Genomic DNA, 576,716 nt, shown 5'->3' on the forward strand with positions numbered 1-576,716 from the left:
GTGCAAGGTGCTGTACAAACACAGAACAAAAAAGATGGTCCTTGACGCATGGTACTAACAATCTAAATATAAGACAAGAGGCAGATGGATACATACAGATGGGGGATTATTGATTCTTCTGCATAGGTAGCACCACGGTTCCCCAGTCATGGATCAGAGCCCAGTGTGCTAAATGCAGTACAAACACAGAACAAACTACACTTTAGGTATTGCTGTGCTGACTCATTAGTCTCATCAGGTAAAATTTTCAATGGGATTTAGGCTCCTAAGTCACTTATGAAAATATTACCCATTATGTTGCCTTCTCCATACAAGAGCTATATCAGCAAGCAAATCAACTGGAATTGGCTTTTTTCCCCCTCTTCTTCCGTGCCATTCGTTTTAAGGACAGTATTTTCTGTCTGCAGAGCTGTTTTGGATGACAAAAGTAAATGCACCAATCCATTTTACACTGAGAGAAGAAGGAAGTGCTGGAAGCCTCATTGCTTCAGATACTTAAAAGCATGTGGGATAAATCATTAGAAAATGTACTGTAGGGAACAAACATTCATTGGCAGCCAGATAGACTTAGACGACTTAGTAAGTCGTTTTCAACTCTGATGGCTAAGAAAGAATGGAAGAAATGTACAGAGCACTACGATCCTCATACAGGCCTAGAATTAACCTTTGCAATGGAAGACAGATAATTGTTTCCCAAGGCTACACATTGCACATCTCCGTTAAGAGCCATAGAAATCATAGGTGTTTAAATTAGCAGGACTCTTCTATTATTACCTAAATGCCATCAAACTGTGAAAGATACAAGGAGAAACTATTATATACACAAAAGACGTAGACTTCACACTCTGCCATTAGCATTTAGAACTGATACTGGGTTTGTACGTTCAAGAGAGCTTCAGCACGGATGAATGAATTCTCCCAACACCCCTGCTGAGGCAGAGAAGTATTATCATTCCCATTTGACACAGGGAGAAACTGCAGCTGAGCTATTAAATGACATCTGAGCAGCAGATTCAGGATTAGAACACAGGACCTGCCAGTCACCTCCATGGAGCCAGGATTTCACTCCTTCCTGCCCTCCCTTTGGTCATCATTACCGACTTCCTGCTCACACCAACAGCGACCACAGGTTAAGATCCAGTGCAGGGCCTTATAGTCAATTCACACATCCATTTCCTGCAGATCCAACTCTGCACCTCTGCAGATGCTGGGACTCTAACAACCTGATCTGAGGACACAGTCAGTTGGTTAGGTGTATAAATGGTGCCATTCGCAATTAACTGAACGCACAAAATTGCTCCTGCAAAAGGGCAGGCCCCATTAAAAACTCAAGCCTTAAATCTAGTAATCTAAACTGAAAGATAGACAGGAAAGAAGGGGTCTCTCTCTCTAGACTTGAGCGATACAGGCCTCCATAGATGGGGCTCCCCAGTCAAATGGCTTTGAGGGGAGATGAAACTAGTCCTCCACTCTGCACTGGCTTCCCATAGAATGTTGAATCAAGTCCAGTCACTGTTTGGTCAGCCATCAGAATCTGTAAACTGATGATGATTTACACCAGCCGGGAATCAGCCTTTAGAAAGTTTGACTGAGTCTTTCTGCCATGTTGTCTTGTCTGCTGAGAGTCCCTTAATAAAAGATATGGTGACCCTCTCTGCTCTCAGTGTGTGCTTCCCAGCAACACATTTACTGCTGACTGGACAGCTCAGGGGCTAGCAATGGGATAGAGAACCTTTGTCCTCTTGGTTAAAGTAATGGCCTTGGGTCTTGATCCCACAATCTATGTGCTTCAGACTCCCTGTGCCTCCATGCTTTTCCACTGTCTTCGCTGTGGCTTCATGCAGCCATGAGGAGCAAATCAGATCAGATTGCGGGACAGGATCCCATGTTGGTAATGGATTTAAGCCAGCAGCGGCTGGCGGGGCAGCCAGGCGGGGAGGAGCAGCGGCTGGCTGGACGGCCAGGATGAGTGGAGCAGCAGTTGGCGGAGCAGCCAGGAAACAAGGAGCAGAGGCTGGTGGGGCGGCCAGGCCAGGAGAAGCAGCAGTTGGCGGGGCAGCCAGGAGGACAGGAGCAGCAGCTGGCGGGGTGGCCAGGTGGGGAGGAGCAGAGGCTGGCAGGGCAGCCAGGTTGGGAGGAGCAGTGGCTGAGGGGGCAGCCAGGTGGGGAGGAGCAGCGGCTGGGGGGGCGGCCAGGAGGAGAGGGGCAGCGGCTGGCAGGGCGGCCAGGCAGGGAGGAACAGCGGCTGGTGGGGCAGCCAGCAGAGAGGAACAGTGACTACCTGGGTGGCCAGCCAGAGCAAGTGCTCAGATGGCGGAGCAAGCCAGGGGCCTTCTTCTCTGGGTGGGAGGTGAACTCACAGATGCACGTCTGAACCATGGGTCTTCATGGACCAAGGACAACCACTGTGAGTGGGGTATGGTGAAGGAGCAGAGGTGGGCACAGAAAAGGACCTTTTGGTTGTAGAACTCAAGAACGTGAGGCAGAAGACTCTGCCCCCCGCACTCTGGGTGGGTGTCCTGCTCACAGTGTTTGGTTTATGAATCCTAACTGTGGCATTTTCCCTAATTAGTCAGGTGATTTCCCTCCTTTCATTAAAAGTGTCTTTTCTACACTCAGACTCTGTGCTTGCGAGAGGGGAAGTATTGCCTCTCAGAGGCGCCCAGGGGTGGTGTGTAATTTTCCCAGGTTACTGGGTGGGGGCTTGAGCTGGTTCTGTGTTGTATTGTTGAAAAGGAACCCCTAGATATTGAACCTGGCCCTGGTTGCTGCCGGCTCCACCTGGCAGAAGGGTTAAACATATATTCACAAAGACTGGGGCCAGCTCCTCAGCTGGTGAAAAGAAACATAGCACCATTGGCGTCAATAAGTCACTTTCTATCATTTGAAGGTCTGGCTAAAGACCGGCAACAGGTCTGCAGAAGTCAACTTTTGCACCACTGACTGGGCTCCCATAAGCCCCACTAGGTTTGCATTAAGAGAAAGGATGGTCCAGGGGTTAGGCCATTAGCCTTGGAGTTTGGACTTGCCCATGGTCACATACGACATTTGTGATGAAGCAGGGACTTGACCCAATTGAAATCAATGGAAGTTAGGCACCTAGGTGCTTTTGATAATCCCACTAGCTGCCTGTCTCCAGCCTTGGGTACCTAAATGCTTTTGAAAATCTGGCCCTAAGTCACTCTGGGCCTCAGTTGCCCATCCACAAAATGGGGATAATAGTGCTGTCCTTCCTTGGAGCGGCCTGGTGAGGATAAATATGTTAAAAGAGCTCAGATGCTCTGCTATAATAATTTAGATACATAGATAGATAGACGATAGGCAGGCACCAGCCTGGCTCAGTCATCCCTATTCTAGTTCTTGTCCATGTTTAACATAGAAAAATCAGAATTTAACAAGCTCCTGAGGGGAAACTGTAGCAAAGAACCAAGGAAAGAAAGTAAATATATCTGCCAACTACGCATCGATTACTAAACATATGTCACTGAAAAACATACACCAGCTGGTTAATATGGCTGGTGCCTACACTTGCTTCTCCAGTTTCTCCACCTGCTAATGCATGTGGCAGGAAGAAAATGTTTCTGATCAGTATAATTGCCTGGGAGCTGGGCTGTTCTCACATCAAACTGTAAGAGGCAAAAGCGTTTTTTATTTTTAAACGTGCATAAAACTTTAATGAGTTTCCCAGCCACTAATGACCAAGCCAGCCTGCACTCTGCTGACCCCGGGAACCCATTGACCCTATAATCACATGGCTCCTGCGTGGCTACACGTGGCATATGAGTTACATTGAAGGGTGAGCTGATTAATTTTCCCGTGACTCGGGTTGCAGAGTGACAAAGTATTTTTTGGATGGAAAATGACAGCCAGTGAAGCTGATGGCAGAGTCGGGTTCAAGGGTTTTCTCCGACTTTTAATGGCATTTTACTGCTCACTTAGGTGGTGGTTAATGGGCTAGCAAATTGCATCTGAAATCTGCAGTAATTGAAGAGGACGTCACTTTTTAATGAGCTGGGTGGTAGGCGGGCACAGGCTAATAGCATCTTAAGCCGTCTAAGTGAAACAGTGAAACCTGTTAATAATGCCTATTGCTGGAAAGCCTGTCTGATTGTGTAGCCCACTGTGTATAACACATGGCCACTGTAGGCCTGACCCTCGGCAGACAGGAGTCAGGCCTCTGCCATTTAGGGGTGGTAGTCCTTTAGCTCACTCTGTCGAGGATACAGCAGGTTGGGAATTTGTCAGTGAGAGTCTTTTTTCTTCTGAAAATGTTGATATGTTGAAACTGGTTCTCAGCTCCAGGATGGAATTTCTGGTGATGGTTGGAGGAGTAGGGGATGAGAATGGCCACCAGCCCAGTGGGTAGGACACTCCGTGGCAGACCCAAGTTCAAGTCCCTGCTACAAAGCAGGTGCGTGTCCTAACCACTGGGCTATTGGCCATTCTGGGTTGGGTTTCCCTCTCGGATGTTTTTTCACAAATCAGTTCTAAGCATCTTGGTTTCATTCCAAGGCAGAAGTAAAACAGCTCTCACCCACCCTCAACTTGTTCCAGCCAGCCCTGCTAGAGGCTTATGCTTTCAGCGCTTCAGGACAGGCAGCGTGGGAGTCAAACTTTCTAAAGGCTGATTCCCGGCTGGTGTAAATCATCATCAGTTTACAGATTCTGATGGCTGACCAAACAGTGAGCTCAAACGCTGGCAGGTCGCGTGGGAATTCCAGGCCAGATATTTGGTGGAAATCAGCATTTTCCACCAGCAGAGGAGCCGGGTCCGAATTCCCATGCTGTTTGCCAGCATTCGGGCTGGCTGTGCAAATGCACGCTTCCATTGTCCGCACCCGCTGTTAAATACATCTCCCCAAGTCCTGCTTTACAACAGTTAAATAAATAAAAACATCCTACACCACAAGGAGCCAGCAGCTGTGCAGGGTAGCTTCTGTTTGACATAAGGTTGTATTATTTATTTAATCGCTAAGGATTTGGCAGGTTTTCGAGATGACAGATATTTTCAAGTGAGAGCACAGGAGATAAACATTTTTACTTAATGTGAATTTTAAAAAGAGCACAAGGGAAGTACCACAGCAAGGATACAGAACACAAAGTGCATCTGTAAGTACTGCATTAAAGAATATCTAGGCGCTTATACATAAATATTATAATATAATGAATTATTCATATAATCAATAATAGCATATTATATATTAAATTATTATAATATTAATATATATTAATTAGGTCAGTATCATTATCCCCCATTTTAAAGATTTGATTTTACCAAAAAGAAACATTTGATCAACCCAACACTAATTTTCCCTTCCAGAATTTCATTTTGCAGCCAGTTTAGAAGAAAAAAAATGGTATTCCATTTCAAACCAATTAAAACCAGTTACAGAAGTTCGTGTGAAACAGAACATCAGAATCCCATCCAGCTCTCGTGCGAACCTTCTCGCTTTCAGGCAATGGCAAAGAATGGGGACAGAATGGGGTCCAGAACTTGAAGCTCCATTAAGGACATTTGTGCAGTTCTGCTAAGCATGGAGATTGGACATATATTCCTTCAGCTAGTCTAGAGAAGGGAAACTTTGTTCCTCCATTTCTAGTTCCCAGCATGCAGTGCTACACAGCTCCTGCTGCTGTGCTCTGCCTGACAGAACCAGTGACTCTTCCCCCGTTTCCAGGTCCCAGTTATAGGGCACGGAAGGAACCAAAATAATAATTATCCTCTTACAGGTCCCACTCAGTACAATCCTCTGCTTTCTCCGTTTCTACTCCCAAGCACATTTGTCGCATGTTTCGGTGTGGGTATCAGTGAAATGAACAAAGCTCTCAGAACAAAGCCTGTCTTTTGAAACCTCATCATACCTTAACAACAAGGCATTTGTTCTGCTCAGGAGAGGTCTGGAGTGCAATCAGATGTAAGCAGAATCTGAATGAACTATCTCCTGACAGCTAGTTTGGGAGTGGGAGAGACTTCAGGAGCAAACTGTATTTATAAGAACACACCTACTCTGCGTGGGTATACAGCAGACAGGAGTTGTGTAGCTCCAAGTGATCAGCTTTGGCTGGTGTTGGGTTACAAATCACCTTAGTGTGGAATGCAGGGGTAGTGAAATGTTGTTATCTTCATTGTATGACTAAAGGGGAGCAGACCTGTGCTGAGCTTGTCCCAATTGTGGGGTCACCCTCGGCTAAAAGGAACTCACTAAGCCAGGTGCTCGAATGCCAGACTCCTGTAAAAGTAAGAGGGGTCAGGACAGATGTCCCAGCCAGGAGGTATGGACTTTCCCTAAGGGTCCCTGGTCTGGTTAAACCTGTTTCTCACCACTGTTCAAAGAATGAGCTAAATAGGCTTTGTGAGGAGCCTTTTGTTAAGTTAAAGTGCTCAAATGAGAGCTGAAGCTACTTGTGGTGGGGCAGTGTTTCTGCCCAGTCTGCAAAGAGCTGACAATCACTAAGAGACTGATGTGCGGAGGTGGCAGCAGAAGGTGACTGACAGTTGGCTGGCGAACGAGCGGCTAGCACAGTGGTGAGCAGAATAAGCGGCTCGTGAGACGGCTAGCGGAGAGGAACCGCGGCTGGTGGGGCAGCCAGTGGAGAGGAACAGCGGTTGGTGGGGTGGCTAGCGGAGAGGATCTCCAGCTGGAGAGGCAGTCAGCAGAGAGGAACAGCCACTGGCTGGGTGGCCAGCCAGAGCAAGTGCTCAGATGGCAGAGCAAACCAGGTGCCGTCTTCCCCGGATGCAAGGTGAACTCACTCAGATACACCTCTGAACCCTGGGTCCTTGCGGAGCAAGGACAACCACTGTGAGTGGGGTTTGGTGAGGGAGCAGAGAGAGGCACAGAAGAGGAACTGTTGGTTGTAGAACTCAAGAACATGAGGCAGAAGGCACCTCCCCACGCACTCTGGGGTGCGTTTCCTGTTCACAGTTTTAAGATTACGAATCCCGCTTGTGGCATTTTCCCTAATTAGTTGGGTGACTTCCCTCCTGTCATTAAAAGCTTCTTTTCTACACTCAGACTCTGTGCTTGCGAGAGGGGAAGTATTGCCTCTCAGAGGCGTCCAGGGGTGGTGTGTAATTTTCCCAGGTTACTGGGTGGGGGCTTGAGCTGGTTCTGTGTTATATTGTTGAAAAGAAAGCCCCAGATATTGAACCCAGCCCTGGTTGCTGCTGGCTCCACCTGGCAGAAGGGTTACACAAACATAACAGAAAAGTTATTAGCTTTCTTAACCCTGTCAAAAATAGTCTGCTGTACTTTTCTTGTGATCCTCCCTGTACATTCACTTTGTATTCCATTTGACAGGTATGTCACGTTTGCAGCACCGGCCTTAATAGCTTGCAGATAATCTCACAGCACACTCTCATACCTTGCAAACAATTCAATGAAACCCCATAATTACATTCCTAGGACTGTCTAATTTTACAGTTTGCAAGGGAAGATGAGGAATTTGATTGGAAAAGCAAAGAAGTGAAACAGAACAAGAAGGCAAGAGTCGAATTCTACAACCAAGATAGCTGGCGTAACTCCCTGTTAGGAGTTTGCCAAAGAACCACAATTTTAATACTTGTCTTCCTTTGAGTTTGCTTGGTGAAAAGCCTTGTTCCAAATTAACAATGGGACTTCCCACCAAAATCAGTGAACAGAATCCATCACTTGTAGCCAAGTAGCTGGATATGCCTTATCAAAGGCACCGTTCTGCCCCGTGCTTTCAATTGTCAAACCATTTCCAGTGTCCACCTCCGTAACAGTTGCAGTAGTAACCAACGGGCAACTTTCTGTCCCAGAATCAAAGACTTCAGAATCCAACAAGTCAATGCCAAGCTCCGTGCTGGACGCAGAGTCTTCAGCACCCAGCAAGTGTGACAAACCCAAACCAACATCCTCACTAATTAAAGAAGGCTCAGACCTGGGAGTAGCAGAACCATCTGTGGCTTGTTCACCAGGAACATGGTCAAACCTTTGCATGTTTCAAGAACCTTTATAAACCACTGGCACGTTTTTTTAATCTTCTTTTTTATGGGCCTGGTTGAGCTCTGCTCTTGTGCTTGTAGGTATCCATGATAGAAATCATGGCTGACTGAAAGAATTCGCCCACCAAGCTCTTCACAAATTAATTCCTAGGCTTGGAAAGATGCTGTAGCGGGTGAATGATCACACTAATATCTCTGTGAAACTCTGGGGGGAAATCAGGTGAATGGCCAGCCCCAAAATAGCTCTGTGAAACTCAGAGCGCTAGTTCAGGGGAAACTAATGAGCCACCACTCAGGAATGCAGATGAGGTCAATGAAGGCGAGGTCACACGAAGGCAGTAGTTACAGAGACGGGCCTCAGGATGGAAGACAAGAGAGAGCAGTAAAAAAATTTTAAAAATAGAAGGCTCTTTCTGGGCCTGACCCCACTGGAACTGTTTGAACTACCCTTTGCACAGCCTTGCCTCTGCAATCCTGCTTGCTAATCCTTCTGTCGCTCACTGGAGGTGTTCTAACCCGACCTGCAGCATTTCTCAGCTCCAATTAAAAGCTCCAAGGGTAACTGAAGTCTACGGTCATCTGAGGGCTTCTCTAGCAGCTGCTCCAAGCCTAGAGAAAAGATTTCATACCTTTGGGTACAAACTTCTATATTGTAGTTTGACTTCTATATTGGGTGGGGGGGGAGAAGGGGTGCGGGGTGATGCTTGGCGCGGAGACTTCTGAATGCAGGGAGGGAGGCTTGGTGGGGTAGGGATTCAAGTGTGGAGGAGGCTTGACAGAGGGGTCCTGGTTGGTGGGGGGTCAGTGGGGAAGGTTTTGGGTTTGTGTGTGTAGGGTCTGAATGCAAGGGGGTGACCCCTCCCAGCTGTGGTGGAGGAGAGATGGGGGCAGGAAGCAGGGGAGAGGTGCAGAGCTTCCTGCAACCGGGGAGGTTCCTGGGAGTGGGTCTGACCTGGCCCCAGTCCCGTTCCCCCGCCTAGCAGCTGAGCCAGGTGCAGAATTCTAGTTCCCCCAGAAGTAATTCACCCCGTCACTCACCTGGGCTGCACACTGCACAGATGCTTGGGAAACAGCTCAGCCACCTGGCTCTCCTAGGGTGCTGCTTGCCTGTCCTCCTGTTTCGCAGCCCATGAGGGGGAAACTGACCAGTGGGCACAGAGCACCTGGCATCACTGCTGGCCCTGCTCCCCCCACGTTCCTCTGCGGGGAAAAAGCCAGGCTAAGGGAGAAATCTGGGTGCCCGCCCTCTGTGTGTCACCTCTGTGATGTACCCAGTTTGGGGGGGCAATGCTCATGCTCCCTCTTTGATGGGGAAGGAAGCCTGGCCATCCTGCCCTTTCTGCGTCTTTCAGTTCGGGGGCCTTCCTCTTGATCCAGAGAGGTTTCTGAGGGTGTGTTACAGTCCCCAGCTGTGCCTGACCCACAAAGGGAAGGAGCTGTGCCAATCCCAGTTGGACAGCTTTCACTCAAGCTGCAGCAGCTCCTGCTTTGAGCTCCAGCGGTCCCCGAGTCAGTAGTCCCCTGAGTACCAGCCGAGATGGTGGCTGTCATATCCATACAGACTTTGTGGCTTGTGGGCACCTGGTTCTCTTTGCAAGGAATCAGCCCTTCCCTTGCCTGGACAAGTGCGAGGTGTGCCCACCCCACCACACAGGCATGTATCTACACTTTCAGCCAGTTCTCAGTAGGGGCACCTCCCGTGGCTTTTTACTAGCCTAGGGGCTTCCCTGTCAGTGTCTCTGCAGGTCCCATGTATCCTCACCTTGCCCACTCCACTGTCCTACCATTTCCTGTATGCTTTCACCTCTTGCACCTCTGCTCATAACTGCACTGGGGTGCTGAATGCTTCAGGGCAATTTACAGCAGCCTTCAACTACCTGAAGGGGGCTTCCAAAGAGGATGGAGCTCGGCTGTTCTCAGTGGTGGCAGATGACAGAACAAGAAGCAATGGTCTCAGGTTGCAGTGGGGGAGGTCTAGGTTGGATATTAGGAAACACTATTTCACTAGGAGGGTGGTGAAGCGCTGGAATGGGTTATCTAGGGAGGCGGTGGAATCTTCTTCCTTAGAGGTTTTTAAGGCCCGGCTTGACAAAGCCCTGGCTGGGATGATTTAAGTTGGGGATTGGTCCTACTTTGAGCAGGGGGTTGGACTAGATGACCTCCTGAGGTCCCTTCCAACCCTGATATTCTATGATTCTACGATCCCTTTATTTCCTGATTCTGTATCAGTGGGAAAATGCTGCCAACCTCCAGAGCCAGCTACAGTAATCTGTAAGATGCCACACCCTGCCTGGCAAGCTGGAGGGGGTGAGAGAGAGATGAGGACAGCAAGGAGGAGAAGAGGATAAAGTGTGGGGGGAATAAGAGAAAGAGAAGAGATGAGGCAAGGGAGCGGAAGCACATGGAGGGAGGACAAGATGGGGTAAAGGGTAGGGAAAGCAGTCTCAAGACCATTTATGACAACTGAACAATATGTACCCCAAGAGGCTAGCAAATCCATTACCACCAGGAACTTGATAGCAGTAGCGGGGATAGACCTCAGACCCGTCCACTCAAAAGCACAGCCTCTCACCACTTGAACTGAAAAACAACACCCCTCCCTTCTGTGTTAACAGTACAGGGTCTATGACACACAGCAGAGCAGTTCTGATTATATATAGCAAAGGGCAGCTGTTCACATATACACAAACTAATGAATGACCGTGCAGTCTCCCTGCAGACCACAGCATGAAGGCAAATTGCCATTATAAAGCACACACTGCAGTTCAGAGCATGGAACATGTCCATGGTATTCATGTGTGGACCTGGAAGGGATTTCTTGGTGCTAAGCCTCAAGGTCTCTAGATAGAACTCAGCTGAAAACAAGCTTAGGAACTGGGATTTGATAGCTACTTTGTATGCTTGGAAGGGAGGACACCACCATGCCGCCCAACGAAGCCCTGCCCTAGGACATGCTTCTACATCACGGGACAGCATCTCTCTGACCCCTTATGTTCTCTTGCTTTCGTTCAGTCATTCATTGCAGCTGCATTCTAGTCATTACCAGTAACCACCACTAGGGGTCAGATTTTGACCTCTTTCTCTCTTCAAGGGGGCATGCTGCTTATTGTGTCTTATACTGTATTGAAAATGCTCAGGATTTAACCAAAGGGAGCCTCATTATTTCAGGCAGCGTCTTATGATGCTCTATGGGGGGAAAGGAAACTCTCTCCCTCTTTTGTTCCTATATTGATTTTCTCTTGAAGCGACGCTCTCAGGTGATGTTGAGATTTGAACCTCAGGCCAGTTTAGGGCCAACAAATTCAGTACTGAGTCTCCAACAATTCCTTGAGATACCCTCCTCCACGAAAGGATTGGTGGATGCCAATCTAATGATAAACCAGGCTTCAGAGGCTGCGTTTGCTGGTTGCCCTGGGAACAGTAAACATCTCTGCATTGATCTCTGAAGCTATCAGAGACTCCTACGTGTGGCATCTCACTGGTCCTTGACACTTGCTTTTCTCCATCAGGTCTGGATGAGAATTACAGACCGATCACTGTTATAAATTAAGGAAGAACCAGGCAGTTATAGTTGTGCCTAGGGGGGACATTCGGTAGAACCCGAATACGGGTTTTTTGTTGTTGCTGTTGTTCGTTAATGGCTGGCAATCATAGAAGACCTACATTTTACTTTGAAAACTGCCTAACAGCTGAGAAAGTGGTAAAAAACCACACATGTTAACATGCCCATGGTAAACTTTGAAAACGTAGAAGTCTTTTTTTTTCTTTTTTTTTAAACTAGCTGAACAGCCAGGCAAAGTAAGCTCCCACATAACGCAAAACTCTGGGCCAGACCCTCAGCTGGTGTCATCTGGTGTAGCTGCATAGATATAACTTTGGGAAGATAAGGCCTGATCCTGCTTAGAGGAAAAGCAATAGCAAAGCACCAGTAGACTTCAATGGCTGCAGACCCAGGCCCACTGGAACTAACCAATGCAATGTTCAGAGCTATAATTTGACAGGGCGCAGGGAATTTGAGACAACTGAACTTGTAGCGTGCTTCCCTTTCCCTGGTTTCTCTGTCTGCCTTCCCCCTCTTTCGGTGGCAACCGCCATTATCTGAGGCCTGTGTAAGATAACAAAGCCCCCATCACCCCCATAATATCTGAGCATCTCACTGTCTTTAATGGATTTATCCTCACTCTACCTGTGGGAGTAGGGATGGGCTAGTCTCCCCCCAGCCCCCTGTTTTATAGATGGGGAGGTGAGGCACAGAGCAGCTAAGTGACTTACCCACACTCACACAGGAAGCTTATGGCAAAGCTAGGACTTCTACCCAGGCCTCCACGGTAGCACAGTCACCACCGGACCATCCGTCTTCACTGATGAAGTGAAAGAACATGTCCCACGTAAAACGACAGCTAGTATTGCTAGACAGTGCAGCTACTCTCCCCGTCCTTGCACTTCAGCACGGCAGGGCATTCCCAACCTCCTCCAACCGGCTCCCGTGCCAGATTAGTGCCATTAATGAGCTGTGTTATGGTAGCACCTACAGACCTCAAGTAAGATCGGGGCTTCATTGTGCTAGACCCATGGTAAGAGCCGATCCCTGCCCAAAGCGTCTGCACTCTCGAGAGGCCAGGCAGACAAAGGGTGGGGGAAAGGCAACACTGGTGCTTTGGAAAGCAACCTGCTCTTTTTCTAGGGAATGACAATTACAGAGCTGATTTCTAGAAAGGGAGAAGCAGACTCAATAAAATGAGTTCTAAAGGCGGCGTGGGTCAAACTCCCCCTGTAACACAACCACCTTGCTGCGTCACCCCAGCCCCATCCAAGCCCTTGAGGTCTGACTGCAATGCACAGCCGGAGCGTGATGCCAGCAGGGACAGCTGGCACCATGGCTCCACTGGGGTTACTTCCATACGCACTGCACTGCATCAGCCACAGTTCATTTGGGATTCATCGAGTATGTCCACACTGCAATTAAACAGCCACGACCGGCCTGTAGCCGCTGACTCAGGCTCCGCCTGCTGGGCTGCTTACATGCCGTGCAGACGTTCAGGCTTGGGCTGGATCCCAGGCTGTGAGACCGTGCGAGGGGGCAGTACCCCAGAGCCGTCACAATTAAACAGCTCCATCGCCCCAGCCCTGCGAGTCCTAGTCAGCAGGTGTTTAATTGCAATGTAGACCAACCGTTGCTGCCAGTGGAATCTTCCGTGCTCCAGAGCCCACTGACTTTGCATCTGGCTCAACGGGAGCCGCTGGTTAACAATTGCTTTTCCTTTCCGGCTCAGCTGCTGGGATGAACTGGTAGATTAAGAAGGATTTGCTCTGTAATAAAGACAGCAGTCAAATGCCTGCCTCTTTAGCTTTCTAATCCCTTCATGGTAAAAAGGCAACGCTGGGGGAGATCCTAAATCCGCACGTAACATTTAGACCACTTCAAAACAAGGGAGGGCAGGGCCGCACAGAAATGGCCCCATGGCCACTGCTACGAGCTGAACGTTTTGGCTTGCAAAGTATTATTAATTATTATTATTATAGATCAGTGGTTTGTAACAAGGACAGTAAATCAAAGCTACACAGGGCCTCAGGAAGGAAACTCTTCTTGAAGACTTGATTGTTGATGCCAGAGATTTGAATTCATTCCTAAGGATGGCTGAGACCTAGACTGTCACTTGGAGTAACCACTCCCCTTACACCGCTGCTTGGATTCATTACTTCCTGCCGTGTGTGTGTGGTGGTGGTGGGGGGGGGGGGGAGTGGACAGGGCTTTGGCTCGCCCCTCCACTTGCTGTCCAGAGTAGCAGAGCTAATGTTGTGTGGAGTGGCTAATAATGGATCACTGATGCAGGCTGGCAGTGAGTTACTACCTCGCCTGGGATTGAGGGGGAAGCAGGGGAGGACCTGAGGCACGAGACTCCGCAGTGCTACTCCTGGGGAGAGGCAACTTACACACCAGCCTTTGCCTAAAGTCAGCATCTAATCCTAACTGAATAACAGGGCTGTGTTTTTCTCCAGTACCTGCCGAAGGGCACCGGCATCCTAAGGTGAGAATGGCTACCTCCCTTTGACGAGTGGGGAAACTGAGGCACAGAGCAATCAGGTGATTGGCCCATGGTCTCGTGGCGCGCCTGTGCCAGAGTTGGGAATAGAACCCGCTCTGCTAACTCCCTGAGCTCTGCATTAGCCACTAGACAATGACCCGGGACACATTCCACTGACTTTCGTTGTAGGGCAAATACATTCTTTGTTCCCCCACCTACATATTGTTTTAGGAGAAACCTCAATTCCAGTCAGACTCAGGCAGTGACTGCAACTGCACAGTCTGCAGAAGAAATCCTCCATTTGTCTATATGGCAACCAGCTCATTAAGCTAATAAACCACAGCTTAGATTCCAGGGGTCGATGCAAATGTCAACTTGCCCGCTCCTGAACTGCCTCGATACATTCCTGCTCACTCTCTCGGCATACAGAACACATTCAGTCTGGATCAGTGTTCGTTATCTGTACACAACACCTACCACGGCGCAGAGACACGCTTGCCTAGGGTCACCCAGGAACCTGGGAACCCAACCTAGATTACCAAGGTCCCAGTCTAGTGCCTTAATCTATAAAACCATCCCATCCTCTCTGACCACACCAACATCCATTTTATCGTTATTTGTATTGCCATAGTGCCTAGAGGCCGCAACCATGGACCACGTCCCCTCAGCGCTAGGTGCTGGACAAACAACAAAGGGACGGTCCCTGCCCCAAGGAGCTTACAATCTAAGTGTGAGCCAGACAACAGGTGGATGTAGACAGACCGACGGGGGAGCACGAGGAAACTGAGACAATACTGATCAGCGTAACGGCATACCTTTTCTCGAGCAGTGGTCTCCAAACCGGGGTGCGCGAGATGATCCCCGGGGGTGTGCAGCAGCAGGAGGGCCGCCGGAGGGCACTCCGCCTTTCTTTTCCTTCAGCGGCAGCTCTGCACGTCCACGGCTGGAGTTCCCCTCCGGCGGCCTGCCTGCCTACGCCGGGTCTTCCGTTCTTCTTCCGTCGGCGGCGCGTCTGCGGCAGGTCTTCCGGTCTTCACCCTGGGGGTGCGCGAGCCAGAAAGTTTGGAGACCACTGTTCTAGAGCTGCTATATTCCACTCCCTATTTCTACTGCAGCTTTCATCCGGGGATCTCGCCGGCTTGCTAATCAAAATGAGCAGAGCTAACCACACGGTTTAGGCACTAATTGTTCTTTGTTTCTGGTGCTGGCAAGGAGTTCAGATGTTTTGGCTTCTGTGATGTCAATAATTACACAACCAATTTGGGGCCTCATCCAGCGCCCACTGAATTTACTGGGAGTCTTTCTTTCCATTCACTTTAGAGGGCTTTGCATCAGGCCCTTCATAGCAAATGTCTTTTAGCAGACTGGCCAGGGAAAGACCCTCAGCTGATGTAAATGGGCCTAGTTCCATTGGTTTCAATAGAGCTGGGCTAATTTATATCAGCTGAGGATCTGCCGGAGATGACGGAAATCTTGCCCGTGTCCTCTTTTTGTCAGATTATTGGCATTTACGCTCATGAAGACGTTTGCAGAGCTATGGTCCCCTGTGCCTTCACTGTATACGACACCCACTCCACATACTCTGGTAAAATGCCACCATCAAGACTTCTCTTCCTGCTCTTTGAGGAACTCCCGAAAATCTTGCTCTTAAGAAGGCAGCTGGCAGGGAAGCAAGACCTAGTCAGGTGGCATCGCTTTGGATAAATGTAACTCTGCCTCCAGGGCTCAGCGGGTCGGAATGGCTGACAGGTGCAGAAATCTTTCATGGGAAATCAAACCAAGGAACAGTGCTTTTGTATTTGCATGGTAAACCAAAAATAAATACAAATAAATAAACCTTCTCCCAGTGTGTATTACCTGCATGTGCTTAGCTTTAACTTGAAACAATTCCATGCTGAAGGTTTGCAAATCCATGCTCTGCACTGGCATTGGATGTTGCAAACATCCTCCTTGCACTTCATCCCGATAAAATCTCTCTGGGTGTAACATTCTCACCCACTGTCAGGCCCCTTGACACTGCCAGCGTGGGCCAAAGGGGTCTAGTGTAACTGAAAATCAAGCCCCCGTTAGTAGTCTGTGGAGATGTATTGAAATCCATGGGACTAGCCTGTGGTGAAGCACACGCTGCTGTGGTTTTGCCAGTCCAGGACCCCAGCTAGCTAGATTAAAGCAGTCTTGGGTCCATCCACAAGAGCAGCAATCGCGCTGCCTGATTGCAGCCCAGGCACATCCAGAAAGCAACCCGAAAACTCATAAATCCTTTCTGAATGGCAAACCCATTGTTTCCTTCCACTGCTGCACCACAGAAACAAAACAGAGTCGATCTTTTCAGTATCTCCTCCTCTGCAGAGAAATGACACAAACTATTTGTCCCCTCGATAGATGATCCTGAAAGGCAACTGCGTGTTGTCATAATCTTGACACAGGAAATCAGATCAACTAGGTAATTCTCAGAATGGAACCGCTACAACACATTGGACCTGATTCGGCAACCTTTACTCAGGTTTAGTCGCAGTTACTGCTAGTAATTCGACCTGTCCCACTGGACTCAGTGGGATTATTACAAAAGTCTGACTATGAGGGACAAATATTCTGCTGGTGTAAGTGGGCAAAACTCTGTTGAAGTCAATGGGCTTGCATCCCTTTGCTCCTGCAGATACTTTGGCCCAGCGTGAGTAAGGGCTCCAGAAAGGGGCATGTACTGACAGATACATTGTACAATAAGGGAGCAGTTCTAGAAGTGTACTGTGACACTGGTAACTACACTAGGGCTACTAACAGTAAACATTGCATTTACACTCATCTGAGACCATATTTGGCTCCAAATGTTAAACCCTTCTGAAGGCCACATGGATGGTTTTGATGAATACACACTCATAATTGTTGGGCAAACCTCTAACAGTTCAGCTCAAAGAAGCACCCACGAGACTTCCAGCTGGGTTTTACAAACCCTGGAAGTTCCGAAAGTTTGGACAAGCATCTGTACGTTTGGGTGCTTATTTCAGCAGAACTGTTAGGGGTTTGTCTGGTCTCAGTTCTTTGGGAAGCCAGACTACTTGAAATAGCCATTTACCTCATTGAAACGCCTCATGAAAATGGGACCATTTCACAGATTCATAGAATCACAGAATATCAGGGTTGGAAGGGACCTCAGGAGGTCATCTAGTCCAATCTCCTGCTCAAAGCAGGACCAATCCCCAACTTCTGTGTTTGGAAGGAGATGAAAAACCTAATTGACCTTGAATAGCTTTGCTTTTTCTTGCAAATATCTTGCACACCTCTGTGCTTTATAGCCTCAGAGGGACTGTAAGGATATGATCTAATTAGCCCCCACCACAAAGTGGGCGAGTACTTTCTCCCACCAGACACTCCCAGGAAGCAATTTCTTCTTGGTGCACATAGCTCATTCCCTGAAATGAATCTAAAAATTCAAGGTGAGGGCAAGTCATACCATTTTAATGGGCTAAAACGGTCCCAGCCTTTACCCACAACATGTTAGAACGTTCAAGGAGTCTGGCCCACTACAGAGGAGATGCCAGTTGGAAGAGAGCAGAGAGGTTTGTGGGCTTAGAGACCGAACTCAGCAGGGAAGTCTTTGGAGCTCCACAAACCCGAGAAGGAAAAATGCAACTTCCCTCCACGAAACCCCTGGCAGCTGTGTTGCTGCTAACCTGAACAGAACAAGTCACCCAGGTGCTGGGGGAGATTCTTTTTTCTAGGGAGAGAGAGGATATTTTATAACCTGCTTTCTTCTTCGCTACTGAAATTGAGTGTGATGAAAGGAACTGTGCCCAGCAATGGGATGTCATCTAGGCTCTGCTCTTCAGGGATCGGATGCAAAGAGAATACCCTGAGAATGGAGGAATTTCTTGTTCCTTTGAAGGGCCCTTTTGCGGTATGTTTTTTTCAAGTGGGTTCTCTTTGTCCAAGATGTTTTGTTGCTTTCCATTTCCCATGCTTAGGTATCAAACGCTCTCACTAACCCCCAGACCTCATTTCCTCTTCCTCCCCAACCTAAAAAGCCATCTTGATCAATAGAAACCAACCCAGAATAGTGTTTATTATTGAAAATATACAGTATTTCTGAACATCACATAAAAAGCCTAGTAGATACGTTTGCTCTAGTTCAAAACACAAAATAGAAAGTCTTCGTGCAGCACTTTGCACATTCCTCGTAATTCAAATATCATCCCCGTCACCATCAGCGTTATGAGTTTTTACACAGCTTCCCTTTTATTTTATTATTTTGAAACCCAAGCAATACAGCTGAGCAAATCCTCAGTTGTCCTTTCCATGCCACCAGGTAAAACAAAGAGGTCCGGTGGCTGCTTACACAGTTTCAAAACTATTCGGCTAAGCAGAGATGAAACACAGTAATTTATAGAGAGATCCAGAGATACGGCTGAGTTTGTCCGTTTCAAAACCTCATATGTGAACAAGGCTGGGTGCCAGCAGGACAAATAGCTGGCTGTTAAATAGACCAGTGATTCTCTAACCCAGCAGAGGGAGCAGTGGGGAAGATACACACATCCCGATCCCCCCAAACACCTGCCAGATCCCCTTTTGCCTGCTCCCTTGCTCACTAGGCAAGACTTTTACCAAGCTCAAAGAAGGAGACAGACAGACAATCTACAGAACAAACCTGTTGAAATCATTAGGAGTTGAAGTGTGGAATGAGGCGGGCAATTTGTCAAAACAGTCTCTTTAACCACAATCCTTAAAGAAAAACGAAATCGATTGTTCCTTCCACCAGGTTTTTCCCCTTTGTCATTAGATGCTGAAAATCTCCGAATGGGGCTACCAGTTTTAAATCCCATTGTTCCTAAACCTGCTCCCCTCTCCTCCCCCCTGCGCTCCTTTCTTTGTTATATTTTTGGCCGGTTGCCTTAAAGCAGCCTCATACATAAATGGACAAATGTCCACCAAGACACAAGGGAGCATCTCGCTGCAAGAAGAGCACAGTGCTGAGAAAAGGAGGAAAGACAGACAAAAAGGGGAAGAGGGAAAAACTCTGAAGGTGGCTGGATGTCTGTGTGGTCAAACTGCCGCCGTCTGTTTGATGCTGTGGAAGCTGATTCTCGTTGGGGAGGTGGGAATCGACATAGCCCGGGCCACGCGCACCCGCAGGGCGTGGTGGTCCTGCCAGCGATGCCAGCGTTTTCTCGCGGCCGAGCGGACCTGAGGGGAGAGAGGGAAGGGTGTGAGTATTCGGAAGGAACCCGCTTCTCCCGTGAAGAGGATGCTGTCAACTTGAAATCGAGTCAATTTCAGAAAAGGGAGGTCCGAGTTCTGCAATGACCCAGAGTCTCCTTTGCTAATGTTGGGGGCTTTATGGTCTAGCTTATGTGCGTCTACAGCCCCCATTACCGCAGTACTAGAGCACCTCATAATTAAGGCCCCCATTTTGTCATGGGGATTTTTAGTACAAGTGACAGACAGGTCACAGGCAATAAAGAAAAATTCACAGAAGCCCGTGACCTGTTTGTGACCTACACTAAAAATAACCGTTACAAAACTGGGAGGGAAAAGGCTCCAGCACCCATCCTTGCTGCTGGGGCTCTGGGGTCCCCCGCCACCCAGGGTGGCTGGGCAGTTGTGGGGACCCCGGCTGGGAGTTCCCAGGGTCCCCCAGCCACCCATGACTTGGAGCTGTGGGGTCCCTCTGCCGCCCATGGCTTGGCGCTCTGGGAACCCCTGCTGCCTGCAGGAGCTGGGAGTTGCGGGGCGCAGGGGAGCCCACTGCCCGCGGTGGCTCAGAGCTCCAGGGGGTCCCCGCCCATGGGGATACTCTGCAGCTCCCAGCTGCTGCAGTCGGTGGGGGGCTCCGAGCCACTGCGGGCGGCAGGGGACACCACAGCACCGCAGGCTGAAGTCACGGAGGTCTCTGGAAGTCATAGATTCCATGACTTCTGCAACCTGCATGACCAAATCGTATCCAGAACCGGGGCTATACTGCAATGAAAAACCCGTGGCTGGCCGGTGCCAGCTGGCTCAGGCTCACGGGGCTGTTTAATTGCAATGTAGGCTTCCGGCCCCAGGGTGGGCTCTAGGATTCTGTGAGGTGGGAGGGCCCCAGAGCCTGGGCTCCAGCCTGAGCCCGGAAGTCTCCCCAGCAATGAAACAGCCCCGCAGCCCAAATCGGCTGGCACAGACCAGCCGCGTGTGTCTAGCTGCTGTGTAGACGTACCCTTAGAGCCTCTTTATGCCGCTCCAGCCATTTTATTGGGTGTAAAGTGGCAACAAGGGTCTCATCCCTGGGTTCAATTCCTGGCTTCGCCACACACTTCTTGTGTGACCTTGGGCAATGAGTTAGCGTCTCTGTGCTTCATCTCCCCCTCTGTAAAAGGGCCGATAATGCTTCCTTTTCCCCCACCCTTTGTCTGGTCTATTTTGGGTGCAGGCTCTTCACAACAGAGGCTGTCTCTTACTCTGTGTGTGCACCGGCACGATGGGGCCTCGGTTTCTTTTGAAGACTTCAGGCGCCGCGCTAATACAAAATCACAACACTTGTACGTAACAATCATAGCCAAATGTCTTCAGACCGCAGTGTGATTTTGAAGGTGATGTGTCCCTGTAAGCTGCTGCCCACTCCCAAACTTGCACATACTATAAATTGGGTGCAACCCACATTCCCTGTTTTCCTAGTCCAATTTCCATAACCATCATAAAAAGAGACTTGAATTATGAAATGGTGATTTTTACCCATATAAAATAGACTCCTGACCCCTCCCTGGGAATGGAATAGGTCTTCTGCAGTTATGTCAGAAGCAGGCTGATAATGCTCAGTTGTTAGTTGATTCATCGGTTCTTTTTATTGACCGTGTCTCGTACAAAAAGAAACCGCTGGCCCATGGGAGCGGCAGAAAGACAGATGCTGATGTGTGCTACAGGGATGCAGAGTGGAGAGAAAGTCAAGTCATAGCCTGGAGGCTTGTTATGCGTCTGATGTTGCCCATAGGCAGCCCAAGGTGGTTCAGTATAGAGCAGAAAAGGGATATTTCCCCCCCTTCTGTTTTTAGGTGAGCACACACAATAATGATATGAGCATCACCGTCATGGGAGGTTTTAAGAACAGGCTGGACAAACACCTGTCAGGGATGGTCTAGGTTTCCTTGGTCCTGCCACAGTGCAGGGAGCTGGACTTGATGACTTCTCAAGGTCCCTTCCATTTCTATGATAACACAAGGATGGCACACAAACGTGCTGTGGGTCACACAGAATCTAAGAGGTAATGGGGCGGTTGGAACTATCCTGTACTGAACGTGGGCTTTCCCCTTCCTTCCTTTTGCAGCACATTCGAGATCTCCCTTTGCACATTCCACACTCACACACAGACAAAAAGTCACCAGATGCTGAGATTTCATTAGGGAAGAGTTTCCTCCCAGAGTGAAATCCACCCCTGTGCAGGAGACCAACAAAAGGCCTAGCTCCCACTTAAGCCCACCTAATCAGTGAATTTCACACACACAGCCCACCCCGTGATACAGAAGGATGCTCGTGTGGCTGTACTATGTAGCCTGATAATTATCTTGCAGACAGCTTGACAGTCCTGACATAACTAATGAATCCCAGGTGCTCACAGAGCAGCACTCTAGTGGGTCATGGAAATGATGAGTTATTTAATGGCCCCTGTATGCTTCTGAGCAATCTGTTTTGACCATCTGGATAATGAAGCCAGATTAGGTTTATCAATTGAGCTTCAAGCCAATCAAGTCAAATAGAGTGACCTGGAGATAAAGACGTGAATCTGAACAAGAAGTGGTTCGCATGCATTCACGAGACCACTCTTGGCTTTAGAAGTGTGAGACAGGACAACGGGCAATAACAGCAGTGCTGAGCTGTACAGCTGAAGCTGCCATTACGGGCCATACGTGTGTAAATATGCTGCACGTTTAAAGAGATGAGCCGACACACACCTGGCAGAGCCACTCTGAATCCGACGACGCCCAGTGTGGGTTGGAGTCACAAGGAAAAGTAGACATGGTGCCGCTGAGCATCACCAGGCCTAACTTTTAGGCACCGGACAATCACTGGGATTCACGACACCTGAGCTCCCTCTACCATGAATGGGGAGAGACGGGCATCTCAGAATGGGATTCATAAAAGCCAACACACTAGGTGAGGCGCCGCCTCAGCTGGCCAATGGGCGATGCCAAGGGGAGGGATACATGATAAGCCCCATCCCTCCCAGAGATAGGCACCTAAAGCCTGGGCTGCCAGGAGGCACCTCCCTGAGCTTGGGATTCCCAATTGCAAACTCTCTTGGCATTAGGCACCTATGTCATTGTAGCAGGAGGTGATGGTGCCACTGTCCACCTTCTCACTTTCATGCCAGTGGTTACGGTGGGAGACACTTGGGTCAAGCCCCCCCTCCACCTGAGGGGAAGCACAGATGTGAGTTGGGGTCTGCCACCTCTCAGAGGGGCGCTCTCACCCCTGGGCAACAGGATATCCTGATGTGGGGCTGCCCCAGTCTCTCCTGTTGAAGCGGTTCCACCCTGGATTATTAAAAAAAGTCACTGGAGCAGGAGGACTGGATGCTGGGCCAGCCAGCTCCCAGGGCAGAGCTCTAACCAGGAGCCTATGGAATCGCTCTCTCAAACTCTCCCCGCTTCATCATTTATACAGTGCTGAACATCAGAACACCCCAGGGCCCAGTGGGTGGAGCATACACCAGAGAGGTGACAGATCCCTGTTCAGACCCCTTCTTCTCAGGCAATGGTGGGACTTGAACTGGGGTCTCCCACATGCCAGCTGAGTGCTGTAACCACTGGGCTGAAAGTTTTAAGGTGGATGCCATCATAACCTCTTCCTCTGGCTGTTTTGTGTAAGTTCACCCTCTAGGGCAGGGTTCTCAAACACGTGGCCTGGGTTATTTCCTGCAGCCCGCCAAGCTCCCTGAGTCCCCCCAAGCCCCCCGGAGTTATTTCCTGTGGCCCGCCAGGCTCCCCTCCCCCTGCTTCCCCTCCCCCTCCCCCCAGTGCTCCGCGTCCCTACTCCTCTGCCTACCTGCAGGCGCTTCCCGCCACCAAACAGCTGTTTTGTGGCACTTAGTGCTTTCCAGGAGGGAGGGGGACGAGCGGGGGAGCTGTGTGCTCAGGGGAGGAGGCTGAGAAGAGGTGGGGCAAGGGCAGGGATTTGGGGAAGGGGTTGGAATGGGGGCAGGGAAGGGGTGGGAAGAGGCGGGGCAGAGGCGAGGCCTCATGGAAGGGGTGAAGTGGGGGTGGGGCCAGGGGCAGCGTGCGGGGGAGGGTCAGTGATGCGGCCCTTGGGCCAATGTACTAGTCCTCATGTGGCCCTCGTGGTGATTCAAGTTTGAGATCCCTGCTCTAGGGGCCTGGTCCAGGAGGTGAGGTCTGACCACTTTTATGGGCTCAGGTCCCACAGGAGAGTTAGGTGAGGAACATCTGTCTTCCCTCAGTTTGTGCACAGTACTAGGGCTCAGGCATCCAGCTGCCTGGCATGAGGTGGCCATGTGCATGCTCGGAGGTGAAACATAGGCACCTAGGGAACTTTTACTGCAAACGTCTAGGCGCCACACGAGTTTATTCACCTATGGCATTTGGGGGCAGCCGAGCGGGGGCTTTGTGCATCCCAGTGGAGCCTGTTTCTGGAATTTAGGTACTTAAAGTGGCAGTTAGGTGCCTCAATCCTATTGTGCCTCTAGCCCGATGTGTCTAAAGCCGAAGCAGAAAAGTGTAATTCTAAATTTACCTCTCCTCACCATGCTCAGCACTGAAACTCCGGCAAGCGTTCAGCTAAAACTGAACTTTTGTATGGAGCATTTCAGGGGAAAAATAGCTGTGGCGGGAACAGCAGCATGTTAAAAAAAACAATGAATACAGCCCATGGTGAAAGCAAAATACCATCAACCTTTAAAAGTAATCTGCTTGACATGTGAATTGATCTCTTTACGACAGATGCTGTGCCTCTCTATTTAGCATTTTGGGAGTCAATCATCAGCTCCTAGGAACAGCATTAGAATATCAATGATCTGATATTCACAACACTAGCCTATCACAGCACATGGAGGCATAAAGACACAGACACCGGCGTCAATGGTCGAAGCGCACACAAACAACTGGAGAAATAAAAATTACCACCTTTGTCCCTATAAGTGTCAATCACTTGAGATAACAGAGGTTGTCTGTGCTATTAGATCACAGAGTCCAGTTCTCCAGGCTGCAACTGTTTGGTCAAACCATTTGTTGCAAACAATTTATCATGTGATTTGACCCTTTCTACCCTTTGCAAATTGTGAACTGATCCTGCCCTTCATGAATTTGTTCATTCCTTGGAATTGTTTGTCAAATACTATTTATCAACACATTTGGGCCTATGGGTTATCATGGGTTGTTCTTTGTGAGTATTTCACTATTCAGTTTGTAGAATCTGGGCTGTGGGATTGGTCACAGAAGTCACCTGGTTATGGTTTTGGATTCCTGATTGAATGACCCACCCCACGCATTCTCAAACCTTTGCATACTGTGGACCACATATTATTGGAGAGACTCCTGTGGACACGTCCATTCCCACTACCAGCCACAGGGACCATCATGGAAGGGAAAGAGAGAGGGATAAAACCTGCAATACTCGTCCTTGACCATAGTAGTCGGCTAATTTCTTGCAGCCATCAAGTAGAAGTGTGTGCTAAGAAAAAAGTGGAAGCAGAAGAGCGTAGCTGCCTTCCAGATCTGTTTTGGGAGGATGTTTCATGTGTCACAGGCAGAATGAAAGAAAACTAGATATGTTTGTACCATCCTTGACATGGTGGGGACCCAACCACTTGGGGCCTCTAGGTGCGAGGGCAAAACCCATAAATAATAATAAAGTAGGAAAAGGGGTGGGAAGGGCCTTGGGTTGAAGACATGAAGCTTGAACATGATCTGGTGGAAAAGAGAGAGCAAATGGATGCATTCAAAGAAGGGGCAGCTTGGTGAGATCAATGGGAAATGATCTTGGATAGAAGGGAGGTGATATAGGTGTTGGGTAGATAAGAAAGGAACAGGCTGCAGTAGTTAAGGTGCAATGACAACAGTAATGACCATTGTACCCGATTGTATATGATCCCGGACTGTTCAACGTTGCTTTGCTAGTGGCTAGGTGGATACAGCTTCTAGACTCAGAGTGCCTGGTCTACAGGCCACTGAAGTAAATGGAAAGGCTCACACTGATTTCAGTGGGCTTTGGCTCTGGCCAAGAGTTATCACAATGTTTCCATAAAAACAAGTCCAAGTGATGAATTCACTAACGAGTTCCATCTGCCTTCTGCATGGAATGAGCTCATGCTATGTTCCAGTTCCCAGCATTGTGCTATGAACTGAGATAACTGAATTTACAACTTGGATTTTTGGTAACAAATGGATTTGGGGGATGACTCCTGGAGAAGCTGGGTGGAAGTTCCATTAAATTCACCCTGTAATCTAGGGGAGAGGACAAAGTGTACAGCATCAAGTCTCTGACTTTTTTCATCGTTCGCTCTGTGCACCAAAGAGGTTCACAAGAGAATCTGACAGTTATGCAGGAAGATCCTCTAGGTTAGAATCAAAGCTATTAACTTTCAGTTAGTGTCTCTTTCATCTCCCCCGGCACGCAACCAGATTGCCACTCCTTTATTTGCACGGACTGCAGCTGCAGCAGTCTGGGTCTTAGGTGGGCTCTTTTTGCCAGTATACTGTCTGTCTGTCTAAGTCCCTCACCATTGTATCTGAGGACCTACAGGAATTAGAAAAACAAGCAGGTCTTTGATTCTGGATTCTTGGTTTATGCTCAAAATTTAAAGTTTGGCTTAAAAAAACCCATTAAAATTATAATTACTTGAAATAGTCCCCTGCAACATTACAGTCTCAAACAAGGCACCATCTGCAGTAAATGAGACTCCCTGTCAACTGACCAGTCACATTCAATTGTTCCAAACCGTGTAAAGGGCAAAAAGTACACTAATTGCACAAACAAGGAAAAGTGCAATTAGATCTGAAACATTCACTAGCTCTTGTCGATGAACAGACACCTCCATGGCTTCCCCGGAATCAGTTGTCCTGGGGGCTACCCAAGTCTTCTGTTCGGTAGTGCAGATCACTGCTGTTATGATGAAAGACAATCTCACATGTCATCAAAGCCAATGGGTGTGCCAAGCATGCTGATTCAGGCTCAACAGCGGGAGCAATTAAGTCTGTTCATGTAGTAAAGATATATTGCTGCAAACAATGGAGGACTACTGCCCAAGGCAATAGGCCACATGACAGGTCAGAGCTAAGAGGACTGTGGGGCTTCTTTGGTTACAAAAGTTTAAACCAAGAACAGACCTGACTCATATTATTGATTTTTCACCTTATGGAAACAACTCTGCAAGGTTAACGACTCAAGCCAGTGGGGCAACCTTATCGATAGATAACTGGGGCAGCCAGTTTATTCCAAACATCATCTCTATTTAAAGGAGCCCCCAGTTAGATATTGCCATTGGTTAATGGCTCCACATACACAATATATGTTGTAAGAGAAGTAACTAAATTTAATAAAAGTCAAAGCTCCTACATGAACTGATGCAGTTGATTATTTAATCTTATGAAAAGCAGCTCACATGGCCATTTTTTCATATCTGCAGATGGTGTGACCCAAGAATTTTATGTCACATAATTCTTTCCTTTTTTTCTAATATTTTTTTCCAGTTCATCATATTACAATTAATCATTTTTCAGGAAAGTAGCCTTTTGGCACCAATTTAGCAAATCCCGGTAATGAATGGATGGGTGTTTGCCACTAATCAGACTGGACCTCTGGGGTTTATTTTCTAAGACAACGGCAGCAATGTATCTCTATGCATGAAAATCTCCATGAAGACAGTGTGGGTTTTGCATAGTTTTAAGGACACACAGCACACAGTGCAGACATCAGGACAAACCCAGCGCCCCGCAACTGCAGCATGGAATTTCTAGCAGACAGCAGGACCGGCCCACGTCCACAAATGGGGGCCAAAAGCACAGGGAGGCTACTCCTGGCACCGGCACCTCCTTTGGGCCACAAAGCTCCTTCCACCCTAGTACAGTTTGGAGCCACAGGGTCAAGGGTTGGGGCTCCACTAGTCACAACATCCCTGTCTAGGGGAGAGGCAGGATCTAGGGTATGTCTACACAGCAAATGAAGTTGTGATTGCAGCGCAGGTAGCTACACTTGTGTTAGCTTTAATCTAGATAGCGGGAGTAACAGTAGTAGAGAATATGTAGTGGCATGGACCCTGAGTATGTATCCAGGGTCCCCAGCGGGCTTGTACTAGGGCAGATAAGATGGGGTAGTGTGGGCTCACTACCACTGTTCCCCACACGAGCTAGATTTAAAGTTGGCATGGGTGTTCTTACTCACGCTGCAGTCATGCCTTCATTTGAAGGAGAGGTTACTGCAGCCCTGACGCTGTGCAGCTACTCTGGGGCCTGAAAGGGAAGATTTTGTCGCTCGCATGACCTTGCACTAAAGGGTAATCTCCAGTAGTAGTTCTTATATTCTCTTTGTAGGCCACCAGCCATCGGGCAGTGAAACCAGTACTAGATACACAATTAAACCTCCACCCACAGAGTCACATTCATTCAGCGGTTCTGAGGCACTCCCAATACATGTCCCTCAGGTTCAGAATGAATATGTTTTGATAGATGGCCAGGTGGATGACTAACTATTTAGATGGTGATTCATAGCTGGCTGCTATAATGAACAGGCTTCCAAGCTGATACATTCACTATAGGCTACTTTTAGCATAATAGAGTGTGTGGAGATAGATAGTGCCTGGGCCAAAAGGGGAAGATACTCTGAATCCAAAAATTGGACAAATTTATCCTTGCATTGTACCTAATTCCAAGGCCAATGAGCTTAACCATTCCAACCCTCCCTGAATACCCTTCTTTGCTAACTCACCTGTTATCTATCTGTCTAATGATGTAATTTCTTAATCTGGTGCTATCAATTTATTAAGCCATCTATTCTATGGCACTCTATTGTACCATCACTACTTTATGAGGATGGAGTTGTTATTCTCCCAGGAAAGCTGGTGACACCCCTCCAAAGGGTTCCAGAATTTGCGGGATTGTGTTTCTCAATCGTTCCGACGACTCCTCTGATGGCTTTCTGAGATATTATGAAACCCTTAAACACAAGCAAAAATGTACTTGTATCTACAAGAGACATTATCCTTCCCCCTCACCATCTTAGCAGGTTCTCTTGTCTCCATCATGCAGTTGATGAGGCAGCCAGGTCAGAGGCCAGTCCCACTGGTGGAAAACTCATTTGGAGTCTGATCAGTAGTTGCCCGGAGAGATTTTTCTCTTTCTGTGCTGTGGATGTGGGGGAGTCAAAGATATTATCTTCTCCTCTACCATTACATCCATGAGGTCTAGGTGAGCGGAACGGATCGGAGTAGGGGGCAGGCTGATACATTCAGAATGTGAAACAGGGCAGAGTTTCTCTCTCTTTTCTGATGTTTTCAACTTTCATTTGGGAGGAGATCGACTGTATTCGAGGTGGTCACGCTGACACCGTGTAAACAATGTTGGAGAAGAAGAGGGCAAAAGCTCAGTCTTCTTTTAGTAGGATTTTATCTAGCCTCACTTAACGAGGCAGAAAATATTCTGGGAATTCAGTGTCTAATTGCTTGTGAAGGGACCCACATACCTCAAGGCTGAAAAAAGAACTCCAGGAAGGCACTGGGGACAATGTTTTGAAAGTCAACAGAATTTAGGCTTGTAAGTCACTGAAGTGCTTTTGACAGTTTTGTCCTGGGTTCTTTGTGGATTTCCCTTCTTGCTTCCTTTTGAGGAGGCAAGACATCAGCTGCCTTTAACTAGCAGTACTTAGATAACCATACAAGAAAATACATAGACAGCATCGTTTAACTTTGACAGTCTCGCCAAGTATTGTCTGGGTTTCAGAACTCCCTTTTTTAGGGAAGATCATGGAGACAATAGTTATGAGACTGTTCTGGTTGCATCTGGAGTCTATGAAGCTCCTGGATCCTTACTAGCTAGATTTGAGACCAGGCTATGACTTGGAGAGGAGTATGACATTTTTGTCTGATGATCCATTTGTAGAAGATGGATGCCAGAAAAAGCATCCACACTGATATTATCAGATCTATCAGCAGCCCTTGAAACCAGTTACTGGGAGTAGTTTAGCCCACTTGCTTACAGTTCTTCATTGAGGCGGGGTGTGTGGTGTCCCCTCTGGCAGAGCCTAGAGGGCGGTATTGGGTATATTATTTTCTTCCCCAAGGACTCTCAAATGTGGGATACAGCAGGATTCAATCTTGTCACCTCTCCCATTCACTGTGTAAGCAAGGCCTCCAGGAGATTACAAACACCTGTCAGGGATAGTCTAGATAATAGAAAAGAAGTACTTGTGGCACCTTAGAGACTAACACATTTATCTGAGCATAAGCTTTTGTGAAGCTCACGATGTAGCTCACGAAAGCTTATGCTCAAAATAAATTGGTTAGTCGCTAAGGTGCCACAAGTACTCCTTTTCTTTTTGCGAATACAGACAAACACGGCTGCTACTCTGACACCTGTCTAGATAATAGGTAGTTCTGCCTCAGTGCAGCAGACTGGACTATATGACCTGTCAAGGTCCCTTCCAGTCCTACATTTCTGTGCTTGGTGTAATTCTGCCATTCTGCCCCAGGTGTAATGCCATCCCTTCCTATCTACCCAGCCAAGTCTTCATACCACTCTTCTCACCATGGTACATGGTATACCTTTTCTAGTGTGGTTTACTGTCTCAAGGCCTAATCGAATCCTTGGGTACCTAGGTATGGCATACAGAAAGTAGCGTCCTTTTCCCTTTGCAGGTAGCCAGGAAATCGACTATCCTTTGGACCCCCCCTGTGCACGGGGCCCATTGGTGCAGCGTGGCGGTGCCTGTGACTGCACCCCGTCAGTGTGCCTTACAGCCCCCTCTGTCTATGGGGCCCATGGGTACAGCGTGATGGCGGCCTGCATGCAGCGTGGTAGCACTTGCACAACGTGGCCCGTAGGGGTGGGCGGGAAGCCTGGGGTGGATTGAAAAGCTGCTTCTCAGTGCACACTCTTCTGTTCCAGGGCACCAACGGATCCCAGCTCTTGGACACACTGTTTGCCATCCAAGCCTTCCTGGAGGTAACGTGTCCTGTCATGCCAGCCTGCTGGGCTGCCCCCCAAGGGACGTGGGTCTCAGACAGGCACCATCCTGCACTTTCCTCAGTGCCATGGCTCTTGGGGGCCCAGCTCCTACAATGTATACTCAATAGCAACACTAGAGACAGGCTTCTTCAGCCTCAGGTGTCAAGACCAGACGGAACTGTGACGATCATCGAGTCTGACCCCCTGCATAGCACAGGCCAGAGAATGTTACCCTGAGCTCCCTGCACTGAGCCGGTAACTGGTGGCGCAGCCTGAGTGCAGCTTTTAGAGAGAGACCCGCAGGCTTGCGATCCCAAAGGGCTCCAAATGCACGCTAAGGGCTAGTCCAAAGCCATGATCGGTAACGTCACAGGGGGTCAACAAGCATGTGGACAAGGGGGATCCAGTGGATATAGTCTACTGAGATTTTCAAAAAGCCTTGGACAAGGTCCCTCACCAAAGGCTCTTAAGCAAAGTAAGCAGTCATCAGCTCTCATCTTACGCTGCATCCACCTGAGGATGCTTATTTCAGCAGTGTAATATAGTTGCTCTTCTCTCTCCTTCATTGGCCAGCATTCCAACCCGTACATCATGGCTGGCCTAATTATGATCTTATACACTTTGCTCTTTAGTTTACTTGGCTTATTCTTATTACAGAGAATTCCTATCAACCCATACTATTTATATCAAGAGCTCTCCATGCAGCTCTTAACATCTGCATTTATATTTCCACCGTGACTCAATGCTGAAGCAAGGCATTGAAACTGCTGCAGAGTTTAATGCTCTGTTTCTTGAGGTCTTCCTTTCTGGAAGTTATGTTTTAGTCAAACATCAGTTATTGCGCTCAACGCTGGGGTAACTGGGTGAAATTCTATGGTCTGTGTTATACAGGGGGTCAGACTAGATAATCTAATGGTCCTGTCTGATTTTAAAATCTATGCATCTATATATACATACATACACACACTCAATAAGTATAAAATATAGTGGAAGCATGCACCTGCCAGTATGCAGTTTTGCTATACATGAACACCAAAATACATAGGTATAGAGAAGTCAAACACATCCCTGGGAAGTACAAGATGACCACAGCTCCATCAATTAAAAAAATCAGAAATAATAAAGCTCTTTTAATTAAAGCACACTCAAATCTACCCTATAGAAGTGTTGAATGGAGAAGCAGTTTTCTCCAGAACAACCTCCTGCCAATCTGCCTACACATGCAGCAGTGACGTTTTAATTCAACAAACACGTTATATAAAATTAAATGTGCTGTTGTGACCTGTCAGTCAATTTAGAAGAGTCTTTCTGGAACATCCTGATCCATATTGTGATTGACAAATATAAAAGTTTGCAATCAAGGTTTATTGTTGCTAAGTGGTTTGTAACATAAGTGCAGGCATCTGTGCACGCTGTGTCATTTTTCCTACACTCGCGGCTTCTCAAAGGATGCATCAGACCTGCCTATCAGATTAAAAAACTAATTTAAACGCACAGGGCTGAATCCAATTCCCAGATATGCAAGTACTGTTTGCATTGAAGTCTGCAGGTAGAATTCAGCTCCATGCACCACTTAACATCCTCCTGAAGTGCTGTTTTCAGGATTTAAGTGGTATTTAGGCCTTGTGCCAGGGGTGAATTTGCACCTACATATTTGAGAGCAGCCTGCTAACTGAGGTTTGAAATAGCAGGCTTGAAATCCCACAAAAATGGGTTGTTTTAGGGGCCCCATCCCTGTGCCACCTGATTTCAGTCAGGTTTGAAATATCACAGGGTCATCTTTTCTCATGCTCTTTCCATCCCAGGGGAGGCCAGGATACGCAGAAAGCAACACAACTATGTGTTAAAAATACATTACCCAAACGCTTATGAACCACAACAGAACTTTGGATTCAGTTGGTCTAGTATGTTGGGTACACGTTTGGGTGAGGGCTTGTTTTGTTTGAACTGCTTTAGCCATCCCTAGTGCTGATGCATAGACATTTAACAATCCAGCTTAGTCGCAATCTGTGTCAAGGCCATGGCAAAATGAAGTTCTTACAAATTGTAACCAGGGGAGAAAGGAAGAGGAGAGGCCCAGTGGGTGAGGCGTGGCGGGGCATGTGTCTGGGGCTGAAGAGACTAAGGTTCAATTCCCAGTGCTGTCATAGACTCCTTGTGAGATCTTGGGAAAGTCACTTAGATTCTTTGGCCCAGATCTTCCAAGGTACTTAGGTGCCTAAATCCCACTGAAATGCATATGTGTGCCTCTATACCTTGAGGGCAGGAGCTCTTCCCTATCTGCCGGGGCCTTGTGGGGATAAGTACATTAAAGATTGTGAGATGCTTGGGTACTAGAGTAAAGGGGCCCAGATGAATAGATAAGATAATTAGCCATATTTGGCCCATTTCTTACTCTCAGATACATGGGGCCAGATCCCTATTAATGGGGCTATGCTAATTTACACCAGCGGGGGGATCTGACCCATGGACTCAATTCTCACTGTAGTCATGAAACTACACCTGCCACAACTGGCCCTACAGTTGTCGGTGCAATGGTAGTTCTGTTCTCGGGGCACTGTCCCACTCTAAAACATGAGGAAATGGAGAAGTAAAAATAGACTTCCTTCATCTAGTTCTAGGCCCTATTGACAGATAGTAATTTAATAGCCTAGCTCTTCCATATGAAGGATCTATATACACTACTGCCTACCCTAAGGACTGACAAATCATGAGTCAACCCACCCCCTCCGCAAACCATGAGTTTTTAGAAAAATAATGAAGTTGGGATTCTTTACATAGGCCTTCTGCTCTCTGAGCCGTTAGGCTATGCTTTTTCACATTTTCAAGTTTTTCTCCACAACCATAAGGACTGGAAACTTTTTTTTAAAAGAAAGCTGCGATTCTTATGTATTCCCATGACTCCAGTAGCTGGGGCTTTAAGAAAAGCACCAAATATTGCATGAATTAGCAACACAGCATATGAAGCAGCTGCTGTAGTGCCCTGGCTGGTGTAGTGAACATTCCTCTATGGAGGAATACAGCAGCAGTATGATGGTGGCAGAAGATGACTTGAAAGGGACCAGGGAAAAAGTTATCTTCCTAGTGACATGGGTTAGCTGCTGACCCCGCCCCCCCAACATGAGCAGAGGGGGCCAAAAGAGTGTTGCGAACGGGGTGGGGGAGGATGGAAAGGGGAAGCAGTGGCTGTGTGTCAAGCTCCTCCCCTCTTCCACCCCTTCTGTGCAGGAAGGGAGTTAGGAAGCTTTCTCAAGAAGGAAGTGGCAATAAAGACAGGTCCTATTTGTGATGCTCTACGTTACTGCCCAGGAGACACTAAACTCTAAGACGTAAGGACGTAATTGCTTAACCCAACTGTAACTACAAGATTTTAGCCTGCCTGGCGAAGGCTGTTATCCAGGCCTTAGGCTAGAGATGATTTCCTGCCACTTGCCTTTGCTTTTTTAACTTACAACAGAACTTGCTTTTCTTAAGAGGCTTTTGGATTCTGGCTGTTATTTGGGCAACCCTGGCGGGCTCTTCTTGGAGGCAAGGGAAATTCATTTCTGGCCTCTGGTCAGAGGCAGAAGGGGGGCACAAGGTACTAAATCACTCAGTCCCAGAGAGCTCCTAAAAGTAGGGTGACCGCCTAGCAACTGTGAAAAAACAGGACAGGGGGTGGGGAGTAATAGGCACCTACATAAGAAAAAATCCCAAAAAACGGGACTGTCCCTATAAAAACGGGACATCTGGTCACCCTTCCTAAGAAACAACCTGTAATGAGCAAGGTTCACAGGAAAACCTCATTGCCTGAAGAAGTGGCCATATGGATCACCACAAGCTGCACTGTACTGGAGTTCATTTTATTTTCCATAAGGATTTACAGTTGGCCCACTTATTCTTATAGTTTGTGGTAGAGTAGTGCCACAGTGTTAGGTGCTGTACAGACACAGAGTAAGAGACAGTCCCTACCCCAAAAGGCTGATGGTTTAAATCGACAAGACAGACAGGGAGAGAGAAAGGAAGTATCCATTATTAGTATCCATAGTTCCCCAACATTATGCCGTTTAAGTTTAACATACATTAATATAGCAAAATGAACAGAAGGCTGAATTGAAATGTCATTTTAACTGGCTTTTTAAAATTAAATTTGAACAAAGAATGAGTCTGGAGAGAAGAGATGAGCAAAAATAAGCATCACTTAAACTTTCTTTTCTAGCAAACTTTTGCTAAACTACCCACAGGATTATCTGGGCAGAAGATTGCCACAAAGCATAGAAAGACTCAGCTCTGAGAATCAAAGACCCCAATCTACCTTTGATGATGCTAGTGTAAATCTGCAGTAATTTTATTACAGTCAACAGCGTTACTCCAGATTGACTCCAGAGTAACGAAGGCAGAACTTGTCCCCAGATGAATAAGGCACTCGGAGATGCGCCTTTCTTTGAAAGCAGTGAGGCCATCCTCCAAACAGGCACAAAAGGACCCTCATCTTAAAGTCTTTCTCAAAAAAAATCCCAAACACTCTCCGAATTTGGAAATGTTGCAGCTGATGTTTGAAAGGAGGGAGTGGAGAGACTGCGTTCTCTGAGCCTTTTCTCTGTGATCTTTCCAGGTGTGTGTGTGGAATGAAGAAACAGCTAGAAGAGCTGTGAAAATTATCAGGAAAGCGTACAGCAGGGAGAGAGATGGATAATACAAGTAATTGCATAAAGTCCTACTGGTGAGGAAGGAACATCTATCTGCAGGCACTCTGGAGAGTACTACAGGAGCAAAGCAATATCCAGTACTTGTAAAGCAGACAGGATTTAGGAGTGATTAAACTTGGGATGAAATGTTTTCAGGTGAAGAATCTAAGATCCAATGCTCTAGACATGAAAGAGACCAACAGACACCACCATATCCACTTCAGCATCCAGCTTTGTATTCAAACACATAACACATCTAGCCTGATAAATCTCTTTTCTGCTGGCAAGTTTCACAGATGACAGATTGTCAACACATCAGGGACTTCAATCATTTTCATCTCCAGTCCATATTGCTTGATAATTGCTACAGACAGTCAGTAGCTCATCAGTGCTCCGTGGGGACAGAGGAACAGATCAGAACACAGAATCGAAAGAGCTTTAAAGCAATGATTTTTCCATACTCCTGTCGTTGCTAAAAGTGGGCTTGGCCATCTAAGGGATGGACTGTTTGCTGGATACAATAAGGCTCCCAATACCATAGTATCTGGGCAAGAATGGGCACATACAACCTTCTGAGATGTGTACTGTAAGTCCCATCTGTCACAGAAAGCAAAAACAGACCAGCCAAGTAGCTGGTAATCCAGCAGGGCACAAAGTGACATTTAAAAAAGCAGAGGGCTTGTTTGTATGGGGAAATTGACTGCATTAACTATTCTGGAATAGCTTTCGGCAGGGACACATGATTCTGGAAAAAAAAGTTGATTTTATTCTAGAATAATTACTCCACTTTGGAAATGCACTAATTATTCTGGAATTAAGTGACTTTTATTCCAGAATAGAATGTCCACACGGGGAGCTATTCCAAAATAGCTATTGCAGAATAGCTGATTCCACAATAGGTTTCCTGGTCAATTCCCCTCTATAAACAAGCTTAGATACAGCAATTGAGAAGGAGGTTCTAACGCAGAGGTCACTGAAAAGAGAGGTGGGTGCAGCAACAGCACAAGATTAATGAAGGATGTAATTAATATCAATCAAATGAGCAACCGGTGAGGGGGTGTTTTTGGTCTCAGTAAACTGGTGTAGCTCCACTAGTTTGAATGGAGTTCCTTTGAGCTACACCGGGGTAAATATGACACACGAAATATGTGGATGAGGTCAGAAGAATGCAAACAATATTTCTGTATTTCCATTCTTATGTCATTATTTCTGTTCACGTGCACTGAGAAATATGACATTTCTATAGTAGACACGTGAATAATGTTGATATCAAGGTGTGGCCAATACAATGAAGCAGTATGTGATATTATTTTCGGTCACTGTTTAGACATGGAAGGGGTTAATCATAAGCATATGTATATATACACAGCCAAAAAAAATTACGGAGAGAATAGTCTAACACATGAAAAATTAGCATACTTTTGAATAGCTGACTATCTTTTGGCAATGATTAGGACAACCTGCTGAGGCATTGTGATTCAAACTGTCCCAACTGCGCTGCAGCTTTTGAAAGCCTAAACCTATCAAACAGCCTTACCAATAATGTTTTTCTAGATCTGGATTTAAATAATGGACAAGACAAATTCAGAAAGCAGGTGTAATAGCTATCATTTAAAAGAAGCACTCTTAAGGAGATTTCAAAGAACTGAAACACGCATTATGCAGTCAAGGTGGCAAGATGGGATGCATGTTGAATTTCAAACACGACTGGAATGAAATCTATCGGATTGGATCATGGAACAATAGATTACGTGTCTGGTTTTACATTATATATTCTTCCATCCTTTCCCTTCCTTCATCCGCTTATCTATACTTACGATATATAGGGCTAAATTATGCTCTCAGAGGTATACACAAGGTTCCCCTTGATCCCAAATCAACAGCAGCCTTACTTATATCCTAGGGCACAATTTTAGTCATAGCAGGAGATGCTGTGGGATGTTATACAATTCTTACCGCTGCTACAGGATGAATGCAGTATCCATAAGTGTCAACAACCACCTAACATGCTAGTGCTTGAGTATCCTAATAAAGGAGCGTGGTTTCCCGAAAGGTGGGAAGATTGCAGTGATGCCTACCACAACAAAGTCTCCTCAGGTTAGGATTTGCCTGCCCTGTATTAAAACAGATACAGTATGAGCTTAACTGGCTCATAGAGGACATCTGCAGATCAATTTCGCCTGCCCAGTTTCAGAGTCACCAAGCGCCACTGAGCTCTACCCTTTCACATATTCCATGAGAAACAAGTTCATCTGTGATTCTTTTTATGAGCGTAAATTATTTCAGGAGAGGCTGGAATAAACAATGTGCAAAGAGGTGCTTTTGTCTTCCTTGTCAACAGGGGAGTTCTTTGCCTAGCTTGTGATTGTACATATTCCCCAGCTAACTTAGAGACATGAATGTAAAATTGCATTCATTTGCCTTTCTAATACCAATCACCATATCTTTGGGCTCGTCTCACCATTAAAAAAAACCCTAAAATAAAGCTGAATCAATGGCTCAGAGCAGCAGCCACTTGGGTAAGGAAAACTGATTATCTACAAGAGGAGGTAAAAAAGGAAGAAATAAAAGGATCAAGGATGAGCTGACTTGCACAGAATTAAGTAATTTAATAGAATGGAAGAGACTCAGCACTCACAGGTGGATTGACAGTGCAGGGTATCAAGTGGATTTGTGATCCTACCTGACTCATGGTGGGTCCTTTCAGCAACGAATGGATTACGCTCTGCCGCACGTTGAATGGTATTTTTTCCCCATCTGGGACATTCTTTTAATAGATCAAGTGGAATTCACTTCAAGTTTATAGAAGCTTGAACTATTTTTCATTTTATTGGGTAATGCTAAGCACAAATGAATGGAGAATGCTTGCACCAAGAGGAATAAGGGGTGTGAGAAGATCTGTTGTATGGCATGCCTGCCAGTGAAGGGAAAGCATATCACACACTGGCTTGACAACTCAGGCCCTCCCACAGCCTAGGTGGCATGGCACAGCTGACACGCCAGCTTTCTGATAAGCGTTTCTCTTCACAAAGAGACACTGCTGAACCCCTACTGCGAAATGCTGCAATTGATGTGGCATGCTTTAGTACTTCCATGCAATATAATCACAAAGAGGCTCTTGAGAACTAGTGGCAAATATTAACACTTATCGTCATTCTTGCTCGTAACTAGGCTGCTTGGAACCTTCTGTTTCAAATGAAAAGTTTGCATTTGTCATATAATAATACCTCGCCCTTATGTAGCGCATTTCATGTTTCAATCTCAAAGCACTTTACAGGGTGGAAGTCAGTATCATTATCTAACCTGGTCTATGTTACATCTCACAAAGAAACAGCTAGGAAGCCCACTGGGGATTAGGCAGTCAAAACGAAGGCACACAGGAGACATAAAAAGACACAGAAACCCAGACAGGGACCCTAGTACTGATGAACCATAGTTGGGAGAAACACAGGCCTGAAAAGCACACCAGATCTGGCAATACACAGCTATCAAGACATACAGAGAAGAATATGGCAGCTCTTCTAGGGGCCAGGTCATCTTTGGTGTAAGCTCACTGAAATGAATGGAGTTACAGGAGGAGTGAATTTGGCTCAGGGTCTGGAAAAAGGTCTTGGAACCCCGCCATAGAGAAAATGCATCTTTGTCCATGCGATATTGCTCCCACCCCAAGAAAACTGAAATATCCCCAGAATAATCTGCTAAAACAAACTACAGCAAGGACTGCCTACCTGCTCCTGGTCAAGGCCATAGAGTGGAAAGCTACTTGGATACGCAAGGCAATGGTAACATAGTGCACCAAGCAATGAGAGTCTGGGGTGTTTAATGAAATCAGTGGGCCAGATTCCAGCCCATGTTCATTACTGTGGTGATGAGAACAGGCTACTGTGGCCCCCTGGAGAATTTGCCCTGTGCAGTAGCAGCATAAAATTGTCATATATGGCCACAAAGTGATAGAAGGATATACTTTTATGCACAATGCATAATTAATCTGCGGAACTCATTGCCACAGGATGTCATTGAGGCCAAAAACTTAGCTGGATTCAATAAAGGATTACACATGAATAAGAATAATGAGATCATCCACCGTTAGAATAAGCAGGATAAGAAAAAAATGGAGAAGGGATATAAGCCCTCATACTTCAGGAACTAAGTCAGCCACTAACTGATAGGAGTTAGTAAGAAACTTCCAGTATGGGCTGCTTATTCCAGAATTGTTCTTTATGGGTTGGCCCCTTGTTCCCCATGCTGTTTTCCTCCCCCATCTTCCTCTGAAGCATCTGGTACGGATCACTCAGAGACAGACTACTGGATAAGAAAGACCACTAGACCAGTTCAATAGGGCAATTCCTATGTGAAATGTGCTGCCATGTACTGTGGATTCTTAACCAATGTGTGGCACAAAAGATATTGAATCACAATTGAATAAACAAACAATCATCTATTGAACAAGCTCAGAAGTCATACAGTGAATTAAATGCAATGAATTATTCAAGTGAAGAACAAAAATCATCATCTATAGGTACATCAGCATTGCATTAATGTGTCAACTTCTGTTTGTAAAGGCATTGTAAGTAAAGGGCAAACCTGTAGCGGGTTGTAAAGGTCAGAAGCACATCAATGGAGATGTCTTCAAGAGTACCAAAGGTGACGTGAATGCAAGGCAGTGAAAATGCATTTCATTTCCCTAAAGTCAGACACTAAAGCCGCTTACACTTTATGATAATTGCACTAACAGCGTAGGATGCTACTTACCTCGCCATTCAAGAAGCAGTAAAATACTGACACAAAGAAACCCTGGAAAAAAATGAAGGGAATCATTATTAGATCATTATTTGAACAAAGCACGGTGACACATGTAGAAAAGAGGGTTTAGATGTGTCCTAGAGTTGTACTGCCACAATGGCTGACAGAAACTTACCACCCATCTCTGTTTTCTGTTACTGCTCTTAGAGGAAGATGGCTGCAGTTCGTTACACTTCCTTGGGGTCTGCTTCTACAGCCACAGTCATGTCCAAGAGCCCTTACCAGAGTGGCCCCATTGCTACTCAGTAGAGTATAGGACCCAAAGAGGTAAAGACGTAGGGCTGGAGTCTGCCACCCTCAGGGTATGTCTCTACTGCAAATAAAGATGTGATTCTACCATGGGTGGGCACATCGGTGCAAACTAACAACTCGACATCACACACGGCTGGGCAACAGAATTCGGTTTCCATGCAACCACAGTAAGGAAAAGGGTAAGTGGGGTTGGCTTCTTACGCATAACATGTGGGAATGGTTTCAAACTGCAGTGCCATCCTTTCCCATAGTAAGCAATGGGTTGGGTTTCACATTTAAAAGGAGGGGCTGCGGTTTTCGGATGCAACACACACCTCTCCCCACCCCACCGCGTGGCTATTCTCCTGGATGATCCCTTTTAGCCAAGTGCAAACAGCCCAGCATGAATGGGGTACAGAGAAGGGCTACTAGGATGATCTGAGGAATGGAAATCCTGTCTTATGAAAGGAGACTCAAGGAGCTTGGCTTGTTTAGCCTAACCAAAAGAAGGCTGAGGGGAGATATGATTGCTCTCTATAAATATATCAGAGGGATAAATACCAGGGAGGGAGAGGAATTATTTAAGCTCAATACCAATGTGGACACAAGAACAAATGGATATAAACTGGCCATCAGGAAGTTTAGACTTGAAATTAGATGAAGGTTTCTAACCATCAGAGGAGTGAAGTTCTGGAACAGCCTTCCAAGGGAAACAGTGGGGGCAAAAGCCCTGTCTGGCTTCAAGATTAAACTCGATAAGTTTATGGAGGAGATGGTATGATGGGATAACATGATTTTGGCAATTAATTGATTTTTAACTATTCATGGTAAATAGGCCCAATGGCCTGTGATGGGATGTTAGATGAGGTGGGATCTGAGTTACTACAGAGAATTCTTTCCTGGGTATCTGGCTGGTGGATCTTGTCCACATGCTCAGGGTTCAGCTGATCGCCATATTTGGGGTCGGGAAGGAATTTTCCTCTAGGGCAGATTGGAAGAGGCCCTGGGGGTTTTTCACCTTCCTCTTAAGCATGGGTCACTTGCTGGAGGATTCTCTGCACCTTGAAGTCTTTAAACCATGATCTGAGGACTTCAATAGCTCAGACATAGGTGGGAGGTTTATTGCAGGAGTGGGTGGGTGAGATTCTGTGGCCTGCATTGTGCAGGAGGTCAGACTAGATGATCGTAATGGTCCCTTCTGACCTTAATGTCTATGAGTCTATGAGTACATACCCATGCTCACAGGTGGGCTTGTACTGGGGCAGCTAGCCTGTCCTGCAGCTCATGGCACCATGTTTTCACTACTGTTATTGTCTGTGCTCGCTAGATTAGGGCTATGCCCACCTGTGCTGCAATCACACCTTCATTTGCTATGCAGACATACCCATGTTTGTGTTCAGTGGTGCTTTACTCTGCAAGCAGACCCACTGATTCTGGTCGGATTATGCTGGGAATGATGTACTACTCCATTAAGTCAGGGTGGTAAAATATCACCCTGAATAAATAAGAATGCATTAAAGATAGCTGATCTAGATACACAGGGTGAATTCCTTGCCCAGCTGAAGTCAATGGCAAATCTTCCACTGACTTCAATGGGCCCAGGATTTCACCCAAAGTTATGTAATCATTGACATTACAAACGGAAAACGCCTATTAGATCACCCACAATCGCAGCATGAAGTCCACTGATGCAGGACAGAGCAGATAATATACATTTTCTAAAGGAGTATTTGAAATCCCTTTTACTGTCTCAGCTACTATTGTTATTTATTGGTACTGCAGTAGCACCTAGGAGCCTCAGCCATGGACCAGGACCCCACCGCATGGGCCCTATACAAACACAGAACAAAGGGGTTGGTTACAGTCCCAAGGAGCCTGTGACAGTTGCTCTCTTTCCATGAGAGCATCATGTTACTAAGAGTCCCATTCTGACCACAAAGGGAATGCGATGCCCATCTGACTGTAGGGCAAGGCTTACTCCTGTTGAAACCATTGACTTCAGGGTGCGCAGAATCAGATCCTTGCTCTACAAAGTGATAGAGAGAAATATACTATCTATTGCAACAACTGAGTTTTACTTTAAGCAATGGGGTGTACTACCTCATATCATAACACAGATCTACTTCCCAGCTGTTCTCTCTTTCACATACCCCACTGCAGCGTTAGCATCATAAACCAACCATTTCTTCTGCAGGCAACGAGCATGACCAGGTAAAATACGCAATTTATTTTACACAGTGAAAAATGCAGTAAGTCTTATTGCTTAGGAACAAAATCTCTCCTTCAATAGTTTAAAAGGGCTGTTTTTCTTCTTTGCTTTTGTGCTTCTGTTACTGGAGTGACACTTTGGGCTTCAAATACAAATATGAAATCATTATCCATATCCGAAAGCTTTTAGAATCCACAGTCATAGACCCTGCCTTTCAGCAGTAGTTCCCAATCACTGCTACACATATCGGCACTGGTGTTCTTGGCTGCATCCCTGCTGTAGGGACTGATCCCATGGCAGTCAGTGGCGATACTGAACTTAGGCCCCTGTTCAGGAAGGTGAATAACGACATGTCTAAACTTTAAGCACGTGCATAGCTCCAGTGAAGGGCTTCAAATGAGGCATGCGCTGAAGTGCCTTCCTGAATCGAGGGTTCAATGATGAGTCCGTGTGCTGGACCCGGAGTGCTGTTACTACTTCTGCTCATTGCCCATTCAAACCTGATCCTGTTACCGTCACAGCCCTGGCAAAACTCCCACAGACTTCAGTGACAGGAAAACACAGCCTTCAGGGGTGCATGCTCCAATCAGCAACAAAGTTTGGGACAGACCAAGTTCCACTGCAGATAAGAGCATGCGCCATTGCACAAGAGGTGGGACAGGACTCCGGTTGGTACAACCAAGCTCTTGATCAAGTGAACTCATGCTTACTTAACAGGGGGTCTCTGCCACATGCAACATACTATATACAACCATGCATCATTAAAACAAACAAGCATTAAAAGAAAATGACGAATTATATGTATTGCAATGGCACCTAGTAGCCCCAGGCATGGAGCAAGGCCTCATTGCACTAGGCACTGTATAAACACAAAAGCAAAAGACAGCTCCTGCAGCAATGAATTTACATGCTAAGCCAACTTGTTTAAAGAGTTACCTTCTACTAAGGGGTTCTCATTGCCCCAAGCCTCACAGCCAAGAGCATTGGGGATCCCTTTAGCAGTGCCCAATACTTGCGATTAAGCGTTCTCTCCTACCTGAAAAGACTGCAAGAAGGAATTGAAGTAGATGAAGACTATCTGGGAAATGTCGTCTTCGCCGGGGTTCACAAAGAAAAGCATGTAGGTAATACCCAGAAGAGGCAGAAGGACTAACGTAGCCTTGACTGCCTTCCTGTAGGGTGCAAGCAGAGAGGCAAAGTTATTAGGAGAGGAAAACCAGGCTGAGTTATGTAACCCTCAGAGAACCACTCACCCGCAGGGAATTACAATGATGAACTGGAGAGAGGAGGCCTGAGACCAGCATAAACCATGCATGACTCCACAGTGCTTACTGGAGTCACATTGGTGCTAAACTGGTGTGAGATCAGTATCATCGTTCTATCTTTTCCCAACAGACACTCCTAGACAACTCCCCCTCCTAGAAGTTATTCCCATCTTCTCCAACCCTCACCATGAAGCCCCTCCCCGAATCATTAGCACTCCCTTAACATCCCAGATTCCCCTCCACAAGCCAGTTCCCCCTGCCTCTACTCTGCCACCAGGCCACCTCCATTTTTTTCCTCCTCACCAGTTCCTGCCTTAGACATGCACACTAGGCTGCTCTCCCGTACTGGTTTCCCACCAGGAAGAGCAATGGTGAAGATCGATGAGGCATTTTGGCAGCTGGGAGTGGTTTGTATTGGGATTCTCTCCACACCTGCTCTTCCTAGTGGCGGTGGGAAACCCGCATTGATACTGGTGCTTCTATTTACCTTCTCAGGGCTGGAAAATAAATTGAAAGGCCCGACAGACAAGTACATGCTACTCTACATGTTTCATGTTTACTACTACATTTACTAGGTAGGCATTGCAAGTTCAATGGGGTCCAACGTTGCTAGCGATTAAAGATGGGCCTGGATTGACATCTGGATTGAAACTACTTAGAAGTTCTGAGGAATTGCTGGGAGGAGTGGTTTGGATCCAGTCCCATATTTTTAGCGATGTGTATTTTTAGGAGAGATTCCTAAACAGAGTCTAAGAACTGACTGGAATATACCACTGTGATATTTAAGGAAGCTGGCAGTAAACTGTGAAATGATTTGTGGTGGTGAGATTTTGTGACGTGATCAAATTACAGTCTATTCCAGCAACTTTGCACTGTGATTAGTGTCATTTCCAGTCTGCTAGTTAATTAAGCAACAAGAAATTACTGATTTATAATTATAACATTAAGGGAGATGAAGAAGCATACATTTAACAGCCAGATTGGATTTGCACTGCTGATATGCGACTGGCGTCTCTTCCTGTCAGACTTCAAGGGTAAGATGCTGTATTTAAACAACTGTATTGGTGACTAGTGCTGGCTATGCCTTGAAACAAGCCTTTTGATTCATTCTGGGACTGCTAAACCACTCAAATAAAATGCGAGTTTCATTCAGTTGTTTGGGAGGTGCTGCTGAAAAGATGAAAATAACTGGCAGTCCTCACTTCATGTGATTGGCCACATGCCCTGGTTTGGGAAGTGTGCCCCATAGACCGCTGGACAGGTACAGCTGGATACAGGCAGCACGATGGAACATAAAAGGGAGAATGGCAGCCTGGTATGCCCGGGCACAACTTCAGCGATGTTAACAGAGCTGCCCCCGGCTGCACACTATCTGCATAGCTCCTGTCAGCCTGGTATGCGAGCACCACACAGTCATTAATGTATGTATCCTCACAGCACCCCTACGTGATAGGGAGCTGGTGTTTCCCACCCCTAGCGGGGGGGACTGAGGCATGGAGAGATTAAGTGACTTGCCCACTTGCCCGGCACAGCCAGGAAGCCCCAGTCCAGCGCCTTCATCACAAGACCATTTTTCCTCTCACCTCCTCTAAGCCAGGGCAGGATTTGTCCCCCATATCCCTAACATTCCTGAAATAAGGATTAAAATCATCCTTCTACTCTTTGATTTCAGGAACATTTGGGCTAAACTGGGGAAAGCTAGATAACAATGGATTAAAAATATGGGTTAACGTCTAATCTTGCCCTGGGATTCCAATTGATATGAACAGATGATGGATTATTGTCTGCCAGGAGACAGGTAAAATCCTTCTATTTGCTGTTGTGAATTAAACTAGCATTTAACCAGCGTGGGATTCCTATGTATCTTTCAGGTCCTCATAAATGAACTGAAGATAAACAGAAGGCAAAAGGATAATAATATAAGAGGAGGACAGGCAGACGGCATGCTCCTTCACCGCAAGGAAATGCTTGTCATTATGTACAAGAAAAAAGAATGAGAAGAAAATAAAGAATAACCCATGGCCATTTCTCAGTGAAAAGGAAGGGAAATAATAGAAATCCCTGCATGTAACAGGGTGCTGAGCCCCTACTCTGATCTGGCACGCAAGGCGTTAACTGTCTATTCTAATGACTGGCAGTGCGGTGTGAGCAGAGGTCAGCAGGGGGCAGGGGGAATGAGAAAGAACAACTGCCACCGCACCAGGTTATGCAATACCATGTGGCTTTTCTGTCTGCTGCTGCTGCTGCTAACCGATGTGACTCAAACTCCCGGCCACAAACACTTGGGAGAGGCGCTCTGTGAAAGGCTTTTGATCATGCTGGCCATCCCTGCCAGCTAACACTGCATTCTGAACCCAGCGCCGCTCTGCAGTGACACACGGGTCAGCTGGAAACATTCATTACCTCCATTGCTTTCTCTCTCTAGACACTCTCTGACCCACTTTCTCAGTCGCACTAGCAAGAAGCCTGATCACAGCTAACACCCTTTCTGGTTTAGCGAGTGATTTCCTTCCAGTACAGGCAGCTCACGTGCCCATCCAGTATCCTCCCACTGGTACCTTGTGCTCCTGCCTGTTTGTTGTATTCACCAGTTGCTTATCATCTTATACTTTGATTGTAAGTACTTCAGGACAGGGGCTGTCTCTTTGGTGTATGTTTGTACAGCATCTAGCACAATACAGCTACCACCCATACCAATAAACAATACGAATATGGTGTATTCTCAAGTTTAAGCGACTATTGGGGCAATACTATTAGATATTACTTGTACTGCAGTAGCATGTAGGAGCTCCAGTCATGGAGCAGGATCCCCCTGGGTGCTGTACAATCACAGAAGAAACTGCCCCCGAAGTTCCAAGTGTAAGAAAAGAGACAACAGGCGTATAATAATAATAGTGCCTATCTCTTACACAGTGCTTGTCACCAGGAAATCTCAACCTGCTTTACAAGGCAGTATCATTCTCTCTATTTTACAGATGGGGAAACTGAGGCACAAAACGGCAAGGTGACTTGTCCAAGGTCACCCAGCAGGCCAGGCATAGCACCCAGGTCTCTTGAATCTCAGTCCAGTTCTTTCTCTACAAACAGACAGGGAGCACAAGGAAACAATGCTGGTCAGCATGCTAGGTAATGGTCTCAACTCGCAGCTGCCCAACCATTTAAAAAGGGCAGTTTCTTTTATGACATTACTACTGTTAAGTTTAAAAGATTAGCTGAAACATGAGGGACCCCCAATGCACTGCATGAGGCTTGCATGAAATTTTTATTCAGCGTGTGCAGAAGCAGCTTTGCCGCTTCATGAAAACAATTTGTGACAAAAATCTGATCATCACTACCTGTGCAGGGATAAAGCCAGCTCCTCTTATTCAAGCTGTCTGGGAATGTTTTCACATGCCCCACCATTCACCCCAGGGAGAGCAAGGAACCGAGATCTCAGTCTTTTTCCCCTGTTGGTTTTGGAACCATTGCATGAGGCTTGAGCAGGGAGAACGGAATTTTTTTCTACCATGGGCTTCATTTCTCAGTGACTGTGCAGAGGGGAATCCAAGCAAGAGCATCAGGCCAGTGCATTAACCTCACAGCTTACCCTGAAACCATGTTTCAAGGACCAAAGCAAAAGGCAAGCAGTGGGCCAGACACCAAAGCCACGTTACTCAGGCAAAACTTCCTTTCAAAACACAAGCAGGCCAGTTTACAGACTTCAGGGTTCAGCGCTCAGCTTGGGAGCCTGAGATTTCACACAGTAGTGACAGATGATTTGGGGAGTCCCAGTTGTGCCTGCCATAAAACCCCTGCAGAGCTTGAGGGACCTGCATAACCATACAAGATCTCACTCTGCACTCTAAAGGCCCAGTCTTGCAAGGCGTTCAAGTCAGCATTCCCTGCAAGGTGCTTACGGCCTCTGCATTGCTCCTTGTATTTGGATGTACAGTAATCTGTGGGCATGAACAGAAACATTTCTGTGTCGACCAGCGTGATCCGTGGGCTCAAGAATATGACTCAATCCTGAACTCAAACGCCTACTGCCTTCGCTGGGAATTTACGAACGCAGAAAAGGGATCCGAATTTGTGCCTGCACGTCAGCTATTTATCTGGCAGTCGAAGTATTATTACATGCACCCACAAAATTGCATGCATGAGCGGGGAGGCAATTTGTTACAGGTTGTGCATTTCTACACTCATCAGTCAACTAAGATCCATCAATATTCTAGCCATCAGTGCAGTGGATTACAGAAACACGTCACTTGTACAGCTATTGTAATATATTTTGAAACAGGGAGTTAAATGCTCTCCTCCCATGAACCAATCGTATTTTACTGGAGAGGAAAAAGTAGCCTTCTTGATGGATCACATTTTACACCAGACTGACCTCGCTAGTGACATTGGGCCAAATTCTGAAACAGGTACCTTCGCATATGTACAGTAGAGGCACATGAGCACCCTGAAGCATGTAGACAGGTTAGGAGATTCAACAGTGCATATCAATCTGCACATAAATCCCACCTGTGTGTGTCTGATTTCATCCATGTACATAAATGGAATGGGTGCAAGAATGTATGCAAATTTCTGTAGATGCATTTTGAAAAAAAAACCCTGAAAATAACCTGCCCCATGAACAATGATATTGTGCCCTAGCAGGGCATGCCTAAAGTATAAGGAGATACAGTTACCAAGCCTAGGTGTACAATCCTAAAATACAAAGGCAGCACAATGTCAGGGCAAGCGGTGGAGTATGCAGTGTTTTAGGTGTCTAATTAATAAAACCCCGCAGTGTACATACTGCATAGAGGAGGTCAGAACATTTCTTGTAACAATTGTGAAAAGCCCTGGCCAACTTACCTGTATTGTATTGTTTCTGAAGTGGTTGAAGCTCTCAGTTTTGTCATTAAAATCCTAACGATGTTAAATAGAAATACAAAATTTATCTGGAAAAGGGAAAGAAAAGATCAATGAGCTAAAACTGGAGTTAAAAATGAGATATACAGAGAAGAAACATCAATAGTCATATACAGTGAGCCTGATCCCACTGACTTCAATTGGGCCAGGATTTCCCCCATAATATCAGTGCGCATGGAGTCTAGTCACTTTTGAACAGCAGAAGCAGGTGCCATCTGAAAAGAAGTTTGTGAAACAGACTGTGAGGCCATGAGTTCTTCCTGAGGCCGTGCTGGGCCAACCCTCCCACCCCACCCCCAACAAACAGAACCACTCCAGCCAGATGGGATGCCAGAAACTAGTCAGAAATCTGGATGGAGGCTACAGAGCTATTTTCTAAGCCTGTAAACTCCTCCTTCCCTTCACAAACCTGCTTCCTGCTGGAGTATCAAGTCTGAGCTTGATGCGGATTTGGAAACACCGAGAAATCAGGCCTGATATACATTTTTATGCATGTTAAGGAACTGGAAGCACTGCAGTATTTGGACTCAGAGTAAGAGACCAAGGACAATGCTGCAGTGACCTCATACAGGAAGTACCTGAAAAGTAAAATATTAAACAACAAATCTTCCCAAAATATCAGCGCAAAGCGTTTATAGTGCTCCACTTTAGAAAGTTTTCAGCCAGCCACAAAATACAGTTTTCCTGATTTCGATCTCACTTATACAAGCTTGACACTGGTTCAACTCCAGTGGATTCACTCCTCATTGACAATGGTTATTACTGTGGTAGCTAGAAACCCCAGTGATGGACCAGGACCCCGTTGTGCTAGGTGCGCTACATGCACAGAACAAAAAGGCACCCTCTGAAGCATCAGAGATAGTCACAGCTGGAGAGGGGCACTGGGTGGGGTGGTCTGGTGATCTGAGATGGTACCGAAAATTCTCTCTCTCTCTCGCAGGTATTTGGCTGTTTTTTTTCTTGCTCACATGCTTAGGGTCAAACTGATCGCCATGTGTGGGGTCAGGAAGGAATTTTCCTCCAGCTCAAATTGGCAGTGACCATGGTGGTGGTGGTGGTGATTCACCTTCCTCTACGGCATGGGGCACAGGCTGCTTGCCAGGATCATCTGGGTCTACCTTACTTAATCAATTCCATTACCATTGCAGGGGCCTCAGGAATTGGCACACCTGAGCCCCTCCTGTTCCCTGTATGTGGCACACACTAGTTTAGTCTCCTGCAGGGTGTATTACTTTGGTCTAATTTTGGTTGTTGGGTTTAGTGGGCGGGTGGTGTTGGTGGCCTGTGAAATACAGGAGGTCAGACTGCATGATCTGGTGGTCTCTTCTGGCCGTAAACTCTATGACTATGACCGTCCCTGCCCCAGACAGCCTGTGACCCAAATATTCATCAAGAGACAACAGATGGATACAGACAGACAGACGAGGGAGCACAAGAAAACAATGAGACAGTCCTGGTCAGCATCATGGGCAGTAATCTCAGCACACCAGCTACCTAATCGTTGCCAAGTGTTTTGTAGGCGTCGCAGCAAAGGAGAGGTTTATGAAGGGATGTGAAGGACGACGAAGTAGTTTTGTGGATGTTTATGAGTCCAGTAACATCAATAGGAGCTACAGGTGCTCGACCCCTCTGAAAAATCTGGCCACTTCCTTACTGGGCATTTACTTAAGTGCCTAAATATGGATTTGGGTGTCTAACCTCAGGCACCTACGTTTGTACTTTTGGGCCTGTGACTAGCCTAAAGTCAGACAGCCAGTCAGCGGCAGAGTTGGGAACAGAACACAGGATTAGCAGCTCCCAGCCCCTGCTCTAGCCACTAGAAATTCCTGTCTTCCTAAGCCATGTGTGGGGTGGCAGAGTGTGGTGAGAACAGAATTCTTACACGTCTTTCTGCTGGCAGCAACGTTCAGTTTGTAGTGGCTGGGGGAAGCAATGATCAAATGACAGCTCAGCAAGGCCACACAGGCCTTATAAGACTCTTCTTAGACAGTGACCATAATGAGATCATGGGTAGGACAATAATCAGATTACGTGTGTCCTCAGGAGCATACCACATGGATTCATGTTTTCCAATTGGACACTAAAGCCTTTGCCTTTTAGGCATTGGCATGCAATGGGGGTGGCTAAGAGACACCCCCACCCCCTGCCCCCGCCAACTCCAGTGGGAGCTCAGGAAGGTGCTGTCTTATAAGCACAACGTTTCTCGGGTATGCAAGGGAAGTGCAACCCACGGTTATCCCCCCCTGCTCAGTCAGTTGTCCAGCATGTGTGTAAAGGGAGAGAGATGAGGCTTTGGCCCTGCCTCCTCCATGCTCCTTTTGGGGTGGCTAGTTCTGTCAGTTTTGGTAGCAATGAGTGATGTAGCTAGTGGCTGACAATCTCATGTTTGTTTCCTAGCAGCTTGGTCCCAGTTTGCCTTCTTGAGGCTTGAGACTGGGTGTCACACCTAAAGAGGTCTCTCTGGAAACCTGACTCTCGTTCTCTTGTCCCACGCACCACACTACATCACGGAGATGGGTTCTGCACATTTTTTGCCCTAGCACAAGAGTAAGGACTAGGATTTCACTCGGCCCCTGAATATGGTTGTGGAAGTGGTGAGGTTTTCTGTGCCCAAACACAAGAGGCAGCACAAATCTGCCCACACACAAGAGCATTTTAGTGATGTGAATTTATAAGCATTTTTATCCCAAAGGAATTATGTGGTCATGAACGTCAAGAATTTAGGATTCAAGTCAAATTAGAGAGTTGATCTTTACAACCAGTTTGAAGCCAGTTTTACCCTCCAAAAATTAAAGATCTAGTTAATCTGTTCACTTTAGGTGTTCACATAATAGCTAGATAAGCCCTAGCATGATCAATGAGGTCACTCGTGTCACCTGTTCATCTTAACCTTCCCAAAGGTCTAACTCTGCTAACATTATCCCATGGAAAATTCACGTCTGAATTCCCAAGAGTAGCATTTTGCTATCTCCCATAATGCTCACTTAACGTGCATCATTCATGAGGCTACCATCTTTTCAATGTCAGTTACCTCCTGCACAATTTGTTATGAATAGCGTCACATTTGCCCCATATACACTTGTCACACTATATTCCTTGAAATGTGCCACCCAGCATGGGAAAAAGGGATGTGTTCCAAGAACGTCTTTAAACCAGCAACTCGGCTGTCATGCTCATTAATAGCTAGAAGTGAATCACAGACATACTCCATTCGTGGATTGCAAAATGCCAAAAGCCTTAAAACTCTGCACACGGGAATGTGGAGGTAGGTAACAAAGGGATAAGTTCCTTATAAGATCCACAGATAGATCTCAGACGTCTTGAGTCAACTGCACAGTAGCATTATTAAAGTGCTGGTGTTACAGAGAACCCTGAAAGAGACTGATAGATTGCAAGCAACTATGCTAGCGTGTGAACTCAATCCCTATCTGTCTTCTCTCAAAAGCAGCCCACACCTCGTGTCCTGATGCCGAAACCTTCTGCTAACTTCCACCTAGTGATCCCACCTTCCCCCTCAGATGTCTGACTCTCCCCCAAGTGTTGAGACAAAGCTCCAATAAAAATTAATTAGTCTATGATGCCTGTATGGAAGTAATTAGAGCAGACGTTAATCTTCAGAGGTGAGTTTTTAATAGTGATGGTAATTAACTTTGGAGCAGGAATGTGGTGGAGTCTCCATTGTTTGGAGTCTTTACCGCAAGACTGGCCGTCTTGCTAAGAGGTATGCTCTGCTTCAGCCACAAGTAATTTGGCTGGACGCAGGAATTACTGCCAGAAGCTGGGGACAGATCACTTGATAATTGCCGTGCTCTGTTCACTCCCTCTGCAGCAAGTAGGAGTGGTCACTGTCAGAAGACAGGATACTGGGTTGGACAGACCATTGGTCTGATCCAGTATGGCTGCTCTTATGTTCTAAATTCTATGGTCAGTGACAGGCAGGACGTCAGACTAGATAATAGTGCTATGCTTTTCATTCAGAGCTCTCAGTGCGCTTTACAAAGGAGGTCTGTATCATTATCTCCATTTAACAGAGGAGGATACTGAGGCACGGAGTAGTGACATGACTTGCCCAAGCTCTTTGCCCAGCAGCAGAGCCACAAATAGAACCCAGATCTCATGAGTCTCTGGCCAGCATGCTAGCCCCTCGGCCAAACAATATATTCACATTGAAATATATTCACATTCACTGACGCTTAGGCTCCGAAGTACCTAAGTCACTTTTTAAAATGGGACTTAGGCTCCTAAGTCACACAGGGTATGTCTACACTGCATTGCAAACCCAGATTTGTGGGATCCAGGCTTGTGGACTTAGAGTTTCCAAGCCTGGGTTTAAGCGTTCACACTCCATTGAAAACCTGGTTTTACAATTGCTGGACCTAGGCGTCTCTGCCGTGCTACCACAGAATCTCAGCAGGACTTGGGCTCTGACCCACCCCCTAGCAAGGCCCTAGGACCCGGGTCCTGAGTGCTTGCTGAACTGAGTCAGACTGATTTGTATGTTGATGGAAGCAGGCTCAAACCTGAATCAGGGCCCAGGCTTAGTGTGCAGTGTAGACATACCCTAAGGTTCTTTTGAAAATATTACCATTAGTGCACAGATACCACACTGATAGGACATACATAAGAACCTGTGATAGACAGACAGATTCTTCCAGTCCCACTGTTTGCATAAGCATTATTCTCTAGTGGTCTAAGATACTTACTCAGTCCCTGATCAGGAAAACTCCCCTTGACATCAAAGGAAGTTTGCCGGAGCAAAAACTGCAACAGTTGAAGGATTTGACCCCTGTTTTTAGTCAGTGAAGCAGAACAATATCAGAGGAAAAGGAAGAGGTGCGGTACTGGTAGGAGGCAGCGCCTTACCAGTCGATGCTTTTAAGTCTACACCAAAGCTCCCTGAGAAACAGAATTTCTGAGAAATTCTGATATTGGGATGAAAAGTTGAAATATCGAAACTTTCTGAGGAATGAAAAAGTTACAATGAATTTCAATCAGCCAACATCAAAATGTTTAATTTAGACCTTTCTTTTTAACTGACTCAAAATGTTTCATTTTAATTTGTCTACTCAGAACAAAGTGCTTTGTTTCATTTCAAGTTGACATTAATTGCTGCATTCACCTGAACTGCCCTGGTCCCTCATAGAAGTTATAATTTCGGGCCCCTTGTGCTTTCATTCTTTCCAATGGATCCATTTCCTTGAATGGACTATATCTCCCTTGATGCATGGTGGAATCTCATCAAGAGGAAGAGATTGTGGGAATTCTGACAGGAATTTGTCTACACCGTTTTATTTGATGTGCAAAGCTGTCCCCCCTTGCTCTGATTAAATGTGTGTATTTCTGTCTGGTCATGCCATGTGCCAAATAGAGGCAACTGTTTTTTTGTGTAGAAAAGGTAGGGGAAAAATTGTTTTCTGGGAATGTCCTGCAAAAGATTTTGGGGTTTTTTTTAATGAAAAAGCAAAACTGAAAACCCTCAGATTTTTTTATTTTGTTGTTTTTACCTTTCTTTCTTCCCCTTTCCTCCTCCTTTTTCATTGGCAAAATGGTAACAAGGAGATAGGAAGGGAAGGAAAAAGAGGAGGAAGGATTTACAGACACCTACATGGCAACTTAACAGTTGTATTATACATGGGCAAAACATTTCCATCAAAAACATTTTGTCAATTAAAAATACATAAAAATAACCTTTAGCCAAAACCAAAAATATTTTGTGCTCCATTTTGCTTGGTCTGGTCTAGTTTTCAGTGTTCCAAGCAAATCCCACCTCTCTCATATTACCTCTTCCCCCAACCACTTATGCGTCATCAAAGACATCAGACTTGATGCCCCACTTGTCTTGTCCAAGGCCTTTGTAGTGTGACATTACCCCCAATACTCATTTGTCTGAGCCGGCCAAGATCTGTTCCACCCCACTCCTCCTGTGACTAGGAGGAGCCAGGTTAGCATTAGGAGGATGATTTTCTGGCTAGGGAAGCAGGCTGTTACTCAGGAGCTCAAGGTCCAGTTCCCAGCTCTGCCACAAACATTCTGTGTGTCCTTGAGCAACTCACTTCAACTCTCAGTGCCTAATTTCCCCATTTGTACACTGGAGCTATTTCTTTTCTCCTACCATGTGTCTGTCTTGTCTTTTTAGATTGTAGGCTCTTTGATGCAGGGGACTGTCTTTCCTACACGTCTTTACAGTGCCTAGCACAATAAGGCTCTGACCTCAGGTGCGGTCTCTAGACACTACTATGCTGAAAATAAATAATTATTAGTATTCAACCATTATCTTAGCAAACTGGCAAGTTCATCAAGGGCTGCCCATGTTCCAACTTTGCGGACGTCAGCTCTTGCCACCTTGTATTCGGTGGCGGAGTCCTGCGCACCAGTTTGGAGTTGGTTTAGGTTGGACATTAGGAAAAACTTCCTAACTGTCAGGGTGGTTAAGCACTGGAATAAATTGCCCAGGGGGGCCGTGGAATCTCCGTCACTGGAGATTTTTAAGAGCAGTTTAGACAAACACCTGTCAGGGATGGTCTAGATAATACTTAGTCCTGCCATGTGTGCAGGGGACTGAACTAACTGACTTCTGGAGGTCCCTTCCAGTCCTATGATTCTATGAAATGCAATACCAAATTACGAATCCTGCATCACTACCCAAGCACAGTTAGTAGCTTGAGACCTCATAACTCATTCATGCTCCTTCTTCTAACCATCCTATTTGGAAGTTCTGAAATGAATTGTGAGGAATTCTACTGTGTAACCAACTTACAGTTGGCACAGAATACAAATCAGCCCCAATATTAACTTTCACAAATGAAAGAAAACAAATTGCCACCGAGGATATAATCTCTAGTGGGTGTTGACTGGGGTGGGCATGTTTCTTTTCCTATTGGTAAAAGATCAACGATGTATGCCTGCCTGTAGCATTTCGCATCTCTAATCCTGATCTGCTACAGCCACAAATCAAAATGTCTCTCACAAGTGGGGCAAGGTGGGTGAGGTAATACCTTTGATTGGATCAACTTCTGTTGGTGAGAGAGACAAGCTTTCGAGCCACACAGAGCTCTTCTTTGGCTATATGGCTTGTCTCTCTCACCAACAGAAGCTGATCCAATAAAATATATTACCTCACCTGCCTTGTCTCTCTAATATCCTGGGATCAACATGGCTACAACCAATTGAACCACACAGTGGGGTGGGGGGATGATACTGCCTCTTATGTAGGCCATTTTACACATAAGTATTTTAAAGTTTAGTACTGTCAATATAAGGCTTTGTGATAAGCTGGAACAACAAGGAATGAGCATGGTGGGAATTCTTTTCAGAAATGCCCCACAACAGTGATATAGTGGCTGTCTGATACTGTACGTCCCTCACATAGAAGGCCATATGTGCCTGGGTGATGCTTGAAACCTCCCCAAAAACAACGGCTTCCAAACACAAAGCCACTCTGCCCCGAAAAGAGGCAAGGAGAGAGAAAACACCTTTTCGGCAGGACCTCACAAGTGCCTTCATTTCATTCAGCACGTCAGAATCTCATAAAAACAACACAATAAGGGAAGCAATTGAGTAGTGACAAAATGTACAAAGTGCTTATATACAAAGGCAAGAAGTCTAAATACTAAGATGGGTGAACCAGAGTGCCTGGCATTAAATGAGGATTTTGATATAATAGGCATCATGGAAACTTGAAGGAACAAGGATAACCAGTGGGACATGGTATGAAATGTGTGGGAATGAAAGAAGGTCACGCTGGTGCTGGAATGGCACTGTATGTAAAAGAAAGCATAGAGTCAAATGAGGTAAAAATCTTAAATGCAACAAATCGTACCATAGAATTTCTATGGGAAGAAATTCCATTTGAGAATAAAAAGAGTCTAGCAGTAGGAATATACTACTGAACACCTGACCAGCATGGTGACAATGACTGTGAAATGCGCACGGAGATCAGAGGGGCCACAAAAGCAGAAAGCACAATAATAATGGGTGATTCCAAGTACCCTCATATTGACTGGGTAAATGTCACCTCAGGTCATAATACAGAGATCAAATTTCTAGACACCAATAATGACTGCATCTTGGTGCAGCTAGTCCTGGAATCCACAAGGGGAGAGGCAATTCTTGATTTAGTCCTTAGTGGAGCACAGGATCTGGTCCAAGAGGTGAATATAGCTGGACCGCTTGGTAATAGCGACCATAAGGTGTTAAATTTATCACCCATGTAGGGGGGAAAATACATTTAACTTTAAAAAGGGAAGTATGCAAAAATGAGGATGTTTGTTTGATGGAAATGAGAAGGAGCCATTAGAAGGGTTAAATATCTGTAAGTAGCATGGGGACTATTTAAAAACACCATAAGAGAGGCTCAAACTAAATGTATATCCCAAATCAGAAGACCAAAAGAATGCCACTATGGCTAAACGGTGGAATAATGGATGCCTTGAGAGGCAAAAAGGCATCTTTTAAAATTTGGAAGTCAAAATCTAGTGAGGATAATTCAAAGGTGCACAAAGTCTGGCAGGTTAAATATAATAAGGCAGGCCAAGAAAAAATTTGAGAAGCAACTTGCTAAAGACGCAAAAACCAACGGTAAGAATTGTGTAAAGTACATCAGAAGCAGGAAGCCCGACAAACAGGCAATGGGATCACTGGACAACAGAGGTGCTAAAGGAGCTCTTCTTCTTAGTGAATACACAACGTGTCTCAGGTGGCACGTGACCAGGATTCATCACCAACTTTGGTCTGCTGGTTGGATCATTAGCTTCCCCGATCCGGGCTGGGTACTGATGGGGAGCACGACGTGAACGCTGATCCATGCCCCTGAAAGGAGCTCTCAAAGAAGACAAGGACATTGCAGAGAAACGACATGAATTCTTTGCATCAGTCTTCACTGCAGAGAATGGGGGGACATTCCCACATCAGAGCTATTCTTTTTGGGTGATAAATCTGTAATACTGTCTCACACTGATGTGTCAGTAGAAGAGGTTTTACACCAAACTGATAAATTAAACTGTAATGTTGCCAGGACCAGATGGTATTGACCCAACACAGCTGAAGGAACTCAAATATCAAACTACTAACTGTAGTATGCAATCTATGGTTGAAACAAGCCTCTGCACCAGATGACTGGATGGTAGTGAATACAGTAAAAGGTTTTTTATCCAGCATGTTAAGGGAATGGGGGGTGCCAGTAAGTGAAAAATTCCAGTTAACTGAGAGGGAGGGAGTTTTGGTGCAGGAGCAGGTGCAGGGCTGGGGCGTGGGATCTGGGAGTGAATTTGGGTGCAGGAGGGGGCTCGAGGCAGGGGGTTGCGGTGCGGGAGGGGGCTCGGGGTGCTGGATCTGGGGGATCCTTAACTGCTAAGACAAACAAGTTTGTTTACCCTTATGGGAGATAATCCTGCCGCTTCTTATTTACAATGTCACCTGAAAGTGAGAGCAGGCATTCGCATGGCATGTTTGTAGCCGACTTTGCAAGGTATTTACATGCCAGATATGCTAAACATTCATATGCTCCTTCATGCTTTAGCCACCATTCCAGAGGACATGCTGATGGTGCTCATTAAAAAAATGTGTTAATTAAATTTGTGACTCAATTTGGGGGACATTGTATGTCTCCTGCTAGGTTTTACCCACATTCTGCCATATATTTCATGTTACAGCAGTCTCGGATGATGACCCAGCACATGTTGTTTGTTTTAAGAACACTTTCACTGCAAATCTGACAAAACGCAAAGAAGGTACCAATGTGAGATTTCAAAAGATAGCTGCAGCACTGGACCCAAGGTTTAAGAATTTGAAGAGCCTTCCAAAATCTGAGAGGGACGAGGTGTGGCGAATGCTTTCAGAAGTCTTAAAAGAGCAACACCCGATACGGAAACTACAAAACCTGAACCACCAAAAAAGAAATCCTAATGGCATCTGACTTCGATGATGAAAATGAACATGCATCGGTCCACGCTGCTTTGGATCATTATTGAGCAGAACCTGTTATCAGCCTGTCCTCTGGAATGGTGGTAGAAGCATGAAGGGACATATGACTCTTTAATGTCGCTGGCATGTAGCCGGCGTTGCTAGATATTTACAACAGTGCCATGTGAGCGCCTGTTCTTTCAGATGACATTGTAAACAAGATGTTCTCCCACGCTGAAATGTACTTGAGGCCTCAGACATACGGACGCCATGCTCACCAGCGGAGCTAGATCCCTGGAGATAGAACCGCCCACTGTCATGTGAACTACAGGAATAAATCCATCAACTATGGATATATAGTGGGCTTTATTCCAGCCAGCAGGAGACATAACAACACATTCAAAGACAATGTATTACTTTTGCAACTCATCTACCTCATGTAACATGCCAGATCCCCCTATGGCCCTTTGTAAATAATAATAGTGTCAGAGCTTTCAACTTCTCTAAGATGAAAAATGATTTAGTGTAAGATTTCTGAAGAAGAATTATTTCTTTGCAGTGCCCACACATTCCAGTAATATTATAATTGTATGAGTTTTCCCCCTAGCCTCCCATTCTCGATAGTCTATTTGGTGTAGATATCCATTCTGGTGCATTGTCATCGAATCAGTTATGTCTCCGAACCCCCAAGCTCCTTTCTACCCAGGAATAATTATTATAAATAGCTTAATTACAAAAATGTTTTCTTGAAACCCTTTGGGGTGAAATCAATATTTAGATATTATGCACACAGTTTCATGTCTTTTCCTAGTTCATAGCAGGATCTCCAGCTGTTTCTCTGTCCCAGGAGTATTGGTGTCATATGTTTTAATACAAAACTTGTTTGGTGACTTGACACAAATTTGCTGCTTTGTGATAAGTAGTATTGGAAATATATGTTATTAATACATGTTTTATTTATTGCTGCAAAGCAGCTATTACTAGGAGGCACTTGGAGATTCTTGAGAGGAGGCACAGTAGAAGTTTAATAAAAATTGATCAAATGGTCTTGCCAAAAATTTAAGAGGAAGGGAGGGAGAAGGACAGAGGAGCTTTAAAGACTTGAAGCAGCTGCCGTGGATCAGAGAGAAAAAAGCACAGTGATTCAAATGACGTAGAGTTGCAGCCCACAGCTGTGTAAGCGGTTCTGTTCTGCATTAAATCCGCTTCTCCAAACTTTGTGGCCTGATGTATGTGGTGCCAAACAACTAAGAAAGCTGTGTCTGAAAGCAAGTGACAGTGGAGCTCCTGGGATAGAGTGGCAGCTCCGCATATCACTATGAACCTGCAAAGGAGTTTAGATATTCAACTTGTGTGTAAAAGGCAGAGATTCATTTAACTCAGATAGGTCTCCAGGAGCCATTTTGTGCATACTCAAGTTTAGGCGTCCATAAATCTAGGTACTTCCCCATTTTTTAATTTCAATGGGACTGACCCTCAGAAGTAAGGTCTGAGCCCTAAGTTAAGGCAAGACATAATAAAGGATGCCCACCAATACCAGGGGTCAGAAGGACAATGGTTAACAGTAACTTCAGGCAGTTGCTTGGGTTAGTGTTGCAGATGCGTTGCACTTGGAAAGGAAGGGAGGGTTGGGGCACCTCTCGGGATGCTGAACAGGACTTATTGCAGTAAGATTCAATCCATATCTTGTAATAACATCTCGGGGCCATCACTAACTCTTCTGGCCAAAGTTCTCCTTTTTGCACAGTGCTATTGTTAACCTTGATTTGTCTTGAACCCCCTTGGGAAGGGGTTTCTTGGAGTGAGCATCAGTTGAGCCAATAAAAGGAAAAGTCTCTCATAGTCGTGCTAAATCATCTCTCCACGTCCTCACTAGCTCCTACATCTCATGGTATTTTTTCCCTGTGGGTGTGCTTTCCTGTCCACATCCACTCTCCTATTTCCCAGGCTGATGATGTTAAATTGTCCGACAGGGCCCACAATGAATAGGTCCCCACAGTGGTCTGGTTTGGAACTCCACCTCCCATTTCAACTTCCTCGTTGAATTAGATGCTAAACTCAACGTAACATTGTTTTGAAAATGCTTCTAGTATAGGAATATCACTGTACTCGGTAGGACAGAAAATATGGCCTCAGTCTTCCATAGCCCTGACACCTGCTGCTTGAAAATTATTATTGCACTTTGTCTCCTTTTTAAAAGAAACAGTCACTCTGAGGAGAAGATTATGATTCATGATCTTCTTGGAAGAATTGTGCTTTCAGGACTGACTTGAAAACACTTAAGAACACACTTAGTTTTACACATGTATTTAAGTCTCCTTATCTTTAATGTGTTTTCCTGCATGGGGATGTTTTTCTTAAATCAGAGCCTAATTCAAGACTGGAGGTCCTCCTAAAAGATATGTTGAGTTCAACCAAAGTTACTGGGTTCAATTCAGGAATCACTGGCCAAAACTGCATGGCCTGTGTTATGCCAGAGGTCAGACTAGATGATCACCATGGTCCCTTCAGGCCTTAAAATCTACGGGTGAAATCCTGACCACACTGAAGTTAATGGGAATTTTGTTGCTGACTTCAGTTGGGCTGGGATTTCCCGCTGTGGCTCTGTGAAGATGGAACATCAGGTCAAAAAGGAGGGTTGAAAGTCTTATCAGGACCCCATGTGGAAGAATGCCCTGAGGAAGAATTAGCTGAGGGTTGAATACAGAAGACCCAACAAAGAGGTATAAAAGTAGGGGAAATGCATGAATTTCTTCAAGGCATTGTCTATGGCAGTGGCGCTCAACCTTTCCAGACTTCTGTACCCTTTTCAGGAGTCTGATTTGTCTTGCGTACCCCCAAGTTTCACCTCACTTGAAAACTACTTGCTTATAAAATCAGACATAAAAATACAGAAGTGTCACAGCACACTATTACTGAAAAATTGCTTATGTTCTCATTTTTGCCATATAATTATAAATCAATTTGAATATAAATATTGTACTTACATTTCAGTGTATAGTATACAGAGCAGTATAAACAAGTCATTGTCTGTATGCAATTTTAGTTTGTATTGACTTCACTAGTGCTTTTTATGTAGCCTGTTGTAAAACTAAGCAAATATCTAGATGAGTTGATGTACCCCCTGAAAGACCTCTGCATACCCCTAGGGGTATACATACCCCTGGTTGAGAACCACTGGTCTATGGTAGGGTTTGGCTTCCTTTGATTCCCTTCACCTCTTTATACAGTTCAGCTACTTAGACCTCATCTTTTTATCTTACCTGCTGGAGAAATTAGGAATTTAAACTCCCTATGAGAACATCTTGCCTGCCCCCTGCCAATCCAGTCCTGGCAGTCAAATTGACTAGATGGTCTCAAACACATCTTTTCCCATCTATAATTTGTATAATGTGTCTCTAATAAAAAAATCCCTATACTTGCTATCTCTTCGTTTGCATAAAATGTAAATATTAATCCATTTGTCGCTCTTTGCCATTTTATAAAACACAGTAAAATCCACCCGATGATTTAGTAACCCAGGCTGAATGTAAAGCAGTCATCTCATTGAAGCATTATATACTGTCATCTTGACCTCACTGAACTAATATTCTGCCAGTTTCTTAATTCCCGTTTTAATTGCCCTGCCACATTGCTTTGACATTCTTATTAGATGGAGCTCTTTCATTACGAGAGTGCCCCTTTCAAAGCTTACATGCATCACAGTGACTCCTTTTGGCTTCTAGCAGGATGTGGAATCATCTTCCAAGGGAAACAAGTCCCCAGGCTTAAATTATTTAAAATGGGATTAGATCAATTTTTGGAGAAGATAGTGGAAAAATTCACGGGTACTGGCTAGGGAATAGAATAAAAGGAACTAATAGTCATTTACCCTCCCTAACTTTTATTATATGCTTCAGAACATACACACTTGTCTCTGATCATGAGAAACACTGGACTGGAATGGCAGGGATGCTTCAGATTGGGACTGAGGTGCATCTGTCAAGCTGTGTGTGGGACAGCATGCACAGCACCTGCCTGGGTCACGCTATTGCTTAAACTAAAAGGACTTATCAGACCCCTGTGGTCAGCTTTGTAGGGCAAAAAACCCCCTCATATCAGACTTTTCCATGATGTAACAGACACCATCACTTCCAGCTATTCAACCTCAATTTTCATCCTCTTCATTTCATCTTATTACTCACAGTTATCCAGTATTTCCTACTTCGTCCCTCCAGTGCTTCCTAGTCTCAAGCAGTGAAAAAACATCCCAAAAGAACCATGTATTTGCAGTATTTCAGCACTCCCAGTCCTGGGCTTAACCACAAGCCCAGAGACATGAGAGGAAAGTGTAGGGAAAGTTAACCAAACCTGTTTGGACTCTGAGTCTTTGGGGTTCAGTTTGAGATTTGTGACAGTCTGGGTCAGTTCAACTGTCCCTCACTTTAGAGCTAAATTTACCTCCACCTCACACACATCTGCTGTTATCTCAGGGTTTATTCCGGTGCATTATTTACAGATGAACTGCTGAATCCCCAAAAACATTTCTGGTATTACATTAGTAGTGCATCACCCATCAGTAGCTTCCCGAATCAATATTTTTCTTTAGTTTTTCATTTGCTTGCCTGCCTCATATTCTAGCCTCAACAAAGAGGTAGGCTGCTAACTGAGCTGAGCCCTTACAGGTGGTGGCAGAAATGCAGTAGATTACACATTCCTTTTTGATAGCATCCTGCCTATAAAATATATAAACAGGAGACTTCAGAGGCACTGTACAGTCCATACGTAGCAGTGACACTCCTGTACTTTCCACAGTATGCATCCGATGAAGTGAGCTGTAGCTCACGAAAGCTTATGCTCAAATAAACTGGTTAGTCTCTACGTGCCACAAGTACTCCTTTTCTTTTTGCGAATACAGACTAACACGGCTGTTACTCTGAATCCTGTATGAAAGTTAATAAAAAAATTACCATTAGTTAATATACTACATTATGTTCTTATCTACATTGTAGCTCACTAATTCTTTTCGGTCAAGAATTGCAAAGCCTTAAAATACATAATGCAACTGACTTCTATGCAGACTGTGGGGTGGGATGAAGACCAATATTTTTGTGGGGGAGAATTTGCCATTAAGCATGTACTGGCCCCTCTGCTGTTATCAACTCTTAATGTACATCCACATTCCGCCCCGCCCCCCATGCATTAATAGTGATGGCCTAGGCAGGTAACAGATTTTGCACCTTGGTTCTATCAGGAAATGAGACTGTATAAAAAGGGCACCTTCCACTTCAATAGACTTGTGCTCAGAATCATATTTGCTTACCATAGTGACTAAAGTAAGGATGCACAACTTTTTACTGCTATTGGTTCTGCACGGTATGCGGTATCCACCTAGATGTGACCGAAAGCACCCCTGTATTCACACCCCACACTCTATTGTAATAATCTTTGTACAAAATACGCCTTGTGAGGTATCATTGGAAAATGTATTACTCACTGATCGGTAATATCGTGGTGAAATGTGTGTAGCAACATAGGTAAAGTTATGAACATAAGCTGAAATGATGACTGAAATGTGGTTACCAGATAAGACTGGGGAGTGGGTAAACCTGTTTCTCAAAGACAAAGGACAAGCTGATGCCTCTAGCCAGGTGTGATCAAAGTTGATGGGAAATCACCTATCAAGTGGCCATGCTTTGGCAAAGAAGGGGGGTAGGAACTGATTGATCTACATTTTAGGAAGCAGTAGGGAACCTCTTTCACCAGGAGACTCTATGACTCCAACCTTGCAGCGGGAATTAACCTTATCTAGGGGTAACCCTCAGAAAAATGAAAAGGAGTACTTGTGGCACCTTAGAAACTAACAAATTTATTTGCGCATAAGCTTTCGTGAGCTACACCTCGATGAAGTGAGCTGTAGCTCACGAAAGTTTATGCTCAAATAAATTTGTTCGTCTCTAAGATGCCACAAGTACTCCTTTTCTTTTTGCGGATATAGACTAACACGGCTTCTACTCTCAAACCTCAGAAAAATGCATTTCAAAGCATGACCGGATTATAAAAGTGAGGGGCAAATACCCTCCCCAGGTATCTCTCCCTCTCTTTCACTTTCACCCAAGATATAAAAGAAGCAGCCATTTGACTTTGGGAGGGATCCTGACCTGAACTTTGGTCAGCCCTGTTGCTGGGAGCATGCAGTAAGGATTTTACCTTGAACCAAGTCTAGTTTGTTAAGTTTTAGCACTAGCGAGCGTTTTATCTTTATTTCTCTTGTAATCATTTCTGACTTCAACACCTTGTACTTTTACTCACTTAAAACCTCTCTCTGTGAGGTAAAACAAACTTGTTTTGTTCTTTAACTCATCCCATGCTGGGTTTGAACTGAATTGTTGGGTAGCAAGCTGTTATATATTTACCCCTTCCCGGGGCAACAGACTTATGATATCTGAACTGTCCAGGAGAGGACTGCGCTGTGCAGAACACATTTTGGGGGGATATTTGGGACTGCGAATGTGTTGGGGTCACCCTGCAGGCAGTAACCAAGGCTGCTGGGGTGAGTGTTGCTGGCAAGTTGTAGCTATACACAGAGACTCACGGTGTTTGGCTGCTTGTGAGGAGCCAAGGTTGCAGGGCAGGTGGTGACGCAGCCTCTCACTGGTCCGGGCTGCACCCCACAGTGTGACACTAGGTCAACAGTGTCCAACCCTTGCCCGCAATGCACTAAAACTGTGACCCCTAAAAATGGTGGCCCTCAAGGGTTATTGTGTTACTATCTCGCTCTCATATAGCCCTTTTCATCCACAGATCTCAAACACACTTTAACTTGCATTTGATTATGCAGTGGAACTGTGCTCTCTAACCAGGCCCTACCATTTCTAAACTGGGCTGTCTGAATCAGCCCCACTGCTACAGGAAGGGTGTAGGGGGCTGTTTCCCCAACTGCCTCTCACCACCTCCCTGACAGCCCCAGGAGCACCACCAGCGCTAATCTGGAGTGTGCCGGGCTGCAGCTGCATACTTTTCTGCAGCAGTGGCTCTGCAGCGCCCCATCAGGCAGCTCAGTGAAATGCAGAGGTGGAAGAACAGATTAATTCTGCTTGCTTCACCACCAGGCTGTGGGATCCCCAGAGAACAGAATGTGAGCTCAACCGGTTTCCTCTAAGACTGGGAAATAACTGAAGTAGTGAGTACGGGCCCTGGGACTTTTCTGGAAGAGTATGTTTGGCCCTCAGGGTGGCTGGGAATTTTCAGATTAACGTTTTTCCATTAGAAAATGACAATTTACTGAAACTGAACCTTTTCCCCGGAAAGAGTCAAATTTGATGAATCTCTCGCTTTGAAAAATGTTTTGGCAGGGGAGTTAAAATTGTCAGACTGTCCCATTTAGACATTTTCTAAACAAAAAGTTTCAGCTTTTGGCTGTTTTTCATTTTTTCAGTACAAATTAATTTTAAAAAGGCCAAAGGAAAGGAAATGTTTCAATTGAATTTTTGATTTGAATTTTTTTTTTTGGATTATTGCTTCATGAAATTATTCAAGATTTTGACTCTTCACACTGATTTTGAAATATCAAAAATTCTCACAGGATTTGGAAACCACTTCCCAGCCAGCTCTCCCTACACGGTAGTCTTTACTGAAGTCTCTGAGTGGTTAAAGAAGAGAGCTGGATTCTAGTCTAGCTCAAACACCATCAACGGAATTAAGTTCCGATGACAGAGCCAGGCAGCTATCCCTGTGCAAACACAATGAAGTCAAGGGGGCTACTCAGGTGTCACTGAAGCCAGAAAACAACGTGGTTGTACAGGTCTATAGACACTGAGGCCTAACTCTGGCCAGCAGAACTTTTGTTGCTGCTGGGTGAGGTACACAAAGGAAATCTAACCAAACATTTTCAGTCTTCGAAGTGGTTTGCTATGAGGTTTGGTTGAAAGTGGGAGTTGGTTGTTATTTTATCCAACCCCATTTGACCAGAGAGCTGTACCACCTTGTGTGGTGGCCCACTGCTTTAACAAGCAAAGCAGCTCTAAGCCAGGTCAGTGTTAGACTAAGGGCATGTCTATACTGCAATTAGACACCCCATATAGCTCGGGTTATAGAGTTGTTTAATTGTGGTGTAGACAGTTAGGCTCAGGCTGAAGCTTGAGTTCTGGGACCCTCCCACCTCGCAGTCCAAGCCTGAACAGCTACACTGCAATTAAACAAACCCCTTTACCCAAACCCTGCAAGCCGGAGTCAGTTGGCACGGACCAGCCATGAGTATCCAGTTGGAAGGGAGACATACCCTATGAGACATCCATGGAACACCTACTGCAGAGCAGATGCTTAAAGAAGTGTTACTTATGGTCCAGTAGGTGGCACTCTTCCCTTTGAGTTAGAATCAAAACCCCGCTTGAGAGCCTTAGGAACAATCCTTGGTGGGAAATTCACATTTAAGGTATGTCTTCACTGCACAGTTAACCTGAGTGATCGGCGCCTCGGTCTGAGCACTCTGGTTAGCCTAGCCCAGGTGTGAGCATCGCCCCAGCAGGGCCCCACTGCGTTCACCATTTCTGAACTTACCTATGGTCGTCTGGGACACATCCCAGGGTTCTTTGTGCTAAGACACTCTAGGATTCTTTATCAGTCAATTGTCTCAGTTGCATTTGAACTTGCCTGTCCTTTGGGAGGAATTGTGGGAAGGGATTAGATGACTATCAGCACTTGAGGAATTTTTGCCTGTGTCCTCACTGCAAGTGGGTGGGTTCCAGCCTGAGTTAAACTGGAGGCCAGGTTCTAACCTATACTCCCTGCCAGATCAGCTAGCTTGACTTAAAGCACCTCCAAACATGTCTCAGAGGTTTTTCTGTGTGGGTGCTACAGGGATTTGGGGTAAGAACCTGGGTTAGGTGTGCAGTGAAGACATTCTCTTAGACCTGGCTCACTCTGCCCCTTGTTCTGCCAATGGAGCAGCTGCAGTCTTTAAAGTACAAAACTTGTCAGCTCTGACTCACTATTCTACCTGACTTAATGATTCCATTTGTACTTGGCATAGATGCTACATATAAAACAGAGGGGGGCCTATAAAATGCAGGCTCTAGAACAGCAAGATCTCTGGAATATGAAGAGGATGGCTCTGATTAGAATGGCAACAGTGAGGTGTTGTGTTGTTCAAAACCATCTACAGGAGAAGTGAACAAGGTTCCCACCAAGAACTAATTTAGAAAACTCCAGTTGAAGGTTTATGTGATGCAGATTCTTGTCTACATTGGAAGATCCCTTTCTGGAAGTCAGTTGGTGACTCCTTCTTCAGTATCTCTGGCAACAGGGAATGGGAGAACCAGGTTATTTCAGACAATTCCCCCACTCCCTACTAGAACCTTTGTCCAGTTTTAGAATCATCACTGAACTAAAACTTTTGGAGGTTCTGAAATATTTTTTAAATCACTTCCTGATTACATCCAGGATCAGACAGAAAGTACTTAAATAGCATGAGGCTTTTTGGTGAGATTTATTGGTGGGGGCAGAAGCACCAGAAATTTTGCAAGAAAGTTTGTTTGCATGAGAATTCGAGCTCATTGGAGCAGTCTCAAATAAAGAAATAAATAAATAAATAAATAAATAAATAAAATCAAACAAGTTTAGGTAAGTCTCTGACCTTCTGGATGATTGTCTGAACATATATTCCAAAATTTTAAAACATGCTTTTCCCTCTTCTCTTAATTTTAATATTATGGTTTTAAAAAATTCAATCAAACCTGCCACTGCAGCTTTACCCAGAAGCACATACAGCATCTACTTCCAGGCACCAAGATCAAGCAAAACATCCAACCTATCTTACACCTGTCTCTGGTACTTCTATGGCCCATATTACCACAGTATCTGAGTGCCTCACAATCTTTAATGTATTTATCCTCACAAAATCACTGTGAGGCAGATAAGTGCCATTACCTCCATTTTACAGATGGGAACTGAGGCAGAGGGAAGCTAAGTGATGGATGAAAGATCACAGAGCAAGTCTGTGGAGGTACTGGGTTCTGCTGGTCACACAATGGTAACTGGTTATGTGAATTCAAAACTACTCCAAATCTTTTGAAGGTTCATAATTTCTTAGTGTGTAGCATGTCTGTCAATGCCACGCAGCTTTGTAATTTAACCCCATTAGACAAGCCGCAGAATATTCCTTGGTATTACAACCATCAGCTCTGTTTTGCTTACCTGGCTTTAGCTCTATCTTCAGTCAGGGTTTATCTGGCCTGATTAATCTAAGAGATTTCGTTGTATTTTGTGCTCTCTCCTACAAACACTGACCTATTTGGGATCACAGTTAAACAGTGCTGTACTAACCCTAAAAACTAGTAAAGAAATAAGCTCATTGGATCACTGTTTTTCACAGTGCTGAAATGCTATAGATTGTTCCCAGAAAGGACCACTGTGATCTTGTCTGACCTGCATAACAAACCACAGAATTTCACTCAGTGATTCCTGAACAAACACAGTAACTTGGGGTTGAGCTACAGTGTCTCTTTTAGAAAGACATCTGGGCTGCTCAATTTAAAGATGCCAAATGATGGAGGATTTGCTACACTGCTCTGTACATCGATTAAACAGTCTATTTAATGTTACTCGTCTTCTTATGTTATGACAAAGTGAGATTGCACACAGTAATTCATAGCAGATCTGTAAGTCATTAAGACCACTTGAAAATGGATTTAAATTATCTCAAGCAAACCATGGAGAACAAGGATCAAATTCCATATTGCTGTACGGAAGCCTCCCTCCATAAACGTAATAACACTTAGCTCATCTCTAGTGCTTGGCATCCATAGATCTCAGAGCACTTTCAAACCCATCAAGTGAGCTACAGCTCACTTCATCGGATGCATTCAGTGGAAAATACAGTGGGGAGATTTATATACATAGAGAACATGAAACAATGGGTGTTACCATACACACTGTAAGGAGAGTGATCACTTAAGATGAGCTAATACCAGCAGGAGAGCAGGGGTGGGGAGCGGAGAAAACCTTTTGTAGTGATAATCAAGGTGGGCCATTTCCAGCAGTTGACAAGAACATCTGAGGAACAGTGGTGGGTGTGGGGGTGGGGGAGGAATAAATAAGGGGAAATAGTTTTACTTTGTGTAATGACCCATCCACTCCCAGTCTCTATTCAAGCCTAAGTTAATTGTATCCAGTTTGCAAATTAATTCCAATTCAGCAGTCTCTCATTGGAGTCTGTTTTTGAAGGTTTTTTGTTGAAGAATTGCAACTTTTAGGTCTGTAATCAAGTGACCAAAGAAACTGAAGTGTTCTCCAACTGGTTTTTGAATGTTATAATTCTTGACGTCTGATTTGTATCCATTTATTCTTTTACGTAGAGACTGTCCAGTTTGACCAATGTACATGGCAGAGGGGCATTGCTGGCACATGATGGCATATATCACACTGATAGATGTGCAGGTGAACGAGCCTCTGATAGTGTGGCTGATGTCATTAGGCCCTATGATGGTATCCCCTGAATAGATATGTGGACACAGTTGGTAACGGGCTTTGTTGCAATGACAGATTCCTGGGTTAGTGGTTCTGTTGTGTGGTGTGTGGTTGCTGGTGAGTATTTGCTTCAGGTTGGGGGCCTGTTTGTAAGCAAATATTGGCCTGTCTCCCAAGATCTGTGAGAGTGGCGGGTCGTCCTTCGGTTGTAGATCCTTGATGATGGGTTGGAGAGGTTTTAGTTGATCAAGGATCTACAACCTAGTACTCCTTTTCTTTTTGCAAATACAGACTAACACGGCTGCTACTCTGAAACCATTCAGAACCATAGTGCCTTGAGACTCAAGGATCAAATATCATTGTCTCGGGATAGGTCTGGGGACCAGTAACAAGACTCAGATGGCTTTATTCTCTATTGCCCTGCAGTCATTTACACCAGTAAAGGTAAATCCAAAATCAGAATGGTAGCAATTTGCATACCCCCTTTGCACTCATTTTGTACAGGTGTGATTGATGGCACATGGTACAGGACAATGGTGAATCAGGTCCAAAGGGTACAAAAATTTCAGAATGCCTAAGGCTATGTCTGTACTGCAGTAAAAAAAACCACCGGCACCAAGTCTCAAAATCCAGGTCAATGGACTCGGGCTCACAGGGTTTGAGCTGCAGGACTAAAACTTGCAGTGTAGATGTTCAGGCTCAGGTCGGAGCCTGGTCTCTGAGATCCTCCCACCTCACAGGGTCCTAGAGGCCAGGCTGCAACCCAAGCTTGAATGTCTACACTGCAAATTTTAGCCCCACAGCCCACGAGCCCGCATCAGCTGACCATGCTGCAGGTCTTTTATTGCAGTGTAGATGTACCCAAAGTGAGTTAGGAGCCTAAATCCCATTGACTTTCAACATGACCTTGGCTTGGTGTACACTTAAAAATTAGACAGATCTCGCTACATCACATGGGGCCGTGAAAAATTTCGCACCAAATGCTATAATTAGGTTGACCTTAGCCCCAACGAAGATGCAGCCTGAATTCTTCAGTAGACCTAGCTACTGCCTCTCAGAGATGGATTAGCTACAACGACAGAAAAGCCCCTTCCATTGATGTCAGAAGTGTCTACACTATGGCATTACAGCCGCATCACGGCAGTGCCATAGCGGGGCTGGTGTAGCAGCTGTAGTGTAGACATGTCTTAGGAGCCGAAGTGCCTACATCTCTTTTGAAAATGGGTTTTAGGGCTTATCTATGGACATTTACCAACAGAACTGTACCTGTATAATCATAACATTATAGATATACCAGTGTAACACCCCATTTGGACACTATTCTTTGGGAATAAGAGTGCATTTTCCAGGTACAGTTTATGTGATTTTACACCAGTATAATTATACTGTTGTAGTTCTGCTGGCAAATTTCCCCATGTAGAGAAGCTCTTCGGCTTTTAAGTCACATAGGAGCATTTTACCCAAAGTCTTTAACTCATCATTGTTTCCAATCCACCGCTCATCAGTAATGACTGAAAGCTGTCACACAGGTTAATGGTGGTCTGTGCACAACTTTACTGTAGTCTCTCTTCTATTTTTAGGGGGCCAGGCATCCACATCACACACAAAGACAAGACTGAATAGGCATGGAGACTGAGCCATGCTTTCATCCCTATCTATATCAGGGCAAAGGCATTCCAGCACATTGGTAAGAAAGCTTCTCCTACCATTACTTGTACAGCACCCACTTAGATGAATCAATCTTCAATCTTCAGTGCTGTCAATCCAGCACTTCTCACAATGGCCCTTTAAAGGTGCAGTGATAAATTATGTTTGAGCTGTGATTTGCTTGAATTGACTTCAATATACATCATATAATGACAGTATATTTAGTTGCTCTAGCACAATTTATGGCTACACGTTTTATGAGAAAGCCTCCTATGATACGGGGAAAGTAGTGGACATGATATATCTTGACTTTAAGCAAAGCTTTTGATACGGTCTCCCACAGTATTCTTGCCAGCAAGTTAAAGAAGTATGGATTGGATGAATGGACTATAAGGTAGATAGATAGAAAGCTGGCTTGATTATTGGGCTCAACGGGTAGTGATCAACAGCTCGATGTCTAGTTGGCAGCCGGTATCAAGTGGAGTGCCCCAGGGGTTGGTCCTGGGGCCGGTTTTGTTCAACATTTTTATTAATGATCTGGATGATGGGATGGATTGCATCCTCAGCAAGTTCGCAGATGACACTAAGCTGGGGGGAGAGGTAGATACACTGGAGGGTAGGGATAGGGTCCAGAGTGACCTAGATAAATTGGAGGATTGGGCCAAAAGAAATCTGATGAGGTTCAACAAGGACAAGTGCAGAGGCCTGCACTTAGGCAGGAAGAATCCCATGCACCCCTATAGGCTGGGGACTGAGTTGCTAAGCAGCAGTTCTGCAGAAAAGGACCTGGGGATTACAGTGGATGAGAAGTTGGATATGAGTTAGCAGTGTGCCCTTGTTGCCAAGAAGGCCAACGGCATATTGGGCTGCATTAGTAGGAGCATTGCCAGCAGATCGAGGGAAGTGATTATTCCCCTCTGTTCGGCACTGGTGAGGACACACCTGGAGTACTGTATCCACTTTTGGTCCCCCTACCACAGAAGGGATGTGGAAAAATTGGAGAGTCCAGTGGAGGGCAACAAAAATGATTAGGGTCTGGGGCACATGACTTACGAGGAGAGGCTAAGGGAACTGGGCTTATTTAGTCTGCAGAAGAGAAGAGTGAGGGGGGATTTGATAGCAGTCATCAACTACCTAAAGAGGGGTTCCAAAGAAGATGGAGCTCAGCTGTTCTCAGTGGTGGCAGATGACAGAACAAGGAGCAATGGTCTCAGGTTGCAGTTGGGGAGGTCTAGGTTGGATATTAGGAAAAACTATTTCACTAGGAGGGTGGTGAAGCACTGGAATGGGTTACCTATGGAGGTGGTGGAATCTCCTTCCTTAGAGGTTTTTAAGGTCAGGCTTGACAGAGCCTTGGCTGGGATGATTTAGTTGGTGTTGGTCCTGCTTTGAGCAGGGGACCGGACTAGATGACCTCCTGAGGTCTCTTCCAAACCTAATATTCTATGATTCTGTGACTCAACTGGGAATAGAAACAAAAACCACAACTTTGCAATCAGAGGAATATTTTAGCAAGCATGTTAAGAAATATATTTTAAGTTCCAAGACAACGCACCCTCATATCTTGATCAAATGAAGGTGCAGCTGTGGCCTCTTATGTAATTAACAAAGATGGCGAGTTTTTCTCACCTAATTTCCTAAAATGTATCAAACTTTCTCAGCTATACAATGAAATTAGTCTTGTATTCACCTGGGCCTTAATTAGAGCTCTAATACAGGCCAATGAGAAGAGCCCAATTTGCAGGAATACCCGAGCACTATCTAGCGTGGCGCTTCCCAGATTCATGGTCTGGATGGTGGCCAGGCTGGCCTCTGACTCAGTTTAGAGCAGTCTCAGGGCTGTTCTAAATTTCAGCCAGCTGCAATGGACACCAAGGGACTATTATGGCAATGAGAGTAGGCAGTCTAGCTGCATCCCCACTTCCCTGGCTATGCCCCAACATGCTGATAGATGCGAGGGGCTATTCCACTCACTGTCTGCTGCACAGGGCATTCCACAGGCAATTTACAGCCCTTTTACACTTAGGGTGACCACCTTTGTTGGATGGAGTTCAGGGAAAACCACATGAAAAACAAGAGACAATGCTTTATTTTAAGCGACATGTCTGTGGGCTGGCTTGTGTTGTAGTGATTAGGTTGACAAGAGTGGTGAATCTGTGCTGGGGCAGAGAGGCTGTAGCTTCCAAAGCGTTCAGGTAGTCCTGATGAACTCTAGTCTCTGCACAGGGGATTTTTGTGTAGCTTCGAATGCCTCTTCTCTAGTTGAGGCTTTGAGTAAGCAATCATCCCGATAGGGGACTATTATAACTGCTTATTTGTGGAGGTGAGCTGCCACAACCGCAAGGACATTTGAGAATACCCGTGGAGCCGTATATAAGCCGAAAGTGAGTACTTTGTACTGGAGATGATCTGTTCCCAGAACAAATCTGAGAAACCTCCTGAGTGAGGGATGTATCATTATGTGGAAATATGTATCCTGGAGGTTGAGGGCTGAGAACCAGTCCCCTTGTTCTAGGGCTGGAATTATAATTGTTAGACTGACCATCCTGAATAGCTGGGTCTTCACAAATTTGTTGAGTCTTCTTAAGTCAAGAATGGGCCTCCATCTTCCATTTTTTTCTGGGTTAGAATATAATGGGAGTAGAAACGCTTCCCTTTGTGTTGTGCTGGTACTGGTTCTACTGCACCTAGGTGTTTGGGATGATTTACCTCCTGTCGCAGTAGGTGTTCATGAGAAAGGTCCCTGAAGAGGGACAGAGATAAATTGGATGGAATAGTCAATCTCGATGATTTCTAATACCCATTTGTGTGATGTGATATTTCACCACACTGGGTGGAATGGAGTCAGATGTTCTCCAAATGGACGGATGGTGTCGGATGGGTCCAGCAATAGAAAAAGTAGGAAATGTGTCATGTCTCAACCCTGTTGTTTAGATGGAGGTTGTTGAGATGTCGAGGGCTGAGAAAGGAGTGTTCTCCGTCTTGCAGGTCTCTGCCTCTGCGGGTCATATTGCCTATGAGGTTGGGTGTAAGGCACAGATCTAGATCCTTCCATCAAGTAATCCTTCCCCTGTTTGTTGTTTTGTGTAGGCATGTATATGCCCAAGGATCTCAGAGTCACCATGGAGTCCATCAATGTGTGAAGGGATTCATATGTTTTGGCTGCAAACAGCTGGAGGCCTTCGAACAGGAGGTTCTCGACAGTTGATTGTACATCTTTGGGGAAACCCAAGAGGTGTAGCCAGGAAGCTTAGAATCATAGAATCATAGAATATCAGGGTTGGAAGGGACCCCAGAAGGTCATCTAGTCCAACCCCCTGCTCAAAGCAGGACCAAGTCCCAGTTAAATCATCCCAGCCAGGGCTTTGTCAAGCCTGACCTTAAAAACCTGTAAGGAAGGAGATTCTACCACCTCCCTAGGTAACGCATTCCAGTGTTTCACCACCCTCTTAGTGAAAAAGTTTTTCCTAATATCCAATCTAAACCTCCCCCATTGCAACTTGAGACCATTACTCCTCGTTCTGTCATCTGCTACCATTGAGAACAGTCTAGAGCCATCCTCTTTGGAACCCCCTTTCAGGTAGTTGAAAGCAGCTATCAAATCCCCCCTCATTCTTCTCTTCTGCAGACTAAACAATCCCAGCTCCCTCAGCCTCTCCTCATAAGTCATGTGCTCTAGACCCCTAATCATTTTTGTTGCCCTTCGCTGGACTCTTTCCAATTTATCCACATCCTTCTTGTAGTGTGGGGCCCAAAACTGGACACAGTACTCCAGATGAGGCCTCACCAGTGTCGAATAGAGGGGAACGATCACGTCCCTCGATCTGCTCGCTATGCCCCTACTTATACATCCCAAAATGCCATTGGCCTTCTTGGCAACAAGGGCACACTGCTGACTCATATCCAGCTTCTCGTCCACTGTCACCCCTAGGTCCTTTTCCGCAGAACTGCTGCCTAGCCATTCGGTCCCTAGTCTGTAGCGGTGCATTGGGTTCTTCCGTCCTAAGTGCAGGACCCTGCACTTATCCTTATTGAACCTCATCAGATTTCTTTTGGCCCAATCCTCCAATTTGTCTAGGTCCTTCTGTATCCTATCCCTCCCCTCCAGCGTATCTACCACTCCTCCCAGTTTAGTATCATCCGCAAATTTGCTGAGAGTGCAATCCACACCATCCTCCAGATCATTTATGAAGATATTGAACAAAACCGGCCCCAGGACCGACCCCTGGGGCACTCCACTTGACACCGGCTGCCAACTAGACATGGAGCCATTGATCACTACCCGTTGAGCCCGACAATCTAGCCAGCTTTCTACCCACCTTATAGTGCATTCATCCAGCCCATACTTCCTTAACTTGCTGACAAGAATGCTGTGGGAGACCGTGTCAAAAGCTTTGCTAAAGTCAAGAAACAATACATCCACTGCTTTCCCTTCATCCACAGAACCAGTAATCTCATCATAAAAGGCGATTAGATTAGTCAGGCATGACCTTCCCTTGGTGAATCCATGCTGACTGTTCCTGATCACCTTCCTCTCCTCTAAGTGCTTCAGGATTGATTCTTTGAGGACCTGCTCCATGATTTTTCCAGGGACTGAGGTGAGGCTGACTGGCCTGTAGTTCCCAGGATCCTCCTTCTTCCCTTTTTTAAAGATGGGCACTACATTAGCCTTTTTCCAGTCATCCGGGACTTCCCCCGTTCGCCACGAGTTTTCAAAGATAATGGCCAAGGGCTCTGCAATCACAGCCGCCAATTCCTTCAGCACTCTCGGATGCAATTCGTCTGGCCCCATGGACTTGTGCACGTCCAGCTTTTCTAAATAGTCCCTAACCACCTCTATCTCTACAGAGGGCTGGCCATCTCTTCCCCATTTTGTGATGCCCAGCGCAGCAGTCTGGGAGCTGACCTTGTTAGTGAAAACAGAGGCAAAAAAAGCATTGAGTACATTAGCTTTTTCCACATCCTCTGTCACTAGGTTGCCTCCCTCATTCAGTAAGGGGCCCACACTTTCCTTGGCTTTCTTCTTGTTGCCAACATACCTGAAGAAACCCTTCTTGTTACTCTTGACATCTCTTGCTAGCTGCAGCTCCAGGTGCGATTTGGCCCTCCTGATATCTTTCCTACATGCCCGAGCAATATTTTTATACTCTTCCCTGGTCATATGTCCAACCTTCCACTTCTTGTAAGCTTCTTTTTTATGTTTAAGATCCGCTAGGATTTCACCATTAAGCCAAGCTGGTCGCCTGCCATATTTACTATTCTTTCGACTCATCGGGATGGTTTGTCCCTGTAACCTCAACAGGGATTCCTTGAAATACAGCCAGCTCTCCTGGACTCCCTTCCCCTTCATGTTAGTCCCCCAGGGGATCCTGGCCATCTGTTCCCTGAGGGAGTCGAAGTCTGCTTTCCTGAAGTCCAGGGTCCGTATCCTGCTGCTTACCTTCCTTCCCTGCGTCAGGATCCTGAACTCAACCAACTCATGGTCACTGCCTCCCAGATTCCCATCCACTATTGCTTCCCCCACTAATTCTACCTGGTTTGTGAGCAGCAGGTCAAGAAAAGCGCCCCCCCTAGTTGGCTCCCCTAGCACTTGCACCAGGAAATTGTCCCCTACGCTTTCCAAAAACTTCCTGGATTGTCTATGCACCGCTGTATTGCTCTCCCAGCAGATATCAGGAAAATTAAAGTCACCCATGAGAATCAGGGCATGCGATCTAGTAGCTTCTCACATTACTATGGCTGTGGCAACGGAGCGTGCTGCCATGATTGTGAAATTCAATGAAGCTTGTAAAGCTATGCGAGCTAGGAGTTGACCCTTGGATATGAAAGCTTTAAATTGTTCCTTTTTGTCCCCAGGTATGTGTTCAGTAAAGTCAGAGATTTCTGAGTAATTGGAATGATTGTATTTGGCCATAAATTCTTCATAGTGTGCAATCCTGAACTGTAGGTTGCTGAAGAAAAAGCTTTATGACCAAAAAGGTCTAATCTCTTCCAGTGCTTGTCATATGGGGTGGATTTGGAATGGTGTTGTCTGCCCTGCTCATTCACGGCCTCTACCACCAGAGAGTTTGGCATAGGGTGTGAAAATAGAAATTTCATCCCCTTGGAAGGGATATAGTATTTTTTATCCACTCTTTTGCAGGTGGGCGGAATTGTTGCTGGGGTCTGCCAGATGGTCTTGACTCGGTCCATAAGGGCCTCGTTTATTGGGAGGGCAATGGAAGAGATTGAAGTCTGGAAGATGTCCAACAACTTATGCTAGGACTCAGCAACCTCTTCCAGAAGAATCTCCAGTGATGGTGGGGATGTGATAGCTTCTTCTGGAGAGGAGGATGGAAAATTGGCAGCTGGCATGACTTCCTGATCCAAAATCTCCTCCAGTTCCTCGACTGCCTCTTCTGGAGGTTCAGAGGGTCCAGGTACAGAGGGGGATGGAGAATGTCTCAACCTCTCCCTGTGTGGATTGGGATATTTAGGATAGTGTTGGCAATATGCTGCCCATCGGTCCCAATAAGGTCACCATGGGAATGGCATTGGTGACAGCATCCATGGGTGTCAGTACCATTCTTGAGTTTCAGGTCTGGGATGGCATTCATGTTGCTTTAGTGGACCTGGTCTGGTAGTTGTGTGGATAGGCGAGAAGTGATGGGAGAAGTAGATTTCCCCTTCATCCTCCTCCTCCTCGTCGTTGGATAAAGGATGAGCTGATCTGGGTGATGTGGTAAGTTGGCACGGTACCGAGCATGCTGGAGTGAGGTCAGTACTGGGGAGTGGAGATTCCAGTGCCAAGGAGACTAAAAAGTCTTTACGTTGGAGAAATTGCTGTGGTACCGAGAGCACTGATACTGAGGAGGGTGTTGTTGGCAGTACCAGTGCCTTTACTGTGGTTGCTGGTGCCAAGGGCCGTGAGCTATGCGCTATAGAGGCAGAAGGTGGCGCCATAGATTGTAGTGCTGACAAGCTGATCGGTGCGGCATGTTTGAGCGGCTCAGGCAGTACCGTAGCAGGGATGCTAGGTTTCCATTTTGTGCCTTTTTCCGAGCCAACCTGCTTATGGTCTTTGGCTCGCACGGTACCCGTGATGCAGGATGGTCTTGCTACCTCAGAGGTGGACAATCTCAGTACGGTCGGTTCTGATGGGGTCCGACAGGTCGGGGAACATCTCTTTTTGACAGGTTCCAAGAAGAGGAGGTCAGAGCCTGTTTCTTTGTCACCGTTTTGGAGGAGTGCTTCTTCCTCAGAGAGTGATGGGGACCCTCTGTCAGATGCCGCCACTGGAGACCGTTATCCAGGAGGGCTTCGTGATCCCAAATTGGACACCGGGCGCAGAGACTTCTCCACCATGAGGAGTTTTAGCTGTAGGCCCCTTGCTGTTCTGGCACGGGTCTTCAGATTGTGGCAGTGGGAGTACTTTTTGGTGTGTGTGTCTCACCAAGGCAGTGAACACACTGTGAATGCCTGTCAGAAACGGGAAGTGATGACCGGCAAGTGAGGCAACGGTTAAAATCCAGGGAGCCAGGCATGCCTCTTAGAATAGGGTTTCTTCCATGAGGGAGGGTAACTATACTGCACTAAGGGGTATCCTAATAACTGAAACTTAAATTCATAAGAATTTTTTTAAAGAAATAGATAAATGGGGAAGAGATAGGGTAGTTAACTATTAATTAACTAACGAGTTCTCTAAAGTTAAAGCTAGACTAAAGATAAAGATAAAGAGGTGCTGCCAATTGCTCCGTTCAAGCTGAGGGTGGTAGAGAAGGACCTGAGGGAGGACTGGTCTCACAGCACTATGTAGCTCCCTGAGGTAGCGCGGGACGGGGACAGCGCATGGGCAAACCAATGAGGCACTGCTACTAAAAATGTCCGATTACAAGAGCAGGGGCGCAGATTCACCTAAAGTGGAGCACCCACAGGGAGCCTCCTCGTAGAAGAACCTGCTATTTTGCGCTCTACTTGACCATCCCAGGTTTCGTGTTTGCAGCAGGGTGCAGCGTATGTGGGAGAGCAACTTGCTAACGGTCAATCAAATGAGCATGGAAAAGTCAGAAATGTAACGTTAAATCGTAATAATATCTTTAGTTCTTTTATGGCACTTTTCCTCTGTCAACCACAGAGCAATTTATGAAGGAGGACAAGCTTCATCACAGAAGAAGAAACTGAGTCACAAAGAGATGAAGTGACTTGCCCTAAAATCAGCAAAAGAAGTAGGAACTTAGGTCTCCAGACTCCCAGAGCAGTGTGCTATCCACACGACCACCCTGCCTCCCAAACACTTATTGATTTGTTTTTACATCAAGCATATAATTGTGCCAAAAAGCACCAGGGAGATGGTATAAAAATCCATGGTGTTGGAGAGGTTTATACTCAGTTAAGATTGAGCGAGAGTGTAACACCAGAAGGAACCACCAGATAGTTTAGTCTGACCTCCTGTATGTCACAGGCCACCACCACCACCCAGTACCTGCACATTAAACCCGACAACCTAAATTAGACCAAAGTATCACAGCCCACAGGAGACTAGACTATTATGTACCACAGGCAGGGAATAGGAGGGACCAAGGTGCACCAGTGCCCAAGGCCACTGCAATAGCAGGGAAATAATTAAGTGAGCTATACCCAGTTAATCCTGGCAAGTGACCCACACCCACATGCTGCAGAGGAAGGCACAAAAACAAATCAACCAACCAACCAACCAACCCCAGGATCACTGCCAATCTGACCTGGGAGAAAATTCCTTCCTGACCCCACATATGGTGATCAGTTAGACCCCGAACATGTGAGCAAGAACCAGCCAGCCAAACACCTGAGAGTGAGAATGTTCAGTACCATCTCAGAGCTCCAGCCTACCTCACCCAGTGTCTCAACTCCAGCTGTGGCCATCTCCCATGCTTCAGAGGAAGGAGATTAAAAAGAAAATAAGAAAGAATACATGTGGGGGGAGGGGGAAATCCCCTGATCCCTGCAGGTGACCAGCTGAAATCCTGAAGCATGAGCTTTTAGGAACATAAGACAAACCTTAAAAGAATCCCAGGCTTGTTGAGCCCTCCCCCTACCACCACAAGCAATCCCATCATACAGTCGCACCCATGAATTTGTCCAGCTCTCTCAAAATTAATTGTTTGCCCCCCACAGCTCCTATTGGGAGGCTGTTCCAGAACCTCACTCCTCTGCTGGTTAGAAACCTTCCAATTTCCAGCCTGAATTTGTTCATTGCCAGTTTGGCGCACTTGGTTTTGTGCCAATATTGTCTTTTAGCTTAACTAGCTCTTCACCCCCGCGAAACAAGCCAAGCTTTTCCAGTCTCCGTTCATAAAATAGGCCCGCCATTCCTCTGGTCATCCTAGTAGTTCTTCTCTGAACCTTTTCCAGTGTGAATTCATCTTTTTTGAACATGGGTGACCAGAATGCCACACAACATTCCAAATGAGGTCTTACCAGTGTTGTGCACAATGGCATTAATACTTCCCTCTCTCTCTTCTTGCCTGATACATTCTAGGATTGCATTTGCCTTTTTCACAGCCACGCTACATTAGCGGCTCATAGTCATCTTGTGATCAGTCCACACACCCTCTGTGTCTCCTCCTCTGTGACTTTCAACGGATAAACCCCCACCTTGTAGCAGAAATTTTTATTATTAGACCCTAAGTGCATGACTTTGGGCTATTGAATTTCACCCAGTTTCTGTCACTTCAACCTTCAAGGCCATCCAGATCTTCCTGTAGAACATTCCTCTCTTCCTCTGTATTGATGATACTTTCCACCATGGTATCATCAGCAATATTCCTACTTTTTGTGCCAAGGTTGTTAATAAAAATATTGAACAACACTGGTCTCAAGAATGATCCTTCAACTTCACTAATAACCTCCCTCGAGTCCTACAATTCACCTTTCACCACAACCTATTGCCATCTTCCCTTTAGCCAGCTCCTTCTCCACCTTACAGTTCTTGTACTGACCCTCATCTTCCCTAATTTAACTAATAATTTCCCATGTGCTACTGTGTCAGATGCTTAACTGAAGTCCAAATATATGAGATCTACTACACTCCCTTATCTAAAAACAAACAAACAAAAACCGCAACACTTGTGAGCTTTAGTTATCACTTGATTAGACATCTGTAAATGCAGTGGAATAACTAATGACTTAATTGCTTAATTACCAGCTGAAAACTCAATTTTAAACTTCCTATTACATCTGCCATTTTATAATTATCCACTTTGTACTTGCCAAAGGCTACTAAACAAACCATACGCAATAGCAACAAAATAGACTGCACTTATGTAGTTGCTTTCATCAGAGGATCTCAGAATGCTTTACAAATGGCAAGTAAGTATATTTTATATAGGGGATGGAGACAAGAGGTGTTAATCTTCTAATGGTCACAAGCCCAAGGCATTGATCCTACAATTGACTACATGTGGACAAACTTCAGAGGGGCTCTGCACAGGCCAAGATGTGCATCTGCATATAGTCAGCTGCAAGATCATGACCCATCTGAGCATTTACAAATGCTGTCAAAGTAAAGATAATAAAATGTCACAGTCTCAGTTTAAGACACTTTGTCCAGTGCCATGCTTCAGCAACAAAGACACATTAGCTTATTCTGCATTGCCTGAGAGATGCTAATTAGAGAAGGTTGACTTTTATCTAACAAAACTTTTTGTTGTTGTTGAAAAATGGACTTCTCTAAGTGGAAATAATTTGCAAAAAAAAAGAAAAGTGATATTACTGGACAGGAGAAGCGCGATGTTACGAACACCGGTCTGATGAATGAAAAAACAGTAAAAATAAAAACCACATAGCGAAAGTGATGTCAGTGAACAACAAATTGACATCCCTTCATATTCCGATGCCCTCCATGCATTGGAAATTGCTTTGCACTGGTCTGAAGGACAAGGAGAAAGTGATGCAGTGCACCATACAGTAACTTAAGCACCGCATCTACTATAATTTTGAGATGTTCGTAACACTGAGAAATTAATAAAATTGAACTCCTCGATCAGTTCATAAAACGGGGGCTCTACTGTATGGAAGTCTGTCAAGTTTTTGTGATTTTGGGTGTTATTTCTCCAATAGAAATTTTTAATCAAAATTGTTCATTAATCAGAAAGCTGGTTTTCAGTAAAGGAAAAATGTGAACATTTGGAAAAAGTTCTCAAAACTGCTAGTCAGCTAGCAGCTCCCATTGTGACTTCTACGGCCAGATTTTCAAAAGAGCTTGGTATGTTGGATGGGAAAATATGGCCACAAATGTTGCAGTGAGAGCTTTGAGGCACTGAACACTTGCAGCAACTTCTGCTAAGTTTTGACATTTTCCATTTAACAAAAAACAGAGTTTTGCTAAGTAAAAATGTTGATAAACATTTCTATTAAAACATTCAAAAAAGTCATGAGAAATCAAAAATTTATAATGCCAACAACAAATGGAGGGGGAGGGAGAACTTTGTTTTTTAAAAAAGGCATTTTCCAAAAGAACTTAGCTACTTTGTTTCAGTGTCTCAATGGGAGCTGAGAGACCTTGGCAGGAACTGGATTTTCACAGGAAATGCTGCAATTTTGACTATTTTTCCCATCCAGGAATGGAACAAAACCAAAAGTTTCATTATTTTCCACATGATCAAATTCTGAAAACATTTAGTTCTTTATTTTGACTTTTTAACAAAACTTGACTTTTTATATAAAAACAACAAATTTTGTTTCAAAACAATAAATCAAAAAGGTCCATTTTGAAAACACTGAAATTGGATGCTTTTCACATTATTGGAGTGTTTCATTTCAGTTTTTTAAAACAAAATGTTGTCTAAATGGACACAGTTTTGATAGTTTCGATTTCCCCCAAACCAGCATTTTTTGTTAAAAACCATTTAAACTAAAAACTTCGGAGCAGCTCTAAAGGTGCGCTCCCTAGAAACTCTGGCCCAATGTGTCTACAGTGTGTTGATACCCCAGTTACAACTAAGTGGGAAATATAATGTGTACACTGTTTGCATAAATAACATGAGGAAACCTGAACAGGACATGGACAGCCACCTGAGTTAGAGAAAGTCATTTCAGGGAGATTAACTGATACTTTATTGAGTACAAAAAGATATCGATGGGTGTCCAGAGACGACTGGAGAGAATTTCTGATATTCTTTGCCCCTCAGGGAACGGCCACACTGCAATCAAGGAAGTAAGGGGGGTGACTGACGGTCAAGTGAGCTTAAAACTGGCTAGTTCAGGTACAGGTAGCAGAGAAGCCATGGCAGCATGAAGTTTAGCATAGGTTGTACAAGCCTGCTTGGAACCTTGGGTAGTTACTCTGGCAGCTAACCCATGCTGAAACATCCTGCTGCAACTTCACTGCTGTTGGTACCCGAACTAGCTAGATCAAACCTAGCTCAGGTATGTCTACCCGAGCTGTGATCACACCCTATGACTGGAATGTAGACATACCCTCCAATCTTAAGAGCAATATACTGAGCTTCATCACCTACACTGTGGTGTGGCTTAAGCAGCACACGGCGCCCACACGTGACCAGTCACATAGTTCTAAGTGCTTATTCCAGCTCCCGGGGGATAGGTTCATTACAGACATAACTGCCACCAGCGTGAAGATGCAAGAACTTAGCATTTAACTGATGGACACAAACGAGGGGCTAGATTCATCATGGCTGGCACAGGCAGGTGCCAGCTGCATCTCTTGGAACCATCCAGGCAACCGGTGCATAAAGCGGAATTTTCTCCCAGCACAGGGCAGGTGGAATTTCCATGGAGGGCCGCACGGAAGCCCCACCCCAGGAGGTGTAGCCGGGATGTGATGAAACTGCACATCACTGTTACCCTGGCTATGCCCCCTTCCCGTCCAGTGCCACCTAGCCCCATGTGTATGTGGAAGAGGGGAGGAGAGATTGTTCTATTTTTGTCAGGCACGACTCAACCCTGTTTGCACCAGCTGCTGCATAAACCAAGGCTAACAGCAGCTAAAGGTCTGCAGGTAGGAAGCACTGTAAGGCAGCAACAAACTAGCCTATTAACACTACACTGGGCTCTTCATTAACCAATCAGGTGCCAGCTCACAGCACGTTACCTAATGCAACTGCCTTCAGAGCTCTCTTCTGAAACCCTCAGATCATTTCCCCAGGTTTTGTTCACGTGTTGTTTTGTTTTAGTTAATTACACATGGAAGACAGCAGGTGCCTATAAGATCATTTCACAATTGCCAATAGCCATCCTCTTAGTCCCACGCACAGTCTTACCAGAAGAACGAGGATCACTGGGCCTTGATATATGTAATCTATGTACTTCCCGGGTTCCTTTCCAAACCAGCATCTGTAAGAGAAAAACTACGGTTTACAAATGTTAATGCATATCCCATATTCAGATTATGTACACCTTAGGGAGTTATTCACTTATACCCCTGAAATGCTTTTGTATTTAATTACATAGCCAACATGCAATTGAGCCACTTTTCTCCCCTCAAAGCTTTCACTGGACACAGATCCAAGCCCCAGTTTTTGCTGAGTGTAGCCAAGTCATGTTCCCGCTCAGTTTCTAGCTGCCAACCCTATAAACATTTGCCTGGAAACATGAGAATGTTTCGAGATCAGCTATACAGGAGGATGAGCATCCTTAATGCAGGTGCAGAACTTATGCTGCAAATTGTAACCCGCTATGTCAGAAAGAGGGCTCTTCCTTTGAATGAAACCTCCCGCCCCCTGAACTTTCTAATGCAGTGCTCACAAATGATTCAAGGAAAGTCTGTTTATGCAAAGGCCTCTAAATCCACAGGGAGACTTTTCCAGACCCTGTTTGTGTGTAAACGGGGAATCCATCCCATGGGCCTTGAACAGGGAAGGTTTCCAACCACAGAGCGCAACAAAGAGATACTCATTTAAAGCTAGCTGGTCTGACAAGCATTCTCATCCAATATAATCCCAGGGAAATTCACTGAACTTCAGTTAAAAGGCAATGGGAGTTAACAGAAGTTCAATAAACCAGAGTCACGTACTGCAGAGTTGTTGCAGAGGTTTTATTTTGTCATCATTTCTGTTATATGATTATGTGACAGGATTGCCTTAGATAGCAAGGGACTGGTCTCAATGACCCAGGAGCTCACTTCCAATCCGATGTTAACGACGAACAACTCCTTTCTTTCTCTGATACATGGCAAACTAAACCTGTGCTTTCATACTGCATTGTTCTGGCTTTTGTGTATACCTTTTAGTGGATGGAATCCAAGTAGCCCAGTTCCTGTTTCCAGTGACTAACGTACAAGAGGATATGACATCTTGAACCCTGACCTCAATATGCTACAAGCCCTTTAAGGTCTCCTACATGGGTAACGGGAGTTTGTAACCCAGGTCAAGTGATGTGTTCTTTTTGGAGTTCAGAGTTATGACTTCTATTCCCTTTTGCTATAGTGATTTCATAGATGGCCACATTGCCAATTGGTGTATGGCCATGGTGCATTGCAACATCTGATTATATGTAAAGCACAGACAATGTGCTTGGTGCTACCCAAGCCATAAAAATAAAGACATTCCCAGCCCACAAGGAGTTTACAATCTAGATGACAGAGACAGATCCAGGTTGGGGCCCCGATCATATAGTACAAAACAGTCATATAGTAAATAACAATCTCTACAATGCATCTTGGCGGGGAGTTAGACTAGATGGCCCTTGTGGTCCCTTCTAACCCTGTGGTTCTATGATTCTACCCTGAGGAGCTCATAGTCTAGGAGACAAGAAAGAAATAACAGGCAAATGAGACAAATGACTAGGTTTGAAGGAAAGCATGGTTCAAGCAGAATTACTTTTAAGAACTGCAGTGGCAAAAAAAATCTTCTCTAACATGGGGGAGGCCTGATAATGACTCCTAGGCTAAGAGAATATATTTGTCGATGGCACAGCATTCGTGGCACCCATCGAGAAGAACATTTTCTTATTAGAGAAACATTACAAAATGTAACAGGTGAGATAGTTCTCAAACGCCAGAATTCATGCTGTCCTACAATTACTTGCCTTTTCTCAGCTTGATATCCATAATAAAATCAGATTGAATGAGATCATTTTGAATCATTTGCACTAAGTTGTCTGATAAGTTATTAAAATGTTATTCCTGGTTGCACACAATATAGCTTTGTGCAACCTGATAACTACTTGCAAAAACATTTCCAAAATTTGACACTGAGAGAAGCAATTGGAAAAAGCTGTTTTTTGCTGCCCAAATTATTATCCAACTGGAAGTGAGACCTCCCACTCCCCTCAAAAATGACATGGAAGAGAAAAAGAATGACTTGCTGGAGCAGTGTGGGGACAGAGAAGGGTATTGTGGGATATATCAAGGAAAGGAAACATAAGAGTTTCAGTGAAGCTGCCAGGACGTGGAGGAGTTTGGGGAACCTACCAAGGAAAAAGAACTGAACTGTCTGAGACCTTCCAGAAAGGACCTTTTGGAAAGCAGACTGTGCTAATTAAGGAATCCCAGTGGGATTAATAATGAGTTTGACTGAGGCATATGAAGGAACTCAAAGACCAAGGAGCAGCCTGTGGAGAGCCAGCAGCTAATGCCCTGAGATTTTGGGGGAAGAAGTTATTGTCGATGCAACTGGTCCAGTTCTTTGGAACCAATACATCTATTCTAGTGTAGAATTCATATTTCATAGAATAAAAGCATTATCTACACCGAGGTAGTATCTAGGAGCCCCAGTCACGGACCAGGACCCCTCTGTGATAGGTGCTGTGAAAATACAGAACAAAAAGACAATCCCTGCCCCAAAGAATTTATAATTAAGTAGATATCAGGTGGCATATAGCAATGCAACTGATATAATTCAGTGACCTAGACTTTCTTCCTTTATCTACATTAATTTTCACCTTTAAATCCAAACTAAGGCCCCAATCCTGAAATGAAAGCCACATAGCTTTTTTTTTACAACAAACAAACAACCCACCCTGGAACCTCCATCTCCTAATCCCAGGAAAGTTATTATTTTGTTGATTTGGGTTTTTCGATAGGGTGTGTATGGCAATTATATCTGTAGTGGAGAGCCATGAAAAAACTGCTAAAACGACATATGCATTCCACCCATTCCCTGCCTCCTTCCAGCCTCCTCCAAGAACAAACAAAAGCTTTTTCAATGTCGGGGAGGACAAGCCATTGAAGTAGATCTCGTTAGGATGAAAGAAATTGGAACACCTGCACACTGAATAATACTAATTAATATTCCCCCATGCTTCCCTGATAGGACTTTACATAACTCAAATATCACTGTCCTTTCATCATTGTTAATGAGACTTTTATTACTGCTCTTATCCTTACAGATTGTCTATCTCTGAAATTGCTATAGAAGTAGCTCTTCATCACTTGTTGATTGTTTTTACATGGTGCATAAAGTACTTCTCTTCTGGAGGGTAGCCAGATTCTACCACAGAGCTAACCACTGGACAAGATGTTCTCAATAATCCTAAATTAGACTTTTCCCTATATTGATCAAAGGCTCTAATGCAGGTGAAATCAGGAGCTTTTCATTGGGTTTCGTAGAATCATTCATTATTTAAGCATATCTGTTCTTCCCTGTGGCTGCAATCTTCTTGATTTTATCATCTTTAGAGCTATACAGCTTGAACTACAAAAGTACTTCCAGTCTGCCTTGGTTGTATTTCAAATTGCTTACCCAAACTAACAGCTATATGGTCACATTTTGTCCTTGACTTTGAACAGTCCATAGGAACTTTTGGAGATTTCCCCCCCCCCCATCTGAATATTTTTGGAGGCTGCTGTTTGTTCTGTAGTTCACAACTGAATTTGGTTTGTTAGGTTAGATCACATGGGAGAAGTCACATGTTATTTCTCCATGTCTGAATAGGCTGAGCACATCCCATGTGATCATAAGTGTCAGCCTGGCTTGGCAGAGCTGATTCCACTTAGTTTCTCAGAAACAAGAATCAAGTTTTACTCTTAGCCTTACATTGGCACAGATTTATGTAGTTCACATTTCAGCCATTATTTCTGTATCTTTTCGGCACATGGAAAGACTTCTGGAGCCGTCACGAACAGAATTTAGTCTGGACATTTGGGCTGACTCATCCAGAAGGAGTTAGAGTTAAGTCGATTTTTGATTAAAAAACGTTTTGATCTGTGCTTTAATTTTTCTATTTAGTAGGCGTTATTAGATATACCACCTGATTAAACAAACGTAATGTCCTAGAAAATGTGCGCATATTTATAGCAATCAGCAAAGCACTGGCAAACAATTAATCTCTTGCTTTTGTTTTAGTTCATTAAGGTATGCTAAGTCTTATCCTGCGTATAACATTAATATAAATGTGAAGAATAGAACAGCTTTATTCCCTTATCAGATATTCATTTCTATGAGCTTTATTGTATCTGTATGATTGTATGGGTAAGATCTTCTGGAGAACGGCACCCGTGGTACACCTGATATCTCAGTCTCTGATAGAGTGCAGAAGTTCACGTATCCTCAGCCTCTCTGATGAGTGCCTGACATTACAAAATATTTCACGCTCCAGCTCATAAGCATTTCCGGATACTAGTAGGGTGGGCAGATGACTGGATGCTTTGCCGTCTTGCCCAATATGAAATCATTTGGCACTGATCTCAAAAGTCTGTTCATGGGGCATAGCAGGCTGTGCAAGGTTATTGTACGCCAGTGCAAATGTGAATGGAAGCTAGCTATATCGGGGTGCAAGAAAGGCTAAGCACTACGTATCATCCTCCATGCCTAGTGATACTAATGAAACCCCCTTGTGTGGCCACTGCTTTATCTGCTAGCATACGGGGCAAAAAGGAATGGAGCATGGGCAGGGAATGGGTGCGTCTGTGAGGACAAGGAGCTTAAGCATGATCCCTATTTGTTAATGCAGCCGAATTATTCCTGCTACTTGGCGGCTCTGTACAATTGCTCTCAATGTAAAATCAGATTCCCTTGTGCTTCATGCTCTGCCCGTCACATTTTACCTTGTCCTTATATGTAGAACACCTGCGCTGCGCGGGATCAAAGCCAGTATGTGGACCCTTTGTTTAATATGATGAAGCTCCAATACTACGAAGACTGTTCTTGGAAGCTTTACAACCCAGTTCTGTGATCTCAAGAGGCCAAATCCTTCACTCAGTCATTTTTAACCCAGTCCCACTGAAGGAGTTTTGCCTGAATAAAAGCTATTCAGGAAGGATTTGGGGATTTGGTCCAGGAGTTTTAGATAAGCCTTTGAACTTTGGGGTGTTCACTCAAGCTGAGCTTGGAACTTTCTGAAGTTGTCAGTTCTGAAGATCAATGGGAATGAGAGAGCCATGCCTGTTAGTTTTCATCTCCATAGTCTATGTAACTTTTAGCACAATTTCTTCCGGCATTGGATATGTCTATGCTGTCTGGTATCTTGTTTATGTAGACCCACATAAATAAAATCGTTAACATTACTTACTGTTCATTTTCATAATAGAGCTTGCCAATGGCCCAGGCAACAATGATTGGGCAAGGAATACCTAAGGAAAAAAAAAAAAAAAAAAGATCAAAAGTCACAATCCACACACACAGAACACTGTCAGTCAGTGTGTGTGTGTTGGGGGCGGGGAGTATAAGAAATGACATTGACACTTGCCTTTGGCTATGGGCTATAGACCTCATACATCTGCTAATTAGTTTTATGTAAAAGAAATAGAAGTCCTAACAAGACGAGATCTTTTCACAGCTTTAGTGCCATTGTTCTATAAGAGGCAGATTATTAAAACAATTACAGAAAAATTAAAAAGCTACTTAAGAAATAGCAGGAGATTCTGGATGAATCACAAACCATTTTCTTCATTCCGCGCAATACCTTAAAGGCAGGTTGAGCTTTCTGTGGGGTTTATTATCTGAGTTGTATTACCAGGCTGCAGTCTCCTTATGGTTCTGCTGCACCATATGGATTGGGTGGGAAGTTCTGAAATTAACCATCCCAAGGTAGAGGGCAAAGTGGAGGAATTCTCTCGAGGTTTAACTCTTGACCAGTTCAGATGTTATTCTGGCAGTTTCTGAAGAATGCAATTTCTCCCAGCTCCACTGGTGTGTTCCATGACCTCCAACACACCATGTGTCCTGTTGGTGGCTTTTTTAAAATAAATGATTCTGAAATCCCATTAAGCCCACGTGTTTGATTTGCATGTCTTTCTCCCACTAACCTGGAATGCATTAAGGCAGATGCACCATTGCTCACTGGGAATTTAATCTCCTTGCATGTGGCTGGTACATCTGTAAGCTTCCTGTCCCTGCCGTGCTGTTGCCTCTGCTTTCACTCCTACTCAGTGGGCCAGATCCTTGTCCTCACAATGTTTATTTTGTGCCAGTCCCTTGGCATAAGCTGCTGAGTAGCTGGCTGGTGGAGAATTCCCATCACATAGAGGGAATTCCAAGGGGGTGTAGAGTCAGTGTAGTCAGCTCTGTGCCACTCCCCTCCCAAAGCAGGTTCCCAGGGAAAAGGGAACGTAGCTGAAGCATCCTGTGCTCCAGTGACCCCTTGGTTCCAGGAAAGATTCTTGGAGGAGCTGGCACAGTTTACAGCAGCTCTGCGGCTCCTCTGACCTATGCGGGACAGGGAGGGGACAAAAAGAGCTGCAATATCAGAGGAGCAAGCAGCTGATTTGTGACCCTTCTTATCCTCAGCTGAACCCAGCACTTAGTGGGAGCAACTCAGAACCCAGCCCAGTAACACGGCTGGACCACAGTAATGTCATGCTGGGACTAGCTCTCCTCTCACTCCCACTCACCTCATGTGTCCAGGCTCCCTGAGATTCCAGAGTGTGAACTCTGGAGTCACACCCGTGTAAGGGAGAGTAGAATCAGAAGCATTTTCCAACCCGATTTGTACATTGCTTTCAAATGGGTCTCTCTCAGTGTTGGCAAACATCTCTGGTAAATCAGGCAAAAAGGCATCTCCAGGGCCACCCAGTGTGCTGGCTACCAGGTCAGCTTTGCACTGCACTCCAGGTCAGCCTTTCCAAGGCAAAGCATGTTCTTAATTCCCATTGAAGTGAATGGGATTCAGGTACATGCTTATGTGCTTTGCTGAATTGAGGTCTATAGCTCCACATTGACCTTAAAATCCTGAGATTTCAGTAGACTGGGGCCAATGTAGAGTGACATTGTAGCGTAGACTCTGCAGTGGAGGCCAGCAGGGATGGGATTAAAGTACACACGTAAAGATCAAACTATGCTTTGGGCTGTGATTCTGGGGATCTGCCCTGCCCTCCTGCGAAGACAGATTCTCCTTGTTCAATGACTCAAGAAGACATCGTGTTTTCCATTGTCATGGGGATGGGATGGAAGCGTACATGCCCTTGTTGCTGGATAAGGACCCTTCTCTATTCCTGGCCAAAGATCAGAGATCAGAGAACCGTGGAGATCAGAGAACTGGACGTGAGATTTGCCAGAGGCGAAGCAGAGAGCAGGGCAGAGTGACTGGCACAGGAAAGGATCTAAAAGGGTGAGAGGAAGGGTGTGCTCAATATGTGGCACTTGCGCAGTTACAGGCAGAGACCAAGACGTCTCAGGACTACAGTCATGGGCCAGGCAAGCTACTTGGACCTGTGATCTGGTCACAAAGCGGTCAGGGCACTGCTTGATCAGCAGTATGGGTGGGGTAGGAGAATTGGCAGTGGCCAGGCCACCTCATGCGCTGGCCAGCACAGCTGAGCTGGGGGTAGTAATTTAATTAGGACACCCATAGATTACTAATTCCTGGGAACAAGCCAGGAGCCACATTTCCTTCCCCGTGCATCTCCTGGGGTTGCACAGGCACATGCCGCCCTTTATTAAAGGCTGTGTTTTAGAAAGACAATCTAGCCCCTAGTGACCTCAAATGCAGCTGCAACGTTGTTCCTGCACAGAAAGAGGCCCAATTAACTCCATGCTGAAATGTTTTTCCTTGTGTCTGATTTGTTGTGTCTGTCTTAAGGCTGTAAGGGCCTGTGTCATAAATATAAAGGGAAGGGTAACCACCTTTCTGTATACAATGCTATAAAATCCCTCCTGGCCAGAGGCAAAATCCTTTCACCTGTAAAGGGTTAAGAAGCTAAGGTAACCTCGCTGGCACCTGACCAAAATGGCCAATGAGGGGACAAGATTCTTTCAAATCTGGAGGCAGGGGGAAAAGGCTTTTGTCTGTCTGTCTGTGTAATACCTTTGCCGGGAACAGATCAAGGATGCAAGCCTCCCAACTCCTGTAAAGTTAGTAAGTAATCTAGCTAGAAAATGCGTTAAATTTTCTTTTGTTTTTTTGGCTTGTAAAATTCGCTCTGCTGAAGGAAATGTGTATTCCTGTTTTTGTGTCTTTTTGTAACTTAAGGTTTTGCCTAAAGGGATTCTCTATGTTTTAAATCTAATTACCCTGTAAAGTATTTACCATCCTGATTTTACAGAGGTGATTCTTTTACCTTTTTCTTTAAATAAAATTCTTTTAAGAACCTGATTAATTTTTCATTGTTCTTAAGATCCTAGGGTTTGGGTCTGTGTTCACCTATACCAATTGGTGAGGATATTATTATCAAGCCTTCCCCAGGAAAGGGGGTGTAGGGCTTGGGGGGATATTTTGGGGGAAGACATCTCCCTGTTCTTTGTTTAAATCACTTGGTGGTGGCAGCGTATCAGGGTTTTAACTAAGCTGGTTCCCAAGGCAAGAAAGAAATCTGTGCCTTGGGGAACTTTTAATCTAAGCTGGTAAGAATAAGCTTAGGGGGTCTTTCATGCAGGTCCCCACATCTGTACCCTAAAGTTCAGAGTGGGGAAGAAACCTGAACAGCCCGTAAGGTCAGGGACAATGTCTCCTGTTTCCTCCAATGCTGAGCCCACTGTGATGTTAAACAAATACACACTGAAGAGACAATTTAGGGACGGTTGATCAACCTGAAGCAACACCACTGTGAACTGCTGAAACCTGAAACTGCTGAGTCATGCACATAGCACCTGATGCTCCTGCCTTAACCTTAGCCACGGTTGGGAATAAAATCACAATGATCCAAGTGAAAGACGCAGACCTCAGCCATAACCTTTCACTCATTGGCCCGTGTTGAGCTGTGTCATTAAAGTATATTTAAATATAAACATTTAACTCAACCTGCTCTGATATTTGCATTTGTTAAATGGGGTGAGATCTGAATGACAAAAATATCACTTCTCCCGGATTTTTGGATGTGTCAATCTTGGTTATATCACTTCTTTAACACTGACAGTCATATAGTACAGTAGTTTTAAAGCACACGGCACTTACACCATCCTATGAAGAGGAAGACCCATTTCCTCAGCTTATCTGTGGAGTAAGTCATCACTATCGCAGTGTGTAAATAGCAGCCTTCCACAAACATCCAGAAAAAATTGGTCACCACAAAATAATTGTAGATCGTTGTAATACACCGACACCAGGGCTGGAACAAAAATATACGAGTGCATTTTAAACCCTGGGTGATTTGTTGTTTTTAAATCACTCAGCATTGGACGAACTCTACTCCCATGAAGTCAAAATTCAAATTCCAAAAACAGAAGGGACCATTGTGATCACTGAGTCTGACCTCCTGTCTAACACAGCGCAGAGAACGGCCCCAAAATAATTCCTAGAGCAAATCTTTTAGAAAAACATCCAATCTTGATTTAAAAATTGTCTAAAAAAGAATCCATCGCAACTGTTTGTAAGTTGTTCCAATGGTTAATTACTCTCACCATTAAAAATGTACATCTTAGTTCCAACCTGAATTTGTCTCACTTTAACTTCCAGCCATTGGATTGTATGATACCTTTCTCTGCTAGATTGAAGAGATTATTAAATATTTGTTCCCCATGTTGGAGTTATAGACGGTAACCAACTCACCCTTTAACCCTCTTTGTTAAGTTAAATAGATTGAGTTGTTTGAGTTTATTACTATAAAAGTATGGTTTCTCATCTTTTAATCATTTGTGTGTCTCTTCTTTGAACCATCTCCAATATATCAACATCCTTCTTGATTTGTGGGCCCCAAAACTGCACACAGGATTCCAGCAGTGGTCCCACCAGTGCCAAATACAGAGGTAAAATAACTTCTCTACTCCCACTTGATACTCCCCTCTTTATGAATCCAAGAATTGCATTTTCTCTTTTGGCCACAGCATCACACTGGGAGCTCATGTTCAGCTGATTATCCTCTATGACCCCCAGAACTTTTTCATTGTCACTGCTTCCCAGGATAGAGTCCCTCATCCTGTAAGTATGGCCTACATTCTTTCTTCTGAGATGTGTATATTCACCCACATTAAACACATTGTTTGCTTGAGCCCAGCTTATCAAGTGATCCAGATCACTCTCTATCAGTGACCAGTCCTCTTTGTTTTTACCACTTCCCCCAATTTTTATGTCATCTGCAAACTTTATTTTATGTTTTCTTCCAGATCATTCATAAAAATTTTAAATGGCATAGAGCCAAGAACTGATCCCTGCGGAACCCCACTAGAAATACACCTGTTTGATGATGATTCCCTATTTATAATTATGTTTTGAAGCCTATCATTTAGCTAGTTTTTAATCCATTTAATGTGTGCCATGTTCATTTTATCTTTCTAGTTTTTTTAATCAAAATGTCAGAAGTATCCAGTGAAATGCTTTCCAGCAGTCTAAGTACATTACACCAACACTGTTACCTTTATCAACCAAACTTGTAGTCTCATCAAAGAGATGTTGACTGGCATCAATAATATTGCCCTCCTTTCATTCTATATTAATCAGGTCCCACATCAGCTGCTCCATGATCTTGCCTGGGATCCCCATCAGACTGGCAAGCCTATAATTCCCTGGGTCATCCTGTTTACTCTTTTTAAATATTGGCACATTATTTTTCTTCCAGGATTCCAGAACTTTTCCAGTATTCCAAGCCTTACTGTAACATGGGGAGAATGATACCAACCTCCTTTATAAAGCACTTTGATGAAAATCCCCATAAAAGAGCTACACATTATTATCATTCAAGGGCTCAATACTCCTACTGTTGTTCACGTTGAATGACTCCTAACTCTGCAATCATCCCAATGGTTAAAGTCCTTCTCAAAGTCAGTCACGAGAAGAGAATCAGGCCCCGAATGACCAAGCTGATAAATGTCACATCACTTACGGTCATGACAATGTCTGAATTTAATGCAGATTTTTGCATGAGCCAGGGTATGAGATAATTTGCTAAAGACACAGGAGTAAATACAAAACCAGTTTACTCATTAGAGGCATCAATGCTTCGATATAATGGGATAGACAGATGGACAGGGTATACTGGTCTCCATAATCTGTTTTCAATGCACTAGATTGTATTACATTCCCTTAGACCATAATGCACTATATGAAGTTACTGAACATGCAAAGGTAACCAACAGTGGAAAGATATGAATATTTATCTAATCAACACATATTTTTTATGCACTCAATCTTTTTAAAGTTATTTTAAGGGTGCAGAGAGCATATGGATACTACCCTCTGTAGTATTTTTATACATGTAAATAAATAATTCAGATTTTTACCTATACCCATGACAAGTGGATACCATAGCCACATCACATACCTCATTGCTTTCATGTATGTTATGATCAATCATCTGAAGCAGGAACCACATCACATTCCTCAGTATGAACGTGGTGATCAGGTTCCAGTGGATAATATTTCGCAGGCATCTGATGCTCCTAATGGGGGAAAGGGGCAAAGATGTGAGTTATTATACAATGCCCACCACAAATCTTCATTGTTTGTCTTTGGTAAGTTGTGGCATGTGTCGTAGCACATTTGCATTAATCCTGCTTCAGCTAGGGGGTGGACTTCTTGAGATCCCTTCCAGTGAAACATGTCCATGATTCTATATGAAAACTACCGAGGGAAGTACAAAATGCAAAGCCATTTGAATTGCTGGCCAATGGAAATAATTCAAACAAATTAAAGAATCAGTTGAACAAACACAAGCTACTTGCCTTTATTTTTGAGGCCCTCCACAGCCTATCCCAAGCTACCTATCACTTCTCACATGCTACTGAAACATTGATTCCTGCCTCTGATCAGCAACAATGCCAGCCTTCAATGCTCACTTGTTAAACCTTCAAACAAACATCTTTGTGCTTTCTCCCATGCTGCGTCTCAGGCTTGGGAGGAGCTCCCCAGAATCATCCACAAAGCCACCTCATTTCCGCCTTAAAATCCTCCTTAAAACTCCTTTCCCAAGATGCCTACAACAAAAAACCCAACAATGGTTAGTTAGACAGCTGGGGTGCTAAGACCACTCCCTATGATGCCCACCAGTGTCATCTCATTTTCCTTGTGCTCTTCTGTCTGCCAGCCTGTATCCACCTGTTGATTGTCTCTGGGCTGGTCTAAACTGGAACTTACATGGGCATAGCTATGTGTCTCCAGGATGTGAAAAAATCCGCACCCCTGAGAGACGCAGCTATTCTGACCTAACCCCCCGGTGTAGACAATACTAGGTCAATGGAAGAATTCTTCTATTGACCTAGCTACCACCTCTCAGTCTGGTAGATTACCTACACTGATGGGACAACCCCTCCCAGCGGCATACATAGTGTCTACACTAGAGTGCTACATTTGCACAGCTGTGCCAGTGTAGCCATTTAAGTGTAGACATACTCTTATACTTAGATTGCAAGCTCTTCTGGTCAGGGAATGTCTTTGTTCTGTTTGTACAGCGCCTAGCACAGAGGGGTCCCGGTCCACGACTGGGGCTGTCCGACGCACCCACAAAAACATAAAATAGTGAGACTTCTCCCCTCTCTATTTTCAAAACACATCCTGTTAAGAAAGGATGCGTACCGAATGACAGGTTGATGCAAGGATCTGTAGAGAGAGAAAGCATGAGTGGGCATGCCTGGAATTGTAGTGCGGTGGGGAAGACGGAGAAAGCAAGCACCCACATTAACACAAGAAACAAACAATGTGCGGAGACTTCCATTTTTTTCTGGTAAACTCTTCGCTGTTACCTCATCCTCCCCACCTGCCTGTCCACTTTGTCCACCTGCTGCCTCTCAGACCATAAAGTAGAGTCAGTGTAGTCAGCTCTGTGCCCCGGACCATAAAGTTCTGGGGCAAAGACTATCCTTGTGAGTAGCATACTGAATCCCTGATCCTTTCTCTTCCTGGGTGCTAGCCCAGTACAAATCATAACGAACTAACTAAACAATATCATCAAGAGTGCATGAGCGTGATTAAGGCCCTGATCATGCCTAACTTTAACCACGCTGAGTCACTCCAATGACATCAAAAGGGCCACTCACATGCTTTAAATTGAGCATGTGAACAAGAATTTAGCAACAGCTGGGCCTTAACAAGACTGAGAATGCATTTCGGGGGATGGGGTTTCGGTAGCATGTGTTGCACACTCACTTTCTGCTGGTGTATGTCGCAGTTAGGATCTTTATAGAACCTGCTGTGTATTTAGAGTGACAAACGTTTTTAAAAGCAGCACAGACTTTTAAAATATATTTATGCAAGACACAAGCTGGGGCGCTGAATATTTTTATTCCTTTATTGGCGGCATGACGTTTATGTCCCCAGAGGTTCAGAAGCACTGGCATTTTTAAAAATCCAAACACTGCTCCATGGAAAGTCACAGGAGCGGAAAGACAATGCAACATGCATAGCCAGGGGCAGAAACAGATGAGAAATAACAGTGACCAATTAGCACGAGGTAGCAAGCATCAGGGGAATAAATAGATTGTATAGAGATGGCAGGGCAGAAAAACAGAAAGTGAATGAAGTAAAGTCAACCACAATAATACAGAGGGAGTTCTGTTCCCAGATACATGCAACAGGTGCTCTCATTTACAGCAATTGCATCTGAATGTGGTTGTTATTTATAGTACAAAGAAAAGGAGGACTTGTGGCACCTTAGAGACTAACAAATTTATTTGAGCATAAGCTTTCGTGAGCTACAGCTCACTTCATCGGATGCATTAGCTCACGAAAGCTTATGCTCAAATACATTTGTTAGTCTCTAAGGTGCCGCAAGTCCTCCTTTTCTTTTTGCGAATACAGACTAACACGGCTGCTACTCTGAAACGTGTCCTTTATAGTACAGTAGCACTTAGAGGGCCCAACTGAGAGAAGGGCCCCAGTATGCTAGGTGCCATATAGAGACACAATGAGAGAAAACCCCTGCCCCGCTGCCAAAGGGAGTATTATCATCACCATTTTATAGATGGGGAACTAAAGCTCAGAGATTAAATGACCTGCCCCCAAAAGTCTGTGGCACAGCCACGAATTGAACCCAGATCTCCTGAGGCCTAGCCTCATCACCCAGGGTGCTCCTGCACAGACCTGTACATGGAGGACAGCATCTGCTGCCTGGCACAAGGGGTTAAAGACAACTAAATTAATTTTTAAAAAAGAAACAAGGAGATCCAAGGGGACAAATTGGGTTAAGCCAGCAACAGATGGTAGATCACAAAACCCTGTGCGTGAATGACATGAAAAAAAAATCAAAGCGCCATGGCAAGCTACGTCCCTTTCTGTGTCAATAGGAAGCACAGCAAGTTGGGTAGACAATTGGCCGTTGTGCAGGATTTAGGTCAGCTTGCAGATACGTAGGAAATCAGGATAGCGGCACAGAGGAAATACCTTCTCAGGATGAGAGTGGACATATCAGAGGGAGGACTAGGAAGAAACAGGAGATCAGGGGCTTGTAGCTGAAATGCCATCTCAGCCACAGCTGCAGAATTGTTAGCACGCTGCTATGATTTGCTGATGCATAATTAACCCCCTGGGTCTAACATAAGGATTAAGAGGAAAGCTGCCACCATTATGTCAGAGTGGAATCTCTTGTTCTAATTGCTAATGCAGCTGCTGTGCTCTCCACTCCGTTTACCACCCTTGATACGTATCCACAAGCCAGTGGCTGGAACAGGAACTGTACAACCCTGTCAATATGGAAACTAGATACCATTAACTTGGGTTTGAATAGAGACTGGGAGTGGCTGGGTCATTACACGTATTGAATCTATTTCCCTATGTTAGGCATCCTCACACCTTCTTGTCAACTCTCTAAATGAGCCATCTTGATTATCACTACAAACGTTTTTTTCTCCTGCTGATAATAGCTCATCTTAATTAATTAGCCTCTTACAGTTTGTATGGCAACTTCCACCTTCTCTGTATGTGTATATATATATATATCTTCTTATTATATGTTCCATTCTATGCATCCGATGAAGTGAGCTGTAGCCCACGAAAGCTTATGCTCTAATAAATTTGCTAGTCTCTAAGGTGCCACGAGTACGCCTGTTCTTTTGGTGGATACAGACTAACACGGCTGCCACTCTGAAACCTTTAAAATTACAGAAGACTGGCGTGCGACTATGTCTCTCCTTTCCCTGCACCAGGGACAATCCAGTGATCTAGGTTACTCATTTCTTCTGCCTAATTCCACCCTTATATCCATGTCCTTTACTGCTCCTTCTCAGTCAAGGATAATTAAGTCAAGGTTTAGATGCACTCTCCTCCCTTCACACTTCCCTGCTGCACAATCCTAAGAACAGTAGGAATCAGAAAGAGGGGATCCACAGACTTTAGGAATTTAGGTAGCATCACAGCAGAGACTATCTGAGGAGGACTACTGAGGAGCTGGGGGAAAAGTCTATCGTAATAATAGACCATGTGCAGGGATCAGACCAGATGATCTGAGGCCAGGTCCTTCTCGCCTCAGAAATCGATGAATTCAAGCTCTCCGATACAAGTGACATTGCAGAACCACTTCATACCAGTCCACCAGGCTCAGCGGAAAGGTGGGGTGGGCAGGGGCACCCTAAGAAGCTGTTCCCATGGTACGCACCCTCCGCTCTGTGGAGACACTCCCACTGCAGCTGCTGGCCCCAGCACCTTGCCTGCTGAGTCTGTGTCACCCTCAGCCCCTGCTTTCCCTCCCAGCCTGCCCAGGTGCAGCATCACTCCCCATCCCTGAGAGGGGACCCGGGCTGCAGGAAGTGGTGCGAGGCTGCACAGGCCCTAGGGGGAGAGCCCTGACGCAGGAGCCAGTCCCACGGCAGCGGCAAGGAGCAACAGCGCTGGCTGCCCCACTGCCCAGTGCGCCCATTGTGGTTTGGCCCCACGGCCCCTTTGTTGTGATGGAGGGGGGAGGGAGGCATGTACGGTCAGTGAGTGGCATTGTGACCTGGTGCACAGAAGCCACGGGGCCAATCCTGAGCAACGCAGCTCTGAGACCTCCTTTAACCAGATCGCACCACTCACTCAACTTTGGTCCTGCTATTCCCCCTGGTCATGACAGAAGGCTGGCCTGGCCAACCTGAGCAGGAGCAGAGTGGCCAGCGTGGCTGCTCCTCACAGCTGCCAACGGTACGCACGGCACGCTAAGAGCGTAGAGCGGCACACACCAGTAGGGCTGGGAACAGAACCCAGGACCAGAACCCTGTGTTAAAGGAGGAACTCTGCTAGCTGGTGGCAGTAGTTGTCTCATTCCGTATGAGCAAGAGCCACCTGAGGGACAAAATTACATGCACTCAGACTGAGTTCCTCGTGCCTCACAGTGGTTCCCCAACCTCGCAGCATAGTCTAGCCATCATTTTGTGCTCACAATCTGTGCTCACGGTGGGGTAGAGAGTGACTCGGACTGCATGCCCATGCAGGGGAATAAGAACCCCTCTTACAATGCTACACAAGCCACCCAGACCGTAGCTCTCCCTGGCACGACTTGTCTGCTTACTCCCCCTGCTTCCAGGAGAAGTTTGGTGGGGAGGAACACAGCCTTGGCTCCCTTTTCCCCGCCCAACTCCGAGTCGAAGAGATCAGCAGTAAGTCACTAACGGGGAAGCAGGGGAGGAATTGCAACTCAGAGATGCAGCTCTAGTTACTCTGCTTGCTGGGGCTACTTCTGGCGTGGCGTAGTTTATGCACCCACCATTGCTCGCGTATGTGCCTGAAGAGACAATCCAACCCTGGGCTACCCCAATGAAACACACATATTTGGCAGGGTACTCAGCAATCTCAGCTGAGCAGGGTAAAGTAGCACATAAATGGACAATGCAGGGCCCTCAATCGGTGACTGCAAACAAGTCGGAGAGATGGCAGTTCCAGGCAATGTTATGCTGAGAAGAAATCTGAAGGCAAGGGAGGAAAAAGTTCCCTAACACTAGTCACCACTTGTGCCTGGCTAGCAGGAAGCAACACCTCCCTCACAGCCCTGGAAAAGGAGGTTTAACACAGGGTATGTTGAACACAGGTTGCTGTGCCCCAGCTAACCTGCCCAAGCTAACTTGTACCCAGCTAGAGGAGGTCACAAGAGCAGCAATGATAGAGCAGAGTGGGTAACACAAGCCCAGCATGGAGCCTGGCTCACTAGCCTGCGCCAAAGCCCAGCCCTGCACTGAAGCAATGGGAGGCAAAAAGGCATCTTTTAAAAAATGGAAGTTAAATCCTAGTGAGGAAAATAGAAAGGAGCATAAACTCTGGCAAATGCAGTGTAAAAATACAATTAGGAAGGCCAAAAAAGAATCTGAAGAACAGCTAGCCAAAGACTCAAAAAGTAAGTACACCAGAAGCAGGAAGCCTGCTAAACAACCAGTGGGGCCACTGGACGATCGAGATGCTAAAGGAGCACTCAAGGACGATAAGGCCATTGTGGAGAAACTAAATGAATTCTTTGCATCGGTCTTCACGGCTGAGGATGTGAGGGAGATTCCCAAACCTGAGCCATTCTTTTTAGGTGACAAATCTGAGGAATTGTCCCAGATTGAGGTGTCGTTAGAGGAGGTTTTGGAAAAAATTGATAAACTAAACAGTAATAAATCACCAGGACCAGATAATATGCACCCAATAGTTCTGAAGGAATTCAAATGTGAAATTGCAGGATTACTAACTGTCATCTGTAACCTATCATTTAAATCAGCTTCTGTACCAAATAACTGGAGGATCGCTAATGTGATGCCAATTTTTAAAAAGGGCTCCAGAGGTGACCGCGGCAATTACAGGCTGTAGCCTGACTTCAGTACTGGGCAAACTGGTTGAAACTATAGTAAAGAAGAAAATTGTCAGACACAAAGTTGAACGTAATTTGTTGGGGAATAGTCAACATGGTTTTTGTAAAGGGAAATCATGCCTCACCAATCTACTAGAATTCTTTGAGGGGGTCAACAAGCATGTGGACAAGGAGGATCCTGTGGATATAGTGTATTTAGATTTTCAGAAAGCCTTTGACAAGATCCCTCACCAAAGGTTATTAAGCAAAGTAAGCAGTCATGGGATAAGGAGGAAGGTGCACTCATGGATTGGTAACTAGTTAAAAGATAGGAAACAAAGGGTAGGAATAAATGGTCAGTTTTCAGAATGGAGAAAGGTAAATCATGGTGTCCCCCAGGGGTCTGTACTGGGCACAGTACTATTCAATATATTCATAAATGATCAGGAAAAATGCGTAAACAGTAATGTGGCAAAGTTTGCAGATGATACAAAACTAATGAAGATAGTTAAGTCCCAGACAGACTGTGAAGAGCTACAAAAGGATCTCTCAATGCTGGGTGACTGGGCAACAAAATGGCAGATGAAATTCAATGCTGATAAATGCAAAGTAATGCACATTGAAAAGCATAATCCCAACTGTACATATAAAATGATAGGCTCTAAATTAGCTGTTACCACTCAAGAAAGAGATCTTGGAGTCATTGTGGATAGTTCCTGAAAACATCCATTCAATGTGCAGCATCAGTCAAAAAAGCAAACAGAATGTTGGGAATCATTAAGAAAAGAAAAGGAGGACTTGTGGCACCTTAGAAACTAACAAATTTATTTGAGCATAAGCTTTCGTGAGCTACAGCTCACTTCATCGGATGCATTCAGTGGAAAATACAGTGGGGAGATTTATATACACAGAGAACATGAAACAATGGGTGTTACCATACACACTGTAACCAGAGTGATCACTTAAGGTGAGCTATTACCAGCAGGAGAGCAACAAAAAGTTCTCCCCCTCCCACCCTCCCCGCTCTCCTGCTGGTAATAGCTCACCTTAAGTGATCACTCTGGTTACAGTGTGTATGGTAACATCCATTGTTTCATGTTCTCTGTGTATATAAATCTCCCCACTGTATTTTCCACTGAATGCATCCGATGAAGTGAGCTGTAGCTCACGAAAACTTATGCTCAAATAAATTGGTTAGTCTCTAAGGTGCCGCAAGTCCTCCTTTTCTTTTTGCGAATACAGACTAACACGGCTGCTACTCTGAAACCGGTCATTAAGAAAAGGATAGATAATAAGACAGAAAATATCATATTGCCTCTAGATAGATCCATGGTACACCCACATCTTGAATACTGCGTGCAGATGTGGTCACCCCATCTCAAAAAACATATATTGACATTGAAAAGGTTCAGAAAAGGGCAACAAAAATTATTAGGAGTATGGAGCATCTGCCACATGAGGAGAGATTAATAAGACGGGGACTTTTCAGCTTGGAAAAAAGACGACTAAGGGGGGATATGATAGAGGTCTATAAAATCATGACTGGTGTGGAGAAAGTAAGTAAGGAAGTGTTATTTACTCCTTCTCATAACAGAAGAACCAGGGGTCACCAAATGAAATTAATAGGCAGCAGGTTTAAAACAGAATGCACAGTCAGAATTTTTTCACAGAACGCACAGTCAGAACTCTTTGCCAGAGGATGTTGTGAAGGCCAAGACCATAACAGGGTTCAAAAAAGAACTAGATAAGTTCTTGGAGGATAGGCCCATCAATGGCTATTAGCCAGGATGGGCAGGGATGGTGTCCCAAGCCTCTGTTTGTCAGAAGCTGGGAATGGGCGACAGGGGATGGATCACTTGATGATGACCTGTTCTGTTCATTCCCTCTGGGGCACCTGGCACTGGCCACGGTCGGAAGACAGGATCCTGGGCTAGATGGACCTTTGGTCTGACCCAGTATGGCCGTTGTTATGTTCTTATGCTATTGTTACCCACACTGCTGGACTCAAGGTTGCCCGGGTAAGCCAGCCCGTGCTCAGCTTTGGCTGTGTACCCATACCTATAAAGGCAAAGTGATTGAGGTAAAGGCAGGCATGTGTTTCATGTTAGCCCCAGTAATATATTATTTCCCTCTTTGCTGAAATACTAATTACTTTTTTTATTTCACTAAAAAGAATCCTGCCCATTTTTTATGCTCCCACCCGGATTCCTTCTTTTCCACCTATGTTATATTTACAATGTCCTGCACTGCGCTGAGTGCCTTAACAAGGATTTTCGGTGCCCACAAAACTGCTAATAAATGCAAGCATAACGCACTCAAAATTCTTCCAGTCCATCTTCAAGATGGGTAGATGGCAGAGTATCAGGCTGGCTGATGCAAAAGCCACAATCAGGCATTTAAGATATCTAACTGACCTAAATTTTATGAGGAAAAGTGAAGCCAGGGTTGGCAAACCCACTATTACTTGGCATACCCTCTGGGTTGGGAGCAAAATGACTATACTATTTCTGTACAGGTCTTTCCTGCAGCTGTTGAAATCAATGGGAAAGCTCCCATTAAGTTCAGTGGCTCAGAATCAGACCCGTAAAAAGGATTTACATAATAATGTTTGTATCACACACGTATTATTTTAATTCATTCCCGGTTCCCCCCATCATTGTATCCATACATTTGTGGTTTTAATACGGAGCCTGTGAAGCCCTTGTTTTCAAATGAGCCTGATTCAGTGAGGACACACATAATTAAAATTAGCAATCATACTAATGTGCTGGTGATGTAGAAAGCTAGTTGAATTAATAGAATCATCTGCATGGAATTAATTGAAAACAATGACTTTACTGAAGGCGCCTGGTGGCCTCCTATTAATTCATGTACTGTTCCATTAATAATGATGACCAATTAAAGCATCTGTTGAAAAGTCTGCCATGAAAAATTTGGCAGGAGAAACCAAACAGAGCTCTGCTGGACTTTCGCGTATGCTGAATGTTACAAGCTGCTAGTGGAAGTCTTCAGCAATATTTAATAAGCCACTTCACAGATGGAACTCTGGCCTCTTTTGCTTTTTCTAAGCTAATGGGCAAACCATATATGGCTCAGATTGAGAAGGCTGCCTTCAAATCCATCCCTTTCCCAGGCTCAACACCTGTTTCGGTCCACTACTTTCTTTAGCCTGTGTCCACATCCTTGAGTACACTGGGGTTTCCCCAGGGTATATATGTTCTGATCTGTCTGTGTGTTCTGGTACCCCTAACAGCTTGAAGATGGGGAAAGCATCTGGGTGGTTTGAAAGGAAAATGGCCATGTCGGTGACAGTTGCCTAGAAGAACAGAAATATTCCCAAATGTAAGGCTGGGGAGCCATGTGGGAAGCACTGCAGATGCTCATTCTGGATACTTTATTGCAGGAGAATAATGGGCCAGTTACTGAGGTTAGAGCTTAATGTGCAGGAGGAAGGGAGAGGGAGCCAGTCAAGTCAAGGGTTAATATGTAAATAGACTAATACTAAACAAGGCTTGGGTTCAGCTGCAACACGCACACAGGCCAGGGCTCAACATACTTCATATTTACAGTATTTTAAACCACTCCCAGCGAACAGGACCTGAGCTCTGCTGCCTTTTCTGAAGCTCATTTGTTCTGCATTCTAGCTGATTCTTAATCGCCACATGCAGAGTTTGTGCACTGTTTTGGAATTCACATGTTAAGACTCGGACACTATTACTCCGAGTTTTGAAATGTCCGTGTAAACAATGCAACACGAAGAACAACTGTAGCACTAGATGACTGTAAAGGTTCATTATTAGCAATAGTGCAGAGCATTGCAGGGCTGGGTGGCACCGTATATAGAAGCACTGCCCTGAGCAAGAGGTGACACGTGAAACTGTACAGTTTCTTCCCTGCCTTCTCCTTGCCCTGGAGGGTAAGGGGGGGCAGTGTGTGTCTACAGGGGGAGGGGCTGAGATGTTTGGTTTTGTGCTATTAGAAAGTTGGCAACCCTACCACCAGGACCAGCCACACTAGCCACTGCTCAGATGGTCCCTGGGGGCAGCTGTCGGGGGCCACCGAGCAGTGGCTGCCATGGCCGCTCCCAGGACTGCTGCTCTTGAGGTCCCTGGACCAGCTGCCTGTGGCCACTCCGGCAGCTGCCGGTGCGGCTGGCTGGGGGCCGCGCAAGTGGTTGGCTGCGGGGCCGCTCCAGCAGCACCCGGTGTGCCTGTCCTCAGGACCGCCTGAGTAGCTAGCCCTGGGGCCAGCTACTTGGGTGGCCCTGGGGTCAGCCACACTGGCCACTGCAGAAGTCCCGGAGGCCATGGAAGGTCACGGAATCTGTGACCTCCGTGACAGACACACAGCCTTAATTATGTGATTAAGTACTTTAATTCTACTTTAGTTTTGTTTGGTTATTTAATCATGAAGTTTAAGGCTTTCAAGGTTGTTACCTTTATTGAAGATTTTTCTCTCCTGGATATTTGCGAAAAAAAGAATTAGCGTTTTGGATTTTGGCAAATGTGGGAAACAAAACAAGAAAATTAACTTACAAAATAGTGGGTATGTTCAGTAAAGCTACAGTATAAAATGCACACGAAGAAAGGAAGGGAAGAAAAATGGAATTTTAAAAAGGGAAGAATCTAGGGATTTGATAAAAATACTGGCTCCAGTCCTCTATGCATGACAGGAAATGCCTTCACGTCCACTTGTTCCATGGTATAGAGTTCTCACATAAAGCTGGCTTAGTTCATGGTCTGATCCACTGATCACTTTCTGGTTTTCCTGATTCCCAAGGTCTCAAATTGTGGCTGTGTAACTATCATGCTTATGCTTATCCAGATTCACCCCCTCGCTCTTGATTTTAATTTTCTCGGCCTGAAGGCTGGGAGGCAATCTCTGGCAGGAGGAGGAGTGGAGGAAAGAAAGCAACAGGAGCAGCTGGCTGGAGGAAAGAAGGCACAGAACTGGAACCCTGAAGCATGTGCGGAGGAATGGGTCGGGAGCTAAGAAGCCAGGCAAGGAAACCCAGAAGAGCGGAGGGCTCTCCGTGACAGCCAATAGGAGAGCACAGGGCCATGTATGCAATAGGAAGAAGCTATGTGCCAACAGCCAGGAGGACAGTGAAGGATGGTGAATAATGAGGAATGCAGCAGTACAGACCATTGGGGATGGCGATACATTGAGGGTTTCTGCTCTCTGGAAATGAAAGGGTTAAACTGCCTTTCAATCTTCCCCATAGTTTAGGCATATCATACACAGTCCAACAGAGGAGTATGGCTCCAGTAGCAATTCCCAAACAGATGGATTTTTACAATGGGAAATGCTAAGAAAACACGTTCACAGTCGCCGCATGAGCGATCAGCCTGGGAACACAGTCCCCAACTCAGCACAGCACTTCAGCGTGCGTGTAAGTGGTTTGCTGAATAGAGAAGGACTCAAGCAGCTGCTTATGTTCACTGCTGAACCAGGGCCATGATCTATTCAAAGCAAACCAACACTACTGAAATGGCCTAAGTAACTCTATTGAGCAGAATCTATGGCACTACAAAATCCTGACACCTCCTCCAAAGTCTCAATTTTTGCAATCACGAAGTGTGTAAGGAGTTTTAACCTATCAGGGTCATATAGGCAGCATTAATGGGTGTACTCCAAAAGACTTATCTAATACCTTACACTGTTGCCGTACCCTGTAGTCACCAGTCCAGGTAGAAGCCATTACCATGTATTTTTAGAAAGCATGATTTATAAAGCTGGACTAGACAAGCTATAAAGCTGGAAATTCAGTAAACTAACACTGAGGCTGATTTTGTCCCATGGCTGACTTAATGTGCTGCATCTGAGTGCATGACATGGCACTGCTTCATTATCCTTTCCTCATTCTGTGCAGAAATGGATCAGAGAAAGTTAATTTAATACTGAAGCAGTGATTGCACAGATGATGTTTTTTTGCTCTCAGTAAGTACATCACTAATTATATGATAACATCTCATGTTTTTATATAGACACACACACGTCCCAGAAAATTCTTGCATGTGTCATCATCTGTCTTATGATTTCTACTAAAAATATGGCACAATTTTAAAGGGCTGCAGAAGAAATTTGTACAAGGTAATTCTTCACACTGATACCCCTCAGTGACTCAAATACACCCTGCAAAATAAAATTGAAACACTAACACAAATAAATCAGGCAAATAAAACAAGCAACAAATACCGTAAGCAGATTTTTTTTTTTTTACCCCATAAAGGGAGAAGTGCCAGAGATGCTGTAGAGTCCAACAGGGACTTTGCAATTGCTCTTAATTTTACTTGGAAGGCATCAAGATACTATGATGATGGGTGGCAGGACAAAACCCTAAAATTAGATTAGATAAAATAGAAAACTGTGTGCACATCTACATTTACACAGATGTCAATGAGAGTTGCAAGTGCTCAACATTTCTGGGGAAAAAATCAGGACTTTTCTACTTAAGTGTCTAATTTTAGGGATCCAGGTTTGAAAATATTCATTCTGGTTACTCTTTTCATAAATACCTTATGTCATTGGCTCGCAACCTTCCCAGACTACTGCACCCCTTTCAGGAGTCTGATTTGTCTCAAATACCCCAAGTTTCACCTCACTTAAAAACTACTTGCTTAGACAAAAATACAAAAGTGTCACAGCACATAACTACTGAAAAATGGCTGACTTTCTCATTTTTACCATATAATTCTAAAATCAATCTATTGGAATATAAATATTGTATTTACATTTCAGTATATAGAGCGGCATAAACAAGTCATTGTCTGTATGAAATTTTAGTTTGTACTGACTTCACGAGTGCTTTTTATGTAGCCTGTTGTAAAACGAGGCAAACATCTAGATGGGTTGATGTACCCTCTGGAAGACCTCTGCATACCCCCAGGGGTATGCGTATCCCGGTAGAGAACCACTGCCTTATGTCAGTGTCTTTTGTAAAGTAAATGATGCTCACAGGTGCTGATTTACTCTTCCCACTATCCTAGTAAAAACTGAAATTTCGACTTTGTCGACAATAGGGAAATATTTCAGAAACGTTCCCAGCATTTCCAAGACTAGTTTACCTCCATGGTTATTAGCAACAGAGGGAGGACTGGTGTAGATGGGCTGCTGGCATTTTAGGAAAGGAGTAATCTAATCTTGCACAAAGCAGACCTATTCAATATGGTGCTTAAAAGGCTGGCACCCCTGGCTACGCTAGGGCTCCCAGTGTTGCTAATACCCGTAGAGCTGAACCAGCGTTAGCAATAACAGGGAAGTTTTAAAAAAAAGCTGCTTGTTTTAGATTTGGCTTATAAGAGCTTGTAGTCCATCAACACAGCCCTGCATATATACGCTATTCATGATTTGTATTACTGTAGGACCTACATACCCCAAGTCTCACTGGAACCCCACTGTGCGAAGTGCTGTACATAGTAAGAGGCAATTCCCGCTCTGAGAAACGTACAGTCTAGACAGACAAAGGATGGGAGAGGAAAGAGAAAGACAGTGAGTTGCCCAAGGTCGCAGAGTAGGTATGTGGCAGAGCAAGTACTAGCACTCAGGTTTCCCAGACCAGTGCCCTGGCCACTAGACCACTCTGCAGCTTATGTACTATAGGAACTTCAGCTCTTTCGTTCCCTACCGAAAAAGGCTGTAACAACGCCTCTCTAGTATCTACTTAGGTAGTGTTTCTTTGCAGAGATCTTTCCTTCAGTCTTGCAGCAGGAGGGGAACCTTTAACATAAATGCATAATGGACAGTGCAGAATTCTGCCTTCTCAAACCTACACTCTGAGTGCTCAGCTTCAGCCTGTCCCCAAGCATCTTTTTAACACATCTTGGCACTGCCAGCTTTTGCAATACAGTCTCAAATATGCCACTTGTTTAAGTTACCATTTCAGAGTATTTTTCATTTTTCATGCCCTGCTGTGATAACTGGCAGACAGAAGTGGATTAAATGAGGTTAGCGAGAGAATGGAATAATGCACACACCTGCTACATTGCATTCATCACAGGGAATTGCTCTTTTCCCTTGCAAGCATGAGTACAGAAAGGTATATTCAGATTTGTAAATGTCTGAGCCTATACTGCTATGATCACATCAAATGCGGGGAACTTTTAAGTCTCAGTCGGTATTAATTGTGCAAGGTCTCTGTGCAATCTGGTAAATTCCCCGGTGTTCAGCATTTGCTACTGCAATGTCCTAGTACTCCATGTTATTAAGCCATCTCTGCAGGGATGCGCTGCCTCTCCCTTGACTGGTTTCTGTATGCCACTTAATCATCCTCTTTCATCCTTACCAGCGATACTGCATCAGCTGGCACAGTTTTCTCAGCAGCCTACGGGATCAAGAGACAGTCAAAGGTACTCATGTGACTTGGGGGAACGGAGATTTGGACCCTTCTTCTTCCAAAAAGACAGGCTCCTACCACAGGAGCTAAAGGAATCTTGGTTAGTCCCCTCATGGGGTTTCAGAGCCCAGACTGCTGAGCGCATGCCTACCCGAGCCCGAATGTCTACACTGCAATTTTTATTTCCGCAGCCCGAGCCCACTGACCAGGCCAGCCGCAGAAACGCCGTGGGTCTTTTATTTTAGTGCAGACATACCCACAGACACTTAGAGCTGGCTGAAAAACAGTGAACATTTTCATGAAAAACATCTGAAAAATATTTTGGAAAAAAAAAAAAAAAGGGAAAAATTTGAAAGTTAGAAAAAATGAGACCAGCTCTACAAATACTTAAAGCATCTTATTTCAACCACTGGACAGCCTGGCTACACTTACACCAACCTTGTAAACTTCTGTTTGTCCCAGGTCAGTAACTTTGTCAGGCAAGCAAAACCTCCTCCCTCCCCCCCCCAGTCACCACCACAGCATGAAGGGTGGTCTCAAGAAGATTTTTGTGCCTGGGCTGATAAATCCTCATGATAATATTGCAAGGCTGCACTTATATAGCAATGAGCGCATTAAGATTTTCCTCATTTTCATGTAAAACCTGCAGCTTGACTCATTCAAACACAAGCTCATGTTTTCCCTTTTCCACCTAGAGTTCTTAAAATTCACAGATTTTTACCATCCACACTTGGCACAGCAAAGATGCAGGCTTTCCCCAGAGCAAAAGTTATAACCACATTGGTTCCTGGCCATCGGGTCTCAGTGATTATGGCGATGGGGTTGGTGAGTGCTAATAATGGTCATTGACAGCTGTCCAGCTGCAAGCTTTCACAGCATCCTTGTATTACAGGAAGGAAAGCATTTTACAGGGGAGTTAAATGATTGCCAAACCCCTTAGGGGGCCCGTCACATGTCAGGTGTACTACCACTTGAAGGCAAGCACCGTAGGTGCTAGCCCTGCTGGGTCCCAAAAACCACTCAGACACATTGCGAAGGGAAAGGGTCATTTACCAGGGCTGGTAGGAAAGGGAAGGGTGCAAATACCCTGGCACAGAGGCATAAACAGTTACAGCTCCAGGTGAGAAATAGCGGCTCTGGTTTGGGCCCCGATGGCAGTCCAGTGGAGATGGGACTCTTCAGGCCGAGTGCCTGGGGTGCCCGCAACAGTCCAGTCTCCAGTCAAACAAATAGGAGCTTGCGGGTTTCTAAGCCAGGCCCAGTTAGTCTCTCTCATTGGGGCCCCTCCCCACTGGCTCCTTGCGCAGCCACTGCTGCTCCCCCCCAAGTCCCACACAGACTTGCACCCAGTCACAGCCTGGTCCACACGCAGCTCTGCATATGGTTCCTGAGGACGCTGCTTCGAATTCAGCTTCTCTCCAGCTCCTGGCTACCTGGGAAGCTGCTGCTCTCATAGGGTTGCCAACTTTCTAATCGCACAAAACTGAACACCCCTGCCCCGCCCTTCCCCGAGGCCCCACCACTTTTCCGAGGTCCCGCCCCTCGCTCCATCCCCCCTCCCTCCATCACTCACTCTCCCCCACCCTCACTCACTCACTTTCACCGGGCTGGGGCAGTGAGTTGGAGAGCGGGGGGGGGGGGAGGGGAGTATGGGCTCTGGGCTGGGGGTGCAGGCTCTGGGTGGGGCCAGAAATGAGGGGTTCAGGGTGCAGGAGAGGGCTCCAGGCTGGGGCTTGGAGTACGGGAGATGAGGGCTCTGGCTGGGGATGTGGGTTCTGGGGTGGGGCTGGGGATGAGAGGTTTGGGGTGCAGGAGGGGGCTCAAGGCAGGGGCAGTGAGTTGAAGTATGAGGGAGGATGTTTGGGTGCAGGAGGGGACTCCAGGCTGGGGCTGGGGGTTGGGGTGTGGGAGGGGGTGTTGGGTCCCGGCAGCGCTTACCGTGGCTCCCAGGAAGCAGACACCAGGTTCCTGTGGTCCCTAGGCACATGGGCAGCCAGGGAGGCACCGCGCGCTGCCCTTGCACCCGCAGGCACTGCCCCCACAGCTCCCATTGGTCGTGGTTCCCTAGGGGTGGCATGTGCCTAGGAACTGCAGGAACCTGTCGGCCACTTTCGGGAGCCACACGGAGCCAGGTCAGGCAGTTTAGCCCCGGGCCCACACTGCGCTGCTAACCGGACTTTTAATGGTTCCAGTCAAAAAACAGATGCTTGGCAATCCTATGCTCTCAGAGCCTGGCCACTTCCCAGTTCAGGATCTTTCCCCTCACCTCACCAGGAGGAAGGGGATGTGCAGCGGGGAAAGGGGCTGACGGCAACTGTCGTCACCTGCTTAGCAGAACCATCACACCACGGTTCAGGGTACTATTAACCACATTTTAATGAGTGGAAATTAGGAGATTTTCCCTTCTGATCAACAGCAAAGGGATACATACCAACTCATTATATTTCTTTTTGCATGAATGCTGTCTTCTAAAACGATTCCTCTAGTGGAAAAACCCAGCTTTAATGGCTTCTGCACTTAGTTATGTGTGGGTAGGATCTGTGTCTGCAGAGGGATGACTTAGGCCTTTAATATCCGTGCCTAGAATATGCAGCCTTTGCGTTAACGTGGTAGCAAGGTACCATGCAATCGGCAATGAGTCATACTCCAAAGCACACTGCAGAAGACGAGCAGCATGGAACAAATGCACCTTGCCCCTGCAGAGAGAGCCTGCTGCTTCTTTTAAATGGCTATTATTCCTCGTGAACAGATGTCAGACTGGCAGCACCAGGGAAGGAGGTCCGCTGCTCTGCCCATAAAACAGCACAGGTTTACCCGGTGCTGCCTCAGCCTGGACCTTGAGGGACCACCTTAAGGAATGAGACGGTAGTTTAACCTCTTTGCCAGTTAGAGCATTGGCATCTCTGATAGGGACATCTGGTTCACTGGGTACTCACTTGACAGTCCCCAGCCCTATTTCACACAGGCCATTAAAGAGTCATCAGGTAGCAATGACTTGTGAGTCCACTACTAGCTTTGGGACTGATGCTCCCTTTTACCTGCCCTGCCAGAGCAAAGGAAGAGCTGACAGACTTGGGGTGAGAAGATGGAGCAGCAGCTCCACAGCGTACTCCCCATCCATGGGTGCCTTCCTTCCATGGCAACTGTGGCTTGGGAGCAGGCATGCCAGAGTAAGGAGGGTCACAGAGCTAAGGACATGGCTTGGGAGGGGGAAGGGGAGAAGAGAAAGACAGCTAGAAATGATTAGGTCTGGTTCTGGCTGATGGTTCTACTGCTGTTTGTAGCATGTAGTCCTGCTTATTTTATGAAAGAATATTCTGAGTTCCCTTATTTTTCCTAGCTAATCAGTGCCCTCATACACCCAGAATAAATAAATAAATAAATAACCCCCAGAAAAAAGCCATTGCTGTTTTGCTTGTAGAATAAATTTTTAGGGAAAATGTGTGAGATAATTTTGGGGTAAAAAAAAAAAAAGAACTGCTGCACAACAGGAACCTGGATCATGGACCAGATCCTCAGCGGCTCTGAGGGCAGCACCACTGAGATCAATGGAGCTTAATGCTGATTTACACCAGCCAAGAATCATAGAATATCAGGGTTGGAAGGGACCTCAGGAGGTCATCTAGTCCAACCCCCTGCTCAAAGCAGGACCAGTCCTCAATTTTTGCCCCGATCCCTAAATGGCCCCCTCAAGGATTGAACTCACAACCCTGGGTTTAGCAGGCCATGCTCAAACCACTGAGCTATCCCTCCCCCACAAGGATCTGGCGCAATGTTCGTAGGGACTTTTGATACTAAAATAACCCAGATATGTGCTGTATGGTACACTGGATGATCATGTTAAGATACTTTAGTATTAGGTAATATATTAATTCATGGCATCTATAAAGGAAGCAGATACTACAGTGATGAACATGGTATAAGAGACTATCGAGAACAGAACCCACTAAAATACTGCCGTCATTTTTAATTCAAAACCCTGAAGTTGATTGCTGGGCTTAAAGCTTGCACTCAAGGTTTACAAGGCAAAAAACTAATTTAGAAGAGAGCAACTAGGTTACTTCTATATTAGAAGCTAGGCAAATTATACATTTATAAATAATTATCTAACTGAGGCTTCCTTATTTACTTAGGCATTTATAAAAGATTTAGATTCAGAAAGGGAATGTAGTTAAATGAATTATTTGCATCTTTTATTAGCTATAAATTAAGCAAGGTGCCCAGACATTATGGTGATTAGTGATATCGAAACAGTAAAGAAAGAGTCTGGAAGGTTGTAATGTCAGATTCCCTTCTTGGAGAGCTCTCAGATATATTGGACGTTAATGTTTTTTCTTCCACTACTCAAGTATGGATGTTCCATGAAAGAATTTTGGGGGTGGGGGGTGGGAGGGAAGGGCAGGGGAAGATGATGGGTCAGATGTTGATACATTTGTTGCTCTCTGTAGGGTGGCCCAAGAGCAGGGCCTTGAGTAGGCTCCGCAGTACGATAGGCCAAATTCTGCAGCAATGTTAACTCACGCCATCTTCATCCCTTCACGTCCATCACGCAATCCCTACAAAAACCACACACAACTATGGCTCCCAGTTGAAAACACTCAATGACGTAAAATTAACCAGTGGTAATTTTCAACTGTTTCTCCCCCAGCACATATGTCCCCCAGAAGTCCCATATCCTCTCCCCGGGCCTTGCTCTCATGGTAGTAACTTCTCCTGCTCCCAGCTCCCAGAGCAGAGCTCGTATCTGGTTTCAGTGACTCACCTCCCCTTAGTCTGGGGCCCTGGCTGCCCAGTGATGATGGTGGTATAAGAACCTACACAGAAGAGAAATCCAAAGGTCCTTATTCAGTTTATGCACAGTCCCTATTTAGGTGAACTCCTAAGGATTTCAATGGGAGAAGGATAATTTCTGAGCACTGTAAAAGGTGAAGGAAGTTGATAGTTGTCATGGTGGGCTTGATCCACTGAAGTCAATGGAAAGACTCCACTGAGTTAATTGGCTCACGCCCAGTTCGCACATGCAGCTCCTGACCGCATGCAGATGATTATGCGCACATCCATTCAGAAAGCTGGCTAGGCTGGTGGAGGGACTTAGCAGAAATGAACACGGATGGTGCTAGCAAGGGTTTTCGTCAAAGGACAACACATGTGACCAAAACAGAGATTTAGTCCAGTCCCAGGATCCTGAGTGGGAGGCTCCCTTCCTTTTCACGGGCAGGCTCCTGCATCTCTCTCTCAAGCGCCAATGTATAGTGCTTCCTCTGAGAGCCAGTACAAGAGCCAGGGGAGCTGCAATTAGGATCAAGGTTTATTCTTTGCAGGCTGGTCACTGGGGGTGACAATCCCAAACACTTAGCGAGTTTTCATCCCGTCTAACGGGGGTGATGGAACAAGTAAAACCTGATCCAAAACCCACTGGAGTCAAAGGAAAGACTCCCACTGACCCCAGTGGACTTTGGATCAGGCCCTTACTCATCGGCTAGCATGTAACATGCCTCATTTCCATGCATTTGCATAGCAATTTGCAAGCTGACCCACTCAAATACCAGCTCACGTATCCTTTACTTATCAAGTGTTCTTTGCATTCACAGGTTCTCTGCTGTAGCATTAAATCATTCAGTTTTACTTCTGAATATAAATAGGGGTCTTAGCCCTCAGAGCAGTAGCACATCACTGATGTATTATATGTTCACTAATCAGTGGAAACTGCATACACAGTGAGAAGAATTAGATCTATAGAGTTTTTCAACACCATACACAATCCGGGGGAGGTTATCAGAGAGACTGAGTAATATGAGATCGTCACACACCCAAGAAAATTAACCAGATATGAATAGATTACTCACCTCAAGCACAAGAAAAGCATAAAGGCAACAATAAGCGCTCCTATAGATATACAGTGCCCCAGGTAGTTTATGATGAGAGCAATCTTGTAATGGAGTGCATACTTCCTCTGGAGGTAAAGAGATAACAGGATTAAATCAGCATGAGTCTCTGAGCACTGACATTAAGGAACAGTTAATCAGTTTAGGAAACTATAATTACTTTTCTTGATTTTAAGATGATGTTATTATAATAACCCAAGGGCTACAGTTTATGGATTAGCCAAGCATATTGTCCAGACATAAAATGCAGTTCTTCTAACCACAACGTATGTTTCAGTTTGGAATTTTTTCCATATAGATCTGGCCAAACAGAACTTTTCTGTGGAATTTCAACAGGATTCAGTATTACCTGGCTTATACTGCTTAAATCTTCACACCTTAAAGCCAGCCAGGGTGTCAAAGGCATGGGAAACTCTGGAAAGACAAACTTCTCACGATTCCGACAGGAAACGAGATGGCAAAATTAATTTTCTTTGTTAGATGTCCAGATATTATTTGTTCAGTAGCCAGTGTTAAGGTCAGGCTGGTTTCCCTAATATTAATTCTAATGGTTAAAGTTGTCTCATAAAAATAAATAATAATAAATAATATTCTGTGTCACTGAAGCACTTTGCAAACTAAGGGCCTGATCCTTCAAGCTTGTATTTGAATTCATAAAGATTTGAAAGAGCTGGAATCTGGTGATCTGAGCACAGGACTGGGAGCCCCCAAATTCTACACCCAGTTTTGACAGAGACTTGCTCTGAGGCAAACTTTAATGTACATTTCTCTCTGTCACAGGTATTGTAAGAATAAATCAGTTAGGCCTTGATCCTGCAGACACGGGTCTAGTTTTAAGCACATTAATACGCCCATTGAAATCAAGGGGATTAGTTTTGTGTTTAACTAATTAATTCTGACAACAAATACATAAAAGATTGTCAGTCTGTGAGCTGCAGTCAGAAAAAAGCAGCCCATACCCCATGCTAGCAGGTATTAGGAATGCAGTATTAAAATGAACAGTAGCACTGGTAGAAAACCAGCAAGGATTTTCCACTGAAAAATCTTGAAATAAAGAGAAACATTTTCCTTTTGTTCCAATTTTTCATTGAGTTTGTAAGTTTTTTGCTTAAATGCCATTTGAGTGCTAAGCACTTTCTGGAAATAATATAATATTTCCTCCTGCCCAGAAGAGCTTACATTGTAAATTAGATATTACTCATCTCATTTGCGTCATGCCTTTTATTTTAACTTTGCACATATTACAGTTACAGTTTTGAAGACAAACTTTATAAATATGCAAAAAGAAAAGGAGTACCTGTGGCACCTTAGAGACTAACAAATTTGCATGAGCATAAATGAGCATAAGCTTTTGTGAGCTACAGCTCACTTCATCGGATATATGAACTCCCTTTTCAAACACTGGCACTGGAGAGGAAAAAGGACCACCTTTGCTGTCGGTGATTTTTTCCCCAAGGCAAACTCAGAACCCATAGAGAGAAGCATGGTATTAGTGTCTGTACAACACCGGGCTGCTATGGTGGTAAAGCCAACCACGGTCTGCCTATGCTAGAGTTCACATCATGTTAGGGTGACCAGATGTCCCGATTTTATCGGGCCAGTCTTGATATTTGGGGCTTTTTCTTACATAGGCTCCTATTACCCCCCACCCCGTCCCGATTTTTCACATTTGCTGTCTGGTCACCCTACATCATGTGTGGAAACGGGAGCAACAGAACCAGTGCTGCAAAATGTTGACACATTTTTCCCTACAGCCAACATAACTCACCCAGCAGCCAATGAAAGCTCTGCTAATGTATCACATTTGTAAACTCTATGTTGCAGCCCCAACCCCGCCCTTCCCCATGTCTTGTTCACATAGAGGATAACAATCTACTGCTGCTGCCAGACAGATTATGTCTTCAGTTCAAGTAGCTGATGTCAGTTTTGCACTTCTGAAGTTACCAGGATAAAATCCTGCTGCTAGCTCATGGGGCAGCTCCTAACACTAACAAGTGGATAAAGAGTCACGTGAGATAGAGAGCAACATGGCCAGGTCATATCAGCCATGTCGACCAGATAGGAACAGCTCATGCTACACACACTAGAATGGGACCGACTGGCTGATATGACAGAGTGACAATCGTTACCGATAACGTGGTCATGCTGCACATATAGCAACATTGTTTCAAGTCAGCCTCTATCAGTTAAACTGGGACCAGGTGCAGGAAAACCAATTCAGTGTCTTGGATTCACAGGGCTGGTCCAAATGGTCTCTTTACAGTCAGAGTTCAAATAAACGCAAGACTCCTTTCTTTCTTCAGGAGACTCTCCCTGTCCCAGCTGGAGTCTGATCCCCTAATCTCTCCAAACCATCATGGCCAATGACTCAACACCTGCCTGTAACCGAGCTCCTCTTAACTGAGCACATCTCCTCACCCTGATCTCATTTTCTGCTGGTTGAGTCCCCAGATAGTTCCTGCAGAAAGGGCAGGTATCTCTAGCAGGTTCCCTACTGAACCCCTTTGCAGGCTTTGCAGAGTGTCTGGTCAGTCTAGATTTCATCCTGTACCTGCACTGAACTATCATGTCTAGGAGCCCTGACTGTTAGTGCTGAGACTGTCTGCTGCCTTGGTCTTACTGCACACAACACACACATTTTCTAGAGTCCCTTGAAGGGCTGGTTTGAATTGACCTGTGAGACAAAGGAAACTAGGAGCCCAGTTGTCTATGCTAACTCAAGGCTTCTGTATTTTCTCCCAAAATATTCCTTTAAGCTCCTAGGGGCTTTGACATCCCATGTTCCATTTTGATACACAACCGCATTTGTTGGCTCCTGCTCTGTCTCCTAAAGCAGCTACTTCTCGTCCCTTCTCTCTTAGCAATGTCAGAACATGGTCGCCCACCAAGCGTATGCAGAACAAAACCAGACATGCCCTCTGCGCAGGTGCAGCCACAGAAAGTCCCCCTTTTACAGCGCCTTGTGCACTCTCGCACGGCCTGCGAACGAGAATGTTACTTTGGGCCAGGTATGGGGAAGGTTTCCATGAGGTGCAAACCTGCTGAGCTAAAACCATACATCAACTTCCTGGAATGCTACCGAACAGTCATCAGATGATAAGGACTCCTGGTCACCCAAAAGTGCAGGGAGAGGGGCACTGCCCATCACCCAGGGGGAATTTGGAAGTTGAGTGGCCAGAGTATGATGCGTTAGCCATCCCTATTTACATAAGGGGCCCCACTTCAATGGGACTATTCCTGAGAGTAAAGTTAAGCATGTGTGTTTGTGGAACGCTCTCGTGAGTGTGTGCTAAAGGCCACCCCTCTCCCTGCCGCTCCCTGAGTCTGTTACTGCCCAGCTCGGAGCTAGCTTTAGCAAACGCTGTAGCAGCTTCTGCTTTTGGCTCTGAGGGTTTTCAGTTCTGCTCCTGGTGCACCAGTCACATTTGAAGAATCAGGGCCCAGCCTGCTTTGACGATAAGGATTTAGCCTAAGCATCCAGGTCTGAAAATGGCACCTTTTTATATTAAAAACAGATTAATGGATGAGGTCACTTGGCACCAACTTGCCAATCTGTGGCATCTGTTATGATTATTCAGTAACAATAGGGCATGCATGTGGGTGCATCTCACTTTTAATCAAAAAGAGGATTACAAGGAATCTGTGGGGAACGCATTTGTTCACAAATCAACCCAAGTTTTATTCTGACATCTGAGCGCCGGTTAGGTATTTCACGAATATTCATAAACTTTAATACTTGTAAAGTTTGTCATAACCCTTTAAGGATCTACTAAATGAGTTTTTAAGCTTTTGCAAACACAGAAAGTTCTGGGGAGTGGGAGCGGGGCGGGGAAATCACAGCTTTCATATACTTAAGGAATAGGTTTAAAAAGTTTTACCGTATTATCATAGCTGTAGGATTTTAAAGCAAACAGCAAAGGAGAAAATCCCCTACAGCAACACCTATCCAACCCCTGCGAACAAAGCTCATCTGCATTTGCCTTTACAAGGATGTTAATTGTTCAAAGTCATGCAAGAAAAAGGAGAAGTGGGTTCAGAATGTGTTTCCCTGGACAGGAACAGCAAACATTACTATTTGGGCTTGAGTGCACCACACCTGCCTGACCTAAGTTAAAGGAAACATATTTCTTGCACTAAAATCACCTTCAAGGCTTTGCTCCCGCCTCCATCTGAACATCTGTTCCCACCTACCCTCTCTCCCGGTGCACTAGGCTCTACTCAGTCCTTTAATCTTAATGAGTCCCTTGTCTCCTTCCACTGGTGACTGATTTTTCCTTATGCCACCCTCGATGCCTTGAACTGTCTCCCCCGTCCAGTGCGCCAGTCAGTCTCAGGATAGGTCTACAAAAGTCACGGGTTGTGACTGCAGTACTAGTGCAAATCACCCCCCGTGATGGCACTACAGACATACTCTCCCATGCCAGCTCCAATTTCTGCCTTAAAGCTCACCTCTTTTCCCGGGCTTACCACCACTGACACCTCTCCTGCTGCGTTAGTAGGTCTCACAATATGCCATGCTTTTCTTCAGGCCCCAGTTCCTGGAGTCATGGGATGTGAGAGAAGCTCAGCGTTCATTTTTAAAATAAATGTAAGTGTCTAGCCCACAGGGTTGCAGGGAAGAGCTTGAAAAACGTGACCTGAGGGTACTCTAAAGGCTTGGAAACCAACCAACAGGGAAATGAAAAGCAGCCCATTATTTATATTTTTAAACAAATCATGATTTCTAAGGCACTCTCAGGATTTTGGGGGCTCTGTCTGACTCATGAATGTTGAATACTTGGGGTTGGCAATACATAGAGTCCTGTGCAGTCTATTCTTGCTTTCACACCTGCTCTTAATCCACCTTAACACACAAGTCACATTAAACAAAAGCAAAAAGTTGGAATGAACAACTGAATTCTGAACATGAGCCAGATATTTTTGGTGCTTCCCTCCCTGCCCCCTCTCCTGTGCTAGAATGAGGGCTAATTTAGATTATAAACTCTTCAGGCAAGTGGGACTTCATCTTGACATATGTTTGTAAAGGGCCTCGCACCTCTCCAGGAAAGGAGAGAAAAAACAAAGAAGTATCCGTAAATCCCTGTGCTTCTGAAGTGAAATTCACCCCTGGGCAGAGAGCTAGCATAAAGCCTAGGTACCACTTACAAACTACAAGTTGGAGAAACAAAAAGGATTAAATTAGCACATGGGCGCTGGACCTGTGCTCTGTGCAAAGGTGAACTTCCCTTTCATCTACGAGGCGAGGCTGCCAATCTGAGAACACAGGATTTCCCACAAAGCTTCCAGCCTTCTTGAAAGAGTCCGTAGAATTCAACAAAGAGGCATAACCTTTCTGTAAGCTCTCGTGTATTACAGGGTGTGCTGGCTCTGCTAAAGGCAGGTGCAGTCCAACCCTTCCGTTACAGGACTCCATTATTGTCAGTTCTCCCTGTGTCTGCTGAGGATAAAATGAGCTTGAGGATTGGGAATGCTTGGGACCGAAAGATGCCATGTACCTTGCGGGACCAGGTGGTAAAAACCCATCAGGCAGCGGTGAATAGATTAATTCAGCAGTCGTAGTAATGACAGTATTACAGTAGCAGCGATTGGCCCCGAACGACATTCAGGCCCCATTGTGCTAGGGACTGCACCAGCGCGCAGTCAGAGGCAGTCCCTGCCCCAAAGAGCTTCCAGTCTAAGTAGACCAGACAGACTGAGGGTACGTCTAGGCTGCACGTGTTGACACTCCTGAGCTAGCTTGAGCAACAATGGCAGGGAAGCCGTGGCAGCATCGGCTGCACAAACCCACCCAGGGGGTGTGCAGAGAGGGGGGCAAGCAAGGGCATGGTCTCCCCCGCCCCCGAAAAAAAATCTCCATGTGTCCCTGCAGCCTGGGGAGGGAGAAAGCTGAGCTCCCCACCCCCTGCTGGAGTCCCTCGTTGCCTCTGCCTTCACACCCCCACCCCACCCGCCCCACTCACCTCAGCGGGGGTCTGCAAAGCAGCCAGCAGCACTGGGACTGCAGCAGCAGGGTAGGAAAAGCAGCAGGCTGTAGCTGTAGGGGTGTAGGGAGGAGGAGCTCAGCCGACAGCCAGTTGCTCTGCTGTTTCCTTCCTCCCTGGACGGCAGAGACAAGGAGAGTGCTGCTGCCCGGGGGAGCTGCTCCTGGGTGTCCCTGTTAGAGACGTCCTGAGAAATCTGGGGGTGGTGGTGTCACGTGAACCTTTCTTTAGTGTGTGTTTAATGTGCCCCTCCAGAAACGTTCACATTTAAATTCCCATGCACGCCCCTGAACCCACCCAGGACTCAGGGTATGGGCTTGAGCGGCTATTCGGTGCTGCTGTGGCTTCAGTGTTGTTATTTGAGCAAGCTGGCTTGAGGATGTCTACATGTGCCGACGTCACACCACTGGTTGCCGTACAGACATAACCAAAGAATGGGAGTGGTACTATACCCTCCCCGTTTTTAATTGACACATACAATAAATGACTTGCCCAAGGTCCCACTGGAACATAGAATCCTAATCACCTGAGTCCCAGACTAGCACCTTAATCACAAGACCCTCCTTCTTTTCCAGTATGCTGATAAAAATGACAACACCTAGAAAAATGGAGAGAAAGAGAGATACAGACCTTGTCGTCCAGAATAGGTTCGCACTGAGAGTAGTTGATCTTGGAAGCCCATGTCCCATTTCCCATGCATTCTCTGTAGGCGTTTCCTAATAGGGACCGAAATAAATAAATAAATGCGCACATTAACCAAAAAAACCCAACAACAACAACAAAAAAAAAAAACCACCCACGGTGGTAGCTTTATAGGTATAGATGTTAAATGAGAGCGTTTTCTCTGGATAAATAATGAATTCTGTCTCTGTGGGCTTTGCAGAATAGATAACTTGCCACACTCAGTAAGACAGGAAAGGACTGTGAAGAACACAGAAAAAAGAAGCTTAAAAATAAGGTACATTTTTGCATGTGCCTGTATCTCCCCTCTGCAGTCCCTCGAGGGCAAGCACTCCAGGCTCCTGGTTCCGTAGCTGTCACCTCTTTTGAGCAGAGACCTTTGTCTCTCTCCTTCCTGACTGGGACTTTTCCAGTCTGCACAGTTCGCTGCCTTCACGGCGATATTCCCAGTAAATCAGACAGCGTAAACAGGCCAGCGTCTGTGCTTTGCTCTCTCTCCAAAGGCTATGAACAGCTGAAATTGCCAGCAGTTTCAAGTTACCACACAGCTCTTCCTAAGCAAGCACATTTATACTAAAGGTGAAAGCATTACAGAGAAAACATTAAAAACAATAAAACTTACATGCATGCTAACTAGCTTACGAGAGATCACCCACCAACTCCAACATGGGCTCTGATAGGAGTCATTCCTTCAAACCCCACCACAGAGTTTATCTGTGGTTACAAGTTCTTAACAGCCTGAGCTCCGAACTATCACCCCCATGAATAGGTTAGTTTTTCTTTTATGCAGTTGGACCTTTGATATTGAGACTCTGGGAACAGATGATCAGCAGACAGTGGTCCCATCCTCAGACCATAGCTTCAGAAGGTTGGTTTTTGCATAGCCAGGAGGTAAGGGGTTTGCATTCACCTCTCCCTAGAGACTCCAGAAGCAAACAGCTTGATACTGTTTCTCCCAAGAGTCCAGTCACATCTGGTACATTGTTCTCAGTACAGTCCTTTGAAGTTCAGAACACTTCCCAGGGTTCACAACACATGTCCCCCCCCAGAATTTACATACAATCCCGCCCATTAGAATACACAAACCGTTCATTAAATACAACGGACCCAGAACATACTTAAACTCAATTCAGTAAGGTTTCCCAAGGATACTGCAGGAAATTGCCATATCTCTCACAGCCTTATGAAAAGGAGGTTAAATAAATTGTGCAAAAATGTTAGTGAAAGTTTGGGTGCCTAATGCCACAACTTGGAGTGTGTCACGTAGTTAACAAAGTTGTTACTATACATACTAGGCCTTGTTCCCCTCTCCCTTACACTGGTGTAAACTGGGAGTAAGGTCAGGTCAACACTGCGAAGTTTTGATGGCATAGCTGTCAGTCAGGAGTGTGAAAAAACCACACCTCCTAGCTCACATAGCTATGATGACAAAACTCCCAGCATAGACACAATTACTCCGATAGAAGAGTGCTTCCGTCAGCATAACTAACGTCATTCAGGGAGGTAGTGGTCCTACACCGGCAGGAAAGCCTCCTTGCGTTGGCATACGCCCTGTCTACACTACGGAGCTCTGCTGACATAGCTACACCAGCAAAACATATGTAGTGTAGACAAGGCCTAACTCCCTTGGAGCCACTGACTCTTCCTACGTGCTGCCTTCCTATACAGTAGCATATAAAGCAAACGACTCAACGAGTCAGGATTTGGATCAAGCTTTGTGGCCTTCCTAACAAATCAGTCACGCAGGCTGAATTCAGGCCAGCTGGCTTTCCCATTGGTTGTTAAAATTCTCGCAGTCAGCTGCATGAGATGCCACAAGTGGGGACAAAACAACATTTCAGTGAGGCTGGGAAAACAACACATGAACTTTGTCTGAATTGATTTCAGCTTTAATTGAGCATTGTTCGGGCCCAGCCAGCCATCCTTTAGAAAACAAACCGCCCACAGCAAGAGTCTGAATCTCCACTTGGGAACACGGGTGCAAAGGAGGAGTAACTGCGTGGCAGTCCGTGGAGTTACGCCGGCACAAAACTGGCCTGAGCGGGCTCAGAATGAAGCCCAAGCTGCTTCTGCTTTTTTGCCCAAACATTCTGGATGTCTCTAAGGCCACCATTTGGTTAATGAGAGTTAACACAATACAGACTCCAGTCACTCTGTTTTTTTCTTCCCCCCTCTCATATAATTGCTTTCTCCTCACTGACTTCTCTGAAAGCAGATAATAATATCATCTAGTCCCTGTCAGACATCCACTGCATGACTTGCCAGTTCGTCCGGTCTCCTTATTTTAAAAGCATTGTGTCACCTACCGGAACTACAGAGCTCCTGCTCAGCACATCATTGGACCGGAGACCATTCTGTGCTGTGAAAGTAACTCTCTCTCACACACACCTCCTCCCCACTCTGGAAGGGGTACCAGTAAATTAAATGTTTGAAGTCCTTGCTGAGAAATGAGTTCCTAAATTCAATTTCACGTTCATTTGAAATATAGCCTTAAGGGCTGTGCAAAACAGCACATGTCTATTCTAGCTTTGGGGAATACGCCAGATAATCCTGTGGCACCTTGAGAGGAAACTACATGGCTTTGAAGTACAAACCATTTTATTGTATATAAATTCATCCACCTCCCCACCCCAACAGAAAAGCGTTGTGTAACGACAACATTTCCCCCCTTCGTCTGTTGCAGGCTATAGCCTATGAGAGAGACACTGACAATTAGATAAGCATAAAATAAAGAATAGATAATTCATTAAAATGCACACAGGACAAAGCTAAGCAACTGCATCATCTTCTCCTCATCTCACCTTTCTCCTCTTTACCCCCATCCTTCCTTTTGTCCTTTTGTCTTCATCAGATGGCGCCAGGTCAGCCCAGCTGTTACACAGCTGTGCAGCATGGATGGTGGGAATAAGGAGCAAACCAAGAGCCCAAATGCTTACATGCTGCTTAAAATGCCTTTAAAAAAATCACTGAAGCAGTTGCTAGGACAGAATAGGTTGGGTCTTTTTTAGTATTTTTAAATAATGGAAGTTTATGCCAAGAGTCTCTTTAAAATTACCAGTACCTAAGTTAACAATAGGATAGTTCACAAAGGGCAATACATGTGGCTTAGAATCCACATGTATTTGTTACAAGACATTTATGATCATTTGAGAGGTGATGCAGGGGTGGGGGGAATCTCCCGGATGGCTACTGACATCTTGTGTTGATGCTGATGGCTAGTTTGCATTACTGACAACTTTCATGGGGTTCAACAGAGCTGGAATAAATGACACCTAGACACAAACTTGCCACAAATCTGGGCGTGAAGTGACAAACAATGGATCACCTCCTTGCTTATGGCATGTGCTACATCTGTAGAAGACCATTCAATTTCACACAGTGTTGTATGCAGCTGAAACTTGGCTACCTACTTGTGCTGATTCACTTCCTCCCATAGCAACAGGGTTGGATACAATGGGTATGAAACATTGCCAGTGCATTAAGCCAATGAGGCGGGATGATTTTATAGCTCTGAACTCAGCTCTCAACCTAAGCATTCACGTTATTCTCCATTCCAGCACGCATATATTGTATGAAGTGGCCTTACTATACAAGTCAATGGAAGTTAATTTTATCCTTCTGTATCTGCACCTGACACCAGCTGGGAACACCTGAGGGAATGAGCCATCACTATAGCAGGCACTGGTTGAGAAGATACATAACAGTATTCCATTACCCTCTGTTTTCACACACAGGTACTGAAAACAATCACTTTTGGGGATGAAATTTTCCATACTTATTTTTGGACCAAAGGAATTTGGGGTGTATTGAAAATTGTGTTAAAAATTACAAGCTATCACTTTAAGTGAAGGGGTTTCCAGGTCCTGCTTGCATGCTAGGGGGTGCTGTAGGGAAGCATGTGATCTGGGGCTCCACTCAGTCAGTCTTCAAAGAGCCAGCCTACGGCAAGGTGGGTCCCTCTCCTTAGGGAGCAGTCTGTTTTGTTTGTTTTTGGTTTCTTGTGGGTTATTTCTAAGAAATAAAGTAGTGTTACATTCCAATGTCCAGAAAAAGAGTATTTTATGTTTTTTATTTACAATTGTGTGTATGCTGTACTCATAAGGTGATTAGAGTACATTTGTTTTATTCTCTGAAAGTTTGAACAAAAACTTTGGCAATTTTTGAGTTATAGGACAGTAAAAACATGTACATTTTCCTTTGTAAATAATTCTAATCACACCTCTTGAGTAGTGCTACAATAAAAGACTAGTGAGCTTGGAATCTGAAACCTGACATGACCATATCCTCACAGAGAACTTCTATTTTGTGCAGTGTGAAAAAAAAACTGGCTTTGGATTTAATAATTATGTGATGCTTGGACAACTGTGTCCTGAACATATTGCAATAGACAATATTCTTTAAGTCTTTAGGGAAGCACTTAAATGGTTTGAATTTCCATTCCCGGGCTCTGTGTGTGAATACACAACATTGCACACGCACTTTGTAGGTGCAAGCACTGAATGGTTCTCATACCTGTGCATATACGACTGAGATTTTTCAGCTGCAAAACCCACTTCTCCCAATGCACTTGATGAGTGAAAATTCTTACACTTGCTCGTGTTCAGATGCTGGAATATTTAAAATGCAGATGGCAGGCACCCACATCTGCAGAGATCAGGTGCATGCACATTCTGGGTATGAACAATAAGTCCAGGCAGAAGCTCAGTTGGAAGTCTGGCCTCAATGCCATGTCCCTCCTGCACTGCTAGGGGGAGACAGTCAGAGAGGAGCATTTGTCCCCAGGGACGGTGAACTCCCAGGCAAGGCAGCTTTAAGTTTTCCCTGGGGTCTGTAAGAATTCTGCCAGCAGAGGCTGCACCAGGGATGTGCTGAGTAATAGCATCTCCCAGCTGCCATAGTCCTGCCCCGCTTACAGCCAGCCCCACTCACTTTTTGGTTGCCTATGTTAAAACTGACTCCAGGAGCAACGTTAACTCAGCCGCAGGACACAGATGTACCATTAAACATACAGATGAAGATGTTCGTTTGTATCTTATAGGATGGACAGTGCATCAGAGTTTGCTTTCCTTATGGAAGCTGAACTTCCCACCCATCAGCCCATGTAGACGAAGCCTGAAGTCTCCAGCAGGGCTCGCTGCCGCAGCTGCAGTGACCCTATAAAACCACCTGCTGTACTGTGCTGCTGGGAACCCCTTCAGTATTGCACATGCCTGCCACTGGCTTCAAGGGTTGCCAGGCATGTGCACCCAGGGGGCAAAATGTTAAAGTTACAGCAGATTATCTCTGCGTTCCCTTAAGAAGAGAGAGGCAAAGAGAAAGTCACGCCTGAGACCTCACCCCTTCATCCTTCTATTTATGGCCCCATTACCACAGTATCTCCACAGTAGCCAATATAGCTATTGGGGGAAAAGCAATAAATTGTAGAAACACAGAGACACCGGGGGTGAAATCCCAGCCCCACTGACATCACTGGGAGTTTTTCCAGTGATTTCAATGGAACTAGGATTTTATCCTAGAACTTTATTAATGGTTGGAAACTAATATAATCACGTAGGATCAACTTTAACCCTTAAGAGGATGGATGGCCCGGTAGTTAGGGTGCTAGCCTGGGGTGTGATGAGACCCCAGTTCAACTCCCTCATCGACCAGAATGACCTTGGGCAAGTGACTTAACTTTTTTCGTGCCTCGGTTCCCCACTTGTAAATATGGGGATAATAGCATTGCAGGGGTGTGTGAGGATGAACGCATTAAAAAGAGCCAGGGGGCCATATAAGTACCCAAAAGAGAAGAGCACATGATGGATGTAGGAGTTACATACTCATTCAAAGGCCTGACTGAAGTATCCCTAACCATAAATCCTCCTCAATCACATACAAACTTCCAGCTAATGAGCACAAAAATACTTCAGATATTTGACCCTCGGCTTAAATGCACTTGTCTTGATCAGCCACAAAACCATTTCACAGGGTTTCTTGCCTGCTGGAGGTTGGCTCAAGAGGACACTGGCATGGAGGTAAAGTATTTTTCAAAGATTCAAACCTATTCCTAGGAGATGTTATTTCATTTGTCACATGCGGCTCTCAGAGAGAAATTTATTTTATTAATGTCAGTGGGTTAAAGTTCAGCTAACAAAGCTGAAAATCAACCTTGGCCTAGCAAGTAACGACCCTCGTAAACAAGGCCCTTAATGAGGGAAATGATCGTTGAAGAAACGTGATTTTTTTTCAGTTTTCTTCCCCGAGCGGTTCCTGTGACAAGTATAAAGAAAACTCTTCTAGGAACCGGAAGTGATCCCATTTGAAAGCAGGGTATGAAGTAGTAAGGGAAGGCACTCTAAAAGCAATGAAACAGAGGCTTAGCTGTACAGCACCTTCCATTTTGAAGGACCTCAAAACTACAGCTGGTCAGAACATTGTTACTGAACTGTTTCAGGGAGACATATTTGTTTCCAGATCTGGGGTGACAGTTTGTGGCAGGCTCAGGCACCGAGGGGGTCCCCTGTAAGCCAGATCCAGTCCACGAAGATCTTCCGTTTTGCCTGCCAGGCATTAGCTGCTCCATCCAGGTCCCCACTGAGGGCTCTGAAGTAGGGATGGGCCCTGGTACCTGGCTCCAACAACTGTGTTTCCCTGCCCAGCCTGCAGCATTTCCATGCTGACCTGCCTGAGTGCCCCCCAGTCCCGCCAGTTCCAATGACGCTCTGCAGTCAGGAGGGAAAGGGCCAGAACTACCAGGAGCCCAGGGCCAGCCAGAGCCAGGTACAGGGTCTGCCTTTACAGCAGAGCCCCTAGTTGGGACCAGGAAGGAACAGCGGACACCCATCAGGCCAAATGGAAGGCCCTCGCCTGTGGCTCCAGCTCCTGTGTTCCCATGCCAGGCGCCCCCTTTCACTCCTCTGCGGATATTGGGCCAGGAGTGGTGGTGCTCAGATGCTGGTCAGGACAGGGACACTGCAAGCCAGGAGAAGGCTGGAGAGTGGAAGGACAGAGCAGCTGAAAGCCCAGGGTGGATCCAGAGCTGAGTAGTGGGGCCACCCAGACATCAGAGCCCCAGCTGGGAGCAGGAGCCAGGCAGTGGGCAACAACAGTTTGGGCTCCACAATTGAGCTCTTCAGGGGGCAACACTGCTGCTGGTGACAGTGATTCTATAAGCTAGTGATTAGGGCACTGGGCTGGAATATGGGTGTTTCAGGTTCAACGCTCTTGATTTAGAGCAGAGAATTTTATCCCAGATCACTCCAAATCAGACAGACCAGGGACTTGAACCTGTGGCTCCCACAGCCCAGGCCAGTGCTCGAGCCACTAGGCTACAGGGTGCGTAGGCGCGCACGCACGCCCACACATACACTCTCTCTCTCTCTTAATCTGCCTTAGGGAATAAAACAGCCTAAACCAGGCATTCAGTAACAAGAATACAAAGTTTCAACTAACTGCCATATGCCTCTATTCCATGTGGAACATAAGGCCTTCACCACGACACTCCATCTTTGATGGTTTCTTGCTGCAGTCTTCACTTCTTCCCAGGTAATGTTGATAGCTTTCAATTCTCCTTCTTGTTTGCGTGTAAAAAAAAAACAGCCACTGGGGGGAGTGGGCAGATAGTTAAATCAGGAGATGTGTGGCTATCTAGTTTTAGGTGTATTTGTTGTTGGCAACGGCAGGAAGTGGGGTGCCTGCAGAGCTACTGCAGACCTATGTGTATGTCTGGCCTGAACGAAGACTCTTAATACCTAACAAGGCTGACGTATGTATGGTTTTACACTACAACACATGGCGATGAGACAGAGCTGAACTTACAAAAATGAAAAAAAAAAGAGAAAGATTTGTGACGTCATCTGTAAGTCAGGCCTACAAACCCTTACAAACATATGGGAAATGACTACAACCCTTGGGACTATTTCACCATGATTTAATCCACCACACCAAACTTGGGAAGAATACCGTGAAAGAGCTTATTTTTTCCACTGCTAATGGTATTTCAGATGATTCTAAAAAGAAAGCTATCACAGTCAACAGCGTAGGGACCAAGACTTACAGTTTAACGAGAAACCTGTTAATCCCTGAAGAGCCTGTAGACAAAAGCTTGATGAGCTAGGAAATCTGTTAAAAAATGTTTCAACCCAACACCTAGTGAAACAGTAGAACGACTGAAGTTTAACTCTCGGTCAAGGGCAGCAGGAAGACAGTAACGGAATTTGTGGCAGAACCGAGGAAGCTCTCTCAAGACTGTAGTTATGGTGTGTCCCTGACACACGTGCTAAGAGACAGATTAGTTTGTGGCATTAATGATGACAAAAAGGCAAAGGAGATTACTGTCTGGACGACAGTTAACATTTGAAACAGCTCTGAAATTGGCGCAGGCTATGGAATCAGCAAATAACATTTTACAGGATTTACCACCACAAACCAGAGGGCAGATGGAAACAGCACACAAGAAATAGAAGGTAGGTGGAAAAAAATATGAAAGGCGACCTGGGAAACAGATACAGTCAGCCAGCAGAGAGTGTTATAGTCATGGAGGCAAACGCAACCCAATGGATTGCGGATTGAAATAACGAGAAACGTCACATCTGCAGGTGGACAGGACACATCTGAAGTATGTCAAAACAATACCAGGAAAGCAGAGACACAAAACCATGATAAAAAGCAGCCTCAGAGCCTTGGTACTTTTCATGTACTTTAGGTGAAAAGTAGTGAAAAAGAAGATGAAGTAGCAGCTTATAGTGTCTGTAGTATAACAAACAAATATTCCTGAAATATGTCCCATTCATATTGGGCTGTCTGTAAAGGGAAACAAAACATATGATTTGCGCTGTACATGGGAGATAATGTAACTATTATAAGCCAAGGACCATATGGGCCCTTGTGGAAAGATAGTGAGCCACCTTCGCTGCAGAAATGTAGGACAAAATTACCACCACAGTGGAGAAGCCATAAAGACACTGCAAGCCACCAATGTGAATGTTTGGAACCAGAGACAAATAAGGCATCTACCATTTCTAGGAGTCTCGGGCACTGGCCCTGACTGGCTCAGAAGAGGGTGACTGGCTGACCTTTCACTGGATTCACTGATTTCACTTGAAATCAGAACATGATCTAGTTCTGGAAACTTTTAAATACACATACAGAAGTATTTAAAGATGAACTGGATACTTTAAAAGGCACTGCTGCTAAAGTCTACATAAACCCAAATGTCATGCCTTGTTATTTCAAACCCAGATCTGTACCCCCTGTCATGAAACAAAATGCTGAAATGGAGTTAAAAAGACTACAGGCAACTGGCATTATTGAACCTGTAAAGTTTTCTAGATAGGCTGCCCCAAAAGTCCCAGTGAAGAAGCCGGTTGGCTCCATATGACTACATGGTGACTATAAGTTGACTGTAAATAGGATCTCAATTAAAACAGCGCCCAATTCCAAAAACGGAACTGCTCTTTGCAGTTTTAGCAGGAGGGCAATTGTTCACAAAGTTACATCTGAGCCAGGCCCGCCAACAGATCATGCTGGAAGAAGACTGCAAGCAGTATGTCATGGTAAATTCTCCAAGACTGTTCAAATATAATCAGTTACTTTTTGGTATGTCCTCAGCCCCTGCTATTTTCCAAAGAACCATGGGGGGATTGATTCAGGGAATTCCACGTGTGGCAGTATATCTGGATGATATATTAATCACAGGTCCCACAGAATCTGAACATTTACAAAATTTAGCAGAAGAGCAAAACAGGCTAAAGGAAACAGGTCTGCACCGAAAACGGAGTAAGTGTTCCTTCCTGGCACACAAAGTGATATCCTTGGGCTGTAAAGTGGATGCCCAGGGACACCACCAAGTGAGAGATAAAGTCAAAGCAATTAGGGATGCTCTGGCACCTAGGAATAGTTCAGAGCTGAAGGCTTACTGAGGCTTGCTGAATTTCCCGAGTAAGTTTTTGCCAAACTTAACACTTCTAATGCCTTTGTATATGTTACTTAAAAAGGGGGTTAAACGGTATTGGAAATCAGCTCACGAACAAGTGTTTCAGGATTCTGAATTATTGCTGCAGACCTCATAAGTCCTGACCATTATGAGGCTGACAAACAACTGATATTGATTTGTGATGCATCTTCGGAATTGGAGCCGTTTTAGCTCACCGGATGGAGGACGGATAAGAAAAGCTAACTGAATTTGCATCCCAGACTGTCTTCTGCTGGTCATAATTATTAATAGCTAGATTGAGAGGGATTAGCTGTTCTTTGGGGTGCAGGAGATATTTCTATTATGTATAGGCACTGATTTATAATTTGCACTGATGAAACCCCTACTCACATTGTTTAATGAGATGAAAATTATGCCACAGATGGCATCACTCAGGATCCAGAGATGGCCAGTGACACTAAGAGTCTATGAATATACCATTGTATACAAAACTGGCCAGAAGTTGGGAAATACAGATGCTTTAAGCCAGTTGCTTTTACTAAAGACACATGAACAAGATAAAAAAAAGTGAAGAGAATGTTACTAATGGACTGTCTTCATACACCTCCAATGACACCATTACAGGTAAAAGTACTGGATCTGTACCAGTCCATGATTCACAAAAGTTTGAGAATTTGTGCTAAGGTGATGGCCACAGACCAAAGCTGATCAGACACTCACACCTTATTATAAGTGACACAGTGAACTCAGTGTGCAAGATGGGTATGTATTATGGCGAGCACGGTCCTCATTCCAAAGCAAGGATGTGAAGTAATAATGGATGAACTCCATCAACACACCCCATACGTGCCCCCATGACCCCGAGAGCTATGCTGGCAGAAGCATAATTCCTGGTTGGTCACCCATGACAAACAGACCAAATGCAAGTCCGTTAGCCCTCCTAGTAAGGGGTTGGGATTGAGCTAACAACCTGTTCCTGTTAAAAAAAGTAATTACAGAAACCTACACTTCTGTTCAGCTCACCAAACCAAGTCATTGTTAGACATATAATAGAAATACAAGTAGATCTCATTTAGACAAAACCTTTGGGAAGTATCTGAAAAAAATCTCTCTCATTATGGTATGAAGAAGAAAGCCCCGAAAAAACCCACATTTTTTGGACATTACATAGAACTCAAAAATTGCTAAAACTAAACCCCGAAAAACAGAAGCCCCATCTCCAGTTCCTCAATCCTGGTGCAACATACAACAGCCTCAGGGGTGCCCTAAGTTTCACCCAGCAGCCTATGGCCAAAATGCCCTGCTTTAGCATCTGGACATTGCTGCTCAAGAAGTGAGAGTAGTTAGTGATAACAGGCAAGGGATGTGCGAAAAAGCAAGGGAGAGCAGGAGGTGGGAAGAGAGGCAGAGGGATTCAGGAAGAAGGAATTTAAGCAGGACTGAGAGTCAGGGAAGGCCAAAAGTAGGGAGAAGAAGGAGAGAAAAGTAATTGGTTACCAAAGCTCCCTTAAAAAAATATTTGATTTGAACTAGAATGTATGGATTGTCAGAGGTCAACCCAGTTAACTGACATTGCACATGGATTAGCCATCTCTTCTTTCACTGCTTTCACACTCAACATCCCTTTGGGGCTGCTTCTTTTTATAGCAGCAAATGCTCTTTCCTTTCAAAATACTACAGCACCGTAAGTGTGGCTTGAAAATCCCACTAGCCTTCAAATGGACTCAGCTTGCACAAGAGCGGCCTACTTTTAATTAGTATCAAAATTAGCAAAACACAGTGTATGTGCAGAATTTGCAGTAAGTCATTAGGTTTCTAAAAGCTTCCCTTCCAACGTGAGGTCCACAGTTATCTCACTGTCCTCTGTTATCTCTTGTCTTACACTTAATTGAAAGTTCTTTTGGGCATTTGTTATGTTTTTACAGTGCCCACCCAGCACAACAGAACCTTGGCCGCTAGGTACTACAAATAAATTATATAAACAACAAAGTCCCATTAAAGGTCATGTAATTTTACACCCATCTTACTGTCATGATTATTTGCCAACTTGTAGGGCCAATTTGTGATCTCTTGATGAGTAGTTCCAGGGAAAATGGAGGAACTGCTCACCAATGGGAGTCAGGGATTCACAGTCTGTACCACTGAGCACTTTGATTCCCATGTACTTTATCATGCTGTCTCAACAGGCAGAATAAGAGAAAAAGATAAAGATCAATATAAAAGAGCAAAGGCAATTAAACCTAACATTCAAATACATGAATCTTCCACTTAAGGTTAGAAACAATAAAACAGGCCTTTTGCTATATGTTCAGAGAAAGAAAATGCATGAGCTGGAGCACCTAAATCTGTGCAGTTCTTCTTTGGGTACTGAGGGCTGCCTGTGAGATGCCCAGTGCTCGTGATCTCTTCAATGACGAATAAATGAAAGAATTAGAACATTTGCTTTGCCAGACTAGATCAGACCTGTGGTCCATTGGGTTCAATATCCAGTGTCCGACAGTGCAAGAAAACATGCAACAGGCAGATGTGGGATAATCTGCCCTCCCCGACAGTCTCATTCCAATCCCTAATAGGTAGAGGTTAGTTCACATCCATTTTACACCATCCACAATGCCTTTTGTTACCAACTTCGTCACCATCTATTGCTAATGCAAAGAGTGTTGGTGACACCACGCATCCCTATCCAACTCCAGTCACAATATCAAACCCCTCACCCAGGCTTGTTTCCAACCTTGCTATGCATCTAACTTCCATCATATAAACTCTGTATTATATTGATCAGTTTGTCTTGCATCTCTTGATGATGATGATACTAAACTGGGAGGAGTGGTAGATACGCTGGAGGGGAGGGATAGGATACAGAAGGACCTAGACAAATTGGAGGATTGGGCCAAAAGAAATCTGATGAGGTTCAATAAGGATAAGTGCAGGGTCCTGCACTTAGGATGGAAGAATCCAATGCACCGCTACAGACTAGGGACCGAATGGCTAGGCAGCAGTTCTGCGGAAAAGGACCTAGGGGTGACAGTGGACGAGAAGCTGGATATGAGTCAGCAGTGTGCCCTTGTTGCCAAGAAGGCCAATGGCATTTTGGGATGTATAAGTAGGGGCATAGCGAGCAGATCGAGGGACGTGATCGTTCCCCTCTATTCGACACTGGTGAGGCCTCATCTGGAGTACTGTGTCCAGTTTTGGGCCCCACACTACAAGAAGGATGTGGATAAATTGGAAAGAGTCCAGCGAAGGGCAACAAAAATGATTAGGGGTCTAGAGCACATGACTTATGAGGAGAGGCTGAGGGAGCTGGGATTGTTTAGTCTGCGGAAGAGGAGAATGAGGGGGGATTTGATAGCTGCTTTCAACTACCTGAAAGGGGGTTCCAAAGAGGATGGCTCTAGACTGTTCTCAATGGTAGCAGATGACAGAACGAGGAGTAATGGTCTCAAGTTGCAATGGGGGAGGTTTAGATTGGATATTAGGAAAAACTTTTTCACTAAGAGGGTGGTGAAACACTGGAATGCGTTACCTAGGGAGGTGGTAGAATCTCCTTCCTTAGAGGTTTTTAAGGTCAGGCTTGACAAAGCCCTGGCTGGGATGATTTAACTGGGACTTGGTCCTGCTTTGAGCAGGGGGTTGGACTAGATGACCTTCTGGGGTCCCTTCCAACCCTGATATTCTATGATTCTATGATTCTATGATTCTTAGCTGCTAGCAATATCCACAGGGTGTCTCTGGGGACACCATTGAATACCTTCTTTAAGTCAATAAAGTTGATTAACATGGATTTTTTCAGGCTGTGGCTTTTTTGAGGATCTACCTGGACAGAACCCAGTCTGTTCTTCTAGTAATTTTTCATCCACCATCTTGTCCGTTCTGTTCAGCATAACAGTAGCCAATATTTTACCTGGGATTGATAGCAGTACAATACCTTTCCAGTTCAGGCACTGAATAAAGTCACCCTTTTCCGGCAATTCCACAACACCACCATCTTTCCAGTCTTGGGGCACTTGTTCTTCCTCCTATATTTCATTAGAGTTTTGTTAGCTGCTCCATCAGAATTTCACCTCCTGCCCTTGGTACCTTTATTTGAATTCTGGTAGTTCACTGGGTCCCAGCTCTCCCCTGTCTCCAGCATCCCTCACCAGCTATGATGTGGTGGCAGTCCACCTTTCGGTAGGTAGTGATAGGGTCACCAATTAAGTTTGCCCCCTTCCAGGGTAACAGAGTCCAACAAAATACACAGTCCACCCGCAACAAAGGGATTACAGCCCATCTCCAGATCCCTATGGATGGCACGCCTTTCAATTCAGACTTACAATGTCTTTATCCTCTCCTCCTGTCCAATGGGAAGTGGGAAGGGGTTTGCTTCCCTTCCACAAAAAGGGCAATTGGTAGGGGAGCTCAGGGCCTCCTCATCTACCAGGCTCAGACCCAGGGCCCTATGAGAGGCAGTGATATCCAACACCCTGGAGTGCTTTGAGACTGCTTTCCTTGGCCACTTCCTACCACTTGCTTCTTCATAAGGCTCAAAGTTCTTCACTTAAAGTCCAACAGAAAAATAGCAAAAAACAACTGAATCTTCAGCCCAGATGGTAGTCCTCTTTCCAGGCTATTCCTAGCTTCCAACTGGCCCAAGTTCCTGGGTTTCATTCCCAACACCAAGGTGGTCACTCTCCTCTCTACCCAGAGTTTCAGGCAGGCTGTGGTCCCTGTTTGGGTCCTGTCTCCAATCAGGATTCCAGCTCAGCCTCCCAGGCATCTCTCAGCCCTCAGCCTAAGGGAGAAAGCTCCCTTTACCTCTCACTTGGTTCTCTTCCCTTGACCCTTCCTTTAGAGTCTGGGGTAGCTGCCACTTGCAGGCCCTTCCTTGCAGTAAGGACTCCTGCTGTCCCCTTATTCAGGATTTCCCAAGATAGGCCTCTCCTCCAGACAGTTTAATACGGAATGAAAATGTTCTGTCCATTGTCTGGCTTGTTTCTCATTAGTGTTCAACATCTGTTCCTGAAACCCCCTGACAGGCGTCACCTGTGATAGTCTGGTTCTTCCCGAGATGTCTTCCACTATTCTATAGAGCTGCTTAAAAAGTTTCCCCTCTGTGCTGCTGCTTCTGCCTCTGCAGCTTTCATGTGGCCCCAGGTGTTTCTATTTTGCTTGCATCTCTCCTTTATTTCTCTGTCCCTCTGCAGCTTCCTTTCAGAGCTCTACTTGTGTCTTGCACGGTTCTTTTTTTCCCCTTCAGAGCTTTCCACTCAATCACTGCCTGGATTCCAGCTGTATTTTATGCCTCTTTCTTCCACCCTGTTCGATGGCCCATTACTTCCTCTGTTGTCTCAACTGCTGTCTTCTTCCACTTTGACCATTTGTCTTCCAGACCATCATCAGCCTGGTTCGGAAAAACACTGGAACAATTGCTAAGTGAAATCTTGAATCTGCAAGATGAATCTCCGTTTCTTGGCCCTTGAGCTTCTCTACTGCTGCAACAGTCTTTTTGTCAGTCTTTGTGATCTTTCTGAGTTTAAGCAGTAATGCGGCCACTACAAGATAATGATCTGAGACAACACCTGCTCCTCTGCTGACTGACATCCCATGATCTCCATGTCAGCTTGTGAATCCTGAAGACACTGTCTCCTTTGAACTGGACTAGGAACGCACAGACTTTCTGTGAGGAACTGCAAAGAAATCATAGAATATCAGGGTTGGAAGGGACCTCAGGAGGTCATCTAATCCAACCCCCTGCTCAAAGCAGGACCAATCCCCAACTAAATCATCCCAGCCAGGGCTTTGTCAAGCCTGACCTTAAAAATATCTAAGGAAGGAGATTCCACCACCTCCCTAGGTAATGCATTCCAGTGTTTTACCACCCTCCTAGTGAAAAAGTTTTTCCTAATATCCAACCTAAACCTCCCCCACTGCAACTTGAAACCATTACTCCTTGTTCTGTCATCAGCTACCACTGAGAACAGTCTAGATCCATCCTCTTTGGAACCCCCTTTCAGGTAGTTGAAAGCAGCTACCAAATCCCCCCTCATTCTTCTCTTCCGCAGACTAAACAATCCCAGTTCCCTCAGCCTCTCCTCATAAGTCATGTGTTCCAGTCCCCTAATCATTTTTGTTGCCCTCCGCTGGACGCTTTCCAATTTTTCTACATCCTTCTTGTAGCATGGGGCCCAAAACTGGACACAGTACTCCAGATGAGGCCTCACCAATGTCGAATAGAGGGGAACGATCACGATCTGCTGGCAATGCCCCTACATATACATCCCAAAATGCCATTGGCCTCCTTGGCAACAAGGGCACACTGTTGACTCATATCCAGCTTCTCGTCCACTGTAACCCCTAGGTCCTTTTCTGCCAAACTGCTGCCGAGCCATTCGGTCCCTAGTCTGTAGCGGTGCATGGGATTCTTCCGTCCTAAGTGCAGGACTCTGCACTTGTCCTTGCTGAACCTCATCAGACTTCTTTTGGCCCAATCCTCTAATTTGTCTAGGGCCCTCTGTATCCTATCCCTACCCTCCAGCGTATCTACCTCTCCTCCCAGTTTAGTGTCATCTGCAAACTTGCTGAGGGTGCAATCCACACTATCCTACAGATCATTTATGAAGATATTGAACAAAACCGGCCCCAGGACCGACCCTTGGGGCACTCCACTTGATACTGGCTGCCAACTAGACATGGAGCCATTGATCACTACCCGTTGAGCCCGACAATCTAGCCAACTTTCTATCCACCTTATAGTCCATTCATCCAGCCCATACTTCTTTAACTTGCTGGGAAGAATACTGTGGGAGACCATGTCAAAAGCTTTGCTAACGTCAAGGAACAACACGTCCACTGCTTTCCCCTCATCCACAGAGCCAGTTATCTCATCATAAAAGGCAACTAGATTAGTCAGGCATGACTCGGCCTTGGTGAATCCATGCTGACTGTTCCTGATCACTTTCCTCTCCTCTAAGTGCTTCAGAATTGATTCCTTGAGGACCTGCTCCATGATTTTTCCAGGGACTGAGGTGAGGCTGACTGGCCTGTAGTTCCCAGGATCCTCCTTCTTCCCTTTTTTAAAGATGGGCATGCCCATATGGAAATTACCCCAGCAACTGGGTGGGAAGTTATGAAAAGGAAATTATCTCGGAAGGGATGGAATGTTAAGACAGTGGAACTGAGCACCCTTAATGAGCCAAAGGAGAGCGGTCTAGCACAGGGCAGGAGTCAGGATATCTGAGTTCTATTCCCAGCTCTGCAATCATGGGCAAGTCACACTCCCTTGAATGTTGAGTTGGAATCTTCCTCAGATAGTCTAGGTGGTGGAAAAGACTTCCTAAATTCACATCCCGCTTCAGAGTAACTTTGCGGCACAGGGAAGGCAGAATCTGACGCTTTGATCTGAAGCATCAGGTGCCAGAAGAGACTGAATTAAATTTGCATATTCCTGAAGGATACTCATAAAAATACCCAGGAAAAAAAGAGGTGCAAGGGAGAACTCCAGTATGAAAAAAGACAGTGTTTGGAAAGTTCAGAGTAGGTGAATGTGTCCTCTAGGGTGATGATAGTTACAAGTAGCTATTAATGTGGTTTTATTCCAGTAAAACAGACTATTAGTGGTTTTCATGTACTTACAGTGCTGAACTACAAGACATGTTTAAGCTGGGAGGGTTGCAAGTGCTTTGGAGGAAAGGATTATAATTCAAAATGATCTGGACAAACTGGAGAAATGGTCTAAAGTAAATAGGATGATTTTCAATAAGGACAAATGCAAAGTACTCCACTTAGGAAGGAACAATTCGTTGCACATGTACAAAATGGGAAATGACTGCCTAAGAAGGAGTACTGCGGAAAGGGATCTGGGGGTCATAGTGGACAACAAGCTAAATATGAATCAGTGTAGCAATGTTGCAAAAAAAAAAAAAAAAAAAAAAGCAAACATCAGTCCGGGATATATTAGCAGGAGTGTTGTAAGCAAGACACGAGAGGTAATTCTTCCTCTCTACTCCGTACTGATTAGGCCCCAACTGGAGTATTGTGTCCAGTTCTGGGCGCCACATTTCAGGAGAGATGTGGACAAATTGGAGAAAGTCCAGAGGAAAAACAACAAAAATGATTAAAGGTCTAGAAAACGTGACCTATGAGGGAAGACTGAAAAAATTGGGTTTGTTTAGTCTGGAAAAGAGATGACTGAGAGGGGACATGATAACAGTTTTCAAATACATAGAATCATAGAATCATAGAATATCAGGGTTGGAAGGGACCCCAGAAGGTCATCTAGTCCAACCCCCTGCTCGAAGCAGGACCAATTCCCAGTTAAATCATCCCAGCCAGGGCTTTGTCAAGCCTGACCTTAAAAACCTCTAAGGAAGGAGATTCTACCACCTCCCTAGGTAACGCATTCCAGTGTTTCACCACCCTCTTAGTGAAAAAGTTTTTCCTAATATCCAATCTAAACCTCCCCCATTGCAACTTGAGACCATTACTCCTCGTTCTGTCATCTGCTACCATTGAGAACAGTCTAGAGCCATCCTCTTTGGAACCCCCTTTCAGGTAGTTGAAAGCAGCTATCAAATCCCCCCTCATTCTTCTCTTCTGCAGACTAAACAATCCCAGCTCCCTCAGCCTCTCCTCATAAGTCATGTGCTCTAGACCCCTAATCATTTTTGTTGCCCTTCGCTGGACTCTCTCCAATTTATCCACATCCTTCTTGTAGTGTGGGGCCCAAAACTGGACACAGTATTCCAGATGAGGCCTCACCAGTGTCGAATAGAGGGGAACGATCACGTCCCTCGATCTGCTCGCTATGCCCCTACTTATACATCCCAAAATGCCATTGGCCTTCTTGGCAACAAGGGCACACTGCTGACTCATATCCAGCTTCTCGTCCACTGTCACCCCTAGGTCCTTTTCCGCAGAACTGCTGCCTAGCCATTTGGTCCCTAGTCTGTAGCGGTGCATTGGATTCTTCCATCCTAAGTGCAGGACCCTGCACTTATCCTTATTGAACCTCATCAGATTTCTTTTGGCCCAATCCTCCAATTTGTCTAGGTCCTTCTGTATCCTATCCCTCCCCTCCAGCGTATCTACCACTCCTCCCAGTTTAGGGAAGGTTGTTACAAGGAGGAGGGAGAAAAATTGTTCTTCTTAACTGCTGAGGATAGGACAAGAAGCAATGGGCTTAGCAGTACCTTATTTCATTAGTAGTCTCACTATATAGAGGTAGCAAGAAGTGTTGAGCATTTCAAGCCCCCACTGACCACAATGGGATCTGTGGGTATTCAGCAGTTTTGAACAAAAAGATTAGACCACCTATACTTAGGTACCCAGACTTGAACATGTTCGTGATGAGTCTTTATCAGGGACAGAACCCACAACCTCATGCTCCTTACCCCAGGCCACCTATACGTGAACTAAAGGAGAATCTCCATCCTGTACAGCAGTATTAGGAGCAATCCTTGCTGGACCAGCCTTTAGAGGGTGATATGTACATACCAGATCTGTTCATTATCCTGTCACTCTTAGGCAAGCATCTCAAGTAGCTCCTACCTTAAGGGCCAAAAGATGTATTTTCCTTAAGTTTCCTATCATGTGAAGTGCGGGTCCTTTCCGAGGATGAGGAGGAGCTAACTTGAGTCTGATCAAACACGTCAGGAGTGTCATGTGAAGCTTGCTATCATTAAGTTTCCAGAGATGAATAATGATACAAGTATAATGCAGGAAATAATAAAGCTCCAGCCCATTTACAGTTTTAGCACTTTAGGATGCTGTGGCCAACACAGGACAGTGTTTTATGGCTCTTTGGTGAATTAAGTTAGAGAAATAATCAAGTAATAACAGAAATCGCCTCATAAAAATTATACAACTATATAAAACCTTCAAGTTGGTTTGATGGAGCATAATCATTTAAGGGCCAGCGAGATATTTCAAAACAAATTAAAGGCATCTTAAATGGCAAACATCTTTTTCTTTAATTATGCTTGTTATATACAGTGTGGTCATATTATCCTCAATCATATTTAGGGCAACGGAAAACTAAAGAATTTTCAACTGAGTTAAAAAAAAATAGACCAAGGCTATTATTTCTTGAAATACAGAAAAGTTGGTTAACCCAGAAATAAGAAAGCTACCCAAATAGCATCCCATTATCCAACGTAGACACTTGCCATGCAATTCTGATCTCATTTAGAAGGATATCTGAAAAGTGTGCAGGCTTGAAGCCCTCTTTTTCCAGCCGCTCTACACAGCCTCAGTTCAATTCAGCCTCAATTCAATTCTGCCACAGACTCACTGAATGACCTTAGTGTAAAATTCCTACCATGATGGGGGCCATATAAGTACTGGAACAAGTAGTGGAGATTCTATCTATGAGGTCTCTCACAGAAGCTACCAATTTCCATGCAAGAACTGGATGAAAAATGATTCACTTCCTGACAACACAGCTCCTAAACTGATCAAGGATCCCTGTGCCTTTTCCAATGGGCAAATGGAAAAAATAACAACTGTATTTGTAACTCTTCTAGCCTCTCCTGGTCTAGGGTGCTATAGGCTAAGTCTTACTGTAACACCAGCAGACCCCAGTTGTTGGTGGGTGGGGTCAAACCTGGGAACCTCTGGGCTAAATGCCATATAGCGCTTAGCTAAGGCTGTAGAGCAAACTTATTAATCAAGCTCTCCCCCTCCCACTCCCCCCTGAATGGGACAGAACACCACATTCAGAAGATGTGGGGGTTACATTACGGTCAGTCCTAATCTGAAAGTGGATTCTCGTTATGGCTGATGATTCATGTAAAGACTGTGCATTGTATGTAACAGTGGGTTGAGAAGATGAATCATTACAATTCCATTGTGTTTTTGAAGCAATTGCTAGGTGGAAAACATTTGTATCCACCCAACACTAGCTCAGCAGCCACGGGAAATGATTTTTAGGTCTGGCAAAATGTACATCAACTTTATAGTCAGAGACTTTAATTTTAATTTTGTTGGTTACAGTTGGAAAATACAAGGAATAATATTTGAGGAGAATCTTGACATTTGGCTGTACCTTAAAAGAGCAATAAGCCTTTTAGCTAGGAATAATCCAAAATGTATTCATTGAGGTTTTTTTGCTTATATTTATTCAGTGAAACCCCATCAAAGACATAAAACAAACACAAAGCTGGCTCGAGGCTGTTATTTGTATGTATGTAATTCTTGGCGTTCAGTTAAGCACATCCTTCCAATCATTAGCAGGAGATAGACAAGTCCAGACAATGTGCACTAGTATTACCGCCATGGATCTTGCATTGTTGACAACAGGGACTAAGTTAATTTTGAATTGAGTTTAGTCATCTTGTTGTGTTTTACACAGATGATTTTCTGACGGGATTTCTATTTCAGGTCATCACAATTAAAATGAAAAGCGTCTTTCCCCAGTCATTCACCTCCTTTATTGTGGATTCCATAAGTATGGAGAGCAATGCCCTGCAAATACTGGGGCAGATTCATCCCCAGCATAATCAGCAGAGTTACTCCAGGGATCAAATGCAGCCCATTATGTAAGAGCTTTGTACATATTAAAAGACAACCATATGGTTTGACAGCTGGCTGACAATGTCCTCAGGAAAGCTGAAAATAAAGACTTGTGAAGAAAATCCAGCTATTGAAAATGGAAAGTTTTGGAAAGTGGAGTTATCTGTGGCTAAGGAGATCTCAGAGAGTCAGACGTTACAGATGGAAGAGCCCGCAATGGGTTATTTAACCCACTCTCCCTGCCAACCTGAATTATTCAGCCCAGATGTCCATGGCTTCCACAGTTGTACTTTCCAACTGTACCTTTGTGAGACCATTTCACAGTCTTAATAGCACGCATGGTCAGGAAGATTTCCTGATAGCCCAAATGAGTTCTTCCTTTTAAAAACAAATGTCAACCCATTTCTCCTACGTATTCCCCCTCAAACCAGGCTAAATAATTCCTCTTCCTTCTTGGCGGTTACACCCTGTTTGTAGACAGTCATCAAGTCCCACTTCACCAAGTTAAACTCTCCTCACAGGTCAACCACTGATGGCAATGGGAGTCTGGATCCCATGCGCAACTCAGTGGAAGTGAGTTTAAGGATCTGAGGCGAGAATTTTGCCCTCACAAGAAGCAGCCCTAAGACATTGCAGAGCTAAAACTAAAAAAGGGACCAAACTATATTGAAGCATCAAGTGTCCACACTACACATGAATCACCAGCCCAGGGAAACTAGACGGAAAACAGCTTACTTGTAAACCCATCATAAGGAAAATAAAAGCAGAACAGTAAAGACTGCTTGGTTAATTCTCTTTCTTTTGGCGTATTCAGTGTTGTGCGAGAATCTTTTCTCTCGAGCTGGGTCTGCATTTGCAGAGTCAGGGCACCAGTCCATCTCTGGCAGCATGAACGCTATGAAGCAGTAAAGCAAAAGATCAGAACACAGCTGGGATGAGTTTTTGATTTGGAAAACTGACAGATTAGCTCCCTTCCTTTGGCTTTAATGTTTCCGACTGAAGATAAAGGAATCATTTTGGGTTGAAATTTCTATCACATGAACCACCACAGGTTCCATTTACACTAAGACTCCTTTAAGCTTCTCAGGTAGCATTATGGGGCCTTAAAAATAAGGCATAAATTCATTTTACTGCCAAAGTTGTGTAACGGGACCTTCGCATAAACAAGAATCAAGCCTCATATGCCTAGAATAGCCGCACTCTGCATTTACACAGCACCTTTCACCCAAGCTGCACAAAATACTTTACAACAATTAATCCATTTTTTTAATACCATCATCCAGGATTGTTAATGTTATTTTACAGATGGGGAAGCTGAGACAAAGAGGTTAAAGTTCCTCTAGTCCTGGTTTTTGAAAGCACTGGACAGGCTGGGATCAAGCTACTTCAAAGACCACCTGTCCCATCACAATCCTCCAGGATAGCTGTTATCCACAGGCACACTTTCCTTGCATTGGCAAAGATAAGACCCTGAAGGTATGTCTACACTGTATTGTCAACCTGATTCTATGAGACCCAGGCTTGTGGACTTGGTGTTTCCAAACCCACATTTGAGCATCCGCACTGCACTGTAAGTCCAGGTTTACAATTCCTGGACCCAGGTCTCACAGCTGTGCTAACACAGCCACACTACACTACTCAGACCTTCTGACTTGGGTCTGTGGCTTGAGCTGCGTCCACACTGCAAAGTGACAGGGCTTGGACCTGACTCTCAGTGGGACCTGGGTCCTGACCCCACTCCCAGGAGGGTCTGAGGACCTGGGTCCTGGGCACTTGCTGACACAAATCAGACTGATTTGTGTGGACGGAAGGGGGCTTGGGCTCAAACTGGAGTCAGACCCTGGGCTTAGTGGGCAGTGTAGACATATCCTCAGATGCAAAGGGTATCTTCAATGGCAGGATCCCAGCTGACCCCTTTCCAGACTCTCAGGAAGCCAGGCTGAGTTTGAACCCAACCAGAGGAACATAGGATGGGCAGGGACCTCCTGGGTCACTGAGTACAAAGCACTACTATTGCAGACCACCCTGTCATATAATCCCATTCATAAAACTTATGAAGTTCATCAAGATACATCTGTGTCTTATCACCACGTTCATGTCTAAATGCAAAACCTCTCCCCACCTTCGATAAGGTCTTCAAACAGTAACGGCATCTTTCCAAGACCAACACGCAGTTGGTTGCTGGAGTTCTCAGCTCCAGCCGCATTAGGATGTCAGCCCTTTAACTTGCTACCACTTTTATTCAGCACACACTCCTCTGTTGCCAGAGCGTGACAACTTCAGCTCAGCACGTGCTGCAGCAATTTTCCAACCTGTGACCCCGGCTTCACCCCTGTATTCAGTGCTGAGCTGGAGCCGGTTCACACCAGTTCACTGGAACCGGCTGTTAAATTTAGAAGCCCTTCTAAATTTAACAACCGGCCAAAAGTGGCGCCTTAGGCGCCGACTCTGTGGGTGCTCCGGGGCTGGAGCACCCACGGGGAAAATTTGGTGGGTGCAGAGCACCCACCGGCAGCTCCCCACCTGGCCCCAGCTCACCTCAGCTCTGCCTCTGCCTCCTCCCCTGAATGCTCCGCCCCGCTCTGCTTCTCCGCCCCGCCCACAGGTTTCCCGCAAATCAGCTGTTTGCGCAGGAAGCCGGGGGGGGGGGGGGGGGCGGCTGAGAAGCAAGCGGCGACTTCGCGCTCAAGCCCCAGGAGGCAGAGCGGAGGTGAGCTGGGGCAGGCGTGAGGAGGGCCGCCCGTGTCACAGCGGGTAACCTGGGCGGCGCGCAGGGGAACCGCTCACCGCCCCAGCTCACCTCCGCCTCCCACGACCCCCTCGTGGGATGAGGAGGGAACCGGTTGTTAAGATTTTGGCAGCTCATCACTGCCTGTATTACGGAAATCAATTGATCAAAAATCAAGCAGTTGTAACTGAGTGGAAATCCAGTCCTATGACAGGTAACACTAACCACTGCTTCTCAGCCTAGCAAGGGGCAATGAGACAAGCTGAGGATAGCAGAGAAGATTCGGGTGGCTAGTCTCGTGTGAATGCATGTCATAGCTCTCATTTGTAACAACAGGCCCAATCTTGCAAGATGCTCAGCAAATACTAACTCCAAATGAAGTTAGTGGGGCTTGAGAGTTACGTGCACCTCACGAGGGAGGCTCATATTTTAGCAGGATCAGACCCAAAGGGAGATTGAAATAGGAAATTGTATCACATAAAAGGATCTTGCACTCCCCATTGTATACTATTCTTGGCAGGTTTTTCGAAGCCTTGGAAAAAACTGCAACATCTGTAGGCTAAAAATAGGAACCAAATCATGTTCTTTCAGTTGTTTACACAGGTGCCGTCCTCCCCACATGATATATTTAGTTGGGTTCTTTTTATTTTTGGAACAATTGTGCATATAGGATCTATGGCTCCAGTCTGTTACTGGCAATTCCAGGAGACAGAAGGTGAGGGCAGCAGCATCCTACCATAATTGCAACAGCTGGAAGAATTGTCTTGATTTGATTATTTCTTACAAAAGGTGAGGAGTTTGGACTTAAAGGGCTTTTTTTTTTTTAAGTTGTGGATGGGGGAAAGTTCCAGCGGCTATGAAAGTAGTCATATCAATAATGCACACTCCCTGCATTTAAGACGCGGCTACCCAGAACCCATGCTCTGCACAAAGGAAGGGTTGTTATAAATATAGTCTAATTTTGTTTTACAGTGAAGTTAAGAAGAAATCATCAGCTTGCAGAAACGAAGAACTGCGTAGAAGGCAATTAAGTAATGTAAGCAACACATGATCCCCTGCAGTATTTCCAACCACAACATAGCTTTACACTTGCACGCATCTGCAGATTTTCTAAAAATCTAAGAAAACAATAAAATAAAGTTATTAAAATAAATAAAAAAAATAAAAATTAATCCTTCTAGAGTGCTTTTCCTCCACGGAGTCTAAATTCTTTACTCAAAGTAGATCAGCGTCATTATCCCATTTTAGAGATTAGGAAGAATTGAAAGGACTCACCCTAGGTTGTATAGCACATCAATAGTAGAGTTAAGACTAGAACCCAAGCCTTGCAGTTCCTAGCCTTAGGCTTATTCCGTGAGGCAAATTACTCAGAGTCCTGATCTTGCCAACACTTATGCACATGCCTCCTTTTACTCACTTGAGCAGTCCTATTGAACTCAATGGGACGACACTCACTAGTAAAGTTTAGCAGGCGCATAAGTGTTTTCAGGATCAGTGTCTAAAAGCATGGAAGCCAAATTTCCAAAGACCTATAAAAATGGACCCACAGTATTCACAGTCATACTAGGTTATGGACAGAAAAAGACACCCGCCCCACAAACAAGTGCTCAAATGCAAGAATGCTCATAGTTATGCCCATAAAAATTGTCATTGAATTTTAAGGGTCCTTCAAAAACATGGCCTTTAAATAAAGTGTCACAGAAATCAGAAGAGCTGGTCAAAATGTTTTAAAATTAATTGAAAATAATCTAAATTCATCAAAACTCTAGTTTCAACTACCCTGTCTCCAAACAAAAAACCCTAGAACATTTTTAACAAAAGTGATCCAAATAGTTCTGGTTTTTGATCAACTCTCAAAACCTGTTGGTTCACCTGGTATCAATGCAAGATTGTGCCATAAAGTACACTTTGCAGTTCTTTGCAGTTAATTTTAAATGCTTCCAGATTTGGGTCTCCTACAGTCATGTGGCAAAGGTAAAGAATCACAGAAAGAGTTGCTTTCTCCCAGCACTCACCCAGTGGTGGCTGGTGAACTTTGGGGCAAGTGGGACACTGCAGAAACCCTTGGGGCTCCCCCACACCAGAACTCCCCTCTTAGCCCCAGATCTCCAGGACCTCTTCCCCCTAATTCCCATGCTGCTTAGCCCTGGCAGTCTCTCTCCTCCCTTCACCCTAACTCCTCCCTTCTCCCAGACCCTGGCGCTTACTCCCTGACCCTTCCCCGCACAGGCTTCACACTTCCCAAACCCCCTAGGCCTCCCCCTGCCCTCCTCTGGGTCAGGAGTGACAGATTTACCAGCTGAGCAGAGTGGCTTTTTGCCTGCCCGTCTGGCCTTTCTTCCTGCTTCCCCAGGGCAACCCCCAGCTCCTTGTCAATTTGTCCTCCAGCTTCTCTTCCCCCACAGGCTGTGAAGGCAAGGACTGATCGGAGGCAAACCGCAGGGATGTGGAGTGGAGTCTGGGGCACTGGATTCACCACCCAAGCCACAGGCTGCAGAGACCGTACAACACATTGAAGTGTTACACTCCAACTGCCACGGGTAGACAGAGTATCTATTCTGTGTTCACAGTTCACAGCGCCCCCCCGCCCACACACACCCCCCGATACCCATGTGTGCTTTTGTGTATTTTGGTGGGGGATGGAGGCCCAACACCCTCTGTACAAGAGCTGCCACTGCATGGAACAAGGGACATTTGAACAAGGAAAACAAATTTATCACTAAAGTGAATCTGTCTCTCCTCACTCTACAGCTCCTGCCTAGAACCTTCTCCAGCCCAGTTCTGGCTCACTTCCTGTTACAGATTTAAAGAAACAATATTCCTATCCTTACACACTACCAGGTGCCTTGAGAAACTATTCCACAGCCTAATAGAAGAAGGCTCTAATGATAAAGTTTTAAAGCCACCAATTCAATGGACAAAGGCCCTTTGGGAGACACCCAGTTAGGCACAATTACAGTAATTCCACCAAAAGAATCAGGGAAATGCACTCAGCAGTAGTTAGGTGTGCTGTTAAAACCTGTGTGTGTAAGTACTTGATCACAGCAGCCATGCAAATACACCCAGTTTTGGTGTGCGTTGACATCATAAATAGTGTGAGCAAAGATGTCTGAAGCATTAAGGAGATTTTTACAACAGCATTTAAAATAAAGGGCACCTTCTTGAGTCTGGCAGAAAACTGCTATCTCTTAAGATGCTGGAGGGCTCTCCTGACAAACAGAGTCAACAATGCCTTGCAAGACTCATCTTCCGCTAATGAATGAAAGCAATCTGTCTTGCTATTGTGCTAAAGATACAGATATACACAGTAACCATGCCACTTTAGCTATTATCACACCTCACTGTAATTCACAATTCCCCACTGCATTAGCGCGTCTCCAGTACACACAAGGGCATCCTATTATTAAACTAAAACCTGGGAAAAGAAGTCAGCAACTTATTGTAGCTGGTGTATTCCTCATTCCATTACCTCTTCCCATTGCCTCACTGTAAACAGTTGAAAGCCAAAAAACCATTCTCTGCACTCTCAGCTTTAACCGACGATCTTTCAAAATCTATTTAACCCCCAACAAAGCTCTAGCCTGAGAGTAGTTTTGAGAGTCCAGACCCCCACACATGCCTGCTCAAATCAAGTCCACTTTCTTGGTCAATACTTGCCGGACACAAAGAGTCAACTAACTAACCACCACCGCAAGGAATCAGTAATATTTCCCTAATGCCTTTGGTTTTGTTTTATTCCATGATTATTAGGCTAGGCGACAATTTCAAAAGTAGAAAGGTCTGGTGTGGGAACGTGCTGAATTAGCCCACTCCCTAGTCACTGCGGTTGTGCTGCTCTCCCCGTCAGCGCTGGCCCCTTTTGGCCTGTGCCAGTTCCTCACACAGGAGGGAAAAGTGGCTTTCTGCTGCCAATATCTCCATCCCTCCCTCCCCCTACTGGACTTTTGCCGCTAGGGATCCTCCACTAAGATCGGTTCCTTTGCTCCCCCTACATTGCTACCCCATCATGTCCGCATCTATGTAGGTCCACGTGGCTGTTCCCAAGATTCATTCCGGATAAAGTCCATGTTACTTATTTCTATTTGAACAACAACAAAAACTTTATTGGCCCTAATGTAAATGTAAGCGGGGGAATAGTCCCACTATTGTGGGGAACTTTCTTGGCTTCTGCACTACCCCGGTGAAGTGGGCTAGCAAAAGGATCTGAGTCCTCGCTCCCACTTCCTTTACCCAGTGGCCTCCCTGCCCTTGAGGACACCCCTTCCACTCTCCTGCCTGGCAGAGTCCTCGTAACCCCAACAAGGCTGGGCCCAGGATTCCTGGGGGGCTCGACCCCCAACCCTGCTGTGGTCACCTAGGACAGGGGCTAGGGTGTCCCCACTCCGGGGTACTCTCTCTGCACTGGGCACTTCTCTGACCCACTGACCATTACATACAAATTAAAGCAAATGCAAGTTATTTAATCAACAATTAATTTTAAAAAGAATAAGGAAAAATGGGAAAGGTTAAACGAAACACATCAACCTGCTCGGTGGCAGGGAACATCACAAACAGTGTCTCTGGAATGTCAGGGCAGTTCACAGTCTGTTCCTTGTAAGTCCCAGGCCTCCTGCTCAGGCCCTGGCTGTGCTGCAGGGATGCTGTGGGTTGGACACTTGCTCTGGTGGTGGCCACATGCTCTCAGGCTCTAGGTGGCAGGGCCCTTCTTCCCAGCGTTGCCCCCGCCCTGTCGGGGCTACCAATCCCCCTCCGAGTCTGGCCTGCAGAGCTTCCTGGCTGAGGCGACTCCCTGTGCTGGGCCCACTGCCCAGGGTCCCCCTCTCACTCTCCCCAGCTGCTCACGACACCCGGCCCCAGACTCCTCCAGCCCCAGCTCCAGCTCCACTCTGCCTCAGCATGGCTGCTGCTCAGCCTCCAGCTCCCTGGGCTGCTTCTCTGGCCCCTCTGCCTCTGGTTGCTGCAGCTCTGCTCCCAGGACAGGTCTGCTCTGCAGGCTGCTTCTGTGACTCTGCTCCCAGCACTGACCTGCTTCGTGGGCTGCTTTTCTGGCCCCTCTGGCCCTGGTTGCTGCAGCTCTGCTCCCAGGGCAAGTCTGCTCTCTGGGCTGTGCCTCTGTCTTTGGGGCTGCAGCTCTGCTCCCAGGACAGGGTCTGCTCTCTCTGGGCTGCTTTTCTGGTCCCTCTGGATCTGGCACAGCTCTGCTCCCCAGCTTAGCTTGGGCCCCTGCTTTCTCCTTAGCTCGGCCCCACTCTATCTGGCCCAGGCAAATCCAGCTCACACGGAGGATGGGATCTCCCTGGCCTCCTGACTCCCTGATTAGCCTGCCCACCCTGTCATTCAGGCTGACCTGGAGCATTGGCCTCTCCCCATTGTTCCTGGGGACTATCAGTCTCAGGGTCCTGGTTTCCCATAGACCCTTCCCCTTTTAGTACTGGGAGCTAGCAACTAAAACACCCCCACTGAATGTTAGTAAGGGGGCAACAGTCCCCTTATATAAAGAACAGTTCCTTCCCACAGGAACAGTAACCCTCCACAACAGTCAAATTCTTGGATCCCTAAGGAAGATTCAGAAAGACAGATTTTTAGAACAATATTGAGCCTTGATTTAACCATTCCATCACTTGAAGATGGGATCTCTTTCTAAAAAGATATGCCTTAGCTCAAACAGATGTTACGGGTTTGATGCAGAAATTACTAGTCGGGGAAGCTCTTTCACGGGAGGTTTTCAAAAGGGGGCTGGATAGCCATCTGTCTTGGATGGCTTAGACCACAACAAATGCTGCATCTTGGCAGGGGGTTAGACTAGATGGTCCCTTCTAACCCTATGGTTCTATGATTCCATGACCTGTGTTGTGCGGTCAGACTATATTAGCGGTTCTCAACCTATTTACCATTGTGGGCTGCATATGTGGCCCTGAATATGTTATATGGGCTTCATCCAATACTACCTCTATGGCCCTGAGGATATCACATGGGCCGGATCTCTGTGTTGATTCTGATGGAGGTTGAGAACCACTGGATTAGATAATCACAATGACCCCTTCTGGCCTCAACTATCTACAAGTCTCTGTCTCACAACTTTTCAAATCATAACACTGGGAAGACTGTGGAACACTTGCTGGCCCCACAAAGGTCCCCCTTCTTGAATTGTACAGATCAATTAAGCACCCGAGGTGTTTCTTTCAGGTTAATGCATTGGATTTGCCCCTGTCATAGCAACATGGTTATAAGCTAGCGGTTGAGGTCCTGATGTTCACCATGACTGTAAGTTGCAGGTAGGTCTCCTTTCATTTTCATGAACAAGATAAATATAAAATTGAAAATTGACGAGATAAAAATCAAAGTAAACAGTTTTCCCACTGGCCCAGTATCTCATTAACCTTCAAAATTTTCAATTAATGGTGTCGGGCAATTACACGGCATTAAAGCTGGGAGAGAAAAATTCATTATCCAGGTTTCGAGTGCAATTCAGACTATTTTTTTTTAATCTCACTCCAGTCCTACCTTGTCAACACAACAGGCTTCACCACTTCCCAAACCCCCTAGGCCTCCCACTGCCCTCCTCTGGGCCAGAAGATGTCTAATTTACTGACTAACCCCATCCCTAATGTCTTCAAGCTCCTGCCTGATAATGATGTTGGATCTTTATAGTAATTGCCTCTGTACTGAAATTCAGAATTCAATTAGTCATTTCCGGCAATTGCTGAACACAGAGAGATGAGTGGCAACAATGGCAGGCGTAGCTGTTCTTTATTACCTGCCGATAAAGCAGAATAGAACGTAGGCAATAGACGCTGATTCACACAGCAGCAGGGAGAGAGGCGTGTGTGCTGGAATTCTATTAGGGGAGCCTGACCTAGAAAAACATTCATACTATCAAGCCTGAAGCGAAAGGGTCAGAGGCTGACGTCGCTACTCAGAAAAAAGTCTACTGAGGTCAATGAGAATGGACCATGTCAGGACTTGAGCACAGCACTGGTGCTCAGTGGAAATAAACCCTCTGGTCTCATGCTAAAGCTCCGCAAAAGTCATCTGTATTGCAAGGAATGACAGAGGCAAGAGAGGAGAGAATAACTTAGGCCGGTGTCTGGGCTGACTTTTCCCTTTAGTGTCGCTTAGTAGGTAGCATATGTAAGGAGTGAGCCGTGGCTGGGGATTAGACAATGAAGAGAAAGAAATGAGCAAAGGACCCACCTGAAGCCAAGATCCTCAAAGCTATTTAGGCACCTATCTCTGGGAGTTAAACACTCAATACCTATAAGGAGCTGGGCCTCAGTGATTTAGGAGCACAAGCTCACATTTACCAAGTCAGATAGCAGCCAGGGGGCTAAATCCAGTGAAAGCCAAGAGAAGCCAGGTGCTGCTAGTGTAGCACTTGAGCCTTTGAACATCTCCCACCCAAGTCCCATTGACTTTCATTGGTTTGTGTGTTCCTAACTCACTTAGCCGTGGTTTGAAATTCCCATTCCAAAAGCAGGAGAGAGGGAAGGGCTGAAAGCAGAGAGTGGGGGTGCAAACCCATTGTCTGAAATGAAATGGAGTTAGTCCCTATTTATACCAATGCAAGATCAGAATTGGGCCCCAGGCACTGACAGTAGGAAGAAAAAAAAAAAAAGGAAAAAAAAGAATAAAGTCAGACTCTGATCTCAGCTACACACCGGTGTGATTCCAGAGCAACTTGACAGCAAAACCTTGCCTGTGACACTAAATCTAGCAGCCCCTGGAAGCTGGTCCCTTTTAGAAATTGAAACCCTTCCTGGATGTCACTCATTTGGCAGACATTTCAGTCAGGTTGCTGCTGAATTTGGTAGGCACATGTAATTGCGGGTATAGTTTTGCCATCCATATGTCCGACTACCCAAATTGTGAATGTAGCCAGGTAGCTTGCTGTCAAAGCGGCAGGCACAAAACATGAAGTTGCTTGTCAAAATCATGCCTCCAGAGTGAAGAGTTAAATATTCAGGACTCTTCTTAGCCTACGCCTGCTTTAAAGCAGTCTGACATCCTGATCCACAGTTTTTGATTTCAAAATGTAATCTTTAAGAAGGTTTTAGGTAAGGAAGGGGTTATTTTTCCTTTTAACACTCAATTTCTGTAAAGTCAAGTCTGTTTTCCTGTTATAAGATCCTCCATGTTATTATACCACAGGATGAACAAATTATTCAATAACCCCAAGAACACGGGATATTATATGTCTGCTGATTCAAAGATGGATGGAAGAATCTTGGATATAAGCGAGTACTTTACATGGTCACAGAGGATACTCATGGTCTGTAGAGAAAAAGAAAAGAAAAAACCCTACAGATGCAGGGAAATGCAGTAATGTAATTCTGAACATTAAATTCTATTAAGCATAATACAATACAAAACTTTCTGTTGATATTCTCTCTCTTTAAATACTGTAATTCCATCGTGTGCTTTCAAGAATGACAGATCATAAGAACATAAGAACGGCCATATTGGGTCAGACCAAAGGTCCATCTAGCCCAGTATCCTGTCTTCCGACCGTGGTCAATGCCACGTGCCCCAGAGGGAATGAACACGTAATCATCAAGTGATCCATCCCCTGCCACCCGTTCCCAGCTTCTAGCAATATGGAGGCTAGGGACACCATCCCTGCCCATCCTGACTAAGAGCCATTGATGGACCTATCCTCCATGAATTTATCCAGTTCTTTTTTGAATGCTGTTACTGTCTTGGCCTTCACAAAATCCTCTGGCAAGGAGTTCCACAGGTTGACTGTGCATTGTGTGAAAAAATACTTCCCTTTGTTTGTTTTACACCTGCTGCCTATTAATTTCACTTCATGGCCCCTAGTTCTTGTGTTATGAGAAGGAGTAAATAACACTTCCTTATTTACTTTCTCCATTCCAGTCATGATTTTATAGACCTCTAGCATATCCCCCCTTAGTCATCTCTTTTCCAAGCTGAAAAGTCCCAGTCTTATTAATCTCTCTTCATACGGCAGCCATTCCATACCCCTAATAATTTTTGTTGCCCTTTTCTGAACCTTTTCAAAGTCCGATATACCTTTTTTGAGATGGGGTGACCACATCTGCATGCAGTATTCATGATGTGGGCATACCATGGATTTATATAGAGGCAATATGATATTTTCTGTCTTATTATCTATCCCTTTCTTAATGATTCCCAACATTCTGTTTGCTTTTTTGACTGCTGCTGTACATTGAGTGGATATTTTCAGAGAGTTATCCACAATGATTCCAAGATCTCTTTCCTGAGTGGTAACAGCTAATTTAGACCGCATCATTTTATATGTATAGTTGGGATTATGTTTTCCAATGTGCAATACTTTGCATTTATCAACATTGAATTTCATTTGCCATTTTGTTGCCCAGTCACTCAGTTTTGAGAGATCCTTTTGTAGCTCTTCGCAGTCTGCCTGGAACTTAACTATCTTGAGTAGTTTTGTATCATCTGCAAATCATCTTGAGTAGTTTTGTATCATCTGCAAATTTTGCCACCTCACCCGTTTTTCCAGATCATTTATGAATATGTTGAATAGAATTGGGCCCAGTAGAGACCCCTGGGGGACACCACTATTTATCTCTCTCCAGTCTGAAAACTGACAATTTATTCCTACCCTTTGTTTCCTATCTTTTAACTAGTTACCAATCCATGAGAGAATCTTTCTTCTTTCCCATGACAGCTTACTTTGCTTAAGAGCCTTTGGTGAAGGACCTTGTCAAAGGCTTTCTGAAAATCTAAATACACTCTATCCACTGGATCCCCCTGGTCCACATGCTTGTTGACACCCCCCCGCCCCCAAAGAATTCTAGTAGATTGGTGAGGCATGATTTCCCTTTACAAAAACCATGTTGACTATTCCCCAACAAATTATGTTCACCTATGGTGTCTGACAATTTTGTTCAGAAATTGATCAGAAAGCCAGATAAGCTATTATTTACAGGGACAACATATCAGCACAGACTGGCAGCTTGAATGACTTTCTATAAAAGCCACGTAGGTGGATGGTGAACAAGGCCTCAATTGTGCCTTTTAGGAAAGGCTCGGCATTTCCTCCATGCAGCAGGTTCCTACCTCTTGTGGGGGGTCCTGGGACACTGTACTTCACTATCAGTCTGGAATGGTGCTAAACCCCCACCACTTCCACATCTCCTTTAGACTCCTCCTCACATCGGATCCAAGAAAAGGGGCAGGTAGTCCTAGAGACAATTGCACAAAGCATGCAAGTTGGGAGAAAAGGTGTGTGTCAGGGGCCACTGAGGGAGTCTCCCTGAGCCTTTCATCGTTCCTACACATCCATGAAGAGGAACAGGAAAGAACACATCTACAATTACAGACAGACAAACAGACAGGTCTCCACATCGTACAGAGCTTGAATTCCAGCGTTGTTTCCCTCCTTTACCAAGGATCACACCCTGTCTGTTCAGCACATAACGACACCTAGTGACGACATAGTCTACTGCAGGTAAACAAAGGACGATCTCCCCCTAATTGTTCTAGAACAGTGATTCTCAAACTTTTGTACTGGTGACCCCTTTCACACAGCAAGTCTCTGAGTGCCACCTATCTTATAAATTAAAAATACTTTTTAATATATTTAACACCATTATAAATGCTGAGGCAAAGCAGGGCTTGGGATGGAGTCTGACTGCTCGTGACCCCCCACATAATAACCTCACGACCCCATGAGGGGTCCCGACCCCCAGTTTGAGAACCCCTGTTCTAGAACATAAATAGGGTGTATATTATAGCCAGGGCCAGCCCACAACATTTTGGCACCTGAGGCGGGGAGCTCAAACGACGCCCTCATGCTCCCTCGCTTGGGCTTGAAAGGTCTCAATTCTGCCTTCTTCCTGTTCTACTCCTCTCATGGTACTGCTCTGCTACCTACCCCAATAAAGGAGAACTAACAACTTAAAATGCCTTCTTCAAAAATTTTAAGTAACATTTAACTTTCAAACGCCTGAACAGCAAATGTAACTTTTCTTGTCTGCACAGTAAACACTGGCATTTTTATCTGTTTGAATAATCAAAGTGGTGCTTTCCATGCCTTCTTGCTTGCAAAGATTTGAACTGCTTCCTGAAGGTCCACAGTCTGGGCCAGCTCATGCTCTGTTGAGATGGTTGCAAGGTCAACCAGCCTCTCCTGTGTCATTGTGGAGCGTAGATGTGTTTTTATTAACTTCAGCTTGGAGAAGCTGCATTCTCCACTGGCAACTGTTACAGGAAGTGTTAGAAGTATGCACAGAGCAACAAAAGCATTTGGTCATCTTATCTCTGTGCACATATATTCCAGAACAGCCTTTGGAGTTGATCCTGCTGAAATGTATCTTGAAAGGGCTTTCAGTTCATCACCTAAATCACTCGCTGCCTCACATCAGTATTGTGCATGTCATCATGTGTCAACACTGTCTCTAGTGCCCTGCATTGCTGATGTAGATCTTCTTCAGGTATAGTGAGGAGTTTTGGAATATCATACAACATCCCAAATATACTGCTGTGTTTCTTGAGCTGCATGAAACGTTCTTCAACTGACTGTATTGCACAATCTAGCACCTGGTTAAAGAATTCAACTTTGAATTGTTGTTTGGGGTCTCTTATGGGATTATCCCATGTCTCATAATCAAAATGTCTTCTTCTTGTATTCTTGAATGGGTGGGAATAGCTTCAGTGTGAAGTTCCTCTGCCAACTTCTGTGCACTCTTCAGAATGTTTTGAAATCCCTCATCTGACCGGTAAGACTGTAGGTATAACTTTGCTTTGTCCAGTTGTTCCAATGCTCCAGATATATCAAGGTAAACACCTTGCAGTCTCTTGCTTACAACATTTATTTCAAACAGTGTGTCATGCCACAACACTACGCCACACAGAAATTTGAAGTTATGTATGTTTCTGGTGATTCCATTTCCCTCTGCCACTGTTCTCCCACGAACAGTTCCTGTCATAGCATTATCCTCCATAATGGCAACTATGGCATCATCTATCTTCCCAATTTGGTGTTTGATAGGCTTTATCGCCGCCACTCGACTTTCCCATCGTGTGGCATTCAGTGGTTTCAGTGTCAGAGAGGATGTTCCCAGATGTTGCTTCAAAATTTGCCATCCATGAGTTGATGCAGAGAAAAATACATAGATGCTTTGAATTACATTAAAAAATTCAGCAGCCTCACTAGAAGCTGCATCACTGACCACGCAGTTCAATGAATGAGAACTGCATGGGACATAAAAAGCTCGAGGGTTTAACTTTTGGATCTGTGTCTGCACTCCTCTGTTCTTTCCTCTCATGCTGGCAATATTATCGTAGCCCTGACCTCTCATGTCAGCTATCACAATTCCCGTATCTTCCAGGTTTTTAAGAAGCACGTTTGTCATACCAGCTCCTGTAGTATCATCAATGTCAATACATTCTAGAAAACGCTCTCTGACAGTCACCATTGCAGGGACATTTTCACTAGGTTCTGTTGTTGTTACAAAATGCACCATTAAAGTCATTTGTTCCATATGGCTGATGTCAAGTGTGCAGTCTAGAATAACAGAGTAATATCTTGCTGACTTCAGATCTGCCACAATCTTCTGTTTGACTTTTGTTGCCAGTAACTGTACGATCTCATTTTGAATTGTTTTTCCAAGGTAGTGGTGTGTGTACATTTCTTGGGTGGTGACTGTTCTTAGATGCTCCTGGAGCACAGCATCAAACTCAGCCATCAGCTCCACAATTTTAAGGAAGTTTCCATTGTTTGGCACATACAGCTGATCTGAAATGCCACGTAGTGCTAGGTTTTGGATAGCAAACATTCTCACAACGGCAATGAGCCTTTTCAGAACATTTGACCAGTAAAGAGACTCTGATGCAATCTTCTCTTGATGCTGATCATCTATGGTGGCCTTTAACTTTAGTCTCATCTCAAGCTCTTTCCACCTATGGAATGCTCTCTGGTGATTTGCTGCCTTCTCATGGCATGCCAGATTTCTAGCCAGATTCTTCCAGTCCTTTGTTCCTGTAGAACCCAATGTAGCTGGAACATGAGACTGGAAGAGTTTGCAACAAAAACAGTATGCAGCATTCTGGGTTTTTGAGTACATAAGCCATGGCCTCTCCACTTTGTCACCATTTGGGATTTCACACCAGTAATGGGTTGGATGGAAACTTCTGTTTTCATTGTCTTTGGGGAACATGAAGTTTTTCACTTGCTGTGGCCCATGCAGTACAAGGAAGTCCCTCAGGCTACTGCTCAAGTGGGTCCACAATCCTGGATCATCTAGACTTAAGGAACTAAACTCAGCAACAGCTGTTTCTTGCGCCTCCTCCACACTCTTCTCTGATCTACACTTTTCTACAGGAATGTGCACGGTTACATCCATTTGAGATGGAGATATGGATGCTGCAGTAGCTGCCAGGTCACCTGCACTCTGACTAACTGGAAGATCAGGCACCTCCTCACCACTCACATCCTCAATGGGGCCGGAAGGCTCACCATGAACATTTGTGTTGTTAGGATATAGATATTCAGACCTGTCTGTAAAGGCCTATACTCTAAGAATTTAGGTGTATTCTTATCACTTGTCTAGTTATAGAGGTACAAAAGAAAGCATCAAAATCACTGTCTGCTGGTGTAAGGGCCTTCTCTTACTGTGACAGTCTGAGGCCCTGTGCTTAGGCTAAGGCCTTTGGCTAAGCAGCAGAGGCAGCCATAAGCTAGGAAGCGAACGGTCACATCCTCACATTCCAAACTAGTCACATTGAAAGAAGGTGCTATTGGGCTGTTAGGAATACAATCCTGTCCTGATAGTGCCTATCGCCTCCAGAGAAAGGGAAGTGCCTAGAAAATGTAAAAGGAAACTTAGTTTGATAGCATCCTGTCTGGCAAGAACTCACTTATCAATAGCTGGGATGTGAAATCCTCACTTCTGTATTGTCTTGTCATTATAGCTCCCACTTTGCTATTGTTTGTCTGTATAATCTCTGTCTGGTTCTGTGATTGTTCCTGTCTGCTGTATAATTAATTTTGCTGGGGGTAAACTAATTAGGGTGGTGGGATATAATTGGTTACATAATCATGTTACAATATGTTAGGATTGGTTAGTTAAATTTCAGGAAAATGATTGGTTAAGGTGTAGCAAAGCAGAACTCAAGTTTTACTATATAGCCTGCAGTCAATCAGGAAGTGAGTGGGTGGGTGGGTGTGGGGAAAATGGGAACAGGGAATGTGGGTAAGGAAATTGGAATCATGTTTTGCTAAAGGGGGAAATGGGAACAGGGAATGGGGGTAAGGAAATTGGAATCATGTTTGGCTAAGGGCAGGAATGGGAACAGGGACACAGGCGTAAGGCTCTGTGGTGTCAGAGCTGGGAAGGAGGATACTAAGGAAGAAAACTGGCATGATGCTTGCTGGAAGTTCACCCCAATAAACATCGAATTGTTTGCACCTTTGGACTTTGGGTATTGTTGCTCTCTGTTCATGTGAGAAGGACCAGGGAAGTAAGTGGGTGAAGGAATAAGCCCCCTAACATGTGTCTATGTATCTCAGGAGAACTCCTTCCTGCTTAGATAGAAAAGCTTCCTTTGCTTTCTGTCTTTTTCTGAATGCTGTCCCAGAGGAGCGTTTTCTTCTTTCACTCATGACTGCTGTTCTGTGCCAGCTATAGCGGCTCTCAACACTCAATTGAAGGGGACAAATAAGCAGGCTGGTAGCAGGGCCTGAGTGAGTGAAGATGTCAGTGTCTTAAGGGCCTAACTGGCTCCTACTACTTCAGCTGACTGCCTGTTCTCCTCAAGTGGGTTCAGGGAAGCAGCAGGAAACAGGAAGCTCCCTGAGAAGCTGATGTTAATCAGTCCAGGCTCCTGGGGGTGCTAGAGAGGTACATAAGAAGCTCCTCAGCCACGGTACGCCCACACCTTGAATACTGCGTACAGATGTGGTCCCCTCATCTCAAAAAAAGCTATACTGGCATTAGAAAAGGTTCAGAGAAGGGCAACTGAAATGTTTAGGGGTTTGGAACGGGTCCCATATGAGGAGAGACTAAAGAGACTTGGACTTTTCAGCTTGGAAAAGAGGAGACTGAGGGGGGATATGACCGAGGTATATAAAATCATGAGTGGTGTGGAGAAAGTGAATAAGGAAAAGTTATTTACTTGTTCCCATAATATCGGAACTAGGGCCACCAAATGAAATTAATGGGTAGCAGGTTTAAAACAAATAAAAGGAAGTTCTTCTTCACTCAGCGCACAATCAACCTGTGGAACTCCTTGCCTGAGGAGGTTGTGAAGGCTAGGACTATAACAGGGTTTAAAAGAGAACTGGATAAATTCATGGGGGTTAAGTCCATTAATGGCTATTAGCCAGAATGGGTAAGGAATGGTGTCCCTAGCCTCTGTTTGTCAGAGGGTGGAGCTGGATGGCAGGAGAGAGATCACTTGATCATTATCTGTTAGGTTCACTCCCTCTAGGGCACCTGGCATTGGCCACTGCTGGTAGACAGGATACTGGGCTGGATGGACCTTTGGCCTGACCCAGTATGGCCATTCTTATGTTCTCTCCCTGCAGCTTCTGCTGCTTTCTGTTATTCCCTCTCACCTTTTCTCCTGCCTGCCTGTTACGTCTCTTGTGCCCTCCTTCCTCCAGCACAGCACTCCACCATCTCTGTGCATCTAGAGGAGAGAGAATACATATGCACCAGCAGCAGACACAATTTTCTACACTCTGGGTCCTAGTGGTCCCCCCCCCAGCCCCGAGTCTGGCACCTGAGGCAGCCGCCTCCGTTCTCCTCATGGTAAGGCCAGCCCTGATTATAGCTATAAAATCATACTGCAAATAAGTCATTTAATATGTTCATTTTGTACCTGCCCCCAAAGCCTTTAGCAATTGGTGTGTTTTAACATTGACACAGAAAGCCATTGATCTTCTGCCATGGTGCCAGTAGGGAAGAGTTGATCTTGGCCATGTCCCATAGGATATCCACAATGGTATCCTCAGGTGTCTGCTGCATGCGAAAACCTGTGGGCGTGCCAAGGTGTGATCTGTAACACAACACCAGCCAAAAAAGATCATTTTGGCAAAGCAGCTCCATCTGTTTAGTTGATTTAGTTGGGGTTGGTCCTGCTTTGAGCAGGGGATTGGACTAGATGACCTCCTAAGGTCTCTTCCAACCCTGATATTCTATGATTCTATGTTGCTCACCTAGGCAGAGTAGGCATGTTTATGAAAATACAGTCTGCTCCTGTAGTCTTTTACCCCTGGATGTCAGGGGAGAGCTCATTCAGACCCTGCTTACATTAACAAAGCACTGAACCTTTTAGCAAATGGGAAATGGTTGTGACTGAAATGCAAAGAGCCAGCATACAAAACAGTAATATTTGAGATGTGCTGATACATTTTCATACATTGAATGCAACATTAAGCCAAGAACGGGTCTTTATGTAAAATTACAGAGCTTAACCGTGAGAGATTGAACACAAGTGCCCTGGGGTGGAAACTTCCTGGACAAATGTTATGGACTGTATGGTAGTTCTGGAGAAAGTTGATGGGGCTACATTAACTAAGCAACGGCAATCAAGGCAGATGATATTGTCTGCAGGACAATATTGTCTGCAGGATTAATGACCGCTTGGGAGGAACTGAAGGACAGAGCTTAGCAAATCCCCCAGAAAAACCTTGCACTGAGGTCACTAGTGCTATAATAAAAAGAAAGATAGCAGCGGTATAGATATTTCCCTCTCCCCCAATAGATTATGTCACTTCAGACTTGATACCTAGAGAATATTTCTGTGTAACCAATACCCATAACATTAGCCAGCAATCTTTTTGTCTCAACATTCCATCCAACTTAACATTATGCTTAGACTGCAAATTGCCACCTTTCTTAAGAGTCTACAAACCACAGAAAGGAAGCAGCTTGCATACGCTATCAGGGTGCTATGCCTGGCAGCAGTATTGCATTGGGGGCTCAAGTAAATTAAGGGCATGTATTAGGTGTTGCTCAGTTGGGATCTGAGCCTCCAAGATCCAGAGAATCTCTTGCAGGATGCTATCTGTGGTATTTCTTGGTATCCAAGGGCTGGCGGCAAACTCCATTGAAGTCAATGAAATTTTCCACTGACTCGGATGGCCTTTTGCTAAGCCCTTAAATAGAGAACTGGTCAATTTCAGAGAGCTAAGTCCAACTCTGCCATGGCCAACGAAATGGATCTTGCGAGAAATTCAACTTGGGCCCGCAGGACATGCAACAAACCGTACTTCCAGGATAAAAAGGCGGGAAAGAGCCCTTACCAAACGAGTCGTTGGTCCTGTGGAGGAAAAATTCAGTGGACCCAAGTTTTAACTTTAGTATAAGAATTCTCCATAGGCTGCCGCGCCATACTGCAGAAGGTCTTTACTCATAGGAGCTTTTTCTTCCATGTGGACAAAATTGGTTGTTGGGATTTTGTGTTACATACAGTAATAATGTATGGGATTTTTCAAAGGGGCCAAAGAAAGCTGGGTGCCTAACTCCCTTAGGTCCCTTTGGCAAACCCATCCAATGCCTTGAATGTCTCTTCACGTCAGCTTCACTCATGCCTCCCCTTTTACCCTCCTCTCCCCCGCCCTGTCCTCCTCACCCTCTTGCCTTCCCTACACTGCTCCCTGTTTAGCTGATGCTCGCCTAACTTAACTCTCTCCCTATGCTACCCCCCAAAACAGTGGCATTAACATGCCCTTTGCTGTCACCACATTGTTCACTGTGCTTCTGTGTTGTACCCTTTCCCCCACTCCGGGTCTGTCTGGTCTATTTAGATTGTTAAGCTCTTTGGGACAAGCACTGTCTTTCTGTTCTGTGTTTGTACATACCTAGCAAAATGGGATCCCGGTTCATGACTAGGGCTCTTAGGAAGATAATACAAACAATAAATAATAATAATAATAACTTCTTAACCCAAAGTATTTTTTTAAACAGACTGTGGGCTCCATTCTCTTCTAGTCAAGAACAGACCATAATGGACATAGGAAACTCTGAAACATTTAAACTCCATTTAAACTCCATTTTAACTGTTCAGGAAGGACAGGCAGGGCAGAAAAGGTGGTGGAGTAGCACTGTATGTAAGGGAGCAGTATGACTGCTCAGAGCTCCGGTACGAAACTGCAGAAAAACCTGAGTGTCTATGGATTAAGTTTAGAAGTGTGAGCAACAAGAGTGATGTAGTGGTGGGAGTCTGCTATAGACCACCGGACCAGGGGGATGAGGTGGATGAGGCTTTCTTCCGGCAACTCGCGGAAGCTACTAGATCGCACGCCCTGGTTCTCATGGGTGACTTTAATTTTCCTGATATTTGCTGGGAGAACAATACAGAAGTGCATAGACAATCCAGGAAGTTTTTGGAAAGCGTAGGGGACAATTTCCTGGTACAAGTGCTAGACGAGCCAACTAGGGGGGGAGCTTTTCTTGACCTGCTGCTCACAAACAGGGAAGAATTAGTGGGGGAAGCAAAAGTGGACGGGAATCTGGGAGGCAGTGACCATGAGTTGGTTGAGTTCAGGATCCTGATGCAGGGAAGAAAGGTAAGCAGCAGGATACGGACCCTGGACTTCAGGAAAGCAGACTTCGATTCCCTCAGGGAGCGGATGGGTAGGATCCCCTGGGGGACTAACATGAAGGGGAAAGGAGTCCAGGAGAGCTGGCTGTATTTCAAGGAATCCCTGTTGAGGTTACAGGGACAAACCATCCCAATGAGTCGAAAGTATAGTAAATATGGCAGGCGACCAGCTTGGCTTAACGGTGAAATCCTAGCGGATCTTAAACATAAAAAAGAAGCTTACAGGAAGTGGAAGGTTGGACATATGACAAGGCAAGAGTATAAAAATATTGCTCGGGCATGTAGGAATGAAATCAGGAGGGCCAAATCGCACCTGGAGCTGCAGCTAGCAAGAGATGTCAAGAGTAACAAGAAGGGTTTCTTCAGGTATGTTGGCAACAAGAAGAAAGCCAAGGAACGTGTGGGCCCCTTACTGAATGAGGGAGGCAACCTAGTGACAGAGGATGTGGAAAAAGCTAATGTACTCAATGCTTTTTTTGCCTCTGTCTTCACTAACAAGGACAGCTCCCAGACTGCTGCGCTGGGCATCGCAACATGGGGAGCAGATGGCCAGCCCTCTGTGGAGAAAGAGGTGGTTAGGGACTATTTAGAAAAGCTGGACGTGCACAAGTCCATGGGGCCGGACGAGATGCATCCGAGAGTGCTAAAGGAATTGGCGGATGTGATTGCAGAGCCATTGGCCATTATCTTTGAAAACTCGTGGCGAACGGGGGAAGTCCCAGATGACTGGAAAAAGGGTAATGTAGTGCCAATCTTTAAAAAAGGGAAGAAGGAGGATCCTGGGAACTACAGGCCAGTCAGCCTCACCTCAGTCCCCGGAAAAATCATGGAGCAGGTACTCAAGGAATCAATCCTGAAGCACTTACACGAGAGGAAAGTGATCAGGAACAGTCAGCATGGATTCACCAAGGGTAGATCATGCCTGACTAATCTAATAGCCTTCTATGATGAGATTACTGATTCTGTGGATGAAGGGAAAGCAGTGGATGTATTGTTTCTTGACTTTAGCAAAGCTTTTGACACGGTCTCCCACAGTACTCTTGTCAGCAAGTTAAAGAAGTATGGGCTGGATGAATGCACTATAAGGTGGGTAGAAAGTTGGCTAGATTGTCGGGCTCAACGGGTAGTGATCAATGGCTCCATGTCTAGTTGGCAGCCGGTGTCAAGTGGAGTGCCCCAGGGGTCGGTCTTGGGGCCGGTTTTGTTCAATATCTTCATAAATGATCTGGAGGATGGTGTGGATTGCACTCTCAGCAAATTTGCGGATGATACTAAACTGGGAGGAGTGGTAGATACGCTGGAGGGCAGGGATAGGATTCAGAGGGACCTAGACAAATTGGAGGATTGGGCCAAAAGAAACCTGATGCGGTTCAATAAGGATAAGTGCAGGGTCCTGCACTTAGGACGGAAGAACCCAATGCACAGCTACAGACTAGGGACCGAATGGCTAGGCAGTAGTTCTGCGGAAAAGGACCTAGGGGTTACAATGGACGAGAAGCTGGATATGAGTCAGCAGTGTGCCCTTGTTGCCAAGAAGGCCAATGGCATTTTGGGATGTATAAGTAGGGGCATTGCCAGCAGATCGAGGGACGTGATCGTTCCCCTCTATTCGACATTGGTGAGGCCTCATCTGGAGTACTGTGTCCAGTTTTGGGCCCTACACTACAAGAAAGACGTGGATAAATTGGAGAGAGTCCAGCGAAGGGCAACAAAAATGATTAGGGGTCTGGAACACATGACTTATGAGGAGAGGCTGAGGGAACTGGGATTGTTTAGTCTGCGGAAGAGAAGAATGAGGGGGGATTTGATAGCTGCTTTCAACTACCTGAGAGGTGGTTCCAGAGAGGATGGTTCTAGACTAGTCTCAGTGGTAGAAGAGGACAGGACAAGGAGTAATGGTCTCAAGTTGCAGTGGGGGAGGTTTAGGTTGGATATTAGGAAAAACTTTTTCACTAGGAGGGTGGTGAAACACTGGAATGCGTTACCTAGGGAGGTGGTAGAATCTCCTTCCTTGGAAGTTTTTAAGGTCAGGCTTGACAAAGCCTTGGCTGGGATGATTTGATTGGGGATTGGTCCTGCTTTGAGCAGGGGGTTGGACTAGATGACCTCCTGAGGTCCCTTCCAACCCTGATATTCTATGATTCTATGATTCTATGATTCCAGTATGATCTGAAAACTTGGCTCATTATATCTATGTGTAATATCACATCCAGGAAGAATGTTGTTTAGGGGTGATTCAATTTTCAATCAACTGAATACTGAAACTCACATATGAAAATGACTAACTTAATATTATTGTTTGTTGAGGATCTATCACACTCTATGGGAAGTGCTAACATGTCAGTTTTCACATTTTCCAGTTAAAAACAAAAACAAAATAATCCCAATTGCTCAGTTTACCATTTATACCTAAAGCAAAAATATTCAAAAACATACTTTTACTTTAGATATTGTCTCCATGTATTCTGCATAATTTCTCCCTTCCTCCCTTAAAATATTATTGTATTTATATGGTAGATCCAAGGTCCTGCAACAGGAGTGCATTGGAAATTAGAATTATTATGCATCCAAAACATTAGGTGCAATAGACCTGGGTAAGGATATATTATTATTATTGTTTTGTGAGCCACATAATAGCACCAGGATGTGTGGTCTTGAATGCATCATTATTTGGTATAATGTATTATTATTCTGCATGTAACCCGTGCTTACACAGTATGGCTCTGGCCCACTCTAGTGGTGGGTTCATGAGTCTGTCACTGGCTTTGAACTAACAAATGAGGGTCTTTTAGCTCAAGCAGCAAAGGCCGAAGCTTATAGCTCCCCACGTCTCAGGTTCAATCCCCAGTTCTGTCAACCTATCCAGAGATGCAATGTTACAATTATGTAGCACAACAGTTGCACAAGGTGCATTAAAACCTAATTAAAAATAGCTAAACAGGATCCCTACCTCTAGAAGTGTACAATTGTAGGGCCAGATCATATTGGGATTAGCCTAAACCTCCAACCATTTCACTATAAAAGAGAGAAATCCCCACATGGACCACGTCTCCTTCCAACCCACAATTCTCCAGTCCTAAAATTTTTCATTCTATGGATGATCAGAAAAGGGCAGCAAGACCTCAGTTTGAGAACCATTGCTCAAGCACATCCAGTGTGTAGCTTCATTGACTTCAGTTTGTGCCAGCTCAGGATCAGGGCCATAATGGGGGTGGATCATCAGGTAAGAGAAGAGTCCTCATACTAGAAGGCAAAGCATGCATTGCAGTCTTAAGCCATGAAAATAACACTTTTCCTTTCATATTATTGCCTCATTTCTAAATTCATTGACTGCTTATTCAGCCCGTAACGAGATGAAACATCTAGATCAAGTGTGGATAGATAAGTGGTCCATGCATTTCTATGTCAGCGTTACCTCCTTCTGTGAAATTCAGAATGCCTTCAGAAGAGACACAGCTGATTAAAACAAATATCTGCAAGAGTTTAACCACCAGCCCTTTACAATGCCCTGTGAAACTACAATGCTAAGGACAATTTGTCTGGAGATAAAGGCAACAGAAGCAGATTCATAAATGCTGCTGAAACAGAAAGCTGAAGTCCATCAAGAGCAGTGAATGAAGCAGAAGTACTGAATCAAAGGCTAAACTTATCTCACTGCAATTTGTTTACAACGCCTTAATAACCAGCCAATGGCACCAGTCACTATGAAAACAGAGTATTTTATTTTTGGAATAGGGGTCAGACAGAACAGTAGAACATGTTAAGATTGCACAGCCTCCGGGAATTTTAGGGATCAAGTTACGTTTTTTTAGGAACGTCACTAAAGTTTGAAAGTCCACTGTACAGAACAATGGTGTGGCTTGCAAGGCAGTCTGGTGCAGAAGCATGAATGATAAAGAAACAGCAGATTCATCGCCAACAGGTGTTTAATATGAGACGTGTCAGCACCATACAAATTACACAAAGAAACAGATTTTGAAATTAAAGTATTAGGATGGAAGTCAACGTCCGTGATGTGGCTGACAAAATCCAGGAAGCAAAACTTTGCTGTTTCAGACACATGCAGAGGATGAAAAAGGGGACCTGGTGAAGACAGCATGTCAGGAGAAGATGGTAGGAAAAAGACCCCCAAGGAAAGCCAAGGAAGTGACGGATGGATTGCATCAGAGAAGATGGTAAACAGGTGGACCTTAGTGCTGCCTTGGACAAATGAAGATGGCAGATGCTTGTACAACAACCTGGCCCCAGTGAATGGGATCAGGAGAAGTAGTAGTTTGAAAGTATTTTTAGGCAATAGTGATCAGTAGGGATAGGTGGGCTGGTTACAGAGAAATAAGAATTGACTCCAACCTTTGGATTTCAAGGACAGAAATTGAACTCTGAATCGGTACATAAAAGGAAAGTGAATTTAGTGTAGAGTCTCCATTTTGAGAAGGAACATGAGTGCTATAGGCAAGGGGCACTTCCACCTGTGTCCTCATTAACATGCCAATTGATGTAAGTGCCAGCCTGTCCCCACGCTCTTTTGAGCCTTGGTCTCTTTCTTGAGTCTGGCAATAAAGGCACCATTGCTATAGTAGTTCAGGGCCAGTTTGTGATGGTGACACCTGTCCAGTGAAAAATGGAAGGAGACCACAAATGATTTCATGCTAGCCACCAAAGAGTCAAGCCATGGTAATGACTTTTGGTCATGTCCCACCTGCCTTGTATTTCAGCCTTTTGCCTAGGAGTGGAAGGCTGCATTCTGCAACCAGTACATGGGATCACAGAGTCCCCTTGAAATTTATTTTTAAGATTTGAAAAAGAGTTAGAATAACTTTTGTTTTGATTTTTTTTCTTTTCATTTTCTTCCGCCTCCATGACTCTCCTACATGCTACATTCTGCTTTCCACATTTTCTGGGGTTGACCAGCAGTGAAAACAGAAGCAATTAACAGCAAGGCAATTCTAGCAATTAACAGCAAGGCAATTCTAGCATGGGGCTGTCTTTTTTGTTGTTTTTGTACAGGGCTTAGCACAATGGAACCCTGGTCCATGATGCAGGCTCCTCGGCACTACCGCAATGCAAATAAATTCATTAAATCATAAGAAATATCAACAATAATTTCCAGCATGGACAAAAATGGAAAATCTTCCCTGATGATATGAGATTTGCAGTCTCATCTCCAATCCAAAGATGATCACACACATTTCAAATTTGGATATATTTTAAGAGATTCATCCAAACTTTTGGATGCTTGCTGGTATCAGAGCTGAACACTTGGGAGTTTGCCCAACCATTTGTAATTATTTGACATTTCTGTGCATATATTATCACTTACTTGCTTGAAAAGTGCCTGGAAATGTCTGCAAATCCTTTCCTTCGTCATCAGCTTGAGTGAAATTTATTTTCTTCACATAAAATGACTCGTGGAAAGCTTTCTGCCAGATACCTCCTTTTACAATCACCAAAAGCATGTGTGCAACATTATTTCCAATACAGATGTCTGGGTCCAGTTCTCCCCTCTGCCTTGTATCTTGTGTAATATATATCCCACCTCTCACACACATAGATTGATAGGAGTGTGTGCAGAGAGATCTGGCCACCGTTTGTTTTTCCAAGGAGGGAGGTGCCTGTTAATATGGGGGCTAATCCTGCAATCCATAGCCTTGCAAACACTTCTCATTCATGCACATAGTGGTTCCACTGAACATCAAACTTGTGAAGTGCCTTCAAATCTCATGGCAGAATTGTGCCCGTAAAGACTATGCCCACAACTACAAATAACCTGTGACATAGTATTTTCTTCTTGTTTGTGACATTAAAGCCAAAAAACATTGTTTGGGCAAGAAGAGCAGCCCTGATTCTCCTCTGCCTTGCAACTTGTGCAGTGATATATACCGATGCAAAAGTACGTGGAGGACATAACCTTTCTGACTGGGTAGCATTTTAAACCCCCTCTGCACAAGTGAACATGATTAGGCAGTGTGGTGTCGCAGACAGAGCACTGGACTGGGATGGTAGAGACTGATATTCTTGTCCCGGCCCTGCCATCAGCCTGAGTGACCCCGGGCAAGTCATTTCACCTCTTTGTGCTTCAGTTTGCTCCGCCCCATCTGTAAAATGGGGATAATGTCCCTGACCTACTTTGCTAAGCACTTTGAAATCTACTGATGAAAAGTGCTCTATAAAAGCTGGGTATTATTATTACTACTAAACAAGGTACAAGACAAAGGATAATCAGACATGGAGTCTTTTAAAGATATTATTCTGATTTAATCTATCAGATTTAACATGGCTCATCCCTGTTTTTGCAGCCTTCACAAATACCCCAGATGCGCTGCTATTTCCAGAGCCGCTGCCATGATCAACATAATTGAAAAAATTAGTACCTGGAAAAATTGAATCTGAATAAATCCAAAAGGTCAGACACCTAAATTCTGAATCTCAAGCAAGACTTTAGTGGTAATAACTATTCCACGGTTTAGAATTACTGGGAACCCTTTTACATTGAAATAGCAAACCACTAACTCTGCATCTCCGGGGTGATTCAAAAAAATGTTTGATCCATGTTAGCTGATCACAGGATTAGTTCAGAAGGTTGAAGAGAAGGTAAAGTCTGCCTAAGGTGCACAGTAAAAACTTGATGCCTCAATTCTCTCTCATATTCCCTTCTCTCACAACCCACCTTCATCCTGAACGCACCACAAACCAAAATCTATTCTTCCACTAATTGCATGAGCTCAGACGTGCCCTTTATTTTATCTATATTCACCCCGATCCACTTCTATTCCCTTTGATTCTTCTGCCTTTCAGCATCCCCGGTCTCTGATGTATTACATCACTCATCTGCACTGCTCAGAGACAGACACGCTGCAGCTACATTAAACACACCAGATACTTCAAGCAGGCAGAAATCCATAGGAGAGTCAACATACTGGAACTTGTTTTTTTCTTGGCACTAAAGTGCTATTGTAGAGGAAAAAGAAAATAGCCTTCGTAAATTCCTACCATAATAATCCTTACATGTGCATGTGGGTTCCAGAATTTATGTTTATCACTAACAGGCTATAGTGTTTCTATATCTGAAAAGTCATTTTCATATTGCAATGTTACTATATTAGTATTTGCAAAACTAAACTCTGTTCTCCAAAAATATACCTCCATTCCCAGTCAGGGTAGTTCAAAGGCTCCTCTCTATTGCACCATGGAAAGGGGCAGAAGCCCCACTTTGTGGGATATTTGAAACCAGGCTATACATAGCACTAGAAAATGTAACATAGGAACCAGTCCTGCACTGCAGCGAAATAGACTGGATAACCTAAGAAACCAGATTTCTTTATAACTGTGCATGCACTTTTGCACATGGAAAAAATTGCATGCAATTGGCCCATTAATTTGTATGCAAAGAGGTGATAAGGCATGCAAATTCATGGTTATGTAGCCAAGGGATCATTTGTATGTAACTATCATGGTAGTTACATGTGCAGATTAGACTCGCAAGTGTGTGCATATTTCTGTTAATGCAGCTATGAAGATCTGTCTCATATCAATAGCTATTTTCCAAATCCATCTCTAATGACAGTTTCTAGATCATAACAGGAATGCTTATTTTAATTCACCTTGCATTGACATTCAGGGAGTAAAAGTACCTTTTACTATTGAAAGAATTTAATCCTGGCTTTTTACACTCCCAATGATGGCAATAGATTAAAAACAAATTCTACATATTATAGCATTTTGCATTTCTCTAGCAACCTTCTAAAAGGATTTTAAATGGCATTATAAACATTAAGAGCCAAATTCTGTCCTCTGAGGTATCCTATCTAGGCCCCACTGTAATCAAAGGGACCCAGGGAATAAGTTAGAGTAAAATTTCACCCTAGGTAATGAGGTGTCTTCCACAATGCCCTTGTGAGGTAGGTGACTACCTAATACAGATGGACCTTAGCGACAAAGTTTGAGGGGTTTGGTCGAAGTTCTGATTCAGGCTCATCTCTAACTATTGTTATGCCCACTTACAGATGGCTAGGTTGAAGGACAGAAGAGTTAAGTGGCTTGCCCAGGGTCACTTGGCAGGGCAGTAGCAGAGTTGGAACTAGATGTAGTTGGTTCTAGCAGTCGGTTGCCTGATCCAGGCACCAGGACATGCACTCACAAGATCAGCAGAACTCTTTGAAAGCAAGACAAACGCAGGCTAGTGAAGATCAAAGAGGAAGTGTCAAACATAAGCTGCTTGTCTTCACTTTCAGGGGCCTTCACAGTCAGTCCCCACCTTATGTATTGGCTCATTTGCTCATCGAGCTAGTGATGCTTTCCTCTGCCTAGCCTACGACTCCGGCCTCCACTTCCTACTTACTGAATTTTCCAATAAATACCATTATGCTTTCTCCTATGCTGCCCCTCGGGCTTGGGAGGCCCTCACATGAAAAACCCACCAAGCCGCCTCATTATCCACCTTCATATCCCTCCTCAAAACTCTCCTTTGCTGTAACGCCTACAAAACACTTGCCAGCAGTCCGGCTGCTGGCGTGCTGCTGCCCATCCCGCAGACCAATATTGTCTCATTGTGGTCGCCCTTCGTCTCTATCCATCTGTCTCTGGATGTATAGTTAGACTGTAAAGCTCTTGGATTGGGGACTGTGTTTTTGTTCCATGTTTGTACAGTGCCTAGCACGGCGGGGTCCCGGTCCATGGATGGGACTCCTTGGTCCTATGCTAATACAAATAATAAATAATAATAATGATGTAAACTGGAACAACTCCTGCCTTACCTATTACCCCACACTACAAGAAGGATGTGGAAAAATTGGAAAGAGTCCAACGGAGGGTAACAAAAATGATTCGGGGGCTGGAGCACATGACTTATGAGGAGAGGCTGAGGGAACTGGGATTGTTTAGTCTGCGGAAGAGAAGAATGAGGGGGGATTTGATAGCTGCTTTCAACTACCTGAAAGGGAGTTCCAAAGGGGATGGATCTAGACTGTTTTCAGTGGTACCAGATGACAGAACAAGGAGCAATGGTCTCAAGTTGCAGTGGGGGAGATTTAGGTTGGATATTAGGAAAAACTTTTTCACTAGGAGGGTGGTGAAGCACTGGAAAGGGTTACCTAGGGAGGTGATGGAATCGCCTTCCTTAGAGGTTTTTAAGGTCAGGCTTGACAGAGCCCTGACTGGCATGATTTAGTTGGGGATTGGTCCTGCTTTGAGCAGGGGGTTGGACTAGATGACCGCCTGAGGTCCCTTCCAACCCTGATATTCTATGATTCTATGAGAAGGAGAAAGCATTCTGTTTGAGTCCTAGGTGGGAGTCCATTTCACTTGTATGAGTGCCAAGTGACCAAACTAAATCACGCGCCTCCCTTTGCTTCTCACACAGACACGTTCGCTTCAACACGGGATTCTTTATTCATTGGTTGGAGACTTCGGCTGTGCTGCGGTTGCTAATTGTGGCTATTCGCCCTGCCCGTGCACCCCCAACTGCCGTAAAGCATTTCTTGCATTCGTTCTTTGCAAATTCGAGCTTAACTAACAATTTCCCCTTCCCATCTGCTGTTCTTTTGAAATTGCAATTCGGATGATTGTGCCTTCATTGTCTCACTCGCCGTTGACAGCTTGCTTGCCTGACCCTTTGTACTTTCCCCATTGCTTTGCTTCTGCTTGCCACGCTTGCTGTCAGTTCTCTCATTCAGCTCCCACACACTGTTCCTCTACACCTCTATCTATCTCCCCCTCCCACGTGCTTTCCTCCAGCCTACGCCTTCCCCTAATTACCGCCTCTTCACCTTGCTCTTCCTACAATGCATTAAGCACTCCTTCTCTCTTCTCCTCCAGCCTTTCCATGACCCTGAGAAACCCACGGACACTCCTCTCAACTGCTGTGCTTTCCCTGTCCCTGTACATCTACCCTTTATCCTCCAAGTCATCCATGTCAACCACGTTCTGCGCCTATGATACTGTTCCCAGATCCTACCCTAGGGTGGCCAGTTTCTACTCCTAAGATATTCTACAGCAGACCTACCTTCCCTCACCCCTCACGTATGAACCCTTCCAAGTCCTAGCCTATATTTTCCTCTGCATTGCTTTCCCCTATCTACCTCGCTTTCTCCCCAGGTTCTAGCAGTCAGTCTCCTCTGGGTCTCCGCACGCCCATTCTTGCCACTGGAGTGGTCCCTCATCTCTTGCCTTTCTTCTGCATCCACTTCCACTATCACCCCTCTGCCTCTCATTGCCAATCCCCGTCTTTTTCGCAAAGAAGTTAGCTCTTGAGACCAGACAAGACCGATCAATCCCACTTAGGTGAAAATGTCTGGTCTCTACATTTAGCTCTGAGCAACTGAAAAAAAAAAAAGACAATCAGACATTACGATACCCAGATGCCCTTCATCTTCCAGTTAAATTACTATTATTATTTTCACACCACCCAAAAGCATGCAAGGTGCTTTCCAATACAGATAGAAAGACGAGGTCTCTGCCCTGGAGTACTGGCAAAGTAATAGTTAAAACAACAAGTGAAACTTTTCTTAAGAATCAATATGTCATTTAAAGAATGATTATAAAAACCAAGCAAATAGGCTATCTTGGTCTGATGTGATATGTCACCCTGCAACACAGTCGTTCTTAGACATCAAAGCCAGGACTTCCAAATGGGACTAGTGATGCTGGATGCTCAAGACATTTTAAAAGGGCTGAATTTTCAAAGAGTAGTAGCAACATTTTCAAAATGATATAGGAGCCTAAGTCTCAGTGAAAGCAAATGGGAGGGGGGGGGGGAATCACTTCTGAAAAAAAGCAGATGCTTAAAAAATATGTATCACCAACCTCTTAAAAATCAGACCCGACTAACGCATCTCAAGTTGAGCACTCAAAATGGAGGTACCAAAATAACGATCATCTTTTAAAATCTTGACCGAAAACTTTTTTTCCATTCATATTACAGTGCCACCAGAAAGTTACCTGTATAAAGGCAAGATCGCATTTGTCCATTCTCTATGCTTTCAAGCCACACACACACACACACACACACACACACACACACACCCCCTAAACCATCTACTGCTTACCTGGACCGTGTATTAGTAGAAGGATTTTAAAAAGGGCTGAAGACCTTTGTCTAGTACACAAGCGTGGAAATATTTTTATCCTCACTATTACTGCTAAACTAAGTTTTACAAGATACAATACATGTGCATGGAAAATTAACAGGAACTGGTGATGCTTAGAACTGGTCAGGATGAACATCTAAGGGCCATACTGAGCTATGACTTTTTTTTTTTTAATTAAACGATCTCTTTAAGTCTACAAGCACGAATGTGTTTGACCCTCGGGCCCTCCTAGAGAGGGGACAGTAACTCACAATGACTCCTGGTTTAAACTTTCGACACACGGCCTCTATCAGTACATTCAGCAAAAGGGTTTCAGGGAAAGGGCTGCACTGGGAAATGCTGTCACGTATGCACGGCACCGTAGCTGCATTTGGATCAGCCGCTGCTGCCCCTGGGGCTGAGTCTTGGGAGCCACGATACAGAGCCAAGCAGTTTGTGCTCTCTCGTCTTGTTTGGTGCTTAAAATGAGGCTCCTCCAGCCTTATTAAGCCAAATGGAGTCCCAGTGTAACTCCGCTGAGTGCAGTGGAATTATATCTACTTACACAGGCACCGAATACAACGTATGACTTAGTCACACACACGTTGCTGGACTCAATACAGGAATAACTGGATGAGATTTAATGGCTTGTGATATGCAGGAGGCCAGGCTAGATGATCTGTTGGTCCCTTCTGGCCCTTTATTCTAGAAATATATGAATTTAACCTGGACGTAACATAGACGAGGAAACTTGGTCGGAGCTAACAAGCCATGAAGTTTGCTAGGCTGGTTCTACGGCTTAGCCAAATTAACATTGTGCTCAGAGTCATCCCTAGGCACGTGTCAAGTGACCAGCTGTACAGAGCCCTGTGGCATGGGGACCGTGCACTGTCAGCACCCGAGCTAGCTCATACCCAAGATCTGGCCTTCTGCAGCTTCCTCGCTTTGAAACAAGACCTTTGGGGCCCAGCCCTGCAGGTTTCCACAGACAATCTTTTGTCACGAGGTGCTGGCATCAACTCCAGTAACCAGGGTGCAGAAATGCTCCTGCATGTCCTGTGGACGGGCACCTCCCAATAGCTGCCACCTGCTGAACTCAGTGCCAGCCCCAAGCATATAAAAATGAAGAGAAAAACAATCAATTTTACCCAGTCAGACGGCCAACAAAACGGACTCAAGAAAGTTTACCTCCGGGAAGCCTAACCATGAATTCACTCGATTCCCTTCACTCTCCTCATGCCCCCCCATGTCACCTCAGCCTCCCTGCCCATCTCACTCCCCTCAGGAAGTATTTGTGGAGGCTGTTCTGTGGAGCATACACCCTCAACTTCCCTGCCATCTCATCTCTCTCTCGCTGCATGGAGTCCCTTATGGGTTGTGTACCGCTGCGGTCTCAGAGCCGCCCGCCACCTATGACCCTGATAGGGGGAGCGTGCCCACAGCTGAATGGGAAGCTGGGAGCAGCCGATCACAGAGGCTCATCATTAAAAATGAAGGGATGTAGTCTAGCAGTGACAGCATGGGCCTGGGAATTTTTAGGGGTGAGAGTAATTAGCCACTGGAACAATTTACCCAGGGTCGTGGCAGATTCTCCATGACTGGCCATTTTAAAATCAAGATCAGATGTTTAACTAAAAAAGATCTGCTCTGGGAATGATTTTGGGGGGAGTTCCCTGGCCTCTGTTACACAAGAGATCAGACTAGATGATCATAATGGTCCCTTCTGGCCTTGGAATCTATGAATCAGCGCTCTGGGTTCTGTTCTCAGGTCTGGATGCTCTGGGTAAGTTTCCTAGGTCAACACTGAAAAGCATGTACTAATTCTGGGTACCTCAACTATTGAGGGGTCCCAGCTTGACATACCCACGGCCCAATTTTCTGCAGTTCTGGGCACCCATCGCTCCCATTGTTTTCAGACAGGAACTGCAGGTGCTCAGCACCTCCGAACAACCAGTTTCTAGGTGTCCTCAAGTTAGGCACCCAAAAGCCAAGGCCCTCAAAAATCAGCAGATGTGTTGGAAAATGTGGGCCCTGAGCTCTGTGTGCGTCAGCTGCTCCGCTGGTAAAATGCTGAGCACACTTACGGAGCTTGCAGCGACGTGAGAGTTAATGAATGTTCCCTGTGCTCTTTCAGACCTGCAAACAAATGGGGCTGCAAGAGTACCACGGACTATTATTATGCCCACTGTCACACTTCTGCAATTAGAAACTCATTAGTAGTAAATTCCCAGTTGTTTTTTTTTTACATCTGAGATTGGATAAAAAAATCAATTACTAATCTCTCGCTTAGTACACCTGCCTGCGTGATATCCAGACTCTGGAGTAGGGCTTCAGTTTCCCAAGCCTCTCTTCGTTCCCTGTCTGCCACAGAGGAACACTTTGGGGGCAGCCAGCAGCAGTGAGCGACCTGGCCCCAGTCCACCCCGCATCATTGGGGGGAGGAGGCGGGTCCAGAAAGAGGCAGGGCGGGGGCAGGGACTTGGGGGGGGGCAGGGAGGGGCGGGCTGGGGCCGTCTTGCTCGCTGCTGCCGGCGCCAGGGCCCCTGCTAACCCCCGGGGCTGTCCTGGATCCCGTGTCCCCCAGAAGCGCAGGCCCCCCCAAAGTGCGGTAAGCCCAAACATTGGTAGAGCTGGGTCCACATTCTTAAATATTGGTGGAGCATGAGCACCACGGGCCCATATAACTCGCCGCCTATGCTTGTAGCAGGAGAATAAGTCCCCAGGTGTCCATATCAGAACTGAAACGAATCCATTTGTCTGAGAGGCCAGGTGATGAACTACCCTCACCTCTAGAAAGCTCAGGGCCAATTCACTGCTGTGTTACTCCAATTTTCCACCACCGTAACTCCCGTGGACTCAAGGGCAGCACAGAACTGGAGCAATGCAGTGGTGAACCAGGACTTGTGCCTCCCCTTGAAAGAGGAGGTACTCTTGGTGGGGTAGCAGAGGGGAGATTTCCTCTGCTGCTGCCCCCACAGTATATGCTGTGTGACAAAGACAGGACCTCGTTCTCAGTGAGGGTGCTGAGCCCACTGCTTACCATGCTGGCCAATACTGTCTCATTGTTTCTTTGGACTCCCGGTCTGTCTGCCGGCATCCACATGTTGTCTTTTGTCTCACACTCAGATTATAAGCTCTTTGGGGGGCAAGGAACATCTTTTTCTGCATTTGTACAGTGCCTAGCACAATGGGGTCCTAGTCAATGACTGGGGCTACTAGGATCTACTGCAATACAATACAAATAGATTATTATTAAGAGTTCTCCATGCCTGGCTGTCAATAAATATATGGAAAGTAAAGGAGAAAGTGCAAGTCAGCATTTTCAGTGAATTTTCCGGACTGTCTCTCTTTCCAGCCTTACATAAACATAAGAACGGCCATAGTGGGTCAGACCATCTAGCCCAGTAGCCCGTCTGACAGTGGCCTTTTAGAGGGAATGAACTGAACAGGCACTCATCAAGTGATCCATCCCCTGTCGTCCACTCCCAGCTCCTGGCAAACAGAGGCTAGGGTCACTCAGAGCATTGTGTGGCATCCCTGCCCATTAGCCATCAATGGACCTATCCTCCATGAACTTATCTAGTTCTTTTTAAAACCCTGAACCTTCAGGATAATTAGGTGTATTTTGTATCTGTGAAATCTATTGTCACAGCACCACGGTCCAAAAATGAATCCACATCCTAATTCCTACATTCACATGTTTCCCTCCATTGTTTCTCTCTCTCTCTCTCTGTCAATCCCTGGGCTTGCCAGAGCAACCCAATGCCTTTCGGAAAGAGCAGATTCTCTTTCTAAGCCACGTGAACATCTTCTCACCAGAGTATTTACTCTCCCATCAGAGAAATTATCCTGCCTTTGCTCCCTTTTATCCCTGACGCTGTGGGCAATTGCGAAAATCGATCTAGCTCAGTGTCTAAGAGCCATTTTCCAGTCCAGCGCGACAGTGCTGCAGCATTATACAGCACGGACTCAGGCGCAGACAGAAACTCAGACCCTGGCCTCCTCGGGCCAGAGGCGGAGCTCATTTGTACTGGTCTAAATCCAGAGTAACGCCACTGTTGTCAGTGGAGTTGTTCCATATTTACACCAGCGTAAACTGAAATCAGGGTACGGCCCACTCTTTAATTTTCATTGCTGCACAGAAGGGAGTATAAACCCTTCCAAACTTTAGTGGATTTGGGGAATTTTTCCCAAGAGACGAGGATTAAAGAATGTACGTTTTATAGGAATTAAAATGCAGCGGAACAGCAAAAATATTCTGTGTACTAAAAATAAACCCCTCTGCAGTTTCCATTAGACACGGGGTTTTTCACTGCCTACCCCAAACTAGCATGAATAGCTGAACTACTCTGCTCCAGAAGTGGCTGCATTTCAGTGGTGAGCTCAGTGAGCTGGATCTCAACTGGGCAGCAAGGCTAAGGCTCCTGAATGGGCTGGCTGGAAGACCGGTATAGGGCTCACTAGGAGGACGCATGGGAGCTACAAGAGTTTACATAACCTAAGGCAAACCTGCTAATATTTGTGAAGCTGACAGGATCACTGGGAGAGGCCCTGAAAACCAGGCCTCCTGCTGGTCAGGGGCACTTGGTTACCCTGAGCGCACTGCATCTCACAGAATCTGGCCCTTTGCTTTCAGAGAAGCCAGTCATAAAATATTGGCAGTGAGGAGCAAGCACTGGGTTCGTGTGCACATTTAATGCCAACAGACGCTGGTCGTCGTCAGCCGGGATCGAACCTGAGACCTCCGGAGCTTAACGTATGTCTTTTAGGCAAGGCTGTAGCAGGCTCATCAATCGCTAGCTGGTCTAGCTGCCACTAGAGGGGGACAGAGTGCCACACCAAGCAGGCATGGATTACACACACACAAAATCGACCCATAATAGACTCAGCGTCTCGCAAAAGCAAAGCACGCTTTTTGAGGCAATTGACTCAGACTGGGTGGGAGGAAGGCAGCGCTGGATTATATCAAAGAGAGAGAGAGAGGAGTCATACCCTTAAAAGAAATGCGGAGGAGCAGAACTGAAGGGAAAGATGGTGGATCCACAGCACTCAGTGAACCTGTTTCTCTCTTCAAAATGAGAAGAGAGGAGAGATGGTTAATTTTCAAGAACAACATTCTCCATTCTAATACATACCACAGGTTGTTGGGACATGCTCCCTTCCAAACAGGGAGATCAAGAGAGTTGCTACTTAAAGGTAAATGACAATAAGGGATGGGCTGTAGGGAAGATGGTTCAACTTTCTGCTCTCGTTACACATCATTTGAATCAGTATTTGCAAGGACAATATCCTTCTTTGCTTGAATTTAAGAGGGGAGCAGCGAGAGGAGGAAAGGGAGATTTTCAGCAGGGTCTTAGATTAGTGGTGTCAGCGTTTCTCACATTACAGCTGTGTCCCACTGCACAGAGCTGGGCAGCAACGAAAGGCAATCCAACTGGCATTGGAGGGTCTGCCTCAGAGTCCAGCACAGGGAGACGATGGCATTGAGAAACTTGTCTTCCCAGCCCATGCAGGAGGAAAAATTAACTTCCTCTTCCCCTTGCTTAAGTCTCCATTATATGGCATCCCATTGGTAGGTCTCCATGACCATGTAGCATTTTCACAGTGACTGATGCTTACACTTGTGGAGCCTTGACATTAATTGGGATTTCCTGCTCCGCAGGGTGAATGCCAATGAATAACACTGAGTTCCTATTACAAAAATAAATAAATAAAAATAACCCTGCCTCCCACAGAAGAGAGAGAACTTTAAGACTCCAGAGATTATTTTAAAAGTTTCAACAAAACAAAATTTGGATAAAACACTGGGGGCTCATTGAATGGCACAGAACAGGTTTCTTTTCATTCCTATCCCCAGAAGTCCTGCTGAAGGACAGACTAAGGGTGGGACTCTTAGGCCCCAATTCCATACCGACTTGCACCCTGGTTTGTTTTATTCCCAGTCTGCACAAGGCCATGGAGAACGAGGTCATTGGAGTTGCGTTATTGAAGTGAACAGGAGCAGCCCCTGCAGCTTGTCAGAGGAAAACACCAGAACATGGGTGGACTGACTCTGGAACTGATCTTATTCCACGATTACCTGACATTCCAACATGGACAAAACTGAAAGGAAGAGGAAAACGAAACATGCTTGAAGAGGACTGTCAAGGGAAGAAGAATCCCTTAATATTTAGATCACAGCTGCCAACCTTCATGTGGTAAATAAGCACCCCGACTTTCACAATAAGCCAAAAATCAAGCTAATCCCATTTCAAAATAAGGCTAAAACAAGCCAGTCCCTAAGAACCCCAACACTCTGTGTGACTTGATCCCCCCTGCGTGCAGTCTGGGACTGTGGTGGGCCCACTGTGCACCCCTGATTCTCTCCCACGCTTGCCCCTGCTTGCCCCTCCTTGCCAGGAGCCAATCAAAAAAAAGAAGCAACAAGCTACAACAAGCGACAAGCCAAAAACTAGCCAACAAGCAACTCACAAGCCAATTAAGCCCAAAACAAGCCCAATTTCTGCATTTTTTTTACGGGTTTAGCATGTCTGATTTAGATCTATAATTTAGACATATAATGACAAGGGGGAAGTGCTCTGTGGGATCTGGGCACCTTTGACAGGTTAAAAAGTACAACAGAGAGACCCCAGCAGCCTCCTAAAACCTGGAGGTGACCACTGATATCAGATCAAGCTACGTTTGACATGGCCCCATCACTGTCACCCACAAATGCTGGCCCTTATCATGGGCGTTTCCACCTCTTCAATAACCTGTTTAAAAACGGATCTTCTAGCATCCCTGGAAGGTCAGCAGGTTCAAGAGGTCATTATGTTTATTTAGGGATCTCCCATGACTGGGGTGTTGCTAAATGGACTCAATTAGGTTTTCCCACAATGCCGAGTGCTCTGGCAGGACTCATTCCTTCTTGGTGCCCAAGGAGAAGTTCCTCCTCATCCATCCTGTATGCCTAAGCTTTCCTGCGATCTTAACTGCAGTTTTCCAATAGCCTACAGGGGAACAGCTCTTCCCGGGACTCAGGTAGGTCTGCAATGCAACTGGAGGATATAACTGCAGCATGTGCAGACATACCCAAGCTAACTTACCCTAGCTATCTCCCATACTGATACAGTAAAGCCACAGCAACACACGCTCCAGCATCGGCTAGCCACGTGAGTAATTACCCAGGGTCCCAGGCAGATCTGGACGGCCTGCATGGCCACAGCTTCACCGCTATTGGGTCTCATGCTTGCTAAATTAAAGCTAGCTCAGGTACGCTGGCAAGAGCTGCAGTTACTCCCCCCTCCCTCCCCGACTGTAGTGCATATCCTCAGGGTGCTCTGGGGGAGTTCTCCCTGCTTCTCCCACAAGAAGCAGCTCCTCGGAGGTCAGCGAGCACAAGACTGGAGTTCCTTCCATATCTTTTTCTAAGTGCCCCCTTTCCCCATTGTAGCCCTTGATTTGGATTCACCCTCTCCCTCAGCATCCCTTTTGCCCATCTTTCGTGGCAAAGGCAGCATGGCCTATTAATTAGAGCAGAGGACAAAAATCAGGACTACTACTCAATGCCAGTGTTCTGAGCGACTTTCACACCACATGGCATTTACACCACAATTGAAGTCACCAATACATTTGGCTTTAGGAGATTGACTTTACCTGCACTCTAAGTGACACCTAGGGGCCAAGCAGAGAAATTGCAGGTGTATATTCACCTTGAATATACTTGTCTTTAACGGGGCTCCCTTTTCTGTTACATTAGAGGCGGTGGCTGGAACACACGCACTGTCAGCCAATGGTTGTCAGCTGATTTCACTTGGCAGGCCATTTCTTAGGAGAGAAATTGTGTCATGGCTAGCTCCCCTCTTCATCCCAATTCCAAAGCTCCCCTCAGGGAAGTGCTGGATTACATGAAATAGTAGGGGAGGCTAAGAAAGGAAATAAATGTCACGCTCGACCTTCCCTAAAGCTCATTCATCTCAATGGGAGATTTGGGATCAGGCGTGTAATGTACTGGGTGCAGCTACTTGGTAATATCCACTCATTTTGTTCTAAGTAGGTTCTTATATTGCCCTCATCACTGTAGTATCAGCAGCTTTCACTAGTACATAAGGGGTGTGTCTACACTGTGATAAAAACCCTGCAGCAGGAAGCTTCCAAGCTCAGGTCAGCTGACTCAGGCTTGCAGGGCTTGGGCTGCGAGGCTAAAAATAGCCGTGTAGAAGTTTGGGATCAGGCTGGAGCCTGGGCTCTGGGACCCTCGCTCCTCGCAGGGTCTCAGAGCCTGGGCTCCAGACCAAGAACGAACGTCCACGCTGCAATTTTATAGGCCCACAGCCCAAGCCAGCAGACCTGGGCCAGCCGCAGCCATGCCACGGGTCTTTTATTGCAGCATAGACATGCTCTAAGCAAGGTGACTAGTATTGTCACATGGGGTTCATTCTCTCATTGTCTCCCCAGCGAGGGTTGTGCGTGTAGTGTTTGGTTTTGCTTTGATAGGGGTTTGGTTTGGATCCTCCCCCTCCTCCCACACTCCTTTTGTATCTGTGCTGCTCATTTCCTATCCCTCTGGGTAGGAATTTACCTTAATACGAGATTAGACATCAGCACAGAATTGCCCTCAGTGCTCCACTTCCCCAATTTCTTGGCTGCTTTGCAGTTTGATTCTAGGTGTTTGCTGCTCCTCCAGGATCAATCAAAAAGTGAAGCACCGTTCTCTCTGCACCAAAGAAACACCCAACAAAGGAAGATATGGAGCAGCCATGCAGAGTGCAGGGATGGTTTCCTACATGCACTGAGTTGGTCCCAAAAGCCTCTGAAAACCAGAAGGGTGCCCTGGACTGGCTAGTGACAAACACTGCTGCTTGACGACTGACCGATATTTCACCAATGTGACACAGACATCTTCCCTGGGACTAGTGGGAAGTGATCCCTGAGCAACCAGCTGAGAATCACTTCTCTCAAATATTTGGATGTCTGAGTCAGAGCGGCCAAGGACAAGTCTCCCAGTGAGGTCAAGGAACCAGTTTCTCAGCTGGTATCCATCAGTATTACGCCATGGAAGTTGATCCTGATTTACATCAGTCATAGCTCTAGTCCAATGAGAGTTTTGCCTGAATCCTAACTACAGGATCAGGCCCAGATTTTGGAACATTTGCCGAGTCTGCACAACATCAACAAAAACCTAATCATGCATGATCTGGATTAGCGCACGGAAAGCCCTCCTAATAACCCAACACAAAACCACACCAATTAGCATTTGATTAGCTGGAGAAAATTCTGAAAAAATGGTTGAAACCCATTATTAATAATCTCCTTAGTGTACTGCATGCGATTAATTGCAATTTTATACTCAATGGGGAGATTACACATTTCAAAGGGTGATGATTGAACAAGGGTGAACAACTGGTTGTTTTCATTCACTTTTTAAATGTTGCTTCCAACATGCGCTTTCCAAATTGCAGCACCATCAGGACAATCTCTTAGCAAAAATTATGTGTAAGAAAGAAAGAAAGAAAGAAAGAAAGAAAGAAAGAAAGAAAGAAAAGCTTTGGGAAAAAAATGACACCCAACGTTTGTGCATGAATTCAAACACATAGCCTCAGACCATCACAGCCAGGGTACAACCTGATCTAAAACTATCTAGGGGTGGTGACCAAAGGGAATATCCATGTGATAGATCAAGCCCTCAGCTGTGCATAGCTCCACTGAAGTCAAGCCAGCTGACACCAGCGGAGGGTCTCTTCTCAGATCTTAACTCATAAATCTCATCTGCCTAAGAATCTACATCCCCTTTCTCCATATCTTTGTTTACTGACCTCTTCTCTGCCTCATTCTCTTCTCTATTTCTCACCCATCTCCTTTATTATCCCCCATTCTCTCACTTAAAGTTAAGGTACCCCAATTTACTCCCCAAACTGCAGTAATGACCAGGGGCACTGGAACAATTTGTATAGTGGGGAGCTGAGAGCCATTGAACCAAACTGTAATCCCTGCCTATAATGGAAGCCACTTCAAGCCAGGGGTGCGGCAGCACCCCCAGCGCCGCTAGTTCCAGCACCTGCGGTAATGATTTTGTTGGGCTGAATCCTGGTTGCTGATGCGTGGCAGGAGGCCCTTCCTCCATCCCTAATACAACCCTTTAGCTAAGCACAGGGTAATCTTATCCTTCCAGTACAAGGAGTGCATTCTGTAGGGTTGTTGGAAGTCAACTTTTCTTATTGCACTTCTGTTCATTTTCCTGTCCTAAAATCCAATGAGAAACACTCATGGGATGGCCAGAAGCATGACAAGAATGACAGAGGGACAGGGGGACAGTGTTGGGTCTCTGTAGAAATGTTTTATGTCCAGTGGATGCATTGACTTTGCAGGGTAAAGAGAGGACAAACGTTATCTCTAGCTCTCTCTTGGCAAGGCTCTATTATTCAAAATATACTTTAAACAGATAAAAAGACTCTGATATATTGTCATTCTGATTTAATTTCAGGTTGGCTTTCAGGCATGGATGGAAGCTCTTGCCTTCCGCCTCTCCCTCCAATCCACACATCTTCTGTATCTCTGCATTGCACCCAACTGTATTTAAAAGGCACCCGACTAACCCGAATTGGTCAAGCTGCATTGATGGGTATTTCATTTCTCTCCCTGACACAGAGTGAGGCTACCAGAACATAAGGTGCAAAATCTCTTATTATGGTGCTCAATTGTCAAAGAAAACTCTCCATTAACCAACGGAAGAATCTCTTACAAAAGGAGACCAGGCAAAATTGAACTAGGAATAGAAGGACTCATAGTAGCAACTTCTGGGCTAAAGGGAGACCGAGGGAGCATAAGTAGAAATACCAGGACAGCATTCAGGGCAGCCACTTATAAAATGTACAGTTCTATAATTACCTGAACAGGTACTGTGCTATAAAGCATGAACATGGCTCTAATACTGATGATTTCCTAGAATGACTCCTGTTTTTATGCACTTAATTACAACCTACATTACAGAAACATTTTCAGCAATTCCTTATTCAAAAGAAAAGCAGCAATGATTTGTTCCCATTCAATGTGCAGTTGCTTAACTGATGAAAATTATCCTGGTGAGTCTCTTTGGCCCAGTTAAACAATACATTTCCTGCATTTTCCTTTATAAAGGTGAAGAAAAGAGCCCTTAATCCCCCCCCGCCCCCATAAACACACACACAAAAGATTATTTATCTATGGTCAAGGCAAAGGTGAAGAAACAAAGCACTGTGGGAAATTCTCTATGGAACATGAAATAGGTGATGCCTTTAATGGCTGAACTAATTTCTGATAAGAAACCAACAGCCATCTGCAAACACCTTGTTTTGTGGGTGTGCAATACAGACAAGTTCTCCTGAGTCCCTTGAAGGGCTGGTTTGATTTGAGCTGTGAGACAATGGAAAATAATTGTACTTGCTAAGACCCCAATTATCTATGCTAACTCAAGTCTTCTGTATTTTCTCCCAAAATACTCCTCTAGCCTTCTGGAGGCTTAGACATCCCATGTACCATGCTGATACACAACCACATTTGTTGGCTCCTACTATATCTCCTAATGCAGCTACTTAAGCAGAGATGCCCACTAAGCTTAGTGCAGCTACAGAAAGTCCCCCTTTTACAGCGCCTTGGGCACTCTCGCACGGCCTGCAAATGAGAACGGTACTTGGGGACGGTCATGGAGAAGGTTTCCAGGAGGTGGAAACCTGCTGAAGTGAAACCATGAATCAGCTTCCGAGTATGGTACAGAGCAGTCATCAGATCATAATGACTCTAGGGCTGTGCCTGCCCTTACGGAGGTGAGCAAAGTACAAGTAGTACATGGGTAGCTACACGCTGCAGTGAAAGACTCTGGCAGGGGAGAGGTAGTGGGTGTTAGAATAGCAGTGTTAGAAGAGCAGTGTAGACGTGGGAGGCACTGCTTGGGTGTGTAGAGACCCTATGTAGGGTGCATACCCTGGGGGTTGTGTAAGGCACTCTACTCGCCTAAGCTGCCTCACTGTCTATAATGCTATTTATTTATACCCATGCGTAGTGGGGCGGTCACCCTGCTCCGGCTCAGAAGGGGTTAAAAGCCAACCCTTGGAGAAGGCCGGGGCTGTGAGCTAAAGGCTAGGCTGATGGGGAAGGCAGCCATAGCTGGGGCCACGCCCCGATCAGGCCACAGCAGGCCCTATAAAAGGGCTATGAGCCAGAAGCTCAGGCAGAGTCTCTCTAGCTGTAGAGAGAGAAGGACCTGGCTGCCTGGGAGAAAAGGGTACCTGGAGTGGAGCAGGGCTGGGGGAAGGCCAGAGGAGCTGGGGAGCTCCAGCCTGGAAAACCTGCAGGCCTTGCTAAAGGCTGAGAAAGGTACTGGGGCTGCAGAGGTGTAGCCTGGGAATAGGCAGAGGCAGCTGGTCCAACCCCCTTGCCTGTGATGCGTGTCTGCCCCAGTGAGCGGGGCCTAGATGGTGACTGGCAGTAGCCGCTGAGGCAAGGAGGGGATAGAGGGTTGGGGGTTCCCCTGGGAGGGGAGACCCAGAGTGTGGGGGCACTGCCATGGGGCAGCACCCCAAGGTAAAGGGGCACTGGGGTCTGGGAGGGACACTGAGGCCAACGGCAGGCAAGACACCGGCCTGCAGAGGGCACTCAGGGCTGGAAAGAGCTAATTCCTGAGATGACCAATAGGCGGTGCCGTGCCAGTGAGTCTCGCCGTGCTACACCGTGCTAGCTAGCCGTGCAGTGTCTGTACTCTACAAGCCACTTCTAGTGTAGACGTACCTTTAGAAAGATGGACCTTTAAACAGATGTCTTGATGCAACCCAGAGCTTTGCCAGTGCATCCCAACTACCCTGCACTCCTTGCTTTGCCAGTGCACCCAGCCACCCTGCACCCTCAACCCCACTGCATCTCCTCAATGTCTTTGAGGAAAAAATAAGACATGTGAATGGTTCCTGGGAAAGGAGGGGTAATTAGGAGGTAGGGAGTAGGGGAATACGATAAAGAGAGGTTTGGGCTGCAGTGAGAGGAGGGGGGCTATGGGGAGGCAGATAAAAGGGGGAAGAGTGGTAGAGAAGAAGAGAGAGGTTGGAGGCTCAGGAGATGGAGCCTTGGGGGTTAGAAGGGGTGGGACAGTGGCAGGGGGACTAGGGAAGGATAGAGGCAAGGATATCTGTCAGCCCCACATTCTCCCTTGTGTGTGCACCCAGCTCTGGGGGCCTCTTGCTCCCCTAGGGGGTTCTGGGCCCCCCTCCCTGCCCCTCTCATGTGGTTGTGATTTTACTAAGAATTTTGACATAGTCCCACATGACATTCCCATAAGCAAACTAGAGAAATGTGGTCTAGATGAAATTACTAGAAGTGTGCACAACTGGTTGGAAGACTGTTCTCAAAGAGTAGTTTTCAATGGCTCACTCTCAAAGTGGGAGGGTGTGTGTAGTGGGGTCCCACAGAGGTCAGTCCTAGGTCCGGTAGCAGTCAATATTTCCATTAATGACTGGAAAGTATATTTATAAAATTTTGAGATGACACCAAACTGCGGGGTAAGGGGTTGCTAGCTCTTTGGAGGACAGGGTTAGAATTCAAAATGACTTTGACAAACTGGAGAATTGGTCTGAAATCAGCAAGATGAAATGCAATAAATGCAACGTATTTCCCTTAGGAAAGAAAAATCAAATGCACAGCTACACAATGGGGAATAACGGGCTAGGTGTTAGTACTGCTGAAAAGGATCTGGGGGTTACAGTAGTTCACAAATTGAATGAGTCAACAATGGGGTGCAGCTGTGAAAAAAGCAAATATCTTTCTAGGGTGCATTAACAGGAGTGTCATATGTAAGACACAGGAGTTAACTGTCCCGCTCTACTCGGCACTAGTGAGGCCTCAGCTTGAGAACTGTACCCAATTCTGGGCACCACAGTTAGGCAAGATGTGGGCAAACTGGAAAGAGTCCAGAGGAGAGCAACAAAAATGATCAAAGGTTTAGAAAATCTGACCTAGGAGGAAAGATTTTAAAATGGGCATGTTCAGTTGAGAAAAGAAGACCTGGGGGGGGGGGGGACGGACTTGAAAACAGCCTTGAGATATGTTAAGGACTCTTATAAAGAGGAAGGTGCTCAGTTGTTCTCCATGTCCACTGAAGGTAGGACAGGAAGTGATGGGCTTTATCTGCAGCAAGAGAGATTTTTAGGTTAGATATTAGGAAAAACTTTCGAACTATCAGGATAGTCAAGCTCTGGAATAGATTGTGGAATCCCTGTCATGGGAGATTTTTAAGAATAGGTTGGACAAACACCTGTCAGGGATGGTCTAGATTTACTTGGTCCTGCCTCAGTGCTGGACGATGGACTAGAGATGATCCCTTGAGGTCCCTTCCAGCTCTACATTTCTGTGATCTGGGATAAGGGGGGCCATACCCATCTGGGGATGTGTGAGCCCATTTCACTGCCCGCATGTGAATACCAAGATCCGGGGCTCCAGGTCCATCTACAGGGGTTGGAAACCTCCCTCCTTGCTCCTCTCATTTGAGCCAGGTTTGGGGGCAGTTGCCCCTTTGGGAGGGTCTGAGGCCTCCTCCCTGCCCATCCACCCCCCATGTGAATCAGGATCTTGGGATGTTCTGCCCTTCTAAATGGGGAGTTGAGAATGGGTATACTTTTTCATGTCATAGGCTCTAAAGTGCTCAGGACAGGGATAGGAACCCCCATTGAGATGGATAGAGCTGTTATTTCAGGTTGCATACATCTCCATGGGGGTGTTCTCATTCAGCTGAGAATATCCACTGAGATGAATGGCCCACTGTTTCCCTTTCAGAGCTTCCTGTGCTGAGGAGGGATGTGCAGAGGCGCACAAGAGGGTTTCTGTGCAGCCACTCTCTGGTTACCTAGGCAGTTTGAGGGAAAATGTGGATGCCTTGACCCCACTGCTATTTCTAGTCTGAACCTTTGTATACCTGTGCAATGTTCCTTGCTACACGTTGTCTGTTTTAATAGCATGTGTTTTTATGTTATGGGGAGGTTTACCCTGAACACAGCAGAATAGTCAGCAGCTGATCTAACCAGAACTTTTATTATATTGGATGGGGATGCGCCTAAGGCAGAGGACTTGTGGGGCGGGCAGCAGGGGGAGAGCAGTTGTGGAGGGGTGAGGCAATGAGGTCAGATGGTAGACAACTCTTGGACGGGTTGTTTGAGGAAAATCTGTATTTTCCTGGCTCTGGAGAGGGAGGGGAGTGTGTAGCAAGTGGCTACGGATCAATGTGGTGTTTCCAAAGACACCCGGTGCAGAGGTTTGGATTTCAAGCACAGGCACCTTGACGGCTACGGGAAAAGGAATACATGCAATGCCAGGCTGGCTGTGGATTCTGGGCTAGTCCTGGATCACACGGTTGCAGAACTTAGCGGGAGAGCACGGAGTACCCCTGGCATAGGGATGACTCACTACAGGTTGATTTGGCTTAGTATGCAAATTGCAGGTCAAGATACCTACAACTGCCTAAACAACTCTTACCAACACCACATCCTTTCCTGTTTTAAAAAAAAAAACTAGGAAATTTAATGACAACCCCCACCTCTATTAGTTCAGAGTTAAGGTTGCTTGGTGGCATGTCGTCTCCTTGCAGGAACTGAGCTGAGCAAAACTCAATGTCTGAAAACTAGGAGATGTACAGGCCAGGTCACCCACACAAGCTGAACTGTCCTTGTTCAGCAATGCGCCCATATGTCCCCTTCCCCCACACATCCATTTACAGCCCATTCACTCTCCCTTACAGGATTCCACGTTAAAAGGACAGACAAGGTGTACGCTCACCATGAGCCATGTCCTTAGAAATAATACAATAGACGGACAATTTAAGAACCACTTCACAACCTCTTACAGCCCCCTCACGCTTCTTCACAGGATACCATCTCAGACTTACGCCTTCATGTCACCATCATTAAGGCATTCAGATCCTGCCATGTTCCACCTCACGGCTGATAGCATCCATTCAAATAGAAGTCCTATGCCCCACTACTGACAGAACCTGCCCGATTCGCCATAGAAATGAGGCATGCTGCGTTCTGAAAGCAAACGGCATTGCTTCCCTTTCCCCCCCACCACACAGTTTGGAGGGTGGAAAACGTACATCTCCTATCACAATCACAGCTCTGTCACACACCTCACACTAATCCACACATCTCCCACACACCCTCTACCAACCAGAGCTAACTACTGCCTCCACCATTCAGTATAGCTACACCTAGCACCGACCACAGTCACTTTACTTGGCATTTATGTTAATAAATCCAACTCATATCCCAGCTTGCTACTGACAGTACTTCCTTAGTATCCTGCAAGGGGATGACCTGTCATCAAGCTAGCTTAACTCCACATTAACATAGTTTTTTTTGCCATTGAATATATATACATACACACACGTATATAAATCGGTAGGGTTTTTATTTTAATTTCGGTGGGGAGGGGAGGTTTTATTTCTTTGTAAATTTGATGGCAGCTCAGTATATGAAAAGCAAATTAGCAATGGGATTTCCAGAACCCTGACCACAGAATTCACTCTTATTTGTCCTTATTGGTGAGTCAGACTCAAGGATGAGTAGAACTGTTTGTTAACATGTCTTTGCTTCATGAAATACGTAGGGGGAAAAAAGAATTTGACACCATAATGGAGCACACAGGATAATGAGAGCAAACCTGGACCTGCTGCTTTATTATCCCATCTGAAAGTTAGCAATGCCACTTGATAGCTCTCAGAAAAAAAAATTACAGGGTAGCTTACAGGAGAAGATTTTAGTTACAATCACAAGCTGCTCTCTCTGTATCGTAGCTGAATGGAAATGTCTGTGTACTGACACTTGGTGGTTTTCATCTTCTTGTCTGTAGTGCCTTTTGGATCAATTCTGCTGGATCATTTGAGGGTTTCCATTGTTACTGCATCTGCCTGCCTGAGTGCATGGGTTTTTGTAATAGGCACAGCTGGAGTTGAGGCATTAGGGTTCAGGAATATGGATTATATATTGGAGTTCCCAACGTTTCCTGCATGATCTTTCTTTTGGTGGCAACTAGGGGGTTAAATTCACCTCTGGGGTAACTCCATTAAGACCAATTTGGCTCAGAGGATCAGATGCTGAGCTGGTGTTAAGTCAAACTCCACTGAAGTCAGCGGTGCTTCACTGATTTAAGCCAGCTGAGGATCTCACCCACTGTGTTTAGAAGACCAAGATCCACTACTTCATCATTTGATTCCCAAGACTTTACAGAGATTAAATATGCAACACACAAATATGTAATGGTTCCTAAAGGGTAACTGCCCTCAAACCAATAACCAAGTATCTTCCTTCTTCATGTCAACAGGATAACAGCTAAGACAAACATTTGACGTAGTGAATTTTGCAGTATGAGCATTTTTGTCTATAGTCCAAGGAACCAGATAAGAGAACAGCACCAGCACTTACTGGGGAATAACATCAAACTATTTCTTATCTTTACCTCTTGGTTCTATTTAAAATCGATCATAGTTTGTGCCACAAGCAGAAAAGAATTGAACTAAGCGTTTTAGGGTAGAAATAACTTGCATTGACACAAGAGATCTCCAAATCAATCCTTCACTCTATGGTCGGGTTATCTGCCCTTATTCGTGAGATTGAGTTACTGTTATATTCAGTTGACTGTGTTTATTTTACTATTTGCATAATGTACACAATCTGCAGCAGAACCCAGTCTGGAAGTAAAGGGCGTCCTAGTAAATTTAATAAACTATTTAAGTGAGACATCTCAAGTAGAAGTAGCCCAAGTGTGGGAAGCGGAGGAGTCTCCAGGAATATCAGACGTGCCCTGACTGTTTTCATTGACATCTCTTTCAAACTACAGAAGTAATTGCATCTCTGCATTAAAATCTTAACTGTAGCAGACTGGTTAACAATTAACAGTTTCCTGCTGAAATATATTTAGGAAAGTCTGCAAGCTGGTTATTAAGCATTTGACTTTACAAGCTGTCTTGAACCCAGACCTCATCCTGCAAACTGTCTTTGTTCATGTGAGCAAGGAGTTGAAGGATCGGGTGCATAGCTAAATACACGGAAGAGTCTAATTTCTCTAGACATCTGCTACAAGCTGTCACTGATGCTGAACCCTAAAATCTGTAGGCATTATTGAAAAGTGGTGCAAACATACCCCAACTATACTATACACACGTATAAATGTTTCCAATTTAGACACAAGTTTGAAAGGGGAAAAATCATGATCCATTTCACATGACTATTGCAACTAGATTTTTCCCATGCAGTCTCTGAATATTTGTGAGCATGTTATCCTGGCAACAGCATGTAGCAAATGCAGGGCAGTAATAACTGTGCCATAGATCTTAGAGCAGGGTATTTAGAGAAAGTTTACTGTGAACGCAAGGTAAATAATCACCACCCAGGGACATTATTCAGAAAAGACTGACCTTCCAATTAAATTAAGAAATATTGAAAACACAAGTTATGAAGAGTATCCGCATGGAAAAAACAACAACAATTTTTAGGTCTTTTTGTTCGGGGCACAGGAACTCCATTTAACATCTCTCCCGGTTGTCTTTAAGGATGCAACTAGTAAATAACCATAGCATGCTGTTTCCATCAAGCCCTTTGGGAAGTATAAAAACTCAGAAAAATCAATGAAACCAACTTCCTATACACACAGGGAAAACGGAAGCTTAATATTCCCTGTTCTTCTTTTATGTACACTTACACGGAAGGCACACTGGCAGCTTTAGGGCCAGATTCCTAATACCCCCACTCTTGCTGAATTGTGCCTGGCTCCTTGAATAGTTCCATTGATGTCATGGTACTTGCTTGTGAAGTAAAAGAGTATTCATTCTCAGAAAGGATGGCAGGATCTGGCCCCTGGAAGGGCACAGCACATTTCACCACAAAGAGCACAGCTCGCAGAAGGTTAATCCTGCAGCGCTTACCCAGGTGAACCTACTGCTGACTTCACTGGGTGGCTTGCCAAAGGAAGGGTTGCAAAATGAGGATCCTGCACGGATTTTCAGGAGTTCTCAAATGGGAGATGCTGGATGCTGCTCCCTTTTGCAAATCTGGCCATTAACCCATAAAAGGGAGGGGGGGAATCCACTTCCAACAAGTTTAAAATCAAGCTCTAAGAGAGACCCAAGGTTTCCTGAGACCCTCCCTCTTCAGATTTACTGACAGATCCAAGTGAATTTGGACCCTAAGAAAATACTAAAGCCTTATTAACATGAATTAATTCCCCACAAGGACAAGGGCACAGTGAAACTTCTAGGGATGCAGAAAGACACATTAACAATGTTCTGAAAAAGGATGCTAACCAAAGTACCCCACACACATGGAGCTAGCATTCAGGGCACTTAATCATCCAAAAGCTCCTAAACAGATTGATCAATATTGACCAGAATGAGGGGAAATGAATGCCTGAATCTACAACCTGAAAACAAACCCCTGTCAGACATGTGCCGATGACTCACTATTGTTTAGTTATGAAAATATTTATAGCCAGCTGCAAACAATTTGTACAATACACATAAGACTGCACTTTACCGTGCTGGTAAATTTGATCTGTCTAATGACATCCTAGGACAGGCTCACCTGAGTTCCTGATGCAATCGGCCTTAAAGCACTGCATCCGTTCCTGACTAATAAGCAAACTGCCCGTGAAGTTAAGTAGATTCGGCACCTCAGCCTATGCTGTCAGAACAGGACTTCAGGGCGTTCCAGTCCACTCTAATCCCTGTTCAGACACACACTGTTCCCTCCAGAGGGCTGGTTGTTCCAAAGCACATCACCAATTTATTAATTAAGACTGAGGACCGAGCAAGCCAGAGAGATAATTACTTTAATTGAAATGTGCACAAACCAGGATCACACTTTTAAATACCTAAGAAATTCAGTGGGCATGTTTAAATGTCCTTGTCTCCTTAAAAGACATGGAGTGTTTTCGTCTCCACATCTGCCTGAAGAAACATATGCAAGTGTTTAAAAGGCCAAGTTTATGTTAAAATCGGTATCACTCAAGCCAGGAATTTGTATGCCTCACTCAGAATGTGCAGGATGTGTCAATTCCCAGCCAAACACTTAAGAAACTGCTTTTTATGAGGACGCATTCAGGGCCTTCATAAGAGCGCTTTTCTCAGCACAAGCTGCAGACAGAGAAGAGGGGAGTTTGTACTTACGGGTGGTGTTGTATTTGATCCCGTTGAAAAACTCCGGGCAGGGTCTCTCCACCAGTTCCCCAGCAGTGGTCCGGGGCCAGCAGGTCCCTATCTGATCAGTGGTGGCATTGCAATATGGACCTTCACATTAAAAAAGAGAAACGAAAGAGAAGCGATTGAGAAAGCCCCGAAGCAACCCGTTCACATCACAAAGCAAAGTGTGACTCTAAGAAGCTTAACCCCAGGCTTTTCCAAGCCCTGTTATAGGCTAACACATCCTACCATCAAAGCCAAAGAAGGGAACAGGGGAACTCTTGAAAAAAGTATCCTGCAAAGCATCTAGGAGGCTGCAGTTGGCATCAAATTCATCAATGATGATCTGAAATATGGTCGCATCCATGATTCGCCCCCTGGGGCTGTGGGATCTGAGCTCCTTTTTCAATCTTTCCCTCCCTTTCTTTTCTCTTTCAAGAGAAATCAAAATCTGAACACTCTGCAAGCTCCTGTGTGCGCCTTGCACAGAAGGGTGGTCTGCAATCCGGTGTCTGGCTCTGCAGCTAAATCCTCCGAGCGCTTCTGCTTTAAACAGCAACTCGGTAACCAATAGAATCCCAGCAAGTGCGGAGTAAAGGACAGACCTCTCTCAGCTAGCCCCCCTCGCTTGGCAGCTTTCCAGTTCCTGCTGGCATTGTCAGCCTCGCTATTCTGCTTCTCCCCCCCCTTCTCTCCACGCACCCAGGTTTATCATCAGCTGTTACTGGCTTGATGATTACCCCTTAGCAAGAACATTTAATGTGCATTAAATCAGCAATGCAATCTCAAAGGAAAGTGACAGTGAAATTAACCTCTCGTCCATCTGCAAGTGAAGCAATTTCTGCCTTTCCTGTGTGGATGGGTGATGGATGGTATAGACAGAAGCATGGGGATGGGTCGGGGAGAGATATCTACTCAAGGTCTGGCCCCTTTGGAAAAGTGACAAGAATTGGGGGTGCGGGTAGAGGAGGGGGACTTTGGAGGAGAGCCGTGAGGACGGGAGGTACTCGAGCAGGGGGTTGGACTAGATGACCTCCTGAGGTCCCTTCCAACCCTGATATTCTATGAAGCAAAGGGGATGCATAGATCCACAGGCCAGAAGGGACCACTGTGACCATCTAGTCTGACCTCCTGTACAACACAGGCCGGAGAACTGCCCCAAAATAATTCCTAGAGCAGATTTGGTGAAAAACATCCCATCTTGATTTTAAAATGGTCAGCGACCGAGAATCCACTACAATTCATGGTACATTGTTCCAATGGTTCAATAGCCTCATTGTTAAAAATCCACACCTTATTTCCTGTCTGAATTTGCCTAGCATGGATCCAGCCATTGGATTGTGTTAAACCTGTCTCTGCTAGACTGAAGAGCACATTATTTAAATATTTGTTCTCCATGTAGGTAATTATAGACTTTGATCAAGTCACCCCTTCACCTGCTGTTGGTTAAACTAAAGAGATTATGCTCTTTGAGTCAGTCACTATAAGGCACGTTTTCTAATCCTTTAATCAGTCTTGTGGCTCTTCTCTGAACTCTCTGCAATGTATCAACATCCTTCTTTAATTGTGGGCACCAGACACAGTATTCCTTCCTCGCTCTGCTATGTTCTGCTTCCCCACCTTGACTGCTTCAACTCCATGCACGAGCGAAGCAGCCAAGTGCAGGAGGAATATGACCATCATCCATGCATTTGTATGCTTCAAAAGAGCTTTCAAGACAAAACCTTAGTGGACGCTCCTAAGTTGAACTGGGCAGGAGATGGCTTTCCCAGTCTACAAAACTTGTAGATTTCACACTACTTCCCATTCCACATCCAGCAAAAGCCAAGCTCTTTGGAATTTTTTTGTGAAACCCAGGGAATGGTTACCAGCCCCAGAATAGTCAGTAGCCTGGTGGTTAGGGCACTCACATGGGATGTAGGTAACTTGGGTTTAAATCCCTGCTCCAAATCTGGCAGAGCAATGAGCTGAAGCTGGGTATCCCACATCCCAGGGGAATGCCCTAACCACCAGCTTGTTGGCTATTCTTCTGGGACGAATCTCTTTCATATCCTCGAACTGCGAAACATTTCCAACAAGAGTTTAATCAAAACCAGACCTTTCCCGCAAAAGGTTTCTGCAAATTGACATTTTCCAAAGAAAGAAAAAAAAAATCTTTTCCATCTGCATACTCCCAACTTGCAGGCTGCAGTACTCCTGGGTCCTCAAAAGTGATCTGAAGGCAGACTGAAGAATGTTGTGAGAACACTTAACTGAGGCTCTGCACTATTTAACCCTCAAGCTGAACATCACTGATCTGTAATTAGTGTTTTTTAGGCCATGCACCCTCAGAGGAGTGTGTGTGTATGCTTTTAGTTTGTGAGAGGAAAGCTTCTATTTGTTTGCGGCAGTGTAGTCTAGGAGATACAGCATTGCTAGATTGCTAAATCTGGGATTTATGAGACGTGGATTCCTTTTGTGCTTCTGCCACAGACCTGCTGTGTATCCTTGGGCAATTCACTGTAACGGTGCCTCTGTTTCCCTGCCCACCTGTCTTGTCTGTTTAGATTGCAAACTCCAGAACCTAGTTGGGATCTCTAGGCACTACTGACTACAAATAAAAGAAGTAATAAAGAAGCAGGAAAAGAAACAGTGAATTAATTAACCGCAAGTAAATATGGGTGAAAAAGGGTAACACTGATGCTTCTGAAAGCACGTTAGCATTATCATTCGGAAATCTGAAATAAGCTCTAAATTGGTTTCTTATCTAAAAAACTGCTCTCGGATACCATCCCCCTATAAGACAGGACATATGTTTGCCTCTTCTAGATTTATCTAATCTTGATCATTTCATTCTGACTCCCTCAGCACCAGGATGTTGCTATAAAAGAATGTACAAAAAATATAATCAAATGCTGGCATCAACCGAGTTATTTAAATATCTGCACCAATTTAAAGGGAGCAAGAGAAGCTGCTGATACAGCACCCTTCTCTGGTGCACCTGATGACCTCAAAAGGTTATTCAGATCTCACTAGTTGCAAGGGGACAGCATCCTGCCCTCAGAATTGCCAATCAGCCAATGCAAGTTTGTACTGGTTATCAGACCACAGACAGAAAATACTTTGTATACTTAAGGTTGATGCTCTGTGTGTATATAACGGTTTAGGAAAATACACTCATCACAGTTCACAGCTTCCTGAATAGGAGGTACACATGTAGAATTTCACAGTGCATATCCCCCAAAAATTCTAATTCCACCCCCACACCACAGCCCAGCAACAGCCTATAGACCAGAAACCTTTTTACCTGCTCTCATCACTACGTCCATTTCCATAGTAGGAACACAAGACATAGGACTGGAATATGAACTACAATATTGTGGAACCTCCCCTCCCCACCCCACCCCTGACCTCCTATAGTCTATAAACTCTGAGCAGCCTTCAATTCATGCACCCATTATTAGACAGACATGCCAACCTCTTGTCTTCAAAGACTCCGCTCTCTCCAACTACCCACCCTGGCCGAGAAACCACAAATCTCATACATTATTTTCTATATACAGTCAAGAAACAACTCCTTTGCCATCCTACTATTTAGCACTCCTTCCCTACCCTACCTCGCTATTAAGTAAAACCCAATTCACCCCATCTAACTTCCTATATAGACTGCACATATGATTGTACCTTCCCTATTCCCCTTCCCAATGTAAGTCAACGAATCGACCTTCCACATACAGCCTAGGCTACAGACCAGCATGTACACCAGTCATCAAAACAGACGAGCATGTTATCCTCCTTTAGTAAATTAAATATGTACTATATTTTCACGTGTTCTCAATGGACTTTCCAAACCAGTATAATCATATCCCTGTTAGATAGTTGATGGGCAGCTGTTCAAGGTTGATTTTGGAAGTGCAATGTGAGACTGAATTGCAGGTATATTTGGATCTTTTACCTATCGTTGCTTGATTGTTCTCTTTCGTACATTTAAATACTTGGATTCTTTTAAATGTAACAAGGGAGATTTTTAAAGGCACCATGGGAACCTAGATCCCCAACTTCTCCTTTGTGGCTTTTAAAGTTTCCCTCAGCATTTGTTGTTGATGTCCTTTAGAGCTCACAGGGCCTGATCCTGATGTCAGCGCTACTCCTCACCTGAGTAAGGATTGCAGGATCAGACCCTTAATAAAAACTATTACTTGCCTCTAGACCCAATAAATGTGGTGGTTGCATCACAGTGAGGGTTTCAGGACTGGTCCTATTGCTCTGAGCTCAAACTCAAGGGCAACCTGACGCTAGCTGGTGAAAGACTTGCCCCTAAGCTTTGTCTTCAGACAAGCCAACAATGATACAAAGCGCTAGAAGACAAAACTCCTAGACTTGAAGGCCAATGGGGCATGCTCAGATGGCACCATGCAATACACTCAGATACCACAGTGATGGGCACCATCAATGAAGCTTGAAAAGTCATACACCCACACATCTAGAAGAGAAGCATTCCCGATGATAACTTAGGGCCACGTTTTGATACTCTTACTCACACTGAACAGCACCATACTCCGAGAGTATGCCCTTGGAAATAAACAATTAAAGTGCTACTCATTTTACCAGAATCTGGTCCTTACATTCATTCACAGAAGCTACACAGGGTCCAGATTTGCGAGTTTTGTTCTAGACAGATGGATATTAAATGTAGATAAATACAGAGCTCTGTTTCAGCTGATAGGGTCATTTTTAAACAGAAGACAATTTCCTTATTAGTAGAAATGAAATATGACTGTAGCGAGCAAGACACCAAAAAAACCAATATGCAGATTTACAGTGATGAATCTGCAACTTCATTGAAGTTGGAAATATTTACTGCAAGTGTAAAAAGATCCTAACAGCATAAATAATATATGGCTCCAAACTACATGCTGATATATTTCATCCAGAACATTAATGCAGTTGTCATTCTCTACAGCTATAAAAGCTGTACAAGTGAATCATGAGGCATGAGGAAAATGATGAGGCATTGCAAGAGGATTAGAAGAACACACTTAAAAAAAAAGGCAGCCTAAGCACATTTGTGAGCTGTCAAGATTTTTTTTAAAAGGTGATTTGAATCACCGAACACAGGAAGAGACCACAGTGACCCTCATTTCAACAGAATTATTATTTATTCATACCGGGCCAACAGCAAGGTAGGTGCTTCACAGACAAATACAAAAACAAGGGGTCAGGTAGTGGAAGTACACTTATTTACACCAGTTGTGGATCTAGCACAAAAGGTTAAAATGTAAACAATGTACAGACACAAAGAAGCAGCGGATGGGTGGTCCCAGAGCAAGTAAATGAGCCCCAATGATTGTCAAGCGCTTTGTAAGTTCCACTTTTTTTTTTTTTAGCACACTGGAGTGTTGGATAAAAAGCTCAGGATCAGACTGTCTTGCTCCGTGTACAGTTTAAGTGCAAATATGGCTTTGTCACCGAGCTGCATAACACCCATCGTAACATGCCCAGAGCTTGTTGCACAAGGAAACTGTGTCAATTGAGTTTCTGTTGTCTACACCTACCCTACAACTTGTCTGTATCAATGCAATCTGGCCAGCTATCCCACGTGGCATTCTGTCCCCTTCTGGGGCACTGAGGACACCGGCGCACCCAGCAGGACGTGAGGCAAGGTACTCCAGAACGCCTTAGCGCTCAGAAACCTGGCAGGAAAAAAGGAGCTAACAAAATCGTAGGAACATAGGAATTGCCAGGCTGGATCAGATGCATGGTCCATTTTAGTCCAGTATTTTGCCTCCAGCAGATGCTTCAGACGAAGGCACAAGAATCCTGCAGTCCACTGGTTACACAGGCAGTTAGGGCATCCTGACTACACACATCATGATCAGGCCGACAATCCTGTAGCAAAGGGCAAGGCACTGTTAGCTGCTATGATTACTAAGAAATAGCAATACTGCGTGTGGACAAAAACCAGGCCACTCCCTGGTTACAAACTCAGAAGTAATAGGGTGCATAATGCTTCCCAAAACCTATTATCCCAACCAGCTCAACTCCTCATTCATAAATCTAAAAGCCAGAAAAGACCAGTCTGACCTCTAATTGCCTAAAGAGGTTCATAGACTGCATTACAGGTGGGTGTTCCACAACTGGGCTGGGACACATTGGCAGAGCATTTGGGGGAACCTTGCCCTGCTACTACCCAGGCTGTTCTTTGCCTAGTGGCTTTTGGTCTCATTGCACTAAAATCTGAACACTACACAAGCACTAAAATTCTCTTTTTTAAGAAAAATCCCCATTTCTAACATAATATTAACAGCTCAATAGGCAGACTATTTAGAGCAAGCCATGCGTTACCCAACAGGCAGAATTAAAACGGACACTAGCTGGTGGCTAAGCAAAGAGCGGAGTGGTAGTGTGTAAGGACGAGGAGTTGTGTTCTGGGTTTGCCTGCATGACTTTGGGTCTCATAGACTCAGTTATTAAGGTCAGAAGGGACCATTACGATCATCTAGTCTGACCTCCTGCACAATGCAGGCCACAGAATCTCACCCTCCCACTCCTGCAATAAACCTCTCACCTATGTCTGAGCTATTGAAGTCCGCAAATCATGGTTTAAAGACTTCAAGGTGCAGAGACTCCTCCAGCAAGTGACCCATGCCCGAGGCTACAGAGGAAGGTGAAAACCCCCCAGGGCCTCTTCCAGTCTGCCCTGGAGGAAAATTCCTTCCCGACCCCAAATATGGCGATCAGCTGAACCCTGAGCAGATGGGCAAGATTCACCAGCCAGATACCCAGGAAAGAATTCTCTGTAGAAACTCAGATCCCACCCCATCTAACATCTCATCGGGCCTATTTACCATGAATAGTTAAAGATCAATTAATTGCCAAAATCATGTTATCCCACCGTACCATCTCCTCCATAAACTTATTGAGTTTAATCTTGAAGCCAGATAGGTCTTTTGCCCCCACTGCTTCCCTTGGAAGGCTGTTCCAGAACTTCACTCCTCTGATGGGTCAGTTCGCTTGCACCCACAGTTCATAGCAGGTTTTATCCGATGGCCCTGAAACAGTGCTGTCCTTATTTAGCCTTTGTCTACTTGCAATAACAATCAGGGTTCAAAAAAGAACTAGATAAGTTCATGGAGGACAGGTCCATCAATGGCTAATAGGGCAGGATGGTGTCCCTAGCCTCTGTTTGCCAGAAGCTGGGAATGGGCGACAGGGGATGGATCACTTGGTGATCACCTGTTCTGTTCATTCCCTCTGGGGCACCTGGCACTGGCCACTGTCGGAAGACAGGATACAGGGCTGGATGGACCTTTGGTCTGAGCCAGTATGGCCGTTCTTATGTGTTCAGCCTTTGTTCAGCTGCAGCCATGATCAGCACTGGACAATTTCTGATGTGTAAACAAACCCTGAATCTGGCTGTGCTACAGTTTCCTCATCTATGAAATGGAGCTCCTCAGATTTAACAGCCTCACACGGAGTATGATGAGGTTTGTTTAGTTGACATGTATAGACCTTATAAATTGCAAATTATTATTATACCATACTTCAGCTTCACTGTAACATAGCACTTCCCTATTACGGTATCATGATTTGTATGATAGCAATGCCTAAAAGACCCAACCAAAACTGGGGCCCTATTCCATATGGCACTGTATAAACACGTAGTGAGATATTGTAAACTCTTTGGGGCAGAGACTATCTAAATAGAGAGAGACTAGGAGGGGAAAACAGACAGAGATTTGCCCCAAAATCACCCAGCAATTCAGTGGCAGAGCTAGGAAGAGATCTTAGGTGTCCCAAGTCCCAGTCCAATATCCTATCCACTGACCCAAATCATCTTCCAACCCTCTGTCTGACAAAGCCATCTTACAGCGAGTTCCATGTGAGCTGAAAACTAAAGATGTACCAACCTTGAACCTGTCGTGTAATGCAGCTATTTAAACTAAACAGATTGACCATTAAGTTGAAAAGGCCCCACTGAGCTAGGAATGTTAAGATACCAGCAACATATCATTATGTGCTTAGTGATTTTGCTTCGTAAGTTTCATATAATTGAATGTTAAAAAATCAACACATAAAAGGAGAATGCCAGAGAACAGTCAGATCTATTTCTCTGCTGATAACCAGCTGCTTATTATGAGAACTCTGTGGCAGTTAGCACAGGAAACTCCTGGAAATTAAACAGAAAGAAAATATCAGCAATCGTGCCAACTTCTGGAAATGTGCTAGTAGTTCTCAAGTACATCTCCTCCACAATCGGGAAGGAAAACTAATAGGACCATGTACAATCATATCAGGCTTGAGGGAAGCTGGATTCATGAAAGGTGTACTTTGCATACATAACATTTTATGGTGTCTTCCTGCCAGAGCTCACTAACGCTGGGAACTTTTAAAGGAACACCTCAGAGCTCAAGGAAGTAGCACTAGCTGGTAAGTCAGTAGGTGCCACTTTCCCTCTGTCAGTACTAACCTATAAGGTCCTTACAGCTGTGCTGGGGCATTACACTGCCATCATCAGATCTGCTGGGGATGGGTCTTACAGGTGCCATCCAGGATACAAAAGGTCAGGACCAGTTGTTATTAAAGATGTGATGACACTTTTTGTAAAGCTAGAGGTGTGAATACCGGTGTCCAAATTCCAATTTAGCTGATCCCATCCTCTGTGTCTTAATTCCTTCCCCCCGGCCCCAAGAGTTTTCAACTTGATAGAAAGCACTGTATTCTCCATTCCCTGCCCTACTCGATTATAGTGCTGCAGTTCACTGGACGATAAAGTGACTCTCGTATCATGTGTGTCAGTCTACAAAGGACTCTGAGGTAACAGGCTATAGGCAGAAGTCTGATCATCACACAGGCCTGCCACCTGCCAACATTCTATCTACAGAACTGGAGTTGGAGATTATGGCTGTGTGTACATATTGGAAGCCAACCAAGGATTCAACCCCGATGCGACCATTCACCAGCTGATGAGATGAGGCCATTCAACAGCTGGCATAGCTCATTCTGGGTCCACACTGAACCAGTGCCTTGGCCAGTTCCTCCCAATGATGGAAGAATTTGGAGAATTTAGTTTTGCTGCTCACCTCAGGAGGATGTTCTCTCAGAGAAGGGAGAATCTGAACCTGAGCAATTAGCAGAAGGGTGATAAAGCCTTTACAGGGAACACCAGGGTTTCAAAATTCCAGGCCATTTGCAGTACTGCTAATCCCAAGCATTCAAAAATCATGTCAGGCCTCAAAAAATATTTTTAAGATAAAAAGATGCTAGATTTTCTTTGCTTTCTGTGCATTTAGGGCACACTTGGGTCCTGTTTGCAAGCTTCTTAGTAACCCTGAGGGCTAGATGTTTGCTTTTTTTCCAAAAATGAACGCAGTCAGTCTCATGAGATCTCTTGACTCCATCAGCTGGGGATTTAAGAAAAACATTAAATATGGCAAGAGTCATGATAAAAACAACAAGCGTTTGCACCAAATCAAGCACTGATGCCATCTAATGTCTTCCCAAGCAGCAGCAACGACAAATAACAGGCCACTCTAAAATATCGTTATGAGCTAAAGTTAAAATTTATCTTTTATCGAGATGGCTTAACGGTATCCAGAGTGGGGATGAATTGCATTGAAAGCCAAGAGATCCTGCCTGTCTCTCTGAATGTTGTCTACTACTAATTGTTATGATGATGTTTCCTCAAACATGCACACACATGCTCACTCAAGCATACACAGATATACAGAGGCGCTCAGCAGATTCTGAATGAACTAGCTGGTATGATCTCATTTGCTTTCCATAGGCCGCATATCAGAGAAAACACACTATAAATCTTTAATTACCTAAAGGGCACAGCTTAAAAATCTTATGTTGTAAACGAACATTGTTTTACTTATGTTTCTAGTACCATCTTAAATTATTAAAAGTGAAAATAATAAAGAAATCCACTTATCACAATTTATATCTTTTGTTTACAGTTTGCATTTCTCTCAGGCTGGACAATCAAAACCAATAAGTCCCTTTCCCTTTTATTTAGAGTCAGTTTCACTTTCAGGTAAATCTTAGATGCCAACTGAGCAAAGAACTTATAGACACCTGCTTAATTTTAGGCATGTACTTCATTCTTTCCAGTGACTTCAAGGTTAAGTAAGCAATTCAGAGCGTTGGTGAACGGATATGTACTGCTGAATTGGGGCCTTAGTGCTGCAGTGTGTGGGCTGAAAATGCATGCATATTTACTTGAAAATGATGACTTTCGTTGGATATTTGATTTTTTAGATTTGATCTTGCAATAAGCTTTAAAGAAGCTTGTTATTCCAAAATGTGTAGTTTGGCCAAATGTAAGTTGACCGTGTCAATTTAATTAACACATAACTTTTGTCGTTTAATGTGTCTCCGATTTAGTTTCTGTAACTCAAGACACATTAGGAATGACTTCAGTGCTAGCTTTCTGTCTAGTGCTTAGACATGAAGGGCCAGAACCACAGGTGCTGTCAATCAGCATAGATCAATTGGCTTCAACAGAACTAAGGTGATCTAAGCAAGCTGAGGATCAGACCTGAGGATTCAAAGGCAGGACAGCTGGGAGAAAAATGATGTAACATTCTACATTAAAGAGACTGGATTGTCACAGGGCAGGTATACCTCATCACCCTTTGTTCAGGGAGAAGGGGGCATTATAGCCCCAGGGCAAAGTCCAAATAACCACCCTTAGCCTCAGGGCAGTTTGGCCTAATGGCCAGAGTTGATAACACAGTCCCCCCCCCATGCAGGGCTGCATGGCCCAGTGGCCAGAATCAATATAGCTGCCCTCCTATGCAGAGCTGCATGGCCTAGTGGCCAGGGGGGAAGTGGGCCACCACCCAGGGGTGGGTGGCAGCTAGGGTAGGGGGACCCAGGCCCTCTCTACTCCCCCAGGTCCCAGCCCAGGGCCCTGTCAGTGATGACTTCATTCACCACTATGTCAGCAGGGATCCATCCGAAACATGCTGACTTTGCCCCGGTTCTACAACCGGACCAATATCTAATTCCTGGGGGCTACTTCCTACCCTGTTTTCCAAAAATGCCATCCACGGGTCTTCTGGGCCTCTGGGATCATCGGCCAGCAAAGCTCCCAATGACTCTGTCCCCTCATGGGCTTCTGTGGGCAGCCGGGTATCCGCCCTGGGTCTCAGTGTGCCTGGCCTCTGTGGTCTGGGGCGCCAGCAGTCCCCAGAAGCTAGCCTGCAATACACATCCTCTCTCCTCAAAAGTCAGCCCAGCCTGAGTGCTCCCTTTTATACTGAGGCTCCAGTTGGAGCATGCCCAGCAGTGGCGAGGGGGTGTGGATTCCTTAGCCCACAATATGAAGTTAACCTCTTCTTGTCCAGTGTGGGGCAGGTATACCGCATCACATAGATATTAGAAAAAATGAAATTAAAATATTAAAAATAGACAATGGCGTGCTGGAATTTTTAATAACAGGTGCTGCAAACAGTTATCTACTCTCAGAGACTGACAATTTCAATACATTTGACTGATTATCTCATGCTGGCTTTTATTATGATGAATGGGCTATATTTGCATTTGATAAGCTCTTTGCCTCGCTCCAATGAATATTTTTTAAAAAATCAGTTTTCCTTAAATGTGTGGTAGTGTGATTTGAATGTTTCACCATTCAATCTGTTCTCACTCTGAATTACAAACATAAGACTGGTAATTTTATTGCTCGAAGACTGCTGCTGTTCTTAGAGATTCTTCAGACTGACCGCATCTTTATTAACATTTTCAGAATGTTTTGCAAATGTACCTGCAACCAGGGACGCCTTCATGACTCCGCTAACTTGAAACTGCCATGAGCAGATGACTCAATAGGTGGATTGATGCCCTGAAAACTCCATTTTTCAGCATTTCTTCCCTTCCGATGGCTAATAAAGTTATCCAGATCATCATTTACAGCAGTGTTTATATGCGGCACCCGTTTGCCCTAAAGTATGGCAATTTTAGTAGTCACAATTTTACTCTTTTCCACAGTCTATTTAAAGAAGAATTAACTACTGTTTCTGAGCGGATTTATCTGAAGCTATTAAAGTCTGTAAACTCAGAATTACTGAACAAGCAGCAAGCTCGCATCACTTATATTCCACGTACAAAAGTCTTAACTATAACCCACTCTGGTTTAATGCACCAAGTTTTTTTCCACTCCTTCATATAAATAATCCATCCCTACAAAAGATGAAAAAATACATATAATAATACTCATCCAGCGATATAGATACAGTTTGACTTCTCCTGGATTAAAGACAAAGTCACTCTTACTAGCATTTGCAGTGGCTACCTTTTAAATATTAAGTACATACTTTTCCCACTAGACTACACAGTCATTTGACTCGCCTCTATGGAAACTTATGTTTGCTATGTTGGCCACTGCAGGGCTCCCATAATTCTTCATTAATGCGAAAGAAACATATTGGAAATGACTAGAATAAATTGTTCCCTGCATAATAAAGACTACAACATTCAAAGTCGGCGTTTCCTAGCTCCTTCTTAGATCTAGATACGTGCAATGAAGATTTTACTGCACTTTCTGTTTCTGCAGCCAAAACAGTGCAACAAGAAGGGGAAAATTTTTCATTGAACAGCAAGTTTCTCCTTAAGCACGAGATTGTTACTTGCCAGATACAGCTGGGTTATGGAGTCAGGAATGGGGAATAGCCCCCCTTGCCCACAAAATGCACCAGCCTCTCAGTCACAAATCACTGTATCATTCTAGTCATCACGGTTTTTTAGCTAAGTGTCCTTCCAGACCCTTGCTTTCTTATTTTCCACTGTATTCCCCCACCCAAGGTCCCACCTCGGTCTGATCCTTTTGTTTCCGGTTAAGCGCTAATGGGTTGGGTTCCATCTTTCTCTCCTGCGTAATCAGGAGGAGATAGCATAAGAAAGTTTCCTTCAGGGGCTAAGAAAATCCACAGTGCTCCCAGCCCTTACAAACTCAGGAAGTTCAAGAAGGACCCAACCATTGCTCTGGGTACAGCACCATTTGCTGTGAATCTGTAACTGGATCCATTCTATGCATCCGACAAAGTGGGCTGTAGCCCATGAAAGCTTATGCTCTAATAAATTTGTTAGTCTCTAAGGTGCCACAAGGACTCCTGTTCTTTTTCGTAACTGGAGAGGGGCCCCAATTCGGCTGTTACAGTGGAGTAATGCCACTGAGTTCAGCTGAGTCACTTCCCACTGACTCCAATCAGAGCACGATTTAGGTGCCCCCTGGGTCAGGTTTAGCCGATGACGTTTTCTTTCCAGTGAATGTGAGAGGATAGCTCTGAAGAGACAGTCCTGAGCAGGAGAGCTCTCCCCCGGGATATCCTTGCATCGGTGACAGGAAAAAAAACACCAAACTGGGTGTGTGTGTTCTGTGACATCTACTTCCACTGCTGAATAGCAGATGAGCAATGGCTGGGCTCGGGTGCACTCAGGGCAGTGCCAATTACATGTTAATTAGTTTATTTAAAAAAAATCACATGGGGATATTAGCTTGCCAGGTGACAGAGGAATGTGCTTGAGATGAGGGGAATTAAAAATGTATTGTTCAAGACCTTGACTGGGAATTTACATAAATTATCTTAGTATTATTATGTAACTGATATAGTACATCAATGCAATGAGATGGTGCTAGCCTTAAATTTCAGCTGCTGAGCTGCTTAAGCTATTGGCATTAAATTGAAGTCAGTGACAGGAGTAAATAATATTTATTGTTTGTATTGTGACCGTGCCCCAGTCAGGGACCAGAGCCTCATTGTGCCAGGTGCTGTACACAGTCCCTGCCCCAGAGATCTCACAACCTACTCCTTGTACATTCTGCAGGCCAGCAGGTATGTTCTTCCTTGATGTATCTACAATGCTTTAGCTGCACTCCTGGCAGTTCAGGAATAAAATTTTGGCCCCATTGAAATCCCTGGCAAAACTCCCATTGATACCACTGCAGCCAGGATTTTATCCTGTATGCCATCTTCTTCTATGGTGTGAGAAGATTTGACCCCTTTTGCTCAGTCTAACTTTTTCCCCTATGCAAACATTAACCTCCTTATAGGAGACACCCGAGGATAAGAGGGGATTTGTATTTTTGAGCAACCAGCTGCATTCCAATGGCAAAAGATATTGCTTTTTCAGAAGTGTTTTTATTGCCTCTAAACCGTGCTTGTTTCTGTGGATCCTATTCTCTGCAAATCTTTGCCATCGACAAAAAGATAGGAGAAAACATAAGCAGCCTTGTTGACTAGGAAGTGAACAGATTAATGTCCTGTAATGCTCAGGCTGAATTCACTTACACACAGGTAGAGATGACCAAAAAAAACCCCCACTATATGCATAAGATTTTTTGATCTAAAAATAGCCTCTTTTCTAAAAGAGCTTTCCCTGGACCACAATCAACTATTACATTTTTTGCTTTTTGTGAAATTTCCCATTCCAATTTTTCTTGACATTTTTATCATAATCTTTTTTACAGTCAGTGTTTTCTTTACGCAAGACCTGGTTTTCAGTATACAAACAATAAAAAAGTGGAAACGGAGTCAATCAAGAACCCCGAGAAACAGAAACAACTTCAGCATTTTTGTAGTTGAAGTTATGAATATTGGCTATGTACTTGTATCTCAATGTGTTTTAATTCTAAGTAGCCTCAGTGAAGCATTTGGTCAGCTTCATGAGAAGGGACTATTCACAGTAAGTGCCCAATCAAGAAATACTTAGCTGACAATGAACTTTGGGAGACGCCAATCCAAAATCTGAGCTTTCCTGGGAACGTTCAAACTAACATATAAACAATGACATCGGCCTGTAAAGAACTGAGTCATGCATGGACATGTGGCTTGCCCATGTGACTCCAGACTCCATCTTGCTGCTGTGATCATCCATAGGGCAGAGGATATAAAAGGCTGCTGCATCTCCTCCATTTTGTCTTCAATCCTGCTTCTTACTTCTGGAGAAATCTTGCTACAAATTGAAGCTCTAAACAAAGGACTGAATGACCCATCCCAGCTGTGGATGTACTCCAGAGACTTGATTTGAACCTGCAGTTTAACCCATCGCTGCTACAAGCCCGAACCAAGAACTTTGCCATTACTGTATGTAATTGATTCCATTTAACCAGTTCTAGCTCTCATCTATATTTCTTTCTTTTTATGAATAAACCTTTCGATTTTAGATTCTAAAGGATTGGCAATAGTGTGATTTGTGGATAAGATCTGATTTGTATATTGACCTGGGTCTGGGGCTTGGTCCTTTGGGATCAAGAGAACCTTTTTTCTTTTACTGGAATATTGGTTTTCATAACTATTCATCCCCATAACAAGTGGCACTGGTGGTGATACTGGGAAACTGGAGTGTCTAAGGAAATTGCTTGTGTGACTTATGGTTAGCCGGTGGGGTAAAACCAAAGTCTTTTCTATTTTGGTTGCTTTGGTTTGCCTTGCCTTGGTGTGCAAAGGAACTGTAACTGCCCCGCTTTAAGCAATTTGTCCTGTGTTGGTACTCTCAGTTGTGTCCTGCCAGAGGCAGCATTGTTACAACAAGACAAAAGGCTACACCCCAATTTCTAATGTCATAATAATGCTTTGCAGTTATACAGTGCTTTTTAGCGGCACATCTTACAGCACTTTACAGAGGAGGTGAGCGTTATTAGGCCATTTCTTACAGATGGGAAAACTAAACTGAGGCATAAAGGTGCAGCAAGTGGCCCAAGGTCACGCAGCAGGCAGGAACGGAACCCAGTTCTCCAGAGTCCAAATTCAGTGGTCTGTCCATTAGGTCACAGTGCATCCCCCACATGCATGTTACTCTTCCATCTGCAATGACGTGACTGGGCCCTCTTTATGTTTATCACATAGGTCACAATTAGTGTGAAATATGCCCTTTTCTCTCTAAAGAATGTATATATTGTGTCATGTTATGTAAGCTAACCTACACGCAGGCTAATAACTATTACATTCAGGGCAAAGTTGGTTGGATGATCAGCACCTAGGTTTCCAGATGATGTTTCTGCCCCTGAGCGGAGTGAGATAAATGTTTATGTACCATATAATCTACCCCTCTAATGTACTGATAGGAGCTTCGCAAGCCTTAATGTAGACTGCTTCGTGATGACTCACCGGCTGCGATCCTCAAATGGCACCGAAACAGTGGAATATTTGAACAGAGCAGGTAGCAACCACAGAGCAAAAGTAAACTCATCCTTAGCACTCTGTCTGTAGCTTACACGACTGAATTGCACAGTTCTTCCAAACAGTAGCTTCCTTGGATAATTGTGAACAATTATGTGAGAAACACACAAAGAGCGAGACCCAAGATGACATAAACACAACGTTTATGCTGGTCTAACACCAGTGAAATGAATGTCACAAGAGAGGATCCAAGCTGGATCCCAGCACCTCCAGGGTAGGTCTACACTGCAAGTGAAGGTGTGATTGTAGCACAGGTGGTCACAATCAGACCTCCACTTGCTGTGCAGATGTGCCCTCAGACTGAGGTCGTCATGGAGTGAGGGAGAGAGGATGAATAGGGAGTAAGTTCAGAGTGGGGAGGAAGCATGGAACTACTTTCACCTCTTTTAATGTGCCCTTCTGGCCTCTGCACAAAGCTGTATGAACCACCACGGCCAGGTGACAGGTAGCCACACACTGGGATCTTGGAAGCTGTGGTCTAACCAGCCGATCATTCATCTATGACTGAGGTCAGGTCTACATGGTGCTTTTCCTAGTACTCTCTCTGAGTGCAGACACAAAGCCAAACCTGCTCGGGCTGTCAGCGCAGACCAGGAAAAACAGCAACGTGTCGGCAAACAGCAAATAAACCCTGGGCTGGGGACTCCAGCTCAGTGTTGAATCATATTGACAGGGCAATGGGTGGAAAGCTCGCACAGTCACTGCCCAGGATACCTCTCTCATAGAGGAATGGATGGTCTTGGGCAGTGATGAGCTGCCAAAATCTGAAGAACTGGTTCCTTCAGTCGCTCCGGGTCTTTGGCGGCTCTTCAGCGGCATATCCTTCACTCGCTCTGGGTCTTCGGCAGCACTGAGGGACCCACCGCCGAAGTGCCACCGAAGACCTGGAGCGAGTGAAGGACCCGCCGCCGAAGACCCGGAGTGCCGCCTGGTGAGTAAAAAGGGATTCTCAAGGGGAGCCTCCCCAGCCGGGAGCTCAGGCGGGCCGGACAGGATGGTCCTGCGGGCCAGATATGGCCCACGGGCAGGAGTTTGCCCAACCCTTTAACAACCGGTTCTAAACCAGCTTCTAAATTTAACAACCGGTTCATGCGAATCGGTGTGAACCGGCTCCAGCTCACCACTGGTCTCGGAGGTGCGGGGTGGGAGGGCACGGAAGTGAACCTTTCACCAGCGTTAACACCTGCTTAAAAAAATTTAGTAGGATATATTTTATTTCATGAATGTTTTGAGATCTTAATATGTTAAAATTGAGTCTGCAAAGCCATTTAGAACTTAAAAATATGAAATTCTCATAAAGGTAGCATTTCTTTCCTTCTCTGTTAGCAAATCCATTACTAATCAAAGAAAGTGTTAAGTTTTGGTTGGGTTTTTTTTTTTGTAACTTATAGAGGGTTTTACATTAACCGGTTCTGACAATTTCCAGTTTGCTTAGATGCTTCTGAGCGGACAGAAATAGCAAGTAAATTGACAGCAGATGCACACTGTTGTTGAGAAATATTGTATACACTATGGAAAAGAGAGGGTTCGAGACAAAAGGATATCTTCTAAAAAACTGGAAGTCAAGTCTTACTGAGGAAAATAGAAAGGAGCATGAATTCTGGCAAGTCAAGTGTAAAAGTATAATTAGGTGAGCCAAAAAAGAAGTTGAAGAACAACTAGCACAAGAGAAAAACAAACCGCATATTTTTTTAGTGCATCGGAAGCAGGAAGCCTGCCAAACAATCAGTGGGTTCACTGGATGATTGAGGTGCTAAAGGAATGCTCATGGATGACAAGGCCATTGCAGAGAAACTAAAATAATTTTTTGCATTGTTCTTCATTGCAGAGGATATGAGGGAGATTCCCACACCTGAGCTTTTATTTGTAGGTGACAAATCTGAGGAACTGTCCCAGACTGAGATACCAGTAGAGGAGGTCTTCAAAGATATTGATAAATTAAACAGTACTAAGTCACCAGGACTAGATGGTATTCACCCAAGAGTTCTGAAGGAACTCAAACATGAAACTGCAGAATTACTAACTGTGGTATATAACCTATTGCTTACATCGCTCTCTGCGCCAGATGATTTCAAGATAGCTACTGTAATGTCAATTTTAAAAAAGGCCCCAGCAGTGATTCCGGCAATCACAGGCCAGTAAGCTTCAATTCAGTACCAGGCAAATTGGCTGAATTTGTAGTAAAAAACAGAATTATCAAACCCATAGATGAACACGATATGTTGGGGAAGAGCCAACAAAGCTTTTGTAAAGAGAAATCTATTAGAATTCTTCGAGGGGTCAAAAAACATGTGGACAAGGGCGATCCAGTGGATATGATGTACTTGGATTTTCAGAAAGCCTTTGACGAAGTCTATTACCAAAGGTTTCAGAGGAGCAGCCGTGTTAGTCTGTATTCGCAAAAAGAAAAGGAGTATTGTGGCACCTTAGAGACTAACCCATTTATTTGAGCATAAGCTTTCGTGAGCTACAGCGATGAAGTGAGCTGTAGCTGTAGCTCACAAAAGCTTATGCTAAAATAAACTGGTTAGTCTCTAAGGTGCCACTAGTCCTCCTTTTCTTTCTATTACCAAAGGCTTTTAAGCAAAGTAAGGAGTCATGAGAGAAGATGGCAGGTCCTCTCAGGGATCAGTAACTGGGTAAAAGATAGGAAACAAAAAGTAGGAATAAACGGTCAGTTTAGTGTGGTCCTCCAAGGATCTGTACGGGGACCAGTGCTATTCAACATAATGATAAATGATCTGGGAAAAAGGGTGAACAGTGAGGTGGCAAAGTTTGCAGATGGTACAAAACTACTCAAGATAATTAAGTCCAAAGCGGACTGCGAAGAGTTACAAAGGGACCTCACAAAACTGGGTATCTGGACAACACAATGGCAGATGAAATTCAATGTTGATAAAATGCAAAGTAATGCATATTAGAAAACGTAGTCCCAACCATACATACAAAGTGATGGGATCTAAATTTAACTGAGAAAAAGATCTGGGAGTCATTGTGGATAGTTCTCTGAAAACATCTGCTCAATGTACAGCGGCAGTCAAAAAAGCGAACAGAATGTTGGGAACCATTAGGAAAGGGACAGATAAGAAGACAGTAAATGCCACTATATAAATCCATGGTACACCCACACCTTGAATACTGCATGCAGTTTGTAGGATGGAGGGAAGAGAACAGGCCTAACCTAAGGGCAGCCCTCCCTTATTCAGAGGGTGGATCTTGGTGTGTATTAAAGGTGCCAGGACTGACCAACTTCTGGCAGGCACATACTGCAGTGAGGCACCTAGTAAACCTTTTTTAAAAAAAAAACCCCACAAAATCTAAGGTTCTACAGCACAATTCTGCAACAAGCTCTGGGATTGCAGAATTGTGAGGAACATAGTGCCCTGACTCTGGACAGGTTCTACAGGAGAGGGTTCAAAGAAGAGCCACAAGAATGACTAAAGGATTAGAAAACCTGCCTTACAGTGATTGAGCAACTCGAGTCTCTCTCTTTAGCTTAATGAAGAGAAGGTTAATGGGTGACTTGATCACAGTCTGTAAGTACCTACATGGGGGACAAATATTTAATAATGGGCTCTTCAGTCTAGCAGAGAAAGGTCTAACACGATCCAATGGCTAGAAGTTGAAGCTAGAGAAATTCAGACTGGAAAGAAGATGTAAATGTTTAACAGTGAGAGTATTTAACCATTGGGACAACTTACCAAGAGTCATGCTGGATTCTCCATCACTGACCACTTTTAAATCCAGATTGGATGTTTTTCTAAAAGATCTGCTCTAGGAATTATTTGGGGAAAATTCTATGGCCTGTGTTATACAGGAGGTCAGACTAGATAATCACAATGATCCTCTCTGGCCCTGGAATCTATGAACTTACAGTCCTGCTGTTTCTCAGTGCAAACAATTATAACACTAGGGGTTATCCAACTGATCGAAGCAAGACAACCTTGACTTTAAGTCCAGCCTAATTAATGCAGCCAGAGGCCTCAAACAGAAGCACCTGTGACCCTAGACATGCTATAGGAAGCACCACACCCATGGACACTTTCTTTCCATCCCCTAGCAGGGGGAAAAGAAGCCCATTACCAAGGTCAATGAGCATTTGTAACAGCGTAATGTAAGGAAAGATCATCTCAAAAAATACATTTTTGTAATGAAGGGATCTTTTTCCTATTTATGTCACATTAGTAGCTAAGCACTGATTTACAAAGCACTTTTTTATATATCTACTAGGCTAGTGCGCAAACCAAACATCAGCTATAAGAATCCATGCGACAGCAAATCAAAAAATAAAACTAGAGAACAGGAAAACATTTTTTGTGTGACCTTGAAAATAATAAAGGAGACACAGGAAAAAAAATCAACATGTGGAAAGAAATTCCACCGGCCTGGAGTCAGAGGACATAAAGCTCTGGGCTGGATTCTGCTGTTGGACACCATGGCATAAATGCAGAGTAGCACTGCTGAATGCAGCAGGCTCTACCCCAGATTTCATGCTTACGTAACAGAACAGAATTCAGCCCCCTATGTTTGGAAAATGCACATGGCACAATAACAAGCAAGCTACCAGAACCAGAGCGTAGGAGGTGAATGAAAACATGAATCAAACTGCATAGTTAAGAGGGGAGATAATGAGGGAGCTTAAAAATGAACCACTTAAAATACAAGTTTCTAGGAAGAATAAGTGCCCTATTTGTTGAGGGGTTGCGTCACAATGGCAGGGGTAGTTTATTCATAGATTACAAGGCCAAAAGGGATCATTGTGATCATCTAGTCTGACCTCCCGTATAACATAGGCCTGAGAACTTCCCAAAAATAATTCCCAGAGCAGACCTATTAGAAAAGCATCCAATCTTGATTTAAAAATTGTCAGTGATGGAAAATCCACCACAACCCTTGTAAATTGTTCCAATAGTTAAATAATCTCACTGTTAAACATTTACACATTATTTCCAGTCTGAATTTGCCTAGCTGCAACTTCCAGCCATTGGATTGTGTTAGCCTTTCTCTGCTAGACAGAAGAGCCCATTATCAAATATTTGGTCCCCTCATATGTAAGCACAGACTACAATCAAATCACCTCTTAGCCATCTTCTTGTTTAGCTAAAGAGATTGAGCTCCTGGAGTCTATCACTATAATTTTCTAATCCTTTAATCATTCTCGTGGCTCTTCTTTGAACCCTCTTCAATTTATTAACATCCTTCTTGAATTGTGAACATCAGAACTGAACACAGTATTCCAGCAGTGGTCACACCAGTGCCAAATACAGGAGCAAGATAAACTCTACTCCTACTCAAAATTCTTTATGCATCCATGGACCATACTAGCTCTTTTGGCCAGAGTATCAGACTGGGAACTCATGTTCTTCTGATTATCCGCCATGACCCCACTGCTTCCCAGGATAGTATGTAAGTGTGGCCTACATTCTTTGTTCATAGATGTATATATTTAGCTGTATTAAAATGCATATTGTTTGCTTGCACCCAGTTTACCGAGCAATCCAGATTACTCTGAATCACTGACCTGTCGTCTTCATTATTTACCACTTCCCCAATTTTTGTCCCCACTGGAAACTTTATCAGTGATGATTTTAGATTTTCTTCCATGTCATTAATAAAAGTGTTAAATAGCGTAGGGCCAAGAATCGATCTCTGTGGGACCCTACTGGGAACACTCCCATTCGATGATGATTCCCCATTGACAGTTACATTTTGAGACCTATCAATAAGCCAGTTTTTAATCCATTTAATGTGTGCCATGTTCATTTTATTTTGTTCTACTTTTTAAATCAAAATATTGTGCTGTACCAAGTCAAACACCTTACAGAAGTCCAAGTATATTATGTCAACTTTGTTACCTTTATCAACCAAACCTGTAATTTGAGCAAAACAGAATATCAAGTTAGTTTGACAAGATCTATTTTCCATAAAGCCATGTTGATTGGCATTAATTACATTACCTTCCTTAAATTCTGTATTGATCAAATCCTGTATCAGCCGTTTCATTAATTTTGCCTGGGATCAATATCAGGCTGACAGGCCTACAATTACCTGGGTCATCCTATTTATGCTTTTTAACAAATTGCACAAAATTAGCTTTCTTCCAGTCTTCTGGAACTTCCCTGTGCTTCAGGACATATTGAAAAATCAAGATTTATGATCCAGTGAGCTCCTCAGCCAGTTCTTTTAAGGCTCTTGGGTGCAAGTTATCTGGATCTGCTGATTTAAAAATGTCCAACTTTAGTAGCTTCTGTTTAACATCCTCCACAGATACAGTTGTGCCTCTGCCCCCTTTGTGATCTCTCTCACTGCACCCCATCATGTGTCAGGCCTCATGCATTTACCTCTCTCAGAGTGGAGTCCTGCACTTCTCCCACTCTTGATCCTGTGCTGCAGTATCCTATCTATGCACTGTGCTTCCCCTGCCAGTCTGACTGAGTTTCAGGCACCAGTGGTTCTTCACTTTGGGACTCTGACCAGTAGTATCCAGTGGTCTAACAGTCTTACTGAAGCTAAAGTGTTGTTTACATTGCCGTAAGGACAAAGCTTTTAGAAAAGGAGTACTTGTGGCACCTTAGAGACTAACCAATTTATTTGAGCATATGCATCCGATGAAGTGAGCTGTAGCTCAAGAAAGCTTATGCTCAAATAAATCGGTTAGTCTCTAAGGTGCCACAAGTACTCCTTTTCTTTTTGCGAATACAGACTAACACGGCTGTTACTCTGAAAGCTTTTAGAGGGAAAGATTGATTGTTGTTTTAAAATCCTACACACCATTTTACCCAAAGCCCAGCCATCCCCTGATGGTGACTTAAGCAGGCCTAACTTTTCCAGCGGCGTCGTGTGTCTCTCTCTGGTTTCCTTGAACAACAGCTTCATCTTTTGAGAGAGTGTCCCTTTTAATCCTGCCAAAGTTCATCTGTCCTGACCGTTCTCTTCCTATGCTGTTCAAAACTGGCTGGCTGGAGACGGAGGCAAAATCCACCAGAGCTAGTATTTCTCGCATTGTCCCTTAGCCACCTCTCAGCAAACTCTTAAGGCATTCTTCCCTTTCTTGCCTGCTTTTCCAGACAGCCACCTATGGACTATGCAACTATAGTCAGTAAACATCCCAATAATAACGAGGTCAACATACAATGCTCATAAATCATCACAGGGCAGCTCCAAATCCATCAGACTGTACAAATACACACATGGAAAGGAATGCAAAGTGCACAATTTGGGGAAGGGGATGGAAACACCTACTGCTTTGTATGAAAGGCTTAGATGCATGCACAATATCTGTAAGAGACAGTAGGCCATATCTGGATCTGCCTAGTAATTAGAACATCACATTCTGTTGCTTTATCCTAGAGCCTCAACAATAAATAAAATGGCAGGATGTCACCAGGAAAATGCAACCATGCGCGCATGCAACCCACACACCTCCTGGGTGTGGTGCTTTGTCCCATCTAGTGGCACCGAGACACTAGAGAGAGAGAATATGAGTCTGCTCTACAGCCTTAGCTAAGAGCCATATGGTGTTTACCTCATGCAGTAGAGGCTCATGCACAAAGGTCCCAGGTTTGATCCCAACGACCAGGGTCTGTCAGTGTTACGCACACACATGCCTTCCTCCTCTCTCCTAAACCATAGCAAGCAATGTGACATTCTACAAGGCTGTTTTAAGGAGAATGGTAGTTAGAGCACAGAACTAGGTATCTCACATCACTAATGCCAACTACGGAGACCCTGGCTAAGTAACCTCACAGTCCTCTGCCCGCTTCCCCATCTGTAGGAGAAGAATAATTACAAGGTATTGTCACTTCCAAGCATGTTTGTGTCAGGCCCCCAATAATCATGATTAGTTTATGTAACCCCTTTGGGGTCTAGCGAGCATGGCCCCTGTAAATCATTGTCCTGAGGGAAGGAAGTGCTGATTGTTCCAGGAAAAGACAGGGCTGTTTTATGGGAGAGAGGGAAAGCAACAGGGTGTGTGTGTCTCTGAAGCTCCAGACAGATGGGCTACAGCAAGCAGGCCCACACAGAGTGAAGCAGCCAAGAACCTGCCCAAAGCCTGGGAAGGACAGGGCGGCCAACTGGGAACATCCCAGGACAGGAGCCAAGAGAAGTACTGTGCCAGGGAGGAATCGCCCAAGAAGGACAAACTGGAGCTGGACCCAGTATCACTGCTGCCCAGAGCTGCATGGGGAGGTGAGTACTGGGGCTTATGACTTTGCATTGGGAATAAGGAGGGAGGCTGTAGCAAGCTACATGGGGAGGTTGTCGCTCTGTGTGGCTTTGCAGAGAGTAGCAGAAGAGGGCACAGGAGGAGTTTGGGAAAGTTTCCTGACAACCAGGGGTACCCAAGACTTACCACCAGACAGGAACTTTGTCCTGGACTCCTGAACTCTGAGTACAGACACACTGCTCGGCGCCTGCCCTTTCAGACCTTTTGGTACCACTGGGCCTGTGGGACCTTGTGTTGAATCTAGCCTCATTGTACTGCTCCTCCTGTCTTCCCCGTTGTTTTTCTCTGTTCATCCCTGTGAATAAACATTTCCCTTTCCTGTATTCCTTTTATTGTTCTGGTGTGTCTGTTCACCCTGGGGCAGGGGGAGGGGGGGTTGGAACAGGTGCCCCTGGGGTGAAAGGGACTTTCCCTCCTGCGTCCTGCATATGCCTTTTCTTGGCCAGAGTTGCCTGCAGAGCAGACTACATCTTAGATTTTGGATTCTTTTTATCTGCTTTGGGGTTTTGATCTTTTAGGATTCATCATTGCAAGCTTTTCTTTGCAACCATGAGAACTAGACACCATTTTGTTTTTTAAATGAGAGCAGAGATTCTTATGTATTTACCTGATTCCTGGAGTTGGGACTTTAAGAAAAGCATCAAATATCAATAGACTTATGATAAAACTGCAAGCGTTGGCAGCATAATCTATTCTAGACCTCTGTTGTGAGGCTTGATCAGTTGGGATTCAGGGAAGATTTTTAGAGGCACAAATAGGAGTTAGGCACCTAACTTTTCAATACTTCCTCTTTTCAAAACCTCAGAAGCCCTCCACCATTCAATGAAGGTACATTTTAAATTGCTTGCTTAGTTTGGGTATTTGCAACAGCAAACGGCCGCTGCCGAGATCTCCAAACAGCCATTTGTACATGCAAATAGCCAATTTACTTCCACATTTTTTCATGGACTCATGAGCTTCCATTTGATGTCTGCAATATTTTTAAAGAGCCTCAAATGGAATTCCTAATCTAGATTAGCCCCCTTTAAAAACAATGATTAAATCAGGCAGTTAAAAGTTGTTGTTAAACTGAAGATGAAAGTAGGCAACCACACCACAAACCACGCCCTATTCCAATGTTAAAAGGTGTTCTACATATACTCTTATCTGCCATGTTTATGGCACTGATTCTGAGCACTATGAGTAGCCTGTCTGGAGATATGAGTGCTGGATTGGGAGTTAGTACAACTCAAATTCTAATCCTGGCTCAGATGCTGGTTTGCTCTGTGGCCTTGAGCAAGTCACCTTGACCTTCCAGTCTCATTTTTTTCATGTATAAAATGGGGATAATACTTACCCACTAACTTCACAGGGGCATTGGGAGCATTAATTAGCTACATGGTGCTTTGAACATGCAGAGAGCTATGTCCAGCTGCCCAAATTATCTCAATTACACCAGCGTAGCTCAAAGTGAATGGCGTTAGAGTAATTGATATCAGAATCAGGGCCTATACATCTGGGGCCTATAGGAGAAGCCAGATGAAGAATAAAAGTTTCCTCTGAGTTCTGCAATGCAGATCTGAAATCCAATATTCTGTCTTACTTCCTGTGTGAGCATAGAAAGAGCAGAATAGTGAAGGCTAGTTACACTATGTACATACCAACTGCTTAAGCATAATTTTGCCCTTTCTCAAATAAATGCACACATTTCTTTTTCAACATTATTAATGCCAGTGAAATTCTAGTATTGACAACAGGAAACGAGAAGAGGGGACTGTTTCTGTCCTACACTACTGACTTCCTGTGTGATCTTTGCCTATGTAAAAAGAGCCATGATACAGTTGCTTAGGGCAGCGTTTCCCAAACTTCTTTGGCCACGGAACGCTTTTTAGCCTATTACGGAACACTTGTAATATTATTTTGTAGTCGTTTGGTTTTCAAATAAAAAACTGTGTTGTTCATGCTCAGATATATTTTATTTTATACACCAAATCTAAAAATACAAATTTTAAATAACTTGAACTAACAATTTCTGACTGGAAAGCGCGTATAAAGTAGTACAAAAATCAAGTGCAAGAGTCAAAATTAAATTCTAGATTCTTTCACGGAACACCGAGTCACATTGTGTGGAACACCAGGGTTCTGTGGAACACAGTTTGGGAAAAGCTGGCTTAGGGAACCAGTAAGGTTTAATTGGCTGGATTGTGCGATAGTAGCAAAGAATTTTAAAAAAATTCCATCACTTTGTTGGTTACCATGTTATCAGACAGCTTTTTTTTTAAATGTCAGTACAGTGCAGAATATCGACAGTGCCTGCCTCAGAGCTTCGACTGTAACTAGCAAACTTTTACATATTTTTTATAACCAGAAAATTTGCATATTTTTGTAAACAGCTGCTGCCAGAAATCTTATATTGAATAAAAGATTCACTGATGGAGCCTGACAAGGGAATATATGGAAAATCAACTAAACAGCCAGAGAACTAAGGTCTTAGCAAACAGCCTAGGCTGCCTCATTGTGCGGAAGCGTACATTATGTTACAAGACGAGCACATTAAGAAGCTACTATACCACTTGATATCATTTTCCCTTCTGGAAGTTGAGATATTTAAAAAACTGTGACAAGATTTCTGTATACGTTATTTTTGGGGTTTTGTTGTTTGTTTTTAGAGTAATTCCTTAAAACTAAAGACTTCAATGTGAATTGTTAATGTAGTTCAAAGGAGGAGATTGCATGTTTTCTGGAGGAAAAAACCGAAAACAAAGCACTTTTTTTCCCCAAAATGCACCATTTAAAGCCCTCAAGACGATTCTGCTTCGGCACCAATGAAAGCTTTCATTGCCAAAAAGGACATAAAAAAATCCCCAAACAATCCTCATATCAATAACTGTGTATCTAAAAGAAAAAAAGAGGGCACGATTCAGATGTGAAGACAAACCATGTTTGAAGTGGAGAGTGGACTAGATGATACATCCGAGGGAAAGGGACAAAAGGAGACTCCGCTGATTGGAAGGCATGAGATGCACTGTCCTAGGGATGGGGGTTCCACGACCACCACTTCCAAGAGAAGGAGGCGGGTGGTGGTGGTCGGGGACTCTCTCCTCAGAGGGACTGAGTCATCTATCTGCTGCCCCGACCGGGAAAACCGAGAAGTCTGCTGCTTGCCAGGAGCTAGGATTCACGATGTGACGGAGAGACTGCCGAGACTCATCAAGCCCTCGGATCGCTACCCCTTCCTGCTTCTCCACATGGGCACCAATGATACTGCCAAGAATGACCTTGAGTGGATCACTGTAGACTACGTGGCTCTGGGAAGAAGGATAAAGGAGTTTGAGGCGCACGTACTGTTCTCGTCCATCCTCCCCGTGGAAGCAAAAGACCCGGGTAGAGACCGTCGAATTGTGGAAGTCAACGAATGGCTACGCAGGTGGTGTCGGAGAAAAGGTTTTGGATTCTTTGATCATGGGATGGCGTTCCAAGAAGGAGGAGTGCTAGGCAGAGACGGGCTCTATAATATCTAGCTCTGACAAGCTCTTTTCATCTGTAGATTTCAAAGCAGGTCAGGATCATCACCCCCATTTTATAGACAGGGAAACTGAGGCACAGAGCAGTGACGTGACTTGCTCAAGATCACCAGCAGGTCAGTGAGAGAGCTGGGAATAGGACTCAGGTCTCCCATGTCCCAGCTCAGTGCTCTGTCCACTAAGCTGCACTGTCTCACTGCTTGATATTATGAGTATTCCAGTAGCATCTGGAGGCCCAAACTAAAATCGGAGCCCCCTTGTGAGAGACACTGCACCGTACTAACACAGACCAAGAGAGAGGCCCTGTCTGAAAGGGCTTACAGCCTGAAAAGACAAGACACATTAAGGTGGGAGTAAAAAGAAAAGGAGGACTTGTGGCACCTTAGAGACTAACAAATTTATTAGAGCATAAGCTTTCGTGAGCTACAGCTAGTGTAAGTGTGCCTTAGTGGGTCACAACTGAGGACGCCACTTTCAGGATGAACTGCTGAGAAACAGGGCAAACACAACCCCAAACTGGTGGTTCTTCTTTTATAAGATATCCCAAACCAGCCACAAAAGTAAACTCCTGTTTCACCACACTGGCTAACAAGAAAACAGAAAGGCAGTTTCCTCAGGCATTCCAGTTCTCATATCACCACCAAAACACTGGATTCAGAGATGAGTGGTTCTTTACAACCAGTCTCGTCAAATAAAAGGTTCCTCTGATCCCAAAGGACCAGCCACACGTCCAGGTCAATATATAACTTAGATCTTACCCAGAAATCATTCCTGATCTGTTCCCGGCAAAAGCATCACACAGACAGACAGACCCTTTGTCCCTCCCCTCCAGCTTTGAAAGTATCTTGTCTCCTCATTGATCATTTTGGTCAGGTGCCAGCGAGGTTATCTTAGCTTCTTAACCCTTTACAGGTGAAAGGGTTTTGCCTCTGGCCAGGAGGGATTTTATAGTTCTGTATACAGAAAGGTGGTTACCCTTGCCTTTATATTTATCACAGTCTACATTTGACTTAATCCATTCATGTAATAAATTTCCCTGAAATATTTCCTAAAAGTCTAAACCAAAAGCCCTTTAGGCAGTCTCAGAGAGAATGAATGCATCAAAAGATGGGTTGGTGGCTTCTTTTAGAGCAGTAAGGAGGGCACTTCCCAGCCTGGGTAGATGTACAAGCGCTAATCCTGATCTACCTTGCCCACTAAAAATAGCAGCCTGGATGTGGCAGTGCGGACAACAGCTTGAGCTAGCTGCCCAAATACAAACGCGCTCAACCCCCTGGGTAGGAACATGAGCATCTAGCATGAGCTGCTGCCCGTGCTGCCATGAGCACACTATTTTCAGTGCACGAGCTAAGCACAGGTGTGTCTACATAAACCGGGAAACAACCTCCCAACTGTTGTGTAGATGTACCTTATATGTATAGGTTGAAAATCTTCCCGCTGAGAGCATTACAAAAGGCACAGATGGGAGACAGGTGAAAATCAAGAGGGAATTGTTGTCTACCTGGCATTTGTGTCTGTAAAAATCTCCTTCTCAGTCTTTAACGAACATATACCAGTGTTTATTTCTCATGTCAATTATAATTAATAAGTGTATTTGTCAACAGTATTTTACACTGGTAAGACATCTGATCATGCAAACCCTTACACTCATGAGTAACTTTACTCAGTGGAGTAAATTATTGCAATCAGTGGCACTGCTCACTTGAGTAAAATTAAGTACAAAGTTAAATATGTGCAGGATGGGGCCCATACTGCCTCGCAAAAGGTCCATATTACAAATTCCATGAGTCTCTCCAGAGAGATCAGATGTGGTCTATGCAGACTGCATGGTACAGTAGTTGATGGGAAAGATACAAGCCTGGAGGAAAAAATCATAGATCTTTTAATTTTTAATAGAACATAAGATCTCAGAGGCTTATAGCAGGCACTTAGGGAATCAACTGTGTTTTTGTTAACTTCAGTGCTTTGATATTTTATCATAAACCTGACTTTAAAATATGGAATCTGCATTTTAGGTTTATAGGAGTCTGAAACATCATCCTCAAGCAAAAGGCTTTGACTTAGATGAGGGTCAGAACCCGAGGCGTTATGTGCTCTGTTAAAGAATTGAGCAGGTGCAGAATAACCATCAGTGACAATTTAGGTGACTTTGAGCTTCCCCCATTTACAGCAGCTAAGGATTTTATCCATTATGCCCAAGGCTGAAGGCAAAAGTAAGAGGGCCACCGACTCTGCACCAGCATTGTATCTCCGTGGACAACACCATGCAGCATCGACGGTCGTGTTTCTCAGTTGGTGAGTCGCAACCCGAAGGGGGTCACGAAAGGCAACTGTGGGGAGGCGAGGCATTGAAAATGTCATTACAGTTAAATGCAAAGAAAATATTGCTCCCCCTCCCTCTGCACACCCTTATCCTGTAAGATCAACTATTCTTTGTCAAACTCTCAAAACACGCATGCCTCCAAAGGCTTATCATTGATACATTTTTTACTCTTACATTTACTATCAAAGTAAGGTGGTCATGAAAATTTTTAACTTCAAAGAAGGGGTCACCAACCTGAAAAGGTTCAGAAACATTGATCTTGGGGGAAGGACAGTACATGTTTTGATCCAAGACCATGATTTCCTTTAAATGAAAACCACATCACATCTGTTTAGTGGAACTCTCCAGAATCAAGAGTTTCGCAGAGTATATTCTTATCCAGAGACAATGTAACAGCAAAATCTAATTTATAAGACGCACTCAGGAAATGGCTTATAGCATGCCAGATACACTCCAATCTTTGAATTCATTTATTTGCACGTTGTGCTTGGTGATGTGTGCCATCATAATATTTTTATTGCCAGGAGTTTAGGGAGAACAAATCACTCATAAGCGGCAGAGCCAGCATTATGGGATACAAGTCTTCCTAAATAAGAGGCAATAAAAATTCAATAGTGTTCCCCCAACTATTGCGTGTATTCTTTATGACACATACCCACCTTTCTTTTCTTCTTCCAAACTTTTGCCATTTTTAGTCTCTTTCTGCTTATTACCTTTCGAGTCCCAGGGAGGTTCAGGCAAGCAGAGTGAAATCATCCATGTGGGAAATGTTGCCCGCACACAGTGGTTAATGCTGCCATTTTACAAAAAAACGCACCTGGAATCTTTAACAGGCACAAGCAGTCAGCAGTGCTGTTCTACATCCCTTCCAAAAGCCAGCATGCGCCACGTCTCAGCGCCCCCGGCTATCATTGCACTGGCAGGGGTGTGTTACAGACTGGCTCTTGCAAACAGCTGCAATTTGGCAGAGCCCTGTGCCCACACAAAGCTCCACTCACAGGCTCTGAGCAAGCAGAGGGTTTTGAAGGATTGTTACCTTCCAAGGAGGCACAGATTGCGAGTGAAATATTGACCCCCATTCAATGGGCGTTTTGCCATTGACTTCCATGCAATTGGCAATTCAAAGTGAAATCCTACCATGATGTCCTGTGGATGGAGGTCTCGTCTGTCACACAGCCAGTTCGTTTTATTATTTCTTGAGGTTTATAGAGCAAAGCACCTACACGCTGGCGCTAGGCACTTTTTACTTAAACATACTTCAAAAACAGAACCAAAACAATGGAAACAGCCCTCAAACCATACCAATCCATGTAACAAAATCACCACTCTCTCAATGATATTTACATGGCGCTCATTCCGGCCGCACTCCCACAAGTATCTACCCTCACACTCCCAGTGAGGCAAGGCAGTGCTAATTAGCCTCATTTTATAGGTGGGGAACTGAGGCACAGTGAGGCTAAATGACTCACCCATGGTCACAAAGGAAGTCTACAGCAGAGCCAGGATTTGAAGCCAGCTCTCCCAAGTCTTAGGGCTGGTCTACACTGGGCGGGGGAGGGGGGAGAATCGATCTAAGTTACACAACTTCAGCTACATGAATAACGCAGCTGAAGTCGATGTACTTAGGTCTACTCACTACGGTGTCTTCACTGTGGTGAGTCGACTGCTGATGCTCCCCTGCCGACTCCGCCTGCACCTCTCGCCCTGGTGGAGTACCGGAGTCTACCAGAGAGCGCGTGGGGATCGATTTATCGCGTCTAGACTAGACGCGATAAATCCACCCCCGCTGGATCAATTGCTGCCCACCAATCCGGCGGGTAGTATAGACATACCCTTAGGCTACTGCCCTAACCACTGAACCCTCCTTCCTCTCTGGAATTAGCCACATACAGAATAAATAAAACAAATACCCCACCCTCCCCAAGAACCCAACGTGATATATATGGCAATTTCCTAGACAGTCCTCACTGAATTAAGCTAAACCTTACTGATTTAAGTTTAAGTATCTTAGGAGTTCATTGTATTAAAAATGCAAATATATACGTACTATTGCGGGATTGTCTGTAACATCCTTGAGGAGGTGACCTGACTAATGTAAACTGCAGGAAGTGTTACAAGCTGCAAAAGGACTGGTTCACAGTCATGCTGGAAGGACATAACAAGTGGGGTCCTGCAGGGATCAGTTCTGGATCCGGTTCTGTTCAATATCTTAATCAATGATTTAGATAACAGCATAGAGAGTATACTTACAAAATTTGTGGATGATACCAAGCTGGGAGGGGTTGCAAGTGCTTTGGAGGATAGGGTTAAAATTCAAAATGATCTGGACAAACTGGGGAAATGGTCTGAAGTAAATAGGATGAAATTCAATGAGGACAAATGCAAAGTACTCCACTTAGGAAGGAACAATCAGTTGCACACATACACAATGGGAAATGACTGCCTAGGAAGGAGTACTGCGGAAAGGGATTGGGGGGTCATAGTGTATCACAAGCTAAATATGAGTCAACAGTGTAACGCTGATGCAAAAAAAGCAAACATCATTCTGGGATGTATTAGCAGTAGTATTGTAAGCAAGACACGAGAAGAAATTCTTCTGCTGTACTCTGTGCTCATCAGGCCTCAACTGGAGTATTGTGTCCAGTTCTGGGAGCCACATTTCAGGAAAGATGTGGACAAATTGGAGAAAGTCCAGAGAAGAGCAACAGAAATGATTAAAGGTCTAGAAAACATGAGCTGTGAGGGAAGATTGAAAAAAATTGGGTTTGTTTAGTCTGGAAAAGAGAAGACTGAGAGGGGACATGATAACAGTTTTCAAGTACATAAAAGGTTGTTACAAGGAGGAGGGAAAAAATTGTTCTCCTTAACTTCCAAGGATAGGACAAGAAGCAATGGGCTTAAATTGCAGCAAGGGCGGTTTAGGTTGGACATTAGGAAAAACTTCCTAACTGTCAGAGTGGTTAAGCACTGGAATAAATTGCCTAGGGAGGCTGTGGAATCTCCATCATTGGGAATTTTACGAGGTTGGACAAACTCCTGTCAGGGATGGTCTAGATAATACTTAGTCCTGCCTTGAGTGCAGGGACTGGACTAGATGACCTCTCAAGGTCCCTTCCAGTTCTATGATTCTATGAAACAATGAGCTTTTTACAGTTAAGTGGATTTCCCAGGAAGCTGCTTGGGGAGGATGTATGCAAATGTAAACTCCTCTAAGGAGGGAACCACTGACTGCTCATCACCTAGATCACGAGGACAGATCAACAAGGTCTAAACAGGAGAAAAGAGTGACTCACAGATTCATGGGTGTACTTGTTCTGAGCCAAGGCAGTTATGAACTTGTAACCATGAAAAAGCTCCAGGGTGAGGTTTGAAGGACTGACTCCTACCACTGGTGGTGTTGGAGTGATCTCTGGTAAGCTTATAGGCATGCATGTAGGTTCTCTTATTGTTGTAATAGGTTTTCTCTGATGTTTTCACCTTAAGAATAAATGTGCTTGCTCAGGAAAAGCTGTGTGGTAACAGAACTGTGGGAAGTTTTGCTGTGTATAGCCTCTGAAGGGAAAGCAAAACAGGCCTACTTAGGCAGTCTGACCTGCTGGGGAACTCACAGTGTAGGCAGGGAACTGGGCAGCCTGGAAAAGCCCTGGTCAGGAGGGAGAGAGGCAAGTCTTTGCCCAAGAGAGGTGACAGCTGGGGATCTGGAAACCTAAAAGTGAGTGCCATTGCTGGACTACAGATGGGGGATACAGGTGCAGTTGTCCTGAACTCTAACGCCATAACCACCCAAAAAACTCCAACCACCAACAAATGCCAAAACTGGAGGGGAGTTGCTGCATGACTGAAGATCAATAAATGGGCTATTTCAAACCAATCTGGTAAAAAAGTGGGGGAAGAGAAGCAAAGATTTCCAATTTAGAGTACTTCACAGAAAACGCCCTGCCAGCTTCACCCTCCCTTTTAAAAACCATGGAAACCTGCAGCTAGAGCACCCAAGCTGATCACAACGGAGGGGGACTCACATGCGGGGGGGGGGGGGAAATATCTCAAGGAGGCGGGTCCCAGCTTAACTTCTGTAGTCAGTGGTTAAATCTATGAGGTTTCCACCCTTTGTTTCCAGTTCTTTTTAAATCAGGGGAGGCCAAACACTGGCTTGTATGGTATAACCCTAGACAACAAATGTCAAGTCAAAAATTCACCAGCTTATTACTGTTACTATTAATCTAAATAAATTAAAACAACTTGGAGGACAGTGTGTGGTTTCCAATAACCAAAAAGCAGATTTAAAATAACTTCATCTTTGCTTTTATGGCGCCTAAAAATATTAGACATGTTTACTTCCCTGGAATACATCGCTTGCAAAATAAGCAGCAAATGGTTTAAAGAGAGATGCTCCAAAATATAAATCACTTACTGTCAAACAACATTCTGGAAAGTAAAATGAACCTTGCCAGAACTGTCAATGTTGATTTTCAATCTATCACATAGTTTAAACAGCAGTGATCACTTTCCCCCGTATGTTTCCCTGAAAAATGTCGCTATTTTTGAATTGCCCAAGGCTTAAGAAGTGTGGGTTTTTTTCCTTTCTTGAAGTCATAAGAAACAAGATAACAAAAAAGACATTGATATACTGCGCACACAGATTATAAATACACTTCAGAATTAACTCTATATTAGGAAGTGCAAACTACTGCTGCCTATTTGAGACAGACGGCCTGGTAGATAGTTTGAGGCAATGAGAAAGTAACCCACTGTTATTGCTTCACTTTTAACTAGAGCTATCATGGCATCTGAAACTGGAAAGTGCCATAGGCTGCTAGCTCTCACCCTAAGCCCTGATCCTGCAAATGCTTACACTCATGGTTAACTTTATGCACATGAGCAGTAGCTTAATTTTATGAATGTGAGCAAAGTACATGCCTAAATGTTTGCTGGTTAGGAGCCTTAGGATGTGACAAAACTGCCAATCAAACTGCCTTGACATACGGGTATCATAAGAAAAATGACTATCATGTGACATTGTAAAGTGCCATATTTATTCTCTTTCCACAGCATCTAGATCAAATTGGCTCCATTTACAAGTCGAAGGTTGATTTTTCTACCTACCAGGGCTGCAAGCTCACCAAGGGCAGCCTGTATTCAGTCCCTTCCATCAGAACCAATAAAGATTGTTTAGCTGGAACTTAGCTGTTATTTTGGTTGTTGATGAACAAGGCACAGTAGAAGCCAGTTCATTCATCCAGAGGAACAGGAGGAGTTCCTTACTCACGTTTGTCAATAAACTAAGCACTTGTGCCTGACAGCGTTTAAGACGCTGACCTGGGAGATGTGGGTTCAAGTCGTTGCTCCACCACAGACTTCCTGTGTGATCGCAGGCAAGTCACTTAGCTGCCTGAACACCTTTTGAAAATCTGGCCCCAAGAACCTTTGAAAATTTGGCTCTAAGAGTGGAACGCGCAACAGGAGTTAAATTCCTCACTTCCATTGACGTCAGTGTGATAAGGTGAGCATGAGATGATCTCTCTTATTGGACGAACTTCTGTTGGTGAGAGAGAAGTCCTCAAGCTACACAGAGCTCTTCTTCAGGTCAGACCCCTCTCTCTCACCAACAGAAGTTGTTCCAGTAAGAGAGATTCCCCCACCCACATTGTCTCTCTCATATCCTTGGCCCAACATGGCTACCACAACACTGAACATTGAATTCAATGGAATTTAGGAACCTCACTCCTTTTGAGCATTTGAGTCCAACTGTGCCTGAGTTCCCCAACTGTAAAACAGGGATAATAGCACTTCCTTGCCTCCCATGGGAGTTGTGAGGATAACTACACTAAAGATTGTGAGGTGCTCAGATACTACAGTAGTGGGGGACATATACATACCTTAGATGGATAGATATTGTCACCGTTCAGGGCAACGGAACCTGTGTTTCCCCCCTCCATGGGCCCTTCAGGGCACCCACTCTAGGGTCCCAGTTCCTCTGCCATCATCTCATTTCACTTCCTCCTGCTTGAGGTTTTTCCAGGCTACCTTGTACTCTGCCTACACTGTGATAATCCCAGCAAGACAGACTGCCTAACCCGGCCAGCATCTGTGCTTTGCTTTCTCTCCAAAGGCTAAGAACAGCAGTAATTGCTAGCTGTTACAAGTTACCACAAAGCTCTTCCTAAGCAAGCACATTTATTCTTAAGGTGAAAGCATTACAGAGAAAACATTAAAACAATAAAAGAACCTACATGCATGCTAACTAGCTTAGCGGAGATGACCCCGAACTGCAGCAAGGGCTCTGGTAGGAGGCAGTCCTTCAAACCCCATCCAGGGTTCTTCTGTGTTATAAGTTGTCATAAATATAAAGGGAAGGGTAATCACCTTTAAAATCCCTCCTGGCCAGAGGAAAAATCCTTTCACCTGTAAAGGGTTAAGAAGCCAAAGGTAACCTCGCTGGCACCTGACCAAAATGACCAATGAGGACACAAGATACTTTCAAAAGCTGGGAGGAGGGAGAAAAACAAAGGGTCTGTGTCTGTCTGTGTGATGCTTTTGCCGGGGACAGAACAGGAATGGAGTCTTAGAACTTAGTAAGTAATGTAGCTAGAGATGCGTTAGCTTATGATTTCTTTAAATGGCTGAGAAAATAGCTGTGCTGAATAGAATGAATATTCCTGTCTGTGTGTCTTTTTTTGTAACTTAAGTTAAGTTAACTTTGTAACTTTTTTGTCTAGAGGGATTCTCTATGTTTTGAATCTGATTACCCTGTAAGGTATTTACCATCCTGATTTTACAGAGGTGATTCTTTTTACTGTTTCTTCTATTAAAATGTTTATTTTCAAGAACTGAATGTTTTTTTCATTGTTCTAAGATCCAAGGGTTTGGGTCTGTGGTCACCTATGCAAATTGGTGAGGATTTTTACCAAACCTTCCCCAGGAAGTGGGGTGCAAGGGTTGGGAGGATTTTGGGGGGGGGGGAAAGACGTTTCCAAACAACGTTTTCCCAATAAACCCAGATAAACGTTTGGTGGTGGCAGTGGAAGTCCAAGGACAAAGGGTAAAATAGTTTGTACCTTGGGGAAGTTGTAACCTAAGCTGGTAAAAGTAAGCTTAGAGGGTTTTCATGCAGGTCCCCACATCTGTACCCTAGAGTTCAGAGTGGGAAGGAACCTTGACATAAGTTCACAACAGCCTTAGCTCAGAATTAACCCACATCCATAGGTTAGTCTTTCCTTTATACTGCTTGGGCCTTTGATATTGAGATTCCATGAACTGGTGATCACTAGACAAGGGGCCCCTCCTCATGGCGTAGCTTCAAAAGGCTGGGGTTTTGCATAACCAGGAGATGGGGAATTTACATTCAGTTTGTGGTAGAAGTTCGCCTTGCAAATCACTTGATACTGTTTGTCCCAAAAGTCCGTTCTTGTCTGGCACACTGTTCAATACAGTCCTCTGAAACTCATAACACTCCCCAAGGTTCGCATCACATCTCCCTCCTAGAGAGGTTACATATAACCCCGTATAACACATAACCTTTGGATTTAATACAACAGACTCCAACGATACTTAAACTGAATTCAGTACAGGTTTTCAAGGATACTGCAAGAAATTGCTGTCTCTGTCACAGACACAGGGCTGGATTTTTGAAGGTATTGAGCACCTCATTGAATTGGAGCGCAGGAGTCGCACGTCTGAAAAAAAATCAAGGCCACAAAAAGCAGATGGGTTGACGACTGTGATATATGCCATCATGTGCCAGCAATGCCCCTCTGCCATGTACATTGGCCAAAGTGGACAGTCCCTACGTAAAAGAATAAATGGACACCAATCAGACATCAGGAATGGTAACATACAAAAGCCAGTAGGAGAACACTTCACCCGCCCTGGCTATTCGATAACAGATTTAAAAGTAGCCACCCTTCAACAAAAAAGCTTCAAAAACAGACTTCAAAGAGAAACTGCAGAGTTACAATTCATTTGCAAATTTAACACCATTAATTTGGGCTTGAATAGGGACAGGGAATGGCTGGCTCACTACAAAACCAATTTTCCCTTTCTTGGCATTGACACCTCCTCATCAATTATTGGGAGTGGACCACATTCACCCTGATTGAATTGGCCTTGTCACCGCTGGTTCTCCACTTGTAAGGTAACTCCCCTCTCTTCATGTGCCAGTATATTAATGCCTGCATCTGTAATTTTCACTCCATGAATCTGAAGAAGTGGAGCTTTTCACCCACGAAACCTTATGCCCAAATAAATCTGTTAGTCTTTAAAGTGCCACCGGACTCCTCGTTGTTTTCGTTGATACAGACTAACACGGCTATCCCCTGATACTAAGAAAGTCTTGTATTTATGCAGGTAACTTCCCAGTGACAGCCACCCTAATTTCATCATTTTTTAAAGAAGAAATGAGGCCCAGTGAGGCTGAGAGAATGGCCACAGCATTCTTGCAAGCAACAATCTTACTAGGTAAATTCCTTTCCTGTCCTTTATCCTTGGGCCCCCTCCCTAGTATACTGCACACAATTATAACAAGACAAATTGCTGGGATGTGTTAATTACTATTATGCAGTGCAGAGGTAAGGCACAACATTGTTATTAATCTGGGCAAGTGGTGCCCTCTCCCCACAGTGCCATCTTGAGGGACCTATGAGAGGTAGTTGCCTAAAAGCCCCAGCTGAGGTAAATGACAATGTAAAATGTTTGCCTGGTAACAATCTGACAATCAGTGGCTTCAGAGAGAAGAAAGATCCTTCCCAGAAGCCGCCCCCCCAAATGTCTGCCAAAACTGGGGGTCCAACACAGACAGCTGGTGGGGACTGGATCAAGGAAGAGGAGAAAGTAACTGTGTCGGGGGCCTGAGAGTGACGTGCTAGGGTAAGTAACTGCACTCTCAGGATAAGCCATCACATGGCCGGGGCTGCCCAAATACTTCCACTAAGCCAGGACAAGCACAGTAGTCAGAGGACGGGAGTTGGCAGCAATGGCTGTTACGTGCCAAAATAACTTGCAGGATCTGGGCCTCAGCTTCCAGCAGCAGGAGACAAGCAGGTGAGTTCAGAAAGCGGGCAGAAACCAAGAGACTTCTCTGCCCTCAGGATGTGGCTAGTTAGGTCATTCCAAATGGCCACATTGTCAGAAATGCTCGCCCCGTGCGAAGTGCAGCAGCTCCTGATCAGTCAGATGGGGACATTGCTATAATCAGTGCAGTGCCATTGGGGTGCATGGTGCTTTGTAGACACGTAAGAAAGCCAAGTTCCCTGCCCTAAGATAGCTGATATCATGCCATGTACCAAAATAAATAGAGTTCCCTTGACGGTCTTTCCTCTGTGGTTATAAGTATATGGCAAGTTACAGAGGCCTGGGAATCATGATCCACTGAAAAACTGGAGCAGTCTGACACTAATAGTGTAGCAGATAACAGAGAGCCACCATTTCTTTTAAGACTTTTGGGGGAGTAAAACCTTTACACTGCATCCTGCATTCACAGCACTAGTGAAGCCAAAAGAATCACGCTGAGATTCTCTTTTCTGGCCAGCGCATCAGTCTCCAGAACCTCTTGTCATAGCAGAATATTTCCAGTTCCATAAATGGAACCAGCAGCCAGAATGCACATTTAACCCGCTGGTGGGTGGGTGCTACAGGTCCGCCTTCTGTACCTGGTCTACAGAGGATAGGACGCTAATACAGCCCCAGGTAGGGAGCCCTAGCTCAAGCAACAGCGACTCTTGCTTTGAGCTCGAGCGGTTCCTGGTTCAATCCCCAGAGTGTTAGCCAAGATGAGGGCTATCACAGGTGGCAGAACTGAGTAAAGGAAGCCAGCACTGTGAATTTGGAGCAAATCTGCACAGTCCCATGCTGGTCTGGGACACAATGCTACACTGAGCTATTTGCTGATACAGGTTTTTCTTACATATTTCCAAGCTGTTGATATTTGATGCCAGGGGAGGCTGCAACCAAAGGCCTAGAAGGAACGACTCAGGGTGCGGGTGATGTACACCAACCAAATTAGTGGTATACTAGCCAAGTGTTGGACGGAGCAATGTAATTTTAAATATATTTGGTGTGCATAAACAGACCGTAAGCTGGATGATTGTTATTTCAAAGGGCGCGGACCCTAAGAAAGGACACAAAAATAAAAGTATACACAAGTGTAAAAAAATTCATATGAAAGAATAAAGTCGTTTGTGCTGTGGGTGAAAGATTCCCAGACTGTGAGGGTGACTCCACAAATAAAACTGGCATGGACGGACACGCAATAAACAAAGCCCAGCTAGTATTTAGACAGAACTGCGAGTGGCTGGGAATCCCTTAAAATTGGAACTGGACACAGGGTCTGCAGTGTCAGTTATCTCCTGGAGGGATTATGAAAGGCTATTTAGAGCCGTCCACAGCTGTACACAGCTACAGTCTGTCTTGGGACATATTCAAAACAAGACACACAGCTAGTGCAAGTCCTCCACAGGGAGGCTGAACACAAAGGTCTGAAATGCTGGTTACATCTATTTGTTGTAGCATCACAGGGACATCTGGCTCTACCTTCTTAAATTAGATTGGAATGACACCAAAGCAGGGTCGCAAACACACAATTATAGTAATACCTAGCTCTTACATGGCATTTTCATCAGCAGATCTCAATGTGCTCTACAAAGGTCAATATTGTTATCTACATTTTACAAATGGGGAAACTGAGGCACAGAGGGCAAGTGACTTGTCCCAGCTCACCCAGCAAACAAGACGGGAATAGGACCGAGGTCTTCCAAATCCACTGCTCTACCCTCTACTCCATATTGCCTCCCCTCAGCTCTGGAAGTGATGATCTACTGTGAAGGGACAGAGGAGTGAACACATATGCCTTCCCTCTCCATTCCATAGTCCATGGAAGGAACTGGCCATTCACAATGGCTACCAACTTGTGTTGGAAGAGCTGTGCTCCAGGCCGTCTAGAACAAAGGAGCTGTTTTTAATAGCAAAACATTGATAAACAAATTGAAAAGTTGCCCAAAGGATGGACAGTGTGTCAGCAGCCGCAGAATGCACCAATCCACCCTTGGGATTAGGGACTGGCCAAAGATTTCACGGGACCTGTCTGGGCCCAAATGCACCTCGTTTTGATCAATGCCCATGCAGAATGACCAGTAGTATTTTGCATGTCACCTGCAACTTAAGCACATTGAAATGTGATACACGTAGTGTGGCCAGGTGGCCAGCTTTCGACCAGAAAGTCCAGTTGAAAAAGGGACCTGACGGTGTCCGGTCAGATCTACTGACCGGACACCCAAAGTCTGGGTACTGTGGACAGGGGAGGCAGGGAGGCGCAGAGTCATCACCCTCGCCAGCCCCTACTCAGCCAGGGCCACCTCCTGCCTGCATTGGGCAGCTTCAGCTCCCAACTCCAGCTCTGCAGGTGAGTCCCTCCCGACCCATGCAGGGGGGAGGGGAAATGAGAAGCGAACTGGGGGTGGGACCTCACGGGGAGGAGGCAGGGCAGGACTGGGGCCTTGGGGGAAGAGGTGAGGCAGGGGTGAGGCCTGCGGGGAAGGGGTGGGGCAGGGGTGAGGCCTGGGGGGAAGGGGTAGGGAAGGGGAGGTTCTGGCACTCCTGCTGGGGTGTCCGTTTTTTACATATTACAAAGTTGGCAACCCTAGATACGCTTTGAGTAAACTTCTGTGCTGAACCTCTTACAGGTGCAGCCTACGCCTTGCAGCCCAGAGGAAAGAGGAGCTAATGTGGCTTTAAGTTACCTTTCTGCACCCATCCAATCCCGGGCTGTTCTGAGGTGGAGACACTCTTGAGGTAACTCAGAACAACACGGGTAGGCCCCAGGGGCTGTGGTCACCTCCCAGGGCTACGACATCAGATGCAGCACGGTCCAGAATCTCTGCAGCATTGCACGGTGCCCTGACACATCCCCTCCCACACAGCCCTAGACCTGTCCTGCTGCTCACACGAGGGATGGCAAGAGGGGCCTCAGGAGACAGCCTTACAGCTGTCTTCTGCAGCCGCTGCAGCAAGGGAATCCTCCCCCTGCCCATTTCTGGGCCATCCTGATTATCACTGCAAAAGGTTTTTTTTTCCTCCTGCTGATAATAGCCCACCTTAACTGATCACTCTCGTTATAGTGGGTATGGCAACACCCACTTTTTCATGTTCTCTGTGTGTATATATATATATATATATATATATATCTTCCTACTGTATTATCCACTGCATGCATCCGATGGAGGGGGTTTTAGCCCACAAAAGCTTATGCTCAAATAAATTTGTTAGTCTCTAAGGTGCCACAAATCCTTCTTGGTCTTTTTGCTGATACAGACTAACATGGCTACCCCTCTGAAACCTCTCACCTAGACAGAAACACTCCAGGCAGCAGCACTGGCCAGCCACCATCTGTTTATTTTTTGGACAACACTGATTTTCAGTTGGGTCTCCACAAACAAGACCTTTGAGGATTCATTTACAGGTCAAAAGAAGCTGCCAGAAACAACATGCCAGATTGCACAAATTGCACATGGGCCAAAATGTGCGGGCAAGAGACTTCCGTGGAGACCAAAAATGCATCAGAAGTGCTACTTGGCCATTGAGGTACACAGGAAAGGCCAAAGATGACCAAATCGGGTGCAAAGATACAGGGTGGGTTTGTCAGAGGTGGTTAAGGGAGTTGAGTACCCATCTCCCATTGAATTTCAATGTGATCTGCGTGCCTTGCCTCCCATGGGTTCTTTTGAAAATCCTGGCGTGTGTGTGGCACATACATACCTGTAGCCAACGTATTACAGAGACTCCTTTATTACCAGTGGCTACATCAGCTGAGTTACAACAGAGAAATCAAGCTCCTTTGGCAGTTTCCCCTTTGCATGCAGAAGCAGAGCAAGAACTAGATACAACCCACCTTGAGCTGATACAGGCCTGGTCTACCCTGAAAATTGACGCTGGCATAGATATGTCAGTTGGAAGGGTGGGAAAAAACCATGCTCCATGGGACACAGCTAAGTCAACCTCAGCGCAGACACAGCTATTCCTACAGCTGAATGCTTCTCCCAGCATAGCCAGCGTCGTTCAGGGAGGTAGGTGGTGTTACACCACCAGCAAAAAAACTCCTTCTGTGGGCAAACGCTGTGCCCACACAAGGGGGTCTGCTAGCGTAGGCTCTGTAGTGCAGGCAAGGCCACCATTCAGCAGAGTCAATACACTTCCCCCAAGGAGTCATGGACAGGTCACCGAGGGATTTTTTCCAAGAAGCATTGATAGAGAGCCATTTACCCTCCCCTCTTTGGTCAGATAAATACACTTAGACTCTACTTACAGGGCCATTTATTCAGCGTAGCGCTGAACTTACACCGGGGTGACGTTACAAAAAGGCAGTTCTCACCATTGGTTCATTATACGTAGTGTGAAAATTTTTTGAAAGCGAAGCACAAAGGTGTTGGCAGAGCGACATTCCCGCCCCCCCACCCCCACAGCAGTGTGGTGCCATGGGAGTGACCCACCTTAATTCTGCCCCCCAGCTGGGGCAATATTGGGTACAAGTTAACAGCCCAGGCCAAGGAGAAGCCAACCATATACTAACAAAATAGCACGTCCCCTTTCACCAGGGTTTCAGGACAGGAACAATCACAATACAGTTTACAAGCTCCTTACCACAGAACACTTGTGGAGCATTCCCAAACTTCAAATTCACCAAGCAGAGTAGCTGAGTTTAGTAGGACTAATCTCCTGCCGCCCAGAAGAGGAAACCCCCACTCATTACACCATGTACAACTTCTACTCCCCTTCAGCTTGTTCAGTTTCATCTTCCTGTCTATATAGCCCAGCCCTAGGGCAGGGCTTCCTTGAGTACAGTCAGGCTGTCATAGAATCACAGAAGATTAGGGTTGGAAGAGATCTCAGGAGGTCACCGAATCCAACCCCAAAGCTGAAGACTCCAGCTTGTCCTTTAAAGGGGCAGTACACAATTTCATGTGTGGTTAGCAATTCTGGGGGAAGGAAACTAAGATACTGGACTGAGTTACAGAGCTCTCATGACTGAGCGACAGATAAGATAGAACAAACAAGGATTTTCATATGGATTGTTCTCCGTGGTTCTTAATAAAGTTTGTTCAAGATATTTGTGTGGTGTGGGTGAGTGTGTGTGAGTGAGAGAGAGAAAGCACACCCAAAGAAAGTTTAAAGAGTACATACTAGGGCCAAGGGTGGTGTGTTACATAAAAGTAGTAAGTTGGACGGCTTCATTATAGATTGAAAGTCTGGTTAGTTCTGAGATTGGTGTTTTGCTGATACCTTACAGTGAGGATGCACGGTCAACTAGGCTCTCCCGTTTTGCCTTCTGTAACTGCTGTTGTCCCTTCTCTCTTTAAACTGCTGTTTCACTAGTGGAAATCTGTTTTATAAGTTTTGCTATATTCATGCATTGCATAAAGAGCCCAGAACATTATTTATGCCAGCAATTAAGAAGTGGCTTGTTTGCCAACATCTCAGACTGGCTGGTGTGAAATTTAATTTGTGCAATTAAATCCATGGATGGGGAAGCATGAAATGCACATTTTGAATTAATGTCAAGTTTTATCGTAATACTTAAAATAATATTCAAGAGGCAAAGGACACCTGAATGAAGTATTCAAAATTATGAAAGATATCAAGAAAACTGATCGGTCTTTCCTTTGTACTTTGTCTCATACAATGGAAGAGTAAGGACATTTGATGAAATAAATGACTGGTAAATTGAAATTTTTAAAAAAAGCAATACATCGCATAAAGCCTAGAAGGTAATGCCACAAAGTGCAGAATTCAATGTCGCTGCTGTATGCAAGTCACTGCACACATTTATATGCAAACTAAGGTACAGCTAAGGCAATAAGTGGATCACCTGTTACTGTCAGGAGGAAATTGTTGGCCATGCGGGCACACACAGTGAAGCTATGTGTATCATAGAGAGGATTTTACCTTCCTCTTGAGCACCAGGTGCTGGTCATTTCCTGAGGCATGAGACCTGATTAGGGGCTGGTCTACGCTACCACTTCAATCGATGTAACTTATGTCACTCAGGGATATGAAAAAGCCACCCCCCTGAGCGATACAAGTTACATCGACCTAAGGGCTGTCCACACTAGTGCTATGTTGGCAGCAGACGCTCTCCCACCGACATAGCTTCTGCCTCTCGCTGAGGTGGAGTAATTATGCCGACAGGAGAGCTTGCGCCAGTGTAGGAAGGTAGTGAAGACTAGCCCTAAATAGTAACTTCTATGTTCCTCCACATTTAAAAAAGATTCTCATATCATTTCAAATTTCCCCATTACATAGGTGCCAACTTCCCCTCTTCCCCGTGGGTGCTCGACCCCCCCCACCCTGCCCCCGGCCCTGCCCCCACTCCACCCCTTCCATGAGGCCCTGCCCTTGCCCCGCCCCTTCCCATCCCTGCCCTGCCCCCATTCCAACCCCTTCCCCAAAGTTCCCGACCCAACTCTGCCCCCTCCCTGCCCCTACTCCAACTCCTTCCCCAAATCCCTGCCCCAGCCCCACCTCCTCCCCTGAGTGCGCCATGTTCCCGCTCTTCCCCCTCCCTCCTGGAGTGTGCTAACGCCACCAAACAACTGTTTGGCAGCAGTCGGGCGGGAAGCGCTGGGAGGTAGGCAGAGGAGTGGGGACACAGCGCGCTCAAGGGAGGGGGAGGAGGGTGCGGGGAGCTTGGCTTCCAGTGAGTGCAGAGGACGCACTAATTTTTCCCCATTTCCATCCCCAGAGCACCCACGGCGTCAGTGCATATGTGCCATTGTACTCTATCTTGGTGCATGCCTCATTTTGGTCCTTTGTCACACACTGAAAAGCTAGAGTTAGAATCTGAGGGCTGAGAACTGGCTCACCACATTTAGGTTCTGCAGTTACAGAAAAGAGAGTCGGCTCCAAGTCTGCACCACAGTTTGGTGTCCAGGAGGAAGTGTGGGCACTGTTTACAGCCCTTCAGTGTCTCACTGCTTGGTTTGGTACAATCAGACTAACAGACGTTTAAGGGCTATGAAGTCCTCCCGGAGCGATTGGTACCTTCCAAATCATGCCTGCAGTTGTTTCCAGGAATATAAAATCTGAGGGCCTGCTCAAAAATCAAACCCTTACAGACTGTCCTGCTAAGAGGACCCAGCTGGCTCAGCTATGTTTATCTCAGTAGGGATATACCATCATGGACTGAGGGCACTTTGAGAGTGCTCTCTGACGGCAGTGATAGGCAACAGTGTAAAAACGGACTGTTGATAGAAGTGAACAGAGTATATACCTGTGACATTGTAGAGAGCTGACAACGCTTCACAATACCTTTCCAGCAGAACAGACAAGGGCAGGCTCACAGAGGATTCACAGTGCAGAACTAACTGGATGAACAAAAGGAAAAGAAAAAAAAACACACAATAAATATTTATACTTAACAAGCAGCAAGAGAAGGACAGAATTCTCTTTCCTGGGAGCATGATAATAATACCTGGCACTTTTATAGCAGTTTCAACTGACCAACTGTGCAGTTGTGTGTGAAGGCACTCCTGGGAGATAGAAAATGAATACAGGGATCACTCCCGCCCCTCAGTAAAATGCAGCCACCTCTGAAGCGGAGCGTGGCAGCTGTTCAACAGAACACAGCAACAACACTACACAATAGTGTAGGATACGACATGAAGAATATTGTATCCCACTGAACCAACAGAGGGAACTTAATGACTGCAGAATGTAAGTACGATAGTTTTTATCATGGAGTCTTTAATGTCGACATGTGGCCCGAGCGTCATCTGAATGAGCGTTCCCTGACATCACCAGCCTGCTGTCCTCCATACAGATATCCTTCTCTTTGAAAAAAGGACTATCTGCCTATTTCCCCCTTGAGAGTGATAAAACTGTCTCCCCAGTACTTAAAATCCCCCAGGACAAAGTCAGGATTACTGCATGCTCATTTTTTCCCTACATCATAACTCAGGCAGTGATACTGTCAGAGGCACTTTCAGGAAAAGTCACAGGTTTGTTATGGGGGAAGAATAAGAGTCACAGGACGGTACTGGGAGACCGCCAGCCCTCATGGCCATTCATCTGTCTTCACTTGAACAAACAAAATTGCAGTAAGTTACAGTTAAGGAAGAGCTTGGCATACCACACGAGCAACTGACGCAGCTGAGATATGATGTAGAGAGTAATTTCACTGTAAGTCTTCTTGCGGCAAGAGGCCCGGGGTTGTAATAAATTCCTTCTCCATCTCACTATCCCCATGTAAACTAATGCTGCACGGCACTCTCTTCTCTAATAGGTCACCTGTGACTTAAGTAGCAACCAGAAGGTGTGAAAAGGTAGCAACAAGTGGATCTCTTGCACTGATGAATTTAGCAAGCTAGTATCCATTGGTAGATATTAGCTGAAGTGATTTAACTTCAAATTGTTCAAAGCCATACAACATGGGATAGAGCTTTGCTTATCCTCCTAACAAGACAATATTTCTTTAGACAGCTGAGAAAAAACCCCACAGGATTTTAAGGAATACACGTAATACTGAGGCCAAAGAATCAAATCTCATTTTCAGCCCCAAAAGGGAAATGAATTACTGCACATTGCAGGCTCAGCAGAGGTAGCTCACAGAACAATACATCTAAATGATCAGTAGATGGCAGCCAGTTTTTAATACTGCAGGGAATAATAGCATTGCTACTGAATGCCATAACAGAAAGGGAGAATTAAAATATTCAAAAGTGACAAATTACTGATAGACACCACTGGGCCATGAAATCAAACCTTTGACTCTTTATGAGGATCTATAATGCCTTGATAACTCACAAAATGCTTTCGATCTTCTACTTAAGCCGAAGACACACACAGCTCTGACTCAGGGAAAATAACATATCCACTGACGGTTTACATTACATTTATGAGCTTCAAAATGTGTTCAGTGATTGTAAAACACCATCTGTATTACCGACTTCCTTGTTGCATAACAAGGAGAAATGGAATAAGTGATGGAGAAAATACAGACTCTTCAGGACCATTAATACATTAAAAACTTTCATGCTTTATAAAATAGCTTTATATTTTTTCTTGGTATTTTTCAAAATTCTTTAAACAAACAAACACACACACAAACAAAGCCCTTCCCACATTTTTATTCCCATTGAGAGACATAAGTATGGTCTGACTCTGACACCACTAAATAACAAAAATTATTCAGCATCAACAACAATAATAAATACTTTATCCAGCGCTTTCCACCAGTAGATCTCAAAGTGCTTTACAAAAGAGGCCAGTATCATTATTAGGGCCCTACCAAATTCACTGTCCACTTTGGTTAATTTCACGGTTATAGGATTTTAAAAATGGTAAACTTCATGCTTTCAGCTATTTCAATCTGAAATTTTGCAGTGTTGTAATTCATAGACATAGAACAGAATATCAGGGTTGGAAGGGACCTCAGGAGGTCATCTAGTCCAACCCCCTGCTCAAAGCAGGACCAATCCCCAATTTTTGCCCCAGATCCCTAAATGGCCCCCTCAAGGATTGAACTCACAACCCTGGGTTTAGCAGGCCAAAGCTCAAACCACTGAGCTATCCCTCCCCAACTTGTAGGGGTCCTGACCCAAAAAGGAGGTGTGTGTGGGGGAGTGGGGGGCAAGGTCATTATGGGGGGGTTGGGGTACTGCTACCCTTACTTCTGCACTGCTTCCGGGAGTGGCGCTGCCTTCAGAGCTGGAGAGCATTGGCTGGGAGTCCAGCTCTGAAGGCAGAGGCACCGCCAGCATCAGCGCAGACATAAGGATGGTGCAGAGCAGGGTCTGGTATTGCCACCCTTCTAGCTGCTGCCTGCAGAGCGGGGCCCTCAGTCAGCAGCTGCCACTCTCTGGACCCCAGCTCGGAAGGCAGCAGCACAGATGGGTGATACGGTCTGGTATTGCCACCCTTACTTCTGCGCTGCTGCTGGCAGGGCGCTGCCTTCAGAGCTGGGCACCCGGCCAACAGCTGCCGCTGTCTGTAGTTTTCACTCCATGCATCTGAAGAAGTGGTTTTTTACTCATGAAAGCTTATGCACAAATAAATCTGTTAGTCTTTAAGGTGCCACCAGACTCCTCGTTGTTTTTTTGGTTTAGATAATGTACTATAAATACACTGTACGTGCAGCTGTCCAATTTTTGTAAGACAACGGGAGAGTCCAGACAGCATTAAGGATTTCACAATAGCATTAAGGATTTCACAATATGTGTAGGAACAAAAAGGTTGAATGTCAAGTTTGTTTTAGGATCAATTTTTGGTTCACTTGGACTAGTGGGGAAAAAATTCTTGCCCAGATGTTATATTACTTTTGCTTTCATTTCTAGGCCAGTTATCCTAATAAATGGGCTTCTTGTGTGTGACTTTGATTTAGCAATAAATAAATTAAAAAAAAATTAAAGGAAAAGTATAAAGTTTGCAAAGGAACACACAGAAAAGTACAGATGGGAAAGCTGGTAAAATAACTCATAACTTCAGAGGAAAAAAGTCTTCATCTGTGTAGTATTTTAAAGATACAGAGGGGTGGGAATGATTGTATGAACAGCCAAATATTAAATGTTTTCAGTGATTAAAATATTAATCTGTTCTAGCCCCATTTTAAGAGAGAAAGCAAATACTGAAATTCCTTTCTCCACAAAAACATTGCTGAAGACTCTTGCCTATCTTCTTGGCAATCCACTCCAAAGATAATTGGAAATTCCTGTCTTAATGATTCTCACAGTCACAACGGACACTTGTGAGGAAATCTATGCTTGACAAGAAGTCCAGTATTTTCTGACCCATGCTGTTAATTACTAAATAAAATCTATTTCCTACGAATCTGTAAAACAGGGTTTTAAAGTTTTAGGTCCTGACCCTGCCACCAGACCTGTATGGATGGAATCTTGTTCCCACGCAGTCACTGGGGCTCCCTGCAGGCACAAGGGCTTGACATGTGCCTGGCATCTCCAGACTTGCACCCTGAGTAATATATTGGACTCCCTTACCTATCCCGCCCTGTTGGTCTATAAATGGTGATGTAGCTCCTACAGCCCTCAGATTCACCATCCCAATCCCTGCATTGCCATATCTCTAGCTATTACTACTAGTCTGTGAATCCACAAAAAGCCTTGTTTCCATTCAGATTATGTGCCACTCACTGACATCTTTACTGAAACTAACAGCCAGATCACAATGAGACACGGCTGGCGGTGGTGAGGACTACTCTGGGGGGCAGTGACATCTTTTGTGACGTTAAAAGGCACTTGTCGAGGCAAACCCTGCTGCTCTGACACTGCACACTAAGGCCCCCATCCTGCAAAGTCTCAGGCCTGCTTTGTACTTAAAAATTAGGTCACGGTAGCTAAGTAGGTCAGCGGTCTGAAAAATCCTCACTCCTTATGACCAGAGCCTTGCCGACATAACCCCCAGTAGGGACACCACTGAGTTGAGATGGAGTTTCCTGCAGCGACGGGAACATCCCTTCCCTCCACGTAGGCTGCGTCCGCACGAAGGTCTTGTGGCAGCACAGCTGCAGTGCAGGAACACTGCAAGCCTAGTTCCCAGAGTGTAGACAGACCCTTATTCATGCATGACCCTCATTTTACTGACATGACTGTTCCTCTTGACTGAAAAGAGTCACTTTAAGGATGCGCATAAGCTTACAGGTTCAAGGCCATGATCAACCTAATTCTGGAATGAAATCTGCTAGAGCCTCTGGACCCCTGCAAGTGTCCAATCCGGCATGGTGCTGCATGCCCTCAGCTGCCGCGCTTCTCAGCGCTAGCTTGTCTGTGCAGATCAGAGATGACATGTAACTCTTAAACTGATTTAGACACGGGTAGCTTAGGCTGCTGATCTGAAAGCATACCTTGACATTCTGGATAGCACCACTGGGGGAAAAAAAACCCTGTTATCTGGAAAAGTTTCTCTTCTTTTTTATTAAAACCCATCTGTCACAGGCTCATGCTGAGCCAGGTGCCCATGGAGCGGACTCATCTTTATTTTACAGAAAGTGAATTAACACTTTAAATGGCCACCTGGGCATTAAAGATGATAACAGTCCTCCACTGAGCCAGAGAAATACTGTCAGAATGAAGCCCCTGATTAGCTTAATTTCTTAGGTTTGAGACAGGGAGATCCTTCCTTCCTTGTCACAGCCTCTCCCAGAACTGGCCTCTGAAAAAGCAGCAGCCAGCCCTTTTCTATCTGGCCTGCTGGGTCTCCGCCTTCTCCCAGCCCCTCTAGCTGTTGGAGGACCAAATCTTGCTGGTTCCACCAGCAAGTGATCCTGGAAAGCCTCTTTAGGCAACCCTTGGAGGTCTGAATTCACTGCTCTTCTCTTCCAAAAGGACAACTTCATGGGGCACGTGCACCACAGCAGCAGAGCCACTGGGTTAGGGGCAGCAAATACCTGGTACAGCCTGTCACGCCACTCCAATTCTCAGCAGAACAAACCTCCTCTCCACTCACCTTCTTCTCCCAGCACCTGCGCCTGCATTTACCTATTAGTAGCTTACACCTAATGTAAGAAGCTCATCTGAATAATTACAACTAAGTTCACTGCTGTATATCTGGAATGGCAGAATGTTGCCAATGATGAATCCCTATGGGGTAGGTGAGGGAGACAGGGGAGTAGAGAGAACATGCATCTTCAATCACAAGCCAATTTCTTTATGACTGTCTGTGTATTCCATTCCTCACCCAAATTTTAGCTGCTCCTGAGTTTTCAGAAACAGGCTCCTCCTTCCTCCAAATATGACAAAATGAACAAAAAATCCACACACTGAAAGGCTCTTAAACTCAGACCCATTTTCTTTGTATTTTGAAAAACCACCCTTCCCTGGGTGCTTGGGCAGATACAGTATTTTCTATCCTACAAGACAGAACATTTATGCAGCAAGTCCAAGAAGAGTGTTAGTTTCCAGTGTTCAGACTCTTCCTGGGAGTATAGATTGAGTTCAGTTATTTTTGAAAGAGTGGAACTTGAATTGACTTGGTCCTACAGCTATAATTGCTCCACAGAGAATATTTGAATGCTATAGGTATTGACTGGAAGGTCTAGTTTAATAGGCTGTAGGGGGAGATTTTGACAGCCCAGCAAAAAGCCTCAGCCATTGCCAGTAACTGGAATATTGACTGTTACGCTTATTGCCAAAAGCAGCTACTCTATAAGGCCTTTGCAGCAACCTTAGCATAACTAGGCAGGCCAGGAGGAGAAGGGGGTGACCATAAGCCGTCCTGTCTTGCTTCTTTTAAACTACTGAAATATGCAGGTTTGAAAAACAGGAAGTCTGTTTATATTTGACTTCTGGTCTGTGTTTGTCAGGGCCCACGAGACTGAGGACTCTGCAAAAACATATCTGTTCAACTAACGGCTGGAAACTTCCTATTTAACTCTTGCTTAAGATTTTTCGGGAGGGGTGGGGGGTTGGGGTTCTTTTTTTGGATTGACAACTATGTCACACTAACGTGCATAAAAAAGGGGGAAAGTCTGAGTTAGACTTCATGGACACATCTTAAGATCCCCAGCAGCAGATGGAAGGCTGGCTACCAGCAGCCTGTTGCTGAACCACTCAAACACCACTCCAGACTTTGGGGTAAATATAGGTTTGGGATGCTTTACTAGTCTGTTGCAGATGCGTGTATGTGCTTGAGACTAAATAAAGTAAAAGCTTTAAGTGAAAGCACTCTTAGTTGCTCTGTTTATACCAACGACTTATCAGATGGACATGCTGGGTCCCCACTGATTTATTTCCTGACACTGCCTCTCAGAGAGTAAAATTATCAAGAGCTTTGGGTTCAGGAAAACCCCAGGTAACAAAGCCAAATTCATGTTTGATGCACTGTCACCGAATTTGACTGCTTATGTTTCAAGATACATGGCTGTGCAGCCTCAGTTGGAGGCCCCATGGGGCGAGATCCAGCCCAGTGAGATCCTCGGTGTTACCCACCTTTACATTTTGAATTTTTTTAGCCTATTGAAATTCCGCTCTCTGAAGACAAAGTCCCCAATTCTGAATTCCTCCCTCCTTGTACTGCCACAGGAATATCTGTGTGCCTTCCTTGTTCTGGGACCAACAAGGGCTCCCCTTAAGCTTCACATATTAGCGTATAAGATTAGGTGCCAATCCTGATGCTGGATCTATGCAGGCAGACCTCTGGGACCATGTGGAGTTTCACTGAAAGCAAAGGAGCTGTGTGCAGATCCCAGTGCAAGACTGGAGCCCTCAATGATCAAAGCATCAACAGGCAGTACCCTTCCATTTGTTACAAATAAGCCATTTATACTGTACTATATGCAAAAAATATAGATCGTGATTAGAACTGGGCAAATAACTGATTTTTTGGATCAGCCTGAATAAAAAAAAATCAATTTTTTCACCAACTGTTAAAAAAAAAATCAATTTAAGGTTGAACAAACATAAAAATGGCCCTAGCGGGTCAGACCAATGGTCCATCGAGGCCAGTATCCTGTCTCTGACACTGGCCAGTACCAGAGCTTCACTGGGAGAGTACAGAACAGGTTAGTTCAAGAGAGTCACCCTGTCTTCCCCTTCCAGCTTTTGGCAGTCAGAGATTTAGGGTCGCCCCAAGCATTGGGTTGCACCCCTGACCATCTTGGCTAATTTTCATTGATGGACCTATCCTCCATGAACTTATCTAGTTCATTTTTGAACCCAGTTATACTTTGGCTCTCCCAGCATCCTCTGGCAATGAGTTCTACAGGTTGACTGTGCATTGTATGAGGAGGTACTTCCTTTTGTTTGTTTTAAACCTACTGCATGTTAATTTCATCAGGTGTCACCTGGTTTTTGTATTGTGGGAAAGGGTAAATAACATGTCTCTATTTACTTTTCCCACACCATTCATGATTTTATAGAATTCTATCAGATTCCCCCTTAGTCTTATCTTTTCTAAGATGAAGAACCCTAATCTCTTAGTCTCTTCTCATATGGAAGCTGTTCCATACCCTTGATCAATTCTGTTACCCTTCTCTGAATCTTCCTAGTTCCACTATATCATTTTTTTCAGATGGGGCAACTAGAGCAGTACACAGTATCCAAGCTGTGGGCACGCCGCAGATTTATATAGTGGCATTATGATATTTTCTGTCCTATTTTCTATCCATTTCCCAATAGTTCCTAACTTACTGTACTCCTGAGGGAATTCTGCACCAAAATATTAAAAATTCTACACCAAAAAATAAAAACTCAGCAAATTTTGTCAATGAATAAATGTGGAGGCTCCAGCATGGCAGTGGGGAGCAGATCGCCCTGCGGCCCTCTCCCCTTGGGATATGGACTCGGCAGGAAGATTGCACCTGACCCTGACAAGCGCAAGAGCCAGTCCTGCCCCAGAAACACCTGGGGCCCTGCCCCTTCACACCAGGTGCACCAAGATAGTAAGTGAGAGGGACAGAGTCTCACATGAATGCCCAACCCAGGCTGCCCATCTGGCAGTGGAACAAGCAGACTCAGCCTGGCAGGATCCAAGTGTGGAGGGGCTTAATGTGGAGGGGATCCAGCTGTGGGTTGAGAGGGTTCTGTGTGAGGCAATCTGGGGGTGGACGGCTCAATGGGGGTCTGGGTGTGGGGGGAATCTGGATGCACAGGGGCTTGTTGAGGAGTTCCGGGTGCTTGGGAAATGGGACTCTGTGGGGTGTCCAGGTGAAGGTGGTTGGGGCTCCTTGGGGGGGCGGGTCCTGAGTGTGGGGGCACTGGGCTTGGCAGGGGGGTCTGGGTGCAAGGGACTCAGTGGTGGGTGTCCGGGTCTGGGGCAAGTGGGGTTTGGTCCTGGCAGAAGTCACAAGAGTCGGAGACCTCCTGGACTACGACCGGGGAGACTGGCTGGATCCCCTGATGCTCGCTCAGCGCATGGGGCTCTCCAGACCTCGTACTCCCCGGCACATACTTCAGGAGGTGAAGGCCGCTTTGCCGCCTGCTGCTCGGGTTTACCTCGACCGGGTCCTGCACGAGGGCGCGCCCCGCCCACCCTCTACCCCAGGCCCGCCGGATCTCTTAATTGGGCCTCTGCCCCGTGGACCCAACCGACCCCCTCACCCCTTCACTGTGACCTGGCTGCACAAGCTGCAGCCTGTCTGTTTCCAAACCGCGCCAAGGAAACATCTATACACGCTTGTGCTCCACACCCTACATGCCCTCACCCTGGTGTCCTGCCCCAATACAAAATGGCGGGACCTCCTGCCACCTTTGGAGGGTGAGGAGCCCCGGTGGGCCAGCCTGTATTCCACCTTGGTCCCGAGGCCCTCAGGGGATATCAGTTGGCGGCTCCTTCACGGAGCCGTGAGCATGGGCGTGTTCTTGGCGCGGTTCACCTCTATCCCAGACACCTGCCCCTTTTGCAGCATGAGGGAAACCCTGGCACATGTATATCTGGAGTGTGCCAGGCTGCATCCCCTATTCCGGCTCCTCACAAATATTTTATTATGTTTTTGGTTGCACTTCTCCCCCCACCTACTTATTTATGCACTCCCTATCCGTGGCCCCACAAAGTCACAGGATCTCCTGGTCAACCTCCTCCTGGCCCTAGCTAAAATGCCCATCTATAAAACCAGAGTGAGGAGGTTGGCCGATGGAGTCTCCTGTGACGGTGGGGCCTATTTCCGATCCTTGGTCCGTTCACGTATCGGGGCAGAGTTCCTCTGGGTGGTGTCCACTGACTCCCTTGACGCCTTTGAGGAGCAGTGGGCACTGTCCAGGGTTCTCTGCTCGGTGTCCCCGTCCGGTTCCCGTCGTTTGACCCTTTGACCGCATTCCTGTCCCTATTATTTCATTAGTTGTCCCCTGGATTTATTTGGTGTCCCGGTCCTGTGGATCCCCCTCTTAGGCTGGGGGGGGGGATCCTTTAGCAGCGGACGGGCTTTGCCCGCCCACTTCCGGGATCCCAATAGGGCAAGTGGGGTTTGGTGGGGTGGAGGTCTGGGTGCAGCTGGTTGGGGCTCAGTGGGGTGGGAGTTGGAGTGCAGGAGGCTCAGCAGGGGGTGGGCTGGGTGAAGGGGGGCTCTGGATGCATGGGGGTTGGGCAGATGGGGGAGCAGCTCCCCATACAGTGATCTGTGCCCCCGCGGCTGAGGAGCAACCTGTGCAGGAAGCTGGGGGGCAGAGCTTCCTGCAGCTGGGAAAGGTTTCTGGGGGTGGATCTGACCTGGCCCTGGCCCCGCCCCTGGACACTCCTTGCAGGGGAAGAGGAAGTCCCGTCTTCCCCCTCCCCCAGCCCAGCCAGGGCTAGCAGCTGATCCCGGCGTAGGAGCCACCTGATAGTGTGTCCTCAGCCCTGCCCTCTCCCTCCCTCCCTCCCACAGTGATTTACCTCTTTGCTGGCTGCTCTAGGTGCCCAAAATGACGCGCCCGCACTGCTGGGGAGGGGCACATGACCACTCTTGCGGCTTTCCTTTGCTTCTCCTTCATTTTCTGCTGGGAAGCAAAGAAATCTGAGGGGGGCATGACTGCTACATGCGCACAGTGGCGCAGAATTCTCCCAGGAGGAATACTGTTAGCCTGTTGGACTTCTGCTGTGCATTAAGCTGAAATTTTCAGAGAACGATCCACTAACAAAACATTTTGTTTGACCCAAACTGAGACATTTCATTTTGTTTGAGGCTTTTTATTACCTTTAAAAAAATGAAATGGAAGTAAAGTTCTAAACAAAAAGACGCTGTAAAAGTTGAAACATTTTGTTTCAAAAATGTCAAAACAAAACATTCAAACTCTTTCAGAATGTTGTTTGTTTTCAACCGAAACAATCTGATGAATTCAACTTGAAATTGAAAAATGTTTCAGCGTTTTTCACCAAATCTGCATTTTGCAATGAAAAATGTTTTGTCCACATTTTTTTTGCCCATCTCTAATCATAACAGCTCTTTGGGACCTCTGCGGTTTATTATTTTGGCAAAACAAGATCAACTAATCCTCTGTCCAAAGCAATATTTTTGGATGGTTTTAGGTCACAGAACATGCCATAATCATAGTCTCCATGGGTCTACTTTCCAGAAGGTCCTTCACTCTCAGAAAGTGAAAAGAGGCTTTGTTACAATCACTTTACCAGGTCTGTAGATTGAAAGTTGTTTATCAAGCTCTCGTTCAGCTTTTCAAATCCACTTACTTCCTGACAGCAACACTTTGGTGTTATAATTCAGAGAGAATCCCCTCGGAGAGAATGGGATTGGAGATGCTTCCGTTCAGAAATCTTATCAAAAGGGTGAGCTCTGTGCATCTGTAATGGATTGTGAAAAGGCTCGTTTCTTATCTTTCACAAACTGAAGATTTCTCTTCCCCTTTCCAATTGCTACATTTGGATTCCCTGCTTCCCATTGGAACAGGCCACTGGACAGGCTCTGAAACTGCAGATGCCAAAGCCCTGTCACCCAGACAAAAGCCCTGTACTTCTACACCAGCCATGTGTTCCTGGGGACTCTCCTCCCTCAACTCCCATGCAGTCATGCTACATCAGAATGGGGTTCGCCAGCCAATGGCTACCTCTAGGATCCACCCATAGGATCATATTCATAGCACGTAATCTAACATAGCATCTGGCTGTCTTACCTGTTAAAGAAAATCTCCCCTGAGTGTCTGCGTGCATATGAGGGAGAATAATGTGAAATTCCCCACGTCTTAGCAATCCACTCCTGCAGCCCACCCACGACCTGCCCTTCTCTGTTCTCTCATTGTAGAGTCCCTAACCATCTTCCCCAAGACTCTGACAAATAGGCGGCAGAGCTCCTTTCAGCATCGGCGGTAAAGAGCAATGCATGGAGCAACACCCTTTGTGGTGGAAAGAGCTCAATGATGACGCAAAAATGATATTAATAAAATCATTATAATTTATTTTTTAAATATTAGGTTGTTACAAATTTGTTTGCACCTTTATCGAATATTAAGATATAGCTACAAGTATGTTAAAGGCAGGATACTTGGAAATATGCCAATACCTGTGTATGTTTTAGTTAGTTATGTTATAAAATGTTCAGCCTGATTAAAGATACTGCAGGAAGTTTCTGTTTTCTGTCACCCCAAAACAAACCAAATATCAGGGCGATCACCCTTCTTTGCCATAAACCCATGTTTATAACTGCAAAGAGTTTCTTATCTAGAACAGGACAGCTAACTCTTGTATAAAATACCAGTTTGGTACAGCTGGTACCAAGAAAACAAACCATGAAAAACATGAATGTTTTAGGAAAGGATTGACTGCGAAAAGAAATGTAGGGTTGTGTTGTCAGAACAATACATTTAGGTGTGAAGTGGGCTTTTTCACCCTCCCAAGAAAAACGAAGTAGACCCACACAAAGAATGGCAGAAATATACTTGCTGAAATGAATTTTATAATTACTGTAAAATTTTCATTCAGAATAGCTTCTAGGAAAAAATGTGTCATTGGAAATGTTTTACACCTTTGTTCGTTTCTTCAATGGCGAATCATTTTGAATGGCATATTTGCAAGTATTTTAACTGAATGCAAAGCATCTAATGTAATTTCCTAATATCATTGTTAAGTAAATGGTAAAATGCTTTCTAATGATCTTTCTAAACTAATTACTCATGTAAAAAGCCATTTAAGTATATTTGTATTAATTAAGACTTAATTAATTACTGGCAGTGCTCAAGCCACCCCCTCACCCAACTCAGGATGACAAGAAGAATCATCTTTCCAAAAATTGTCATACAGACTCAACAACTTCTTTAATAACTATCTAACCTAAAGTCTTTCTTTAAGAATTATTTAATTTTAAAGGATTGTTTTGAGAATTGTTAAACTCTAATAAAACGGAAGGAATATCACAGAAAATGGACTGAATACAAAGAAAGTTACATTCTAAACTTAAGGATCTTCTGTGAATCTCCTGCCACAAAGACATAGGAAATAGAACTGGAAAGAAAGAATTACAACCCTAATGAACATATGCATTAACAAACTACATATTCATATGATGACGAGGCTCCTAAGGACAACCCACGAAGGTACTTAAGCAAAAAAAGAATGTCAGCAACCAGCTTTGAATCTAAACAAGCCTGAAAGAGATGTGTTTTCCTATAGTTTCATCAAAATAGGAAGAAGGGTATAAAAGCTCTGAAGAAAGCACCCATCTCACATGCTCCCCGCTACCATGCTCAAACACACACATTGCTCATCAACTTATCCTGTCCATCTCTACAAGCAAGCTACAGCAGGCAGCTCAGAAAAGCAGAGAAAAGACTCAAGAAGAAATCAACCCTAGGAAAACTTCAACAGGACTTCAGCATGGATTGGTGAGAAGTTAACTAAGACACTGCCAAGGGACTAGATTTAAAACTCTTGTAAAGATTTTAGTAGGATATGGAAATACTATTGTAACTGAAGACACTAACAGTTCTGCCTATTAATTAACAAATGGTTAGACCAAGTATTTTTGGAGAGGATATAGGAGCTAAACATTGGTAAAGAGAGAAACAGTGGAATTTAATTGAAGATTCTTAATATTTGTAATTGGCCTGTCTCAAGGCAGCTCCTTAAATAACATCTTCTAAATAACTGATTGAAATATTTCCTTCAGTTTCATAGGATCTAGTTAAGATTGCTTACTTTGCCCAAGTATAAACTGTTTACGTTATCAATGAAATGCCAAAAAAGACCCACCTGCCCTTTAACAAATTATTTTACCCACTTATAAAGAGTTTACGTATCAATGAGATACTAAGCTGGGCTCACAGTAAATTTAGGAAATAATATACTTTGGTCTTAACTTCCCAAACAAAGAATGCCCCCAGAAGCGGTTCATTCTCAAAGGTGTAATATCCCTTAAAACTCTCCGGCGAGACACACAGATGAGACTGTAATGGGAGTAACTAGTTTATCACTCGTGTTCTGTCATTTGTATCGGTTTAATGCTTCCCCCCCCACACACCTTTAATAATAAAATAGCCATGGTTAAAATTTGTGATTATTTTGCTTTGTTTTAATTGTGGTGTCCCCTAGGTATGTAAAATACTGGCAGTCACATCCCTGAACTGGCAATAAGAGAAACAGTTACTAATAAACGTCTACCATTTCTTGTTTCTCTAAACTAAACATAGTTGGTAATTTTTAAAATAAAATTACTTGGCGTCCAACAATTTAAAATTACCCCTTTCTATTCCACACTTTGGTCAGATTAAGAGGCAACAACTGGAATAACTTTAAGAACAAGAAGTAATGGTCTCAAGTTGCGGTGGGGGAGGTTTAAGTTATTATGGTTTAGGATACTAGGAAAAACTTTTTCACTAGGAGGATGGTGAAGCACTGGAATGGGTTACCTAGGGAGGTGATGGAATCTCCTTCCTTAGAGGTTTTTAAGGCCCGGCTTGACAAAGCCCTGGCTGGGATGATTTAGTTAGGGATTGGTCCTGCTTTGAGCAGGGGGTTGGACTAGATGACCTCCTGAGGTCCCTTCCAACCCTGATATTCTATGATTCTACGAAGTACATGCAATCTATGTTTTAATCAGTCAGCTGATGCTTTTCATTTTCAAGGCCCCCAGCTGCAACTATTCCATATGTAGAAATCCCATTGGCTGTAGTAATATTTCCAGAGGTGGCGGGGCTTCTAACTTGAGCCCTTTATTTATATTTAAGCGCCACTGAAATCTCGCTTTAGTACAGAGCAATGTGTTATCTTGTAGGTTTGATCTGCAGGACTCAAATCAGGAAGGACTTTCTCTCTCTCTTTTTTTTTAATAAACCAAGTAATAAGAAATTAATTCAAGAACATCCCTTAAATCAAAGACAGCTTTTAACCTCATTAATGCTAAGCTCTCCCGTCACAAGGAGATCAAGTGTTCACTTGAAGAAAAGTACCTGCTTTCTGAAACACATAGAGGCGAACAAAATCCTAAAGGAGCTGCTCAGAGCAACTGCCCAATTAAATATAAAAATGACTAGTTTATGTCCAGAGAAGAACAGGTTAGTGGAGCAGTGTCTTCCTTCCCTCTGAAAACACAATTAGTTAAAGAGTGCAGTGCGACAAAAGCAAAGCCAAGCCCGCTGATTGAGCAGTTACTCTTCCCCCATGAGAGCAGAGCTGCGGTGGTCCACCTGCCTTTTTGCAAAAGTCTAATGAGGTTTATACCACCCCTATTTCCGTTAGGCACTTATGTTTTCTTTTACTGAACACCTGGGTGGGAATGAGTGGCTCATTAAAGTGCAGGCCATACGCCAGTAGCCCAGCATAGGAAGTCTTCCTCACATGGCCATGTTGATGTACCTCAGCCCTGGTTCCAAGAATCCCTGATCCTTCAGAACCTACTAACCCAAGTTTGCTAATATAGCCGCATTTTGCGGTACGTAGTTGTTTGATTCTGTAAACCAATGTCCTGCTCAACCTCACAACTCATTTTGATTTGTGGCCTAAGACTCAAACGCAGCTACTCAGAGAGGAAAAGCTAGTGAATTAGCTCACTGTGCCACTCAGCCTTAAAAAGATACTCCAAAAAAAAAAAAAAAAAGAAGAAGAAATGCCAGTGTAGTTCTCTTACGAAAAAAAATCTCCATCATCTCTTATCTAAATTCCATCAACTCATGCAACTTCTTAGGAAGGGAAGGATAGCCCAGTGGTTATGGCACTGCCTTTGAACACAGAAGAACCTGATTCAATTCCCTGCTCTGCCATGGACTTCCAGTGTGACCTTAGACAAGTCACTTAGCCTTTCTGTGCCTCAGTTCCCCATGCTTAGAGTAGAGACAATAATGCTTCACAGGGGCTTTGAGATCTGCTGATGAAAAGCCCTCTATAAGAAATAGGCATTATCGTTTTCAATTGTGCCTCTCCTTCTCATTTACATACAACTTAGGCAAACTACTGGCTAATGGGTGTGTTACGTTCTTACAGTCAAGCCAGTGTTCTTCAGTTCTCACACAGCATCGCCTCTGTGCAGCCACGCAACACAGAACAGAGAATATAAACCTGCCTGGAATGGGAAGATCTTGAGTAAGGTCACCATACAGCAAAGCAAGTTAGCACATGCTGAATTATAAGCACATTCTTTAGATCCCATTAAAGTCTGTGGGACTCACCACCACGAGCTTACATTAAGCATCTGCTTAAATACTTCCCTGAAGAGGCATGGAATACCTAACATGCTTAAAATTAAGCATGTGCTTAAGTGCTTTCCTGAATTAGAGCCTCTAAAGGGGAACTGTTCTGACTGATCCCTATATTGGACTCATCCGATCAAGTCTCCCCCACCCCAAAAGTCTCATCATACTCTGCCTGCTGGGGCTCTAGGAGCTATGATCTTTTTCTGCCAACAATCTAGTGGAAACATGGTGTGCTGTTGTAATCCACACACCTCCTGGGTGTGGTGTTGTGTCCCATCTAGTGGCACCGAGACCACTTAGAGAGAGAGAGAGAGTTAAATGAGTCTGCTCTACAGCCTTAGCTAACAGCCAGTTGGCTCTTAGCTCACGTGGCAGAGGCTCCTGCACTAAGCTCCAGAGGTCCCAGGTTCGATCCCGCCCGCTGACCTGGGTCTGTCAGCGTTACACTGGCACATCCTTCAGGAGCCTCGTCCTTCACTCCATGGGCTGGCAGGGTCACGTTCAGCACCTGGAAGGGTTGCGGGTCCTTCACAACTTCCCTGAGCAATTTCCACTACCTTTGAGTTATGTTCAGGGGTTGAAGGGCAGACCCCGAACAATAACTAGCAACGCTCGCTTCTTTAATTCTTCATAATAATACTCTGTGCTTTATTCAAACAAGGTAGAGACTGTAACTTGGTGCTAATGTGAAAAGATACAATACGTTAAAGATATTGGCCCCGACCCTGTCCCTGGCTACCGTGTAAAGAGGCCATAGGAAGGACAGCACAGCCCCCTCGGGACTGCACTCGGTGGCATAGCATGGGTGGCCCTGCGTCACCCTCATTCACAGCTCTAGCGGAGGGACATGGTGGAGGCCTGGGGCTGCTTTAAGTTGCTCTAGGGACTGGAATTCAGAAAAGCTGCACCCATGCTGTCCATTCTGCAAAGCACAGCACTGGATCTGGGCCAGCGGGTATAACTGTTAATTTGCTTGCGTAGCCCACATTAAACCAGCGTGGGTCTTTGCTCCTCTGTAGTGGCCGGACCATAGAAAAGCTTTTTAAATCTGCCACTGCCACTAGGTTGATGAACCTGATGCGTTAATTGAAGCAGCAAGCCTCATGTGTCTCGATCCTGGGATCAATCCCCACCGCCTGTCCAGGGTGCCGGAATTGGTGTCCACGTGCATTTTAACACTGATTAGGAAAGCAGGTTGCTCTGCAAAAATCAAAACTGTTATCAATGCAACTATTCTTCAGCCACTCCACTTGCCTTTCCATCTGAAAAGACAACCCAGCAGGAGGCAGCCTCCACACAACACAATGCAGAACTATACTACTCAGGACACCTCCACCACCCCAAGCACTCATGTAATAGTAAGAAAAATTACAACACAGCCCCTGGGGAAAGATGGCTGCATTCCAGCCCCGGCATATTAAACTAGCAGTAGCAGGGCAAGAGTTTAATATTGCAGTGGGAGAACAAATGTCTTTTAAACTCCGTCTACATTGGTCACTATTTATTTTCCTTGAAAACTCAACCAAGAGAGCTGTTAGTAATTCCGTCAGGATTACTCTGAACTTTACAGAGTTTTAATTAGTTTTGTTTTCTTACACCATTTAAATAGTGCTGTCAAAGGAGTACATTTAAGCACCCAAAAATGCCAAAAGCATTTTCTTTTTGTTGGGTGCAAACACACAGAAATTGTATCCCAAACATTGGTTTTAATTAGATCATTCCAAAATGCTGACAGATTCCAAGCGTTCTATACAGTTAGTTCTACAAGGGGGCTGCCAGCCTCAAGAATGAGCCTTGTGTGAGCAGTTAAGCAACTGACTCTCAAATCTGGAACTCACTCCCAGATCTGGACAATCACGAGTCTCAGCCCTTCAGGACAAAATGGAAAACCCACTAGCATCCCCAAATCACACACGTCCAAAGTAACATGAATTCTGTCCATGCACACAGAGCAGACAGGACCTCTGTTTGTAAGGTCTGATCCAAATTCCCCCAGCCTCAGAATGCTACTGAATTTACCCAGCTAGGAAGCATGATGTGCTAAGACACCGCTTTTTAATCAACAGAAAGAACACTCCAAGAAATGTCTATCAACCCCTCCCCGCTTCAGAAACTGAAAATATAATCTGCATAAATGTAGACACCATCTGATGAAATTAACCTGCAATTTTTGCCACCAATGACTGGAAAGAGAAACTCTTTTATTCAATGGTAGTCACACTGCTAACTGACCAGCTTCTGTTTATTCACCTATACATACATAGTTTCTCCTTAGTAACAACGGCTAAGGCTAAGTTTAGGAAACTTTTCTGGAAAAACTGTTTATCCAAATCTAGCCTGATTCTAAATAATACAGATATTTTCAACTCTACCAAGATACAAAGGACTTATCAGTAAATACATGAATTATATTTTTATTGGGGGGTTGATCAGGATATCTAGATGAAAATGCATAACTTCCAAGGCTAGATTATAAAAAGGCAAAAACGTGAAGTTAATGTTTATGCAGTGCTTTGAAGATATAAAACCAGGAAGTGCTAGGGATTTTTGTGTTTTGTTGGACAGCTCCAATCCCTTAGATACAAGAATCGAGTTAGCCTTTAAAGGGCAATCTGCAGAATACAAGTATGCTCAAACTAGTGTAGGTTATTAGAAAACGAGGGTAGAAAAAGATGTGTGTAACAGGACAAGGTCCACTTAATTCAGTTTATAGGTACTGAGAGGAAGAATAAGCTTTTGCAAAAATACTTAACCCAATGGAAGAGCTGTCATTTTATTTTTATTCCGAAGGAGACAGTTTATTTTCCCAAACAAAAATTCCCTGTTGTGTTTGCAATCCAAACATGGCAGCATCATGACAACTGAAAGGGTAAGTCTACATTGCAACTGAGAGTGAGCCTCCCAGCCCAGGGAGCCAGATGCTTGAGCTAGCATGCTAAAAGCACCAGTGGGGAGGGAGCTTGGTCTCTCATGCCACTTGAGAGCCCACGTGAAGGCTGAGCCACAGTGTCCAAACTGCTATTTTGAGTGTACTAACTTGAGCCCTGCTAGTGCAAGTCCATCTACCCAGGTTGGCAGTCTCACTCCCAGCTGCAGTATAGACGGACACAAAGTGACATTAATTAGAAACTGACCAGATTCCAAAGTGAAGCTAACTACTCTATTTATAGCATGGGAGCTCAGAACAAAAATCAGAAAGTGAACAATTTACCGACAGAGTGAAAAGGTCATATCTATTATGATATTTCTAAAATTCTTTCGGGTTTCATAAACTAGGGGGCAAACGTGATTTTTTTAAAGTTGACAGTATCCCATTAACTTATCATTTTTATTGTGAATCATTTTCAGAAATCTAAAATAATCAGATTCATAGCAGACTTCTGTACTAATCATTAACACATGAAAGAATGATGATTAAGTTTAATAATGCCTTAGAATAATGCAGAATTCACCTTTGGGGCAAAATTCTTCCCTCAGATACACATGCACAATGACTCTCTGATAGCAGTAGGGGCTGTAAGTATGGTGTGGGGGTGAGGACAAATCTGTCTCTACAGGCTTTGACCCCACAATGAGATCTAGACAGAATCCTGCTCCTGAACAGAGCTCCATTGATATCACTGTGGTTCCCCATGGGCATAAAGATTCACACATGGGAATCAGTTTGCAGGACCGGAGCCTAAGAATTTAGAGGGTTTATCAATTATTTTTTCTCTCCAAGTGGTAGTAAATTTTTGGCAGACGTCTCACAAGGACAAAGGCTAAAGGTTATTTCCCCCCTGGCTAAGTGTACCCATGGATTTCATTCATTCACTGAAACATTTCAAAGCAAAACTACTGATTGATTTATGCAAACAATTTCCCCCCACTTAAAACTGTTTTCTGTGAATGCACTGTAATTGCTATGCTATGGCTACAAAGGAAAACCCTGCCAAAATATTGTAGCAATGCTGGTTAAGTTCTTATTATAAAACACTTATTTTACATTAATTCAAACCTAGACTGAAATTTGGCACTCAGTCAAAGAATGGTTGTAAACTACCATCACTTACCAGATATTGTTCAAATTGCCATGGCTGTTTTTCAGTTACAGGAGGGCATATAAATTTTAAGTTTAACAGACCATCATGTTTTCTCTTCTGATTCAAAAATTGCTTTGTTGGGTTGTTTTAAAATGAAAACTCTCCCAAAAACCCTGCGTGCTCCGCAAAGGCTTTATATCAGAAAGGTCACAAGGACTTAGTCACCATTTCTTATTCTTCTTTTCATTGCCTTTATGTGTATAAAATTTCTAGTACATCATACATAAGAGTTTGTTAGAAAAGTAAGTACAGAGTTGCATTCCCAGCTCCACCACTGACTTGCTATGTGACCTCGAATAAATCATTTAAACCATCCTTTTTAAGTTGTGTGCCCAAATCTATATCAAAAATGGCCTCATTTTAGAAGTGCTAAGAACACACAACTCTTGTGGAAATCTGATTGCTCCGTCCTCTCTGTAAATCAAGCCACTTTTATTTAGGTGTGTAAGATCCTGATCTTGCAAACAATTACACATGTACTTAATTCCCCAAATGCAAATAGTCCTCTAACTTCAGTGGGACAATTTAAGTATTTAAAGTTAAGTATATGCTTAAGGGCTTTGCTGGATTGGAGCCAAAGTTTGAAATGGTTGGTCATAATCCCTCTGTGCTAGAGTTTCTCCATCTGTAAAACAGGGATAGCAAGTCACACTTTTGTGAAATACTTTGAGATCCTGGGATTAAAAAAATTAAAACACCTGTAAGTGCCATGTATTAATTATTATTTTGGGGCAGCAGCAGCCATTCCATAGTTAAGGCTGAAGTTAGCTCTCCATTATAAACCCAGTTTTCTACACATCCAAACCTCTGCTTCCCCCACAAAAAACACAAACACACACACACACACACACACACTCAACTTCCCCACCAAAGAAACTGATCTTCCTGAAATTTTGCATTCTCCTCCTCATCCTAGGTTACATTTTAATATTATTTACTTACGTACTTATGGAAAGTTTGGCAAAAGAAAATAAATCCAAAGATAGGGTGTTCTGAAAATTTGGCTGTCAATTACTTTGGGGAACAAACAAACACTTTTTTTTTTTGTGGCTCATTATATCTCTAAAATGGCTTAGTCTAGAAACTTCAGATTTGTTGTGTTCTGTTAGCCTTGCTGAAAAGAAGTGCCTTTGAGTGTTTTGGGGGTAGATTGGTGGGACCATTAAAAAAAGAAACAGTGATTAAGTGTATAAAAAGCAACATTTACAATATAAACGTGTATAACTGTAAACTGACCTCACTGCAGGTACTTGGCTGGGCTAGAGTTTGGGATGTGGGAGATGAGAGGCAAATGTAGCACAGAAGTCTGGGAAGGGGTATGGAAAGGAAGGCAAAGGCCAGGAGAGATTCATAGATTCATAGATATTAAGGTCAGAAGGGACCATTATGATCATCTAGTCTGACCTCCGGCACAATGCAGGCCACAGAATCTCACCTACCCACTCCTGTAATAAACCTCTCACCTATGTCTGAGCTACTGAAGTCCTCAAATCATGGTTTAAAGACTTCAAGGAGCAGAGAATCCTCCAGCAAGTGACCCGTGCCCCATGCTACAGAGGAAGGCAAAAAAAACCCAGGTCCTCTTCCAATCTGCCCTGGAGGAAAATGCCTTCCTGACCCCAAATATGGTGATCCGCTGAACCCTGAGCATGTGGGCAAGATTCACCAGCCAGATGCCCAGGAAAGAATTCTTTGTAGTAACTCAGATCCCACCCCATCTAACATCCCATCACAGGCCATTGGGCCTATTTACCATGAATAGTTAAAGATCAGTTAATTGCCAAAATCATGTTATCCCACCATGCCATCTCCTCCATAAACTTATCGAGTTTAATCTTGAAGCCAGATAGGTCTTTTGCCCCCACTGCTTCCCTTGGAAGGCTATTCCAGAACTTCACTGCTCTGATGGTTAGAAACCTTCGTCTAATTTCAAGTCTAAACTTCCCGATGGCCAGTTGATATCCATTTGTTCTTGTGTCCACACTGGTACTGAGGTTAAATAACTCCTCTCCCTTTCCGGTATTTATCCCTCTGATATATTTATAGAGAGCAATCATATCTCCCCTCAACCTTCTTTTGGTTAGGCTAAACAAGCCAAGCTCCTTGAGTCTCCTTTCTTAAAACACGTTTTCCATTCCTCGGATTATCCTAGTAGCTCTTCTCTGTACCTGTTCCAGTTTGAATTCATCCTTCTTAAACCTGGGAGACCAGAACTGCACACAGTATTCCAGATGAGGTCTCACCAATGCCTTGTATAATGGTACTAACAACTCCTTATCTCTACTGGAAATACCTCACCTGACGCATCCCAAGACCACATTAGCTTTTTTCACCGCCATATCACATTGGCGGCTCATAGTCATCCTGTGGTCAACCAATACTCCAAGGTCCTTCTCCTCCTCTGTTACTTCTAACTGATGCATCACCCCAGCTTATAACTAAAATTCTTGTTATTAATCCCTAAATGCATGACCTTATACTTCTCACCATTAAATTCTATTACTATTACGCCAGTTTACAAGGTCATCCAGATCCTCCTGTATGATATCCCGGTCCTTCTCTAAATTGGCAATACCTCCCAGCTTCGATTCTTATCACCTGCAAACTTTATTAGCACACTCCCACTTTTTGTGCCGAGGTTAGTAATAAAAAATTAAATAAGACTGGTCCCAAAACCGATCCCTGAGGAACTCCAGCGGTAACCTCCCTCCAGTCTGACAGTTCACCTTTCAGTACGACCCGCTGTAGCCTCCCTTTTAATCAATTCTTTATCCACCTTTCAATTTTCATATTGATCCCCATCTTTTCCAATTTAACTAATAATTCCCCATGTGGCACTGTATTAAACGCCTTGCTGATATCTAGGTAAATTAGATCCACTGCATTTCCTTTGTCTAAAAAATCTGTTACTTTCTCAAAGAAGGAGATCAGGTTGGTTTGGCACGATCTACCTTTTGTAAAACCATGTTGTATTTTGTCCCATTTACCATTGACCTCAATGTCCTTAACTACTTTCTCCTTCAGAATTTTTTCCAAGACCCTGCATACTATAGATGTCAAACTAACAGGCCTGTAGTTACCCGGATCACTTTTTTTTCCTTTCTTAAAAATAGGAACCATGATAGCAATTCTCCAGTCATATGGTACAACCCCTGAGTTTACAGATTCATTAAAAATTCTTGCTAATGGGTTTGCAATTTCATGTGCCAATTCCTTTAATATTTTTGGATTAAGATTATCTGGGCCCCCTGATTTAGTCCCATTAAACTGTTCGAGTTTCGCTTCTACCTCAGATATGGTAATATCTACCTCCATATCCTCATTCCCATTTATCATGCTACCATTATCCCTAAGATCCTCATTAGCCTTATTAAAGACTGAGGCAAAGTATTTGTTTAGATATTGGGCCATGCCTAGATTATCCTTAACCTCCACTCCATCCTCAGTGTTTAGCTGTCCCACTTCTTCTTTCTTTGTTTTCTTCTTTTTTATATGGCTATAGAACCTTTTACTATTGGTTTTAATTCCCTTTGCAAGGTCCAACTCTACTTGACTTTTAGCTTTTCTCACTTTATCCCTACATGTTCTGACCTCAATAAGGTAGCTTTCCTTGCTGATCCCTCCCTTTTTCCACTCCCTGTATGCGTTCCGCTTTTTCTTAATCACCTCTCTGAGATCCTTGCTCATCCAGCTTGGTCTACAACTCCTGCAGATGAATTTTTTCCCCTTTTTTGGGATGGAGGCTTCCGATAGCTTCTGCAGCTGTGACTTGAACTAATCCCAGGCCTCCTCTGCCTTTAGATCCATAAATTCTTCAGTCCAATCCACTTCCCTAACTAATTTCCTTAATTTTTGAAAGTCAGCCCTTTTGAAATCAAAAACCCTAGTCGCAGATTTATTTTTGTTTATCCTTCCATTCAGTTTGAACTGAATTAGCTCATGATCACTCGAACCAAGGTTGTCCCCTACAACCATTTCTTCTATGAGGTCCTCACTACTCACCAAAACCAAATCTAAAATGGCATCCCCTCTTGTCGGTTCAGCAACTACTTGATGAAGGAATCCATCAGCTATCGCATCTAGGAAAATCTGAGCCCTATTATTATTACTAGCACTTGTCCTCCAGTCTATATCTGGGAAGTTAAAGTCTCCCATGATCACGCAGTTTCCATTAGTATTTACTTCATTAAAAACAATAAAGAGGGCTCTATCCATATCCAAACATTAAAGAGGGCTATATCCATATCCAAATTAGATCCCGGCGGTCTCTAGTACACCCCAAGCACTATCACAGGGCAGGATCTAGTAGTTTTCTTCCCCAATGTGATTTTTGCCCAGACGGACTCTGTCTTATCCATTCCATCACTTCTTATTTCTTTACATTCTACCTCATCATTGATATACAATGCTACTCCACCACCTTTACCTTTATTTCTGTCTTTCCTAAATAGCACAGACCCTTCAATAGCTGTAGTCCAGTCATGACTACTATTCCACCATGTTTCTGTTGTCCCTATAATATCTGGTTTCACTTCCTGCACCAGTAGCTCTAGTTCCTCCATTTTGTTACCTAGGCTCCTCGCATTGGTGTACAAACATCTTAATTTTTGCTGTTTGGCCTCACTCACATTCTTTACCCGATTAGGCACGGACATTCTACAGCCAGTATGACCTATTAGACTGGTATCCACACTGCCCTTCCTCCTTATGTCCATTCTCCTACCCACGGCTGTATCCTTTCTTACTCTGTTTTCTTCCCTCTCAATGCTAAAATCCGGCGTGGAGATTACCTGGACATCTCCCAACCATCTCCCGCAAATTCCTAGTTTAAAGCTCTCTTAATCAGTTGTGCCAGCCTCCATCCTAGAAGTCTATTTCCTTCCCTGCTCAGAGGAAGTCCATCCTGAGAGAACTGTCCTCTGTTCATGAATGCCTCCCAGTGGCCATACATCCCAAAGCCCTCCTTATAGCACCACTGCCTGAGCCATCTGTTGATAGTCATAATCTTGTCACACCTTTGTTGCCCTTCTCTAGGAACAGGCAGAATCCCACTGAAGATCACCTGAGCCTCGATTTCCTTAAGCGTCTTCTCCAGCCTGGCATAGTCTCCCTTGATACGTTCCAGAGAAAATCTACCGGTATCATTTGTTCCCACATGAAGGACCATCAGTGGATTCTTTCCCGCTCCCTTTAGGATCCTTTTCAACCTCAGGTCCACATCCCATATCTTAGCACCTGGAAGATAGCACACCCTTCTATTCTCTGGATCAGCTCTGGTTACAGGCCTGTCTATTCTTCTCAGTAAGGAGGCCCTCAGTAAGGAGTAAGGAGTAGACCTGCTTTTTCCTGGTGACGGTGCGATTCTCCAGTCTATCCCCTGTTCCCTCTGGCTGCAAGTTCTTTCCATTCCTATTCTCCCTTGTAATCCTCTTCAACCCATCCTGCATCCTTCTGGGGCTCATATTTGGTATAGTCTCCATTGACTCTTCCCCTTTTCCTATAGGACTAGCTGCTCTTCTCTTCTTCCTTGCCCTTCCACTTTCAGTGACCACCTGCTGAGCCCCTTCTTCATTTTCCAACTCTGCAAACCTGTTCTTGAGCTCTATTTCTCCTTCACTAGCCCGTCTTTTCCTCTGCCTGGCATGACGCCATGCTTCCTGGACTCAGAAAGGAGAGCATGGAGGCAGAGACTTAGATAATATGCTTGTACCTTCCCCTATTTGTTTTCCAATATCAATAAATGTTTTTTAGTGCACTTTACAAACATCAACCATATGATTCCATTGTATAATTTTCTTCACATATACATAGTGGTTTTTTCCTCGGAGAGGCTGAATATTTAAATAAAAATAGAAGACAAAGCAAGAGGCAACAAACCTATCTTAAAGGAATGTTAAAGATGAACTTAGAGAGGTAGGAGATAGAGTGATCATCTCTGTTTTTTTCTCACCATGGGGACTGCAATGCAGAATCATTATGGGGTTTAATCTCTAAAAATTGCTCTGCAGGTTACAGGTCACAGTTTAATGCACTTTGAGGGTGGAAAACGAAGCTGGCTGGCAAAGTTTAAGTCCAGGATGAGCTAGTTCCCTCATCCGTCCAGCAAAGCATTTGCAGTATGGGATGCTTATTATTAAGGGGGAAAAAATCCATGTAAATACTGCCCACGGGAAAACTCTGAGCAAACATTTAGAAGGATTTACTGAATTAGCCCAAATGCTATTTCTGATTCCTACTGTGAGAAAGTAACCTGGCACTCCACAACCAGGAATTAGGGAAGCAGAGACTGAATTTCAGTTATCTAGACCAGCTATCACTGCGTTAGCCTATGAAAGATACTGCAGTGAAATAAGCTTGGTAGGGCACTGTGACTATACCGAAAAATGATGGCAGGATTATTTGAGGAGGGAGCTTTTCTGATCACTTATTTCAGAATGGTTACTAGAGAAAGTTACTACAGGACTGTCTACATCCTGGAGGAGGATGGAGGGTCAAATCCTGAGCTCCTTGGTCAGTGGGGGGATTTGAGGGGAAAATGGCTGAGATAAAATTGCAGCGCTGGGGAGGTGTTTGGGGGCTGAATTGCAATGGGGAGGGGGTCTGATCACTCAGTGTCCAGGGTTTGTGGGGTGATCTGTGGGTGATTTTCCTGGAGGGGGGATTAATTGAGGCAGAGGAGGGTCTACTTGGGAGACAGCAGGTGAACTGTGATCCCAGCGGGTCCTGCTGGCTTAGGGCCAGGGCTCTGCTGGCTGATCAGAGGGCGGCTTTGCACGGGGGAAATTGTGTGTGGTACAGACCGGCTATTTAGAGCTGGAAGGGGGTAAACTGCAGTGCCGGTGGGTCCTGCTCACTCAGTGCCATGGCTCTGGGGATGGCCGGGGGGGGGCATTTGGGGTACGGAGGCTCTGTCTGGGACTTGCGGTCCCGGTGGGTTCCGTGCCATGAACCAGAGGGTGACTTTGCCCGGCGGGGGGGGGGGGGGAGCTGGGGGTGTAGAGGGGCTGTTAGGGAGCTAGAAGGGGGCGAATCGCACCCCGGGGGCTCCGCTTTGCCCGGGCTGGATGACTCAGGGGCTGCGGTCCCAGCCCCACGCGTGGCGGCTCCGGAGCGGGGCCAGGCGCGTGTCCCGCCCGGGGAAGCGGCTCTTGTCCCGGACCCCCCCAGCCCAGCCCGCCCGGACACTCACCGGGAGGAGCAGGAGCGCGGTGGCCGCGGCTGCGGGGACGCTGAGCTGCGGCGCCGGGCCCCGCACGGGGCCGGGGGTCCCGGGGCGCTCCCAGGGCAGGCGCATCTCCCCGGAGCCAGCCCCAGAGCCCTGCTGCTGCCCTGGCCGGGAGCGAGCGGCGGCTGCCGCGGGGGGGGAACCAGCTCCCCGCCTCCTGCCGCCGCCGCGCCGGGGCCGGGGCCGCCCCTCCCCGCGGGGCCGCCGGGGGCACCCTCGGCCCGGGGGGATCCCCCCCCCCCGGGGAGGGGGTTATTCTGGGACCTGCGGCGCAGCGCCCCCTCCCTGCCCAGGAAAACCCGCGCTCCGGGAGCCAGCCCTGTCCAAGGGCAGCCGGGTGGCCGCTGGGGGGGGGGGGGGGGGGGTCTTAGGACACCTGGGGCAGGAGACGGGAGCTGCAGGGCCCGGTGGGAGGGCTGGCTCCCCAGGGCCCGCTGGGTGAGTCCTTTAGTCCTGTGCACAATGGGTGTCATGAGGAGGGCTCCCGGGAGCCACAGGCAGACAGAGAAATGCAGCCAGCTTCCCTGTACGAGAGTCATTGCTTTAGGAACAGGAGGACTTGGGGCACCTCAGAGACTACCCAATTTATTTGAGCATAAGCTTTCCTGAGCTACAGCCCACTTCATCGGATGCACAGAATGGAACAGGTAGCTAGATACATACATACAGAGAAGGTGGAAGTTGCCATACCAACTGTAAGAGGCTAATTAATTAAGATGAGCTATTATCAGCAGGAGAAAAAAACTTTTGTAGTGATGACCAAGATGGCCCATGTAGACAGTTGACAAGAAGGTGTGAGGATACTTAACTTAGGGAAATAGATTCAATATGTGTCATGACCCAGCCACTCCCAGTCTCTGTTCAAACCCAAGTTAATGGTATCTAGTTTGCATATTAACTCAAGCTCAGCAGTTTCTCCTTGGAATCTTTTTTTGAAGCTTTTCTGTTGCAAAATTGCCACCTTTAAGTCTGTTACTGAGTGGCCAGGGAGGTTGAAGTGTTCTCCTGCCGGTTTTTGAATGTTATGATTCCTGATGTCAGATTTGTGTCCATTTATTCTTTTACGTAGTACATCGGGTTTCCCAAATTACATGATAATTTTACAATAATCTAACTGGGCCTGATCGTGGGACAAGAACCTGTTAATTCTCAAGTTACAATTGTATATACTCAACTTTGGGTCAGGCTACAAAATACATACACGAGAGTAACAATCCCCCTCAGCTGGCCCCCCGCCCCCCGCGTGCCCGCACAGCTGGTGTCCCCCTTCCACTGGTGGAAGACGTGGCCGCCATCCGAAATCAAGGCTCACCCCAGGGAGGCAGTAGCGGCATTTCCATTGGAGAGAAGGAATCCCACCAGATTCAAATTGCCCAGAGTGAATAATCTGAGTGTGTGCCCCTCCCTTTGGGTCTTGGGTAAAGGCTACACCTCATCTTCCGCCAATGGGAAGGTATTCTACACTCCGGACAGAGCAGTGCAGCGGTGAACCAGGTCGTGTATCCAGCTTAGATAACCCAATGAAGCTCTTTCAAACTCCAGCTTCTTCCTAACGCCCTTTAGAACTTCAGTGGGAAACATTTTCACAAGGCAATTCTGCTTCCTCACTCTGCTCTCCCTTTATTTATTCAGCTGTTATTTCTATTTCTATTTGCCCGCTTGGCCCCAGAGGAAAAGTCTGTGTTCAAGGAGCCCTGTTGGGTTAAACTCAATGTTTGTTTTGGTTAAAATAGAATTGTGCACTGACTGTTAATAGAAAAGTTTTCATAAAAATGGAAATAAATCAATTCATAAATAAAGGGGAACCAACTGTTTTACTGGGATGTAAAGATTCCCTGGCCGGGTGGGAGACACAAACACAGCAGGATTTGCACTAGAGGATGAGAACTTAAAGGTGTACCTGACTGTAGCCTGGGGCTTTCAACTGGATTTTGTTCTGGGTCCCTTCTCGGACTGTGCTCATGGCTGGAATATCAAAAAGGAGGTTGATACATTGGAGAGGCTCCAGAGAAGAGGCCTAAGAATGATTAAAGGATTAGAAAACATGCCTGATAGTGATTGACTGGAGGACCTCAATCTAGTTAGTTTAACAAAGAGAAAGTTAGGGCTTGTTTGCACTGGCACTTTACAGCGCTGCAACTTTCTCGCTCAGGGGTGTGAAAAAACACCCTCCTGAGTGCAGCAAGTTTCAGCGCTGTAAAGCGGCAGTGTAGACAGTGCACCAGTGCTGGGAGCTGTTCCCCTCGTGGAGGTGGGTTTTTTTATAGCTCTGCCGCGACTACACAAGCCATGTTAAAGTGCCAGTGTAGACTAGCCCTTAGGAGTTAATTTCATCACAGGCCATAAGTACCTGTATGGCGAACAAATATTTGACAATGGGCTCTTCAGTCTAGAAAAGGTATAACACAATCCAATGGCTGGAAGTTGGAACTAGATAAATCCAGCTGGGAAATAAGGTGGACATTTTTAACAGTGGGGGTAATTAATCATTGGCACCGTTTACCAAGGGCTGCAGTGGATTCTCCATCACTGGCTCTTTTTAAAGCCAGATTGGATGTTTTTTTTAAAAGATCATAGAATCATAGAAGATTAGGGTTTGAAGAGACCTCAGGAGGTCATCTAGTCCAACCCCCTGATCAAAGCAGGATCAACCCCAACTAAATCAACCCAGCCAGGGCTTTGTCAAGCCGGGCCTTAAAAACCTCTAAGGATGGTGTCATAAATATAAAGGAAAGGGTAAACCCCTTTAAAATCCCTCCTGGCCAGAGGAAAACTCCTCTCACCTGTAAAGGGTTAAGAAGCTAAAGGTAACTTCGCTGGCACCTGACCAAAATGACCAATGAGGAGACAAGATACTTTCAAAAGCTGGGAGGAGGGAGAGAAACAAAGGGTCTCTGTCTGTCTATATGCTGCTTTTGTTGGGGATAGAACAGGAATGGAGTCTTAGAACTTTTAGTAAGTAATCTAGCTAGGTATGCGCTAGATTATGATTTCTTTAAATGGCTGAGAAAAGAATTGTGCTGAATAAATAACTATTTCTGGCTGTGTATCTTTTTTGTAACTTAAGGTTTTGCCTAGAGGGATTCTCTATGTTTTGAATCTAATTACCCTGTAAGGTATCTACCATCCTGATTTTACAGAGAGGATTTCTTTACTTCTATTTACTCCTATTTCTATTAAAAGTCTTCTTGTAAGAAAACTGAATGCTTTTTCATTGTTCTCAGATCCAAGGGTTTGGGTCTGTGGTCACCTATGCAAATTGGTGAGGCTTTGTACCAAACCTTGTCCAGGAAGTGGGGTGCAAGGTTTTGGGAAGTATTTTTGGGGGAAAGACGTTTCCAAACAGCTCTTCCCCAGTAACCAGTATTTGTTTGGTGGTGGTAGCGGCCAATCCAAGGACAAAGGGTGGAATATTTTGTACCTTGGGGAAGTTTTTGACCTAAGCTGGTAAAGATAAGCTTAGGAGGTTTTCATGCAGGTCCCCACATCTGTACCCTAGCATTCAGAATGGGGGAGGAACCTTGACAGATGGAGATTCCACCATCTCCCTAGATAACCCATTCCAGTGCTTCACCACCCTCCTAGTGAAATAGTGTTTCCTAATATCCAACCTAGACCTCCCCCACTGCAACTTGAGACCACTGCTTCTTGTTTTATCATCTGTCACCGCTGAGAAGAGCTCCATCCTCATTGGAACCCCCCTTCAGGTAGTTGACGGCTGCTACCAAATCCCCCCTCACTCTTCTCTTCTGCAGACTAAACAAGCCCAGTTCCCTCAGCCTCTCCTCGTAAGATATGCACTAGTTCCAAAAGAAATTGTTTTGGGGAGTTCTCTGGCCTGTGTTATGCAGGAGGTCAGACTGGCTGATCACAGTGGTCCCTTCTGGCCTTGGAATCTATGCAGCTGAGCACCCTCCCGAGAGACAGATGGGGATGCAGCAGTTAACAAGACAATACTGATCAGCATGATGGGAAGCGGTCTCCATGTGGGATCAGCGTGGGATACACTGTGTGGTGCCAACTGCATGAGTGTGGCCATAGTGAGCTTAGGTATTGTAACAATGACAGGTAAAATACTTGCAGGCAGAAGGGTGGTTATTTTAAGGTCCCAAGCCTGAAAAGATTTCTACTTTTGCTTCCCTTGCAGTAGTTCCATTGATTCAGTGTCCAAACTGAGTGAAGTGCATCCTTTGATTGTAAACTCCTTGGGGCAGGGCCGGGGTTTTTGTGTGTGTGTGTGTGTTTGCACAGCTCCTAGCACAGTGGGGTGCTGGGCTATGCCTGGCGCTCAGAGGAACTACCACAGTACAAATAAAGAATATTAATAAATACAGAGCACAAGCAGGGGAAAGTAAGTTTGATTGTTTAAAATCATTTGGGTTTTATTAGTCTGATGTGTTAATAACAAAATTATTTTTAGAGATGATTGGTAACCTAACAGTAGCTGAATCAAATAGTTATGGTTTAAGAACGAACACAAGAACTAGGGTTTAAGAACTCAGGGAGTCAGCAAACGAAATGAATAGGCAGCAGATTTAAAACAAACAAAAGGAAGTATTTCTTCACGCAATGCACAGGCAGTCTCTGGAACGCTTTGCCAGAGGGTGTTGTGAAGGTCAAGACAATAACAGGGTTTAAAAAAGAAGTAGATACATTCATGGTGGATAGGTCCATCAATGGCTATTAGCCAGGATGGGCAGGGATGGCGTCCCTAGCCTCTGTTTTGCCAGAAGCTGGGAATGGGCAACAGGGGATGGATCACTTGGTGATCACCTGTTCTACTCATTCCCTCTGGGGCACCTGGCATTGGCCACTGTCGGTAGACAGGATACTGGGCTAGATGGACCTTTGGTCTGACACAGTATGGCCGTTCTGATTTTCTTATGTAAGAACTCTCCTGCACTGCCTGAAATGTTGCACAAAGGAAACTACATTTTCCGTCCTCACTTTCACCTCCTCTGTTTCAATCCTGTTGCAAAGGCACCTACCTGACCAGGCAAAGCTGCTGAGACTAGGTCTGAAAATGGCAGTTCCGGGAAGGAGAGGTGCACAGTTCTGCTCTGCAGAGCGAGAGCGTGCAATGGAAAAGGCACACAATGACATTTAAAACCAAGAACACAATAATAAGGCCCGTAAGGAAAGCTAGCTTGAGGGCTCCTATTAATAATGAATGTAAGGATTTCCAGAAATAATGGAGGGTCATGTTCAATAACTTGTGCCTCGCTGGATATTTTCCCCACTCTGACAATAGACAGACACCCTGGGTTGTTTTTTTTTTCAGCCCCATTAATAAGCCAGCACTTGCAATTACACTTCAACAGTGACTTTAAGTGGAAAGGAAGAGAAAAATGATTACCCTTAAAGAAACATCCGTAGCTTGAAGTGATTCCTAACTGTGAAGACTGTGGAATTTAAGAGACAAGCAGAAGCATCGTTACTACGTATTATAAAAGGCTCCATTCACTGTGTTTCCCTGCCACCCTTCCCTTGTGGACATTGTCGTCTTATAGAATAGACCCGGGGTTCTGCCTCGGCACTAGGCAATGCTCTGAGATTCACACAACTCCCTCTGCCTGTGGCTCTGTGTCCAAAACTGGGCTCCTCTCCTGGCTCCCTGGCAGTGCCACTTCAGAGCCATGCCAGCCCGGGAGCTCCATCCAGCTAGCGCTCATGGGCACGCCCTAAAGAAGGGTTCCACAGTGCCTTGGTGGAACGTCTAGTTAATACTGTTTGGGGGTGGGGTTAAGCTGGACTGGTCTCTTGAATGGTGACATAAATCCTGATTCAGGAAAGCGATTGTAGCACATGCCTCAGTCCATCGCGACTCAGGAAAGCACGTAAGCATCGTCGTCTCTTTAAGCACGTGCTTAGTTCCTGTTTACTTCAGTGGGCCTTAAGCACGTGTTTAACATTAAACGTGCTTAAAGTCTTTCCCTGGGGATGCTTTCCTGAACGAGGTGTGGCAGGATGGGAGGAAGGAGCTGTACTGTGGCTTTGTGTCGCCTAATGACATGGTGGGTCGAAGTGTACATCAAGGGCTCCGGAGGGGCACCCCGAGGTGTAGAGTTTGTTTTAGGCTGAAATCTAAAGATATATGTGAAATTATTCCTATATCATGCTAACAAACTAGGCATTTGATTTGGAATTGGAATTGAAGCCACCTCGACACCTCATCAGTGGAGCTGTCATTTCAATGAACCATCAACAGCTTTTGTCTGAAGGAAGAAATATGATCCTGGACTGGATCCTGCCCAGTCAGGGTCATTTTTGCCCTTGACTCAGTAGGATCAGAGCTGGGCCCTTTAATTAGTTGACAGGAAGATCTTCCTTTCCCTAATGAGTGTATTACACTTCTATTGTGTTTCTGATGCTACATTAGCCTCAGTTTCAGCACAGCGACATGAAAAGACCCTGATAATAATGGGCTAGATGTGTATTGTAAAGATCAAGTTCTACGTCTTCTACACCCTGCTTTAAATTCCATTTTATTATTCTCAGGCTTGGGATCGGTCCCTTTCCACGCCACTGTTTTTGCAGGTTGCGGTTTCTAAGGCTGCTTCCCAAGTTCCATGCCCATTCTCCAATCACACACATAATCTCTTCAAATAATATTCATTTTTCAAGGGTGCTAGTGTGGAACTAGAGGGCTTTAAAAAAGCCTGAGGGCAAAAATGTCAGTAAATATGTTTCTAAGGAAATAAATGCCTTAAAGGTCAATTGCAAAACTTAAAAAAAGAAAGGGCTGAATTGTAGCATTTCCTGCACCGTGTGCTTAAGGAGTAGAGAAGGTATGAAGACCATGTCCTATAGCCCTCCTGAGACTACACCCTGCCATGCCCCCTACGTTTTGCCAAGCAATTCACCCAACCCACCTCTTCCTCCTTTCCTCTTTGCTTCACATGCTTCATTTTTGGAAGGATACTTGTTTGGCTCAAATAACTGCTTGAACTGGCGGGTTTATTTTTGCCTCCCTGATTCCTCTTTTGTTTGAAGGTGTGTGTGGCTGGTTTGTGCTTAACTAGCTTCCATGCTGAGTCAGAGGATTTTGATTTTCTCTCTTTTGACTTTCATGCCTTTTTGGACCAGCTTCATCTTTTTTTTTTTTTTCTTTTTTAATCCTGCTTTCTAAAGTGTTGTGTCACAAGGCTAATTTTTGGTTGGATTCCTCCCTAGCGGATGCTGAACAGAATTATACTGTGGTCTCAGTTACTCACTGACTCAGCAACAGTTACTTCTCGATTCAAGAATATTGATCTGTTACCTTAGACTTTCCTCACGTGCGCTCTAGCTCAGTGGGTCTCAACCTTTCCGGAATACTGTACCCCTTGCAGGAGTCTGATTTGTCTTGTGTACTTCCAAATTTCACCTCACTTAAAAACCACTTGCTTACAAAATCAGATATAAAAATACAAAAGTGTCACAGAACACCGTTACTGGAAAATTGGCTACTTTTCATTTTGTCTGTATGAAATTTTAGTTCGCACTGACTTCAGTAGGCTTTTTATGTAGCCTGTTGTAAAACTAGGGAAATATCTAGGTGAGTTGACGTAGCTCCTGGAAGACCTCTGTGTACCCCCAGGGGTACACGTACGCCAGGTTGAGAACCACTGCTCCAGCTGTTCTAAGAAGCACTTGTTCAAGATGTAGAAAAACTGACTCTCTAAGCCTTCTGCCAATGTGCCATTCATTACGTTTATTGGTTTTAGTTGCCTCTTTGATCTGACAACATTGCAATTACAAATTGATATTTTTTAAAAAAAATTTTGGAATATTTCATCTCTCATTTAAGATTTGCCTTCAGCTCTTCATGCGCTCATACACCATTGCAAACACATGAAATAACCCTCCGGTTTTCACATAGCTGTAGGATGCTTACGGTGTTAGCAAAGGAATCACAGACATTTGACTCAGTACTTGGCAGGTAAGTGCAGGAGGAAGAGCTTGACAAATATTTATATAATGCCAATGCTCCTGGGTGGTTTCTGTCAGTAGGGGGGAATCAAATCTAGTACCTCTGGATCTTAAGACATGAGCCTTCCTTGCCCGAGCTAAAGGACTCAGCTCTTTTAACCATGGCTGTAGCAAGCTAATCAATCTCTAGCTGGCCTACCTACCACTAGAGGGGGACAGAGTCCCCGTTAACTAGGTATGGCTTACATTCTCCCCCTGGCCAGGGAAAGTGCCTCCCAAGCTTCAGAGACAGCTCACTTTGGGCCACCACTTACAATGCTGATGGCAGTGGTTAGATTGTCAGCAGCAGATCAAACCTGGGACACCCTGGATCTTAATGCATGTGTCTCTGAGCTAAAAGACTCACCTCTTTTAACCGAGGCTCAAGCTCCAGTGGAGGTATCCAACACTAGAGGGGGAGAGAGTGCCTAACCAAGTAGTCATAGCTTACATTTAGTTTTACAGTGTCACCCGTGGCCCTGATGTTCCCGTTTTACACTCTGTAACACCATTAAGTCAGTGCAGTTACACCAGCAAAACACAAAGGTAACACACTGGTGAAGCAGACCTGTAAAATGTAAAGAAATGAATCCTGCACTTCCGTACTCTGACAAAACGCGGCTACAAGCATCATCTCTTTCTCCTCATCTCCACACCCCAACTAGAGCCGGTGGGGTAATAGATTTTCTGACCTGTGGAAAATTTCAAGGTTTCGGTGGGGGGAAAATCATCCCAAACCATGACATACCCCCACAATTTCAATTTTTTGGCAAAATGCAATTCCCCTCAGAAATGTAGATTCAGGTCTGTTGAAAGTTATGCCTCAAGGTCGCCCCCTTGGGGTGAAGGTGGGCAGCACCTCACTTACCTCATACACCACTCCATGGGTGACGGCAGACCTCTGGTCTGGTCCTGGAGTAAGGAGTGCAACCCTCCACCTGTATCTTTTTGTAAGTCCACCCCCTTCTGGGGGATGTAAACCAGTCCAAACAAAAACGGATATAGTTCCAAGGGCCACAGTGGGCCAGGCATCCTCCTCATGCAAAGATGGGAAGCAGTCTTTCAGGCTTCCCATCTCAGCTCTTACCCTCATAGGTGCTGGAACTGAGGGTACGGGGGGTGCTGAGCACCCCCTGACTTGAAGTGGTTTCCATGATATCCAGGGTTTACAGTTTGGTTCAATGACTCTCAACACCCCCACTATAAAAATTGTTCCACACTCCTGTCTTACCATCCTGTGCAACTAAAGGCAAAGAGTTAGTCCTGGGGCTTGCAACAAAAGAAACAAACCAATCCATCTTCCTTTCTTAGAGGGTACAATAGTCTCAAACTGTTTCTCAGCAAATAACCCAGTGTCCCGGTCTGAGAGCTCTGGCTGAGCTCCTCTCTCTCCAGTGCCCACCCTCGGGCTCGACAAGCCACACGGGTGTGGATGGGATGGGGCTGAGAGTGACCACAGGAGTTCTTTAACCCTTTCTTGACTGGCGTGTGGGGGGCAGGATCTGCCCCACCACAGGGTCACTGGAAATGTTTCATTTAGATTTCGACCCTTATAATTTTTTTTTTAATTTTACTATCAAGTAAATTTCAACATGAAAAGTGATTTGAAAATGAAGCACCAGAACTTTTTTCAATTTTGTTTTTAAATATTGTCAAAATCCAGACGGCTTTGCAGAACATGTTGGTTTCATCCCAAAGGCATTTTCCGATGGAAAATGGTTTTAGCCCAACACCCCTGTCCCCTCCCTACAGATGGGCAAGCCTTGTCTCCTATTAATAACTGCATTATATATTTTGTTTACACTGGGTACATTTTTCCAATTTGGGTGCCTACAACTGGCATCTAAAGTCATACCAAGCACCTGCATACATGTCTTACTTTCAGATGTCTTCGAATGACTTCAGGCAGTGAGCTTTGCACACAGGCAAAAAGTATAGCATTGGGTACTTTTGTGAGATACAGTTTGCCTTGGCTCAGACATAAGGCTAAGAAAAGCTGTCTGTGTTGTTTGATATCATGAGTGCATAGCTGGGATTTGAAGTGTTCTTATTAGTATATAGTAATTTGGGAAAACGTCACGGTATTGCCAAGAAACTGACAAATCTTTTGTTAGGAAAGCAAGACGAGCAGCATTGTTTTTCCTTCCCTTCTCCTGCTAGACCCTTGGTCAACTTTGTGTTGCCAGCTGCCAGAATCAACACTATCATAGTTACACCAGTTGGCAAGTGATAGCTTCCTTAATATTTCAGAAACTGTGTCCAATAGAGGACACACATCTCAGGATCTGGCATGGTTTGTTTGTTTAAGCTCTATGTTAAATATGAAGCTAGTGCCTGAGAAAGTTGCTGGATTGACGCTCAGCAAACTGAAATCCCCTGTCCACAGAGGAGGCACTGCGAGGGCAACTACATTGGAAGTCTCATCTCCCACTGTCCCAAATCTTCCGATGATGTAAATTAGTGTAAGCACTATGCTGATTTACACCAGCTGAGGATCTGGCCCAAAGTGCCTAAAGCCCCACCTAGAAGGATCATCTTAAGGAATGAGAGCACTTTTCATTTTCCATGGCCATTTTGTTCTTGACCACGCTGCTGAGCTTTCTAACATGAGTGCCAATTAATGCTACTTCTCCAAGTGGTTTTCTGACATGAACATCTGTCCTCCAGGAACTGAGCCAAGACCACCAATAAAAAGAAAAGGAGGACTTGTGGCACCTTAGAGACTAACCCATTTATTTGACCATAAGCTTTCGTGTAGCTCACAAAAGCTTATGCTCAAAAAGATTTGTTAGTCTCTAAGGTGCCACAAGTCCTCCTTTTCTTTTTGCGGATACAGACTAACACGGCTGCTACTCTAAGACCAACAGCGTGACTTTTATTTTCTATAAGAGCTGGCACTGGTTAGAAAGCAGGAAGCACTTTCAGTCGCTCCTGTTGCTGACCGTTCCTTTGTAGACGCTGCGGCTATCAATTACAATGTTTTCAAACATGGTGCCTTTGAATATGAAATTTTACTTTGTATGGCTCTGTGCAATCCAGTCCCTCTCTAATTCAAATACATGCTGGAAGCCCTATTTCATTTCACACAGGAATCAGGATTCGCAATCCTGTAGTCTTGCAGTATAACGCACACAATCCAGGTTGATTTCAATGGAAGTTCCTTGCCTCAGGTCTGAAGAGCTCTAGCAAGTCCCCTCTCCCTTCAAAGGTCACTGTCAAAAATGATTTATTTTAGAAAGAACAAATGTTCTTACCCGTGTTCCCTTAGACTATTAAACCTGAGTGAAATTTAAACATCTACTGAACTTTTCATTATTTTATTTATTTAGATTTAAAATAATAAAAAGATGTATCTAAGGCTTTAGGCACCCTGACACATCACTGAAAATACAGTAAAATCTCAGCAGCATTAAAGTAATCATTTCAACAGGAATCCAGCCAGCCAGACACCTACAGAAACCCCTTTCTACCCCTTCATTGTTGGGGAAGCATATTTATGTTGATTGTTTCCATTTTCCTTTCCTCTATCCATCTATCCAGCCAGACTTCCATTTCTGTCATGTCCATCTGTCACCCGCTTCTGTGGTACCTGAGTGCTGAGCTATTGTCTCAGCTTGTACTAGCCGGTTTCTCTTTTCTTTATATGTCAGTTTTTAGTCAGTTTCACAGGTCACCACACAGAGGCAAGGGAGCAAGCCAGCTGGAGCAGCTGCAGCCCAGCCCAACCACATAGTCCCCCAGTGCCCTGAGTTGTGCAGACCTGATGCTGTGAGTTACCACAGAGGAGTGTGAGGAAACAGAGAGCATGCCACCGAGCTGTTCTTTTCCCTCTTCTGCTCCTTTTCTGACTCTTCTGTCCCTCTTATAAAATAACCCTTACTCCCCCATGGGTTCAGTTTTGAATCCCAAACCTTCCGCATCACAATGCAGATCTCTACCACTAGAGCTAAAGGAGTAACTCCATTGGTTGATAGCAGTAGAAAGCTGTTACAGTGGACCAGCCCCTGGGACAGAGGACACAGTGCACACTCTGCTGTTGTGGTTGCTTCCTTGTGTCTCACAGTGGAAGGGACCCTAGGGCTCAATTGTAACAGGATCAGAAATGTAATTCTATTGACCAGACTGTGTTGAAATGAATTCGTACCAAGTCATAGAGCTTTCCCTTCAGATCCGTTCCTCCACCTTCCTTTTTTGAAGAACAGCCTGACTAATGAACTAAACTTTGAACTGGAATCCAGGGGTGAAATCTTGGCCTTAGTGGAGTCAATGGGGGATTTGCCATTGACATCAATGAAGCCAGGATTTCCCCCACGGCTTCAGCATCCTGTAAAATAGTCATGAAGATGAAGGATCAACTCTGGTAGTGAAATGCACCTTTTTGGACCCATAGTTCTTCACAATGTTTTACTCCTGAGTAGAGTGTGAGGCAGAAGGTTCTCATTACAGACAAGCTGAGACATTAGGGAATGTAGTCAAGTCTGTTACGCCTAATTAGTAAAAGTGGTGAAAGAATGGATTTTGGTAGGTAGAGCGGAGGAGCTCATGCCTATTTATCAGATCATTGGCATTTAGCAATTTCCTGTCTGCACTGATAGATCAAGTCCCCTGGGTACTGGCTTAAATAAAATTGTAATTTGCCAACAAGGGCACTGCCTACATAGTGGGGTTGTGCTGAAGGCATCTGAACTTCAAATGTCTCAGTGTGACTCATTCATGTCACGGGTTTGTTTTTATTATCTAACAAAAAGCAAGGATAGAACAAAACAAAGGTTAAAAGCAACTAACGAAAAAAAGAAAAGAAAAAGGCAGGGAAAGAAATGGAACGAAGGGAGGCACAGAGGGGAAAAGAGCAGTGACTCTGTTTCCATCCACTGGAATTAATCAAATCCAGACCAAATCTTTTTACATTTGTGTGAGGTCCGTCTTCTCCAAGATATTACCGCTCTTTAGTTGCCAAGTCAGCCAAGCTGCTACACCAAGTTTCTCTCCTTGGAGACAGTCTGCTCATCCATCAATCAAATATGAGTTGCTTGACTACAAGCCTTGCTGCAGAGAACCAAGCTTTCCATGAGCTGGAGCGTTTACAAGATGATGGGATCTATCCCAAAACACAGTTCTGAGAAATAATTTTTAAGGAGGTATCCATTATCATATTAATCCTCCGGCCTACTTCTAGCCAAAAGGATTGTATAGAAAACATGCACCAGACTCTGTTCTTAGTTAAATTGGTGACAAATCAATGACAGATTGGAAAGCAATTGTTGGAACCATGGACATCTTCCTTGAAAACCAAGGCCTGGGTTGTGACTGATCATACTTCAAAGCTAGTAAAAGCTAGTTGCTCTCCCTTTGGACCCAGACAAGAAGGGAGAGGATATTTGATATATTTAAATGAGGATTTTCCAGTTCTGCCTTGAAATCTTTTTGAACCACTGGCTAAGGGATGTAAGTTTCCAAACAAAATTGATATTTCCCCAACTGCCTACAACTAAGATGCTGTTCAATGTCGTGGAGGAGTGGATGACCAAATCGCAGTCCTTATCTTTCTTTCAGAGTAGCAGCTGTGTTAGTCTGTATTCGCAAAAAGAAAAGGAGTATGTGTGGCACCTTAGAGACTAACAAATTTATTTGAGCATAAGCTTTCGTGAGCTACAGCTCACTTCATCGGAAAAGCACAGAAGATCTTTTTATACACACAAACCATGAAAAAATGGGTGTTTACCACTACAAAAGGTTTTCTCTCCCCCCACCCCACTCTCCTGCTGGTAATAGCTTATCTAAAGTGATCACTCTCCTTACAGTGTGTATGATAATCAAGTTGGGCCATTTCCAGCACAAATCTAGGGTTTAACAAGAACGTCGGGGGGGGGGGGTAGGAAAAAACAAGGGGAAATAAGTTACCTTGCATAATGACTTAGCCACTCCCAGTCTCTATTCAAGCCTAAGTTAATTGTATCCAATTTGCAAATGAATTCCAATTCAACAGTCTCTCGCTGGAGTCTGGTTTTGAAGTTTTTTTGTTGTAATATCGCAACTTTCATGTCTGTAATCACGTGACCAGAGAGATTGAAGTGTTCTCCGACTGGTTTATGAATGTTATAATTCTTGACATCTGATTTGTGTCCAGTTATTCTTTTACGTAGAGACTGTCCAGTTTGACCAATGTACATGGCAGAGGGGCATTGCTGGCACCTGATGGCATATGTCACATTGGTGGATGTGCAGGTGAATGAGCCTCTGATAGTGTGGCATCCCAACTGAACAAATTAGGGACAGAGGCAGAACACAGGAGCCTTCATCTTAGGGATGAAGAAATTGACAAGTTATCACACCTAAACAGACAGTGGGAAGCAAAAATTAATATAACCATGAGTGACATATCTTGGCCTGACATTACTTTAGAGATTGACGCCACCTCCTCTCATCCACTGTGGAAAGATCTCCAGTGGAGTCTACCCATAACGAAGAAAATGGATCCATATAGTGTTGGCCAGGATTATGGGGGAAATAACCTATTATTGTCATATTTAATTGTCATGCCTCCTTCTGCTAGGGGCAGTTGTTTTGGATTGGAGGAGGGTGGCTTGGTAGGAGGCAGGAACAGGGCCAGCAGGAGCATGACCATCTGCAAAAAATCATTGGCAGTGCCAGGTGGATCCCTTCAAGGTTAACTGATCTATTGAATTCTTGCAGGACTCTTGCGGGTGAAATAAGGTATGTCCTGATTTTAACCTGCCTCAAACCCTGCCACCAAATATTGATACACAGAAATGTTTGGAACCTGGCTTTCCGCATAACATGTTGAGTGTTGGATCCTCCATGTGGAGCCATGATGGAGTGGGCCGTCTCTAGTGCTATCAGGTTGAGGAGTGAAACAGCAGGGAAGCTGAGCCACTGCGCCCTTGTCTGGTGAACAAACCACAAGAGATGGGCCTCTTACTCAAGGAATCTTTATTGCCTCCTGAGTTACAGCCATGCCAAGGAATAATGCCAAGGCTCTACCCTTCCCCAGCATTTGAGGGGTTCAAGGCGCTTCACAGATACACAAGGACAGGGCTTCCGACAGAGGTGCTGGAACTAGGGGTGTGGGGCTTGCTGCTGCATCCTCTGGCTTGAAGCAGTTTCCATCATATACAAGGTTTACAGTTTGGTTCAATGGCTCTCAGCGCCCCCACTATAAAAATTGTTCCAGCACCTGTGGCTTCAGACACCCCCTGCAAGACCCCTCTCATCAACTCTTCTCTTCTGTCCAGACTTCTCGCTTTTCATCCCAGGTCACGTCTCTCATCCCTCATGGCCCTGTCCTCATTCCCATCCCTCATCTCTTGTCATCGCTGCTCCTTCCTTGTTCCCCATTCTCTATCCCCATCTCCACTGACCCCAATACATTCCTGAATGATTGGATTAAGCTAACAAGATATAAGGCACTCCTATTGTAGAACTGGAGTGTCCACACATGGAGTTTGTCAGGAATAGTTATTCTGGAATAGCTTTTCCTGAATAACTCCATGTGTAGACAAGAAGTAACACAGGTTTCCCCAGGCTTGCTTGGCTCTGGAATATTATAGAGCTGTTAGCCAGGAAGTGAGAGTGAACTGTTGACATCACAAGATATCGGCTGACTCTAACTAGAGCTGGTTGAATTTGTTTTGCCAAAATGTTATTTTGATGAAAAATGGCTTTAAAAAATTTCCACTGGGAAAATTGGGGGGAAGGGGGGAGGGAGGGAGTAAAAATGTGGGAAAAGTAACCAGGGGACTGGTTATTATTGGGTTTGTCTGGAAAAATTAAAAAATTCATCAAAGACTTGATCAAAACCAAACTTTTTTTGCACCTTTCAAAAATTTACACCATGTTTTCACAAAACATGCTCACCACTTTTTAAAAACACTCTTACTTCTAATCTGTTGACCAAGCCCCCACTTGCATTCCCAGTTACTTCACTGATTACTGGCTTCAGAGCAAGAAGGCAAGAATCAAGCAAGGCACGGTTGTCTAGTGAGGGTTTGTGAATCAGGACTCCTGAGTTCTATCTGGCTCTGTGGCTGACTTGCTGTGCAGCTTTGGACAGGTCACTTCTCTCCATTTTGGTTTTCCAAGCTGTAAAATGTACATCCCCTAGCACATTGTGGGCATGACCACAATATAAGTAATACCCAATAAGCTTTAACCCGCAGTATATGGAGTGCATGCCTATTGCAGATTTAAACTACACAAAGCATTTTGATTCAGAGATGGAAGGGTAAGTATACAGATATGCCCGTTGCACTGGTAAGAAGCTGATTAGTAGGTTTCATGAATAGTAGACTAAAGGTGACCATGTTATCTTTATTAACTAGTTAATAGTTAAGGGTGTAGAAAGTATAAAGTAAGGGGATTTAATATGACCAACTAATGCCAGCTTAATGAGATTTTTAAAAGATCTTGAAAACAGTTCAAAATTATTAGGCATATGGTTTGTTTGGAATCATTGAGGCATGCAAAGAATGTTATTAATAGGCCTGCATTCAGCTCTTTAAATTAGATTAATGAAGTGGCAGGTAATGGTATTTTAAGTGAGCAGAAACCTGTAGCCCTTTCAGTCACAAAGATGATAATCAGCTTTCCAAAAGCCGAAAGCGGAATTGGAGGAATAGATACAGATAGATAAGTATAATAATATTTTTGATCTCACTTACATTAGTTTTACAGTTATCCCTGCTGTACACACACACACACACACACACTTTTTTCCGGAATAGGACCTTAAAGTTGCATTCAAGTGAATCATAGACTATTAGGGTTGGAAGAGACCTCAGGAGGTCATCTAGTCCAATCCCCTGCTCAAAGCAGGACCAACACCAACTAAATCATCCCAGCCGGGGCTTTGTCAAGCTGGGTCTTAAAAACTTCTAAGGATGGAGATTCCACCTAGGCATCCATTTGTTAAAATCTTGGTCACAATATTCACATGCAGTGGACACAACTGAAATCTGGACATTTAGGTCACAATTCTGATGTCAGTAAAACTGCTGTAAAACTAAGCATATCATCAATTAAGTCACAATGGAGTTAGTGTAATAGTAGCTTAAGCAAGATCAGAATCTGGCTGTAAGTGTCTTCATTTGTTACCCCAAATGCCATGGTATGTTTATTTTCTATTGGAAGTCTCGGGACTATGGTAGTGAATGTGAATATAACAGAGCAGTATCTGCCCAGATTTTAATTATGTTCACAACATGTATGCGAAACACCTTGGCCAAGTGTAGATGTGTCCCCCTCTGGTGGATGGAACATGTATAGCAGTTTGGGAGTCTGCTACCACTTCCAGCTAATGGGCTTCATAGTCTAGAATAGAGGCTCATGCTTTCAAATCACAGGTTCTCAGGTTCAGTCCCTGCAGATGACCCAACCAGGTTTGTCCTTAAAAGTGGTGGTGTATGCAAACAGAGGTCTCACTAAAGGTGAAAAGAAGTGTATATAACATAATGAAACATCATTAAAATGGTGCATGCTTATGTAGGGAAAAATGATGCATGTCAAATCAACTGGAAAGCGATCATAGACCACACTCTGCTTATAGTTATGCTGGTGTCAACTGGAGTAACTCATTTGATGTCGTAAATGCTATTCTGGTTTCACACCATTGTCAATGAGAGCAGTATTTGCCTCAATATTGGGACAGATTGTACCATCCATTTTAAAGCAGAAATTCCCATTGATCTCAAAGGCAATTTCTGTTTCAAAACCAATGACCCAGTCTCATTCATTAAACTTAAAGAAATAAGTTTATCTCCTGCTTTTCAGCTGACGGCACCACCCATCAAAGGAGGATTTAATTTGCTGAGATTCTGAGCAATTATTGAACACTAAAGAGTAAACACATGAACAGGGAAAGCTTGTTTAGAGTCAAGAAGCGAGTCTCTCCAAGTACGTTTGATAGTGCTCCACTCCAGCACAGAGAGGTATTAGATCACCCACTTTGTTAAGTGCTTGTTGATTTCATTCATTAGGCACAATGCAAAATGCCAGTGTGATCCAGCTCCTTCTGAAAATCCTCCTGGAACACCACCATCTGCCAGTGTGTGTGTACCCCTGCCCTGAAAGAGATGCACGGCACCTCAATCGTGTGATTGCCAGTTACCTTAATGGAAGTGGGACAGGTAAAGTTCATGAGGCATTTTGAAAACTTACTGGGAGAAAGTCATGGAGAGATGAGAGGACCTGCCATGGTGGATTAACCTTTTGTGGGCCTGGCTCCAAACGTATTTGTGGGCCCCTTCAGGGAACAATTGTAAAAGGCAGGAGATTGACGTGGGAGTTGTCTTTGACACAGCACACAGGTTATATTTACAAGTTTAAGTTGCAGATTGAGGTGGCTGCCATCACGGTACCAGCAATGGTAGCCCTGGGGCAAAAAGAAAACACACAAGAGCACATAAAATAAATTCTGAAAGAAACAAAAATACAAACGGAACCAGAGTGGGTAAAAACCGCCAACAAAAGCCAAAGCTGGCCAAAGCATGCGTGCTGCTCCCACTAAAAGTAACCATCACACAATCTCACCCTTCACATTTCTCAGATGAACTACCAGGGCTTGAATTAAACGTTTGCATGAAATTGGGGTGGATTTAAAAAACTGTTTAATACACTTAAAAATAAAAATATGAAAAACTTTCAGACATTTTCTTTACAGCATCATTATTCATACTAGTCTTGCTTGTAAAGAGGCACAATGATCAGGACCAGCTGTGCCCCCAAAAGACCGGGCCAACTCTCCAAAATTGGACCAGACCCACGTCCCTCCCCAGACTGAACCCCCCGAACTGGACCAGACTGACATCCCTCCCCAGACTGAACTGGACCAGATCCCCATCCCTCCCTAGACTGGACCAGACCTCCATCCCTCCTCAGACTGAACTAGATCAGACCCACATCCCTCCTCAGATTGAACTGGACCAAACTGGACCAGATCCCCATGCCCCCCGAGACCAAAACCCCCAGACTGGCCCAGATCACCTTCCAGCCTGAACCGGATCAGACACCGCTATGAACTGATCCTTCTCGACCTGAACCTTCCCACTGCCTACCAGAACAGGGCTTCTCCTGAACCTCTATTCCCAAACCAGACCCTCCCAAATCCCGCCAGACCACTCTTGGGCCCCCCATTCTAGAGCCACCCCTGCTGTTGATCTGCCCCTGTTCTCCTCCAAACCAAACCGGGTTGGGCCACACCTGGCTGCAGCTTGGCCGGGTGCGGCTCCCCACCAGGTCTGGAGCACAGGTGGGCCAAGCGAGCTCAAGGGGTAGAGGGCTCAAGTCTCCCGCAGTGGTGCTGGTGTGGCTATGGGGCAGGGGATGCTGGGGGAGGTCCAGTTACTCCCTGGGGTGCTGGTGGGGGGATGGGCGATGGTGTTCCAGCTGATCTGTGGGGCTAAGGGGGGTTACCTGGTGCAATGAGCACCCACTGCTTGGGGTGCCCGTGTGCTGCGGGCTGGTGCCGCTTCCTGCCCGGCATGGTCCAGGACCCTCACGCTCCCTGGCCTCCGCATTCGAATAATGGCAGGCACACGGCGGCGTGGGAGCTGTGTGCACGGCACTCTCCCCTCAGTGCTACCCCAGGCCCGGCAGGGGCCTTAGAGCCCAGGGACGAGGTGGGGGCTGCACGATCTGCGTGTGGGCGCCACGGGGGAGCCCAGCTGTCCGCGTGGAGCCAGAAACCCCTAACCCGGGCCTGCCAAGCCTTCGCCTCCCGCTTGCTCTGCCAAGTGGTCCGAGCAGCTGTGGGGAGGTGGGGCCGGATGCTGCCTCCCACTTGCTGCCCTCTGTGCGCTCTGCCTTTAGGTGGCGGGCAGACAGCTGCTGCCCTCGCCACACACCTGACCTGGGATTATGGGCCCTTTCCCGACTGTGGGCCCGGTGCCATGGAGCCACTGGCACCATTATAAACCCGGTACTGTGTGGGATACAGATATTCTAAGCAGTGGTGCAAGAAGACATCATTTCTTGCCGGTACTGCACTCATGGGAGGGACACAACAGGGGGCCCGTGACCTCCCCACGTGACCCTCCATGTGCCTCCTCCCCTCCCCACCCCGCCCCAGCCCGGGGCTCCCAGGCTCTCCCCGTCCCCTCCGACACCCCCCCTTACCGGTCTAAACTTTGACAACTGCATCTGTGAAACAGATGCAGATGTAAAATGATGCCTTGGGCCCCTGGTGCCACCTGTACTTTCAGGTGTAATTGGGGAGCCAGCAGCACCCCAAATTGAAAACTTTCTTAAATGAAAGAAGGATAGGAAGAACAAGCACCCCACTTTCCCTTAGCACACGATCAGTGCCTCCCTTCTGTCCAGACTAAGCTTCTGCCATTTTACTGTGATAAACTCAGGACAGAAGGCTGCAAGGGAGGGGTGACTACAGGTCAATCAGGTTCAGCTGAGAAGGGGTTGCCAGAGATCAATTAGGGTCAGCTGAGAGGGAGTTACCTGAGGTCAATTAGGATCAGCTGATTCCAAATAAGGGCTGCCTGAGACCTTTTTAAACCCTCCCCTGTTGGGAGAATGGAAAGAGAGAGAGAGAGAGAAGGAGAAGGAGGAGTCAAGCTACCAGTAGGCAAGTAGCATCAAGGGAGCAAGCCTCTCCAGGAGGGGAGGCTGCATTCCCTCCCATAAGGAAGAAAAACAAGCCCAATACACTGGCTGAGAGAAGGACGGACTGTCCCTGTGCAGCCAAGAGGGACTGTTTTACCCCAAGCCCGTCTCACCTAGACTAGAAACAGCTGAGGCTGCTGAGACCGAGAAGGTGCCTGGCCACATTATCCTTTATCTACGGGCATGTCTTCACTACCAACGTTAAAGCACTGCCGTGGCAACACTTTAACGTGGCTGTGTAGTCGCGGCACCAGCGCTGGGAGTGAGCTCTCCCAGTGCTATAAAAAAACCCACCCCCACGAAGGAGTACTCCCACCCCCACCCCTGGCCCTGGTGAACTGTCTACACTGCCACTTTACAGCGCTGAAACTTGCAGTGCTCAGGGGGTGTTTTTTTCACACCCTTGAGCGAGGAAGTTTCAGCGCTATAAAGTGCCAGTGTAGACAAGGCCTAAGAATTGCTCTCCGCCAGGCACTAGGAAAGCAAAGGTGCTGAGCCATCTGGGTTTGATGGAAAAGAGGCACAGGACTGTGTGTGCCGTGTGCACCTCGACAGAACTACAGACCAGATTGTTTCATTATTTTCCTCAGCATGACATACAGGAGGGGCAATCAAAACCAGCCTGGCAGAACATGCCTGAGAACTGTCTTTGGACAGATCAGCAATTGATCAAAATCACATTCTCTGATCTCTTGGGGCCAAATCCTGTTCCCATTGAGATCAAAAGGAGTTTTGCTATTGAGTTCAGTGGGAACAGGCTTTGTCATTTGAAGAGGCAAGAACAAAACCACTCAAGCAAGGGCTATGTTGCTTATACCACAAGTATCAAAGGCTGCTGACTCATGTGAGAAAGTCAGCAGATATCTGATCTTTGTCCATTGCAAGGGAGAAATCAGCAATCGATGAGGCTAGAACAGTCTTTGTACCATATCCAATTCATAAATCCATCTGCAAAGGACCAAGAAAATATGAAGGCTCCAGATTACCTTAAAGTCCTCAATCCCTTGGGTAGAATGCTCTCATCAGTATATGTTCATAGTCCAGAGGCTGGAGCAGGAATCAAAAACACTGTTTAAACACCTTCCGTCCCCTGCACCTTTCCCTTCTTGAGGACTCCTGATCAACTTAACAGCACAATATATACACGAACAAATTTAAACAAAGCCTTTGTTTCAGTTTGTTAGCATATGCATTGTGCTGTTAAACCCATATGAGAAATGAATGCCCTCCCTAGCCACCTTGTGCTGCAGAGTGCAGCTCCACCCCCTTCTGGGGGGCGGGGAGAAGGCCAGCCTCCCCAAGTCTTTCCGGTACCCCGTACCCACTAAAAATCTCTTGCCGGCACTGCATACTGGAGGGTACCACCCTGCTTGCACTCCTGACTATAAATGAGGTTAGTGCATGCAGCAACTCACAAGCGTATCAGAAAGTCCAAACCCTAAACACATTATTATGAACTTAATATCTATTTTAACAATGCTACCACACAGGTGAGCCAGACGGGTTTCCAATTCTGCCTTTGTCAGTGTTCAGTGAAACATAGGGGCCTTGGCATGAGCTGGCATCTGGTCTGCCAGGGCCACAGTCTGCACTAAGATTTTACACTGAGATGACAATCTTGATGTAAAAAAGCACACCATGTTATGCCGTAAAAACACAGCCTTACTATTCACAGAGTCTGCAAAAATCGAGGGCCAGCTCGGACTCTGGGCCATGTTTTGCAATGGACATCAGCCTTTTAGGAGCTTAAAGATCCTTATTTAGTCTCCCAGCATGTAAGGTCTTAGTGGCCAAGGCCCTGAGGTTGTAGCAGACTGTAACTAATGACTCTTCCAGCCAGGCCCTGCCTGTTTTGTAGCAAAGTAACAAAAAATCCTTTATTTAAGGGAGGGGTGGAGGGAACAACCAAAACCCAACAACTTATAATGAGTCACATAAAATCGGATTACATGTTTTCAATGCACAATACGCAGGTAAAATCAAGCTTCAGGCATCGAGCATTACCAGCCAAGGAGATTGCTAAGGGAACCCTTATGCAATGGTCTTAATTTGCATGCCCTGAAAACTGGCATCATTCCAAGCAGCCTCAGGCTGATACTCACATCTCATACTAGCAATTTTCCCCCTACATCATAATCCAAAAAGCTCTATTGATAAAATGGCCACAGATAAAGGCCTGGCCTTGCAAGGTGCTGAGTGCCTCCTGAGAGGAGTTTATCCATAGATTCTGAGGCCAGAAGGGCCCACTGTGATCATCTAGTCTGACCTCCTGGATTACACAGGCCAGAGAACTTCCCTGAATTCATTCCTGTTTGAAGTAGAGCAGATCTTTTAGAAAAACAGCCAGTCTTAATTGAAAAATTGCCAGTGATGGAGTATCTACCATGACCCTTGGTAAATTGTCCCAATGGTTAATTACCTTCATTGTTAAAAATTGACACCTTATTTCCTGTCTGAATTTGTCTAGCTGCAACTTCCAGCCATTGGATCATGTTATAAATTTGTCTCCTTGACTGAAGAGCCCATTATCAAATATATATTCCCCTGGTACATGTTTATAGACTGTCATCTAGTCAGCCCTTAACCTTCTCTTTGTCAGCTAAACAGGTTAAACTCCATGATCCTACCTCTATAATGCACATTTCTCCTCAACTTCGCTGACACTGAAGCATCTGAGTCAAGGTCCAAATGCCCTGTAATGCCTATGTGAGCAAATGGGTCTCCAAGAAATGCTACCCAATAAAATACTCTGACATCAATATTTTTCTTTAAAGGAAACAAACCAACCCCTAAAATGTTTAGGTCACAGTTTTCAGTCTCAAATTTGGGATGTGACTATTTTTGGGTGTCCAGCTTGAGTCCCCCAGGACCTGATTGAAGATGCTAAACACCTAAAACTCCAGTGGAAGTCAAGGGGAGCTGCGGGTGCTCAGCTGCTTAAAGACAGGTGCTAAAATGTGGAAGCACCCAAAACCAGAGGCTGAACATCTGGCTCTTGTTGTACTTTTAGGGCTGGTTTGACAGCCCTGAAGGCAGAATTTCTTGATCTATCCAGGCAATGCAAGCACAAGCTTCTTCACACATCCCTATCAGTGTGTCTCCACTCTAACCTGAAGGAAGCAGCTTTGTGCCCAAGAGAGTGGTTCAGTCTGTGTGTAATCATTCAGGCCTCGGCCTATGTCCTGACACTGATAAGGTTGCTAACTAAAGTGGTGATTCTGTTGTGTGGACAATTTTCCACTACAAACTCTTCACTGAGGCTGCCACACAGGCATAAGAAGGTAGCAATTTTTGTTCCCCTGAGATCCAGCCTAGTTTCAAACCAGTGACCACATGTAGAAAGGCTTTAGTACAGCAACCCCTCCTCCACTGAGCCATCAACTCCCACCTATTACTAAGGGTGATGGGATAGCAACACCTTCAAATACTGACTTAGGTAAATGAAGGGAACACAAATTGACCTGTGGAACTCACTACCACAAGATATTACTGAGATCAAGATCTTGGTGAGATCCAATAAAGTCTAGACATTTATATAAATAATAAAAACATCCACAATTACATTTAAATAGGGTAAACTTTTATAAGGGATATAAACCACGCTTCAGGGTACAAGCCAACTGCTAACTACAAGTGGGTCAGAAAGAAACTTCCTCCTTGGGCACATTATTCCATAATCATCCACTACAGTGTTTCTTGCACCGTCCTCTGACACATCTGGTACTGGCCAGTTCCAAAGACAGTAGACAGTGACTAGATAGACGGGCCCTTGATCTAATCTGGTATGGGGATTCCTAGGCAACAGCAAACACAACAGGTGAAATCCTGCCTCCATTGAAGTCAATGGCAAAACTCCCATTGACTTCAATGAGGCCTGGATTCCACCCTGTAGTATTTATTGTACTCTGCAGGGCATCAAAGGTGGAGTTCACTGCTCCTCTCATGCTTTGCTGGATACCTATAATCTCCTGATGATCACTCCACAGTAATATCACTGTTGGCTTGACATGCATTTTAATAAATGAACATCATTTTACAGCATCTGCATATCAGTTGCTGTGGGTTATGGAGTTTTCCACTCTTGGCAAAGTCTTTATTTCTTTGTTACAGAATCAATGACTGAGTTTAATTTTAAAATCAAAAGCCTTTTACAATGAAGATGGAGGACACTTGCCCATCTGTCTGAGGAGAGGCTGTTTCGTCCTGCAGGCTCCTTAGGTGGTGCAGAACCTATCATACAGACTAGCATTTGTATGATCCGATGGGAGGACATGGCACATCCAGTGATGATGTTGGCATTTCTGAAGGGCTGGCAGCAGAGGATGGTTAATAGGCACTGATTACAACAATAATTGAAAAGCCTGTTTTCTAAATACTGGAACTACCATGGCAGATTTTTAATCTCCTTGGGAAACTGACAAAATGGACTATGTGATGGTCTGAAAATCGCATCCTCGCCATTGTTCAAAGTTAAGGTGCTGTAGCGACCCTGAAATATTCAAGCTTTCTCATTCAAAACCAGATATTTTGATATGTTTTATCCACGTGAATATATCAGTTGAGCTGAGAGCCCAACAGCTATATACCCACAACATACTTATCTCTCCTTAGGCCTTTCCTCAGAAAAGTGCTTTCATATTAAGTATTGTTACTCCTTTAAATAAATACAAATCAGGGGCTATGAAGCACCATTTTAAGCATGGGGAGGATTTACCCCCAACCCACCTCTTCACCACACCCCATCAGTAGCCTGACCTTCCTAGCCCATCAGCCCTACACCCTCACCCTCCAAATTGTAGTGAGTGATGTTGTGACCTGGTGCATAGGATCACAGTGCCGCTCAGATTTGGCCTGGCCAAAAAGGACAGAAAAGAGTTGGAAAGCAGAGGAGAGAGAGGACAGAAACACTCGCCTCTCTCTGAGTTGGGTATTTTCCCTTCTGTTGTTTATTTGTTTCCCCCGTAGTCTAAGTGGTTCTTGCCTTAGATCATAGAGCAATGAAAATATAAGGGGAGTCTTTGCCTGTTCTCCCTACCCACAAGCAGACTCGCTAGCAAACCCAGCACTAAACTAAGCCCGGCTTCATACACCAAATGTGTAGTATCAGCCCTTCTTAATTGGGATGCAAGCACAGGAGCCCTAATCCTGCAAAGTTCAGAGCACCCTTCACGCCATATAAAGCCAACTATCAAGTAACTGTAGCAACCTGCATGGAACTTATAAGGAGGTGCCCAGGTTACAGGAGGGAGGAGTTTGGAGGCGGCAACAGGGAGTTAGTCTGTGTGCACCTGGCTGGAATGCTAGCTGCAGTTACAGCATCTCCATAAATAGTTCTCTTAATAAAGAGCCAGTTTAGTTTCACAGGCAGAGTCCTCTGATATTATTACCCAGCATGAAGTAGATCAAACATGGTGGCAATAATGAAGACTTCAGCTGGAGTTGTGGGTGCTCAGCCTCTCAGGATCAGCTTTTGGCTGCGTCACAGTGGAAAACGCCAACACCATGCATTTCGTCTGAAGTCATTGTTGACTTTATCTGAAGTTGAAGGGTATTTAGTACCTTTTAGGATGGGCCAAAAGGTGGCAGAATAGGGAAACTTGAAATGTTGTAGGGAGCTTCACACACCCCATTCCAACATGTATTTACACTTTATAACCTCAGCGCTAAGACTTCACCTTCCCAGTGTCAGCAATTGGCAGGAATAAACCTGCAAAGAAATGCAAGACAATAGCACATTTGTATGAGAGGGAGGTAAGTCTGGGGTTAAAATGGATGAGGTGCAGTAGAACGATGTGGTAGAGAAGCCAATATACGCTCTGTAATTATAATGGGCTTTGCAAAGAAAAGCAGCAAGGCAAGAAGAGGACTCCAGGTGGGTGTTTACTCTTTATTAATGCCACTCACTACCCTGGCTGACGTTTGGCACAACTGCCACTCGTTTCCTCTCCCTCTCTGCACTTGACAGATAGTTTGCTGGAAGCAGCGGAGCAGCTTGCAAAGCAAGACATGTCTTCCTAGGGGAAGCAACCATTTTATCGGTGTGTTTTACACCAGGCCTACAATAAATTACTATGCACGTCCTCATTTCATCTATCTCTGGCATGCATTCTCTAGTGCTGATCAGAACTAGCCCAAAGCTCCTGCAGCTCCTCCAGCCAGATGTCTCCTAGGATCCATTGTGAATAGATTTAAAAAAAAAAAATCTGTGATGAAACTTAGCCCCTTCTTCACTAAATAGGAAATAAGAATTGCACATTAGCAGTAAATGAATATTTTTTCCACACAATGTGCCTTCTTGCATGATTCTTTGCCTTGAGAATTAATTAGCACTTACTGAGCACTATGCCCTGAGTTAACTTTACCAGAAGTTTGCCGGGGGAAATTAACTTCATCACCAATCAATGTACATGCCGTGCCACACTTTGGCACAGTGGGCTGTTTCTGTTCAGAAGGTGGAACATGTAGGTTATTGATAGAGATGGGTCTTGTAATAGGCGCGGCTGGTAACACTGCTTTATTAGGATGAAATTTTCCATGTTGGGGGTCTGCCTTGGGTGGAATGTTTTCGGAATCTTTCAGCCAAAACAATGTCTCTGTTTCTGAGAACGAGGCTAGGGGAAACTGCGTTGTTTTGCCCGTGTTCAAAAATGCTGGCCACTTTTTCTTTTGAGAAGCTCTGGCACGCTCATGCTTTGGAGCAGGGACTTGAATTTTAGCAAGGTGGGGTGGCCTTTAGCCATCCCTTGGAAAACCTGCTCCCATGTGACCAAGTTATAAGCCTATAAAAAATGTACAGGTCACTCATGCTCAGTAGAGACTTCCTAGCATTGAGCAGCTAAATTCCCTGATGATTCTGTCTGAACTGAGCATGTTCCAGCCTGAGGCGGAGCAGGTTGTTTCCTGTAAATGTAGCTCTGGGCTGCTGCAAACCAGGCTGGGTCTGGGTCCCTGAACTGAGAGCAGGGAACCTGTCCCTTCTGTGCTCTCAATGCCTCCCCTGCTGGGTCCACACAGCATGAGGAGGGAAGCTGCCCAATTTGAATGAAGAAGGGACAACAGCCAAAGGTGGGTAGGGGGAGTAGGTTGGGACAAGGTGCCAGGTGGGGAGGGATGGAGGCTCAGGCTGGTGTGTGTGGGGGGGAAACTGGAACTGGGAGTTGGGATGTGGGGAGATTAGGACGGTCTGGGCAAGAAGATTGGGACTGGGAGCTGGTGGCAGAGGAGCTAAGGAGCTAAGGTGGAGGAATAATTCTAATTCTATTCCATGATTCTATGATTGGCATGGGGAGTCAGTGGAGATTGGGAACCTTCGGCAAGGATAGGGTGGGGTGACTAGAGGCCAGGATGTGGGAGAGAGAGAGATTAGATGAGGAGCTGGTATGGATGGAACTTGGACTGGCTGAGCAAGGAGACTGGGGGCAAGGAGCTGGCATGTGGGGGTGGAGGGGGGGGGGAGTTGGGCATGGCTGGGCAGGGATATTGGGACTGGGGGAGACTGGGAGGGCGAGTCTGAAGAGCTGAGACTAGGACTTCCTGAGAAAGGAGATGGGGCCTGGGTAGGCAAGGAGAATGGGGCTGGTTCAAAGAACCAGGGATCATAGAATCATAGGGTTAGAAGGGCCCACAAGGGTCATCTAGTCCAACCCCCTGCCAAGGTGCAGGATTTGTTGTGTCTAAACCACCCAAGACAGATGGCTATCTGAGGAAGACAAGGAAGAGACAGGATTGGTTCAGGCTGGAAGGGATGGGGCAGAAGGGATCATACTTGTGGGGAATGGGAGGAAGAGTTTGTGCCCACTAGAACAGTGGTTCTCAAAGCCGGTCCGCTGCTTGTTCAGGGAAAGCCCTGGGAGGGCCGGGCAGGTTTGTTTACCTGCCGCATCCGCAGGTTCGGCCGATCGCAGCTCCCACTGGCCGCGGTTCGCTGCTCCAGGCCAATGGGGGCTGCGGGAAGGGCGGCCAGCACATCCCTCGGCCCGCGCCGCTTCCTGCAGCCCCCATTGGCCTGGAGCGGTGAACCGCGGCCAGTGGGAGCCGCGATCGGCCGAACCTGTGGACGCGGCAGGTAAACAAACCGGTCCGGCCCACCAGGGGCTTTCCCTGAACAAACGGCGGACCGGCTTTGAGAACCACTGCACTAGAGAACAGTCCCCTCCAGAGCCTGGAATGGAACCCAAGTTACCTGAGTCTCACCATTCCTCTGCTCTCAGCAAATATCTGTGAAATCTAGTGGCAAAGTGTCCATCCCCCTTTAGCGCTGGTCCACATAGCAGATAACCTAACATTGCTATCAATCATTGCATTAGCTCCAGTGACAGAGGTCTGTGGGGCAGATCTGAAGTTTCCTACTCTGATGATGAACAATGTAGGGGGTCAATATGATGCCACGTGATGGAATTTCTGTTTTGTCAGTTTGTTTTTAAAAAAACTAGGAAATTACACATCCACAAAAACTCTGTAAAATAACATTATTTAGGTTGCAAAGTCAAGCACTCAGAAGTTGGAAAATGCCAGAATTAAGGTTCCTGGGGCAACCTTATTCATATGCACCATGATACAGTCTTTCATTACGCAATCACGGTTTTTTCCACCAGTCCCATGCCTCATTCAGTGCACAGGATGGACCTGCTCTGTTCCATGTAGTGCAGGAGACTGTTGTCTGTAGGATCCCTACCTCATTTATTACAGAAGTTGGACAGTGCACCGTTAATAAGGCAGGGGACTGCAGGAAGAAAAGGGAGGGTCTCCTAGATAAGTCAGTTGAATGCTGCCCTGGAGTGCTGGATTCTATCGCAGCCTCTGTCACAGAGTTCCTGCGTGTTGCTAGTAAAGTCATTTAAACCAAATTTTTTCACAGATGCTCACTAATTGTGTGTCTCATTGTCCGGGTGCCCATCTTGAGACCCTGGGGTCTGATTTGCAGAAGTGCTGAGCTGAAGTGAAAGGAAGCTGTGCCTTGAACATATACATTACTATTTAATGCAAAGTGCTCTGACAAAATCAGGTCCTAGATGCCTCAAATCAGTCACCCAAAATTAATGGAAACTGTTGACCTTAGTCTCTGTGCCTCAATTTCCCATCTACGAAAGCAGGATAACAGCTTCCCCCCCACCATACACACACATACATGGATGTTGTGAAGATAAATATGTTAATATTTTGGGGCACTCAGATACTACAGTGATGGGTGCTATGGAAAAGCCCACAAGGAAATTAATAATTCTGTCTTCAGAGCAAGGTTTGAAAAGTGTGCAGCAAATAAGGCCTGGGGCCACACATTGAACAAGGAGGAGAAAACAAAATATTGAATAGCTGCTGATTATGTGAGCACTGCCCATACTGTGCACTGAATGAGATACAGATGCAGTGGGGAAAATAATATGTGCCCATGTAAGCAAAGGCTACATCAAGGCTAGGTGCTGGTGAAAAGGATCTGGGGGTTACAGACGATCACAAATTGAATATCAGTTGATAATGAGTTGCCACTGTGAAAAAGGCGAAGGGGGACCTGATAATAGTCTTCAAATACATTCAGGGCTGCTATAAAGAGGACAGTGATCACTTGTTCTCCATGTCCACTGCGGGTAGGACAAGAAGTAATGGGCTTAATCTGCAGCAAAAGAGATTTAGGTTAGAAATTAGGAAAAACTTTCTAAGGATAGTTAAGCTCTGGAACAGGTTTCCAAGGAAGGTTGTGGAATCCCTGTCACGAGAGGTTTTTAAGAACAGGTTGTACAAACAACCTGTCAGCAATGGTCTAGATTTACTTGGTCCTGCCACAGTGCAGGGGACTGGACTTGATGACTTCTCAAGGTCCCTTCCAGCCCTACATTTCTATGATTCTATAATGCATACACAAAAAGGGGGGCCAAACGAAGGTTGCACAGGCAACCTGAATTCTGCCGTTAATGAATTTTTGAGTGCTTCACTTTGCATTCTTAATAATGTTCTTTTAATGTAGGGTGTTTTGTGTGTAAATATTAAGATTACTGTAATGCTCCAACTGTGCTAGGCACCTTTCAAACCCAGAGGAGCCAGACTGGGGAAACAATCAAATAATAACAATAATAGGAGGACACAGTCCCTGCAGTCTTTCAGGTGTCACAAGATTCTTTGCTGCTTTTACAGATCCAGACTGACACGGCTACCCCTCTGATACATTCTAAAAGACAAAGATAGATGATGAGTGAGGAAAAATAGATACAACTACTAGGCAAAATGATCAGCATTATAGACACCTGTCTTATTATTATTTATCATTATTATTATGGCAGCATTTCAAATATTTAAATTGCAGGCTCTTTAGTGCAGGGACTAGGTCTTTGTTTGTCTTCTCTGAAGCATCTCGAACACTCAGAGGCAATAGAAAATAATAAATGAATAGTCATAGCCATGACTAACAACAGTTGATCTCCCTGAGCGTGAGGCCAAGTTTTGGTCCTAGTTGGGTCAGTGGGCCAGATACAGAGGTTGAGTGTAAGGTGATGCAAACCAGACTCTTCGAGCACTATGACATGATCTGTTTAAATGGACCAAGATTTCTGTTCAAAATGTATTCGTTGCCATCCTACAGATTAAAAGCCATGTACTATCTTTTGTGTCCATTGTCTTTCACAGCCACAAATTCACTATTAGCTACCAATCAGAAATTACAGTTGTTTGCTTGTATAATGAGTTACATGTGCTAAGTCTCAAGTATCTATGTTGAGTCAGAAGGTATAGTTTGCAAGTCCAATCAAGCCTTCCATTTCCACAAAGCAGTTAATATGGAATTCGTGGAAAGATGCTCTTCCCTCCAATAGATGAATGACTTAATTGACAAATGTATAGTTAACTGAACCTACTGTCTCAGAAGTGTATCCATGGATGGGAAAGACAAACAACTCACTGATTTGGCACTGAGACAACAGCCAGGGGATATTAATGACACCAAATCCACAAAGGGACTAGTCAGTCAAATAAAAATAGAAACAAAGTCAGTGCTTTATATGAAAAGACAAAGAAGGTTAAGAGCAACTTGGCTAGGGCAGTTCAGAGGGAGACAGAGAAAAAGAGAGAAGAAAATTAAAACATGTTCAGTAGAAATGGGTGAATAGTCCAAAAAGACTAATTAGTTCTCATGTTCCTGTTTGCAAGTTGACTGTGACCAGGTTGTGATTACCTATTGTTCAAAATAATTCATCAAAAACCTTCCCGCAAATAATGCTTGATCTGTAGATTGTTCATGAACAGCTTATTGCAAAACTGGGCTCCTAGGCACTTCAGTAGTACAAATAAATAAATAATAATAATATTGGACATTCAAAATTCAAGCCATTTTGATTGGCCACATAGGTCTCCTGGTATGTTTCTCCTCCCTGACTGGAGATGGATAACCCTCAGAATGAATCAGGTGTCTGGTGCAAATAGGCTCATGTACAAATCTAAAATCAGAGGTTACCAGTGACTTCTTTTCTATAAATATTTACAACACTGTTCTACAATATTCCCGCAAAGTGTGCTATTTCTGCAGCCATTCCTGCCAGTGATCTCATCTGAGCCTATAGTGACGCTTTTCAGTCCCCCCTTGTCATTCTCTGGTGGCATATTTCACAGGTAACCAATGATTTCTTGGTTGATCCCAGTGGTTGCCACACTGAGGCATGTTTGGTGATGGTTTTGCAATGGATGTAGCCACTAGACTGCAACTGTATATAGGTGTGGTGCAGTCTGCTTGACTCTGCCCAGCTCTTGCTTTGCACCTCCCCTTAGTCACACTTTTCAGGAGGATGAATGTTTGCCACTCTGTTCAGTTTCATGTGTGCAGTTTTCCTCCCAGTGGGGCTTGGGAAAGACAGAAAGAGGGTACAAGTTATTGGGCCACAATTTTCTGCCCCCATAGCAGGAGCAGATTTAGCTGGCAATCAAATCAGAACTTAAAAGTCAGCTGGTGGTTCAGTACAGTCACAGCTCAGTGTGTTATTACAATATCTCCTCTAACATATTTCCCTCGAGGGAATTTCAGCTTGGACCTAGTCAATGCCATAGCATGCTATAATTTCCCATGCCAAGGTGAATGTGTGTTGTCCCAGTGAGCCTTTTTTACATGGAATATTCTTCTGTAGCTTATGCACCCATGAAATTGTGGTACCACTGTTTTCTGTGGATGGCATCTTTGTGTTTCTAAGAACTCTGCCTGACGGGAGAGAGAGCAGCCATCTTTGTCTCAGAGTTACTGGGGCCTGCTGAAGAGTGACATACACTGTGCTCTCTCGTGGGCATTATATTTGGTTTTTGTTTTCTTTTCTTTTGGCTGTTGTTTTTGTTCAGCTAATACAAAAGGCTGCTGGTGGGAATTCAATAGAAAGCCAACACTGTTTTGGTGGCTGAGGAGAAAGGTTTAGAGAAGAGTGAATAAACAAGGGAACGAGCATTTGACAGCTTGCTCTTTTTAAAAGCTCTTTGATGATATTGGATAGTGTCTAATGGGACGCCAATTCTGATGTCAGTTACACAGTGTAAATCGAGAGTATTGCCGTTTACTTCAGTGGATTAAACCAGATTTACACCAGGTAGCTGACTTCATCTGTTGTGCAGAGAGCTCAGAATATCACCAGGCACTTTTCTTTTTTGTAGATTTGTTTCTAGATCTATTTTATTTGCTGCTGTTAGTTGATTAATGATAAGGACTTGGATAAGATTCTGTTCCAGATATAGTCACTGGGGAAGCTGTAGCACAAATAACAAAGAGTTCTGCCAGCAAATCTATAAATGCAGGAGTTAGCTCTGTTCTCATGCAGCCAAAGAGGGAATTTACATACCCAATCTACCCCAGTCTTATATTGTGAACTTTGCATTGGCCATTCAGGGAAACGTCTGGACACCAGGAAATCTAGGATAATGGTAATCAGATGGCTTCATTAAGACAGCTTCACAGAGGCACTACGTAATCTGAGATGGCGTAAGTATGGATGGTATGAGGATAGTGTTACTCAATGACACTGGACTGCAGTGATTCTGAAAGCACACAGTATACAAGAGGCCTTCAGAGCAAACTGATCAGAGAGCAGACCTACAGGTCTCTCTTGAGTAGCCAGTGGAACAGCACAGCATTGAAGGAAATAGGATTAGTGATCTAGTGTACAATCTCTTGATGCTTATGGACTTGTACTTTGTCAGGCAAAGCCAGAGACAGGGAGAAAAAAACCCTGTTGATTGAAGCCTACACCTGTTCTCCTGACACCAAGAATATTATGCACATTTGTCTGGCTGGGTGTTAATAACAGTGCAGGAGTCTGTTGTGTTAGCAGTTGCCCTGTTCCTTTGGATGATTCACTGTTTTTAAGCAGCTATGCCAATAATGTGCAGCCTGAAGACCAGGCAGTCTCCCGAGAATGGGGTGATTCAACTGCCTTCTTGCTGAAATCTCACCTAGGGCCAGATTTTCCAAGTTATTTATGCCCCTAACATACAGATAGGCAGCTAATGGAATCTTCAAAAGTGCCTAAGTAGGCACCTAACTCCCAGTGACATCAATTAGTTTGAATGGTTGTTAGGTGCATAACCCTGCTTAGGCGCTGCTGAAAATGATATGGGGCGCCTACCTGCATCATTAGGTGGCAAAATACCTAGGAAAATCTGGCCACTGGGACTTTTCAGCATGATTCTAGGTATTTTATTTTGATAAACCAGTGCCATTTTGTGAAACATGGACACACAATAACATAGATCTGGATTTCGGTCAGATGCCCTCGTGCCTGATCTCTGTTTTAGTCACTTACCCCTATGGAAAGTGGTTGTAGACCATTACCAGATCACACCAGTGGTAGCGTTTTACACTCACATTGCACTGGTATCAAGGACTAGGGATTCCAACCCATAATCTGAAAGATGCTTCAGGAGTAGCTAAGAAGTTGAGGCCATTGTAGGGCAAAAACACTTTCTTTTTAGGCATTGGAAGATCAGTGTTCCACCAAGACAGAGAGAATGATTACATTTCATGGCAGATATGGCTACATATAGGACTAACTGTAATATCAGAGAGAAATGCTTGAGGCAATATGAAATACTTGTGGAATGAAAAGTCAAATGCAAGTTTTAAAATTAAACGCAAAAAGTGAACTTTGCCGCCACTTTCTTTCCTGGTTCCCAATCCAAGAGTTCGATCCAATGTCCAGAAAGTCAGTGGAAAGACAGGCACTAACTTCAGTGGGAGCTGGAACAGGCTTTAAGGCTGGATCATCTGGTTTAAGGAGTTTCTCCTGATCTCCAAAGCACTCAGTTGCTTCAGACATGCTCTCTCAAGAGCCACATATTCCTAAGTCCCCACCACAGCTATGATCAATGGGACATTTTGGTCAGGTCCTCCAAGTGAAAATAGCTGGGTCTGGGAGCAAAAGGTTCCTGGTGGAAGAACTTCAGGCAGAGTTTAGATAGCAGGGTGAGCCTCATTGTTAGGGCACGTTGCAAGGCCACTTTGCACAGGTCTTCTCAGGTTGCAGAATGACCAAGAACATCCTCCTGCACTCAACATGCTGAGGATACCAGATAAATCCAGGGATGGAGAGAGAGTTTGGGGCCTTTGGGGACAGAACTTATGTGAATCTCATTTTTCTACATGGCACCTAGCCACTACATTGCTAGATTAGATGCCTCCTTTTCGGTGTGTGGAATGCAGTGTTACAATGCATAAGTGCTGTTTTGCTGAGATTGTATCCTTAGGATGGTGCGCCCTCAGCAACGGCTGCAGCTATAATTAACATTCTCTTGCATGATCTCATTTTTTCGTAGAAATAGAAGCGTCACGAAAATAAGCAGAGGAGCGAAAGCTGATTGAGCTGTATGGCTCATTGCACTGGTTGCCCTTCAGTTTGTTCAGCTTTGGGAGATGTCACTGGCTCCCCCAATGTGTCCTGTGTTAAGAATCAAGAATCTCTTTGAAACCAGTAGTCTTTCACATCGGCAAAACTTGTGAAAGTTGTACATTTTGTAGCCTGATCTATAGATTATGAATAAAAATTCCCAGTTATCACTTTGAGGGTTGACACGTTCTCGTCCCAAGATCAAGCCCAGTATTATTAAAATTATGATATAGTTGGGAACCTCAGTGTGCACAGGTGCAACACTCACACGATAGGAACTCTTCTATATCTACAACTAAATAATTTATTAATACATTTAGCAAAGTCACACGCACTCTAACTCAGTAAGGTAGCTAGAGATACTACAGAGCCACAACGGTAGTTCCCTTAACACACCCAACAATATTGTTAATCTTTCCAGCTATACTCTTAGCCCGGCAGAAGAGTCTGTCCTATACCAAAAGTACTACAAAAAGCACATCTGAACATCCATACTCACACCATCCCTTGCAGAACAACCTGAAACGCTAGCCATTATCTTCCTCGTCACTGTCACCTTCCTCATCTTCACCAGTGGCCATCATCCTGGCCCCTCCCAAGGGCTGGCTCGCTGGAACTGGTTCTTAAATTTAGAAACAAGATTCTAAAACGGTTTCTAAATTTAACAACCGGCCAAAAGTGGCACCTTAGGCGCTGACTCCATGGGTGCTCCGGGGCTGGAGCACCCACAGTGAAAATTTGGCGGGTGCGGAGCACCCACCGGCAGCTCTCCGCCCCGCGCCTGGCCCCAGCTCACCTCTGCTCCGCCTCCACCTCCTCCCCTGAACGCGCCGCCCCGCTCTGCTTCTCCGCCAGCCACCCCGGCTTCCCGTGAATCAGCTGTTCGGCAGGAAGCCTGGGAGGGCTGAGAAGCAGGTGGCGGCCTCGCGCTCGGGCCCAGGGTGGCGGAGGTGAGCTGGGGTGGGGAGCGGTTCCCCTGCACGCCCCCTGGGTTATCTGCTGTGGCGCGGGGGGCCCTCCCCTCAGCCTCCTTGGGCCTGAGCGCGAAGCTGCCGCTTGCTTCTCAGCCCTCCAGGCTTCCCACATGAACAGCTGATTCACGGGAAGCCGGGGTGGGGGGCGGAGAAGCAGAACGGGGCGGCACGTTCAGGGGAGGAGGCGGAGGCGGAGCGGAGGTGAGCTGGGGCCAGGCGCGGGGCAGGGAGCTGCCGGTGGGTGCTCTGCACCCACCAAATTTTCACCGTGGGGGCTCCAGCCCCAGAGCACCCACGGAGTCGGTGTCTAAGGTGCCACTTTTGATGTGATCAGTGGGGGGAGTGGCCGCTCCCCCTGCTCCCTCCCTAGCTACACTACCCCATCCCTAGGAGGCAGAGGGACCTGCCGGATGCTTCCTGGGAGCTGCCCCAGGTAAGCACCATCGGGACTCCCCACCTCGTCCCCTGGCAGGTCCCTCTGGCTCTTAGGAGTGGGGCGGGCACCCACTACAGTGGCCCACAAGATCCTCCTGCCCGGTTCTGGGGGCAGTCAGGGGACAGGGGTGGATGGGGCAGGGGTCCCGGGGGGGCATCAAGTAATGCGGGGGCTTGGATGGGGCAGGAGTCCTGGAGGGCAGGGGCAGGCCACGACCCCCTCATGGGGTGAGGAGGGAACCGGCTGTTAAGATTTTGGCAGCTCATCCACTGGCTACATCTCTCTCTCCTACTGCTGGGGTGACCAGATATCCCAATTTTATAGGGACAGTCCCGATTTTTGGGTCTTTTTCTTACATAGGCTCCTATTACCCCCAACCCCCTGTCCCGCTTTTTAACACTTGCTGTCTGGTCCCCCTACCTACTGCTCCCAGGCAGGGATGCCATTTTTATAATATGTTATGCCGATGTTACCATGTCTAATGCGTTCAATAGAGGTTTCTCCCCTCTTTCTTATTTGTATTTCCTCCCTTTGCCAATGTTAAGGTTCTATAGGTTAGTATATTGATGATTTTACCCCATTACCATATATGTCAATTCGTTGCCACGACTCTCTTGTGGTCGGATGTTCCATCCAAAACCCTCCAGAAGCTGGTGTCTGTTCATGTTCTGTGGTTGGCTGATGTCATCATGGACAAAATTCCCCCCTACACCCTACTTCCAGTTCCCCAAAACTTATGATTTACCTGTTTATCTATGCCAGTGTTCGAAGGCCTCAAGCCTCATGCTAACGGCTGAAGCCAATGTCTTACAGGATACAAGCCTGTAGTTTGCTTGCATTACTGCTGAACATAATAAGCAGAATATAATGCAAAGCAGTGAATATAACAGCGGTAAGCTGGCCCACTGGGCTACCTCTTAAAAGGTAAGGATAAGAATCTTCATAGCCTTCTGTCAAGGTTCCTTCCCCACTCTGAACTCTAGGGTACAGATGTGAGGACCTGCACGAAAGACCCCCTAAGCTTATTCTTACCAGCTTAGATTAAAAACTTCCTCAAGGTACAAACTTTCCCTTGTCCTTGAATTGTATGCTGCCACCACCAAGCGTGTTAAACAAAGAACAGGGAAAGAGCCCACTTGGAGATGTCTTCCCCCCAGAATATCCCCTCAAGCCCTACACCCCCTTTCCTGGGGAAGGCTTGATAAAAATCCTCACCAATTTGCATAGGTGAATGCAGACCCAAATCCTTGGATCTTAAGAACAATGAAAAAGCAATCAGGATCTTAAAGGAAGAATTTTAATTAAAGAAAAAGTAAAAGAATCACCTCTGTAAAATCAGGATGGTAAATATCTTACAGGGTAATCCGATTCAAAACACAGAGAATCCCTCTAGGCAAAACCTTAAGTTAGAAAAAGACACAAAAACAAGAATATACATTCCATTCAGCACAGCTATTTTACCAGCCATTAAACAAAAGAAAATCTAACGCATTTCTAGCTAGATTGCTTACTAACTTTTTACAGGAGTTCTGACCTGCATTCCTGATCTGTTCCCGGCAAAAGCATCACACAGACAGACAGACCCTTTGTTCCCTCCTCCCCACCCCCCGCTCCAGCTTTGAAAGTATCTTGTCTCCTCATTGGTCATTTTGGGTCAGGTGCCAGCGAGGTTATCCTAGCTTCTTAACCCTTTACAGGTGAAAGGGTTTTGCCTCTGGCCAGGAGGGATTTTACAGTTCTGTATACAGAAAGGTGGTTACCCTTCCCTTTATATTTATGGGAGATGAAATCTTGCTGCAAATGAGGCTATGTTGCTGAATGCGCTACCACGTCTATCTCAGAGAGAATGCTAAAGAAAAAAAGAAAGAAGACCAGGGACACCTCCAACAGTCCTGACACGGGGAAAACTGGAAGGGACTACAAAACTAGGCCCATAGCCAGCAAAGTAAACTATACTATTGCAGCTGCTTTCTGCACAGAAACCCCTCCAGCTAATAAACAAATTCAGCCTTTGTCCAGAAATAATAATTATTTATGACATAGTAAAATATTAATGGGAATACGGAATAAATGGATCAGCTCCCTCGGCTGTAGCTCTGTTGATTCTGATGGAGCTATGCCAGTTTACATGAACTGCGGATCTGACCTAATGACTGAATCTGTCATCACTACAGCATGTGAGTGACACAGGGTGGGAGTGAAAGGAAAAGTTCTTGAGCAGAAAATACCCTGTACTATCAGAAAGAACAAATCAACCGATACAACTCTATATACAGCAAGCTTTAATTTACAGGGGAATCCTGTTTATCCATACCGGTGGATTGCAGCAAATATGTTTGGCTAATTGGATAATCACATATCTGGGAATCAACAGACCAAAGAAACGCACTGATGGTTCCTTAGACAAGGAGGTTTGTATCATGGGAGTTCAGATAACTGAAATGATACTTGATCTCTATGTTAAAAGGCGTTTGCAGGGGCTGCTGCTGAAGACTACAACTCCATAGTTCAAATAATAATAGAGTATCACAAGCAGTCAACTCTGATTCCATTTGCTGCACAGGGTTTGCCTCTTGAATGCCCCACTCGCATGCCTTGTGTCTCAGATTGCCTCTATGTTTTGGGCAAGGGTAAGGTTTAGGCTTTATAACAATATCAACAACAAAATGTGCAGATCCAGGGAGGGAAAGGCAGAGAGGCCATTTGTATTCAGCACCAGATCACACAGGCAAACAGTTTCCTAGAGTGCAAACAGCTACAAACAAGGTGTATCACTGTGACGCTTGGATATTCCAGGGGAAACACAGAAACATATGAAAGCAATGAGCCTGCCAGTCCCTTGGGGGCAGAACACGTTAAAAGTCCTGCAGTCTGCTCTTTGCACTCTGCTAATCTGCTAATCCCAAATGCCTGGTTGATCAACCAGCACCTAGATAATGAACGGGAGGACACAGACCTGGACACAGAGAGTAAACACCATGCTGGGGAACAGCATTCATTGATTTGCTCTGTGGCAGCCACGGTCTGTCTGCTCATCCCACAAGCATCTTCGCTCACACTTTCTTCTATGCAGCCCGTTATGCATGGAACAGCCTCGCCAAAGTAATCTGTAAAGTCACTACCCTGTCTTGCTTTGTGTTGTTCCCCAGTGTCAGAAACATGCGTTTGCAAGGTTTTCTGAGAATCTCTTGCTTGGTGCTTCAAGGTCGATGGATCTATTATGTGCTTCTCTTCTAACGCTCTCTGAGTCTAAAAATAAAAGATAGGCAATAAACAAGAAAGGTTAAACAGACCTGGGGAACTCTGAACATAAATTCTGTCTGGAAGTAGAAATTATCACATCAGAGATGGAAGCCAAACTCAAACATCTTAATGGAACCAAATGGGGTGAAGAGGGGGAAGATAATTCCTTTAATATTCTTGGATAGAAATTAGCACATGAAATTGCAAGCCCAATACCAAGGATTTTTAATGAATATGTAAACTTGGGGGTTGTGCCCCATGACTGGAGAATTCCTCATATAGTACCTATAATTAAGAAAGAAAAAAAAAAGTGATCCAGGAAACTAGAGGCCTGTTAGTTTGACGTTCATTGTATCAAGGTCTTATAACAAATTTTAAAGGAGAGAGTAAGACATAGAGGTAAATGGCAATTGGGATTAATACAACACAGTTTTACAAAAGGTAGATCATGCCGGACCAAACAGATCTCTTTCTTTGAGAAGATAACGGATTTTCTAGACAAAGGAAATGCAGTCGATCTAATCTATCTGGATTTCAGTAAGCATTTGATACAGTTCCAGATGGACATGATTAGTTAAATTGGAGACGATGCGGATTAATGTGAGAATCAAAAGGTGCATAAAGAACAGATTAAGGGGAGACTAGAACGGGTCATACCGAACGGTGAACTGCCAGCCGTGAGGGGGGCTACTAGTGAACTTCCTCTCGGATCAGTCTTTGGCAGATCTTATTCAACATTTTCATTAATGATCATGCATACATACAATCTCGTACAAGAAGATTTGGAGAACCTTGAAAACGGTAATAGAAATGGGAAGAAATTTAATAATTTGAAGTGAAAGGTCATGTACTTAGGGACTAACAAATTGTAGTGTTATAAACTGAGGATTTACCAGTTGGAAGCGACAGAGGAGAAGACAGACCTGGATAAATTGGTTGATCACAGGATGATTATGAGCCAACAATGTTATGCAGCCCTGAAAAAGGCTAGTGCAATCCTCAGATGCATTAGGCAAAATATTTCCTGTAGAGATAGGCGAGTGTTATTACCATTGTATAAGGGAACTAGTGAGACCTTGTCCGGAATACTGTGAGCAGTTCTGGTCTCCCATGTTTAAGAAAGATGAATTCAAACTGGAACAGGTGCTGAGATGGGCTACTAGGATGATCAGAGGAATTGAGAACCTGGTTTATGAGAAGAGATTTAAGGTGTTTGGCTTGTTTAGCCTAACAAAATGAAGGCTGAGGGGAAATTTGATTGCTCTCTATAAATACAAGGGAGGGACAGGAGTTATTTTAGTTAAGGCCCAATGTTGGCACAAGAACAATGTATATAAACTGGCCATCAACAAGTTTAGGCTTGCAATTAGATGAAGATTTCTAATCATAAATGGAGTGAAGCTCTGGAACAGCCTTCCAAGGGGAGTAGTGTGGGTAAAAAACCTAACTCGTTTCCAGACTGAGCTTGATACTTTTATCGAGGGGATGGTATGATGAGGTTGCATATAATGGCACATGATCCACAACTGCTATTAGTAAATATCTCCAATGGCCAAACATGGGACACTAGATGCAGAGGGCTCTGAGTTACTACAGAGAATTCTTTCCCAGGTGTCTGGCTGGTGGGTCTTGTTCACATGCTCAGGGTCTAACTGATCACCATATTTGGGGGCAGGAAGGAATTTCCCTCCAGGTCAGACAGACTGGCAGAGACCCTGGGTTGTTGTTTTTTTTACCTTCCTTTGCAGCAGGGGGGACAGGTCTGTTCCTGGTTTGAACTAGAGTAAATGGTGGATTCTTTGTAATTTGGAGTCTTTAAATCAAGATTTGAAGACTTCAGTAACTCAGCCAGAGGTTATAGGCCTATTGCAGGAGTTGGGTGAGCTTCTGTGGCCTGAGATGTGCAGGAGGTCAGACTAGATGATCCTGATGGTCCCTTTTGGCCGTAAGGTCCATGAGTCTATGAGTTATTCACAGAAAAATGAAGACATTTCTGTGCTGTGTAAAATAAGCTCTGTAAGGCCTTGAAAAGTCAAACTTGTAGTTGTTTTTCCTTGTGGTTTTTGGTGTTCTGTCAGGGGGTCTAGAGGCAGGTAGGGAAGGAAGAGCTGAGATAGCTACATCACTGAAACTCATACAAGTAAGATTTTTCTCCACCAGTCTAGTGTTATTTGCCTTTTTCTATTCTTTCCAAAATACTTTGCTTGCTATCACTGCAGCAGCATGACTGAAGGGTGCACTGAGTGGGCCACGTGCATTGTGGGGGAGACTATATCTTCAAGGTACAACTCTCCAGCTTCACCAGGCAGCTGAGAAAGGGATTCGGCTCCCCAGAGGCAGAATCCCTCTTTGAACCTCCACTTGGCTTCCGATCGTCCCAACGCAGGCCTATGCCTAAATGGCACAATCTAGCCGCCATGAGCATTTACTACGTGCTGTGGCAGCACACAGGATGTGCTAGGCACCTTCCAAATATTCCAGAACAGAGACCCGAGAAGTTCACATTTTAGGCAAGCAGGCAGAGATTAGGGGAAGGGGAGCAAGAGGCAATTTATATACAGTTCACCTCCACTCATTGAAGTCTATTAACATCCATATTAACAAACCCATCAAAGGTTTAGCCCTTCTTCAGCTGTACAACCAGTCACGTAACCTTGATATTCCCATTTCCCCCTCTCGTGTGTGACAAAGACTATAATGAAAATGGCACAAAACGAATGAATATTCAAGACAGAGGAGCTGCAGCAAGGCCAGGAGAGTGTCCAGTACCCTTCATTACCATCTGAAGATTTATTAAAATCTTTGTAATCTTTAGGGATGAGCCAACTGCTCCAGATAAAATAAGAACCGATGCAAGACGCCCAAAACTTGATCTAAACTAAGGGCATTTTTAAGTGCAAAATAATATAGTTAATATTTCCATTAATCTTTGGGCAGCTCTCTTATTATTTATGAGTCAATTGCAGTAGTGTCTGACTGTACTGTACATACAATTAACAAGATCTCGGGCTTTGCCACAAAGAGTTTACACTCTGCACTGGAAATTTACATAGGGCTGGCCCGGAAACAAAAAGTACATTTTGTAAAAATTGTGAGGTTTTGACATTTGGTTTCTTTCCTCACCAAGAAAAAGCGGAGACCTTCTGAAGTATTTTAAAGAGACCAAAAGACCAGCCCATCCCAAATAGCCAATAACCCAGCAGTTAAGGCAGTCACCCGTAAGATCCTGGTTCAAGTCCCTGCTCTGAAACAGACTGGCACCTAGGTCGTCTCCGGGTCAGCTGAGTACCCTAACCACTGGGCTATTTCAGACTCTCTCTTGTTCTCATTTTGATCAGAAATTTCATCCTGGACCCTAGGGAATGTTCATCGGACCCAACATATGTCCATGACAAGTTTTGGTTTCAGTGAAAAAAATTGTTTCATTAAAAAATTCCTGACCAGCTCTACATTTACATGGCTAAAAGAATATCCAGGGTTATAATAGTTACTGATAACACACATTTTGGAAGCGATATCAAATCTCATGCTTCTGGTTTTAAACCGATTGCCAATGAGCAGGAATTAGTGGTTCTGGCCACCGCTGGAAGCAGTTTACTGGATTAGATGTGGCATTGGTCTGATCTAATATGGTAATTATATTCCTTTACCACATTACACTCTGATGTACTTCCTGGATTCTGCTGCCACCAGAAGCAGCTGAAGGATGTTCTGGTATTTCAAAAACAGCAGCAACCAGATGAGAAATCTCACAAGTATTTGGCTGTGCCCCCTGCATTCTTGTATTGAGTGCTTTCAAGTTCTCCATAACATCCACCATGAAAGCAAGGTCTAGAAGCCATTCAGTGTCCTGTAATTTCGTGACAATTTTCTATTCCTGATCCAAGAAAAGTTCACAGATTCATAGATATTTAGGTCAGAAGGGACCATTGTGATCATCTAGTCTGACCTCCTGCACAACGCAGGCCACAGAATTTCACCCGCCCACTCCTGCGGAAAATCCTCTCACCTATGTCTGAGCTATTGAAGTCCTCAAATCGTGGTTTAAAGACTTCAAGGACTTGGGTCTCACCAGACAGTTCAAAAATGTGCTTCAACACAGGTCCCAGCTTAGCCACCAAACTTCAATGTGATACCGCAGTCCACAAAGAACGTCACACTCTCCCAAGAGTCAGCTGACTGGCTGGTGGCTGAGACCACTAGCTAAAATAAAATGTAGGTTTTAACAACCACATCCATCACGATTCATTTTCAAAAGTTTTACTATGGAGAACTTCTGGCTGTAAAATGCAGTGAAAAATTTGCTAAACTGCTGCTTATGGTTGACAGTCTGCAATCTGGCCTTCAGTTTTGTCACAACTCCCGCTTCCTTGCCCGCTAGAGAGGGTGCTCCAGCTGTGGCCAGAATCACAGCTCTTGTCCAGTCCACGTCCAATTTGTTCACAGCTTCCACCTAGTTGTTGAAGAGGTCATTTGCCGTTGGTGTTTCTCTCATCGGCACTAGTTTTACAAGCTCCTCTGCTACTCACATGTTCTCAGACTCCATGAATGAACACTGCGAGCTGAGACACACCATTGACATCTGTGCTTTCATCAGTTGCAGCTGAAAAAGCAGCAAAGAATTTTTTATCCCAGAGTGACAGTTCAAATTCTCAGCTATATACCATTGATCCTTTCAGCAATTGTGTTTCCTGAGAGGCTGATATCTGCAAACAGTTTACCGCTTATCTGGGCAGCTTTTAGCATGCAGTTTCCTCAAAAGTTCTCTCTCAGAAAATGGTTTCAACTACACAGGGATTTCATGGGCCATCACACAGCTCACCTTAACAGCAGCATCGCTCATATGACCAGTATTAGTAAATACCAATTGCTGCTTTTTTCAGACAATGTGGTAATTCAGCGTGTTTAACTTCGTGTAACTTTCCTAGGTACTGATCACATTTCTGACCATGGTTTGCTTCATAGTGCCTTCGACTGCTGTAGTAGTTTATCACAGCTACCTTTTGCTTACAGATCAAGCATGTGGGTCTTTCCATTCATGGCCATAAAGAAATATAAAATTCCCCATTTCTCTTGAAATGCAGGATACTCTTGATTTACCTTCCTCTTCTCGTATAAAGGCATAATCGTCACTTGTCACAAGCTGAATAAAAGAAATGAGAGAAGGGAAGGATATCTCCCTCCCTTTCCTTTTTTGTTTTTTATTTAAAGGAGAGTTTGCTGGTCTACCGGCTGCAATCAACATTCAACCTTTGACTTATCTGAAGTTTCCTTTTCTTTGGCTTGCCAGTTTGGCATATGTACTCTCCAGCTGGCAGCTAAGCATTCTTCAGTGCCATTTCCCCTTGCCTGGACACATGCCAGCTTCCACCAGACGTATACCTCTCCAATGTGTCTTAAACGCACCCAAGTTCATCTACGCCTGCACGTGAAGTTTTATTGGGTGTCTGCGCTGGAGTCTAGACTACACTTGTAGCACACACCAGTGTGTTGCACTCTAATTCCCATGTGCTCACCCTGCTGGCACGCACTAAATGTTTCTCAGTGCACATTGATGTTGTCCACTTTGAAATAGGACTGCATCAATGCATGCAGGCGGGTCGGCATGGGGGAGTTCGAGCACAACCCACTGATGAGCTTTACAAATCACAGCTCCATAGTGCAGACTCCGGGGTTGTGTAGACAAGTCCAAAGATTTATGGGAAGCCCACAGGTTGGATGAAACAGTTCTGCAGGCCAGATCCGGCCTGCAGCCCATACGTTGGACACCCCTGCTTTCGATGCAGAACTCTGATGGAGACCAAAGGTAGCACAGTAACATGGAGCAAATGCAGAATATGCAATAGAAATCTGTAGTGCAGATCAGAGAGAAGAGTGGGAGGCATGAGAGACTCTAGTTAGCTGGCTGGGTGGTATTTATTGGGGTTTAAAGGCTTGCTATAATTATGGTGTCCAGTAGCTGCCTGGATTGGGTGTTAGATATGCCTGGGACAGAAAATACAAGTCACTTCCAGTATGTGTAAAAAGAAAAGGGGTACTTGTGGCACCTTAGAGACTAACCAATTTATTTGAGCATAAGCTTTCGTGAGCTACAGCTCACTTCATTGGATGCATACTGTGGAAAGTGTAGAAGATCTTTTTATACACATAAAGCATGAAAAAATACCTCCTCCCACCCCACTCTCCTGCTGGTAATAGCTTGTCTAAAGTGATCACTCTCCTTACAATGTGTATGATAATCAAGGTGGGCCATTTCCAGCCCAAATCCAGGGTTTAACAAGAACGTCTTGGGGGGGCGGGGGGTAGGAAAAAACAAGGGGAAATAGGTTACCTTGCATAATGACTTAGCCACTCCCAGTCTCTATTCAAGCCTAAGTTAATTGTATCCAATTTGCAAATGAATTCCAATTCAACAGTTTCTCGCTGGAGTCTGGATTTGAAGTTTTTTTGTTGTAATATAGCAACTTTCATGTCTGTAATCACGTGACCAGAGAGATTGAAGTGTTCTCCGACTGGTTTATGAATGTTATAATTCTTGACATCTGATTTGTGTCCATTTATTCTTTTACGTAGAGACTGTCCAGTTTGACCAATGTACATGGCAGAGGGGCATTGCTGGCACATGATGGCATATATCACATTGGTGGATGTGCAGGTGAACGAGCCTCTGATAGTGTGGTTGATGTGATTAGGCCCTGTGATGGTGTCCCCTGAATAGATATGTGGACACAGTTGGCAACGGGCTTTGTTGCAAGGATAGGTTCCTGGGTTAGTGGTTCTGCTGTGTGGTGTGTGGTTGCTGGTGAGTATTTGCTTCAGGTTGGAGGGGCTGTCTGTAGGCAAGGACTGGCCTGTCTCCCAAGATTTGTGAGAGTGTTGGGTCATCCTTCAGGATAGGTTGTAGATCCTTGATGATGCGTTGGAGAGGTTTTAGTTGGGGGCTGAAGGTGACGGCTAGTGGCGTTCTGTTATTTTCTTTGTTAGGCGTGTCCTGTAGTAGGTGACTTCTGGGAACTCTTCTGGATCTATCAATCTGTTTCTTCACTTCCGCAGGTGATTATTGTAGTTGTAAGAATGCTTGATAGAGATCTTGTAGGTGTTTGTCTCTGTCTGAGGGGTTGGAGCAAATGCGGTTGTGTCGCAAAATATCACTCCCTACCAGCAGTCATTGTTTACACCATTGCCACTGGCATACATGACAGGTCCTGGCAAGCCCCCACCACTAGACCTCCTGGAAGGTTTGTTCTACATCCAAATACTCACCAGCAACCACATACCACACAACAGAACCACTAACCCAGGAACCTATCCTTGCAACAAAGCCCGTTGCCAACTGTGCCCACATATCTATTCAGGGGACACCATCACAGGGCCTAATAACATCAGCCACACTATCAGAGGCTCATTCACCTGCGCATCTACCAATGTGATATATGCCATCATGTGCCAGCAATGCCCCTCTGCCATGTACATTGGTCAAACTGGACAGTCTCTACGTAAAAGAATAAATGGACACAAATCAGACGTCAAGAATTATAACATTCATAAACCAGTCGGAGAACACTTCAGTCTCTCTGGTCACGTGATTACAGACATGAAAGTTGCTATATTACAACAAAAAAACTTCAAATCCAGACTCCAGCGAGAAACTGTTGAATTGGAATTCATTTGCAAATTGGATACAATTAACTTAGGCTTGAATAGAGACTGGGAGTGGCTAAGTCATTATGCAAGGTAACCTATTTCCCCTTGTTTTTCCTACCCCCCTACCCCCAGACGTTCTTGTTAAACCCTGGATTTGGGCTGGAAATGGCCCACCTTGATTATCATACACATTGTAAGGAGAGTGGTCACTTTAGATAAGCTATTACCAGCAGGAGAGTGGGTTTGTGTGTGGGGGGGGGGGGGTGAGAAAACCTGGATTTGTGCTGGAAATGGCCCAACTTGATTATCATACACATTGTAAGGAGAGTGATCACTTTAGATAAGCTATTACCAGCAGGAGAGTGGGGTGGGAGGAGGTATTTTTTCATGCTTTATGTGTATAAAAAGATCTTCTCCACTTTCCACAGTATGCATCCGATGAAGTGAGCTGTAGCTCACGAAAGCTTATGCTCAAATAAATTGGTTGGTCTCTAAGGTGCCACAAGTACTCCTTTTCTTTTTGCGAATACAGACTAACACGGCTGTTACTCTGAAACCTTCCAGTATGTGTGCAATTAATCATTTATACCACAGCAGTGCCTCTGGGTCCCAACACAGTCGGGGCACTGCTCTGCTAGGTACTGTAGGTGCACATGGTAAGCGACAGTCCTGCCTTGAAGAGCTCACAATTTCAATAGATAAGCCAAAGCAAGGGTGGCAGGACAATCAGAGAGGGGAAGTGACTTGTCCAAGGGCACACGTGGATTGGCACAGAATTGAGAATAGAACCACAGACTTCAGCCCCCAACCCAAGGCTTTATTCACTAGACTATGCTGCTTTGCAGGGCTAGAGACACGTAAAATATCATTCCCTAACAGCAGTCATTGTTTACACCATTGCCACTGGCATACATGACAGGGCCTGGCAAGCCCCCACCACTAGACCTCCTGGAAGGTTTGTTCTACATCCAGTTCTCAGGGTCTTCCTGTTATTTGTGGACTCTGATATCAAACTGTAACCCATTTACTCCTATATACATCGAGGCATCCCCGCCACAAGGACACTACCAAAACTTGAGGTCCTCTTCAAGATGCTCCCTAGCCCTCTCCCAGCCTAACCCCTTCCTTAAGCTTCCCCCTTCTGGATCCTTTTCCTCTTCTAGGGCCCCCTCTTGCCCTTTAGGACATGCCCTCTCTGAGCACCACATATTCCCCCTGGCCCAGACACCCACACCTGTCTCTGTGCCAAGCATCGGTGCATGGGGGTCACCATCTGGAATGAGTGTGTGGGGACTTACTCCATTCCTTTTCTTTTCCTGGCCAGCAGATATTTACTTTTTTTTTGGTGTGGTCTGAGGGAATCCTGAAGCGTGCTGGTCTTACTCTGAAATAGGACACATGTTGACGAAAGAGAGCTATTTCTTGGATGCTTGGGTATCAAATGAGTTATTAAAGGAGTTTTCTTTGGGAAAAGTTAAGAGGTCAGATGTCTAATTTTGAAATCAATGGCCTTAAAGTTAGGCGCATGCTTAAATACCTGGCTGAACTGGGGCCCAGAGGAGTTACCCAAACTATGCAGTCATTGCCAAAAAGGTGTTGTTGAAGTTTATACGTTGGCTTCGCAGAATTCAATTTTAATGTTTATATAATCTCAATGGATCACATCAATAGTTATTTTTAAACTTTTTTTTTTAATTTAAATTTTCACAGTTGCAGTAAATAATGGGATATAGGTCAATTGGGGGGGAAGAGAGGGGGTGCCAGACAGTAATTATTTAATGAGAGTAGATGTTGAGATTCAACAAGTTAAAGCTTTATAACTGTTAAGGCATACACTGTCGACATCACAGGTCAAAATACACATGGCAAATATCCTTAAATCAAACTCTAGTCCTCAAGCAGCATTCTTCTTATTTCGCCTATCTGTAAATTTAAATTATTGATGGAAATATTTTTTTCAAGCCTATTTATACCAAAGCTGATATACTATTAACCATCCTGGGTGTTCCCGTTGCAGTAGAAACTCCCTACTATAGGAGTATGCCCCAATGTTGGAGCTTTTATATTTAGGAAGGGGGCAGAGGATGAACCCGACTCCAATTTCTGGTGTTCTAGGAAACAAAGTCAATGGAGCTCCGCCGATTTACACTGAATGAGGATATGGCCTTTGAGATATTGCTTGCCTCTAATTTAGAAGCATTGCTCTCAACCCCCTGCTGGAACAACTGCTTATACTGTTGTAACCCAGGCCTGCTTGGTGTGGTACTCTGTCCTCCTTTAGTGGCAGTTAGAGATTAATGAGTCTGCTACAGCCTTGGCTCAGAGAGCGGCATCTTTTAGCTCACACAGTAGAGTCTCATGCGTTAAGCTCCAAAGGTCCCCGGTTTGATCCTGGCCGACAACCAGGTTTTTTCAGCATTACCGTGTCTCAGTGGGGGAAACCAAGGCAAAATACGTAATACTAACCCAGGAATGACCTGCTGTATGACCCTCAGTTTAACAGAACTGACAAGATCAAAGCCAGTGCATGACTAAAAGCAATTTCAATGGCAGGCTGACATTTCAGCTTTACATTTGTTCCCAATGATACACCTATCCAGGGTTTATTGAGCAGTTCCAGCCCTCACTGGCCCTGGTCTTTTCTCAGGTTGACTTTGATGACCCTTTGTTATTTTGCCATTTTATACCAGCACCTCTCTGAGTAACAATGTTCCCAGAGGCCTCCATCAGAAATCCACAGAAGGTCTGGGACCTAGCGTATGAGTCACGCTACCACTCCACCAGGCAGGCTTCTCTTTAAAGGGGGCAGCGGGTCAGGACGGGCCCTGGTTTTTTTTTTACATTAAACTTGATCATTATTTCAAATCCACCAGCATACTTAATGGGATCTATCTGCCTTGTAGCTGGTGCACACTAAGGGAAAAGACAATCTAAGGAGAGGGCAATAAAAAGGCTGCCGAATACAGGAATGCAAAGGAGCATCCAAATGATGAAGAAGGGAGTTAAAGGCTACTATAAAAGATGTTGAGGGAGATGTTAAATGAATGAGATCACATGAAAAACCAGTCTGAGCAACAATTCATCACAGTTTTGGGCAAAGTACTTCAATACAGAATTAGCAACCTGTTTCACTAATTGACTATCTTCTCTCTCTTTCATTTTGATCATCCCTACATTCACAGCTTCATCAAATGGATGCTGTTCAGTTAAAAATATATACATTTTGTTACCTGTGACACTAATAATACCTTTAAATGATTAAAGCTGATTTAAAAAAAATCTAATTTGTTTTTCACCTTTTTTGTGTTGTTTCACTTTTTGTATTTAACTCAGTTTGAACAACACAACCCATGTGACCTGTTCTTCTTGGAACATACTATTGTGTTTGTGTTCCCAGTCTTCCCAGTACAGGGAAATTTTGAAATTTAAAATAAAAATGCACTGATTTTTTTTTTAAAAAAAGATCATAAAAATACTGTTATTTGTATTGGGTTTGGCAGAACCCTTTTGTTTGAAAACTTCATTTTGAAGCTAAGCTACTTGCAAGTGCCCCGTAAAGTGTCAGTCTGGACACACATTCCTAGAACTAATTTCCCTGTTTTCTTAAAAAAATCAATGATCATTGAAATCACAGCAGTGCAGATGGGTAAAGAAAAGAAACAAAAATCTATCTATAGGTTTATCTTAATGGAAGGGGCAATTTTACACTGGTGACCTACTACATACATGCAGCAAGAATTTCTGAAACTACTCTGAGAATATTACCAACCACCATATGGCTTCATAGAATCATAGAATATCAGGGTTGAAAGGGACCTCAGGAGGTCATCTAGTCCAACCCCCTGCTCAAAGCAGGACCAATCCCCAACTAAATCATCCCAGCCAGGGCTTTGTCAAGCCTGACCTTAAAAATATCTAAGGAAGGAGATTCTACCACCTTCCTAGGTGATTCCCTAGGAAGGAGATTCCACCACCTTCATAATAGATGAAACTAATTCATTCAGTAAACATCCTTAGAGAAACAATGAAGGACTTGTTTAGACTTTAAATGTAAACATGCCCCAATGTATTAGGTCCCTTGGGAGCTGCTATTTGAGTCAGTATCATGCCACTGTAAGATCCTTGGTAAATACTTGAAATATTCATGAAGTGTCTGGCTAAGGTGCCTTGTGACGGGCTGTCAGGGTTCCTTCCCTTCTCTGAACTCTAGGGTACAGATGTGGGGACCCGCATGAAAGACCCCCTAAGCTTATTCTTACCAGCTTAGGTTAAAAACTTTCCCAAGGTACAAACTCTGCCTTGTCCTTGAACCGTATGCTGCCACCACCAAGCGTTTTAAACAAAGAACAGGGAAAGAAACCACTTGGAGACGTCTTCCCCCCCCCCAAAAAAAAATCCCCCCCAAGCCCTACACACCCCTTTTCCTGGGGGGGGCGGGGTTGAGAATAATATCCTAACCAATTGGTTACAAAATCATCAAAGACCCAAACCCCTGGATCTTGGAGAAATGGAAAAATCAGTCAGCTTCTTAAAAAAAAAAGAAAGGTAAAAATCATCTCTGTAAAATCAGGATGGAAAATACTTTACAGGGTATTCAGATTCAAAACACAGAGGATCCCCCTCTGGGCAAAACCTTAAAGTTACAGAAAACAGGAATAAACCTCCTTCTTAACACAGGGAAAATTCACATCAAACAAAAGATAAACTAATCCGCCTTGCCTGGCTTACCCATACTGGTTGCAATATTGGAGACTTGGATTAGGATGGGTTGGAGAGGATGGATTTCTGTCTGGCCTCTCTCAGTCCCAAGAGAGAACCATGTAAACAAAGAGCACAAACAAAAGCCTTCCTCTCCCCGCCCAAGATTTGAAAGTATCTTGTCCCCTTATTGGTCCTTTGGGTCAGGTCTCAGCCAGGTTAGCTGAGCTTCTTAACCCTTTACTGGTAACAGGATGTTGCCTCTGGCCAGGAGGGATTTTATAGCACTGTATACAGAAAGGTGGTTACCTTCCCCTTTATATTTATGACACGGGCCTCTTCTGTTTTCCCCACAAACTCACAATTACCTCTGTCTGATGTGGTCCTCTGAGGACAGCTCCAAATGGCTCTGATATGTCCCACTCCTGCTTTAGTTCCTCACAGACCATCTGCATTTCAGAGGGGAGCGCTGCTGCTCTGGCTGCCTTTCCAATGCCTTAGTACAGAAAAACCACTACCAGCATGGGTAGTGTTTTAGAAACTTTAAGGTGTTTAAAGTGAAAGGTCTTTTAGTTTAATAGCCCTTGAGGCTCCCTGTCTTCCTGCAGCTCTTTGTAAGTTCCCATGACTAATCTGGATAACAACAAACCCTTCCCAAAAATCCACGCTAGGGCAGATTCAATAAAAGAGTAGCCTGTTTGCTAACATTTTAATAGAAATAACCATACTGTCACTTAAAAAGCCAGCATCCACTTTAATGTCTCGCATATGCAAATTTGTAGATCTTTCACTCAATTCCTCCTTTTTCCTACAGGTGGCACCAAACATTCTTTTCTTAGATATTCTTCAGTAAAAGGGTCCTGTGTTGTTTTCATTCACAAAACAGTGCTCACAAAGTTCACAAAACATACAAATATATGACCATGGTGAGAAATAAAACCAGAACATAAACTCCTTTGTTTGGCCCAGTGGTACTGGACTGGGAGGCAAAAGATCTGGAGCTCTGCCATTGAGCAGCTGTGGGGTCTTGTGCAAATCGTTTTATCTCTCTGTGCCTCAGTTTCTCCTCCCACCCTCTCTCTCTTGTGTATCAAGAATGTACGCTCTTCCGGGCAGCAACTATCTCTTACCACATGTTTTTCCACTGGTACAAATGGGCCCCAATCTCAGATGAGGCCTCCATGTGCTTGTAATGCGGGGGGGGGGGGGACTCACTGCCAGAGCATGCCCTGGTGTCACTGAGTGGCGTTGCAGGTGTCTGTGTCTCTAGCATCCGCGATTCCCCCCGTTCTGGTTCTAGGGAAGTCCGAATGGCTAAAGCTGGCACAAGTAGAAGCAGTAGTGTAGCCATGACAGCCCAGGCCGCGGCAGCGATGGCGTGGCTTAGCCAACCCAAGTACGCAACCACCAGTTTCAGTTGAGTTTGTATGGGCACAGCTAAGCAGCTGCTAACTGGGCTCCCGCAGCTACACTGCTGTTTCTACTTGTGCTAGCTCAATGAATACACGTGTACGGGCAGGGGAAATCACACCCCTACCTCACAATGTAGGCTGGGACACAAGTAAGCCACAGGTGGGGAAGGCCCTACTTCCCCTTTAAGGGGCCAGTCCCTTGGCGACAGTGCAACTGTAGTGCGAATAATAATTGCTTTGCAATGGGCTTCCTGAATATGTTTAAGTATCAGAAAGATCCAGGTGATTTAATCAACTGGAGCTGGTCAGAGGACAAAAGATTCTTCAGAAGTTTCAAAGGGTGTTAGAGTGCGAATGACTGATAGGAAAAAGCCCAGCAGAGCTAGCCTGACCAATAAGGAAGGTCCTCAGCGAGATGCTTGCCCCAAAAGCAGTACGAGAGGAGAGATGCCATCTTGGGAAGTGGCTGGAGCCAACCCCTGGAAGAGTAGGACATGCTGCGGATGAGATGGTGAGCCCTAGGCCTACATGCAGGGTTCTCCCTGAGACCTGATCTCTGGGTGCCTGGTAGTAGTATTCCTCAGCTTGTTCCTTTCTCTGTTCAAGGTAACGCCCAGTGTATAGAATTGTGTTGGAAAAATCCCCCACCCCATCAGGCTGAGTTAGTCCTTCAGCTCCCTAAATAAATCCGTTGCCATGTGGCCAGTACTGCTCTTGCAGCTAGTTCAGGTCTGCCCTCCAGCTGCAATTGTATCCGAGCTCTACAGCAGGAGCTCAGGATTTAGGAGTTTTAGGATTGTTATTATAATCTGCACCTGATCCCTGCGCCCCTTGTGGTGAGGAGGTCATCTCAGGAACAGAAGCAGCCTGATTCCTGCAGGAAGAGGACACCTGCCAACTGAAACGGTCAGCCTCCCTGTAGTTGCTGAGGTGTCCGGATGCAGCTCCGCATCTGAGGATCATTGGCGGAGTTGTGAATGCCTCATCTTTCAGTTAGATAGTCAGGGAAATCGTTTGGGAGACCCCCCTATTTCCCAAACTGTGCCCTGAAGCCAGGGGGTAAGGATTTGGGGATTTTATTACCAACTGTCTATCAAACCTGTCGGAGGGACTTACCATCTTATCCCACATGAGAGTCTTTTGACTGGGTTGAACCAAGTCAGCCAAATTGCTTATTGGTGTTGTAGAAGATATCGTTTTCACAGGTCATCAAGAGCCCACATGGAGTACACTTACCAAGGGGACACTGAATTTTATTCCTGCTATATCAGGTCCCAGGACTAGGACTTTTGAGGAAAGTCATTGATATCATCAGCCGGGGAAGGGCCCAGCCTACTGGTGACCATGAGAGTAATGGTTTGCCCTGATATATCATATTTAACTTCCTATTTAATACAATTACTCTGTTCATAATTTTGTGCGTGTTCGTGTTAGTCTTTGGGAGTCTCCAATATCTGGCAAGTAACTCTGAGTTACTCTGTGGTTAGAATTTTCCATCCAAGCTGCCCTGGTGATCTCACCAGAAGCTCGTGAAGGGGATGGAGACACCGCCGAGTCAATTTATCTGGGAAGAGGATGAGGGAATTACACCTGCAGTGCTGGAGGTAGGATCCAGATGAACCCAGGCCTGTCCCGTAAAGAGGCTGGTGTTAAAAAAGGTGGACTGGGACACTACACAATAAACTGGAAAGATTTCAGCCAAAACCGTGAAAAACTAAAGTTTTCAGCTGAAGTTTTTTAAGACAGACACTTTGTGCAAAAGTTTCATTTAGTTGAAAACCCAATTTTCTTTTGAAAACCAGTGTTGATGCCCAATTTTCTACCAACTCTACTAATATCTCCCTTGCAGAGGGGCAAAGCCAGCTTGGGAAAAAAATAAACAAACATACCTTGGCTAATATGTGGAATGGAGCTTGAAGGTTGAGAAATGTTTTGGTTTTCCACTTCCGAGTACTCTCCAGAAGCAGAAGCGCTGAAATAACACAGGAAAAGCTGTTTCCCAATTTCTCCAGCCTTGACTGGAAGCAAGAGAGAACCTGTTCCTAATGAGATTTCCAGCCACTTTTTTTGCAGACTCAGGATAAATTTCCAAATGCTTAGTTGACCTGTATGATCCTAAACTCCCAATCTTTTGCGCCACACCATTTACAATCCCTCCAACACAGATTTAAACAAACCAAAAAAGATGCATTTATGACATATAAAAGAGCCTGATGAGGTTTGTGGACTTAAATTCATAGAATTTTTGCAAAAACAACAAGGAGTCCTTGTGGCACCTTAGAGACTAACAAATTTATTTGGGCATATGCTTTTGTGGGCTAAAACTCACTTCATCAGATGCATGCACTGAAAAATATAATAGGCAAGTATATACATTAAAGCACGTGAAAAGATGGGATTTTTGGTTTCCCTGTTCCTTGACAAGACCAGGACGTGTTGTATGGAAGACTTATTAAAGTGATGGAAGGAGATAGTTCTCGAGCTCTGTATGGAAGCAAATGGGGTGACTTCAGTGGGAGAAAATTTGGGCCAGATCTGAGCACTTTTGAAAATCCTACTCCTTGAGTCTTTTCTCTCTCTGCTACTACAACATTAATGACCTTCTGTTGAAACCCCTGCTGAGAGCGAGAGCTTTTAGGATTCTAGATCCTACCTCATATCTCCTTCCATGCTTTCTGAAAAGTTTCTGACCTAAATCCCTATATTCTGCTTATTTTTAGTTTCTGCATCTTTCCATCACAAGCTGTGCAGCCAGCACCAAATAGGGAAGCATAATATTTTTCTATGTTTCTGGTCTGATTTACATCTGGGAGGAGCGGGTGTCTATTGTATTTTTCACTCTCCTGATTGTATTTGGATTCTTCTCTGAGCTCCTTTATAGATTTATTGTTATTAAAATGAAGCCTAGTGGTTTTGAAGATAATCTGATTCCATCTGCCGATCGCATGCATACAGTCACAGTCACTGATATTTTATTTTCCAGGATTTACATCTGTGCCCCATGCTTTCTCCCACGTCATTTCTCTGCTAAGACAAGGACATATGCCAGGAATAAGGAGCTCCATGCCATGAGGTCACATGATGCACTGTGCTGATAAATTAAGTTACTTCAGCTGAAGTTTGCACAAAGAAAGGCATGTGGGAACACAATCGACCGGTTTTGCTCATCAGCTCTGGTTACATACATTTATAGAAACTTGATTCGATAGATCAGATTTCCCAACCCAACAGGCATCAGGTCTTGAACCCAGATTTGACAATGGGGAGGATGTAACAATAGCATAATCCTTTTCAGCTCACATATTACCCAATAAGAGGTAGACAAGGTCTGCTTGATTTGTCTCAGCATAGGCTGGAAAGAAGAATACCCTCCCACCAAGATGAAGTATGTGTCTGTAGTGCCTACATGCCTCAACCAGTGCTGGGACCGATTGTGCTAGGTGCTGTCCAATTATATACTAATTGACAATCCCTGTGCCAAAGACCTCATACACAGATTACAAGTTACTTCCAAACAAAGCAGACTATATGTGAATAAGGTAATTGATGCCTTCACTTCACAGAAACACATAGCATCTTGTGGCATCTCCATTGTCAACAGCATCACTTGCTCTATTTTCTTTGTAAGTCCAGGCTTTGAGCCTGCAAATCCTTGCACAGTATGCAGCATTGAGAACAAAGCAATTGTGCTCCTTTGCAAGTGTTCGTGATGCCAGAGGTGGGTGTGAATAACTGCGGTACACCTTTGTGCATGGACAGCATTTTCTTGGAGCAGTACAAAGCACTTGCAACAAAACCCAACTCTCTACAGCATCCGCTTGGTTTCAGGGTCTGTCGCAAACAAAGCTCGAAGCAGGCTCACCGGAAGCTCTGCTAATGTGCATGGTATTTTCAAGTGAGCCTCAGCCAAATATGTGAATTTGTACTAAAATAATTTGAACTTTACTGCATCACATCATTTTAGTTGCAAACCTACTTGAAACTCCCCTGTTTAGACTGAATATTTCTTTGAGACGTTGGGCTTGTTTGGAGCTGAAATCAAAGCCATATTCAGGAGTATCAACTCCCTCAGATCAAAATCAAAGAAATATTTGCATGAATCCCACAAACTACTTATTTCCTCGTGGCCCTCTACTTTACTTAGACACATACCGGATACCATTTTTCTTGATACACTACATCATCCAGGGTGTATGGAGAGGGCAAACTGAAAAATAATTGGAGACCTCTGTGATCCACAAAAGGATGAGCAGTGAGTGGGGACTTCATTTCTAAATACGTGCAGACAGTTAGACTCCCAGACCCACCATGTTATGCTTCTGGAGGCATTTATAAATCAGTGCTTCTGTAACGAGGTTGTGCACATTGATTCGCAGTGAGAAACCAACGGGTGGTCTGCTCCACTTCTCAGCTGACAGATGTTTGCCTGGTGGTATCAGATCATATTCCCTAGCAGGCCAGGGGCTATGTAGCATGTTTCCAGATTAAACAACCGATTTGCCAGTCACCTTAGATGCATATCAGTGTGTTCAGAAGAACATCCATGTTTGCCCCCCAAAATCAGGATTACCTGATATACTGTAGCAATTCCACACAGAACTAGATATGAATCATCTGCTTTCAGCAGATCCTGGACTAATGACCAACATGTACAAAGTGTTTGTTTTAATCAAACAAGTGGAGGGTGGAGGAGAAAAGAATACAGTCAGCTCTGCGATTATACAGTACACGCAACATAAATATTGTCACTGTTCAGTACACTTTGTCCCCTAGCAAAGCGAGCCCCGCATGCATAACTACTTTCTGCAGAAGCCCACATTAAAACAGAAGGCTGTTGAATAAGTAGTTACTAAATACACTGGTGATTTCATGCTGGTACACTCCATGGAACACCATTCCTCTGAGAGCACCTCAAAAGCCTGAATCTGCCATACAAGATGAGCTCAGCACAGCTAAGGCTCACATTATGAGGGATTTCAAACAATCTGATCATTCATAGGCTTTCCCTGGAGACGGCACCTTGACGCGGTAGGGAGGGGATTACATGTTCCAGTGACCCTGAGAGCTCTGCCAATGGGAGTTTTAATTCCACCCAAGCCACGCAGGTCAAAGTGCAGGGAACAGGTGAAAAGCTGGTCCCTCAGGTTGGGGGTTGAGCGATAGAGCTAAGTGACAGAAACACAACAAGGCAGCCACTCAGACAAAGAGCAAATAGACAGGGATGGCAAGGGCCTTATTTGTGCCCTAAATGATGTCTGCGAGCATGGGGAGGATTCAGATTCGGACAGTTACAAGGCGAACTTAAAGGCATCTTTATGTGCTCGCTCCTCAATTCAAAGTTTTGCGTTTCCTTGGAAACATCATTGCCAGCTGGAGAGAACAGGAAGCTGGACACTTTACAATGCTGTTGTTTCTATCGATGCCCAAGAATGCTGAACTTGGGTGAAGGAGGAATGGCTTTTTAAAACCTCAGGCTGTTGATTGTGGCTGGGGAGCATACAGATCCTCTATGGGTGTTGGAGGAGTGGGAAGCAACGGTGCCGTAACATCATCATGGTCGCTCCCTGATCTGTGACCATCTACGTGCTCCTCCAGTCCTCTGCACACCACTGGCCACAAGGGATATGGCAGCTGGGGATCGGTGGGTACAGGGGAGCCCTACCCCGCCCTTTGCAACAGCCTCTACGTCAGGAGGAGTGTATCATCTGAGTGACTACGCCAGCACTATGCCCTGGGCTGGCTAGGCCAGATTTAAAGTTGTTTTACTCCAGCAGTACAGGCTGAGGGACCACAGAGCATGGGAGACTCTGGCTCTTAATTTGTAACTTTCAAAACGTAAAGATTTTAGGATGGTTTAAAGTTTGTAACTATCTATATTCCTTTTATGAACTGGGATAACCCAATAGGGCCCAATCCAAAATCCATGGATGTCTTTATGTTGATTTCAGCAATAGTTGGATCCTTCCCCTAAAAAAAAGGGAGCCCTCTCAAATCCTTCAACAGTGAAAGCTAAACCATCACTCAATTTTCGGCAGGATTAAATATTCAACCCTTTGAGGATAAAAAGCTCATTGTCATGAAGGCTTGCTTTCTGAGGCCTGATTTGTATTATTACATTATTATTTATCTTGCAGACAGGCCCAAACAGAGATCAGGGCCCCCTACTGCTGGGACCCCTACACATATGTAGTAAGGAGCCAGTCCCTGCCCCCAGAGAGTTTACCATTTTGGTTCACGACAGGTGGATGAAATGAACACATGGGTGGAGGTACGGGTGAAGGAGGGGTGAAAGCACCCTAGTTAAGAGAAGGAGCCCTGCAGCACTCAAGGATGTAGCATCTCATTGTTTTCCTTCCTTAGAGTAGTGAAATATCAGGGGAGCTTCTTCATCATGCCCAGTTACCGTTGGCTCATTCAAAGTGTTTTCATGTTTATTTTTCGATAGAAGCAGAGATTTTAAAGGGAAAAGGGAAGATCAGAAATCCTTTCCTGCAGAGATGGAGATGTCTGCAGCCCAGGTGAATAGCATTCAAACCTCACACTGGGTATTTATTTAGCCAGCAATTCAGAATCGCAGGATCTTGCCATACATCCTCATGGTTGGCAAAGAGCTGAGACTTGCAGTCTGAGTGAATTGCTATTTTAATTCGCTTCCAGTCATGATGGTATTGTAAAAATGAGGGCATGAACCCACCGTTAATGCTCAGGGAAAGCTCCCATTGGCTTAGCACACCCCCTGGCTTGAAATAAACCAGAAGATCTAGTGTTAGTTTAAACTATATGTGGGAAAGTGAATCGAGAAAACTCTTAGGACCAGAATCCCTGGGTGCATCAGAGCAGACTGTGATGCACCTGGGGACTGGGATGGGGGAAGGTATCCACAGGTGGTTTTATGGTATCTTTTCTCATCCCACTCCCAACTCCTTGGGGCTGTTGGAAGGCAAATGGACTCCTAGGGCAAGTTAAAGCAGCCTCCTATAGAGCTGGCTGGAGAATCTTCAATGGAACAATATCCAGTTGGAATGTGGAGTTCCGGCCAAATCAAAACACTATGGGAAATTGGGCCAATTTTGTCAGAATTTCATCTCTGAAGAAAACTGGGGGGGAAAGTTCCAAGAATGTCAAAACATCCCATTTGGACATTTTCTGAACAAAACATGTTGTTTTGAAATGACATTTTGTGTTGCTGTATATATATTTCCAACCATATTATTGGAAAACAAAATAATAATTTTAAAAATCACAATAAAAATGAAATGTTTCAATTGACCCAAAATGGAGGGAAGTGCAGGGGACAAAACTGAGTGAGTGGTGTTGCAACCCGATGCCCGCGGGTCATGATGCTGCTGAGGTTTGACCTGTGGCCTCGTTATCATGATGGGGAGGCTGCAGGGTCAAAATTGAGTGAGCAGCGCTGCAACCCCCAAGCACCAGGTCACAATGCCACTCACTCAGTTTGGCCCTGCCACCTCCCCATTGTGATGGAGTGGCCACAGGGCCAAATCTGAGAGGCGCTGTGACCTCCACACACCATGTCACAACATCATTCACTCAACGCATCACTCAATTCCCTCCCCTGCCACCATTATGATGGAGGGGACAAACCTGAGCAAGCAGTGGGGCAGTCAGTAATGCTCCTCCTCATTCTACTGTTGAGAGGGACCAGTCCTGATGACTTGGTGCCCTGCCAACAGTACTCACCATGCATAACACACATATAGCTCCAGGCGCTGCTGGGAGTGAGACAAGGATGCACGCTATGGCAAATTTTGTTCAACTTGGTACTGGAAGCAGTAATGGCTGTAGCACCAAGAGATGAAACAGGAAGAGTCATGTTATGTGGGAGGAGAGTGAATAACCTTAGATTTCCAGATGATGTTGACCAAGCAGGATTTACAGAAAATAACGGACAAAGGTAGATAGGAAGCAGAAAAATTCTGATTGACAATCAGTATGGAGAAGGCAAAAATTAGGTCAGTCGGAAGACAAGAGGAAGAGATAAAGACCAAAGTTGGAGACAAAGAAGTAAAACATGTGGAAAAATGCGTGTACCTTGGAGGATTAATATTGAAGCATAGCAATTGTGATGATGACATAAGCAGTATTGGATTAACAGCTCCTATATTAGGAAAAGTCTGCAAGATCTGGAAATCTAAACCCATGTTGATAAAAACGAAATCAGCACGTATGAGGCAATTGTCATGCTGATAATCCTGTATGAGTTGTAACGTTGGAGCATGAGGAAAGCCAACGAACAAAAGATATTGATGGCAGAAATGAGCAGCTAAGGGAAATACTGAGAGGTTCAAGACCACAGACAACGAAAAGGGACCCAAAACCAGCTAGGGCAAGAAATGACACTGTTACAGACAAGTCGAAAAAGATGACTGAAAAGGTTTGGACATGTGTCAAAAAGGGATCTGAAAATGTCACCATGCATGGTGAGACGCTCTAGAGTGCAAGGAACTAGAAACAGAGGACGGCCCACGAAGTGCTGGATAGACACAGTGAGGAAGGACATACAACAAAAAGGTTTAAAGATGAACAAAGCTGTGAAGCTGGTAGAAGACAAAGTGGTGGAAAGACTTCATTGAACCCCATTGTTGCTGCTGAGCTCATAGAAGGGAATCAAAGAAGAAAGAATTACGGCCTATAATAAGAAAAATTCAAACGTTATGTTTTAAGAGTACTGTTCCATTATGCAATATAATAATCCACCTGCACTGTTGTAATAATAAAGTTAAATAGCTAGCCTCAATGGTAAGGCATTCTGGCTAGCCCAGCCGTTGATTAAGCTATTACTTACCTATGCTTTATTTACTATATGAAACCAAAGGACATCCATTAATGTATTGTGAAATTGTTATTTGATTGGCTTGATAAAAACCTAACTATATTAGACTGCTCATTAAAAAGATCCAGACTTGGATAGCAAAGTATTAACTTTCAGAAATTAAATCAGACATATAAAGTATCTGCCAAGCTAATTCCTTGTTAGAGTGTGTCTGCCTCTGAGGCCCAAGATTATTTTAAAAAAGCAATGAACAATTATTCCATTTTATACTGAAAATTGAGATGAGTAATTTCATGTTTATTAATTAATGTGATTCTATAAGACTCCTGTCCCCAGGTTATTCCTTGGTAAGCAGGGATGACGTTTGGTGTCAGGGTGGGATATCCCTGAGTGGGGAGACAAGAAAGGAGATGGAGACCAGAAATCAGAGGTTACTGAGGGTTCAGGAGATTGTGGGGAAACAGGATCTCAGTCTAGAGGAACCGCATACACTACACAGGAGAGAGAGGGCAGGAGAAAGGGTGAGTGGAGAAGAAATCTCAGGAAAAGAAAGAGAGAATGGCTACTCCTGCATTGCATTTCAAATTAGTTTGGGCAGGAAAACATCATCTCTCAGACTCAAGGAATCATTTCCTAACTTGAGCATCCTCTTCCAGCAATTTTGGAGTCATCAAGAAAAGAGGGACATAGAGATGGAGGCTGAATTTAGGAAGCTACAGTCCCTGTTTAAGGAAATGAAGTGGTCCCATGGCTCAGAGCAATTGTCTAGAGCCCAAAAGGAAGACATAGAAGGGGTATTCCTGGGGCTTAGTCAGCTGAATTTATAGTAAAAGCTGATGCTTCAGGAGTTATCCTTGAAGTAGCTTATTTCAAGAAAATAAAAAGGGGGTACAACACACAGTGATGTATTTGAGCAGGAAGTTATTTCCACAAGAGGCTAATTGTCAGCGATCTCTCGGAGTTTGAGGATTATCGTCTTCCATAAAATGATAGCCAGTTATTGCTGATGGATCCACAGGTGGCTAATAAGACTGATCCAGGATCCACAGATCTTGTCACAATTGGGGCACATATTTCCCAATGAAAGGGGGCGGATCTGGATTGTTGAGTCAAGCTGTCGTATGCTCTTTCCTCCTTTCCCATTTCTCTGTTGGATCTCTCAATACTGGGATCCTTGCCACAAGGTCCTTTTCCATTTTGGTTGGTCAAGGGCTTGGGTTTCCCATGAGTTTATGTCAATATTGCACTTCTTCATGTTGGCTTTGAGGGTGTCTTTGAAACACTTTTTTGCCTGCCCCTCGTCTGTTGGCCATGGCTCAGTTGTGAGAACATGACCTCCTCTGGGAGTCTATTTTCTGGCACTCGAAGAACATGACCAACCCAATGGAGTTGGTGATGGATGATCACAGCTTTAGTGCTGGAGGTTTTGGCGTGGGACTAAACACGGATGTTGGTGCGCCGGTCATCTTACTTGAGTCTAAAGATCTTGCAGAGGCACCGTTCAAGAACTTTGAGGTGTCTGTTGTATGTGACCCAGGTGTCAGCACCATACAAGAGAGCAGGGATAACAGTGGCTTGGTTTGATTTTTGATGTCATGATCTTCAAAGGCACATTTTTTAAGTGTCTGAAAGCAGTGTTGAATTTTCTCATCAATGTCAGCTTTCTGGGACAGATAATTGCTGAGGTAAGGGAAGTGCTAGACATTCTGAAGGTCTCTTTATTGATCTGAATTATGGGAGCAGGATCCTGGTGATTCAGAGCCTGTTGGTGGAGTACTTTTGTGCTCTTGGTGTTGAGCATGAGGCCAAGTTGGTTGTAGGTCTCAGAGAACGTGTCAACTATTTTTTGAAGATCTTCTTCTGAGCGGGCATACAGGGCACAACCATCTGCATACTGGAGTTCAATAACTGATTTAGTGATAGTCTTAGAGGTTGAAAAACTTGCTGTCCATTCTGTCTTGGATGTCAAGTCTGGAGAGGAGCTTGTCAACGATGAGAAGGAGGATGACAGCAAGAAAAATGGAGAAAAGGGTTGGAGCTAGGAAGAGACCTTTTCCGATCCATTGCTGACAACTGTCACAGACATATTGTTGTGGAGGAGTCAGAGGATGGCAACCCATTTTGGCTGCTGGGAATGGGAGGGGCCTGGGGCCTATATAAATCAGTCCAGCTCACTCTGCCAGGAGAAGAGGGTGATTCAACTTCAGGAAAGGTGCTGGTGCTGCTAGAACTAAGTGAATTTTTTTTTCTGCAAAAAACAGATTTGGTGAAAATGAAATGTTTCATGAATTTGTATCGATTTAATGAAATTGTTCATTTCCAGAACTGCCCCCCCCAACACACACACACCTCGCCTACCCTCCCCCCCAAAATGAGAAAAATCAAAATGTTTCATGTCAACATTTACAAAAAAAAAGTTGAGTTTTCAATGTGTAATGTCTTTGTCTCAAGATTTGCTTTAATTTTATTAAATAAAATTTTAAAAATGTGTAAAATAGCTTGAAATGAAACATTTTGTTAAACCTGCAACAATTTTTTGAGTTTTCACGTCTCCAAAAACTTTTAAAAATTGTTTTTGATTCAACCCAAAATGATTTTTAACTCCGATGATTGAGACTCGCCAGTAAACTGAAAAATTCATTATTCACCCAGCACTAGCTGTTGCATCTTAAGGGCTGGCTAAGTGAAATCTGGATGTATGGACACTCACAAGTGACACAGGAAGGCCAGAGTGGAGCCCAGGAACAAAGGACGACAGAAGCCTGAAAAACAGGACAGACCTGTGGAAAGTTCTGACCCAGAGAGAGTTTGGGCACAGGCTGGGCCTGCCTCCCTTTCTATTCCTACAAGGAAAAAGGCTTTAATTGCACTTGAGAAACTCAGAGCATGTGGAATTTATAGGATCTGAGACTAAAAAATAAATTGGGTGTAAAACTTTGGTAAAATAAATACCAACAAACCTTTGTTTTAAAGTACTGCTACGTTCTCTGGCTTCCTTCCTCCCTGCTTCCCCTATTTCTGTGGTCAGCCAAGGAACCTGGCCCACCAGGCAATCACCTCATGACATGTATTAGCCTGCTCATTGAAGAGATCCAGACCTAGACAACAGAGTATTAACTTTCAGGAATAAAATTAGCCAGCCAGCCAGATTAAATATCTGCCAGGCTAACTCCTTGTTAGAGACAGAGATGATCGGAGTCTCGAGACGATTCTAAAGTAAAGCAAATGGGAAGCATCAGAGCCGGGAATCATTCTATTTTTAAACTGATGATTGAGATGTATCTCCTGGTTTACTTAGTAATGTACTTCCATGGGTTCCATTCTTCAATCCTTACTTGTGCTGGTTAGCAGTGACTTGACTTGGTCCCACAGACCATTTAAGAAGTGAATCGTACAGAACTTTTGTTACTCCAGGCTGACTTGGTGCCAGCCCATTTGTTTCTGAAATGGTCTCACAAACAAACCAAAATCATTCTGGGAGCGTCACATTTGAATTTTTCATCCTGGTCAATCATCTACGCTGATCCTGTATATTCATCTTGTACCCTGAGGGAAAAAGTGGGCTGTGTCCAGCCAAAGTTTCTATATCACCTTCCCCTAGACAAGGTCATCTATTCTTCCTAAAACTCAAGGCAGATGACTATGCCAGCAAAAAGCCCCATGTCTGTTCTGCAGGAGGGAAGATCCTTGATAAGTTTATGGAGGAGATGGTATGATGGGATAACATGGTTTTGGTAATTAAATATTCATGGTAAATAGGCCCAATGGCCTGTGATGGGATATTAGATGGGGTGGGATCTGAGTTACCCAGGAAAGAATTTTCTGTAGTATCTGGCTGGTGAATCTTGCCCATATGCTCAGGGTTTAGCTGATCGCCAAATTTGGGGTTGGGAAGGAATTTTTCGCCTTTTTTTTCGTTTTTCGCCTTCCTCTGTAGCATGGGGCACGGGTCACTTGCTGGAGGATTCTCTGCTCCTTGAAGTCTTTAAACCACGATTTGAGGACTTCAATAGCTCAGACATAGGTGAGAGGTTTTTCACAGGAGTGGTGGGTGAAATTCTGTGGCCTGCGTTGTGCAGGAGGTCAGACTAGATGATCATAATGGTCCCTTCTGACCTAAATATCTATGAATCTAAGTGGCTACTTTTGCTTACTGACCTACAAAAGGCAACCTCCAGAGCTAACACGTGACAGTCCAAAGAAGAGCACTGCCGTAGACTTGCTTAGTTTGTGTCATTCAGCCTGAGAAAGCCACCTGCGATTTTACAGTTCAACCCTAGATTTCCCTCTCATTTCAAGGAACTTGGACTATCTTCTTTTCCCACTCACAGTTTACACTCAGAGTTTTACTGTCCGCATGGGCGCCATCGCTACACCTGCTCCAAGTTACCACAAACAAGATGACAAAAGAAATAAAAATTCAAATGCAGACATACCGGAGGCAATGTGGTCTAGTGGATAGGGCACTAGGGTGGGACCCGGAAGAGCTGGGCAGCTTTGCCACTGACTTGCTATGTGATATTGGACATGTCACAGTGCCTCAGTTTCCCCTCCCATCCTTTACCACTCTTGTCTATTAAGATTCTAAGCTATTTGGGGTGGGGAATACAGCTAGCTCAGTGTTTGAACACAGCTAGCGAGTGGGGCATTTGTTGTAGTCCCGGGCCTCTAGACACTATGGTAGTACAAATAATAGCATTCCTGCAGAGACATAGGAAATGTAAGTTTGAAGAGAAAGAGTGTAATTGACTTCCTCGACCTGAATGCTTCCAGCTAGGTAACTCAAAGGCAGTGCCATACTCTGGGCTCATACATGGCTTGTCAAGCACTAGCTTTGGAGACTGCCTCACACACATCAGTAAGCAGCTGGAGCCATTTCGAGTCTCCTCTCACATAGAGTAGGACCGGAGCGTTTGACTGGCATATTTGTCTGCTGTGGGGACTGGAATCCTGCTGAAGAATTCCAGAAGCTCCTGGGGTTACTGAGCGTGAAAATCCTTTCAGTTAGTTAGGTGGAAGTTAAGAAAAGAAAATGAGGATGAATTTCTGTAATGATTTCCTCATAGTAAGATCTACTGTAGAAGGTCCACGGCTCCTGTACACAGGAATCAACTGCTTAGGGGAGCGTGCGGCTGCTTTGTTCTGTTTTAACAGTGCAATGTAGCTGCTACTTGAGGATTTCATTTGCATGGGGGAATCCCTCTGCGATGGCCAGCTATCATGGGGTAGCACAAAGCAGCTTACTCCCTATTCCTAGAACAAGGAATATTCCCAGGGAGGGAAGCAGGCATTTCTCAGGTGTCTTTACACCTTGGTCATCTCTGGCAGCCAGAACAGCCCCTTAGGACTGCTCTAAATTATGCTGAGGACTGGACTAGTTCCCACAATGATCAAGGAAAAACAAAGGTGGCATAGAGACACCTTTGCCCCTCCATCCCGTCTTGTGCCAACCACAGTTTGGCCAAACCAGAGGATCTGGCCCTAAGTCAGATGTCAGTAGTTTACAGGTATGTTGGGTGGAAGTGAGGGAATTAAAAATTTATGAGCACTAAAGGAATATTCTAATCTGCTAAGAAGCAGAGTGCAGAATGGGAAAACTCCAACTCCCTGGGAGCACAATACTAATATGCCCCGAATTGCCCCCCAAGAGCTGCACTATTGTACTGCTTGATAATAAGATTAGGGCCTCTAAAGGTCTTAATCTGGCCCTGCCCCCAAGCACTGAAATGATTATGGTGCCCCCCCATATGTAATTCAAAATAAAAACAATACTATACCGTAAAATACAATTTTATTTTTCTAAATGACACAAAAAACTTACATGTATGCTGAAATTAAAAAAGCTTCTTTCTAGATTTTCTGATTGCAAAATTCTGGATAAGTTCATTGAAGCTGACTTGACGAAGCATGTCCGCTTCCATACACAATAGGGAAAATGAATCAAGTCTGTCCTGACACATTGTTGTTCTCTGAGGGTTTTTTATTCTTTTCAGCTGAGAAAGAGCGTTCTGCGGAGCAGTTAGTAATCATCAATGTTAGAAAAACACGAAGTGTGATCTCTGCATTTGGAAATACACACTGTATTCGTCTTTCAGTATTGGGTCATGAAGATCAATGTGACTGAATTTCATTTTTCCTGTTTCATTAAACTTTGCGCGCATATAACAGTGGAACTGCCGCACTTCTCCACAGAGATTCATGTTCAAGCCAACAGGGTATGAGACAACTAGCTTTTGGGAACCTTGTGACTATTGATCATCTGATAAGTCCATATCGTTCAGAAAAGAAAATCTACTTGATACTTCTTTGTACACTTCACCTCTCCTCTTCATATGAGCTTCAAGTGTATCAATTATGGCGTAGTAAGTAGATACGCAAAATTTGTCTTTGGATTCAATGCTGTTTCTGTTGCACGGCTATCATTTGCTTGTTTTTTCCTGATTCGCTTGCGGGACTGGGCTTCTTTGTAGTTAGTATCAGGCAAAATCTCTTTTGATGTGTCTTCAGATCTTTCGAAATCATTCCTCGAAGTGTGTAAGTGGTCTGCTAATGATTGACAGAGGTCTGCACATGTTTTCAAATCCAATTCTTTTTCTTGGAGAGGTTGACTTGTGTGGTAAAAGTGTAAAATTTCATTCCACGTGGTCAACAGGAATACAAACTCTAGTTCTTGCATCTTGTTTGCAATGTTTTCTGCCTCTCGTACAGTTTCTCCCTTTTGTGATTGGTCTTCAGCTATACTTTCAAATGCATCCACAATCTTTGAGTAGGACTCCAGAATTGCACTTGTTGCCACTGCACGTGCCTCCCCGCGAGTATTAGAAAGAGATTTCAACACACGATCATGGCCCAAATATGTTTTAAGAACTGCCCATCGGAGTGTTGAGGCAGAGAAAAATGTATCAAGTAACTGGACTGTTGAGAAAAAACTTACTGCCACCGGACAACAATCAGCAGCACCGCGGCCAACAAGATTGAGAGTGTGCAGCACATGGTATGAATATGGCATATTTGTTCTGTTCTAAAAGCTTCTGCATTCACATAGAATATCAAGGTTGGAAGGGACCTCAGGAGGTCATCTCGTCCAACCCCCTGCTCAAAGCAGGACCAATCCCCAATTTTTGCCCCAGATCCCTAAATGGCCCCCTCAACGATTGAACTCACAACCCTGGGTTTAGCAGGCCAATGCTCAAACCACTGAGCTATCCCTCATCCTTGATAATGCCCTGACATGTTGGCAGTGTTGTCATAAAATTGACCTCTGCACTTTGAGAAATCTATTTTGCAAACTTGGCACAGATAATGCAGTACTTGATTTGCCATTTCTTCACCAGTGTGGCTTTTCAAATTGAGGAATGTTATAAATCATTCAACTGGTTATCCAGCAGTACTTATTTCATCCACAATAGCTGAATGAACTTTGTCACTCATTAGACCAAGGAGTTCATCACATATTGTCTTGGATAAGTATGATGGGTTACCTTTGCCAAAATTCCCATATTTTGAGATATGGCCTGCTAAAAATGGGTCAAACTGAGCCACAAGCTCCAACAATCCCAAGAAATTTCCATTCTGCAATGATCCAAATGTGTCATTTGATCCCTGGAAAGGCAGACCACGTTCAGCTAATGTTTGAACAACAGCCATAACACGCTGCAAGACATGTTGCCAGTATTCACCCTCCCCTTTAATTTGTTCTTCCAATTTTTGTGTCAATCCAAAGCCCTGTCTTCGATTTAAATATGTCAACATTGAATCTCTCTGAGTAGTGCTATTTTCATGTATTCCGTCAGTCACTAAATCCATCTGCAGCAAACCGGGATGTTGAAGGCTTATATGCAAAACGTTTGCAAACAGAACAGTACACAGACCCTGTTGACAGTGAATACAGTAGCCATTCTCGAGTGTATTGCTCACCATTCGCTTTCATGCCAAAAAATATTTTTTGTGGACAATATCTTGTTTGTTTGCCATTGGTAAAAGTCCGACGTGATTTCTCAAATGGCCCAGTGTGGTGTTGACAGTCATTTGGTCCACGATCTATCCAGTCAGCTACATCATCGGTACTGAAATCAACCCACATACCAGGATCTTTTCTCCTATTATTTACAGCATGAGCAGGTTCAGTCTCTGACACATCCACACCTCCTAGAACAATGTCTGTTTTACCACCAGGAGTAGGATGATCAGTTGCAGTCTCTGACACATCCACATGTTCTGGAAAGATGTTTGTTTCATCAATAGAAGAAGGGTCAGTCTCTGAAACACCTACAGGTTTTGGAACGATGTCTGTGCTACTGAGAGAAGATGTTGCTTCTGATGGATTCACTTTGAAAAATGTCAGCTTTGGAAGATTTTGAAAAATTTCACTAGTTTTTTGTTTCTTTCCTTCCACCAGTTTACATTTCTGTGCTCCACTGAGTTGGTTAAGTTTCATCCTGCCCCTTATCTCAGTTATCTGAACTTAAAAAAACCCCCAAATTACACAATGTACACTATTTTTATGTATATATGAAAGAAAAAAACGAATCAAGTACATATAACTCAGAAGAGTATATCAATAATAAAACATAAATTTATTGCAATACATGACAGGATCCGATTTCCTCTCATTATTTCGATCTATGTTAGTAGGATGCCCCCCATGGTTAAGGTGGAGATAAGTAATAAAAAAAGAACAGAAAAACGGGGGAAGAGTGTGTAGTGGAGTGTAAGGAAGTCTAACAAAGTTATGATTTTTCCCTTGATGACTACTTCAATGCTTTTTTTGAAATATCAAATTTTTTCCAAAAAAAAATCTCTTTTTTTTGGTGCCCCCTGCTTTGCTCGTGCCCTAAGCACGTGCTTAGTCTGCCTATTGGGTAATCCAGCCCTGATTGGGGGTATTCAGCACAAATTAGATATGATGCTTCATCTTTGCAGGAGCAGCAGCCCTGTGGAGCTGGAGGCAGCTCTGAGGCAGGCTGAATAAGCATTTTTGCAGGGATCTGCTGGTCCCCTCCTGTGGAGAGCCGCTGGGGATTAATAGGTTTATTCTGAAGCTTCTCTGCCTTCTCCACTCAACACTAATAATCCTATTTCACCCAGTCTGAGAACTCAGCATTAAGTGGCTATAGAAGCTATTTTTCGCTCTTTAAAGTAAATCTGTCCCTGAGCTAGCGAGGCAATAGCACATCCCTTAAATCATAGGTGTACGAGCTTCCCACAGGCTCCTATTCTGAAGTTCCTGGAGAGGAATCCGGCCTTCTAATACTCAGACTTGCTTAGCTCGTTGGTTTTGCTGGCACATCAACTCTGCTGGCCATCTGTTGGGATGCCATTGTGCCAACTCACAAGGTGGCATGCTAGTTTCAGCAAGGCTTGGTAGTAATGAAATCTAGGTTGAAAAGGATACCATAACCTCCGGGTTGTACAAAGTGACATCCTAGCTTCCAAAATAGCCTGGTGGCAAGCCAGCCTGATTTAGGAACTTGTGCTTATCGTAAGAGAATGCGTCTGTTGATACTCGCAGGCTTTATAGTAGCAACACGTGTCTTTATCCTGGCTTTTGTTTTTAAATCTGCCTCAGTGCTGGGAAATCGCAGAGAGAGAAATCTATCCACATGTTGTCCTCTAGTTCAGTGTAAGCTCAGACTTTCCTTGAAGGTCTCTTACGCTGAATCCCTAATTGTAGTTTCCCAGTGCTGCATTCCTCTAGCTCATAAATCACATTTGCACATAGAGGGTATTTCAGGGAAATATGTCAGAAGTGATGCCAGGCTAGGAAATGGTTGTGACACCCCAGAATGACCTTGGAAGAATTTCAAGGCCACCAAGCTTGGTATCCCCATTGCACAACTCTACACGTTCCCTGTTACAATTCAGGGGTGAGCTGGTCCTTTGACCTCTCTCTTTGTGGGCACCTTTCAAGAGACAGGCCCACACCCATGGGTGGCAGGTACCATAGGCTGGGGGAGGCTATGCCTCCCCAAGCAGTCAGGCATAGCCCTGCCCATGCTCCACCCCCAGACCCTCCTACCCTGCTTCCCGCTCTGTGTGCGGCTCCATCCCTCTGACCCTGTCTCAGGCTGGGGCCGCACCGTTTGCCCTCCCAGTGTTTCAGGGCAGGGGAGGCTGCGGCTGCACGCTGCCGGCCCTCCTGGTGCTCTGGGGTGGGGGTGGAGGCTAGCGGTTACGGGGGGGTGTGCGCTCTGGGCTCCAGCGGGGAAGGGGGGAGGGGAGGGGTCTCGGGTGGAGGGGGCAGAGCTAGGGGCTAGTTTCCCCCAGTAGGTGGTTCACGCGCCACCCATGCCCACACCTGCACTTCTCCCAGAGTGGAATCCTGTGATTCATCCCACTTTTAGACTAGATCACCAAGCTAAAGCACCCCATTAGTCAACCCTATTATATCAGCAGGACCAACTGGCTTTGGCCCATGGTATCTACTGCCTCCGGGAGCTGTGACTACCTGGTAAACATAGTGCTAGAGAACAGCTTGTTCAGAACAAAGTGATTTATTAAGCCACAGGAATGTGTAAAGACACCAGGGTTAAAACAACAAAAGCCTAAATGCAGAGTGTCTTACCTCACCTAGGCATTTGCCTCATGCAAATAGGTAGGCTGACTTATCCTTAAGCTCCCCCACCCTGCATTCTGCTCTCCTGGGGACAACTTGCAGCCTGTTTTTCTGCAGACCCTCCTGACTCCTGTCTCCTCAGGGGTTCAGGTTTTTAACTGTATTCCAGCTTTGTTTGACAGCCGCCGCTTAAAAGCCCCTGTGATTTCAAGGTGGAATCCTCTCCCTGCTGTTATCCCCCCAGTGGGTTCAGTCAGACGTTTGATCAGAATATGGTGGGGATTCCATTAAGGGAACTAACACTTGTACTGTGTGTCCAGTATTGGTGACTGGGATTAAGTGCACTCATTGTCTGCATTCCTCCAGAGCCCCCAAGGACTGAGTTAACCCCTAGTGTTCCATATACCACTCAAACACAGGGAGAATAACCCGATATCTGTAAAAATGATATCAATTGGTCTCATATTTTCCCCACTCCCCTTACTCTTACTGAAGTGAACAAACCAGTCCCTGCATTGTTATTTTTAGATGCTCTTTAATTACTCTGCAGTTGTTCTGGCTGAATACTGCATAAACAGAGTTCATGGATTGTCATTTGAATCCTGAAAGAGTCTTCTGCTTGCCCAGGTACTGGCCCATTAGCATTGATTATGCCCCAGAATTAGTGGAAATAACGTTTTTGTTCACACAGATATTCAGGAGATGGTGGATCTTTGTGTGAACGTCCACATACATACATGAAAAAGGTTATTTGAGTGTGAACAAGAGTATCCCCTACTTGTCATCTGCTATTTTCCTGCTTATAGTGTTTCAGTCAGAAACAATACTAGGTAATTTCAGTGACATGTTGCTTGCTGACATGCCTCATTTCAATTGTGTCTCCTTGTTCCTGGGTTTGTCTGTATCCATCAGTTGTCTGTCTCATACTTAGACTGTAAGTTCTTTGGGGGCAGGGACCGTCTTTTTGTTCTGTTTGTACAGCGCCTAGCACAATGGGGGTCCGGTCCATGAGAGGGACTGTTAAGTGCCACAGCAATACAATTAAATAACGTAAGTGTTGAAATCCGAGCTTGAGCAATTATGCTCAGCCGGAACAATTGCCCATATAGTTTTGAGAGAGAAATTCTTCTTCTTTTTCCAACCAGTTGTGTTGTGTTGCTGGGACAGGATGGCTGCTTCGCTGCCACCCCAAAAATGGCTGTTCCAGGGAACCTTACATGGATTCTTCCATCTGCATGGAACCCCACTCAGCTCAAAGTAGCATTATTCTCGAAGGGCTACATTGAGACTTTTTGGGGAAAGCCCTGCATAAGGGGCAGCACATGGCTTTACTTCCCCAGGAGGAGTCTGGGGAACGAAGGGTGTCTGAGCCACAATTCCATCCCTTGCCTTGGCTGGAACAGAAAACACAAAAGCAGGACATCCAATTAAATTGAAAAGGTGTCACTTTCAAAAGCAATGAAAAATGCTCTTTCATTCAATGTGTAATTAGACTGTGAAACTCATGGCCACATGATGTCATCCAGGCAAAGAACTTAGTAAGATTCAAAGACAGACCACACATTTACATGGAGAAGAAGATCATCAGCCAGAGTCATAAGAGCTAATGCAAACAGTCTGGAGGGGGAAACCTCATGTACAGGGTTTAAAAACGATCTCTATTAGGAACTACAATCGGGGGGGGGCAGGCTCAGATTATCTCAAATCGGTCTACTGTGGGGCTGCTTGAATCTTACTATGATGCATCAGGTGCTGGCCACATAGGAGACAGAATTCTGGACTAGATGGACCAATAGTTAGATCCATTATGGCAATGCCGGTTTCTATGTAATTTGCTTCTTTGCTTTACAGCTACCCAAAGCCATGGACAGGGAGGTGGGCGAAAACCAAGACTCCGCCCACCTCCTATGTCTCTCCTTCCTGCCCACAGGGCAGGAGAATAGTGGGTGCACTATTAGCTTGGCTGGGTAGGGATGTGGGTGGAGCTCACTACCCCTTGTACTCCTGCACAGCTGCATTAGGGCTGGGCCTGTACATTACCTGGAGCCTCTGTCAACTGACAGAGTTGCAGCTCCATTTAAAGAAAAGGAGTGCTTGTGGCACCTTAGAGACTAATCAATTGGCTAGTCTCTAAGGTGCACAAGTACTCCTTTTCTTTTGGCGAATACAGACTAACACGGCTGCTACTCTGAAAGCTCCATTTAACAAGCTCCTTTGCATTCACTGGTTCATCATCATCCTCAAGGGGAGCCGGAGATTGACCATTTAGGTGTGCAATTAAGGCTGTAACCACATCAATGATTCACAGACCGCCTCGAGAATGGGTGCGAGGAGCTCTGCAAGGAAACTCAGCAAGGGACCTCGGCATCCTGTTTGCACATTTTTGGGGGAGAGGGGACAAGTGCGATGTCTATTACAAAAAGAGAGCCTCTGGCCTGATTTTGTCAGGGAGAGGTAGACAATAAAGAGGCAAGAGCATGAATTCAGTACCGAGGCCTTAAGGATCTTTGTGTTGACTATGGCCTGATCCTGGGAGGTGCTGGATGGTCTCAATTCCCAGTGAACAGAATGATTTATTGTTACTAGTCTCTGTATTGCCGTAACACCAAGTGGCATAAATGCCCTTGAGAACCTGAGCCCGAGAAACTAGAGGGTATGTCAGAGATCTGGATGAGCTCCACCTGCTGGAGGCACACCAGGCTGCTTTGAGAGGATGCAGACACTGAACCCCTCCCCCTGACATGCTTAAAGCTTCCCTACATCTCAGTAGGCATCCAGCTACTGGGTCCCATGTGTTTTAACCTTCTGGATAACAGAACCCAGACATTTTCCCTGCCTTGGGGTCCCTGGACCCACTCTCAGGGTGAAGACCCTCTACCTAGCACCCTGCGCTGAGAACTACAACCATTCAGTCAACTGCCAAGCTTCTGGAACCAGCGCTGACTCCTCAGACTCCACCTGTGGCTTAAAGACACCATCTCCCAGAATTCCACCCAAAGAAGTGAATGTGACATACCAGGGTACAACCCAGACCAATGAGCAGCTTTGTCACCCCTGCCATGTCACCTCAGGTGCCCTTTGCAATGCCTTCAACCTGGACTGCTCACAGACAGCCTCCAGCGTGAAAGTCAGTCCCAGCCATGTCTGTGTGAGTGCTGCAGCCAGCCAGCCACACCTTGGCTCTTACCAGCCTTAAAGATTACCACAGGGTGACCCCAACACATTCCCCATCCCAAATTGTCCCCCACAAACATATGTCCTATACTGCCCAGCACAAATATACTGAGTCCATTATTCTTTCAAGGGAATAATATGCACACAACTTGTCACCCCAAATGAAGTTACCCAGACACTTCAACATGCTGGATTAGATAAAACAATACAACAAGATTATTAACAACAAAAAGAGATTAAGTGAGTCCAAGTAATGAGGCATACAAGTCAGAAATGGTTATAAGAAAAATAAAGAGAAAACGCTTACTGATGCCTAACTTAAACTCCGTTAGATTCAAAGCAAAGTTCTCTCACCACGTGCTTTCAGCAGTCTTGCTGACCAAACTCTTTAGGTCAGGACTCCTCCCCCAGAGCCTAACAGGTGGGGGGGGTGGTATCTTGGGTTGTTTGCCCCTGTTTACTAATAGTTTCAGTCCCCCCACCCTGGCAAACATTTCCAGCTGGGAGCAAGGTGACAGGCAGTCTGTGGGGAAGGGAACTCCATGCTGTTTCTTTGCTAAAATGTAGATTTTGCTGCTGTCCCCCTTCCTGCCAGAGAATGGCCACTTAGGAGGTAATGATCCATCAGCCTTGTTTATGTCTGGCTGAGGCATCAACTGGTCCTTTGTATCTTACCAATGGGTTTGGCCACTCCCCAGATTTCTCTGAAAAAAAAACAACACACTTTTTGTCAGGATCTCAGCTTATGTTTATAACTTCACATATAACACTGCCACATGCGTTTTGCCATATTATTAATCAGAAAATTATGAGTTTTTTTTATGATCTCACAAGGCACACCTTCTACAAACATTACAATACTGTGTAGGGTGTATATTCTGTTGCAATAAGTCTTCTGGGTTTCAGTCTGGCTCTCTCAAGCAGCACACAATAGGTGCAAATACACAGGTTTTGCACAGAATTCTAATGCCATTGCTCTTTTCTTAAGAAATAAAGCACAAGAGATTTCAGACCATTTAGAGAGCAACAAATGCAATGCTCCACCCTAGCTCACCTTTCCACTGGGAGTCCCTGGGGGACTATGTCCAGGAAGGCAGGGCTCCCCCTGCCTCATGAGGTTCCCACGTGCAGGTCCTCAGCTTGAGCTGGTAAAAACAGTCAAATACATCAGCTCATGCCTTTTATAACCTCTGTCAGCTGACTCCTAGATTTGCCTCCTCAGGTGACCTCATTGCCAGGCCTCCTCTCCTAATTAACCAGTTCTCCCAGCTGGGAACCAGTTAATTGTCTAAAGAGTCTGTATTTCAATAGAGGACTATCCTGATTTCATGACCCTCCATTGTAAGCCCTGAACCACTTCTCTTGAAATTTCAGCCTAACATGGAGGTAAAGTGACCACAAAGAAGACAACTAGCCCTCTTTAAATAAAATCACTCACTGCTAGGCATCCTCTCATGGCCAGGTGTGGGACAGCAGCTCGTACTTCTCAAGCCACCCTACTGCTGATAGTTGTTCTGGCACTATGGTGGTTTTTTTCCTTCCATTTACTCAGCCCTCCCACTGAGTCACTGCCTTAAGTCCACACCATTTGGGGTCACAATTACCCAAACTAAGAGTCCCAAAAACATCTTAAACACAAAATTTTTCTGCTCTCACTGGGGCTATTCCTCAACCTGTAGCTCCCTTGCTGGGCTTGAAAACCCTTGTGGTAGATTTGTACACCACCTTCCTTAGGGCTATTAGGGGGAATGCAGTCCCACCCTCTACTCTGGGTTCCAGCCCAGGGCCCTATATTGAACACCAAGGTCTGCTCCTTTATCTGTGCTGTAGTTTTCCCTGGGCCACTTCCTCCCCAGCATCTTAAATTCTCCTCTGGGTCACTCTGTCTCGTCCCTGCTTAAGAAATGTCTCTCCCTAACTGGAGAGGCTTCCTTACTCCCTGAGCTTTCTGCCTGTCTCTCTCTCCAGCTGGGCTTTATCAACACTTAAGCCTGGTTCTCATTTCTATTTCTTCTTCTTCTTGTGTTTTATGACAAAGCACGCTCACTTGCTGAGTCTATGACTGCCGAACACTGGACACCATAAACTCTTTCACCTTTCCCCAGTATTTTTAGAGAATTGCAATATTGTTAGGAGTCCGGTGGCACCTTAAAGACTAACAGATTTATTTGAGCATAAGCTTTCATGGGTAAAAACTTGGTGGGGTTTATATATAAATCTGTTTAAGGTGCCACCGGACTCCTTGTTGTTTTTGTGGATACAGACTAACACGGCTATCCCCCAATACTTGCAGTATTGTTGTTTTTTTTAAAAGGGCCCCATTTTCCTGATGCTCTTACTAGGGTGTTGCAGTGAAATTCCCATTACTACAGCCATCTTCTGCTCTTTATGGGGAATTTCCCTGATTACCCTCCGGTGGGGCTCATTCTGTAATCAGGTTGGCTAAGCTCCAGCCCACAGGGCAAGCCACCTTGTCACACCGAAAATGGAGTTTGCAGCTTGGTAAAGACACACACACAGAGTTCCTAATCTCACATAGAATTCATATGTTGTACAGACACATTCCCAAATCATCACAGGTGAGTGCTAGTAAGAGTGAATAAACTCAATACAATGGGGAGAAAAAAGGTAGACTTTCCCAGAGTAATATCTACACAAAAAATGACAAGTTGTCATTAATGAATGATTCTGGTGCCCTTTAGTATGGCAAGTGTTTATATTTTCCTAGTGTTTGATATCTAGTCCCCTTGAATATCCAGTTACCTCACTAACAGTTTTATTGGTGAATTATTCTTTCCTCGGTTTTTTTTTATGTTCCTATTTATCTGTGCTTTGTCACACACTTTTCTTTGACCTTGTAGCTTCCATATTGTGTCTAGAGTATATATTTGTGCCCACAGGAGATCCTAAGGAATTCGTTCTTCTATCAGTAAACAGGGGCAGATAGTTGTGGTCTAATTCAGCAGATGTCAGTAGGAATGTTGCCACTGACTTCAGTTGCGATTGACTTCATTGTTATGTGGCTGGAGAAAGAGTCAAGGTCTTCAGCTGATCTCATTCACTGAACTGATTACCTTTTTAGAAATGACACTATACTAAACAACAAATTGATGTATAATCACTGTATGGAATGGGTAAGAGTTTCAAAAGCACACAAGTGATTTAGGAGCCAAAGTCCCTTTTTTCAAAAATGACCTAAGCACTTAGGACCAGATTGCACCAGATGTTTAGGTGTCTAACTGCCATCGAGAAAATAGGTGCCTAAAACCTTTGTGTATTTGGGCCTTAGGATCTTGAGTTCCATTGACCTTCAATCAGACTTAGGCTCCTCAGACACTTAAGTGCTTTGGAAAATGTGACCCTGACAACTTAACCTTTTGAATAATACCTTACTCCTGGAGTCATCCCACTGAAGTCCAATTACTACTCAGAGAATAAGGAACTATTCACTGGGAATAGCTATGGTAGGATTGGTCTATATGTGTTCTAGTTTGCATGTTTGTTTATTTTTTAAAAGTTGCGTACAATTCAATTACAAATATAAAAACGTACAGTACCATTAAACTTAACTTGATACAGACCAGCTTGGATACAGATGTTTCATAAACAGCAGACTAGTCTTATTACCTAGTTTAAATAATGTAATACCAGAGTGGGAAAGTTAATTGCATTTGGACCTGCCTCGTACTGGGTATTGCATATTTATGGAGTTTAATGTCAATCAGTAGGTTTTCAATAAAGAGTTTTTATGTAGCATTTCATTTTCCCCCATGTGAGGAAAGTCTGAAAGTCAGCCAATACAATAATCATGCAGACATTTAGGAGGAGATTTTTAAAAAAGCATTTATTTTTCAGAATAGAAAGAAAGGAAGATGCAAATATAACCACCCGTGTTATTTCTTAATTACTGAGAAATGACCCATGGCATTGTTTTTGGTGACGTATTCATTATCCAAGGTGTAAGATGGAGAACACAGAACAATGCAATAACCTTTCTCACATACTAATCAAGAGCACTGAATCCTGTAATTCATTTGAGTCCCATTCCCCATTTGTCTTGTTGAAAAGAAATCAAAGTTCCAATAATGTCAAGGTGGAATGTCATACTTGAAAGGCTAAATCATTAATGCCCCAATCCTTTGAGGATTTACACATGCCCTTAAGTCCCATAAGCTTAACTTTATTTTCAAGTGTCTTGACCCTTAAAGTAGCTTCAAAATTTCTTCCAGTTTTGTGATTTGTCAAGCTATTCTGCCGCAATGTTCTGAGTTAGATCTTGTAAACCCTCTCATGTCAGCAGTTCTTACCCACCTGAATAGTCCCGCTGAAACTTACTTGATTGAGTAAGGGTGACTTACATAAGTAAGGGGTTGCAAAGTCAGGCCTCAGGGTCTGTTTCCTGATGCAACAATAGTTATAGTTTGTATGCGGGCTTAATAAGCAGAGAACCAAAAACACGAGTCCTGATTCTCCTCCCCGATACAAAGGTACACATTGGGAGTAACTTCACTGAAGTCAATTGGTGTAAGTGAAGGAGAACCAAACCTGTTAGATCTGAATGTTGACAGTTAGCTAACACAACACCCAACTCACCAAAAGCATGTTACACGTTGGTGTTGTAGGCGGGAATGGAGTACAGATAACTTTGGTTCCAGTCCTTCGCTCCCTGATGATTCTGTGATCTTTCTGCAGAATAAACCCAGCCACCGGAAAAAAAGATTTTATTCCTTTCTTTGGTAAGGGGTCCTAGTATTTCTGCAATAGCTGTAATCTCCAGCCTGCTGAGCACTTGGTAATTATGGCTTCCTTCATGCATTTAACAAAAGGCCTCAGTAATGAATGGCGATAACAAAGCTTACTTTACCATTTGAGAACTCCCTGTAGAACCAACTCTAAATACTATAATTCCATCTGCTCCTGCTCATTTTTATATGCAGATGAGTGGGGTTTCTATGGCTCCTATTGGCGTGCTCGAATATTAGCAGTTTGTCTCCACTTTCATGATGAGATTATCACAGAACTGAGTAACATAGATTTGAATTCCTTAGGGTGTATTTTAATGTACATCATTAGTTTTGGCAATAGAAATAGGCTCCTATGGTACTTTCACATTTGAAACTAAAAGAAACAATATAAAAAATTGCAAGAGGAATAATAATTAACCATGGAGATTTTCTTAATTACTGTAGCTACTTGTTCAAAATCAGCTAAGGTTGTTACTGCCCACAGATTGTTAACACGTGAGGGATTTTTTGATGGCTTAGCAATGTGTTGGTTGTTTCAAGCCCACTTCATAAATAGCACTGCGTCCAATCCTCCTTGCATTGACATAAAATCTGTCTACAGAGCCAGCCAGCACTTTTGTATACAGCTCAGCACAGACCATTCCAGGGAAGAAACACACTACTCTCTCCAGGAGACATTATTTTTGTTCCTTCTTGTTTTCTTAATATACAATAAAGATAATTTTGACTGAAATTATGTGGTTGCTCTTTGTGTATGGAAAATATCATACTAACTAGAGCTGGCCAGGGAATAGCAATTCCATTTTGCAACAACTTTTGAGGTTTCAGAATTTCTTTTCATTCTGCATTGGGAAAAAAAAACCTTTCAAAAGTTGTAACAAAACAGAATTGTGTCAAAACGTTCCTTATCAGAACAGAAATATCAGGGCTCAATTAGTCTCTCTCTCTCGAATTGCCCATAGAGTCAACACTGGACTGCAGAAAACTTCCTCAAAATTGATACATCTCCACAAAATGTTTTGGTTTCAACAAAATGGCATTTTTCCAACAAAATACAAAAAAAAAGTTTAATTAACAACAACCTCTGGGGATGTCATATGGGATACTTCCTTCCTTTAAGGAAGGTTCATGTTGAAGCATAAACAAGTTGACAGCATTGCGTTAAGCCTGATAGAAACAAAGGATATTGTATTCAACGATGAAAAGGTGCCTTAGGAGTATCAGAGAGGGAGTGGACTGCAGGTCGGATCAAAACTGCAGCATTTAGAAAGACACAGCTAAATGGACAGAGAAATGTAGTGATACGGGGAAGCTGTTTCCAACTTACAGAACATCAGGGCCGCTGGAGTAAAGTGTATTGAACACGGAGCTGGGAGTTGGATGACTTAGGTTCTACTTCTCATTCTGCTGTGGATTGTTGAGTGATGCTGGACAAGTCACTCATCCTCCCTGCAGCTCAACTACCCCATCTGTAAAGTGCAGCTCCCGCCCCTCTTTATAAAGTGTTTCACATTCCACGGATGAAGGATGTTGCATATGTACAAGGGGTTATTTATTACCGTGACCCTGCCGCGGGTGTATACTGGGAGTTGAGGAATGGGACTTCTGAGTCTCTTATGGATGGTGGGGGAGGAGAGGCGCATTTGTGTGTGTGCTGGGAGCTTGGCGACCAACACAGTCAGTCAGTGGAACAGACATCTCCATGGCAGCCACACTCAGCTCAGGCGCAGGGGAGAGGGGAGGCTGGTGGGAGCTCCCTGATTCTCAGCTGCCTGGCCCCAGCACAAGTCAAAGCTGTGTGTGTGGGGTGGGATTTTAACGTACAGGGTCCTTCAAGGACCTAACTCCATGAGACTTGGGCATAGTGGAGATTCACGCTGCCGTGGCCCTGTCTCTTCCCATGATGCCTGGGAGGAGGCTTCCAACATAGAGGCAACAGAGCCATGAAGGCTCATGTTTGGTCCATCCACCTGCAAACGGTCAGGGCACACCCTGACCATTGTGAGGAGCAACACATTGCTCCGTCCAAGGACGAGGACCAGATATGAACCCTGGGAACTTGATTAAAGGACAGTAATCGTGGGAAGCTTCCTTGGCTTGGCCTTAAGGCCTGAGAATTAGGATTGTAGTAGATAGAGGCTGAAAAACAAGAATATTAATCAATGTCATGCATTCCTTTGCGGTGAAAGTAGGTAATGTGCAGGGGGGAGAAATATAATAAAAGGGAAGGTGGAAAGCTGACAGGCAGCAGCCCATTTCAGCTGACCAGCTTGCTTGCTTGAATAAATCTGTGTTCTGTCTCATCATTGAACCGCCACAACTGGCGCCCAAACGTGGGGCCCTCAGCACTCACCTCGCCCGGCAAGGGTTTCAGACGCGTCACTCATCCGCTTCGTGGATCCCGGTGAGTATTTTTCGTTGTGGTAAGTATGGGAAGTTCCCTCTCTGCTCTGCAAGTGCAACATCGCACTGAGCTACAGTATTTGCTGCGTAAGGCTCAGCATGTCTGCCCCACTCGAGAACTCACTCTCCTGTTACAGGAGGTGAGTGCCCAGTGCCCGTGGTACCCTGAGGCCGGAACCCTTAAGCTAGCGGACTGGGAGCGTTTGGGCCAGACATTGCATGAAGAACCTCGGGCGCCCGTGCAGGCTTTACATGCCTGGCACCTCTGCCGCGATGCGATACAGCGTGTCGCCTCGGACAGGCCCTCCCTCGCGAGGCTGGTGATCTCGCCACGCCCGTCGGCTCCTGCAGTCACCCCCCCTCCTACCGATGCAACACAGTGTGTCGCCTCGGAAGAACCTTCTCTCGCGCCAATAGAGGGACTGCCAATTCCGCCACCGCCGTCGGCTCCTACAGCCATCCCTCTCCCTGCTTTGCCCCCAGTGCCTTTATTACCACCGCCTCCCTTACCTTCCCCGCCGGAGCCGGTGTGTGATTACCCTCCCCCGCTAGGACCCCATGCTTCGGGGCCCCCCGGGAGGTCGTCTGCATCTGCTCAGAGGCTTTCGCTGGTGCAACAAATGGTTCACGCAGCGAAGACTCGCTCAGATCTTACAGCAGAGGAGCTGGCTGAGCTGGTCTCAGTTTGTCCGGTGACCTGGCAGAATGACGACCAGGGCAACCCGGTTGGAACCTGGGTTACTTTGCCTTACTCGGTGGTTAGAGAGGTAAAGAAGGCGATTCGCGAGTTCGGTCTGACTAGCACGTTTGTGCGTGGTCTCATTGAAGGGCTAGGTAGTGGGTACTCCTTGATCCCTGAGGATTGGAAGGCGCTGTTCCGCATGATGCTGTCACCCAGTCAGTATGTTATTTGGGTTAGTGAGTTTCGGCAGGAGGCGGACCGTCAGGCCCAGATTCATAGAGCAGCAGGTGTTAATGTTATTTATGAGCAATTGGCAGGGGAGGGACAGTTTGTTACCATTGAGGTGCAGACTCAACTCCCTCAGGCCCTCTTCCCCCTCATTTCCACCTGCGCCCAGCATGCTTTCCGGAAGGTGCCGGATTCAGGCAAGCCTACAAAAAGCTTTGTCAGTATCCGTCAGGGTGCATCAGAGTCCTATCTGGATTTTACCAACAGATTGCAGGAGGCTATCCTCCGACAGGTGGATAACGCTGCGGCAGCTCAGGAGATTCTGTTAAAATTGGCGGTTGAGAATGCGAACGAGGATTGCCGCCGTGCCCTCCAGACGGCGCAAGCCTCTGGCATTTTAGAGCTCTCAGACATGCTACGGGCGTGCCAGAACATCGGCACACAAGCCCATAAGGCTGGAGTTCTGGCTGCCGCCCTGAGAAAAACCGGGAGGGAGGGGAAGCGTTGTTACCGCTGTGGTAAGGAGGGTCACTTTCAGCGGGAGTGCCGCTCATCAAAGGCACCCGCTCGACCCTCAAAGAAGTGCCCCAAGTGTCAGAAGGGCTATCACTGGGCTAATCAGTGTCGTAGTGGGTCGGGAAACCGCGCGACGGGTTCCCCCCGAACCCAGGGCCAAACGGGGGTGTTTCCCACTCAGACAACCGTTCCTCTGCCTTTAAATCCATAGGCTCTATGAGGGCGGCGACTGCTGGAAGTGCAGGGCTTGATTTGATCATGCAGGAGGACACTGATTTTCGGCTGCCAGGGGAGGTCTGCGCCATACCTACCCAGGTGACGGGACCTCTCCCTGCCGGCTTTGTGGGTCTCGTTCTCCCTCGCTCTCATGCTGGGAAACAGGGCTTTTTTGTCATCCCCGGAGTCATCGATGCCGATTACACCGGCATTATTAAGGTTCAGGTGTGGACTCATCTTCCACAGTCGCTCCCGCGTGGACGATCAATTGCACAATTGATTTTAGTCCCCTATCAGGTGCCAGCTGCCGAGGATCGAACTCGGGGCGGAGGCGGCTTTGGATCAACGTTGTCTCACTCGCCGTCTCACAGCGCGTCCTCTCCACTTGTTGCTCTGACAATGTCAGTCCGCCCCTCGAAACCTCAGTTAACACTTCTCTTAAATGATGTTCCCTTCACAGGGCTGGTGGACACTGGAGCTGACGTTACGGTGATTCGTGATCCGGAGTGGCCGGTTAGTTGGCCTACGGTTCCTTCTAAAGAGTTGTGGGGGATCGGGGGTAGTAAACCCGGGCGACAGAGTTTGTCTTGGGTCACAGTCTCTAAACCGGGAGGCCGTACCCTTGCTACTATCCGCCCTTTTGTGCTCCCTGTCCACCTCAATATTTGGGGCCGTGATTTACTTACAAAGTTGGACACCACCCTCGATATTAATATCTGATGGCTCAAAACCCTCCCTTACCCACATTGCCCTCCGCATTACCCTTGGTATGGCAATCCTTAGAACCTGTCTGGATTGACCAGTGGCCCCTCCCTCTAGAAAAACTGAAAGCACTTCATTCGCTTGTGCAGCAGCATTTGCAGGCACAGCGCTTGGAGTACTCTACTAGTCCCTGGAACACCCCGGTGTTCGTTATTAAGAAAAAATCTGGTGCTTGGCGGCTGTTACATGATTTAAGGGAAATAAATAAACGCATCCAACCTATGGGCCCCTTGCAGTTTGGCTTACCAAATCCAAATTTAATTCCTCAAACCGATCAGCTCTGTGTGTTAGATTTAAAAGATTGTTTTTTCACCATCCCCCTTTGCCCGCAAGATCGCGAGAAATTCGCGTTTACGGTGCCACAATATAATAATCAGCAACCCTCTCAAAGATATCAGTGGAAGGTCTTACCCCAGGGAATGCAAAATAGTCCAACCTTATGTCAGCTTTTTGTGGATCGGGCCCTCACCCCTTTCCGTGCCCGGTACCCTACGCTAAAGGTCTACCATTATATGGATGACATTTTGCTTAGTGGTCCCCAGGTCACGGAACAACAGATTGAATCTTTGTCTCAAATTCTCGGCCAAAATGGCCTGTTGGTGGCACCAGAAAAAATCCAACGCTCTTATCCCTACCACTACCTCGGCCATAAGGTTTTACAAACCTATGCTGCTCCGGTTCGTCCGGCACTAACTCTACCTCAACCCCTAACCCTTGTTAAATTACAACAGATTTTGGGTCATTTAAATTGGATTCGGCCCTATTTTCGTCTCCCCACCTCAATGCTGCAGCCGTTGTTCGACCTCCTACGTGGAGCCCGAGCACCGGGTGCAGTTATTGCCATCACTGAAGAGCACATTGCCTGCATTCGACAAATTAATGCAGCATTGAGTCAGCAGTTTGTGGACAGACCCCCTGAGGTCCGTCCCCTACGGTTGATTCTTCTTGCCACCCCTCATACGCCCACTGCGGCTCTGTTTGTACCCCGTACGAATACAGCCGTCTCTATCATAGAGTGGCTGTACCTCTCCTCCACTCCTCCTCGGAATATTTACCCCTATCTAGATGCCCTGTCTGATCTTGTTCGTAAAGCCCGCCACCGTGCAGTGCAACTCACTGGCATTGATTTAGTTGATATTGTGTTTCCCTTGTCCCGTAGTGAATTTGATTCCTTGTGCCACACCTCCTTGGCTTGGCAGGTTGCTCTTTGTGATTATGTGGGAGAAATTTCTTATAATTCCCCAAAAGATCCTCGGTTGGTAATTACCCAAAAGGTGCCTCTGATTGTTCATCGTCTTAGCCACTCTCAACCCATTGTTTCTGCTGTTACTCTTTTTACTGATGGCTCTCCACATCGAGGTGTTGTCACCTATCAATCCGGTGACCCCCCTCGCTGGCATTCTCGTTTTACACTGCCTCAGCGTTCCGCGCAGCGCTCGGAACTGGCTGCTGTTATTTTGGCCTTTCAACTTTTTGCTGATTGCCCCTTTAATTTAATTGTGGACACCCATTATGTTTATCAAGTGATTGATCATTTACCCCTTGCCCTCGTTACCCCTCAGGTCGATGCGGACCTCCTTCGCCTATTTTTGTCTTTGCAATATCTTATCTCCACTCGTAATTTTCCTTATTTTGTTGCTCACATTCGCAGTCATACCCCTTTGCCTGGGTCACTCACTGAGGGCAATGCGCGCGCCGATCGCGCGCTACGTGGTCAGGTAAATTCCCTTTTTTCTGACCCCATTGAAAGCCATGCCTTTTTTCATCAGTCTGCCTCTGTTTTGGCCCGGCAGTTTCACATTCCTACTGATCATGCACGTTCCATTGTTCGTTCCTGCCCCCACTGTGCCGCTGCTGCCCCTACCTTTTCTTATGCCGTTAACCCCAGAGGTACCGCAGCGAATCAGCTGTGGCAAATGGATGTCACTCACGTGCCACAATTCCGCCCCTATTCCTTTTTACATGTTTCTGTTGATACTTATTCGGGATTTCTCTGGGCAACCCCACAGCGTGGGGAAGCCACTGCCAAAGTGATTCACCATTTGCTAGCCTGTTTTTCTGTTATGGGTCGCCCATGCCAGATTAAAACAGATAACGCCCCAGCCTACTGCTCCACAGCCCTCTCCACCTTTTGTGCCCGATGGGACGTCCGTCTTAAACACGGGATCCCTTATAATTCCACGGGCCAAGCCATTGTTGAACGTGCCAATCGCACGCTCAAAACCTTGCTTGATAAACAATTAAAACAAGGGGAGCTGCGTCTCCGAACCTTAGGAGACATTCAACAACAAATGCATATCCTTTTGTTTACTTTAAATAATTTAACGCTGAACGCAGATCAGCAGACCCCCGCGGATCGGCATTTTCACAAATCTGAGGTACTGGAAAGACCGCGTGTCTTTTACCGTCAGCTGCCTGATCCGCAGTGGCTGGGCCCAGTACCTCTAATCACTTGGGGTCGGGGATATGCTGCGGTGTCTCTCCCTGCAGGACCGTTGTGGGTTCCAGCCCGGTGTGTGCGACCGGCACTGAAACAGCATGGCATGGCGCCAGGGGCTGCCGAACCCCATACCGGAGTTTCAGCTGACCTTGGAGGAGAATGCGGTGCCTCCCGGGTCAACAACGGCGGGACGGAAACGGAAGAGGCGTAGCGCCCCAAGCCAGCCCGTGACATGGGGAGCAGTAAAAGCATTGGTCGCGGCGGCTCAACGAAGACTGGCAGCAAACCAACAGCCAGAGACTCCTGAGACTTTGTTTGTGGCGATTCTCGCCCAAATCACTGCTAATTCTGTACTGATTGTATGCCTTTTGTGCCTGCTATTTCCTGTAGGGGTTGGCTCGGAAGCGCATCCCCCGTTACGGGCCCGAATGACATATAACATATGGGAAAGATTGGCTTCAATAGCAAATGTTACCCACTTTTGTTTGTCTAATTCTGTAGAAGCCGGAGAATTGTTAGGTACATGCCTTATTCCAGTATGTCATCACCCTGAGGAGATAGGGAATGAGACGATGCTCGCTGCTTACGCGAATCTCTCTTCCCAGTACTCTGGCATGGCAAATTGGGGCCCGGCCCACTATACCTTGCCTCACACGGCTATATCCCTCCACACACCGTACCCGGCCGGGGCCAACGATGTCACCTGTGCGCGTGTGGTTAACTGCACTAGTACAAGCCATCTCTAGGCTGGCTGCGACAATTTTTTGGTTATGCTGTGTTTATAATCATTGGGCTTATTTTTTGCTGCTGCTGTGTACAATGTATTCCCTCTTTGCTAAGGCTTTGTAGAGATTCGCCCTGGCAAGCTCCCCGAGTTATGTCCTTGCCTATTTGGGAGTTAAATTGCTCGCAAAAGCAAATTGACGGCTCCCATGAGAGGGCCGAGTATAATTAAACAAAAAGGGGGAGATGAAGGCTCATGTTTGGTCCATCCACCTGCAAACGGTCAGGGCACACCCTGACCATTGTGAGGAGCAACACATTGCTCCGTCCAAGGACGAGGACCAGATATGAACCCTGGGAACTTGATTAAAGGACAGTAATCGTGGGAAGCTTCCTTGGCTTGGCCTTAAGGCCTGAGAATTAGGATTGTAGTAGATAGAGGCTGAAAAACAAGAATATTAATCAATGTCATGCATTCCTTTGCGGTGAAAGTAGGTAATGTGCAGGGGGGAGAAATATAATAAAAGGGAAGGTGGAAAGCTGACAGGCAGCAGCCCATTTCAGCTGACCAGCTTGCTTGCTTGAATAAATCTGTGTTCTGTCTCATCATTGAACCGCCACAGAGCCAGCAGTAGAGCTGGCCCAGGAGGCATCAAAGCCACGTTTGCCATCTTGCACTGGCAGAGATTCCGCCTACACATTCTCTAGTGGGAATCTGTGGCCATTTCAGTTGACTTTGTGCCAAGTGAGCAGCACAACGTGACCTTGATGGACTGGAGTCTCCAGCCCTTTGGACTTGATGGTGGTGTCAAGGATAACCGCTGGAATAGAGACTCCTGAGGGTATGTCAGGCTGCACCTGCAAGGCTGGCAATGAGGGTGCTGGCAAAAATGTTCTGCCAGCCTCGTATGGAGCTTGGGTTTGCTCTCTCTGCTATCTGCAGACCACCTTCTCCAGTCACAGTCCTCAGTCTGCATTTATGCTTCGTGCCCCATGTATATCAGGACACTGTTGTTCTTCATTAGCTCCCTCAGGAGTTTCATGTCTCATCTAACACACTGGTGTTTTCCCCTTCTTGATACAGGGGTTATCCAAACTGTCCCTAAACCTCTGACTGACAGATGCTAGGACTGGACGACAGGGGACAGGGGATGATCACTTGATAATTTCCCTGTTCTATTCGTTCTCTCTGAAGCATCTGCTATCATCCACTGTTGAAAGACAGGATACTGGGCTAGATGGACCATTGGTCTGACCCAGTATGGCTGTTTGTGGTGAGGCGCCTGCCACACAGTGGGCTCTAAGGGGTTAATAGAGCCATTGGGAGGCTGTGCAGGAGGCTGCCAATCAGAGAGGGGCTGAGAGGAGCTGCCAATCAGGGCCAGGCTGGCCTATATAAGAAGGACTGCAGAGCAGTTTCAGTCACTCCCTGGAGCTTGTGTGGGACTGGCTGCCTTGCAGGCTGCAAGCACTCTGGACAGAGCAGTGCTGCAGACAGAGACCCAGGGAGCTAAAGGCAGCTCCTGACCGGCTGCAGGGATCTGCAGGCTGAGGCCCTGAGGCAAGGGCAAAGAGTGTGCTGGGGCCATAAGGAAATGGTCCAAGGAGATCTACAGAGGAGTTGGAGGGGCTGCAGCAAGTGGCAGCCATCTACAGGGTCCCTAGGCTGGGACCCAGAGTAGGGGGCGGGCCTGGGTTCCCACCCCCTCCCCAGTCACCACAAACACGGTGTTACATGACCGGAGGGCTGTATCACTGAAGAGGATGCCGCGGACTTGGAAGTGATGTCAGGCCCAGAGCAGAAGTGACAGTGGTGAGGCACCACCAGAAGAGGGCGCACTGGTGAGAAGAGCTAATCCCAGTGACAGCCTGCAGGAGGGTTGGTGTGGTGGAACGTCACACCGTTCTTATGGTCTTACGGTGGCAGCTTCTGCCACAGGGTTATTTGTTTTTTATCTGATCTTTCTGAATGGGAGATGTGCAAAAGCCTGCTGCTATGAGGGATTCATTTTTTTAAATCTCATTATTTTGAGGTACACAACTCATGAGTTTTCAACACTTTGGATTGGAAACCCTGTAAACCCATTGTTCTTGATGACTTTAGGATCAACTTTCCTGAGAAAAATGAAAGATCAGAGACCAACTGGGTTAACCACATTAACTAACTCTACAGAGGCGTACACGTGTGTCTGCAGCTGGGTACAGAAACAATCATATGCTAGCCCTGGTTGTAAGCAGATAGTTACAGAAAAAATCCCGTGTGTAAACGCAAAGCACATTGAAACCACATTTCCTTACAGGTAGGCTATGCCCTGGTAACTGACACAATGAAAAACTGCTCAAAGTTAAGTGGTCTAGATGTCACTCATCAAACAATTCAGTAAAGATTTAACATTAAAAGTAGGCCAATGTCTTCCCCCCGCATACATTTTTTCCCTGCAATTACCATTTTTGTACATTTTCACCTCACTGAAAGGTTTTTATAACGAAACACTGAAAGAGGTTGGCATCTTGCTGATAATAGCAGAGTTGTGCCCTACTAAAATGATAACGAGAGCGATTAGATCCAGGAATTCATCACACCCAGAGGTAAACAGAGAAATGAAAATTATACAAAAGAATGAGGTTGGAGGGTCAGTCTTTTAAAGGCGAGTCCAAGGAGATGCTGAGCCTGATTCACCAATGTGCTATGTCAACATAGCACCATTGCAATGGAATCAGTGGCTGATTCCAATAGTTACACCAGTATAAACCTGGAACGGACAGTGGCGAATTGGATTCTTTGGTTTCTTTTCCACATTGGTACTGAATTGCTTTGTGTGACCCACAGAAGACAGTAACCGCTCTGTGCCTCAGTTTCCCCATTTGCAAAATGGGGATAGTGATGTTTACCTATCTTTGATAAAGCCCTTTGGGATCTATCGACGAAAAAGTGATAAGTACAAACTCTTATCATTTAACAGTAAGAGGAAAAACAAGACATAATTTCACGAGTTAAGGAGATGCATGGAAAATTGTGGCTTTGCGCTGTATTCTGGCTTAGGCTAGTATAAAAGTAGGATCACATCCAAATCCTCAGATATTTCTTTCTGATATCATGTAAAGTGATTCCAAAAGTCTGAATTCAAAGGTATTTACTGCTTTTAACTGAGACTGTAATACAATGAGATAATGGACTCTAGAGGACATATTTAGTTCACAAAGTCAAAAGGGGTGGCCACATTTCCATTGTTAGACTTAAGCATTTCCTATCTCTTGCTCTAGCCTTGTTACATTTTCTCTATGAAATTTATGGCAGTGAGCTGTCTGATCTCAGAATTATTTGGGAGGAAGAGAAGTAGTAAAGCACTTTAACTAATCCTGCTGATATCATGAACTTGTAAAGACAATCTGAGCGTGGTTATCATGTCTGGACTATTTACGAAGTGGCAGGCATAGTCCAAAAATGCTGGAAACTTATCTTCACACTGAATTTCAGAGTTGGAAAAAGAAGGCTAATAAAAATATATGGGTAAGATCTTTATTAGGTCAGAGTGAACAAATTCAGAAGAAACAAGAATAAGTCCAAATCTTAGCCCATCCTGTGAACCCAAGCCCTTTTCTTTTACAGCACACTTTTTTTTAAAATTAGAAACTGAGATTCTCACATAAACACATGACTCCAGGAGCTGGGGATTTAAGAAAAGCACCATATTGTGACTCCTGATAAACTGGCAACACCACCAGCTGTTTATACAGTTTCCACTCTCCATGTAGGAAACAGAAACAGTGCTGTGTAATTCAGGTGTCCAAGCACTCAAGGGATGGTGAATAATCAATGGCATAGTTGTAGCAAACAGCTTCTGAATACATTTTGTTCTTAGTCTTTGTTGAACAATTACAAATAAAAAATAAATATGGAAGGATTAAAGGCAGCTTCGGTGATAGTTAGGGGTGCCAGCACCAGGCATGATTAACTTTCAATATGCACTTAAGGTTTGTTAAACCAGCTGGTTCAGAAAGCTTATTATTGGGTGCAAGTAAGGAAGTAGATATAGAACAGAGAGGATGAAGGATCTTGTGGTTGAAGCACTGGCATAGGACTCAGCTCAGTTCCTGGCACTGCCCATGGCTCTCTGAGTGGGCAAATCATTTAATTTCTCTGTGCCTTACTTCCCAAGATGTAAAATAGAGATTACGATCATTCTGCTCTCCCACCCTTGGTCTGTCTAGTCTATATAGTCTGTAAATTCTTTGGGGTAGGGGCTGTCTCTTACCGTGGGTATGTACATTAGGGTCCTGATCTCAGCTGCAGCTGTTAAGTACAACCAGAATATCAATAAATAATAGAATGGGGTTAGCCTCTTTTCTAGCTTCTGCCCCCTTGTGCTAGCATATTATGGAAAGATGAATATGCTCCACTTGGTAGAGGTTGACTGTTAAACTGCTCACGGACAAGCTGCAGACCAGCAGAAAAATCTTAACACATATTGGGAACAATGGAGGATAGAATCACATGCATATAAAGGATGGAGGTTCTTAAAAGGAAGGTTCAGTTGTGAGGAAGGAAGACATTTCTCATTATGCCTCTCTGCACACTGAGATCACTGGCATCAAGACAAAAGAATCCCTACTCTTCTCAGGGTTTTTTCTGCTTGCAGTGTCATTACATAATAGCCTTCTGCTGCGAAGGCATGGCTCCAAGGGGCTTTTGATCATTAGGGGTCTCCATGTTCTCTCTCTGATACCAGATACACATTTATATCCTGAGCTGTGAAAACACTTCCTGCATGATCATCAAATTTTAATGTCTGACTTCTAGGAGTTTGGCACCTATGCAAAGTGAATGTGAAGCCCAATGAGAATGGCAGCATATTGCATTAGTGCCAATGACTACATAGGATGCAGATATAACTGCACATCATGGGCCAACAGTAGGATTTGAACCTCAGATCTGGAGGAGAATCAGGCCAATTATCTCCCAAACATAACATTGCACATTGACAAGATTTGATGGACACTTGGGATTATTTGCCATTGAGCAATTCAACCCTGATGTGTGGGATTGTTTAAATAAATTGGATTGCTTCTGCACCAGATGAAGTCCCAGACAGTAGTTATCCGTGGTTCATAGTCATGCTGGAAGGGTATAACAAGTGGGGTCCTGCAGGGATTGGTTCTGGGTCAGGTTCTGTTCAATATCTTCATCAGTGATTTAGATAATGCCATAGAGAGTACACTTATAAAGTTTGCAGACGATACCAAGCTGGGAGGAGTTGCAAGTGCTTTGGAGGATAGGATTAAAATTCAATATGATCTGGACAAACTGGAGAAATGGTCTGAAGTAAATAGGATGAAATTCAATAAGGACAAATGCAAAGTACTCCACTTAGGAAGGAACAATCAGTTGCACACATACACAATGGGAAATGACTGCCTTGCAAGGAGTACTGCAGAAAGGGATCTGGGGGTCATAGTGAATCACTAGCTAAGTATGAGTCAACAGTGTAACGCTGTTGCAAATAAAGCAAACATCATTCTGGGATGTATTAGCAGGAGTATTGTAAGCAAGACACGAGAAGTAATTCTTCCACTCTACTCCGTGCTGATTAGGCCTCTGCTGGAGTATTGTGTCCAGTTCTAGGTGCCACATTTCAGGAAAAATGTGGACAAATTGGAGAAAGTCCAGAGAAGAGCAACAAAAATTATTAAAGGTCTAGAAAACATGATCTATGAGGGAAAATTGAAATAATTGGGTTTGTGTAGTCTGGAAAAGGGAAGACTGAGGGGGGACATGATAACAGTTTTCAAGTACCTAAAAGGTCGTTACAAGGAGGAGGGAGAAAAATTGTTCTTTTCAACCTCTGAGGATAGGACAGGAAGCAATGGGCTTAAATTGCAGCAAGGGCAGTTTAGACTGGACATTAGGAAAAACTTCCTAACTGTCAGAGTGGTTAAGCACTGGAATAAATTGCCTAGGAAGGTTGTGGAATCTCCATCATTGGGGATTTTTAAGAGCAGGTTGGACAAACTCCTGTCAGGGATGGTCTAGATAATACCTAGTCCTGCCTTGAGTTCAGGGGACTGGATTAGATGACCTCTCGAGGTCCCTTCCAGTCCTATGATTCTATGATTCTAAGTCTCCTTTGATTTCTTCTTTGGCCTCCCAGCTGTTATTAGTCCAATTACAGTGTCTGGGAGGAGAGATATGACAAGTAATACATCTTTTCAAACCCATCCCCCACAAACACTCCTGTACTTCCCACACCTAGATAGAAATTTCAAACCACTTTTTACATACAATTTATATTTCCCTTGCGGATACCCGTGGGTGCTGTGAACATGTTACGTTTTAAGCACTGTGGGAAGGGTTCATGTCTTCATATATAAACCACCATAGTTGATGCAGAACTGCTTTATCAGCATTATTACTATTATTCCTGCCTGTGGACTGTTCCTTTTCATCCTGTGAAACAAAGAATTACTGGAAGATTCCCTCTAAAGATCTGTCCCATGGTGCACTGAACCATGTACTAGGCTGAAACACCTACAGACATGGGCCAAATGGTCTAATTAATGTTAGATACCTAAAGTCTCAGCTAGATACCCAATGTGTCTACCAAATTAGGTCCCCTGGTGAGTAAGGTATCCAAGATTCTTACCTTCACCTCCTTGTTTGACTTTCAGCTTCCTCCACTCATCAAAATGGCCACCCCTTGATCTTGCCCTCACTAAGTGCTGCTCCTTCTCTAATCTCTCAATATCTGCATTGCCGCTCTGTAACCATGACCTCAGCTCCTTCAACACAAGGCACTCATCCCTCTTCCCACCTCTTGCACGATCGCCAGTCCATCAATGTCAATGACTCTCCACCCAACTCCCACTACCGTTTGAGTTCCTTTAAAATTAGGGTAAAACTTCTTACAGGAACAGAGCAAAACTCAGTTCTTAGATGCCAAGCAGCTCTAGTCTCCTCTTATTCTTATTCCTTACAGCCATGAAAATAGCTGCATCTGTAGGGAGAATAAACTACCAGTCAAAATCCCAGTGTAGAAACTTTCTCCGCATCTCTTCCTGCTTTCATTCTGGATGCCCAGGATACTTGAATTGAAATCATTTTCTGTTCCAACTATATATATATTGTGACAAAGTTCCTCCTCTACCTTGGTGGGTCTTGCGCTAATTGGCGGATTTGCTCGCCTTGGAGCTTCATGGAAGCCCTCACTTTGGCCGTTTTTGTGAACCCACAGTCCAGGTCAACTCCTCCTGTGTCTGACCAGGAGTTGGGAGGTTTGTGGGGAACCTGGGCCCGCTCTCTACTCCGGGTTCCAGCCCAGAGCCTTGTGGAATGCAGCTGTCTAGAGTGCCTCCTGGAACAGCTGTGCGACAGCTACAACTCCCTGGGCTACTTCCCCATGGCCTCCTCCCAACACCTTCTTTATCCTCACCATGGGACCTTCCTCCTGGTGTCTGATAATGCTTGTACTCTTCAGTCCTCCAACAGTGTGTGTTCTCACTCTCAGCTCCTAGCGCCTCTTGCTCCCAGCTCCTTACACGCACACCACAAACTGAAGTGAGCTCCTTTTTAAACCCACGTGCCCTGATTAGTCTGCCTTAATTGATTCTAGCAGCTTCTTGATTGGCTGCAGGTGTTCTAATCAGCATGTCTGTCTTAATTGTCTCCAGAAGGTTCCTGATTGTTCTGGAACCTTCCCTTTTACCTTACCCAGGGAAAAGGGACCTACTTAACCTGGGGCTAATATAGCTGCCTTCTAGTACTCTCCTGCAGCCATCCGACCCGACCCTGTCACAATATATACGCTTCAATGTCCTAATTGCAACTCATCATTCAGTTAGCCATGTTCAGCACAGCAAAGCCATTTGAATGGTGATCTCAATGTTTTATTAAGTTTGGTGGCTCTTTGTTATTTGCCAGCCCAGTGGTAAAGGTGATGTAGGTGGAAGTCAAAGTGCATTTACGTTCCCGTGTTAGTTTGTTTCTCCCCATGACAGATTTCTCTTTGGTGCCATTAACTTGTATAGTTTGTCCAGAGCTATTTTACACTGTGCTGAACACAGCATTTGATACAAATGAATTTGGGATGTTTAAGCAGCTTTAAAGGTATATGAAGGGAAGTCACATCATCATGGTATTCCTCAGTGAGAAGCTAATGCACAGCTAAATTGTACTTTTCTAAATGGATTGCATCCTCCAGAGGCAGCTAAATGGTGAACTCTTACTTTTAAGGGACATTGTTTATATGTTTTGATTGCTGAGAGAGGCAGGACAAATAGGATAACTAAGGGTCAGGCAAAGACAACAGAGGAGCCTGGGATGAGCTGCACTGAGCTGTCTTTTATCAGGGAGGCGGTGGAAAGAAAAGCAATAAAAGTGGGCTTGCAATCAGAGGGGGAGGGCACAAAAGGAAGAGCGGCTAAGTGGAGCAACAGAACTAAGATGCCAATCCGAGGGTTGGTGGGTGGTTCTATCTTACATGAACCATACAACAATGCTTTGGGAGAAGGAGGCAGGATCAGGGACAAGTACACGGATGAGCTGAGCCCAAGAACTTGTCTACATTAAATTTTCAGCAAGCTGGGGTGTTAATCTACTCTGCACTAACCTGACATGCTCTAGCTGCCCATGGGTACCCTGCTGACATGCATTAACAGTACATTAATGTGCTCTGATCTAATCCTGTTTCAACGAGAGACTGGGTCTGGGCTTTCTAACTATAGTCAGATATAGAATCATAGAAGATTAGTGTTGGAAGAGACCTTAGGAGGTCACCTAGTCCAACCCCCTGCTCAAAGCAGGACCAACCCCAGACAAATCATCCCAGCCAGGGATTTGTCAAGCCGGGCCTTAAAAACCTCTAAGGAAGGAGATTCCACCACCTCCCTAGATAACCCATTCCAGTGCTTCACCACCCTCCTAGTGAAATAGTTTTTCCAGATATCCAACCTAGACCTCCCCCACTACAACTTGAGACCATTGCTTCTTGTTCTGTCATCTGCCACTACTGAGAACAGCCGAGCTCTGTCCTCTTTGGAACCCCCCTTCAGGCAGCTGAAGGCTGCTATCAAATCCCCCCTCACTCTTCTCTTCTGCAGACTAAATAAGCCCAGTTCCCTCAGCCCCACCTCATAAGTCATGTGCCCTAGCCCCCTAATCATTTTTGTTGCCCTCCGCTGGACTCTCTCCAATTTGTCCACATCCTTTCTGTAGTGGGGGACCCAAAACTGGATGCAGTACTTCAGATGTGGCCTCACCAGTGCTGAAAGAGGGGAATAATCACTTCCCTTGATCTGCTGGCAATGCTCCTACTAATGCAGCTGAATATGCCCTTAGCCTTCTTGGCAACAAGGGCACACTGTTGACTCGTATCCAGCTTCTCGTCCACTGTAATCCCCAGGTCCTTTTCTGCAGAACTGCCGCTTAGTCAGTCGATCCCCTAGTCTGTAGCGGTGCATGGGATTCTTCCATCCTAAGTGCAGGACTCTGCACCTGTCCTTGTTGAACCAAAGGCAGTCAGTTATTTTGCCAGAAAGGCAACAGTTTAGTTCCAGCCAAGCTAGAGTAGGCTGTGTAGCAATGTTTAAAGCCTTGGAAGTGGCCAACTAAGCAGAGACAGTGCACTTTAGTTTTAAAAACGGGATAACGCTTGTAAGCTTGAGATCACATCAGAGGTGTCAAAAGCAGCTGTTTTTGCCAGAAAGTCAAACAGTTTAGTGCCAATCTGTATAGATTTCAAATTATGTAGGCATTATTCACAATGTTATATATGTTTTTAGATTTTTTTTTTACTCAAGATTGAAACAAATTATTACACAGTCTCGCCTCAGTTCTGATTCAGTCTCAGCCTGGTAGTGGCAATGACATTTGAATTTATATTAAAGAAAGGACAAAACTAAGCATGCAGAGAAGGGAGAGTCTGACACACTAAACACAAAGGCATAAAAATGAGAAACCTTGATAAAATAGATCAGGACAGAGGAAGCAGAAGGCGGAGCAGTCTCTTTAGACAACCACAGAAACGACAATATTTCATTTAAATTTACCTGAGAGAATGAGACAAAATTGAGACAACCACATTTTCTTACTAGACAACCATATTTGTGGTCTTAGCTGCCCATGGACAAGTGATCAGCATATCTCCCCCCCCCCAGCTTGTACAGATAGAAAACAATGTATTTGGGTCAACCTGCTATTTTTCTGGGAGGTACTTCTGTGATCTTAACCTGGCCTTCCTCTATTTCAGCTGTAACTTCTGCCCTATCCCTGTATTACTAGATACAGACCTACCTTTTCCTAACTGAAATCCCATGCTCCTCCTTTAAATAAGTTCTCCAAACCTTGTTAACTTTCTGTCCGAGCAGTCTGGTTCCACTGTGGTTAAGGTGGAGCCCATCTTGGCAGCAAATATGCTCCCTTCCTGTCAAAGATCCCCGGTGCCTAAGGTAGGTCTATGTGTACTTGGTCCTGCCTCTCGAGGAGGCTGGACTTGATGACCTCTTGTGGTCCCTTCCAGCCCTACATTTCTATGATTCTGTGATAGTTAACAATCTTGGCTGAGATGCTTACCCCAGTTCCAGCCCCTTTACCCAGGGTAAGAGGGCTGGAGGGGCCTTAAAAGTTGTGACTGTAGCCAGGGGAGGATTCCCTCAGCACAGACATTGTGGAGAGTGGCTGTCAGGCTGGTATAGGAGGCATGTCGGAAGTGGGGACAGGTGCCCAACATGCCATGCTATGGAGATTGAGCAGTGTTGCTGCACATGGGGAGGCTACTGTAACTTCGACAGGCCCACAGGGCTGTCAAAGTTTTGCTGGGGGTGGGGGTTCTCCAGCCCCAGGAACAGCCCAGGATCGCAAGAGCACGAAGGTGGCTTCAAACCACCACAGCCCTCTTCCACTCCCCTGGCCAATGGGGTGTGTGCTGTGACTCTAGGAACCTGTTAAAACTACGAATTCCCTCATCTACGAGGGTGTTCACACGTTACTTAACATGTTAGCTACTGTGTTAAAAATACACCTTCTGCTAGTGAAGACAAGGCCAAAAATAGCCTTTACTGCTAATGGTTTTGATTTTGAACAAATCTGGCACTGAGCTTTTGCATCAGAACGACTAGTGATCCAACAGGCCCCGGCTATCTTTTATTCATTCTTTTATGTCTTTTGGGTGATGTGAAAGGAGGGCACTGATAAGGCCAGCATGTCGATTTCTTAGAAATAATAAACAGAAGCCGGCAACTAATAAATCAATAATAAACTTATGAGGCATCCCCAACAGGCTGCAAATATAGAGCTAAAATAATGCTGGGGTAACAAAACTCCCACTGGTATCTATGGAAGGGATCAAACTTTTAATCCAGTGCATCAAACATTTAGATTCCATGAAATCTTCTTCTCAGTTTGACTTTGCCAATGGCATGATCTCTCCTGCCTCAACCTTGCAATGCATGTTACTTGCCAAAGGACACACCTGTAATATATTTCACAATGTTCTGACTATCTTTGAATCACTGTTAATGGCGTCTGCCAACCTTCTCCCCACCAACTTTTCAAAAACACGAGCTTGTTTCAGGGAGATTTAAGGGCTCACAGGAGTCTTAAATCAACAAAACTATTTCAGATCTGTGTATCTTTGTTCTTCTCTCTTTAAAGGCCTATCTGTTTCTCTAGCAGCCAAGGGCTACAGTACCTGAACAACAGCTGCCCTGAAAAAAAAATTTGTTATGAAACCTGAAATCACCTAGTTTCAGATTCCGGTACAAATACAAATACCCATGTTCTTATGCTGTCTGTTCATCCAGGGTTTATGCATAGAATCTATCGACATGGTATCTAAAGGCTGAACACTTCACTGAATGGTATGCAAGGGTTTATGAGCCTTTCAAGAAGCTGGGCCCATGTTGAGTGGCTGGTTTACGGTAACACATTGAAACCACTCAGAGCTTGCCACATTCTCATGGTTTCTGTGCAAATCCAGATGAAACTCAGCCATTTCCAATCAACTTTGCTTTAATGTTTGGGTTTTTTCGAACCTGAGACTCAGGGTATGTCTACACTGCAGTTGGAGGTATGAATGCAGCACATGTAGACATGCCTGAGCAAGCTTTGATCTAGCTAGCTCCAGTAATAATAGCAGTGAAGCCACAGCCAAATGGGCTGGCACCACTCACCAGGGACCTTGGGTTCATAGTCAAGTGGATGATCAAAACTAGCTCAGGTGTGTCTACACATGCTACAATCACATCTCCCCTGGGGAGAGTAAACACATCCTCAGTGTGAAACTCATTGGGGGAGGGGAGATTAAATCCCTGCAGATCAAAACTGACAATATTCATGTGAATCTCAGACTTTTGCTCTAAGAGTCCCTTTCTACCTGGCCAGCACCTTCTCTGAAGGACAGAGGGTAGCATGGCTTTTCGCAGTTACCCAACAGACCTGACATTTGGGGGACTGGTGAAAATAGCAAACACAGAAGTCTTCCTTTTTTTCCCTCAGGAATCATAAAGGGAAAACCTGTTCAGTCCTCAGCAGAGTGGAAAGGTACAAGTAGAAACCCCTGCTGGTGACTTAGTTACCTTCTCGGTAGGGAAAGCCATGGTTAGGGGGGAAGGATAGCTCAGTGGTTTGAGCATTGGCCTGCTAAACCCAGGGTTATGAGTTCAATCCTTGAGGGGGCCATTTAGGGATCTGGGGCAAAAATTGGGGATTGGTCCTGCTTTGAGCAGGGGGTTGGACTAAATGACCTCCTGAGGTCCCTTCCAACCCTGATATTCTATTCTATGAACTTTCCTTGGTTGTTATAATCTTGGAGCTTTACACAGCAAAGTCAAGCCTCTGCTGGGGATTACATGAAGATAGGATCAACTATTCACACAATACAATCTGATACAGAAGATATATTTGTTTCAAGCTCAAAGCTGCTCGATATAATCTTCTTTCAACAAAGCTGCTGGGCTGTGTACTTATGTATAAACAAACGGTTGACAAGAAACCAGGAAGTGCCAAAAGACTGGCAGATGTCCAAGTTACATCACTGGTACTCAGCACCGGATATATCTCACATCTCACTGCCCTTGAGGAGAGACCTCTGGGTAGGCAATGACTTCACACCCCAAAGCACATGGGGCAACAAAAGTTAAGGCTCAGCTGACGTTGGGGAACTAGAAAGTGCAATTCTTTTAGGCTGTTTTTTAAACTCCCATTAAAAGGCATATGGCCTGAATTTTCAAAAGTAACTACTGATATCTTGGGGTATCTTGCCCTGTGATCTTGTGGGTACCACAAAAGGGCCTGGTTTTCACATGGCACTGAGCACTGACCCTCTGAAAACCACGCCCTTTTAAAGTATCTCAGCTTGGTCACCTATAAGTGGAAGCACCCAAATTCACAGGGCACATTTAACAACTTAGGCCATGATTAGTGGCTCAGCAAAGACATGAAGAACAGCGACACAAAGGAAACAGCACTTCGTTTCATTAGCATAGTGCCCGTGCACGCACAGATTTTAAAATAAAGCACTATAGATTCTTAATTTGTAAAACAGTAGATTTTATGACTACATCATGGAAACTGTTCCCTATTCACTCCATTGCATATTCTGCATTTACAGAGGCTACAGTGGTCTCATCTGCAGCATGATCAGGAATGAACATTTTGCCCCAAGATTTTTCAGCTGAGGATTTTCCAGCCTGTTGCACAAGGGCCACATGACTCCCACTGATATTGGTTAGGTGTTGCTGGATGAGTCCTCAGGCTTGGCAGGCAGCGGGGAAGTATAAACTCAGCACTAGCAGGACACCAACTGGTAAAGCTCCAGAAGAACAGGGTCTTCCCCTCTGATCTTGCTGCCAAAGGAGAGAGACCAGGCAGGAAATAGAGAGGCTACCCTGAGCCATCAAGAGTGCAGGAACCCCAGATACTTGCTTGTGAAGGCTGAGCTTGGAAGTCCCTCAAAATAAGGGATGTCTAAACTCCGGTTCAGTGCTAAGTAATAAGATTATTTTGCATTTACAAAGTTCTTCCAGCTCTCAAAGTGCTTTCTAGACTATGCACCACATTCAGTCCTGAAGTACACCCCTTGGGATGGCGAGGATTATGAGTAAGAGCAGAATTTGGTCCTGTATTAATACACGAGCACGGAAAGTCTTCTGCCGCTGGGGCTGACTGTTGCACACAGCATGTTGCATGGGCACGTGTGTGAGAGTGTTTGAAGAGGGGGAAGCCTCAGCCAAGATATTTGGGCAAAAATCTGCTCTTAGGAAGAGGACATCCATCAGGAGACAGGTATCCTTAGCCGTTACTTTCACTGAAACAGGTGGACAGCTCAAGTAACGGAAGCAGTGCTGACATGATGTTTGATACAGCCTGTGGCTGCAAGGGGTCGGGACCACTGAGAGGAGATGCCACTGTTCCTGCTGACACTTCGTACTGATGCTGACAGCTGAGACGGGCAGCTGGGATCTTCATCAGGTGAGCCTAGAGGGCTTTGTCCTTTTTAAATGTCAACTGTCTCCTTGATCTGTATTTTCAACACAGAAGGAGTAGCTACAGTCTACAGTGTAAAAACACTGTGAAAGTAGAATGAATTATATTGAATTTATAATTCATTAAAGAAATGCTGCTTGAAGAGTTTGTTAAAATATAGTTGTCAGGAAGAGAAACATTAAGGAGTGTGAGACAATGGGTCCTCAAACTAATGAACTTAGAGCTCCTACTGAGCTAGGAGATTGGTAAACGTTAGTATGCAAATAAGATATGTATGTATATTTGTCAGTTTGTGCTTCCTTTTGTCTCCTATGTTAAATTGGCTTTGGCTTCTGTATAAATAAGTTAGACTGAGCTTTTGCAGGGGGCTCACGTATATCTGGGTGCATTGGCAAAGCGCTTTGCTAATAAACAGAGTGGTCTGACAAATTATGTGAGTCCTGAATCTGACTTTGACAACATTCAATCTTGATTTCAAATTTCCAGTGATGGAGAATCCACCACAACCCTTTGTAAGTTGTTCGAATGGTTATTTACCCTCATTGCTAAAAAATTGCCCTTTGTTTCTAGTCTGAATGTGTCTAGCTTCAACGTCCAGCCATTGGATCTTGTTAGCACTTTGTCTGCTAGTGGTACCAACAGCGCTGCCTTAGGAAGATCCTCCGTATCAGATGGGAAGACTGTCACACCAATACCAGTGTTCTCTCTGCAGCTAACATCACCAGTGTTGAGGCAAAGATCATGAAACATGAACTTTGCTGGGCTGGCCATTGTGTGCATATGGCTGAGACTCGTCTTCCAAAGCAAGTCCTCTTTTGTCAATGGTAAGCGGACTTGGGGGGGGACAAAGGAAATGCTACAAGGACACCCTGAAAGTATATCTTAAGTATGCAGTGTGGCAAATTGCTGGCACTACTATGATGGGTCCCGCGCTTTCTCTTCTTGTGGGGGCGGTTCAGGGAACCGTTTCTCACCCCTGATCTGGGGTGTTAACTGTCCCACTAGTATCCCAGAAAAGGGGAGTGGAGAAGGAGGGACCCGGGCCTGCCCTCTACTCCGGGTCCCAGCCTAGGGGCCCTAGAGATAGCAGCAAACCACTTGAACTAGCGAGCGATTCCTTCCCCTGGGCTCCTTCCCTCTCTGGCCCTTCAGCTTGTGGGGCTTCCTGCCCTCTCTCTGCTTGGGCCAGGTTTCTCCCAACCCCTTGTGTCTGTGGAGTCCCTCTGCTCTGCACAAGCTGGGTTTCCCTTTACCTAGGGTCTTGGTTTTCTGGCCCGCCACAGCACTTCTCCAAACTCTCCTCTTCTTCCCTCCAAACTGCTCTCTGCTCCAACACCAAACCACTCTGCTTCAGCTCCTCCAACCGTCCGAATGAAGCAGGAGGTTTTTATCAGGTGACTGGCTTCAGGTGCTCTAATTAATCTATAGCAACCTCTCTTCCCTCTACAGGAAATAAGGCTCTCATCATCCTGGGGCCTACATATCTCCCCTCTATCACCCTCCTGCTGCCCTCTGGCCGTGCTGTATCACAGGAGCCATTGACCCCACGAATTGGGAAGAGCTGGCTGGCCACACACTGCAATGGCGTCGCATCATACACCAAGCCTCTCCCCATTTTGAAGAGAATCGCCTTGCTCAAGAGTCTGAGAAACAGCAGAGGAGGAAGGAAAGGGTACAGTGTCCCGGCCAGCAGTTGAGCTCTCTCCAAGCAACCACCTGTTACATATGTAGAAAAATCTGTAGAGCACGAACTGAACTCCTTGGCCATCTTAAGTCTCATCAATGACTTTTCTCCCCGCAGGCATCATCCTCGTTTCAAGGGATAACCGCTGCCACCAATCTTTGTCTACTAGGTTGAAGGGCCAGTTATCAAATTTTTGGCCCCCATGTAGGTACTTATAGACTGTGATCAAGGCACTCCTTAATCTTCTCTTTGTTAAGATGAATAGATTGAGCTCCTTGAGTCTATTACTACACAGGATGTTTTCAGTCCTTCAGGCATTCTTGAGGTTCTTCTCTGAACCCTGTTATCAGTATCCTTCTTGAATTACAGACACCAGAACTGGATGCACTGTTCTGATGGAGTCATTCAACAGAATGGATGGCAAATGGAAATGACAGAGGATGGACAGAACCGTTCAAAGTAGCTGCTAAAATCAATGTGTGAAAGAAAGGATATCGTGTAAGCCAGAGGTTCTCAAATTGGGGGTCATGACCCCGCAGGGGGTCACAAGGTGGTTATATGGTGGGGTCACAAGCTGTCAGCTCCATGTGGTTGACAGCCCCAAGCCCCGTTAAATTAAATTAACCCCCCATTTTTAATTTATAAGGGGGGGTCACACTGAGAGGCTTGCTGCGTGAAAGGGGTCACCAATATAAAAAGTTTGAGAACCACTGGTGTGAGCTACCCAGTTATGTTAAGCAAAGGACAAGCAGGAGATGTGTACAGTAGCCATCAGAGGTGAGAAGTGAATATGGGAAATTAAAAGATGTGGTAGAACAATCACCTGAGCTATAATACATATGTATGGATGCTAGAGCTGAGGAGCATTCCTGTATAAAACACAAACCAAGCAAAAGCATCCTTTTGAGTATATAGGGTCAGCTAGGCCAATCAGAGCACCAGAAGCAATGCCAAGTGACTTCAACCATGTGACTGTCACCCTACCATCAGTCCTGGCAACGAATTTAAAATGAACCTCACCTGGCTCTGCAGCATAGGGCATGGATTGCCTGCTATGATCATCTGGGCATATTTCTCCTCATCAAATTCCTGCCATTGCAGGGGCCTTGGGGCCTGGCACCTTGGTCTCTCCTGTTCTCTGACTGTGGCACACAAATAGTTCAGGCTCCTGAGGACTAAAATTAGTCCAACCTAAGTAACTGGACTCAACACAGAGGTAACTGGATGGAATTCTCTGGCTTCTGGTATATAGGAGGTCAGGCTGGACGATCTAGTGGTCCTTTCTGGCCTTAAAAGCTATGAAACTGTGAAAAGCTGCGTGGCCATTTTTATGCACATCCCCAAATGCCTTTTGTGCCGGACAGCCATAATTCCACATGACACACTGCAGGTTCAGTCACACTGTGCACAGTTTTTAAAATGGACAAATTTAGAGTCCTCCCAATCTGTCCCTTCTAAATTTAGCGTCCCACAGCTGTCAGTGGGCTGGCATGTTGAAAAAGTCAGATTACAGATTTCAAACAATACTTTCAATATGATCTCCTGCCCCTCTTAGCCAGCAGTTGCCTGATTTTAAACAATCAACCACTTCTCAGCCAGAAGATAATTTACACCCATTCCCTTTGATATATTTTACGGTTTGCATTATCACTTGGTGAATACACTACAAGCCTCTATTGACCAAGGTTTGAAGCTTCAAGACTTCTATTCTATTCTAGGTATTATATGAGTCTGATCCAAAGCCACTGAAGTCAATGGGAGTTTTCCCATTGACTTCAGTGGGCTTTAGATCAGGCCCTATAACTTGCCCATCCCTACGGGATCTGAGTGCCTGCTACTGGCTTCCCCTCAGGTAGTTACTTTAGATAACTGAATATTTTAAATACCTGAAACTCTGAAGGGCAAAAGAAAATGGTATGCTGCCAAAAGTTATTTGCACAAGGACTCTCTACCTTGATGCAACATACGTCACTGTCCCTTTTTTACTGCTATTATTTTAGATCTTGGTAGAGGTATCTTAATGTAATTTAATTTGCTGTGAGGTGCATATGTATGAAGCTGCACCTTCCTAAATTGCAGCTTCTTATTATATGTTTCATCCATTCAAACTGATTTGTGTGGGAGATTGACTATAAACTGCAAAACCTCTTCACTAAACTGAATACTGCAAAAGAAATCATGGACCTGGAGTTGATTTTTCAGATTCTGGGGTGGTGTAAATGGGTTTAGATCCATTTAGGTCAATTGAGCATTGCCAGTTTACACCAGCTGAAGATTTGTGTTTGTTTAGCTTTTCCCTTTCATCGTGTATTCTAAAGAACATAGGAATTCCTATGCTGGGACATACTAGTGGTCTTATTAGGCTGGGCATCCTGTCTCTCAGGCTGATTTATAAGAAGGCACAAAACTCCCAGGCCAAAGTTTCAAAAGTGGCCACTAATTTTGGGTGCCTCACTTTTTGGGGTGCCCAGCTGGAGATACCAGGAACCTAATTTTCAGAGGTGCGGAGTCAGCTGGATTTTGAGTGCACTTCTCTAAAAACGGGGCCCAAAGTGCCTGAGGTGGGCACCCAAAATCAGAGGTCACTTCTAAAAATGAAGGCCCCATACTTTCATTAGGGGGATGTTAGGAGTGTTAGTGACAATGTAGGATTCAGGCCTGTATCTTCATCTTGGGTTTTGTTTGCCCGTTTGAGTATAGATACTCTAAAACACAAGAAGAAAGAGAGGAAGACCACAAATAACATGGAAATGAACAGTTCTGAATGACATTAAGCACCTCACCATGAAATGGGAAGACTTGAAGAGAGGGGCAGTTGATAGGCAAGGATGGCAAATGTAGGTAGCCCAATATGCAGCAAAGCATGGGATGGTCTAAGGTCTAAAGTATATCTATATACTCTTAGATCTTATACTAATATGTGTGAACAAAGGGCAAAGACACAGTGTGTTGCTTATACCTGGCCAGTTGGGTTTGTTAGTATAATGGGAAGAGATAAGGAAAAGAGTTAGTGTTACAAGGTATGGTGGGAGTGTAATACATGAGCATACACCAGAAGAGTGCCTGGCTCTTCTCTCAAGCCAAGGTCAAGCAACCAGTTAGGAGGGTCAAGGTGGGATGGTGGGGCAGGCATAAGAAACACTAAAAGCCAAAGAAAAGCCTGGCCTTGGCCAGAATACAACCTTACTCTTTATCCCTCCCATGGGATACAAAAGAGGTGGAACAAAGACCCCAGACTCATGATCCCCCAAAACGGAACATGACCATAAATTGTAAGGGGTGGGACCGAGGGTGTGCATTTCAGGTTAATTATGCCTGCTACGGAGGGGTGGAATGCGACACTTGGAAACAAGGCTCTGCGATGTCAGAGTTACGGACATACTTGCTGAAAACTAACCCCAATAAACATCACATTGCCTGCACTTCGGACTTCTGGTCTTCTGCTTTCTGTCTGTGTGACAAGAACCAGGGGAAAGGGTGAAGGGAAAGCCATCTAACAACGGACAATCCTATTCTCGATTAAGTAAAATTGCAAAACCCCTTTGATTTCAGTGGGAGTAGTACTTGGTCCTAATTGTACAAAATATAGCAGGGAGGGAATTTCTTCCCTACTCCAACTAGTGATTAGCTTATGCCCTGCAAAAGAACATAACCCTTATAATTCCTGCCTTTATGAACCCTTAGAAAAATTATTTGGGTGCACCTGTCAAATCCTTGAGTTGCACAGACAACTGGTAACACTTAGTCCCTGAACCTAATAAACAGTAAGGAGCAGCTGGACAGTAAGAGCATATAAGACCGAGATCTTCTAGTGAGGGTAAGGTTTCAAACACCGATTCTAAAGTTGTCCCGCCAGAGAATAATACTAAACACCCACTGACAGTGAGCATGCAAATTAACAAAGTATATGCCGTGCTACTCACAACACCAATTTCCAGTGTTGAGATCAAATTAAATGGAGTGCCGCTTCTTCCGATTGCTAATGTATGTATTTATCTCCCACTTTTAGGTCTGCCCGTGCACAGGCAAACCAAAAATGTTCATGCTTGTACGGAGACACATGAGTGATGGAGACAGCTGAGGTGTAATGGTGATTGCTTCTTGTAGCATTGTTGTCTGACAAGGGTTTTCTGTCCTGATGGTTTATTGTGCTCTGGAAGCTGCTGTAATCACTGAGCTGTACAGGCTTGCATATGGAGAGCATCAGATCCAAGGCAGAAATCTGTACAAATCCCTCGTCCAGATGACTTCAAGTCATAGAGTTTGTTCTCATAACTGAGTTGCTGTCATTAGCTACTTCACAAGTCCATTTGCTGGCATGCTTACACGGGTGGGCAGTGGAAAGATAAGAGGGGGAGCAAGGCGAGGACAGAGACTTGGGGGCAGTTGGCTTCACGCTGGGATGAGGCATCCCATTCCTGGGCAGCTTGTGACCAGTGCCTTGTGCTCCCCCCTCTCTCTTGGGTGGCTGGTGTCCTGTACACCAATGCCTCCCTGCCGCCCACCCACCTGCCAGTGCCCTGGCCTGTCATCCATCCCACCTTGGCGGCTGGGCGCACATGCTCTTGCCCCTCCCATGGGCTGGGGTCTCCACTGGGACCTGCAGGGGCTGGAAGGTAGGACCAGGCTGGCCCGACCTCCTGCACTGCAGCAGACACTCCAGCCCTTCCTCCAGGTCCAACTCTTGTCTCCCCACACTCCACCCTCAATCCACGGCATGTGTTTGGGGGCTGACCATAGCTACCTCCCCTTCACGAGAGCACTGGGTCAGAAAATGCTAGGGGGAGGCAGCAGCATAGATCTGCACCCTCTCCCAATATTTCCACGGTGGGAGCTCTAATCCCCACCCCAGTTCTGCTGCCCCTGTGCTTCTGAACTTGTTAGCAAATTGTTTCGACAACATGCCCAATCCAGTGCAGCCTTTAAAAACTACAAATGAGCGGGTCATCAATGCAGTTTCAAGTCACTTTAATTACAGTAGTGGGTGGGCAACGGGAAAGATTGTGTGCACTGGGTTACCGTGCACAGAGCCCCAGTAAACAGGTGTTGTACAGAAGAACTGCGCAGGAATTGAAAGCATAAAATCCACACTACACCAATGGGGTCTAATCCTTACAGCCAACTATATACAGAGACCAAGGTGACGTATACAGCAGACCTACCTAGGAATGAACATAGGCTGGACAGATGGAAGATAGAAAGTTACCTAGGCAAAACCCCCACTCTCGAAAGGACTGATAAAGTCTCCTCCGTAAGGAGTACAAGTTGCATTATACCAATTGTAAACTCTCTGTGGCAGGGACTGTCTTGACAGTATATGTTTGTACAGCAGTCCTATTCCTGACTGTGGCCCAGGGCTGTTATTGTAACAGAGGCCATGTAGCCTCGTGGGTAGTGCCATAGACGCTGACTCCGTGGGTGCTCTGGGGCTGGAGCACCCATGCAAACAAAAAATTGCGGGTGCTCAGCACCCACCTGCCGATCAGCGGTGGGCGGGAGGGGAAGGGCGGGGCAGGAAGAGGGAGAGAGAGTGGGCCCTTGGGAGAAGGGGCTGATTGGGGCCTTGGGTCAGAGGGGAAGTAGCACATCCACCTGGAAAAATGAAAGTCAGCACCTGTAGGTAATGCAATACACTGGGCCTCAGAAGATCTCGGTTCTATTCCTAGCTCTACCATAACCTGCTGGGTGACCTCAGGCAAGTCACTGTAACCCCTCTGTGTCTCATTTCCCCATCTATAAAATGGGGATTATGATACTGAACTCCTTTGTAAAGCATTTTGAGATCTAGTAATGAAAAGCACTATGTATTAGCTTGGTATTATTTTTAGTCTGATGCCTTGATTTGAACCTTATATTGCGAGTAGTCCCATTGAAGACACTACTCATTAGGAGTTCAGGGTGGCAGAATCTGCCCCATAAATCCTGACCTTGCATCACTGAAATCAGTGGGAGCCTTTGTCACTTGAGTTCCATGAGCACAGGATCAGGCCCATATTGCATGAGGTCATCTTGCACTGTTGGGGCATTGTATGGTCATTTTTCTTGCCCCTCAACTTGTCGCCGTTCCTATTCTGTCTAAAGTAGCCACAAACATTTGCAATATGTGTGTGTGTGTCTGGGGGAGGGCATTATAAACAAAATGATATCTACTTTTGGAGCCTTGCATTGTGCTACCTGCTTCCCTTTCCCAGGATGTTCATGGAAATCAGGAATAAAATACATTACCTCCATTCACGGGAACTCCTTGTTTTCAGCTCTCTGCAACACCAACGACAGCAGCAGAGCAAGAGAAAATAGATGCACTGAAACAGGAAACCTCTTGCCTTGCTCTGACCTTCACTACTAGGTTGGAGTTTTTTCTTCAGCTTTAAGACATGGATGATGGAAGTTTGCCTGGAGGCAGTGATCTGGGCAGGACATATGCATACGTAACACTGAGAGTCCCGAGGAAGCCGACTGTCAGCATGGATTTCATTTTCTTTGCAGCCAGCTTGCCATCTATTTTTGTTGGTGTTACAATGAAATGGAACATAAGAGGGATTTTTGTCTGTTAACTTCAGGACAACTTCAGTGCTGGCATGTGACACTTAGGCTTTGTCTGGCATTTTATTTTATATACTATATAACTGATAGCCTTGATGTATTTTGTGGGGAAAAGCATCAACACTTTATCAGCTCCTTTTTGGCTGCACTCAGGGCCCACTAAAGCAAAGCACTTAAGGACATGATTAACTTTAAGCACATGTCTGGTGCCATCCAGCTCAATGAGACTATCCATGTGCTTAAAGTTACACACATGCTTACGCAATTTACTGGATGGGGCCCTGAGTGCTCAGCACCTAGCAGGATGGAGCCCCGAGCGCAGATGAAAAAGAGCTGACACAATGTTGACGCTTTTCCTCATAAAATACAACAGGGATTTGGGGGTTATCAGTTATGTAGCGTACACAATAAAATGTCAGACAAAGCCCAAGAGTGTGGCATGCCTTCCTAGCATCGAACAATGTCCTTTGCTGCATCAGACGAGGGTTTGATTGGTGGTGAAACTCCACTTTCCTGCCTGTACAAACTACTTTTGTCTCAGAGGACACATCCTACTTCAATTGCATGGAGTATGACCGCAGCTCAGGTAGGCGTACCCAAGCTAGCGTTATGCTAGCTAGCTCAGGTATGGAAGCAGTGAAGTTGCAGCAGCATGCCCAAGCCACCAGTGCAAATCCCGAGGATTCTGGGTGGTATTATACAGCTCCATCTGAGCCCTGGGCTGCCACAGCTTCCCTGCGCCAGTACCTCTCAGTGATTGCCAGTGCCAATCACAACCTGTGACTGCGGAGTAGACATAACGAGAGACTGTGGTAGTCTTCACCACATTTCAGGAAAGATGTGGACAAATTGGAGAAAGTCCAGAGAAGAGCAACAAAAAGGATTAAAGCTTTAGAAAACGTGACCTATGAGGGAAGATTGAAAACATTGGGTTTGTTTAGTCTGGAGAAGAGAAGACTGAGGGAGGACATGATAACAGTTTTCAAATACATAAAAAGTTGTCACAAGGACGAGGGAGAAAAATTGTTCTTCTTAACTTCTGAGGATAGGACAAGAAGTAATGGGCTTAAATTGCAGCAAGGGTGGTTTACGCTGGACATGAGGAAAAATTTCCTGTCAGGGTGGTTAAGCACTGGAAAAAATTGCCCAGGGAAATTGTGGAATTGCCATCATTAGAGATTTTTAAGAGCAGGTGAGAGAAACACCTGTCAGAATTGGTCTAGATAATACTTAGTCTTGCCATGAGTGCAGGGGACTGGACTAGATGACCTCTCGAGGACCCTTCTACCCCTATGAGTCTGTGATTCAGCCGACCTTTTTCACTGTTTGTCCTGAAGTGCAAAGTCTTCTATTGTGATATTGTGTGGGTCCCATCAGTTATTTCTGGATCTTCTATCCTCTTACAATTTAGGTGGTGATAAACCTCCAGGCATGCTCTGTGTTAAGGCTGCTGTCGCTATTATAAGGTGAAAATGAACAGGGTATTTGTACAGATGATGATAGAATTTCAACTGGACACGCCTGGATACCAGAAAGGCAGCGTTGTCTACTAGACTGACAACAGGGCAGGAAGCAAGGAAAATCTGAGCATGAATCCTGCCATGCCACTGATCTGAGGTCTGGCTTTAGATGTTTCCTACCACAGCCTAGTGCTGTCTGCTCCCACTGAAGTCAGGGCTCTCAGCATACTGCAGGATTGGACCCCTAAATTCTCTGCTCAAAATTTCCCTGGTGTATCTTTATCCACTTCAATACCCTTACACCAGGGTTGAATTTGTGTCTTGGTTACCTTATCTGTGAAATGGGAATAATACCTACCTATATCACATAAGGATTAGCTAGCCAATAGCTGTAAAGTGCTATGTAAGTGTCTTATTATTAATTAATGCTCCATGCATTAGGCAACTACAGCTTGCTTTCAACACTCCATTCAGCTTCTAATTACTTTTCTAAAAACATGACATTACCCTCATGCAACAAGAATTTTTCAGGAGACAATGACGACTGGGACAGAACACATTTTCAAGCTAATTTTAACACATCCAGAAAAGGGCGATTAAATTGGTATCTCACTGAGCCTGTCTTTGTACTAAAACATAAATCGCAAAGTGGGTGGCGCCATTCTTCTATCCGAGATTTTACAAAGTTCTTTTTTTACTTTTTAATCATCATTTGCAATGTTTTCATTAATCCTTGAGAAGCCTTTCCTAGGAAACAGACAGTTCATTAAGAATAACTAAACTTGAGGGGATTTCAACCTGCCACGAAGGTGCCTGTAGGGGATGAAGGGAACTAGGGAGGCATGAATTTCCTTCTTAGAGAGTGCGTGATTTTGTATGCCCGTATAGTCTAGCTATCCTAGGTACCGATATGGCTCCCATCGCCGTAGTATCTGGGTCTGACTATCTTTAATGTATTTATCCTCACAACACCCTTGTGAGGTAGGGGAACTATTGTCCCCATTTTATAGTTGGGAAACTGAGGCACAGAGCTCAACCAAGAGCTAGATCCGCACAGGGACTGGTGCCTAACTGCTACCCTAGCTGCCTAAATCCATCATTTACGTACCATGGAGATTCTCAAAACCCCCTTTGGGCTGCCACCTAAATGCCCATGGCACCTAAATTTCTGCCTGTGGACATGCACAAAATCGCCTAAGTCTTGACACAACCAATCTGTTCAGCGCTTAGTTCACGCTCAAGTTCTAGCTGTATTCCTAGACTCTGCATTCCTCCACCTGCAGGGCCCAATCTGGTTGTTGTGCTCACTGCATGCCTCGCCCAGCTGGGGGTGAGCAGATCGGGAATTTTGGTAGGGGGGCTGGCTGGCTGGTATTCTTTCCATTATCTATTCATGATCAACTTAGTTGTTCTAAATACATTTCCAGAATAATAACTTGACAGCCAGGCTGCCATTTGTTAAACATCTGTCTTAATTGCATTCTTCCCTGGATATTTAAATCGTTGAGTCTGTGCCAGAAGTCTGCTTTCATTATTAGCCTGTAGTTATTAGGTACACAGTTGTCTTCAAAGATTCAGTGTTGTTCTCTCTGAACATATGTCTTTAAGTCTATTTCTGGGTTATTTTGCAGGAGTTTGTCCAGTTATTTGCGACTCAACCTTCTCAGTGAGTCTACGTGGACTGGTTAGAGCATTCAGTTCATATCTTCTGCCATGCTACAGGAACTGGAAGGTGGAGGAAGTAGTTTTGCTGTGTACCCTGGTGTCTTAAGGAAAATTGCATCACTTTCAGCCAGATTTTGATATCTGTACTAATGATGAGTGCCACCTCACTCTGTGAATAGTCCTCTAGTACGATACTTCTCAGTGTTAGTTAGAGGTACTGCAGTCTGGCCCTTAAAGGCTGACGTCAGTTTTGTTATCACGTCAATCAAGAAGGGTCAATTTCTCTACCATATCCTTCTTCCTTCCAATGCCATATCAACAAGGAAAAACTTCCTGTCAGAAACTAGGATGGAGACGGTCAGGCCTAGTGGTCAGAGCTGGAATCAGGAGTCCGGGAAGGGGTTAGAGCAGGGCTGGCACAGGACTAGGAACAGGGCTGGAGCAAGAGCAAGGCTGGAGCAGGCTAAGGCTTGGGAAGTCTGTTGCCACCATCAGGCAAGAGAGAGTTCCAAACCCTGGAGTGACATTGAGGAGACTAAGCTGCTGTTCCTCCTGTGGGTCTTATATAGCTGGTCTGGGAGTCACATGACCAGTACCTGGCTTTTGGATTGGCTGGAGCCTAGCACAGGAATGACTCATCACCTCACACTTCCCCTCAGTCCTGAGACATTGGTACTTAAGAGACAAGTAATCCTTGACATTGCCCAATCTTTGTAGTTCTGATCCTCAGCTCCCAGGGCCAGACTGTGCTATTTAGCCCCATCCCTAAGAAAGCGATGGCACAGAGTGACACTGATCCAGATTCCTGAAGACAGAATGCCTTGGAGCTCCCATGAAATCAATGGCAAGCCTCCCACTGACCTCAATGGACTTTTAATAGATTCATAGATTCCAAGGCCAGAAGAGACCCCTGTGATCACCTAGTCCGACCTCCTGTACAACACAGTCCACAGTAATAATTCATGTTTGAATTAGAGCACACCTTCCAGGAAAACATCCAGTCTTGATTTTAAAATTGCCAGTGATGGAGAATCCACCACAACCCTTGGTAAATTGTTCCACTGGTTAATTACCTCACTGCTAAAATATGCTACCTCTCCAGTCTGAATTTGTCTAGCTCTAATTTGTCAGCTCTTGCCATTCCTTTGTCTCTTACTTTGAAGATTCCAGTGTCAAATATTTGTTCCCTATATAAGTACTTATTGACTGTAATCAAGTCACCCATCACTCTTTGTTCAGCTAGATAGACTGAGCTCCTTTAATCTATCAGCATACGGCAGGTTTTCCAATCTTTTACTCATTCACCTGACTCTACCCTGCACCCTCTCCAATTTATCATCATCTTTCTTGAATTGTGGGCATCAAAACTGGACCCACTATTCCAGCAGCGAACCCCACTAGAAACATACCCACTTTAAGGTGATTCCCGTTTACCATTACATTTAAGACCAGTCCACTAATGTGTGCCATGTTAATTTTGTATCATTATAGCTTTTGACCTGGCCCATGCTGAAGCTACATGACCACTACTACACATCCATTACTATCCCCACATACGGCCAGCCAACTCCTCTTGTCAGTGGGCTGGGGTTTTTTTTGGGGGGGGGGGATGTTCCTCCTCCCTGCCATCTATGGAGTGCTGAGTTCCTTCAGAGGAATAAGGAGGGAGCAATTCCTGCACTTCAGTGCAATTCTCGGCAGGCTTTTATATAAGCCACTTTTTGTTCTCCTCACACCCCACTCCCAACACACATACACACACATAGACAAAGAGGCACACACATTGCACAGCCATGGAAAGGGCTCCCAGTGATGTTTTTCCTATCAAGATGCCTTATACCTACTCCAGATTCACATCAGTGATTCATTCCTTCCCAATCATCTCCATAATAATTTTCAGTGCCCACCCGGATCTGAAAATTGGTTGAGATAAATAGCACTATTTTGTTACTCTTCTCTTCCAATGGATCGATCTTATTCAAAGCTGTTGAATGCCTGGGCACATATCTCAGCCGCTAAATATCTTCTAATTTACCTTCTCACTCTCTCTTCCTCGTTCTGCAGCTTTCTTACATTCTCAGAGAAACTGCTCCATTGAATTTCCCAGTGGACAATGCAGTGATCAAAAGCCATCTACTGTTCATGGGCACCACTGGAACATGGAGTCCATTTCTGATGGGACATAGCACATCCATTTTCATTCATTATTCTGCTGCCATATGCTCCCGTTCTCAATAATTTAAAAATAGTCTATAAGGATTAAAAATAATATTGAAAAATTTGCAAATGGGCTGAAGTTAGAGATGGACTAAGTCCTCTAGATCATGCAGGACTATTGTCTACAGAACATTTTATAACATCCAGTCCAGGGTCAGATCCTCAGCTGGTGTAAATAAATGTAGCTCACCTGACTGAAATGGATCTCTGCTGATATGTACTGGCTGAGGATGTGGATCCTAATCTTAAACATTTTCAAATGATGGGGCTTTGATTTTCCCCTTAGAGAGAACATTCTGCAGCCTCATAGGCAGTAGAAGCTGGCTCTGATACCTTCTCTTGGAAGACAGAAGAGAAGAAAGTACTCAGCATCCATCCTCTGAAAATCAGGCACCTGTAAGGTGTCTCACGGTGGGCATCCAAAAATGGAGGCGCTCAGAATCATGCTTCACTTTTGAAAAATTTGGCGTAGAAGTCCCAACAGAGCTTCCTAACCATGATGATCTTGGAACACTGCCTGGACATCGGATCATTCTAGTTTGGCTACAAATTAATATGGCTCTGCAGAGTCAATTTTCAGTTTTAATGTTGTCCAGGCTGATAGTATTATATTATCAGACTGGACAACATTAACACTATTGATCAGAGGGTTGCTTCATGAGCAAGATCAGAGCACACAAAAGTGGGTGAAAATGTTGAACTGGAAATGTGCATGAAATTTGTTCTGTGTTTTGCAATCCCTGAAATTTCAGTGTGTACAGAATGTCAGTGTGTACAGAATTTCAGGGATTGAATATTATTCACAGGGAGGGATGTGGTAATGTAAAAATCTGTGAGTTTAGATGTAGCAACAGTGCCACACAAACAGCAGATTAGGCACATTACTGAGAGTCGGAAAGTCCTTGATTCTGTTCCTTTCTCAGCCATTGACTGGCTTTAAGTCTTATAAAACACACAAAATGTAGGAACATAAGCAATATGACTGGAAAGGATTTCCTGAGTCATTGGGTCCAGTGTCCTGCTATCACAGACAACTCCATCAAATTATCCTGCTCATGAACTTATCAAGCCCATCTTAAAACTAGTTAGGTTGTTTTCCCCCACTACTCCTACTGAGAGGCTGTCCCAGAATGTCACTCCGCTGATTATTAGAAACAATCTTCTAATTTCCAGCCTAAAGTTATTCATGCCCAGATACCACATAGGTGGGTGCCAAGTAATTGCTTGTAATAATGACTGAAATAATGACATTAATATCACCCACAAGAACCAGCCGTTCATACCTAAAGATTCCAAGTCACTTCACATTCTATGCATGAATCACTAGCGATGTCACTGAAATGCAGCCACTGCTTAGAAGGAACGCAGCGGCTCTTTTAAGAGCACACTACACACCAGTTTACGACAGGAAGTGAAGATGAATGCCATGCCCTGCTGAAATAATATATAATCAAAGTCTGATTTTAGACCTGACAAAGCTTGGTTTTGAATATTATGTGTAGGTGCCATTCCTCAATGTTATATTTGCATACAAACATGTCTGAAAGATTCATTCATTTTCACACTTGTCAAGGCAGAATGAAAATTCCTAGAGTACTACCATGCCAGTGATGTTAGAGGAGCAAGAACAGCAGTTATTACTATTTTGATATCAGCAGTTTGCTGGCAACACTGCCCCTGGGGACACAGATTATCCTCAAGTAATTCTCCTTTGCCATGCACATGCATACAGTTAGAACAGCAGGGCAGATTCTGCTCTTGGTTACACCAGCCTAAACCTGCAATAACGCCACTGATGTGAATGGAGTTACACTAGACTACACTAAAGTTACTGAGAACAGAATTTGGCCTGCTATCCATGTCTATGCATCACACTGCCTCATTCTTCCCCGCTCTCTCTCTCTCTCATCATTTCACTTGTATCTATTCAAGAATAAAGGAACCTACTGAGCAGTGGAGATATAGAAACAGCTGGATCTGCCAATAACAATTTGCGTGGACTGTCATGCAGTTAAGATTGTGTGGATGAGATACCACAGAGTAGCTTCCCTCATGAGCTGCTCGGAAATGGTGCCCTGTTTAATGACTCTCTCACACACACACCATCTTAAAATAGCACTACGTGTGCTAATTTTGCTGAGCACTGAAAGCCCTTTTATTTGAGGCCTCGCCGGGCCCACTATGCCACGGCCTGAGTAAACGGAGGCCGCATCATTCTAGAGGGAGCTATGGGAAGAAATAGGTCTCCTGTAGTTACTGCTGTAAATATGACACGAGAGGCTCTGGCCTCTGCACCATGTTACTACAGTGGAGCAAATGAATGGCAGAGTCAACCTGCAGCCTGAAACCTCACTCCCTCTGTGCCTATTGATTTAATTCAGACCTTTACAGTGATAGGCAGGCATGTGACCGAGTGGCTACTGCACTGGATTAGGACTCAGGAGACCTGGGTTCTTCAATTCCTGGCTCTGCCACTGGCCTGCTGGATGATCTTGGGCAAATTATTTGACCCTTTTGTGCCTCAGTTTCCCCACCTGCAAAATGGGGCCAATGACCTTTCCCTCATTTGTCAAGCATTGTGAGAGCTACTGATGAAAAGCACTATATAAGAGCTTGCTGTTCTTATTGTTAGAGCTGGTTGGGAACTGGAATATCCGTTCTACCAGAAATTCTGACATTTCCACATTAAGCGTCCTGTGAAATAAAAATTCTGAAAAATGTTCTTGTGATGGCATAAAAACATTTGGTATCAGTGCTGTTGCTTCAGTTCATTTGGTTTCAATGTTGATCATTTATTAAAATGTGAAATGCAATATATAACACACAGTATTACATATAAATATAATATTAATAGACTATTAGAATGAATATAATCTAAGAAGTTGAAATAATATGAATCTAAATGACACTATTGAAATGAAACTTTTCATCACTGTTCTCAAAAACATTTCAGTTTCAATGAAATTACATGTTTTGATGAAAAACTATTCAGACAAAAGACTTTTGACCACCTCTAATTAATACTATTACTCCAGATCGTTCCTTCTGTCTTCATTTCCTTTGCTTTTTGTTGCTGGAGCTTTTCAAGATCAGTTTTAATGAAAATAAGAAATCTTTCTCAGTTAGTTATGAGCACAGGGCAGGCAGGTCATATCTCCTTAAGTAATTTTTCTTATTCAGATCATTTTAAAAATGACTAATCACCAGGTTTTGACTTCTGTTGAGGAGAATAAGATTTATTAACCCAAAAGGTAAATATTGACGGCATTTTCCTTGGTCAATGTTAACCCTCAGAGACACTTTCATGTCTTGATGTTCGCAGAAAGATGTAGTCAATAGATGCAATTCAATGCATTCTGAATGGCCTCATTAGAAATCTAATTTTATATGCGCTTTTAACACGCCTGTAACCACCGTATCTAAAATCTCTGTTATGAATTTCAAAACAGTAACATTTTTGCCTGACTCCATGAAGTCCACTAGGGACTTAGTTTTGCTTTGCTATTGATTTTACATGGAAGGTCCTCGCATTCTGTGGTGATGGGCAGCAGTATAAAACCCTAAGATAGATAGATAGAGAGGAGAGAGTTAGGGCATGGATACACTCGAGAGTTTACAGTGGCACAGTGTAAGCTCTCTCTAAGCTGACGGGAGCGAGCTCTCCCGCTGGCTTAACGACTCCACTCCCAACGAACAGCAGTAGCAGAAACTCTCCCGCCGACATAGCACTGTCCACACTGGTGCTTATGTTGGTGTAACTTATGTCGCTCGGGGAGTGATTTATTCACCCTACTGAGTGACATAAGTTAGGCCAACATAAGCTGTAGTGTAGACATAGCCTTAGAGTTCCAGAGACAGGCTATTGGGGTGGAATCTGGATTGTCCACAGACACATTCTGATTGGCTGGTTGGGCCTTTCTGACCATGTCACAACCACGCACCAACTCCCAGCAGTGGACAGCTGGGCACCATCACTGAAACAGGTCCAAAAAAGTCTCTACACCCATTATTTTAAGTGGACATGTGTTCATGGAACAGGGGAACAAATAAAAACAAGCAAAGAGTTTTATAATAGCCCCATGGAAGCCTACTGAAAGATCCAGGTTCCCACACGCAGAGCACGGGGTGGCATTCCAGATGGATCTGCAGACCAGCGGTCTTTGAGTGCAGCCAGTGTCCCATGAGCTTTTACAAACAGGGTTGAACCTGGCCATTTTTAACCAGCCTGGCTGGTTTTTCTACCGGCTGGTGGGTTGCCAGTCAAAAAATTTAACATGCTGGGTTTTTATGCTCCTTGTGCACAGTGATCTTGTAACTACTAGCGATTCATGAGAGAGCACACCATGGCCAGCACCCAGGCCCTGCTCTGCATGTTGGGCCCTCAGCTGCCAAGGTCAAATGGCTCCTCTCAGTGCCACAGACTGGGAAGCAGGACAGACCTGTCACCCAAGGCTCATGAGCATGGAGAGAGAAGAGGCAGCAGGGTGGAGGAGACAGGGGCTCCTTATCCTTCCCTGCTGGCAAGCTTCAGGTCCAATCCACTTCTCAGAGTTTTCAAGGGAGTCCCCCTACCATCCCCACCCAGGCTCTTTGAAGGGCTGAGGTGTTTTGGGGGACTGGGGTGGTGGTGTCAGCGGTCAGTTTTTCTGTGTCCCAGAGTTGGCAACCTTATTTACAAACTGATCGGAAGAAGAGCTCTGTGGAGCTTGAAACCTTGTCTCTTTGACCAACAGAAGTTGGCCCAATTAAAAATATTACCTCACTCACCTTATCTCTCTCAAATCCTGGGACCAATACAGCTACAGCCACACTGCACATAACTTTATTTGCAATTTCATTAAAACATGGTCCTGACAAAGCTGCAGCTCTAACTATGACCAGGACTTTGGCAAACTGGAAGGAGAACATGGCTTTTTTCATTGTTATGTCTGGCATTACTGATATTACTGACTTCCAGGGAGATGAAGGCCTATGCTAGAACATGGTTTCAATATGGCAATACTGGCAAATCCTTTTAGTATAGATGCAGCTTGCACTGGCAAAAAGTTGTTTTGCCAGTATAATTTATACCAGTTCCCCAAAAGAAATAAGCTATGCCAGCCTCTTGCTGGTATAACTGCGTCTACACCAGAGTTTGGGCTGGCATAGAATTGTCAAAAAAAATCACCCCCCTCATTGACATGACTATATTGGAGAGAGGTTCTATTGAAGACCAAGGCTGAGATTCTGAGAAGGCTGGATCCAGTGGAAGTTGGTGAAATTGGAAAGTGAGCAGATGATATTGATAAGTAAAGGCCCAGTCACTCAGTGTGCAGTTGCGAGTGGAGAGCACTGCATAACTTACTCAAACCATGAAGCGGGACCACCGCTGACTGACGCCACCAATGCTATTATTGCACAAAGTCAGTGTGTGTGTGTGTGGGGGGGGCTAAAAGTCACTCTCACCGGGCAAAATTCACCCATGTTTAACCAAATTAATCTCTCTCACTCACAGCCCAGTTTAAAATAGAAAAACCTGCTGTGAAAATACACAGCACAAGGCCTATGCATCACCATTTTGAGAATTTAAGTGGCATCGTTCTGAGTTTGTACAGGGTCTAGCACAATGGGGTCCTGGTCCATATGTAAGGCTCCTAGGCGTTATAGTAATACAAATAATAAGTAATAACGGTAACATAGGCCTTTGGCTTGCCCTCTGCACATGGCACTGTGATAGGGTGTACAAACCCCACCCAGGGCCTGAAGGAGTTAAAAGGCAATGCTGGGCCCAGATAGCCCTACCCCTCTGGGCCTGCCCCGCGCACTCTCCCTGGAGGAGCAGGTTAAAAGGAGCTCAGAAACCCAGGCAAAGGGTGGTGGGCAGACTGCAGGAGAGATTAATACTCTGGGAAGCCAGATCGAAGGTTGCGCCTCAGCGTGAACCACAGAGTATGTCAGGCCCACAGGCAGTGCCTTCTGCAGCTACCCCCCCCTTTGAGAACCAGCTGGTCCTTCAGGGCCTTGTTCAGTTGGACCTTTTGTTAAGCTATTGACTGTTTGGATTATAGGGGCATGCCCCAAACTGAAGGAGCACATAGGTAAGAAGTAGCCCAGGGTGGTAGACTTTAGACTCTCTGCAGGAGGGACCCTGCTGGTGCTACTTCCCACAGAGGCCTGAACTGGGACCCAGTGAAGAGGGAGGGCCCAGGTTCCCCTACTACGCCCCACTGAAGAGCAAAGGTCCGATGTGGGTGAAGTCCCAAACATACCGGGCCTGAGGTCAGGAACTGGGCATCTCTACCACCTCCTGACAGAGAGACAAGGGGCTGGAGGTCAGGTGTGCTAACCACTAAACCACCCGGCCCTTTGAGCACCCCATCACAGTGCCCTACAGAGATCTGTTTAGATAGCATGCAAGTGCAATACCTTAGTTTTTTCGCAGTACATGGAGATATACACCAGACGATCTGGGAACAAGTACTAACACAAAATTCCCCGAGGCTGGGACACAATGAACTGATTATTTTTGGATTTATCAACTGACACAGTCTGAAACTTTATTGAAATGCCAGGCAGAATCAAATCATCTGGCATTTTATTATGACCAATCATATTTTGCTGCAGGTCTTTCTTGCTGAACTTTAATTCACCTGTTATAACAACAACATAGCCCAGTTACTTCACCGAACAGCCAATCCATTTAATACCTCCGAAAATACACATGCGTTTTGGCTCAAGACATCCTGCATTGTCAGGCTCAGCAACAGATTATTCCAACTCTCTCTGACTTAAGCTTCTTAGACCGTAATTGTGGAGATGAGATAATGAGACTCCGCTTTACTTGAGCAATGGAGATTTTACTGTAATGACTAAGAGAAACAGAATTACTTTATTGTGCTCTATGTAATCTGTTTGAGTGAGGATTAATTTGTCACAGCATCCATCACAGACAGACACTAGAAAGATGGAAATTAAACATATGGTAGTAATAACCATCATAATAATAGCCTGTTTGCAGCCCGAGGCATAAATTTTATGTTCAGCTTAGCTAATAGAAATTCCCTCCATTTAAAACAAAAAGCAATTGTAGTACTCATAAAAACACTGGATACTGAAGTCCTTGGTTTGTCCACAGAATAAGTACAAGCGCTGAAAGGTTCCCTTCCTTGCCCCCATTAGCCTCTTAAAATCTGAGCTGAAGGGACAAACTCCAGGATGAGAGGAAGTTTTCAGTGCTTAGCATTGGCCAAACTCTGCTCCTATTGAGGTGTACGGTAAAACTCCCAGCGATGACAGAGTAGGTCAATGCTAAGCACTACTGAAAACCCCATTCTTAGTCTCTAGGCACATTCAATCCTCTAATTCTGTGCTGAGGCTGCCAAGAAAGGTTAGTTTGTTTTTGCGGCATGGAGTTTCCCTCAAGAGTGAGAACACCAACTCACGTGACATAAGCTGATCAACAGTCCAGCTGGTACCAGTTTCTGGTCTCTACTGACCTGGGTTGAGTTTGGACTGAAGGTGCCATAGAGATGAAAGGGTCCATAGTCCAACCTCTGAGCCATTCAATCCATCTCATGGTTGCGTTTCACTATGCATAGAACATGTAAATGTTTTGTCATGAGGTTTTGATTAAACAAATAACAGTAAAACCAGTAAAACAGCAACTGGACTCTCTGAGCTACATTGATGCTAGATGCTAACATGCTTTGTCATTTAAATTCTTCTCGTTGCTAATTACACAAGGCTAACTTTTTTATTTGCAAGGGGGCATGTAGGCATTTATCTTACTCACATATAAGAGTGTAAGGCTACAAGTTGGACACATGTATTTGCTCCTTCCTCGAATTTGAATCCAAACCATTTCAGAGATTGGAATAATGTCCTGTTTTTTATGGCTCTTCCTTGGAAGTTGCTGCTGTCAGTTATACTGTTAGTTTTCAAAAGCAGCTTCTAATTTTGTTTGTTTTTCCAACTTGTGACTCCTGTGGCTGTTTGTCAGTCATGCTGATCACCAATGGCTCAAGACTGATGGGAGCTGGAGTTGTGTCAGTATCTCAAAAAATCAAGCTCTAGATCTCTCGAATTGGGCACCCAAAAACTGAGGCACCAAAATCTGGAAACTGTGTGCCACTGAGCCTTAAAATTGTGCATTTATTGCTTATATGGTTAGCAGGATAATTGCTCATGCACACACATATACCCACAAAAGCAACCAAAAAAAACCCCTCTATATAATAGAGGTGGATTAGCAGGAAACATTAGCTTCATCCACCTTAATTTTCTGGGTAGAATATTATTCTCTGATCTGCAGGGAGGACCTTTGATGCACAGGGGTGCACAGAATTTCCATCGGGAATATGGGATAGGTATTACATAGTCAAGTGGAACTCTCTAGTGTAACTCAGTAGAATGAGCTCTGGCTGCAATGACCATTGCTTCTCTTTGCGGGGAAGTACTGCATATCGGCGCACATTTCAATTAAAAAGAAAAATTAAAGCTGGTGGTTCCACATGAATTCAGAGGACGAATGCAGCAGAGATCAGCAATTGCAGGGCTCCTTTCAGACTGAAATATTGCTAATTAAATTTTACAATATACCATACAATGTATCCTGCAGCACTTTCAGATGGAATGTCATGCGTGAATAATGCTGCGAACACAAATATTTTAAAAATGCATATCGTTAAGTAAGAGCTTGCTCAAGTCCCTGATTGCAATCCTGAGCAGAGAGACTCTTCATTATTTGCAAAGAGGAATGATTTCTTGTTGACTGGGACATCGGGGTATAGAATGTGCATGTAGTCTTGGTAATATTGGCTGGTGGTGGTATATTAGGTAGAGGATGGAATTGAGATGGTCAGATACATCTCTTAAGTGCAGAGGGAGTTACAAACTTGATTGCTTTTCACGAATACAAAGTGATCTACAATAGAGAAGTTCAAACACTGGGCCAAGTGCAGAGGGTAGTACTAGCATGTTGTTCTCCATAAAGGCTCTTAAGCTTTGGAATTTGCTTCTCCAGCTCAGTCTGCTGAGGTCTGGATTTACTAACTTTCTGGATATTGTGCCAAGGTCGTCTTCTCTCAGGCATCTGGAATACGATAGGAGGATAGGGTGTGATTTGAAGGGTGGAGAGGAATTTTGGTTATTAGGTCTAGAGGGAGTCTTATTACTGATGGGTAATGCTAGAAGCATGTGGATAGCTCACTATACTATGTTTGCGGTGTCTGATCTTGATACTGTAGTTTTCATTACTGTAAAAATGCTCAGAGCACTTTTGGATGGACACTTATTGTGATCAGACTATCTAAGAAAATGAGGCATATCTTGACAAAATGCAAGCTAATGCTTCTAGGGAACAATACTCGAAAGGACAGATCTGCAAATAGAGGGAAAAAATCCTTGAGAAATTAATGCTGAAAGAGAACTTGGAGTGCAAGTGGGGAGCAAACTGCAGCAGATGTGTTTGCAAAGTGGTATGGTCACAAAAAAAGCGCAAATGCTGAGACTTCAAAACACCTGCAGATAATGCTCCTTCCTTTATAAGACTCTGCTGAGACCAGACTTAGAATATTGCATTCAGTTCTGAGTACTACAATATCAGACATTGGAAGAAGATCAGAGAAGAGCAACTAGGTTGAACGTTATAAAGATCCAGAAGGGTTAAACTTAGAAAAGTTAAAAGATAAAAATATATTTAGCGTGGCAAACTGCTTACTAAGGTGGGAGCATGACACCAGTCTACAAATATCTGAATGGGAGTGTAAGATACGAGTGTACACTTGAAGGACAGTCCTGCCTCAAACTCCTCTCCCGAGATAAGGTCTCTCACAGTTGGGAGGGGCGAGGGGAATAGGAGGAGAGGGAGGTATAAGAAACACTAAAAGGCCAAAGAAATGCCTGTCCGTGACCAAAGCACAACCTCATTCCTTACTCTCCCATGGGATACAAAAGCGGTGGTACCAAAGCTCCCAGACCCAAGACCCTCCAAAATGGAACATGACCATAAATTGTAAGGGCTGGGCCCAAGGGCATACACTATAGATATAGTTATGCCTGCTAAGATGGGGAAACTGGGACACTGGGGGAAAAGGCTCTGCCAGCATGCAGAGCAATGGATATGCTTGTTTGAATTAACCCCAATAAACATTGCATTGCCTGCACTTCAGACTTCTGGTCTTCTGCTTTCTGTCTGCATGACAAGAACCATGGGGGTGAGGGGGGGTGTAGGGCGAAGGGAAAGCCTTTAACAACCAGGGCAGGGGGTGTGTATGTTCCAGGATATCCCAGTGGTAGGGCACTCAGCAAGTCACAGCAAGAGACAGTCCTAGAAAATACAAGTTTATCAGCAGATCTAGAGACAATTAGATTTCGATTTTAAACATAGAATTGGAGTGATGATTATAATCAGATGTAAAACACTAATGTAGAAGGTTCTGTCCCCTACCATGTGTATTCTTTTGCATTTATGGCTTTGGTTAGGTTTTACTGGGTGAAAGAACATGCTATCTTGTTACACATTTTTTGTTCTTGCAGTTAAAACAAATAATAAAAATGTTTTAAGATTAAGAAAATCTATTTTGGGAAGTTAGGCCTGGATAACCCTTCCCTCACCCCCAAAAACTCTAACCACCAAACAAACAAATCAGCCAACTGCCACAAAAATACCCCCCAAACAAAGGTTTTTACCTAATAAAGGAAAAGAAGATGTCGCAATTCAAGTGCACCTGTATTCCCCCTCTAAGCTCCTGACCCCTCAGCCATCACCTCTCCTGGGTAGAGACCCACGTCTCACTCCCTCCTGACTGGGGCTTTTATAGGCTGCAGTTTTCTGCCTACACTGTGAATTCCCCAGCAAGTCAGACTGCCTAAGTAGTCCTGCTTTGCTTTCTCTTGAGAGGTTACAAACAGTGTAATGGAGCACGGTTAAATTAACACCCAGCTGTTTCTAAACAAGCACATTTATTCTTAAGGTGAAAACATTACAGAGAAAACACTAAACACAATAAAAGAACCTATACACATGCTAATAAGCTTACCAGAGATCACCCTGAACTCCAACAAGGGCTCCGATCCGTCCTTCAAACCCCACCATGGCAGGGCACTGAGCAGAACGACTGCAGAATCAGCCCCCTGCCACAGCAGCCCCATTTAATAATAAAGTGGAGCTGGCTGGAAAGAACCTGCCCCAATTGGGGAATGAGAGCCAGCTGCCAGCCCAATGGGCCCAGGGCTGTATAAGAGGCTGGGAAGAAGGAAGCCAGGGAGGCAGGACGGAGAAGAGTGAGGGAGTCCAGGCAGGCAGGGAGAAAGCCCTTCACTCCTGGGTTCAGACACAAGGAACCCAGAGCTGTGTGCACTGTATGGTGAGAAGGTGGTGAACACAGACTTGTAAATAAAAGCACCAGTGGTTTCAGAACCAGACGGTCTCCGAGTGACTTTATCTGTGCCTGGCAGGAGCCAGGAGGGCCAGCTGCACTCTGTTACACCCATCCACAGGTTTCTGTGAGGTTACAAGTTCATGAGAGCTGTTAGCTCAGAACAGGCAGCCCCATGAATTGGTCAAGTCCTTCTAACCCTTCCCAGGATGGACTGTGGCACCTCTTGGACAGCAGGTCCCGTCCACTTACTGGAGCAGAAAGAAGGGCCTAAGTCCGTTTAAACTGAGGCTATTTATTTTTGTCTGTTGGTCTCTAGAGACTCCAGTTTGAATCAGTATATGAGAGCCTTTCCATGAGGTGGTGTCTCTCGGGGAAATGGTACACCCTGAATGAATTTGCCTAATCACCCCCTACTGTTCTTAGTTCCTGGTCACCATCCCCCATGGAATGACAGTCCATGGCCCACAATGATACATAAACTTAATACAGGGAGCACTCCCAAAGGTACTGCAGGAAATTGCCATAGTTGTCACACCAGCATGAAGTCCACTAGGGACTTTGCTATTGGTATCAATTTTACATAGCAGGCGATCAGATACTATGGTGATAGGCAGCATTATAAAAACTAGCTAGCTAGCTCAGCAGCAAGTATTTCATTTAGATAGCTGGTGGATGAGAAGACAAATGCTTGCATTAGAGTTATGACCTTCCCCGATTTATAAAGTGACAGTTATGGCAGCAAAGCCTTGTGTATTATGGTGGGAGACTGAATTTTTTCCCCCCCTTTGTCAGCACAGGTCAGCTCAGTGTTCCCGTGGTAGTTTCCATCACACTGCTGCCTTTTATGATTACTGCATAGGTCCATACCTTTTCTGGATTTCTGTGCAACCACGGTTTAGACATAGCTGCAGTTATATTACTGCAGCTTTCGTCAATTGGTGCCCTATTTATTGCCAGGTTTTATGATTGTAGAATGTTTTCTTTATTAGCTGCTCCGGCTGGAATGTAGGTGCTGCGTGATTTATTACTGGTGTAGCACAGTGATAAATTGGTGCTATGGTGTTTGTAGAGACAAGTGCTGAGCCTGAAAGAATTGCGAAATGAAAGTGATAGGCCCCAACCAAATCCTTGGAGCCAAACAGACCCAAGCGTCATGAAAGTTTTGGGGCCAGAGATTCTTGCGGTTGTAAACTAGCATAAATCCACTAACAGCAATGGAGATATGCCAGTTTATACCAGAGCTGAACTCTGTCCTTCTTTCTAAGGGCTTGATTCTGTGCCCACTGAAGTCAAGAGTAAACCTCTCACCAAGTTCATGGTACTCAAAGGGTGGAACTGTAACTCTGGGTCAGAAGCTGCCTGAACTCTGGTAGAGGTTTGGATCTAGATGTTCATCTAGGCTTTGTGACTAGTGCCCATCTTTATTAAGCCCAAGTGTCTACTAAAAGGACAGGTCTGGACCGTGTGCCCATTTTATCTTTCAAATCTGGGGAGATCTAGTGATTTTGTCTGTAAAATGCTGATCAGAGGACATTTTGTTTAGGACTATCCTTCTGTGCTGGGAAATATATATGCCCCTACTATCCATGGTATACGATATTCTCAGCACGGTTTGGGTATTACTTGTCAAGTCTACTGAGCTCAAGCAGGTCCAGAGATACGTTGCCTCTGACTAGTCATAATACAGCGATAAAGGGGTTTTGATCCTCTTGTCCCAGTTGTGACATTGATTGGCATTTCGAGAATCTAGAGGAATCCAGTCTGATGACGAGCAACTCTGCTTAGAGTGATGTGGAATGGAAGTTTCCAATTGTTGCAGTGTGTAAGCTGCAATTCTAATGAAAGTGAAGTGTCCCTTGGATAAAATGACATTGCTCTAAGCAGGTCACATCGCATATACTTATTTCTAAAACTAGATGAAGGTGAGCCATTGTTTCAAGAGTCCACTCCACAATTAGATCAGCATATGCAAAGCTACCTCCCATGCTGATTATTCTAATTGGATTAGCTGGAGGCTGAATCATTTGTCATTCAGCAATCCTATGTTCAGACTCCATTCAAGTGAGTCATATTTCACAGGGCATTACACCTCATTCAGCAGCTTAGTTTCTGGAGCTCCTCTGAAGGGAGTCACTATATCTTGTGATACACTCACATCAGGTTTAAGATGTAGGCAGAGTCAGAGACTGGTGAATAAATACTAGTAGGTGCAAGTGGCCCAGGACCGCACAAGGATCTTTTGAAGCCACAGGGCAAACATGATGGACCTTATCACTAAGTCCTTCAGGAAAACCCGTGGGCAGGGGGTAAAGGGGAAGAAATCACTGTGATATTCACCCCACCAATCAGAACAGACCAACGGGTTGGCCACCAGTTCCCACGGATCTACGATAGGTGGATCCTGAGAGGTGAGGAAGCAGCTCTGTGTGGAACCACCGTGCGTCTGCTATGGCCAGGGGCTAGCCATAGATTGTAAGCTCCTTGAGGAAGGGACCAGCTTTTTGGTCTATGCTTGTAAAGTGCCTGGCACAACGGGGTCCTCATCCATGACTGGGACTGCGAGGTGCTACCATGATACAAATAATAATATTATACCACCTTCAGTTCTGCAGGCCAAGTGAGCAAAAGATGTGCATACACACGCATGACGCTTCACCCATCCCATTCCAAAGATGCACGGTGTAGGGACCGGGGAGAGACGGGATGCTGCTGCAGAAGTGTCTGACCTTGCTTCCATATTGGATAGAGAGATCAGCTCACAGAAGATCCCCTCTTCACATGCATCTCAGGGGCACAACTGGGCCCTATGTTATTTGACTGAGAATAACACTTTTAGAGATGCAGGATCAAACGGGGAATTTGAGGGTTACCAGCCCACCTTCTGGGCAATAAGGGATTTAGTTTAGCTGCTGTACCTGTAGACAGAGGCAATTGTTCTTGGTTGAGATCAAGTGTGCTTTTCACACTTTGCCTGGAAGCTTTATTGTGACCACAAGGAAGGTGATCAGGGTGATATACACATGCCCAGTACTCTCACTGGGATGGCCTGCATTACTGTCCAAGGCTGTGAAGGCCTTTGAGCCATCCTGGCAGCTGGTGGGGCAAAAGCATGTGGTGTCAGCTGCAGTCCTTACCCATACAAATACCACATGATTGTTACGGAGTAGAATTCTATCAACATGAAATTGGGGTGGCTTTTCCTTCCGGCGCAATTGGGACCACAGGGCTGGGATGCCAGATGCCCTCACACAAAGGGGGGATGGCTCCCATTGTCTCTTCTCTCTGGCTCTTCTTGCTTTACTTACAAAAACCTAGAGGGAATGTTTTCTGTGAGGCTGATTATTTTGCTGTTGTTCAATCTGGACACACAGGTTCCTAAGGCTGGAGAAATACGTCAGGTGATTTTCTTCCCTTGTGGAGAAATTAGAGCAGTCGGAGTTGTTTTCCTCAGAGACATGGTCTGTATCTAATGACAGCAGGCTGCTTTCACTGGACAATCTCCATCAGCCTGCAGCGGGGCACTGGGGTCAGCAGAGGGAGCTTTTTGGCATATTTTCACAGAAATATGTAGCTTTCGTTTTAAAACCCCTTGGGCTTTCAGTCTGTCAGCCTGACTCACCATGGCATCAGCACAGTCCTATTTGCATATTATTGGAGTAACTACAGAGGTGAATGAGACCCTGTGATCTTAAAGTCCTGTTACACTCCCCCTAAATCCCATGCAGTTTCTAGTCTAGTACATCAGCATTGTAGCTGCCTACCTCCTTGAAACTCTGGTCATAGCCTCAGGAGCCAACCGTAAATGGATGTGACGAGCTGACTAAGAGCTCACATGGACCATTCATCTGGGGCTACCTTTCATCTTCCAACCCCAAAAGGGAGGTAAATTCATTCATTCCTAAAATTATCTCCCATTAGTGGGCTCTTTTTCTGACTCCTGCAGCAACTTTGCAACCTCCATGGGCTCCAAAGAAATGAATTACAAGGCAATTTTCCATCCAAGTGAGCCAAGGGACATATCACTTATCTTGGCCTCCATATCTCTCCTCCCATATACAATGAACATAATGGCTGTTATTAAACATACCATGGAGGATTCAGAGAAGGCCACAGCTCTGCCTTCCTATACTGGACAGAGGCTAACCCAGATGTTGCTATTTCTATGCATTCTGTGTATCCTTCCCGGACAGAAAGGAATAGTAAAGGAGTAGCAGCCATGTTAGTCTGTATCCGCAAAAAGAAAAGGAGTACTTGTGGCACCTTAGAGACTAACAAATTTATTTGAGCATAAGCTTTCGTGAGCTACAGCTCACTTCATCGGATGCATGGAAAGGAAGGAGATTCAGACTGATTTGCCTGAGGGACCGGCCAAGGTATCAGAAGTTACCAGAGACGTGTTACAGCATGCCTTCAGGGAGTGAGACACCAGTCTTGCTGAACTACATTAGGACAAGTAAAGTGCACTCCAGACTGGCTGTCTGAATCTGTCAAAGCAAATGAAAATTATGACCCTTCTGCCTCATTAAGATTCCCCAGTTTATTTTGTTGCTGCTGCCTAGTCTATATCCAGGGAAATTGAAATTAGGGATGTAGGAAATTGGCTCTTTTTGAAATTGCTGGACACTAAATACTGCATTCTGATGCAAAAAGGGTCTGAGAAAGCCAGGGGTGCTGCACCAGTTTATAATGACCGAGTATCTGGCCTTGTTGACTTCAGTTGAGGGCTTCTGGCCCAAGAAGTGTTTAAAGAGAAAACGTGGTGCTTTTCAAAGCTTCCAGGCACCTGATTTCAAAATGCTTCCTCATGGCTGACCTAGACTAGCCAGACACAGGATCACCTTGAGAAATGTCCTGCTTGTCAAACACAGTCACCTTCAGCAGGTGACCTTTACCCACAAAGAGGGTCCCAGGGATTCTCTGTCACACATGCTCAGAGCAATTCAAAATCCCACCCTTCCTCTTCCTCCACTCCAGTTCCCAGCCTCGGTTCCAGCATTAAATCCCATGTCTTTTCAGCCCCCTTTCCCCATAAATATGCAGTTTACTCATGGGGGGCATTCGTTAAATAGTTAAGCAGAAAAATAGGTTCTGAATGCTCATCTATGCAGTCACAGGGCGGCCTGCTGGAATAGAACAGATGGCGACATTGGGGCCTTTGTCAGCTGGTTTCTTGTAACCCTCGCAGAAGACATGAGTCTTTCTGAGAGATTGAAATAATTGTAGTTTTATTTTGAAAATGTCAGTGAAAACAATGTTTAGAAAATATTGTCCCAGAAAGAGAGATAAGAGATGAGGATGACCATTTAGTGCAGACCAGCCTGTCCCTTTCTCAGTCTAGCGCAGGATCTGTACAGTATGTTCATGGCTCAGCCCAGTTTTAAATCTCCCAAGTGATGGAGCGTCAACCACCCCCTTGGAGAGACAGTTCCTCAGCCGAATAGATCTCACTTATAGGCAGTTTCCCATTTCTCAGTTTAATTCCAGGACCCCTAGTTCTCTCCCAGCCACTTAAATAATCCCGCTTTCTCCTTGGCCTTTACGCCCTTCATATACTTGACTCTTACCAACTTATCTGATGGTTGATTAGCTCTGCTCAGATCCCTCAACCCACCACTGCTTCACTGACGTCAATGGGGGGTCTGTCCGCATGGAACCAGTTGCAGGCAAATGTGTGGCAGGATTTCTATGTGAATACATGACAGCAAATTGAAGCAACGACCTTGTCTCTCTGTCTCCTGCAAGCAGGGCCGGCTCACAACATTGTGGCACCTGAGGTGGGGAGCTTAAATGATGTCCCCATGCCTCCTCACTTGGGCCAAAACTTTGAAAGGTCTCAATTCTGCCTTCTTCCTGTTCTACTCCTCTCATGGTACTGCTCTGCTACCTACCCCAATAAAGGAGAACTAACAACTTAAAATGCCTTTTCAAAAATTTTAAGTAACATTTAACTTTCAAAAGCCTGAACAGCAAATGTAACTTTTCTTGTCTGCATAGTAAACACTGGCGTTTTTATCTGTTTGAATAATCAAGTGGTGCTTTCTGTGCCTTCTTGCTTGCAAAGATTTGAACTGCTTCCTGAAGGGCCACAGTCTGGGCCAGCTCATGCTCTATTGAGATGGTTGCAAGGCCAACTGGCCTCTCCTGTGTCATTGTGGAGTGTAGATGTGTTTTTATTAACTTCAGCTTGGAAAAGCTGCGTTCTCCACTGACAACTGTTACGGGAAGTGTTAGAAGTATGTGCAGAGCAACAAAAGCATTTGGTCATCTTATCTGTGCACATATATTCCAGAACAGCCTTTGGAGTTGATGCTCCTGAAATGTATCTTGAAAGGGCTTTCAGTTCATCACCTAAATCACTCGCTGCCTCACATCAATATTGCACATGTCATCATGTGTCAACACTGTCTCTAGTGCCCTGCATTGCTGATGTAGATCTTCAGGTATAGTGAGGAGTTTTGGAATATCACACAACATCCCAAATATACTGCTGTATTCCTTGAGCTGCATGAAACATTCTTCAACTGACTGTATTGCACAATCTAGCACCTGGTTAAAGAATTCAACTTTGAATTGTTGTTTGGGGTCTCTTATGGGATTATCCCGTGCCTCATAATCAAAATATCTTCTTCTTGTATTCTTGAGTGGGTGGGAATAGATTCAGAGTGAAGTTCCTCTGCCAACTTCTGTGCACTCTTCAGAATGTTTTGAAATCCCTCATCTGACCGGTAAGACTGTAGGTATAACTTTGCTTTGTCCAGTTGTTCCATTGCTCCAGATATATCAAGGTCAACACCTTGGAGTCTCTTGCTTACAACATTTATTTCAAACAGTGTGTCATGCCACAACACTACGCCACACAGAAATTTGAAGTTATGTATGTTTCTGGTGATTCCATTTCCCTCTGCCACTGTTCTCCCACGAACAGTTCCTGTCACAGCATTATCCTCCATAATGGCAACTATGGCATCATCAGTCTTCCCAATCTGGTGTTTGATAGGCTTTATGGCCTCCACTCGACTTTCCCATCGTGTGGCACTCAGTGGTTTCAGTGTCAGAGAGGATGTTCCCAGATGTTGCTTCAAAATTTACCATCGATGAGTTGATGCAGAGAAAAATACATAGATGCTTTGAATTACATTAAAAAATTGAGCAGCCTCACTAGAAGCTGATGCTGCATCACTGACCACCAAGTTCAATGAATGAGAACTGCATGGGACAAAAAAAGCTCGAGGGTTTAACTCTCGGATCCGTGTCTGCACTCCTCTGTTCTTTCCTCTCATGTTGGCAATATTATCGTAGCCCTGACCTCTCATGTCAGCTATCACAATTCCCGTATCTTCCAGCTTTTTAAGAAGCACGTTTGTCATACCAGCTCCTGTAGTATCATCAATGTCAATAAATTCTAGAAAACGCTCTCTGACAGTCACCATTGCAGGGACATTTTCACTAGGTTCTGTTGTTGTTACAAAATGCACCATTAAAGTCATTTGTTCCATAGGGCTGATGTCAAGTGTGCAGTCCAGAATAACAGAGTAATATCTTGCTGGCTTCAGATCTGCCACAATCTTCTGTTTGACTTTTGTTGCCAGTAACTGTACGATCTCATTTTGAATTGTTTTTCCAAGGTAGTGGTGTGTGTACATTTCTTGGGTGGTGACTCTTCTTAGATGTTCCTGGAGTACAGCATCAAACTCAGCCATCAGCTCCACAATTTTAAGGAAGTTTCCATAGTTTGGCACATACAGCTGATCTGAAGTGCCACGTAGTGCTAGGTTTTGGGTAGCAAACATTCTCACAACAGCAATGAGCCTTTTCAGAACATTTGGCCAGTAAAGAGACTCTGATGCAATCTTCTCTTGATGCTGATAATCGATGGTGGCCTTTACCCTTAGTCTCATCTCAAGCTCTTTCCACCTATGGAATGCTCTCTGGTGATTTGCTACCTTCTTATGGCATGCCAGATTTCTACCCAGATTATTCCAGTCCTTTGTTCCTGTAGAACCCAATGTAGCTGGAACATGAGACTGGAAGAGTTTGCAACAAAAACAGTATGCAGCATTCTGGGTTTTTGAGTACATAAGCCATGGCCTCTCCACTTTGTCACCATTGGGGATTTCACGCCAGTAATGTGTTGGATGGAAACTTCTATTTTCATTGTCGTTGGAGAACATGAAGTTTTTCACTTGCTGTGGCCCATGCAGTACAAGAAAGTCCCTCAGGCTACTGCTCAGGTGGGTCCACAGTCCTGGATCATCTAGACTTAAGGAACTAAACTCAGCAGCAGCTGTTTCTTGCGCCTCCACCACACTCTTCTCTGATCTACACTTTTCTACAGGAATGTGCACGGTTACATCCATTTGAGATGGAGATATGGATGCTGCAGCAGCTGCCAGGTCACCTGCACTCTAACTGGAAGATCAGGCATCTCCTCACCACTCACATCCTCACTGTGAACATTTGTGTCTATGTATCTCAGGAGAGCTCCTTCCTGCTTAGATAGAAAAGCTTCCTTTCTTTTTCTGAATGCTGCCCCAGAGGGGCGTTTTCTTCTTTCACTCATGACTGCTGTTCTGTGCCAGCTATAGTGGCCCTCAGCACTCAATTGAAGGGGACAAATAAGCAGGCTGGTAGCAGGGCCTGAGTGAGGGAAGATATCAGCGTCTTAAGGGCCTAACTGGCTCCTACTACTTCAGCTGACTGCCTGTTCTCCTCAGGTGGGTTCAGGGAAGCAGCAGAAAACAGGAAGCTCCCTGAGAAGCTGGTGTTAATCAGTCCAGGCTCCTGGGGGTGCTAGAGAGGTACATAAGAGGCTCCTCCTCCTCTCTCTCCCTGCAGCTCCTGCTGCTTTCTATTATTCCCTCTCACCTTTTCTCCTGCCTGCCTGCCACGTCTCTTGTGCCCTCCTTCCTCCAGCACAGCACTCCACCATCTCTGTGCATCTAGAGCAGAGAGAATACATATGCACCAGCAGCAGACACAATTTTCTACACTCTGGGTCCTGGTGGCGCCCCCCCGCCCCCCCAGTCTGGCACCTGAGGCGGCCACCTCAGTTCGCCTCATGGTAAGGCCAGCCCTGCCTGCAAGCACACTGGCTTCCAGAGCCTAGCACACTTTTCAGAGCTATAAAATAATGAACAATGGTAACATCGAGGCTGTGATTTGAAATCCTGGGTTTGGAGATCGAGACCATCCTGGAAAGACTTTACTCAGGCATTTCTCAATTGACTTAATCACAGAATTGCTTAAAACCACCTCTTGGCAAGGATCCCAGATAACATCCAACAGAACTGGATGTCATCAAGGAAGATTAAAACTGTTCATTCATACTGTGCTTGGAAACAGAGTTGCTTTACTCTATAATGCTGACCCCAGGAGTGAAGCATAAATATGCGTATTGCAGTTTAATGATTTTGATTTAGGATCTACAGAGTCAAGGTAAAGGAGCAACAAAGTAATAAGTTCTCAGATAAGTAGATATTTTATATGCTCAACCAGTTTGGAATCCTACTCATGATGGATGAAATTTAATCAATAAGATAATTCCTTGCAATAAGTGAAAAGCTATGTGGCGCTAGATCCCCAGCTAGCGGTAAGCGGTGTAGCTCCGTTTACATTAAAGGAGCTCCACCATTATGATGAATGCAGTGGAACTCAGTACCGACTATTGATCAGTATCCCAGAAATGTGATTCCTATATTGGATTTTTAAGATGGTGTGCTCAGTTATCAGAGGTTTCAGAGTAGCAGCCATGTTAGTCTGTATCAGCAAAAAGAAAAGGAGTACTTGTGGCACCTTAGAGACTAACAAATTTATTTGAGCGTAAGCTTTTGTGGGCTACAGCACACTTCATCGGATGCATAGAATGGAATATATAGTAAGAAGATATTTATACATACAGAGACATGAAAAGGTGGAAGTACCCATACCATCAGAGGGTAGCTGATAGTTTCAATCCTCTTGCCTAACGGTAGAAACAGCCACAAGACCAGAAATGACAAGCTATTACGATGTGTAAATGGTATGTTTACCTGCAGGGTGCTAAGTAGTTGGTATACACAGGGTAGAATAGACAGATCTTGGTCTAAGAATGGCAGAACCACAAGATTCCAGCCCAAGACAGGTAAGGTCGAGAGGCCCAAGATCTGAGGTGGATGCTGTCAGAGAGACCAGCAAAGGGGCAGAGGTGCAGCTAGCCCAGTAACTGAGACAGCCACCAGCTGAGGGTTTGGCTCCTTGGTGCGGCATTGTTGTTTCCTTAATATCCCTGCCCCTGCTAAGCGTCAAGCTGAGAAAGCAGAAGATGTGCCTCATATTAAGTAGATCAGAACATCTTGGCTGTTTCCTGGCCTTTGATGCGACCATATCTGCCCTCCCGAGATATATGTAAGGCCCTTGGGAGAATAAAACCTCACAGTAGCAAATTGGCCAATGAACTCTTGGATTTGTTGGAGAAGATTTCCACTGGCTCGGTTAAGTGGACAAAACAGAAGTTTTCAAAACTCTTGCCTCTGTTTCCACCTTTATTCTTGCATCTGTTTCCACCAGCAGATTTCTTTACAAACAAGTTTACTTTGATCAGTAGTAGATTCATAGGGTTTACAGCTAGAAAGAACCATTATGATCACCTAATCCCACCTCCTACCTACCACACAGGTCACAGGATTTCACCCCACCCCCAATGCCTACAATGGGAGGAACTATTCTTCCTCAATACACTAGTGAATGCTGTGTAGCCCAATACCTCAAGCAGAAGAGAAATTCTAGGCAATACTAGACCTAAGATGAAATCCTGGCCCCACTGAAATAAATGAAATTTTCCCTCATGTTTGGGCAGAGCTGCTGGGGGCAAGAGAGGTAGGGAAGATCCTGTCTGGTAAAAAAAAATAAATCTTTTGCCCTTTATTTTAAATTCAACATTTTAAAAAAAGCTGAGTGGCCAGTATTTTTGAATGGCTGTGGATCAGATACCAGGAGTTAGCATATCCCAGGCACTGGTGTTACCTTCTTTCTATTTTTATTTTACTTATTTATTTCCATGATGAAGCTAAATTTCTACATAAATAAATAAATATCTGTGATGGGGTGGGACTCACCACTGCGGTGCCCCCTGCTGGATGTCCCAAGGATCAGCTCTGCTAGCCAGTGTGCCCTCTTCTGGTGGCATCTCGCCGCAGTCACTCCAGGGATCCACATCACTCCCAGGACCGGGGCATCCTCCTCATGGCACAGCCCTCCGGCTGTGCCAAACTTTGTGCTCCCCCCTTCTGGGGGAATGTCCCAGTCCCTTAGTCCAGCCACTTCCTCAGTGGCAGGTGGGGACACCGGAGCGGGGAGGGAATCTTGGCTTGCCCACTACTCCGGGTCCCAGCCCAGGGAACCTGTAGATGGACAGCTTGCGGCACCCCCTCCGACTCCTCTGTAGATCTCCCTGGGCCACTTCCCTGCAGCCCCAGCACCCTCTTTGCCCTTGCCTCAGGGTCTCAGCCTGCAGATCCCTGCAGCCCATCAGAAGCTGCCTTTAGTTCCCTGGGTCCATGCCAGCAGCACTGCTCTGTCCAGGGTGCTGGCTGTCCTCCGCCTGCAAAGTAACCAATCCTCCGCTTTCCTAAAGTTCTGCAGCCCTTCTTATATGGGCCAGCCTGGCCCTGATTGGCTGCTCCTCACAGCCCCTCTCTGATTGGCTGCCTCCTGCACAGCCTCCCAAGGGCTCTATTAACCCCTTAGAGCCCACTGTGGGGCAGGTGTCCCACCACCACATCCCTTTTAACTATGTAGATGCTAGCATGACAGACACTAGTGCTGACTTCTATTTTATGTAGTTACATGAACCCCCATCCCCGCAATCACTACAGTATCTGAGCCTCACCTCTGCAATGCATTCATCCTCCCAACAGCCCTGTAAGGTAGGGCAGTGCTACTATCCCCATGTTACCAATGGGGAACTAAGGCACTGACAGGCTAAGTGACTTAGCCAAGATAAAACAGGACATCTGTGGTGGAGCAGGGAGTTAGACATCTCAGAGTCCCAGCTAGTGCTCTGACCACTGGACCATCCTCTTGTATTGCAGTAGTACCTTGGAGCCCCAGGCATGCACCAGGATGTCCTACATGTGCTAAACACACACACAAAGACAGTCTTTGCTCCAAGGAGCTTCTAAGGGGAACTTGCATAATGCAGTTAACAAGGATCAGTCTTGCGATTTGCAGGGACACAGCATTCTGGTAGGCATCCCGTATCCTCCCTTATCAGCCCACAAGTGACCATCCTGAATGGAACCTGCTTTGCTGAGCTCTGCAGTGGAATGACACCCACGCGTGTCACCATTTGCTCACTGGTCAGACCCGTGTTGTCTGCACATGGTTGTATTTTCCACAGCAGTGTCGGGCCCCAACCTGTTACTTCCACAGCGCCGATACTTTTTCAGTGTGAAATATGGGCAATCGGGGCAATGCTTCTGCTGCTACGGGGACTCTTGTAAATGCTCCCTCTTCCCAGAATAAAAGCATCGCTACCTAAAACCACACAGCAACTCCTTCCAGCAAGCGGAGTGTGAGAAAGCGGTCCTGGCCTATATAAGGCTAGGGCCAGTTTCTGCCAATCTTGTACTGAGTAGTAGCTCATGCCGGGAACAGTCCCATTGAAATCAGTGTGAAACCTCTGGCCCAGGTACAGCTAAGGCCCTCAGCCTGCCACACGAACCCCTGCACTCAGGTAGAGCACCACTGAAGTCATTTACATCATGAATTAAATTATATTAAGAGCTTCCCCTGCAAATTACAACGTGTTCTATGTGCCACTGAACCAGGAGTCACCAAGGCTCTGCACAAACACTGGGCATTCTGTGGGGAACGGTAACAACCAACAGCAGGTGCCCCAGGACATGGATCAACCAGAACAAGTGGACTTGCTGCCTCCTGACAGCAGAAGTGCGGCTCTTCCAGGAGCCCGACAGGTCCGAGCGACAACTCAGGGCACCTCAGAGGCTGAAGACTGTTAGCAAGTTCAGTAGTTCTAAGCACTTGAACCTATGTACCACTTGTAACACCAACCCACACAGGGGTATTGGCAGTGGGAATAAAACCTGGGACCTCTGGAGCTACATGTATGAGCCTCTAATGCATGAGCTAAAAGACCCCTGTCTTGCAGCCAAGGCTGAAGCAGGCTCATTAATCTCTAGCTGGCCTAGCCGCCACTAGAGGGGGACAGAGTGCCACTGTTTGGCTGGGGAAGGAAGATGTGGGGAATTGTACCTTTAAAAAGCTCTGGTCAGGGCCAGTCGGAACCGTTTGTTATGCGGTGGCTCGTGTTATGCAATGCTGATCAGTTAGAACTCAGACACAGAAAGACATAAACCTTGGCTCCAAGCGATTACGGGACACTGCAGATCCAACTGCAGGATTGAAGTTTTAGTTGCACACAGCTAGAGGATTCTCATTCACCCTGCCCCACTCCTCTCCAAAAATAACACTCTCTTGAACTGAAATCATCTGCGTCAACGTTTAGGCCAGGCCTTTAGGCAAATTTTTATAACCAAGTTATGGTGTTTATAATGTAAAACCTGGCAGATCCCTGCCTATGAAAGAAATACTGGCCTAATACCTAGCGAGTAACACACAGGGAGGTATGGAGAATACAAGACCACCAGGCCCAAACATAACACATCAGTCCCTTGCAGATGATCGCTATGAGGCCTCGCCAGATCACTGTTCTCTCCAAGTAGCAGAAATAGAGATGCTATTTTTACTTTCCACAGGGGAAGCTCTTATATAAATATTTTTTAAAAAATCTAATCTTCTTTGAAACTTATGTAGGTCAGTGTAGAAAAGAGAGATGCTCCCACATTTGATGGATTATCATGCAGCAGAGCAATTGCATTATAAAGAAGATTTTCTCTCTCCCTTTTAAATCAATTATACCCAGCTGGTGTAAGCTTAACTGCCTTAATAAGGCCAATGATGAAATTACTGGCCTTGTGTCAATAATGTATAAACTGAGCATATCGTTTTAATTTGCAGCTGTTTAGCATGGCCATCCATTCAAATGAGTCAGTCATTTGTTGGGGACACTGTTCTTGTGAGACCTTCTTGGCTTGGATAGCCGACATACATTTTGTAAGCACCTGCCCCTTTCCCCATTGCTTTTCCTTGGGCAGTGGTTAAAATAAAGCAATATTTTGGGTCAAATCCTCATTTGATGCAAACTTTCATAGCTTCTTTGATTTCAATGCAGCTACACAGCTCTATACCTCCTGAAGATCTGGCCTTTTACGTTTTCTGAGCCGAATATTTTTGTGACCCTTTATTTCCAAAACATGCAGGTCACAGGAGAAATATAGCTGAGCCCTACGGACCAGTCACTCAGAAGTGGTTCATCTTGCCATAATCTGCGTACTCCAATAAAAAGGTAAGTAGCTACTGCCACCCTGTTCCTAAGAGCTTGGGCTTTGTACTCTTAATCAACGAAGCAATGCTACAGCTCAAAAATTGATGTGTTTTGGCAATTTTGCAAACCGCCATAAACATCTACAGCATCTGAGCTGCCACGGGCTAATGTGAACACTGGTATAACGTAAAGAACATCACATTAAGTGCCATGACCAATTAGGAAGAAAAGGAGTCGAAGGGGGCTGGCGAGGCTCAACATCAAGCTATTCCGATGCAGAGCAAAGATAAGAAGAGCCACGGGAGGCCAATGTGGCTGCACAAGGAGCTTTTTGCGATTTAAAAACCAAAAGGGATACCTACAGGACATGGAAGGAGGGGCATGTCACCAAGGAAGCATACATGGGAATAGCGAGAGCGTGTAGGGATAAAAATCAGAAAAGCCAAGGCAAAGAATGAGTTACAGCTGGCAAGAAATGTTAGCTACAACAGGAAGGGGTTCTTCAACTATGTCAGACAAAAAAGAAAGTTCAAGAATGGCGTGGGTCCACTGCTCAATGGAGCAGGTGAGCTGGCAATGGAAGATGATCGGAAGAAAAAGCTGCTCAATGCCTACTTAGCTTCAGTCTTCTCACAAAAAATAAGATGTGACCGGACGACTAGCAAAGTTACCACAGACAATACAGGGGAAGGGATCCAGACTGGGATAAGTAAAGAACACGCCAGAGATCTTCTGACCAATTTAAATGGATTCAAGTCAGCAGGGCTGGATGCTATTCACCCCAGGGTACTGAAGGAATTAGCTGAAGAAATCTCAGAGCCACTGGCAATAATATTTACAAATTCATGGATGACAGGAGAGGTCCAGGAAGACTGGAGAAAAAGAGGGCAAAGGAGGAGCTGAGAAACAATAGACCAGTCAGCCTGACTTTGATACCTGGGGAGCTACTAGACCAATGGATAAAACATTCAACTGTGTGACTGCCTGGAGGATGGAGAGGTGATCACTAGCAGTGAGCATGGATTTGCCAAGAACAAATCATACCAAACCAGCATGATTTCCTTCTCTGACAGGGTAACTGATTTGGTGGACAGGGGGAATGCAGTGAACACAATATACTTGGCCTTCAGCAAGGCTTTTGACACAGTCCCACATGACATTTTGATATGTAAGCTGGAGAAATGCAGGCTTGACAGAACTACCATTAAGTGGATACATAACTGCATAACTGCAAACAAAGAGTAACTATTAATGGTGTGATGCCGGATTGGAGTGAGGTCTCAAGTGGGGTTCCACAGGGATCTGTTCTGGGTCCGATGTTGTTTAACATCTTTATTAATGACCTGGATGCAGGTAGAGAGAGCATACTGATTAAATTTGCAGATAACACAAAGCTGGCAGGGGGGTTGCCAATACATTCGAGGATAGACCTAAAATTCGGAGGGATCTTGATAAATTGGAGAACTGGGCTATAGACAACAAAATGAAATTCAACAAAGACAAATGTAAGGTGCTACACTTAGGGAAGAGAAACCATATGCATAAATACGGGGAGGGGAGGGGAATGGCTTGGCAGCAGCACTGCTGAGAAGGATCTGGGAGTTGTGGTGGATCACAACTTCAACATGAGTCAGCAATGAGATGCTCTTGCAAAAAAAAACAAATGCAATTTTAGGCTGCGTTAACAGAGACAGCGCATGCAAGTGACGGGAGGTGATAGTACTGCTCTACTCTGTGCTGGTTAGGCCCCAGCTGAAGTACTGTGCCCAATTTTGGTCAACAATGTATAGAAAGGATGTACAGAAACTGGAAAGGATCCCATGGCGAGCAACAGAGATGGTGAAAGAGATGGAATGCAAGCCATATGAGCAAAGGCTGAAGGAACTGGGTATGTTTAGTCTGGAAAAGAGGAGATTAAGGGAGGATATGATAGTAGTCTTCAGATACATGAAAGGCTGCCATAAAAAAAGATGGAGAAAAGTTGTTCTCTTTTGCTACAGAGGGCAGGACAAGAGGCAGTGGGTTCAAACTACATTATAGCAGATTTAGATTAAATCTCAGGAAAAACGTCCCAACTGTAAGAACAGCAGGACAATGGAACAGGCTGCCTTGGGAGGTTGTGGAAGCTCCTTCCCTGGAGGCTGTGAAAAGGAGGCTGGAGAGCCACCTGTCTCGGATGGTTGAGACACAACAAATCCTGCATCTTGGCAGGGGGTTAGACCACATGACCCTTGTGGTCCCTTTTAACCCTATGATTCTATGTTTCAAAATGAACTAGCAGAGACTTTTGGGGAAATTTGCAGCTCCTTGTTTTGTAAAACAAAATATTAAAGGCTGGCCATTTCCCTCTATTTAAGGCTATGTTTAAGATGTTATATATTATAAACAGCATGTCCTCTGTAAAAGAAGGCTCCCAAATAGTGCAATGCACTACCTAGTGTGTATTGCTCAGCAAGAAGAAGAACCTCCTGATTTGGGTCATTATAATTAACAGGCTAGAGTTTGTGCAACACTGCCATGGGCAGGATGCAATCTGAAGAGCTCAAATGGGTCTCATGGACCCTATACAGCTAACAGAGATTCTCCTTCAAGGACCTTGTGTTCTTAGAGAAGGAGGATCTGATTTGTTCAGATTTTCCAATATGTTCAGAGCATCCCTGGAGTACGGCACAGCAACAACTGTGAAGTTCATCTATAGCGATGGATTTGTAATGAAACATACAGATTTGCACACACCTCTCCCTCAGCCCTTTAAATGGAAAGAGTGTGTGTGAAGAAGGCAGCCTTTCATTACAACTCCAGGACAAAATGCCTACCTACACTTACAAATGCCACTGTTCTATCAGCACATATACCAGCCCAGCAAATTGATATTCAGATAACTTGTTCGTGAATAGGAAGAGAAACTAACCACAACAAAAGGCATTCTCTTACTACCATAAAAACCATCCAACTTTGGGTCATAGTTTATCAGCTCCCCAATAAAACCTGTGCTTAAGGAATGTTAGAAATGGTTTCATTACAATTAGAAATGACCCAGACATGTTCCCCAATGGACCCCAAACTGGGGGAAAATTCTGCTCTCTTATAATGGGAGCCTCGGATGTTTGAAAATTCATCCTGAAGCTCAAAGAAAAGTTTAACTGCTCGTATGAGAGAGCAGTCTAACAGAAGACCCAAGTGGGGAGAACTACCTATTGACAGGTTAAGGCAGAGATTTTATGAAACCACAGCTTTCTCTGAAGTCTAACACAAAACCCCAAGGGAACAATAGAGAATTAAGAACCAACAGCTCAGTGCACAATTCACAGCTGTTGTTTCTTGACTCATACTTGGATTGTAAGCTTTTTGGAGCAGGAACCATCTTTTATTCTGTGTTTGTACAGCACCTAGCCCAGTGGGGTACTGATCCATGGCATGATGGTAATACAAATAATGGATAATATAGAAAGACAGGTAATACTACCCTCTTAACCTTGGGGTACAATTTCCCTAGGGTTCTTAAACTGTGGATTCAGGGACACAGGTCAAAAAAAAAAAAGCAGTGCCCACTTACCACTGAGAACTACCATCTTGGAATTATGCAGGAGGTCCTAAGTGTGCTTCTCATTTAGTCTATCAAAGCACCACAAGGTGGCAGCAATGCAGTATTGCAGTCTCCTATCAGGATGAATGGGAAACAGCAAATGCCAACTCAGTTGTTGGAAATGTAAAGGTAGGAAATTGAGTCACAAGTCCACCCAACTCAGGCTTAATTAATTTTCACCTCTATTTATAAATTTTCAGATGGAATTATTGTTGCTTACAGTGTCTGAGCATATATTTTATGCCAGTCAGTGAACAGATAAAATGGAACAGGTAGGGACCCAATTTACCAAGTCTCGGGGTACTGGGAAGCTCTTCTGTACTTCATGATGGTTGTCTGAACCTCTGATCCCTGGTTTGGTCCTTTAGCCTTGTTCCTTCAATTTGCCCCTCCCCTTTCCCTTGGATTCTTATACATTTCTACATTACATATTCATTAGCCCTTCTCAAATCAGCATAAAGCATTTGTCTTATGTAATCCACACACTAGGCATGCGTAAGCTTCGATTCACACAATTTTTGCTATTTGCCTTATTTTTGTGTCATTATGTCTTCATGTCACCTCTCCCTTGTGTTTCCTAGTAAAGGGGATTTTAGCGTGACAGGTTTGTGTATTTATCATACTAATTCACTTTTCCTTTTACCTAAAATCTTCCAACACAACATAGCACCTTTGTCCTGTCAGCAACAGCAATATTTAAGCAAATCAGCAAATCTATGTAAGAAAAAAACTGGCAAAGCAACACTCACACCAGGCAAATTTAGGCTGAGGCCTTGACTGCAAAGTTACCTCATCCACACTCATTCACTATTCATAATTATAAAGTAACAAAAGTCTTATTTTTACCATTTAACAATTCTTCACCTTTATACTTCCATATCATCATTCAGTGTCTATGTATTATCATAACCTCTAATTTTTATTTGAAGGGGGAAATTATGTGGGTTACCATGCTTTTAATGTCAACATTTTTATCTTCTTCAATTTTCAAGCATAGGTTTTCAGGGGACTTTCTGCTCAAAGTCCAGCATGATGTCAATCATAGAATCATAGAATATCAGGGTTGGAAGGGACCTCAGGAGGTCATCTAGTCCAATCCCCTGCTCAAAGCAGGACCGATCCCCAATTAAATCATCCCAGCCAGGGCTTTGTCAAGCCTGACCTTAAAAACTTCTAAGGAAGGAGATTCCACCACCTCCCTAGGTAACGCATTCCAGTGTTTCACCACCCTCCTAGTGAAAAAGTTTTTCCTAATATCCAACCTAAATCTCCCCCACTGCAACTTGAGACCGTTACTCCTTGTTCTGTCCTCTTCTACCACTGAGAACAGTCTAGAGCCATCCTCTTTGGAACCCCCTTTCAGGTAGTTGAAAGCAGCTATCAAATCCCCCCTCATTCTTCTCTTCTGTAGACTAAACATCCCCAGTTCCCTCAGCCTCTCCTCATAACTCATGTGTTCCAGACCCCTAATCATTTTTGTTGCCCTCCGCTGGACTCTTTCCAATTTTTCCACATCCTTCTTGTAGTATAGGGCCCAAAACTGGACACAATACTCCAGATGAGGACTCACCAGTGTCGAATAGAGGGGAACGATCACGTCCCTCGATCTGCTGGCAATGCCCCTACTTATACATCCCAAAATGCCATTGGCCTTCTTGGCAACAAGGGCACACTGCTAACTCATATCCAGCTTCTCGTCCTCTGTAACCCCTAGGTCCTTTTCTGCAGAACTGCTGCCGAGCCATTCGGTCCCTAGCCCGTAGTGGTGCATTGGATTCTTCCGTCCTAAGGATTCTGCACTTCTCCTTGTTGAACCTCATCAGATTTCTTTTGGCTCAATCCTCCAATTTGTCTAGGTCCCTCTGTATCCTATTCCTACCCTCCAGCGTATCTACCTCTCCTCCCAGTTTAGTGTCACCTGCAAACTTGCTGAGGGTGCAATCCACACCATCCTCCAGATCATTTATGAAGAAATTGAACAAAACTGGCCCCAGGACTGACCCTTGGGGCACTCCACTTGATACCGGCTGCCAACTAGACATGGAGCCATTGATCACTACCCATTGAGCCCGACAATCAAGCCAGCTTTCTATCCACCTTATAGTCCATTCATCCAGCCCATACTTTTTTAACTTGCTGACAAGAATACTATGGGAGACCGTGTCAAAAGCTTTGCTAAAGTTAAGGAACAACACGTCCATTGCTTTCCCTTTATCCACAGAGCCAGTTATCTCATCATAGAAGGCAATTAGATTAGTCAGGCATGACTTGCCCTCGGTGAATCCGTGCTGACTGTTCCTGATCACTTTCCTCTCGTGTAAGTGCTTCAGGATTGATTACTTGAGGACCTGCTCCATGATTTTTCCAGGGACTGAGGTGAGGCTGACTGGCCTGTAGTTCCCAGGATCCTCCTTCTTCCCTTTTTTAAAGATGGGCACTACATTTGCCTTTTTCCAGTCGTCCAGGACTTCCCCGGATCGCCATGAGTTTTCAAAGATAATGGCCAGTGGCTCTGCAATCACATCCACCAACTCCTTTAGCACTCTCGGTTGCAGCGCATCCGGCCCCATGGACTTGTGCACTTCCAGCTTTTCTAAATAGTCCCGAACCACTTCTTTCTCCACAGACGGCTGGTCACCTCCTCCCCATGCTGCGGTGCCCAGTGCAGCAGTCTGGGAGCTGACCCTGTTCGTGAAGACAGAGGCAAAAAAAGCATTGAGTACATTAGCTTTTTCCACATCCTCTGTCACTAGGTTGCCTCCCTCATTCAGTAAGGGGCCCACACTTTCCTTGACTTTCTTCTTGTTGCTAACATACCTGAAGAAACCCTTCTTGTTACTCTTAACATCTCTTGCTAGCTGCAACTCCAGGTATGATTTGGCCTTCCTGATATCACTGATTTAAAATAAATCATTTTAAAAAATAATATTGTTAGTGATTTTACCTGTTGCATTTTGAGGGGTGCTTTATTGTAGGGCCTTGATAATCATTGTTCCCCAGCAGTGTGTTTCTGACTTGCCTTGTCTTTGCATGCCTGGATGATGCTGGCCTCCCCTTGCTTCCTCTTAACCAATGGCAGTGAAGGGGCAAACTGTCATTCTGGGAGTGACTCACAGAAAGTTGGAAGGGGCAGATTGGCTGAAGGCAGGAAAGCTGGTCTTTGTGGCTGAGGCAAGGTAGCTGAGATCAGGACTCAATCCATGTCAGGGCTCTGCCAAGCCAAAACAATCCAGGAAGTTTTTGGAAAATGTAGGGGACAATTTCCTGATGCAAGTGCTGGAGGAGCCAACTGGGGGGGGGAGCTTTTCTTGACCTGCTGCTCACAAACCGGGAAGAATTAGTGGGGGAAGCAAAAGTGGATGGGAATCTGGGAGGCAGTGACCATGAGTTGGTTGAGTTCAGGATCCTGACACAGGGAAGAAAGGTAAGCAGCAGAATACGGACCCTGGACTTCAGGAAAGCAGACTTCGACTCCCTCAGGGAACTGATGGGTAGGATCCCCTGGGGGAATAACATGAAGGGGAAAGGAGTCCAGGAGAGCTGGCTGTATTTCAAGGAATCCCTATTGAGGTTACAGGGACAAACCATCCCGATGTGTCGAAAGAATAGTAAATATGGCAGGCGACCAGCTTGGCTTAACAGTGAAATCCTTGCAGATCTTAAACATAAAAAAGAAGCTTACAAGAAGTGGAAGATTGGACAAATGACCAGGGAAGAGTATAAAAATATTGCTCGGGCATGTAGGAAAGATATCAGGAGGGCCAAATCGCACCTGGAGCTGCAGCTAGCAAGAGATGTTAAGAGTAACAAGAAGGGTTTCTTCAGGTATGTTGGCAACAAGAAGAAAGCCAAGGAAAGTGTGGGCCCCTTACTGAATGAGGGAGGCAACCTAGTGACAGAGGATGTGGAAAAAGCTAATGTACTCAATGCTTTTTTTGCCTCTGTCTTCACAAACAAGGTCAGCTCCCAGACTGCTGCGCTGGGCATCACAGCATGGGGAGTAGATGGCCAGCCCTCTGTGGAGAAAGAGGTAGTTAGGGACTATTTAGAAAAGCTGGACGTGCACAAGTCCATGGGGCCGGACGAGTTGCATCCGAGAGTGCTAAAGGAATTGGCGGCTGTAATTGCAGAGCCATTGGCCATTATCTTTGAAAACTCGTGGCGAATGGGGGAAGTCCCGGATGACTGGAAAAAGGCTAATGTAGTGCCAATCTTTAAAAAAGGGAAGAAGGAGGATCCTGGGAACTACAGGCCAGTCAGCCTCACCTCAGTCCCCGGAAAAATCATGGAGCAGGTCCTCAAGGAATCAATCCTGAAGCACTTACACGAGAGGAAAGTGATCAGGAACAGTCAGCATGGATTCACCAAGGGAAGGTCATGCCTGACTAATCTAAACGCCTTCTATGATGAGATTACTGGTTCTGTGGATGAAGGGAAAGCAGTGGATGTATTGTTTCTTGACTTTAGCAAAGCTTTTGACACGGTCTCCCACAGTATTCTTGTCAGCAAGTTAAAGAAGTATGGGCTGGATGAATGCACTATAAGGTGGGTAGAAAGTTGGCTAGATTGTCGGGCTCAATGGGTAGTGATCAATGGCTCCATGTCTAGTTGGCAGCCCGTATCAAGTGGAGTGCCCGAAGGGTCGGTCCTGTGGCCGGTTTTGTTCAATATCTTCATAAATGATCTGGAGGATGGTGTGGATTGCACTCTCAGCAAATTTGCGGATGATACTAAACTAGGAGGAGTGGTAGATATGCTGGAGGGCAGAGATAGGATACAGAGGGACCTAGACAAATTGGAGGATTGGGCCAAAAGAAATCTGATGAGGTTCAACAAGGAGAAGTGCAGGGTCCTGCACTTAGGACGGAAGAATCCAATGCACCGCTACAGACTAGGGATCGAATGGCTAGGCAGCAGTTCTGCGGAAAAGGACCTAGGGGTGACAGTGGATGAGAAGCTGGATATGAGTCAACAGTGTGCCCTTGTTGCCATGAAGGCCAATGGCATTTTGGGATGTATAAGTAGGGGCATAGCCAGCAGATTGAGGGACGTGATCGTTCCCCTCTATTCGACATTGGTGAGGCCTCATTTGGAGTACTGTGTCCAGTTTTGGGCCCCATACTACAAGAAATATGTGGATAAATTGGAGAGAGTCCAGCGAAGGGCAACAAAAATGATTAGGGGTCTGGAACACATGACTTATGAGGAGAGGCTGAGGGAACTGGGATTGTTTAGTCTGCAGAAGAGAAGAATGAGGGGAGATTTGATAGCTGCTTTCAACTACCTGAGAGGTGGTTCCAAAGAGGATGGTTCTAGACTATTCTCAGTGGTAGAAGAGGACAGGACAAGGAGTAATGGTCTCAAGTTGCAGTGGGGGAGGTTTAGGTTGGATATTAGGAAAAACTTTTTCACTAGGAGGGTGGTGAAACACTGGAATGCATTACCTAGGGAGGTGGTAGAATCTCCTTCCTTAGAAGTTTTTAAGGTCAGGCTTGACAAAGCCCTGGCTGGGATGATTTAATTGGGGATTGGTCCTGCTTTGAGTAGGGGGTTGGACTAGATGACCTCCTGAGGTCCCTTCCAACCCTGATATTCTATGATTCTATGTGCTCTTGATAAGGAATAATCCAGCTTGTGCGTAATCAGTTTAAAACAAGAAAAGAAAAGCCAATGCCTAGATTGGCCTCCATCTTTTCCCGTCCCTCTCCCTGTAGTTCCCCTGTTTCAGCTGCAGTGAGACAGGTCAATAAGGAAAGTCAAAATTCAGAAAGAAGACGCAGGAGATAAAAATACCTGCATATCATCTGGGTACAATGTTACTTGCTTCACACCACCATCCACTGCCATAGACATGATGGAGTCAGAGCACTGAACCGCCCCAGTTAGCATCTTGATCACTACTCCTGCCAAAGTCTCTGCAACTTACATCAGAGAACAGCCTGCAGAGAGCAGTTCTCACTTATTTCTTGCCAAACATGAGTGCATAACTGATGCAGAGGTACCTTCACCAACAAAAATAGTTTTGTAAAAAATTTAAATTCTTTGCTCCCGTGTTCCATAAGAGTCCCAAATGAGTTCCTCATTCTGCAGCATGGTCATCACTGCCAACTGCACCCAATGGGAAAGTGTACAAATTTCTGATAAGCAGCTACACTTCACAGAAATAAACACAATGTACCTTTTTATTTGGAAAGGAAATATGTGACATAAGGACATCGTCTTATTTCAGTGCAGTTGAAAGCAAAGACATGCCAGTCCTATTGGAGCCTGCCTTGCAGTTTGACTTTGCACCATTCTTTGCAGATCTTATATTTTAGCTGGGCTTCTGCTGTCTCATATGTGTAGTGATAGAAGAGGCAATCTCAGAAATTCTTCTTGTTCTGGCCATAGTTGTCCACAAAGCCTCCTCGTATTCTTTCCCAGAGGAAAACAGTCCAAGCAGCAGTCATCTTTGGTGCCCACAGCCACTTAAGATGAAGTCTCAAGGGTTTGGATCCATTTAAAAAAAATTATGCTCCAGCACAAACCACTGAATTGTTAGAAACAAATATCCCCACCATTCTATGCAATTGAAGACCTTTTTCTTATTCAGAGAGGCTGCAAAGTCAAGAGTGCCAGGAATATCCCCAAGCAATTAGAAACTGTTAATTGGCTCTTTGAAAGAGCAACATGGAATGTAATGCTATGGTACAACAATATTTTTAGATACTCATCTTCTGAGAAGTGGACGGAGACCACCATTCATTTTACAGGTTTCAGAGTAACAGCCGTGTTAGTCTGTATTCGCAAAAAGAAAAGGAGTACTTGTGGCACCTTGGAGACTAACCAATTTGTTTGAGCATAAGCTTTCGTGAGCTACAGCTCACTTCATCGGATGCATACTGTGAAAACTGCAGAAGATCTTTTTATACACACAAAGCATGAAAAAATACCTCCCCCCACCCCTCTCTCCTGCTGGTAATAGCTTATCTAAAGTGATCACTCTCCTTACAATGTGTATGATAATCAAGTTGGCCCATTTCCAGCACAAATCCAGGTTTTCTCACCCCCCCCATACACAAACCCACTAGCAGGAGAGTGGGTGTGTGTGTGTGTGGTGGGGGGTGAGAAAACCTGGATTTGTGCTGGAAATGGCCCAACTTGATTATCATACACATTGTAAGGAGAGTGATCACTTTAGATAAGCTATTACCAGCAGGAGAGTGGGGTGGGGGCAGGTATTTTTTCACGCTTTGTGTGTATAAAAAGATCTTCTACACTTTCCACAGTATGCATCCGATGAAGTGAGCTGTAGCTCACGAAAGCTTATGCTCAAATAAATTGGCTAGTCTCTAAGGTGCCACAAGTACTCCTATTCATTTTACAGTTCTCTGAGATCTAGGCCAGATTTGATCTAGTAGCCTGAAGCGGGGAAAACATTACGTCTAACAGCCACTTTGCTCTACTAACAAACAAAAAAAAGTAACCACTCATTAAATTAAACCATGCCGCTTCTACAGAAACTCCTTTCCTAATACCACTATATTAGCATGGGATCTCTTAATTATTACAGTCATTTAGTTGTACATTAGTTATGATGACTTTCGCTTTGTGGTATTTTACTAAGCACAAACATTCTGAGACACAGCTTGCTCTAATACTTGCTTGTCTAGTTCCATTTTGTTAGGGCAGTCATACAATATGCCTAGTTCTTTCACATACCAGACCTCTTTTCATGTTATTTGATTTTAGAGATGTGCACATAGGAAAGGAAAGGAAACAGAGGGCACAGATCTTTGCAAATTAGAGGTTTTTTTGTACAAGTCAGGTCTATTTCCTATGTACCAGAACCAGATACAAGAAAGAGATAATATTCCCAGTGACTTGGTTCCTGTATGTGTGGGATTGCAGATAGTTGTATACCATCAGTGCTGAAGTTGGGCAGCTGATTACTCATCACCCTTTTCTCAGAGGTTGAACCCTGATGTGCTGCAGAATTCCAGGGCTCAGAGGATACTTTGCTGCCGTGCATTACAGGACAAGTGGCTGTTGAAGCAGGTATCTTCCTCTATTGGCTGTGCAGCATATTCATGCATGAGCAATCAATTTCACAACAGAACAATTGGATGGAACCAAAATATTATAATTAGAACATAAGACTGGCCATACTGGCTCAGACCAATGGTCCGTCTAGCCCAGTATCCTGTCTGAAAGTGGCCAAAGCCAGATGCTTCAGAGGGAATGAACAGAACAGGGCCATTTTGAGTGATTCATCCCCTGGCATCCAGGCCCAGTTTCTGGGAGTTGGAAGCTTAGGGACACCTGGAGCATGGGGTTGTGTCACTGACCATCTTGGCTAATAGCCACTGATGGACCTATCCTCCTTGAACTCAACTAGTTCTTTTTTTGAGCCCAGTTATACTTTTGGCCTTCACGACATCCCCTGGCAATGAGTTCCACAGGTTGACTTTGCATAGACGCTATCATATTCCCTCCATGCACCTCACTCATTTCTTTTCTAAGCTAAACAGTCCCAGTCTTTTTAATCTCCCTTCATATGGAATCATAGAATCATTGAATATCAGGGTTGGAAGGGACCTCAGGAGGTCATCTAGTCCAAACCCCCTGCTCAAAGCAGGACCAAGCCTCAATTAAATCATCCCAGCCAGGGCTTTGTCAAGCCTGACCTTAAAAACTTCTAAGGAAGGAGATTCCACCACCTCCCTAGGTAACGCATTCCAGTGTTTCACCACCCTCCTAGTGAAAAAGTTTTTCTTAATATCCAACCTAAACCTCCCCCACTGCAACTTGAGACCATTACTCCTTGTTCTGTCATCTGCTACTACTGAGAACAGTCTCGATCCATCCCTTTGCTTTCAGGTAGTTGAAAGCAGCTATCAAACCCCCCCTCATTCTTCTCTTCCGTAGACTAAACATCCCCAGTTCCCTCAGCCTCTTTTCATAACTCATGTGTTCCAGTCCCCTCATCATCTTTGTTGCTCCATGAAAGTTCACCACACCAGTGCTGTATGTTTCCTTCCCACTGAGAGTTTTTAACCATGCTTTATCTCAGTTTCTTCATCTATGGTACCTGCAAATGGATAATGCAGTAGATGAATCTATTGGTCCTAAAGCAGGTGACCCCATTTACCCTGACTGTGCCAATCACATGCCTGCTGGTAGTAGTTGGCAGTAGTTGGCAAGGCAGCAGGGGCATTCACCAGCTTAAACAAGATTTGGTCACCGAAAATCTACAACTTAAAGACCACGTTACGAATTTTCAACTCAAATGGTATTTCAGCTATGACCTGAACATATGGGCAGGAAAGCTGGAAACCCTTCTAGGTATAGACAGACTTCTGAAAGCCTTCGAAAGCATATGCCTGAGAAAAATAGGAGGTACTAAGTGGAATGAAGATCTAATAGGTGCCAAGATTCATCAGAGAGTTAACAACCCCTTAACACTAACAGGTTTCAGAGTAGCAGCTGTGTTAATCTGTATTCGCAAAAAGAAAAGGAGGACTTGTGGTACCTTAGAGACTAACAAATTTATTTGAGCATAAGCTTTCATGAGCTACAGCTCACTTCATCGGATGCATGCAGTGGAAAATACAGTGGGGAGATTACTAACACTAACAGTATCTGGAAAAGAAGATGGAGATACCTGGGACGCGTGTTAAGAATGATGTCAGAGTGTCTGCCATGGCAGGCGGGCCACTGGAGAGCATGCAAAAGGAGCCAACCACAAGAATCCCTCTGTCTAACAGTACTCGAACAGGGAAAACTTAAGGGACTTAACACAACACCGGGCATAAAAAGAGCAGCCCAGGATAGACGGGGATGGCCGAGCCTTGTTTGTGCCCTGACGGCACTGGAAGGAGTCGCAGATTCAGAGTCAGTGGGGATGGCGGGTCTATTAGCTTCCCTGGTCAAATACTCCTATGAAAATACACTTAACTTCCTTTGCCTTTCTTTTAAAAGAAGGGGAGGTGGTTTGATTATGAGTCTTATGCAATTTTACAACCTAAAGAAGCCAATAGTGCAGAAAAACAAACAGGAATTTTTCAACTACAGGGCCATATTCCTGGCTGCGGTAGGTACGCATCTGCTCATCGGCATCAACAGGGCTATGCTGATTTTCACAAGCTGAGGATGTGGCCAGTCATAAATGGACTCTTCTTGGGACTAATTCTGTTCTGCTTTCACACATGTGACTAAAGGTGGGCAGTATTTAGACCTTTAATTTTAATAGGACAACTTTTTGACTGATCAGTGACTATACCTAGCTTTTACTAGATACCGTTAACTTGGGTTTGAATAGAGACTGGGAGTGGCTGGGTCATTACACATATTGAATCTCTTTCCCTGTGTTAAGCATCCTCACACCTTCTTGTCAACTGTCTAAATGGGCCATCTTGATTATCACTACAAAACGTTTTTTTCTCCTGCTGATAATAGCTCATCTTAATTAATTAGCCTCTCACAATTTGTATGGCAACTTCCAACTTATCTGTATGTATATATATATATTCTTACTATATGTTCCATACTATGCATCTGATGAAGTGAGCTGTAGCTCACGAAAGCTTATGCTCTAACAAATTGGTTAGTCTCTAAGGTGCCACAAGTACTCCTGTTCTTTTTGAGGATACAGACTAACACGGCTGCTACTCTGAAACCGAGCTTTTACACTGTGCTTTTCATCCATAGATACCCAGGGGGCAGAGTTTCAAAGGTGTTTAGACACTTAAAAATGCAGATAGGCTCCTGCTGAGATTTTCAAAAGTGCTAGGCACCCAATCCCTATTCACTTCAATTGATTTCAATGGGAGTTAGGTACTTAAGGTCCTTAAGCGCTTCTGAAAATCTTACTAAGGGCCTATCTACATGTTTAGGCCTCTAAATACCTGTGGAAATCTGGCTCCAGAGCTTCACAAATGAAGGGAAGTATCATCACCCCCATTTTCCAGATAACTGAACAAATACAACCTTAACAGATCAGACAGGTGCACTATGAACTGAGCTAAATCTCCTGGTTGGGAATTCTTGAGCACTACTGCAACTATTTGTTACTTATCTTATTATGTTGATGAATCAACTTAATGTTGATTCTTGCTTTACCAGAAATAATTAAAACTGGCGTGAATGTTACCTTTGGGGAACGCGGTGATAAGTCTGTGTGTTTAAACTGAAAGCACTGGCAGAGTAATGAGCCTAACCACATGCGTGCACACACACTCTCACACACACAAAGTGTTAATCACGTTATTTGAAATGATTGATTGCGATTCATTCCTTCTAAATTATGTGTTTCAAATTACCAGTCAAGATCCTTTATCCAATTACCACTCTGATCCTGATTAGTTTGTTCTCATGTTGGTTAGTTTTTTCCACTGAGACACGACAATGTGTTTTGTATAGACAGATAAACTTTTAATGAAATGAAATTGCGACTTATCTGATAAATTATTATCTCCAGAGATGCTAACATTGTACAAATCCAGTTCACTGAACTGAATTCAGCCTTACTAGGTGCTCTAGAATTTTTTAAAAAAAGTTTGCAATACATAATCTAGAATTTTAAGCTAAAAGCACTGGATTATATTTTCAACATGCTGCAGAAGTAACTCCGTCTGTGAAACTTTGCACAAGTCACTTACCATCTCTGTTCCTCAGTTTCCCCCTCTGTAATAGGTGGGAAAGAAGAAAAGAATATTTAGCCAACTCTACCTTTTGAGATCTTTTTCCCCAGGGTTAAAATCAGAAAGGATATTACAGCTGATGACATTTCCTGTGAGTTTTCTTTCACAGAAAGGAAAAATTGGCACACAATTTGAAATTAGGGGAAAAAACAACAACAAACCCCAACCTAATATGTAAGACCTTTCATCTTTCTCTCCCAAAGTATGTTGCAAACAAACTTCACAACACCCTTTTGAAGAAGGTAATTATTATTATCCTTGTTTTACAAATGGAGGTTAAGTGGCTTCACACACAGGCAGAGAAAGAAATAGAACCCAAGCGCCCTGATAGTCCTCCTAGACATGCGCTCTAAACACTTGATCCCATGTATCTTAAAAAATGAGACAATCTGGTGAAAGTTCCCACCCTGCTCTAAACTGAGTATACCTAGAATTTGAGGCTGGTTACACTGTATTTTCCTTGATTAACTTGGTGTTGGCTTTAATGGAGTTACTCCTAGTTCACCCTGGTGTAGGTAGGAACAGAATCAACCTGGTGGTATGTAATCAAAACATACCTCTTTCCTGGAATTTTGGCTTACTGGTAACTTAAGTAAAAGAATAAACTTCAGCTCCAGCTTTCTCCCCACGTTTATCTGTTCTTTGGGGTTTCCTTGCAGACCTTCCTCTGGCCCAGCTCACCATTCCCACAGCCACTCCAATCCCTCTTACGTCCTGGTTGGAACGCAAACGATCCACTTGGCAACATGTGTCAGCAGTAATTGTCTACATCTTTATGCAGGGTGCTAGAACCTGAACTTCAGAGAGCTTAACAAGATACCCCTCAGTTCCTATCCAGGATGCTGTAACCTGCTGTCTGCCTCTTGCCAGTGGTTTAAAGGAAGACTTTTATACACAAACAGTTTCCTTGGCTAGTTTTATCTATATTCCCTTGCAAGGTAGGAAAGCAACATTTAGTTACCCCTACACTCAAAAATTAAGTGAATTTTAACCCCAAATGGGCAATTAATCACACTGGCACAATGGGTGTTGCTAATGCAAATGAGGTATACTTCTGGTTTACCAACAGATGGTGGAGAGGGCTCTTTGTCTTTAGAGCCCTAGCCACTGGCTAATGCTGTCATTTTCAATGCTTGTGCTCCTCCTTCTCACAGCCTCTTTCTACTTCTTTTGATCATGCCATGAAAGTCTCCTCCCATTATCGGTGAGTGTCACATCTAGGGCTCATTAGGAAATTTCAACAAAAAAGGAAAATGCTCACCAATTATTTCCCCCTCCTCCCCCACTTTCCAAGCAGCTCTAATCAGAGCCTATGTAAATAAAATAAAACTATGATGGTGCAAATCCATCAATACGATTTGGCTGAAAGATCAACTAAATGGAGAATGAGGTAGCCAGGGGAAAGACCTTGTGTGAAAACACACATCTCCAATAACTAGCACGTGTGATAAGAAATACAAATGTAAACAATAATCTGTGATCCAAAGCCTACAGAAGCCCAAATAAAAATTCCCATTGACTAAGGGCTATAGATGCGGACTTTGAAGTTGTGCTTTCATGGCATGACCAAAGGAAGTAGAAAGAGGCCATTAGCCAGTGGCTATGGCTCTAGAGATAAAGAGCCCTCTGCGCCATCTGTTGGTAAACCAGAAGTAGACCTCATTTGCATTAGCAACACCCACTACTATACCCACCTGCTGAAGTGAAGAAACAGATTGACAGAGCCAGAAGAGTACCCAGAAGTCACCTATTACAGGACAGGCCCAACAAAGAAAATAACAGAACGCCACTAGCCATCACCTTCAGCCCCCAACTAAAACCTCTCCAACGCATCATCAAGGATCTACAACCTATCCTGAAGGACGACCCATCACTCTCACAGATCTTGGGAGACAGACCAGTCCTTGCCTACAGACAGCCCCCCAACCTGAAACAAATACTCACCAGCAACCACACACTGCACAACAGAACCACTAAACCAGGAACCTATCCTTGCAACAAAGCCCGTTGCCAACTGTGTCCACATATCTATTCAGGGGACACCATCATAGGGCCTAATCACATCAGCCACACTATCAGAGGCTCATTCACTAGCACATCTACCAATGTGATATATGCCATCATGTGCCAGCAATGCCCCTCTGCCATGTACATTGGTCAAACTGGACAGTCTCCTCGTAAAAGAATAAATGGACACAAATCAGACGTCAAGAATTATAACATTCAAAAACCAGTCGGAGAACACTTCAATCTCTCTGGTCACTCGATTACAGACCTAAAAGTTGCAATTCTTCAACAAAAAAACTTCAAAAACAGACTCCAACGAGAGACTGCTGAATTGGAATTAATTTGCAAACTGGATACAATTAACTTAGGCTTGAATAAAGACTGGGAGTGGATGTGTCATTACACAAAGTAAAACTATTTCCCCATGTTTATTCCCCCCCCCAACCCCCACTGTTCCTCACACGTTCTTGTCAGCTGCTGGAAATGGCCCACCTTGATTATCACTACAAAAGTTTTCCCTCCCCCCTCCCCGCTCTCCTGCTGGTAATAGCTCACCTTACCTGATCACTCTTATTACAGTCTGTATGGCAACACCCATTGTTTCATGTTCTCTATGTATATAAATCTCCCCACTGTATTTTCCACTGAATGCATCCGCTGACGTGAGCTGTAGCTCAAGAAAGCTTATGCTCAAATAAATTTGTTAGTCTCTAAGGTGCCACAAGTATTCCTTTCCTTTTTGCGGATACAGACTAACACGGCTGCTACTCTGAAAAGAATACTTTAGGAACTTTTAGGAAATAGTAAGGATATTGGGAACTTTATTAAGTACTTTAAATATTAGGAAGTGTTCCTACTATGCATTAAAGAGAGATGAGAATACAGCACTTGGACCAGAATCTAAATAGGTTTAGGTAAGCGTATAAGTGGTTAGAGTTAAACACCAAATCAGGTCTAGGATTCAGATTCAAATTCAAAGCCACTGAAATCTCAGAAAATTTTGGTCCAAAATGGCAGAAATAATCAGGACACAATTGTCACTAATGAGCATTTCAACAAGCCATTAAATCTTTCACCTGCAGCCTAGCTGCACTGAAATGTGCAAAATACTTATCCAGCTGTGAATACATCAAAGCCTATTATTTCCAGTCTGATCCCTGCTAATGAACACCCCATTGATCAGCATAAACACAGATAAACATATCAGCACTAATAGGCCTTGGATAGGAGTTTAGATTTGCTCCATAGAACTTGAGCTATCTCTGCCAGAAGTGATTGATAAAACCAAATTCCATTATGGTATACGAATGTGTCCATATAAATTAGCATAATCACATGTATGAGCAATAGCAGTACAGGTAGGTGGACAATTGTGATGATTCTGTGGAAATTTTTGAAATAATTTTCCATTCAGGTTTTTAAAAGAGAACAATTTTTAGAGGGGGTTGAAAAATGGAATTTTGTCCTGTGGGAAATTCTGATATTTTGACATTTTATTTTGCCCAGAATTGGAATGAAAAGTAGAAATCTTGGAATTATTCATGAAGCTAAATATTCCCAAATATTTTGGTTTAACCTTATCAAAATGTTTTCTTTATATAAGGTGAAAATGCTTCATTTTGATAAGATTAAAATGTTTAATCTTGAATTAATCATTTACATTTGTATATTGTAACAAAATGTTTAAATATTTTTCCATACTTTTTGGACAAAATCAATATGTTCCCGTGAAACATTTTGATTTCATTGAATCAGCATTTTCAATGCCATAAAACGCTGCCATAAAATTTTCAACCAGGTCTGCAACTTTTCCTGTATTCAAAATGTTCAGGTTTTGAAAATTTTCAGCTTTGAAACTCCTTTTTTTCCAGGTTTAGGGTCTCCCACCCCAACACACACACACACACACACTTTCGCTCGCTTGTTTTCCTTTCCCTCCTTTTTCTTTCTTCTCATTTTCCCCTCCGAGAAAAGGGTGGGGTGGGGTGGAAGGAAACAGAAGAACTGAAAATTTTAAAAAATGAGGTCCGAAAAATAAGAAAAATCGAGCAACCAAACATTTTTTGATGTTATTATGAAAACCAGAACATTTTGAATTTTTTTTAAAAAGTTCACGTAATTGTTTTTAAAAACCCATTTTTGACCACAAAAAGTAGTAACAAAACCAAAAAACAAACATAAACCATCAACCATCTCTAGCTAGCCTTGATTCTTCAGAGTAAGCAGGGAATGCATTCAAAATGTTATTCAACAATCGTAGGATTTCTGAATCAATTTTACCTTTGGTTTCAGGATTTCATGATTCCCATATTAATCACAACTAAAATCAATTGTAATCAATGAATACATGTTGGCCAGTTACCTGCTATTGTATAATGACTCTTTTGGAACACAAACTCCTCAGGGCAGGAATTATGTCTTCAACTACTATATAAAGCAAAATATGTGTAGCTATCACAATGTTAATACTATGGGAATTGGGGATTTTATATGTAATTCTAACTATCTTTTTAATTTAAAATCTTCTTCTCCTTCCTTGCATTAATTCCATAAAATGGGGTCCACTCTACGAGATCTCTCCAGTTTAATTTAAAATCAATTTGTTTTTATGATGATGTCCTTGTTCAGTGGTTTGTTCCGTTATCACCAAGTGATTTCTTGGGTCATCCACGGCTATTAACTGGATGGAAAACTCCAGATACACAAGGAATGAAATGTAAAGGGAGCTGTTCAAGGATTACTTGAATCTCATATTTATTTCTCCAGCAAGAATATGTGCTTGTCACAAACTACCCATGATGTTGGTGTGCGTGTGTGTGTGTACAGGAGGTCACACACACACACACACACACACACACACAAAGATTTTAGGGCCAGAAGGGACCAATAGGTCATTTGTGTGACCTCCTTATATCACAAGCCTTAGAATTCGTATGTTAGATATTTGTCTGTTTCAGTCATACTTGCATGTCTCTTTTATTATGGATGGAGGATTTTATTGAGTGGGGCCAAAGGAAGAAAGTAGCAAAGTAAGTGGACCACAACAGCCATTTGTACTGCTCTTTGCTGGCACAAGGAAGCTATGATAGAAGCCCCAATTTTTGGCTTGGAGGCAGCAGCTAATACACCTGATATTTTAAAGAGTTTACTGTTTCTCTGCCACACAGCAAGCAATGAACTCTGACTTACCCAGACTGGAATTTCACTTGTCATGGGCTCCTGGAAAATGGCATTTTTCTAAGCCTGCCACAAAGGAAAAATAATATTTCACATATATATTTGCTTTTATCTCAGGACCTCTACGCTCTTTGCTAACATTAATTAGGGCCAGGAGTCTTGAATATTCTGCTTTAACAGTACACTGCAACATTATGTGAGGGTTTAGGATGAGAAGGGATGAGTACCCCATCCAAATGAAATGACAGATGCAATTTTAAGCGGAAAGGCTGCAGCTGCCCAGATTAGAATATGATCATCTCCCTTCAGTGCTGCAAAATATCTCATGGGATCTTCTGATCAAAAGCCACCAGGAGTTGGTTTTTACATCTCATCTAACAGACGGTACCTCCATCAACAGAGTGCTCTGCCAGTATCTTGCTGGAGCATTTGCTTAGAAATAACCCAGAGGGGACGCTGGCCTCTTCTGAACCCTCAACAGCACTTCCTTCACCATCTCAGCCAATTCCTCTGGTGCACTCATGCTGTTTTGCAGCACACCACGAGTGAAATCTAACCCTGGAGGAGTCACCCCTGCTGCAGGGGATCATGCGGTTGCATAGAGCTTGTGTAAAAGGGCTTCTCTCTTGCCCCTTCCCTGCTGCCATGATGGAAGCGTGGCTGGAGAAAGGAGTTCTGGGTGGATCCACCCCTACACTGTGAAAATTCCCAGGTGCAATTTTGGACCTGGCAGGGGGAGGGGGGCGGCAACGGTAATCTGCATTAGGGCACGTCTACAATGCAATCGCAGGTATGACTGCCTCAAATGTAGACATAACCAAGCTAGCTTTGATCTACCTGCCTCAAATAACAACCACAGTGAACCCACAGCAGAGCAGGCTAGCCACTTAAGTATATACCCAGGGTTCTGGGTGGGTAGGATTGTACAGACTTCAGGCTGCCCTAAATTATGCTGGAGGACCAGCCTGGTACACAGAGTTTCCAATATCAGGAGAGTGCAAAGGTGAGCTTTACAGTACCTTTACAATTCCACTGATCTACAATGCCGCTGGGCTACACCCAAGGATCTGGCACCCTAGGTCTACCCTAAGACACTACCTGCTATGTATTCACCTGGCCCAGTCCTGCTTGGTTTAGGAAACATAAGTTCACAGCTGGAAGTGGTATAGCTGAAGCTGCGAGTCAAATCACTACGTAATTCTGTAGCAGAAGGAATAGCGTATAAAACATCCTAGAAAATAACATATAACCATGCACATAGGACATTAACAAACATCAGCACGCCCCACAGTGCAGCTACAGTCTGCAGGGACCATTCGCATTGCAAAAAGATACCAACAAACCAGGATGATAGCAAATACTGCATCGCACTGCTCTGCACTTCTGCGTGTGCCTTTGTAATATTTGGGAATGGAGGCATTCAGAAATATTGCAGCGTCAGCTTTGTGAATAAGGTTGGATTTCAGGAAATTCAGGAGCACTGAAATGTTTCTGAGATGTAAACAAACAGAATGTGACAACAGAACAGTCATTAACCAGAATCATCATTATTTGTGCTGGTAGAATATGATTTATTTGGATATAATATGATTCTCCCCATTTCCACTTATCTGGGCTTTTTTTCATATCCCTCTCCACATTCCATAGACGATAACACTATTCTAATTATTGTGGGTATTACAGTCATGCCCAGAGGCACTCAACTCAGATCAGGGCTCCACTGTGCAAGGCACTGGGTGCACACATACTAAGAGGCAATCCCTGCACCCAAGAACTTAACAGTCCAAATAGCGAAAACTGACTAAGGAAGTGTTACTAAGCCCATTTCACAGCTTGGAAGTTGAGGCACAGAGAGATTAAGTGGCTTGCCCAAGACAGCTGGGGATTGAAGCCAGACCTGCTGAGTCCCAGTCCAGGGTCTCACCTACAAGACCATTCTTCCTCTCCACACTCAGGACATCTGGGCACGTTGCTCCCTACTGCAGAACAACTTGCTGTGGGGAGGCTGCTCCTTTCCAAGATCTGCCCAGATTATTCGGTCGGAGCAGGAGTGAAAGCTGATACCCTTCCCCTGCAGGATGGGCCCGGGGCTCAGCCCCCAGAACCTCTGAATCCTGAAGCAATGCAAAGGGAGCGGCATAAGGGCCTCTCTCCTCATGCCGTACTACCGCAGCTCTGAGCAGCAGAGACACTGGAGCTGGGGCATTATGAAAGAGAGGGGGTCGCTGGCAGGATGTTCTCTGTGAGGGCTCCGGGACTCTGGGACTTGCTCCCCGACTTGGCCCAAAATAGCCCCAGATTCAGTGACCTTATAGGCAGGCAGCAAAAGCCATAATTTTGTGTGAGAAGGTTTTTTCTGGAGTAGCGTACAGCGTGAGGCCCAGAACCATGAAGGATTGCTTTCATGCTGCTGGAGCTGTGCTGTAATATTCATTAAGAGCTAATGTGCCTGGGCCCTTTATATAGACATCGCTTTTATTATTAAAATCAAAATAAAGAGTGGACAGGTCTCAGCAGAAAAGCGGATATAGCCTCAGGCTGAGCCTCTTAATAGATTCTCTCGGGGGCTACAAGTGTACTGCTATTATCAGGGGGCGTAGAACTTAGCTCACGTCCCGCAGCCCAGCGATGGGTAAGAGTCCCCTTGCCGGAGATGGAGCGCTTGCGTCCATCGCAGAGCTGGCGTGGTACCTGGGGCACCGAGAAGAATGGCGCGTCCAGCGGCCACGGGCGTTGCTTGAGCGAAGATGCAGCCCACTTATGTGAATGACCGATAATTGAATATAACAGTAACACAGCCCTCAGTGTAAGATCTGCTTACGAACCTCTCAGTCCCTGCTGCCAGTGTTACACGTGTAAGCAGGGTCTGAATGAGCTCTCCCCTGACATCTAGTGATGGACTGCGGGCAAAGTCCTCTGGAGCAGACTGTGTGCATAGACACTCCTTCTCTGCCTAGAGGATCAGCAGACAGACTTGCATTGCCGACAGGGAGGGGCGTGTGCAGGAATTTAAATGTGACTGCTTTTGGAGGGGCAGGTTGGAGCAGTGGCCTGGAGCTGAGAAAGCGGCTGGAGCAGTGGCCCGGGTCAGTGGCAGGGGCTGGAGCAGCAGCCAGGCCTGGGGCTGGAGCCGTGCATGGCCAGGACTGGGGCAGTGAATGGCAGTCAGCAGCCAGGGCCGGAGCAGAAATACATATTTTTAGATGGATGTTGGGGGAGGGGAGGGCTGTGCCCCTTCTTCCCCTCCCCACCTTGTGCATGCCTCTGATTGCCAAGGGGATCCATTTTGGCTGTTTTGAGTTACACTTTACTTTTGTGTTGACTGCAGGGGTAGTGGAATGTTGCTATCCTGATTGCATGAGAAAAGGGCAGCCGGGCGGTACATAGCATTAACTCATGGAGGGGGTCACCCTGGCTTAGTGTTACTCACTAAGCAAGGGATGGTGACACCATATTTAAGAAAGAGGCCGGAGAAGTGGGGACAGATTGTTGTAGCTGGTGATGTGGATCTGTTTAAAAGGTCGTCCAAGCCACTTGACTCTCCACCCGTGTACAAAGCCGGGGCTGACTAGATTCAGGGTTCTTTCTCAGCACTCACTAGAGCGTGGAAAAGGCAGCAGCAGAGAGGTTCCCACTCCCCAGGGAAATCACTGAGAACTGGGCGAAGTGGTGGAATCTCAGAGCACAGTATTGCCACGAGAGGTTGCTGTGGAGGTGCCAGCTGTGAGCAGTGGCAGTGACAAGCAGTGGCAGGGACAGTGATAGCAAGTCACAGCCACACACAGCGGCAGAGACAGAGACAAACGGTGGTGGAGACTGCGGAGACACTGATGAGCATCACTCAAGCACCCTCTCCCCTCAGGGGCAAAAAGAGAACCCTTGTTGCTGCCTACAAGGGGGATCCAGTGGACATAGTGTACTTAGATTTCCAGAAAGCCTTTGACAAGGTCCCTCACCAAAGGCTCTTACGTAAATTAAGTTGTCATGGGATAAGAGGGAAGATCCTTTCATGGATTGAGAACTGGTTAAAAGACAGGGAACAAAGGATAGGAATAAATGGAGAGGGGTAACTAGTAGTGTTCCCCAAGGGTCAGTCCTAGGATCAATACTATTCAACTTATTCATAAGTGATCTGGAGAAAGGGGTAAACAGCAAGGTGGCAAAGTTTGCAGATGATACTAAACGGCTCAAGATAGTTAAGACCAAAGCAGACTGTGAAGAACTTCAAAAAGATCTCACAAAACTAAGTGATTGGGCAACAAAATGGCAAATGAAATTTAATGTGGATAAATGTACAGTAATGCACATTGGAAAAAATAACCCCAACTATACATACAATATGATGGGGGCTAATTTAGCTACAACTAATCATAGAATCATAGAATCATAGAATATCAGGGTTGGAAGGGACCCCAGAAGGTCATCTAGTCCAACCCCCTGCTCGAAGCAGGACCAAGTCCCAGTTAAATCATCCCAGCCAGGGCTTTGTCAAGCCTGCCCTTAAAAACCTCTAAGGAAGGAGATTCCACCACCTCCCTAGGTAACGCATTCCAGTGTTTCACCACCCTCTTAGTGAAAAAGTTTTTCCTAATATCCAATCTAAACCTCCCCCATTGCAACTTGAATCATGAGACAGATCTTGGAGTCATCGTGGATAGTTCTCTGAAGACGTCCACACAGTGTGTAGCGGCAGTCAAAAAAGCAAACGGGATGTTAGGAATCATTAAAAAAGGGATAGAGAATAAGACGGAGAATATCTTATTGCCCTTGTATAAATCCATGGGACGCCCACATCTTGAATACTGCATACAGATGTGGTCTCCTCATCTCAAAAAAGAAATACTGGCATTAGAAAAGGTTCAGAAAAGGGCAACTAAAATGATTAGGGGTTTGGAACGGGTCCCATATGAGGAGAGAACTAGGGGCCACCAAATGAAATTAATGGGTAGCAGGTTTAAAACAAATAAAAGGAAGTTCTTCTTCACTCAGCACACAGTCAATCTGTGGAACTCCTTGCCTGAGGAGGTTGTGAAGGCTAGGAACTATAACAGGGTTTAAAAGAGAACAGGATAAATTCATGGAGGTTAAGTCCATTAATGGCTATTAGCCAGGATGGGTAAGGAATGGTGTCTTTAGCCTCTGTTTGTCAGAGGGTGGAGATGGATGGCCGGAGAGAGATCACTTGATCATTACCTGTTTGGCTCACTCCCTCTGGGGCACCTGGCATTGGCCACTGTCGGTAGACAGGATCCTGGGCTGGATGGACCTTTGGTCTGACCCAGTATGTTCTACACCACCTGGCAGGAGGGCTACACATGACTCACTGTTCAAAGAATGCAGTGCAAAAGCAGATCCCACACCATTATTCCTTGAAGTGCTCTAGTGCGTCATGTATTCTGATGGCATAATCTGTTTTTAGTGACAGTGTCCATTGACAAGCACAGACAAAGTGTCAGTAATTACCTTAACGATCACAGAAGTGGCACCTGAATATGGCTAACATCTTGGCACATGTCTGTGCTTCACAATGACTATCCTCTGCTGTTTGTATTGAAAACAGAGATGATCTTGCATTTAAGATACTGGTGCTCAACAGATCAATTCCCAGCTCTACCACAGATTTCCTGTGTCACCTTAGGCATGTCTCTTCATCTCTCCGTGCATCAGTTTTCCCATCTCTAAAGGAGAGTTAGGAAGCCTTCTTTTATCCAGCCAGTCTATTTAGACTCTAAACTCATTGGGGCAAATAATAAAATAAAGTTCCAAATCACAATGAACCAAAAAATGTAAAGCAAAAACAAGTCGTGGTTCACCTGGTTTTGGTGTCACAACTCTGCCTGTTTTTTAGCACCAAACTGTAAAATGGTCTGGGTTGGCTTGAAACTGTACCCAGATTTGCTAGAAAAGTTCACGAAGCTTAGTAACTCCTTTGACAAACTTGGCTTGAAGGGAAACTCTAAACCAAGTCTGCTTTAAGTGCCCACAAGCTGTGTTCTCATAGCTTTATTATTAAGGTCATATCTGGAGGGTATAAATTTACTGCATCTCAGCAGCCTCCCAGCACTTCAGGGGATTAACTTAAAATCCTGTCGTTTTGGTTTAAAATTAAAAACAACCACTCGAATGAATAAAAGTATATGTCAGTGACATTAATTTATAATTAAAGTTTCTCTTGCTGCTGCACACACTGCCCGTCTTACCCTTCTCCTCCCTCCCTAGTGCGTATTTATCCACAACTCATTGCATCAGATTTAACATTAGCTGGAAAGCTTTTCGAGGCTTTTCTATTTGTCTTTTACAAAGCCCAGCACAAATCATAGAATCATAGAATATCAGGGTTGGAAGGGACCTCAGGAGGTCATCTAGTCCAACCCCCTGCTCAAAGCAGGACCAATCCCCAACTAAATCATCCCAGCCAGGGCTTTGTCAAGCCTGACCAAATAATGATGGCTAAGGTTTTCAGAAGTGACTAGGGAGTTTGGATGCCCAATTTGAGACAAGATAAGGGGATCTGAGTTTGAGAAAGGTGGCACACCCGCTCTGCTAAAAATCAGACCCCTATAAGATGTCTCAAGTTGACCACTCAAAACGCATCACTGCTGAATATTAATAATACCATTGTTAATAAGGGACCATATTCTGCTACCCATATTCACGTTATTACCTTACTATGTAGATAGCCCACAGATTTCAATGGAGCTACTTGGTGAGTAAGGTACTCCTACAGTGTGGCAAACTCTCATGATATATTTAAAAATGTGTCACTTTTTTTAAAGCCCCAGGTCCTGACTTCATGGCATGATTGGAGAATCTCAGCTTTCATTTAAAAACAACAAACAAGGGAGTTTCTAACCCTCTTGGTTGCAGAAACAAGCTTGGAAATGTGACCCCTAAAGAGTCCAACAGCAGATGACAATGAAAAAGAACCCCAATGTTGGTTTGTTCATTTAAAAAAAATACATTTTATGATTTTTAAGGCAATCTTATGATTTTGGAGGGCCTGACTGACGATTGTTTAATGTCAGAGGTTGGCAATTGAGTGTCAGGAAGGTAGAATTGGACCCATGAGTGTTTTCTGCTGAAGGAATGATTTTGGAGTGCCAGGGATATTTGAAGATTTCTGCCTGCAAACAAAAGAGGCCAATTTTCTTCCTCCTATAATACACCTCTTCCCGTCTCCCCTTTTTACTGCATCCTACTCTTCTTTTCTTAAATTGTCTAATCTATTTCTTTCCAAAGCTGTTCTTCTTCTTGTTCTTGCTCAGTTCTTCCAGATTTTCTTCACCCTCCAAAGGCTTCACATAAAGTGGCAGTAAAACCATCTCAACAGAATCATGTTAGAACTGCCCAGCATAGACCAGGAATAACCATTTTATAATCCGTGGAATAAAAGAAATGATTATGGCCTTGTTTACACCGGTCAGGCAAACTACACGCCCAGCTAGGTAGTTGCTGGTGTTATTATATATAAAAGAGATTTCGCTCTCTCTCTTTCTCTGTACACACACACACACACACACACACACACAATAGACAGATCCCCATCTACTGGCTCATACGAATATGTAGTTTTGTATCTAAGTTAGTAGAGTTAATAAAGTTGTTACATGCTGCAAGAGGCATTTGCTGAGCACCTCTTACCATGCACCTCCTAACAGTGAGTGTACTGAAATGACACCCTGTCAAGGGACCCAGTGCCCGGGGTCCATTGGTGCTGTTTGACAGGGTTTTAAACATATTCCTATAATTGTGTTTGGGCCTGACTGAACCACTACTGGACCCCATTCCACATTCCTCCCAACTCCCCACCATGAGCCTACTTGCTTTGCAGGAGTAGGACACTCTAAGACTGCTTCCGTGGCTGGCAAGGTTCCACTCAGGGCTCTGCACTGGGTCAGGAGAGGATTTAACTGAAGCAGTGAGAGTGGAAATTGCTGCGGTTCAAGAGAAATGTTATTCTCTGAGCACAGTCAGTGACGGGTTGCAGGTTTATTAAAATGTTGCCAATGTTTAAATTAAAACAGTTTAAAAGAACAAAAAAAAAAAAACCAGTAGAAATCAATGACACAAAGACACCTCTCTTCTCTTATCTCCTTGTATCTGTCTCTTGTCCAGTTTAGAGAGATTCCAGGCAGGGACTCTGGGTTGTTTCACTCTTCCTTATTACTCACAGGGAAGTCTAAGACAATGAGGAAGATGATGATTATTATAAAACAAGATAAGCTTCATTAGGGAAACTTTAAAAAAATCTCTTGTGACCTCCTAGTGTGTGTGATGTGCTGCATGCCTTTTCCCATAGTGTTATTTCTGAGGAGTCTGTTTAGGGTGAAGAAGGGGCTGGAGAAGGATTAAAGGATGACAAAAAGAAGTGGTGAACATGTGGCCCACCAATGAAACAGGCTCTTCTGCTTAGTTTGCTTAGGAAGAGTTCGGATCATTTTTCAGATGCAGAGAGTGTTTTGATGATCTCCCCCACGTGAAGTCATTGGAGCCCTGTTATAAACCAACCCCTCTTCAGATCCACGCCAGGTCCGCCACGACTCAGCAGGACAAACCGAAGCCACGTCAGCCGATAGGCCCTCTATACTCTAATGCCCTGGTGAATCCCCGTTAGCTCTGCAGCACACCGCTCCAGTGCAAGGGTGGTTTACCGGGACTGGCAGAAAAGGTCACAGATACGTCCTAGGCTCTACGGCTTAAACAGTTACATTCAGCAATAAGCGCAGTTCCTAATGGGTAAACCAAAAGGATGCGGGCGCATTACAGAGCAGCTTCAGAAGACACAAATTGCTCCACAAGAGTTCACAATCTAATTTCAGATGTAATGCCGTGAGTGAGTGAGAGTAAACAAGCAACAGGCCTGATCCAAAGTCAATGGAAAGATTCCCACTGCCCTGGATCATGCCCGATGGGAACAGGGGAATGGGGGATGAGAGGGCTACAGTAATAAGATCAGCTGGTTATTCATTTCTGGTATGCGCACATCCTGATGCTTCCATTCATTTATTATCTTCCCCCTCCCTCCCGCAGTGTTCCTGCCTTCTGAGATCAAACTGAGCCAGCAAGACAATGCCACCTCCTCTCTAGCATTCATAAGTAAGGATACGATTTAGCTACAGAGGTTGCAGAAATCACAGAATCCATGACTTCCAGTAACCTCTGTGACTTCAGGCTGCGGTGGTGGGGAGCTGCAGGGTCCTCCACTGCTCGTGGAGGGGGGGTCAGAGAGCTGCAAGGTACCCCCTCTACCTCTGTGGCCTCTGGTGCTCCCGGCTGCATTGGGCGGCGGGGGAACCCCTGTGGCAGACAGGAACCTCCAGAGCTCCCAGCCATCGCGGACAGCGGGGAACCCCCAAAGCTCCTGGTCACCGAGGGCGGTGGGGAACCCCCAGGCTCCTGGCCACCTCAGGATCTCGGAGCTGAGGGCAGCAGGGGTACCCCGCAGCTTCCGGCCCCCACAGCTGCAGGGGAACCCCCAAGCTCCCAGCTGCTGTGGGTCCCCTGAGCTGGGGCGGTGGGGGTACCCTGGAGCTCCCAGATGACACGGGAGGTGGCACCCCACAGCTCCCGGCCCTCACAAGCAGCAGGGGACCCCTGGATCTGCAGGTGGCAGGGGTACCCCGCAGCCCCCAGCTGCTGCAAGCGGCTCCTAGCCCCTGCGCATCTGCACCATTTCAGCGGTATGTGGACCCACAGATCCCCATTTTGTCACAGATATTTTTAGGAAAAGTCACACACAGGTCACGGGCTTCCATGATTTTTTTCTTTTTTGCCCGGGACCTGCCCATGATTTTACTAAAAATATCTGGTACAAAATCTTATCCTTATTCATAACTGCAGGCAGTATCTCAAGTGGCATCCACATTAAGAGCAGCTAACAGGAAGGTCTTGCATCTGAGCTGTAGGACAGGAGTAGTGGCACTGAGATTGTCACTGCTAAGAACAAGGTCAACCGTGGCTATAAAAAGAATCCCTTTGCACAGATAAATCAAGGGAAATGTAGTCTGAAAGGCTCACTCCACTTGGATGGATGATATGGTCACCATTTCCATTTAGAAGCAGCACATCTGTAGTGAGGCTTCTGTTAGAGATAGAATATCCAGGGGTTACACCCAGGGGCTAGAGGCCAGATCTTCAGCTGGTGCAAACCAGCACAGCTCCACTGAAACACAATGAAATCAATGGGATTTAGGCAACTCGAAGTTTTTGTAAATCCCATTGGGTGACTATCTGCATCTTTAGGTGCCTAAATACCTTTAAAAGTCTGGTCCTACGTTATTATTGAAAATGGGACCTTGGAAAATTTTACCATAGATCTAAATAGCGAACTGCCTATTTTCCTGCCTATATCATGCCCAACACTGTAGTGACTGAGATATTTTAGCCAAAGACAATGATGACTTAAGTAACTGCATCTGGAATGAGTCTTCATCTAAAATCTCCCAGTTTAGTTCCATATTCTCCTGCAGCTGCTCATTTCCATATAAAACTGTGGTCTCAAGCAGACACAAATATGTGAGTTCATCCCCATGAAGTATGAGTCAAGAAATATCATGGCCTTATAACTTATAATCATAGAATCATAGGACTGGAAGGGACCTCAAGAGGTCATCTAGTCCAGCCCCCTGCATTCATGGCAGGATTAAGTATTATCTAGACCATCCCTGACAGGTGCTTTTAAAAGTCTCCAATGATGGAGACTCCACAACCTATGTAGGCAATTTATTCCAGTGCTTAACCATCCTGACAGTTAGGAAGTTTTTCCTAATGTCCAACCTAAACCTTCCTTGCTGCAATTTAAGCCCACTGCTTCTTGTCCTATCCTCAGAGGTTAAGAAGAACAATTCTTCTCCCTCCTCCTTGTAACAACCTTTTAGGTACTTGAAAACTGTTATCATGTCATGTCTCAGTCTTCTCTTTTCCAGACTAAACAAACCAATTTTTTTCAACCTTTCCTATTAGGTCATGTTTTCTAGACCTTTCATCATTTTTGTTGCTCTTCTCTGGACTTTCTCCAGTTTATCCACATCTTTCCTGAAATGTGGTGCCCAGAACTGGACACAATACTCCAATTGAGGCCTAATCAGTGTGGAGTACAGCGGAAGAATTACTTCTCATATCTTGCTTACAACACTCCTGCTAATATATATCAGAATGATGTTTGCTTTTTTTGCAACCGTGTTACTCTGTTGACTCATATTTAGCTTGTGATCCACTATGATCCCCAGATCTCTTTCTGCCGTACTCCTTCCTAGACAGTCATTTCCCATTTCATATATGTGCAACTGATTGTTCCTTCCTAAGTGGAGTACTTTGCATTTGTTCTTATTGAAAATCATCCTATTTACTTCAGACCATTTCTCCAGTTTGTCCAGATCATTTTGAATTATAATCCTATCTTCCAAAGCACTTGCAACCCCTCCCAGCTTGGTATTGTCTTGAATTCACGGACTCACTAGTGTACTGCTGATGAGCGTGATTAGTGTGGATTTCACTGCTATAGAAACTGTTACTCACTAACAGCAAATTCATACATCATGTCTCAAGAGAGAGGAAACACTTATCAGGCAATCAAAGGAATCTGTGAGCCTCATTCACAAATTAATTTGAGAGTAAAAACTCAGATGCCTAGATCACACTGATATTGAAAGGAGGCTAATGAGGCTAAAGCCAATTATGTTCAAAGCCATAAAAACTCGCAGGGGTTACAACATTTTTCATACAGGATTCTCCCTAGGAGGCTGAACTGAAAAGACAGAGGAAAAACATCTCATTGGAATTCTTGTGTATAAAATCCTGGATTTCAACTATAAAGATCAATACAAGTGTTATCCGGATGACTTAAATTTACAAAACAGCCTTTCTCTAATTAAAACAAGCTGTGTTGAAATCCCTGGAGCTACTCCAGTTTACACTTGCTAAGGGTCTGGCCCAGTGATATTAGTTCTTGAGAGCAAGCACTATACAGATCACTGGAGGTTTATTCCCACAGAAAACCCCTTGTTAAGAGGAACTGAAAGTTGTGGGTACATAGCAGCAGGTGAAAGACTTAGAGGCTATTTCAGCCAAAACCCAGAAATCCTTCAAAATCTGTTAAATCTGACCCTAGTGAAGCCAATAAAGCTCAAGCAGGCTACAAGAAGGAAAATTAGAAAGGGCCAAAATGGATTTTGAAGAGGAAACAGCTAAAAGTGTAAAACCAAACAAAAATACTCTTTAACTACAGCAGAAACAGAAAGCCCGTGAAAGAATCAATGGGCTGCTCCACCCACAGGGGCTAAAAATAGTGATTAAGATAAGGACACTGCTGGGAAGTAAATGTGTTCTTTGCATCAATCTTTACCACCAAGAATGTTGGAGAATTTGGATGGGGCTTTGATTCCCGGTCAGAGCCCAGTCCAAAAGGTTCCTGTTTTCTGGATCTGGGTCAAATAGAGCTCACAATGTTGAGAATCAATTCCCTATATCATAAGACAATGGGAATCTTGCAACACCGGCACAATCTCTTGAGCTTTATGTCATTTGGAGCTGAAATATCGTGAGTATGACACATGTGGAATCTGGTCTTAGCCTTGGGGTGGACTTCCCCTGAACCCCAGCCTAAGCATAATCAGGATCCAAATCCACACATCGTCACGTTAGCCCTTCTCCGATATTTTGTGCTGGATAAATAAATAATATAAGCCAACTACTTATTGGTTGGGGTTAGCAAAAGACTTCCTCATTATTGCATAATTGTCCATCCTGGGGTTTTTACTCTTTCCTCTTGTAACCTTTTTGCTAGGTGGTGTCAGTGGAATGCTTTTCCACTGCACGCGTCTGATGAGGTGAAGCTGTAGCTCACCAAAGCTTATGCTCAAATAAATTGGTTAGTCTCTAAGGTGCCACAAGTCCTCCTTTTCTTTTTGCAGATACAGACTAACATGGCTGCTACTTTGAAGCAGGAATAGGGGTGAGGTTCAGTGTCTAGGGCTCTCTCTTAACATTGCAAAATAGAATTGGCTCAAGCCCCTACCCAGTGATTTGGGCACCTCTAAGGGTACATCTGCACTGCAGTAAAAGACCTGCAGCACGGCTGTAGCTGGCCAAGGTCAGCTTACTGGCGCTCACCTGGCTCAGGCTGCAGGGCTAAAAATTGTTGTGTAGATGTTCAGGCACAGGCTGGGAGTGCTTGTTCAGCTTGGTCCTTAAACACTGGAAAGAGATGAGTCAAATGGTCTCAAGGACTCTTTAAATAGAATCCCCAGACCCAGGTAGGAACATCTGTTTCATCTCCCATCCTCCTTTGAATTTCACTTGGATTTGGCATCCCTGCCCCCTGCTTAGAGAGAGAGAGTGACTCAAGTTAGTGTGACCCCCCCCCGCACACCCTTCAGTCAGGGCAGGCTATGTACAGTTCTGCTGCTCTTCACTCATGCAATCAGGACAACCACATTTCATTACCCTTGCATTCAATTCAATAAAGTGAATTTTAACCCTGGACAACCCAAACTGATCACTTTGGCATAGCAGCTCTGTCTGTTGAACCCCCAAGGCAGAGCAGGTGTGTCCATGCAAATATGGTCAGCTCCTGAAGCCTTTCCCCCCGGTTCATAAGAGGACAGAGGAGAACTCATTCAGACCCTGGCTTACACTCTGAAGCAGCTAGTATTGACTATTGCCATATACAAGACACTCGACTACATGGACAACCAGCTAGATCAGTATGGCAACTCTTATGTTTAAAGTTTTAGGCAAGTGCAACTTCGGTGTCCACACTGGAGAATTTTGCCCACCGTGCTACACAAATGGAGTATATCAACACCATAGAATCATAGACTATTACAGTTGGAAGAAACCTCAGGGGGTCATCTAGTCCAATCCCCTGATCAAAGCAGGACCAACACCAACTAAATCATCCCAGCCAAGGCTTTGTCAAGCCGGGCCTTAAAAACCTCTAAGGATGGAGATTCCACCACCTCCCCAGGTAACCCATTCCAGTGCTTCACCACCCTCCTAGTGAAATAGTGTTTCCTAATATCCAACCTAGACCTCCCCGCGCTGCAACTTGAGGCCACTGCTTCTTGTTCTGTCATCTGTCACCACTGAGAAAAGCCTAGCTCCATCCTCTTTGGAACCCCCCATCAGGTAGTTGAAGGCTGCTATCAAATCCCCCCTCACTCTTCTCTTCTGCCGAGGTGCCTTTGATCTCATGGAGGTAACAGTGCAATATATAAAAAGCTGAGCCTGTCATGTCACTATGGGTAGAATTCACTGGAGCACAGAGGCCACATGCCCCTCTTAAGTTCCTCTCCCAGGCTGTGTATGGTCCCTCTGCACAGAGATCAATTCCAGACTATACCAATGCTATCATTAGCCGCCACTGAACTCCACTCAGCAGTTGGCAGCACATGTCAATCTCTTTTGACAGATGGCTAATATCCGAATCACTGTCAATGCCAACATAGCACAGATCCCACTGATGACATCACCAGTTTAGTATTGAAAAGTGTTTGCGGCAGACCGTAGAAAACATCAAACATAAATGAGCTCATGCGAACTCCACCACTCCAGACAAAGCCTCCTGGATACCATGATTACAAATATACTAAATATAGAGTATATAAAATATACACAGTAACGTATAACGATATTGCATCACAAACATTTGGAATAATCTAGCAGCTCTTCCCATAACCGCTCTCCCTGCTGCAGCGGGAAAGTCTACTTTATTTCTTGGCCCAGGCTCTTCCATTTGTGACATTTGGCGCCAGGCCACTCAAATCCCAGCATGCAAGCACTCAAGGACAGAGGCCTGGTTTTTCACCTTTGATATATGGGAACTAAAGTTGCTTTTGGCAGCTGCCTTAGAGCTTCTGACAGGAAAACTATGGGCTCAGTCGTGGAACTGCCAGAATTTGTAGGTCTCAGTGACAGGTTTAGTTAGGATTACCTGGTCTCAATTCTAAACCTGCTGTGGAGAATATTGTTTTCATATTATTTGCTGAAGTGCATTTGAAATGTCACAGCCAGTTTAACTGGATCGTATTAACAGTAGCTCCACAGTCAGTAACAAACACTGAGTCCATCAAACATTGTCAAAGTCAGATACAGGACTCACATAATTTGTCAGACCACTCTGTTTATTAGCAAAGCGCTTTGCCAATGCACCCAGATATGTGAGCCCCTCTCTGAGGCTCAAGCTAACTTATTTATACAGATAAGCCAAAGCCAATTTAACATAAGAGACAAAAGGAAGCAGAAACTGACAAATATACATACATATCTTATTTGCATCCTAACGTTTACCAATCTCCTAGCTCAGTAGGAGCTCTAAGGTAATTAGTTTGAGGACCCATTGTCTCGCACTCCTTAACGTTTCTCTTCCTGACAACTATATTTCAACAAACCCTTCAAGTAGCATTTCTTTAATGAATTATAATTTCAATATAATTCATTCTACTTTCACAATCCCTCCTTTTGGTCAAGCTACGCAATGACCAACAATGACTGGGTTCCACATATCAATTGTTCTTTATCTCTTTGTTCATCAGTGATATTTAAAATCATCAAATTAGCACTCTGGATTGGGGATTGGATTGGATTGGATCTGTGTAGCATGCCTGACACAATTTTGGATACAACAGGAAAGTAACTGAAAACATACAAATATTATTAGGATTCCAAACAGGAGAGTTAGGGCTCCCTGAAACAACCAGTTTCCTATGCCAGAGAAATTGAAAAGGTTACTTAGCCACTTCCATAAAGAACTTGGCTCTTTGTGGGGAAGATATGCGATTTGTTCTAAGTGGCTAGCACGATCTATTACTTCATTGGTGTTGTCTGGTATATACACACAACAGTCTTTTCCAATGAGAGCACAAGTCCCTCCTTTTGCCGCCAGTACTATGTCCAATGCCTGATGGTTTTGGAGGGCCATCTGTCGGATTGCCCCTGTTTCTTTGGCCAGGGCTCTTAAACTTTCTCTGGTTTCATTTGCCATTATTTCAACTACTGCTTGTAACCTTAGGAGCCTTTTTGCATGGTGTATTACTCCCCCTAATGGTATGAAGGAACTGTCAATGGCCTCTTCCCAGGTTAAGGGGCTTATGTTATTTACATACCATTGGGCATCTGTTAAGTCCCTTCTTTTTCGCCTGAAATTGTGGAGACGTTCTCAAGGGAAGGTTCCTAGCACTCGGAATTGTGGGAAGAGTCGGGCAGGATAACAGATTCCTGACCAATTAGCTGGTAGTGCGGTATAAGCTCTGGTCCCACAAACCCAGTGATGGCCTATTAAGGCTGGGAAGGGTCGGTTGCACCCATTTGTCATATAGGTGTTTGCAAAGGAGGAGGAGTATCCCCCAAAGGGTACAGGGTAATTCTCCTTACGAGGAGTGGTGTTATTTGCATGACTGTAGGGGGAACAAGAGATTGATTTCTCTGTTTGATCCCAGGTTGAGAAAAAAATTCATATCTCCATTCCCGGCCCGCCAATTTTAGTTTTGTTTGAATAATCCCATACACCATTGGCCACAATATGCTGAAAGCAATTGCTTTTCCCCAGATCCAGCCCTGTCCCATTACACACCCAACACCAATGACCTTTTCCCTCCACCACACTTATCCATTTAGATGCATTTATTCCCACCGCTTCCCAAGTGTCATTGCTGTTCCATATTTTGTTAAACGGACAAGGCCCTCCAGTGAGGTCTGGGGACTTGAGTGGGATAGCCAGGACAGGAACACCAGTTTGAGAGTGGGCTGGGATGTGGCTGCAGACCCAGCAATTAGAAATATTAAGGGTCTGAGCTATCCACACCTGCTGCTGGATAAAAGAATTGTCATCATGGTCTCCCCAGACCGTAAGATACCAGCAGCCGAGGAACAGGCAGAGGCGCACGTTGGAGGCAAGGCTCTTCTGGTTCTGACAACCTCAGCTGAGGGAACCGCAGTCACGGTTTTACCCCCACCAGGCAGTAGGCGCTAGGCTCGCTACTGCTTTTTTTTTGTTCGTCGTCTGCTTCTGGCAACCCTTATGAGAGCGTAGATTGTAAGGTATTGCAGACTGTTCCTCTACGTCTTCTTCTGGAGTCAAAATTGACTCTGTGTTGTCCTGAGGTGATGATTGGTTCTCTGGGGATGGTGCCTTCTTACACTGTGAAGCATGTATCCACGCTGCGATGCCAGATAGTTTAACAGCCGTCTGTGTAGTAAGCAGTACCTGATGAGGACCCTTCCCCCAGGGCTCCAAGGCGTGCTTTCGATGATGGCGCCGTACGTGGACCCAATCACCTGGCTCGGGGCTGTGGCAAGCATCGGAGATGGGTTCCATGGGCCAGGCGACTCGAACCTGTGAATGGAAGTGACTTACAGTTTGCATTAGTCCCTTGCAATACTGAAGGAGCGCACTGTGAGGCAAGTTCAAATCTGGAACGGGAGTAATGGTAGTCACAGCTCGCATAGGGCGTCCCATAACAATTTCAAAGGGACTCAATTTATGCCTTTGGGATGGAGTGGATCTCATGTCCATAAGGGCTAATGGTAAGGCTACTGGCCAGCTTAATCCTGTAGAGTCACAAATTTTAGCAAGCTTATTCTTAAGTACACCATTTTGTCTTTCAACTGCACCTGCACTCCGTGGGTGGTAGGGACAGTGCAACAGGTGTTTGATATGCAATATACGGTCCAGGTGTTGAACAAGTTGTCCAGTAAAATGTGTACCCCGATCACTGGACAGAGTAGCAGGAATTCCCTTGGCAGGCATAATAAGATTTAACAAACATTTGGCAACAGACAGTGAGTCAGCCTTGCAACAAGGAAAGGCTTCAATCCAATCAGAGAATGAACATACCATAACCAATATAAAATCATATTGTTGACACTTAGGCATTTGTACAAAATCAAGTTGCCAATGCAAGAACGGTTCTTGAGGCAGACCCCGGAACTCCTGGGCCACTTTTACAGGTTTACCAATATTATGGCTTTGGCAAATGGTACTGGCTGCACAGTGGCGGGCTGCAAAAGAGCTAAAATGGGGGGGGGGGCCATCCTGTCTTAGTTACAGCAGAGACCATCCCCTCCTTTCTGACATGCGAAACACCGTGTAGCAGGGCGGCCAGAGACGGGTAGAGTGAAAAGGGGGCTACAAAGGCGCCAGTAGGCGAGCGCCAAAGAGAATTGGGATGTAGAGAGCAACCTTGGGCAACCCAGGATTCTTTCTCGGTTTCTGGGGCAGAGTCTTGGAGCAGGGTGAGGTCAGTGAGGGACCAGGAGGAAGAGGAGAGCGGAGAACAAGGGAATCAGACATTTCGACTAGGCGCACTGCGGCAGCCACAGCACGCAGGCAGGGGGGTAAGCCTTGGGCAACAGGGTCTAAAGTGGCAGAGAAATAAGCCACTGGGCGGTTCTTTTCTCCGTGCATCTGAGTGAGAACTCCAAGTGCGCACCTAGATTGTTCGTGGCAGAAAAGGGTAAAAACTTAGAATAGTCAGGCAGCCCTAAGGCAGGGGCAGAAGCCAAACCCTGTTTGAGGGAAACAAAGGCAGAATTGGCCTCAGGGGGCCATGGCATGGGGTCAGGCACAGAGAATCGAGTGAGTTCCTGGAGAGGTTTAGCAAGGGAGGCATATTGGGGAATCTATTGTCTGCAAAATCCAGCCATGCCTAAAAACTTCTGGACCTGGCGTGGGGAGCGGGGTCGGGGAAAGCTAAGGATAGCTTGGACGCGGGTGGGAGAAAGTGCACGGGAATCCTGGGAGAGGAGAAAGCCAAGGTATGTGACAGAAGCTTGACAGAGTTGTAGTTTAGAGCAAGAAGCTTTGTGACCCTTATTTGCTAGGGCAGTAAGGAGCACTAAAGAGTCAGTTTCAGAGGCAGACAATGAAGGGGAACAGAGGAATAGATCATCTACATATTGGACTAGTGTGGACCTGGACGGGAAAACAAGTTCATCAAGGTGTCGGGCTAATGCTTGGGAAAAATATGACGGGCTTTCAGTATACCCCTGGGGCAGTGTGGTCCATGTGTACTGTTGCCCCTTGTAAGAAAAGGCAAACAGGAACTGGGAGTCAGGGTGAACCGGGACAGAAAAGAAAGCAGAGCACAAATCACCAACAGTAAAATGAGTTGCATCTGGTGGGATAGAAGCCAGAATCTTTGAGAGAGGCAAGTTTTGATTCTGTCCACCTATGATTTGCCTCTTCCCACCACTGCATGAAACAATCAACCTCTCCTTTTGCCAATTTAGTTTTAGGTTGGCTGAGTTTGTCTTTTAAGATGTCTACTCGGTCTTTGTCCCAAGATCCTAACAGTGGCCACTGAATTTTGGGATCCTCCTGAGTTAGCCTAGACCATTTTTCCAGAAATTTACAGGAGACCAGACCCTTCCTAAAATACATAAAATGAGCCGGCGTTCCTTTAGGGAACTGTCCCGACTTAGACGTCTGGTTACCCATACAGGAGGACTTTACACACCAATCACACAAGAAGGAAAGTCGGGTTCGTCAGAGCGATGCCCGGTGCAACACACAAAAGGAGCCCACAGGCTACTGCCTCAATCGCCCTTGCTTTCACACCAAGGGTTTTACCCAAGGCGCGGTGCGGCTGCGATTGTACAGATTTCACTCGCTCAGACCATGGGGACAGGAACCCTTTGGTCAGCCGATCCCCGGAACGAGACGGCGCCCAGACTCAAACACACCACAGGGAGGACGGATAGACACAGAGACAAGACAGTCCTCAGTCCGGACAAAACACAGAAATAATTACCTGACCAGATTCCTGATGTCAGATCCCGGGATCCCTACCAGAACAGAGTGGCAACCAACAGGTTCAATGGCGTAGACTTCACTGTGGTCATGCACCCTTCCGTTCTGGCGGAGGACCGCTCAGGCCAAATGCCCAGGTGCCGGCTTGCCACCGCCGTCCTAAGAACAGTCAGGAGTCACACGGCCCCAGTGAAGATGGTTGCCATCTCAGTGGAACCTCCAAATTGTCAAAGTCAGGTTCAAGACTCACTGAATTTGTCAGACCACTCTGTTTATTAGCAAAGCGCTTTGCCAATGCTCCCAGGTATGTGAGCCCCTCTCTGAGGCTCAAGCTAACTTATTTAAACAGATAAGGGAAAGCCAATTTAACATAAGAGACAAAAGGGAGCAGAAACTGACCAATATACATACATATCTTATTTGCATCCTAAGGTTTACCAATCTCCTAGCTCAGGAGGAGCTCTAAGTTCATTAGTTTGAGGACCCATTGTCTCACACTCCTTAATAAGAAAAGGAGGACTTGTGGCACCTTAGAGACTAACCAATTTATTTGAGCATGAGCTTTCGTGAGCTACAGCTCACTTCATCGGATGCATACTGTGGAAGCTGCAGAAGACATTATATACACACAGAGATCATGAAACAATACCTCCTCCCACCCCACTCTCCTGCTGGTAATAGCTTATCTAAAGTGATCATCAGGTTGGGCCATTTCCAGCACAAATCCAGGTTTTCTCACCCTCCGCCCCACCCCACACAAACTCACTCTCCTGCTGGTAATAGCCCATCCAAAGTGACCACTCTCTTCACAATGTGTATGATAATCAAGGTGGGCCATTTCCTGCACAAATCCAGGTTCTCTCACCCCCTCACCCTTCTCCAAAAACCACACACACAAACTCACTCTCCTGCTGGTAATAGCCTATTAGCCTAATATCGTTGCTAAATCACACTCTACCTTAATTTAGCTTCTGGGCATACATAGCTGGCATTTGCAGCATGTGTAATATATTTATAAAGCTGCATTTATATTTATTATGCATTTCTTTGAGATGTGCTATACATTATAATAAATAATACCATCTAGCTCTTATAGAGCATTTTTCTGCAGTAGATCTCAAACTGCTTTACAAAGAAGGCCAATATTATTCACCCCATTTTTACAGCTGGGAAACTGAGGCACAGAGAGGTTAAGTGACTTGCCCAAGGTCACCCAGCAAGCCAGTGGCAGAGCTAGGGATAGAACCAAGTGTCACAGTTCAGGGCAACTGCACATGTATTTCCCCTCAGTGGTTAAGCAAGGGCACCCACTCTTGACTTTTAACTCCCCAGCTGTTGCCTTTCTGGGTGGAGACCCTCATCTCTCTCCTTTCTGATCAATGTATTCCTAGGCTGCACCATTCCCTGCCTTCACTGTGTATTGCCCAAGGACACCTGCTTGCTTTCTCTTCAGAAAGCAATTGTCAACAGTTATAGGTTACCACAGAGCAGTTCCTGTGCAATCCAACTTTACTCTTATGGTAAAAAGCATTACAAAGCACACATTAAAAACAATAAAAGAACCTATGCATGCTAAAAAGCTTACCAGAATTCTGGCAGGCCCAGTCCTTCCAACCCTACCCTAAGATTGGGGCCCTCTGCAGATAAGGGGGTCCTGCTCCTTTGCTGTATCAGGAAGAAGGTCCTGAGCCAGTTGAAAACCAGGCTATCTATCCAAAACCCCTTTGCTTTATGTCGGTCCCTGGAGAATCCAATTTGAACTAGTATATGCATAACTTTCTGGGACAGCGGGAAGGATTTCTCTGAAGATGTTACAAGCTACGTGAATTTCCCTAATCACCCCCTGCAGTTCTCCTATTTACCGTTTCCTTGGAAATACATAGAATTCCACAATAAGGCATACACAATTGCATTTTTAATACAAAGGTATTAACCTAATTCAATACAATTTAACTTAATTCAATTGAGTTCATTCTCAATGTTGCAGGAAATTGTCAGATGAACAGATGCCACATTATCACCAGTTAGGTACTGAGCCAGGTCCTCTGGGGTTTTACATGACTGTAACTGCACTCATGTCAACAGAGCTCCGACTGTTTTCACTAGCTCAGAATCTGGCCCACTGTATTTCAAAATAATGTTTTTCCACAACATGTAACATACAATTATTTTTAAAAAAATGAGGAGTCCTTGTGGCACCTTAGAGACTAACACATTTATTTGGGCATAAGCTTTCGTGGGCTAAAACCCACTTCATCAGATGCCTCTTAACCTTAAAGTGCCTCTTAACCATTTATTATTCATATAAAGTGTTTCTGAAATTCCTATCTTCGTGTACATAATTCACACCCTTAATATTATTTTAACATAGTGTTCTCTTTCTTAATGGGGCAGTATAGAGAAATGTTCATGGACAAGTGTCCTGATCTTGCTGCCATGGAAGCCAGCGGTGAAACTCCCACTGAGTTTCACAGAGCAGGAGGCAGCCCTAAATGCTACTACTGTCTCGTAAAATGCATCATCAGTTTTAAGTATTCTAATTCATCCTCTGCCGTGCTATGTTCTATACAGTTATTACTGTACCGGACCCATTCTCACAATGTTACCAAGGCCACGCAAGAATCACTCAGGCAGGGAAGGGAATGGTGCCCGTTTGACAGCAGAGCAGCCAGTGAACAATTCGTCTGTGAGAAAAATGAGCCATGCCAAGGGGCATGTCAAGCATGGGTCCAAGATTGCTTGTGATTAATTAGGGACTGTCAAGGTTCCTTCCCCACTCTGAACTCCAGGGTACAGATGTGGGGACCTGCATGAAAGACCCCCTAAGCTTATTCTTACCAGCTTCGATTAAAAACTTCCTCAAGGTACAAACTTTGCCTTGTCCTTGAATCCTATGCTGCCACCACCAAGCGTGTTAAACAAAGAACAGGGAAAGAGCCCACTTGCAGACGTCTTCCCCCAAAATATCCCCCCAAGCCCTACACCCCCTTTCCTGGGGAAGGCTTGATAAGAATCCTCACCAATTTGTACAGGTGAACACAGACCCAAACCCTTGGATCTTAAGAACAATGAAAAAGCAATCAGGTTCTTAAAAGAAGAATTTTAATTAAAGAAAAGGTAAAAGAATCACCTCTGTAAAATCAGGATGGTAAATACCTTACAGGGTAATCAGATTCAAAACACAGAGAATCCCTCTAGGCAAAACCTTAAGTTACAAAAAGACACAAAAACAGGAATATGCATTCCATCCAGCACAGCTTATTTTACCGGCCATTAAACAAAAGGAAATCTAATGCCTTCCTAGCTAGATTACTTACTAACTTAACAGAAGTTCTGAGGCTGCCTTCCTGATCTGTTTCCAGCAAAAGCATCACACAGACAGAAAAACCCTTTGTCCCCCTCCCCCAGATTTGAAAGTATCTCGTCCTCTCATTGGTCATTTGGGTCAGGTACCAGCTACGTTACCTAAGCTTCTTAACCCTTTACAGGTGAAAGGGTTTTGCCTCTGGCCAGGAGGGATTTTATAGCACTGTATAAAGTAAGGTGGTTACCCTTCCCTTTATATTTTTGACAGGGACTGATCCAACTCCCAGTGAAGCAACAGCTAGAACCAAATCTCCAGATCTAAACTCAACAGTTTGTGGGATTTGAGATCCTGAACAGAATTCTGCAGCTTAATGCACAAAGGGTTTCCATTTTTAAATGCACCTAGGTGATTTAGGTGCCTAATGATGCTGGTATGCACCTTGTAGGATTTTTCAAAATGTCTAAGCAGGTTAGGTGTCTAACTCCCATTGATATTAAAAAGTTAGTTGGTTTTGAAAATCCCACTAGGTACCTACATGCATTGTTACACACACACACACACACACACACACACTCTCCAGATTGGATTCAAATGCCCCCTTTTCTTTAGCAGCAAGACTTTGGCAAAGATATAAACACCTAAGTACCCCTGAAAATCTGTCCCTAAAGATGCAGCTTACATGCTTAATGAGATTTTCAGAAGTGCACAGGTGCTTAAGTCCCACTGATCTCAACAGTAGTTAGACACCTAGGCACTTCTGGAAATCTCACTAGGCGCCTATCTGCATCTTCAGGTGCCTGAACACCTTTCAAAATCTGGCCAAGAGACACCAGTCACACTTTGCAAAGAAAACGACACATTCATCCCAGGAGTTTCTTTTGATTTTCCTATGAAGGGGGAAAAATGTATATTCTTCAATATAACTCATACATTTCAGAGAATAAACACACAAAAAGGCAGACTAATACCCATAGAATAAAGTTGAAAGGGGAGCACTCTGTCTTTACAAGATCCAGACACCAGTTAGCTACTTCTTGTGTGTTTGATTCTTTGTTTACATAATTAGAACAATGATCTTTTGGACCACATTTTCAAATATAAAGCCGAGTTCTCCTTTTATTCTATATAAGTCCATTGAAGTCAAAGGGCTGCACATATGAAAGAGAATAGTTTTTCCCATAGACACCCAATTTCCCCCTAGAAATTATGCATGCATAACAATAATAATAGTACCTACCTCTTATTCAGCAGCTTACATCAGTTGATCTCAAGGAGGTCAGTATCATTATCCCCATTCTACAGCTGGGGGAAACTGAGGAACAGACAGGCGAATTGAGCTATCTTTCAGACTTGTTTCCAGATGAACAATCACCATGAAAGAGGCTACCAATTCATTACATGAGTTTCCTGCAGTTTAGGAAAACATTCCCCCACTCCAGAAGGAAGAATGCCTCACGGTGCTGGTATCCCTCCAGGGACAGAGTTAAGATTGCATGGTTAGGTTGTGTGCAAAGCAGCACCTTAATTGGGCATTTCCTAGTGTTTCTAACTTTGGCATGTGTTTTCTTCCTGTTACACTTTAAAATTCTTTTTGGGGAGACCTTAACTGAGCATTTCCTGGTTTCATAGCCTGTGAGTTTGTAGTTTGAAGCCCTACATCCTGGAAAGATTTGGGGAGCATTTCTGACAGCTACCTTAGCTCCCTTTGACACACCACTGCTGTGGTCTGACTGCATGGCAGGCTCACTCTCCAGCCAGGCCAGGCCTCTTCTTCATACTGGGCCAGGTCTAGGGTTGAGGGAGCAGAGGGTGCTTCTGCAGGTGGTTAGTCCCCCCTTGGTGGGGCAAAGAAGGGGGCATTTTTATCAAAAATTCGGGAGCAGTCACAGTACGTTTAGTAACCCAGGACTTTTACTAAATTGACCATGACTACTCTGTGATATTTGATAAAAATGCCATGCCAAATCTGCAGCCCTACTGATGAGTTTCTGGGGGTGACTGGCAGGGGAGACCATGGACGAGGGCATCCCCTATTAAAAAAAAAGGAGATGATGATGATAAAGAAGTCCCACCAAGGCAGAGATGAGAACAAAGGTACTTCACCATGCAGCCAGAGAAACCATACAGCAACCCCAGGAAAGACGTTGTGGAGAGAGTGTCAATTTCTTTTTTCATTATGTTGACACCCAGTGGGTTGGAATCTGAGCACAGTTATACTGTAGTGATCAATAGACTTATCTAGAACGTGGTCCACTGAATTGAATTACTGTACATTTGTCCAGGAACAAACGGGTTGATAGACTGAGTAAGCTGGTCTTCTAGGGCAGGGTTTCTCACTCATGGGTCAGGACCCAAAATTGGGTCATAGAATCATAGAAGATTAGGGTTGGAACTGACCTGAGGAGGGCATCTAGTCTAACCCCCTGCTCAAAGCAGGACCAACTAAATCATCCCAGCCAGGGCTTTGTCAAGCCGGGCCTTAAAAACCTCTAAGGATGGAGATTCTACCACCTCCCTAAGTAACCCATTCCAGTGCTTCACCACCCTCCTAGTGAAATAGTTTTTCCTAATATCCAACCTAGGTCGCCAGAATGTTTCAAAGGGTCGTGTGGCAGGTCCTGTGGCTCCTGCCCCATGGAGCTGGCTGGGCTTACCTCCCTGTTCCAGGTACTGCAACCTCTGAGGTCCCAGCGTCACTCAGGTTTGGCCCAGCTGCCATGATGACAGGAGTCCAAGTAGGCCAAATTTGAGTGAGTGGCATTGCATCCCCATGAGCCAGGTCACAACTCCACTCAAACACATTTGATCCAGTCGGAAGGGGCTGGGGGGGCAAACTTGAGTGGCACTGCAACCCCAGAGGTTTCAATGCCCCGAGTGAAGAGCCAAGCCCAGCCAGCCCCACAGAACCACTGAGGGGTGAGTGTCTGGAGGGGCAGGACCCAACCGAAGCCACCCCAGGGCCCCCACCCCCTGATTGTTTACTGAGTCACGGCAGGCCATAAATACAAATGGGTTCTGAGCCCAAAAAGGTTGAGAACCACTGCTCTCAGAGTTTTCCTTGAATTTTCAAAGCAATGCTATGTATTTCTGTGGTACTTAGAAGCCCCAACAGAGATTAGGGCTCCATTGCACAAGGCACTATATATACACATGGGGAGACAAACCCTGCCATCAAGAGCTGCCTCCATCTAAGTTAGACAAGCCAGACACATGGTGACAGAAAGGAAGTGTCATTTCCTCCTTTTACAGATGGGGAATGGAGGCGCAGAGAGACTGAGTTACTTGCCCCACTTAACCACAAGCCCATCCTTCCTTTTCTCTACTGGGAGTTCACTTTAGTTTGATGAGCTCCACCATGAAGTACATTGTTTTAATGATGTATGTTATTTAAAAAAAATTAAAATGCCCTGGATTAAAACTTTGGGAAACTGAAAGAATAGCGCAGAAGAGATGTACAGGCCCTGCTCCTAAATGTCCTGCATCTGACATAACTGTCCCATTGTCCAGAGTCACCTGGAGGTTCACACAGACTGAAATTCATGCACTGAATTTACCTAGACTGTGAGCCCAACTGTGAGAAAGGTCAAGAGATGTAAGGACAACTGAAATCAACAAATGTTAACGGGAAAAGGTGCCAAAGGGACACACGCAAAATTAGTCCAAACAGGTTTAGGTTGGGGGAATATCTGTAAATGTAATTGTAATAATGTTAAGTTAACATATCTGGGAATAACCAGCAAGTTCTCTCAATCCCCATCAGCAACCATCTTTCACCACCCTGCAAAATTATGATCTGAGCTGTCGGATGTCTCCTTATGAAATACAAGACAGGTGCAGCCTTGGGGAAAATAATATGAATATATTAAAATATAACGCATTGTCCTAAAAACTCCACACGTCATGCCTTTTCCTGCTTCTATATTTTCATTTAATTTCTTCTCTCACTGCTCCTCTATCTTCCTTTCCATTTACTGTCTGGCTTCCATTTTGTCTATTGTTTTCTGCCCATACTTTTGCTGAGTCCCTCCCTTTTGCATCTTTCCTTCTTTCTTTAAATAATTATTTCTTCTCTTTTATTCTCACTTCAGGGCATAAGCCATGCTTTAACTAATGGAGGTTAAGAGGAAACTTTTGGTGAGCATGGGTTATCCTACAACTCTGCATTTTCTGCAGCTGTTGGCCCTGGCCCCCATAGAAGACAGATGGCCTGCTTCAACTTTTGTTTAACTACTTATTTTTCAAATTATCGTTGTGCTGTTTGTTGTATATTCATGTGCCCTTGGATTTTGTAGTGTTAGCAGAATGGAGCCTGTGGACTTAGGCCCACATCCAGCAGGCAGTCTGTAAACTACCACCATTCCAAACATTACCTGCTAACTAGATTGCAGAAGGAATTGATTTTAAAAAAGAGTGTTAGATTTTGGTTGCTATGCAAGGTCTTCTGGGCAAGAGCAGTCTTGGTTTTCTGTTTGTACAGTACCTAGCACAATGGGGCCCTGGCCTCCGAGAGGGATACTCTATCACAAAAAAGAGAATGAAAAAATCTTTGTCTGAGACACTGATGAATAAGTCTAGTGTAGGGATACGCAATTGGTAATTACATGTAGTGACATTATAAAAAGAAGCTTATGCGACTTAATCATATATTTAAAATGTGTAGTTGTACCGGGCACATCCAATTCCTGATCCGCTTAGTTTGTCTTGGTTAGTTTGTCTTGGTTTAGTGAGGTGGCAAAATTTGCAGATAATACAAAATTACTCAAGATAGTTAAGTCCGATGAAGTGAGCTGTAGCTCACGAAAGCTCATGCTCAAATAAATTGGTTAGTCTCTAAGGTGCCACAAGTACTCCTTTTCTTTTTGCGAATACAGACTAACAAGGCTGTTACTCTGAAACAAGTCCAAAGCTGATTGCGAAGAGTTACAAAGGAATCTCATTAAACTGGGTAATTGGGCAACAAAATGGCAGCTGAAAGTCCATATTGATAAGTCCAAATTAATGCAAATTGGAAAATATAACTGTACATACAAAATGACGGGGTCTAAAATAGCTTTTACCACTCAAGAAAGAGATCTTGGAGTCATCATGGATAGTCTCTGAAAACATCTGATCAATGTGCAGCGGTTGTCAAAAAAGTGAACAGAATGTTAGGGGCCATTAGGAAAGGAATAGATGATAAAACACAAAATATCATCAAATATCTTAATGCCACTATATAAATCCATGGTATATCCACAACTTCAATACTTCATGCAGTTCTGGTCACGTCATCTCAAAAGAAATATGTTAGAATTGGAAAAGGTAAAGAGAAGGGCAACAAAAATTATTAGGGGCATGGAACAGCTTCCATATGAGGAGAGATTAAAAAAACAGGGTCTGTTCAGCTTGGAAAAGAGATGATTAAAGGGGGATATGATAGAGGTCAATAAAACAATGGTGTGGAGAAGGTGAATAAGGAAGTGTTATTTACCCCTTCATATAACACAAGAACCAGGAGTCACCCCAATGAAATTAACAGGCAGCAGGTTTAAAACATCAAAAGGAATTATTACTTCACACAAAACACAGTCATCCTGGTGAAACAGATTGCCAGGGGATGTTTGAAGGCCAAAAGTATAACTGGGTTCAAAAAAGAATTAGGTAAATTCATGGAGGATAGATCCATCAATGGCTATTAGCCAAGTTAGTCTGGGAGATAACCCCATGCTCTGGTTGTCTGGAAGCCTCTAATTGCCAGATGCCAGACTGAACAATAGGGGATGGCTCACTCGATAATTATCCTGTTCTGTTCATTCCCAAAGAAGCATCTGGAATCAGCCACTGTTGGAAGGCTGGATGCTGGACTGGATGGACCATTGGTCTGTCCCAGTATGGCCAGTCTTATGTTCTTATGTTTAACTGTTAGTCTGGGAAAATTCATGAATGACAATGGCACTTAAGCTCCCACTTCCTGCAGTCTGGCTCGGTGCTTTAGCACCAGCGCCCCAGGGTTGTTCCGTGAAGTTTGTGGGAACAATGATGGAGGTGTTCAGCTTTCTGCTTACTGATATCCTTGCTTCTGAATTTATTTGGAAAAGAAGCTGAAGAAAGCATATTAGGTTTCAGCTCTGATCCTGGAAGTAGGGGGCCATAATGCAGTCACCCCCTGTGTCATGGCAGTATATATATTCAAGAGCTCTTTGGAGGCAGTGTGTGAATGAAACTCAGAACAATGGTGGGTGGTTCTTGCCCATAGAGGAAAATTTTGCACCCCGAAATGAAAAGGTAAAATCAAAGTCAATTGCATTCATCTTTTAATCCCAGTTTGGAGGCACTGTACACTGCTATTCATTTAACAGCTTCCATCTTCCAGAGTAGCACACATGTAAGGAAGTCGCACTGTGTGCTCTCATAGGAAGGACAGCTTAACAGGATCAGCAGGAACGCAGAGGGGACACTTGGGCTTCACCGAATATTTCAGCAGCAGCCAGGTGGGAAATGACCCAGTGAAAAATGTCACGTTTTTATTGAAAACTGGAGATTTTTTTTGACCTTTCACCACAACCCAAATATTTTAGCCAAAACCAAAATGTTGCCACAGAAAATTAATTGGTTTAACGAATCCCCATTTTTCTGCAGATAACCTTGTCGAAAACAATCTCAACTAGCTGCCGCTGCTGACTGATGGATACTTTTCAAAGTGCCCTCAGTCAATAAGTTCACAGTCAGGTACAGAAAGCAATGATGCTTCCTCTCAAATGTTGACAGTTATGTTATTTCTATTATGGCGGTGCTTAATCCCTCCAAATGAGATCAGGGCTTCCTAGTGGTAGTGGAGGCAGTTCTTGCCCTGAAGAATGTACAACCTCAGTAGAAATATCAGGGAATAGGAGGGATTATTATCCCTGTTCCACAGAGAGGGACCTGAGGCGCACAGAAATTAAGACCCTTACCTAAACACTCACAGGAATTCCAAGTCAGAGCTGGGAATTGACCCTACATCATCACCTGAATTTCACCACAAGACTACCCTTCCTGCATATAACACTGCCACTGGCAAAAACTATAAAAGGGTTTTCTGTTCTTTAGCCTATGTCAGACAGAAAATCCTCTCAACCATAAATTATGGCACAGCCAAGCAGCCACAAACTTTGGTGCATATAGACAAGGGACGGTTTGCCACCATCAAACTTGGTACCAAGGCGGTAGCGCTCCACCCAGGTAGTATAGTTTGCTCAGCATATGTGGTCTTGCCAGCCCCACTTATGCAACAACTAGGGCCCGTCCAAAGTCCGCTGTGAAATCAGTGGATAGCCTCCCACTGATGGACAGTGCAAAATCTTCAAAAGGACCAACAAATGATGAGGAATGTCAAAGGCTGGAGCACACGTGTTATTCAATGCTGCTGCTGCTGCCAATAAATGAAAATGGCAGTAAAAAGAGTGCAAGTGTTCTTGCCTTCCCTTCACTGTCATTCAATCTTGGGATAATCTGAAATATGATCTTAATTGGGACAAACTGGGACATCCAATCATCTGTACGGAAAAGAAAGTAAGGCAACTGCCACCGTTTCTATATTGATTAATTTGATCCATTTACACAGGTGTTACTGGATAATCAATCACTGCCTGCTGCATTTGAATGAAATAGAGAACAACACAACATCCATACCGTGATGATCAAGGAGCACAACTAAAGGTTGCGTTAGTCAGACATTGTGACTGACACACAAGCACCAACATGAATCCTGCCAGCCAAGACAGGCCATCTGAAGTCATAAGGAAAATGAAACCAACTGATTAATCAGAGCGATAGGGAACTGACTTCCTTGCAGTATTTTCAGAAGTCCTGATTTAAGGGCTCTTCTACACAAGGACACTCAGGAAAGTTAAGAAGAATCAGCTAAAGGTGTGAAGTCAATACACACTAATTAAAGCGTGTTCTCCCCAGGGGGGTGCTCTCCTTACCATAGTCCCCTGTAACTTAATCCTCCTTGGAGAACTAATGCTCTCATGCCAGAGTAAAGTGGTCATAGTTTGTTGTACATTAATTCTCAAGGAGAGACAAGGTGGGTGAGGGAATATCTTTTATTGGACCAACTTCTGTTGGTGAGAGAGACAAGCTTTCGAGCCACACAGAGCTCTTCTTCGGGGCTGGGAAAGGAACTCCCAGCCTCACAGCAAAATGGAAGGAGGCACAGATTGTTTAGCATCAGTAATTAGCACTTACGTAAGGCAATGGTTCTCAGCCAGAGGCCTGGGGCCCCCTGGTGGGCTGCGAGCAAGTTTCAGGGGGTCTGCCAAAATAAACCAGAGAGCAGGGCCTGCGTTAGACTCACTGGGGCCCAGGGCAGAAAGCCTTAAGCCCGAGCCCCGCCAAAGCCCAATCATTTTAGCTTCACGGGGTCCCCCTGTGTCATGGCGCCCCGGGCAATTGCCTTGCTTGTTACCGCCTAACGCCAACCCTGGCTTTTAATCTACTGGGTATGGAAAAAAAAACCAGTGTTGTGGCACAGGAAGGCTGTGGAGATTTTATAACATGTTGGGAGAACTCAGAAGGAAGAAGATTGAAAACCCCTGTTGTAAGGGACCGTTCATAGAGTGGCCCGTTAACACCTCTGCAGTCACAGGATATAAAGAGGGAGCTAGTGGGTTACAGATTGGTGTCATAAACCATAAATCCAGTCTCAAGGAGGATTAAGTTATAACAAACCAAGGTCACGTCATTCTTTAAGGAGAGCATGTGAGGGGAAGAGGAGATGGAGGGATAAAATGCACATTGACTTCACACTTTTAGTTGTTTTACCTTAACTTTCCTGAGAGTCTGTGTAGACATGGCTTAAGGCTGTGACTCTGAACCTTTTCAGACTACTGTACCCCTTTCAGGAGTCTGATTTGTCTTGCGTACCCTGGTTTCACCTCACTTAAAAACTACTTGCTTACAAAATCAGACACAAAAATACAAAAGTGTCACAGCCACACTGTTACTGAAAAATTGGTGACTTTCTCACTTTTACCATACAATTATAAAATACATTAATTGGAATATAAATATTGTACTTACATTTCGGTTCATAATATATAGAGCAGTATAAAGAAGTCATTGTCTGTATGGAATTTTAGTTTGTACTGACTTCACTAGTGGTTTTTCTGTAGCCTGTTGTAAAACTAGGCAAATACCTCAATGAATTGATGTACCCCCTGGAACACCTCTGCGTACCCCCAGGGATACGCATACCTTTGGTTGAGAATCACTGGCCTAGGGTATACATGATCTCCAATACCATAGTACATGAGCACCTAACCATCTTTACTGTATTTATCCTGACAACACCCCAGTAACGTAAGGAAAGTGGTGTTTTCCCCATTTCATAGATGGGGAACTGAGGCACGAGACTAAGGTCTAGTCTACACCTAAAACTTAGGTCAACCTAGCTACATCGCTCAAGGCAGTGAAAATCATCACACCCTGTGGAACATAATTAGGTCAGCCTAACTCCTACTGTAGACGCTGCTAGGTTGACAGAAGAATTCTTCTGTTGTCCTAGCTACCACCTCTCCATGGGGTGGATTTACTACCGCAACAGAAAACCCCTTCTGCAGGGTGATCATACGTCCAAGGTTATCACACGTCCTGTTTTGGCCAGGACAGTCCCCCTTTTTCAGCTCTGTCCTGGCTGTCCCTACTTTTTCGCCCAAACTGGGCATTTGTCCCGGCTGCAAGGCAGAGTGGTGGTGGCTGCCCAGGGGATCAGCGGAAGGCAGCGCTGCCCGCCAGCAGAAGAGCGGAGAAATCTTCTGCTGGTGGGGAGCGCTGCCTTCAGAGCTGACCCCATGGCGGTGCAGAGCTTGTCAGGTCAGCCCCGGCCCTAGCCATGGGCAGCATGGGGCTCGGGCACTCAGCCCCAGCCCCGGGAGGCATGAGGAGGGCTGCTCTGGTGAGCCCTGTGCATGGGGAGGAAAGGGGGCTTGGACGAGCCCCGGGCCATCCCATTTTTACTTTAAGAAATATGGTCACCCTACCCTTCTGTCACTGTAGTAAGTATCTACACTACCGTGGCACAGCTGCAGACACGCCCTAGGGCCCGGATTCTCAAAGGGACTTAGGCCCCTAATTCCTGTTGATTTCAAAGGGTATTAGGCGTCTAAATACCTCTGAATATCTGCACCTAAGTGACTTGCCCAGGCTCACACAGGAAGTCTGTAATAGAGCAGGGAATTGTACTCCAGCCTCTTGAATCCCCAGCTAGGGCCCTAACCACTGGACCGTGCTTCATCTCTGCTGTTTATATCTCCATTTGACTTTCATGGGAGGTGTGAGCGATCTGCACTGTCTCTCTGATAAAGACACCAGTTCACCTCTAACCTCAAATGAAGAATCCTGTATAACTGAATGTAAAATGATAACCTTTCTATAGGTCTTTTTGCACCATCCTGTGAGATTTAACAGAGAATTTTACCCTTGCTAAAGAATTCTATAAGTTAATTCAAAAAGCTAGCGAAAGGTTATGGTCGATTAACATCAATTAAGTTCTATAGACTTTTAAACTTATTTCTGTAGAATCACATTAAGGGCCATTCCTACATGGCTGTAAATTTAGAGTAACTGCAGCAAAGACAATGGAGTTATACCAGTGTAAACCTGATGAGCGAGAAAAAAGCAACTATGATTTGTTTTACAGTAGCATCTAGATGAGATCAGGACTCCAGTGTGCTAGGCACTGTACATACACATAATAAGAGAGAGCCCCCTACCCTGAAGAACTTATAGTGTAAAGACTGACAAAGGGTGGGAGGTGAAACTGAGGCACAGGGAGGGGAAATGACTTGCCCAAGTTTACAAAGCTAGTCAGTGGCAGAGGCAGGAGACCTGGGTTCAATTTCTGAGTTGCAGCCCAATGTCCTATGCACCGGGCCACTGCTCCTTCCAAATTCTAAAATCAAACCCTAAAATTCCTATAGAATGCTATAGGATTTATCCACAGTATTTTTCCATATGGGGGGCGTCATAGAATATGACTGGTGTTTTCAACGCCACATGAAATATTGTCACACCAAATTCCCATTAATTTTAAAGGGGAAGGAGCATCTACATCCCTTTGGCAGCTGTGCTAGCCTCAGCCTAGATGTATTTTTGCTATGCCTGGTACCAAATTGCATTAGTATGTAAAATATTACAGAAATCTAGTTAGCATGTGCAAGAGAGTTTGAAGCCATTTCTTTGAGCAATGTCAGCAACAGCCAGTTCTCTCTCTGTGACTAGAGGATCTCTTCCTAAATCCTTCACTGCGGAAAACTTGTGCTCTGCTTGCTCCTACTGCCATCTCTCAAAGATGGTGTTTCATTGTAGAAGCTGCTGCTGTTTTGGCCACAAAGAAAAGATTGTCCCTGAAAAGCGTTGCTCCCATTGTATTTGAGTTGTCAACAGCTTGCGACGGTACCCTTCTCAAAGCTTACCTATTCATTCCATGCCAGAAATCATTAGTGCTCTGAGATTCTATACCCAATGAGCTACTCACGGGGAGACCAGCTGTCCTCCAAAAATAAGGAAGGGAGGAAACAACTGCGGCTTGTAAATTTTGGTTCCATGCATCACAGCATGTGCCCGTGTTATATAGCTGCACCCATGTTGTATACAGTAAATCCCCAAGCACATGGTTCAAGTGATACCCTGGAGTAGCAATTGAAGCTGTAGTTTATAAACTCTTGTTTTGCAGATTACTCTAGTTTGCTTTTTGATATCACCCAGCAGGGTTCAATTCCAAATGAGATGTGTGAAATGAATATACAGAACTGGAGCAACCCCCATTTTGTTCTGTGATTCTCAGCAGATAAGAAAAGGAGGACTTGTGGCACCTTAGAGACTAACAAATTTATTTGAGCAGAAGCTTTCGTGAGCTACAGCTCACTTCATCGGATGCATTCAGTGGAAACCTATCAGCAGATAATGAAAACTAAGCAGGATTTTGCAAGGTCAGCAGATCTTCACGGAACACTGAACAGGTGGTGCTGGCAATTCAGCTGGTTGCTTTCTTTCCCTGACACTGAACTGAATTAATGCCCCAGCATGGTGAAATCAATGGACGTTAGGCCATCTGAGCATCTGGGCCATTGTGCTGCTGGAGATGCTGTCTTCCAAAGGAGACTAATCAGTTATGGTGATTATCTTACGACACTTTGCTCCCCCGCGCCCAGAGTAAGGTTTCCATGCACCTCTGGTGCCCTGGCCAACTCCAAGTGATCACGTCTACACACATTCTGCTTTCAGCAGCACTGCGTTCTTTTTACTTCCTGTCTCTACCATGGTGTCCTGTTAAAGAGTTGCCAGGTGTCATGCCATGGTAAATCAGTTTAAGAGTCCCAACCTGAGAGGTGCTCAGCACCATTCAGGTTCAGACCCTTATTCTGAAACAAAATATACACAGAGACTTCGATCTTGAAATACCTGCTATAGCCCATTGAATTACCAGCACTGATTGCTCCTGGGGGGATTCTGCAGGACTGCGCACATGCAGAAAATGCCCCCCGCCCCTGCGCTTCCCTGCAGAAAACAGCAGGGAAGCAAAGGGAAGCCACATGGGGGGGCATGGGTGCAGTTTTTTTGGGGGGGTTGCCCCCCCACAGAGGTGAGGCGTGGGAGGGCACACGGAGTTACATGCTGCTCCCTCCCTCATTTCTGCAAGTGCAGAGCTGCCCAGCTGAAGGATGCTGCCTCTTGGCTCCCCTGACTCTGCAACTCAACGCCGCCTTCTGGGTCCTAGTGCCAGCCGTGCTCTGCTTCTGGATGCTGGGAGCCTTCCTGTTTTCTGTGCGGCAGTGAGTAGCTGCAGTGGGGCTGGGTAAAGGGGAGGTGGGGAAAATGAGGGAAGGGGGGTGAGGGGGTGTAGGAAAGAGGCAGTGGGAAAGGTAGGGGGGGTAGAACAGGGCAAGGGGAGAGGAATGTGGGAGTTAGGGGAGGGGGATGGAGAAGAAAAGGGTATAGGGGTATAGCCCAGCATACAACATCCCCTCAGCAGCAACTGGGGCACCCCTGTTAAGCAGGCCCATTGAACCCTCACCCACAAGCCCTAGCCCCCCACACTTGGACCTCCACTCCTGAGCCCCAACTACCTTCACCTGGATCCCCTGCAGGGTCCCATTGCCCCTGCACCCGAACTCCCCAACAAGCCCCTGTGCATCCAGATCTGCCACTGAGCCGCCCACACCCAGATTGCCCCACACAGAACCCTCTCACCCCACACCTGGATCCCCCCACGCTAAGCCCCTCCACACTTGGATCCTGCTGGGCTGAGCCTGCCTACTCACACCCGGTGCATCTGGTGCAGAAGGGCAGGGCCCCGGGGTGTTTCTGGGGCAGGCTCAGCCCTTGCACTCCATCAGGGTCAGGTGCAGCCTCACTGCCGAGTCCCTGTACTGGGGAAGGTGGGGGCTTCAGGGTGATCTTCCACCTCAATACAGCCAGTGGCCTGTGCACCCCAGTGCCATGCTAGATCCACATTTATTTACTGACAAATAACATTTGCAGAATTTTAAAATATTTTGTCAGATTTAAGAGTAGCAGCTGTGTTAGTCTGTATACAGTGGGGAGATTTATATACACACAGACCATGAAACAATGGGTGTTACCATACACACTGTAAGGAGAGTGATCACTTAAGATGAGCTAATACCAGCAGGAGAGCGGGGGGTGGGGGGAGAAAACCTTTTGTAGTGATAATCAAGGTGGGCCATTTCCACAGTTGACAAGAACATCCGAGGAACAGTGGTGGGGGGTTGGGGGGAATAAACATGGGGGAATAGTTTTACTTTGTGTAATGACCCATCCACTCCCAGTCTCTATTCAAGCCTAAGTTAATTGTATCCAGTTTGCAAATTAACTCCAATTCAGCAGTCTCTCGCTGGAGTCTGTTTTTGAAGTCTTTTTGTTGAAGAATTGCGACTTTTTGGTCTGTAATCGAGTGACCAAAGAGATTGAAGTGTTCTCCGACTGGTTTTTGAATGTTATAATTCTTGACGTCTGATTTGTGTCCATTTATGCTTTTTACTTAGAGACTGTCCAGTTTGGCCAATGTACATGGCAGAGGGGCATTGCTGGCACATGATGGCATATATCACATTGGTAGATGTGCAGGTGAATGAGCCTCTGATAGTGTGGCTGATGTGATTAGGCCCTATGATGGGACACATCAGCCACACTATCAGAGTGCCAAAAGAAAAGGAGTACTTGTGGCACCTTAGAGACTAACCAATTTATTTGAGCATGAGCTTAGCTCACGAAAGCTCATGCTCAAATAAATTGGTTAGTCTCTAAGGTGCCACAAGTATTCCTTTTCTTTTTGCGAATACAGACTAACACGGCTGTTACTCTGAAACCTATCAGAGTGCCAGTATAACTGCATGCACCCTAGCAGTTGTACTGGTAGAATTATTTCAATAAGAAACCCGTACCCCCAACTAAAATAGCTATAACAGCACAAAATCTGTGGATAGACCAGACCTAACTTACATGTTAATATTTTCACACCATTTCTGTGAAATAGCGATTATTGTTTCCATTTTACTACTGGGAGAAAATGAGGCAGAGAAGTTAACTGACACACCCAAGTCTGTTACACATTAGGATTTAGTAGTTCTTTGTCCAGTCTTGGATTCAAGCCACTCAGTCACAACTGTCTCTGAAATAAGACTATCATACTATGCATTATTGGGAAAACTTTTTCTTCAAATGGTGGAATAAAATAGTTGCATCTCTAACAAACTTGTTCTGGAACAAATTACAAAGATAATTTCTTGATATCATTCATATTTTATTTCTTACATTTGTTTTAATTCTTTCTTTACGTTTATCATAAAATCAATAGGAACTCTACGTATGAAAAGGAAACATGATTGATATATGAACCTGTTTTATTCTGAGTATCACTCCTAGTTGAGATTCGTCAACAAAAATACACCATATATCTGGCAAATCTTTGCATGGCAATAAAGTATCGTATTATGACAACATAAAAGTATGTCATCAGGTAGTAATTTCCTTTTAAAATTTAAATACTAATCACAGGATTAGGAATTTAAATTCAGAGAGAACAAGTTTTGTTCAATCTTGGCTGAATGATGGAAGTGTAGACTCTTGGGTCATGGACTCCTCCCACTTACACAGGGTTTACACCTGGGTAACTCTTCACTTTAGTGGAGTTACTCCTGAATTACACCAGTGTGAGTGAGAGGTGGGTTAGGCCACTGAAGAGAAGGATTCACTTTTAAGAAAACAAAATAAACGTTTTCATTCTGTAATTTTTTTTTTGTAAATTGCCACCATTAAACTTACATCCGTACATGCAACCAGAAGTCACTGGTGCGTTTATATTGCTCTGCTTTATTGTTTTCATTTGCTTTCCTTAAGCCTTAAGCATCTTGCTACACTATGAAGAATGGTTCCTGCTTGCCTTTGCACAATCTTTCTAAAGAAACCAAGGAAATACCTCTGGTTCTCTGGAGAGAAATTCCATTTTGAGGACTTAAGTGGCACATAGGCCTCATGTTGGCCTTTTGCACAGGGGCTGATTTCACCCACAGGGCACAGTAAATGAGTAGGAGGGAAGATTATGTTCGTCTCATATGCTCTATGTGATGTGCAGCACTGGCTTTAGTAAGGATCTGATCAAAAGCTTACTGAAGTCAGTGACAGGTTTCAGAGTAGCAGCCGTGTTAGTCTGTATTCGCAAAAAGAAAAGGAGGACTTGTGGCACCTTAGAGACTAACCAATTTATTTGAGCATAAGCTTTCGTGAGCTACAGCTCACTTCATCGGATGCTTTCAGTGGAAAATACAGTGGGGAGATTTATATACATAGAGAACATGAAACAATGGGTGTTACCATACACACTGTAAGGAGAGTGATCACTTAAGATGAGCTATTACCAGCAAGAGAGCGGGGGGGAGAAAACCTTTTGTAGTGATAATCAAGGTGGGCCGTTTCCAGCAGTTAACAGGAACATCCGAGGAGCAGTGGGAGTTGGGGGGGGAATAAACATGGGGAAATAGTTTTACTTTGTGTAATGACCCATCCACTCCCAGTATCTATTCAAGCCTAAGTTAATTGTATCCAGTTTGCAAATTAATTCCAATTCAGCAGTCTCTCTTTGGAGTCTGTTTTTGAAGTTTTTTTGTTGAAGAATTGCAACTTTTTGGTCTGTAATCGAGTGACCAAAGAGATTGAAGTGTTCTCCGACTGGTTTTTGAATGTTATAATTCTTGACGTCTGATTTGTGTCCATTTATGCTTTTTACTTAGAGACTGTCCGGTTTGGCCAATGTACATGGCAGAGGGGCTTTGCTGGCACATGATGGCATATATCACATTGGTAGATGTGCAGGTGAATGAGCCTCTGATAGTGTGGCTGATGTGATTAGGCCCTATGATGGTGTCCCCTGAATAGATAGGTGGGCACAGTTGGCAGCAGGCTTTGTTGCAAGGATAGGTTCCTGGTTTAGTGGTTCTGTTGTGTGGTGTGTGGTTGCTGCTGAGTATTTGCTTCAGGTTGGGGCGCTGTCTATAAGCAAGGACTGGCCTGTCTCCCAAGATCTGTGAGAGTGATGGGTCGTCCTTCAGGATAGGTTGTAGATCCTTGCTGATGCGTTGGAGAGGTTTTAGTTGGGGGCTGAAGGTGATGGCTAGTGGCGTTCTGTTATTTTCTTTGTTGGGCCTGTCCTGTAGTAGATGACTTCTGGGTACTCTTCTGGCTCTGTCAATCTGTTTCTTTCCTTCAGCAGGTGGGTATTGTAGTTGTAAGAATGCTTGATAGAGATCTTGTAGGTGTTTGTCTCTGTCTGAGGGGTTGGAGCAAATGCGGTTGTATCGTAGAGCTTGGCTGTAGACAATGGATCGTGTGGTGTGGTCTGGGTGAAATTCACTTGACTTCAATTGGCTTTGGATCAGGCCGTATATACACATTATTCCCACCACTGCCGGAAATGGATATATTCTCTTCTTACTACTGTGAGGTGCCCATGGATGGGAGAGGAGGATGGAGTGAAATTGATATACGGTCCCTGAACCAGAGCAGAATGGATTATAGGGAAATAGGGATAGGGAGGGTGGGTGCAATGTTCTGCAGATTTCCTTAGTGTTGGCTCCAGAAAGGAGCAGCATATGATTTTTGTAGCTTTGCTGTCAATTATGGTGTACTTTCCAGCAGTACAAGGGGTCTGCCTGGGGCCAGATGTCATTCCCCATCACCTCCTGCAAACTCACGAGAAAGTTATGTCCTGCCATGCTCTGGCAAAGATGAAAAGAAAGCTAGTTGTAGCCATGCAATTTTCATTGTAAAAGAAAAATACATGTTTTTTTTCCCCCTAGCTTGTGGTTTCCATTGTTTTTTCTCCACTCCTGCTGAGGGTCATCAGAGAGAGCAAGGCAGCCTAATCCAGCGCTTGACTTTATGAGTTCAGTTAGAAGAACTCCGAAGGTTCAGAACTAAGCCTTACTACACTAGCCGTCTAAGTTGACCTCCTTGCAATTTGTAGTCCAGTATGGCACATCACAGCTCATGAGAGTGATAAATGAGTGCAGGTCTCAAGGTGAGACACTTTATATCCATGCTAACACAAGCAAGTTTCATTGCTGTTTTTATTCCGCCCTCCCCGCTGCCCAATTCACACTCTCACTTTCCACTTGCTCCTTCTCCTCTCAATCTGATCAAAGCATATAGCAGCGTCCTCCCAATGGGCAGCAAACTCTTGGAGCAGGAACAGGTTTCACACCAAATAGAGACGTGTGAAGAATGAGAATGGGCTTCCTGACATGGTTGCTGTTTTGTACATGAAGCCACCTGGAGGCTTTGAATATTCTATAGATTGGAAACAGTCTCCCATCTCAGTCATGATTATTATAAAGGATGGGTGAATTAATTCTGACCCCCTTGAATTGATGATTTACAATCCCAATTTCAGCTAAATCCTCTGATAAATGACTGAGATAAACATCCCATGGAGAGGCTCACTATGTAAAGTTTACCTTTAAAGTGGTACTAGTATAACATTGTAACACAGCTCCTGACAACTCTTCAAAGGGATGGGGTGTTCTGCTGCTCTGTTTTTAACAGCCCTATACTTAAATTCCACCCAGAATATAGTCTTGGATATTTTCAGAGATATTTCTCCTTCCCCATTCTTGTGCCTCTTCATCCAGACTGACTTTTGATTGCTTGGGGGGCCCAGTGCTATTTTCAAAAGACTTACGGTATTCACTTGCAACAGCTATACCTCACTTGTAAAGAAGTGGTGCTTTGGCTTCTGTCTATATTTTGATTTGGTCTGGCACCAGTGGGCATATAAATGTATATAGTCTAAGGTCAAGTGCTAGTGACTGCTCCAACATTTGGTCTGGACAGAAATGCTCTGCAGAAATAGTTAGCGATATTCCTCTGACAGATCTGGGAAGTATGTGAAGCTGCTTGGTATGTACAAACCTCACATCCCTGAGTCCAATCCTGCAAAGTGCCGGAGGGGTCAAACATGCAAAGCACCTGGCAGGACCTGGCCCATGATCATGGTTGCTGACAGGAGTTAGAGCTTTGTGGCTGACAACCCCTGAATTTTCAGATGGGTGTTGTGGCCTTACTATCTGGATCAGAATATGGGTTTTCCTTGGCCCTGCAAGAAGTGAAATGCCTCTGTTTTTACGCCTACATATGATCAACTCAAGGGGGTTTCTCTATTCACAGTTCCTATATCTTGTTATCTGAATAATAAAGACTCTGCACGTAATTACAGGACTTGCAATATGATGAAAAAATCTGAAGTTATTGCTTGTTTTAAACTGAGAAGGCCATCATATCCCAGAATGCTGGCCAAAATGAATAATGCTTAGGGCATGGAACGTGTGCCAGAGGGTGCCTAAGGGAATCAAATTTCAAGTCTTAGCTAGCTACAGACCCCCAGCAGAGCAAGAGTTATTGGTGCCTTGCCCTATTATGATACCTGTGGGTGGTCTTTTTATCACAAGACCCAGGACCAGAAGCCAGCTGAATGATTTAGGGTGAAACAAGCCCACTGCGTTTATTAAGACTCAGGAGTATACAATTTGCTGTAACTGATCAGTCCATTGTCCGTAAAGGCTGGTATCTCAGTTTCAGCAATGGCCAGTACCTGATGCTTCAGAGAAAGGCAAAACACTGTCCTAGTTCTTCTAGCCAAAAACATAATGCTGCAAGAAGAAGAAAAAGCCTGCCTGGCTCCTGCAGTGAACAGCTTATGCCACAATGCCTGGGATATAATTAACCATATTTTGACTAACTTCTGTATCTTAATTACTCTTATTATAGCATACTCTGCATACTGTAATTCACTGGCATACTGTAACAGTTTCTGTCTAAATTAATATCTTTTAGGGAGAGAGACTTACCCAGAGTAATATGAAAAGGAGTACTTGTGGCACCTTAGAGACTAACCAATTTATTTGAGCATAAGCTTTCGTGAGCTACAGCTCATTTCATCGGATGCATCAACTACTCCTTTTCTTTTTGCGAATACAGACTAACACGGCTGTTACTCTGAAACCTCTCATTATGCAAGGTAACCTATTTCCCCTTGTTTTTTCCTACCCCCCCCCCCTGACATTCTTGTTAAACCCTGGATTTGTGCTGGAAATGGCCCAACTTGATTATCATACACATTGTAAGGAGAGTGATCACTTTAGATAAGCTATTACCAGCAGGAGAGTGGGGTGGGGGGAGGTATTTTTTCATGCTTTGTGTGTATAAAAAGATCTTCTACACTTTCCACAGTATGCATCCGATGAAGTGAGCTGTAGCTCACCAAAGCTTATGCTCAAATAAATTGGTTAGTCTCTAAGGTGCCACAAGTACTCCTTTTCTTTTTGCGAATACAGACTAACACGGCTGTTACTCTGAAACCAGAGTAATATATTTTTCCTTTAGTGTGCTCTGTTCATTTCTTAATATGAGAGCAGCGAAGGGAAGCTGTGGGCAGCTGGTGGTTTCTGCTCAGCTGCGATCCAAAGTCTAAACATCTGTCCATCCTCTGTCATTTTAAATGGAGCCATTGTCCCATTAAAACACCATCAGCCCTTTCTGTTCTGTTCCTGTAACTCCTTGGAGCATTTCCGAAAAAGCAACAGTGCTATGCACATCAAAGATGTGACAGCTTTATGAGAGCTAAGTACCCAATGAAATGAATGTGTCTGCATTAGTGTGGAGATGAGTGTGCATTTGGTCAGCTGGATGAATGGGTGGGAACTGGTATTTGTGAACATTTGGGCAGATTACAGTTCTGCAGCCAGAACACTCCTGATCTGCAAGGTGAATTCCACTGAATAACACTGAGTGCCTGTAAAAGAAGACAGACCGACAAAAAGGGTTTTAATGCTGCAGGGCTGTAGAAACCATTTCCCTTTTGCTTGCTTGCTAGCTTTACAGCAAAGATTCATGCAAGTGATGCTTTGCTCATGCTAACATGTGTACAATGTGAATTTGGGGCCATACCTAGAGCTGATTTGGTCCCAAAACAACGTTTGTGTCAGACAAATGCAGAAGTAAGTTTGTGCTTTTTTTCATTCTGTTTCTCCAAGAGAGACGGCTGCTTCTTTGCAACAAATCACCATGGGCTGCCACTAGCAAAGTGACAGATTATGGTGAAGAATTGACAGATTAGACTCGTGACGGCCAAATATCTGTGTTGGACCCAGAGATGTCTTTTTATTATTCCCCCTTCTCCTGCTCTTTTGCATGCGCTAGTCATTAATAGACAGAGGGACAGACCCATTGAACGTTTTCCCTGGGATTTTTGCTGGAGAGCTGACACAGGTGTATTACCCAGAGCCTAATGCTCATTTCTCAGCTGGGACTGCTGCAATTGCCATATGTCTGCGAGCATGGTGAATGGCAATGAATGACAGAAAACTGGAGACCAGGGAGCAGAAAGAAATGCCGGTGCGGTAATTGTAGTGAAATACCATAGTATATGGGACATGGTACCATGTTCCTTCCCAGACTCCCAATCTGAGCCTTGACACAGAGGCTCTTAGAGGGTTCCCAACATGCTCTTTTCAATTAGGACAACGCTGTTACGTCCAGGCCAAAATTGTTGTCAGATGTTGGCTGCGTGTGTTCTCTCTGCGCGCTGCACTGGCTCTGGCCAGATAGCGTGTACAGCAGGCTCTGACTGAACTGCCCAATAACCACAGACCCGTTAGTAGCCAAGGCACTTGGTCAGGTTTATTGTCGAGGAAGCACAGTAATAGCACCTGACAGACTCTATGGGGATACTAAGACACGTGTGCCCATGACAATGGATGCAGCTCAGTCAGCGGCTGGATTTTCCACTTCCCCCTAGGCTGGACAAAGACACTCCCTCTGAGTCTCTGTTTTATACACCGATACAAACAAAGTACATATTGCCCCTCTGACGTGGTCAGTTACCATCCTCGGACATGGTTAGTTAGCACCCTTTTCCTTGTACTTGTTGGTTCGATCAAAACATCTCTATCCATCACACTGTCTTCCTGAACTTATCTTTAAGAGAGGTCAGCGTGTTCCTGCTATCTCTGGAGTGTGTGTGTACCATACTTGGTATCGGGGTGTTCTGGTATCACCAATCTGGAATGTGTTTGCATGGGTGTCCTCTGCTTAGTACTCCTCAGGAACGTGTATGTTTTTGCAACACCATCCTTGTTCTTGCCAGATTCTCTGAGCTTGCACACAGGCAGGCAGAGCCTGCCTGTCTCTTGCTAATGTTGCTTTATGTTCGCAAGGCTTGACCGCTACTTTAGTTCAGGCCTCACACAAGGCCTCTGATACAAGGCCTTATGTCTCAGGCTCCCTTTCTACTACAATAATTACCGGTGGATTTGTTACAACAGCTGTAGTGAATGGTGACAGGTGACAGACAACAACCAGTGCAACTGGTGTAACAGCACTTCATTACACCAAAGCACTGCAGGATGGGGCTCAGTAGATGGCGCCTTTCTGTACTAGAGCAGCACCCCACTCCTAGCCAGAGCCTCGACACAGAGACAGTAGAATAAACCAGAGAAAACTGGCTGCATCCTTTGCCGCTGACGCCGCACGTGGCACTTGGTGTGAATTTGAAGAGGAAGTTATGTTTTAAATCTGACCCCAGGTCACAGTGTACAATAGACTCATTTCTCCATCAGTACTCTCAGACCATGTCTGATACAGGCAGCATTTAGAAACTGCCCGTGTCTTGTTGGCCGATCTCCTAACTCCAGTAAGGGCTGTAACCAGGGCGGGGTGAATGGGGCAGCATCCCAGGGCGCAAAGCCGGGGGGAGCAGAAAAATGGGGCGGACAAAAAAAGAATGGTGTGGAATAGAGCCCTGCAGCGGGCCTGGGAGCCTACGGGCTCATAGGTGTAGTCTGACTGCTACATTTGCGGGGGCAAAGCGCTCTCGCACACACACGTGCATGCTGAAGCCCGTTCCCTGGGCTCACTGGCTGTCTCCCTGCACCTGGAGGGGTACCTGGGCTGCTGGTGCTGGGGGGAGGGGACAGGCTGGCTTCACAGTGGAGCCCCAGCTGCCTCTGGTGCCCACTCTGGACTGGCTGCTTCAGTGACATCGCTGCTCTGGTGCTGCTGCAGCCGCCTCCTGCTGGGGCTGCTGCTACTGCCGAAGGGACGCCCCATGCCGGGCTCCTGCATCCCTTCCCCCCCATTCCTTTATCCCCTTCTCTTTCCCATCCCCTCCCCATTCCTCTCCCCACGGTCCCCTGCTGCATTCCATCCCCCATCCACTTCTCTCCTCCCTGCCATATCCAACTATCTCTTCCCCCAGCCCCACCCCACCCCCCCTTGCCCTGTCCTCCCCATGGGGACTGTGAAAGTAGAATGAATTATATTGAAATTATAATTCATTAAAGAAATGCTGCTTGAAGGGTTTGTTGAAATATAGTTGCCAGGAAGAGAAACATTAAGGAGTGTGAGACAATGGGTCCTCAAACTAATTAACTTAGAGCTCCTCATGAGCTAGGAGATTGGTAAACGTTAGGATGCAAATAAGATATGTATGTATATTGGTCAGTTTCTGCTTCCTTTTGTCTCTTATGTTAAATTGGCTTTCCCTTATCTGTTTAAATAAGTTAGCTTGAGCTTTTGCAGGAGGCTCACATATCTGGGTGCATTGGCAAAGCGCTTTGCTAATAAACAGAGTGGTCTGACAAATTCAGTGAGTCTTGAACCTGACTTTGACAATTTGGAGGTCCCACCGAGATGGCAACCATCTTCACTGGGGCCGTGTGACTCCTGACCATTCTTAGGACGGCCGTGGCAAGCCGGCACCTGGGCATTTGGCCTGAGCGGTCCTCCGCCAGAACGGAAGGGTGCATGACCACAGTGAAGTCTACGCCATCGAACCTGTTGGTTCCTACTCTGTTCTGGTAGGGATCCCGGGATCTGACATCAGGAATCTGGTCAGGTAATTATTTCTGTGTTTTGTCCGGACTGAGAACTGTCTTGCCTCTGTGTCTATCTGTCCTCCCTGTGGTGTGTTTGAGTCTGGGCGCCGTCTCGTTCCGGGGATCGGCTGACCAAAGGGTTCCTGTCCCCACAGTCTGAGTGAATGAAATCTGCACAATCGCAGCCGCACCGCGCCTTGGGTAAAACCCTTGGTGTGAAAGCAAGGGCGATTGAGGCAGTAGCCTGTGGGCTCCTTTTGTGTGTTGCACCGGGCATCGCTCTGACGAACCCGATTTTCCTTCTTGTGTGATTGGTGTGTAAAGTCCTCCTATATGGGTAACCAGATGTTTAACCCTAAAGGAACACTGGCTCATTTTATGTATTTTAGGAAGGGTCCGGACTCCTGTAAATTTCTGGAAAAATGGTCTAGGCTAACTCAGGAGAATCCCAAAATTCAGTGGCCACTGTTAGGATCTTGGGACAAGACCGAGTAGTCTTAAAAGACAAATTCAGGCAACTTAAAACTAAACTGGCAAAAGGAGAGGTTGATTGTTTCATGCAGTGGTGGGAAGAGGCAAATCATAGGTGGACAGAATCAAAACTTGCCTCTCTCAAAGATTCAAATGATAAGTTAAAAGCTTTATTAGAAGCCTCCTCTCCCACTGCCAGACCGAGCGCTCCCCTTTATCCCATTCCCGTAGAAAACCAGGATCGATCCCATCCCCCTTCATACTCCCATCTCATTGTGGGAAAGGACCAAGAAAACCCCTTATTAAATTCTGGAGATGACAATGAGGAAGATGCATTAATTGGCCTGGCATCCTTGCATCGGATCAATAGGCGGTCACAACTCCCAGGGGTCTCCAGTTCAGAGCAGTCCGGATCGTCCAATACCGCCCAGGCCCGTTCCTCCGGTACCACTCAGACCCGTAAAGAAAACCCCCCTGTTCCCCCGAAACCCTTCAGTCTGCCTGACTCCTCTGTTTTTCCCCATACATACGAAGATAGCCTGGACACTGACTGGGCCCAACGCTTACGCTCTGGCTCTAAACCTATCCAGGCTCCCCTCTGAATCCTGCCTACTGGGGGCCAACAAGAGGGTCCCACGTGGAGCTATAAATCCTGGACTTGTACAGAGCTCCTTTCAATTGTAAAAGGCTTTCCAAAGCCTCTGGAAAATCCTACCACATTTGCAGAGGAATTTTTGTTAGTGTTCGACACCTATGAACCCTCTGAGGCAGACCTCCAGCAGCTGTGCAAGCTACCTGTAACCCCTAGCGAGCATGAAAAATGGCTCACAGCAGCCAACTGGCCCATCAGCGAGCGCCATTCAGCTTTACCAGACACCGGTCCTAACGCTGAATACTGGAAAAAGTGTAAAGACCGAGCTAAAAACCTACATGAGGCCATCCCTCGAGTATGGACTCCAAAAGCAAACTGGACAGCCATACATTGCTGTAAACAGCAACAGGGAGAAAGTCCGGGTGACTATTGCACCGGACTGACTGATGTTTTTCTGCAACATTCTGGTATACAGCAACTGGGTGAAAATGGGAAGGGCGCCCTGGCTCATGCGTTTGTTAATGGCCTCCTACCTGCTATTGGCAGTATGCTAAAGCAAATAAGTGTTGGGTGGGAAACTGCAACCATGGATAAATTGCAATCAGGGGCAGAACACTGCCATCGCACTCTAAAGGGAAAGGAGGAACAATCTTCCCAAAAGTTAATGGCCCTGCAAATACAGCATTATTCAGGGCAAGGTAAACAGTACCAGGGTGGGGGACGTGGTCACGGCAGGGGCCGTGGAACTGGATTTTCGGGTTTTGGGGGTGTTTGTAACTACTGTAAACAACCCGGACATTGGAAAAACGAGTGTCCGCGCTGGCCTAATAGCTCTGTAAACAATCAGCTAGACCCCCTGTCGGCACAGCCCTACAGTCCCCAGACTTACTTTGTCCCACAGCAATGACAGAACACCAGGGAACCTCAGGAAATTTTAGCGCCTTTACTACCTCTCACTCCCACGGGTGAATGTGTTTTGACTATTAATGATCTTTCTCTCCCTTTCCTTGCTGATACGGGAGCTTTGCTCTCTGCAGTTCGTACTGCCGAGGTTCCCCGCTCCAAAAAAACCATATCCGCTGTGGGCATTACGGGAGTCCCAACCCTTTATCCCCTTTCAAAACCTCTACCAGTCCAGGTTGGTCCCCTTTCCGCGGACCATACATTCCTCCTCTCGGATTCCACTCCGGTGAACCTTTTGGGTTGGGACCTGTTATGTAAACTTGGCTGTACCATCTACTGTTCCCCAGATGGTGTCTACTTACAAATCCCCCACTCCTCTCTGAGTGATTCTGTAGCCTCCCTGCTGTCTGAAACTCCCCTTTCCACTCCGGTCCCCTGCTGCCCATTGGTCCCGTCCCTTGAACACCTAATTTCACAGGTCCCATCCTCTCTGTGGCCAACCCACCCATCTGAAGTGGGCCGTTTACATACTGACCCCGTCTGCATTATTGTTGATTCCTCCAAACCTCTGCCTCGCCTGTCTCAATACCCTTTAAACCCCGAAGCAGAGTCTGGAATTGCTCCAGTCATGACCGCCCTGCGGGAACAAGGCATTATTATCCCCTGCTCCAGCCCCTGTAACACCCGTATCCTCCCAGTTCGAAAAGCTGATGGTAAATCGTGGTGGTTTCTTCAGGATCTTCGGGCCATTAACCACACTGTCATACCTGCCTTTCCCGTTGTCCCTAACCCAGCGACGATTCTGGCTTCTATCCCACCAGATGCAACTCATTTTAGTGTTGGTGATTTGTGCTCTGCTTTCTTTTCTGTCCCGTTGACCCTGACTCCCAGTTCCTGTTTGCCTTTTCTTACAAGGGGCAACAGTACACATGGACCACACTGCCCCAGGGGTATACTGAAAGCCCGTCATATTTTTCCCAAGCATTAGCCTGACACCTTGATGACCTTGTTTTCCCGTCCAGGTCCACAGTAGTCCAATACGTAGATGATCTACTCCTCTGTTCCCCTTCATTGTCTGCCTCTGAAACTGGCTCTTTAGTGCTCCTTACTGCCCTAGCAAATAAGGGTCACAAAGCTTCTTGCTCTAAACTACAACTCTGTCAAGCTTCTGTCACATACCTTGGCTTTCTCCTCTCCCAGGGTTCCTGTGCACCTTCTCCCACCCACGTCCAAGCTATCCTTAGCTTTCCCCGACCCCGCTCCCCGTGCCAGGTCTGGAAGTTTTTAGGCATGGCTGGATTTTGCAGACAGTGGATTCCCCAATATGCCTCCCTTGCTAAACCTCTCCAGGAACTCACTGGATTCCCTGTGCCTGACCCCATGCCGTGGCCCCCTGAGGCCAATTCTGCCTTTGTTTCCCTCAAACAGGGTTTGGCTTCTGCCCCTGCCTTAGGGCTGCCTGACTATTCTAAGCCTTTTACCCTTTTCTGCCACGAACAATCTAGGTGTGCACTTGGCGTTCTCACTCAGATGCACAGAGAAAAGAACCGCCTAGTGGCTTATTTCTCTGCCACTTTAGACCCTGTTGCCCAAGGCTTACTCCCCTGCCTGCGTGCTGTGGCTGCTGCAGCGTGCCTAGTTGAAATGTCTGATTCCCTTGTTCTCCACTTTCCTCTTACCTTCCTGGATCCCTCACTCTGTAGAAACTCTCCTGCTACAACGTAACACAGGCCACCTCTCCTCTGCCCGCCTTACCAGGTACGAACTTTTACTACTATCAGCTTCATATATCACCATAAAGCGTTGTTCTCAGTTAAACCCTGCCACTCTCCTTCCTTTGTCTGATGACGGTGATCCCCACGGCTGCCTTGCAACTGTCTCTGCTGTCACCGTCCCATGCTCTGACCTTTCTGATGTCCCTCTCCCTAACTCTGACCTTGTTTTATTTACTGATGGTTCCTGTTTCCGAGACAACCAAGGTTGTCTCCTTGCAGGATACGCTGTAGTTTCACTCTCTGAAACCCTGCCTTTACCTTCTGTAACCTCAGCACAAGTCGCTGAATTAGTTGCCCTCACCCGTGCCTGCTTTTTGGCGGAGGGACGCTCCGCCACCATTTACACTGTCTCCCGCTACGCTTTTGGGGTTGTACATGACTTTGGTACCCTCTGGCAAACTCGGGGTTTCCTTACCTCTGCCGGTACCCCTATTAAAAATGGGCCCTCCATCGCTGCCCTCCTGTATGTAGTTTTACTTCCGTCTGCCCTAGCTATTGTTAAGTGCCCTGGCCACTCAATGGCGGATATGATGTTGCTAAGGGTAACGCATTTGCTGACGCCTCTGCTAAACATGCTGCTGCCATAGAACCTTCCCCAGATGCATTTCTAGGTTCCCTTTCTGTTTCTATACAGCCGCCGTCCCTCACTGACCTCGCCCTGCTCCAAGACTCTGCGCCAGAAACCGAGAAAGGATCCTGGGTTGCCCAAGGTTGCTCTCTACATCCCAATTCTCTTTGGCGCTCGCCTACTGGCGCCTTTGTAGCCCCCTTTTCACTTTACCCGTCCCTGGCTGCCCTGCTACAAGGTGTTTCGCATGTCGGAAAGGAGGGGATGGTCTCTGCTGTAACTAAGACAGGATGGTGGGCCCCCCATTTTAGCTCTTTTGCAGCCCAACACTGTGCAGCCTGTACCATTTGCCAAAGCCATAATATTGGTTAACCTGTAAAAGTGGCCCAGGAGTTCCGGGGCCTGCCTCAAGCACCATTCTTGCATTGGCAACTTGGTGATCCCAAGTTGATTTTGTACAAATGCCTAAGGGTCAACAATATGAATTTATATTGGTTATGGTGTGTTTATTCTCTGATTGGATTGAAGCCTTTCCTTGTCCCAAGGCTGACTCACTATCTATTGCCAAATGTTTGTTAAATCTTATTATGCCTGCCAAGGGAATCCCTGCTACTCTGTCCAGTGATCGGGGTACACATTTTACTGGACAACTTGTTCAACACCTGGACTGTATATTGCATATCAAACACCTGTTGTACTGTCCCTACCACCCACAGAGTGCAGGTGCAGTTGAAAGATGAAATGGTGTACTTAAGAATAAGCTTGCTAAAATGAACTTAGAGTTCCTACTGAGCTAGGAGACTGGTAAACGTTAGTATGCAAATAAGATATGTATGTATATTTGTCAGTTTCTGCTTCCTTTTGTCTCTTATGTTAAATTGGCTTTGGCTTATTTGTATAAATAAGTTAGCTTGAGCCTCAGAGAGGGGCTCACACATCTGGGTGCATTGGCAAAGCGCTTTGCTAATAAACAGAGTGGTCTGACAAATTCAGTGAGTCTTGAATCTGACTTTGACAGTACTCACCATTGTACAGGAAATAGATGGGCTCTAGGACCCCAGAGGCAGTGTCCAACTGCTGAACCAGTGACCCAGAGCGCAGGGAAAAGCTGCTCCATCCCACCCCTCCGCTCCCCATGAGCCAAAACGTGGCGGGGAGGGGCACAATGTGGGAAGTACAGAGCTCCGCTCCCAGGCAGGCTGAGCAGAGCAAGCCCAGCAGGGCACTCAGTGCTCGCAGAAATGGAGGAGGGAAATGGCATGTGATCCTACATGACACCCCCCATACCTCACCTCTGTTTTGGGGCTCAATGCCTCCCTGCGCCTCCCCAAACTAAACCCATGCACGGGTCCCTTTACCATACCATGCCCCCCTTCCTTCTGCGCTGTTGCTGGCGGTAGCACTGCCTTCGGAGCTGGGCGGCCAGAGAGCAGCAGCTGCTGGCCAGGGGGTTCATCTTGTTTGCAGCATGGGAGGCCTTTTTTTTTAATGCTGCCCCTGTCCCACCCTGCAATACCCTCTCCCACTCGCTCCCGCATTGTTTGTTGAATTTTTTATCCCGTTCCCGCTATTATGGCATCCGGTCCTGCTGGACATGCAGGATCCCAGTCCTGCCTGAGGCTCTATTAGGGGGTGCAAATATGCTTACTTGCCCTGGGCGCTAAACTGCCTGAGTTTAGAGCACCGGCTGCTCACGTCTTCCCTGAAAGAATCAAGGACTTAGCAGCATGGTCACACCCTCCCCATCCTTAGTCATACTCATCCAATCAGGGAAGAGAAACAAAACCAGGTGACTAAGCTGACGAATCAGACTGCAGCAATATTGAAGAATGAATGGTGGGGACATTGTCCAAACCTGGCTTGTGAGCAATCCATAGGCTGAAATGTGTTGGCATGAAAAACTGATTGAATAATTCAGAACAAGGATCAATATCTGTTGGCAAACTGAAATAAAGGACAACAACATTTGTTGAATAAATCTGCTGCAAATGGTTCACACAGCTCCAACACAGTGTATGAGAAGGAAGAGGAGTTGTATGCATCTATACCAGGGATCACCCTATGAAATTAGCAGGCAGCAGGTTTAAAACAAACAAAAAGAAGTACTTCTTCACAGTGGGAACTCTTTACCAGGGAACGTTGAGAAGGCCAAAATTATAATAGAGTTAAACAAAGAATTAGATAAATTCATAGGGGATAGGTTCATCAACAGCTATGAGCCAAGATAATCAGGGATGCAACCCCATTATTTGGGTGTCCCTAGCCTCTGATTGCCAGAAGCTGGGAGTGGACAACAGAGGATGGATCACTTGACGACTGTCTGTTCTATTCATTCCCTCTGAAGCAACTGACACTGGCTACAGTCAGAAGACAGGATGCTAGGGCTAGATGGACCATTGGTCTGACCCAGTATGGCCTTTCTTATGTTCTGTGAATGTGTACATGTCTCTCTCTTTTGCTGTGGTCTATGCACCAGATGGATGTTGTCAATTTATATTGAAATTGAATCTCCATCATTCCATGGAGCAATATCCTTGTCATTTCACTAAACCAACTGTTTCTTCAATGTGCTTATTGTTATTTCTTATCAGCAACCCAACAGTTGCATAAAGTAGTAGCTTCTCTGGCTATGCTGGAAGCGAAGCAATTAAGCATGTGCTTACACAAATGATGTCGTCCTTCTGTAATAACAACAACCCATGCACATGTGATGATATGAAAGCCTCATTCTGATTAAAAAGTCATTGTTTTCTGATCAATGAGTCTTTAATACCGGCTTAGAGGCATGCTTTTGCTGTTTCCTTTTAGAATTGCTAAACCCCTTTGTGGGTGCTAACTACATTTTGATAATTGGGTCTTATCTTACACTTTTAAAGTTGCTATTCCCTGCAATCCCTGCCCATCTTCCAGGCAACATGAAGTGTTTCCCTCCCAGGAACAGAATTTTTTAAATGCAACAGCGGCTCTATAATCATGAATCACAGATTAATTCTATCATTTGTGCCAAATCAACGGTGCTGAAATAGGCTATAAAATCACCTTCCAGTCAAACATATGGGCAGCATCGCTGTAATAATCATTGGACTCAAAGAAGCAACATTTATATTTTAATTGATTTCCAAGGTGCATGGGCAGAATGTAGAATGGCTCATAATGCGGAAGTTTAAGAAATGTTTTATTAAATAAGAATAATTCATATAATTTGCAGTTTCTCCGTTATATTGTAAGTAAGACACGAGAAGTAATTCTTCCGCTCTACTCCATGCTGATTAGGCCTCAACTGGAGTATTGTGTCCAGTTCTGGGCGCCACATTTCAGAAAAGATGTGGACAAACTGAAGAAAGTCCAGAGAAGAGCAACAAAAATGATTAAAGGTCTAGAAAACATGACCTATGAGGGAAGAGTGAAAAAACTGGGTTTGTTTAGTCTGGAGAAGAGAAGACTGAGAGGGGACATGATAACAGTTTTCAAGTACATAAAAGGTTGTTACAAGGAGGAGGGAGAAAAATTCTTTTCAACCTCTGAAGATAGGACAAGAAGCAATGGTCTTAAATTGCAGCAAGGGTGGCTTAAGTTGGACATTAGGAAAAACTTCCTAACTGTCAGGGTGGTTAAGCACTGGAATAAATTGCCTAGGGAGGTTGTGGAATCTCCATCACTGGAGATTTTTAAGAGCAGGTTAGACAAACACCTGTCAGGAATCATAGAAGATTAAGGTTGGAAGAGACCTCAGGATGGTCTGGATAACATAGTCTAGATAATATAGTCCTGCCATGAGTCCAGGGGACTGGACTAGATGAGCACTCAAGGTCCCTCCCAGTCCTATGGTTCTATGATTTACATACTGTAGCTGTAGTGATCATGGGTTTCTGGTGAACTCCCACCAAGGGTCTCCGCTGAGACATGGGGTCTCCAAATCAGCTTTGATTAAAGATGATATGAAAACATCACTCTCCAATACATAAGTTCACTAATAGTAAAACAGTGATACATTAAACCTTAAACAGTGTATTTAATTTGAAGAAAAGCACTTTACAGAGTTCATTTACTCTATTTTCATATGACACATTTAACTTTGAGCATTTTAAGGATGCCCCTATTAAGGATGTCTCAGATAGAACCTGAGTTTAGGACACCTTGGTTTGTGATTTAGTAGAGAGATTTAGGAAAGCTGATGTAACTTAATAGATATTGAGCTCTGAGGAAGCACATCCAAAATGCTGTAGCATCTGCAAAAGGATTTAAAGCAGAAGGGTTTTTTTTCCCTCTAACAAAAGCTAGGAAATTAAATGAAAAACTAATCTTTAGTTTAAGCAATTAAATGGTCAAAAATCCGAACCGCCCAAAAGTTAATCTGCTACATTGCTTAGTAGTGGCTTAAATTTTCAAAAAAAGACTTGTGACTAATTTCTAAATGCCCAATTTAAAACACCTTAAGGGAATTTGATTTCAGAGTGTCCTGAGCACTCTAAAAACCAGGCCCTTAAAGTGTCTCCGAAGTCAGGCACCCAAATATCACTAGTCGCTTTTGAAAATCCAGGGAATTTTCTATTCATTTTCTTCTTGTTAAATGTAAAATTTTAATGTGTTATATTGTGTGATCCACACCACAAAATATCCAGGAGAAAGTTTGTGGAAGAGTTAAAGCAGCTACATAAACCTTAACTTTTGAGAGCTTGATTTCTCAGATCTCAAATATATATTGCATTAATGCTAGATTTTGCATTTATTTACCAATTATCAATGATAATGCTACTGCTGTGAGTGACACAAGGACTTGGCAATAAAAGAATGCTGGCTGCATAAACAGGATATTTAATATTGATTAGGATTTCTCATTGCTGTCCAAATGGAGTCCTTATTCTTCTCCCAGGCCATCATTAGCAAACCCTGCTTGTACCTCGTTGGTTTCTCTATGTACAGCTTCGATTACTATATTTTCCCAGGAATAGCTACTAAACCACTAAACTTTCATATCTTTGTGATCCTCATTGCTACAGATTCCACTATTCACTCTTTGTGCTGTGTTATGTCTAAAACAAGGTGGTGCACATTGCTTCTGTTATGCACTTATATTCTTCTGTTAACCTTCAGGGGACTACACTGTATATCTAGCCAGTCATTCTAATCACAGCTTGGATAATAGCCACGAGACTGCAACTAACTACTGTAGGTCTCCTTGTGAGTGTGCAAATGAGGCTCTCATTGGTCTTAAAATGGAAATTATGCACCAGACCATGAGCTGGTGTAAATCCATGTAGCTCCATCGTTTCCCATAAACTGACATTTCACATGGACTGGGGGACATTTGGTTCACTTTCCAGGAGGACAAGCAGAATACATAGTTTATATGATCTGCTTCATTAAAAGCTCCTGAGGCAGGTGCATACAAGTCTGTCTTATTTTGAAAGATAGCTAAAGGGTCTGCTGTCCCATTAGGTCCAGCTAATGCAGAACAATCCTCTGACTGCAGAGCTGTCATGCTCTGAGAATCGAGCTAGAGTCCATTAAAAAGTTGCCTTGAATGCAAATCATAGCACATGGCCAAGTGCCATTAAAACACTTTAAATGAAAGAAAAGTCTGTTAGAAGAGTTTTGAATCAGACATAAATTCTTACACCAAGTTGAAGCTATCTGGGCTCCTTAACTCATCCTGCTGCATCAAATGTGGTGCTGAAAACACAGCACAGCACCCGTATGTGAAGATAATGTGAAGTCCCCTGGGGTCTAACATGAAGGGGAAAGGAGTCCAGGAGAGCTGGCTGTATTTCAAGGAATCCCTGTTGAGGTTACAGGGACAAACCATCCCGATGTGTCGAAAGAATAGTAAATATGGCAGGCGACCAGCTTGGCTTAACGGTGAAATCCTAGCGGATCTTAAACATAAAAAAGAAGCTTACAAGAAGTGGAAGGTTGGACATATGACCAGGGAAGAGTATAAAAATATTGCTCGGGCATGTAGGAATGAAATCAGGAGGGCCAAATCGCACCTGGAGCTGCAGCTAGCAAGAGATGTCAAGAGTAACAAGAAGGGTTTCTTCAGGTATGTTGGCAACAAGAAGAAAGCCAAGGAAAGTGTGGGCCCCTTACTGAATGAGGGAGGCAACCTAGTGACAGAGGATGTGGAAAAAGCTAATGTACTCAATGCTTTTTTTGCCTCTGTCTTCACTAACAAGGTCAGCTCCCAGACTGCTGCGCTGGGCATCACAGCATGAGGAGTAGATGGCCAGCCCTCTGTGGAGAAAGAGGTGGTTAGGGACTATTTAGAAAAGCTGGACGTGCACAAGTCCATGGGGCCGGACGAGTTGCATCCGAGAGTGCTAAAGGAACTGGTGGCAGTGATTGCAGAGCCATTGGCCATTATCTTTGAAAACTCGTGGCGAACGGGGGAAGTCCCGGATGACTGGAAAAAGGCTAATGTAGTGCCAATCTTTAAAAAAGGGAAGAAGGAGGATCCTGGGAACTACAGGCCAGTCAGCCTCACCTCAGTCCCCGGAAAAATCATGGAGCAGGTCCTCAAAGAATCAATCCTGAAGCACTTACAAGAGAGGAAAGTGATCAGAAACAGTCAGCATGGATTCACCAAGGGAAGGTCATGCCTGAGTAATCTAATCGCCTTCTATGATGAGATTACTGGTTCTGTGGATGAAGGGAAAGCAGTGGATGTATTGTTTCTTGACTTTAGCAAAGCTTTTGACACGGTCTCCCACAGTATTCTTGTCAGCAAGTTAAAGAAGTATGGGCTGGATGAATGCACTATAAGGTGGGTAGAAAGTTGGCTAGATTGTCGGGCTCAACGGGTAGTGATCAATGGCTCCATGGCTAGTTGGCAGCCGGTGTCCAGTGGAGTGCCCCAGGGGTCGGTCCTGGGGCCGGTTTTGTTCAATATCTTCATAAATGATCTGGAGGATGGTGTGGATTGCACTCTCAGCAAATTTGCGGATGATACTAAACTGGGAGGAGTGGTAGATACGCTGGAGGGCAGGGATAGGATACAGAGGGACCTAGACAAATTGGAGGATTGGGCCAAAGGAAATCTGATGAGGTTCAACAAGGAGAAGTGCAGGGTCCTGCACTTAGGACGGAAGAACCCAATGCACTGCTACAGACTAGGGACTGAATGGCTAGGCAGAAGTTCTGCGGAAAAGGACCTAGGGGTGACAGTGGACGAGAAGCTGGATATGAGTCAGCAGTGTGCCCTTGTTGCCAGGAAGGCCAATGGCATTTTGGGATGTATAAGTAGGGGCATAGCCAGCAGATTGAGGGACGTGATCTCCCCCTCTATTCGACATTGGTGAGGCCTCATCTGGAGTACTGTGTCCAGTTTGGGCCGCACACTACAAGAAGGATGTGGATAAATTGGAGAGAGTCCAGCGAAGGGCAACAAAAATGATTAGGGGTCTGGAACACATGACTTATGAGGAGAGGCTGAGGGAACTGGGATTGTTTAGTCTGCAGAAGAGAAGAATGAGGGGGGATTTGATAGCTGCTTTCAACTACCTGAGAGGTGGTTCCAGAGAGGATGGTTCTAGACTATTCTCAGTGGTAGAAGAGGACAGGACAGGGAGTAATGGTCTCAAGTTGCAGTGGGGGAGGTTTAGGTTGGATATTAGGAAAAACTTTTTCACTAGGAGGGTGGTGAAACACTGGAATGTGTTACCTAGGGAGGTGGTAGAATCTCCTTCCTTAGAAGTTTTTAAGGTCAGGCTTGACAAAGCCCTGGCTGGGATGATTTAATTGGGGATTGGTCCTGCTTTGAGCAGGAGGTTGGACTACATGACCTCCTGAGATCCCTTCCAACCCTGGTATTCTATGATTCTATGATTCTATGATAATCAGAAAAGTGGGAATGCAAAAAAGGCACCTTTCTATTCCACAGATCCTCCCTGCATGTGTATTTTGAGTCATCCTGTATCTGTGTCCTTTACTGACATGCATCATATAGAATCTGCACGTTGACTGTCAATGTCCAGTCCTCTAGCCTTACTCCATTCAGATCATCATTAGGGTATCGCCACAATAGACTACAGGTCGTGAAAAGATGGATAAGACAGGAGTTGGCCAGTTGGCAGATGAAGGTTTTTGGACGTTGATAAGAATTAGGTCCTTTACTTTCATAGCCTGCCATTTGACGACATCATTTGGACCTGATGAGACTGGAGTTGCTAGAATACATTCCCTGACATCGGATGTCTGCCCATAACGCCCTAGGAGATGAGACACAACAACAAACCCAAGAATTGGTAGGTAAGTGTCAGTAGTGGAATGGGTTATATAGGGTTTCCCGAAGCAAGGTGACATGTGCTTCGTGGTGTATGGCCAACAGGAGGAGGATATCCCTTTTGGGCACTGAGATTTCCTCCATATTGGAAGTACAGCACCTTGACAGCTGACCACAGCTCTCAGGTTTGTGATGCCCCGAAAGAGACGCCATTGGAGGACTCCTTTGGGCTGTATAGGTCTCGCTCTTTTTACAATGAGAACTTGAGCTCTGATTTTGCATTTTGTCGACTTTAGCTTTACTTTTCACTACTGAGGCAGGGGTGCCACGTGAAGGCAGTGCATTTGTTTCCTTTCCTGACTTACACAACCAGACTACATCAGGAATTTAAATCTGCCAAGAACAAACAGGAGGTTTCTGAGAGAGGTAGAAATCTTTTTCACCTTCTAAATCAAACCAGGCAAGAGTGCTGGAAAGGAACTGTTTCCAGATTGACAGGCTTTGCAACTGGAATGTGTGAAATTCAAACTATTAAGAGACTGAGCTGACAGTCTAGTCTGGGCAAAAAAGAATACCAAGTCACAGCAGACTCCATTGCATCCTCAGCTGGTGGTCAATGGCAGGGCTCCTAATCAAGACAAAGATTTCAGCTGTACAGTTAAAATGGTGGCTGCTGAGAGATGGCTCCTTTCACCGAGCAGAGCTCAACCTGACTATACATCGGCTGCAGCCTAATAGGGCTCCTCGTCTAGAAAACATCCACCCCAAGTTTGTCTCTCACTTTGGGCCAATCATCAAAAGCTGGCTGTCTTCTGTTTTTGAATCATTGTACCCAAGATTGCAGAATCCCAAACATCTGGGGCAGGGCAAATGTCAAAGCTGTTCCCAAGCCAAGGAAACGGACAGACCCCAAAAGCTAGCAGCTGATCTCTCCTGCGTGTGTTATCTGCAAGACGATAGAAAGAGTAATCCCAATGCAGATTTAATGAGCTGGTCAAGCCTCACGTGCCTTGTATTCAGCCTGGATTCAGGCGGGAATGATGCACGCAAGATATGGTATCTCTGTCTGACTCAATACAAAGAAATGCATTTCAGTTCGGAAAGCACGTTGGTTAAGTTCTTATTGAGCTGATGGCAACCTATGATACCATATGGCACATCAGGCTGACTTCCAAGCTGCTGCACGTTATTCCTTGTAGGGCAATGGTGCGGGTCACGCAAGAAATGATTAGCAACTGACGCTTCCCCCTGAACGTTGGGGAGAAAAATCAGTTGTCTTAAACATCCTCATAATGTCTTTCCAGACGGAACAGTTCTAGCTCCCCTTCTTTTCAATATATACACATCCACCCTTCCTGAAATGCAGGCCGAATGGTACGTATATGCTGATGATATCTGCATTGCTGACCCTGGAAAGATATTCCGTATCAGCACTGGCCCTGGAGTTTGCTCCGGCTGAACACTGCTCTGAGGTCAGGGGGTCCAGTCACCACACTCGGCTTGTTGACCTGAAGCTGAGTTTGGCCCCTCGTCTTGTCAGTGGCTGGTTGAATTATACACCAACCTCCAGTCTGTATGTGCTAGCGCACATAGCGCCACCAGACCTTCAACGAGATGCCATTATGGTCAAGTCTACCTGGAAACCCGTGACAGATGAAACAACCTGTTATATGTTTGGTTGACCGGTGCTCCATTTTCAGACAAGAAACGTGCAGCACAGCTTGAAGGTTTGCTCATATTCAGGGGAGGAATTTCACCCCTTCGCACTGAGATGACACACCACAGCTGATCTCCTGACAACTCTTTGCTACAGCAACTCATGTGCTCTTTGGACAAGAGCACTACCAGCCCTTTTTTATGCGCGGGCAATCAGCCCCACCTGGGCGCAGAAAACTCCATTCTTTCAAAGTGGAAAGATCAGTGGGAAAGAGAATCGAGCACACTAAGTACATTCAGGAGACCATCAATGCGCATGCTTCGTTGTCCACTTGATCGCAGATCACGGACTAGGCTCAATAGGCTATTCTCTGGATCGTCCAAAGTTGCTACAACTATGTACCAGCTTGGCCTGGTTTCCTTCCCACACTCTGTGGTTGGCGCAGAGCTGCAGCCAGTAACTGATGTGGTGGAAGAGTGCCCAACCTTACATCTGGAGGACATTTTACAATCTCTAGTGTCTCTTGATACAGAGGCTGTCCTGTGGTTACAAAACCTGGATATTGAGCTCTAATGTATGGATACAAAAGAAGAAGACTGACATAAATAAGCTTTCACTCCTGTTAGCCTTGCAAGACCAAGAGAGCTAAGAGTAAGCTGGATTCTATTCTAGCTTGGCTTCACGAGAACTACTGTTAACTAAGGGTTCAGAGTAACAGCCGTGTTAGTCTGTATCCACAAAAAGAAAAGGACTACTTGTGGCACCTTAGAGACTAGTCTCTAATGCTCAAATAAATTTGTTAGTCTCTAAGGTGCCACGAGTATTCCTTTTCTTTTTACTGTTAACTAAGTTTAGTTGCAGACTGCATCGTAGCTACATCTATCATACTATTCTGCTATGTCAAGTTTATGGGTGATGGATGTGCAAGCCAGGAAAAACACAAGGCAGGGAAGGAAATTGAGCAAATATAGTCTGGAATCACTGAGAGAAACCGATTCCCCATAATGACAATTTTACTGTGTCTCTTTTCAGATCAGAACTGCACCTTAAGGTCCACAGTTGTTTCTGGTCAATCTGATAGAGGCCTATATGTCCTGTAGTATCTACAAACAATGCATCAGATTCTTCCCTGGAGGAGCACCACGGAAGTCAACTAATTTGTTTTGAATAACCTTACACCAAATTCATTTAAAGTGGTCAGAGCTCCATGGAAGACAATGGGGTCTGACTCCTTGTAATAGGGTATTTGGCTGCTTGTGTATATGCAGATCGCTATCCTTAGTTGGACGCACTGACCCCTACATCAACGTCAGGTCCCTTTACTAGACTCAGCTTGACTGCAGGCCTGCTGGCTCACTAGCCTTCTAGATCCCCTGCCTGCTCCCCACACCTGATTTTCTCTCCATCCATCTTTTGTTTAGTTTACACGACAATTCTGAACCGCAGAACTTTCCTGCCTCACTCCAGTCCTGCTACTCCTCTTTGTCTCGGCTGCACAGCTGCTGGTGTGGTCACCATGACTGAAATCTTCTACTGGCCAGCTGATACACTGACCCCTCCTCCCCCTATGAATGACTTGACATTTCTCAGCTTTTACTGAATTATGTGCAGTAAGTTACTTCTTATTATAAGATATTATTTAGATCAGTTATGTTTATTTTTTTCTACTAAGGCTTCATCATAAAACTATGCAATTACAATTGTAAAGCTATCAGTGCTGGAAGTAATGATCTCATTTGGAATAATAAAAAAATACGGAAAGTTCTTCAAGTTGGGAGGATTGGGCTCTGGGTGTGTTATCTGGTGCTTAGAAAAAGCAGCCAGGGAACACAGGAAGGTAGGGGAAGGAAAGACATTCAATTAGGTGGAAACTCTGATTAGAGCTGGGTGAATGGTGTAAAAATAAAATGTAATGCTATTTGGTCAATTTTTAAACAAATTTGCTTTAATTGTGTAAGCAGAGTCTGAATGAGCTCTCCCCTGATATCTAGTGGTGAGCTGTGGAAAAAGACTTCAGAAGCTGATCTTGTTTGCATGGACACACCCACTCTGCCTAGGTGCTCGGCATGATGGGATTGCTTGCCCAAATGATCACTTGTGGCTGGTGTTGGATCCCCAGTCTCCTTGTTACTGGGGCAGGAGTAATAAAGCATTGCTATCCTTGTTGTGTGAACTGAGGGCAGCAGAACTGTACCTGGCATACCCCAATGGAGGGACTCACCCTTGACTGAACAGCACTTGCTAGGCAGGGGATATGGGTTCCAAAGCACAATGAGTTGAGAGAAGGTGGGGACAGATACTTGTAGATGTGGGCCCTGTTTAAGGGTCCTTGACACCATTTGACCCTCTCTTCATGGTATAATAAAAGCTAATTTAGACACAATTGATAGTCTTGTTACATGCTGCAGAGCTGAAATCACTGATACCCAGGTCTAAGTATTAGACCTACTTTGGGACAGTATCTCTATTGCAAGAAGCTGCCGCACTAACAGCTGAAATCACTGAGAGCTGTGTTAAGTCAGGGGGGCTGAAAACATCTTGGCGAGTGGCCAGCAGGGTGGCTGGCGGACAGGCGGGGCAAGCGGCCAGCAGAGAAGCTGGTAGAGAGGGCCAGAACCGAGCCCTGCAGAGGCGTGGGAATTGGCCATTGGGGCGACGAATGAGTGCCTGAGTAGTACAGCATGTAAGGTGCCTCATTACCACCCCCTGCCTTCCACACAGGATAGAAGGTGTGTGACGTTATTGACATGAACTGTGACCATAGAGATTATTGTTGAAACCAAGGTCCTATAGTTGGACCAAATCTTGTACAAAGGAGGTCAAGTAAGGTGTCTATGAAAAGGCTGTAATTTGCTGGTTATGATTATGCTATCTAGATGTGTGTATCATTTTTGTATTTGAAGTTATGAATATTGGTTATGTACTTGTATCTCAATGTGTTTGATTCTAAGTAGCATCAGTGAAGCATTTGGTCAGCTTCTTGAGAAAGAACTATTCTGAGTAAGTGCCCAATCAAGAAACACTTAACTGACAATGGACTTTGGGAGACACCAATCCACATCTGAGCTTTCCTGGGAACATTCAAACTATCATGTAAACAATGGTATCAGCCTGCAAAAAGCTGAATCATTCGTGGACATGTGACTTGCCCAGGTGGCCACAAACTCCATCTTGGTGCTGTGATTTTGCGCAGAAGAACAAAGGGGTTTCTACTCACAAGAGAGAGAATATAAAAAGCCCTAGAAACCTCTCCATTTTGTCTTCAGCTGGCTCAAGAGATGGCATCTCCACCCCAAAGAGATGCCTGAGGAGAACTGGAACAATGGACTGTAACTATGGGTGTGTGAGTGATTGCTGGACACAGACCATAAACTACAATGTTGGTCTGAAAAGGATTGGACCCAGACTAGGAAGGAGTCCAATCTGTGAAAGAAACTTATTGGAACATTGCATGTGTTTTTTTATTTTGCTTGGTAACTTACTTTGTTCTGTCTGTTATTACTTGGAACCACTTATATCCTACCTTTTACACTTAATAAACTCACTTTTGTTTATTAATTAACCCAGAGTAAGTAAGTAATACCTGGGGGAGCAAATAGCTGTGCACATCTCTCTATCAGTGTTGTAGAGGGCAAACAATTTATGAGTTTACCCTGTATAAGCTTTATACAGAGTAAAACAGATTTATTTGGGGTTTAGGCTCCCAGAAAGACTGAGTACTGGGTGCTGGGAAAGTCCCTGTTAACTGGGCTAAGTGAGTCTTAATTTCTGTGAACTGCAGTGGGGCGTGGCCCAACCTCTTGATCTGTGCTGGTGCAGACTGGTGTTTCTAGCTCAGCAAGATGGGAGTGGAGAGAAGCCTTTTCTGGCAGTGGGATTTGTTCTCAGTGGTATCCCAGCACATCTAGTGACAGTCTTGAGGGAGTTTCTGTGATCCAACCAGTCACAGGGGAACTTTGTGGATGAACCTCTGAACTCTGGGGGCTGCACTGGCCAAGGACAGCAACTGTGAGTGGGATACAGAGAAGGGACTGGCATGTTAAAGGGACTTTTTGGGTTGCTGGAGTTAAGACCCTGAGGGGGAAAGGACACTGCTCAACTTACTTGGGGGTGGGCCTTTTGCTCATGGTTTGTGTTTATGAACCCTAGTTGTGGTGTTTTCCCAAATTAATGCTCAGTTAAGTCCCTCCTTTTATTAGAAGTTTTTGCTACACTCGGAGTCTGTGCTTGCAAGAGGAGAAGTATTGCCTCTTAGAGATGCCCAGAGGGTGGTGTGTAATTGTCCCAGGTCACTGGGTGGGGGCTCGAGCCGGTTTTGTGCTGTATTGTTAAAAAGGAACCCCCTAGATACTGAACCTGGCCCTTGTTGCTGCTGGCTCCAAGTGGCAGTTGTGTTTCTCTCTCTTTTTTTTTTTTGTTCTGAGAATGCACCAGTGAGGGAGTTGACTGGCATTAGTGTTTGCAGAAACTGGGAATTTTAAGTGATCCTCTGCAGAACCTTCATGAAAAGAAAATTTCAAATCCATAACTGAGCATTTGCAATAGAAAACTGATTCTAAGAGTGATGGTAATCCAATCAGCAAACATAAACAGGCTACGGGACCCTGTGTCAAATCAGAACAGCCTGGATTGGAATCACTGAGTATGTTGGTCTCAAACAAATCACATGTGTACAGTATCTCTATTGTGTACAGTAATTCCAATTAAAGTACACATTTGAAAACACAGGGCCAGACTCCAAAGCCCAGTGAAGTCAATAATCTATTGTGATCTGTTCACTGCCAGTTCACAGAAGAAGAAAAAAGGTGAAATAAACTGAACAAGTTATACATTACAACTCCCCCCATCCAGTTTTAACACCGCAGAAAGCATAAGCACAAAACTTTGAGGCTGCAACTGAGCCTATGAAGTTTAACTCAAGCACAATAGGGAAGGAGAAACATGCTGATTAAGCCTACAAGCTTTGGGCCTCATCATGGGAACTGCATATCTGTGGGTTTCGTAGCCCACCTTAAAGGTGCCTGATTTTAGCAGGTAAAGAAAGCAGCCCCCTCCGAAAACCAGACCTCTTCAAGTTGCCTCAAACTGGGAACCCTGCACCCTTAATCACTTTTTGTGAGGCCTAGCATTCAACTCAGTGGCACTTCAAATAATTTGTTATTCTGTCCTGTCTCTTCCCAGCCCCTGCAATTAGCTACTCATGAAACACAAAAAAGTTAATTTTTTATATTTGCTAAAATTTGAGTGATTGGTCCTAGACAAAACATAAGACTACTTAAAAGACTGTATGGAAGCTTATAACAAGCCCCAGACATAGGACAGAAGAGCTTTTAATCAGACAACCAGAAGCTGATGAAAATTATTAGTGCTGGGTAGGGCTGATGGAAAAAATAGGACAAACTTTTTATGAACATGTTACCCCTTTTCCCTGCTCCATCAAAATTTCAGCATCATTTACACAAATAGGAAATTGTGACATTTTTCTACCAACCCTCATGCTGGGTGGACTTCAAAGGGCTCAATTCCAAAGGAATGCTTATCTGAATTTGGGATGGGCTTCTGGCATAACATTCAGATCCAGATTTCACACACCCCGAGGAAGAGATGTGAAGTTGAGGTTTTATCCTAGATTCAGCTGAAGATTCTTATTTCAATCAATTATTTCTGCTCTAATCCTTATTACAAACCCAACAGTGCTTTCTGTCAGGTTTCAACTAAATAAACCCATAAAAAACACATTGGGATGAGCAGTGGGGGAGACAAAGCTTTAACAATTAGACAAAGGGATGCTATTGTCACATCACACAATGGTAAGAGAACTCATAATTGCCCAACAGAGGAATAGCATTGTTAGAAGAAGAATGCTCTAAATACAGAGGAGGAGAACGGGGGGGGGGGGGGGGGGGGGGGGGGGGGGGGGAGGGGAAGAAGGAGAAGAAGGAGGAATAGAACAGACCAATCAAAAGAAGAAGCATGCACAGAGATGCTAGCAATAACTCCAGCCTCAGAGCCCCAGGATGCTAAAGTGGAGTGAACACCTAATTGCCTGTGCATATGAAATATAATAAGAACCTATTAGGATTTTTTTAAAAAGGATCAGATGTGTATATGGATTATGAGAATATCCACTGTGATAACAGTGAGGATAAATATATAACTAATATAAACCCTTATACTTCAGGGAACAAATCTACTAAATGACAGGGGTTATCCTGATTTAGGGACCTATTGCACTATTCACCCATCCCTTCGCAGCCTTTATCACCCACCATCCAACTTAAATGCCCCTGTGCCTTCTCCCCTCACTGCCCCTTCTGCATGGGGGGAAAAAAACTCCCTGATAAAAATCTGAACAGCCACTACCTTATGTTCCTTCAGACTCAAGACTCACCTCTGCTGTGCTCCCCGGAAAACCCAGCCTTATGACCAAAGGTGATGAGCGGTGATTATTCCTCTTCCTACTTCTTTTCTCTAACTTTAAGAAACAATATCTGCAATCCCTGTAACTACCCATGCTGAGCCAATTTCTCACAAGATTCATTGTCTTGTACGTTGTATCTTCATGCCTTACCTTGCATCTGTTTTGATTTGTAAGCCCTTTTGGGCAGGGAATGACATTTCTTTATTTGTACAATGCTCAGAGGAATGGGAACTCCACTCTCAACTGGTGCCATTGGGTGCTATCAAATATATTTACTACTACTATCAATACTTCTTAAACAATATGAACATCTCTTTTGACCCTAATCCTGCAATGGGATCTGAACACGCAGACACTTAAGCCATGTGGAAAATCACTAAAGTCAATGCAGGTTGCAGGATCATTTGCAATAAATCCATGGCCGTGTATTGGATACACAACCAAACAACTCAAATTCAGAATATTTGTAATCAGTAGACAGTAAAATAAATAAATAAATCATATATATATTTGTCAAATTCTGCTAACAAACATGAGAAACTTGTGATGTTATTCTCAGGAGAGCACAGAGAGGAAAAAAAGTGTATGTCAAAAAATCTCAAAAACAAATACCAGTATATTGTGAGTTGCTCATGGCTCCTCCGTGAGCAGAAAAGGGCTAATTTCACCAAAAAAAATTACTGGTTGCAAATTATTTAGTCATGTATGATTTGATCAGGTGAGTAAAACCTAAGTGAGGTTTTACCAGTTCATCACTGGGGATATTTGTAAAGCTCTGTATTAAATTTCATTTTAACTTCACTTTAATTAGCCAAAGAAAATCCCTGAAACTGAGTAACAATGTTTAGCATTTCTCATATCTTTCATTTATGTTTAGTACAGTGTAACAATACCAAGCGATGGGCATCTGGAATAAAAGTGAATCATGAGCACAGCCTGCTGTTTTTGAGCAGGACTGCCACGGAAGACGTTATAAAGGAGGAGTATGGGTATTTGAAAACGTATATGGTTTGGTAATTAAATATTCTTACATTTCTGTGCTTTGCACATTAACTAACATCATCTCTGCTGCAACTTTTGTTTATTTGGTTGGGTCCTGGATCATAGCCCCTGGAGCCTAATTTGATGGGCATCTGTGGTCTTAGATTAGCCAATTTGATTTGATGTACCATAGAATAATGAACTAACTCATCACTTCTCTTGTGGGGGTATAAACATTAATTTTTGTTGTGGAAAAATTAGTTTAGCCTGATTATGCTTTTTTAAATCTACCTTCACAATTTAGTAACAAAATTAAAAACAAAAAACAAAACCACCACACCAAGAGTTACAGCTAAAAATCTAGAGGGTTTTTTTGTGGGATTTATCATCTGGTTCTTCATGGGATACAGAAACTAAACTCCAGGAAAAAGGAGGAGTCTGGGGATCATCTCCACTGAATTTCGAAACCATGTCCCTGATTCTGCAATCTGATATATGCAGACTGACTAGGGTGACCAGACAGCAAGTATGAAAAATTGGGACAGAGCGAGGCTGGAGGGGTGTGTGGGGCTAATAGGTGCTCATATAAGAAAAAGCCCTGAATATCGGGACTATAAAATCGGGACATCTGGTCACCCTAAGGCTGACCTTTACACTTGCAGGATCCTGAAGTCCAGGGCATTTCCCCATCAGCTCCATGCCCTCCCACAGCATCAGAGAGTCTTCATGTGAGTGTTATGTGCTCTCACTGATGAAAGAGAGGTGATTTTAACGGACCATCATACAAAGCTACTGGACTACCCCAGAATACTCCTGGACCTCAGGTCTGGAGAACCAGAACACCAGTGTCTTCAAAACCCTCAGGAATCTACAGATGCTCACCACACCCAGGGCCGGATTAATCTGGTTTGACAAAGCCCTGGCTGGGATGATTTAGTTGGTGTTAGTCCTGCTTTGAGCAGGGGGTTGGACTAGATGACCTCCTGAGATCTCTTCCAACCTTAATAGTCTATGATTAGGCTAATAAGGCTATAGATTTAGGCCCTCCTATTTTTTAGGCCCTACTGGTCAGCAGGGGGCATGGCCTGGTGCGGGTGGGGGAGCAAGCTTGCTCACATAGCCCTGCTGGGGCACTCCAGCCAGCAGGAAAGGCAAAGCATCCAGCCTGCTGTATCTCCCGGCGCTGCAGGAACACACTGCCGGCGATCCGGTTAACACTGGTGACCGGACAGTAAAAATCCAGTTACCACGGGAATCCGTGCCAGCTGTGGGTGCAGCTTGAGCAGGCACTGTCCCCCAGCTCCCCCCCGATTTCTCCAGAGCTCTGCTTAGCTGCCAGGGAGAGAAGAGGCTTCCTCTATCCCTCTCCCCCACTGAGGCTGGCAGGCAGCTCCAGGACGATGCCTCCTGCGTCCTAGTGCCCGTCACCTCCATCTTCTATGTGCACTGGGTCCTGTTTCTGGACAACTGGTGAGAGCCTCTCGGAGGGCAGGGCAAGGGGGTGGCTGGGGGAAGAGGCAGTACCAGAGTGGTAGGGTGGGAAGCTTGTGTGGGTGGGCTAGAGTTCACTTCATTTCCCACTCAACCACTCCCAGGGGTGGGGGGGGGCAGGAATAAACAAGGGAAATAGTTTTACTTTGTATAATGACTCAACCACTCCCAGTTTCTATTCAAGCCTAAGTTAATTGTATCCAATTTGCAAATTAATTCCAATTCAGCAGTCTCTCGTTGGAGTCTGTTTTTGAAGTTTTTTTGTTGAATAGTCACTTTTAGGTCAGAAATCGAGTGACCAGAGAGATTGAAGTGTTCTCCGACTGGTTTATGAATGTTATAATTTTGACAGACTCCAACGAGAGACTGCTGAATTGGAATTAATTTGCAAATTGGATACAATTAACTTAGGCTTGAATAGAGACTGGGAGTGGTTGAGTCATTATACAAAGTAAAACTATTTGCCCTTGTTTATTCCTCCCCCCCCCCCCCCCCCGGGAGTGGTTGAGTCATTATACAAAGTAAAACTATTTCCCCTTGTTTATTCCTCCCCCCCCACCCCCACTGTTCCTCAGACATTCTTGTTAACTCCTGGAAATGTGCTGGAAATGGCCCACCTTGATTATCACTTCAAAAGGTTTTCTCTCCCCTCACCCCACTCTCCTGCTGATAATAGCTCATCTTAAGTGATCACTCTCCTTACAATGTGTATGATAAACACCCATTTTTTCATGGTCTGTGTGTATATAAATCTCCTCACTGTATTTTCCACTTTATGCATCCGATGAAGTGAGCTGTAGCTCACGAAAGCTTATGCTCAGATAAATTGGTTAGTCTCTAAGGTGCCACAAGTACTCCTTGTCTTTTTGCAAAAAAATCAACAAAACCAAAGTACCCCAATTTTTATCCCCAAAAGGAAGAAGTGCCAGAGACTCCATGGTGTCCACAAGAGACTTCACTATTGCTATTGATTTTACATGGAAAGTGCTCAGACACTATGGGGATGGGTGGCAGTATAAAGATACTGAGATTAAAAATATTAAATAAAATATTATCTAATAAGTCCTGGATTCATAAAAAGAATCCCCCACTGGAGCTTAGAACAGTTCACATGATAATGTGTCATTTTCTTTTGCTGCACTGTGATTTCTTTTGCATTCCATGGTACTAAACATTTGACCAGAGATAGACTTTAGGAGACCATTTAGCTTAGGGGAACATTTTCAAAAGTGCCTAAATAAACTTTGGAGCCTAAATCCCATTTTCAAAAGGGACAAACAATTTTGAAAACATTACCCTCAATCTACATACTTGCCAATGCAACAATTCTGCAGAAGACAACTGGGTTATTGAATAACAGGTCATTGTAAGCCTGGTACAAAATCTAGGACAACTGATTTCCAAGGCTGTCCTTGAAAGTCAGCAGATACAAAGAGCCTTTGCAAAACTCAGTAGAACTTTTCAGTTTGTCTCATGGTCTGAAGGGACTAAATGGAAGAATGATGATGCTTTTTCTTTGTTATTTCTCTCCTTCAGAAATTCTTCAAACTTAATTTCTGTGAAATGAGTTCCTTCAACACAGAATAGTCCTCTGGTAATTTCTTCTTTATTCAAAACTGTAAATCAGAACTTGAAGGGTTAAAGTAGCAAAAATGTGCATTTCAAGAATATGGGATAGCCCGTTTGTAGTACATCACTAAACAGGTATATGACTGCCATGCGTCACCAGTGCATTAAAGGCAACAGAGCACAGGGTTGCTTACTTTAAGGAAACCACCAACCTGAATTTAGGCTTTTGTAAGCCATGGCTTCTGCAAACACTGCAGATAACTATATTCAGACAGGACGTACACAGGTGAGATCGTAGTTAGCATTACTACAGCATGGCGTGGCTGTTGTCCAAGGGCTATCATAATGAGACAATTTATGAAGAAGGTGAGGGCGTGAACTGCAGTGCTCTACCCTCTGGATGGTAACATTAGGGTTTGGGGCTGGTTGCTTGGCCTAAGGGGGTGACATCAGTATCCACTGTCTTTTGGGCCAAGGCTAAGCGGTGATGTATAGAGGGGGCTGCAGGAAGGACAGGACTGGTGTAGGAGGGGGACACCGGAGTGACCTGTTGTGGTCAGCAGCTGCAGTGCACACAGCCTGCGGGAGAACATCCAGCCATGTTCTCCATCCTGCAGCACAGGGGGCTGAAAGGAGAAGGGAGAGGTGGGCCTGTGTCCTGTTCTCTGGACTAAGGGCACAGGCGGTGACTATGCTCCATGAATAGGGTGTCTGAACAATTCAGCACCTTCACCAACCTCAGAGAGGCCCCGGTGATTCTGCACTGCAGGCAAGCCACGAGACCACCACACTCCTCTGTGATCTGTAGCAGGCCAATTTTTTGCTCTCTTGCCCTCACTTGCAGTTGCCACAGCTCTGGGCATACTGTCTCTGTGGTCCTTCCTAATGGTCAGTCTCCCAATCCTCCACTTCCAAGGCTGTGGTGAATTCCTGCTGGCCACGGAGAGAAAGTGCTACAGCATATTGTTAGGACATAGATATTCAGGCCTGTCTGTAAAGGCCTATACTCTAAGAATTTAGGTGTATTCTTATCACTTAGCTAGTTATAGAGGTATAAAAAAAAGAATCAAAATCACTGTCTACCGGTGTAAGGGCCTTCTCTTACTGTGACAGTCTGAGGCCCTGTTCTTAGGCTAAGGCCTTTGGCTAAGCAGCAGAGGCAGCCATAAGATGGGAAACGACCGGTCACATCCTCACATTCCAAACTAGTCACATTGAAAGAAGGTGCTATGGGGCTGTTAAGAATAGAATCGTGTCCTGATAGTGCCTATCACCTCCAGAGAAAGGGAAGTGCCTAGAAAATGTAAAAGGAAACTTAGTTTGATAGCATCCTGTCTGCAAGAACTCACTTATCAATAGACACAGCTGGAAAACTCTTATGTCTTTATAGATGTAGCTGTGAAATCCTCACTTCTGTATTGTTTTGTCATTATAGTTCCCACTTTGCTATTGTTTGTCTGTATAATCTCTGTCTGGTTCTGTGATTGTTTCTGTCTGCTGTATAATTGATTTTGCTGGGTGTAAACTAATTAAGGTGGTGGGATATAATTGGTTACATAATCATGTTACAATATGTTAGGATTGGTTAGTTAAATTTCAGTAAAATGATTGGTTAAGGTATAGCTAAGCAGAACTCGAGTTTTACTATACAGTCTGCAGTCAATCAGGAAGTGGTGGTGGGGGGGAAATGGGAACAGGGAATGGGGGTGGGGAAATTGGAATCATGTTTTGCTAAGGGGGGGAATGGGAACAGGGACACAGGTAAGGCTCTGTGGTGTCAGAGCTGGGAAGGGGGACACTAAGGAAGGAAACTGGAATCATGCTTGCTGGAAGTTCACCCCAATAAACATCGAATTGTTTGCACCTTTGGACTTTGGGTATTGTTGCTCTCTGTTCATGTGATAAGGACCAGAGAAGTAAGAGAGTGAAGGAATAAGCCCCCTAACACATATCATCCTCCCCAGGGGCAGGAAAAGGCAGTGCCGGGGTTGCTGCCATTTTACACTATTCCTTGCTTTCCCTCTATGCTGGGTGTCACAGACAGGACTCCTGTCTTCACAAGGACTCCAGTCTATCGCCACTGTAGGGAGTTTTACTCAAAGTATATGCTCTGCATCTGCAGTGCCAAGGTCCTGCCACAGTGCCTAGCAGAACCAGACCACCAACAGCTTTCCAGAGCTGGCACATAAGATCTAGTCATCTCTTAGCTGCCACCCATGCCATGTCCAGAAAACAGCCACAGTAGCTGCACTGGCCTACACAGCAATCGGGAAGGAAAAATGGTCTTACCTCTCAGGTGGCAAAGGGCACTCCACTTCCCATCCTCAGATGAGGCTATAGTACCGCGAGAGAGCATCTGGCCTGCTCAAGGGGAGGTTCCAGTGTTTGCATAACTGGAAGGCTACTGTGTGCCCCTGTGGAGGTCAATTAATATTCCTGGTGAGCTATATGTTGTACAACAATACCATCTTCATTGGAGTACCACCAACCTGAGCGAGAAAACCCTATGAGGTCCTTGAGGAAGAGTCTGAGGATGAAGGGGTGAGGAAGCCCAGGGGGACCCAAAGGAACTACCAAAGGATAGCCCTGCAGGACCAAAACAATGAACTTGAGCAGCAGGTCCCAACCCAAGGGTCATCCAAGACAGGCTCATTGCCACTAACTTTGCAGGTGAACACGAGAGAGAGGATGGAGCTGGCACAAACCATTCAGTAATGACACATGCACAGAGGGACAAAACAATGTTCTACTTCAGATGTTAATGGCATGACTGGGTCAAATAAAAAGATATGCAGACTTGGTGCAGAGAAGGAAAAACAGGAAAAGGTGCAATGGGGGAAACATGGTTTCCACAAAACACGGTTTCCACAAAACACACACTTGTAATTTCTGACCTTCCATTTTAACAGGGGAAGGGGACTTATGTTTCCTCACCCAATGGCTCATGTGGAATTATGGGCCACTACAAGATAGGGTGGTGTCCTATACCTGTCCCAGGAGGGATGAAGGAAGGCATCTGCAGGACTGGGAAGGAGCACCGGTGGCATCTTTTCCAGGTCTATCATCTGCTGGTCCACAGGGACCACTGTCCCCTCTTGCCCCTCCGATTCCTGTTAGAACTATTCTGGAGATCCCGGCGTGGGTGGATTGGTTGGCCACTCTGGAGATGCAGCATCTGTGCAAAGCATACAAAGAAGCATGTCTGAGGCGATCACACATCCATCCTGGGCAGACATGGTAATTAGGAAGAGAACAGCAGCACCAGACAGCTTTTTTTGCGGGGGGGGAAGAAAATGTAATCCAATGAGATTTTATTGGCATGGATAATGACTGGTCTGTGCAGCTATGAAAAAACCCAACTACATAGTTAAAGCGGCACAGAAACGGTTTCTCTTTGCTCCACCAATAATTTAAGTTTAAGTTTTAAAACACATCCTCTGCATGTTTCCCCTTATGGAGGAGTTTAGAAGATAACTTTATTGTTGAAACAAAGCAGCTGATTTTCTGTTTTCACAGTAGTCTTCGCTGTGTGGAAATGGGGCAGGTTATACTCTCTTTTATTCCAGTTCTTAAACTGAACCCATCCTCCTGGCTCTCTGGAAAAGAAATGTAGATCTTGGCATATGTATGTAAAACAGGGAAGTTCTGAATGAGGACTGCATGGGAAGTGAGAGCATTTCTATACTAGTTGCGGGGGAAAGGTTGTTTTTGTTTTTTTTGCTGTGTGTGTGTTTTTAAGCTGCCACTTTTATTCCATGTGATTGGAGATATTAGACTTTGTATTTCTCCACCAAACGATGCAGTAGTTATGACAGAGTGTTATTGTTCTGCTTATTTTTAGTGTGTCTGTCAGGAACATAATGGTTTCAGTTACTATGTAAACTACAAAATCTGCTCTTGGATCCCTAAATAAAAGTTTGTATTTCCATCACTGGAGATTGTCAAATCTAGCCACTGACTATCAGCTATTGGAGCTGATTGAGGAATAATGAAATCTATCCTGCCTTGGAGGGGTGGATTGGATGTCCTCCAGTGTCTGCAGTGTTGCCAGTTAGAGAGAGCTGGGAGAGGCAAATGCTTGAAAACATTGAGATTTCAGTTTTTGACCAATTCTGCTTCTTTGGGGGAGGTTCTGCACAAGCAGCTGCAGTTTCACTGAAATTTCCACAAGTTCCAATGACAAATGTATCCATTGTTTCTAGTGCATTAAGCAATAACCTGTACAAGCTTTCTACTACCAACCATACAGCAAGAAAAAGACCAGATAACTGAGTGGGTGGTTGTTTTTTAAATGCACATGCAAAGTAGCCAGTGATATGTCAGCATCCCTCACCATTGTTACATCTATGATGTCAGGGGATGTGTGTGTGGTGTTAGAGGGAACACTGTTTCAGTCTTGGCTGAAGTGGCTGTGAACCACATCAAGACCCTCTGTGAGCCACATGGCTAACCTGGTCAACAGCCCTGTCCCAGGCAGACACTCGAACATGGATATTGGAAGAAATATGTGCTCAGTGCTTTTTTGGAAGGACCTGGGGAGTAGAACCCAGCTCTGTAGAGCTTAGGGTGGCCAACATTCCCACAGTGCCACCAGAAGACTTCGCAGAAGGACAGCCAGGGAGCACTGGGGAGACTAGGTGCTACAGGACAAACCCTCTACAAGACCCAGAGTGACAGTACCTGTGGCCCTCTGATTGGCCTAGTGCCCCTACTTAACTCCAGGGGTTGCCCCGGCAAGTTGTCTGGGCAGCCACACAGATCTTGCCCTCTGCGATGCCAGACTTCACCTTTTCTCCTGATCTCTGGTTTCTGACTCCAGCCTGACTTCAACTCTGACTCCTGCCTCTTGATTCTAACCTGGTACTACCTCCAATCTCCGACCTCAGCCTGACTCAGACCCTGACCCTTGTGTATGGAACATGGCTTTGTGATTCCTCCAACTCAGGCCCAGCAACTCCCGTCCTTGGTGGACAGACCTCAGCCCAGCTGCAACTACTAGGCAAGACCACCTACGCCCTGGTCCCTTACACTTCTGGACAGTTATTTTCATAAGAATGCCATGGAAACTTGCAGGGGCCCGTTGATCTTCACTGGTCACATTCTCCATTCGTGTTGTTACTGAAAAAAAGAAACGTAGCCCACATTTTAACTGAATACCAACCTTTGTCCCAAGATTCAGTGTTTACTTCAAGTATTTCTGATACAAAAAATGGTGTGCGCTATCTCATGCCAGTGATCTAAGTAAAACCAAAAGTAACACTTCTATTCAACCCAAGCTAGATACAAATGAAGACACAGTTTCCTGCTCTGTTTGCTGACACGTCACAGGTAATTCTTTGCAAATGAGTGAAAAAGAAGGGAAACAAACATTTATTCATGCTGGTTTTTGACGTGGAAAGATGCGAATGCTCTTTTTCAGCAGCTTGCAGAAAGCACATACCACAAACACTCAATTGTCTCATGGACTGAATTTAGTACAATTCTAGCAAAAGGAAATCGATTGCTTCAAAAATTTCAACAACCAGATCAACAGAAGCTCAGGAGAATAGGAATCACATGAAGGTTCTTCTTTGAGCAAGAAGGGTATCAAGGGCTTGCTTTCCACCGATGAATCTGAAGGATCAGGAAACAAAGGAAACTTTGTTGAGTTCCTTGAAACTTTATCAGAGACAGATGCAAGCCTATCCTCAAAAATGTAGCATTGGTACAGTCATTACTTATCTCACGAATATCAGAATGATCGGATTTGGGCTTTTGGCAAATGGATAGAAAAATTACACCACTTTTTTGCTGTTTTAGTTGATGACACTAAAGACATTTCTAAGGAGGAGCAGCTTGCTCTTTTTGATACCTTCATGAATGGCCTCTTAAAGCAAGAGCTATTGGTACTTACCACATGCAGAAACTTGGTGCTGATTCCTTGGTAAACTTCACCTGTGACAAAGCATGCAACATGAGACTCAATTGGCAGTTTTGTGCGGGATTCTGTGACGGTGCAAGTATTATGAGTGGGGTGGGCTAATGAGAGTTCAAGCAAGAATTTAAAAAGGCACCTCACTGCCATGCCCACAAGCTAAGCCTTGTTCTTCTTTGAGTAATGGTCCCTAGCTGTATTCCACCTGTGGGTGCGCATCTACACCATGCGCCTGAATCCAGAAGTTTCGTCCGCGCAGGGTCCATTGACCCACACATGTGCGGTATGTCTCCTCATGCTCCCAACTAAAGGTATAAGGGGCAGTGCAGGTCGACATCACTCCAGTTCCCTCTTACTGCCGCATGGCATCAGTCAGAACCTCTATTCCTCCTTCACTCTTATCCAGATAAGAGAGAGTTGCCTTTCTCTATTAAACCCTCCCCGCAATTGATTCTTCAGCAGGAAACCGACTCCCTGTGTTGAAAGGGTGCGATAGAGGGTGTCGGGCCGCAATACTGGGGAGGGGACTCTATTCACCGTATTTCTCATCCCGAAAAAAGGCGGAGGGCAGAGACCCATCCTGGACTTTAATCATCTAAATACATTAATCAGGAAGCTGAAATGAAATGCTCAAAGGAATGTGAAGAACTAGAACAAGCAAGATCTGATATTGAGTGGGAAAAATAATGGAAAATTCATACGAGTTTGCTGTTGGTATTGGTAATGAATTGGATTTTGGGACATTTGAATCATCTAAATGCCATGCAAGAATTCAGAAGGTTTCAAAGTTTCTTGGTGACTGTCCGTTGAACAGTACTTCTGGAAAAAGAAATATCAATGAGTCGAGTCTCAATTATAGATTTTGAAGGACATATTTAGCTGTTCTTGACCATTTCATTTCTGAGTTTGACACGCTTTTAACAGACAAACAACAGTTGTTGGAATCTATGGAGGCATTTGATGAAGATTCCTCGAACTACATGGATTTTAAGAAATTGGAAGATTTTTCACAATTTTACGATTCACACATCGATGAAGTACTTTTGAGATAGCAAGTCTCTGCAGCAAAATCGTTCATGGAACCAACTGAGAAGCAGAAAAAGAGTAGAGATATTTTTTCATCTCTGCTACAGATTGTCTTCACATTGCCAGTCACTACAGCTTTGAAATGAGCATTTTTTCCTCTATACTGAAAAGAGTCAGAACTTACATCTGGTCAATGTGTGGAGATGAGAGGCTGAGCCATTTGATGCTGATGGACGTGTGACAGTCAATGGTAAAATCGTTCAATCTTCAGGACTTGGTGGATGATTTTGTTGTACTGTGTGATCATCGCTATCCTCCATCCGATTGAAGTATATATTGTATGTAAGCTAGCTATTTTCAGTTACGATGTAGAAATAAATCAAAAATTGTCTGTTAAGTTGTTTTTTATAGTCTATTTAAGTTCAGCTCTTGAAAAATTTGCCCACCCAGAAATATACTAGTTGATGCCACTGCTTCCCAGGGCTTTTGCACCGGACGATTCTATGAAAACATTTGTGCATAATGAAGTTTCCCTTGGTTTAACAATTTTTAGATAATATTGATCCGGACAATGTACGGAGCAGGTTTTAAAATGCTACACAGAGAGCTCTGAAGCAATTCAGCACTGAATGATTTTGTGTAAATTTATACTGGCATAAATGCATTGATTTTTTTTTAACATTTCATAGAACATTTAATATCCAGTAGCCAATATAAATCTCCCCCAAGGACGAGCCATATGCACAGGGACCGCCGTACCCATAGGCACCATTTGTCAGGGAACCTGGGATATTCAGCACTTAAAGCACAAGATTATTTTTACTCATTAAACTATGCATAAGCAGATGCCTTAGCTAAGAAAGGTGACATCTACATGCTAGAGTTAACGAGAGGATATATTTCCCTCTCTCCATATCTGGGGAAAGCATACATGTTCAAACATGTATCCTGAGTTTAATCTTCTAAATCACTAAATTCACATGGCCCGGGGACCTTTTCCTGGCATCAGTCAATCTAGAAGTAAAAGGGAATTGTAAAACTTTGACCCTATTTCTCATCTTGTGGTAGCAGCACAATGTTCCTAAGATGAAACAAAAAGGCACCTGCAGTTGCTTGCTTTAAAAGGGTATAGACTCATGCAAAATACTGTAGACAGTACAACCATACAGAAGAAGGAGGCCCTAGTGATTTCAATACAATGTGGCTCCTTTGGAAAAAAGCTTAAATAAAACAGACTGTTCATGATACTGACACAGTTTCCTCCTGTATTCCTGCTTTCTGGGCTCCCCTTCTCTTAGTGTGAGAGTGAAAGTGATTACATTTCTGATATAATTATGCTGTAATGCCTCTCCTACCTTGTGTGATTCACGGTTTTTAATTCTCTCATTTCTGAAATGAATAAATTTTTTATGTCTTCAAAACAGAAAACCAGTACAATTTAAACATTAGCACCAATGAAATGCACCATGGAAATCAACTCATTCCCTCCAAAGACTTCTTCCACAAAGCCACTGATGCTAACCAATTATCACTTCATGTCATCCCCCAGCCCTACATTAAATAACTATGAAATAGTTTAAAAAAGGAACCCCAGTAAGGTTTCTTCTATAGATTTCCCAGTAAGGCTAAAAGATAAGACTGAACTCCTTAGAGCACAGGCTGTCTTGATATTTCCCATATACAATGCCAAGCAGACTGGCAGTGCTCAAACAATATAGTGCATCTTAAATGGCACACACTAAATTGGAACTCAAAGCTCCAAACTCAAGTTTCAGCAGCCAGGGGAGTTGCAAATATGTTTAGTTAACAAACAATCTAATCCCCACAATAGCAACAGAGCTGGTTGCCATGGCAGTAAATGCTCACAGGTATCTGCATGCCTGAACAACCTTTGCAGCAAACAAAGGATGTGTATCAAAAGAGGAGAAATGTGTTTAGATGAATGTAGTTATGGAAAATACACTGTGGTGAAGTGAGGTGAGCTGATATAAAACAAAACACCTTGGACAAAGAAGTGCATCTTCATGGCATCTGTGCTCTCCATCTCTGCCTTGTATATTACATGGCAATAGCATTGATCAGCACAGATCTCAGCCCACATTACGACAATTGTCCAAGTATGGGCATACAAAGTGGAAAGGACAGAAAATAATTTTTAAAAAGGGTTAACAACTGAAATTGTTGCAGGAAAAATCAACACAATCAAAATGCAGATGTTCTGAAAAGCAGGATGCACTTTCCAACCTGATCCCCTGCATACTGAAATTGTATCACTCATTATCTAGCATTCGAGTAGATAACTCAAGCACTCTTCAATTTCCAAATACTTTAGAAATACTGGGGGCTAGATTATGGTCCCCTTGCTCAGGTTGTGTAGTACCTTACTCTGGGAATACTCCCAATGATTTCAATCTGGTCCTAAGAAATTAGCCCTCACAAAAATTTAAAGTACACTGTTTATAAGAACATGACAAATTTAAGCAGGCAGAATGAAATTAGATTTGAAACTGAATGCTACCACCCATGACAATCATAAAATGCTATACAGCCTTCCTAAACTGCAACATACAAAATAAATACAATCTTAGGCCTGGATATGCAAAGGGACTTACACACGACAGAGCCTAAGAAAATGCCTTGAAAAACAATGGAATCCTCAGACCTGAGGTAGAGGAAAAGAGCCTCTGTGCCCTGGGACAGACATAGTGTGAGCCCTCCCTCCCATTACAGAATAGGACCACACTGCTCCATGATGGCCAAACACAGCAGGGTTAAGTGGGGACTAACAGGTCCATGTGGAGGAATGTGCAGCCAGAAATCCTGGGGCTCCACAGAGAGCAGTCCTTTGAATCAACATTTCTGGGTATTTCCAACTCCCCTGCCTTTTCCCTTCTGGGACACTGCCCAATCCAAGGCCTAGGAAGGCAGCTAGTCACTGTTTGCTATGCAATAAGATGGGGCCCAGGCTTCCATGCAGCCAGCCTTACATCAGAGTTAGGACCCTAGCTTGCTGGGAGTGCCACAATTACAGAGGCACCCATGTCTGAGTGTGATCCACAAGCCCAAAGAGGGGTCCAGAATTAGGCACCTACTCAGTAGCCCTGGCCTGAGCAGAGATTGCTTGCTAGATTGGCATCTGTTTTCTACGACGAGGGTGTTAAATGGTGATGCCTAGATCTACCTTATTACATTTTCACTGGACTGTTCTATTTCATCTCATTCCAGCTAATTTAAATCAGTGCTGCAAACTACTGGCCAAAACAACTTCCACCATGCACTGAAATACTGGCCTCACTAGAAAGAATTTTGGAAATGAAGACATTTGTGCCAAGTGACCAATTCAAACCAGAAGAATGAATAAGTCTGGTTTGTAAGAAAACTCTGGTATGTTTTATTTCCAGTATTACAAATGAGTTCTCTCTTTACATAGGATATTATATTAAAAGTGCTGGTGAATAGCTTGTTGCCAACTTGTCCAGTTATTCAAGGGCTGTTTAGCTGACTTTCCGTGAAGCATTTTTGCACTAACAGGACTGACAAGTCACTTTCTCTCAAAGACAAATTACCTAATCCTGCATTTCTTGGACAGCCAAGACTCCCCATCAATTTATGTAGGATATGGGGAGTATGAGAGGCATGAAGGATAGAGCCCAAAACCTTCTTAATTCAAACACTATATATGCAATTGATCTCATTCCCTTACATGCTCATTCAGCATGATCTATTTTGCATTTATAATCATGGAGGAAGTACAGCTGGCAGACTCAGTTTGAAGTCTACAATCCTTAATGGAACACCTAATCAATGAATTATTGGGTTTCTTCAAACTGGGTCTTCATCCATCTGTCTTGGCCTTTACTGCAATTGTTTCATTTAATAAGACTTCAGTTTAATGAAGGGCTCAGCTTTCTCAAACAGAAGCGGTAAGATAATTGGGAAAGTATTGTAGATTATACTAATGACAGCTAACTAAAAGTACCATTCCACCACTGAGTTTTGCAATTAAAGCAAGTCCCAGGGATGTAGGCAGACACGCAATTTTTAATTGCATTGTGGCAACGTTTCTTACGGCAATTAACAGGTGCTTTGTTTTTCATCAGGCTATTGATTAACAACCGGCTGGATATCTTGAAGTGTGCCTGCTCTGATAGGATCAATGTGTGTATGTAATGGCATGTGTACCAACAAAGATTACAAAGCTATTGCATAGATGTGTCAGGGCAGGGTATATAGTTCAGATGCTTAGCTGTAATCCTGGTGAGAAATAAGGCCCAGATCCACAAAGGGTCTTAGGTGTGCAAGTCCCAGATTTAGGCCCCCCCATGATACACACAAACCCCCCCCACACACACAGCTGCCGCCTTATCATGCCTAGTGAGTTTAGGTGCCTCAGTTTCTGCCACTGGGCATAAGTACAACAAGGCAAGGGGTGATCCCCACCCAGCAGGGAGGCACCTACATAAGAACATAAAGAACAGCCATAATGGGTCAGACCAAAGGTGCATCTAGCCCAGTATCCGGTCTTCCAACAGTGGCCAGTGCCAGGTGCCCCAGAGGGAATGAACAGAACACACAATCATCAAGTGATCCATCCCCCTGTCGTCCATTCCCAGCTTCTGACCTAATTCATGCCTAAGCACAAGAGTGATCTGCAATCCTAGCACTCCCCCATGTAGCCCAGCCACACAGCCCAATCTGGTAGGTGTGCTGAGAGCACACCCAATACTTGCCATTCACCAACCCCCTGCAGCACAGGAAGGGGGCAGGATGCAGGGTGCCAATAGGCACAGGGCTGCACAGCCCATGCATAAAAGGCACATAGTGGTGAGTGGACCCTGTGACAGACCCCTAAGGGCACCTCCTTCTGCCCGCTCTGGAGATTAGCTCTTTGCAGGTCCAGGGCCCCTTCTCCTGCTCACTCTCTCTCTCTGAGCCTCTGCAACTCCGGGTGCTCCCTCTTCGGGACTTGGCCCTCTGGCCTGGTCACAATACATATTTCCCCCTTCCAGAGTATCAAAGTCTCCTCACTATCAATCACCGGCAGTCTTCCCATTCACTGCCCCATGATTCCACTCCCTCAGTGGCTGGCAGGAAAATCCAGGCCCAGCTCAGGGACCCACTAGTCAGCAGCCAAGGTCTGTTCCCTCCTGGATCTCACTGACTTTTCCCTACCTTCTGGCTCTCCAGCCCTGCTTGGAGCTTGCCAGCTTCAAAACTCTCTCCTCCCATGGAGTAACTGTAGGCTATTTGCCTCTGTAGCCTCAAGCACACCTCCCTTCTCCCATGGAGTGACTACAGCCTACATCTCTACAACCCCACTCTCTCTGCTATCAGCTTCCTGCCTTTATAAACTCAGCCCAGCTCCTTCCCTGTCAGCTGGGCTTCCTCATTATTCAGTCAGGGGATTATTTAGCCACCTGATTCCCCTCAGGTGTGGCCTGTCTGATTAATTGGCTCCCTTCTTAGCTTACATTAACCCTTTCAGGGAAAATGTGGGGTGAACACCCCGTCACAGGGCCACAGGAAAGTGTAGGTGAATATGAACAAGAAAGAACATAGGTGCTGGAACTAGGGGTGCAGCTGCACCCCCTGGTTTGAATTGGTTTCCATCATATACAGCGTTTATAGTTTGATTCGATGGCTCTCAGCACCCCACTATACAATTTGTTCCAGCACCCCTGAAGGTGACAGACCTTTTCAGAGAGACGGACGAGGTAGAGGTACATATAGGTGGTAGGGTAGTTGGTCAGGGACAAGGAATGGGTTAGTGGAGCAGTAGGCTAGCTAGTGGGGCTCCTAGAGGGGCCCAAATTAGAGGTCAAGAAAGAGCTGGGGTAGCCACATAGAGTGGGGAAGAGGAACTACTGGTAGGCAGACGAGTGAGGGTGTCCTGGGGAGGAAGAAAGGGGTGGGGGATTGCCAGAGGTAGAGAACTATAACCATGCCCATAAGAAGAAAAGGAGGACTTGTGGCACCTTAGAGACTAACAAATTTATTTGAGCATAAGCTTTCGTGAGCTACAGAGCCTTTGGCACCCTGAAGATGTGGCAAAGGTGTCCCCACCCATCCAGTAGGACACTCAGTATAGACTGAGGAAGGTGTGGAAGATATTCTTTGCTTGTGGCATTCTGCATAATCTCTGAGCGGCTACACACAGAAGAAAGGGAGGAAGGGGAGGAGTGAGAAGAAAAGGCAGTGGTAGAGAATACTGAGGGTAGGGGAGAAAGGATAGCTCAGTGGTTTGAGCATTGGCCTGCTAAACCGAGGGTTGTGAGTTCAATCCTTGAGGGGGCCATTTAGGAATCTGGGGCAAACATTGGGGATTGGCCCTGCTTTGAGCAGGGGGTTGGACTAGATGACTTCCTGAGGTCCCTTCCAACCCTGATATTCCATGCCTGACATAGGTGTCCCACACAATTGTCTGTTGGTGCCCAAGGACAGCACATCAGCAATTGACTTTAGCAAGTTCTGGTTTTTAAACTGTGGGGCATGCCACCTTGAGTGGCAGAATGTGGTTATCAGGTGAGGTGCATGAGCCTGACTGGTGATGCTTTTTTTCTTGTTTCTTCAACATATCAGAAATAAAATAAGAATCTCCCTTCAGAAAGATCCTGTTGTAGCCATTCCACATGGGTTTTCCCCTTCAAATCCAGAGAATACCAGGACATAGTAACAAAGCTTCACTGACCAATGTGTTCATGCTACAACAATGCCCCTACACTGTGTAAAAAAAGTGAGTGTGACATTTCATTCCTACGTCCTTTCCATTTGGTAGAGACCAGATGCTTTGGTGTTTGATAATTGTGAATTAATAGAGCATTTTTTGAAGAGTAAAGTGGAGGACACTGATCATGGGGAAGGAGCAAGTAGAGAAGGGCGAAAGAACAATAGGAAATATGATCCTTCCTACTTGGACTTGAGATTCACATTTATTGGTTCTGACAGAAATCAGGTTCTAACTGGTGAAATCTGGTTCTAACAGTGAAATCTTCGGTGAGCTTAAACACAAAAAGGAAGCTTACAAGAAGTGGAAACTTGGACAGATGACTAGGAAGGAGTATAAAAATATTGCTCGAGCATGCAGGGGTGCAATCAGGAAGGCCAAAACACAACTGGAGTTGCAGCTAGCAATGGATGTGAAGGGTAATAAGAAGGGTTTCTATAGGTATGTTAGCAACAAGAAAAAGGTCAGGGAAAGTTTGGGACCCTTACTGAATGGGGGAGGCAACCTAGTGACAGATGATGTGGAAAAAGCTGAAGTACTCAATGCTTTTTTTTGCCTCGGTCAGTATGGGGAGGAGGTGAGCAGCCCTCAATGGTGGAAGAACAGGTTAAGGACTATTTAGAAAAGCTGTACATGCACAAGTCCATGGGTCCAGATCTAATGCATCCGAGGGTGCTGAGGGAATTGGCTGATGTGATTGCAGAGCCACTGGCCATTATCTTTGAAAACTTGTGCCGATCGGGGGAGGTCCTGGATGATTGGAAAAAGGCAAATATAGTGCCCATCTTTAATAAAGGGAAGGAGAACCCAGGAAACTACAGACTCACCTCAGTACCTGGAAAAATCATGGAGCAGGTCCTCAGGGAAACCATTTTGAAGCACTTGGAGGAGAGGAAGGTGATTAGGAACAGTCAACATAGATTCACCAAGGGAAAGTCATGCCTGACCAACCTGATTGCCTTCTATGATGAGATAACTGGCTCTGTGGATGTGGGGAAAGCAGTGGACATAATATTTCTTGACTTTAGCAAAGCTTTTGATATGGTCTCCCACAGTATTCTTGTCAGCATGTTAAGGAAGTATGGATTGGATGAATGGAGTATAAAGTGGATAGAAAGCTGGCTAGATCGTCAGGCTCAATGGGTAGTGATCAACGGCTTGATGTCTAGTTGGCAGCTGGTACCAAACGGAGTACCCCAGGGGTCAGTCATGGGGCCAGTTTTGTTCAAGATCTTTATTAATGATCTGGACAAAAAATAATTGACTACCCTGATAGATACTATGTACTAGCTTGTCAAACTTCACAATGTGTCTTGTTACATTTATATGTTACTCGATCCTATTGGGTACTGCAAGCCTCAAAAAGAACCATGCTAGAAAGTATCTTTGTAAAGGATACTTTTGTTTCTCTTGTTTGTATTACTCAAATATTACAACATAAAATTTCTATTTTTATGTTAACTGAAAATTTTAATGGGTAGATTAATAAAGTTCCCACTGAATTCCTGTAGGAGATCTTGAAATTCAAATCCAAAAATGATTGCAAATTCCATATGCTTGACATGCACAACAAAATTACACAATTAAAGAGGAATATGTTTTTTAAAAATGAGTTCTCATGGAAAAGTACAAGACAGGGCCAAATTCACACCTGGTGTAAGCCTGTGTAACTCCAAAAATTCAATGGCACCATGCATTGTTTAATTTGTCAAAATACAGAACTATGTAATTCATATCCGTCTCAAGTAAATGTAATTAACTTCATGCTGTTATCTGCTATTAATTATGTAAGTAGGACTCAGAATCCATAAACTGGGAAATAAACTATGCTAAATTAAATGCATCATTACTGTTGTCAGCCATCCAAAACGTTACAATCACTTTGACATCAACATGGTGGAAAAGAAAGCCGGTTAAGGCTATTTATGTTTATATACATGAGTCATGTTTAACAGAGGAGTGTGAACGGTGAATTGCTAATTGGGGAAGGTTTACAGATGAAAAGGTGATAGGTGGAATGAGGGATTCATTGACGCGCTTTGCATCACTTCGCACCTGGCTTTACGTATGTTTAAGTTCAGGAGCAAGAATATAGATGTGTTGCTTCCGACAGTGAGGGATGAGCTAGCATCATAGGTTCTATTGGAAGAAGAGACAAATAAGATGCTTATTTGAGTCCTTTAATTCCACTAAGGGTACTTTATCTCTCCCGGCTTGAACACAAGCCTAACTCTATGACATACCCATGGCCCCTTAGGTAAGGATCCTTCATTTGCTCCCTACCCTTTGCCATAAGCCTTCAGTCCCCTTCCTCTGCTCCATAGCTCCTACAGCTGTGAACTAGTTACCTTTTACAGTGCACCAGCAGGGTCTACATGGTGCAGTTATACCACACCGCTCTATCATGCTTGGCAATGACACCATGCAGACTACAGCTACTTCCACCACTGGCGGCATGTAGGACATGTGAGGCTACTACGTGGCGCAGTGAAAAGCCTGCTGTGTCCACACGTGTAGTTACATGTCCGTGAAAGGCTCTGACGGGGGGAAGAGGGGAGAGAGCACAGGGAAAAAGCTTCAACAGCTCCTCCCTGCCAGAGCCTTTCCCTATGGAGGGGACAGGCTCTTTCATTGGGAAGCTGGTGGAGCCTTTCCCCCCCATCACAGCCTTTCCCTGCAGCAGGGAAACGGTCCTCAGTGGGGAGTTGCTCAAACCTTTCCTCACTGCTTCCCCCCATCCAGAGCCTTTCCCCACTCAGCAGTCTTTTCCCGCAGGGAAAGACTAAATGCAGAGATGAAAGTAAGCCTGTACTGTCCGGTACGGCGAACTGGCAAGAGCTGGTACACTGGACCGGACCAGCTTCCCCAGGCAGCAATTTAAAGGGCTCCCAGCAGTGGCTGGAGCCCCAGGCCCTTTAAATTGCTACCAGAGCCCTCCTGCCGGAGCCCCCAAATAACGGAGGTGGCCGGGACTCCCGGGGGAGATTTAAAGGCCCCGGGGCTCCGGCTGCGGTAGCAGCGGCTCGGAGCCCCTGGCCCTTTAAATCACCACCGGAGCCCTGCTGCTGCTACCCCAGGGCTCTGGCAGCAGGGCTCGGGGGGGTGATTTAAAGGGCCCAGGGCTCTGGCCATCGCTACCACCCCGGGCCCTTTAAATCTCCACCAGAGCCCCGAGCCTCAGGGTAGCGGCGGCAGCTGGGAGCCCTCAGGGCTCCGTGGGTGATTTAAAGGGCCCGGGGCTCCCAGCCACCACTACTGCAGCCAGGGCCCTTTAAATGTGGGTGTAAAGGGCCCGGGGCTCTAAAGGCCCCACCTCTTCTGGTTGAGGCCCCGCCCCCTGCTCAGGACTCCGGCATAACGGTAAGTCCTTTAAGTTACTTTCACCCCTGACTAAATGCTAAACACAGTGGTGTAGACAGGGGTGCAAAGCTTAGGCAAGTAGAGCACATGCAGGTTAGGTAATCACATACATACCTGCCCCTTCCAGGCCGGTCTTTACTTGCCTAAGCCATGCCTTACCGGATACACTGCTATTTATACTTGTCCGAGGGGGCTACGAATGAATGTGTTCTACACACAGCCGAAAGAAGTGTGTGCTGTAGCTGTACCATACATTTCAAAGAAAATTGCGCACAAGACTTTCGTTTTGTCATCCCACTTACAGTTAATATATTAGTCCCAGTCCTTTGTGTGTTCTAAGTAAATCCGGACATAGAATAGTTCCCCCCTCCCCCAATCATTAAGTATGGAATCATCTTCGTCAAGAATAGTGGTTCGGACAGTATTATGAAATCTGTTTTCAGATCCCAGTTAGGCATGCTAAATTTGGCATGACTAGGAACCCTGGTAACAGTTTTTGCTAGACTTACAAATAATTCTAGATTTCAAAGCAGCTTTTATCGAGAGATGTAGCAGTATTTCCAAAAGGAGAAGACCTCAATATGAAATTACTAAGGGTATGTCTACACTGCCCATATTACGGTGTGGCTGCGGCCACGCTGACATGGGCAGTGTAGTCATGCTTTAGCACCGGGTGAGAGCTCTCCTGGCGATAAGAAGAGACCACCCTGAACGAGCGGTGGTAGCTCCCGGCGATAAAGTGTTGTCTATACTGGTGCTTCTCAGCACTAAAACTTTTGTTGCTCAGGGGGGTGTTTTTTCAGGTCCCTGACCGAAGAAAGTTTTAGCGCTGAAAGTGGCAGTGTAGACACAGCCTAAATTCAGCAGTAGGAGCTGCTTCCAAATCCAGCTGTTCAGTGGAACATCACTGCCAAGTATGGCTGCCACATGTGGCGGTAATGCCAAATACTTAAGTACAGGTGTAGTTTCCTTAACATGCTTAATTTTTTTTTACAGTTCATTGCCCTTGACAATGGGGAAATATGCCAAGTACAAGAGGTAGCCTACAGCTGAATGGGAGAAGATGAATTAAATGGGAGGATGCATGAAGCAAAGTCAAACTAATGAGGATTCAGCATGCTGTATTGCAGGCAGAACAGAACTGTGACCCCAGCTAAATGACCTAAATATAATGCTTCTGCCAGGAGGAGTCAGCAGCAACAAGGGCCGGGTTCAATATCCAGGGGTCCCTCTCAACAGTATAACACAGAACCAGCTCAAGTCCCCCAGGGAGGTGATCCACGCTGCGTCTGGCATTTCTTGCCCCGTTTGGGAAGACGTAGCCTCCCCCAGTCTTTTATACCCGCCACCCATGCTCTTTCCTGTGACCTCGGTGAGTCAGTCTCTTGAGGTTCCACCCGGCTCTCAGTGATTTCAGCTCTCAGTGGGGGAATCTCGCTGCTTGTGTGGGCTGGGCTATCTCTTTTACAGAAACACTGTGCAGCAGCAGGTTTAAGCCCTTACACCTGATGATCAGTGATTTCAGCTCTAGTGGTCACTTAACAAAACAAAAGACTCTCAGTGGAACCTAATGAGCTCTATCTTTAAATAGGGGAGAAGGGCAGGTCAAATGGTGCCTGTAACTGTGAGGCAGAGCACACACCTCCAGGCAGAAACATTGTCCCCACCTGCTCTCTCTTTCCAATGGGATTTGGCATCTGAACCCCCTGCTTAGTGAGTGCAGTTAAGTTGAGGGTGACCTACTCAGTCAGGACAGTTCTGCTGCCCTTTACTCCTGCAATAAGGAAAACAACATTTCATTACCCCTGCATTCAATATTAAAGTGATTTGTAACCCAACACCAGCCAAAATTAATCACTTTGGCAACACAGCTCTGTCAGCTGGATACCTAGGCAGAGTATGTGTATTCATGTAAATACAGCCTGTTCCTGAAGCCTTCCCCCCCCTCCCCCCAGCTCATTACTAGCTGTCAGGGGAGAGCTCATTCAGACCTTACTTACCTAAGAAAGCAAGCTGTTAGTTCAAAGCATGAAAGTCCTACGGTCCAAACTACACCAGGGCCATCACAGCCAAGACTGGATGATTCAAAATTTGTAGTTGAGAAGGAAAGCAGCTGAATTAGTAACTTCTTCCCATATTGCATGTCATTCTTTTATTAGGACAGTTGACCACATGGTTGATGTGCTGAAGACAAAAATGCCTGGAGAAATTACATCTGATATGCAGATACCCAAGCCTAAATGCACTAAACTCATCGAAAGTGTGATTGATCCTTGTGTTGCTGATGAACTGTCTGAGGATACAGGAAATTCCAACTTTTCTAGAAGATGAATCTACTGATATTGCAGTTCCAAAGTGTGTGTGTGTACATTAATTTCTTATAGAAGATCACCCTATCAAGTTTGGTTCCAGTCACCTCAATAACACCAGTGTCTCATCTCTATTCTTGACAGTCATTTGAAGCAAATGAACATAAACATTGAAAACTGTACTGGAACTGGCGCAGATGTTTGCTAATCATGTCTGGATCCAATCAGTACTTCACCAAATTGAAGGAAAAGTGTCCAAATCTGGTATTGTTCAAGTGTGTTTGTCACTCAATTCACCTCTGTGCTTGCAAAGCAATTGAAGAAATTCCCTCTTGTATTGACTTTTGGTGAGGAAAACATATTATTGGTTTAAACTGAGCACAACTGGTCATGAAGCATTCCAACAAATATACACACTGATCAATGATGGCAGAATTCCTGCAGCATTTGTTCATCCTTCTCAGACAAGATGGCTATTTTTTTCTGAAGCCCCAGATAGCCAGAATCCTTGTTTCTTGGACTGAGAACAAGATATATTTCCAGATGGCAAGTTCTCACAAGCATTGTTACATGGCTCAAACACTGAGTGAGATGCATGGTGGTAAGACAGGTTGTGTCTTCTGTTTCTGAAGCCAGTCTTATTGGAGGTCCAGTGCATTAAATTGCTTTTCCAGCAAACAGAAACAATTTCTTTTTACTGAAAGAGCACAAAGCATTTGCCTTTTCCCTGCTGAAGCAAATCCTTCACCTGTCACATGTCAGGCTGCATGTCAACCAGATTTTGTTTTCATTTAGCTCCCTCTTGACAAGGTTGACTTTGGTTCATAGGGAATTGCAAGCAGCCAGCCTCGGTTTTGATTTCAAGACTACTTTGAAATAAAGGTTTCTCAATTTTCTGGAAATGGCTGTGGCAGAAGTAATGAAGAAACTTTCTTCAGCATTGACTGTACTTTACAAAATCAAACACTTTTCTCTGGCTCCTTGTTTGAACCAAATCTGTCAAGTGATTTTCCCAATATTTTTTTTCCCAGTGTGACCTGTCTAACCTGTAGAAGCAGTGGTGCAATTTAGCATTAGTAGATTGGACTGCAATAACTGGACCAATCCCAGTGGATGTTGCCACTTTCTGGTGCAAAGTATCTGACTACAAGGATCTGCTTGGCAGACATCCATTTAGTGAAATTTCACAGTGTGCATGCCTGCCAATAAGTAATAGTATGGCTGAAAGCATCTTTTCTATCATGAATTTATTAAAATGCAAGATTCAATATAAGAGGTTGGCCATTTATTAAATGCCATCTTATATGATCAGAGTTTCCCCTCAACAACCATAGACTATACTGCAAATCATTTACTCCAACAAAAGAGATGATTGTCCAGTTTGAAACAGACATGAATGATTTTAAGCAATAATAACCATAGCAATGGCTGTAGCACAAGTAATTTTACTCTAGCAGAGGACAAATTGGACAATTCTGAGAAGATACGATGTGTGCTCCAACAGGGGAACGCGATACTTCTTTTCTAAACAACACTACTTTTGTACTTTTTTTTGCAGGGCGGTTGGTAGCTTTATGTATCTACTTTCAAATAAACTGAGTACTTGGTGGAAGTAGACCTATTCTTTTGAAATGGCAAAAATTCAGGATTTTTTTACCAAACTGTTGTTCGGCAATTTTTAGGATACGTTTCTCACGCGATTGGCAATAGTGGCCCTGAGGACTCACCAGCTGATAGAGGCAGGGCCAAGAATTGTTTCTGCTTTGAGGGCGGGTCCCAAAACCTGTTCGCTTTTGGATATAGGTGAGTGCCCTTCCAGCTTTATTGGCTACAGAAGCCCTACAATAGGGTAAAGTTTGATCCACTGTGGTGTGTTTTATGAACCTACGGGGGGGGGGGGGGGAAGGGCATTTCTCACCTCTAGAGACTACAGAACCTGTGCAACTTATGTTTAGCTATCAGCTGACTGCTTTAAACTGGGATTCTGTCACACTTAAAGGGAGAATGGGGAAGCACTTAGTGAGGCATATCCATGCTTTGACCACTTTGGAAACAGGTGTACCAAGCGTGACCCCTGGGGTATTGAGACAGAGTCTGCAGAAAGTCCTCCAGCTTGTATGTAGATGGCCCAGAGCGGACACAGGGAGTGGCTGACTTTATGGCAGTCAGAGTGGGAGGGGTTTCCCCCTCCAGAGGCCGTGGCCCTGATGGAAGGGTTTTTGAATTGCTGGTTCCCAGGGGGCAGGGGCTATGGCAATCACAGATGGTAACTGGGGAAAATAGGCCTCAGGATACCGGATGCTCTTAGGTAGGGGATTACAGTTTGGTGGAGTCAGATGGCAGTTGTAACTGTGGGTGAGCAGCCCCTTTTCTTTTGTTTGGAAGCTGGTTCCAGGGCTGCCCAGAGGTACCAGACAGCCAGGGCTGGATTACCCGATAGGCAGATGAAGCACGTGCTTAGGGCACCAGCAAAGCAGGGGGCACCAAAAAAGATGAAATTTTTTTTGGGAAAAAAATTGATATTTGATATTTCAAAACAAGCATCAAAATAGTCATCATGGGAAAAATCAGAACTTTGTTAGACTTCCTTACACTCCACTACACACTCTTCCCCCGTATTTCTGTTCTCTTTTTATTACTTATCCCCACCTAAACCAGGGGGGCATCCTACTAACGTCGATCGAAATAATGCGAGGAAATCAGATCCTGTCATGTATTGCAATAAATTTATGTTTTATTATTGATATATTCTTCTGAGTTATATGTACTTGATTCGTTTTTTTTCTCATATATATATATTATATATATATACATAAAAATAGTGTACGTTGTGTAATTTGGTTTTTTCGTTAAGTTCAGATAACTGAGATAAGGGGCGGGATGAAATGTAACCAACTGAGTGGAACACAGAAATGTAAACTGGCGGAAGAAAAGAAACAAAAAAATAGTGAAATTTTCCAAAATCTTCCAAAGCTGACATCATTTTTCAAAGCGAATCCATCAGAAGCAACATATTCTCTCAGTAGCACAGACATTGTTCCAAAACCTGTAGGCATTTCAGAGACTGACCCTTCTTCCATTGGTGAAACAAACACCATTCCAGAACGTGTGGATGTGTCAAAGACTGTAACTGATCATCCTACTCCTGGTGGTAAAACAGACATTGTTCTAGAAGGTGTGGATGTGTCAGAGACTGAACCTGCTCATGCTGTAAATAATAGGAGAAAAGATCCTGGTATGTGGGTTGATTTCAGTACTGATGGTGTAGCTTACTGGATAGATCGTGGACCAAATGACTGTCAACACCACACTGGGCCATTTGAGAAATCACGTCGGACTTTTACCAATGGCAAACAAACAAGATATTGTCCACAAAAAATATTTTTTGGCATGAAAGCAAATGGTGAGCAATACACTCGAGAATGGCTACTGTATTCACTGTCAACAGGGTCTGTGTACTGTTTTGTTTGCAAACTTTTTGCATATAAGCCTTCAACATCCCGGTTTGCTGCAGATGGATTTAGTGACTGGCGGAATACATGAAAATAGCACTACTCAGAGAGATTCAATGTTGACATATTTAAATCGAAGACAGGGCTTTGGATTGACACAAAAATTGGAAGAACAAATTAAAGGGCAGCGTGAATACTGGCAACAAGTCTTGCAGCATGTTATGGCTGTTGTTCAAACATTAGCTGAACATGGTCTGCCTTTCCAGGGATCAAATGACACATTTGGATCATTGCAGAATGGAAATTTCTTGGGATTGTTGGAGCTTGTGGCTCAGTTTGACCCATTTTTAGCAGGCCATATCTCAAAATATGGGAATGCTGGCAAAAGTAACCCATCATACTTATCCAAGACAATATGTGATAACTCCTTGGTCTAATGAGTGACAAAGTTCGTTCAGCTATTGTGGATGAAATAAGTACTGCTGGATAACCAGTTGAACGATTTATAACATTCCTCAATTTGAAAAGCCACACTGGTGAAGAAATGACAAATCAAGTACTGCATTATCTGTGCCAAGTTTGCAAAATAGATTTCTCAAAGTGCAGAGGTCAATCTTATAACAACGCTGCCAACATGGCAGGGCATTATCAAGGACTGCAGAAGAAGCTTTTAGAACAGAACAAATATGCCATATTCATACCATGTGCTGCACACTCTCAATCTTGTTGGCCGCAGTGCTGCTGATTGTTGTCCGGTGGCAGTACGTTTTTTCTCAACAGTCCAGTTACTTGATACATTTTTCTCTGCCTCAACACTCCGATGGGCAGTTCTTTAAACATATTTGGGCCATGATCGTGTGTTGAAATCTCTCTCTAATACTCGCGGGGAGGCACAGGCAGTGGCAACAAGTGCAATTCTGGAGTCCTACTCAAAGATTGTGGATGCATTCGAAAGTACAGCTGAAGACCAATCACAAAAGGGAGAAACTATACGAGAGGCAGAAAACATTGCAAGCAAGATGCAAGAACTAGAGTTTGTATTCCTGTTGACCACGTGGAATGAATGACATTTTACAACACTTTTACCACACAAGTCAAGCTCTCCAAGAAAAAGAATTGGATTTGAAAACATGTGCAGACCTCTGTCAATCATTAGCAGACCACTTACACACTTCGAGGAATGATTTCAAAAGATTTGAAGACACATCAAAAGAGATCTTGCCTGATACTAACTACAAAGAAGCCCAGTCCCGCAAGCGAATCAGGAAAAAACAAGCAAATGATAGCCGTGCAACAGAAACAGCATTGAATCCAAAGACAAATTTCGCATATCTACTTACTACGCCATAATTGATACACTTGAAGCTCATATGAAGAGGAGAGGTGAAGTGTACAAAGAAGTATCAAGTAGATTTTCTTTTCTAAATGATATGGACTTATGTGATGAACAATAGTCACAAGGTTCTCAAAAGCTAGTTGTCTCAGACCCTGTTGACTTGAACATGAATCTCTGTGGAGAAGTGCGGCAGTTCCACTGTTATATGCGCGCAAAGTTTAATGAAACAGGAAAAATGAAATTCAGTCACATTGATCTTCATGACCCAATACTGAAAGACGGAATACAATGTGTATTTCCAAATGCAGAGATCGCACTACGTGTTCTTCTAACATTGATGATTACTAACTGCTCCGCAGAACACTCTTTTTCTCAGCTGAAAAGAATAAAAAACCCTCAGAGAACAACAATGTGTCAGGACAGACTTGATTCACTTTCCCTATTGAGTATGGAAGTGGACATACTTCATCAAGTCAGCTTCGATGAACTTATCCAGAATTTTGCAATCAGAAAATCTAGAAAGAAGCTATTTTAATTTCAGCATACATGTAAGTTTTGTGTCATTTCAAAAAATGAAACTTTATTTTATGGTATAGTATTGTTTTTATTTTGAATTACATACGGGGGGAGGCACCATAATCTTTTCAGTGCTTAGGGCCTCTAAAGGTCTTAATCTGGCCCTGCAGACAGCTGTACACAATAAAATGTTCTGCACCGTGTAAACAATTTCCTTGCCCCCAATTTCTCCAACTCTGGTTCCAGTCATCAAACCCAGAACTTCCCTTGGTCAACATCCACTCTGGCACCCGAGATCCCTAACCTTACCACACAGGGAAGAGGGAAGAAACAGACGTGAGTGCCGTTCAAGCTTAATTTACTTGGGAAGCCCTCTGTTAGGGTAATGTTTGCTCCACCACAGTGTTTCATGTAAGGAACACTAGTAGATTTACTGTCTAATAGCGGTTGTTTAAAAGTTATTCACAGTGTTCCAAACATAATTTACAATGAGCGCCCCTCACCATCTAGTTACACAGAGTCTCTATGTACAAAGGTGAACTTCATCTACAGTGAGTTGCCTTTATTAAAGCAGTTTGAAAAATAAAAGTTGTTCAAATATCCCCTGAAAGAAGAAGTGAGCAATAAGGGAGAAATGGGGGTGAGGGGAACTAAACTCACTCAAGTTTTCATTGGGGAAAATATGCCTATTTGGAAATTCTTCTGACTTAAGACTCCCAGTCATTAAAACAACCACAGGAGTTTGTGTTGTTTAAATCTAGCAAGAAAAGTAAAAAGTTAACAAATGTACAATAGCAGAAACCATTAATGCAACCTGCTTTGTGACAGCATGGAATGAAAAATGTTTCATTCTGTGCAAGGCCACATTATATTTATTTTTGAGTGGCTAGTGTGAAGTAGTATAAAATGAAAACTTCTAATGCACTCCTTTCTCTATGATTGCTTATTTAAGCCCACGAGAACTATCGCTGTGTCTGTTCAAACCACATTTTCGATATATAACTTTTTATATAGAAAATCTTATAAACTCGCTATGTTACATAAAACAATATTTAGCTTTATTGCTGCAGAATTCACTGATGCTAGATATCATGGACACCAAGATTTTAGAAAGATTGAAGGAAATGATCAGGTATACTAGATAGATATGATTTTTTAAAAGGATATATAAGTCCTCCTGCATCAGGGCACAAGCTATCAACTGATGGGGTATGGAACTCGGGAAGTAACATTCTCTAAAGACTGGTTACAGGGGTGTACTTTGGGATTTCTTGTACCTTCTTCTGAACTACAGGACATTGGTCACTAAATCAGGATACTGGACTAGATGCAGGAACTGGTCCATTCAGTTAACTACCCCAGCAGCCTTCCTGCCACCTGGAGTACACAACCCAACATCAGTCCCTTTCCTTTGCTCACACAGCTCAACATTGCTCCGGTAACCTGCCTTCTGAGGCTGCATCCCTCCTCCCAGTAGCTCTCCAGGGACCCAAATCCTGAGATGTGCCAGGCACCTCAGCTCCTAGTAATTTTTCTTGTAACATGGGCAGTCTGTGCAATCAAATGTGATCCAACTGAAAATGTGAGAATGGCCTTTGGAGAAAGAGTTGCATGAAGGCTAACTGCACCTCATATGAATAATACGAAGCAGCTGTCACATTGCTTTAGAGTGGGGCATGTGCTCCATTAGTCCTCACCTAGCTGCACTTTTACAGAGGTGCTATGACATGTGCCTTCCCATTTTATCTCCACGCCTCCACCCCATTCACCCCCACTTGCTATTTGCATAATCCTGCTTCTGCTGGTGAATTGAGCAGTGTGAGAGTGGTCATTGTTGTAGGGAGTGCCCAGGTTAATGGAACTGTTGTTTGAAGTAGGCAGGCATTCTCTGATGTCAAGGGAGCAATGAGAGATACAAAGTGGTCTACAGTAACTGCTTATCCCACTGCTCACGTCTGAACACACTGGGAATTAAGAATTGATTACTGGGTATTGTAGCACAGAAAATTGAGACAATGCCAGAGGGAGCTGCTTCCACAGGCATCTGATGAGCTGCCTGCCTCCTACTCATTTGATCCTTTCAATGCTCACTATAAAACACTTCAACAGAAGACAATGCATTTCTTTCTCTTTCTATTACATTGTCCACAATCACCTACAATGGCTTTGAAGCCAACATATCAAATTATATCTATTTAGCCAACAACTGAGCAATGTGGGCTGCAGGCAGATAAAAGACTATCGAGGTAATGGACCATGGCCTAATACATATGCAAGGCATGTACTGTTTGGGTAGTCTCCTTTATATATATGTAATTGCTTCCCATGACCTCCAAAACCATCTATGTTCCAATGGAATCATGAAATTGTTGACAAGGAGTGGGGGTTAGCGGAGAACTTATGAAGTGTGGGAGAGAGCGTTCAGAGAAGTTGGACCTAGACTATGGGACTCTGACTAGTGACCTTATCAGTTTCAGAACTAAATGCAAACTTCATCTTCTACTGAGCTTTTCTTTAGAAAACCTCTCACGTACCTGCATGTACACCTCCACACTAAACAAGCCTCAGACTGGGTAGGAAGAAAAATATGTTCAGACAAGCAGTGTGGCTCAGTGAACAGACTCCTAGCCTTGGAGACCTGGGATCCATTCCCAACTCTGCCACAGACCTACTGTGTCATTTCACCTCTCTGTAGGCCTTTCTGTTTCCCCCTACCGTTCTTTGTCTCACCTATCTACATTTTAAGCTCTTTAGAATAGGGGTGGCCTCTTATTACATGTTTACATAATACCAATTACAATGGGGCTCTGATCTCACTTGGGACCACTAGATACTACCATAATTCAAACAGTACATATTTCTATTTTCAAATTCTTGGATGGCATTCAGGAACTGCAGTGATAGGGGCCATAAATATCCAGATACAGGGAAAATGTCCTTTTACTCTTAATTAAATTCCCATCACACCTAGATGTCATGTTTGATAGGCACTTTATAAGCACAAAAATGTTTGATCTAAATATCGCAGTGAAGAACAAAGATTTTGAATTGCCATCTGGCAGAGGCTTCTCCTTCCACTTATCAACAGGAGGGAGTATTTCCTTTTGCTCTGATACGTCTTTCCTGTGTTGCTGTAATGTGCTGTATTTAAGAGAGCTGATTAATTGATATTTAGAACAAACTCTCTCCAGACTAAAAGCTTGACGTCTTAACTGCTTGTTGTATGCAAATAGGATACCTGTTGGCTCTTTTACCTTTTTGAAAAATAAGATGTTTTAAACCATCATAACTACTACTTTTGTTTCCTTAAATATCAATTGTGACATATTTTAGTCACAGTCAACCAGTTTTCCAGTATATCGTGCTTATGAAGCCAGATTTTTGTTTTCTTTTTAAAAAAATGTCCCATTTTTGCCTATAATTTGCAGACACATTGCAGGCAAAATTTAGATAATTTATATGCATGTCTACATTTACATTTGCAAGTAAAAACCTAGAAGCTGGATCCACATGGATCCTACCAATTATTCCCTCTAAGCCGCTGAGTTCCACTGCCTAAATAAAGAACACATCCAGCCGCAAATAGCATGCCAAAAAGGTGGATCTGGAATACAGATCATGCAGATTTTTGTGCCCACTCCCCCAAATTCCACTCTCTAAATAAAGAAACCTCTAACTGTTACTTATGTGCCAAAGTATTCTGGAGTACTGCATATCTTGGGGCTGCGACACACTAGATCCAGGACATGGATCCTGCCAATTTTTGTGGCCAAGTTCCCCAAACTGTTCATAGTTTAGTCAGCGATTTTTTCTAAAAAAACAAACAGGTAACTCCAATATGAGAGAATCGTTTCAATGGAGTCTTTGTGGAAATGATACATTAACAGCTCAACGACCATGTGTCAGACCACAAATTAGATTACACACACACACACATAGAATATCTATCTCTCATAGAATCATAGAATCATAGAATATCAGGGTTGGAAGGGACCCCAGAAGGTCATCTAGTCCAACCCCCTGCTCAAAGCAGGACCAAGTCCCAGTTAAATCATCCCAGCCAGGGCTTTGTCAAGCCTGACCTTAAAAACCTGTAAGGAAGGAGATTCTACCACCTCCCTAGGTAACGCATTCCAGTGTTTCACCACCCTCTTAGTGAAAAAGTTTTTCCTAATATCCAATCTAAACCTCCCCCATTGCAACTTGAGACCATTACTCCTCGTTCTGTCATCTGCTACCATTGAGAACAGTCTAGAGCCATCCTCTTTGGAACCCCCTTTCAGGTAGCTGAAAGCAGCTATCAAATCCCCCCTCATTCTTCTCTTCTGCAGACTAAACAATCCCAGCTCCCTCAGCCTCTCCTCATAAGTCATGTGCTCTAGACCCCTAATCATTTTTGTTGCCCTTCGCTGGACTCTTTCCAATTTATCCACATCCTTCTTGTAGTGTGGGGCCCAAAACTGGACACAGTACTCCAGATGAGGCCTCACCAGTGTCGAATAGAGGGGAACGATCACGTCCCTTGATCTGCTCGCTATGCCCCTACTTATACATCCCAAAATGCCATTGGCCTTCTTGGCAACAAGGGCACACTGCTGACTCATATCCAGCTTCTCGTCCACTGTCACCCCTAGGTCCTTTTCCGCAGAACTGCTGCCTAGCCATTCGGTCCCTAGTCTGTAGCGGTGCATTGGATTCTTCCATCCTAAGTGCAGGACCCTGCACTTATCCTTATTGAACCTCATTAGATTTCTTTTGGCCCAATCCTCCAATTTGTCTAGGTCCTTCTGTATCCTATCCCTCCCCTCCAGTGTATCTACCACTCCTCCCAGTTTAGTATCATCCGCAAATTTGCTGAGAGTGCAATCCACACCATCCTCCAGATCATTTATGAAGATATTGAACAAAACCGGCCCCAGGACCGACCCCTGGGGCACTCCACTTGACACCGGCTGCCAACTAGACATGGAGCCATTGATCACTACCCGTTGAGCCCGACAATCTAGCCAGCTTTCTACCCACCTTATAGTGCATTCATCCAACCCATACTTCCTTAACTTGCTGACAAGAATGCTGTGGGAGACCGTGTCAAAAGCTTTGCTAAAGTCAAGAAACAATACATCCACTGCTTTCCCTTCATCCACAGAACCAGTAATCTCATCATAAAAGGCGATTAGATTAGTCAGGCATGACCTTCCCTTGGTGAATCCATGCTGACTGTTCCTGATCACTTTCCTCTCCTCTAAGTGCTTCAGGATTGATTCTTTGAGGACCTGCTCCATGATTTTTCCAGGGACTGAGGTGAGGCTGACTGGCCTGTAGTTCCCAGGATCCTCCTTCTTCCCTTTTTTAAAGATGGGCACTACATTAGACTTTTTCCAGTCATCCGGGACTTCCCCCGTTCGCCACGAGTTTTCAAAGATAATGGCCAAGGGCTCTGCAATCACAGCCGCCAATTCCTTCAGCACTCTCGGGTGCAATTCGTCCGGCCCCATGGACTTGTGCACGTCCAGCTTTTCTAAATAGTCCCTAACCACCTCTATCTCTACAGAGGGCTGGCCATCTCTTCCCCATTTTGTGATGCCCAGCACAGCAGTCTGGGAGCTGACCTTGTTAGTGAAAACAGAGGCAAAAAAAGCATTGAGTACATTAGCTTTTTCCACATCCTCTGTCACTAGGTTGCCTCCCTCATTCAGTAAGGGGCCCACACTTTCCTTGGCTTTCTTCTTGTTGCCAACATACCTGAAGAAACCCTTCTTGTTACTCTTGACATCTCTTGCTAGCTGCAGCTCCAGGTGCGATTTGGCCCTCCTGATATCTTTCCTACATGCCCGAGCAATATTTTTATACTCTTCCCTGGTCATATGTCCAACCTTCCACTTCTTGTAAGCTTCTTTTTTATGTTTAAGATCCGCTAGGATTTCACCATTAAGCCAAGCTGGTCGCCTGCCATATTTACTATTCTTTCGACTCATCGGGATGGTTTGTCCCTGTAACCTCAACAGGGATTCCTTGAAATACAGCCAGCTCTCCTGGACTCCCTTCCCCTTCATGTTAGTCCCCCAGGGGATCCTGGCCATCTGTTCCCTGAGGGAGACAAAGTCTGCTTTCCTGAAGTCCAGGGTCCGTATCCTGCTGCTTACCTTTCTTCCCTGCGTCAGGGTGCTGAACTCAACCAACTCATGGTCACTGCCTCCCAGATTCCCATCCACTTTTGCTTCCCCCACTAATTCTACCCGGTTTGTGAGCAGCAGGTCAAGAAAAGCGCCCCCCCTAGTTGGCTCCCCTAGCACTTGCACCAGGAAATTGTCCCCTACGCTTTCCAAAAACTTCCTGGATTGTCTATGCACCGCTGTATTGCTCTCCCAGCAGATATCAGGAAAATTAAAGTCACCCATGAGAATCAGGGCATGCGATCTAGTAGCTTCCGTGAGTTGCCGGAAGAAAGCCTCATCCACCTCATCCCCTGTGTCTTTTAATAAGTAATACTTAATATCTTTTATTGTATAGCACCTAAAGTGTGCTAGGCAAATTACAGATCACAGGAAGGGCATGGTACATTCCCTGCAGAGCCTCAGTCTCAGTATAGACATAATCTTCTGACCTCAGGTTGTATTTCTACTGGCTGGATGTAGAACTGGGGGATAAGCAGATGGCAGGTTCATTACAAGAAAAGATGGCAGGTTCATTACAATAAAGTTAAGATCTACTCTGAGGGCATGCTTATTTCTGGGAGGCTTTTAACATAGTGCCTGGTGGCATGGGTGCAATCTCCCCAAACATGCACAGATCCATTCAGCACTGTCTTCAGGGGAAAATGGGTATAAATATGGCCCCATCCACTTTTGGGAGTGAGGCAGAAATTCAATCCCCCCAGGCTGTTGTGAAGCAGGAAGAGCAAGGTGTTCTGGGGTTGTTTGTTTTTTAATAAACAAGAAAACCCTGGTCAGTACTGGGGACTCGGGTTGGGGAGACGAGACGGGGAGGCACTGCCCCCCTGCCTACTACCCCGGCAACAGGCCTATAGAAATGTGTTGGCTTCCCTGGATCTACAGAACGGTTTTGTACTGCAAGCAAATTGTTCCTTTTACAGTAGAAGAGGCTTAGGAGATTCCATCATGTCCCAATCAAAAATTTAATACTCAACCCCATGTAAACATGTTCCTATGCTGATGTGTTCCTAGCCCTTTTAGAGGTTGGTCCTGTAAGGGGAATGAAGGATGTGATCACTATTAATGGTGGCCAACATCTTTGGCCAAAATCAATAAGTGTCTAAACTCTGGACATTTAAAAATCACAGAATCAAAACTCAGTCAGGTACAGGAAGTTTTGATAGACATGGTTACAGGCTGACTGATTTGGAATCCAAAATGGCCCTTTTACATTATATAGAAGTGTGATGGGGCGTATTAGGCGTTTGCTGCCTCCTGCTGGAGGCCTCACCGCATTAATGCACCTGGTCCTAAGGTTCCAAGGTAGAAGGAAAGATCAGAAAGTTCAGACCTCCAGGAGTTGCTCAGAGAGGCTTCCCGTGATCAGCTGCAGGCAGAACCAATCAGAGTTGGTCCTCCAGCACCTAGACAGACTAGCAGCAGGCAGAGGCCAATCAAGGCTCAGCATGCCAGATAAACAGGCCTACCTGCATTTCTAGTAGGGGCCAATTCTGGATGAAGCCAAGCCACAGAAAAAAGGTGTTTTTTCTGCCCTAACCCACGTAACCTGGGCCAGCAGTTCAGGGCTTAACCCTGATAGTATTTGTCTTGGATCTCTGTTATGGACTTCAATGCCCAGGGGGCTATTTTGAGTTCAGCATAAACTTGCTTTCCTATAAACCTGAGGCAAGTCTGTTCCACAGGTGTCTGGCTCAGACAAGCCCTTGACAAGGAGATAAAAAAGGATTCCACCCACAGCCTCAGAGAAACAGGTAGTAGTGTTTAGGAAGCAAACATGCACAAACCACACCTTCAATAATTCGAAAATGATTGAGGAAGCTAAAATGTATCACGGCTTTGTAACAAACTTGTACCAAGTGCAAATCGTATACTTGTCAGCATAGTCAAGATACTTGGAAGTACGGAACCAACCAACTGGAGAGTCAAAGCTAGAATAAAGTCATGATGACGTATATATTGCATATGGGCTCCCTCTCCCTACCTTCCCCCCTTGTGGGATTACAACAGAATGTTGCCAGCCTCAGCAGAAACCATGGAGGAGCTAGAGCACTCTTGACGGGGTTAGGTCCCTACTTCTCCAACCACTCTCTCCCACCTCCCCCCAGTGGGGGTGATACTGAAGCAGGGGAGTGATGATCATTCACTTTGGAAAGGAAAAAATGAGGAAAGGAGAAATGTTCCTCAACTCTGACAGTGCAGGAATGAGGAAGGTGACTGACACTTGTCTCCCAGCCCCTCCCTGCAGTACAGGAGCCACCTAAAGGATGCTACATCTCTTACAGGTAAGGGACACTGAATCTCAGCCTGCTCTTTCAGTACTGGCTACTATCTTCTGGTCAGGGAGGCCCCTTTACTGCTGTAACTCACATGTTACTAAATGGTAAATACCATCTCCTTCCCCCAGACAGCACTAGGGGTGCCATGACACATGGCAATGCCTGGAACCACTTTTTTAATTGACAGGTTTCAGAGTAGCAGCCGTGTTAGTCTGTATTCACAAAAAGAACAGGAGTACTTGTGGCACCTTAGAGACTAACAAATTTATTTGAGCATAAGCTTTCGTGAGCTACAGCTCACTTCATCAGATACATTCAGTGGAAAATACAGTGGGGAGATTTATATACACAGAGAACATGAAACAATGGGTGTTACCATACACACTGTAAGGAGAGTGATCACTTAAGGTGAGCTATTACCAGCAGGAGAGCAGGGGGGAAAAAGCCTTTTGCAGTGATAATCAAGGTGAACTGTTTCCAGCAGTTGACAAGAACATATGAGGAACAGTGCGGGGTGGGGGAATAAACATGGGGAAATAAAACTGGGGGGAACTGTAGAAGAAAAACAGTAAAGCAGGCATAAAGAAACCAGATACTAGACATCTACTACCTATCCACTGTGCAGGACCATTATGTAGGCATGGGCCTGAAGCAGGGAGCATAGAGTGACGTGAACTAAGATTGATGAGGATAAGCGCAACATCTGTTGCCAATAAACTGATCAGTGATGAAGCACCTGGCTGGATGATACCAGGAGCCCTCTGCTAGCCTACCTCATCCCTCCAGACTCCCTGGCCTATCACAGACTCTGACATGGCAAGAAGGCAGGCAGCACAACATTGATCTTCTCTGCAAACTAACAATCCAAGTGAGGTGCCTCAGGTAAGACAATTTCATTCAAATTCATTCGTCTAACAATAGAAGCCAAAGCTAATAGATTTTATGCTCATTTACACACCAGTGCAGACTAAAGAATTCCTAAAAGAGCTCACTGACGCCTTTACAGTGATGGTGATGAAATACCCCAAACTTCTGGTCCGGTGAGATTTCAACATTCAACAGCTGCAAAAGCTCCAAAACACATCTCCACCTCTGCTTCCCTAGGTCTCTCTCAGGTCATCTCTGATCCCCCCTGAATAGCTGGTCACACCTGGGACTTGATCTCCCACCTAGGTGTCAAAACTGAGGAAATCACAACCCAGCCACTGTCTTGTACAGACCCTCACCTCACTGAGGCAATGACCAGAGCTCTCCCAGCTCCCAAGCAACAAGACCCATGATACTGATTTGGCCATGAAAACTCATGGACTCCATCAAATTCCAAAACCTGCTAGAGGACGACAGCATTCCACCTACAGGACAAGGAGTTCAGGATCTGGTGAATCATTAACACTGTACACTAGCCTCAACCATTGACACACTGTCCCCCAAATTGCCCCTCCTCCCCATCGCCCACACAGATTTCCTTGGTTTTTTGACACCATGTGCCAGATGAAGAGAGAGAGGCAGAAACCTGACTGCCAGTGACGGAAAACAAAGGCGGACACAGACAGGATGAAGCATAATGCCTGTTTCTAAGCTTATGCTGATGCTGTATTAGAGACCAATAGAATCTTCCTATCAGCTTCCACTGAAGCTGCCAAATCCTGACCCAAGAATTTAACCAGGGTGGAAAATCACTTCATTAAGGCTGAGAGCTTACAGCCTGCATCAAAACTGAGCACCAAGCACTGCAAAGAGCTATAGTCCTACTTTGTTGAGTAGATCACGTACATTCGGGAAGATGTTATGAATAAGGGAGCTGAAACAGACTTGTGGACTTGGCAGCTAAACAAAAGAGGACAAAAGTGTGTCTGGTGTGAGGCCAACATCCCAGAGCCTGTGCCCCTCTGGACCTAAGCTATGGAGTCCCTATCTCACTGGAACCTGAGGAGATGGACAACTGTTGACTCTGGGACTCCAGTTGTTGCTGATTGCGAGTGTCTTTGGATTTCTTTTGCTGACGTGATTCTGAAGAGTTTGTAGGGGACCTGAGGCTGCCAACAGACAGGGAGAAACCTGATCTTCCCCATTCCACCAAGAGGCAACTCAATTTTTGGAATGCTGTACTGTTACCTCGATAGGCCTTGAAGCCTCTGACCTTCCAAGAGTAAAGAACAATCGGTCCATGGGAGAAGTTGGCTGGGTTAAAATTGATCCCTTCATCCTGAATAGAGGTGATTCCAGCACCAGGCAACAGAGACGTCTTTGTGTGTCCGAAATTGCTGCTGTGCCCAGGGGTGCGGCACCGAGGGTTTGTGGTTAGGTGCCGTTGGCTTGGGCGTCTTGTATTTAGCCGCGGTGGGTGCCGATGGGCCCATTGTGGTGCTGTCAGCTGGTGCTGGGTGGCGTATTGATGCCGGTGGTGTCATCGGTGCCAACGTCCTTGTTGGCGCCCAGATTAGTTGTATGAAGGCACCGACTCTGGCATGGGTGTCATCGCCTTTGGTGCCGAGGAGACCTGTCCATTTTGGAGTCTCGACTCCTTATTTTTCTGCACCATGTGCCCGGTGCCGGGGTAGTCGTGGGTGCTGACTCCTGGGGCTGATGGCATTGCTGGCATCGTCCTCGCCGGGGACCGTTCCTTTTTACCTGTTTGCCTGTGTGGGGAGGTCGAGGCTCTCTTCCTCTTCTCGTGAGAGGGTGGAGCCGTGCTCTTGATCGGTTCTGACCTGGCTGGAGAGCAGCTAGAGAGGGTTTTGTTATGCCCGTCTCCGGTCCTGGTTGGAGAGATTTCTCCATAAGGATAAGTTTTAAACACAGGTCCCAGTCTCAGCGAGCCCTTGCTTTCAAATTGTTGCAGTGAACGCACTTTGCTGGGAAGTGCGTCTCACTGAGACATTCGCACAGAGTGAATGTCCATCCGAACATGGCATGGGGTTCTTGCAGGAGCCACATTTTTTAAAACCAGGAGATCCTGGCATCTTGAGAGTTTGTCTTGATAGAAGCTACAAGAACAAGTACTTATGGGGGGTTCACTCCTGAGGGAGCACAAAATTGGAAAACGGGGGATAAACTAACTTATCTAAAAATAGGGTAATCACTGGGATGTTTTTATCTAAATTTCTCTAATTATTCTCTCAATAGGGGAAGAGATTCAGCACTACCCCAAGTTCCGTCTTCAGCCGAGGACAGTTGAGAAGGAACTGAGGGGGTCAGGACGTGCACGTGCCAAAGAGACTCCAATGATGCCACAAGACAGCAACTGCGCATGTGCATCCCGATCAGGCACTGCTACCGAAGATCTCCGATCAACAGCCCCAGGACGCACCATCACCTGGAGTGGAGCACCCACAGGGACAGCACTCGAAGAAGAACTGTTTATTTTCAGCCATGTATCGGAGGTAACATCCTTTACAGTGATGCTGTGTTTTAGCTATTACCACAGATGCAACACAAAGCCTGACCACTTCAGCAAAAGCTCCAACCTCAGCAAAGGATGTAATGGTTGTCTGTGGTTGGTAAAGCTAGTAGCTGGTTCAAACACCTGGTCAGTTTATAGGATAATTCCTAACCTTACCCAAGTTGTTTGTGTCGTTACAAGGGACCAGATTTTTAAAGGTATTAAGGTGACTAACTCATTGAAATCACTTGGAGGTAGGTGCCTAAATACATTCAAAAATCTGGGTCCAGGTGACTTGTGAAGTGTCATTTATCATTAACCATCTAACTGGGACATCTACCCTCCTCAGGATTTTTATGCTGAGCTGTACATTAAAACTGTTCCTTTCAGAAGAAAACAAACGTAATGTAAGAAATGTATTTTCTTTAAGAAACAATTATTTTTTCTTACAAAAACATGGTAATGTTATAAAATTAATCATGAATAGTTCTTAATTCTTTTTATCAACGTGCAATTACATACTAATGCAATCAAGTTTAAGTGCTCCAATTTCATCAAACAAATAGGAAGTATTTACCACTTTAGTTTCTCCATAGGTTTAATACATCTGGTACACAAGATGTATTTTAAACTGGTTCCAGGGCTTCAATTTACAAAATCAGTAAATTGTCCCATCACTAGATTTAACTGAATTAGTTATTTCTGAAAAGGTAATTGCATTTCTCATCTATTGATGTTAACTCGTCCAAATTATAACGTGAGATTTTTTTTTTTGCCAAAATCTTTTTCAGTGCTATTTATAATTCAAAATCACAACCACAAGATTATCCAAGGAACAGGAAAATAAAGCAATAAGAAATGCTTTAAAGTCAATACAGAGAAAAACCACATAAAAGAGCAGTCCATTAAACCATCACTGTTTGGAACTGAATTTAAGAAATCAATTAAGGAGGAAAACTGAGTGGGAGGAAATAATTACCACTAATTATCTCAGAAAATGTTAAATGAATCATCTATTAGAATACAATACAGTAGACATTTCCCACCTAATAGGGATGATAGGAACAACGGAAATACATCATCTTAAAAGGATAGGTTTCAGAGTAGCAGCTGTGTTAGTTTGTATCTGCAAAAAGAAAAGGAGGACTTGTGGCACCTTAGAGACTAAAAGAAAAGGAGTACTAGTGGCACTTTAGAGACTAACCAATTTATTTGAGCATAAGCTTTCGTGAGCTACAGCTCACTTCATCGGATACATTCAGTGGAAAATACAGTGAGGAGATTTATATACACATAGAACATGAAAAAATGGGTGTTATCATACACACTGTAAGGAGAGTGATCACTTAAGATGAGCTATTACCAACAGGAGAGCGGGGGGGGGGGGGGGGGGGAAGAAGAAAACCTTTTGTAGTGATAATCAAGGTGGGCCATTTCCAGCAGTTAACAGGAACATCCAAGGAGCAGTGGGGGGTGGGGGTGGGGAAATAAACATGGGGAAATAGTTTTACTTTGCGTAATGACACATCCACTCCCAGTCTCTATTCAAGCCTAAGTTAATTGTATCCAGTTTGCAAATTAATTCCAATTCAGCAGTCTCTCGTTGGAGTCTGTTTTTGAAGTCTTTTTGTTGTAATATAGCGACCTTTAGATCTGAAATCGAGTGACCAGAGAGATTGAAGGTTCTCCAACTGGTTTATGAATGTTATAATTCTTGACATCTGATTTGTGTCCATTTATTCTTTTATGTAGAGACTGTCCAGTTTGACCAATGTACACGGCAGAGGGACATTGCTGGCACATGATGGCATATATCACATTGGTAGGTGCTCAGGTGAATGAGCCTCTGATAGTGTGGCTGATGTGATTAGGCCCTATGATGGTGTCCTCTGAATAGATATGTGGACACAGTTGGCAACGGGCTTTGTTGCAAGGATAGGTTCCTGGGTTAGTGGTTCTGTTGTGTGGTGTGTGGTTGCTGCTGAGTATTTGCTTCAGGTTGGGGGGCTGTCTGTAGGCAAGGACTGGTCTGTCTCCCAAGATCTGTGAGAGTGATTGGTCGTCCTTCAGGATAGGTTGTAGATCCTTGATGATGCGTTGGAGAGGTTTTAGGCTGGACTTTACAAAAACTAGACAAGCCATTTACAACACACACTTTGCTTCTCTAGAAAAGAAAAAGGACACTAAACTATCTAAACTACTACATGCCACAAGAGGCCACAGCAATGGTTCCCTTAACCCACCCAGCAATATTGTCAATCTATCCAACTATACTCTTAGCCCAGCAGAAGAATCTGTCCTATCTCGGGGCCTCTCCTTCTGCCCCTCCACCCCCACGAACATGATACAGTTCTGTGGTGACCTAGAATCCTATTTTTGACATCTCCGACTCAAGGAATATTTCCAACACACCTCTGAACAACATACTAATCCACAGAGACCTTCCTACCAACACTACAAAAAGAAGGATTCTAGGTGGACTCCTCCTGAAGGTCGAAATAACAGACTGGACTTCTACATAGAGTGCTTCCGCCGACGTGCACGGGCTGAAATTGTGGAAAAGCAGCATCACCTGCCCCATAACCTCAGCTGTGCAGAACACAATGCCATCCACAGCCTCAGAAACAACTCTAACATCATAATCAAAAAGGCTGACAAAGGAGGTGCTGTCGTCATCATGAATAGGTCGGAATATGAACAAGAGGCTGCTAGGCAGCCCTCCAACACTACTTTCTACAAGCCATTACCCTCTGATCCCACTGAGGGTTACCAAAAGAAACTACAGCATTTGCTCAAGAAACTCCCTGAAAAAGCACAAGAACAAATCCGCACAGACACACTCTTGGAACCCCGACCTGGGGCATTCTATCTGCTACCCAAGATCCATAAACCTGGAAATCCTGGGTGCCCCATCATCTCAGGCATTGGCACCCTGACAGCAGGATTGTCTGGCTATGTAGACTCCCTCCTCAGGCCCTACGCTACCAGCACTCCCAGCTATCTTCGAGACACCACTGACTTCCTGAGGAAACTACAATCCATCGGTGATCTTCCTGAAAACACCATCCTAGCCACTATGGATGTAGAAGCCCTCTACACCAAGATTCCACACAAAGATGAACTACAAGCCGTCAGGAACTGTATCCCTGATAATGTCACGGCAAACCTGGTGGCTGACCTTTGTGACTTTGTCCTCACCCATAACTATTTCACATTTGGGAACAATGTATACCTTCAAATCAGCAGCACTGCTATGGGTACCCGCATGGCCCCACAGTATGCCAACATTTTTATGGCTGACTTAGAACAATACTTCCTCAGTTCTTGTCCCCTAATGCCCCTACTCTCCGTGCGCTACACCGATGACATCTTCATCATCTAGACCCATGGAAAAGAAGCCCTTGAGGAATTCCACCATGATTTCAACAATTTCCATCCCAACATCAAACTCAGCCTGGACCAGTCCACACAAGAGATCCACTTCCTGGACACTACGGTGCTAATAAGCAATGGTCACATAAACACCAGCCTATACCGGAAACCTACTGACCGCTATTCCTACCTACATGCCTCCAGCTTTCACCCTGACCACACCACACGATCCATCGTCTACAGCCAAGCTCTGCGATACAACCGCATTTGCTCCAACCCCTCAGACAGAGACAAACACCTACAAGATCTCTATCAAGCATTCTTACAACTACAATACCCACCTGCTGAAGTGAAGAAACAAACTGACAGAGCCAGAAGAATACCCAGAAGTCACCTACTACAGGACAGGCCCAACAAAAATAATAACAGAACGCCACTAGCCATCACCTTCAGCCCCCAACTAAAACCTCTCCAACGCATCACCAAGGATCTACAACCTATCCTGAAGGACGACCCATCACTCTCACAGATCTTGGGAGACAGACCAGTCCCTGTCTACAGACAGCCCCCCAACCTGAAGCAAATACTCAGCAGCAACCACACACCGCACAACAGAACCACTAACCCAGGAACCTATCCTTGCAACAAAGCCCGTTGCCAACTGTGTCCACATATCTACTCAGGGGACACCATCATAGGGCCTAATCACATCAGCCACACTATCAGAGGCTCATTCACTAGCACATCTACCAATGTGATATATGCCATCATGTGCCAGCAATGCCCCTCTGCCATGTACATTAGTCAAACTGGACAGTCTCTACGTAAAAGAATAAATGGACACAAATCAGATGTCAAGAATTATAACATTCATAAACCAGTCGGAGAACACTTCAATCTCTCTGGTCGCTCGATTTCAGACCTAAAGGTCGCTATATTACAACAAAAAGACTTCAAAAACAGACTCCAATGAGAGACTGCTGAATTGGAATTAATTTGCAAACTGGATACAATTAACTTAGGCTTGAATAGAGACTGGGAGTGGATGTGTCATTACGCAAAGTAAAACTATTTCCCCATGTTTATTTTCCCACCCCCACCCCCCACTGCTCCTTGGACGTTCCTGTTAACTGCTGGAAATGGCCCACCTTGATTATCACTACAAAAAGTTTTCTCCCCCCTGCTCTCCTGTTGGTAATAGCTCATCTTAAGTGATCACTCTCCTTACAGTGTGTATGATAACACCCATTTTTTCATGTTCTGTGTGTATATAAATCTCCTCACTGTATTTTCCACTGAATGCATCCGATGAAGTGAGCTGTAGCTCACGAAAGCTTATGCTCAAATAAATTGGTTAGTCTCTAAGGTGCCACTAGTACTCCTTTTCTTTTTGCGAATACAGACTAACACGGCTGCTAATCTGAAACCTTAGAGACTAACAAATTTATCTGAGCATGAGCTTTCGTGAGCTACAGCTCACTTCATCGGATGCATTTTTTCCACTGAATGCATTCGATGAAGTGAGATGTAGCTCACGAAAGCTCATGCTCAGATAAATTTGTTAGTCTCTAAGGTGCCACAAGTCCTCCTTATCTTAAAACAAGTCTGCTTTTTACAATGGCCAAGCATAATTTAAAGAGATGCAATGGTAAACTACATTACATTGGTTAAATTGTGTCCTTTGCTGTCCCTATCAGGTCACTCATGGGTATTACATTTTTGCATCTGCTTCTGGAGATGAAAGATGAGTATTTTTCAGCATTTATATTGTAATACAGGGCAGGGCAAAGTACGGCCTGTGGGCCAGATCCAGCCCGTCAGGGCTTTCAATCTGGCCTGCGGGATTGGCAGTCCTGTGGCGCAGCAGAGTTAAGGCAGGCTCCCTGCCTGCCCTGGCCCCACGCCGCTTCCTGAAGTGGCTGGCACCACGTCCCTGCAGCCCCTGGGAGAGGGGCAGGGCAGAGGGCTCCATGCACTGCCCTTACCTGCAGGCACTGCCCCCTGCAGCTCCCATTGGCCAGGAACAAGGAACCGTGGCCAATGGGAGCTTCAGGGTACCCACAGGCGAGGGAAGTGCGCAGCAGAGCCACCTGCCCCATCCCACCCACAGGAGCCACTGCCGGACATGCTGGCCACTTCTGAGAGCAGTGAGGGGCCAGGGCAGGCAGGTAGCCTGCCTTAGCCCCGCTGTGCACCACTGCCACTTCGGAGATGCTCAAGGTAAGCAGCGCCGGGCCGGAGCCCGCACCCCGAACCCCTCCCGCACTCCATACCCCCTGCCCTGAGCCCTCAACCCCCTGTCCGGAGCCCCCTGCTGCACCCTGCACCCCAATCCCCTGCCCTGAGCCCCCTAACCCCCTGCCTTGAAGCCCCTCCTGCAACCCAACCCCCTGCCCTGAGCCCCTTCCTGCATACTGCACCTCCACCCCACCCCGCACTCCCTCCCGCATCCCAACCTCCTGCCCCAGCCCTATATTCATGGCCCTACATACAATTTCCCCACCCGGATGTGGCCCTCGGGCCACCCCTGTTGTAGTAGTATCAAAAAGCCACAGCCACATTTGATCCCATTGTGCTGGTCACGATACAAATAAACAACAATCCCTGCCGCAACGAGTTTACAATCTAAAAACAACCACACACGTAATGTGGGTATGTACAGTAATTTTATCAAAAGTAGGTAGCTCCTTGGCAAACAAAAAAAACATTGACAGGTTTCAGAGTAACAGCCGTGTTAGTCTGTATTCGCAAAAAGAAAAGGAGTACTTGTGGCACCTTAGAGACTAACCAATTTATTTGAGTATAAGCTTTCGTGAGCTACAGCTCACTTCATCGGATGCATACTGTGGAAAGTTTAGAAGATCTTATTATATACACACAAAGCATGAAAAAATACCTCCTCCCACCCCACTCTCCTGCTGGTAATAGCTTATCTAAAGGACCACTCTCCTTACAATGTGTATGATAATCAAGGTGGGCCATTTCCAACACAAATCCAGGTTTTCTCACCCCCCCCCACACAAACTCACTCTCCTGCTGGTAATAGCTTATCCAAAGTGACCACTCTCCTTACATTGTGTATGATAATCAAGGTGGGCCATTTCCAGCACAAATCCAGGGTTTAACAAGAACGTCTGGGGGGGGGGGTAGGAAAAAACAAGGGGAAATAGGCTACCTTGCATAATGACTAAGCCAATCCCAGTCTCTATTCAAGCCTAAGTTAATTGTATCCAATTTGCAAATGAATTCCAATTCAGCAGTTTCTCACTGGAGTCTGGATTTGAAGTTTTTTTGTTGTAAAATAACGACTTTCATGTCTGTAATCGCGTGACCAGAGAGATTGAAGTGTTCTCCAACTGGTTTATGAATGTTATAATTCTTGACATCTGATTTGTGTCCATTTACTCTTTTACGTAGAGACTGTCCAGTTTGACCAATGTACATGGCAGAGGGGCATTGCTGGCACATGATGGCATATATCACATTGGTGGATGTGCAGGTGAACGAGCCTCTGATAGTGTGGCTGATGTTATTAGGCCCTGTGATGGTGTCCCCTGAATAGATATGTGGGCACAGTTGGCAACGGGCTTTGTTGCAAGGATAGGTTCCTGGGTTAGTGGTTCTGTTGTGTGGTATGAGGTTCCTGGTGAGTATTTGCTTCAGGTTGGGGGGCTGTCTGTAGGCAAGGACTGGCCTGTCTCCCAAGATTTGTGAGAGTGTTGGGTCATCCTTCAGGATAGGTTGTAGATCCTTAATAATGCGTTGGAGGGGTTTTAGTTGGGGGCTGAAGGTGACGGCTAGTGGCGTTCTGTTATTTTCTTTGTTAGGCCTGTCCTGTAGTAGGTGACTTCTGGGAACTCTTCTGGCTCTATCAATCTGTTTCTTCACTTCCGCAGGTGGGTATTGTAGTTGTAAGAATGCTTGATAGAGATCTTGTAGGTGTCTGTCTCTGTCTGAGGGGTTGGAGCAAATGCGGTTGTATCGCAGAGCTTGGCTGTAGACGATGGATCGTGTGGTGTGGTCAGGGTGAAAGCTGGAGGCATGTAGGTAGGAATAGCGGTCAGTAAGTTTCCGGTATAGGGTGGTGTTTATGTGACCATCGTTTATTAGCACTGTAGCGTCCAGGAAGTGGATCTCTTGTGTGGACTGGACCAGGCTGAGGTTGATGTTGGGATGGAAATTGTTGAAATCATGGTGGAATTCCTCAAGGGCTTCTTTTCCATGGGTCCAGATGATGAAGATGTCATCAATATAGCGCAAGTAGAGTAGGGGCATTAGGGGACGAGAGCTGAGGAAGCGTTGTTCTAAATCAGCCATAAAAATGTTGGCATACTGTGGGGCCATGCGGGTACCCATAGCAGTGCTGCTGATCTGAAGGTATACATTGTCCCCAAATGTAAAATAGTTATGGGTAAGGACAGCCTACACTGCCTTTCCACATCCTTCAGCCAGAGAATGTGTGACAAAACATGGTGGAGGAGGGGAAATTCTTCAAAATGTAGACACTGATATCTTTGAACTTGTTTAAGTAAAATGTTACCTATTTGTGTGAAATATTTATATAATAGCATATTTTAGTGGAACTTTTTTTTCCTAAAATTTCATCTCCTGCTTTTAATTCTCTTTTCTATCTCTCTGCAAAATCTTATTTACTTTCCCTTAAACTTGACTTTCTGCGAATTACATGCATTCTGATCACTGACAGGACTTTTACATTGCTTTACAATTACAATTGATCCTCAACACATCTGTGAGATAGTCGGTGATGTTAGCGACACTGGGAGAGAGTGTGGCTGCCAGAATTACAATCCAGGAGTCCTTTGACTCAGTCCCCATGCTAAGGAACTTAAGGAAAGCCTGGAACAGACAAATTGAAATAAGACAGAAAAACATTTTTGCTGTGTAATAAGTTTTCCAAAAAGCAGGCTGCTTTCTGGAAGAGTAATATGGAAGTTAACTGTTCAAGATACCTTCTGCTCTGATAAACCTATGAAAATTAAAGATCTTCTTTCAGAAAGTGGGGAGAGGATTTTTTCTGATCAGCTGGAGTTTTTTCTCTTCTTGAAGAAGATACTGGCTGTTCACCAAGTCAGCCTGAGGACAACAGCTTCACTCAAGCAGAATCCTCCTAGAATTAGTACTGCACCTCGGTGCCTTAAAAATCGATCAGCCGAGAAAGATTGTTTGTTTCACTTTCACATAAATAATTCACAGAAGTTTGTGATTTATTTTAGCTTTGTTTGCTCCTGTCCTTCACAGGATTTGCTCAATATTAAGGATCTGAGACTGCCCATGGAACACACATCTACAGTGTGAAAGGTACAGGCAGGAAAATATGTTGAAACACACATCTTTTCAGTGCTCTCTGTTAGTTCTTCATTTGTTTCCACTGCAAAAATGAATAAAAGAAACTTTGGTCTAATTGAAATCTTTAAGATCCTAAACAGGCTGATCCCATCTACATCAAAAACCATCTCTCCATTCATGACCAATCAAGACAGCAGTATTTCTCAGGGACAACACAACTAACAGAATCCGGCTTGACTCTCACAAGTGCTGGACATAGGCTGTTCTCCTAGGGTGCTCAACTGTGGAATGGACTGATGGAGGAGATTAAATTTAGCACAACCCTAACTGTTTTCAGAGACTTTTGAGACGTACGACTTTTCCCTTTCTCCAATCAACATGAAAGGAACTGCAACACAGTATGCACAAGCTGCCACTGTGGACATTTGTTCAACATCTTTTGGACTACTCTAAGGACCTGATCTTGCTTCCACTGGTCAATGAAAGTGATGCTGTTGATGTCAGCAGGAGCAGAAATCAAAAGGTGGGAATCCAGAAGTTCTCAACAGTGCCTAAACTACTCCCATTGACTTCATCTGGAATAGAGTTAGGCCAACACTAAACACTTATGAAAATCCCACCCTAAAATGTTGAAGGCAAGTGTGGAAAATAATGTGATTGTGTAATTAATGACTGTTCTAAAATACATAATAGCAAAGTGGCAGAATTAAGGCTGAACAAACAACTTTAACTTTCTTGAGCTTTAATTGTTCCTCTTTGCTGCCTTAACGTTCCTCCAATGTAGTTCTTGTACAGAATTTTCTGTGTTGTTTTTAAATATGAAAACGGTGAAGGAAAAAAACTGCATCATGCCAAACCATTTACTAACCATCAGTAGACTGCATCACTGAGTGCACTTCTTGTGCAAGAGAGAGCTAAGCTCCTGTGAAAACCCTGCCTCATTCATTGCTCAAAACTGCACACGCAGTGAGGCAAGGCAGAGCACATCAAACGACTGTTGTTATGATTATTTATTATTTGTATTACCATGGTACTTGGAACCTCAAGTCATGGACCAGGACCCCACTGTGCATGGCTCTGTACAAATGCAAAACACAAGAACACAAAGATGAGACCCCAGTGAGCTGACAATCTAAGTTTAAGACAAGAGACAACAGATGGATAAAGAAAGATGGGAGAGTATAAGGAAACAAACAAGATTGGTCATCAGGATGGGCAGTGCCTTTAGTACACCAGAAGCCTAAACATCATTGTACTTGTTGCCATGCATTTACACTAGAAGTGTTCTTGTGGTGATTTTGAAAAGCTCTTTATTATTCACACAGTAGATTAGAACACATTACCGATGTTCGTAAATAATTCACAGTTATAACAAGGACACTCTCATAGGTCATTTAATCAGGGAACAGGAACAATACTCCGAGTTGGAGGACAACAGCAAATACTCATAGCAACCATTTCATGAATAATCCTGAGGCTAAATTTGTTCACATGTGTGCATGCACACACACACTTCAGAATAACTGGGAATAGTAAACAAATTAATAAAAAAACCTCACCTCCTCATCATAGTTAATTCATGAATGTAAAAAACAACCACACTCACACACTAAATTGCCGGTTGTGCATAGCTCATCAGCTGTGCGATGTAGCACTTGTTTAAACATCAGCCTGATCTGAAAACTATATTTAAAGAGCCTTTAGTTTAATATGAACTAATTGCTTTTTCTAGCTCAAAGCAAAATTTGAAATAAACCCAGGCTATTTATCCTCAAACTGCCACAACTGTTGCACGAAGTAATTATATTGCTTAAAGATTTCCATTGCTTACACAAAATAGATATTTACACCAGAGACCACTGCTCCCATCGATCAAGTAAATAACATGCTCTTTAAAACTTTCAGAATTCATATTTACTTGCAAAACTCCCCCTCAACAAGAGCTTTCCAGCTATCATTCGGAACTGTCAAAACTCATACAACCATGCACTTCAAGAAGGAAATATTTTCCTTTTCTGTTTAAAGTGTCTAAAACTGACAATACAAAAATTGTGAGCCTCATCCTTTCCCTTTTGAATTGTTTGGAAGCATGAGCAGGCCCAGTGTTGGTTGCTTAGACTGATGATAGCTGGTATATTTCTGGCTCTCACTATACTGAATGCATCCGATGAAGCTCACGAAAGCTTATGCTCAAATAAATTTGTTAGTCTCTAAGGTGCCACAAGTCCTCCTGTTCTTTTTGCAAATACCAGAGTTACGAATTGACCGGTCAACCACACACCTCATTTGGAACCGGAACTATACAATCCGGCAGCAGCAGAGACAAAAAAAAAAAAAGCAAATACAGTACAGTACTGTGTTAAACAAACTACTAAAAAGGGGGAAAGTTTAAAAAAAAAGATTTGATAAGGTAAGGAAACTGTTTCTGAGCTTGTTTCATTTAAACTAAGATGGTTAAAAGCAGCATTTTTCTTCTGCATTGTAAAGTTTCAAAACTGTATTAAGTCAGTGTTCATTTGTAAACTGTTGAAAGAACAACCATAATGTTTTGTTCAGCGTTACGAGCATTTCAGAGGTGTTTGTAAGTCCGAGGTTTTACTGTACTTTCTACATGTACAGATCTATGGTTTCATTCTAGTAATATTGTGCTGCCTCCCACCACCACTGTGTTCTGGGCTGCTTTATGTCAGGCCTCCGAGTAGTACTGGAGTCAACTGTGGAAAGTCTGACCTGAAGCTATAAAACTAGCCCAAAAGAAAAGACAAGAGTTCAGAATCTGCTTGGACCTGTGCTGCCGGGAGTCCTAAATGCCTACAATTTGCAATTTGATGTTTGCAGGATTATTTTCATCTACACAATTTATTTGGCTTTAGGTACCTATATCGCAGCAGTATCTGAGCACCTGAAAAACAGAGAACTTTCTATACAAGCACCACAAATTAAATGTTTTTTTTTAATAAACCTCTTCCAAAGCTTGGTTGCCACTGCCCTCTTCTCAGTATCTAATGAAATCCTTATCCATCTGTTCATCACACTTATTACCCACTGCGACCACCTTCTCTATGATCCTTCCTGAACCCTAGCTTTCTACATCCCAGCAAGTGTAGACTGCTGCTGCCTCTTTCTCACATGTATTACACATCATAGCCTTATCATCCCCATCTTCAAACAACTCCATTGGCTCCCTATTGATTTCAGGGTTAAGCTCAAGATCATCTCCCTCTAGGCTTTCCCCTCCTGCCCACCTCAGTGTGTTTTTCATCTGTTTGGTAATGACTGCTAGCGTTTTCCTTCCTCCTGGAGCTTTCTTAGGAGCCCGGCTAGGTCTCTTGCAGTTCCCTTGTGTACAAGCAACGCCATCACTTTATTAGATAGAAATCAGGGTGCTTCAGGTGGTTTTCTCATGTACAAATGGATTTTTGAAGAGTAGTAACATTCAGGCATGAGTACAAATCTGCTAGAATGCAATACCTTGCACACTCCAGAAGCTCTTTTATGATTAAGGTTTGCCTGTCTTCTTTCTATCATGACTGCTTCACACCTCCCTGGGGGTTTGTCCCCTTTTTCTCTTGCTGGTTCTAAGGCATCTCAGTGCAAGGTATGGATTTTTCCCCTCCCATGGCTTGGCTTTCTCTCTCTCTGGTATGACATATCATCCTCAGTCCAAGGCTCTAAATTAATTGGCCACTAGCTTTTCTCCATGGGTTTTCTCATGCTCTTCCAGGCATAGCCTAAAGCGAAGTAAATTGCAATTCCGATGAGAACCTTGGCTTGTAGTGCTGCTGTGCTACTGGGGAGGAGATGGGGGAAAGCTGTGGGAAACAAAATGGATTTCACTAAAACACGGCTCCACTGGAAAAAAAAATTTCAGCATACAGTACCTCTATTCTCTCCCTTTACATGCTTAAGTGCATAACTACAGACAGTTTTTAGACATTACTGAGTACAGTCAACAGTTGAATGTGATGAAGCAAGATGATACTAACAAACTGGACCAGGACCCCACTGTGCATGGCTCTGTACAAATGCAAAACACAAGAACACAAAGATGAGACCCCAGTGAGCTGACAATCTAAGTTTAAGACAAGAGACAACAGATGGATAAAGAAAGATGGGAGAGTATAAGGAAACAAACAAGATTGGTCATCGGGATGGGCAGTGCCTTTAGTACACCAGAAGCCTAAACATCATTGTACTTGTTGCCATGCATTTACACTAGAAGTGTTCTTGTGGTGAATTACTCGCAGATACTGACAGCCTCACATATTTACCTTTTCTGATAAAAGCAAAGATTTCCTCACTTTTTTTCAGGAATGAAGAGAGCTTTGAAAAGTGAGGCAACAGCACTGACTGGATGCTGAATATCTGTGGTATCAAATGGCTTATTAGGTCCAGCCACAAGACTTTTGCCACCTAGAAATGAATTATTAATCTGAATTGGGTTTTTGAGAGTAGTTGCAGTGCTTATTTTTCTATGAGCATTTGGGCTTCTGGATTTTTAATCTGCCTTTACTTTGAAAAATGCTTCACAACTGGCCTTAAATAGAACACTTTCAAATGGAAAATAGTGGTTTATTTTTAAGGACAGCCGTTTCTCATCACTCCTTGGTACAATGTCTGAACTGTACAGGGGAAGGGGGTAATGTGCAATTACTGACACAACAGTTTCAGTATTTAGGCCACTGTCCAACACCTCTATTATAATATTTGGCTGTTGTGCAAAGCTAAGGAATTAACATGTTGTACATAAGGCCATTTTATATATTTTAAGAGAACATTTTCCAGGTTTTACAAGCTTATTTGTTTCTTTTTACTTATATTAATCTAAATCATGTACCACTTGATTACAGGAAAACACTAATTATGTTAAGAAAATCCAGTATATTAGGTGGATGTGTTTAATTAATAATAAACTAGTCTGAGTGTAAAATGCAAGGCTGTCATTAAACCAAGGCAATGTAGTGGAAGATATATGAACACGCATGCGTGTGCGCATGTGAATGTACTGTAAATGTCAATCCCACACCTACTACATACACATTACCAGCTTTACAGATAACTATCTGCCCTATGAACATTCAAAGCAAATATAAATTAACTCTTTTTCATGCTAAAATCAGTCAAAAACAAAAAAAAAACTGCATCCAACTATGTTTCAAAACATAAGGTTGTTTTTAAAAGTTAAAAAAACAACAACAGGAAAAGACAGTTTGGTTGAATGCACAGCAAAGTTGTGCCATGGAAACTGACATCAGGCTGACTGGATTAAAGAACATGTGGGAAGCAAACACTTAAGGAAAGAAGAAATTGAAAATAAAAGCAAACACATTGGAAGCAACATTCACACAGGCATGGCAGAAAAATCAAAATCAGCATGACAAGGAGAGGGGTAGCTTAGTGGTTTGAGCATTGGCCTGCTAAACCCAGGGTTGTGAGTTCAATCCTTGAGGGGGCCATTTAGGGATCTGGGGCAAAAATTGGGGATTGGTCCTGCTTTGACCAAGGGGTTGAACCAGATGACCTCCTGAGGTCCCTCCCAACCCTGATATTCTATGATGTAGTTTGTGAATTTGTCTGTGGCTTATGTTTCTCAGGGCAGCCCTAAGGCTTCGCTGATAGTTCTTTGGGTAGAATTTTCACACAAAATCCCACAGCTGCAAAATCCCTGCCAAATTCAACCCTCTGACCACAAAATATTTGGAAGGGAATGATGTTGCCCTGAACAACAAAATTAAAGAGAGGTTAACTGAAAACGTGCTTAGTTCTTTTGAGTTTTGACAACTCGCCAGACATTCTTGATGGACCTGCAGTGGCCATTTGGTTTAATTTTTTTTATTTTGTTGTGGAGAAGCCTACACTTATTTTGGCAGATTGAGTTTGTCACCTCAGCAAATACAGTGTACTCCCAATTACCCAAATAGCATGGAAGGCCACACATTTTATTTGGATAATTGAGAGTTCGGATAATGAAGGAGGCAGGAGCACCAAGGGGGCCTCCCCTCCATGACCAGGGGCTTGTCATCCTCCTTGCAGTCATGGCCAGTGCTCTCTGCTCTGCCCCGGCCACTGCTCTCTGCTCTGCCCCGCCAGGACACAGACTCCCTGCACATTGCGCCTGGGTGTCGCCAGCCCTGCAGGGAGCTCTCCAAAGCTCCTCTGTCACAGACCCGCTCACTCACACCATGATAGCAGAGGTGCAGAGTGCTCCCTGCACTGCTGCAGGGACCATTCAGGAGCAGAAGGCTCGTCCTTCTCTTCACAGTCCTGGCTGGGGCTCTCTGCTCTATTATCCAAACGTCCGCAGTATCCAAATCCCCTCCTTGCCCCCAGCATGAGATATATGCTGTAGAGGACATGTATCTCACGCTGGGGGACAAGGAAGGGATTCGGATACTGCAGAGGTTCGGACAATAGGATTTGGGATAAACTGGAGCATACAGTAGTCAGACAGCTGCAGTTTGCATTGGGGAAAGTTTAAATGGGTATGTACTTATCTGGCAGGATGTGGCAGCAGTGAATTCCAACTCAGCCTCTTCCTGCAGGAAGTTCACACAAGACAAAGCTGAATAAAAACCCGGATTCACTTTGTTTGTCTTGCCCAGCTCATCTACTGCACATTGCTGCCACTCATGCAATGGTTATTCTGGAACTAGCTAATTTAGCCCTGGTCTACACTAGGACTTTAGGTCGAATTTAGCAGCGTTAAATCGATGTAAACCTGCACCTGTCCACACGATGAAGCCCTTTATTTCGACTTAAAGGGCTCTTAAAATCGATTTCCTTACTCCACCCCTGACAAGTGGATTAGCGCTTAAATCGGCCTTGCCGGGTCGAATTTGGGGTACTGTGGACACAATTCGACGGTATTGGCCTCCGGGAGCTATCCCAGAGTGCTCCATTGTGACTGCTCTGGACAGCACTCTCAACTCAGATGCACGATTGTTTGCCATTGCTCTGACGCAGGGAGGGGCTTCCAGGGTTGGCTTCCAGGGAGCTAAAATCAATAAAGGGGGTGGCTTTACATCAAGGAGTATTTCAGGCCGGACTTCACGGAGGTTCCAATAAGAAATGATGCACCTAAGTTATTGTTCTTATTGGAACAAGGAGGTTAGTCTGGCCTCTGATTGATACATGACTAGATTTACCTCGCTGCACCTTCTCTGTGAGTGACTGCAGTGTGACCTAGAGGAATGAGTCCCCTAGACGGGGGGCGGGGGGCGGGGGTTTGCAAATGAGTACAAAACAAATCTGGTCTATTTCTTGTTTTGATACACTCCATCTATCTTTTACATCTTTGGCTGGCCGCAGACGGTGCAGAAGGACTGCATGCCATCCACATCCCATGGCTGCTCGGCAGAAGATGGTACAATAGGACTGCTAGCCATCCTCATCTCTTGCCTGTCCGGCAGAAGATGATGCAATAGGACTGCTAGCAATCCATATCACCTGCCTGCTCACCATAAGATGGTTCAATAGGACTGACTGCAGGACTAAAGAGAATGACTTGATCAAGTCACTCCAAATTTAGTCCCTGCGCCCATGTCTGCCCAGGCGCTCCTGATCGACCTCACTCAGGCGACCAGGAGCACCTCGGACATGACGATGATGGCTACCAGTCCTATTGCACCGTCTGCTGCCACAAGGCAATGGGTTGCTGCTGCTGTGTAGCAATGCAGTACCGCGTCTGCCAGCACCCAGGAGACATACGGTGACAGTGAGCTGAGCGGGCTCCATGCTTGCCGTGGTATGGCGTCTGCACAAGTAACTCACGAAAAAAGGTGCGAAACGATTGTCTGCCCTTGCTTTCACGGAGGGAGGGAGGGAACGGGGGCCTGACGATATGTACCCAGAACCACCCGCGACAATGTTTTAGCCCCATCAGGCATTGGGATCTCAACCCAGAATTCCAATGGGCAGCGGAGACTGTGGGAACTGTGGGATAGCTACCCACAGTGCAACGCTCTGAAAGTCGACTCTAGACTCGATACTGTGGAAGCACTCCGCCGAGTTAATGCACTTAATGCACTTAGAGCATTTTCTGTGGGGACACACACACTCGAATATATAAAACCGATTTCTAAAAAAATGACTTCTATAAATTCGACCTAATTTTGTAGTGTAGACATACGCTTAGAGAAGTTCATAATTAGGGCTTGTGAGGATTCCAAGTATTCCAGTAAAATGAAAAAAAACCTTCTATATCTGTGAAGAGATCTAATTTGAATGCAGCCTTCCAAATGGCATACTGACAAGATGGATTAATCTGTACTTAGCTGCAGAATGTGGCTTTTAGACCAGGAAGAGGTCAGCAGCATAAAAGCTCAAAACTCAAGCAGCTACTCAAGAAATTAGGAAAATCCTTTGCACACAGCTCAAATTTCTAATTCAAAGCGTTCAGCTATCATATGTCGCAGAGCACAATTTGGAATCCTGTTCTTCAACAGACGCAATGTTCTCCAACACAGAGGCACATGGCATTCTGGTCAACAATGGTGTCTGCAGAACCAGTCATTACGCTGTTTGAGTGTGGCTTCTACTGAGAAATTTAAAGATTATTTTCTCCCTTTGTGGCATCTAATGAAGAAAGGGCTAAACTGGAAAGTGAATTCCATGAGTGCACGGCAATGCCTTCTCCAAGCAACAGCAATATTGCTCTCTTGAATTTTGGAAAATCCACTGCATCGACTTCCCACATTTGAGCCATGCTGTTTCTCGTATCCTCAGTGTCCTGCTTGGTTCAGCTGATGTGGAGAGAATATTTTCTAAATTCAGCTACACCCAAGAGTGCAGGGGAACAAGCCTTGGAAAAGACACTTTGAAATAAATGCTGTTAGCCTATGCTATCCTGGAATTTACACTGAAGCCCCTTATAGCAAACATAAGTCACCAACACTAAACTGTTTGTTAAAAAGAAAAGTTAAAATTTTAATGGAGGATTAAAGATAATGAGTTCATAAACTCAGACGTGACATGCAGTGTTTGAGTTCAATTTAAGTTCTACAGTGAACCACATTAAATTGTGTTTGGTACAGTATTTCAGGGCTCAGATAGATTCAGGCACCATGTAGTGGCACTACATATTAGGCACCTAAATACAGTTCTTCTTCGAGTGCCCTCCCTGTGGGTGCTCCACTCGTTGATGGTGTGTCCCGGCGCCGTTGATCGGAGATCTTCGGTAGCAGTGCCTGGGTGGGATGCACGCGCTCAGCTGCTGTCTCGAAGCGTTATTAGGGTCTGCCTGAGCGCACGCGTCCCACACCCCCCTCAGTTCCTTCTCAACCGTCCTCGGTTGAAGATGGGACACGGGGCAGTGCTCATCTCTTCCCTGATTAAGGTAGGAAATAAGTAAAGAAAAATAGAAATAGTTAGCTAGCCATTTCCCAGTTCTCCCTTTCCTTTAGCATAGTTTGTTAGTTTAAATAAATAAATAAACAAATAAATTTTTCCCTCAAGTTAGTCTCTCGTTGAGACTTCCGCGGACGCTCATACTTTCATTATGCTGGGGTCGCCAGGCTTTAAGAAAGGTGGCTCCTGCAAGGAGTCTATGCCGCGGTCTGACGGGCACTCACACTGCGTTAAATGCCTCAGCGAGACACACATCCCTGCAGTGTCTCCACTGCGCCGACTTAAAAACTAGCGCTCGCCGTGACAGAGACTTGCGGCTAAAAATGCTCCTCATGGAGAAAGCTCTGCAGCCGCCTATGGAGATGGGCAGTAAACCCTCTCCCTCATGCTCCCCTGCCAAGTCAGAACCGACCGGGAGCCCGGCCTCACCCTCTCCCGCGAAGAGGCAAGAAGCCCTAATGTCTCCTCTCAGAGACACTCAAAAGGGTAAAGGCTCTCCCGCAAGGTCTTTACCCTTGGTGCTGACAGCGCTGAGAGCAGGCAACTCTGACCGCTGCAGCACCTCAGCAGCAACTCACGTGGGGCGTGTCAAAGTCAGATTCAAGGCTCACAGAATTTGTCAGATCACTCTGTTTATTAGCAAAGCACTTGATTCAAGGCTCACAGAATTTGTTAGGCGCAAAAGCAGGAACCTGACTTCGCCCAGCGGGAAGCTTTCCTCCGCACCAGTCCTGCCAGCACCGACAATGGACCCGGTTGCTGGCACCGCGTTCCACCCCGGTGCCGACAAGAATGTCAGCACTGAGCCTGCCTGCCACCTCGGGAGCAGATTCAGACCCCTGTGGGGCTCTCACAAACATCTCACGGCTCCTACAAAAGCGAAACGAAAATCACTCCGGGCTACCACTCACACTTCACACTCCGCAGCACACCAGCCTAGGGAGCCGCAACAATTCCTGCAAATTTGTCCTATGCCTATATCCCCAGCTCCATCAACATCTAGAGCTCCTGATGAAGAGGTGGGCTATGAACCCTTCCTGGATTTACCAGCTCCTGCCTCGCCATCAGCCGCAGAGGACGTCCTCATGCCTCCACCTCCACAAAACGTGGATGACTTTAAGCAATTCCAGGAACTTTTCAAGAGAGTGGCACTCAGCCAGGACATCCCTTTGGAGGAAGTCCAGGAGACACAACATAGACTCCTCAAAATCCTCCCACCCTCTGCACCCTCAAAGATCGCACTACCCATAAACAAAGCCCTCCTAGAACCAGCTGATACTCTCTGGCAGACTCTGCCTCCATCCCACCAACATGCAAGAAAGCTGAACGTAAATACTATGTTCCCACAAAGGACGTAGATTTCTTAATTTCCCACCCTCAAACCAATTCTCTTGTGGTGGATGCAGTGACGCAGAAAACAAAGCAGCCACGCTACTGGCCCACTCCGCAAGACAAGGACCTCAAACGCCTTGACCTCCTGGGCCTCAAGGTTTATACCTCTTCTATTCTACAATTTAGAATTGCAAATTATTCCACCCTCCTCGCAAGCTATGACTATGACAACTACAACAAGCTCTTTGATTTTGCCTCCCATATACTGGAAGACAGGAGAGCGGACTTCAAGTCAGTCCTCATCGAAGGTCAATTGGTGTCTAGGACAGCACTACAAGAGACCAAGGACATGGCAGATACAACAGCCCGCACCACTGCCAATGCAGTGGTGATGCGCCGGTCTTCCTGGCTGTCTGCATCCGGTATCCCTAAAGATTTGCAGACCAAAGTGGAGGATCTTCCCTTTGACAAAGATAAACTCTTTTCCAAAAAAACCAATGAAGTCCTTCACACTATGAAAGACTCTAGAGCCACCCTGCGGACACTGGGCACATACCTGTCCCTCCCCAGGAGACCACGGTATCAACCTTATCAGAGGCCCGACGCACAACAATATCACCGACTCCAGTCCAGACTGTATGGCACTGGGAGAAACCACAACAGACGTCCTAGGTGCAGGCAAAACCAGGTGCAACCAACTACTTCCCACCCATCGGAAAACAAACAACAATTTTGAAGTGCTGGTTGGGGGTCTGTGTGACCACCCCTTGACTCCGCCGCCTATTTGCCTACCGCCTCCAGGCTTTCCACCATGTCCGGCAACAGATCATGCAGGACCGCTGGGTCCTGGAAATAGTTCAGTCAGGTTACTCCATCCCTTTCTTATCTTCCCCGCCCTCCCTTTCCCCTTCCCTGTCCCTCTTCAGGGACCCCTCTCATGAGCACCTTCTCTGCATGGAGGTGGCTCATCTTCTCCACCTAGGAGCAGTCGAACATGTACCAACGCAACATCACAGAAAAGGGTTCTACTCTCACTACTTTCTGACCCAAAAGAAAGGCGGGCGGTGGAGACCTATATTAGACCTATGCCGACTGAACAAAATTGTACGTGTACAAAAATTCAAGATGGTCACATTGGGCACAATAATACCCAATTTGGAACAAGGGAACTTGTTCACAGCCCTCAATCTACAAGACGCCTATTTCCATATATCAATTCATCCAGCACACGGACGCTTCCTGCTATTCACACTCGGACACGACCACTTTCAATACAGAGTACTTCCGTTCGGTCTCTCCACAGCACTGTGGGTATTCTCCAGGACCCTAGCTGTAGTTGTAGCCCACCTCAGCAAACACGGGATTATACTTTTCCGCTACCTAGATGACTGCCTTATCAAAGCCAGCTCCTACGACGAGACGTTAAAAGCGACAAACTTTACTCTCTCTCTTTTCCACAGTCTAGGCTTGCAAATAAATTTCCAAAAATCCACCCTGATACCTACACAGCAGATAGTGTTCATTGGAGCTCACCTGGACTCGATTCGAACCAGAGCCTCGCTTCCACGCAACAGATTCCTCACTATTACGCATCTCATATGCACAATCTCTGTTCGCCCCAGAATACAGGCACGGGCCTGCCTACAGCTTCTTGGTCACATGGCAGCCACCACCTTCATGGTCAAATATGCCAGGCTGCACATGAGGTGCCTTCAGGGTTGGCTCAACCCCAACTACAAACCCAGCAGACACAGTTTCTGCATAACACTGACTCTGCCACCTAACGTATTGGCCTCCCTACACTGGTGGACAAAACCAGAGAACCTATGCATGGGTGTTCCCTTCCAACCACACTCCCCAGTACTCATGCTCACCACGGATGCTTCCCTGAAAGGTTGGGGAGTGCAGCTACATGACCACAAGGTACAGGGCCGCTGACCCCTCTCAGAGGCGCGTCTGCATGTCAATCTTCTAGAACTCAGAGCCATCAGGTACGGTTGCCGTCACTTTCTTCCCACCGTAAAGAACAAGTCCATCTGAATTCTGACGGACAATATAGCATGTATGTTTTACATCAACAGGCAGGGAGGAGCACGATCTCACTCCCTGTGCACAGAAGCCATCTGACTATGGAATTGGTGCATACAACATCACATAGAAATCACCGCTTCCTACTGGGTGTCAAAACACTACTGCCGACACACTCAGCAGACACTTCTCCGAGGAACATGAATTGAAAATACATCTCACGATACTCCGACAGCTCTTCTCCCACTGGGACACTCCATCCATAGACCCTCTCAAAACCGTAAATGGCAGCTATTTTGCTCCAGAGCGGGACTTGGGCACGCATCTCTAGGGGATGCGTTCCTCATTCCTTGGAACAACTCGGTCATGTTCGCTTTTCTACTGATTCCACTGATACACAGGGTTCTATGCAAGATCACAGAGGACAAGGCCCGGGTCATACCTTTTGCCCCAGCTTGGCCCAGACAGACATCGTATTCTTACCTGCTATGCATGTCCATCAGTCCTCCAAGGACTCTCCCCAACAGACCAGATATCCTCTCCCAGAACTGCGGTTGGCTTCTTCATCTGCAGCTCTGGAAATTCCATCTGATGGCATGATTCCTTCATGGTTTCAATCCCATGAATTAGCCTGCTCAGAACAGGTCCAATGCATCCTCCTGCCCAGTAGAAGGGACTCCACTTGTAAGACTTACCTGCAAAAGTGGAATCGCTTCTCCATCTGGTGCTTCCACAGACGCCTGACACCCCAGACTGCAACCCTCCCTGACATCTTAAACTATCTTTTCAAACTAAAACAGGACAGGCTTTTGCTCAGTTCTATCAGAGTACGCCTCACGGCCCTTACCACCTTCCACAACACTCTGGACGGCTATTCACTTTTCCCCCACCCCACCATGAAACACTTCTTTACGGGCCTGCAAAATCTCTACCCTGCGATTCATTCACCAGTAGCCTCCTGGAGTCTCAACCTAGTCCTCTGTGCCCTTATGAAACCTCCTTTCAAGCCCCTGGCTACCTCATCCCTGCTCCACATGTCCATGAAAGTGGCTTTCTTGGTTGCCATAACGTCAATGAGAAGAGTTGGTGAAATAAGCACCCTGATGGCCTACCGGAGAAGGGACCTCTGGTGAATGTACCTTTTTAAACAGGGTGTCTGTGTATGGCTTCATAAGCCAGGGCATTAAGAGGTAGGCTGGGTCCCCAAGGATAACTATAGGCATTTCAACATCCCCAACAGTTATTTTCTGGTCTGGAAAGTAAATCCCTTCCTTCGGCTGTTTAAGCAGACCAGAATTCCTGAGGGTGCGAGCGTCATGAACCTTTCCCGGCCATCCCACGTTGATGTCGGTGAAACGTCCCTTGTGATCCACCAGTGCTTGCTGCACCATTGAAATGTACCCCTTGCGGTTTATGTACTGGCTGCCCTGGTAGTCCGGTCCCAAAATAGGGATATGCGTTCCATCTATAGCCCCACCACAGTTAGGGAATCCCATTGCAGCAAAGCCATCTAGTACAACCTGCACATTTCCCAGAGTCACTACCTTTGATAGCAGCTGCTCAATGATTGCGTTGGCTACTTGCATCACAGCAACCCCCACAGTAGCTTTTCCCACTCCAAATTGATTACCGACTGACTGGTAGCTGTCTGGCATCGCAAGCTTCCACAGGGCTATTTAAACTCGCTTGTGAACTGTGAGGGCTGCTCTCATCTTGGTATTCTTGTGCTTCAGGGCAGGGGAGAGCAAGTCACAAAGTTCCATGAAAGTGCCCTTACGCATGCAAAAGTTTCGGAGCCACTGGGAATCATCCCGACCTGCAACACTATCCGGTCCCAGGCCCAGAATCGGCGTTCCATGGCATGAGCCTGCCCCATTAACACCATGATCTCCAAATTGCGGGGGACCATGGTTTTAGAAAAAAGTGTGTTCATGTCCTCATCACAACGCTGCTGTCGCCTCCTTGCCTGGTTTTTCAGGTGCTGGTTCTACATAAACTGCACAATAATGCGCGAGGTGTTTACAATGGTCATAACTGCTGCGGTGAGCTGAACGGGTTACATGCTTGCCATGCTATGGTGTCTGCTCGGGCAATCCAGGGAAAAGGGCGTGAAACGATTGTCTGCCGTTGCTCTGACGGAGGGAGAGGCGACCGACAACATGGCTTATAGGATTGGCTTACAGGGAATTAAAATCAACAAAGGGGGTGGCTTTGTGAGAAACAGAATGGCCCCCTCAAGGATAGAACTCAAAACCTGAAGGATAGAACTCAAAATTGGGTTTAGAAGGCCATTGATTTCACAGAGGGAGGGAGGAAGGGAGGAGAAAATGAATACAAAACAAATCTGGTCTATTTCTTGTTTTGATCCACTTCATCTATCTTTATACATCTTGCTGGCAGCAGAAGGTGCAGTACGCCTGCTAGCCATCATCATCTCCTGGGTGGTCGGCAGGAGACAGTACAGTATGACTGCTGGCGTTGACCTGGACTGTGGGTTCCACCAGAGGGGAAGGTCTCTGGCCTGTTCCCCGCTCCACTAGCTGGATCAGCAGAGACTGCGGGGATTGTTCTTCTTCCTTTTCTCCATGCTGGCCAGTGATGAGGCTAACTGAGTGAACGGCAGATCTGAGCCATGAAAGTGGCCAAACTGAGGGCTGCCATGAACCTCTAAGGCGAGAAAATCCACCAATAAGCGCAGGACCCACCAAGGCAGAGGAGGAACTTTGTCACAGTAGCAATGCAGTACTGCGTCTGCCAGCACCCAGGAGACATATGGTGACGGTTAGCTGAGCGGGCTCCATGCTTGCCATGGTATGGCGTCTGCATGGGTAACCCAGGAAAAAAGGCACGAAACGATTGTCTGCCGTTGCTTTCACGGAGGGAGGGAGTGAAGGGAGCCTGACGATATGTACCCAGAACCACCCGCGACAATGTTTTAGCCCCATCAGGCATTGGGCTTTCTACCCAGAATTCAAATGGGTGGCGGAGACTGCGGGAACTGTGGGATAGCTACCCACAATGCAACGCTCCAGAAGTCGACTGTTGCCTTGGTACTATGGATACACTCTGCCGACTGCATGCACTTATAGCATTTGTGTGGGGACACACACAATCGACTGTATAAAAACGCTTTCTACAAAACCGACTTCTATAAATTCAACCTAATTTCGTAGTGTAGACAAGGCCCTAGGCTATTTGTTTCTATTACCGAGAGATCAAAGGGTGAGGCTATCTCTAAGCAAAGACTCTCCAAGTGGATCTCGGACTGCATCAGATCCTGCTATCAGACCCAGAATGTTCAACCCCCAGAGAGTGTTAGAACTCATTCTACTAGAGCAATGTCAACATAGGTTGCCTTCCTTCACAACGTACCTATTACAGACATATGCAAGGCGGCCACGTGGACATCTGACCACACATTTGCCAAACATTATGCTATCACATGGGATACCATGGCAGACACCATAGCTGGCCATATGGTACTATCTACCATTATTCCTCACGCAACTTCAAAATCCCACCAACCATAGTGGGTACTGCTTCACATTCACCTGCAGTGGAGCACCCACTGGGACAGCATTCGAAGAAGAAGAGAAAGTTACTCACCTTGCAGTAACTGAGGTTCTTGGAGATATGTGTCCCTGTGGGTGCTCCACTCCCTTTTACTTTGCAGTACTAATCAGTAATCTACGGTACAGAAGGAACTGAGGGGGGTTCGGGACACGTGCACTCAGGCAGACCCTAACGACACCGCGAGACTGCAGCTGAGTGCGTGCATCCCGACCAGGCACTGCTACCGAAGATCTCCGATCAGCGGTGCCAGGACGCACCGTCACCTGGAGTGGAGCACCCACAGGGACACGCATCTCGAAGAACCTCAGTTCCTGCAAGGTGAGTAACTTTCTCTTCATGAAATAAACCACATCATGTAAGTGCTTTTATTTTCAAGACTCTGACTTTTCTCTATTTGTTGTTTTTTTCTGTCTTCCCATCCCCCAATATCAATCCTGATATCTACCAAGAAAACTGTAAAAGTATTTTTGTACCAATTTTCATCCAGTTAGTTTTGTGACAAACACTGATAAATTCCCAGCAAATTTTAACCAAATAAAAACCGAAACTAAAGAGCCCTAGTTATACAACATATGGTAACATCTTGCAGCAGGTATGCTGATAACAGATGCAAACTAAACCAGGAGCTAGAAAATGTAGGCTCTTTGTAGTGGCAGAAGACTTGTAATAAACAAATCCAGAGGAGATGAAGGATATACATAATGTATGTAATGTCCCTTTCTTCATATCAATGTTACGGAGTAATTGGACTGAATACCAAAAAACCTGGGCATTCAGCATTAAAGAGGGAATTAGTGCATTTGTCACTTGCACAGAAGCCACAGGTGGAGAGAAATGGGATTACTGTTGTAGAGTGACACATTAAAAGTCATGCCATCTCTCTGGTAATGATGCTAGTATATTTTCCATGAGATAGAAACCGTATTACAGCTGTAAATTATTTCTGCTTCAATCGGTGAGGGAGAGAATGAGAAGAGGAAAAGGAAAATATTTTACAATCACACAGTAGCTTCCCTTACTAAATCCACAATAGAAGCTTTAAACACATAAAATATATAGCCTGTTACCAACTATCAAGGTTGGAACTTGGTGAAAGTACGTTTATTTCTCATCTAAAATATGAAAGCAGCAAGGTATGTTTTAATGCTACCCAATGAATCAGTCACATTTGTTAGAAGACAAGAATCATGACTTACCACAGTTGCATCCTGTTTATTGCTGAATTGAGTTTACACTCATATTAGAAGAAAGTCAGATTTCTAGCTGTATGTTGGCTGCACTAATTAACCTCCTTTGGAATCTCAGACCAACATAATTGAAACACTATAGGCATTTTTGTACTAATCGTGTTCTTAGCGAGAGCGGTACTTGTGTGGAGTCCGATCCATCTCCACCAATACTGGTCCCTAACACCACTCACCTAACATTAAGTTTTGTTGAATCAAGAAAAAAGCTGCTGTAAAAGCAGTTATAATCCACTGCTTGTGGAGGGAGGAGAGAAGGTGAAATTATTAATACTTGTTTGTAAAACACTTTCTTCTTCAAGTGATGGTCCCTATTGTAGACCTCTGAGGGTTACGCATGCACACCAGGCGCCCGGAGTCAGAGAATTTTGAACATAGTGTCCGTTGGTCCGCACATATGCCCTGACTTGCCTCATGCTTCTGAGTCGACAACAGGTGGGGTGGAAGAATGGCGTTGCCAGTTCCTTCTCACCGCTGCATGGGCCGGGCTGGAACTTTTACTGAACTCGTCTCTGATGAACTTCAAAAAAAGATCAAAGTTGTAGTTAGTTTTACCACTTTTTATCTGTAGTTTCCCTAGTTTACATTTGTCCTAGTTTTAGTAGTTTTAATGTTAGTTTAGAATAGCTTCTGGGCTTTTTCCCCTATCCTCCCATCCGACAGGTTCTGGACTATGCCCAGGACTTCAGCCTTCAAACTCTGCACCTCCTGCCTGTGATCCTTCTCAGTCAGCGATGACCATCGACACTGCCTCTACTCCATGAGAGAAGCTCAAACCACAGCTAGGTGCAGTATTTGTCAATCGTTTCCCAGCCGAACCTGAGAAGGCAGAACTCTTTGTCTCCACAAGTATCTCTTGGAGATTGCCAGAACACCGCACTCAGACCCAAGGGATACATACATCCCTGTACTCCCAAGGGATACATACATTGGCCTGATTCAATGAGGAGTGCATCTCCCACTCCTATGTCCGATGGCGGTGCCAGTGGGACTACCTCAACTGAACCCATGGCAGGACCTAGTCAGGAGGTTTGAAAGCACCCCACAGGCATGAGGCTAAATCTTCCTCTAAGTCCAAGAAAATGGACTTTCCCTTTGCTAGCTTGGCCAAAGGGAACGGAGCACATTCCAAGTCTCAGCGGCACAAGAAGATGACCCAGAAACAACGGGATCCAATGGTCTTGGGTGTTGAAGTGCCAGTACCTCCGTCACCAGCACCCCACAAGGCACAAAGACCTGCCTATACCAGGGAAGTCCTCAGTGCCAGTACCAATAACTTGGGGGGAAAGAGTGCACCTCACACCAGGAAGATCTGGATCTGTGGCAGACCCCAAGAGGTCTTCATCTGACTGGATCCAGAGTCTCCTCCTCCATCAGGCCCCTCCACATCCAGGGAGATCATATCCCCTCCATGGGATGTGCCTAGGATACGGGGTCTCTCACTCTCCTCGCATATACTATACTTGGTTCCATTAGCTCCGATGGTATCACCACTAGAATCGGAGCCCGGCTTCTCCTCTTCTGAAGGATCGGGACTGGGAGAAGAATTGCCTCTTCCATACTGCTCCTATACACCATCACAGAGACATGCACATCCATGGGAATAACTACCTCTCACCATTCTTGGAGTCACTAATACCCCCACTACCTCCAACAAATCCAGTTTACTGGCCATATTGGAGACCTTGAGCAGTATCCTCCCTTGGAACCCACTCGATCCACAAGAGAATCACCATCTGCTTCTGTGTCAAGGGACCCATCAAGCAGGTGGAAGGATCTTACACCCTGGTCCGGGTGGTTCTGCCAGAGCTGGCTAGGTTCCCATCCTCCTCACCAAATGAAGTGGTAACTGCATCATTTCCCTCCTCACCAGATTACTTCAGATAGTTCCAGGAGCTTCTAAAGAGAGTTGTGGGAGAATTCGAGGAGGAGATTCAAGACTCACAGCATAAGCTCCGGGATATCCTACACACCTCGACACTGGCAAGAATACCGCTCCCAATTAACGATGCCATATTGGAGCCTGCAAGAGTTGTACAGCATACCCCTGTCACATGTTCCATCACTCCCAAAGGATAGGACAAACAATACGATGTCCCTGCCAAGGGAAGAGAATTCCTTTTCTCCTACCCTGCTCTGAACTTGTTGGTGGTTCAGGTGCTGCAGAGAGGACCAAGCAGCAATACCCTGGGTCCCTCCTGGGGACAAGGAAGGGAAGCGTCGTAATGTTCTGTGGAGGAAAGTCTTCTCTTCCTCCAGTTTGCAATTCAAGATAATCAATTTTCAAGCACTGTTGGCTAAGTACGACTTCCTGAATTACACTAAGTTCGAGGAATTCACTGATGCCCTATCACAACAAGATCATACCTGCTTCCAGTTTTGAACAATGTCAAAATAAACTGTTTCAAAAATGTTATTTTGAATCCACATTCAAAACGCTCCACTCAACACCCAAATGAGCTTTTGGAGAGGTTCGTTTCATTGAGAGAAAACAAAAAAATCGTTTTGATTCTAAACGAAATGATTTTTCCTTTTAACTTTGGCCTCTGAATCACAAAATCAATTATTCACTCATCACGGCTGCAGTCCTATCACTCAACTGAGTTGGAGCTAGCTCAGGTGTCCTACACAACGGTCTTCTCTTCAGCAGCAAACTGAGTGACGCGTTGCAGGATGATGGGAGGAACCCGACGCAGATCAGAGACAGGCGGTGAAGACAGAGGCGTTAGAAGCGGCAGCAATGGCACAGGTGGAATTATGAGTCTCAAGGAATGGTAGAGGAGAGCTCTCTTTGGAAATCTGTTCATTAAGGTGACAGATTGGCTGATGTTCATTGTATGCTTATGCTAGAACTCCTATGAAAGATGAGAAAGCAAGCATTTAACTATGTGCATGTGTGAACTAGTTAAAATGCTGCCAATGCACGTGTGCAAATACGTGCCATATTGTTACATGATGAGAACTGCATTTACTATTCATAATCAAATTAAAAACCATACATATTTTAGCAAAGATTGCAATGTTCCTTTAGCTCCAACTTTCCCCAGTAGCCTCTGTTAAGAATTGTCTCTACAGTCTAGTAGTCCTTGAACATTTTGTTCAGGATTCTGAACAGTTGCTGATTCTTAATGAGTTTCAAAGATTACTACATACTGCTTGCTCTGAAAAAATAACCTCTTCCTGAATTGCTGGAGACAATGATTCTTTTATTGCATTATGTAATATCCTTGTGTCAATATTTCTGTTTGTAGTAGATGAGCTTTAATGTGTTCATGATTACTATTGATGTACAGTAGAATTAATTTAAGAATTAATAAGAATTGTACCTGCCCTGTACTTTTAAAGCAGAATGAGCCAGCTTCAAGTTGACACTGCCAGCCAAGATACCAAAGCAAGATATCTTGCTGGTTAGGCCAGCACAATTAGCAGTGTTAAAAGGGGCAGTGTTTATTTGGGTGCAAAGATAGACAAAGACAGTTACTGTGTGAACACAGCACCTTTATAAACACCTGAATTTGGACAGGTACCAGGTACATCCATATCACCAAGGCAGTGGCTGCATCACAGCATTTCCTGTACATCAGCCCATTCAGGTGTATTAAATGCACACAGGAAATACTATAGCTATGACAACTGTTTGAGCTCCATAAAGAGACAGCTTCCTCCATCTTCTGAAGATGAGTGAGACATACACAGAATTCAACCAAACCATGTGACACCTTTCCTGAGAAAAGTTTCCTTGCAATGCTGTAAAGAATTGCCCCTTGGTAGAAGTTACCAAGGTATTCAGGTGTGTTACTGGGCTGAACCTGGAAACCACAGCTACCCCTAAGTTCCATTCATTAGTTTAAAGGAGTCCAAGGTAGACAATTGATTTCATATATAGAGGCCGTGTATACCACATTGAATTAAACATGGGGATAGATTGTAACACTAAGACTAAAAGTGTTTGTGTATGCGGGATCTTTATATGCATGTTACATTGAAACTACTGTATTCTCTGTTTGTGTTAGATATTTTATGCAGTTTGTGTCTTTTATTTTGCTACGCTGTTTTATTGTATAATTCTTAAATGTAATTCTATTGTATTTCATTAAATCCTATGTATCTTTTCTTGCCTTATTAAACTCTGTATTTTTTATTATTTCTGATAAATAATTCTTTTGTTTTCGAAGAATTTCAGCTTGTGTGTTGTCAATCCTTGAGCGGAAGGCTGTATCTGTGTCCTATCAGGGGTTAGCAAGACTAGCTCGCTCTGGGGAGCCCTCTGCAGGTTAGAGACAAGCCCCTGGTAACACCCTGGCAATTCCTTTAGGGTAAGCCACAACTTTGTTACCCTTTTCTTAAATTAGAAGAGCTATTATAGGCTAATTTAATTGGCTTCTAAAATTTAGAGTAACAGGAGCAAGAAACATAAAGCCATTATTAACCTTGCAAAATTTAGGAAATAGGAAACAGCTATTTGAATTTTGGTTTTATTTGTTCTGGAAGTGGAGATATATCTCAACCGCAGTGTGGAATCTGAGGTTTCAGAGTAGCAGCCGTGTTAGTCTGTATTCGCAAAAAGAACAGGAGTACTTGTGGCACCTTAGAGACTAACAAATTTATTTGAGCATAAGCTTTCGTGAGCTACAGCTCACTTCATCAGCTGCAATCAGTGGAAAATACAGTGGGGAGATTTATATACACAGAAAACATGAAACAATGGGTGTTACCATACACACTGTAACCAGAGTGATCAGGTAAGGTGAGCTATTACCAGCAGGAGAGTGGTGAAACACTGGAATGCATTACCTAGGGAAGTTTTTAAGGTCAGGCTTGACAAAGCCCTGGCTGGGATGATTTAGTTGGGGATTGGTCCTCCTTTGAGCAGGGGGTTGGACTAGATGACCTCCTGAGGTCCCTTCCAACCCTGATATTCTATGATTCTATGATGTGACTGGCAAAACTGGGTTACCGCGCAGACATATTCAGCAAAATGAATACGCTGAATAAAACTATACAAGGTGAGATCATTTTATTTCCCAGCATGAAAGAATCGAGACATTCAAATGAAATCTACAACTCTGGAAAGTTCGTGTTTGTGGGGGCAGTACTGATATGTGTGAGCTCTTACATTCTTTCATTCAGGAACAAAACATGGACTTTGATGTAATTAAACCTCAGCTAGCAGCGCTTCTGTCTGCTCTGCTTAACAAATGTAATGCTCATTTTCCTGAACTCACAACCCCATTTATTACCACCTATGTATGTGAAGCTGGATTTTTCAGCCATGGCATCAACGAAAACAAAGGATCAACACTGACCATGACATGCACATGTCCTTGTCAAAGATATCCTCACATCTTCACAGAATTGTTGATCACCACGAGCAACAAATTTCACACTAAGTAAGACAAAAATAATATTCAGTTTTTTAATTTGTGAACCTATATTATCCTTTCCTTTTGTATATTGCATATGTTTGGGTGTTTAACTATATAACGATTAATTTAACACAACTTTTAATCTACTGCGTACGCAGAAAAACAGGTGGAGTGGCACAGGTGGGCCACAGAGTTTTTATAGCATGTTGGGGGGGCCTCGGAAAGAAAAGAGGTTGAGACCCCCTGCACTAGTGCTTGCATAACAATGGGGTAGTACCCTTTGCAGTTTATGTACCCAGGAGCTCCTGAAGGAGGGCAAATTATGGGCACGAGTTCCATCAACACCACCACCCAAGTTAGGATCCCCATACTCTCAAAGCCAACAATTACCTCTGGAATATCTTTAATATCCGCAGTAGCTAGTCATTGGCTGGGTGTGTGTGTTGCTGGTGTATGCTGCCCCAGCTCTGCGCAGACCTGACCCAGCAGACCTTGTTCAAACTGCCCAATAAGATCACAAGTCTTGGTTCAGTTGCAAAGGCACCCAGCCAGGTTTATTGATGAGGAAGAATGGTGCTAATGCCCTGGCTCAATGGTTACAGGTACACTAACACATGTATGCCTGTGACAATGGACCAGCTCAGTGAATGGTGGGACTTTCCATTCCCACTTTGGCTGGCCAAGGACACTCCCTAGGAAGCTCCTTATTATACCCTGATACAAACAAGTTATCTATTGTTCCTCTGACATGGTTATTTACCACCCTTTCCCTTGTACATGGTGGTTCAATCAAAACACCTCTATCCATTACACAGTCTTCTGACCTTATCTTCAACAGGGGATCAGTGTGTCCTTGTATCATCTTCGGGGAGTGTGTTTGTACCATACTTGCTATCGGGGTTTTTGGTATCACCCTTCTGGAATGTGCTTGCATGAGTGTCCTGTGCTTAGTACTCCTCAGGAATGTGCATGGTTTTGCACTACCAGCCCCGTTATTCCCAGTTTCTGTGAAGTTGCAAGCAGGCATGTTTTGTAACAGGGCCGGACTTCTACTCACAGCCTGACTGTTGCTCACTTTGCTTTAGATTAGGGAGGCCTGATTACTACTTTAGTCCAGGTCTCAGGCCTCATACCAGGCTTCTTATACAAAGCCTCATGTCTCAGGTTCTCTCTTTCAACTACATTCCCCCATGTTTTGTCTTTTTATGGGAAAGGTTATTACCAGAGAAAACTCTCCAGTCTCAACTTCGTGTTTCTGATCTCTGTTCTGAATAAGCAAAAATCACTCTGAGATGGACGCTGCGGACCCTGAGCATGCTCAGTAAGAACTTAGGATTTCTTTAAAAAAAAAAAAAGTGTTCTAAATGAATGTGGGTGTGGCTCGGCAGAATTACAGCTCTGAAGTAAAGGACATCAGTGAGCATGTGCAAGATTGGCAACTATTGAGCATGTGCAAAAACACGTCCAGGCAAAGACCAGACATGCCCAAGCACATCAACCTCCAGCTCCACCACAATAAAGACAAGACCTGCGAGGAGATTCTGGGGGGCATTTCTTTTTATTTTGTTTGTGGATACCTTGTATTCACTGTTGTAGGATTGGTTGGGTCCTCTTATTTGGTATCCTTGATTCCTCTGCCTGTTCCTTTCCCTGTTTAATTTATGCCCTTCCTTTACAGAAAAGTTGCTTCTCTTTATCTGTGATCCTCAATTCCCTATTATAAATTGTAATATCCTAGAGGCAGTAGAGGTTAGTTTATGTACCTGGTCACTAGGTGTAGGCATCAAGTGCCAAGAACCCAGCGCTCACTAGTCCTAAGGGGGGGGAGTCACCAAGCCCCTGGAGAGGGAGAACTAAGGGGTTCTACCACCCTTGGTAATCAGAGGTGCCCCGGGAAGGGGTTCCATAAATCAAATAAAATATACAGTATCTACACACGAATCTGAGTCTTTGCTCAGCCATTGGGATGGCAGCTTTAGGAAACTGCCCTCAAGAGAAGGAATTAAATGGGTCACATCTGCAGGAAGCACTTCAAGGGCTTCACATTAGGGCTTGCACACTAACTAGCCACATATCGATCCATCTCTCCTCCCTTCTCTGGTAACTGCAGACGGAGCGTTCTCCCTTCCATCCCCTTCAGATGGTCTTTGGGGGTGAGGGAGAAGCACTGCCACCTCCACTTCCTGGGGCTAGCTGTAGCTCTGACATGGAGGAAAGCTTTTTACACAGAATCTTGTGGGGGGAAAATAGCTAAGTATTTAACTGGTGACTTAATTATCGGAAATGCACTTAAGTAACCTTAACTAAATCATCAGATTTTCGGATAGGCATTTCACTGCTAACTCTCACGCCTTTACAAAAAGGGTGAGTTTTTCAGCTTGCCCAAGCAGCATTGTTCCCTATAGTGTATTTTCTAGTACTCTGATACAGAAGCCAAACAATTTATACTGGACACAGTACACCAGTGTCTTAGAGCCCCTTTTTGAACCAGGGAACAGTTTAACAGCTCTCAATTTCTGCATAGGTGTAAAGTGGAATATAATTCAGCACATGTATATCCACTATTTAAACTACTTATGTAAAATACAACCAGTGAAAGAATTTCAAGCCAAGTGCATCCTAAGTAGCACAAAAATATCCCCTAAATCAAGTGTTCAGTCGCTATCACCTTGAACAAAATAAAGAACTGTTTCAAAGAACATTTGAAAATGATTTAATGGCAGAGTTGTGCTCTGAAAGGATTCCTGATGAAGGCTCACATTAAAGGTTAATAATAACGTTTAAGATACAGCATTTCAAATACTGCTATGTGAAGACATTTGGCTCAGGAAATAAAAGTGAACAGGAAACAACAGAAAGCAATTATTCCTCTGAATCAGACACAACAAAATAATAGCCAAGTCTATAAATCTAATGCAGTATCAGACTATTAGAACCAAACAAACATTAGGTAATATAAAAGGAGTGAAAACAATTAGATGTTGTATACTTAAAAGGATATTGCAAAATTATTTTATTAAAAATAACCTCATGTAAGGCCTTTAATGTAAAGAAAGGGGAAAATGGCTGAAAGAAGTGTGGAGGAAAATTGTATGTATTCTTTTTCTGGTAGTGCACACTATGAACTTTTGTTTTCTAGAAACAAAAAGAAAGGCATGGTCTCCTCCCCCACCCTTTCCTCCCAAAGAATCTACTTCTAAAGAGAGAGCAACATTTTGCATGAATATAAAACTACTGAACAGCTAAAGCAGAACCAGTGTACAGAATAGATACAATAAGGCACAATACTGTAATAACTGGGTACCAAAAAAATTGAGGAAGTACTAATTTATATAGTACCATTTAGGTGTTTATGTTACTTTACCAAAAAAAAAAAAATCCTGCCTTACTCATCATACTGATATGCTAATTGTAACAGTCACAAAAGACAGGGTTATAGTAAGAGCGTATGTTGCTTTGGTTCATTAAGGAACCATATTTTTAGAAGGTTTTGTGAATAGTTGTATGCCATTCCATCTCACAGTGCAAATGAGTGCAGTACAAGGAGATGGCTGCTATTACTCATTCCCTGAGAGGTGGCAGGTGAGAGTGGTTGAACCTGAGAATAAATGACAAAATGTCATTGTCATTCTACATATGGAATAGAAAGAGGAAACCATAGCATTATCTATCAGCACTGATTGATAAGGATATAATCCTCTCTACTGCATGTCTGTCAAATTTCAGGCAGACCAGCATAGCCTGGAGACATGTGTGGCCAGCAGACCTC

General features: G+C 44.8%; 1 protein-coding gene and 2 long non-coding RNA genes across 4 annotated transcripts in view; all 3 read right to left on the bottom strand.

The window, feature by feature from the left end:
- LOC122464788 overlaps positions 1-1,298 on the bottom strand; it is a 19,575-nt gene extending 18,277 nt beyond the window's left edge. Inside the window, exon 1 of the long non-coding RNA XR_006289153.1 lies at positions 1,287-1,298. This is a non-coding gene — a long non-coding RNA (uncharacterized LOC122464788). The remainder of the gene's footprint in view (positions 1-1,286) is intronic.
- Positions 1,299-18,028: 16,730 nt separating this feature from the next.
- CRHR2 (corticotropin releasing hormone receptor 2) lies at positions 18,029-270,585 on the bottom strand. 2 transcript variants are annotated; one of them, XM_037891188.2, is made up of 13 exons: positions 270,462-270,585; positions 243,407-243,500; positions 196,924-197,043; positions 122,975-123,060; positions 116,325-116,431; positions 95,742-95,859; positions 93,440-93,593; positions 89,621-89,681; positions 84,433-84,505; positions 48,146-48,231; positions 43,078-43,213; positions 39,551-39,592; positions 18,029-19,173 (listed from the first exon to the last, which is right to left on the bottom strand). In XM_037891188.2, the coding sequence occupies exons 1-13, from the start codon at positions 270,564-270,566 to the stop codon at positions 19,033-19,035; spliced, it is 1,323 nt and encodes a 440-aa protein (XP_037747116.1). In that variant the 5' UTR covers positions 270,567-270,585; the 3' UTR covers positions 18,029-19,032. The 2 variants fall into 2 exon arrangements, with proteins under 2 accessions (XP_037747116.1, XP_037747115.1); XM_037891187.2 differs by lacking the exons at positions 243,407-243,500; positions 270,462-270,585 and adding an exon at positions 197,185-197,450.
- Positions 270,586-331,694: 61,109 nt separating this feature from the next.
- LOC122464361 lies at positions 331,695-348,032 on the bottom strand. The gene is made up of 3 exons (XR_006288309.1): positions 347,902-348,032; positions 336,079-336,216; positions 331,695-335,366 (listed from the first exon to the last, which is right to left on the bottom strand). It is a non-coding gene; the product is annotated as an uncharacterized LOC122464361 (long non-coding RNA).
- Positions 348,033-576,716: the final 228,684 nt, after the last annotated feature.

This window comes from Chelonia mydas, chromosome 2, assembly GCF_015237465.2.
Source record: "Chelonia mydas isolate rCheMyd1 chromosome 2, rCheMyd1.pri.v2, whole genome shotgun sequence".
NCBI lineage: Eukaryota > Metazoa > Chordata > Testudines > Cheloniidae > Chelonia > Chelonia mydas.

Coding starts and splice junctions, on each gene's coding strand:
- CRHR2 (XM_037891188.2), bottom strand. CDS start 270,566: ATGCGCCTGCCCTGGGAGCGCCCCGGGACCCCCGGCCCCGTGCGGGGC. Junction 123,061..196,923: donor GATCAAATACAACACCACCC/GTAAGTACAAAC, acceptor GGTCCCTATTAG/GAAACGCCTACAGAGAATGC. Junction 84,506..89,620: donor CTCTATTATGAAAATGAACA/GTAAGTAATGTT, acceptor TTTCTCTTACAG/ATGCTGGTTTGGAAAGGAAC.